Source organism: Eptesicus fuscus, chromosome 5, assembly GCF_027574615.1.
Source record: "Eptesicus fuscus isolate TK198812 chromosome 5, DD_ASM_mEF_20220401, whole genome shotgun sequence".
Classification (NCBI taxonomy): Eukaryota; Metazoa; Chordata; class Mammalia; order Chiroptera; family Vespertilionidae; genus Eptesicus; species Eptesicus fuscus.
The window spans coordinates 76,402,381-76,916,341 of NC_072477.1; the positions used below are offsets into that span (position 1 = coordinate 76,402,381).

The 513,961-nt window shown below is 43.1% G+C and overlaps 4 protein-coding genes, 1 non-coding gene, 1 pseudogene and 1 gene segment (V, D, J or C); 4 read left to right on the plus strand and 3 right to left on the minus strand.

Moving 5' to 3' along the window:
• The first annotated feature begins 39,223 nt into the window (after window positions 1-39,223).
• Window positions 39,224-355,358, plus strand: LOC103301537 (T cell receptor alpha chain MC.7.G5-like). The segment is given in 7 exon segments: window positions 39,224-39,272; window positions 39,523-39,816; window positions 288,797-288,853; window positions 350,962-351,216; window positions 352,693-352,737; window positions 353,624-353,731; window positions 354,811-355,358. Coding segments are annotated over 6 exon segments (807 nt in total).
• LOC103301536 (importin subunit alpha-1-like) lies at window positions 249,439-251,132 on the plus strand (annotated as a pseudogene).
• Window positions 355,359-372,346: 16,988 nt separating the features above from the next.
• Window positions 372,347-403,954, minus strand: DAD1 (defender against cell death 1). Of its 2 annotated transcripts, XR_003614803.2 has the most exons (4): window positions 403,647-403,954; window positions 383,206-383,379; window positions 376,167-376,292; window positions 372,347-372,589 (listed from the first exon to the last, which is right to left on the minus strand). XR_003614803.2 is itself a non-coding variant. In XM_008158543.3 (3 exons), the coding sequence occupies exons 1-2, from the start codon at window positions 403,855-403,857 to the stop codon at window positions 383,249-383,251; spliced, it is 342 nt and encodes a 113-aa protein (XP_008156765.1). In that variant the 5' UTR covers window positions 403,858-403,952; the 3' UTR covers window positions 372,347-372,589; window positions 383,206-383,248. The 2 variants fall into 2 exon arrangements, 1 of the variants encoding a protein (XP_008156765.1); XM_008158543.3 differs by lacking the exon at window positions 376,167-376,292 and having other exon boundaries at window positions 403,647-403,952.
• A 12,600-nt stretch (window positions 403,955-416,554) lies between these two features.
• Window positions 416,555-426,724, plus strand: ABHD4 (abhydrolase domain containing 4, N-acyl phospholipase B). Of its 3 annotated transcripts, none has more exons than XM_008158542.3 (7): window positions 416,555-416,616; window positions 419,765-419,853; window positions 421,069-421,441; window positions 421,595-421,749; window positions 423,173-423,284; window positions 425,466-425,652; window positions 426,374-426,724. In XM_008158542.3, exons 1-7 carry the CDS (start codon window positions 416,555-416,557, stop codon window positions 426,461-426,463), a joined length of 1,068 nt encoding a protein of 355 aa, XP_008156764.1. In that variant the 3' UTR covers window positions 426,464-426,724. The 3 variants fall into 3 exon arrangements, with proteins under 3 accessions (XP_008156764.1, XP_027991073.1, XP_027991070.2); XM_028135272.2 differs by lacking the exon at window positions 416,555-416,616 and adding an exon at window positions 416,623-416,729; XM_028135269.2 differs by lacking the exon at window positions 416,555-416,616 and having other exon boundaries at window positions 419,537-419,853.
• A 7,428-nt stretch (window positions 426,725-434,152) lies between these two features.
• Window positions 434,153-435,142, minus strand: LOC103301556 (olfactory receptor 6J1). Its single transcript, XM_008158561.2, has one exon. The coding sequence runs from the start codon at window positions 435,140-435,142 to the stop codon at window positions 434,153-434,155; it is 990 nt and encodes a 329-aa protein (XP_008156783.2).
• A 44,970-nt stretch (window positions 435,143-480,112) lies between these two features.
• Window positions 480,113-480,219, minus strand: LOC114228676 (U6 spliceosomal RNA). Its single transcript, XR_003614812.1, has one exon. It is a non-coding gene; the product is annotated as a U6 spliceosomal RNA (small nuclear RNA).
• Window positions 480,220-481,675: 1,456 nt separating this feature from the next.
• LOC103301555 (olfactory receptor 49) lies at window positions 481,676-482,611 on the plus strand. Its single transcript, XM_008158560.3, has one exon. It carries the CDS (start codon window positions 481,676-481,678, stop codon window positions 482,609-482,611), a length of 936 nt encoding a protein of 311 aa, XP_008156782.1.
• Window positions 482,612-513,961: the final 31,350 nt, after the last annotated feature.

Below are 513,961 nucleotides of genomic sequence, written 5' to 3' on the forward strand. Positions count from 1 at the left end.
AAGTGCTGGCAAGCATGCGGAGAAAAAGGAACCCTCGTGCACTGTTGGTGGGAATGCAGACTGGTGCAGTGGAGAACAATATGGAGTTTCCTCAAAAAACTAAAAATGGAACTCCCATTTGACTCAGTGATCCCACTTCTAAGAATATATCCCAAGAAAATAGAAACACCAATCAGAAAGGATATATGCACCCCTATGTTCATAGCAGCACAATTTATCATAGCTAAGATTTGGAAACAGCCTAAGTGCCCATCAGCAGATGAGTGGATTAAAAAAACTGTGGTACATCCCACAATGAAATACTATGCTGCAGTAAAAAAGTAATTCTTACCATTTGCAACCGCATGGATGGAACTGGAGAGCATTATGCTAAGGGAAATAAGCCAGTCAGAGAGAGATAAATATCACATTATCTCACTCATTTGTGGAATGTAATGAACAACATAAACTGATGAACAAAAACAGATCCAGACACAGAGAAACATCAATCTGTCAAACCTCAGAGGAAAGGTAGGGGAGGGTGAGGGGAAGGGGAAGAGATCAACCAAGGGACTTGTATGCATGCATATAAACCTAACCAATGGACACAGACACCAGGGCGGTGAGAGCAGAAGTGGAAGGTGGGGGTGCAATGGGGGAATAAGGACACATATGTAATCCTATCTAATAATAGAGTAACATGTAAATTACCATCACTCCGCTACGCCCACGATTGGGCGGCGGGAGGCTGGGGGGTGGGACTCGGGGTGGCCTATCCGGCCATTGAGAGGCACGGATCTGCTGCCACTAAGGGGGGCTACCCTGCTGTTGAGAGGCACACGGGGCGGGACTCCCGCCCCCTGTGCCTCTCAACGGCCAGATCCGCAGCCGGTGAGGGGGCCTGCCGTGGACACCGAGCTGCGCCTCTCAACGGCAGGGTAGCCAGGTGTCTGCGGCAGCCCCCATCAGCAGCTGTTGAGAGGCGCAGGGGGCGGGAGTCCCACCCCCTGCGCCTCTCAACAGCAGGGTAGCCCCCCTCAGCAGCCGCGGACCATCAAAAGCGTGGGAGCTGGGTGCCTGTCTGCTCCAGCACCAGGCCTTTCAGAAGCCTCCCCCAAGCCGGAGGCTTCTGAAAGGCCTGGTGCACCAGCGGACAGGCACCCAGCTCCACCGCGAACAGCGAAAGCATGTAGGGGACCCTACACGTGCATGATTCAATCATGCACTGGGCCTCTAGTCTATATAAATAAAAATGTAAATGTTCATTTGTTCAAAATCTTAAATCTCTGAAAGTTCTACACTGAATGCTTTCAAATTTTGACACAACGTTGCATTTGAATACGCGCATGTTTTTATATACCTTATACCTACTATTATATAGCTGTCACACCTGTGACAGGTAAAAACATGCTTTTTTAAAAAACAGCGCCATCTGTTGGACATAAAAGCAACACACGCTATACTAAATATTTTACTGTTTGGGATGAATGCACAATGGCGCACAAAAAAATCGCTCTAGGCTCTTGATCGATCATTGCAAGATTTGCGTGGAAACATCAGACCATTTGGGAACGCATTAATATTGCTTGCAGGATATTTCAGGCAAACATTACCTGTAATTCCTCGATCGACACCAGCAGACGAAATAAATGCTTGCCTGAAATACTCTACTTTGTGGCGACAGGTAAAGACATTAAAATTAACTACAAATATGCGTGTCCAGCTGCAAAATGATCGATCAGCTGAGATATTCTCACATCAATTGCTGGAAATTGGGGATGGAAAGGTGCCGGTTGATCTGACCTCAGGACAAATTTCATTGCCTTATAACTTCTGCAATTTAGTGACGTCAAAAGAAGAATTGGTTGAAAAAGTATTTCCCAATATTCAAACCAATTATAAGAATCATGATTGGCTGAGTGAATGAGCTATTCTTTCGGCCAACAACAAAGACATCTAAGAACTTAACAATATTATTCAGTCTAACATTCAAAGCAAGGCAGTCACATACAAGTCTGTCGACACTGTTGTGGAAGCAGATGAAGCGGTTACTTATCCAACAGAATTTTTGAATTCACTCGATCTGCCAAGGATGCCACCACACGTACTGCAATTGAAAATCGGCGTGCCAATTATCATGTTGTGAAATATCAACCAGCCAAAGCTTTGCAACGGCACGCGGCTTGCAGTAAAAAAATTAATGAGCAACATCGTAGAAGCAACAATCTTGACAGGACCTTTCAAAGGTGAAGATGTCCTCATTCTGCCAGAAACCGAACATTGACACTTTGTAGTTAAATGTGAAAAGGGAATCCGGAAAGCTGGTCAACCTTAATAGCTCTGAATGGTCAGAGCCATTCACTCATAGTTTAGTTGAGACATTGGAACTTAAATATGAAAAGGGAATCCGGAATGCTTTGGTCAACCTTAATCGCTCTGAATGGTCAGAGCTAGTCACTCATTGTTTAGTTGAGACATTGGTAGTTAAAGAATCTCTCACCTGTTAATCATATGTAAATTTTTGCTGATTGTCTTTTGTTGTAATTTCCTGCCTAAAGGATATGGGTGTATCTCAGAACCCCAATAAAAGGGATGGCAAAGGCCAGACCAGTGAGCAGTCCTCCCCCTAGAGGTGGACTCCTGCCTGGCCCCCATTTTCCCAAATTGATTCTTTTCTAGCTTCTCTTCATTTTGATTGCGGCCTTCTCCAGAAACCGGACCTGAACGGGATCTCTGAAACACGCGGGACGTGACAAGGGATTCCCACATCATTCCTCACATTCCTATGATTCCAACGGATATGCCATTTCAATTTAAGACATTGCAATTCCCAATTCGATTGGTGTTTGCAATCACCATAAACAAAGCTCAGGGCCAATCTTTAGAATTGTGCGGTTTAGATCTAGACAGGGATTGCTTCTCACATGGACAATTATATGTTGTGTGTTCTAGAGTCGGCAAACCAGACAATCTCTATATCTGCACAGACAATGGAACAACAAAAAATATTGTATACCCACAAGCATTGTGAAATTAAACATAGAAACGCACGCTTTCACTTTTCTTCCTTTTCCATTTAACCAGACTGAGCCACAGCAACGCGTGGCCGGGTACAGCTAGTACCTTAATAAAAAATAAAAAAAAGACTTTGCTCCAAAGTTACTCCTCAGGTAAGAAGGATTTATCTTATATTCAAGTCCTTATGAAGTCTACATCATGGTCCATGCTCTCAATTACTGCCTTTTGAACAGCAATACGCTCTTTGGGGGAAACTCATCAACCTGAAATAACCTCAATCAATGAAGTTTTGGATTTTCATGGAGGTGTCTTAGCAGAATCAGAAAAAAGTGGAAGCAAACACTTTGCACCCAGATTCAATCATTATTCCTGGGGGTGTTGCAGGTATTGTCTTTTTAAGCAAGCCCTTTTAAAAAACCACTTGAAGAGCAATAAAGGAAGTGGTTATGTTTGGAGATGACAAATACATACCAACCAGATTTGTTTGTTTTTTTTGTTTTTTTAATAAATCTTTATTGTTCAGATTATTACAGTTGTTCCTCTTTCTTCCCCCCATAGCTTCCCTCCACCCAGTTCCCACCCCACCCTCTGCCCTTACCCCCTCACCACTGTCCTCATCCATAGGTGTATGATTTTTGTCCAGTCTCTTCCCTCACCCCCCACACCCCTTTCCCCTCGAGAATTGTCAGTCCACTCCTTTTCTATGCCCCTGATTCTATTATATTCACCAGTTTATTCTGTTCATCAGATTTTTTATTCACTTGATTTTTAGATTCACTTGTTGATAGATATGTATTTGTTGTTCATAATATTTATCTTTACCTTTTTCTTCTTCCTCCTTATCTTAAAGAATACCTTTCAGCATTTCATATAATACTGGTTTGGTGGTGATGAACACCTTTAGCTTTTTCTTATCTGTGAAGCTCTTTATCTGACCTTCAATTCTAAATGATAGCTTTGCTGGGTAAAGTAATCTTGGTTGTAGGTTCTTGTTATTCATCACTTTGAATATTTCTTGCCACTCCCTTCTGGCCTACATAGTTTCTGTTGAGAAATCAGCTGACAATCTTACGGGTATTCCCTTATAGGTAACTAACTGTTTTTCCCTTGCTGCTTTGAATATTCTCTCTTTGTCTTTTGCTCTTGGCATTTTAATTCTGATGTGTCTTGGTGTGGTCCTCTTTGGATTCCTCTTGTTTGGGGTTCTGTGCACTTCCTGGACTTGTAAGTCTATTTCTTTCACCAAGTAGGGGAAGTTTTCTGTCATTATTTCTTCAAATAAGTTTTCAATATCTTGCTCTCTCTCTTCTTCTGGCACCCACATAATTCGGATGTTGGTAGGCTTGAAGTTGTCCCAGAGGCTCCTTACACTATCTTCAAATTTTTGGATTCTTTTTGCTTTTCCAGTTGGGTGTATTTTGCTTCTTTGTATTTCAAATCTTTGACTTTATTCTTGGGATCCTCTAGTTTGCTGTTGAATCTCTGTATATTATTTTTTATTTCAGTCAGTGTATGCTTAATTTCTAGTTGGTCCTTTTTCATATCCTTGAAGGACTCATTAAATTTATTGGCCTTTTCTAGAAAATTCTTGAAAAACCTTATAACCATGGTTTTGAACTCTATATCAAGTCATTTGCTTTCCTCCATTTCTTTCATTTGTGACCTGTTTCTTTGTCTCTGCATTTTGGCTGCTTCCCTGTGTTGATAGTGTGGCTTTGTGTGCTAGGTGTCCTATAGGGCCCAGTGGCTCAGCCTCCCCAGTTACCTGAGGTGGACACTCTTGTTGCACCCCTTTGTGGGCTATGTGCACAGTCTTGTTGTAGTTAAGCCTTGATTGTTGTTGTTATCACGGAGAGGAATTAGCCTCCAGGCCAATTGGCTGTGAGAATCAGCTGTGTCTACGATGGGAGAACTTCTGTGCTGGAGACACCCTTATGGGGCAAGATTTGCTTTAGTGGGGCTTTGGTGCTCACAGAGTCTGCCCGCTGAGTGTGTCCCTTATGGATCTGAGGAGTTGTCATCTGGATGGTCCCACTCTGACCACTGGGTACACTAGCTCTTGGATCTCCAAGGAGATGCTAATTTAGCCTCTGCCTACAGCCACCCAGCAGGAGCTACAGAGAGAACTGCAGGTTCCTCTTCTTTGTTTGGGGTTTGGAGGTGCCCAGATGAGGCCCAGCTGTGAAGCAATACAAGCTGCTGTGGGGTCTTGGGCCTTCTTTTGGATGTTCTGGGTATCTCTGACCCAGCTGCAGTTTGTTAGGTGATTTTAGATTGCAAAGGGGCAGGCCATTCATATCCAAAAGTCTCTGCGCACAGCTTGGGTGGGGCGGGGTCTCAGGGAATTAACAGGGCAGATCAAAGAGCTATGTCTGATCCTCAGCCCTGCCTTAAGAGGCCCTCAGGTCTCAGTGTCCTGTGGTAATCCCTGAATTCCCCTCTGAGAGAAAGCCCCCCTCAAGTTCCGCCCAATGCCAGACAGTCCAGTTTCTCCCCGTATGAGTCTGGGTCCCTAGAGTCTCACCTGGAACTGGAGTTCAGAGCAGTCGGGAGCTTGTGTCTCCCTCCAGATTGAAAAAGACAGCTGCGTACTCAGTTGCCAGCCCTTTCCGCACTCACGCGCCACTGTACCTCTGCACTTTACTTTCTCACCTCCTCTGAGTCTCGGTGTGCTTTTTTCTTTCCTTCTAGTTGTAGAATTTCCACTCAGCCAGCCTTTCTGTGGTTCTGGATGATGTTCGTTTTATCCTTTAGTTGTAATATTGATGTGGTTGTGGGAGGCAGCAATTTCAGGTGTTTACCTATGCCGCCATCTTGGTCTCTCCAGATTTGTTTTTAATTCATGCAACCTAATATTATGTAACCAAGCTTTTTTGACAAAGAATAAAGTTCCCAGCATCATACACAGATTAAAAAAGTGCTGAGTTACAAATATTTGAGCAAAAACAAAGTTTGTGTGTTCTGTGAAAGGTTAATGATAATAAACTCTTAATGATATTGACACAGGTATAAAAGAATGTTAAAAGCTTAAATAAAATTGCTTCATGAAATATGAGTGGGGGGAAATAACACATCTTACTACACTGTTTATATGTGATTTTTAAAGTGTATAGCAAACTAAGTTAATAAATTATTTCAACCATTCCAAAAAATAAATAAATAAAATAACAGGATACCACTGCATACCTACTAGAATGGCTAAAAATGACTGACCATACCAAGTATTGGCGAGGTGTTGGAGCCACTGGAATCCTCATACACTGCTGTTGGGAATATAAATGCTACAATCACTCAGAAAACAGTTTCATTATTTCTTAACAATTAAACATACGCTTATCATAGCAGCAATTCCACTCCTAGGTAGTAACCCAAAAGAAATAAAAGCTTATGTCCATACAAAACTTATAAGTGGGTGCTGATAATAGCTTGAAAAGTAGTAATCAGAAAAAAATCCATGAACAGGAGACTGGATAAATTGTGTCATAGAATACTACTCAGCAATTAAAAGGAATGGACTGATAAATGCAACAACATGGATGAATCTCCAAATAAATATGATGACAAAAACATATGTGAGAGTATATACTCTATGCTTCTGTTTACATAAAATTCCAGGAAATACAAACTAATCTGTAGTAAGAGAAGGTAGACCAGTGATTGCCTGGCGCTGCACTAGGGGTGGGGGGATGCAGTAGGCAGGTATACAGGAAGGATTAGAAAAGAGCACAAAGACTAGGCCACCAGGGGACCTTGCAGGTGGTGCAGATGCTCAGTATCTTGATTGTGATAATGACTTCACATTTGTATGCCCATGTCACAAATGGTCAAATTGTACAATTTACATATGTCCCGTCTATTATAAGTCAAGTATGCGTCAGTAAAGCAGTTTTTTAAAAGACTGAAATTAAAAGCAGACAGAGCTAAATGTTGAAAAACAATGACTATACTACAGAAAATAGAATTTTCCACTTTCTCCTAATTATAAAGGGGAAACTATTTCACGCATGCAAGAGCAACAGGATATTTTCTGTATCTCATTATAAGTAGCATACTTTGTTGCAATACATAGATGTATCTCATACATAAGTGAATTCTAGAAAAGTCATTCATTATTCAATATTTCTCAGTCTGGCCAAAGAATGGCAGTGTTCAAAAAGTATTTGAGTTTGTTTCCTGCAGTGCTGGATAAATAGGAAGCCAGGTCTGGACTCTGGTGCAGGAGGAGAGACCACTGAGCTAAAGTAACCTCAGCTGGGGGAGCCCATGGGAGGAAACCTGACTCGGCTTCTCTAAGGAGCCAAGGGATGAAGACTCTGCTGCAAGTCGTCATGGGGATACCGGAACTGCAGGCAGCCTGTGAGTATGCCGTCAGGGCAGGAGAGTCAGGAGGTGATGGCCCTTCCTGAGGGCAGAAACTGAGTCTTCTTCCATCCTGGGAAGGCCCTTTTGAGAGGCAGGTACATGTTAAAAGAATCGACCACATTTTATGTTGATGTGATAATGTTGCTGCCTGGAGGAAGTGGGAAGGGGAAAAAAAAAAAATCCCTACTTCGAGCATGAAGATCTTACAGGGTCTCGTGTGTGTGTGTGTGTGTGTGTGTGTGTGTGTGTGTGCATGTTTACATTGTCTTTTTGGACAGGGATCAGTAGCCAAAAACTGGAGCAGAGTTCACAGTCCCTGAACATCCAATTCATCCCAGAGGGAAAAAATTTCACCATAAACTGCAATTCACCAAAGACTGTATATGCCTTCCACTGGTACAGGCAGAAGGATAGCGAAGGCCCCATCTCCTTGTTGATAACATTATGGAAAAGTGGGGAAGAAAAGAGTCATGAAAAAATGACTGCCAAGTTGGACGAGAAAAAGCAGAAAAATGCCCTGCACATTACAGCCCACCGGACCAGCCACTCAGGCATCGACTTCTGTGGAGTCCATGCACAGTGATCTCCAGGCCTCTAGGGGCTGTCCCCAAACGTGCAGCCAGACCACAGAGCAATCCTGACACAGGGCTCCTGAGGGGCGGCTGGGACAGTTGCCAAAAGAAGCCTAAGGGAGATGTAATTGTCTCATTGAAAGCTACAGTGTAGGCGTGAGAGCAGAGGAAGCTATACCTTTATTCCCAGATTTAATTTGTCTGGGTAAATTGTCACTTTTCAGTAGGTAGAACCTCAAACTACTGGGATGTGAATGGCATAAATTTCCGTGATTTATGCAATAACTGTGCACTAATTTTGTGTCTCTGTTGTTCCAAGGAAACTCTTTTTCTTCTGCTACTCACTCACCTTGTCAATAGAAAGAAATTATGAGTTATTCTTTGTTGCACACTAAGACTATATGTATTAGAACAGCAATACTGCACACCAGAAGGAGTTTGGGGCAATGCTTTTCTCTTAGCTTATAAATACAGAATAGACAAATGGATAGGTAGATAGATGATAGATAGATAGATAGATAGATAGATAGATAGATAGATAGATAGATAGACAGACAGATAGGTAGATAAGAGAGAAAGAGACAGAGCGCTAACCCAGTCTTAGACTGGCCTTCACTTCAACAACAAGTCCTCACCTGTTCTCGCTGCCCACGGGCTGCAGCCACACCATGTTGGCCCTTACCTCCAACGTAGCTTCAAAAAATTCCAAATCATACTCACTCCTTCTGACAAAGCTCATCTTCCAGACTTTATTTTCACTTGTCTTATTGTGCTTGATAACAGATCTGAATTTAGGGCCAAAACTGGTAGAATTTGGGATTTGTAAAGACTTTGTCTTTAGTTTTTCACCATCCCTGCACCTTTATTTGCATTCCCCCTGTCTGCTGCTCCTACTTGTTACCCATCCCCTAATGGCACTCTGTGACCTTTGAATACTCCTTTAACCGACCCAAAGCCTAATGTTTCTAGTCATTGAATTGCTTTCCAGAATCTTCTCTCTCTTTATTGATTCATGTCCATTTCCTACTTTGATCTCTAAAATTGAGTGGTTCAAAACCTAATTTACATTTTGAGGTAACATTCTAGGTTACTCCTCCCTGGATTGTTTGTATTTGAAAAGGGAATGCTGGAGGAGATTCAAAGGAAGTCACCTCAAAGGCTGCATTTTCAGTTACTGTGACAGTTGGATAGGAAGGATGTTGCATGGTAAAAATGCTGTCTCTCACACCCTTAAACCATAGTGTAGGCTGTCTGCCAGTGTATAGGGCAGTGTGCATTTTTATTCAAATTTTCTCAGGAGGATAATATAATTCAGAAAAGAGATAGTTTATTGCTTGACACTGCATAATAATTTGCAGCATGTTATCTAAGATAGATGTCTTTACGTAACAATTGTGGCCATGAATATGTACAATACACAACATTTAAATAACCATATCCATTTTTATTTAATGTAGCAAAAGGCAATAGAATGGAAGATATTATCTTCACTTTATTGATGAGAAAACTGAAGTCAGAAAAAATTCCCATCAAGGAATGCTTTTGAGAACTCAAATTCTGGGGAAGCACATTGAAGGCCACAGACACGCCAGAGACATGGAGGCCACTCACCTGTCATGTGGCAAGTCCTCACCTCTGCCCACTATCTGTCATTAGGTGCCACAAAAAATTGTTTTCGTAGCTACTGCCCGCTGACCTGGAGCCTGGAGACAGTCATGCTTTGCTCCCACTTCTACAAAACTTATCAGAACATGATGGAAACTGGCTCATTCCGCTCCTGACCCTACCAGGTACTGAGCTAGACCTTTTTGATCCCCAGGTCACTCCCCTGAGATGTCTGCAGCCCTGGATCTGTGCCATTTCCTGTACATAAAAGTGGTGCCCACCCCATATTTATTCTTTGTTTTATTGGTGTTGCCACTTGGTATATTTCCCTTTCTTACAACTTTAAATAGAAATAATCCATCCTGTCATCGCAATGTTTTCCTTCTAAACAAACTCACTAAACCATTTGCTACCCTTTTTTTAAAAAAAGTTTTTATTGATTTCAGAGCGGAAGGGAGAGGGAGAGAGCGATAGAAACATCGATGATAAGAGAGGATCATTGATTGGCTGCCTCCTGCACACCCCATACTGGGGATCGAGCCCTGACTAGGAATTAAACTGTGACCTCCTGGTTCCTAGGTCGATGCTCAACCACTGAGCCACGCCGCTGGGCCCACTTGCTACCCTTGATTCTCTGGCATAGCAATGCCAATTAGAAATCATGTGAGCAATTAAATCAGAATACAAGGCAATTATCTCTTAGCTTGTAGACTTAAGACATATATGAGTCTTCTTAGTAACTTCAGTGTTTGTATGTTGTTGTTGTTGTTGTTTTCAATTTACCTAAAAATCACTGCTAACAGCCTAGGAGAGTGTGAGGCTACATTCTTGGGGGCCTGGAAGATACACTCCTCTCTATATGTATGACATTTCTTTGAGCTGTCATGTTCAGGCTTGAAAATTCATGTATTACATTCTTTTCTGTAGTGTATTCTCATTTATTTCAATATGCAAAAAATTATTTCAATTGAATATTCAAAATGTATGCCATGGCTATCTGAGGGCTTAATGTCACCCTTTATGTACCTGGCCTATTCTCCGTATGGACTAGAAATGTGTTGCCAGAATTCTCAAGGAGAGGGGGACTGTCAAGGCTGAGAGCTCAGGTCTCACGGAGAACTGGAATAAGGCTTCATCATTGCTGAGACTGCAACAGCGACCATGATGCTCACGAGGAGGTAATAGATCTGTGCCTCCCACATTTCATTAAGAAAGGATCAGATTACTGCAAAATGGTTTTCATCTCATGAAGATGTTTTAGTTTTTTGCTTATTCTGTTTTTTCATTCTTTTAAAAAGTGCATTTCTCTAATAAAATGTTGCAGTCATTTAAAAAGAAAGAAAAAAAGAAGTGCAAGGTTATCAGTATTTTTACTTGGTGGGGGACAATGGTTCATATTAAGAAACATAATCACTACACAGTGGGAATAGGGAAGAAGCAGGGTAAATAGACACACAGGGTAAATCTCAGGCAAGCCTAGACCTAAAATTAGCATTGATACTAAGAGGAGAAAAGGACGCCGAGGAACACAAAAATAAATTTCCCTGCTCTCTTAAGTCTGAGGCGCACAGTGGGATATAAAACAGACCCTCCAGTCAGTACAAGGTGGAAGCTCATTTACCTAAATCAGTACTGGAGCAACAAGGCATTCCTCAGGCACTCAGTTTGACCCAAGGCATTTGAAACTCAAAGTTGCAGGATGAATTTTACTCTTCAAAACAAAACTTCTCCTTGAAAATTTCACTTTGCCAAAATGAGGTTTTGCTATTACTCAAAGTTTTATTTGCTTCTTTCTTTTAAAAAGGACTGTTCACACCATTGTGTTAATAAGTAATGTAACCTTCTTCTTCCTGCATGATCTCTATCAGGGTTCTTTTCTATTTTTGTTTTTGTCTTTGTCTTTCATGTTAAGGCTTTTTTGTTTTCAAATGTGTAATGATTTGGATACTCACTCACACTTAATGAGATACAAATCTGATATTTGAGCAAAAAGAGATAGCTCCAGTTCCTCTATTTGGCACACATCACTCTCAACTAGTCCTGGTATTCCAGATTCTTATTCCTCTTTAGTCAATATTTTCAGAAAAATAGGCATTTTCCCCCCTGAAAGCAGTTAAGAAGGAGTGGAAATCTGACTTTCAGGTCAGGATGGGAGATGTGAGACTATAATGGTACCTCAGAAAATTGTGCTTTACACTGGATACATTCAGTTTAAAGTCCATACTCCATGCTTCACTCTGATCTTCCTAGGTATCAGGTGCTCTAATTTTTGAGACTTTCAGGGTACCTGGATTTTTGTTGCCATTGTCCTCTATGGACCCTCAGGATTCCATTTTCTTCAGTCGGCTAAGCCAGTCGCCACTCTCAATTCGCAAAATACCTCATCCCTTGTCACCTATCATCTGTCCTACATATCCTTTGGGATTCATAACTTAGTAGATTCTCAATAAGTGCTCATCCAATGGTAAGGAGAAATATGATTAGCTAAAAACAAGCAAACGAAAAACAACTCCCAGTGTCAGGAAATCTAGTAGCTAGCCATAAGGGGGCAGTATCTCCATTCATAGTTAACCTGCAAGGTTAGCTCAAAACTCAGAAACCTCCAGTTAGAGATCAGATCGGCTGACACACAGAACAGATAGCTTAACACCACGGTGATATTTATAGTGCAGCTCTAAGCCCAGGGGAGTTCTTTTGAAGCAAAAATCCATTTAAGAAATAATTCTTTTTTTTGAAGGACTTGTGATGGGGATGCTCCTTGAAGGTTTATTAATAATCCTATGGATGCAGACACGTGAGTCTTGGGGCTTTCTGATTCTTACACAGAGAACTCTAGAGGGGTGGAAATTCAGTGAGTGCAGGAGATGAAGTTTTATCCAGGTCTATGAAGAGAGGGAAAGAAGGAGAAAAGCGAGAAAGGGAGGGAGGGAAAGGAAAAGCACTGAGGCAGGGCTGGGGAGTTAGGGAATAGAGTGTTCATCACAGCTCTGAGACAGGTGACCCAAAACCCATCCTGAATACTTTCCTGTTTTGTCTTTATAAACAGGGGTGAGTGGCCAACAGCTAAATCAGAGTCCTGAGTCTATGTCTATCTCGGAAGGAGAGAGTATCTCCATGAGCTGCATTTCTTCAAGCACATTTAACACCTTGCTATGGTACAAGCAGGATGCTGGGGAAGGCCCTGTCCTCTTGGTAACCTTATATAAAAGTGGTGACATTTTCAGAAATGAGAAACTGACTGCTCAGTTTGGTGGAACGAGAAAGGACGGCTTCCTGAACATTTCAGCCCCTGAACTGGTCGAAGGGGGCACCTACTTCTGCGCTGGGCAGCACAGTGCTCCCCTAGCACCCGCAGCCTGCACACAAACCTGCAACCGGGACCCCGGTCTCTGTGCTGCCTCTAGCTCCTGCTCCTCGTGGCATGCAATGTGGTCATGCATACAACCTGTGAATTCTCCTGTAGTCAATGCTTTTCCTTCCAAACACAGATATAAGAACATGATCATCAATACTATGACAATAAATGTTAATGTGTACAATAAGTGGTTAATTTTCTAAGAAAATGTTAATTTATGAACTCTACTCAAGAAGAGGTAGACAAATTAAGTAGGCCGATCACATAAAATAAAAGTAGTTAAAAACGACACCAAGACTGGAGTGATTTATGGCTGGAATTTATAATATTTTCTAGTAACAGGTTATTCCCATACTGTTTGAAATGCCCTAGATTCTAGATAATAGAAAAAGCCAAAAATATCAAGCTCATTCCAAAAGGTTAGTATTATCCTGACATCAAAGCCTACGGAGAGTGGCACACATGCACGTGCATACACACGTGCACACACACATACAGATTACATGCTGACTTCCATTCTATGTAGGCATCAAATGTCCAAATAAAACACTAGCATACCAAATTCAGTGTTAATATACAATTCAAGTAATTATAAAATTATTCATTTTATTTAATAAAGGAAAAAAATATGTGACCATTTCAATAGATGAAAAATAAATATTTGATAAATTTTAAACATTTTATAACTTAACCACAGAAGGAAGATGCAGCAATAAATAACATATATTGGTCCAAGACTAGACAAGTAGAACAATGGATATAATAGAAAGACTAGAATTAGATCCATAGATATGAGAGTTAAAGAGATAAGTGGAACTACTAAAAAAGAAAGAGAGAAATACACCTTATGATGCTGATTCAATAGAATATTTTTACGACTACCTCATGTCATAACAACATTCCATTTGAAATGTATTGCATGTAAATATAAAAAGTAAAATTCTAAAATTTCAGAACATAATACAGGAATAGTATCCATACCATTGAAGCAGGCAGAAATTCTTAAATAAGAAATACAAACTATTAAGCAAGAAACTTAATCAAAGTACATATTTAAAGAGAGTGAAAAGGAAAGTCACAAATAAAAAATACATTTCAATAGATTTTAAGTAGTTATCCATTTGGAGGTAAGAGCTGGTGAGTATAATTCATTCCTTGACTCCTTTTGATTGACACCCGAGTTAGTGAGATTGAAAACACTCTCCTGGTAAACATTGCAATGCAATTAGTAGATGGAATATAAATGAGAGTTTTTTTAGGGGCTGTTATGAACTTATTCTGCAATGTTACATTAGAATTGTTTATGGTAATGAAGCCTGAAAATTAAGAATTTATAGGATGCAGCTGGCTGAAGAATGGAAATTAATTATATAGCCCATCTAGCTAAGTATTCAGAGAGATAAAGAATTACTAGAATCCCAAACTAAATTGTAATGTTGTGCTAAGATTCCTGACCTTATAGTCAACATTTATATACACAAAAGAAAGAATAGAAGGAAGATTCCTAAATATAATAAAAGTTCACAATAAATATGTTACTGAGCAGAGACACTAGAAAGTTAGTATTAAGCAATCAGTAAGTCCTATATAATAAAAGCCTAATATGCAAATTGATCAAATGGTGGAACAACCAGCGGAACAACCGGTCGCTATGACCATCGTGGGGCAGGCGCTCAACACAGGAGCTGCCCCCAGCCCGCAAGCCCCAGGCCAGCAAAGGCAGGTGCCAGTGGGGGAGAACCCCAATCGCCCTGCCACTCACCCCACAGATTGGCCCTGATCACCGGCCAGACCTAGGGACCCTACCATGCACAAATTTCATGCACCAGGCCTCTAGTGATTAAAGTCTTATGAGCCATCCTCCTCACTACTGCTAGAGTTTACAATCTTTTAGAAAAATATTCCCAAAGAAATGAGAAAAAAAATAATTTTGAACAAATATATGACATACTAGAGGCCCGGTGCATGAAATTCATGCACTGGCGGGGGAGGAGGGGTGTCCCCTCAGCCTGGCCTGCACCCTCTCACATTCCAGGACCCCTCGCTCCTTACTGCCCACCTGCTCGCTGCTCCTTAGGGCTGCGGCAGAGGCAGGAGAGTCTCCCGCCACCCCCGCTGTCCTCACCAGCCGTGAGCCCAGCTTCTGGCTGAGTGGCACTCCCCCTGTGGGAGTGCACTGACCACCAGGGGGCAACTCCTGCGTTGAGCATCTGCCCCCTGGTGGTCAGTGCATGTCATAGTGACAGGTCATTTTGCCATTTGGTCAATTTGCATATTAGGGTTTTATTATATAAGATGTTCCAAAATCATGAGTTCAATAGTGAACCTTCAAAAGAGCTTTGGAAAGACCCTTTGCTCTTTCCCCAGCTTTTCCTCCAGACCATCTCTCCTCAGCACTTCAGCCCTTCCCCTCACAGGGGAGGTCCTGGCTTGAACTATGGACTTCCCAGCATGCTATGCCTGTCTGCCTTCCCCGAGCCACAGGACCACTGTGAGAGCTATGGGTAGTGTTGGGCAGTCTGTCCTTCAAGGGTAAAACAATTTTGGAAGAATCTATCATCATTGATAAAATGTGTGGGCCCAAATTTTCAGTTTTTCTGCTCCCCTCTCACAAGATGGCAGTGCTCTCTTTCAAACAACTTCCCTGAGTGACTGGGTGGAAGAGATCTGAGTATGAGATAAGACCCAATGACACTTATTTTTCTGTTGGCGGAATAGCCAAATTGCTATTTCCCTTTCAGTGTGTGTGTGTGTGTGTGTGTGTGTGTGTGTGTGTGTGTGTGTTCGTGCACATGCATGTGCTCGCACACCTGCTGAGGAAAGAAGAGAGTCGGTTCAAAAAAGAAAAAGGAACAGCTCAGGGCAGTGAATCACATTTTGCTCAGGAAAACAAACCTTTGGACTGAAGGATGGAGAAGTGGCCACGAGCTTCACTGGCGATCTTATGGCTTCAACTGAGCTGTGAGTAGCCCTACTAACAAGGGTTAGAGACAACCAGGAAAGCGGAGGATTGATCCTCAGAAAATTAAGAGAGAAAAGTGGAACTCGTTTTGGCTTATCTGGGGACACCTATGGTTTTAATGAAGAGTAATTATGATCTCTGAGAAGACTTGCCCTGACATCACTCTCTCCGGCTAACTTTCATTTGTTGCTTTTTTCTAAACAGGGGTGTACAGTGATGACAAGGTACTACAGAGTCCCCCATCGCTGCCTGTCCGTGAGGGAGACAATGCAACTCTCCACTGCCGTTACGAAGTGACTGGCTTCCAAGGCCTATATTGGTATAAACAGAAAGAGAAAGCTATCACATTTCTGTGTAGGATAATTACAAGTGATTTTGATTCAGGAAGAATAAAAGGCACCTTAGACAAGACAGAACGTCTCAGCACCCTGTATATCGCAGCCACCCAGATGGAAGACTCAGCCACCTACCTCTGTGCACTGGAGGCACAGTGCTCTCTAGTCGCCTGCAGTCTGTACCAAAATGCTACAGCTGAGCATCCTGCACCTGTGAGATGGAGAACTTGCTAAATTGGGCATGCCCTCACGAATAAGCTGTAAGGAAGGATCAGACAGACTGGCAAACTTCAGTGGAAGGTGGCAGGGGTGGCTGGAGTGGGGGGCAAGGGGAATAAGAGATCAACCAAAGAACTTGTATGCATGCATATAAGACACCGGGGCTGGGGGGTGAGGGCATGTGCTGGGGGGTGGGGGTGGACGGGGGAGGTCAATGGGGAAAAAAGGAGACATGTAATACTATATGTAATACTTCAAACAATAAAAAAAATATTTTAAAAAAGCTGAAAGGAAAAACAACTATTGGTCAAGATCCCCATGCCCCTGTTGACAATTACTTATGCAGTTTACTGAGTCCTAACTCAAACTGAGTCACATCACTGCATTCACCACCTTTCCTGTGCTTTTCTAGGGGAGTCAGCGAGGCTAATGTCTTTAGCAGGTCACTCATATGATTCCAACTCCATGACCATGTCATTATGCCCTATGGCAGAAAGCAAGTCCTTTTACTGACAACTGCTATGTGCGCCACCCTCCATGGATTCTGCCTGACAGAATGGATGTGTTGCCTGTGAAAGTAGTAAGTTCTTTTGAGGAGATGTGAGAAAAGAACTTCAAAGGCACATGGGTGGAGAAGTTTAAACGTGAGGGCAATACTTTATTGTGAATTAAGGGGAATTAATACACCCTCGGGGACATAAAGGGCGGGCAGGCTCTAAAGCACTGCCATGAGGCTTTAGTTAATCCTCCATCTATTTTCTTGGTTTAGTTAAAGAACAAAGTACCATTCAAACTATCCAATCCAAATTCCTAACTTTTCCTGGGCCTTGATTGGGCCCTTTTCCCAGTAAATTCCATTGGGGTTTCATGCTCTCTATCTAATCTGATTGTTCCCAGGCTAGGCTCTGCCCCTCTGTTTTGTCACCCTGACTTTCAGCATGCATGTCCAAAAGTTTCATTACATCATCTAGCTCCTGTTGCACATGCACCCAGCAGAGGAATTTCCTCCTCTCCCTCTGGTACTGGGCCTTGAGCACTCCCCCACCCCCATGAGATTTCATGTCCCATTCCCAGGATGAAGTCTCCTCGTTGGCAGTTTCCTGGTTGTGAATGAGTCTATTTACCAGTAAACTAGATGGAATTCTGCTCTGTTATCTGCTTCTGCTTCCCAGGTTATTAAGATTATTTAGTTCCCTTCCGCTTTCTTCCTTATATTAATAACTAGCTACCTGCGCTGGCAGATGGATAAAAAGTCCTGTTTATTTTTGGTGTTATCTTTCCACCTAGGACCGGCACACTTACAGGGAGAGTTCTGCCTGCAGCTTTTCTTGCTGGACCTATTAGCAAAGAGCAAAGGGTGCAGCCCTGGCTGGTGTGGCTCAGGTGTTGGGCGTCGTCTGTGCACTGAAAAGCTGCCGGTTGGATTCCCAGTCAGGGTACATGCCCGGGTTGTGGGCTCCATCTGGGGGCATGCAAGAGTCAGCTGAATGATGTTTTGCTCTCACATCAATGTTTCTCTCGCTCTCTCTCTAAAAAAAGTTTTTTAATCTTAAAAAGAAAACAAAGGGTGGAAAACAGAAGTTATCATGACTCGATTCAAATAACTTTTTCTTCCCCACTTGCAGTATTCTTACTCTCTTCCTTTTAGGCTCATTGCCTATGCTAGGTGCTTCCTGAGAGTGATGGCAGAATTTTCTCAAAATGTTTCACATTAACTTAAACATCCAGTATCTTAAGCAGTCTCCCAAAAGAAAGGGGTTAGTTAAACTAAATTATGCAAAAACTAACATAACTTAGTTATGGTATATTCTTTCAATAAGATATATAATCAGATATGTTGTATATTACCTCTTTGAATTTTCAAAATAACTCTGATGGATGTTCTTTTTCTCAGTTAACAGATTAGAAAATGCAAACTCAGAAAGATTAAGGTTCCCCCACCTCCAGACAAATACCTAATAAAATTAAAATCAAGTCTATCTGATTTCAAAGTCTATACTTTCTCCATTACATCCCCTGTGTTAAATATCACAGGGGGGTAATTTAGCCACAGTACGACCACAATTTCATACCAGAAAATTTCACAAAACACCATAATAACATGTGCTTAACATGTGAATAAAATAACTTGTTCACATTAACATGTGAATAAAATAATGCCTAAATACAAATTTGTAGCAGTATTAGTTATCTTTGAGTACTGAGTTTAACACTGTTTATTGTTTTCCTTCTTTACAATATTATTTTTATACTACCTATACTGAGCATTATTTTAGAAATAGAAAAAATACAACACACTTCATTTTAAAATACAAAAATCCAAGTAAGGTGAAACTGCGTTATATAGCTCTTATCTGACACTCGCAGTTCGGCTGAATAACAATGGGAACTATACATGATGAAATGACACAGCATTGAAACAAGATTTTTGGTTTGCTGGCCCTTCAAATCACTGCAGACTAATGCTCCCTTAAGTTGAGAAGGTGTTAAAGTTACAAAAAGGCCTATTTTTCTTGATACTTGATGCTATAAGTGGTATGTCTTTAATACCCTATCTCTGTAGGAGAGTGAGGATAGTAAAAGTAACTTGAGCTCCTAAGTTTGTGAGAAAATGCACTGCAACTGAGCACAGTTTAGACTTCACTGCCCAGGAAATAAGGAGATGTTGCAGGAAAGGGCAGGTAATCATGCAAAGAGGAGGGAATGAAATAGAGTAAAAATTAACAGAATGCACTGCCATGTTTCAGCCTACACACACCTTTGCCTTTTTTTTTTCTTCCCTCCTTTTCTATCTACACCAAGATCCTGAACACGGGAAGCAGAGATGGAAGGAGAAGTGGGATTTCATCCTATATAATCCTATATAATAAAGAGGTAATATGCAAATTGACCATCACTCCAACACACAAGATGGCCACCCCCATGTGGTCAAAGATGGCCACCCCTATGTGGACACAAGATGGCCACCACAAGATGGCCAGAAGGGAAGGGTAGTTGTGGGGGACCAGGCCTGCAGGGGTGGGCAGTTGGGGACAACCAGGCCTGCAGGGGAGGGCAGCTGAGGGGGACCAGGCCTGCAGGGGAGGGCAGCTGGGGGCGACCAGGCCAACAGGGGAGGGTAGTTGTGGGTCATCAGGCCTGCAGGGGAGGGCAGTTGGGGATGATCAGGCCTGCAGGGGAGAGCAGTTGAGGGAGACCAGACCTGCAGGGGAGGGCATTTGGGGGGGACCAGGCCTGCAGGGGAGGACAGTTGGGGGTTACCAGGCCAACAGGGGAGGGCAGTTGTAAGTGATCAGGTCAGCAGGGGAGGGCAGTTGGGAGGGACCAGGCCTGCCAGGGAGGGCAGTTGAGGGAGACCAGGCCAGCAGGGGAGGGCAGTTAGGGGCAACCAGGCTGGCAAGGGAGGACAGTTAGGGGTGACCAGGCTGGCAGGGGAGGGCAGTTAGGGGCAATCAGGCCAGCAGGGGAGCATTTAGGCATCAATCAGGCTGGCAGGGGAGTAGTTAGAGGGTGATCAGGTAGGCAGGCAGACGAGTGGTTGAGGGCCAGCATTCCTGGATTGAAAGAGGATTGTCTGACTGCCCATTTAGGTGGGACAGGCAGTCAGAAATCCCTCACTGTCCTTTTTACCTTAGGACTTTCAGGTGATATTGTATTTTTTGTGTATTGTATTTTATGTGTATTGTATTGAAGTGTATTGTATTTTTTCTATTTCTAAAATAATGCTCAGTATAGGTAGTATAAAAATAATATTGGCCCTAAACAGGCAGTCGGACATCCCTCAAGGGGTCCCAGATTGGAGAGGGTGCAGGCTGGGCTGAGGGACACACATACCCCTCCCCTTGTGCACAAATTTTGTGCACCGAGCCTCTAGTTTATATATAAAATAGAAGTGGGAAATCCTGTATATGCCCCCCCCCCACCTACTCCCCTCTGATATCTGTCAGTCTGTACTATGTATCCAGGCCTCTGGTTCTGTTTTGTTCATCAGTTTATTTTGTTCATTAGATTCCACATACAACTGAGATCATATGGTATTTGTCTTTCTCTGACTGGCTTATTTCGCTTAGCATAATAATCTCAGGTCCATACATGCTCTCATGAAAGGTAAGAGTTCCTTCCTTTTTACAACCACATAGTATTCCATTGTATAAATATATCAGTCTTTTTTTCCCACTCATCTACTGAAGGGCGACTTGAGCTGTTTCCAGATCTTAGCTATTGTAAACAATGCTGCTATGAACATAAGGGTGCATATATTCTTTCTGATTGGTGTTTTGGGTTTCTTAGGATATATTCCCAGAAGTGGAGTAACTGGGTCAAACAGCAGTTCCATTTTTAATTTTTTGAGGAAACTCTGTACTATTTTCCACAGTGGCTGCACCAATCTGCTTCCCACCAACAGTGCACTAGGGTTCCCTTTTCTTCACATCCTCACCAGCATTTGTTTGTTGATTTATTGATGGTAGCCATTCTGACAGGTGTAAGGTAAAAAAAAAGAACACAGGAAAAAGAGAGAATGTATTTATTTTTTTCATGTGAAGACCTAGGGAGGAAAGATTTGGAAGCAGACCAATGACTCTACAGGTGACCACCATTAGTGCACTAGATATGTTCCTCAAAAGTTATATATAAACTGGATTTTTATCTCCCACCCTTAATTCTCAAGATTTATACAGGACCAAAGCTGAAAAATGAAAATTACATTCCAACTCTTATTTGCTGTCAAAATCATCCTATCCCCAGCGATGTACAGTCTACATGCCCTCAAATGTTCCCATACACAATACCCAATACCTGTTACAGACAATCTCCAATGTACTGAATGCATAGTTAGGCATGAGTGCATCCCTGATAGCTTGTTATAAATTATAAAAAAATGTTTAAAATGTACTAAATTCACGTCTGTGCTTCCTTCATTATATACCCCATGCTAAATTCATGTCATTGGTAAAGGAAGTCATTATTTTATCTGCTTTTCAATCTGTTAAAACATTTCATAATTTTAGTTGTTTCTTTCACACATTGTGGGGAGGGGTCTTAAAGAGGGTTCCCTCTACACACACACACACACAGGAAACAGTGTGGCTTTCATAGCAGCTGAAGCCAGGTCTCGGGAGATTTCCTGCTGAGAGGCTGAATGCAATGTCTGTCTGCGACAAGCTGGCACAGGGGTTTTACCTGGACGGGCTCACTATCACTCTTGGCTGCAAGAGCTCATAAGGAGAAGAATGGGTCCTCATCTCCTCTAGCAGATGGCTGTGTAAATAGTCATGAATTGCAACCCATGAATTCCACTGAATCTTTCCTAAGGAGAAAATCCACTAAGAGAAAAACAAGAAATATGAACTCAAGGTATGGTATCCCAAATTGTAAAACAGCTTAAATATTCAGCCATAGGATTGAGTCATCAATTTGCTAGTGTGTTAAATACAAACAAATAAAAACTTTAAGGTATAAAGATTAGAAGTGATATAAAAAGTGTTCATAGAATAATATTAAGTTAAAGAAACAGAACAAGGTCACCACCCTATTCTACTAGTGTTCTTAGTCTAACTCCCACTGAAATAACTATGTTGTTTTCTTGAAGTTTACCTCTAAGCAATTATGTTTGTTATTCAATGGGGTTTTTAAGGTTCTTCTTACCATCATCTTTTTTTGTCCTTCCCTAGCACACCAGGATCGAGAATATCCCATCTCTCTTCACAATATCACCTGAAAGTCCTCAATAAATATACTCAAAAAATAAACGTGCCCAGGCCCTGAGTTTATATCTCAAAACACATGTATCTGGCACCATGATGGAAAGGCCTCTGTCATGAACAAAACCTCCTTTGGAGAGTCTGAGCACTTGTCCTTGCACAATAGTGAGCTGCACAAGGAGGATCTTTACAAAACCTGATTCTGTCTATTTCAGGTGGACAAGAGGCCAAATCCTGAGATGCTACAAAGGGGTCTTCACCAAGACTCCCAAGTGACTACATATAACAGAAAGCTTTCTGGAACCCACTCCAGCGTCCTACACACAGTGAGTATTCAATAAATGAAAGTTAAGTTTTTTACTACATTGTACGTAAAGGGCTCTTTCCACAAATGCCATTCCAGTGCCCCTCTCCCCTGTCTGGACCCAAAGCTATTCTGCTATTTCAGATTGTGATCTCCTCCTGCCCTCCTTTTATATTTTCCTTTTCTTCTTTTTTTTTTAAATCATTTTGACAGGTCTAGCTATACTTTCAAAAGAAAACATTGGTGGGAGACTTCTTTTGTTTGTCTGCTTTTTTCAAGAAGATTCCTGAGACATAAAAAATCTGATAAGTCAGCTGGTTCACTCTGGCTCAGGTATATGAAGAGCTTACAATTTATAAGCAACTCAGCTGTTGGGGCTGAGGGGGTAGGGAAGCAGCTAGAATGGGGACAGTTTCTTTTTCATTGCTTCTACTGGAATAAGAACCAAACAAATTTACATCTCAAAAGAGGAACTTCTCACCAAAATAAATACTTCTTATTACAAGATTAATATTCATTTGTTGTAAAAGAAAAAACAAATTAAAGAAATAGCTATATGCCTGGCCAGTGTGGCTCAGTGGTTGAGTGTCAACCTATGAACCAAGAAGTCACTGGTTAGATTCCCAGTCAGGACACATGCCAGGGTTGTGATCTCAATCCCTAGTGGGCGAAGTTCCTTGAGGGAGCCAACCAATGTTTCTCTCTCATCCATGTTTCCCTCTCTCTCTCCCTCTCCCTTCCTTTCTCTAAAAAAATTGATGAAACATATTTTGAAAGAAAAAAAAGGTATGTGTTGAAAAATATAAACAGCTATAGCCTCAACCTATAGAAATTACCACTGTTAACTGCTCAGCATTTATACTTTCCATTTTACCTGTGTTCATGATAAATAAATAAAAAAAAGTCTAGAGAGATGTGAGGCACTCACATTATTTCAAACAAAGAACAAGTGTTTCTCAAAGTCACTGCAAAAGGAGGTATTTCTGCTCCTTCAGGGGAAAAAAAAAAGTCTCCGAATGTAATTCAGTTGAGCTCCTCCCATTTCTGACCTGTGAGTCATGGTAAACCCTCCAGAAAGCTCCCACAGACGCTGTCAGTTTGAAGCATCCACTGAGTAATGTAAGTTCATCCATGAGGAATCCATAGGAAATGATGAATGTCAAGTTCATCTTCACTTCACTTCTAGCCCTGGCCCTCTCAGGTGAGTGTCCCGTTCTGCATTCCCAGTTGCCCTCCTGGACCTGACAGCTAGATTGACACTTGGCTGCTGTGTTTTATGTTGCAGGGCCTGGGAGAGCAGACTGGATCAAATCCCAGGAGACAGAAGTGTCTGCAACAGAGGGAAGGAGTGTGATGCTCCTTTGTAATTATGGTACTTCTAGAGGCGCTGTTGATCTCTACTGGTTTCGACAGTACCCAAACCGGGCACCAGAATTTATTCTCTACAGAGGGTGGGGATATTCTGGAAAAGAAGACGCTGATTTTGCCAAAGAAAAGTTTTATTCAAACAGCACAGCAGATACAATCTATTTGTACTTCATAAAATTGGAGCTTGCAGACACTGCCCTGTATCACTGTGCTCTGAGGAAACCACGGTGAGAGCTCTGCATAGAGCAGCTGTACAAGAACACCAGTGCATGGGAGGAAGGAGAATGTGGCACACTGCATCACATGGACTTCTGTGTTTGTTTGTTTTGTGAGATTCAGCATAGAAGGTAGGAGATATTGCTTCAGAAGAGTTCTGTTCTAACTGTATAATAGCTATATAATTGCTAGGCAAATAAATAGCTTAAGTTTTTTTAAATTGCCATTTCCTGAAATTAGAGATAATATCGCAAGCTCTTATGAGGCATGGCTTTAAAGTGTACATGCTGGATGCTCAGCAAATGGGAGGTATCTTTTATTCTCTTTCTCAATATCTACTTTCTTTGGTCTCCAGGGGCCTTTCTGTGAGCATCTGAGGACCCCTTTTCACCACACTGGCAAAAATAATAACAATCATTAAAAACCTAAAAATACACACCCAGGACTCAGAAAAGGCCTCTTTGACCAGGGATCCCTGGTCATCACGCCAGAGGTTGAAAGGTGTGCTCAGCAAGGCCAGCCACTAGAGGACAAAGGGGCCTTGAAGCCCTCCCTCATTTCTGAGCCCCCAGCCACGGGCACTTGGGCATTTCTCATGATGTGGACAAGAACGGAGGCTCATTTCTCACAAGTCTGAAGGGAAGAGGAGAAGCACGAGGTTCTGCATCAGGTGGTAGGTGAGGAGAGGGAAATCGCCTCAGTGACTATTACCTGCTCCTGGGCATCTCTTCCCTTCCAGGTGGGGATGAGAGGCCAAGTGAGGTGGGATCTGGGGCTGACTGCTGAGGCCACAGGACACCTGCCACGGATTCCAATGATTCAAGCCATGCTTCTAACGGACTGCTAGCATCCAGCCAGATCTGTGCCAAGGCTAGCTTCTTTGTTTGCACTGATGTTGAGTGGGATGGAAGAGAGGAAGGAAGATTTAGAGCCTCATTCAGCACAAAGTCTGCTGCAGGACCAGCACCTTATGGCTTCCAGGCTGGAAACCACGGCTTCTGCGGTTCCCGGGGAAGCCTGGCCCGGCCTCACTGCCTGAGGAATGATTGCACCAGCCAGTGAGAGGGGCTTGGAAACAAGACAGCAAGACAGATTTTTAAACAATGTTTTCTTCTACAAAAGGAAACTTGAGTCCAAATAAACTTTGAAAAATACTGTAGCTAGAAAATAAATTTCAAAGTTCTGTTTAAAGATAACTTAAGAGAAATGAATTGTGGGGAGACTGGTGTTCAGGAGGCATAAAATGATTTACGGAGAGTGATATGTAACTTCCCTTAGCTTCTGTTTGTGGGCAATTGTTATTTTTATATTGTGTTGGTAGCAATATAATGTAGTGGTACAACCCTCTGCATAGCGACCTAACAGCCTTTACATAGTGACCTACTTGCAAAGGGATTTTCAAACTCATTACATAGTCCATATCTTTGATTTGTTTCTCAGAATTTACATTGAGCACTGATTTTAAAGAGAAAAACAACTTTTGGGCAAGAAAAATCACTACTAAAATGTTTCCAGCCTTTTACAGGACTCTGAATGCTGTGCAACCATTTCAGGCGCTAGTTAGTAAAAGTAACAGTGTGGAAATACTCTTCACATAGAGTTAAGTAAAATATAGAGCACATCTTGGTAACTATGCTAAGCCTACATTCATATTAAACAAGTGCTCTGCACTGCAAATACTTTGCAGGTAATCCAACTTAATTTCTCTCTTGGTTTCTGTAACATACAGGTGGCAAGATATTTCAAGGAATTTTTCAAAGTTCAGGAGCCTCCAGGAATGAACGGTTTTCTGTGAACTTGCAGAAAGCAGCCAGGATTGTTTATCTCACCATCTCAGCTGTGAGACCAGGAGTGGAAGGGGATGGGGTGGGTATTTCTGTGCACTCAGAATGCCAGCAGTAACAGGAACAATAACAACTGTAAGAACAAAACCTCAGAGCTTGAACCCCATTCCCCTGCTACAGGAACGAGGGGAAGACCCATAGACCCCAAACGGAAAAGATTAGAAACTGTGGGCAGCTTAACTGAAGCCTGGAAAGGTCATGGGTAACTGCTGTAGGCAAAGCCATCTCCAAGTACAGTCACCGAATGTTTTCAATCCACGGTCCTGAATTTCACTATCACCTTGAAATGTAGCAGATTTTTGTAGAACAGTCTTTGCTTTTAATCTAATTATTTTATTTTTTCTTTAAACTTCTGATATAGTCCAATTATGAAAGCAACACTGCTTATTATAATAAACTAGAGGCCTGGTCACAAAATTCGTGCACAGGGCGGGGGCGGGGGTGGCGGGTCCCCTGGGGCTGGGGTCCCCTTAGCCCAGCCTGCACCATCTCCAATCTGGGACCCCTCAAGGGATGCCTGACTGCCCTCACACAATCCAGGACTGCTGGCTGCCAACCGCTCGCCTGCCTGCCTGCCTGATTGCCCCTAACTGCTTCTGCCTGCCAGCCTGATCACCCCACCCCATAACTACTCCCCTGCCAGCCTGATCAAATCCTAATTGCTCCCCTGCTGGCCTGGTCACCCCCAACGGCCCTCCCCTGCAGGCATGGTTGCCCCCAACTGCCCTCCCCTGCAGGCATGGTCCCCCACAACTGCCCTCCCCTGCAGGCCTGGTCTCCCACAACTGCCCTTTCCTGCAGGCCTGGTCCCCCCAAACTGTCGTCCCCTGGAGGCCTGGTCACCCCCAACTGTCCTCCTCTGCTGGCCCAGTCACCCCTAACTGCCCTCCCCTGCAGACCTGATTGCCCCTAATTGCTCTCCCTTGCAGGCCTGGTCCCCCCCAACGGCCCTCCCCTGCAGGCCTGGTCCCTCCCAACTGCCCTCCCCTGCTGGCCTGATCACCCACAACTGCCCTCCCCTGCTGGCCATCTTGTGGTGGCCGTCTTGTTTCCACATGAGGGCAACCATCTTTGACCACATGGGGGTGGCCATCTTGTGTGTTGGAGTGACAGTCAAGTTGCATATTACCCTTTTATTATATAGGATGAAACAATACAAAGATATATGAAGAAAAAGTTAATACCCACTCTCTCGTTTCTATGATGTAAACAATTTTAATTATCTGGTGATTGTCCTCACCATTATTTTAACTCATTTATTTTAACTAATGTCTATTTGTCTACTGTATGGATGAACCATAATCTTCAAGTACTTCTTTATTGGTAGATATTCAGTTTTGTTAAATTAGGACTATTGCTGTGATAAATAACTATATTAGCATAGTTTATATCTTTAGGGTAGATTTCTGAAAGTTGGATTAGTCGATAAAAGGATATCTCTACCTTTATTTTTAACAGATATTTTTTATTTTTTTCAAATAAATTTACAGCATTTCACATTCTCACTAGTAATATGTGTGAATAACTTTTTTTTTCCCCACTGGTTTTGAAGAGAGAACTGCCCTGCCTAGTACTCAGCTGGTTGGACCATCGTCTCATACACAAAAAAGTTTCTGGTTTTATTCCTGATCAGGGCACATACCTAGGTGGCAGGTTTAATCCAAGTTGGGGTGGGTACAGGAGGCAACCCATTGATGTTTATCTCTCCCATTAATGTTTCCCTCTCTCCCTTCCTCTCTCTCTAAAATCAATAAAAACATATCTCAGGCAAGGATTGAGAAGGGGAGGAGAGAGAGAGAGAGAGAGAGAGAGAGAGAGAGAGAGAGAGAGAGAGAGAGGGGGAGGGAGGGAGAGGCTAAATATATAACTTAATCCAATTAAGGCTTTAGTATACATTTTTGAGATTCTATTGGGTGGTGGTGGAGATAATGCCTGGAAGCCACAGAAGACAACCTCCTCTGTAAGTCCCCTTGCTTATTAAAGCTGCCACCAATCCGATGTGATCTTCCTCTTCTGTCTCTCCTTGCCCTCCATGTATAGGGGCCAGTTTCAGACTTCACCCAGAAAGCTCCCAAGGTTTTGACGCAACCCTGTTTCACTGAAGAATAGGTCCCATAATCCATGCATATAAAAATATCCCTAGATTTTTAACCATTTTGATTTTGACTTCATTTTGTCATTTATCATTTTGATTTTTACAATAAAATCCTTTAACCTTCTGGAAACTGTCTTTATACATGCAAGCTATTTTGCCCTGCTGCAATGTTTTGGCATATTTTGTGTAACCAGATGGTATACGTCCTTACTAAGAACTTTACCTGCTTCCACACTTACAGAAAGTGTAAGAATCACAGCAGACTGGGTACTGGTGAGAACAATGACAAAAGTCTACAGTTCCAACTCAAAAGGAGAAATTCTTGGTCCTTCTGCTTAGTGAGAGAGGCCAAACCCAGTTTGACTGATGTTAACTAAGGAGATATCAGAGGGGACATAGGGAGCATACAGAAGTGACCTTTTGGGGAAATGCAAACCTCCTTCAGAAGGAAGATATATAAGTTAGTCCACACAACTCCTTTTTATATGACTGGAGGGACCTAGTCCAGCCTCCATCCACTTCACTAAGTTGAGGTTTGGCAGAGAATGTCAGCTTCTTATGGCAAAAAATAAATAAATGCAGGAGAAAGAAAGAGGAGCTAAAGGAAGGGACACTAGGCTACATTCCCACCTGCTTTTTATGAAGCAGTTTTCCATGAATTTCCTGTGAGTGTAATGAAATGGTCTAGGTTCTGAACCAAGGCCTGAACCTGCACCTGTCTGCAAGAGCTGCCACATGGTAGAGGCCCCTCACAGCAAAAGGCTGTGAAGTGGTCCATGTGTGGGTTTGGTGAGGAAAGGTTTGCCCCTGGGACTGATCACTCCTTCCAGGAAACCGCACCATCTGACAAAACCACTGACACCATCACAGGAAAGCAAGCATTTGGATACCTGCCACCCTGTCCAGACAGAGATAAGAACCAAAGGAAGGGCAGGAACCTCGCCTCCACACCATGGGGCTGCTCACATGGAGGAAGAGCATTCTCAGCAAAGGCTCCTGAGCCCAGGAGAGAGTGAATGCAGAGTCCTTCATTCTCTCCCTCTGCCCAACCTCAGAGGGTGACAAGGGATGACGTGTAAAAGAGCAGCACAGTACACCTGACACTGGAGCCACAGGAGACTTCTTTGATGGAGGGCAGAACAATGATAATCAAGGTTCAAAATTAATACATGAATTGGGCATTTGGAGGAAAACTGCTTTAGTAACTAAAACAAAAAGAAAGGATAACCTGTTTCCCAATGGAAAAGAGAGGACTGATAAAGCAAAGCAGAAATTAGCATGATTTTCACTGGAAATAACTGCTGAATTTATGTGAGATTTTACCGTTCTCTGGACCTGTAACTGTTGTGGTTTATCTATGTTTCCACCTACTTCTCTGCTCTTCAGAATATTGAATTGCCATAAGAATAAGCCAGATAGTCCTTAGACATAAAGGCTAAACTCAAATTTACCCCTTTCCCCCATGTCTTTTTTTTTTAATCATCACAAAGATGGTGTCTAATTTGGTTTATTCTTTGAAAAGCAGTGTTTGGTGTCTATAAAACAGAAAGTTCTTCAGACAGCAATATGCTAGATTTTTAGGCATCTTGAAGGCCCATTTTTCTACTAATTGGTGCAGGTTTTGAGAATCAAGTAAGCACATAAAAAGTACACATAAACACTATAATAAAACTAAAATGATTATTCTATCTTTTAGAGATTTAGACTTATTTCCACATCATTGTGAAAGTCACTCTTTAAAATTAGAAACTAAGAACAGTGAGGAAGTGAAATCTATTTTATCAATTAAAAAACTATCTGTAACATTATTCGGTGATAGATGAAGTGAGAGATGTGAAAACTTGCAGTCAAAGTTTGCATTTTTTATTTTCAACAAATATGTATGATCCATCCAGGGAAAGCAACCAAGAGAGTTAGAGTAATCCCACTCACCATTGTTCCAGGAAAGATTTTCTTGGTACAGATGTTGGGTGATACTTTACACATATTTAGGATCTTGAATGGTGAAAGAGACCAAGAACAATTTAACAGAAAGAGAGAAGAAACAGGAATAACCCATAGACAGAGAAGAGTTCTCCAAAGGGACACACTCAAGAGTTGCTTTAATAGATCATTAAAGCTGAAATTTGAAAGTTATTTGAATGGGTTCATTGTCTCTCAAAATGAGAAACCATTACAGGAACACTCTTGTCCTTTTATTAAGAGCCTGATTTTTATTATTAAAATTTGCACTCATAGTTTGAATTAATTATCTACTATTCTGCATCTTAAGTATATCACAATTTCATAATTTCCTTTTTTGAATATTTTATTATTTCCCATTTTAACCTATTTAAATTGCATTATGGTAAACAACTTAAACATAAATTTGAATTTCCTTTTTTTCTTTATTGATTAAAGTATTACATGTGTGTCCTTATCCCCCCATTGCACCCCCACCTCCCCACTCATGCCCTCACCCCCCTGGTGTCTGTATCCATTGGTTAGGCTTATATATGCATGCACACAAGTCCATTGGTTGGTCTCTCCTCCTTACCCCCATCCTCCCCTACCTTCCCTCTGAGGTTTCACGGTCTGATCGATGCTTCTCCGTCTATGGATCTGTTTTTGTTCATCAGTTTATGTTGTTCATTATATTCCACAAATGAGTGAGATCATGTGATGAATTTCTCATAATTTCATTAAGACAGCATCCTAGAACTTGAATTAGTGATTCCATAGTTTACAGTCTTTTCGTTTTCTGTCTCTCTTTTCATTCCTAACAAAACTTCTATAAAAGGTTTTCTAAATTAATTATCTGTATGCTCTCTCTTTTTAATTATATATATATATATATATATATATATATATATATATATATATATAAATTTTATTGATTTCAGAGAGAGAAATGGAGAGGGTGAGAAAGATAGAAACATCAATGATAAGAGAGAATCATTGGTTGGCTGCTTGCTGCACACCCCCTACTGGGGATCGAGCCCACAACCTGGGCATGTGTCCTTGACGGGAATTGAACCCAAGACCCTTCGGTCCATAGGCTGAAGCTCTACCCACTGAACAAAACCAGCTAGGCTGTATGCTCTCTCTTCAAATCTGTTTTATATCAACTTAATTCTCAGGTCCAGCTAGAGATCCTAAGAAGGAAAAGATAAAGGTCTACCTCCCCTACAATCTCATCTAGGAATATGGCTTTAGTTATCACTTACACATTGATGACTCACAACTGCTCATCTCGATCCCAGCCCTCTTCATTGAAAGTCAGTCTTATATATACTACTAGAGGCCTGTTGCATGAAGGGATTCATGCAATAGGCCTTCCTTTCCTTGGCTTCCAGCACCGATTTTCCTCCGGCACCCAGGACCCAGGTCTTCGCTCTGGCCAGTCTGTCTTTGCTTCAGGCTCTGGCCAGAGTCTGCCGACTTCTTCTTCACTACAGACCCCTGCTGGAGTCTGCCATCTTTGTCTTTGCTGCTTCGCTGCAGACTCCGGAGTCTGCTGTCTTCCTCTTTGCTGCAGACCCCTGCTGGAGTCTGCCATCTTGGTCTTCCCTGCAGACTCCGGAGTCTGCAGTCTTCGTCTTCACTGCACTGGTGTGCCGTTCCTGTAGATCCCTTTGCCTCCCCGCCCTCCCTCTCATAGCAGGCGTCCTGCCCCACCAGGCCACTCCACACCTGAAGCAGCTGCATGGCCGCCATCTTTGTCCTTCTAATTTTCATATTCCCTCCTGATTGGCTGGTGGGCATAGCGGAGTGATGGTCAATTTGCATGTTTCTCTTTTATTAGTGTAGATCATCTGTATAACATCTACACTGGATGTATAATTGGTATCTAATATTGAACATATCTAAAGTATAATGCCTTATTTCTTCCCATAAGCTCTCCCTCATTTTCTCCATCTCAAAAAATAAAATGGCAAGGTGCTATCATAATAATATTTTCCAGGTCATATCTAAAATAGATACAGTCATTACAACATCCTTACTGAGAAGCCATTCCCCCTTATGAGTTAAGATGCTATCTTTATGACATACTAAATTTCCACACACAATTGGACCTAATTATTGATTTGCTATTCTATTTAGTTCACCTATCAGCCTACTTTTAATTTGCACTTGAGAATTTTTTCTTTTCTGTCTCTCGCTCTCTCTTGTTTTGTTTTTTTTGTTTGTTTGTTTATGTTTTTTTACATTTATGGAATAGAAAATGTGCCCTTTTCAGCCTTGGCTGAGTAGCTCAGTTGATTAGAGGATCTTCCTGATACACCAACGCTGTGGGGTCAATCCCTGGTAGGGCACATGAAAGAATAAACCCATGAATGCATAAATAAGTGGAACAACAAATCGATAGTTTCTCTCTCTCTCTCTCTCTCTCTCTCTCTCTCTAAAAATCAATAAATAAAAATTTTTAAAAATGTGCTCCTTTCTTCCACATTTTTAAACTGTTTTTTTGTTTTGTTTTTGCATTGACTGATAGGTTTTCTTAAAATTGTTTTTTATTTTTATATTATAACCTGTCTTTTGGTAGTGACTTTTCTTCTCTTTTATACTTTTTCCTGATATATAATCATTCCATCTTCAAACATGCATATGATATTTTACCTCTTTCTTTACAATTCCTATGCTTCTTACTGTTTTCTCTGGGCTGGCTATATTATCTAGTAGCCCCAACACAGTATTAAGTAGTGGTAAAGCTATTGGATATCAGGGTCTTTCTCCTAACTTTAGGAAAACTTCTAGCATTTCCCCATCAATAGGTGCTGCTTTGGGGTTATGGAATATGCATTTTTAGTTAAGGAATTAATTTTTAATTCTTATTTTTTAGTGTTTTTAACAATTGGGTTATATTTTGTTACATGTTTTTTTCTGCATTAATGGATATGGTCATATGATTTTTCTTTTTAGCTATTTTGCAAGTTATTAAGCTACTTACTTTTTAAAAATATATTTTTAAAATATTTTTATTGATGTTAGAGAGAGAAAGGGAGAGGGAAATATAGAAACATCAATGATGAGAATCATTGATCAGCTGCCTCCTGCACTCCCCCTACTGGGGATTGAGCCCACAACCTGGGCATGTGCCCTGACAGGGAATCAAACTGTGGCCTCCTGGTTCATGGGTCAATGCTCAACCACTGAGACACAAAAGCCAGGAGGAGCTATTTACTCCTAACTCCAAATACTTTGTTCCTATATTTTGCTTCTCTTTGTATTAAATGCAGATGCCTATCATGCACTGCCACCTAGAGTTAACTATTTTATATGTGTTTTTAGTCTTCCTAGCTGTATAATTAGAATATTTTTTGCACATTTTATTAAACATACCACAAGGTTAAGGTGAATAAACTTCAGCTGGCAACATTCAGCATTTATTGTTGACCTGCCACAACCCCTGTCTATCATTGCTCAGGGAAATTGTTAGTCACTTTTCACTAAATGCATTCCTGCTGGTAATGGCCTGGAATGTTAAAATCACCACTTGGAGACAGGAGAGAAAATTTCAAGGGAAATGTTCATATAAATGTTAATGCCTCCAAACAACCGGAACAACTCCTTCTTTTCTTCCCAGACTAAAATTCCTTTCTTTGAAATCATTCCTGTTAAATGACCTCATCAGTAGAAAGGAAATCTTAAGATACCTAGAAGGTTTGCTAGCATTTCTGCTGTGTCAGATCTGACATGATTTGACAGTGTTCTTAATGGGAAAAAGAACAATCACATTCACAGGGAAGTGTACCAATTTACAAATACTCCAGTTTTCTGGCGACCACCCCATGTATCCATTGTGTTTTCCTCGAGCAGCAATGAGAGGACACGAGTACGTAGAACAATGTTTATCCATACCTGCATCTTTCAAAGGGTGCTAAATCCAGTCTGAGGGACAATTACAAGATGATCAGGGGAAAAGCTAGAATAAGCAGCCTCCCTATTTTAAAATTTTCATATATGAAGAAGAATGGAAGACTAATATCCACAATTAACATCAAAGAAGATGTTACTCATCACAGACTTTCAGCCACTTACCTCAGGCCCACACTAAGAAATGAAGGGAGGGAAGGATGGGGGTAGATTTGCCAGGGCCAGAGTTTACCCAGGGTATGTAGCTGAGAAAATGTGGTCAAGTAGGTATCTAGTGTCATCAGAGTGAGGATTGAATTCGAAGAATAGAACTTTCCTAATCTCTCATTTTCTTGAGTCCCTAATCCTTGCTGAAAATACAGGAGACATGAAACAGGGTTTCAGATAACTAATATGTAAAATATGAGAAATTACCAGAGTTTGCACAGTGCCCAGATCTAAATATAAGAACACTTAGATTTTTTGCAAATGCATCATCATTCTCAAAGTTAGCCAGATACCAGGTTGTTCTCTCAAAGCTGAGAATATATTAAAAGAAAGGATATTATAGCTCCCTTCTTTATATTTTTACTAGAGGTCCAGTGCACAAATTCATGCATGGATGGGGTCAGCAGGCCCGGCCCCAATTGGGGCAGATTGGGGCTGGCTTGTCAAGAGGAGAAGATGGCGGGAGGTTGGCCGGCCAGCCCGCCCCTGATTGGGGTTGGGGGGTCCGATTGGGGACCAGCGGCCTTGGGGAGGGGCTGCAGGAGGTTGGATGGCCAGCCCTGTCCCCTATTGGGGTGGACCAGCCGGGGGGTGGGGAGGCTGTGGGCCTATCGTGGTGGGGTGGGCTGATTGGGGGCAGGGCTGGCTGGGGGAAGGGAGAGGGCATCTGGCCAGCCTGCCCCACTCTTGATTGGGGTGGGAGAGTCCAATCAGAGTCAGGCCAGCAGAGGCGAGGGGCCGCAAGGTTGGCCAGCCAGCTCCACACCCTGATCAGGCCAGTTTGCTGGACACAGTGGTTGTCATAGCTACCGGTCATTATGGTCGTTATGGCGGTTATGGTCGCTGGCTTGATAGATAGATGATAGATAGATAGATAGATAGATAGATAGATAGATAGATAGATAGATAATAGATAGATAGATAGATAGATAGATAGATAGATAGATAGATAGATAATTCTGAGAAGGTCAACTCTTTTAACTAATTTAAAACTGTTCAGATTGAGAAACAAAACAAAACAGGGTAGACCATAACCAGTTGAGAGAAACAACCAGTTCTTCTCTCAACCTTTTATTTATACCCCTTAGAATGTAATACAGAGTCATACAGGCAAAGAACCCACATAGATTTCCATCAAAGGTGAGGAGAGTGAGGAACCGAGTATCAGTTGTTAAGGATATTCAGACAGTTATCCCTAAAGAACATTTTGAGACTATTTTGTTTTCTTCCCCTCCACACCCCGCCCCTGTATGTTCTAATTTCCTTTAATTGAACATGAATTACTTTGTAGTAAGTGGTAAATTAAAAACAAATTTTAATTTAAAAGTTCAGACCACATGGGGGCAGTGTTTCCATTGACAGAAGTGACTGGCTGGAAGCTAGACCTCTGCAGAGGAGCAGCAAGAAAGAGTGTTTTCAAAGATGGGTTTAATGTGACAAGTGAAATTTTGGTTGGTTGCAAAAACAGTAAGAAGATCACCAGGAGTTTCCACTCAAAAGAAGCAGAAGAATCTAGAACAGTGACCTAGGCCCACTGAACATGGCCAGTTCCAAGTCTCCTAACTGAATCCCAGACTCCAGGAAGAAGCAAAAATGGAGATTCCCCTGCGAGCTTCACTGATGCTCCTGTGTGCGCAGCTAACCTGTGAGTGAGGGGCAGTGTGGGGGGGAGCAGAAGGGCCAAGAGAGGGAAATGGGGCACCTCTGCTAATGAAATCTAGAGGGATCCCAGGGACAATCTGGGGTTTATTCTAAGGAATAGAAAACAACTAAGGAAAAAAACAGTTTCTTACGTATGAAAATCTTTTCACTCCTCCTGAACAGGGTCAAACCAACAACCGCCGGTGGAACAGAGCCCAGCTTTCCTGAAAGTCCAGGAAGGAGAGAGCTTCACGATGAATTGTAGTTATACAGACAGCAATTTCGATTTCTTCCAATGGTTTAGGCAAGATTCCGGAAAAGGCCTCAGCTCCCTGATACAAATTCGGTCAACTGTGAAAGAAAAGATCAGCAGAAAATTCACTGCCAGGCTTAATACAGAGGGCCAGCACTTTTCCCTGCATGTGAGGGATTCCAGGCTCCAGGATTCAACCAGGTTCCTGTGTGCAGCAAGCCCACAGCTCGGCTCAGGCACCTGTACCCTGCACCTAAACCCTACCCAGCCCTGCACCTCCCCTATAAGGTCTCCAGGACACTGACTTTAACTTTGCTCTAAGTAAAGGGAAACATGAGGAACTTTTTATTGCATATAATAAAATATTTTTCATTTGAAAACCATGTGTAGAAGGATAGTGATGTCAAATACCATGTGATGCACAGTATTTTGTTTCTCAGTGTGAAGTCCTTACTCTGTTAAAACTAGTCCAAAAACCTGAGGCTTAGTATCAGAAAACAAGAGAGCACTAAAAAAGAACAAAGAGTAAAATTCTTGCTCTTTTGTAGCAAATTGAGATCCTTTGTAGACTTTTTACAAATATACTGGAAATATAGTATCTGAAAAGCCATGGTCATCCAACTTAAGTAAAGAAAAAATATATATTTTGACATCCCAAAAAGACTGGCTTAGAAGATCAACTACAAAACCTGAGGGAAACTGGTAGTATAAAGTTCATAAAGGACATCATAAAGAGAGAACACAATATAATGGGAAATCTGGTTCCTCCTTAAGAGGGGAAAGAAGGTCAACCAGCCAGCTGGAGAAGAATCAAAGGGGTGTGACCAGAGGTTATGAACAGTGGGTCTTTGAAAAGTGCCCAGAATCCTGCTCTTTTCTAAGGTCAGACTCCTGAGCAGGTGGGGTGGGAGGAAGATGAGTCACATTAAGGAGTGACCATGAACTGAAGAAGCAGTGTGTATAGGCACAAATTGTTGAAATCATTATATCTTATACTAGAGGCCCAGTGCACGAAATTCGTGCATGGGTGGGGGGGTCCACTCAGCCCAGCCTGTACCCTCTCACAAACTGGGACCCCTCGGTGGATGTCCAACTGCCTGCCTGCCTCATCGCCCCAACCGCCTCTGCCTGCCTGCCTCATCACCCCTAACTACTCACCTACCTGCCACATCGCCCCTAACTACTTGCCTGCCTGCCTCATCACCCCTAATCACTCTGCCTGCCTGCCTGATCGCCCCTAACCGCCTCTGCCCCTGCTGCCTCAGCTTCGTCCAGAAGGACGTCTGGAATGACATCCAGAAGGTCATTCAGCTGTCCAGTCTAATTAGCATATTACACTCTTATTATTATAGATTCACACCCACAGGAGAGCACCCACTACAGAGGAAGCAACATAATCCAACCAGAGGATGCCACCAGCGTCTGTCCACTTCAGTGCTTGAACAATAGACCCATGAGCAGATTAGCCAAGGTGACAGAATAGAGGTTCTCCATAGCCCAGAAGGATGGTTTTCTCTCAACAATTCAGATTCAGCTACTTCTGCTGCCAAACAGCCAACCTGTCAGCAGGAGATACCACAGTGAGCCTTCAATATGGAATCACCTCTGAAGGAAATCACCAGCCACTTGTTGGCAAGTTGATTACATTAAACCACTTCCATGCTGGAGGTGACAGAAATCTTTTTTTATTGGGATTAATACACACATCTGGGTAGGAGCTGCCTTCCCTTCCACAATGCCACACACAGCAGCACAAACTAAGGGCTCCAAGTGTCTGACTGATCTTCAAAGGATTGCCCATCCCTCTGCATCAACAGATTCATGTTATAGCAAGGAGGTGTGACAATGGACACTCAACCACTGGATAGAATGATCCTACTAAAAAGAGTGTTATCCACAAACCACTAGCCTAAGAGAACATTGGAATAACAACTCGAAGGCCCAGCTAAAGCACCAGTATGAGATAGCACTCTGAGAGGTTGGAGAGCTATTCTTCAACATGGCGCTGAGTTCCTAAAGCAGCCCCAGTCAGCGATGGACAGTGAGCTTATGGATTATTCCAGCTCCTTCATGCTTTATTTCAGATAACTCCAATGGGTATGCTATACTGAATCCCAGCCTTTCCCAGCTGGATTAAGCTCCAATTGCCCATAGCAATAACTCGCTTGATGACAACACCCTATATCATCTTCCTTCCCTTCCCTGAATCACTTCCTACCGATGTTTTATAAACTGTTAACACAAATCCTCGTTTTGGAGCTCACTTTCAGAAATTCAAATCATCGGACAAGGATGGAGATGATCTAGAAGAAATTGTTGCCCCTTCTTCCATTGTTATCAAACTGGGTTTGGAAGCACAAGAGATTCTAGCAGCTTCATTCAAGGCTGTTCCCAAATCCCACAACTCCCTGCGCCTCTCTGAGTTGAGAGGCTCAGCCCCTTACCACTGTGTTACGGAGAACCATGCTGCTCAGACAGTGTCTGGAATGTAACAGGATCCCATTCTTACTCTCCGCTTAGGGACTCCAACTCTGGAATTAAGTATGTATCTCTGTCACTCCCTCTGGAAATGCAAAATTCTAATGAATCATAGTACATTTTGTTTAAAAGTTTTTTGTTCACAATCTTTTCTCAAAATGAAATGAGTGGTGAGAGCAACTCTTACTAGGAGTTGTTTGAGGCAATTTGGTGCTGATGAGAACACTTGCAAAAGTTACTTCAGAGTTTCTTGATACAGCACAAACAAGGACTAATTTTTTTTTTAAGTAGCTATGAAAACGTAGGCACAATTAGACATGATATGAACAGCTTCCAAGCTTGTCAGTGGTCTTTTTAGTCAAAACGTATCTTTTTTCTCCTTCTTTATTTTGAGAAATTGTAAAAATATATAAATTGAATATATACAGATAACAAGTATATTCTTATTATCCTTAATCAATTGTTCATATTAATCATAGTTGCTTTGCCATTTTTATTTTCAAGAGAAGAAAACAAAAATTACAGAGTTTGCCATTGTTGCAAATGAAACTTGCCACTTTGCTCACCATTCCAGGTCCAGCCTCCTCTCCAAAACTAGGTGATATCAGAAATAAATGTCAGCTTTCTTTGCTCTCTATTTTCATTCCAGAATAAAAGAACTCTGAAAACATGTCTCACTTTCACTTAAAATTATAATCAAGGCCTATTTTCTGAAAGAGAGACCAAAATGTATGGGGAAGACTCCTCACTGAGACACTCCTCCTACCTATGATACCATTTCCTGTCACCAAGCACAGAGGAGAAGCCAGATCAGAGAAAGAGACTCCTCACCCTGCAGGGAGAGCTGCCAGCATGACGCTTGCTACCTTGCTGTGGGCAGTCATGGTCTCTACCTGTCTTGGTAAGGGAGGTGTAAGTCTTTATTTATAATGTTACCTAAGGCAGCTCTGAAACAAGAGAAGATTAATAGCACAGAACCTGCATTGTCTCACAGAGCCCAACTATGGGAGACAGAAAGTGATATGTGTTCTGTCTGGGGTTTGGATCAAGAAGAGGAAAGGTGGGTGGGGGTGGGAGCCTGCTGGGAGTCTGCCTGCTTTATCTCTCTGGTGCCATTCCCAGTGCAGTCCTTTCTGTCCTCTTTCCCACAGGATCCAGCCTGGCCCAGAAGGTCACTCAACCTCAACAAGAATTGTCTGTGCAGGAGGCAAAGACTGCGACCTTGGCCTGCACATATGACACACGTGACAGTAATTATTATTTGTTCTGGTACAAACAACCTCCCAGCGGGGAGATGATTTTCATTATCCGCCAAGAAGCTTTTAAGCAACAAAATGCAACAGATAATCGCTTCACCGTGAACTTCCAGAAAGCAACCAAAAACTTCAGCCTCAGGATCTCAGACTGCCAGCTGGAGGATGCTGCAATGTATTTCTGTGCTCTCAGTGAGGCACAGTGAGATGAGTGACAGGGAGAGGCTTACAGAAACCTCTGGCCTCAGTGCCTGTGTCAAGGGGTGGGAGAGTAGTTGCTTAATAGGAACATAGAAATCATTGTCTTTTCTTGGGAATTAAAACTCCTTATATCTGAATATCAGAAACATAGAGAGATGGATGTTTTCAAGCTGTAGTCCTTAAAATTACAATAAAAATAATGGCATGTGTAGTACTTTCCAATTTTACCAAGAGTCCTCATACATATTATCACATGTAACACTCATAGCTCTGTATGATATATGTGACAGGTCAGACTCCCTAAGCATTTCATTCATCCTTCCAAATTTTTATAATTTTCCTGGGAGTGCATACCTCCAAGAATCTTAAACTTTTCCATTTTGTTACTTGAAGTTTTGAATTGTTTTTTCAATTTTCTCTTATTTTCCCATCCATGTCTAACACAGAATCTCCACAGAACAAAGTACCCAATTTAAAATACAATGAGTGTGACAGTGAAGGCATACCTTGGGAGGGGATCCACTAGTCCATCAATGAACTTGAAAGATGACCTATGTCCATGGTACATAGGTCAGATGATCCAGAGGAAATGATGGAATGGCCTGTTTAAGGCTCAGCTAAGGAGCCACTCAGGGCCAACATTAGTGGCTAGAATGCTGTTCTCCAGAAGCAGTAATATTTATTATACCAATGGCTGATATATGGAAATCTTTAGCATCCTAGCTAATATACACAAGTGTAGAAATTAAGAAATGGGTGTGGAATAGACTCTTCTCACGTCTCTCCTATAACCCATTCCAGAATTTATTGTTCTCTTTCCCTCAACGTTAGGTTCTGTTGGATTAGAGGCCTAGTTCCCAGAGGAAGACTGTTTCCACCAGAGGATTCAGCAAAGGTCTCACCGAAACTAGTTATGACCATCATCTAGGTCACGTTGAACTCCTTGTCCCAATGGTCCATCAGACAAAGAAAGGGGTTATTAGACTTGGAGGGGTAGTTGACCCTGACTGTCATGAAGCTGCAGGTTGTTGTTACACAATAAGGGCAAGGAGGAATCCATCTGGAATTTCAGTGTTTCATATCGGGTATTTCCATGTACAATAAAAACAACATGTGGCGATTATTGATACAAGGTCTAAAAAAGGGCAAAGTGATTAAGAACTGTGACCTTCAGCAATGACGGGCCTGGGTCACCCCACCAGGAAAGCAATCTCGGTTGACTGAAGTGCTATCCAAGGAAATCTGGATAGTGTGGCAGAGAGGGAGAAGATGACTATCAATTACAGCCTTGCTACCTGTTAAAGAAGTGGGGCCCAAAGCTCATGTCAAAGGATCTGCTAAGAAGCCGCTCAGGGGCAACACACTTAGTGATTAAAATGCTGTTCTCTAGAAGCAGTAATTAAATGTTTAAATTGAGTCTTCGAGGTTTTGGCTGGGTACAATTTATTTAAAACCCTCCTGTATTAAGTGTTTTAAATAAATTGCACCCAGCCAAAACCTTGAAAACTCAGTAATACAGTGACAAGCATGCATCTCAGTCAAATGTCTAACCCTGATTTTATTATTGGCTGTGGTAGACAATTCTGTGGATACTCAGACTCATTCAAACTGGTAACATCCAACATTAAGCATGCACTGTACAATTTTTACTTTCTACCCCAGGGCCTTCTCTGACTCTTCAAGGGTTCACTCAGCCCACAAGCAAGCACGGCCTTAAAGGACAGGGGAATTACCAGCCCTTCTGGCAAGCACCAACCAGTGATGAAAGAGGACCAATAAATTAAATGCACTAGCTTCCTGATTTCCAGCTGAGAATCCTGAAAGGGATCCTAAGCTCTTCTTGGGAGATCCTGGCAGAATCAAGCCCCAACCTTGCCCTACATACTTTCTCACTCATGCTTCCTAAGATCGCTTCCTAAGTAAATTATCTTCACCTGAGTCCTTGCTTCAGGGTTTATTTTGGGGGAAACAATAGAATACGACTCATCTGTAAAAAAGGGGGAAATCTTACCTTTTGTGACAGCATGGATGGATCTGGAGAATATTATGCTAAGTAAAATAAGACAGTCAGAGAAATACAAATAGCATGTGATTCCACATATATATGCAATCTAATGAACAAAATAAACAAACGAAATAAAAACAGATTCATAGATAAAGAAAACAAACTGACTGCTGTTAGAGAAGAGAAGAATTGGGGGAGCTGGGTGAAAAAAGGTGAAGGGAGAAAAAGAAAGAAAGAAAGAAAGAAAGAAAGAAAGAAAGAAAGAAAGAAAGAAAGAAAGAAAGAAAGAAGGAAGGAAGGAAGGAAGGAAGGAAGGAAGGAAGGAAGGAAGGAAGGAAGAAAGGAAGGAAGAAGGAAGGAAGGAAGGACTCATAGACACAGACAATAATTTGGTGATTACCAGGCGGGGAAGGGGTGGGATGAGGTAGAAGAGGGAAAAGGAGGGATAAATGGTGATGGAAGGAGACTTGACTTGGAGTGGTGAACACAAAATACAATACACGGATGTTGTACTATAGAATTGTACACCTGAAACATTTATAATTTTATTAACCAATGTCACCTCAATAAACTCAATAAAAATTTATAATAAATAAATAATCAAGGTCTCTTCATTGAGTGGAAATAGAATCAGAAACTCATATAAACAGATAACTTTCTGAACACATTTCTGGATTAAAGCAAGTTGTTTTCTGTGTAGAGGAGTCAATTATAGAAATTTCCCCAGTAATTACTTATTTGATCTGAAGAGGGCACTGCTTGCATTAGTTGCCAGGAGCTGCAAAGGATTCTCAGGTTCAAGAATACAGCTCTGATATGCACCCCTATGTTCATAGCAGTGCAATTTACAATAGCTAAGATTTGGAAACAGCCCAAGTGCCCATCAGCAAATGGGTGGGAAAAAAATGCCGTTGTACATTTACACAATGGAATTCTATGTGGAGGTAAAAAAGAAGGAACTCTTACCATTTGCAACAGCATGGATGGACCTGGAGAGCATTATGCTAAGCAAAATAAACCAGTCAGAGAAAGATAAATATCACATGATCTCACTCATATGTGGAATCTAATGAACAAAATAAACTGATAAACAAAAAAGATCCAGAGACATCGAACCATGGAACAGACTGATGAATGTCAAAGGGAAGCGTGGCGGGGGGAGAAGGGGAGGGAGGGATGTAGGTGAAGGGGAAGAGTTTAACCAGAGAATTTATATGCATACTAGAGGCCCAGTGCATGAAATTCATGCAGGGGTGGTGTCCCTCAGCCCAGCCTGGACCCTCTCCAATCTGGGACCCCTTGAGGGCAGTTGGACATCCCTCCCACAATCCAGGACTGCTGGCTCCCAACTGCTCACCTGCCTGCGTGCCTGATTGCCACTAACCGCTTCTGCCTGCCAGCCTGATCACCCCCTAACCACTCCCCTGTCATCCTGATCAACGCCTAACTGCTCCTCTGCTGGCCCGATTGACCCTAACTGCCCTCCCCTGCTGACTTGGTCACCCCCAACTGCCCTTCCCTGCTGGCCATCTTGTGGTGGCTATCTTGTGTCCACACGGGGGTGGCCATATTTGACCACATGGGGGCAGCCATCTTGTGTGTTGGAGTGATGGTCAATTGGCATATTACCTCTTTATTATATAGGATGTGCATTGTCCATGGATGCAGATAATAGAGTGCAGAAGGCTTGGGAGGGACACGTGTGGGGAAAAAGGGTTCAATGGGAAAAACAACAACTAAGAAACAAAGAGGACATCTATAATACTTTCAACAATAAAGATAAATTGAAAAAAGCAGAAGACAGCTCTGGTGGCGCGGTGGAGTGGGGTGGTAGTGTTGGGAGGGTAGAGATTGAAAAAAAAAAAGAGAAAGAACTGGGCATGGTCAATAGTGTGGTGATTGTGAGGGTAGTAGGGAAGATGGAAGACATCATAGAGGAAATAAATGGTGATGAAAAAAATAAAATAAAATTTAATTTAATTTTTTTTTAAGAAACTACTAATGCATACAAAAGAACTGAAACAGTTCTGAAGAGTCTAGATCAGATTTCCAGTCTCTGGAATCAAATCCTTCATGTGTTTAGGAAGGCCAAGGCACAGAGGAACTTCTGGGAGCCAACATTTCTGATCTGGTAGCCAGATGTGCAGTAGTAGAATTTATGTCGTTGGGACTGAGGAGAATCTGAGAGCTAGTCTCTATGTTTTTATAACAGACTCAAAGAACAAATAAAAAATTTAATCCACCCTTTAACATTATCTTTTAAGGAAAATGAACCATCAAATGAAGAAAGAGGAAAATCCTTCCTAACTGGCCATCCAAGAAGGAAATACCTTCATTATCAAGTATACTTATCTGAACAGTGTTTCAGGTCCATGGGTACAGGATGAAAAGGATGTAGAATAAATCTGGTGCTTTTGTTTCCATTTTTGTTATGTAGAATGTGGAGTACAAGGGACAACAGCATCCTTCCACATTAGTCCCAGCTCCTCCACTCCCTGCACATTAAGCCTGCCCAGGCAAGAGATTCAGCCACCTACCAAAGGAAACCCGTGTTCCCCAGAGAGCACCCAAATGCACTGGGCCCCACTCTATGCATGGGATGCCCACTTGGGAGTTAGTAAACAATGTCTATCACCTCTGACAAAAGAAAATTGTACATGAATATAATGAATATAAATAAAACCTTTTTAAAAAGACTTTTTGTTCACTGTATTTTCAGAAAAAGAACTCAGTCATAAGAACACTAAATGTGAGATGTCTGGGGTGATTAGGACTGGAACCCTCAGTGTTCTTTAGTCAAGATCGACCCAACTAAGAGGGAACTTCTTGACATCTGAAACAGCTTCCTCCATTTGTGACTTTAATTGTTGATGTGCCTTAGTTTTGGCCTCTGTAAAAGTTCTCCATTGAGAATATGAGAGTAGGCATGTGATACTCACATATTTTTCTTCTAGTTTTTACATTTTCTAGCCTAGCCAGCTTACTTCTATGAGAAATCCTATGACAGTAGTTGCCAGATACTTCTGATGTTTCAAATGAGCACATTGGAATTCATCAGACTGCCCAGATGAGGTACTGCTTTTCCTCCCTACCTTGTCTTCTCTCTTTCTTCACCCTTATTTTCTGCTTAGTATCCTGTAATCAGACTTTGCTCACAACCTTCTACAGACTTTCTAAATGACCCAACCCAAGAAACCACTTTTACTTAAAACAAACAAAACATACACGTGCACACACACACACACACACACACACACACACACACACACTAAAAAAAAAAAAAAACTATCATCTGGACATAATATATATTATTTTTTAAAGGAAAAGACAGTTTTCTACCCACCTTCATGTTTGCCTACTTGAGAGTTTTTTGGGGTGTCCCCCAAAAAATGTATACACATTTTAATTGAGCTGAAGCTCGATTTTGAATGTGAAATGTATTTTAGTAAACACTGCTTTTATAATTATTTAAAGTATGTGTATACATTTTTGGGGACACCCTATAGATAATCTTATTTGATTCTCAGACTTCAACAACGTGATTAACTATCCATGGGAACTAGGTACTGATTGGATGATGGATATAAGACACTACTATGTAAAGTTTGATTGGCTGGTCCCAGAGGGTCAGGAAATTATCTAAAATAGCAGGATGGACCCCCTGGCTTGGGCTCCCCGACGGCAATACAGGCCCAGTGAATGCATAAAGGTGGACAATAGAGATGGCCTTACCTAAGATTGCATGACACAAACTCAGTAGGAAGAGAAAATTAATGCAAATGAAACTAGTGGTTTCTTGCATTGTGAATATTCATTTTTGTGCAATTGCCACTTCTATAAAATGAGGAACATAATTTCTGACCTTTCTTCTCTCAAAAGAGAATGTGTGCATGAGGGGAAATCGGATGCCAATGAATCTCTGTTAGATGTGCAATACAGAATGTTCTCAAATCCTTGAGAACATTGAATTGTGCTGGTTCTTCATTCACAAGCCATGAAGAAATGTGCACCAAAGCTCTTACAGGAACATTTGTTACTGGTGTTGTAGATTCATAGAGCTCCCTGACACAGGCAAAGCCAAGTATTTTGAAGAAGAAGAAGAAGAAGAAGAAGAAGAAGAAGAAGAAGAAGAAGAAGAAGAAGAAAAGAAAGAAAGAAAGAAAGAAAGAAAGAAAGAAAGAAAGAAAGAAAGAAAGAAAGAAAGTCTTCAAATATATAACAGAGCAATTAAATATCAAAATTCTGGTTCTTATTTTCTCTAGACTGAGTGTTGCTGTTTTCTTTATCATTATACTAGAGGGTCAGTGCATGAATTTGTGCACAGTTGGGATCCAGCCGACACACCCTGATTGGGGCCAATTGGGGTGGGGCCAGCCAGGGGAGGGGCTGAGGGCAGTTGGCTGGCCAGCCCCACCCCCTGGTCGAACTTCCTGTTGAACTGCCGGTCAAGGGGACAATTTGCATATTAGCCTTTCATTATATAGGATTGAACTTTTGAGAAGTGATTAAAATAAAGAATTGGCCAAAGAATAATAGTATAATCAAAATCTGGTTTATAGCAATGCAGAGACCATTATGGTATTGGTTTTAGTACAAAAGGGAGGGAGGGAGGGAGAAAGAGAAGGAGCAAGGGAGGGAGGGAGGGACAGTGGATAGAGAGAGAAGAAAGAAAAAGAAAGCTTGCAGAGAATACTGAAATCATTACATTAGTTTCGCCTATACCGTTTTTCCCACCTAAACCATTCTCTCCTCCAAGATCACGTCTTTACAAAAACTATTTAATAATTACAGTTCTAACATCATTTTTTCTTTAGAGTTATAGCCAAACTTTTATTCTCTGAAGCAAAAGACAAAAGGCTTTGATAAACATTTTAAAGCAAAACATAAACAATGGCCCACCTGACATACCATTTCCTGTTCTGACAGTGAAGTCACCCAGTACAGCTGGTACCCAAGTTTCAGATCAGAACAAGAGGCTTTCACCCTGCAGAGGAGAGCTGCCAGCATGGTGTGCCGGGGTGTGCTGTGGGCATTCGTGGTCTCCACCTGCCTTGGTAAGGCACACGTATTTGCTTTTCCAAGTATCCAGTAGGATTAGAAAGTAGGAAAAAAGATTAAAAACACAGGGATCTTACCTCCTGATAGATACCAGCTATTGGAAGCAAAAAAGGGATGGATTTTGCATGAAGTTTGGATTAAGAGAAGGAAAGGTGGGTGGGGATGGGAGTCTGCCTGCTTTATCTCTCTGGTGCCTTCCCCCAGTGCAATCCTTTCTGTCCTCTCTCCCACAGGATCCAGCCTGGCCCAGAAGGTCACTCAGCCTCAACAAGAAATGTCTGTGCAGGAAGCAGAGACTGCAACCTTGGCCTGCACATATGAGACAAGTGAGAGTAATTATTATTTGTTCTGGTACAAACAACCTCCCAGCGGGGAGATGATTTTCATTATCCGCCAAGAAGCTTTTAAGCAACAAAATGCAACAGATAATCGCTTCACCGTGAACTTCCAGAAAGCAACCAAAAACTTTAGCCTCAGGATCTCAGACTGCCAGCTGGAGGATGCTGCCGTGTATTTCTGTGCTCTCAGTGAGGCACAGTGAATTGAGTGACAGGGAGAGGCTTACAGAAACCTCTGGCCTCAGTGCCTGTGTCAAGGTGTGGGGGAGTAGTTGCTTAATAGGAACATAGAAATCATTGTCTTTTCTTGGGAATTAAAAATCCTTATATCTGAATATCAGAAACATAGAGAGATGGATGTTTTCAAGCTGTAGTCCTTAAAATTACAATAAAAATAATGGCATGTGTAGTGCCTTCCAATTTTACCACGAGTCCTCATACATATTATCACATGTAACTCTCATAGCTCTGTATGATATCTGTGACAGATCAGACTTCCTAAGCATTTCCTTCATCCAGAAAATTTTTATAATTTTCCTGGGAGTGCATACCTCCAAGAATCTTAAACTTATCCATTTTGTTACTTAAAGCTTTTTAAAATTTTTTTTTCAATTTTCCCACCCATGTCTAACACTGAATCTCCACAGAACAAAGTACCCAATTTAAAATACAAAAAAGTGTGAGAGTGGAGGCATACCTTGGAAGGGGATCCACTAGTCCATCCAAGAACCTGAAAGATGACCTATGTCCATGGTACATAGGTCAGATGAACCAGAGGAAGTGATGGAATGGCATGTTAAAGGCTCAGCTAAGGAGCCACTCAGGGCCAACATTAGTGGCTAGAATGCTGTTCTCCAGAAGCAGTAATATTTATTATACCATGGCTGATATATGGAAATCTTTAGCATCCTAGCTAATATACACAAGTGTAGAAATTAAGAAATGGGTGTGGAATAGACTCTTCTCACGTCTCTCCTATAACCCATTCCAGAATTTATTGTTCTCTTTCCCTCAACGTTAGGTTCTGTTGGATTAGAGTTCTAGTTCCAAGAGGAAGACTGTTTCCACCAGGGGATTCAGCTAAGGTCCCACTGAAACTAGTTATGACCATCATCTAGGTCACTTTGAACTCCTTGTGCCAATGGTCCATCAGGCAAAGAAAGGGGTTACTAGACTTGGAGGGGTAGTTGGCCCTTATAGTCATGAAGCAGCAGGTTGTTGTTACACAATAAGGGCAAGGAGGAATATACCTGGAATTTCAGTGTTTCATATTGGGCATTTCCATGTCCATTAAAAACAATGTTGTGAGCCGAAACCGGTTTGGCTCAGTGGATAGAGCATCGGCCTGCGGACTGAAAGGTCCCAGGTTCTATTCCGGTCAAGGGCATGTACCTTGGTTGTGGGGACATCCACAGTAGGAGGTGTGCAGGAGGCAGCTGATCGATGTTTCTCTCTCATCCATGTTTCTAACTCTCTATCCCTCTCCCTTCCTCTCTGTAAAAAATCAATGAAATATATTTTAAAAAAAACAAAACACAATGTGGCGATTATTGATACAAGGTCTAAAAAAGGGCAAAGTGATTAAGAACTGTGACCTTCAGCAATGACGGGCCTGGGTCACCCCACCAGGCAAGCAATCTAGGTTGACTGAAGTGCTATCCCAGGAAATCTGGGGATTGTGGCAGAAGAGGGAGAAGATGACTATCAATTACAGCCTTGCTACCTGTTAAAGAAGTGAGACCCATGGCTCATGTCAAAGGCTCCACTAAGATGCCGCTCAGGGGCAACACACTTAGTGATTAAAATGCTGTTCTCCAGAAGCAGTAATTAAATGTTTAAACTGAGTCTTCGAGGTTTGGGCTGGCTGCAATTTATTGAAAACCCTCCTGTATTAAGTGTTTTAAATAAATTGCACCAAGCCAAAACCTTGGAAACTCAGTAGTACAGTACAAGCATGCATCTCAGTCAAATGTCTAGCTCTGATTTTATTAATGGCTGTGATAGACAATTCTGTGGATATTCAGACTCATTCAAACTGGTAACATCCAACATTAAGCATGAACTGTACAATTTTTACTTTCTACCCCAGGGCCTTCTCTGACTCTTCAAGAGTTCACTCAGCCCACAAGCAAGCACGGCCTTAAAGGACAGGGGAATTACCAGCCCTCCTGGCAAGCACCAACCAGTGATGAAAGAGGACCAATAAATTAAACGTACTAGCTTCCTGATTTCCAGCTGAGAATCCTGAAAGGGATCCTAAGCTCTTCTTGGGAGATCCTGGCAGAATCAAGCCCCAACCTTGCCCTACATACTTTCTCACTCATGCTTCCTAAGATCTCTTCCTAAATAAATTATCTTCACCTGAGTCCTTACTTCATGGTTCATTTTGGGGGAAACAATAGAATACGACTCATCTGTAAAAAAGGGGGAAATCTTACCTTTTGTGACAGCATGGATGGATCTGGAGAATATTATGCTAAGTAAAATAAGACAGTCAGAGAAATACAAATAGCATGTGATTTCACTTATATATGCAATCTAATGAACAAAATAAACAAACAAAATAGAAACAGATTCATAAAGAAAACAAACTGACAGCTGTTAGAGAAGATAAGATTTGGGGGAGCTAGGCAAAAAAAGGTGAAGGGATTAAGCAAAAGAGAGAGAGAGAGAGAGAGAGAGAGAGAGAGAGAGAGAGAGGAAGGAAGGAACGAAGGAAGGAAGGAAGGAAGGAAGGAAGGAAGGAAGGAAGGAAGGAAGGACAGAATCATAGACACAGACAATAATTTGGTGTTTTCTAGGGGGGAAAGTGGTGGGATGAGGTAGAAGAGGGAAAAGGAGGGATAAATGGTGATGGAAGGAGACTTGACTTGGAGTGGTGAACACAAAATACAATATACAGATGTTGTACTATAGAATTGTACACCTAAAACCTATATAATTTTATTAACCAATGTCACCCCAATAAACTCAATAAAAATTTGTAATAAATAAATAATCAATGTCTCGTCTTTGAGTGGAAATAAGAATCAGAAACACATATAAACAGATAACTTTCTGAACACATTTCTGGATTAAAGCAAGTTTTTTTTTTCTGTGTAGAGGAGTCAATTATAGAAATTTCCCCAGTAATTACTTATTTGATCTGAAGAGGGCACTGCTTGCATTCGTTGTCAGGAGCTGCAAAGGATTCTCAGGTTCAAGAATACAGCTGTGATCTGCACCCCTATGTTCATAGCAATGCAATTTACAATAGGTAAGATTTGGAAACAGCCCAAGTGCCCATCAGCAAATGAGTGGCTAAAAAAAAAATGCCGTTGTACATTTACACAATGGAATTCTATGTGGAGGTGAAAAAGAAGGTACTCTTACCATTTGCAACAGCATGGATGGACCTGGAGAGCATTGTGCTAAGCAAAATAAACCAGTCAGAGAGAGATAAATATCACATGATCTCACTCATATGTGGAATCTAATGAACAAAATAAACTGATAAATAAAATAGATCCAGAGACATCGAATCATGGAACAGACTGATGAATGTCAAAGGGAAGGGCAGGGGGTGGGGGGAGGGGATGTAGGTGAAGGGGAAGTGTTTAACCAGAGAACTTATATGCATACTAGAGGCCCGGTGCATGAAATTCATGCAGAGGGTGGTGTCCCTCAGCCCAGACTGCACCCTCTCCAATCTGGGACCCCTTGAAGGAAGTTGGACATCCCTCCCATAATCCAGGACTGCTGGCTCCCAACTGCTCACCTGCCTGCCTGCCTGATTGCCACTAACTGCTTCTGCCTGCCAGCCTGATCACCCCCTAACCACTCCCCTGTCATCCTGATCAACGCCTAACTGCTCCTCTGCTGGCCCGATTGACCCTAACTGCCCTCCCCTGCTGACCTGGTCACCCCCAACTGCCCTTCCCTGCTGGCCATCTTGTGGTGGCCATCTTGTGTCCACGTGGGGGCGGCCATATTTGACCACATGGGGGCAGCCATCTTGTGTGTTGGAGTGGTGGTCAATTTGCATATTACCTCTTTATTATATAGGATGTGCATTGTCCATGGATGCAGATAATAGAGTGCAGAAGGCTTGGGAGGGACAGGGTAAAAAGGGGTCAATGGGAAAAACAACAATTAAGAAACAAAGAGGACATCTATAATACTTTCAACAATAAAGATAAATTTGAAAAAAGAAGAAGACAGCTCTGGTGGCGCGGTGGAGTGGGGTGGTAGTGTTGGGAGGGTAGAGATTGAACAAAAAAGGGAAAGAACTGGGCATGGTCAATAGTGTGGTGATTGTGAGGGTAGTAGGGAAGATGGAAGACATCATAGAGGAAATAAATGGTGATAAAAAAAATGAAATAAAATTTAATTTAATTTTTTTTAAGAAACTACTAATGCATACAAAAGAACTGGAACAGTTCTGAAGAGTCTAGATCAGATTTCCAGTCTCTGGAATCAAATCCTTCATCTGTTTGGGAAGGCCAAGGCACAGAGAAACTTCTGGGAGCCAACATTTCTGATCTAGTAGCCAGATGTGCAATAGTAGAATTTACGTCGTCGGGACTGAGGAGAGTCTGAGAACTAGTCTCCATGTTTTTAGAACAGACGCAAAGAACAAATAAAAAATTTAATCCACCCTTTAACATTATCTTTTAAGGAAAATGAACCATCAAATGAAGAAAGAGGAAAATTCTTCCTAACTGGCCATCCAAGAAGGAAATACCTTCATTATCAAGTATACTTATTTGAACAGTGTTTCAGGTCCATGGGTACAGGATGAAAAGGATGTAGAATAAATCTGGTGCTTTTGCTTCCATTTTTGTTAAATAATAAGTGGAGTACAAGGGACAACAGCATCCTACCACATTAGTCCCAGTTCCTCTACTCCCTGCACATTAAGCCTGCCCAGGCAAGAGACTCAGCCACCTACCAAAGGAAACCCGTGTTCCCCATAGAGCACCCAAATGCACTGGACCCCACTCTATGCATGGGATCCCCACTTGAGAGTTAGTAAACAATGTCTATCACCTCTGACAAAAGAAAATTGTACATGAATATAATGAATATAAATAAAACCTTTTTAAAAAGACTTTTTGTTCACTGTATTTTCAGAAAAAGAACTCAGTCATAAGAACACTAAACGTGAAATGTCTGGGGTAATAGGAACACCCTCAGTGTTCTTTAGTCAAGATCGACCCAACTAAGAGGGAACTTCTTGACATCTGAAACAGCTTCCTCCATTTGTGACTTTAATTGTTGATGTGCCTTAGTTTTGGCCTCTGTAAAAGTTCTCCATTGAGAATATGAGAGTAGGCATGTGATACTCACATATTTTTCTTCTAGTTTTTACTTTTTCTAGCCTAACCAGCTTACTTCTATGAGAAATCCTATGACAGTAGTTGCCAGATACTGCTGATGTTTCAAATGAGCACATTGGAATTTATCAGACTGCCCAGATGAGGTACTGCTTTTCCCCCCTACCTTGTCTTCTCTCTTTCTTCACCCTTATTTTCTGCTTAGTATCCTGTAATCAGACTTTGCTCACAACCTTCTACAGACTTTCTAAATGACCCAACCCAAGAAACCACTTTTACTTAAAACAAACAAAACATTCACGTGCACATACACACACAAACACACACACACACACACACACACACACACACACACACACACACACACCAAAAAAATAAAACAACAACAAAAAACTATCATCTGGACATAATATATATTATTTTTTAAAGGAAAAGACAGTTTTCTACCCACCTTCATGTTTACCTACTTGAGAGTTTTTTGGGGTGTCCCCCAAAAAATGTATACACATTTTAATTGAGCTGAAGCTCGATTTTGAATGTGAAATGTATTTTAGTAACCACTGCTTTTATAATTATTTAAAGTATGTGTATACATTTTTGGGGACACCCTATAGATAATCTTATTTGATTCTCAGACTTCAACAACCTGACTAACTATCGGTGGGAATTAGGTACTGATTGCATGATGGATATAAGACACTACTATGTAAAGTTTGATTGGCTGGTCCCAGAGGGTCAGGAAATTATCTAAAATAGCAGGATAGACCCCCTGGCTTGGGCTCCCCAACGGCAATACAGGCCCAGTGAATGCATAAAAGTGGACAATAGAGATGGCCTTACCTAAGATTGCATGACACAAACTCAGTAGGAAGAGAAAATTAATGCAAATGAAACTAGTGGTTTCTTGCATTGTGAATATTCATTTTTGTGCAATTGCCACTTCTATAAAATGAGGACCGTAATATCTGACCTTTCTTCTCTCAAATGAGAATGTGTGCATGAGGGGAAATTGGATGCCAATGAATCTCTGTTAGATGTGCAATACAGAATGTTCTCAAATAAATTTTATATGAATTGTGCTGGTTCTTCATTCACAAGCCATGAAGAGATGTGCACCAAAGCTCTTACAGGAACATTTGTCACTGGTGTTGTAGAGTCATAGAGCTCCCTGATACAACCAAAGCCAAGTATTTTGAAGAAGAAGAAGAAGAAGAAGAAGAAGAAGAAGAAGAAGAAGAAGAAGAAAAGAAAGAAAGTTTTCAAATAAATAACAGAACAATTAAATATCAAAATTCTGGTTCTTATTTTCTCTAGACTGAGTGTTGCTATTTTCTTTATCATTATACTAGAGGGTAAGTGCATGAATTTGTGCACAGTTGGGGTCCAGCTAGCACACCCTGATTGGGGCCAATTGGGGTGGGGCCAGCCAGGGGAGGGGCTGAGGGCAGTTGGCTGGCCAGCCCCACCCCCTAGTTGAACTTACTGTTGAACTCTTGGTCAAGGGACAATTTGCATATTAGCCTTTCATTATATAGGATTGAAGTTTTGAGAAGTGATTAAAATAAAGAATTGGCCAAAGAATAATAGTATAATCAAAATCTGGTTTATAGCAATGCATTATGGTATTGGTTTTAGTACAAAAGGGAGGGAGGGAGAAAGGGAGGGAGAAAGGGAGGGAGGGAGGGACAGTGGAGAGAGAGAGAAGAAAGAAAAAGAAAGCTTACAGAGAATACTGAAATCATTACATTAGATTCGCCTATACCGTTTTTCCCACCTAAACCATTTTCTCCTCCAAGATCACGTCTTTACAAAAACTATTTACTAAATTACAGTTCTAACATCGTTTTTTCTTTGGAGTTATAGCCAAACTTTTATTCTCTGAAGCAAAAGACAAAAGGCATTGATAAACATTTTAAAGCAAAACATAATCAACGGCCCACCTGACATACCATTTCCTGTTCTGACAGTGAAGTCACCCAGTACAGCTGGTACCCAAGTTTCAGATCAGAACAAGAGGCTTTCACCCTGCAGAGGAGAGCTGCCAGCATGGTGTGCCGGGGTGTGCTGTGGGCATTCGTGGTCTCCACCTGCCTTGGTAAGGCACACGTATTTGCTTTTCCAAGTATCCAGTAGGATTAGAAAGTAGGAAAAAAGATTAAAAACACAGGGATCTTACCTTCTCATTGATACCAGCTATTGGAAGCAAAAAAGGGATGGATTTTGCCTGAAGTTTGGATTAAGAGAAGGAAAGATGGGTGGGGGTGGGAGCCAGCTGGGAGTCTGCCTGCTTTATCTCTCTGGTGCCTTTCCCCAGTGCAGTCCTTTCTGTCCTCTTTCCCACAGGATCCAGCCTGGCCCAGAAGGTCACTCAACCTCAACGAGAATTGTCTGTGCAGGAGGCAGAGACTGCAACCTTGGCCTGCACATATGACACTAGTAGGATTGATTATTATTTGTTATGGTACAAACAACCTCCCAATGGGGAGATGGCTTTCATTATCCGCCAAGAAGCTATTAAGGAACAAAATGCAACAGATAATCGCTTCTCAGTGAACTTCCAGAAAGCAACCAAAAACTTCAGCCTCAGGATCTCAGACTGCCAGCTGGAGGATGCTGCCGTGTATTTCTGTGCTCTCAGTGAGGCACAGTGAGATGAGTGACAGGGAGAGGCTTACAGAAACCTCTGGCCTCAGTGCCTGTGTCAAGGGGTGGGAGAGTAGTTGCTTAATAGGAACATAGAAATCATTGTCTTTTCTTGGGAATTAAAAATCCTTATATCTGAATATCAGAAACATAGAAAGATGGATGTTTTCAAGCTGTAGTCCTTAAAATTACAATAAAAATAATGGCATGTGTAGTGCCTTCCAATTTTACCAAGGGTCCTCATACATATTATCACATGTAACTCTCATAGCTCTGTATGATATCTGTGACAGATCAGACTTCCTAAGCATTTCCTTCATCCAGAAAATTTTTATAATTTTCCTGGGAGTGCATACCTCCAAGAATCTTAAACTTATCCATTTTGTTACTTAAAGCTTTTTAAAATTTTTTTTTCAATTTTCCCACCCATGTCTAACACTGAATCTCCACAGAACAAAGTACCCAATTTAAAATACAAAAAAGTGTGAGAGGCATACCTTGGAAGGGGATCCACTAGTCCATCAATGAACCTGAAAGATGACCTATGTCCATGGTACATAGGTCAGATGAACCAGAGGAAATGATGGAATGGCATGTTAAAGGCTCAGCTAAGGAGCCACTCAGGGCCAACATTAGTGACTAGAATGCTGTTCTCCAGAAGCAGTAATATTTATTATACCAATGGCTGATATACGGAAATCTTTAGCATCCTAGCATATATACACAAGTATAGAAATTAAGAAATGGGTGTGGAATAGACTCTTCTCACGTCTCTCCTATAACCCATTCCAGAATTTATTGTTCTCTTTCCCTCAACGTTAGGTTCTGTTGGATTAGAGGTCTAGTTCCCAGAGGAAGACTGTTTCCACCAGGGGATTCAGCAAAGGTCCCACCGAAACTAGTTATGACCATCATCTAGGTCACTTTGAACTCCTTGTGCCAATGGTCCATTAGACAAAGAAAGGGGTTATTAGACTTGGAGGGGTAGTTGACCCTGACTGTCATGAAGCTGCAGGTTGTTGTTACACAATAAGGGCAAGGAGGAATATACCTGGAATTTCAGTGTTTCATATTGGGCATTTCCATGTCCATTAAAAACAATGCTGTGAGCCGAAACCGGTTTGGCTCAGTGGATAGAGCGTAGGCCTGCGGACTGAAAGGTCCCAGGTTCTATTCCGGTCAAGGGCATGTACCTTGGTTGTGGGGACATCCACAGTAGGAGGTGTGCAAGAGGCAGCTGATAGATGTTTCTCTCTCATCCATGTTTCTAACTCTCTATCCCTCTCCCTTCCTCTCTGTAAAAAATCAATGAAATATATTTAAAAAAAAAACACACAACACAATGTGGCAATTATTGATACAAGGTCTAAAAAAGGGCAAAGTGATTAAGAACTGTGACCTTCAGCAATGACGGGCCTGGGTCACCCCACCAGGCAAGCAATCTAGGTTGACTGAAGTGCTATCCCAGGAAATCTGGGGATTGTGGCAGAAGAGGGAGAAGATGACTATCAATTACAGCCTTGCTACCTGTTAAAGAAGTGAGACCCAAAGCTCATGTCAAAGGCTCCGCTAAGAAGCCGCTCAGGGGAAACACACTTAGTGATTAAAATGCTGTTCTCCAGAAGCAGTAATTAAATGTTTAAACTGAGTCTTCGAGGTTTGGGCTGGCTGCAATTTATTGAAAACCCTCCTGTATTAAGTGTTTTAAATAAATTGCACCCAGCCAAAACCTTGGAAACTCAGTAGTACAGTACAAGCATGCATCTCAGTCAAATGTCTAGCTCTGATTTATTATTGGCTGTGGTAGACAATTCTGTGGATACTCAGACTCATTCAAACTGGTAACATCCAACATTAAGCATGCACTGTACAATTTTTACTTTCTACCCCAGGGCCTTCTCTGACTCTTCAAGAGCTCACTCAGCCCACAAGCAAGCACGGCCTGAAAGGACAGGGGAATTACCAGCCCTCCTGGCAAGCACCAACCAGTGATGAAAGAGGACCAATAAATTAAACGTACTAGCTTCCTGATTTCCAGCTGAGAATCCTGAAAGGGACCCCTATCTCTTCTTGGGAGATCCTGGCAGAATCAAGCCCCAACCTTGCCCTACATACTTTCTCACTCATGCTTCCTAAGATCTCTTCCTAAAAAATTATCTTCACCTGAGTCCTTACTACAGGGTTTATTTTGGGGAAACAATAGAATACGACTCATCTGTAAAAAAGGGGAAATCTTACATTTTGTGACAGGATGGATGGATCTGGAGAATATTATGCTAAGTAAAATAAGACAGTCAGAGAAATACAAATAGCATGTGATTTCACTTATATATGCAATCTAATGAACAAAATAAACAAACAAAATAGAAACAGATTCATAGTTAAAGAAAACAAATTGACAGCTGTTGGAGAAGAGAAGATTTGGGGGAGCTAGGCAAAAAAATGTGAAGGGATTAAGCAAAAAGATAGAGAGAGAGAGAGAGAGAGAGAGAGAGAGAGAGAGAGAGAGAGAGAGAGAGAGAGAGGAAGGAAGGAAGGAAGGAAGGAAGGAAGGAAGGAAGGAAGGAAGGAAGGAAGGAAGGAAGGAAGAACGGAATCATAGACACAGACAACAATTTGGTGATTACCAGGCCGGGAAGGGGTGGGATGAGGTAGAAGAGGGAAAAGGAGGGATAAATGGTGATGGAAGGAGACTTGACTTGGAATGGTGAACACAAAATACAATATACAAATGTTGTACTATAGAATTGTACACCTGAAACCTATATAATTTTATTAACCAATGTCACCTCAATAAACTCAATAAAAATTTGTAATAAATAATCAATGTCTCGTCTTTGAGTGGAAATAAGAATCAGAAACTCATATAAACAGATAACATTCTGAACACATTTCTGGATTAAAGCAAGTTTTTTTTTTCTGTGTAGAGGAGTCAATTATAGAAATTTCCCCAGTAATTACTTATTTGATCTGAAGAGGGCACTGCTTGCATTAGTTGCCAGGAGCTGCAAAGGATTCTCAGGTTCAAGAATACAGCTCTTATCTGCACCCCTATGTTCATAGCAATGCAATTTATAATAGCTAAGATTTGGAAACAGCCCAAGTGCCCATCAGCAAATGAGTGGCTAAAAAAAAATGCCGTTGTACATTTACACAATGGAATTCTATGTGGAGGTAAAAAAGAAGGAACTCTTACCATTTGCTACAGCATGGATGGACCTGGAGAGCATTATGCTAAGCAAAATAAACCAGTCAGAGAAAGATAAATATCACATGATCTCACTCATATGTGGAATCTAATGAACAAAATAAACTGATAAATAAAATAGATCCAGAGACATCGAATCATGGAACAGACTGATGAATGTCAAAGGGAAGGGCGGGAGGGAAGGGATGTAGGTGAAGGGGAAGTGTTTAACCAGAGAACTTATATGCATACTAGAGGCCCAGTGCATGAAATTCATGCAGAGGGGGGTGTCCCTCAGCCCAGCCTGCACCCTCTCCAATCTGGGATCCCTTGAGGGCAGATGGACATCCCTCCCACAATCCAGGACTGCTGGCTCCCAACTGCTCACCTGCCTGCCTGCCTGATTGCCACTAACTGCTTCTGCCTGCCAGCCTGATCACCCCCTAACCACTCCCCTGTCATCCTGATCAACGCCTAACTGCTCCTCTGCTGGCCCGATTGACCCTAACTGCCCTCCCCTGCTGACCTGGTCACCCCCAACTGCCCTTCCCTGCTGGCCATCTTGTGGTGGCCATCTTGTGTCCACACGGGGGCGGCCATATTTGACCACATGTGGGCAGCCATCTTGTGTGTTGGAGTGATTATCAGTTTGCATGTTACCTCTTTATTATATAGGATGTGTATTGTCCATTGATGCAGATAATAGAGTGGTGAAGGCTTGGGAGGGACAGGTGTGGGGAAAAAGGGGTCAATGGGAAAAACAACAACTAAGAAACAAAGAGGACATCTATAATACTTTCAACAATAAAGATAAATTTGAAAAAAGCAGAAGACAGCTCTGGTGGCGCGGTTGAGTGGGGTGGTAGTGTTGGGAGGGTAGAGATTGAAAAAAAAAGAGAAAGAACTAGGCATGGTCAATAGTGTGGTGATTGTGAGGGTAGTAGGGAAGGTAGAAGACATCATAGAGGAAATCAATGGTGAAAAAAATGAAATAAAATTTAATTTAATTTTTTTTAAGAATCTACTAATGGATACAAAAGAACTGAAACAGTTCTGAAGAGTCTAGGTAACATTTGACTCTGGAGTCAAATCCTTCATGTGTTTGGGAAGGCCAAGGCACAAAGGGACTTCTGGGTGCCAACATTTCTGATCTGGTAGCCAGATATGCAATAGTAGAATTTATGTTGTTGGGACTGAGGAGAATCTGAGAACTAGTCTCTATCTTTTTAGAACAGACTCAAAGAACAAATAAAAAATATTATCCACCCTTTAACATTATCTTTTAAGGAAAATGAACCATCAAATGAAGAAAGAGGAAAATCCTTCCTAACTGGCCATCCAAGAAGGAAATACCTTCATTATCAAGTATACTTATTTGAACAGTGTTTCAGGTCCATGGGTACAGGATGAAAAGGATGTAGAATAAATCTGGTGCTTTTGCTTCCATTTTTGTTATGTAGAATGTGAAGTACAAGGGACAACAGCATCCTTCCACATTAGTCCCAGCTCCTCCACTCCCTGCACATTAAGCCTGCCCAGGCAAGAGACTCAGCCACCTACCAAAGGAAACCCGTGTTCCCCAGAGAGCACCCAAATGCACTGGGCCCCACTCTATGCATGGGATGCCCACTCGGGAGTTAGTAAACAATGTCTATCACCTCTGACAAAAGAAAATTGTACATGAATATAATGAATATAAATAAAACCTTTTAAAAAAGACTTTTTGTTCACTGTATTTTCAGAAAAATAACTCAGTCATAAGAACACTAAACGTGAGATGTCTGGGGTGATTAGGACTGGCACCCTCAGTGTTCTTTAGTCAAGATCGACCCAACTAAGAGGGAACTTCTTGACATATAAAAAGGCTTCCTCCATTTGTGACTTTAATTGTTGATGTGCCTTAGTTTTGGCCTTTGTAAAAGTTCTCCCTTGAGAATACGAGAGTAGGCATGTGATACTCACATATTTTTCTTCTAGGTTTTACTTTTTCTAGCCCAACCAGCTTACTTCTATGAGAAATCCTATGACAGTAGTTGCCAGATACTGCTGATGTTTCAAATGAGCACATTGGAATTTATCAGACTGCCAAGATGAGGTACTGCTTTTCCTCCCTACCTTGTCTTCTCTCTTTCTTCACCCTTATTTTCTGCTTAGTATCCTGTAATCAGCTTTGCTCACAACCTTCTACAGACTTTCTAAATAACCCAAGAAACCACTTTTACTTAAAACAAACAAAGCATACACGCACACCCCCCCACACACACACACAAAATAAATAAATAAATAAATAAATAAAACAACTATCATCTGGACATAATATTTATTATTTTTTAAAGGAAAAGACAGTTTTCTACCCACCCTCATGTTTGCCTACTTGAGAGTTTTTTAGGGTGTCCCCCAAAAAATGTACACAAATTTTAATTGAGCTGAAGCTCCATTTTGAAAGAGAAATGTATTTTAGTAAACACTGCTTTTATAATTATTCAAAGTATGTGTATACATTTTCGGGAACACCCTATAGATAATCTTATTTGATTCTCAGAATTCAGCAACCTGATTAACTATCTATGGGAACTAGGTACTGATTGGATGATGGATATAAGACACTACTATGTAAAGTTCGATTGGCTGGGCCCAGAGAGTCAGGAAATGATCTAAAACAGCTGGATGGACCTGCTGGCCTGGGCTCCCCGACTGCATTACAGGCACAATGAATGCATAAAGCTGGACCATAGAGAAGGCCTTACCTAAGATTGGATGACACAAACTCAGTAGGAAGAGAAAATTAATGGAAATGAAACTACTAGTTTCTTGCAATGTGAATTTTCATTTTTGCGCAATTGCCTCTTCTATAAAATGAGGACCATAATTTCTGACCTTTCTTCTCTCTTAGGAGAATGTGTGAATGAGGGTAAATTAGATGCCAATGAATTTCTGTTAGATGTGCAACACAGAATGTTCTCAAATAAATGTTATATGAATTGTGGTAGTTCTTCATTCACAAGCCATGAAGAAATGTGCACCAAAGCTCTTACAGGAACATTTGCCACTGGTGTTGTAGTCTTAGAGCTCCCTGACACAGCCAAAGCCAAGTATTCTGAAGATGAAGAAGAAGGAGAAGAAGAAGAAGAAGAAGAAGAAGAAGAAGAAGAAGAAGAAGAAAGAAAGTCTTCAAATAAATAACAGAGCAATTAAATATCAAAATTCTGGTTCTTATTTTCTCTAGACTGAGTGTTGCTATTTTCTTTATCATTATACTAGAGGGTCAGTGCATGAATTTGTGCACAGTTGGGGTCCAGCTGGCACACCCTGATTGGGGCCAATTGGGGTGGGGCCAGCCAGGGGAGGGGCTGCGGGAAGTTGGCCAGCTGGCCCCACCCCTGATCAAACTCCCTGTTGAACTCCCTGTGGAGGGGTCATTTTGCATATTAGCCTTTCATTATATAGGATTGAAGTTTTGAGAAGTGATTAAAATAAAGAATTGGCCAAAGAATAATAATATAATCAAAACCTGTTTTATAGCAATGCAGAAAGAAGTATGATATTGGTTTTACTACAAAAGGGGAGGAGGGAAGGAGGGAGGGAGGGAGGGAGGGAGGGAGGGAGGGAGGGAGGGAACGAGGGAGGGAGGGAAGAGCAGTGGAGAGAGAGAGAAGAAAGGAAAAGAAAGCTTACAGAGAAAACTGAAGTCATTACATTAGTTTCACTTATACCATTTTTCTCACCTATATTATTCTCGTCTCCAAGATCACATCTTTACAAAAATTATTTACTAAATTATAGTTCTAACATCGTTTTTTCTTTGGAGTTATAGCCAAACTTTTATTCTCTGAAGCAAAAGACAAAAGGCATTGATAAACATTTTAAAGCAAAACATAATCAACGGCCCACCTGACATACCATTTCCTGTTCTGACAGTGAAGTCACCCAGTACAGCTGGTACCCAAGTTTCAGATCAGAACAAGAGGCTTTCACCCTGCAGAGGAGAGCTGCCAGCATGGTGTGCTGGCGTGTGCTGTGGGCATTCGTGGTGTCCACCTGCCTTGGTAAGGCACAAGTATTTGCTTTTCCAAGTATCCAGTAGGATTAGAAAGTAGGAAAAAAGATTAAAAACACAGGGATCTTACCTTCTCATTGATACCAGCTATTGGAAGCAAAAAAGGGATGGATTTTGCCTGAAGTTTGGATTAAGAGAAGGAAAGGTGGGTGGGGGTGGGAGCCAGCTGTGAATCTGCCTGCTTTATCTCTCTGGTGCCTCCCCCAGTGCAGTCCTTTCTGTCCTCTTTCCCACAGGATCCAGCCTGGCCCAGAAGGTCACTCAGCCTCAACAAGAAATGTCTGTGCAGGAGGCAGAGACTGCAACCTTGGCCTGCACATATGACACACGTGACAGTAATTATTATTTGTTCTGGTACAAACAACCTCCCAGCGGGGAGATGATTTTCATTATCTACCAAGAAGCTTTTAAGCAACAAAATGCAACAGATAATCGCTTCACCGTGAACTTCCAGAAAGCAACCAAAAACTTCAGCCTCAGGATCTCAGACTGCCAGCTGGAGGATGCTGCCGTGTATTTCTGTGCTCTCAGTGAGGCACAGTGAGATGAGTGACAGGGAGAGGCTTACAGAAACCTCTGGCCTCAGTGCCTGTGTCAAGGGGTGGGGAGTAGTTGCTTAATAGGAACATAGAAATCATTGTCTTTTCTTGGGAATTAAAAATCCTTATATCTGAATATCAGAAACATAGAGAGATGGATGTTTTCAAGCTGTAGTCCTTAAAATTACAATAAAAATAATGGCATGTGTAGTGCCTTCCAATTTTACCACGAGTCCTCATACATATTATCACATGTAACTCTCATAGCTCTGTATGATATCTGTGACAGATCAGACTTCCTAAGCATTTCCTTCATCCAGAAAATTTTTATAATTTTCCTGGGAGTGCATACCTCCAAGAATCTTAAACTTATCCATTTTGTTACTTAAAGCTTTTTAAAATTTTTTTTTCAATTTTCCCATCCATGTCTAACACTGAATCTCCACAGAACAAAGTACCCAATTTAAAATACAAAAAAGTGTGAGAGTGGAGGCATACCTTGGAAGGGGATCCACTAGTCCATCCAAGAACCTGAAAGATGACCTATGTCCATGGTACATAGGTCAGATGAACCAGAGGAAGTAATGGAATGGCATGTTAAAGGCTCAGCTAAGGAGCCACTCAGGGCCAACATTAGTGGCTAGAATGCTGTTCTCCAGAAGCAGTAATATTTATTATACCAATGGCTGATAAATGGAAATCTTTAGCATCCTAGCTAATATATACAACTGTAGAAACTAAGAAATGGCTGTGGAATAGACTCTTCTCACGTCTCTCCTATAACCCATTCCAGAATTTATTGTTCTCTTTCCCTCAACGTTAGGTTCTGTTGGATTAGAGGTCTAGTTCCCAGAGGAAGACTGTTTCCACCAGGGGATTCAGCAAAGGTCCCACCGAAACTAGTTATGACCATCATCTAGGTCACTTTGAACTCCTTGTGCCAATGGTTCATCAGACAAAGAAAGGGGTTATTAGACTTGGAGGGGTAGTTGACCCTGACTGTCATGAAGCTGCAGGTTGTTGTTACACAATAAGGGCAAGGAGGAATATACCTGGAATTTCAGTGTTTCATATTGGGCATTTCCATGTCCATTAAAAACAATGTTGTGAGCCGAAACCGGTTTGGCTCAGTGGATAGAGCGTCGGCCTGCGGACTGAAAGGTCCCAGGTTCGATTCCGGTCAAGGGCATGTACCTTGGTTGTGGGGACATCCACAGTAGGAGGTGTGCAGGAGGCAGCTGATCGATGTTTCTCTCTCATCCATGTTTCTAACTCTCTATCCCTCTCCCTTCCTCTCTGTAAAAAATCAATGAAATATATTTTAAAAAAACACACACAACACAATGTGGCAATTATTGATACAAGGTCTAAAAAAGGGCAAAGTGATTAAGAACTGTGACCTTCAGCAATGACGGGCCTGGGTCACCCCACCAGGCAAGCAATCTAGGTTGACTGAAGTGCTATCCCAGGAAATCTGGGGATTGTGGCAGAGAGGGAGAAGATGACTATCAATTACAGCCTTGCTACCTGTTAAAGAAGTGAGACCCAAAGCTCATGTCAAAGGCTCCGCTAAGAAGCCGCTCAGCACTTAGTGATTAAAATGCTGTTCTCCAGAAGCAGTAATTAAATGTTTAAACTGAGTTTTCGAGGTTTGGGCTGGCTACAATTTATTTAAAACCCTCCTGTATTAAGTGTTTTAAATAAATTGCACCCAGCCAAAACCTTGGAAACTCAGTAATACAGTGACAAGCATGCATCTCAGTCAAATGTCTAGCTCTGATTTTATTAATGGCTGTGATAGACAATTCTGTGGATACTCAGACTCATTCAAACTGGTAACATCCAACATTAAGCATGCACTGTACCATTTTTACTTTCTACCCCAGGGCCTTCTCTGACTCTTCAAGAGCTCACTCAGCCCACGGGCAAGCACGGCCTGAAAGGACAGGGGAATTACCAGCCCTCCTGGCAAGCACCAACCAGTGATGAAAGAGGACCAATAAATTAAACGTACTAGCTTCCTGATTTCCAGCTGAGAATCCTGAAAGGGACCCTAAGCTCTTCTTGGGAGATCCTGGCAGAATCAAGCCCCAACCTTGCCCTACATACTTTCTCACTCATGCTTCCTAAGATCTCTTCCTAAATAAATTATCTTCACCTGAGTCCTTACTTCAGGGTTCATTTTGGGGGAAACAATAGAATACGACTCATCTGTAAAAAAGGGGGAAATCTTACATTTTGTGACAGGATGGATGGATCTGGAGAATATTATGCTAAGTAAAATAAGACAGTCAGAGAAATACAAATAGCATGTGATTTCACTTATATATGCAATCTAATGAACAAAATAAACAAACAAAATAGAAACAGATTCATAAAGAAAACAAACTGACAGCTGTTAGAGAAGATAAGATTTGGGGGAGCTAGGCAAAAAAAGGTGAAGGGATTAAGCAAAAGATAGAGAGAGAGAGAGAGAGAGAGAGAGAGAGAGAGAGAGAGAGAGAGAGAAGGAAGGAAGGAAGGAAGGAAGGAAGGAAGGAAGGAAGGAAGGAAGGAAGGAAGGAAGGAAGGAAGGAATCATAGACACAGACAACAATTTGGTGATTACCAGGCCGGGAAGGGGTGGGATGAGGTAGAAGAGGGAAAAGGAGGGATAAATGGTGATGGAAGGAGACTTGACTTGGAGTGGTGAACACAAAATACAATATACAGATGTTGTACTATAGAATTGTACACCTAAAACCTATATAATTTTATTAACCAATGTCACCCCAATAAACTCAATAAAAATTTGTAATAAATAAATGATCAATGTCTCGTCTTTGAGTGGAAATAAGAATCAGAAACTCATATAAACAGATAACTTTCTGAACACATTTCTGGATTAAAGCAAGTTTTTTTTTTTTCTGTATAGAGGAGTCAATTATAGAAATTTCCCCAGTAATTACTTATTTGATCTGAAGAGGGCACTGCTTGCATTCGTTGTCAGGAGCTGCAAAGGATTCTCAGGTTCAAGAATACAGCTCTGATCTGCACCCCTATGTTCATAGCAGTGCAATTTACAATAGCTAAGATTTGGAAACAGCCCAAGTGCCCATCAGCAAATGAGTGGCTAAAAAAAAATGCCGTTGTACATTTACACAATGGAATTCTATGTGGAGGTAAAAAAGAAGGAACTCTTACCATTTGCAACAGCATGGATGGACCTGGAGAGCATTATGCTAAGCAAAATAAACCAGTCAGAGAAAGATAAATATCACATGATCTCACTCATATGTGGAATCTAATGAACAAAATAAACTGATAAACAAAATAGATCCAGAGACATCGAACTATGGAACAGACTGATGAATGTCAAAGGGAAGTGGGGGGTGGGGGGGGGAAGGAGGAAAGGATGTAGGTGAAGGGGAAGAGTTTAACCAGAGAATTTATATGCATACTAGAGGCCCGGTGCATGAAATTCAGGCAGGGGTGGTGTCCCTCAGCCCAGACTGCACCCTCTCCAATCTGGGACCCCTTGAGGGCAGTTGGACATCCCTCCCACAATCCAGGACTGCTGGCTCCCAACTGCTCACCTGATTGCCCCTAACCACTTCTGCCTGCCAGCCTGATCACCCCCTAACCACTCCCCTGTCATCCTGATTAATGCCTAACTGCTCCTCTGCTGGCCCGATTGACCCTAACTGCCCTCCCCTGCTGACCTGGTCACCCCCAACTGCCCTTCCCTGCTGGCCATCTTGTGGTGGCCATCTTGTGTCCACACGGGGGTGGCTATATTTGACCACATGGGGGCAGCCATCTTGTGTGTTAGAGTGGTGGTCAATTTGCATATTACCTCTTTATTATATAGGATGTGCATTGTCCATGGATGCAGATAATAGAGTGCAGAAGGCTTGGGAGGGACACGTGTGGGGAAAAAGGGGTCAATGGGAAAAACAACAACTAAGAAACAAAGAGGACATCTATAATACTTTCAACAATAAAGATAAATTTGAAAAAAGCAGAAGACAGCTCTGGTGGCGCAGTGGAGTGAGGTGGTAGTGTTGGGAGGGTAGAGATTGAAAAAAAAAGAGAAAGAACTGGGCATGGTCAATAGTGTGGTAATTGTGAGGGTAGTAGGGAAGGTGGAAGACATCATAGAGGAAATAAATGGTGATGAAAAAAATGAAATAAAATTTAATTTAATTTTTTTTAAGAAACTACTAATGCATACAAAAGAACTGGAACAGTTCTGAAGAGTCTAGATCAGATTTCCAGATTCTAGAATCAAATCCTTCATGTGTTTAGGAAGGCCAAGGCACAGAGAAACTTCTGGGAGCCAACATTTCTGATCTGGTAGCCAGATGTGCAATAGTAGAATTTATGTCGTCGGGACTGAGGAGAATCTGAGAACTAGTCTCTATGTTTTTAGAACAGACTCAAAGAACAAATAAAAAATTTAATCCACCCTTTAACATTATCTTTTAAGGAAAATGAACCATCAAATGAAGAAAGAGGAAAATCCTTCCTAACTGGCCATCCAAGAAGGAAATACCTTCATTATCAAGTGTACTTATTTGAACAGTGTTTCAGGTCCATGGGTACAGGATGAAAAGAATGTAGAAAAAATTTGTGCTTTTTTTTTTCATTTTTGTTATGTAGAATGTGAAGTACAAGGGACAACAGCATCCTTCCACATTAGTCCCAGCTCCTCCACTCCCTGCACATTAAGCCTGCCCAGGCAAGAGACTCAGCCACCTACCAAAGGAAACCCGTGTTCCCCAGAGAGCACCCAAATGCACTGGGCCCCACTCTATGCATGGGATGCCCACTTGGGAGTTAGTAAACAATGTCTAACACCTCTGACAAAAGAAAATTGTACATGAATATAATGAATATAAATAAAACCTTTTTAAAAAGACTTTTTGTTCACTGTATTTTCAGATAAAGAACTCAGTCATAAGAACACTAAATGTGAGATGTCTGGGGTGATTAGGACTGGAACCCTCAGTGTTCTTTAGTCAAGATCGACCCAACTAAGAGGGAACTTCTTAACATCTGAAACAGCTTCCTCCATTTGTGACTTTAATTGTTGATGTGCCTTAGTTTTGGCCTCTGTAAAAGTTCTCCCTTGAGAATACGAGAGTAGGCATTTGATACTCACATATTTTTCTTCTAGTTTTTAGTTTTTCTAGCCTAACCAGCTTACTTCTATGAGAAATCCTATGACAGTAGTTGCCAGATACTGCTGATGTTTCAAATGAGCACATTGGAATTTATCAGACTGCCCAGATGAGGTACTGCTTTTCCTCCCTACGTTGTCTTCTCTCTTTCTTCACCCTTATTTTCTCCTTAGTATCCTGTAATCAGACTTTGCTCACAACCTTCTACAGACTTTCTAAATAACCCAACCCAAGAAACCACTTTTACTTAAAACAAACAAAACATTCACGCACACCCCCACACACACACACACAAAATAAATAAATAAATAAATAAAACAACTATCATCTGGACATAATATTTATTATTTTTTAAAGGAAAAGACAGTTTTCTACCCACCCTCATGTTTGCCTACTTGAGAGTTTTTTAGGGTGTCCCCCCAAAAATGTACACAAATTTTAATTGAGCTGAAGCTCCATTTTGAAAGAGAAATGTATTTTAGTAAAAACTGCTTTTATAATTATTCAAAGTATGTGTATACATTTTTGGGGACACCCTATAGATAATCTTATTTGATTCTCAGAATTCAGCAACCTGATTAACTATCCATGGGAACTAGGGACTGATTGGATGATGGATATAAGACACTACTATGTAAACTTCGATTGGCTGGGCCCAGAGAGTCAGGAAATGATCTAAAACAGCTGGATGGACCTGCTGGCCTGGGCTCCCCGACTGCATTACAGGCACAATGAATGCATAAAGCTGGACCATAGAGAAGGCCTTACCTAAGATTGCATGACACAAACTCAGTAGGAAGAAAAAATTAATGCAAATGAAAGTAGTAGTTTCTTGCATTTTGAATTTTCATTTTTGTGCAATTGCCTCTTCTATAAAATGAGGACCATAATTTCTGACCTTTCTTCTCTCTTAGGAGAATGTGTGAATGAGGGTAAATTAGATGCCAATGAATTTCTGTTAGATGTGCAACACAGAATGTTCTCAAATAAATTTCATATGAATTGTGCTGGTTCTTCATTCACAAGCCATGAAGAAATGTGCACCAAAGCTCTTACAGGAACATTTGCCACTGCTGTTGTAGTCATAGAGCTCCCTGACACAGCCAAAGCCAAGTATTCTGAAGATGAAGAAGAAGGAGAAGAAGAAGAAGAAGAAGAAGAAGAAGAAGAAGAAGAAGAAGAAGAAGAAGAAGAAGAAGAAGAGAAGAAGAAGAAGAAGAAGAAGAAGAAGAAGAAGAAGAAGAAGAAGAAGAAGAAGAAGAAGAAGAAGAAGAAGAAAGAAGAAAGAAAGTCTTCAAATAAATAACAGAGCAATTAAATGTCAAAATTCTGGTTCTTATTTTCTCTAGACTGAGTGTTGCTATTTTCTTGATCATTATACTAGAGGGTCTGTGCGTGAATTTGTGCACAGTTGGGGTCCAGCTGGCACACCCTGATTGGGGCCAATTGGGGTTGGGCCAGCCAGGGGAAGGGCTGCAGGAAGTTGGCCAGCTGTCCCCACCCCCTGATCGAACTCCCAGTTGAACTCCCTGTGGAGGGGTCATTTTGCATATTAGCCTTTCATTATATAGGATTGAAGTTTTGAGAAGTGATTAAAATAAAGAATTGGCCAAAGAATAATAGTATAATCAAAACCTGTTTTATAGCAATGCAGAAAGAAGTATGATATTGGTTTTACTACAAAAGGGAGGAAGGGAAGGAGGGAAGGAGGGAAGGAGGGAGGGAGGGAGGGAGGGAGGGAACAAGGAAGAGAGGGAGGAGCAGTGGAGAGAGAGAGAAGAAAGGAAAAGAAAGCTTACAGAGAAAACTGAAGTCATTACATTAGTTTCACCTATACCATTTTTCTCACCTATATTATTCTCGTCTCCAAGATCACATCTTTACAAAAATTATTTAGTAAATTACAGTTCTAACATCATTTTTCTTTGGAGTTATAGCCAAACTTTTATTCTCTGAAGCAAAAGACAAAAGGCATTGATAAACATTTTAAAGCAAAACATAATCAACGGCCCACCTGACATACCATTTCCTGTTCTGACAGTGAAGTCACCCAGTACAGCTGGTACCCAAGTTTCAGATCAGAACAAGAGGCTTTCACCCTGCAGAGGAGAGCTGCCAGCATGGTGTGCCGGGGTGTGTTGTGGGCATTCGTGGTCTCCACCTGCCTTGGTAAGGCACATGTATTTGCTTTTCCAAGTATCCAGTAGGATTAGAAAGTAGGAAAAAAAGATTAAAAACACAGGGATCTTACCTCCTCATTGATACCAGCTATTGGAAGCAAAAAAGTGATGGATTTTGCCTGAAGTTTGGATTAAGAGAAGGAAAGGTGGGTGGGGGTGGGAGCCTGCTGTGAGTCTGCCTGCTTTATCTCTCTGGTGCCTTCCCCCAGTGCAGTCCTTTCTGTCCTCTTTCCCACAGGATCCAGCCTGGCCCAGAAGGTCACTCAACCTCAACAAGAAATGTCTGTGCAGGAGGCAGAGACTGCGACCCTGGCCTGCACATATGACCCTAGTTCGACTGATTATTATTTGTTCTGGTACAAACAACCTCCCAGCGGGGAGATGATTTTCATTATCCACCAAGAATCTTTTAAGCAACAAAATGCAACAGATCATCGCTTCACCGTGAACTTCCAGAAAGCAACCAAAAACTTCAGCCTCAGGATCTCAGACTGCCAGCTGGAGGATGCTGCAGTGTATTTCTGTGCTCTCAGTGAGGCACAGTGAGATGAGTCAAAGGGAGAGGCTTACAGAAACCTCTCAGTGTCTGTGTCAGGGGTTGGGGAAGGGAGGTTAGAGTAACAGGAACTGAGGTAGAAAATCATTGACTGCCCTTGAGAAAGGAAACACTAATCTATCTGAGTATAGGAAACAAAGGAAGGACAGCTATAAGCTATAGTGGTCAAAATAGTAATAAAAATAGTGAATTTAAACAATGATGTATAGTTTTGCAAAAGACCTTTACTTGTGTTTATTTCATTTAACCCTCACAACTCTGTGTGTTACATAGGACAGGTCAGATCTTCAGTGTCACTGCTATCCAGTGACTCTCAGAGTTTGAACTAAAGCTATATTCTAGAATCGTGTCTTTACCTTTTCATGGTGTAAATTACTCTAATTACTACCCACAATCACATCAAAGTCACCATATCCAAAATTGAATTTTCTATCTTCCCCACAATCTTATTTTTTCTTTCTTTATCCCTCTTCAGCCTCACTCAGGATTTAGGAGCACAATAAAATTCAACTGTTGCTACCCAACCAGTATTATATGAAATGCTGAAGGGTATTCTTTAAGAAGAGGAGGAAGAAGAAAAAGGTAAAGATAAAAAAATTATGAACAACTAAGTGACAACAAATACATATCTATTACCAAGTGAATCTAAAAATCAAATTAATAAAAAATCTGATGAACAGAACAAACTGGTGAATGTAATAGAACCAGGGGCATGGAAAGGGAGCGGACTGACAATTCTCGGGGGAGGGGGAAGGGGTTAGGGGTTGTGGGGGTGCAGGAAGAGATTGGACAAAGAGCTTACACCTATGGACGAGGATAGTGGGGGGACAAAGGCCTGGGGTGGGGTGGGAACCAGGTGGAGGGGAGCTATGAGGGGGGGGAGAGGAACAGCTGTAATAATCTGAACAATAAAAATTTAAATAAATAAATAAATAAATTCAACTGTTGCTGAGTTTGGAAACTTCCCCACTCTCTACCTCCCAACCTAGGTTATCTGATTTTTTGGTACACATCTTCCCTCTTTCTAATTGCAAACAATGTGAAAAACTCTACCATATCTGTCACACTGTCTCCCGGTCGATCTACAAGTCATTCTTCCTGACTTTAATTTCACCCACTATATCTTAAATTTTCTTAATGCACCATTTGTCTGACCTAAGAAGGTGAGGAAAAATAAAAAACAACTGTCAAATAGGATTTCATGTGCTAGGACTCAGCCCCAAAAAGGTTAACTTCTGATAATGCTAGGATTGCTTCTGATTGAACCAACCATTTAAATGAACTACGTCTAAAGATGGGGCCAAGCAGCTGCCATCACCAGAGTCACCACCTCGAATCCTCTGAGAAATGGAGATGTCTGGCCCTGGAGAGGATTCTGCATTACTTATGTTAAGTGGGGAGGAGGGGGGATTTAAAGAGGAAAATAATACCAACATTTTATGTCTACAATCCCCCCAAAATACATAGCTTTTACTGTTAGGATCCCTTGTGGAGCATTTAAATCCACCTGTCACATTGAGTGAGTGGTAGAGAGTTGGATAAGATACTCCATGGCAGAAATAGTTGTCTGATGAGTGGTTTCCAGATCTGAAGTTGGAGATATGTTTAGCCTGAGTGGTGGAAGTTACTGATGTTGGGAGAGACCCAGGGAAACCAAAGGCAAAACCATTATTGCTAAATAATGACGGGAAAATAAGCTTTCACAGAAATACCTTGTCATCCTGTCATCCCTCAATTATTAGTATTGGCACAGGGGATAGAGCTGGTAACATATCTATCACCAGCTCTATCATAAGTGATGATCTGTTGCATTTTGTTGCTTAAAAACCTTCTGGATTTCCTGTACTTCTCCACATCTTCTTTGAGTTTCTCTACTTCTGTCATAGCCCATGCTCTCATAACTTTGGGCCATCTTCTTAGTCCCCTTGAACAACTTGAAGCCATCTGGTACACTCCCCTTTAGTTTCACATGCTGCAGACCAAGGGCAAGGTATGCCTCCACAAGTCCCCAAATCCCATGCACTCCCACCACCATTCGAAACATACCCCTTCAGACCTAGACTCCTAGAACACCATGCCCTAGCCCAGGCTCAGTACCCCAGCTCTTGCTTCTCTGAAAAAGGGGATTAGAAACCAAACTCAGTGAAAGTATCACCTCTCACACTAGTCAGATAACTCTGGGCCATTCATGTTTTACCCTCTCGTTTAACCTCCAGATTCTATTGATCACCAAGACTTACAGATTCAGACCAGAGATCAAATTTCATATCAAAGCTTGTTTCTTCTTCTCATTCTTACTTTTAGTGCCTTCCTATAGCTCCTCTCATTTAAATTAATAAATAATCATCCATCTAGTCTCTCTGTCCTCAGTTTTGCCCCATTTCAAACATTGCTTTCCACAGCCACCCAAGTGACCATCTTCCAATAGGAATCAGATCGTGTCCATTCCCCATTCAATAAAGACCCATTTCCCACAGAAGGAACCTGTGATTGTTCAGAATGTAAGTCCCATCAAAGCAGAGACTACTCAAAGGGTACAAACTTGCAGTTATGAGATGAATAAGTTCTGGGGATCTAATGTACAGATGGTGGCTATAGTTAATAATACTGTATTATATACTTGAAAGTTGCTAAGAAAGTACATTTCATTCTCACCACAAATAAGAAATGATAATTATATGAAGTGATAGAGGTGCTAACATTTTGGTGGTCATCATTCTGCAGTATATAAATGTATCAAGTCAACATGTTCTACCCTTACACTTATACAATATTATATGTAACTTATATCTCAATAAAGCTGGCGGGGGAGGTACAAGCAAAGACCACTGCTCTACCCAGCACCTACCATGCCGGACAAGGTAAATGATCAAGAACTAAAGATTGGGATTAATTTGTGCTCTGCTGAGCAGTTCAGCCTCCTTTGCTGCCACTCTCCCAGTGCCCTCCCTCTGTTTGCTCCCATCATCTCAGACATGAAATTGTTTCCTGCCTCTCGGCCTTTGTGGACACAGTTCCCTTAGCATGGAATGCCCATATCCACTCAACCGCTTCCACTCTACTCTGAATCCCTGTCCTGACCCTCTTGCCCAGGTAGAAATGACCACTTTCTCTTTTTTAATTTTAACGAAAACTCAAAGCATATTCCTAATGTAGCAAAGTTATGGAACTTTTTGTATATATATAATATGTATTTCTGTACATGTATTTTTCACTGTATCCCCACTAAAACGCAAGCTGTCATCATCAAGGACTAAGTTTTATTCATTTATTGAATTGCTATTGAGCAAAAGTGCCTATAAGATTCCTTAATTCACAGCTATGAATTTTTTAAGTTTTTTGAATAAAAATTAGTTGGTGACATTTTCCTCATTAAACATGATAAAATAAAAATCGGTAACTTTTTTATGTTGCCATACCTACAGCTATATTAACTAGGGATTCTGAACAAACTCAGAGGAAAAAAGAGACTACAAGGTGTATAGATAATTAATAGTAATGATAATGTTATTGGTAATAATAATAATATTAGTAGTAGCTCATATATTGAGTATTTTGAGGCGCTCCACATTTTGATAGGTGCATAGCGTGCAATTTCATTTAGTAGTAGCAAGAAAACTATGCTGTAGGTACTACTGACACGTATCTCATTTTATATGAAGAACTTAAAGCTCAAAGAGGTTAACTTGCCTAGGTTCACACATTGTATGTATGGCTCATTAACCAATGGACATTTTCCTCCATTAAAGAGTGGCAAAATGCTATTTTGATAGATACATAGATAGATTATGAGAAAAAAAAGACATGCATGCAAATAATGCTGTACTGAGCATACACCTGTTCTCACTTTTTCTAGGGTAGTAGTAATTGCATACTACCTGATTTCATTTATCTTTGTTAATGAAGTTTTAAAGTAAGATTAACACTGTTACCACATAGGAAATTTTTGCCTTTTTAACATTAATTTATAATTGTTTTGTTTGTGAATATAATATTTTAACCTTCTCCAATGCATTTTTAAATAACACATCAAATTTAAAATACAGTTTTTGGCAGAAGTGTAACTAAATGTTTCAAGTGTTACACTATGTAACAGGAGTTTAAAAGGGATTCCTAACCTTTCCAAATTATCACAGGAAAATTCTTTTTGGGGAAACTTCTTAAACATTATTTTTCATATGGCTGGGTATTGCTATGAATGCTCTTTTCCAATTTTTTCCTCCAGCAAAAACAAATATATTCTGAATACTTTAACACATAAATGAATAATTGTCTAAGCATGAGTTCCCAGAACTAAAAGTTTACATCTTTGGAATATACATTGGTTTATTCAATCAATATTTTTTGTAGGTGAGCATGATAAGTATATTGTTACCAAACTGGGATTATTATAAGTAAAACTGAGAAAGAAAAAAAATGCTTTTACATAAATCTGTATGCAAGTAAGAGAGAGCCCAGATCAAAGTAACTAAAGCAAATATATATATTACTAGCTTTAAAAAAAAATGGAAAAAAACAGATTACTTTTTTAGAAAGGGCTGAATCCAAATGCTTAAATAAAGTCACTTATCACTGGTTCTCCTTTACCCTATTTTGGCTTCATTCTGAAGCACACTCTGGCCAACTCAAGGACAAACACACCACCAGGAGCCTCAGGCTTATATCCTGCTGTTTTAGTTTCCTATAGCTGCTGTCACAAGTAACACAAACTTAGCAGCTTAAACAATACCTATGTATTGTTTTGTCTTCTGGAGGTCAGAAGTCTCACTGAACTAAAACCAAGGTGTTGGCAGGGCTTTGTTCTTTCTGGAAGCTCTAGAGGAGGCCAACCGAAAGTCCAGGTCTTGTCTAACTTCTAAGGCTGCTGCACTCAGCAGCTCATGGCACTCTTCCACCTTCAAAACCAGCAATCCCAGCACTCTAACCTTTGCTACCATTGTCACATTCTCCTCTGACTCTCCTGACCCTTCGGCTTCCCTCTTACAAGGACCCTTTTGATTACATTGGGCTCACCAGATATTCCAGCATAACCTCCCCGTCTCCATATCCTCAATTTAAACACATCTGCAAGACCTCTTTGCCCTTAAGGCAACATATTAGCAGGTTCTGGGATTAGGGTGTAGGCCTCTTTGAGGGACCATTATTCTGCCTATTATTCCTGCCATTTTAACAACTCCAACAGAAGGAACAGGCTTCTTTCCCCATGATTCCAGAAAACATCCTGAGGCTCACTTTGCTTGGACTGACTTGTTCAGGTCTGGGGTATGGGAAAAAGTGGTTACCTAAGGCAAAGGCGTGATGTTATTAGAAGAGGAATGAATAAATGCATAACACACAGATGATCCCAATACTATTAATTTCCTTTCAAACTCCTTTTGCCATAAAAAAGTAGTGGTAAATCCACATATTAATTCCCTGTGGGTATTTTGCTTCTTACTAATATGCTTTGCTAACATATGTATCCTGCTTTGGTTGTTAATAAAACTGGCAGCATGGAGCTTTAATGCACCCTCTCTCTTAAGCTCCTTGTCTCACTTCCCTGGCAGCTTCATCCTCTCTACACCAGGAATCAGCACTTTTCGTTGACTACAGCAACAGAAGTTTAAATCTCTTTTGACAGAAGAAAACAATTTCAGCTTAATGGTGAGGCTGATAACCTCCTTTACAGCTTCTCAGAATTATATTGTTTGATAGTTTTTTGCATAGAACATCTGCAAATTCAGAAAGGTGAGTGATATCAGATCTAAACATCTATTGTTCTGTCTTTCTTCATTTATATATTCAAATTTAAAAAAATATATTTGAGAAGCTACATGAATTTCAATGACGGATATTTTCCACTAGTCTGTAGAAGATACAAATTTAAAGAATGATTAGAGGATTGAATATAAACACACATTGACAGTAATTCTGCATTATCATTAAAGCATGTTCACGTTCATAAACTAACCAGTGTATTATATTAATGGCAGTCAGAATTTGGAAAACAATAAAACCTTCACACATTTTTTAAATGACTTCTAAAATATTTTATAATTACTTTAAATGTTTTAATAGCTGTAAAGGCTATAAATTCCACTGTATTATAAATATTGAAATTTTCAAATAAAAGTTATATAATAGCTTTTAAATATATGCAATGAAATCTTAATATCAAAGTGATTTGATACCCACCAACATCCAATTAACAACTGAAGACTTTATATTGCTTCTTTCTTTCCTTAAAATTACATTTCCATTCAATTTCTCCTGCAGAATTTAACATAATACGTGTTTTCTTTTAAAATATTTTATTTTCATTTATTTATTTATCCTCACCCAAGAATATTTTTAAATTTATTTTTAGAGAAAGAGGAAGGAGAAGAAGGAAAGAAGAAGAAGAAGGAGGAGGAGGAGGAGGAGGAGGAGGAGGAGGAGGAGGAGGAAAGGGGAGTGGGAAAAGGAGTGGGAGGGGGAAGGAGAGGGGAGGGGGAGGGGGAGGGGGAGGGAGAGGAGAAGGAGAAGGGAGAAGAAGAGAGAGAGAAACATCAATGTGAGAGAAAAACAATGATTGGTTGCCTCCTGTGTCGGCGATAGAACCTGAAACTTAGATATGTGCCCGGATCTGGAATCGAACCCACAACCTCTTGTGTATAAGAACATGCTCCCACCAACTAAGCCACTTGGCCAGGGCTGAAAGTATTTTATTGATCACCCAAAAGGTCAGCAACAAAAACATGCTATAAAATTGATTTTTTTTCCCAATTTCCTCTGACCATATCACTCTAATTGTTAAAAGTTATTTTTTTCTGGATTGAGTTGTAACTATAATTATTACTAATGCACATTAGATAAAAACAACTTAAATATCATTTTTAAGGTTTTAAACATAAAAGGCAAACATTTTTTGGAAATTAATTTCTTAATAATATAACCAGGGTCAAATCTATAATGCTTTCATTTCTTTTTATTGGCTTTCCTGGAACCAATAAAAAGAAATACTCTTTTTCCTAATACCTGAGAGGTTTTTAAACCTCTGCTACAAAAAAAATAAATAATAATTCCTTCTTCTACAAATTTTGAAGACAGCTGTGAAATGAGAGAGAGGAATTGAGAACCACAGTCAAGCTCCCAGGCAGATAATTTTTAAGGAAGAGTACATAGAGAAGATGAGGATCTATAAATTTATTCCCTTAAGTCACTCCTAAAGATGAAGAAAGTCTGTCAAAGGTAGCTTTAAGTTCTGTCTTACTGGAAATGACCTCACTAACTATCCTGGTATCCTGGGTACAAAAGCTCATATTGACTCATCTAGGGCATGCCAGGAGTGTACATCATTCAATGATTTTTTTAAAAAATGACTTTTCTAAAAATTATCCAGGATTTTTCTACCTTCCTAGCCATCTCTATTTTCTTGTCTCTTTGAAGGCTATATCTCCTCTACCAATTTCTTGAGTTCTAGGGTGCCTAATTCCTCTTTTATGCTACACAGATTCTAGGCTATCTCTTCAACTCCTAAACCTCAAACACCATTTAACTTTTCTACAGTGATAAATTTTGTACCTCTAGCCAAGACCCTTCTCAGCTCAGAACCACCGGGATGTTTCAACCTTAATATGCCCAAAATTGGGCTCAATGTCTCACTACTCTATGGAAGCCATCAGTGAAGGAAGCCATCATCCCATCCAAGGAATTTTCTTCATTGTAGCCAGAGTTATCATTTAAAAATGCAAATGTGATAATTTTACTCTTTTGCTTAAAAGTAATCAATGACTTCCTATTTCCCAAAGGACAAAATATAAAATCATTACTGGCTTACTTCTCTGACCTCATCTCCCATATCTCACCTTCACTCATAATTTCTTCTGTTTGCCCTTCCAGGTCCTCTCTCCATCCTTCTGCTCTGTGCCCCAGAATTTACCAATTGGAAATGTATCAATAGCCCTTTGGTTATTAATTGGTTTTGACCCAAAGTGAGCACCTGCAGAGATCAGAAGGAAGGAGGAGCTCAGATCAAAGAATATATTTTCCCCTAGCTTCCTCCCTGTGAGATTGACATAGGCTGATATTGACACTATATCACATGGTCAGCTCTTTAAGACAGACTCCCCAAGTAGTCTATCTCCAGTAATCACTCTCTCCCTCTTGTTTTAGGACTGGAGAGATGCTATTCCCAGAGTACAGCACTATTCCTTATTTGTTCCCCACACCTTGTTTATACTTAATAAGTAGTGCCATATTTAACTTTCCTCAAATTTTCCATTTTTTTGTGTACATGAGTTTCCTGCTAGAACCCTGAATGATACTGTCTGTTTTTAGATCCTAAAGTGTCAGTTTTTATTTAAACGTTTCTTCTTCAGGGAGGTCTTTCCTAGCCCCCTAGATTTATGTATTACTCCCTGCTAAGCTTCCTACAGAACCCTGTATTTCTTCCCGTCTCAACATCCTCCACACTTAGTGATGATCATTGAATGAGTGTTGATGTTGCCTTCTCTAAGAGGCTGCACGTTCCACAACATCAGAGATTGAGTCTGTCTTACTCATTGCTGTAGCCTAAGATTTTAACCTGGGATTTGAAACATAATTGACTCTCAAAGGTTATTTTTTTTAATTCATAATGAATGGATGAATGAGCCAACTATTATTCAAAAAATATTGCATGCAAAAATGTAAAGCAAAATTTGTTGAAAATACAAGAATAATTGGACAATATGTTAATTATGGGATAGTTTAATATCTATTTCACAGAGAGAGAAAGAAAAAGAATGAAAAATAGCCAAGTTATTTATATATATACTCACACAGCTATGGAACATTTACCAAGACATGAGCATGTATTGTGACTCAAAGGAACAATTAGAAAGATTCATAAAAGCCACGTTCTCTGAACATAATGCAATAAAGCTAAAAATTAATAATTAAAAGATAGCTAGTAAATGAATGACAAGGAAATTAACCACTAAGTATTTTCCAGGTCGGAGAACTAAAAGTTAAAACTGTAAGCCATTAAAAATTAACACTAATGACAGCAGTACATATAAAAATCTATAGATTCATTCAAAGCAATATTCATAAAAAAGTAAAACCTTTAATACATTTATTAATGAAGTAAAGAGTATAATAAAAAAGACAAATCAAGAAATTTTGAAGTTAAGCAAAATAAATGAAAGAAGGGAAAAGTCTAAAAGTAAAAGTAGAAATTAATTTAGAAGTAAAACAAAAATTAGACTTTATAAATAGATCCAAAAGATCTATAAAATCTGTGAAACAAAGAGAAAACACAAATACACTTATACACATTAAGAATGAAAATGGTGAAATATGCCCATCTAAGGAAAAAATTTGTAAAATCATCAGTTAATACTTTGTATAAAAAGATCTCGATGAAATTAATGATTTTTAGAAATATATAACCTTTATACTTGAACTTTTAATGTTTCTAAAAATTTTTATTTTATAATTCCAAATCTGCATCAAATCCTAAGGAAAAAATTTCCTGAACTCTGCCTCTTTCACCTTCTCCACTTACCCAGCACACCGATACTACACATATACTTAGTACTTTATCTCAACTCTCCTATGTTCCATCTTAAAAACCAAGTTCCATTCCTACCTTTTGGGCTGAATTATGTCCCCTCAAAATTCATATGTTGAGGCCTTAACTTCCAACACCTCAGAATGTGACTGCATTTGAATATAGGACTTTTAAATTAAAATGAGGCCATTAGGTGGGTGGGCCCTAATCCAATCTGACCAGTGTCCTTATAATAAAAAAAAGATTAGGACACAGAGAGACACCAGGGGTGCTCAAGCACAAAGGAAAGACCATGCAAGGACACAATGAGAAAGCTGCCATCTGCAAGCCAAGGAAAGAGGCTCAAGTAGAAATCACACCTTCTGACACCTTGATCTTGGACTTCTGGCCTCCAAAACTGTGAGAAATAAATTTCCATTATTTTAGCCACCCAGTCTGTGTTATGGAAGCCCTACATTATTTTTAACAAACGAATGCACCTATCTTGTGTCTATCATATGCTACATACTGGGAAATCAAGACTACTAGGAGAAAGTCCCTATTTTGAGGTAATTCACAGTCTAGAGGGATAAATGTATGTGCACACTGATGATAATACTAAATGGCACATGTGATAATGCATAATAATATCTGAAATACATTGAATCTCTGCTCTGTGTCAAGCACTTTCCATTTATCTAAAACTAGAGGCCCGGTGCATGAAATTCGTGCATGGGGGCGGGGGTGTCCCTCAGCCCAGACTGCACCCTCTCCAATCTGGGACACCTCGAGGGATGTCTGACTGCCCGTTTAGGCCCAATCCTGGTGGGATCAGGCCTAAATGGGCAGTGAGAAATCCCTCTCACAATCCAGGACTGCTGGCTCCCAACTGCTCGCCTGCCTACCTGCCTGATTGCCCCTAACTGCTCCTGCCTGCCAGCCTGATCAATGTCTAACTGCTCCCCTGCCAGCCTGATCAATGCCTAACTGCCCTTCCCTGCTGGCCTGATTGCCCCTAACTGCCCTCCCCTGCAGGCCTGGACACCCCCAACTGCCCCCCCTGCAAACCTGGTCACCCCTAACTGCCCTCCCCTACTGGCCCAGTCACCCCTAATTGCCCTCCCTTGCCAGCCTGGTCACCCCCAACTGCCTTCCCCTGCAGGCCTAGTCACCCCCAACTGCCCTCCCCTGCTGACCCAGTCACCTTTAACTGCCCTCCCTTGCCAACCTGGTCACCCCTAACTGCCATCCCTTGCCAGCCTGGTCACCCCTATCTGCCCTCCCCTGCAGGCCTGGTCACCAATAACTGTCCTCCCCTGCAGGCCTGGTCAACCCTAACTGTCCTCCCCTGCCAGCCTGGTCACCCCTAACTGCCCTCCCTTGCTGACCCAGTCACCTTTAACTGCCCTCCCCTGCAAGCCTGGTCACCCCTAACTGTCCTCCCTTGCAGGCCTGGTCACCCCTAACTGCCCTCCCCTGCCAGGCCGGGTCACCCCTAACTGTCCTCCCTTGCAGGCCTGGTTGCCCCCAACTGCCCTCCCCTGCTGGCCATCTTGTGGTGGCCATCTTGTGTCCACATGGGGGCAGCCATCTTTGGCCACGTGGGGTGGCCATCTTGTGTGTTGGAGTGATGGTCAATTTGCATATCACTGCTTTATTATATAGGATTCTGTTCTTTGTCGCCAGCTCTCACTTGGCCATTTTCACTTAATACATCACTATTATCTCAATTTCAAAAACTTTCCCAGTTCAGGTTCCTCTCTATATGTCCCAGTTTCTGTAAATAGCACCATATCCTTCCTTTATTCAGGCTTGAAACTTTAGAGCTTATAGTCAGGCACCAATTCTTGTCAGTTTTTTTTTTTTTCTTTTAAGTGCTCTCAGATTCATCTTTTATTTAGCATTCCCATGACCAATACCTTATTTAAGTTTTTTTTATTCTTCTCAATTCCTCTTGCAAGTTGAAAGGCATATTATTTTTGCTCTCCATTATTTAATTTTCTTTCTAGACCTTCTCCCCTTGTTGTAGAAGACCGAAGAAACCCAAGCGATGCTTAGAGAAATGGAGTTACACAGCTTTATTATGCTGGCAGTCTCAAGGGAGTTGCCTCCAGAGTCTGAGCAATATGGTGGAGGCCCTTCTTTTATGCCCTTTTGGTTTCTTTGTCCCCCATATATGGGTGGGGACTTCCAGACCTTTCGTGGGCTTTGCAAAAAGCCCCGTGGGTTGGGATGGGGTCTTGAGATCATATCTAAGGGCCTGACCTGGTGCCAGTGCTGATAACCCCCTCTGGGGGTTGTGTGTTGTTCATGGTTTATGGCCTCTGTAAAATCTGAGCATTTAGGTAACAGGTCTTGCAAGACCAGATGTGGGAAAGGGGCAGTGACTTAATTATAGGCTATCAAGAATGTACATTAGGTTACTGCACAGAGTCAGATTGCTAGCCCCCAAACATCAGGGTTACATTAGAATTAGCCTTTTAGCCTTCTCACCCTGACCCACCAAATCCCATTCTCATTTTCTCTCTCTCTCCCTATCTCCCCCCTGAACTTATATAGAGCCTATAACCTCCCCCAAAAAAGATGCATCTCTTTCATTTCATTGTTAACTTTTGCTCTATACATGCTATTTCAATCTTCCTAACTAACTTATAACGCCATTAAAACCAAGACTTAATCTTGTGAAATTATTTAATACTCATACCCCATCATTCATTACATCACTTGATATGTGGTGGGTGCTTGGTATTTTTGTTTTACTATAATGCATCTTATTTCTTCTAATGTATTCTACTAGTATTTTTTCCTCAAGTGTTGTCAAGGAGAAAAATCAGTTTTGGGTGGTTCTATTAGTTATGGCGAGTTCATGCAGGAAAAGGAATTTCAGTAGGAACTTGCTTGAGACAATAGAGGATTGAGTTTAGAAATTTTTAAAGATTGAGAAGTTATATGAATAAAGTTGCCACACATTTGCTGCAGTGAGTATAATGGCTGAAAAATTACTGCCCCGAAGTCCTAAACAGAAGCCTGTTAACACCCACACAGAAAAACACAGGACTAAGCTAATGCTCAGTAGTTAGACAGTTGTGTTGAATCCCACTTCATTCTTGAGCTTATTATTTATTCCCTATGAGCCCCATAAGCCTCTTCTGTAAAATATAGATATTCTGATAGTTAAATGGGATTATTCATTCATTTAGCACAGTGCTTGGCCTATAGTGCCACTCCATACATATTAGGTATTGATATCATATTTTGTTCTTTTTTGTACAACTTTGTGTGAAAGGTAAGTGAGGAACTGAAGAAGCTATAATGGTGTTCTCCAAGAGTTAACATGGTACAGAAAAAATACACTGTTTGTGGAAAGGATACCTGGTTCATAAATATACCCAGTTTATCAGAAGTAGCTACTCGTGTTTGGGGGATTCCTAAAGAAATACAAACCTTCTCACCGTTCCAATCTTCCCTCACTAATAGTTCACACTTTGAGACAGCAATACTGTGGTGGGAATCTTCCATTTCGTCCACTCAAAACAGCAACTCCCTCCTTGTAAAATATAAACTATAACCATGTGGTCCAAATGGGGAGGGCTGCCATCTTACTTATGCAACCAACTTAGACCTACTGACTGAACCAGGGGTAGATGCCTGACCCAGCTGAGCCTATCATATCACGTACACCCTGCTGCAGTCACAAATTGACCCCCTGGAGGAAAACCTGTCTCCCACCAATGTAAGGAAAGCCCGAGCTCAGAATTATTAAATTTGGAATGGGAAAGAGGCGTCCTTGTCCTTCTTTAGTTGCTGCACTGTGAAATAATCTCCAGCTAGAAAATGTTTGCAATCGTGTCTCCTGCTTTGTAGTGTCAGTAAATGAAACCGATATACAGAGAGAAGTGGAATGAAAGGAGAGTCCTTGCACTCTGGATACCAGAAGTATGTGCACTCCTGCACTTGCTAAGATTATAGGAGCCAATGCATTTCTCTTGTTGCCTAAGCTTATGTGAATTACATTTTTGTCACTTGACACATGTCCTGACTAAACCAATGAGATCTGAAAAATTGATTTGCTAAGAAATTTTTAGAAACACCTTGCTGGCTTACAAAAAGAAATTCTACTTGTGTACACAATTTTACGTATTACTTTCTCAGTAATTTCTCTAAATTACCTGAAGGGGGCACTGTTTCCATTCACAAGAAAAAAGAAAATCCTTCTATACAAAGAATTAAAAAAAACAACAACAAAATAGAAGAACTGAATAAATTGCCTGAAGTGATTCTAATTGGTTAGAGCAATCTATTAAATTCATACTTCTATAAAGAAAGAAAAAACTACCCTATTTCAAGACCCCTGGCTAGCTTTCAAGGCACCTAAATCTGAGTCTTCAGTGAACTGAACAGAAAGAAGAAAAAAATAAAGAAGCTATTAGCGGCGATTCTGTGGTTTCGGCGTGACTGTAAGTTGAAGGTTTATTGGAAAGGAACCCATAAGGGTAAAGGAATTGCCCTACAGTGTTCAAAGGTAGAGACAAGGTTCAGTGATACTAATCTGAGGTTCCCTGCGGAGGAACTGAATTAATAGGATAATCAGAACTCCTTCTGAGATGTTCTTTATGGACAGGGTAAGTAGAGAGGTGAAAGAGGAGCAAAGCCCTGCGTCCCCGAGCGCCACACACTCTGTGCTGCAATCATTCAAGCACTACTTCAGACCGACTGCATGTTACAAACAGGATTTGAGGAAAAGCCTAGCGTATCTGCTTCTATTGGTCTCAAGTGGAGTGGTGAAGAAGGAGGGACAATTACAGCCTCTCTTTATACCAAAGCCCGTCACAGCTTCGTGCACCTCACAGCCTCCCAACAAGGCATCTCTGCCACCCACTTCTGCGCGGAGCACGCACGGTGATCTCCACTCGCTTTGGGTCTCTACCCAAACCTGCAGCTGCAGCTCCGGGCCACCCCTGCTGTGGGGACTACAGCTGAGAGGCTTATTTACTGTCTCTGTATCTCTTCCTGCAAGGAAAATTCTGAAATGAATAAGAAAACACGGGGTATTTTTAACTTTTATTTTCTTTACTGTAGACATTTTCTTAAAAGGAAAATAGATCCGGGGGGGAATCTTGCACACGTCTTTTCTGAGAATGTGTGCTCTCATTCTTTACTGCCTCGTAGTCAAAACCCGTTAGTCTTCCACTACAGAACGATTTTACATTTAGTGCAACTGTCACAAGTAATTCGTATGAAATATGGAACCGTTATTTGTTTTGTATATAAATACAACATTTACCAATGGAGGGTAAAAAGAATAAATGCTTTATAAAGAATATTCTGAGAGGCTTCTTACCAAGTTTTTCCTGCAAAAACAAATATTGACTGCAGTAATCAGGTAATAGTCATCTTATCTTGATATCTATTTAGCACAACGTGTGGAGATTCTTATTGAGGGGCTTCAAAAGTAAATAAAAAGGTTAATCAAAAAGACCTGAACCCAAATCTATTGAATGAAAATGTTATGCATGTACCTGATCTATGAACCTAGGATACAAACACTCTATGTCTCTTTTATTTTTCATACTAATTGTTAGACCTGCCAAATAAACAGGAAGGTCATTATTTCCTTCCTGAAGCCTTCTCCACACCTGCCCTTGACCTCTCTAAGAATCTGGCTGACACCCAGTCTCCCCCATATCTGAGAGGGAAATACTGGACATGCTGATCCAAACCCTGAGTGGTCAGCTTGGTCTCCTTTGGGTCAGCGAGGCCAAAGGTGCCTCATGCCTGGGTTCCCCAAGCTGCAGAACTCCCTGTTGTTCATCTTCTTCATAGGCGTGCTTGGCCATCACCAGCGCCCCAGAAAGCCAACGAATGCTGGGTTCGAAGTGCTTCTTGCATTCATATCATTGGAATGCATCCTTTTTTTATCTTTGGGACCCAGACCTAAGTGATCAATACCTTTTGTTTTTCATGTCTCAGTCCCAAAGGGTCTGGTTACATTCACTTCCTCTAGAGTGGCACCAGGGCTATATGCTGACCCTCTCAAGGAAAAATACTCTTAAGGATTTTTCCCTAAGGATCCTGCAGCCCCTCTCTAACCAAGGCTACCATCAGTGACTCAAGTGTGTTTACTCCCAAGTGAGATTCTCCAAGGTGACGTATGCCAGTTTTCTGAGAGGCCAACCAAAATGATTCCATAGTGTTGACGGAATGCTGGTCAGTGAATCTACATGGTTTTCTGGGATTTTCTTACAGAATAATAGAACTAACTCAAACATTATCACTGGTAGGCATCCAGCCATATACTTTGGTGAAACAAGTAAATTAAGTAAAATTTAATATAATTAAATAAAATTATATATTAAGTTCTAATCTCCCTGCTAAGACATTGGTGACAACAGCTTAATGGCAAAGAAAGTAGTATCTGCTTTGGAATAACCTAATTTTATCTTCTTCTAGGTCCTGCTGTGCCTCTACTTGTCTTACAATATTCTTGTCCCAACACAGTTTGCAATGAGAGGTCACCCACTGGTTCAAGTACCCTGATGAAACTCCAGACTATTTCTGGTATTTGCTTATACATTTTTCAAAGTCAAAGTATTAATTCTTTATTGTTTTAGAGGCTCTGCTTCCTTCTAATTACTCCGCAAAAAATGTCCTTGCCGGCATTTCTTACCGCCCAAGAATGGTGGCACTGCTCCACAGCTCTGCTCCTCCCTCTGCTCCAGGCTGTGTCCCGAGTCTGGTGGTTTGTTCTGCTCCTCTCTTCTCTGTTGTGGTCATGCTGCCTGTGGGAGGGGTTCATTACTAATTGAAATCCAAGCTGAAATGAGATCCCTCCATTATATGGAATTATAGATCCCATGATACTTTCGAGAACATCAGAAAATCCTCGCAGGCCATGAAAAGTGAGGGATTTTACATTTTGGCCATTGCAAATGCAATAGTGTTTGTAACTTGCAACCCATTTTCTTCATTATTCAGGAATGTATGAGAAACAATGTATGGCTACAAAGAAATAAAAATAGAGATTTGATTATATTGTACATTTTTATTTGAAATTATAGTCCCTGAATAAAAATTTTAGGATGGAGTGTCTAACACAGCAGGACTACCTGGTCCAAAGGCATCAGCACTCTCACCGCTCTGTTCTTTCCTTATATTTTCTCATTTAAACTTTATAGCAAAAGTACATGATTTGTGTGTGTGTGTGAGTGAGAGGCTCCACCAGGTTGATAAATACAGAGTAACAGACCCAGTTTAATGACTGGTGATAGGAGAAATACACTACAAGAGAAGAAGTTTTTTATTAAAGTGTTCCCTTTTCATTCCAAATTCATAAATGTGGAAGCCTCAACAATTATTCTGTTTCTTCAACTGTGCTGCGAGTTGCAAAGATACGAGGGGCACCTATTCAGCTCAAGAACCTTACAGATACTGTGAGAAAAGAAATAAAGTCAGAGATTGATGCACAAATTACTCATCTTTCCCATTTCACTGTGGCTATGGATCAAGAGGGAATGCAGAACAGGAAACAGAAAGGACACTATTATCTCCCAAAATTACTCAAGTAGCGTGTTAAATAGACTTCTGTGAAAGAGTCAGGGGAGAGCTCTAACAGCTGATTTGTTTGCTTTTTAAAGGGAGGGACTGAATAAGAGGGCCATAATTTTAAGGAATAAAAGAAAAATGAAAGAATATAAGAAGCTTGAGCATGGTAGTGTCTCATCTCAGAGCAGCTGAAGCTGAGAAAAAGGGAGCTTTGTGTAAATACCAGCAGTGACTGCCTGTGAACACAGAATCTATTGTACTCTCTCCTCCACTGTTTTCACATCTATGGAATAGGGTCAAGAACTGAGCAGCTTTCTCAGTCCCAGGAATGATTCTGGAAAAATAAAATGCTCACTGAAGCTACGAGTCAACAAAACTGTACTAAAACAACTATCTAAACTTTATTATTTTTTTGCCTCTCGATCACTAGCAATTATGATCCAACATGCTAATGAGGCCCTTTTCATCCAGTCTCAAACTCCTAACTACCATAGGCATGCCTCCTCAAGAACTTTCAGGGTGAAATCTCAGGAAAAGTTAATCTTTGGATCATACCAGGATTTACCTCAAGATTTGAGTAAATAGTAGAACTGACCAAATATTTTATTATTCTGTCAAGTTCCCTCTTCCTTCCCCTCCATTTTTGTTTGTTTTTATTTATGCTAAATTGTGAAATTTACTTAAACTTTGCCCTTTTTAGGCTAGATTAGAATAAATTTCACTGTCAGAAAAATCATCTTACTAGGAATACCAAACTGAACTTCATATAAAACTAATTGAAAACAGGTTTTCCTGTTCTAACAGTGAGATGGGCAAGATCTAATCAGCACCCGCAGAAAACAGTTACATGAGATTTTCCTCCCAAGCTTCTAGAAAAATAATAATTTTTGTTTGATTAAGTTTTTTAAGTAAAAATATTCCAGAAATTATAATACAATAGAAAAGCTGGTCTTGACATTTCAACATTCAGATCTTCCTAAGCAACAACACATAAAAAAAAAAGTATTTCTCTAGTTGCCCCAGAATTTTCACAGGCTAATTGGCAGTCACAGCAATTTGCTGGCCGGTTAAGGAAGATCAACAGCAGACCAAAAGATCCTGACACCACTCAAAACCTACAGCACTGACTGTAAGAACTTCCATATGCAGACAAAATAAAATTTGACGTGAAAAACTGACTTAGTTCCACCTTTCTCTGAGTCAAGCAGAAATTCCACTCTTAACGATTAGGCTAAAAAGAACTTTTATTTATAAATATTTATAATGTATCTTAACTTTCAATTTTCCTGAATTTTTAGCAAAGCAAGCTTCCTTGTTAATAACTGCTTGTCAGGAAATTTTTATTTTGCATTGATGAACTTGATCTCTATATTATTACATAATCAAACAACAGAGTTTTCTACCAGATTTCCTATAACTTTTCTGTAGCATTTAATAACATGTCACCACACTCTGATCTCAGTGTTGAATCATTTCACACAGAAACCATTCATAAGATGAAACAAAAAAAATCATTGCTCAATCCAGTTGAATTTACTGAAGGAACAAATACCACTTGCCTCTTCATACAAAGGACTCAGATTCTGAAGATTAACTTTTGGGTTTCTTAAGGTCAAGAATATAAGCAAATTCCAAAACTGATGAATATGATTCAGACATTTAAAGAAATCTATTAATTTGAAATTTAAAACAAAAAACTAAGTTCCTCTCACCTCCCTTACTAACTCCTTCTCAGTTTAAGAGTGCATAGATTTTTATTTTCCTAGAATCACTTACATTCACTAAAACTGTGTCATTTCATGTTATACTAAAAGATGCAATCCAGGAATTCAAAATTGAACCAGCTTCTTTTAAGGGGATGGTGGTGTGATGAGAAAATATTGCCAGAAATGACAATTTACAACACGCCGGAGTATGTTAAGCCAAGTATGTTCACCCCAGTGGGACCTTCATGAACATTTCCAGTGATGTCAATCCTAGCTTCCATCAGTTGCTGCCAATGACCAGAGCTTCTGCTAACAAGAATTTCTGCAAAACACTCAGTTTCATCCTAACACTCAGTTGCCAGGTTTACTTATTGTAAGTGTTGGAGAGTGGGAATTTTTGAGCATTCCAGAGAGGCCGTGGACTATGCCCCAGATAGAGATGTCAGTGCTGACACCAGGCCAGGCCTTGAGATAGGGACTCATGGCCCCTTCCCAGCACGTAGCCTTCTTTCATAGAACACTGTCAGCTTTCTGAAGAACAGGATGACCCTGTGAATAACATGGTCGTCATTGGCATGATCCTGACGTTGCTTGGGAAAAACTGTTTTGTCTTGCGTTACTTGTTCTGCAAAAACCGGATGTGGTTAATGGGCTTAAAAGCGGTCCTACACAAAGGGTCACTGCTGCTCTCTGGTCTCCCTGCGTGGAGAATGGCAGAGCAGTCGCCAGGTCGTCCGGCGCCCAGCTAATAAAGGCTCCCTAAATTTTAATTTGGTCTGGGCTCCAGTGGTTGTTCACTCGCATCCACTCCACAACAGTAAGGACTTCTCAGTTATGCTATCTATGTCCCAAAAACAGCATTTAAAACTAATATTCTCTTCTAAATATACCTATCATTGTGTCTCTTGAGTTTTGGTGTGAACTATTCATTTTCTTTGCTTTTGGCATTCTTGGCTTTTTTTTTCTTTTGACTTTGTCTCTGCCCATGTTTATATGGAAATTCATTTTAAAGAGTTAATATTTTCAATTTTTTATATTTTGTGCTAATTACATTATGATCAGAGAATGTGCCTATAAAAGCTCTACTTTTCAAAAAATTTTAAGATTTACCTTGAGGCTGAATTTATAATCATAATTAACTTTCTTTGAAAGCTATGAATTTATATATGTGTATGTACTTATGTGTCTATGTACTCAACTTTTTTCTATTGTACCATGAAATTCTTCTATGTCTTTGTTCCTTGATTTGTTTTCAATTAAATCTGTTACATTCTGAAAGAGGACTATTGAAATCTTCCCTTTATTTTATTACATCTTCCCTTTATTTTATTACATTCTTCTTGCAAATTATTTTTATTTCATTTATTTAGCTTCGGGGTTTGGGGCATGTATGATTTAGGACACATCTCTCATAAAGTCTATCTTTTTAGCATAATGTCCAGGAAATCATCCATTTCTTCTACATTTTCATTATTACATAATGTCCTTCTTCATCCTGTGTGGTACAACCTGATAGTTTTTCCTCAATATCCATTGTGCTCTCTTTCCCTTTTTAATTCTGCCTTCGAATAAAAGCTGTGCTTCCAAGACTTCCTTGCAGCTAGGTATGGCCAGGAACTGAGTTCTGGTCAATGGAATGTAGGTGTAGATACCATGTGGCAGCTTCTAGGAATCTCTCTAAGACTCGGCATGCAAACTCTTTACTCTCTCCCAGCCATCTGACTCCCACCTCCTTTTTTTCTTGAGTATTGATCCTCTGATATTCAGCCATGCTCTTCACTTGGTCTGTGCACCATGAACCTTCTTTAATGAGGTTTTCTTGTCAGGCACAGCAATTCTCAATTTGCAACTACTTTTCATAGCCTCCTTCAGGCAAGCAAAATATTTTCAGATATTTTTGGAAGACAGTATTTAAATTGACCATAGTGCTATGTCTCCTTTACTGTGGCTAAAAAATATGTTGAAGTATATCATTTTGCAAAGCTGGATCCTCTCAGAATTCCAGACAGAAAATGAACAAAAGCTCCTTTGACTTGGATAACCAAACTATTTTTATCATCAGCATTTCTAGCTTGAGATTTTAGACTCAAGACTCGTGATTTAAAAAACTGCCCTGAGCCCAGCCAATGTGGCTCAGTGATTGAGCATCAACCTATGAAATAGGAGGTCATGGTTTGATTCCTGGTCAGGGCACATGCCCAAGTTACGAGCTCGCTCCTAAGTTGGGATATGCAAAAGGCAGCTAATCAATGATTCTCTCTCATCATTGATATTTCTATCTCTCTCTTTTCCCTTCCTTTCTGAAATCAATAAAAAAAAAATATGTTTTTAAATTACCTCACAGTGAAAACAAACACAAAACCTGCCCTGAATCCTCAGGCTCTCTCTTAGCACACATATAATTGGGTGCTTGGTTCTTACACCTCAAAAATGCTTTACTTTTAGGATGTTTTCTCTTATGAAGACTTTTTAAGTCTATTTTGAAACATAAAGTCAAGAGTTTTAATCTTTGGTCTCATCAGATTCTTTTGCAATCTCCCTTTTCTGGATCAATAAGATTCACCCTTAGAATTTAAGGCAAAAAAGATTACAGGGGGAAACTTAATTTTAAAGAAGGAAAATATGTCAGATGATATTTGAAGTGGTTATCTCACTGCATATAGAATTGGAGATTCTAATAATATAATAACAGGAAAACTAGAAGATGTCAGAAGGAATTCCTTGATATTCAAACTCCTCTACTATGAGCTCAATGTCCTCAGGCAAATTATATAATGTACCTAAGCCTCATTTTTCTCACTTGCCAAAGTTCTTATGACATTTAAAATAAAATAGAAAATATGTCATGTAAACAGCACACATACCAGACCTAAAACAGTGTTTATTGGAGGAAACTCACAAAGGCAAAGTAAGGAGCAGTTGTATGGTTTCCCCAGTGGCTGCACGCACACCCACATTTTGGAATATCACAGCAATCTAGCAGGGCCAATGTCAGAGCCTAAGAAAGAGATCCCAGTCTTGAGCCATGGGGCTTTTAAACTGCATTATTGAGAAGCACCAGGCTTTACCTTGGCATAGGGACTGGGCTCCAAACCATGTGATGATAGTAAAGTGATGGAACCTGTGGCCACCTCAGTGCTCTTCCAAAATTGATTGCCAAAAGCACTATGCTGAGCTCTACAGGAAGCCAACTTTTCCCTAGAAGGCCAGCCCACAGGGAATCAGTAATCCTTACCTCTGCGAAATCCACAAGCATAGTGCCTGGCTCATAGTTGGTGTAGATGTAAAATGAATGTGGATGGCCATAGGGGCAATGTATTCAAACCCTTTGTAATACAGAAAGTATACTTGTTCTCAGATAAAATAAATTTCAACACATGTTTATTGAGTGTCCATTCTGTGTCAGGCTCTCTTCTAGTCATTTGAGATACATATGTTAACAAAACGCACAAGATATCAGATTTGATGGAGATTCTATTCTAATAAGAATTAAACAACCAAGAGAGCAGAGCAGACACCATCCAAGACCACCATAGGGCTGGCTGAGTAGATGCTCTACAACTAGAATAAAAGAGGGGGATGTGGGATGATGCTGATGCCGGTGACCCAAAGACCACACTTTAAGAACTACAGCTCAGGCGACACAAAAGAACTATGGCTCAGGCGATACAACAGCGGCCTGGAACGTGCTCGGCGCAGTTCCCCCGGCGGTCTCCGGCTGAGGGGACGGCTCCACTGGCAGCCAAGCACGGACAGACGAGCCCCTATGAGACATGGGGTGGGAGACTCCGCGCTTGCTGACCTCTGAGTCCGTCAAGAATCTCAACGCCCCGGAAGCGGCCAGGTGCGCATGCTCGGCGACCGGCCACCGATGCAGACCCAAGGGCCGACACAGCGACGCCAGACTGGCCCACCGCCATGCACCGGGTGCACCGGAGCTTCGCCGAGCCGCCGCCCGACGAGTTCTGCAGCAGCCATACTGGAGCTCCGGAAGGATGGCCAGGGGAATTGCTGAGGGGGGATTGACCGGCAGGAATTGGGATCGGGAAGACGGGGCCCCACTGAGACCCGGGTGCGGGCGGGGTTGCGCGCCTCTGGGCTCGGGTGTGGTCACACGCCTCTGGGTATAAGTGAGGCCTCACGTCCCTGGGTCTAGGTGAGGCCACATGCCCCTGGGTCCAGGTGAGGCCGGACTCCGGGTCCGGGTGAGGCCAAGTGCCCCTGGACCCGGATGACGCTGGATCCCGTGCCCGGGCGAGGCCAAGCGCCCCTGGGTCAGGGAGAGCCCACACACCCCTGGGTCCAGGCAGACCATGTGTCCCTGGATCCGGGTGAGGCCGCGTGCACCTAGGCCCGGGTGAGCCCAAGTGGCCCTGGGTTGGGGAGAGGCCAAGCGTCCCTGGGTCCGGGTGAGACCATGTGTCCCTGGATCCGGGTGAGGCCTCGTGCACCTAGGCCCGGGTGAGCCCAAGTGGCCCTGGGTCTGGGAGAGGCCAAGCGTCCCTGGGTCCGGGTGAGACCATGTGTCCCTGGATCCGGGTGAGGCCTCGTGCACCTAGGCCCGGGTGAGCCCAAGTGGCCCTGGGTCTGGGAGAGGCCAAGCGTCCCTGGGTCCGGGTGAGACCATGTGTCCCTGGATCCGGGTGAGGCCTCGTGCACCTAGGCCCGGGTGAGCCCAAGTGGCCCTGGGTCTGGGAGAGGCCAAGCGTCCCTGGGTCCGGGTGACACCATGTGTCCCAGGATCCGGGTGAGGCCTCCTGCACCTAGGCCCGGGTGAGCCCAAGTGGCCCTGGGTCTGGGAGAGGCCAAGCGTCCCTGGGTCCGGGTGAGACCATGTGTCCCTGGATCCGGGTGAGGCCTCGTGCACCTAGGCCCGGGTGAGCACAAGTGGCCCTGGGTCGGGGAGAGGCCAAGCGTCCCAGGGTCCGGGTGAGACCATGTGTCCCTGGATCCGGGTGAGGCCTCGTGCACCTAGGCCCGGGTGAGCCCAAGTGGCCCTGGGTCTGGGAGAGGCCAAGCGTATCTGGGTCCGGGTGAGACCATGTGTCCCTGGATCCGGGTGAAGCCTCTTGCACCTAGGCCCGGGTGAGCCCAAGTGGCCCTGGGTCGGGGAGAGGCCAAGCGTCCCTGGGTCCGGGTGAGACCATGTGTCCCTGGATCCGGGTGAGGCCTCGTGCACCTAGGCCCGGGTGAGCCCAAGTGGCCCTGGGTCTGGGAGAGGCCAAGCGTCCCTGGGTCCGGGTGAGACCATGTGTCCCTGGATCCGGGTGAGGCCTCGTGCACCTAGGCCCGGGTGAGCCCAAGTGGCCCTGGGTCGGGGAGAGGCCAAGCGTCCCTGGGTCCGGGTGAGACCATGTGTCCCTGGATCCGGGTGAGGCCTCGTGCACCTAGGCCCGGGTGAGCCCAAGTGGCCCTGGGTCTGGGAGAGGCCAAGCGTCCCTGGGTCCGGGTGAGACCATGTGTCCCTGGATCCGGGTGAGGCCTCGTGCACCTAGGCCCGGGTGAGCCCAAGTGGCCCTGGGTCGGGGAGAGGCCAAGCGTCCCTGGGTCCGGGTGAGACCATGTGTCCCTGGATCCGGGTGAGGCCTCGTGCACCTATGCCCGGGTGAGCCCAAGTGGCCCTGGGTCTGGGAGAGGCCAAGCGACCCTGGGTCCGGGTGAGACCATGTGTCCCTGGATCCGGGTGAGGCCTCGTGCACCTAGGCCCGGGTGAGCCCAAGTGGCCCTGGGTCTGGGAGAGGCCAAGCGTCCCTGGGTCCGGGTGAGACCATGTGTCCCTGGATCCGGGTGAGGCCTCGTGCACCTAGGCCCGGGTGAGCCCAAGTGGCCCTGGGTCTGGGAGAGGCCAAGCATCCCTGGGTCCGGGTGAGACCATGTGTCCCAGGATCCGGGTGAGGCCTCGTGCACCTAGGCCCGGGTGAGCCCAAGTGGCCCTGGGTCTGGGAGAGGCCAAGCATCCCTGGGTCCGGGTGAGACCATGTGTCCCTGGATCCGGGTGAGGCCTCGTGCACCTAGGCCCGGGTGAGCCCAAGTGGCCCTGGGTCGGGGAGAGGCCAAGCGTCCCTGGGTCCGGGTGAGACCATGTGTCCCTGGATCCGGGTGAGGCCTCGTGCACCTAGGCCCGGGTGAGCCCAAGTGGCCCTGGGTCGGGGAGAGGCCAAGTGTCCCTGGGTCCGGGTGAGACCATGTGTCCCTGGATCCGGGTGAGGCCTCGTGCACCTAGGCCCGGGTGAGCCCAAGTGGCCCTGGGTCTGGGAGAGGCCAAGCGTCCCTGGTTCCGGGTGAGACCATATGTCCCTGGATCCGGGTGAGGCCTCGTGCACCTAGGCCCGGGTGAGCCCAAGTGGCCCTGGGTCTGGGGGAGGCCAAGCATCCCTGGGTCCGGGTGAGACCATGTGTCCCAGGATCCGGGTGAGGCCTCGTGCACCTAGGCCCGGGTGAGCCCAAGTGGCCCTGGGTCTGGGAGAGGCCAAGCGTCCCTGGGTCCGGGTGAGACCATGCGTCCCTGGATCCGGATGAGGCCTCGTGCACCTAGGCCCGGGTGAGCCCAAGTGGCCCTGGGTCTGGGAGTGGCCAAACGTTCCTGGGTCTGGGTGAGACCATGTGTCCCTGGATCCAGGTGAGGCCTTGTGCAACTAAGCCCGGGTGAGGCCACGTGCCCCAGGGTCTGGGAGAGGCCAAGCGTCCCTGGGTACGGGTGAAGCCAGATCCTGGGTCCGGGTGAGGCCGTGCGCCCCTGGATCCATCCGGGTGAGGCTGGGTCCCAGGCCCGGGTGAGACCACGCGCCCCTTGGGTATGGGTGAGGCCACGTGCCCCTTAGTCCAGGTGACGCCGTGCCCCTGGGTTCGGCCGAGACCAAACCAGAGGGAGTCGGACCTCCATTACCACCATTTGTCCACCATCCAGAGCTGAGGGGTCAGTGCTGACATGTATACATAAGGAACTACTGGACATCGAAATTGGGTCTCAAAAGAACTGTTGGTCCAGGGGGAAGCTCGCTACAGATTGATTCATTTGCCTGTCAGCATAAATATTATTGCTCGTCTCACATTCAGTTCTTATTAGTATATATCTAGTGACATTTGATCTCATTCATCTAGAGGAAATGATGAACAACATAGACTGAGGAACAAGAACAGAACCAGAATCAAGGAGGCATCGATCGGACTATCGGGCCTCAGAGGGAGGATAGGGGAGGGTAGGGAGAGGGTGGGGGGAGGGGGAGAGTTCAACCAAAGGACCTGTATGCATGCATATAAGCCTATCCAACGGTTAAGTTCAACAGGGGATTGGGGCATGCGTGGGGAGAGGGGTGGGATGGGAATGGGGGGATGAGGACAAATATGTGACACCTTAATCAATAAAGAAATTTAAAAAAAAAAAATAAGAATTAAACAACCAGTTGGAGGAAGATAAATATCACATTATCTCACTCATTTGTGGAATATAGTGAACAACATAAACTGATGAACAAAAATAGATCCAGAGACACAGAAGCATCGAACAGACTGTCAAACCTCAAAGGGAAGGTAGGGGAGGATGGGGTGGGGGGGGGGGCAGTAAGAGATCAACCAAAGGACTTATATGCATTCATATAAGCATAACCAATGGACACAGACAGTAGGGAGGTGAGGGCATGTGCTGGGGGGTGGGAGTGCCTGGGAAGAGGTCAATGGGGGGAAAAGGAGACATATGTAATACTATAAACAATTAAGAATTTAAATTTTTAAAAAATAATTAAACATAATAAGTAATTTATATAATACTAGTAGCCCGTTTGCACGAAGATTCGTGCAATAGACCTTCATTCACCTGGCTGCCTGCACCAGTTTTCTGCCGGCACCGGGGACCCAGGCCTTGGCTGTGGCCACCGCCTTCTACCTTCTTTCAGGGTCCCGGCTTGGCCCTGGGCGGTGGCCTTGGGCTCGGCTGCACCCCAGTGTCCCTGCGACCCGATCGCAGGAGCGAGCCGACCCCCCAGGTCGGCTCGCTGCTGCGATCGGAGCAGGCACCCCGCTGGCGCCCAAGGCCCAGAAAGCCCCGGGTGGCTTTCCGGGCCTTGGGCTCCACCGCACCCCAGCTTCCCTGCAACGGTTTCCTGGTGGGCGTGGTTGATGGGCGTGGCTTGGTTAGTGGGCGTGGCTTGGGCGTAGCGAAGGTGCGGTCAATTTGCATATTTGTCTATTATAAGGTAAGATGTTAGAAGATAAACCTGTGGAGACAAATATCAAGCAGGATAAGAGGAATAGGAAGTTCTGGGTAGGGCCACAGGAGAGCGAATCCCCTTGTAAATTTAGTTAAGATGGTCAGAGTAGGTTATCCTCTAATAATACTTGAGCAAACACTTGAAGAAGATGAGGGAGAGAACCTTGAGGCTTATGTGGGACAAGAACTTTTCAGGCAGAGGAGAGTCCAGTCCTGAGTGAAGAAGTGCCCAACATGTCCAATTACTGGGTGAGATGAAGAACCACAGAAGGGTTTTGAGACAGGAATGTTATAATCTGACTTCCAAGAGATCAACCAAAGGACTTATATGCATGCATATAAGCCTAATCAATGGACACAGACAACAGGGGGGTGGGGGCATGAGTGGGAGGTGGGGGGTAATGGGGGAATAAGGGCACATATGTAATACCTTAATCAATAAAGAAATTTTTAAAAATCTGACTTCCATTTAAAAGGCTCACTCTTGCTGCTGTGTTGAGAATAGTCTACAGGCGGTCAAGATGAAAGCAGGGAAGATTGTTGTATCAACATCCAAACTGATGTTGCCTGATGTCCCTCGGAGCTCAAAACCTTCCTCCACAAAAAAAAAAAACCTCATGCTAGAGCAGCTGTTGTTTCTGCTTCTGCTGATGGGCAGATGGAGACACATTTGATGGCTTTTACAAATCTTCTGACTGCAGATGACCTATAAGTTTGCAAGAAAATGATAAGAGGGAGATACAAGATTTCAGAGACAAGGTTCATTGTGAAGGCATCTCCCTGAAGACAAATATTTGAGCTTCTTCTGTTGTGTAAGATCCTTAATCAAAGTTAGGTGTGCATGTTAAGGACTTTACAAAATAGCCCTGTGGTGATGAGAATAATATGAAACTTAGAGCAGAGGGGAAATAAAAATGCAACATGCCTCAGTGAATGGCTGTGAAATGAGGATCTCCACTGTCTCGCTACTCTGAACAGGGTTGAGTAATCAACAAATGGAGAAGAATGCTCCTGAGTTTATAGGAGAAATAGGCTTGTAGCAGGACTGTTTTGTAATTTGCAGGGCCCAGTGAAAAATGAAAATGTAATGCCTCTTGTTCAAAACGTATTAAGAATTTAAAAGTGGCTATAGCAGAGCATTAAACTAAGCAAGGGACCTTTTGAGCATGGGGTTCCGTGAAATTGGAAAGGTTTCACATCCACAAAGCTGGCCCTGGTATTTAGCTTGAACTTGCATTACTCAAACAAATTGTCCAGATATAGATGTTACAGAAAAGAACATGGGAAGGGTCTTGCATTAATTTGATAAGACTTCAGCCTATCAAATTGGAGAGTGGGGAGTGAGGACAAACTAACTGTGCCACTTGGTGTGGCACATCACCTCCTCCTTCTGGTGAAATGCCCTGTCCTCTTAGCATCCAAAGACTAAATGTAAAGCCATTAGCTAATACCCCAGCAGTGGCAGAGATCTAGCTACTAGAGATCTATCTGTTGAGGGAATATATATATATGTCTATTAGTCAAACAAAATAAGAGGCTGTTTTACCAACTATGATTTTTTTTTACAACTTTACAGTGAGAAGCATTCATTTTCTTTCCCATAGGTGCTGTCTAGGCCTGATAATATTTAGAGTTCTCCCCTCATAGGAAAACTGCACCATCATTATACAGTATGATATAGCATAGCCAACCTGGACTTTTTGCTGAGAGCTTTGGTTGTCTTCTCTTCTAAGGCGAGGAGCAAAAATGTAGAGAAATAACCCTGAGAAGGTCATATGATCTAGTTAAATAAATTCCCAGGCTTTGAAATCAAATACTTCATTTACTGATTGATTTATTCATTTCTAAATGATGTCATTCATTTATTCAACAAATATTAAACTCCTATTATTTGACAGACTTGTAAAGTGTCTGAAACTTAGTGACTATCTATTGAGTAAACACTGAACTGCACGTACAAAACAGATACACAAGGCCTGCGACTCAGGGAATGGAGAGACAGATCTAGTGTTGAATCCTGGCTTCACCACTTTTGAGCAGTGTGTGGCCCTGGACAATTCATTTAGCCTCTCTGATGATCCCCCATCTGTAAAATGGAGCTACTAATAGTATTAACATCTATTTTTATAGTCATGTAAATTAATGTATGCAAAGACTCTGGTCCAATGTCCAGAACTTAGTATGCCTCAATAAATATTAGCTATCATCATCATTATTCATTTCTATTGATTTAACTAGACACAGAAAGGGCAGAATGTGTCTCACAAACCAGAATTTCCCTCTTCTTGCCACTAATTCAATAAGAATTATGAGAAATGGTCAAAGTTTACTCCCTAGCCCAAAGTACTATGCCATTGTGTTTTGTTTTGTTTCTTCCTCCATTGCAGAAGCACTTGTGTGTCTCGCCATATCTAAGATGAGAAAGATTTCATATAGAATCACAGTCCTTTTGTCTACCACTAAAGACCTAGTAGGTTTAGTGAATCTCACATCAGAAAGAACTAAAAGAATAACTCCCAAAACCAGAGCGGGGATGTGTAATCACTGGTACAAGTTACAGTCTCAACTCACATGTGTTGTGTGGCATTTCCAAGGCAGGAAAGGTTTTGGAAGACAACCAGCCCAAGCCAGGAGAAAATGCTGCTCACCACAGTCCCCAGGCCTGGAGCAGACTGGACATTGTTACTCCCTGGTGAACAAAATAATAGTTTAAAATTCTGGCTGCTTTTATCATTTCTCTTACTTCTCATTTTACTAATTGAAGTCAACCATGTTTCTAGTCATTCTAATAAAAGCCTTGGTTTTTTTCAGAAAGAACCATTTTCAGACTTGGCGACCCAGACAGAGGGCCATGTCACCCTCCTTTAAGAGGTGACCTGAGGAAGATGGCAACCAGCAGGAAGGTAGGGAGGGAAAGAGTGTGAGAGAGTGAGGGAGTGATAGAGGAGTGTGTGGATGTGTGGTGTGTGTGTGTGTGTATGAGCTAGGGACAGTTAGATTCTATAGGTCTTCCAAGGGGCTGCCAAACCGGGCAGTCTTAGATGGCAGAGCCCCACTCCCAACGCGCACACACTGGGTAAGCCAGTGCAGACACAGCGACCACACCATCTTGAGAAACAGAGCTGCTTGAGACTAGGATTCTGGCCTCAGCACCACCCAGTCTGGTCTCAGACGCAAACCAGGACCCTGCAGCCACTGGGGACAGAGACCTGCGACCACAGCTGCAAACCCGCACACACCAAGAATCCATACATCCTGGCGGCAGATTTCTGTGAGTCACAGAGCCTATCCCCCTCCCCACAGGCTCGCGGGCAGCGCCATAGTAACTGATAGAACCACCCCTCTCATGGGCCAAAGAGCCTTTACAGGAATTTGATTCTGGGCTGATGTCCACTGGCTTTGCCTCCTCCCCCTTCGAAGGCCTTCTCCTCTCCTTGCCAACTCTGTGGTGCTCCCTGGAGGCCTGTGGTCCCTGTCCCTGCCTGTCAGGTGCCTCTACTCTCTGGGCAGGGCCATCAGAATTCTCAACCCCACAGACTTCGGGCTGCCAGGAAGGGTCCAGGCTCTGTGCACCCTGCTCTTGATCAGGATGGGAGAGTCTGATCAGGGGCAGGCCAGCAGGGGAGAGGGGCCTTGAGGTTGGCCACCGGCCCCACCCCCTGATCAGCGGTTTGCTGGCTACAGTGGGTGTCATAGCGACTGGCCGAATCAGGGCCATCTTCTGCCCATTCACCAGTCCCCAGGCCCAATGTCGCCTCCACTGTCAGGCCCTTGGGATCACCAGCTCATCTCCGGCTGCTTGGGGGCTCAGGCTTACAGGAAAGCAGGTGCCCAGAAACTTCACCTGCATGCACATTCACTGGGCGGGCCACTGATGAAACACGCTGCCCACTCAGGGCCGCTCATGCTGGGACAGGTAGGTCTTGGGTGCTGTTGCAAGTGCCCACCCACCATTCCTGCTGCACTTGCAACCTCCTCCTGTCCGGTAGTGACTGTTATGGCGTCCCGGCCTAATTTGCATATTCTCTCTCTCTCTGTGTCTCTCTCTCTTTCTCTCTCTCTGTCTCTCTGTCTCTCTCTGTCTCTGTCTCTCTGTCTCTCTCTCTGTGTGTCTCTCTCTCTTTCTCTCTCTCTCTCTCTCTCTCTCTCTATCTCCATATATATATATATATATGACTTGAATGCCAGTCCTGGCTCTATTACTTATTAGCTATGCAAATTTGGCTAAGTTGATTGATGTCTCAGAGATTTAGTTTTTTCACCTGTGAAAGAGAAATAAAAATAATCACAGAATATAGCATGGAAATAAAGTGAGAAAAAGTAGGCTAAAAGGGACAGATTAGCGCTCAAAGCATCATTTGGAACTAGCAAATCCCACTTTAGCAGTTCTGCCCTCTAATAGCAATCTCTCTGCCTAATCCTGCCCATTTCAACAGGGCTTTCCAACCCACTAGTTTATCCCACCACCCCATCTAACCCTACCTCAGCCCCAGGCCATTATGATCAATGTGTCATCTTTTTTCTCATTGGCCCCTTTCTTAAGGACCCAATTAAAAAACTGAGTGGAGTATTATTAGATAGATAGATAGATAGATAGATAGATAGATAGATAGATAATGAAATATCACTCTCTTCCTTAGGGTGGAAGAATTTCATAATTCACAGAAATTGCAATATTTATGAACTCATGCCACTAATCTTTGTGAAGTTATCCCTGATTTATACATTCAAAATAATACATTTTGAATCAAAACATTCAATATGGTGTTTACCTTTTCTTTTTTAAGGCAATAGAAATATCAGTATTCCAAGTTCTCTCAAATCAAACTGCTTTCTTTTTTTCTACCTCCATATGGAAATAAAACAAGACAAAAATAAGAAATGCTCTATATAATGTTAAAAAGACTTAACATAAGCTATTTAGTTGTTATTCCCCAAACTGTCATTGATCAGCTGAAAACTGAGGGATTTGGCCAGGACCAACCCTTTGGTAGGAGGACTAAAAAATAAAGATGTAAAAATAAATAAGCAAACAAACAAAATAAATAAATAAATAAATAAATAAAATTATTATGTCCTCCTGAGAAAAGACCATACTCCACAAATGAATAAGTTAGAGATATAATGTACAGGTATAATGACTACAAGTTATGATACAGTATTGAACACCAGAAACAGGCTGAGAGGGTAGATTTCACATGCACTCACATAGTAACTATGTGAGATGATGTGCTAATTATCTTGACTATACTAATCATTTCATCATGAATATGTATATCAAATTATCATATGGTGCACTTTAAATATATGCACTTTTTAATTTTAAAATATATAAAGAAAGAAAGGGGGAAAGGGTAATAATTGAACCAACCCAGAGGATTGCTGTGACAGTTAAGAGATAATGTATTTCCCAATACTCAGTAAATGATAGCTTTTAATTTGAAAAAAGAAGAGACAAGACTTACAAAACTCCTAATTTAAGAAGGGAATTTAACACATCCTCTTATTTCCTCATTCTACAGAGGCTGGAATAGTAGAGGGAAATGAAAGTAGTAGCTAAGCAGAGACCGGTTTGGCTCAGTGGATAGAGCGTCGGCCTGTGGACTGAAAGGTCCCGGGTTCGATTCTGGTCAAGGGCATGTACCTTGGTTGCGGGCACATCCCCGGTGGGGGGTGTGCAGGAGGCAGCTGATCGATGTTTCTCTATCATTGATGTTTCTAACTGTCTATCCCTCTCTCTTCCTCTCTGTAAAAAATCAATAAAATATATTTTTTAAAAAATAATAAAAATTAAAAAAAGAAAGTAGTAGCTAAGCAGACATGTCACATAATTGAGAAGTGATAAGAAATACCACAAATCTCAGAACTAAGCCATTGGTGTTGACCTCCAGTGATAGCATGAGGAACAACTTGGAGTACTCAACAATAAAATAACCATTTTCCTCATCATACCATGAGATACCAACCTGACTTGTTTCTTATAAACTTACTAGTGGCCCGGTGCATGGATTCATGCACATTGAAAGGAAATTAATTAGAAGTATTTTAATATTGCTATTCACCCTTTCTTGATAATAGAAGTGTCAACTAAATTCACAATCGACAATGACCAATTGAAACACACACATGCAATTGGCGTCAGCAAGAGCTTTATGTACATAGATAAACTTTCTTAATTAGACCTGCTTTCTGATTTAGCTAAATTTTTCCAGCATTCCAGTGAAGCATTCCAACTTCTCTTTCAGGTAATTGTCAGCAACACAGCAGTAAATATCAACAAGAAGCAGATTATTATTGTAGATCACGCAGGGAGAACAAAGGGTAAAATATTTAATTGCAGCAGTGTTTGACTATATTTTGCACAGTGAGAAAACCAGAAGTCATTTTCAAGGTCCACCATTTCTTACTTCTTTTTAGTTGGGTCAAATTTCTAAGCTTTCTAAACCTCTGTTTTCTGGTTAATGAAAAGAAAATAGGAATAGCATCCTTGAGGAGAAACCAAGATGGCGGCATAGGTAAGCACCTAAACTGCTGCCTCGCACAACAATTTCAAAACTACAACTAAAAGACAAAACGGACATCATCAAGAACCACAGGAAAGCTGGCTGAGTGGAAATTCTACAGCTAGAAGGAAAGAGAAAAGCTCACGGAGAATCAGAGAAGCTGCAAAGGGCTGAGGTATGGAGACACTCGTGCAGAGAGGAAGGGCAGCTGAGTGCCTGGCTGGCTTTCTCTGGTGGGAGGGAGAAGGGAGCTCCCAACTGCACTTAACCCCAGTTCCAGGCAAGACCCTGTGGACCCAGGCTCATACGGGGGAAGTCTGGACTGTCAGATAGAGAGAAAGGCACACAGAGACTCGGGGGAGCATGGAGGGCAGGGGTCTGGAGGCTTGCGCACGAGTGCATGCAGAGAGGATTGACTGCTGAGGGTGCAGCTGACTTTCCCTAGCGGGAGGGAGTTGGAAGCTCCCGACTGCACTGAACCCCAGTTTCGACTGCACTGAACCCCAGTTATGGGCGAGCAGACAGGGCTGAGCAGACAGTCTTGGCTTCCCGTCAGCCCTGAGACTCTGCCCCATCCAAGCTGAGCACAGAGGCCTTTGCAATTTTGCAAGTCTTGTCTCATAAGACTGTCTCCAGCACAGAAGTTCTCCTGGTGGCATAGACACAGCTGATCCTCACAGCCAACTGGCCTGGAGGTCAATTCCTCCCAGTGATACCAACAACAATCAAGACTTACCTACAACAAGGCTGTACACACAGTCCACAAAGGGGTACACCAAGAGTATCCACCTCAGGTAATTGGGGAGGCTGAGCCACTGGGCCATATAGGACACCTAGCACACAAAGCTACCCTACCAACTCAGGGAAGCAGCGAAAATGTGGAGACAAAGAAACAGATCACAAACAAAAGAAATGGAGGAAAACAAATGACTGGATATAGAGTTCAAAACCACGGTTATAAGGTTTTTCAAGAATTTCCTAGAAAAGGCCAATAAATTTAGCAAGACCCTCAAGGATACGAAAAATGACCAACTAGAAATTAAACATACACTGACTGAAATAAAAAAAATATTACACAGAGACCCAACAGCAGAATAGAGGAACGCAAGAATAAAGTCAAAGATTTGAAATACAAAGAAGCAAAAAACACCCAACCGGAAAAGCAAAAAGAAAAAAGAATCCAACAATTTGAAGATAGTGTAAGAAGCCTCTGGGACAACTTCAAGCATACCAACATCAGAATTATGGGGGTGCCAGAAGAAGAGAGAGAGCAAGATACTGAAAACTTCCCCCACCTGGTGAAAGAAATAGACTTACAAGTCTAGGAAATGCACAGAATTCCAAACAAAAGAAATCCAAAGAGGACCACACCAAGACATATCATAATTAAAATGCCAAGAGCAAAGGACAAAGAGAGAATATTAAAAGCAGCAAGAGAAAAACCTACAAGGGAGCACCCATACGATTGTCAGCTGATTTCTCAACAGAAACTATGCAGGCCAGACGGGAATGGCAAGAAATATTCAAAGTGATGAATAGCAAGAACCTACAACCAAGATTACTCTACCCAGCAAAGCTATCATTCAGAATTGAAGGTCAGATAAAGACCTTCACAGATAAGAAAAAGCTAAAGGAGTTCACCACCAAACCAGTATTATATGAAATGCTGAAAGGTATTCTTTAAGAAGAGGAAGAAGAAAAAATGTAAAGATAAAAATTATGAACAACAAATACATATCTATCAACAAGTGAATCTAAAATTCAAGTGAATTAAAAAGCTGAGGAACAGAATAAACTGGTGAATATAATAGAATCAGGGGCATAGAAAGGGAGTGGACTGATAATTCTAAGGGGGAATGGGGTGTGGGGGGTGCGGGAAGAGACTGAACAAAAATCGTACACCTATGGATAAGGACAGTGGGGGGGAGGTAAAGGCAGAGGGTGGGGTGGGAACCGGGTGGAGGGGAGCTATGGGGGGAAAAAGGAGAAATAATTGTAATAATCTGAACAATAAAGATTTATTAAATTTTAAAAAAAGAAAGAAAAGAAAATAAGATTCCACTGAGTCTCCTATCTACCTACTCCAGGACTTTTGTGAGGGTCAAATGAGATGGGGCACAGGAAAACACTTCACAGACATTTGGTTAAAGTGTAAAATGTTTGCACCTGGCTATAAAGCAAGTCATATTCCTGGGCTGAAGAAACTACAAGGAGGCTAGTCACTAGGGAGAGGAAGCCAGGCATTGCTACGTGACATCATTATCCAGTGCCCACAGTGACCGTTTCCGGGCTGGGCTTGACTGTGGGCCACATTTTGTGCCATGAGGTCTCAGCAGCATTGGCTGTGATTTGGTGGGCTGTCGCTCCAGGATGGTGGCGGGGCCTGTGTCCCACTTGGGGGAAGCCGAGTGTTGCTTTGTGGGTGCCAGGTCCACAGTGCCGTTTCTCTGTAAATGGCCAGTGCACATTATGGCATTATGGCAGCTCCTGAATTGAGCATCTACCCCCTGGTCATCAGTGCACATCATAGTGAACAGTCGGACGGACACTTAGCATATTAGCCATATAGATAGATAGATAGATAGATAGATAGATAGATAGATAGATAGATAGATAGAGTACTTCCCAATCTAGTATCCCATAATATTGTCCATCATCATATCATCATCATCATCAATAACATTTATTAAGCACTCACTATAAGCTCTGGAACTGCACATATTAACTCATTTACTACATTTCTATGAGTTGGGTACTATTAGGATCCCCATTTTAGAAATGAGTAAACTGAGGCATAGAGAAATTAAGTAACTTTCATAAGCCCACATTAAAAATACCTGTATCAAAGAGGGCAGGAAGACAGGAGCTTTACATGGACAAACATGAGAAAAACAAAAGTGCTTTATGATTACACCCTATTGAGTTATGCTTATCAATGAGACTGTTATAAAAATTATAAATTACATTTATAAAAATAATTTTAAAGTTATAAAAATACTATAATGAATTATGTATGTTTTATATATCATATTATGAATCAGAAAATGAGTGAAAATGTTCAGCAGAGTGATCAACCCAGGCTAGAGTTTAGGAGAACCTGGAAAAGAGAAGTATGGTGAGTATTTCAAGAACTGAAAGAAGGCCAGCTGGTTGGAGCTCAGGGAGATAGAGAGATTGCAGGTCAGATAATGCAAGGTTTCATAAGTCATTTTAGGAATTTCGGTATTTATCCTAAAAATAATGAATGTTTTAATATGACTTTAAGCTAAAAAATAGCATCTTTAGAATTGTGCTTTTGAAATTGTGGCTTCAGAGCCAAGACACAAATGGTGCTGGGACAACTGGATATTTACATTCAAAAGATTTAATTTGGACTCCTACCTCAAATAACACACACACACAAAAATAACTAAAAGTGGGTCATAAACCTAAATGGATAAACAAAATGCAGTATGGTCATACAATGAAATATTATCTATAATAATAAAAACATAATATGCTAATTAGATCAGACATCCTTCCAGACAACCTTCCAGACATAGCTAGGACTGCGAGGGAAGCCTGGGTCCCGGGTGCCAATTGTAGAAGGAAAATAAATTCCAGATACCAGGGCCTCCGCTTGTGTTGCCAGGGGGCGTGGCCTGCCTGCAAACCACCACAGGCCCCTCACTCAGGCTGCCCCATGCCCCAAGGAACCCCCACCTGATCCGGGACGCCCTTCAGGGAAAACCAGCTGGCCCCCACCCCTGTACCAGGCCTCTATCCTATCTAATAAAAGAGTACTATGCAGATTGATCATCACTGCAACACACAATATAGCTGCCCCCATGTGGTCAAAGATCCTTCCCCCATGTGGACACAAGATGGCCACCACAAGATGGCCAGCAGGAGAGGGCAGTTGGGAGGCACCCGGCCTGCAAGGGAGGGCAGTTGAGAAGGACCAGGCCTGCAAGGGAGGGCAGTTGGAGGTGATCAACCCTGCAGGAGAGGGCAGTTAGGGGTAACCAGGCCGGCAGAGGAGGGAAGTTGGGGGCAAACAGGCTGGCATGGGAGTGGTTAGGGGGTGATCAGGCTGGCAGGCAGAAGCGGTTAGGGGCAATCAGGAAGGCAGGCAGGCAAGCAGTTGGGAGCCAGCAGTCCTGGATTGTGAGAGGGATGTCCGACTGCCCGTTTAGGCCCGATCCCCACCGGCAGTCGGACATCCCTCGAGGGGTCCCATATTGGAGAGGGTACAGGCTGGGCTGAGGGACAACCCCCCTCCGTGCATGAATTTGTGCACTGGGCCTCTAGTTAATAAATAATTATACAAGAATAAACTCTGGCATACTCACAATTGTAAACCTACTTTTGCTCTACCCTGTATATACAAAGTATTGTTCTAAGTGCATACAATAAACTAATCTATTTAATCATCACCACAATCTCATAAGTAGGTACAATTATTAGCCCCAAGGAAATTGAGGTACAGAGAAATGAACAAGAGAACAGAGTCATTAAGAGGAGTGCTGGCATACAAGTACAGGTAGACAAGCCCAAAGCCTGCACTCTTAACCACTATACTTTGGTAACTCCCAAAGTTATCTGTAATCCTCACCACAAAACCACAAGTTTGATAAGCATTATCACCATTTTACAGTAAATTGAGGACTGGAGTGTTGTGGTAACTTCTCAAAACCCAGTATCTAGGAAGTGGCAGGGCTATGACTCAAACTTGTCTACTTGGCTCCAAACCATAGTCACTTTTCACCTTGTCCTTCTGCATAATGCTACAGCCATGGCTCCTCAGCTGAAAAATATCCATATACAAAAATTCAATTTAGAAAACTGTTTCTACTGCTTATCACACAATTTTACCCTTCATCATGACCTGTTCGCATAAGATATGCCCACCAGATGTGCAAATAGCACAATGTTGAGATAGGTAGCTAATATCTTCAAGCATATTGGACAGACTAAAACAGCCAAAATGAAGTTTAGTGGGGATGTCTATATATTTCTGCACATTGTATTATAAAAATAATTTGTGAGATATAGAACAAAGAACTGTGGACTTACAGGTTTGTGTTTTTTGTGTGTGTTGTTTTGTGTGTGTGTGTGTGTGTGTGTGTGTGTGTGTGTGTGTGTGAAAAATGTTCTGGCATGTAACTCACTCAAGGAAAAAGAGATTTGCTGGAAGGATATAGATGAGTCACATAAATCCATCTGCAACGAATACAGCAGACCTCCCAAGAAAAAGGAAATCTCAACTGGCTATTTTTTCTGAACCTATTTCTCTCTGTACATATAACCAGTTCTCCTCTTGGGAGACCAGATTTCACTGTAAGCCTATTTATTTCTATTCCACAATAACTCAAGTTTGAACATATGCTGCTTTCATTTGCCAAGAAATGACCATGGTTCAAACCCCACAGGGTTTTATAGCTCTAGTGACAAATACTCTCTAACTACTGTTTTTATACCCCCTTGTCCAAATTAAATAAGCACAATATTTACCCAGACCCAATTACAGTCAGGGAAAGGAGGTCATTTGGTACAAACATGACCTCTGCATTCATCTCTTATGTGGAGGGCATATGGGCTGTAAAGGAGTCCCAAAAGTGGAAAATGACTTCAAGCTTAAAATAATTCAACAACATGATGAAATCACTGAAACAGTCACAGATAACAGTCAACAGAAGAATTAAGTAACATTTGAAACATGTTTGAAGAGATATGGACAAATGTAACAAGTCCAGAAAAGAAATATAAGACTAGGGAAGGAGTCTAAAATAATATCATGTGGAGAAACAGGGATGTCATATGAAGAAACCAGAGATATTTAGAAGAAATGCCCTTTTTAAAACAGAGAACAGAACTGCCCTTCGATTTTCTAAAGATATAATGTGAAATGCACAGGTTGTCACCAGCTCTGCTTGATCTAGCATAACTGGCTGAAGCCTAAGAATCATGGGGCTTCTATTCCCCACTTAACCCCCACTCCCAGGACTCCTAGTTGCTACCTTTGATTCCAGATTTATCTTGGGGGTTTTTTCATCCGAGTATTTGACCTACATAACGAATGGTTCTGCTTCTTGACACTAGGTGGCAATGTGGGCATTTTATTTAAAAGCTCAAGCCAGTTCCCTGTGCAGGCAGCCCTATAATAAATGCATTAAAAATAATGCAAACTTGTGCATTTGTGCTGCCTCATGGGCTGGAAATCCCGTTTGATTTGTAAAGTAAACACCGAGGAGTTATAATAATAAAAGACTCCTTTGACAAACTAACGTATATTTCAAATCCTCTCACAGAGAGCTGTGTGAGCCTCAGCTACAATAACAATGACGAAGACTTGGCAAATTTTGATGGCTATTCTGTGGCTTCAGTTAAGCTGTAAGTTGGGGGTTTTCTGATTATGGGAACAAGAAGACTGAAGGGATATGTTTTCAAGACTCTGAGGCGGGAGGTAAGGGACTCCAAGTAGCTAAACTTTAGTGCGCTCTGGGAAATGTGTAAAGGGAAGAAATTTGTAGAAATGTTGCAGTAATGATAATATTCTGTGCTTGACCATGTCTTTGAGAACAGGGGTAAATGGCAAAAATGGAGTGGAGCAGAGTCCCCAGCACCTGAGTGCCCAGGAAGGAGAAGTTATCACAATCAATTGCAGTTACTCCATAGGAATGACCACCTTACACTGGATGCAACAGAATCCTGGAGGAGGCATTGTCTCCTTGTTTATCCTGAGCTTAGAGATGAAGAAGAAAGGAAGACTAAGTGCCACAATAAACACAAAGGAGAGTCGCAGCTCCCTGCACATCTCAGCCGCCCAGCCCGGAGACTCTGCCATCTACTTCTGTGCTGTGGAGCCACAGTGCTCCCCAAGCATCTGGAGGCCGTACCCAAACTCTGAAGCTGAGACATCATTTCTTCTCATTCTTGTCTTTCCAGACTTGTCTGCCTCTTTCTTTGGGCAGATGATGTAAGTTTGTTAGGTTTATTAAAATTTAAGATTTTCTCCCTCTGGGCCATCTATAATCTCTAAAGCATTATCACCACTATATTCTAATAAGTGCATCAGGATATACTAATATACTATATTAGAATATACAGACTCTGGAGCCTAATTGTCAGAATATAAAAATCTTGGTTCTGCCATTTATTAATTGGATAATCTTCTCCAAGTTGCATAATTTCTCTGTGCTTCAGTTTTTCCTCAACTATGAAAAAGGAAACCGTGTTGATCATAGTACCTAACTCCTAGTGGGGCTTACATGAGATAGTATATGTGAAGTGCTTCAAACAGCCCCCAGCACATGGTCAGTCTTATATAAGTGGCAGCTATTATTAGTATAGGCTTAGATGCAACATGAATTTGTTAATACTCACCTATAGATTAATACCTCAAATCTTTGGAGAAATAAATGGGACATAAATAACAAGCACCTAATAATAACTTTATTTTCCAAATTCTTTCCTAATTTCCAGAAGTAGTTGGCCTTTTTAATTGTATGGGCAAAAGCATCAAGTGTATTCAGAAAACCTGGTGGAAGGATGACACTGTGGTTTGGTTTGTGGTGTGGAGATGAAAGGCTGGTAAGTGTGATCCTGGGGAAGCTCAATGACTTCTTTAGAAAAAAAAACACAGCTTCTAACTGTCTCACACAGAGATCCCTAATGGAAATTTGCAGTTATAAAAATTTATGAAACAAAATATCAAACGCAGTGGGTCTAAATCATTGATTCTCTACCTTTATAACACCAGGAACTCTTTATATTATCATTCCCACCACAATAAAAGTCTTAATGTTGAAACATAAGTATTATTGCTATCATTGATCTTGTTAGTTGACAAACTAAATTGCACATATTAACTTATAATTAAGTCATTTTCTTTGAAAATCAACGTTTTTTATAGAACTACTACCTGCACATATCTAAAAAAGTCAATAGTGTTATAAAAGTCTGTTTCCCTCATCAGCTGCAACCCCCCCCAAAAAAAACAACAACAACAACACAGCAATACTATGCTCTATTCCCACCTTCCAATCCATCTCTATGGATTTATTTAGCAATTTCTAAATAATATGCTTATAACCTTGATTTGTCAATAGTAGACATTATCTATTTACTTCCTCTTGTGGTAGTATACTAGCAATCTCACCTTCCTAGTATAGTTATGTTACAATATGGGATTAAGATGATAGTCAGTACATATATGATTACAAACTTGTGAATATGTCACTCAATAGCCAAAATGAATGCTATGAATACAATTCCTCTATGGTACAACTCATTTAGTTAAAATTTGCCTCAATTTCTCATTTGTTTTATATCAATTTTCTTGAGTTCTTCAACAGGTTTTTACAAATATTTGTTTATAATTTTCCCCAAATGCATCAAACATATCTAGTATCATTGTTTTTCTTTTTTTCTCTACAGATTCCCTGTTCCTTGGCCTCTATCCTTTGCCCCATGTGCACTAATTTATCTTGCAAACGTTATTCTAGAACTTTTTTACTTAACTTTCCTTGTTAATTATATTGCATCCTGTATCTCACATATCTTCATTTCTTGGTTCATTCCTTTTTATTATTTTTTCTTTGATACATTCTCCAAAATCTTCATAGTAAAGGATGTTTGGGATTTTTTTTTCATGTCTGAAAATATTTTTATTCTACCCTCACACTTGGTTGATATTTTGACTGGATATAAAATTATAGGTTGAAGTTCCTTTAGTATTTTCAGTGTTTGGGATTTTATTTATGATGGGATACTATAAGGGAAATAGTTCTTATACTATTTTTACTGATTTTTTTAATGCAAAGAATGTATCCCTCAGTATTTTGAAAATATCAGTCCACTATTTCCTAATTTCCAGTGTTGCTGTTAAGAAGTGTGATGCCATTTTGAATCATTCTCTTTTATGACCTTTTTATTCTCTCTGAACAGATTTAGGATTCTGTTTTTCCCCCTAGTTTTCTAAAATTTCACTTCAGTAAATATGTGTGAGTGAGTGGGCAGGCTCCATGAATAAAATGTGCCTGAGACACTCTGGTGTCAAAGAGCAGCAGTTCTCACTGCTTATCTCACAGTTCTGTTCACTTCGTAAGTGTCCTCACTCTTTGACCTGAATAAGGCTGTTGTCTAAGGAAGTTGGTAGGCACAGCTTGCTGTTCTGAGTCTACCACGTTTGTGAGAAATTGAAAGAATAAAACATTTCCTCAGCAAGAAGAGTTTCCTCATTAAAAAAAAAAATTATGCTGAACCATCTTTCCTGAATGGGAGTAGGCAAATACATTTTTTTCAAAGATGCTAGGTATCTTAAGCATGCTGTTTTATTCATTTAATAAATATTGATAGAGGAACTATTGTGGATGAGATACTTTTCAGACATTGCATACACAACAATGAACAAGGCAAACAAAGTCCCTCCAACCATGAAGCATATGTCTGTAGAGTGCAGAGAGAATCATAAAAATACAGGAGTAAAAAAATAAATCCAGTTATTACATAAGTATCTATTATGCACCTATTCAGAATATACTATTTACTATGTATGTTCTAAGTCCTGAGGTTGTAGTAGTAAACAAAATAAACCAAAACTAATCTACCCACATGGAATTTATATTCTAGTGAATAAGTGAACAAGGTAAACCATATATAAATGTTCAGAGGAAAATACTAGTAAATGAGGGTGATGTGATAGAGAGTGGGGAACACTTTCATTGAGTAGTCAGGGGGAAAGTTTACTGAGGTGATATCTGAGCTGAAACCCAAATGAAAAGAAAGAGCACGTTGTATTAAGATATGAGGAGAAAGCATTCTAGGAATAGGGGAAGCAATTATAAAATGGGGGAAGCCTGATGTAGTCCAGGATCAAGAATTAGATGAGCAGAGCCAAGGCATAGTGAATGAGGCAGAGGCTGGTACAAGGTGATTCCTAGGGGTGTCATCCAGAGTCTTACACAAGCCATGGGGAGCTACACTGGGGAGTTATTATAAGTATAATGAAAGTGATAAATAGGTCAGTGACCTGGTTTGATTTGCCTTTCTTACATTATTTGGCTCCACTGTGGAAAGTTGATGAGGAGAGTGGAGGCAAAAGGCGGGAGGAGCACAAAGGGAGGAGGAGAACATTTAGTAGACTGTTGAAATGTTAAAATAATCCATGTAAAAATGATATCGGTTGGGACTACAATGGAAACAGTGGCAATAAAAAGAAATATGACATATATTTGATAGTAAAATTAACAGGATTTACTTATGGAGTAAATGAGGGGGAAGGCAAAGAAAAAAGAGCAGAACCAAGAATGATTTCTTGGTAAATGCCTAAACAAGTGAATACATCTTGATATGAGTTCCTGACATACATTAAGACTAGAATAGGAGCAGATTTGAAGAGAAACCAAGATTTGTATTTTAGCCATGCTGGGTTTATGATTCCCGTTAGAAATCCAGGTAAAGAGGTCATAGAGGAAGTTAGATAAATGGGTTTGGAGCTTAATGAAAAGATCAGGGATATAGATAAAATTTCAAGTGTCATTGACATATAAAAGGTACTTAAGGCCAAGGGGCATGGTGAGACAGATTTTCTAGGGAAAAATAGAGTTAGTGAAGAAATGAGACTTTGGGTCAGACTCAGGCACTCTAATATGAAGAATGTGAGCAGAGAAGGGAAAGAGAGCAGCAAAGCAGACTGAGAAGGAAAAGCTAGAAGTTAGGGAGAAACCAAAAAAGTCAAGAGAGGAGACTATACTAGTATAGCATAGAGGGTACTGGTCTGTGAGAGGCTGAGCAAGATAATAGAGAGGTGACTACTGGATTTGCAACAAGGAGGTTCTAGTGAATTTGACAAGAACAGTTGCAGTTGGTGGTAGGAATGGAAGATGAATTAAAATTGGTTTGGGAGCTAGTGGGAAGTAAAGAAATAGAAGCAGAAAAAATAGTTCATTTGAGAAATTTTGTTGGGAAAAGAAGCAGAGAAATGGAGCAATAACTGAGAAGGAAACAGAGGTTAGGGAACAATTTGTTATTCTATTGGTTGGTTTATTTTTTTTAAAAGTAGACATCAGAGTATGATTTCTGAAAAGAGAGCTATTTTAAGGTACTATTTTATTGTTGCTATAGGTAGAAATTCATATCTAACTTATAAAACTGAACATATTTGAGATAAATCACTAAATAAATGCAAATGATTCACTTGCAGAAAAGTGACCTCCCAGGAAATTGCTTAACATTCTTACTTATAATTTAAATGTATCTTCTGCATCAGCCCTGAGGTTTGAGTAACTCAGGTCTAAAAATTTTTAGTTGAATTAGCATATGTCCTGGTTCTATGCCTTATTAAAGCAGTTTCTGAGTCTCTTGTAGGATAACAAATATATGAAAAACTAAACAATGGTTGTGGGAAGACTAATATTGTATCAGCCAAAGTGAAATTCTGAAGGGAAGGGAGAAATTTTCAATCATTTTCCAATAAATCTCTAATGAAGTTAAAAATGAAGTTGTTATAGAAAATAACTGTCCCAGTTTATGCATCTGAGTAAATTGCAAAATGTTTACCCACTACATTTTGAGTCACCAGATCAGCCATATTCAATGTCTTTTCTGCTCCTACACAAATGACTAATGGCTTTCACGTGTATTACAAACCCCCCAGGCCTACCGGGGGTCATAGCTGTTTCTAGGCCCAAGAAATAAAATACCACAACTGAAAACCACTAACCTGGATACTTACTAAAATAAATAGCTTGGGTTAATATGAAATTTGGAGAAACCTTGAAATATGGGCACTTGTTACTAGAGGCCTCAGAGGAACACATATTCCCTGTTCGGGAACCCTGCTGACAGCATGTTAGAATGGAGGCAGTGATTGGCAAACAGTAGTTTCAAATAGGCACATAAACCAACACTGAGAAACAGTAAACACATACGATAATTCATTTGGACACTTTTATATGCAGCATGTATAAGATTTAAAATAACATTCCCAAGTTAAACTGAAAACATTACTATGTAAATGCAGCAACTAAGTCAAATGAACGAATAAATACCAGCCTTGCAAATTGGTCTCTGTTAAGGGCACTCAAAGGCGCAGGATTGCATGCTGCTCTCTAAAGAAATGTCTCCTCTGTATCAATCTTTTCTGCTTTGACAGCAAACCCATTGACCAGCATGTGTTTTGGAATTTCTGAACGATTGACCTTCAAGGCCTCACAAACGTTCGGTCTCCACCTTCTTAGAAACCTCAGAGGAGCCACCATTGCCAATAAAAAACATCATAAATCTAACCCAAAAATTGCACCACTTCGAAAAGAGAATAGGCATCTCATTCCCTACATTGTTTGTACACATCTGTGTCAGTCGTCCTGTCGAATTGGCCACGCCAGCAGGAGGTCATCAATCAGCTGGTGTCACCAAGCACAAGTACAGAATGGCTTAATGGAAAAATGGAGCCTTTTCTTATTCCCTATTGTCACCTACTGAAATGTAAGTTGCTTGCTGATCTCATCACACTGAGTTATGTTTTAGTGAAGGATTGAAAAGACCCAGCCTGCACATATTCTTGAGGTTTTGAAATAATGGCTCAGTGAACAGATGTGTGTTTGCTCCCACCAGCTCTTTGTGGAAATGAATTTTTATGAGCCCAAAACATCCTTGATCCATCCCTGATTAAAAGTCAAGTTAAAACTAAATACCATTATTTGGGGGTTGGGGGGTAAGATAGAAATTTTAGGAAGTTATTGACACAAGTACTTCTGAGACTAAAAAATGCTGGGTTAACATTAAGCCTTTGTTGAGTAAAACAAATTAATAACACAAGACAGATAAAAAGCACAGGCTTCATGTCCTTCATATTTTAGTTCTGTGACCTTGAACAAAATACTCCATACTTCAGTCTTTTTGAAAAATTGAAATAGTAAATAATATGTACCTCATAGAGATGCCAGTGCCTGGCACATAATAAACCTTCAATTAATGCTAGTTGTTCTTTGCAATAGGTAGGTAAAAGAAGCAATTAATGAATAGTTAAGTACCAGAGACTATAAAATGTAAGCTAAACCCATGTTTGTGTCTTATATAATAATAAAGCTTTCTGTTTACCTCTGTTAACTAAAAAGAGCCAAGAGCTTTCCCATAAACTTGAAAATTCTATTCTAATTGTTCCAAGAACTGTTAACTGGGAATGTTTGCTACAGAAGCCTCACTTGTGAGATGTTTGTTACAGAACACTGATTATTGTCATTATAAATTGTGTTTACCATGGGAGGCTCTGCTGACTCACCAACCTGTGATTAGTAAACAGCTAAATGTAGCTTTGCTGATTTAGGTCTAATTTATTCAATCAATGTAAAAGGACTGTGCAGAATCTCCCACACTTAGGAACACAGCTAAAGGCATTCTTCATTGTAAAAGTGAATTTGAAAAAAAAAAATAAGATGATTCTAACAGATTTACTTTAAATCATAATACAATATCTCTTCTTGAAATGACAAAAATATCTTCTGTCTGACAACATTCAGCTTACTTTCAGATTTATTCAGTGTTTTCTCAACTTCAAAAGCACTTGAAAACCCATAAAAGAGGGGGGAAATGTCTTTTTATACTTTTAAGAGTTACATAAAGGATATTTTTCAAAAGTCTTTCATATTTATCATGTCTTCAATGAGTAACTCTTACAATACTCTGAGAGTATGATAGTGATGACAAAAACAACACCATTTCCTTCTCATCTTTAACTGCATGGAACAATGTAATATGCTCTTTTCCTAAACTCTCTGACTCCACCAGGATGAGGAGATGGGGAGGACTAAGGGACTCTTTGGTTGGTTTCCCGTGGCCCAGAGTTCAAAGCTTGTGTGAACAAAGAGGGAAGAGAGAAGAGTGGGAGAGCCAATGCTAATGACAAGGCCTTTTTCCCATTGTGCATAGGAGGTTAGCAGGTGCCTAGATGTGTTCCTTCTTCCATGCACTCACTTTTTGTGGGGAAGCATGGGACTTGGTTGGAAGGTCTGTAAGGAGGAATCTCTGAAAGATCAGAGGCCTCTCGGGGACCTTGCTGAAGGCGGCAGCCCCTGCCTTGACTTTTCCAAACAAATCTGACCCCCTGGGTGTTTTATTAGAATCTTTATGTTTAGACTTCAAGCGTCCTTTTTTGAAAGACACTACAGATGCAGGTGCTTTCTCAAGGATACTTACCCTGCTGATAGTATCTAATAGTTAATTTTGGTTCAAGCTATTGTAACCATAAAAGCCTAAGGAGGCAGGCGAACAGGGCTATTTGTTCCTAAAGCACAGCTCCTTAGCCTCTCTTTCACAGAAACCTGTGTCAGAGTAATCTATTCATCCATCGCTCAGGGTCTGCCAGTCAGCCTCGGCAACTTTTGACTTGGCTCTTAACTTCCCCCAGCCTGCACTAAACCTTTGTAATAGATGTCCAGAATTGCCTACAGGAACTAAGTGAGTCACCAGACACCCGCAAGCAGGCTCCATAGGAGACTGTGAATGAAGACTCTGGTCCCCCAGTAGGAACTTTGCCCCTCCTGCCAGGCCTGGGAACTCAAAATGAGCACCAAAGAAATGAGGACCATGAGATAAGTTCAGGTATCAGGCCAGAAGGTAAGATTAAGGATGATGTTCAAATAGCTGAATTCCTGACTCTTATTTTGCAACTGGTCACATCCCACACTTTTAATCTTGTGTTAGTCCTGAGTAAGATATATTCTATTCCTATGTCCCACTTGGTGGTGGTTATGTTTAAACATGGGCGACTTCTTCTTAAAGTCAAAAATTTTGCACATAGTAATAAATTTTTCATATTCATTGATTGAAAAAAAAGTTTCATGACTATAGTAACATATTTGAATATTTTTTTTTACTAAACACAATACATCCATGTATATTTAACCTAGGAGGACAAATATGTATTAAAAATTATCACAGTGTCTGATGCAGTGAAAGCACTCAACACTTTAGCTATAATTACTGCTATTGTTGATGTTTATTCAATCCATAAATAATGTTTGGTGCACATGAGGGGTTCTCAGATCCCTTATAGTTACTAGACTCTAAATTTTTATTGGCAGGAACTTTGATTCATATTTCACCACCAGCAGCAGCAGCAGCACCTAGCACTGGGTCTTGCTTGTAGGTGATTCTTGATAAATTACTTGAATTGAATCTACCTCCCTAAGATGTCATAAAGACATGAAGTATCTTGGTTTTGCTCGTTAGCATTTTTTAACTTCTTCATTGTCTTTTTCAAATGTGTAGGTTCCTGCTTTATAAAAACAAAAATTAGAAAATTGATCCTAATGCTATCCATGAAAGGTGATAAAAGTTTTCTATGAAAGGAGTACAGGTGTGGCAGAGTTCGGTCAGAATTGTTCTTAATATGACCTGAGGGTAATTTTAATCTAGAAACCAGGATGTTATCTAAGAAGGACTCAGCTTCTGCTTACCCCAACAACAAACAAAATTGACCTGATACCTTGAGAATAATCTAAGTTCTTGTCCTTTTATAGCAAATCTGGTTTGTGTTCCCCAAAATAAAGAGCTTTTATAAATAAATCATAAAACTTAACACCTCAATGGAAAGGCAAACAAATGTTATTAAAAAAACAATTCTTATAAGAAACAATAAAAATGGCTAATAAGTATTTTAAAATATATTCAACCTCACAAATAATTGAAAATATAAAATCACATAACAAAGATATATGTTTATACCAAAATGATAGGGTTTGGGGGGAGAAATGTCCTTTCTAGAATAATGAGAGTGTGGTAAAATGCACTATTATAAGTATACTACTGACTATCATGTAAATAAGTACAACCTTTTTGAAAGCTAATTTTGCAATATTTACTAAAACCCTTAATTAAGTTAGTATTATAACTTGAATACCCATCAATAGTAGGCTGGTGGGCTAAATAATGGAATGTTCATATGTGGTAGTTTGCAAAAATGGGCACAATTGCATGTATCACCCTGAATTCATAGCCTTTACAACTTTGCAGCTCTTCCATGAAGAGGTGGACTCTATTTCTTCATCTCTTAAGTCTGGGCTGGCATTGTGATTTGCTTTGGCCAATAGTATATGACAGAAATGACAGTGTGAAAATTCTGAGCCTACACCTCATAAGAACATACATTCTCCTGCCTGCCCTCTGGGACCTCTATAAGCCCAGGCTAGCTTCCTGGAGGAAGAGAGACCACATGGACCAGAACCAAGTTAGTCCACTCCCACTGAGGCCCTGGATTATGTGAGATAACCCAGCCAAGATCATCAAAATTTACCTGGAGCTGATCATAGTGGATCTCAGATGCATGAATGACTCTAACCAAGACTAGAAGAAACACCCAGTTGAGTCTCACTGAAATTATTGACGCAGCAACAGCAACTAATGTAGAATATCATGATTATTATGCAGCCATTAAGAGGAATATATTAGAACAATGTGCATTGGCCTGATGTTTATGATATACTGGAGAAAGAAAGTTGAAAAATATTGCTTATAGTAAGATTTAATTTTCTACAAGAGCAAAACAAAATAAAACAAAAGTCTAATAGCAAGGGCTGTGTGGACATTCACCATTTTTACCTCAGGAGGGTGAGCTTGGCAGTAGGAGGATGAAGGAGGGAGCAGGAGAACAAGGGAGATTAACTTTTTACTTTACCCATTTCTGTAATGTATGATGGTAACAATCAGCATGAATAATTTTTATAATTTATATGTTTAGCTTCTTAAGAAAAGTTATAATGGCCAATGTCAAAGTGAAGAGCTAAGGAGTTTTTTGGAGCACCAGAAGGCTTCTGATGGAAAACACAGTGGTGGGAAAAATATGTGCTTTAGACTCCAAACTTTGCTAATAGGGTGGAGAGAGGGAATAGCACTTGTCCCATTAATTCTACTCCTATAAATTTAATTCATAAGACATAATCATAAGTGTGCATAAATAATTATACAGAAGTATTTCATTGCACACTTTATTATGTCAAAAATTGAGGAAAACATAAATGTCTATTAGTAGAAGAATGGTTAAATAAATAAATCATGGCAATTTCTATCCAAATGCAGCCATTAAAACCATACTAACCATCTAGAAATATTATTCCTCTTAAGGGAAAAAACACAATAAACAGAACTGAATACATCACATTGTTATGATTTTGTAAATGTACATATATAAAGTTAATACATCAAGTTGTCAACAAAGCTTGTCTCTTTGATTTAAAAGGTGATTTTTATTTTCTTCCTATTTTCTCTGGGTTTTCCTATTATATATAATGACTATTCATTCTTTTGAAGTTAGAATTAAAAAACACATACTACTATAAATGTTTTTAAAGAAAACTGGGAGGGGATGAAGGGAGAGACATAGCAGAGAAACAGTGAGAAAATACCAGAAAACCTACTTTTACTTACCTCCAGTGACACTGAGTTAAAAACTGTCAAGCAAGAGTTATTCCATCAGGGGTATGAAACAACATAGATAATAATTTATATATATATATATACATATATATATATATATATATGTATATATATATATATATATATATATATATATATACACACACACACACACACACAACACACACACACTAATAAAAGAGAAAGGTGCAAATTGACTGTACCTTCACAACGCCCACCAGCCAATCAGGAGTGAGTATGCAAATTAATCCAACAAAGATGGGTTAGTTTGCATATTCAAGCTTCAGGGGCAGGGCGGGATGAGGCCATGGTGACGATGCAGGCATTCTGCACCGCCCCAGCAGCTCCGGGCCTCTGGGCGCATGGGAAGGCGGAAAGGCGACTATGGGCAGGAGCGAAAGCGGTGCCAGCAGCCAGGGGAAGGAAGGCCCATTCTTGCACGAATCTTCGTGCATCGGGCCTCTAGTATATATATAAAAGGCTAATATGTTAAGTGTCTGTCCGGGTAATGATGTCACGTAGCCATGTTCAGCTTCCTCTCCCTAGTGATGACTAGCCTCTTTGCAGTTTCTTCAGCCCAGGAACACAACTTGCTTTTTAGCCAGGTGGACACATTTCACACTTTAACCAAATGTCTGTGAAGCATTTTCCCATGCCTCATCTCATTTGATCCTCATAGAAGTCCTGGAGTAGGTAGATAGGAGACTTGGTAGAATCCTATTTTCATTAGCCAGAAAACAGAGATTTAGAAAGTTTAGAAACTTGACCCAAATGAAAAGAAGTAAGAAATGGTGGACCTTGAAAATGTCTTAAGGTTTTCTCATTGCACAGAATATAATCAAACACTGATGCAGTTAAATATTTTACCCTTTGTTCTCCCTGCGTGATCTACAATAATAATGTGCTTCGTATTGACATTTACTACTGTGTTTCTGACAATTACCTGAAAGAGAAGTTGGGGTGCTTCATTGGGCTGGACAAAGTTTAGCTACATCAGAAAGCAGGTCTAATTAAGCAAGTTTATTCTATGTATATAAAAGGCTAAGTTGACTCATGCATGCACAATACATATAAGCTCTTGCTGGCACCAATCACACGTGTGTGTTCCCATCTGACATTGTCAATCATGAATTTGGTTGACACTTCTATTATAGAGAAAAGGCGAATAGCGATATTAAAATATTTCTTCTAATTAATTTCCTTTCAATGTGCATGAATTCGTGCACAAGGCCACTAATATAGAATACTCATATATAGAAGAGTTGGCCTCAAGATAAGCAAGGAAGGTTCATACATTAAACATAAGGAAAGGCTGAGAACATGGGTACAGATGCAGTAGAGTTGGAAGATTTGGAGTGAGAAAATGAAGAAATTGTGCTTCAGTTACTTCTATTTTCTTAATGAAATAAGATGTGAGACTATTAGTTCTCCATTTGCAATGCAATGAAAAATCCCATATTCAAGGAAAATTTTCTAATCACTCTTAATGGTTATCTATCCCTTTTTTTTGAGGGGGGGGGAGTAAAGAAATAAGATTATAGAACAAAGTTTGTGTTCATATTTAGCTAACATTTTTCTTTATTAAATAAAACACATATGAGATGAAAAAGAAATAATTTAGTAAATAAGAAAATGGTTTTCATTGAAAAGACCTACTAAATAAAAGAGGTATACCATTTGTGATACCAATAATAGTACTCTAAGACAATGGACATTATTACCTACTAGAGGCCTGGTGCACAGATTTGTGCACTGTTGGGGGGCATTGCCTGCGGGGATCGGCCCACTGTGGCCTGCGATCAGAGTCATCCTCCTCAGCTGCCCACAGCTGGCCCCACCCCCCACCGCCAACCACCCCAGGTTCCCCATTCACCATCTGGTGATTCGGAGCCTGCTGACCAGAGGGAGGAACCAAGAGGACAACCATTCTGCCTGCTCGCAAGCCCCCCCTCCCCCCCCCCGTCACCACCCCCCTTCCCAGTTCCCCGTTCACTATTGGGCGATTGGAGTCTGACAGCCAGGGGAAGGGACCAAGAGGTCAACTGTTTCTTCCCGCTTGCCAGGCCTGCCCCCATTGTGGGTTTCCCTCTGTGTGTGGGGCGACCGGCAGGGCGGAGGCCTTGGCCTGGCACCACCCGCATCCCCTGCCACCCACCTCTAGTTCCCCATTCACCATTAGGCAATCGGAGCCTGCCGGCCAGGGAAAGGGACCAAGAGGTGGTCAGTGTACCTCATAGTGACTGGTCAAGCAGTCGTTTTGGTTGTTCCCCCATTAGGGTCAATTACGTATTACCCTTTTATTATATAGGATAGAGGCCCGGTGCACGGGTGGGAGCCAGCCGACCTGCCCTGATGGGGGCCCTGGATTGGGGTGGGGAGTGGGGCTGGTTGAGGCAAGGGAACACAGGCAGTTTGCAGGCTGGCCACGCCCCCAGTTGGGGTGCGGGTCCCCACTGAGGGGCGGGGCCGGCTGGAACGAGGGGCTGCAGTCATTCTGGTTGTTCCACCATTTCGGTCACTGGGCTTTTATTATACAGGATAATAAAAGCATAATATGCTAATTAGACCGGATGTCCTTCTAGAAGACCTTCCGGATGAAGCCGGGGCTGTGAGGGATGGCCAGGTCCCAGGTGCTGGAGGGAAGCCAGTGCCAGCAGCCAGGGAAAGGAAGGACTACTCTTACATGAATTTCGTGCATCGGGCCTCTAGTATATAGATAATTATCTTTCTAAACTCCTTCATGAGAGAACCTTTAAATGCCAATTGATGTCTGAAGCAAGGACAGTCTTGCAGAGGACTGTGCCTTTACCCAGGGAGGGCTGGCCTAACTCCTAGTAGTGGTATCAGAATTCACTGCAGGACTATTCTAAGGGAAGCATGGAAAATTCAATCAATGGTAGCTGACACCTGGAGTTTTTTTACCATACCCTAGAATGCCCATCAGGATATGCCCTCTGCTCTCTTCTATGCTTTCTGCTCTAGGTTCCAGCAAGGCTCTGAGGGCCATCAATTCCAAGGATGTCTGTGCAGGCGAGAGGAGCTGTGATTCTAGTCTGAACGAACACTATCTGTATTATTGATTACTACTTCAATGCTACAAACAGCTTTCCAAGGGGGAAGATTTATCTTATTCTTCTATGTAATTAGGATGATTATTCAACAAATGGATACTATTCAGTGAACTTCTCAAAAGTTAAATTTATCAACCTCATCAACTCACAGTTATAGCTGGGGGTCTGTATCATTGTGCTCTCAGAAAGGGCACAGACATCAGAGTGATGGAAAAAAATTACCCCAAACAGACCTGAGGCTGCAGAAGCCTGAAGACACACACACACACACACACACACACACACACACACACACACACACACACACAGGAAGATGCTGGGAAGTAAGAATTGCAAGTGGTTGGTCTTCTGGAGTCTAGGGAAGAAACTGCTGATTATTTTAGAAAAATATGCCCACACCTGGGCTCAAAGCACAGATAGAGTAATGGTGTTCAGATCTCCTTCTCAGAAGCATTCTCCTCCCTGAATCTAGTATCTGAGGCAACTGGTTAGCAGGTAAAAAGAGTATTTGCTCAAAACAAAGGAAATCGTTTTAAAAATAGCCTGCACTCTGAACTTTATCTCCCTGTGGAACTCAGAGACCAAGCCAATTCTTCTAGCTGTACACACTAGCTAAATGTCTCAGATGGAACATTTTTTACTTCATTCCCTTTTCCTCCTACATCACACAATAAGGAGTTTAAGCTGTTAAGACAGTCGCTCTTACAGTTGGTTTTACTGCTTCCCCCAGGCCCCTCAGCCACACAGCCTTAGACTCTATCTGCCTGCTCTAATTCATCCTTCCTGTGGGGCCAGACCAACATTTTGGACTCCCTGTCTCCTCAGAACTATCCCAGGGTTCCTCTGGAGACCATGCTTTCCCAAAATACAGTGTGCTTTGTTACTTCCACACTCTTGCTCAGGCTACTTCACTTGTCTCAGAGATACTCCTGATTTTTAAGTACTGAAATCTTACCCCTCATTTACACCTATATGAAGGCAATCTCCTTCACCCTTGCCAACTCTAAACCTTATAGCAATCATATTGCTTTAGATTGCATTTATTTATGGAGAGGTCTTATTAGATGCCAAAGATATAATACTAAGAAAAAATATATCCAACAGTCAAGTGTCTTCTATTCTATGGGAGAGATAGGATAAACATATACATAAACAATATATATCCAAGTCAGGATGAGTGTTATGAAAGCAATAGATGAGACTGAGAGAGAGATTAAAGAATGCTATTTCTTTACTTAAAAAGATTTTTTAATTTTTCAATTAGAGTTAGCATGCAATATTATTTTAGTTCCAGGTGTAGAGCATAGTGATTAGACATTTATAGAAGGGCACAATTTAAATAAGGGTGATCTGGGAGAAGTGAGGGAGGGGGCTGACAGAGAGAAGTCAGAAGTGCTACAATAATGAACATTCCTCGGCTTGAGAACATGAAACAAGGGAAAGGAGGTTCCACCCAAGAGGGGCATATAAACACATCAAGGACATGGCCCATGAAAGGTGACCCCTGCACACCTTGTTCATGCTACTCCATAGGGAATGTAATTTAGATTTGTACCAACCCACTACACCTCCAGTTTCACTGTCCCTGAGATAAGATGGTATTCATTTATACCATGTCTATATAAGGAAATTGTATTCTCAGCAGAATAAAGCACACTTAGTTGATTTTCATGAACATCAGATTCTCCTTATATTGTGACTCTACAGAGCTGCGCTAACTGGCCAGCCATCACGATATATATGAGAGGATGTTAAGTTAACAGCTGAACCTCTCATGACCAACCAGGTTCTAGATTTCTGTTCAGCTCAGCAGAACAGAAATTTATTATGTTCCTGGAGTTAGACCTCTGACATAAGGGAGATATTCTATATCTAGAATTACCACATTTTAGGCAAAACCCATATTGACATTGAGAGTGTAAATTTGAAAATTCGAGGGCATTTTCTCTAACTTTTCCTGCAAGTTTTAGTAAGATTCCAGGACTGTTCATAGAAGTACCTTCTGGGGACAGCAAGTAATGTAGTGTGACATGATATGAAATTAAGCAACCTTATTGTTCTTATGCAACTTCTCAAACTTTTAGCGATTCTTTGGAAATCTGTGTGATACCATATCCAAACTAAAATAGCTCTATCTTCAGAAGTCCAATAAAGGTTGATCTTAGAGTTCAACTGAGCTGCAATGTAGATCCAGGGTATGAGGCCTGTTGCAGAACCAGAGAGAACCACTGGATGCACAGGTTGTGGCTAACCTGCAGTCATGGCTCCTAGGAAACACCATTTCTTAGCAGCTGTTGCTTTCATCAACATTTTCTCAGCAAAATTATCACAGCCACCTCTGAGATCACTGGCATAGAAGCAATGCTATGAATCTACTAATAGCTTCTGTAATGGGAATCCCCAAGGATTGGAGTTACCTTTGAGGGTAGATGATACATTGAGCTAAAGGAAACTTTTAACCATTCATTCAAACACATTATTGAACATCTATCATGTGACAAACACTGTGGCTAGTGCCAGTGATATAATTTGAAGAAGACAGTCTCTGCCCTTAAGAAACTCACAACTATCTTGACATACCAGGCACAAAATAAAATTATAATACAATGTGTCAGAAAGAAGATGTGGAGGGGCATTATAGAAACACAGAGAGGATGCTGCCTTGTTTATTTAGAAGCTAGTGGCCCTCCCTAGAGATAGTTGGTCTTCCAATACATCTCTGTGGGGTTAAAAAACAAAAAACCTCAGCTTTTCCTCTGTGCTACATTATCTTAATTTTAATATATTTTTCCATTTGAAGAAAGTGAGAATTTTTAAATTCATCCAGTGTTGGTTCCTTTCTGTTGGATAATTCTTTCCTCAATTTGTCTCTCTCGTCTTCATTGCACTATAAGCAATAAGAAGAAACCCAGTAGCACCTTCATACTTTGTTTAGAAATCTCCTTAGTTCTATGATCAATTCAGCCAATTTCTCAAAATTTTCTATAGAAGACAATTTCTCAAAGTTTTCTACCACTACCTAAAAGAATTTCCCCTCCCCCAGTTCCCAGTAACATGTTTCTTACTTCCTTCTGAGCCTTTATCATCAGTAAAGTGTCCTTGAAGTCCAGATTTCTACAAGTCTGTTCAAGGTAATTTAGGCTTTTCGATCATGCTTCTCAAAATTCTGCCTCTTTTAGCTATTTGTTACAGAAGCTCCTCACTTTCAGATGCCAAAATCTGTATTAGTTCCCCACTGCTACATAACAAATTATCCCAAACATAACTTAACACAACACACACTTATTACCTCAGAGTTTCTGTCAAGAAAGCGTGCTCTAGAGACTCTCCTTGTGGGCTTGATGTTGGAGTAAGCAATCATGTTGGAGAAATCCAGATTGCAAGGAATTGCTGGTGGCAATTTTTTCATTTTTTATTTTCATCTTACTGACACTGGAAAATACAGAAAGTCATGAAGACTGCAAAAACACCGAGAAGTAATACTATCAGACAATCTAATACCAGAATCTGAGTGGCATCTCCCCTTCATTATAAGATAGATAGAGCTGTAGTTAGAAAAACCTTTGCCAGGTTTTATCTCAGGAAGCCAGGATCATTCAGCAAGTCACTTCATAAACTCGAAGACTGGCCCATGGGCACAACCCTAAGAGGTGTTCCAAAAACTGTTTCTCTCCTCCCCCACCTTTTCCCAACTGATCCACAAGCATCATGTTTTTAAATTCAGAAATAGAAACCTCCAGAAACAACTTAGGGGAAGTCTGTAGGACCACTGGTAGTGACTTGCCTCTTTTAGGTAGACAGTGGGAGGAAAATTCTCTCTATATATATGTGACTAGAAATAGGAAGAATTCCCATGTGATACAGGCTGAGAATTTTTTGAGTTTTTGCACTCCATCCGTTCAGAGTTTGAGAGGCCCAAGTGATAGGTATAGAGAAGAAAATATTGAACTGTGGTAGCTATCCTTTTTGTTTGTTTGCCAAAACTGAAAAGCTCTATTGGCTGTTTTTCTATTTTTAAAATAAGGAGGTTAGGCTGGGTAGACTCAAAGTGCCCTTTAATTATAAGTTTTTTGTAATTCTGATTTCAAAAGATAAAATTTTAATTATTGTTGGTGTAGAAGTGTAACTCTCAAAATGCTAGTCTTGGCACTGAGGCTAAGCCCTTGATGAAGTTTTAGTTGGCCACCCACAGCCAAACAAAGCTTAGTGAAAAGTAAAGGTTTGAGAATTAGGAGGCCAAACTTGGGTAATCAACAGTTAACTCATATATATATGAAAATGAGCACCTTTGTGGGAACTTCACAAATATACACCTCAAATCTACCACATTCAAATTCCAACTCTCAGTGGTAGATTTTATAAAATTGACTCCTTGCCAGACTTGGAAACCTACAAATAAAGTGTCTTTTTTTTCCCTCCCCCAACATCTTCTTTAATTCACCTTCTTGCTACTAGTAATTCTGCTTCTGTTCATGTTTTGATTTATTGCAGAGTAGCTGCTATCATTTCTCTTATTTTTTCACTTGAACGTAAACTTTAATGTGGTGAGACTGGATATGTGTCCCCACATTGATCCAGGGCTCAGGAATCAGAACTTTCTTTATAGCTCCCCAATTTAGTCTAATGTGCAGTCAGCCTTGAGAACCACTGGCCTAGAATATTTTAAGAAGGCTACCCCTCTGTCTGGCCTTTAGGGGACAATCCTTCCATTAACATAACTATGAGGACCTGCTGACACTACCTGGGGATTAATGAGAGGCCTGAATTTAAGGACAGAAAATGATAGGGCTGAAAATTAGAAGGTCATTAAAGGCAAAATTTCTTTAAAATCCTCCTGAACCTTAAGAAACTCTGTGACCAACTGTTTCCTTCAAGTCCAATTTTTCCAACCTCTACTTTACTCCCAATCTCAGATTGGAAACCTCTTCGTTCTGAGAACCTCCCATTCCATTATCATGTCTTTGGATAAGATTCCCTTTATAATAGGTTCACCTATGTAACAAACACCTCTCTGAAGAATGATGTAGCCAAAACAGTTGTTCCCTTTTCTGAAGAAATCACCCTTTTACATGCACCCATTGGTACTCATGTCATCCTTGTCTCTTCTAAAATGACACTTTCAGCAGCTAGGATCTCAAAATCTTCTGAAATATTTCTCAGAAAGCAACCTAAGTAAAGTCCACAGAAGTTTTGTGGTTTGTATGTGAGGTTATATCAGGGTGTCAATGTAGGAAATGTCTAAATCTTTAGAAAATTTTTATCAGTTTATTTGAACCAAACTGATGACAATTGCCATGAAGCAAAAATCTCAACAGACTGAGAAAATGCTCCAGAGAATGGCAGTTTTGCTGCTTATTTTTGAAAGATGAGACAGAGGGCTGAAAACCAGGACTCCAGGCTTTATTAGAGGAGAAGGACCCTGCTGGGCTGCCTTGCAAAGGAAGAGAGCACATGTGCAGGGGTGAACACGCCTTTTGAGGGGAGGAATGGGAAGGGATGGGCCTTAGGGTACTCGGCACACACTGATTGGTGGTTTCATATAAGGCACATGATTAGGCACTTAGGTACTTAGGAATCGGGGGCTTAGGGTATTTGGCAGGTGCTGATTGGTGGTTCAATGTACAGTCCATATAAGGTGCCTAGTTAGGTGCTCAGGAATGTCCAGGCCGCAGGTGCAGTTTACGTCATACTTCGTCCATCAGTTGGGGGAAGGGAGGATCTATCAATTTAATACACTAAAATCAAAGGAAGAGGTGTAAAGAAGGTTACATGAAATCCACTGTGGTAGATTAAGGGGGCAGATGAAGCAAAGTGGGGAAATCTCTGGGATTGGGTAAAAAGTAAAATGGAGAGACACATACTATTTTTACATTGGTGGGTACAGGTTAGTTAATAATTAACATTCTCAGCACATAGAGATGGTACATAAGGAACGAGACAACAATGAGTGGTTCTGTGGTCTTGTGCTCTGGTGTGGAGGTTGTGCCTTGAGGGAAAAGACTACTCTGATGTTTCGAAAGTATGTTGTTATTTTAGATGCAAAAATACATTAGACAGGCTCACTTAAGATAAAGACTGACCTCTGTCAAGAAAATTACAAGATGTGACTACCCATCATGACTTGGTTTTATATATATATATATGTATGTATTTTAATGATTGTTTACGGAGAGGAAGAGAGAGGGATAGAAAGTTAGAAACATCGATGAGAGAGAAACATCGACCAGCTGCCTCCTGCACACCCCCTACTGGGGATGTGCCTGCAACCAAGGTACATACCCTTGACCGGAATCGAACCTGGGACCCTTCAATCCACAGACTGATGCTCTATCCACTGAGTCAAACAGATTAGGGTTCATGACTTGTTTTTAATTAGGAATTTTTATGTTCGGATATCCTATGTGGTTACTTTCAGTCTCTGAGTATGTAGGACAACCATATTGACCTCCTCCTGAGCTTGTCAGGTTTAGTATGTAGCCCTTTTTTCATTTACACTTTCCCCTTTTGGTCATAAATCAATCTGAAGGATGCATTAATGACCAAACTTTTGGTTGGATAATATGGTTCCACAGTGCTAGAAAGGTTCATTCCTAGGAAGTCTTAGTGTAGTCATTTGTCTTAACTGAAATGTCAGGCCACTGGGGATAGGCAAGGCCATAACCTTGGGTAGAAGTCAAAACCACGTTTTTCTCAAAAGGGAAAGGCAGGTAAATAAGAGACAGTTAGGTCTTATGGGTCTTCATTAAGAAAAAGAAACACTGGATTACTTCTAACCTGCAAACTATCATGATCCAAGTTTTGCTTTGTCTTACTTTTATGTATTTTGCATCTAATATAACAATTACTATAGTTTGAGGACACAACCATATGACCATGAAATGGGTTCCTATTTACTGTTGTTGTTGTTGTTATTAATACTATTTTAATATGGCGATCTACCTACCATTGGAAGCACTCAAGGGTCTTTCATTATTAATTGTACAATTGGTAAATGTAACTTTAAAATTTAAATGGGGCTACGGCTGTAAGAACACAATGTTATAAATCACAATTACCATTTTAAAAAATGTCCAGAGGCCAGGAGAACATTAAGAGTTTCATAAGTAAAAAAGATGGCGGCGGAGGTGAAAGGCTGATCTGCTGCCTCGCATGGCAGTTTCGGAAATAAAACTGAAACATGGACTGGTGAGGGTGGCGACTCCTGCTCGCGTCTCCCCAGACCGGGCGGCTGCTCCCCTCAGTCAACACCGAAGCCGGGGCCATGGGCTTGTGGGCGCCCCGGCAGCTGCTGTGGCGGAGGCCGAGGACTCGGCGCAGCGGCTCTCGGTGAAGGAAGAGACCATCTTTATGCAGGAGGGGCGCATCCGCGCCACCGACCTGGCCGAGCTGCGCAGTGAGATCCCCGGGGCCCCGGAGGCCGCCAACACCGACTTGGAGGATTCTTAGGAGCTCTCATCTTACATTCAAGCCCTCTAGCCATTTTGACGGAGGAGAATCAAGACGGCGGCTAAGAGGCCCCAGGTGCGGAGAGGGAGCGGGCTCGGGGGCTTGGGGAGCAGGCGGAAGGGGTCCCAGACGCTGCCCAGAAATCGCGGCCGCCAAGGAAAGTTCCGACTCCATACTCACTCAGTTTCGCAACTGCGCCACCCCCGCAGGCTGCCCGGCCCGGGGCGCTGGGGACGCGGCGGTGGGGGTGGTGGCGGCGGCTGCGGCGCCCGGAGCCCGGCGGCCGCCCAGCGCCCATCCCCACCGCACAGCCCCCGCGCGCCTGATTCCGCGGGCCGCGCGCCCCGCACACCGGACGGAGGCCCGGGCGCCCTCTCCGTGCACCTCCTGGCGGCGCTAGACTTCAGTAGAGTTGACTGAATTGAAGGGATTAAGAAGTACAAATTGGGAAGTTCGGAAAAGATGGCGGCGGAGGTGAAAGGCTGACCTGTTGCCTCACATCCAGCGAAATCGGAGGGGATGAGGTGTGGAGGCGCGTGGGTCTAGCTGGTGGCGGGGGAAAGGGGCTTTTGTTCCAAACCTAGGGGAGATTAGCTCTCCATCACCCTGAAATCCAGCTTCTGGGGACCCGCGGGAGACCCAGATGCCTGTGGGGAGAGGCCGGACTCTTGCGGAGGTGCGCCCAGCAATCAGTGTATGCTGCGCTGGAGTGCGGAACAAGGGGACTTAGAAACCTGGAAGGCAGAAGGACCAGACTCGCAGCCGAGGCACGCCGCACCATGGCCTGTTGGCGCCCTGAGACCCCGCCCAGCCCTGGGACCCGCTCTGCCCTGGGACCCACCCCGCACGTTTTGAAGACCCGCCCCGCAAGTCTTGCAGGTGCACCTGCGCTCCAAGCAAAGGCTTAAGCATGTGGGTGGCCTGCCCTCTGGCAGCGGAACAGATGAACTGCTGTTCTAGTCGGACTGCTCCAGGGCCACTCAGACAGGAGGAAGAAACTACAGTTTTTGCTGTAATCCTTGCTGAGTGCCTAAGGCAGTAGCTGATCTACACCCCATTGGAGACCCAGAAACGAGGGCATCTAGTGGTCTGTGGGAGATGACACCAAATATCAACCACGCGCATAAGTGACACATTTAGTGAGCGCCAAAGCCTTGCTGCACCAAGACCCGGCCCATAAACGTGTCTCCTGCACAGCAACTCTTCCTTTATAGACAAAGAGAGCCCTCCCAGTGACACCAACAACAATCAAGTCTTAACTATACAAAGGAGGACCAAGATGGAGGCATAGGGCGGAAGCCTGATTGCTGCCTACCACAACAACTTTGAGACTACGACAGGAGAGCAGAGCAGACACCATCCAAGACCACCATAGGGCTGGCTGAGTGGATGCTCTACAACTAGAATAAAAGAGGGGTATACGGGATGATGCTGATGCCGGTGACCCAAAGACCACACTTTAAGAACTACGGCTCAGGCGACACAACGGCGGCCTGGAACGTGCTCGGCGCAGTTCCCCTGGCGGTCTCCGGCTGAGGGGATGGCTCCACTGGCTGCCGAGCACGGACAGACGAGCCCCTATGAGACATGGGGTGGAAGACTCCGCGCTTGCTGACCTCCAAGTCCGTCAAGAATCTCAACGCCCCGGAAGTGGCCAGGTGCGCATGCTCGGCGACCGGCCACCGCTGCAGACCCAAGGGCCGACGCAGCGACGCCGGACCGGCCCGCCGCCATGCACCGGGCGCACCGGAGCTTCACCGAGCCGCCGCTCGACGAGATCTGCAGCAGCCGTCCTGGAGCTCTGGCAGGATGGCCGGGGGAATTGCTGAGGGGGGGTTGACCGGCAGGAATTGGGATCGGGAAAACGGGGCCCCGCTGGGACCCGGGTGCGGGCGGGGTTGCGCGCCTCTGGGCTCGGGTGTGGTCACACGCCTCTGGGTATAGGTGAGGCCTCACGTCCCTGGGTCTGGGTGAGGCCACGTGCCCCTGGGCCCAGGTGAGGCCAGATTCCAGGTCCGGGTGAGGCCATGTGCCCCTGGACCCGGATGACGCTGGGTCCCATGCCCGGGTGAGGCTAAGCGCCCCTGGGTCTGGGGGAGGCCGCACTCCCCTGGGTCCGAATGAGGCCAGATGTCCCTAGATCCAGTTGAGGCCTCGCACACCTAGGCCCGGGTGAGGCCACGTGCCCCTGGGTCTGGGAGAGGTCACGTGCCCCTGGGTCTGGGAGAGACCACACACCCCTGGGTCCAGGCGAGACCATGTGTCCCTGGATCCGGGTGAGGCCTCGTGCACCTAGGCCCGGGTGAGGTCACGTGCCCCTGGGTCTGAGAGGCCAAGCGTCCCTGGGTCCGGGTGAGACCATGTGTCCCTGGATCCGGGTGAGGCCTCGTGCACCTAGGCCCGGGTGAGGCCACGTGACCCTGGGTCTGGGAGAGGCCAAGCGTCCCTGGGTCCGGGTGAGACCATGAGTCCCTGGATCCGGGTGAGGCCTCGTGCACCTAGGCCCGGGTGAGGTCACGTGCCCCTGGGTCTGGGAGAGGCCAAGCGTCCCTGGGTCTGGGCGAGACCATGTGTCCCTGGATCCTGGTGAGGCCTCGTGCACCTAGGCCCGGGTGAGGACACGTTCCCCTGAGTCTGGGAGAGGCCAAGCGTCCCTGGGTCCGGGAGAGACCATGTGTCCCTGGATCCGGGTGAGACCTCGTGCACCTAGGCCCCGGTGAGCCCACGTGGCCCTGGGTCTGGGAGAGGCCAAGCATCCCTGGATCCGGGTGAGACCATGTGTCCCTGGATCCAGGTGAGGCCTCGTGCTCCTAGGTCTGGGTGAGGCCAAGCGTCCCTGGGTCCGGGTGAGACCATGTGTCCCTGGATCCGGGTGAGGCCTCGCGCACCTAGGCCCGGGTGAGGCCACGTGCCCCTGGGTCTGGGAGAGGCCAAGCGCCCCTGGTTCCGGGTGAGACCATGGGTCCCTGGATCCAGGCGAGGCCTCGTGCACCTGGGTCCAGGTGAGGCCACGTGCCCCTGGGTGTGGGAGAGGCCACGCACCCCTGGGTCCGGGTGAGACCATGTGTCCCTGGATCCGGGTGAGGCCTCGCGCACCTAGGCCCGGGTGAGGCCACGTGCCCCTGGGTCTGGGAGAGGCCAAGCGTCCCTGGGTCTGGGTGAGACCATGTGTCCCTGGATCCGGGTGAGGCCTTGTGCACCTAAGCCCGGGTGTGGCCACGTGCCCCTGGGTCTGGGAGAGGCCAAGCGTCCCCGGGTCCGGGAGAGACCATGTGTCCCTTGATCCGGGTGAGGCCTTGTGCACCTAAGCCCGGGTGTGGCCACGTGCCCCTGGGTCTGGGAGAGGCCAAACGTCCCTGGGTACAGGTGAAGCCGGATCCTGGGTCCGGGTGAGGCCGTGTGCCCCTGGATCCATCCGGGTGAGGCTGGGTCTCAGGCCCGGGTGAGGCCACGCGCCCCTTGGGGATGGGTGTGGCCACGTGCCCTTTAATCCGGGTGACGCCGTGCCCCTGGGTCCGGCCGAGACCAAACCAGAGGGAGTCGGACCTCCGTTGCCACCATTTGTCCACCATCCAGAGCTGAGGGGTCAGCGCTGACATGTACACACAAGGAACAGCTGGACATTGAAATTGGGTCTCAAAAGAACTGTTGGTCCAGGGGGAAGTTCGCTACAGACTGATTCATTTGCCTGTCAGCATAACTATTATTGCTCGTCTCACATTCAGTTCTTATAAGTATATATCTAGTGACATATGATCTCGCTCATCTAGGGGAAATGATGAACAACATAGACTGAGGAACAAGAACAGAACCAGAAGCAAGGAGGCATCGATCGGACTATCGGGCCTCAGAGGGAGGAAAGGGGAGGGTGGGGGGGGGGGGAGAGTTCAACCAAAGGACTTGTGTGCATGCATATGAGCCTATCCAACGGTTAAGTTCAACAGGGGGTTGGGGCATGCGTAGGGAGAGGGGTGGGATGGGAATGGGGAGATGAGGACAAATATGTGACACCTTAATCAATAAAGAAATTAAAAAAAAAAAAGTTTCATAAGTAAATTTCCTCTGCCTCAGAAGCCATTATAGAGGACCTTTTGTTTAATTTTATTTATTATTGTTTTTGTTGTTAATCCTCAGGTGAGGATGTATTTTTTTCATTGATTTATTTTTTTTGAAAGTAAGTGGAAGGGAAGGCAGGAGGGAGGGAGAGAAAGAGAGAGAGAAACGTCAAATGATTGCCTCCCAGATGCACCCTGACAGACCAATGTGGGGATTGAACCTGTAACTCAAGTATATGCCTTTGACCGGGATTGAGCCTGAGACTTGTTAGTGAGTGGTTCGACACTCTAACCACTGAGTCACACCAGCCAGGACGAGGGCCATTTTTTTAATAGCCACTTCAGCTTCCATCTGAATTAACATAGTAGTCTTTGTTGGGTTAGAGGGTAAGCACATTCCCATAATGTCTTAGCATTTATAAATAAAATTCCTTTCTCAAGTTTCCTTAACCACAAACCTTCTACATCTTCCCTTGTCTTTCTTTCTTTGTCTCTTTTTTACTCATTCAGAAATAACCAAGTTATTAGGACAAACTACTTCCTTTTAATTTTTCTCAAACACACACATCCTTTTCCTTCCTTCTGCAATAACATTTCTTCTTGATTTTAAAAGAGCAATTATAAAAAAGAGTATTATTGAAAATGCAAAAGTTACACACTTTCAACAGTTATTAACAGTTGGGCTATTTAGGAAGAGGGTTTGATAAAAGCCCAAAGAACAAGTGTAACTATTATTATGACTAATACTAGAGGCCCAGTGCACAAAATTCATGCACAGGGACAGGGGGTTGTCCCTCAGCCCAGCCTGCACCCTCTCCAATCTGGAACCCCTCCAGGGATGTCTGACTACCCTCTCACAATCCAGGACTGCTGCCTCCAAACTGCTTGCCTGCCTGCCTTCCTGATTGCCCTAATCACTTCTGCTTGCCAGCCTGATTACCCACTAACCACTTCCCTGCCAGCCTGAATGATGCCTAACTGCTCCCCTGCCAGCCTGATTGCCCCTCAACTGCCCTCCCCTGCAGACCTGGTCCCCCAAAATTGCCCTCCCTCTCCTGCAGGCCTGGGTTCCCCCCACCAACTGCCCTTCCCTGCAGGCATGGGTCTCCCCCAACTGCCCTTCCCTGCAGGCCTGGTTCCCCCAAACTGCCCTTCCTTGCAGACCTGGTCCCCCCAAACGGCTCTCCCCTGCAGGCCTGGGTCCCCCCACAACTGCCCTTCCCTACAGGCCCAGTCTCCCCCAACTTCCCTTCTCTACCAGCCTGGTCACCCCTAACTGCCCTCCCCTGCAGGCTTGATCACCCCCAACTGCCCTCCCTTGCAGGCCTGGTCCCTCCCAACTGCCCTGCCTGCTGGCCATCTTGTGGTGGCCATCTTGTGCCCACATGGGGACAGAATCTTTGACTACATAGGGGCAGCCATCTTGTGTGTTGGAGTGATGGTCAGTTTGCATATTACTCTTTTATTAGATAGGATAGAGGCCTGGTGCATGGGTAGGGGCCAGCTGGTTTGCCCTGAATGGTGTCCCGGATCATGGTGGGGGTTCCCTTGGGCATGGGGTGGCCTGGATGAGGGGCCTGTGGTGGTTTGCAGGCCGGCCACACCCCCCAGCGACCCAAGCAGAGGATCTGGTATCTGGGATTTATGTATCTTCTATAATTGAAACTTTGTAGCCTTGAGCGGAGGCCAGGGCTGGCCAGAGCAGGCAGAAAGCTTGGCTTCATCCATCGCTGGGGAAACCCAAGCCTCCTGCTCACTCCATGGCCGATAGACATCTTGGTTGGGTTAATTTGCATACTCACTCCTGATTGGCTGGTGGGTGTGGCTTGTGGGTGTAGTAGAGTGATGGTTAATTTGCATGTTTCTCTTTTATTAGTGTAGATTATTGGTAGATAGGTAAAGACAATCAAACAAGTGGTTTTTAAGTTTAGCACAATTTGTAAGTACACAGGTCTTGTCAATGCCTTGGAATAGCTATCTATTTCTGATGTCAGTGACTTCTCTTTCTCGAGTTTTTTATATCCACTGTAGGTGGACGTGACTGTCAGAGACAGGGACAGATGTCCATTCATAGTTAGGCACCATTTTTATGAGAAATGTGAATCCTTGAGTTAACACCTTTTAGGTTAGTTGCACATGGATCAGTTAGTAAGACAAGATAAGATCCCTTCCAACAGAGTTTGACTGAGTCTTTAATTGATGTATTTTCCAATGGACTAAATCTGATTGTAAGTCATGGTCTTTGAAGTCTTCATCACCCAGAAGCCCACCATGAAATTAATCAGTTACTAATTTATCAATTTATTTAAGCTGGTTAATAAGTCCTTGATATTAGTGAAGAATTCTCTTTTTAATAAGGCTGGTTCATATGTCCCTTCATCTAGTTGCATAGAGTGGCCAGTGACAATTTAATGAGGAAAAAGACTATGTTTACCAAAAGAAGTAGATCTCAATTTGAGGAGCACTATAGGGAGAACTTCAAGGCAAGGGAAAGTAAAAACTTTTGAATATTTACCTAGTTGAGTTTTAATTGTACTATTTGTACATTCCATCAATCCAGAAGACTAGGGTGATGAGCACAATGAATATGCTGTAGAATAGGCCAAATATTACAAATGGATTGGATTATTTGCTCAATGAAATGAGTCCCCTAGTCACTATGTATTCAGAGGGAATACTTCAACTGGAATTTTTTTTAAAATAATAACTTACCTACCATTAAGGTTATTGCTCTCCTGCAAGGGAATACCTCAACCCAATGATAAAACATACATATTATAATTAACACATATTTGTATCTTAGAGTTGGCGGTATTTGGATAAAATCCAATTGCCATACCTCAAATGCACCAAAAGAAAGTGGGAAATGTCTTTGGGAACCATGGAATGGTTATTATGGTTTATATTTTTGGACAGATAGAACATCTGTTGTATACTTTATGAGCTACAGTTAGAAAAGTTTTCCAGTAATATTGTTTACTCCATGAAATCATCTTTTCAGGACCCCAATATGTTAGCTCATGTACATGTTGATATATAGGTAATTGAGCCTCTATAGATAAGATTGGTTTCTGATTGGTTCCAAACCATATCCATTTGTCTGAGTCAAAGTTTCCCCTTTTTGTTGCCAAAAGTTTCACCTTTTCTTCTTCTGTCGCTATCCATTGGAACTCTAAAAGAGAGTCTTTTATTGATTTAATAAGAAGCAAGAAATATTCACAGGTCTGGGTAATTTGGCTGTTTAATGCTGCCTGTCTAGCTGCAGCATCAGCCAAATTATTTCCTTTTGCTTTCATGGTGGCAGCTCTAGAATGTCCTGGATTTTTAGTAATTGCCACTTGTTTTGGTTGCTGTATGACACCTAATAATTCTGTAACCTGTTTTCCATTCTTTATGGGCTTCCCTGAGGAAGTTAAGAAGCCTCACTGTTTCCACAATGTTCCAAAATCATGAGCTACACCAAAGGCATAGCAACTATCAATGAAAATATTGGCTATTTCATCTTTGGCCAACTGATAAGCTCAAGTTAGAGCAATTAATTCAACTTGTTGAGCAGAACTTATTTAATTCAGAACTTTCAACTATATTTACCATGAAAGTTATTGAATATCCAGCTCAGTAATGTCCCTGTTAATCTTGCAGATAAGATCCATCTATAAACCAAATTAAGTCAGCATGGTCAAAATGAGTTTTCTGTAAATCATTCCTAGGAACAGGAAGGTGGTCAGTATACAAAACACAATCACAATTGTCTTCATTCTGGGTTAAGACTGTTACATCAAGTTAAAGTAATATTAGACACAGAAAGCAAGATTATTCCATAAAAAGCCAGTTGACTGACAGAAGTGTTGAATGTTCAGTGAAGATTCAACAGAATGAGGAACATAAATAAAGGAGATCTCATAACTATTTCTTCTGTGTGTTTGCATAACATGGCTGTCATGCAGGGAGCCCTTTGGCTACGGAGTCCAATTGCTGACTATAATATCCTATAGCTCTATGAAACTTCTAAAGTTTTTCCTTTATTTTTAGGTATAAAAAGGAAGAACATTTATAATTAAGGTGTCCCAGAGGGGGAGTTTTAGATTGTAATTCTAGAGCTTCTTCAGCTTATTTCTCTTTGAATTGAAGCAGGTCAATCTGATTTTAATAAGACATATAGAAGCTGGGCCGTTAATTAAAACAGAACTCCATGGGTTATGCATATATGCATATAAATTCTTTGGTTAACCTTTTCCTGCCTCCCTCTCCTTCCCTCTGAGAATTGTCAGTCTTATCTTTTGCTAAATCCCATTTCCGTTTTCTACAATGTTTCTTAAGGTGACCTAACTTTTTACAGTAAAAATAGACTCCTTTTTCCCCTTGTCTAAGGACCTTTGGGGAGGTCTGACCTGACTGCTTACATGCTGGGGCTATAAGTTCATGATTTTGGAAGTTTGTCTTTTTCTCTCCTTTAAAGATATCTAGGTAGTTTAGCAAGCAGAATTGACAGTTCATCACTACATGTTGTCAGGCAGTTTAATTCTAGAACTTCTTCAAGCTTATTTCTCTTTGGGGTTCTATTGAATTAAAGCAGGTCAATCTGATTTTAATAAGACATATAGAGGCTGGGCCATTAATTAAAACTTAGAACTCAATTGTGACAGCATCCAATCAGACCCAGGAACCCACTAAGCTGTTTGTTTGTTTGTTTGTTTGTTTGTTTTTAGAAGAGGAAAGGATTCCTCTGAGTCAAGGTTGATTAGTAGCCCATCTTTAGATATTACATAAGCAAGATATCTTACTTGTGGTAAACAGTATCAAACCTTGTCCTTTGAATCTCTATGTCCCTTTAAGACTAGCTATTATAATAGGTAAATTGTGTCCTCTTGGGAGTCCAATATTTCCTAGAGTATAAAAGTAAATCATCCACACACTGGATTAGAGTGGAATTTCTGGGTAATTCAACATCATTCAAATCAGTCTTTAGTATCTGAGAGACATAGGTGGGATTCTTTATGTATCCCTGGGGCATTACAGTCTAAGTAAACTTATGATCTTTCCAGATGAAGGCAGAGGTTTTTACTATATTTTCATACAAAAAAAATGCTTAAAAGGCACAGGAATAGCTGGTGATAGGGTATGTGAATTTGGACCATAGGCTGTCTGGAAATAACTATTTTATATATAGCTATCAGATCCCAATAGGTTTCTATACTGGAAGGATGGAGAATTACAAGGGCTCATACATGGCATTATAAGCCCCCTCTTTCAAGTAATCTTATATAATGGGCTTAATTTCATCTAGTGCATCAGGTCTTAAAAGATATTGGTAACTATTAGGTAGAGGCAAAGTATTATCAATAGTTATTTTAATAGGAGTGGCTAATTTAATCTTGTCAATATCTGAACTGAAAAGACCCAAAGTTGCAATGGAACCTCCTATAACAAACATTCAGTCAGTCTCAAGATTAGTTTCCTCTTGTGGAGATTTTGTTTTTTAATTATTATTTTCCCAAATGTTCAGTATCTGATACATTTCATTCTAAATACATTTCACCATTCTGGGGAAAGGACATATGAGTGTCATTGATCTCAAGAAAGTCTCTCCTTATCAAGTAAACTGTTGCAGATTTGACTAATAAAAATATGTTGTCCATCATGTTCCCCAGACGGAAGGAACAGGTTCTGATTAAAAAACAGACATCGTTGCCCTAGCTGGTTTGGCTCAGTGGATAGAGCATTGACCTGCAGACTGAAGGTTCCTGGGTTCGATTCTAGTCAAGGAGGCAGCCAATCAATGATTCTCTCTCATCATTGATGTTTCTATCTCCCTCTCCCTTCCTCTCTGAAATCAATGAAAAATATATTAGAGATCGAGCCCGCAATCTGGGCATGCTAAATCCCATTTCAGTTTTCTGCAATGTTTCTTAAGGTGACCTAACTTTTTACAGTAAAAATAGACTCCTTTTTCCCCTTGTCTAAGGACCTTTGGGGAGATCTGACCTGACTGCTTACATGCTGGGGCTATAAGTTCATGATTTTGGAAGTTTGTCCTTTTCTTTCCTTTAAAGATATCTAGGTAGTTTAGCAAGCAGAATTGACAGTTCATCACTACATGTTGTCAGGCACTTTAATTTATGTTGTTTAATCAAAGTTATAAGCTCTTCATCTAGTTCTCTCAAAAAATGCCAAATTTAGGGCATTTTGATAATCCTTAAAATTGTCTGGAGACAGACCTGAGTATTGTTTGAAAATTGTTGTTGTTGTTTTAATTATTATTCAAAGAAATCAAGCACTGTCTGGCTTATCAGGCTCTCTTACTTGCTGGGTTTTGTTCCACTCCATTTTCAGGGCGGGGAAGGGAGGAGGGCGGGGGGAGGAAATCTCAGGAATGGCTTGATAAAGTCAGTGGGCTGATTCCCTGCATTTTTCTGAAGTCTGTCTTTTATTTCTTTTTCTTTTTTAAGGCCTTTATAAGAGTTTCCCAGTGAATCTTATTTCACCATCCATTTGCTTTGCTCTCAGAAATTGGTAGGTGTATTAATTGAAATAGGTCAGAATAGCCCAGATCAAATGTTCTAATAGTCAAGTCAAATTCCTTTGAAAACCTATTAGTGCTCTAGAGAGGGTCAAGAAAATCTTTAGGAAGATTCCTGAATTCTGTTCTATCCCAAGGAACAAATACAAAAGGTGGTTCCTCTCTACCTGAGACCAGCTTTTCTCCAAAGGGAGCTGCCAGAATTTCTTTTTTTTTATTATTTTCTTTCCTAGTCTATTATGGTCTGGTTTTTTATTCTGAATGTCCCCTACATCCGTAGGGAGCTGCAGTGGTGGAGGTGTAGAAAAGAGAAAGAAGGGGGAGGAGGAAATGAAAGTAAGTCCGGACAAAAAAGTAAAGGGTACAGAGGGGCTGTTGGGAGAAGAGGGAAAACTGTGGTGTTGGCATTAAGCAGTTTTGGAAGCCTTCTTTAGTTCAGAGACAATCTCTAAAATTTTATTATTAACTTCCTGAAGAGAAGAAAGTCTCTCTGTGCTCCATTTCAGAGGCTGCTCTTTGCCAATTGAAGTAAGCCTCCCATTCATTGAGTTTAATTTTAGAGCTGGCTTTTTTCTCTATTGTGTGTGCAAAAACATTAATTTAGGTGTCAGAAGACATCCATTTTGTCCATCTTAAGTTGATGTCCCTTCCAGTTAAGTCTTCCCATTTCTGTTAAGTACTTGCAAGTAAAGGCTCCCTATGAACTGTACCTCTGCATGAGTATTAATTCCTAGGGATATTGTGTAGTGGGTTGAAGTGTGCTGCTGCTTATGGGATGAGCTCCAAGGAGCTGTCACCTCCAACCCTCTTACCTGTCTTGGTTACTCTCACTGACTAATACAACTGTGAGGACTAAGAGGACTGGTAACCAGTCTTTATCTGTGTATCCCCCAGACAAGTCAATTACTTAATTACAGTTGTGTTGGAATTCTCTATGAAGCCCTGTTTGTCTTGAGCAGTACCCTCAGACACTTCCACAGATTTTCTTAGTCACCTAAGAATATCTGAAAATCTACCTGGTGGGAGTATATGCCCCTTATCTTTGGAGCTGAATGAATTCAAACTCTCATTTATCTAACAAAAAGTTTTGTTCAGATTCTCAGTAAGCAATTCCAATTGAAAAGCCAAAATTAAAAACCAACTACCCATTTTTTCCTCCTGTCCCTGAGTTATCTCAGCCTTATTCTTAGCCTGGGTTATCTCAATTCCTATCCTTCAGTGCCACCTCGTGAATTTTTTTTAAAGAACAGATCAAATAAAGTGAGGACCTTTCACCTTAAGACAAGGAGTTCTGGAATTTAAACACACACACACACACACACACACACACACACACACAAAACTCACCCAATGCAAAGCGAGGGGGTCAGTGGGACACAATGAGCCCCTCCTGGTACCAACCACCAAGTCCAGGTTTGCAGGGTGGTCCTGGGATCCTGCCAACTATGCCTAGCAAATGTCAATCTAAGAAATGTACAAACCTATAGAGAATTTTTATGAGTTTACTAGAGGCCCAGTGCATGATTGAATCATGCACGTGTAGGGTCCCCTACACGCTTTTGCTTTTCTCGGTGGAGCTGGGTGCCTGTCCGCTGGTGCACCAGGCCTTTCAGAAGCCTCCAGCTCGGCGGAGGCTTCTGAAAGGCCTGGTGCCGGAGCAGACAGGCACCCAGCTACCCCACTTTTGATGGTCCACAGCCGCTCAGGGGGGCTACCCTGCACCTCTCAACGGCCGTGGACACCTGGCTACCCTGCCATGCAGCTGGGTGTCCGCAGCAGGCCCCCTCAGCGGCCACAGATCTGGCCGTTGAGAGGCACAGGGGGTGGGAATCCCACCCCCTGTGCCTCTCAACAGTAGGGTAGCCCCCCTCAGTGGCAGCGGATCTGTGCCTCTCAATGGCCGGATAGGCCACCCTGAGTCCAGCCCCCCAGCCTCCAGCCGCCCAATCGTGGGCGTAGCAGAGTGATGGTAATTTACATGTTACTCTATTATTAGATAGGATTTGAGCCAAACTGATAATGGTTTCCGGGAAGTAAGATCCCAACAGACTGAGAAAATGCTCCAAAGAATGCCAATTTTGCTGCTTATTTTATACACTAAAATCAAAGGAAGAGGTGTAAAGAAGGTTTTATGAAATCCACTGGTAGATTATGGGGGCAGGGTAAAGCAAAGTGGGGAAATCTCTGGGATTGAATAAAAAGTAAAATGGAGAGCCCTAACCAGTTTGGCTCAGTGGATAGAGTGTCGGCCTGCGGACTGAAGGGTCCCAGGTTTGATTCTGGTCAAGGGCATGTACCTTGGTTGCAGGCACATCCCCAGTAGTGTTTCTAACTCTCTATCCTTCTCCCTTACTCTCTGTAAGAAATCAATAAAATATATATGTTTTTAAGTAAAATGGAGAGACACATACTATTTTTACATTGGTGGGTACAGGATAGTTAATAATTAGCATTCACAGCACATAGATATGGTACATAAGGAACAAGATAACAATGAATGATTCTGTGGTCTTGTGCTCTGATGTGGAGGTTGCGCCTTGAGGGGCCTGGAAAAGTTTACTCCGACATTTCAAAAGAATGTTATTTTAGATGCAAAAATATAATAGAAAGATAGATTAAGGGGGCAAGAGAAAGCAAAGTGGGGAAATCTCTGGGATTAGGTAAAAAGTAAAATGAAGAGACATATTATTTTTTACATTGATGGGTACATATATACAATGGAATATTACTGAGCCATAAAAAAGGAATGAAATCTTAACATTTGTGACAGCATGGATGGAGCTAGAGGGGATTAGGCTCAGTGAAATGAGTCAGTCAGAGAAAGACAAATATCATATGATTTCACTTATATGTGAAATCTAAAGAACAAAATAAATGAACAAACAAAATTGAAATAGACTCATAGACACAGACAGTGGACTGGTGGTTGCCAGAGGGGAGGAGGGATAGAGGAGTGGAGAAAGAAAGAAATGGAGTAAACACTGCAAATTGGTAATTACAAAATAGTTATAGGGATGTAAAGTACATCATAGGGAACATAGTCAATAATATTTTAATAACTATGTATGGTACTAATTAGGTATTGGAAATATTGGGGGAATACTTTGTAAAGTATATAATTGTCCAACTACTATGTTGTACACCTGAAACCAATACAAAATAATATTGAAAGTAAACTGTGATTGAAATTTTTAAATTTAAAAAAATGGTTCACTGAAAACAATTAGAAAGTGGACAAATATCTGATAAGCTCTGTCAAGGAAATAAAAAATAAAAATATTGTAAAAAAGAAAATTATAACTGTAAGCTCAGTAAAAATTTAAATAATTAGAAGAAAATTCAAGGAATAAATTCATACAAATAAAGTTGAAAACTTGGACAAAATTTAAACTTTCTGAAAATTACAACCTAGCAAAACTGACAAAACATTAGAAATTCAAAATTCACATACAAAGAAATGTTAAACTCTATACATATTGTTTTACAGACAAGTTACATCAAACCCAAGACCAATACTTTCCATGTTATACAAACTGTATCTGAGTATTGAGAATAATAAAAACAAGAAAGCTATGCAATGCATTTTATGAGACCAACAGAATTACAATGATAAAAATAAAGATAGATGACAAATGAAAATTATGAAAAACAATTATAACTTCTAAAAATATTATCATTCTGGTATTGAATGTTATAAAGTAATAGTAATACACCACAATTAATTAGGATTTATTCAAAGCATATAAGGAAGGTTTAATATCAGTGCAACATACCACATAAATATATTAACTATAAAAAAAGGTCACTAAATGCAGAAAAGTAAATTCATCAAAGGAACTTCCTTAATTTGACAAAAGGAATCTTTGAATTTGTTTTTAAAGTCAGATATTAAAAGCATTCTCTTAAAAACTTCAAAAAGACAAAGAGTTTTAATATTATTCTTTCTATTCTACATTGCACTGAATGTCTTAGCAAGTGCAGTAAAATAATATAATCATTAGCACTGAAAAGAAAAACACAACTATCATTAGTCATAGATGGCTGATTCCATTTCTGGGGGAGGAAATGTATGAAATGAGCCTAGAATATCTTGTCATCCCAGAAAACTAGGAAGCTATTAAAAACTACAGAAGCCATGTGAAAAAGGCTAGGAGCCAGACTGAATGATTTTTGTGGAACAACAATGGGATAATTCCTACATCAATAAAATACTGAATCCAAGATACTGAAACATATATTTAAATCCATGGATTCATAAAAGAATCCTCGATTATTTGGGGAGATTTGACCTGGTTTGCTTGGGATTTGCCTGGGATTATTCAGGTGTTAGCTCTGAAAGATTCGTGTCCTGGAAAACCCCATTATCTCAGTCAAGCAGGGATGACTAGGCATCCTATGTTGGGGTCGCCGAAGGAGAAACACACGAGGCCAAAGTGGTAAAGAATTATGAATTTATTAGGTCATCTGGATACCAGATGGGCTGATCCCCAAAATAGCGCCAGCATCCAGGGACAGAGAGTCAGAGATTTTAAAGGACTCTAGGAGGGCTTTTTCTGGACAGAGAATTCTCTGGGTGGGTCCTGAGGGGAAAGATAATGGTTTTAGCAAGTTGGGTGTGGTCTTAGCAAGTGGAGTGTGGTCTTAGCAAGTGGAATGTGGGTTGTGAAGTGGTTAAAGGCCAGTTACCCGGGGAAGGGGTATTGATTCAATTATTTGATCAAACCTAAAACCTTACCCGGGAACCAACTAATTATTCCAAAAACTGATAAATAAATGGAAAGAATCACACACTTAACCCCAGAATGATTGACAAGGAAAATATTATCTTTACAGAAATATTTCAGTTAACAAATGAAGCAGAAATGATATAATTAAAATATCATTGGAACCCAAGATGGCAGTGTAGGTAAACACACCTAAACTGCGGCTGTGCACAATTTCAAAACTACAACTAAAAGGCAAAACGTCTATCACCCAGAGCCACGGGAGGGATGGCTGAGTGAAAGTTCTACAACCAGACGGAAAGAGAGGGGAGCAATCAGTGCACAAATGCTGAAAAGCTGAGATATGGGGCAGGGGGCGGGGGCACGCGCGATACGGGCAAGCGGCAGATCCTGGCTGGCGGCAGGCGTTGCTTTCTTCAACCCAAAGGGGAGACGCATGAGACCCAAACTCCTACGGGGAGAAGTTCTTGGATTGTCTGCCATCGGGTCGGAAAGTGAGGGTGGCTTGCTTGCAGAGCTGCGCGGAGGAATAATTGTTTGCTGCGCTGGGGCGCGAGACGCAGGGACGCAGTCGGAGGCACGGGTCAGCTGACTTGCAGCCATTGCTGTTTGCCACACCCTAGCCTAGTGATGCCCTGAGACCCCACCCCGCACAACCTACAAACTCACCCAAGCTCCAAGCAGCGGCTTTTGCATATGAATGGCCTTCACTATCGCTGCTAACTTACAAACCGGTTCAGACAGCTCCATAACTTACAAATCCCAAGCAGGGAGGAGAGGACTGTAGTTCTTGCTGTAGCTCCTGCAGGGTGACCTCAGACAGTAGCTGACCTGTACCCCATTGGAGATCCAGAAGCCAGTGTACCTAGTGGTCAGTGTGAGACACAGATTTCAACTCCTCACATCCATAAGTGACACATTCAAGAGGCAGACTCAGTGAGAACCAAAGACCCACTGTAACAAGTTCTGCACCATAAGTGTGTCTCCAGTGAAGCAATTCTTCCATTATAAACACAGCGAGTCCCCACAGCCAATTGGCCTGGAGGATAATTCCTCCCAGGGTACCAATAGCAATCAAGGCTTAACTACACCAAGATTTTGCAGTCAGCCCACAAAGGGGTGTACCAAGAGCGACCACCTCAGGTGATTGGGGAGGCTGAGCTACTGGCCCCTGTGGGTCACCTACCACACAAAGCCATTCCATCAACACAAGGAAGCAGCCAAAATGCGGAGACACAGAGGCACGTCGCAAAAGGGGGCAATGGAGGAAAGCAAACTACGGGACTACATGGAGTTCAGGACCACATTTATAAGGTTACTCAAGAATCTTCTAAAAATGGCTGAGAAACTTGATGAGACCTTCAAGGACCTTAATGAGAATGCCAAAAAAAATGGAAAAGTACCAGTCAGAAATTAAGCATACACTTTCTGAAATAAAGAATATACAGAAACTCAACTGTAGATCAACGTACCCCAAGAATCAAACCAAAGAACTGAAATATGAGGAAGCAAAAAACACCCAACCAGAAAAACAAAAGAAAAAAGGATCCAAAAATATGAAGATAATGTAAGGAGCCTCTGGGACAACTTTAAGCGTACCAACATCCGAATTTTTGGGTTGCCAGAAGAAGAGAGAGAGCAAAATATTGAAAACCTATTAGAAGAAATAATGACAGAAAACTTTCCCTACCTGGTGAAAGAAATAGACTTACAAGTTCAGGAAGCACACAGAACCCCAAACAAGAGGAATCCAAAGAGGACCACACCAAGACACATCATAATTAAAATGCCAAGGGCAAAAGACAAAGAGAGAACCTTGAAAGCAGCAAGAAAAAAACAGTTACCTACAAGGGAGTACCCATACAAATGTCAGCTGATTTTTCAACAGAAACTATGCAGGCCAGAAGAGAGTGGCAAGAAATATTCAAAGTGATGAACAGCAAGAACCTACAACCAAGATTGCTCTACCCAGCAAAGCTATCATTCAGAATTGAAGGTCAGACAAAGAGCTTCACAGACAAGAAAAAGTTAAAGGAGTTCATCTCCATCAAACCAGGATTACATGAAATGCTGAAGGGTATTCTTTAAGAAGAGGAAGAAGAAGAAAAAGGTAAAGATAAAAATTATGAACAACAAAAAGATATCAAATACATACCTACCAACAAGTGAATCTAAAAATCAAGTGAATAAAAAGTCTGAAGAACAGAATGGACTGGTGAATATAATGGAATCAGGGACATAGAAAGTGAGTGGACTGACAATTCTCAGGGGGAAGGGGGTCTGATGGGTGTGGGAAGAAATTGGACAAAAGTCTTACACCTATGGATGAAGACAGTAGTGGAGGGTAAGGGCATGGGGTGGGGTGGGGAATCGGGTGGAGGGGAGCTATGGGGGGGGGGAAGAGGAACACCTGTAATAATCTGAACAATAAAGATTTATTAAAAATAAAATAAAAAGTTAAGCCAGTAATAAAGAAAAAAAATATCTTTATTTTGCTAACCAACTTCCTACCAAACAATAGATCTAGTCATTGCTTATCACTAGTCACTAACAACATATCCAGTCACACATATCCAGAGAGAGAGAGAGAGAGAAAGGGAGACCAATAGACAACAGGACATCACGTATCCACATACCTCTGGAGTAAAGGACACATTATGATGTGGAGGGTTTGCTTCAGTAATCAGGATTGTGGGAGGTATGTAGATATGCAGGGTGGTGGGGGTATTTATTAACAATATTTGCCATGAGTTGATAATTGTGAGAGCTGGATGGTAGATATATGTTTTTTCATTACACTAGTCTTTCTTCTTTTGTAGATGTCTGAATATTCCATAATAAAAACTTTTAAAAGAATGCAGTTAACATACAAATAAATCATCAGGAATGCAGACTTCTATTTACAATGTCCCCTGAATATTATTTAAAATAGTAAAAACAGGAAACAAAATAATGTCAAACAATGATGTTTAAAAAATTAAGGTACACTTACACAGCAAAGTAGTATGAATCTATAAAAATCTCATTTTCACATACAATTAAAAATTACATGATGGCCTATTCATACACATAATGTTCAACAGAAAAAATATTTTTAATATGATCCCAATTCCTTTAAAGTATGCATACTTACATTAAAATATACTGAAAGCAATATAACAAAATGTTATCAGTATCTATCTCTGGATAATGAGATTATAGTTGGATTTTACTATCCCCTCTATACATTTTTATTATGTCTACATTGGACAAGTTTTCTTTCATAATAAAAATATATTACATGTTATATTTTTACAGAAGAAGAGGCCTGGAGAAAGAGAGGTAGAGGGCAAACACAAGGCAGCAGGTGAGGTGACTAATTTGCATATGCAGAAACACCACTTCTGGCTCTAGAGCAGCAAGGTCACAGAGCCACCCAGCTTCAGTGATACTGCAAAGGTCTGTCAGTGGCAGCAGAAGGAGAGCCATTTTGCCAGCGGGAAAAGCCACAGGATGCACCAAGGGGCACCTGCTCTCATGCACAATCGCAGCCTTCATTTCCCTTGGTAAGGATCCTGCCAAGGAAGGAGCCTAAGGAAGGAGGTTTGGGAAAGAATAGAACTGGACTGTGTTTTTCTTCATTTTCGAGTCAAAACCTGGCATTTGTGATACTTTCTTGTGAGCAATGTCAACACGTAAGTCATTTTTCTTATTTTCTGCAGGTTCCGGCAATATCAATCCATCAATCTACAAATGCAGTGTATAAACAAGAGAGGAAATATGTGACCTTGAACTGTGATTTCACAGTCAGTTATAATTGTTATGTGGTGTGTTGGTATCAACAGCCTTCTGATGACAAGTTGGTTCACATGATTTGTCTTCTGAAAACATGAAGTCAAGGAAAGGGTGCTATTCTTTGGGGTTCAGGGAAAAAAGACTTAAAACTCACCATCTCAGCCATGGCACCTAGAGACTCAGCTTTCTATTTCTGTGTTGTCACAGATTCCATGGGAAGGATGGTGATAAGGAGAGCCTTACCAAAACCCCAGGCCTCCATGTAAGCCACCACCTGTTCCAAGAGCATAGGAAACAACAGGACAGGAAGAGGGTGGACACAAAGCATGATGGGAGGCACTGGTGGATCTAAAGAGGAAGCTAATGAATCTTCTAGGAGCAATCTTTCCACATTAGCTATCAAAGAAAGAATCATGGTTATAAGACCCTAGCTTCAGGAACATTTTCATCTCTGAATCTGATGTCTAAGGACAATACCATAGCTGATGGAGGTTGTCTATGTCTTTTCTGTCTGCCCAACATCTATCTCCCTTTTCCTGGTGACAACATCTTGATTTGCCCTGGATAATTAAGCCTCACCTCCTCCTACCTAATTGTTGAGTTTGGATGAAACTGATCCCACCTTGGACCGCTGGTCAATTTCTCTAACCACAATGATTGGTTCAAGAATGAGTACATGACCAAAGCCCATATCCCATATTACATGATGACAAAATGTAATGTTATATCTTAGGTGGAATCCTGAAACAGAAAAAGGACATTAGGTAAAAATCTAAGTAAATCTAATGAAGCATGTACTTGAGTTAATAACAATATATCAGTGCTGTTTTATTAATATGGCAAATGTATCTTTATATGATACTAGAGGCCTGTTGCATGAAGATTCGTGCAATAGGCCTTCCTTCCCCTGGCTGCTGGCACAGGTTTTCCTCCGGCACCCAGGACCCAGGCCTTTGCTCTGGCCGCAGCCTTCCAGCCGGAGTCTTTGCTCCAGCCGGGGCCTTCAGTCTTCACTCCAGCCAGAGCACCACTCCTGTAGCTCCCTCCGCCTCCCAACCTCCCCCTCATAGCAGGCGTCCCACATGCCCCCCCCCCCGCCAGGCCCCTCCACGCCTGCATGCATGCTGCCCAGAGGCCCAGAGCATATGGAGGATGGGGTCGCCGCCATCTTTGTCAGGTTAATTTGCATACTCACTCCTGATTGGCTGGTTTGTCATCACAAAGTGATGTCCAATTTGCATATTTCTCTTTTATTAGTGTAGATTAATAAGAAGGTAAACTGGTTATAGAGTATATGGAAACTATCTTCACAACTTTTTGTAAATCAAAAACTATTCTAAAGTAAAGCATTTATTTTAAAAACTTATAAAACTGGCCAAAAAGGTTGCAGATTTGATTTCCAGTCAAGGCACATACCTAGGTTGTGGGTTTGATCCCCAATCAGAGCACATGTGGGAGGCAGCCAATCAATGTTACACTTTCACATTGATGTTTCTCTCTCTTCCTGTCTCTTCCTCTCTAAAAATCAATAAAAAATATTTTAGTAGAAGCTATAATTATTTCCTTCAAGGAGTTCACAGTGTACTTGGAAAATTAGGCTTGTAAATAAATATTAGAACACTATGTTGTCAGTAATACTGCAATGATTCCTATAGGGTCAACTCTCCTCTCCTTCCTTCTTTAACTGCTGCTGTTTTCCTGGCTCCAACCTTATTCTGTTTCTCTCCACACTATGATTGCAATTAATATGCTTGCTTCTAGCCTTGCTTTTGCTCCAACTTCCTTTTGTTCAAATGATCCTTGGGCAGTGTAAACTGAACAAAACTAAAACCCATTGTCTCTTCACCTCCCCCTACTCCAAGCTCTTCTCTGTATTTTTTTGTCTTAGTTAATGACACCGCCATGCCAAACGGCACTGTATAAAAGGCAAATTAAGTTATTTTACTTCCTTTCTCAAAATTTCTCAGACTTAGCATGACACAAGCCAACATATGATGTGCCTTTAGCTACCAATCCAACCTCCTCTCCTGACACATCTTGCATCGACATTGACTTTCTAGAAATACCAAACTACTAAACTGGGGAAATATCATAAGTTATTACCTCCTTTGCCACCATCTCTCCCTGTCCCCTTCTCTTTGTTTGGAATTTCATCACCACCTCCTCCTCATGGTCCTGACATCTCCTTCCTGACGCCTACCTTGATCTTTTAGGCAAATTTAAGGTCTTTTCCTCCAGTTCCCTTTGAACTTGGTAAACATCTCCAGAAAAGCAATTATCTCTTTATGTTATAATAGCTATTTTCTTTAGAGGACTCTGATTCATGAAGGCAAGGATTATGTCTCATTCACATTGATATCCACTGCATGACACGGAATATGACAATAGAAGACTCTCAAGTTTACTGTGTATTTTTTATATTGCTTCATCTTTCTCACTCAACTGTGCCATACTCGCCTCCTAAGTAATCTAGGTGTTCCTTAAATGCCCCAAGCAGGCTTCCACCTCTGGGTCTTTGAACTTGAATAATCATGTTCCAGATGGCTCTCTTCTGTACACCTATGTACAGAATTCTACCATTCAGGTCCCTGCTCAAATGCCACTTCATCAGAGAGGTCTTTCCGTCAGTCCTATGAAAGATAGTACTCACCCACACATCCCTCTTTTTCCTGCCTCACATTTTTTCATGGCAATCAACATTAGCAGACATTATATGATATATTTGGTGATGTATTTCTTTGATGTCTATCCACCAGAATATATGCATTAAAAAAAAAACAGGAACTTGTCTGAATTATTCAACAAATGAAAAAGATCTGATGCATGTATAATTGAAAGAATGATGTTATTTATCACCTAGACATGATACTGTCTTTCTGAGTTTCATTTCCTCTTCATCTGCTTTTATTCTCATCAAGCCATAAATCTGGGACACACACACAAAAATTAAGACACAAATCTCTAAGAGTTGTCAAGTATAATAAGGCTGAGTAAGCAATAATATAACTTGAAAAGAATCAAAAGTTAGCAAACCATATATTAGATTTGTTTCAAGAATGTGTTTTATCTTCTAATTCATTTATTCAACAAATATTTGTGTGCTAGAGAGGATATGGAGAAAAAGGAACCCTAGTACACTGCTGGTAGGAATGCAGAATGGTGCAGCCACCATGGAAAAGAGTGGGGAGTTTCCTCAAAAAATTAAAAATGGAATTGCCATTTGACCTAGTGATCCCACTTCTAGGAATATATCCTAAGAACCCAGAAACACCAATCAGAAAGAAAATATGCACCCCTATGTTCATAGCAGCATTATTTACAATAGCTAAGATCTGGAAGCATTCCAAGTGCCCATTAGTAAGTGAATGGATGAAAAAGCTGTGGTACATATACACAATGGAATACTATGCAGTGGTAAAAAAGAAGGAACTCTTACCATTTGCAACAGCATGAATGGACCTGGAGACTATTATGCTAAGCGAAATAAGCCAGTTAGAGAAAGGTAAGTATCACATGATCTCACTCATATGTGGAATCTAAAGAACAAAATAAACTGATGAACAAAATAGATCCATTGACATAGAACCATGGAACAGACTGATGAATTTCAGAAGGAAGGCAGGGGTAGGGGTAGGTGCAGGGGAGGCGGGGGGGAGATTAATTGGGGAACTTGTTTGTATATATGCGTAGCCCATGGACACAGACAATAGTGTGGTGAAGGCTTGGGAGGGGTGGATGTGCGGTGAAGGGGATCAATGTGGGGGAAAAACAACAACATAAAACAGAGAAATCTGAAATACTTTCAACAATAAAGATAAATAAAAATTTAAAGATACGTTTTATTTAAAAAATAATATCTTATCTTCTTATTCATTTATTCAACAAATACTTATGTCACGTCTATCATGAGTTCTTTTTGAAAAGTTAAAAGGTGTCTCCTACATTCGTATCACTGTTTATAGTTTACAAGGTCCTTTCTGACTTTTATTTCAGTGTATCCTCATAAGCAATTCTTTGAAGTAGGCAGGTCTTATAGTAGGAATGAGTTGGTTACCAGATTAAGGATCATTGGGTTGTGAAAATTTTGAACTAGGAAAGTATTCCATCATTTTATTGTTGAAACAACTATGTACAGAAGCCTATTATTAAGCTATTTATTTCACCTCAGAGAGCTATAACGCACACATTGTCCATCAGTACCAGTACATTAATTCTTACTTCTGGGATTCCCAGCCTGCTCATAACTTCAGTGCTAATATGAATAGTTCATGATAGAATGTACAAAGTTGGAGTATAGGCACAATGCCTTCTCTGTTTCTTATACTTACATTAAGGCTCTCAACACACTGTGGGTTCTCCATATGATTAGTAAAGAGAACAGTTATTAATGTAAGAATATCTCTATTTAGAAAGTATTTAAGACTGTGACAGCTAGCATTCAAAGATGGCCTTTCAATGAACGGTGCATCTCAGTATTCAGATTCTTGTGTGGTCCCCTCCCCTTGAGTCTGGACTGGCTTTGTGACTTGATTGTAACCAGCAGAATGTAGTAGAAGTAATGTTATGTAACTTATGAGACTTAAAGAGAGAAAAAATGATTTTCCATATTAATACCCAAATTAAATGTCAAGAGATTTCTTGATTGACTCCTGCAATGAAGCTACATCTGGAAGAGTTGTTGCAATTGTATTCACCATCTGGTTAAATTTACAATAATCCTTTGTCACTTTTCAAGATCCATCTATATTCTGCTCAGGCCAAATAGATGAGTTGAAAGAAGATACGTTGAAAATCAACAACCCTACATCTTCTAAGTCCTTTATGGAGGCACAAATCTCTACCATTTCTCTAGGAATTCAGTATTACTTTGGATTTGCTATTTTGGAATAGAGAGGCACTTCTAATGTTTTCTACTTGTCTTCACTCCACTCAGATCAGATAGTCCATATAGTGGCCTTGCCATTTGCTGAGTGTGTCCTTTCTATTAGGGATTCTAAAACTTGGGAAATAACCATGAGGTGAGTTCAGAGTCCCACTGAATACACTGTGAGATGGACCTGAGCCAAAATACCATTAATCATTCAACCTCAATAAACTTATATTCTATGCAATGAAGAAGATGGTTCTGTATAGCTATAGAAGAATCTCAGGATGTATAAAGGAAAAAATGTTGTAATACTGCGTATATAGTGTGCTACATTTTTATGTAAGAAAAGAGAAAAGGAGCATATAATCATATTGCTTTTTATTTGTATAAAGAAACATTGGGCAGTTTTTAAAAAAGAATAAAAATGTTTACTTGAAGATAATGAGTGGGGACAAAGTGAATGGGAAGAGGAGTTAAAGCAAGATTATTCATCCTTTCCTCTTTATATCACTTTGATATTTAAACCATAAAAACATATTAATTATTTTAAAACTAAATAAAGGGAATGTTGCCTGCACATAGTAAAAAAAAATAATGATCTTACCTAATAATAGAGAAACATGTAAATTGACCATACCTTCGCTACACCCACAGCCAATCAGAGTGAGTATGCAAATTAACCCAACAAAGATGGTGGCTAATTTGCATACATACCTGGGTCCGGGGAACCTCCTCAGCACCCAGGTCACTACCAGCTGGCCATTAGGCAGAGGCTTTAGGCTTGGGAAGGGGCCGAGCCTGCGATCAGAGGGGCGTGGTCCCCTTCCCAAGCCTAAAGCCTGGAGCAGAGGCTTTAGGCTTGGGGTGGTGCTAGGGGGAACCCCTTCTCAAGCCTAAAGCCTAGGGTGGAGGCTTTAGGCTTAGAAAGGGGCCAAGCCTACAATCGGAGGTGTGTGTGTGGTGGGGGGGGAAGGAACCCCTTCCCAAGCCTAAACCTAGGGTGGAGGCTTTTGGCTTGGGAAGGGGCTGAGCTTGGGATCAGAGGGAAGGGGAAAATATCAATGGAAACATATCCTCAGGTGAGGATAAAAAGAAAAATAAAGAAAGAAATGTCATATCCTATGAAAGACGCATCTTGAAAATGCTTAAAGAAAGTTGTCATTTTTTCATCGTGAAGGGACTGGAGTCTGTGTTGATGAAAATACCTTGGCGGCTGCAGTGACTGGCAGTGGCTGCAGCAGTGGGTTGATGGGGCTGGCGCATTCCCCTGATCAGCTCGGTCGCCTCAAGCAAAGGGAGGCCAGACTGCGGCTTAGGTCCACTCCCAACAGTGAGCGGGCCTAAGCCATCAGTAGGACATCCCCTGAGGGCTCCCAGTATGTGAGAGGGGGCAGGCTGGGCTGAGGGACCCCTCCCCAGTGCATGAATTTCATGCACCAAGCCCCTAGTAATAAATATAAACTCCTATTCTGATAATTAGACAAGAGTATCAATTGAGTTTTCAGGATTTGGTATCATTTCAGAGCCAGTGTCCAGAAATTCCCCAAAAGTCTGGTTATGTTCCCTTCTGGTGCTGCTTTTTTTTTTTTTTTTTTTTTTTTTTTTTGTAAATACCTGAAGGTCTTTTGGGGAAAGGGAAGAAGGAAAACTTACAATACAAACTTTTGGTGACATAAATTTTTAAAATTTTGCAGTTCTTTTGGCATGTATGATACCTCATTATTTTATACCTGCCCCATAGGGCCTGCCAGGACTTGAGTCTGGTTATAGATATAGAAGCAATAAAAGGTATTGGAAGTGTGTCTTGAGGAGTCTCGGTATTTCCCTGCAGGAGATGTTATCATGGGTTCTTCAAGCAAAGAGGGACTGAATTCTTCAGACACTTCTGTTGGTGGCAGAGGAGATAGAGGGGCTTCAAGGGCCTCAGTTTCATTAGAATCTGCCCATTTGTTGCCATCTCAACTTTCAGGATCCTAACTTGCCACAATCAATGCCCTAATTTTAACCATAACAGACCTTGAATTAAATTGGTATTGTAATCCAGTAACCCATGGGACTAGTGATCCAACTAGTCTTCAGGTTTGGTTTTCAGAAATATCAGATCTAACAGCCACAAGAAATAAAAATTTCTTTCAGGGAAGTCACAGAAACTTTCCAGTTCCTTGCCTGGACCTTAGGCTGAGAATGTATTGCCCTGAGTTCAGTATTTCCTTCCTCCGATTTCCCTGTAGCACTTAAAAGCAACACACCGTCCTTATACTTTTTTAAAAAATATATTTTTATTGATTTCAGAGAAGAAGGGAGAGATAGAAACATCAATAATGAGCGAGAATTCTTGATCAGCTGCCTCCTGCACACCCCCTACTGGGGATCAAGCTCGAAACACTGGCATGTACCCTGACCAGGAATCAAGCCAATTCATAGGTCAACGTTCAACCTGAGCAACACTAGCTGGGCATCCTAAATTATTTAGTGGCAATGGGATCACTAATGCCTAGTCCAATCAGAGACTCAATACCAATATCCCAACCTTAAGGTTATGTTCTTCTGAATCAGTTCAAAACCAATAATTGTATCACTTAAAGATCAGCCAGGTTAGCAGAACCACTGTGAATAAAGGACTGAGGACTTATTTCAGAAAACAGACCTTACAACTGCAGAAGGAGCTAGAAAATCGAAGGACTGGAAGAGGGAGTCAGAGGATCAGAAAAAGGTCATTAGCCTGCCTGCCTAAAGCAGTAGCACAGAGAGACAGACAAGTTGGGACTTGGAGGAAAATCCAAGAACCTAAGCACTTTCAGCCACTGACCTGGAACTGTGAAAAGGGTTCATTGAGAAGTGAGTGGAGCTACCTCTGTGAAGCTACCACTTCAGCCAAACATCTGGTGATAGGCCTGGGTCACTGTTGGGCAGCAGGGCCAAGAATCAGAAAGATTAGCTGGGCACAGAGTGGAAGAGAGCAAGGACAATGTGGGACCTGCTGGTATCTCTGCATCTGTCACAGTGCCTGACCACAGTGACCTTCTAAGTGGACTTGTTACTGCTTCTCTTCTGCCTTCCAAAATGTGTGCAATTTCATCCTGTGGTCAGCTCTAAGGCATAACTACTCATAGAAGGTTATTCTGGGAAACACAGTTATCTGCTAACCCAGGTTGATCAGTGCTTGTCCTTATCCCAGATCTAGAAGCAGTAAGTATGGGCAGAAAGGATGCAGAGAAAAATGTCTGGAGGCTGATCTGTGGTCTTGTCACTGCAGCTGAGTCACAATCTTTGGGAGGTTTTGGAGGCAGCAGTCAGGGCACACAGGGAATGTTCCTCTCAAATAACAGAACGTTGATCTGTATCTACTGGGAGCCCTTTTGGAGGCAGTGAAACTAAAAGCAGAACTATAGGGTATGATGAACAAAAGGCTCATTTCTTGTATCAACTTGGTTTTTGGAATGGGGATAAATGCCAAAAGGAGAGTGAACAGAATCCCCAGGCCTCATCAATTCTAAAATGTGGAAAACTTTATTCTGAACTGTTTTACACAGACAGTGCTTGCCTTTCAGTGGCTCGGGCAGGACTTATCAACCAAGAAAGAGAGAAAGAGAAAGAGAAAGGTGTGGGGGCAGGAGGAGGGGGAGACTAAGTCATAATGCAGCTCCCTAAATATGTTTACCTCTTCCTGCACATGATTCCCAGATCAAGCTCTCAGCCACTTATCTCAGTGCAGTGGCTACACATGCTCCCCAGCACCTGCCTCCTGTCCCTAAATTCTATAACCTAGGTCCCAGCCACACTCCCAGCCAATGACTCAGCCGCCGCGATAGAGCCAAGAACAGAGCGGGGAAACTATCTGCAATAGAAATTCAGAGTTCCCAGCACCACAGCAATGCCTTCCGGCTTGAGTCAGATACATCTCCTTTAAAGAACAAATAAGTTTCACGGACCCCCAGCATTAACTACATTACTTTTAACATACAGAAACATAAAATGGCATTTAAATACTACATGTTTGTACTCTTTTACCAACTATAAAGAAAATACAAGTTAAACATGCACAAAACTTCAAAACCAATAAAACTTTAATGATTTTAGTTCAATGTAATAAATCAAATTTTGCTGAAACTTAATCATTTTGAGCTGATTAGATGAAAAATATATATGTGGTGTTGGGTTCTACTTATCAACTTGATCTTCTGATTTTATGCATAGTTTTCATCAATGTTATTTTTCCTTTGTTCAAAAATAAATTCACATTGAATTGTTAATCCATTCCCTTGATAGGCCAATCAATTTACTATGCATCAACAGTAAAATATTGAAAGAAAAACTTAAACTTTTTTATTAAAAAGTTTTAATGATGGCATTATAGCAGATGTCCCTCTTTTTCCCCTTTAATGAAACTTTTTTTATTACATAATTACTACTATACCTATTGCTAATCAAATGTAGCTAAATGGTTTGTACAAAAGATGAGCTCTACACAATATAGCCATGTGAATGGTGAATACAATATTGATCATACATTGCGTTTCACATGCTTATAGCATCTAACTTGTGATGATTCCATTTTCCTATAATTGTTTTCTATTCAAATTACCTGACCTTCATTTTATTTGACCTTCATTTAGTGAAAATATTACTAAACAAGCAAAGGAGGACATTGGAGTCGTATTTGCTTATAAAATCAACATTAAGATAAGCCTCACCATGAGTCAGCTGCATTTTATAAGAAATTCAAATTCCTACAGTTTTGCATAATTCAAGGCTGATTGTCCCCTTGGGGGGAAATGAGGAATTTGTTTACAGAGCATATATATCTACAACTTTATAGCATATTTCTGTGTAGATGCCACTCTTTATTTTCTTAGCATTATCTATAACTAGTGACCTGGTGCACAGATTCGTGCACATTGAAAAGAAATTAATTAGAAGGTGGCTGATGGGGTGGAACTGGCGAGATAGGCCAGAAATGCCCCTGGAGCCAACCTTCCATGGTCCCTCCCCAGAGTCTGAAGAGTGAGTGGGATCCCTCCAGCAGGTGGGGTCCCTTGGCCTGGCCTGTAGGGGTTGGGCCAAAACCAGCTCTCTGACATCCCCCAAGGGTCCCAACATCCCCCAAGGCACTCTGCAAAGTTGCTGTCATACAGGGTGTGGAACGCAAATGCAAGTGTGCAGTAAACCAAATTTGGGGCCGACAATGCCCCAGCAACACCATAACCCACAGCTGAAGGTGGAATTGCACAGCCCCATGAGGAATTGGGCTCCCTCCTCTCTGGTTTCAGGGTGAGTCACCTGAGAAGCACTGCTGCCAAGTCACTACAGCTTGGCAGCTCCTGCATTGAGTGTCTGCCCCCTGGTGGTAAGTGCAGGTCATAGCGACCGGTTGGATAGACAGAGGGACACTTAGCATATTAGCCTTTTATATATATACTAGAGGCCCGGTGCATGAAATTCGTGCACAGGGAAGGGGGGTTGTCCCTCAGCCCAGCTTGCACCTTCTCCAATCTGGGACCCCTCAAAGGATGTCTGACTGCCCGTTTAGGCGCGATCCCACCCACCGGACATCCCTCTGACAATCCAGGATTGCTGGCTCCCAACTGCTCGCCTGCCTGCCTTCCTGATTTCCCCTAACCGCTTCTGCCTGCCAGCCTGATCACCCCATAACCACTCCCATGCCATCCTGATTGATGTCTAACTGCTCCCCTGCCAGCCTGTTTGCCCCCAACTTCCCTCCTCTGCCGGCCTGGTCACCCCTAATTGCCCTCCTCTGCAGGGTTGATCGCCTCCAACTGCCCTCCCTTGCAGGCCTGGTCCCTCTCAACTGCCTTCCCTTACAGGCCTGGTCCCTCCCAACTGCCTTCCCCTGCTAGCCATCTTGTGGTGGCCATCTTGTGTCCACATGGGGGCTGGATCTTTGACCACATAGGGGCAGCTATCTTGATCTTGTGTGTTGGAGTGATGGTCAATCTGCATATTACTCTTTTATTAGATAGGATAGAGGCCTGGTGCATGGGTGGGGACCAGCTGGTTTGCCCTGAAGTGTGTCCTGGATCAGGGTGGGGTTCCCTTGGGGTGTGAAGAGGCCTGGGCGAGGGGCCTGTGGTGGTTTGCAGGCCAGCCACGCCCCTGGTGACCCAAGCAGAGGCCCTGGTATCTGGAATTTATTTACCTTCTACAATTGAAACTTTGTAGCCTGGAGTGAAGCTAAGCCTCCTGCCCGATCTGTGGCTGCCGCCATTTCTGTTTGGATTTGTTTACCTTCTATAATTGAAACTTTGTATCCTTGAGTGGAGGCCTGGGCCCGCCAGAGTGTGTGGAAAGCTTGGCTTCCTCTGTTGCCAGGGAAACCCAAGCCTCCCTTCTGGTAGCCATCTTGATTGGGATTAATTTGCATACTCGCCCTGATTGGCTGGCTGGTGGGCATGGCTTGGCTGGTGGGTGTGGCTTATGTAGCGGAGTGATGGTTAATTTGCATATTACTCTTTTATTAGAGAGGATAGATATTAAGCAATTGCTTGTTTTTAAATTAATGGTAAGATATGTGAAGGCAGTTGTCTGGCTTTCTTTGTGGCACTGAATTATAGCTAATATCTGTTTAAAAGTTATGTATTTGGGTGTACAATTTTCAGCATGAGCTCTGGTACCAACGCTTAATGAATGCTAATATAAAAAGACAAAACAATTTGAAATTATCTTTATGTGACAGTAAAACATAATAGCACAAAATTAACCCATATCTCTTACAGAAATTCTCATAAATCAAAAGGTGAATCACAACATACTTAACAAAAATGTCCAGTTACTGACTGGCTGGCATGGCTCAATGTTTTTTGTATCAACCTATGAACCAGGAGATCACGTTTCTGGATCAGAGCACATGCCAGGATTGCAAGCGCAATCCCCAGTGTCAGGGGTGTAGGAGGCAGACGTCAATGATTCTCTCTCATCATTGATGTTTCTAGCTCTCTCTCCCTCTCCCTTCTGTCTGAAATCGATAAAAATAGATATTTTTAAAATGTCCAGTTACCTTCATTACAAACTAAAGTGATGCCACCATGTGGCAGGAAAAAATCCAATTTACAATTTTTTTAGTTCACCCACTAAAATTAAGCAAATCTTAATTTAAGTTTGGTGAGAACCACAATATAACAAATTTTGTTCATAATATATGGGGTATTAATTTTTACATCATACCACTTAAATTTATGCTGTCCAACTGCATGTTTTAGACTCAATCTATTGAAAACATTTTTAATTCTCAAAAAAAACCATAAAAAGTCTATAGATATACACATTCCAAGTATGATCATTATAAAGCATAAATAACTTTTAAATCCAATGTTAATATAATCTCTATTGCTATTATAACTTTCACACAATGTCTTATATTGTCTCTATGTAAGAACATTGTTCAAAAATGGAACAAAACTTAATAAAATGTGGCATACTGTCTTTATCATGAACATACAAAATTCATAAGTTCTTTGCTTTCTAAATTCTTCAATCATAAATTTAAATAATCTAAACTCTTGATATTTTAAGCCATAATTTATTACCTTGTTAATTTCAAAACAGCAAAATGATAACCTTGTCATTAAAATTAGTCATTACCAAATTATAATTGTTTTAATTCTGTAGGAAAGTACCGTATTTTCCAGCATATAAGACGACTTTTTAACCCAGGAAAATCTTCTCAAAAGTTGAGGGTCTTAACACTAGAAAATACGGTACTCACTCTCAGCTCCAGCACTGGGACAGTGGCTTGCGGGGGATACAGGTACTGTATTTTCTGGCGTATATGACCCCCAACTTTTGAGAAGATTTTCCTGGGTTAAAAAGTTGTCTTATATGCCAGAAAATACAGTAGCTCATTATTATGATACTTTGGAATCCAAATTATCCTATATAATAAAGAGGTAATATGCAAATTGACCCTCATGCCCTCACAAGATGGCTGCCTATGACCAGGCCAGCAGGGGGGTTAGTGAGGGATGGCCAAACGACTGAACAAGCAGGCTGCGTGGGGTGACCAGGCCAGCGGGGGGGGGGGGGCAGTAAGAAGCAACCAGGCCGGTGGGGGGGGCAGTTAGGGGCCACCAGGCCAGCAGTGGGGGGAGCAGTTGGGGGCAACAAGGCTGGTGGGGGGGACACAGTTGGGGGCTATTAGGCTGGCAAGGGGGCAGTGAGGGGCAACTAGGCCAGTGGGGGGGGCAGTTAGGGGTGACCAGTCCAGCAGGGAGGGGGCAGTTGGGGGCGACCTCGCTGGCAGCAGGGGGCAGTTAGGGGCAACAAGGCAGGCAGGTAAGTGAGCTATTAGGAGCCAGCAGTCCAGGATTGTGAGAGGGATGTCCGACCACCGGTTTAGGGGCCTAAACCGGAGGTCAGACATCCCCCAAGGACTCCTGGATTGGAAAGGGTGCAAGCTGGGCTGAGGGGATCCCTGCTCCATGCATGAATTTCATTCACCGGGCCTCTAGTTGATAATAAATTGGCATGCTGAGAACACGGGAAGTTAAATGGCTTGGAAGAGGAGGTGTTATATTTCCCCTGAACTCTAACAAACCACTATAAAGAACCCACCTCCCAACAAAAACACCTCTCTGGGAACTGGATTTTACATGTATTCATAGTTTAACATCTCTGTCCTGTGGATAGTGCTCATTACAGTCCTCCTGTAGATTATTATTTCCTTAGAGATATAATGTAGAGCAGAGTTGAAACTCAATCATTTTTCTTGTGTCTCCTCCCTTTGTACATGGATTTACTTGGGCAAATTTTCAGTGTCTCCCTATCAATCTACAGTCTCTCTACCTTCTCAATCCCGTGAGAAGCCTTATCACACTGGGAAAAATGGTACCATATGTTATATCCAGCGGGAGTTCCTGCAGCATATTAGCAGCAAAAAGACACCTGCTATTAAAGCAGCTAATACAACCCACCTTTAATCCAAGCCCCAACCACATCTTCCTCCCAACACACACCATGCTTCTATTATTTGTTTTTCCTTCCATCTGAAACAGAATAGAAATTACTAAGTGTAAAGACAGTAGCAATATTATCAAAGATAAAAATGCATATATATGTCTACACAAATTTGAGTACATAAAGCTAAAAGATTTTAATGTCCAAAAATGATTTAATGAAAAGATTAATAATAAATTAGTTTTTAAAAAGTACATGAGTTGTATAACAGTCAAATGTTAATATATTTAATATATAAAGAGTTTATATACATGAATAAGGAAAATACTTGCCTGATAAATAGAGAACAAAAATAAAATACAAAAATTACATATAAATTGCTAATGAATATTTGAAAAAAAAAGTTGAACCACACTTAAAATAAAAAAGTAAATGAAAATAACTTTCATATCAAATAATATAGATTTTTATGAAACAATCACTATAAAAAATTAGATTTTGAAGAATTTTAAATCATCTATGGGGAAAAAAAATCTTGCTCTAAGATAAATGGATAACAAAATTTAGTATACAATATGGTCTCAAAATATATATATATATATACTTAAGACTAAAGACTAAAAAGAAATATAACAAAAAGATACAGTTATTATAACTTGGTAGTGGGATCATGGGTGATGTCCTTTTTCTTTTTTATAATAATACTAGAGGCCCGGTGCATGAAATTTGTGCACGGGGTGTGTGTCCCTCAGCCCAGCCTGCAAACTCTCCAATCTGGGACCCCTCGAGGGATGTCCAACTGCCCATTTAGGCCCAATCCTGCCAGGCCCGATCCAATTCAGGATTGCTGGCTCCAAACTGCTTGCCTGCCTGCCTTCCTGATTGCCCCTAACTGCTTCTGCCTGCCAGCCTGATCACCCCCTAACCACTCCCCTGCCAGCCTGATTGATGCCTAACTGCTCCCCTGCCAGCCCAATTTCCCCTAACTGCCCTCCCCTGCAGGCCTGGTCACCCCTAACTGCTCTCCCCTGCAGGCCTGGTCCCCCCAAAATGCTCTCCCTGCAGGCCTGGGTCCCCCTCAACTGCCTTTTCCTGCAAGCCCGGTTGCCCCCAACTTCCCTCCTCTGCCAGCCTAGTCACCCCTAACTGCCCTCTGTTGCAGGCCTGTTCCCCACAACTGCCCTCCCGGCGACCCAAGCAGAGGCCCTGGTATCTGTGTGATTTATTTATCTTCTATAATAGAAACTTTGTAGCATGGAGTGGAGGCCTGGGCCGGCCAGGGAGTGCGGAAAGCTTGGCTTCCTCCATTGCCTTGGGGAAACCCAAGCCTCCTTATTGCTCCGTGGCCACAGCCATCTTGGTTGGGTTAATCTGCATACTCGCTCTTGATTGGCTGTTGGGCGTGGCTTGTGGGTGTAGCGGAGTGGTGGTTAATTTGCATATTACTCTTTTATTAGATAGGACTAGTGACCAAGCGCATGAAATTGTGTGGCCTCACCCACCCGCATGTGCCCCACCCACCCACCAACCACCCTGCCTTGACACCCTAACCTCTCCACCCAGAGCTCAAGCATGCCTGGCCCTGCCCCTTACCCTTCTCTGGCCACTTCAAACCCCACCCTTAGTCCCATGAGTTCCCTTGGGTTGGTCCTGCCTCCTCCAGGCACCTCCCCGCTTCCACCCCATCATGGTGCTGGAGGAGAGCATGGAAGCCTCCTGCCTGCTATGGAGTTTTGAGCACCACCTCCTGGCAGCGTGCATGCTGTGCTCCTTCCCCTGGCTGGTGGGCAGCGGGCACCCTGAGTGTGAGCAGTGGGTGGCAAAGGACTGGTGAGGGTGCTGCTACAGGCTCTCACCCTCGCCTTCCCCACCATGGGATGGTCCTGCCTCCTCCAGGCACCTTCCCCTTTCTGCCCCATCTCCAGAGCAACACGGTGGCTCCACCCTGCCGCGCACACAGCCTCCTGCTGAACGGTCATTATGGCGTGAGGGCGTCATGACCATTAGCATATTAGCTCTTTATTATATAGGATGTAATTATAATTTTACCTTCAATGAACCCATATAATGAGAAAGATAATCTAATAAAACCACCTTTTAAATACTACATTATAAGCACTTAAAATATTACTAGTTTCCCTTAATGTTGGTTGTCTAACATAAATTTGCCCAAAACTCACTAGAACACATATTTATATATACCAACCCCATATTAAGAAGTTCCTAAAGTCTACTGCCTACTATGTAAATTAAAACAACCTTTACTTCTGATGTTTTCTTTTTTCTGAATCTAACTGTTTTAAGCATCAAGTAAAGCTCTATATTCTTTTTGTTCAACAATTCAAGCTACATAGTCTATTGAACCATTTTTAAATAAAAATAATGCTTTGTTTCTAAACAAAGGACAAGGCAGAAAAGATGTCTAGTGCTAGGGGACATAGGAAGCAATCTAAATGACTGCAGAATCATGTTTGGCCACTGTCCCCAAAAAACTCAACTGAATTCAATCACTCTGAGTGACTATTTACACCAAGTGCTCTGCCAGGTCATGAGCATTACAATGAGGGGAGTTGAAAGATTAGCAAGACATAGAGCCATAAACATTCATCTTGGGTTCCTGCCTTCCAAAAAAAAGAAAAGAAAAGACCAATGAAGAAGAAGAATTGTTTTACCAATTATTTCAGAGCAAAATGGAATAACTTGCAAACATTTCTATAAGCAAACATCCACTGGAACAAATATACTGCTAGGTAAATACTCTATCCTCCCTAAATAATAATAATAGTAATAATAATAATAATAATAATAAAACAGGAAAAACAAGAAGAGATCACTACAATGCTCTTTGGAAATAAAAACACCCTAAAAACTGTAAAAATATCCCTGTCCTGGCAATCAAAAACTCCTTGTTCAACAATTCCTTTCCCCAGAAAGAGAGAAGACCCTACTGGCAGGCAGAAAATTTGCCTTTTAATTATGACCCTCCAGAGCTAATTATGAGATCTTTGCACTTGCTGGCCTCAGTTTCCCACCTATAAAATAAGTGCAGACCAGCGGGAAGGTAGGGGAGGGTTAGGGGGGTAAGAGATCAACAGAAGGATTGTATGCATGCATATAAGCACAACCAACAGACTGAAGACACTGGGGGCGGGAGGATGAGGGAAAGTGCTGGGGGGTGGGGGAGGCCAGGGGGAGGTCAGTAGCGGGGGGGGGGGGAAGAAGAGACATATGTACTACTATTTGTAATACCTTAAACAATAAAATTAAAAAAGACTAAGGTATCTAGCTCTAACATCGATGGTTCTAGAAGGAGCTCCCTCTGGTTGGTCCCTGGAGGCAGCAGAGACTTTGGGTTTAGTGAACTCAAGAGTGTCAACACTAAATGGGGGCATAGCTCTTCAAGTAGAATTTTGGACACTCTGCAAGTACTTTGGACCTTTAAAATAATTAGTTGGTCCCTGGGCTCTCTCTTATAACTTTAATATTTACACTATGACAAAGTAAGTGCTCATTAGTGTTTGAGCCAAAGCAATACCATTCTCTTTATTCATTCCAATGAGCTTATTTTATATTTGCACGAAAGAGCTGAAGAGGTAGAGGCCCGTGGGGTATTTGCCTAGCCAAAATGGATCTCAGATGGAAATAAATTTGAAAAGCACTAGCATAGGACATTGTGAACGTTTCTTCTTACATATGACCTTCAGCAAGCAAGGTCCAAATAAATGACTGCCAACAGGCCCTGCCCTGTTTCAGCCCAGAGGTGCCCACGGCTCCCTGAAGGCCCCAATCAATTCATTCTCCAAATATAAGACCATCAGAGAACATGGGGAGTGATGGTGGGCAAAGGGCCCAGTGAACAATGGTGGCAAAGATCTCTTCCAAATTTCTACCTCCTCAACAGGCCAGGTCCTGCTTAGGACTGCCTTTTCTTAGCTACATTCTTTCTAATTATGATGAGTGTCCCAAAAAGGAAGACTCCCCCACACATGAATCTGTGATATCTTCCACTTCATTCTCAGTGGATTAAGTCGAAATTCCACTTAGAATCCACCCAGAGGCACATTTGCTTTCAGTAGACTGATGTGAGCTCTCACCTCCCTGGATCAGCTGTGATTTTTATGGAGGGATTGGGGGCACTTAGCAGCTGGTTCTGAAGTAAATGCTGTCACTCAAAAGGGCAACTTCATGTATTTGGGGCCAGTGTTCCATCTGACCTCTCTGGCTCCTTCTGAAACATAAAACAGGGAACAACCTGGTAAAGCTCAGCAGAGGTCTCTGAGGATTCATTCTGTAAGATCTTCTTACACCACAGGGAATTCTCCTCCAATGGAGGATGCTTTTCTGCATTTGTGGCCCGAGCGTGCAGCCGAGGGTGGACACCACTGCCCAAGACCAGGGAAAAGTCGCTCCTCTGTAGTTCCGGGAAATGGCCAGAGGGACATCAGTGCTGTTCCAGTTGAATGTTGCCTCTAACATCAAAAAATGAGCATGAGCATGATTTGTACTTGAAATTTCCCAGAATTCCTTATTTTAGCTCAACTGGCTTTACATATAGGTTAATCATTTACATGGTAAAATTTGATACACACACACACACACAAATTTCCTCCACTAAAAGAATTACATCCCTACTAACCTACTGTGAGATCTGAAATTATTATCCATTAGTCACACTTTGGAGTTCAGCCATTTAAGGTGCAGATTAAAATGCAAATTTGTTACTTGGAGAAGTAGCTTGTGGAGCCTTACTGACTATTAATGCTTCAGTATTGCCAGAATGTCAGATCAAGAAATTTGGGTTAAAAATCAACATTCTAATAAATGAAGATATGACTTTATATAATGTATTTAACTTATGAAAATGGTAACACTAAAAGGTGTTTCCAAAATATACATAGATTCCAGATCATTTGGGATGAATGAATGCATGTCAGATTCTTGATATTCTACTAATGGAAATTAGTTTGAGGATACGTTTAACCTTTGAGATTTCTGTCAAGAAGGAGGGTTATCTCCCCTGCTCCCCTGTCGTCAGAAGCAGAACATTAGCAGGGATCAGATGCAGATTGTAATTTGGTGTAATTGACATATATGACAGAGCAGAAAGATGTGATATAACTTTTTATAAGATGCGTGACCTTGGCCAAGCCACCTGAGCCTCAGTATCCTCACATATAAAACTGGGATGTGGACAAGAAAAGTCATTGTGAAGTTTTTATTCAATAATTCTCTATTCAAGAATCTCTACCTCTTTCCTCCATTCACACCCATCAGAGAGAGGAATAGGCTGCTGGGCTGGCCAAGGACCCTATTGCTGAGCCATTGTAGCCTGACTTTGGGACAGGAATGTCAGGGCATGCCATGGTTCATTCCTGACTCACCTGTCCACAGGTGCTTGTTCACAGTGTTAATGACATGGCTACTCCGAAGGGATAACCTTTTGGTGCTTTTGCACTAGGCCACAGTGATGGGCAACCTTTTGAGCTTGGTGTGTCAAACTTTGCCAAAAAACTGAGCATAACTCGGGTAGTGTGTCACTTTGAGGAAAAAACATTATTTCGCAAATGTTTCATCCTTGGCATGCAGCCGCCTCAGCAGCCGCATGTCATCAGAAATGGCTATGCGTGTCAGTGCTGACACGCGTTGTCATAGGTTCGCCATCACTGCACTAGGCCATATGTCTGTCTTCCTTGCATGTAAGAACCATCTTAATTCAGACTGGAAGCTTCAAGAAGGCAGGGATTCTTTCCATTTAATGGGTTAAGTATGCTGCCCAATAAAGTACCACTCACACATGGGGGCTAAATCATCAGTATTATGATTATGATGCCATGATATTAGAGATTTCTTACAAGTCTCCTTTCTCATGAATCACTACCTCCCATATCCTATAACAACAAAACCAAACTGCAAACACCACCACCACAGAGGAATCTGGGTGCGCAGGCCAAGTGACTAAATTCCATTGGCAACCAAGGTGAACCTAGAAGCCTTCGGAGCCTGGAAAGACACCTTTCTGTGATCCCCCCACATTTTTAAACAGGGAAAACCAAATTCAGTTTTTAATTTTTACTGTAGCCAGCTTCCAGAAGAAAGGTGAATCAACAGCCTTTGACTAGCTCCATAAATGGTCTTCGTCCTTTGGACAGGGTTTAAACCTGTCTTCTAATCAGAAGTCCACAGCACTTCCTACACCCAGTTGCTTTGCCCTTGCCCCAGCTTTAGCTGATGATACTTTGCTCTGTGATTTAAGTTCTGTGGCTCGTTTTTGCCTCACAAACAATAATTCTTCTGACTTGATCCAAAATCAAGAGAGCCTATATCAGTGGGCAAGTCCCCCACAGAGCCTCTGGGGCTAGCTGAGGCTGAGAAATTTGGGAATCTCAGCCAACTTTGTTGCCCCTCTCCTCTGAAAGGGTGGAAATCCCTAACCTCTCCTGGTCCCCTGTGATTGTGGGGAGTCCTGCAACAGTGAGACCCACTCCAGAGGAGCCCATGAGAGACTGGTGCAGAGCAAGCTGAGACTGCCCTGCCCCCTGGGGAAAGTGAACGGAGGACAGGCCTTGGCTGGAGGTCACTCTGCCATTGATTTTCCTCACCGGGGTCCAGCCTGTCAGGGGATAAAGTGCAGCAGTGGGTCTGGGTATGTGGTTCTCCCACCATCCTCCTTCTTGGAGATTTGATGGTCCCTGGGAGAGAGATTTAGTTAAGGAACTGCTGCAATACTGACTGGCTCCAACCCTAAGGACACCGAGGGACAGCTGGCTGTGAGGACTGATAGTGGCTGTGAAGCTCCCTGCATCCTGCCCTGCCCAGGGTGCAGCCCCAGGCCTGGGTCCCAGCACGAACTCTGACAACTCTTGGTGGAGGACCTGGGGTCTTAGGAGTGAGGCTTTAGGACCATGGGACACTGGGGAAGAATCTCCCACCTCCAAACAATTCCTCAGCTCTTTAGCAAAGACAGTGATGGGTAAAAGAGGAAAGAGAACTGGCCTATCTTTCCCTCTTTGGGGTATATGGCCATCAAAATTGCCAGAACTTTAGACCTAGACTCAAATTCTGTCTCTGGCACTTATTAGCTCTAAAACCTTGGGAAAGTTATTTAACCTCCCAGGGCCCCCTGGCTCATAAGATGGGAATAAAATATATATCATGGTTGTTGTAAAAGTTAAATGAGTCCGTGTTGTAGTCAAGTTAAAGGAAAATGGTAGGTTCTCAATGACAATTAAATTGCCTTCCCCACTTGCTGGCTCACAAGTTTGAGGTTAAACTCATTTAACCCCAGAGAGGACGTGATGGAGATGGAGGGGGCAAGTGGAAAGTTCACAGGTTGTGGTTCCCATGAAACTGTGTCAGGCAACAAAACACCCTCACAACCTCATGAAATTCAGCAGAACTTTCCTTGTTTGTGCCATTTTCAGAAATGAAGAGAGATAGACCCAAGGTATGAAGACTCTGATTGTTAGCTTCACTTAGGTTCCAAGACCAGAATCTAACAGAGTTTGGAGGGCTGTTTGGTTGTGCAGGTGGTGTGGATAATACCAGGGTACTCAGCCCTTCTCCAGGGCACAGCTGAATCCTGACAGTGGCTGTGCCATGTTCTGGCACCTATGGAACTCATGCACTACCTGGTACCTACTCTTCCTGGCAGTCTCTATCTGGAGAATGTAAGCCCCAAAAAGCAGGACCAGCAAAGAGACTAGGCTCTAGGGTATGTCTACTACAGCTCTTTATTTCATGTGGTTTGCTGAGAGAGAGAGAGAATAAAAGACAAAGAGATGAGTTAAAGTAATAAAAGCTTTGTGACTTTATTTATAACTCAGCTAAACAAATCATACTGCCTCCACAGACATTCTGAGGATTCAATGAACGCTACAATACCTTTTGAGCTCTTTGTGATCACATGCTTTGCCATTACAAGTTATTTTCCTGGGGAGTTGATATCAAAGCTTCTTGTTCCTTGCCTGTAAACATAAGAAAGGGCCAATTGTGTAAATTGAAATTACATAAAAACTTCCCCCAATTGTCTGGTCTCTTAACAGCCCCTTTTCCCTGAGTTCCGGGTCATCGGATGTAAATAACTTTATCTTAGTAACACAGACTTTTGGAAATTTGACATAATAGTTTTCTTTCTCACAAACCCTATCAAACGCCACTGCAAACTAGAGTCTATTTTACTTTCAACCAAGACTAAATTAAAGGATCTTTTCTTGGTTTGTAGCTAGACTTTCTGTTTCCACATGGCCAATAAAGTGCTCTCTCTGAGCATCGCCGCCAACGGAAAGCCCTGGGAACAGGCCAGGTCACCCCAGAGAGAAGGGTATGAAAGGATGGTAAGGAAATGCCACAGGACATTTGGGGCTGCACCTGTGTCTGAAGTGTTCTTGGGGGAGCAGAGAAAGGCGAGAGAGCCATGTGGACAGATATCTAAAGGCAATAAAGAACCAACAGATGAAGTGACTGAAGATGGAAACAAAAGCGATTTTAGTTTGTCTCTGCTCTATGATGCTCTAGTTCAGTGTCAGGCTGATGTGGAAACGTGGAAATTTCGGTAGATTTATCTCAAGAACTCTGGCACTAGAACAGTATTATGTTCCTTGAATGAATAAATGAAATTAAATGTCAATCAAACAATGAGCAGTAATATTGAGAAGGAAAGGAACACTATTACATATCAATAAACAGAGCACAGGGAGATTCCCTTTTGTCTTCTCACCCTGGGAGAGGGACTGACAGCTGGAGCAGAGTCCTTAGGCCATGGGAACCCAGGAGCCACACACCTCAGACAGCATTTCCCCATCGACTGCAATTCCTTGGGCGGTTTGAATCGCTTATTTCCATGACACATTCCCCAGCTATTGTAACCTCTAGTGATCCCTCCCTTCTCAGAATGCCTGCTTCCTATGTTAGATGTTTTTCTCATTTGGAGAATTCATCAGTACTGCCTTGACTGCTGTGCTTCTTCCTTCTCTAGCTAATAAGATCCTTAAAGGTTGAGACTATGTCATATGCTGCTTTTTGTGTCTACTTCACTGCATATTCTGGAGATGAGTACAAACGGAAGAATGAATCAATTCATGAAATTAATAGAATGTGCCAAGTCTTAAAGAGAAGGACATTAACCACTTGGTTTAATGACAAAAAGCAACATCACTGTTTGTGTGTCAGTCCCCAACCAGAGGCACAGTACTTCCCTTGTGTTGGGAGCCACGGTGATACACAGGCACCTGCAGCCCGTGCTGAAACCCTGCAGCTGCCGCCTGCCCTGTCTGCTCTTCATGTGCTGCTCTCGTGAGTTGTAATAAGTTGGTTCATGTTGCATAGTGTCTTCCATCCTGAGAGTGGTTCGCAGCTATCCACACCCCCAGAGTACCTCCCCAAGCCCCACGCTGAAGGGCTTAAAACACTCTGATGCCATCACAGACAACGGGGTGAATGCCAAACAAAGTCAGCCTTGGGGAATACAGGTCCTGAGCTGAGACAGTGGGACCCAGACTGGAGGGAGCTTTCATTTTCAAGGACTCCGGGTGGGAATAGATGGACAGGCAGCTAAAATGATCCATGCTATTCCCCTTCCATGGACGGGGAGGGTCTGTGCCCTTCTGCATCCCAACCTGGGGATTCCTCAAGATATTAGGGGACATTTCAGCATGAAGTGTGGGATTCTGTCTGGCCCCAGGTCATATAATTCATTCAGCTTTTGGCCAGAGGTGTCCAGTGTGCCAGGTTTTCATGATTTACATTTGGTGTCTGGAAGGTGGACAGATTTATGAGAACGTCAGCAGAGAATATCTCTCCAGAGGGCAAAGGGCCCTCTCAGGCTCCAAGAAGACAGCCCCAGGGTGGCCCAGGCAGACGTCAGGAGATGGATACCACCCCTTGGTTGCAACAAGACATCTAGGTAGATCCATGATCGTCCTACTCCTGTTATGCAGGGGCCAGGACTTCAGCCCATAATGAAACTGACAATACAGAATAGTCAGGAGGCCACTAGATGGCAGTACAAGGTAAGAAAAGTGAGTTGCAGGCGGCTCAGGGAGAGTTAGATTCATGGTCCCTCCATTTTGCTTTACATCTTTAATGAGATATGTGAAGAAAATGAGTCCCTTACATGCCAGACACAGATGCCACAGCATATGGAGAGATGCCGCACAGCAATATTTCTCTGGTTATTAAACAGGAGGCACCTACCCAGTCATTCACTGCATCATCATGCAGAGTTGTCCTTTGTGTCTTGGATACTGCTGTTGACAAGGTAATAACAGGAGAAAGCAGTTGAGAAGACTGATGTAGGGACCTAGGCCTCTGGGCTCTCGCGGCATCACCATGCAGGATGCCAGATGGATTGCCAGTAAACACGTCAGCCCAGCTCAGTCAGGCCACCTGGCCGGGGGGCCTGTGCAGGCTCTGCTCCCAGACTCAGTCTAGGCACAGCGTGGGCTGCTCTCAGGCCTCCCTGGCTATCCCCGAGGGCTCATTATTCAGAACCCAACTACCACCAGACAGCTCTGCACATTTTAAAGACCAACCCATGCTTGCTGTTCTGGCAGAATTAAAGACAGATAGTGTAATGAAAATGCATTCAAATATACATAGATAGGGGAGCACTTAGTTGCCTCAAACTAAGGTAGGGAGTCCAGTCCTGCTGACTGAGAGGCCATTTTCTCCTGACAGACTGTTTGTTACCAGGTCTGAGAACAGGCAGGTATTGGTATATTTTATTACTATATTCCACCCACTTTCCCACTCTCCACACTTTCCCTACCCCCAACCATTCAGCCTGATCATTCCATATTTAATTCTCTCACCCTCCTAAGCCCAGGAGCTTCTTACCAAGGCCTCGGTGGTGACTGGGGAACTAAGAACAGGTTAGTCAGCCCAAACAAGGGACCCACCCCTCCCAGAACCAACTAAAAGACTGTTCTCTCATCCACCCCAAAGCCCAAAACTCAGGACTTCTCAAAGTCACTCACAAAGCTCCTCAACAATCCTGAAATGATGATAAATAATACAGCCATTTTTTCATAGAGAGACACTGATGTGCAGAACTCACATACAGCTTTAGGCCTCTTGGTCCCATCCCTTTCCTATTGGTTTGACCCTGTGAAGCAGTCTCCAGGCCAAAAGTAATAGCAAGATTCACCCTGTCATTATTTCCCTCCCTCTTTTAGAAAGTGGCTCTGTGTGCTAGAAGATCCTCACTTGTCAGTGTGATCTTAGGCAAGTCATTCACCTCCCTCTGCCTCGTTTTCTCATCTGTAATTTGAGGGGCTAGAATTGGATGATGACTAAGGCCTCTTCCAGCTCCATGATCTTGAGGCTTTAATTGCACAAGCTTCTGCCAGCCCTCAGGGTATCATACATGATGTTTTTTCCAACAATAGCCAAACAACGCTAGTGAGCAGAATTTCCCCCTCCAGTTGAGAAGAAATGTGGTCGTGGTTGGAGTCTTGTTGACATCCTATGTCCTCAGAAGCAGGGAAACAAGGAGGTTTCAGATGTTATTGACACTAACAGCAGGGCCTGGCAGTGGCCACACTGTTGTGGAAGAACCACACAGAGCTGTCCCTGTGGGCAGTGGAAATGCATAGCCAAGACTGGAGGATGTTTTAATAACTATTTCTCAATAAAAATAAAAACAAAAAAAGACCCATTTTGCTCTGCACAGGGGTCTGGGGGCAAATCCAGGTCTCCCCGAAGGAATCTGCTCTGGCCCATAATGGGGAATTGGTTCAGCTCAGCTGCTCTTGCAAAGGGCTGAATACAGCACCCGGTGGTTCAGGCAGCTCCCCGCAGCTCCATGTGAAAATGACTCACAGCAATTCTGAATATCAAACCTTCTTTGATGTGTTCCCAGACATGAGGAACAGCCCGGGGGAGGAGGGGACTCTGGATGCTGCTTCTGTGGGTGGTGCACAGAGGGCCTGGACACATCTGGCACCATTGCGAAGCTCCAGGAGAAATCCAGGCTGGGTAATTACCCTAGGACTTTCTAGGGAAGCCAAGCGCCCTTTCATCTGTCTCCCCCCTCCGCCCCCCCCCCGCCCCCGCCTCCTCTCTCTCTCTTCCTCCTCACCCACCCCCCCTCCAGCTACAGAGGAATTAGATGCTCCTAGAATTACAACCTGTTTTTATATCCTCACCCTTCCCGAGGGGATAACAATTGAATTCCCTGAATAAAAATGGTTTTATTGAGCACAAAATGAATGCATCCTCTCACTTGCCGTATGCACCAATCGCTTAAAAGCCATAGACCTGGCCCCAGTCGCCAAGCGGCAGGATTTTCCTCTGTAATGGCTATTTCTAGACGCTCGGCCTTTTGAATGGCTGCACGGTACCCTGTTCTCCTAATAGGCTCTCAATGATGATTGAATACAAAGCCTCCAAGTCTCTCTTGTGTTGCCAGCTTCCAAGACCCAGTCAATCACACTGTCCAGAGCAAGAGCCAGGCTCCGGGTAGAAAGGGAGGGTCAGCCACCACCATGTTTCACATCTGTTTAACTGAAAACGTATTTATATGTAGAGGTTCTCCCATTCTAGACAGGGTTCAAGAGCATATTGGTTCCTGGAAACTTGGGCAGAGCCTTTATAGCTATAGAAGGAAGTGGCAAAGGGTACATTGGGAGAGGATCTGTTCAACACCATGCCTGCACGTTTTCATTTTCTGAAATGAGGCTGATCTTATTTTTATAGTTAAGTTGGGCTTTGACTGAAAAACTCGCATGCTACGGCAGAGTTCTGTACATGCACACATGGAAATAATAAGACTACTCTTTCCTGGGCACTGACCATTGCCAAGCACACTACCCAGGGCTTCACATGCACTACCTCCTCTAATCCTCACAGATGCCTCTCATGTGAGGGAGTGGGGCTGCTATTATTATCCCTGCTTTACGGATGAGGAGCCTAAGGCCCAAAAAAGTCAGAAAACTTCCCTAAAATGAATAACTAACATAAAAGAACTTGGATTCTGGATTGCAAGATTCCCCTGACCACTGTGCTGTGGGGCAGTAAGCTTATTATCACGTGCTTACTCCATTCGAGGCCCTGATGTTGTGAGGGAGGAAAGGTACAGTTCTTGACTTCAGAACCCTTTGAGTTAAACACACACCAGTGCACACAAGCTACACAGAGTTACTCTGACTTATGGCATCTTCCAAGAATCCTACACCCAAGGTATCCATGTTCCATCCTTCCCTATTATCCTACTCTCAGACCTTCATTCACAGTTTGAAAATTGTTCCTACCATAAAGATGAGGCTTTTCTATAATAGGATCTGGGATGCTGGAATTTCACAGACAATTTTGACCATTGATGCATTATACTACATTTACCCAGCTCCTGAACTGGTGACTGTTTTGATCAGGAAGTTTCTCTAATCCATTTCTCTATCGTTTCAGGGTATCAGAGCAGGAGAGCAACAAGGTCAGGGACAGGCAGGATATCAAGCTTATTGAAGGTTCACAAAGCCAAGTCATCGGTCAACTGAAAGAAATAAAGCAGGGGAAGATTCAGAGTGTGAACCCACTGCTTCCATGACCTCATAAGGGAAGCGATAATATATCTAAATAACACTGTGTGCTATGGTGAAACAGGAAGAAGGAAGCAAACATTGTACTAGTTGCAGATTTTGCCAAGTGCAGATTGGCTGCCAGGATTCATAGTCCTGTGCTAGATATCTTCCAGTGGCATTAAACCAATGAGGTTTGGGAGGCGGGGAAATGGGGGCGGGAGGCTTCTTGTTGCTAAGAAAGAAAAACTTCCCTCCAAAGCCAAGTTACTAAACCCCCTACAAGTAACACAATGAGAGACTGAGACCATGTGAGCCCCAAGAGGAATGCTGAGAGAAAATTTACCTTCCTACGTAAATCTAATTTTTCAAAACTTCATTACACACAAATTTACATCTCATTTCATTTCAGATTTGTGCTCATTCTTGGACTGCCCATCAATCTGAAGATAATGATTCTAGATCAGAGATTTCCTGGAGCCTTGACAAGGGTGGACTGAGAGGACTCAAGGTCACCACCCCCTACCACCACATGTTCTAGTCCCCTAGGTAGCCTGGTCATCTTGTCAGCCAGTTACTATCCTCCTGACAAGACCTAGATTGGGAAACAGATTTTGTCTTTGTTTCTGGTTCTCTCTACACATACCATTCCAGGTGTCCAGTCATTGAGGAATCTTAATCCTTTCTTTAATTTCTTAGCTATGGCTCCCAATTCCTGTCTTCTCAATCTTATCTGGAAAAAAACATTCTTGAGCCCCCTCATTAATCCTCAAATACCCACCTCAGAACTTCATTCCAGGAATTTTCCATTCCCCACATGCCTGCGTTTGACCACTTGAGGGCAATGCTGGACCGGCCAAATCTTTTTCTGTGCTCCACTCCACCTTTGTCCCCACCTTGTTCTGTCATTCCAGGATGCAGCCTCTAGTTAGAAGCAAAAACCGAGGACCATTGGAGCACCCAGAGAGCAGCAGCACAGCCAGACTAATTACAACAGCTCTCCTGCACCTGGGATCATAGGAATAAAAGGAAGTTCACTAGAAAGCAGATTTGGCTCCATGAGTGAAACAATACCTTGGGAAAGAGACTGAAAGGAGAACTTGCCTCATTGTGTCATTAACCAGGAACAATCTGTCTCTCTGACTAAGAGATGCAGAGCACTACCTGTCTCTTCCTACTCAGATGTAAGCTTCTCAGGGTAATGTCTTAGTAAGCTCTGTATTCTTGGTAGTAAACATGGGACTTGGCAATAAATGTTTGTTGAATGAATGGATGCATGCATACATATATATGCATAAAATGGAATTGGCTATTTTCAGATTTGTTGCTGTTTTCCAGCTCTTTTAATGCCTAAAGTTTAAGCTATCAATTAGTTGCTGAGCATTATTAGTCTTAAAGACAGCTAAGGATAGTCAGGTCATTAATTAAAGCAGTGGTTGTCATTGTACAAATGTGTGTGTTTTTTTAGCACCACTTCAAGAGTTTCAGATCTCTTACTTTTAGGAAGTCCTTCATTATGTCACCCAGCTATCTTCCGACCTTACCAGCCTGTAGATTTAAAAATACAGACATTGCTTGATTAATATTAAATTTACAAATACCTTCAACCTCTATCATGAGAATATGGAGCATCCATTTTGTCCCCCAAGGATGGTAGTCTGCTCCTTTAATCATTCAGAACATAGATCAGTGCTTGAGGGGAGAAAGAAGTATACATGTCAAGACCCCAAAACCCAACATGAGACTCTCCCTGTCTCCCACAGGCTGCCACATAGCAGGGACAAGTCAGTGCTCCCAGTAAAAAAAATCTGCAGGTAGCTCTGTCTCAGTTGGTTGAGCATTGTCCTGTGCACCAAAAGTTTGCCAATTCAATTCTGGTCAGGGCACATACCTAGGCTGTGGGTTTGATCCCCAGTTGAGGTTCATATGGGAGGCAGCCATTTGATGTTTCTCTCTCTCTGCCTTCCCTTCCTCTCTCTCTCAAATCAATAAAAACATTTTTTTTAAATCTGCAGGTATCACTATCTCCCAGTGCAGAGTCTAAGGCTAGTCTTTTACCATCCTGGAGTGACTGACAGTGGGGAAATATCATTTCCTCCCAGGAAGCTCTCCACCTGCCCTCCACTCTCAGGTGGAATCTGGCCTTCATGGTCGAACAAGGCAAACAAGGTATATTAGATCTTAGAATACCATGTATGGGAGACCAATAGCCTTGATTAAATTCATATTCATGGGGGGAGAAGGGGTATATGCCCCTAATTCTAACTAGAAAGACACCAATTAACTTTTCTTAACAGAACATTTATCATCTTAGTCTACAACATCTGCATTTAGTTTTACACTGACTCCATAATCTCCACAACAATAGTTGTCTTAGATGTGAATAAACTCATTCTCAACTATACTCTAGTTTTCTCAACAAAGGAAGAGTGCTTTAAAGGCAATTTAGAAATTCTACTGATTAACAAGGAGCAGTTTTCCTGCTAAAGGAAAAAGAAAGAAAAAAGAAAGTCTTTCTTTCATAAGGTATCCCTAGTACAAAGGTTTCTTACTTAAAATTTCTCCCTACAGTTCAAGTCTAGGTCCTCACAGTAAATGGTCCTCATCTTTCCAATAAATAAATAAATAAATAAATAAATAAATAAAATGCTATCAAAAGATACCTTTCCTCAGAGCAAACAGAAATTGAAAAAAAAATTTCATTCTATTTTTCTATCATTGTCCATGGGAGATGAGTTGATCACATCTTAAGCATGGCCTATACCCGTGGTCAGCAAACTGCGAGCCACATGTGGCTCTTTGGCCCCTTGAGTGTGGGTCTTCCACAAAATACCACAGCCTGGGCGAGTCTGCTTTGAAGAAGTGGCAATAGAAGAAGTTTAAGTTTAAAAAATTTGACTCTCAAAAGAAATTTCAATCGTTGTACTGTTGATATTTGGCTCTGTTGACTAATGAGTTTGCTGACCACTGGCCTATACCATGTTCTTCCTTAACATGCCTTCAGTGTGATTAAGGGACAACTCTCTAGGTGTTCTATAACTGGAGCATCTCAATTCTATACCTGGAAAAAATAATGCACAGAAATTTCCATTAGAGAGGAGATTGACAGACAATATATAAGGCTCAAAAGGCAAGGAAAAGTCACCAGGGTTAGCTCACTGCATTCAAATAGACCTGCTTCATGTGCTCTAATCTCCAGGTTTAGATTTCCTTTGGGTGGTAATGCCTGAGATCTTGATACCAGGTCTGATGTTCAGGTTCGACATTGACAGCAAGCCACAGACCTTACTGCCTTGTGATTTTGAAAAACCCAGATTTTTTCCTGAGTTTTCAAACTGTTGACATTCACTTTTTCCCACATGAGAAGCATCTGAGATTATTTGCCTTAAAACCATAGTGCTTTCTTACAACTCCAATGCTACACAGCCCCAGATATTAGCTGGTAGAGTGGATTTTTCATGCAGCTGTGGTTGTGGAGGAAATCTTGGTCAGTCCCTCCAAACCACACACATTGGGTTACTCCCTAGGGCAGTGGTCGGCAAACTCATTAGTCAACAGAGCCAAATATCAACAGTACAACAATTGAAATTTCTTCTGAGAGCCGAAAACCGACTTCTGTGCATGGGCCATGAAGTTTCAATCTCACTGTACGTGCACGCCCGCACATGGTAATTTGTGGAAGAGCCACACTCAAGGGGCCAAAGAGCCGCATGTGGCTCGCGAGTCCCAGTTTGCCAACCACTGCCCTAGGGAAATGGTGTCACTACACTACCTTGTTGAACACAAGGATCCCAATAAGGACTGTTCCCCAAATATCACCAACATAAGGGCCAAGGTCTTTAGTACATTTACCAGAAATTATCCAACCAGAAAAGTTTTCTTTTAAGTTCTGTTCAGGGGTTCTGGGAGACTACTGTATATCAGCAGACTTTGGACAGAGCACATGGGCAGTGCCTTGAAAATCAGCTCCTTGGGATATCTACCCTTTCCTCAGGCATATGGACTTTCCTGAAGGCAATGAGAGAATGAGAGAGGCGTATATTATTCAAAGGGAGACATATATAGACCCTCATGTCATTAGTTTCAAAAGTCAGACCGTGGTAATGTTGGTCAGAGTATACATTGCATAGTTGCCCAAGAAGAAAGAGATTAGTTTGGTTTAGAAGGACTTGAAAAGGCTCCCTGGTGGATGTTATAGTTGAACTAACTTAAAAGATGAAGGATTTTGACCAATGGAAGGACTGGAGCAGGATGTAGCAAGAAGAAGTGCAGCTTGAGCAAGTCAGGAAGGTAGATAGAACCATGTTTGGGGATCAGCGTCCACTCTGTGGAAATGAATCTGCATTGGCTGGGGCAGAAGAGTGGCTGGAAAGGTAGTATGTGGCCTTATTGAGAAAGGTCTTATGAACCAGGCTAAGTGATTTGGATTTTGTCCTATGATAAATGGGCAAAAATCAGAGGCACATAAGATTTCCTCTTGGAAATGTATTTGGGCAGTGTTTTAGAAAGATCGCTGTGGATGGAAAGATTGGTTCTGAGATTAAAAGCAGTGAGAATAGATATAAAGTTAATGCAAAGACTGAGGACAATAAGAAGAATCAGAAATAAGGACCTGAAAAGAGAAACATTCAAGAGATGCTTCAAAAGTAGATGAATAACATATGAGGGTGAAGGAGAAAAGAGAGATGGCCTCTTCCTGGCATCCTGCTTCAGTGCTGGAAGATTCCCTAGTTCTCTGCTACAAGGTTTTGCCATCAGAAATTAATCTTTATTCATTTTTAGTACATTAAGGCCTAAGGTGTCAATCCTCCTATAAATATTTTTATGTTTCTATGGCCTAAATGATTAAACTCCAAGGAAACTTAGGAGCAGAGGTTTTCTTGGGCCCCTCAAAACTCATATAATTGACTATCCAGGTTTCCTATTTATAAATAAAGTATGAATGAGCACCCAACTACTATGCCTGAAACTATTTGAATACTATTTAAATATGAAATCTAAGCAGAAGATGTTTTATATTTCTTATTCTCTGAATTATCTTTTCTCCTCTCTCTTCAGGTTGGTGTAGGGACAGACCCAGAGAACGTGTGTCACAAGTTCTTTCCTTCCCTGTCCTGTTAGAGTATGGCATTCCCCCACTACCAGGGACAGCTTCCCAAGGAGTCCTGTTGGTGAGCCTGTGTAGGACCACCATGCACACATACATCTTCCCAACCAGCTTTACTGTTCCAGCATCATCCGCACTGCTGTGGCCAAGCCTCTGGCAGACTCCTAGACTCTCCTGTCACACTCCCTGCTCTGGACAGGCACACCCACAGCCATGCCACCAGCCCTCCACCTCCACATGTCTGTCTGTGTGTCTATGTAGCCCCAGTTGTCCCCAGCTCTATTCTGTGTACCTCTAAATCCAGGCATTCTAGTGTGTCTCCTTATTTCTTTGTCCATTGTCCTATTATATGTACCTTTGAAGTTGTTCATGAGAGTATCTTGCAGAAAAAAATAGTCTTAGAAAAGAGATGAAGTAAGATAGAAGCAGAGGTGGGAGTAAAAGCTCTGAGAAAAGTGATAAAAGAGAAAGAATCCTTGACCTCCATCAGCCCTGACTCTCAAAACTCTCAAAATAAGATTGGCCCTAAAGATAGCTTATTATTTATCCCAAATTAAAATTTACTGGCTCTGCAGTCATTGTGTACACAATGAAAAGAAAACCATCACACAAAAGATGTAGTTATCCTCACAGTGGGAACAATCACAGCCAAACTGATTCTGTTCCAAGAATAGAATGATAACAGTGCTAAGTCAGGAACTCCAAGACTTTGAATTGTCAACAAATAAAATGATTTCTTGATGGGAGAATGGTTATAAAGGAAGGTGAATCAAAAGGAACCCTCTGACTCTTGGGTGGAGCATGAATTACCAGGGAAAATTCCAAGTCTGTGCTCCTCTATGGGTAGCTCACTACCAGCCATGTTAACTCAGAGAAAGTCCTGTGTGCGGTATGTGCAGAACCAAAAGACCCTTCACCTCCCCCCTGCCCAGCTTTCTCTTCCCTGAAGTTAAATTTCATCACCATGCTTTAAAATCAACTTTAGAAGACATTGTATCCACAGCACTCAGCAGAAAACTTGTGTATAGTTGGCACTCAATATTTAGTGAATAGATGGTTAATTGATTCATCAACTAATTAAAAATAAACAAATTATTTCCTGTCTGGCTTCTGAAGAGTGAGTCCTAGAACCAGATACCCAAAATCAGAAACATCCAGATGGGCAACAGAAGCCATAGTGCAGTCCTATCTTTCCTCACTGTTCTGTGCACCTTACATTCCTAAAACTCAGGGACACGGACCCAAGAGATCATAACCCTCCAAATGTCTTTCAGCAAAAGACTATCTCCCTGGTTGTTTCTTTTCAGAGACTGAGCCTCCTGGGGCTGATAAGGGAATGGGACCATATGCTGAAAACACAGAACCCGAGTGGAGGAGGGGCATCCAAGCCTTCTCTAAAGGGGCCTGTTGGATTGCTGCCTTTGAACAAATCTGAGTGAGTCTTTCAATAGCACAAGCACCAACTACCCCTAAGGACCTCTTTCCTTTATTGCTGCAGCAATGAAGCAGCCACATGGCTGTTGCAGATAAGGTGGCCTGGGTGCATTGTGCATGCAAAATAGGCTGCGAGGTGCACAGCACTGAAGAAGAACTTCAGAAGCACCATTTACCAGCTTCTCTGCACTGTGCTGCCCTTCCTCTGTAAGTAGCTCCCAGGTAAACTGGTGCGGTTTTCCACCACTTCTCATTTCCTGTCCTTTTTTCTTTGCCAGACAACTCCTGCAATTATACAATCTTCCAACATGGTTGCCATGATTGGACAGATGTGTCAATGCCAATATAACATTCCTAATGGGAATGATGGCTCTGTGTACTGTATCTATAGAGAGCTAACCAAAAGCTCACCTATATCTACCATGCCTTTCAAGGCACCATAGAACTGGAGCACTAACAGTTGTCTGTAGACATAACTGTCCTCCAACCATTATACACATGCAGCCAAGAGACAATGCCATTTACTAGTGTGCAGTACAAACACCATGATGCATGTTAATATCATACTGAACAAAAGCTGTAAGCCTCAACACAGAAAATCCAGAGAGGTTATCCAACAAGACAGAGGGTGTTCAGTGTCATCTTGAATTTCTCCCCTTCATAAAACAAATATAGATTCTATGAGGTATTAAAATACAACAGTAGCCCCACCCATTAAATAGATAGTAGATACATATACAAATGTAGAGCCAGAAATAAACTTGAAGTTGTTTATAAGCATAACTAGAGGCCCAGTGCACAAAATTCGTGCACAGGGGTCCCTCAGCCCAACCTGCACCCTCTACAATCCAGGAGCTCTCAGAGGATATCCTACTGATGGCTTAGGCCCACTCCCCATGGTTCTCTGCTCTCTGCGGGGCCTGGAGGTTTCCCTGCAGCCATGAAGATAAAGCCCCCATGCCCTGCTGTCGCTCTCTGCCTGCTGCTGCCATGTGCCATGTGAAGGAAGCCCCAATGCCCTGCAGTGTGCTCTGTCTGCCAGGCCTGGGGGATTCCCAGACATGGACACACTAAGGAAGCCCCCATGCCCTGTTGTCCAGGCTCTGTCTGCAGGGCCTGGGGGTGTTCCCACCACCACTGCCCACTAAGGAAGCCCCCAAGCCCTGCTGTCTGGGCTCTGTCTGCCATGTCTGGGGACTTCCCTGCCACTGCCCCACTAAGGAAGCCGCCATGCCCTGCTCTGCTGGCACTGGAGTCTTCCTGATCGCCTCGGCGACCATCGGGAAGACGCCATGCCCTGCTCCTCCGCTGGCCGCATGTGCGCAGGGCCTGGCATCTTCCCGATCGCCGCGGCGACAGGCCCTGCTCCTCTGCCGACTCCGTGTGTGCAGGGCCTGGCGGCTTCCTGCTGCCGCAGCACTAAGGAAACAATCATGCCCTGCTCTCAGTGCTCTGTTTGCTGGTGGGACAGGCCAGACACTCCAGCAGTGGGGCTGAGGGGACTGGGCGCCGCCATCTTGTGGGTATGGGGGCTGCCATTTTTGTTGCAGAGTGATACCTAATTTGCATATTACTCTATTATTAGATAAGATTATAAATAAGGAACTAGTTCTGTCAACGTAACAGAGATATTTTTTTAAAAAGTTCCCACCTCCAAGATGATTACCAATTAAGTCAAAGTACACCTGACATCCTAAAAACCTGTCAAAGGAAGATTATTCCAGATTCCAGAACACATCCACTTGGGCCTCCATTCATTCATGGAAACTCCTTGGTGTGAATTACTGAGCTGAGAGTAAGTGGGACTTTTTTCTCTATTTTCCCTTCTGAAGATACATGGTCTCCTGCTGCTTCAGATCCTGCATTTATTCATCAGTAAAAAACCTAATCCCCTGCTGTCTTGCTGGCTTTCTCATTTGCAGCCAGCATATGGGCCCAGAAACACACAAAACAGAAGGCTTTTCTTGGGATAAAGAACTAGAGAAAGATCCTTTGCAGAATTTGGCTTTGGGGATCAGATTTCAAAGTTTTAACCCTCCTGGGACAGACATAGGTCCAGAGAGTGTTTGCTGAGTAAGTTACTTTCCTCCTGGGCTTGCTCTTCTCTGGGGCACCTCAGGGTTATTGGTGATGCATCCCCAGAATTGCTGAATGTTAACGTGGAAGAATCATGTAAAGGACATGCACAACTCCAGTAACCCTGCCAGTAAGAAGCTATTCAGTAATTCCTTTCTAGAGCCAAAGTTGAAAGACCAAAGCCATGTCACATACAATAGGGAAATAGGAGATTCTATGTGATTCTGTCACCCAGGTCTCTGATTTCACCATATTAAGAATCTCAATGAGAGAAATGATCTTTCTTCCTCTTCAAACCCCATTAATATCAAATGTAAAGGAAAGTTTGGAAGAAGAACAAAGTCATCAGAGAATTATCCATTGACTGAAGAGACCTGCCCAAGGGAGGGTGTCCTGGTAGTGAACAATAGGAACAAAAATGAAAATTGTGGTGGAGTTGATGGTACCTTTGAGAGTATCTCTTTCAGGCACCTCATCATCTAACTGAAAGCCTTCCAATCTCCCTATGTGATCTTTGAAGAACAATCATAGGAGAAATCTGAGCAGGAAGATTAAACTATTTAACAAGTATTCATCACATATCAGAGTAGAGAAGTGATGCGGTGTTTGTTTTTTACATGGTTTATTTTTAACTCAACAATATATATTGAGTGTCTACTAGGTGCCAGACACCATGCCAAGGGCCAAGAATACCAAGGCAAGTAATACAAGCTTTCTGCCTTTCTAGACTTCACACAGTAGTGGGACTTATAGCCTAATAGAGGAACCAAATCAGACATATGTGGGAGCAAGAGAAGTACTTGGTGGTAGTAATTACGGGAGTGTTCCAGGAGGCAAGTACAGATTGGAATTAGGACCTTTAGATTTCAGGATGAATTGGATGATGGGAGCCAGAAAAACATCTTAAAGGAACTGAGCCGAGACTAAATATGGAAAAGTTTATTTATGTACATCCCAAGGTCCCAAGTCAGTAACAGAAGCAGAATTACAACTCAAAAGAGGCCCAACTTGTCTCTATACTGTTTTGCTTGGCAGCTGCTTCATTCAGTGCCACACAGCTGGGAAAGTGAGTCACAGATGGAATACTGGCAACCAAAATTTTTTTTTTTTTTTTTTTAATATTTTTATTGAGGTATTATATGTGTACATATCTTACTATTACCCCCCCCACCCCACACCCACACATGCCCTCCCCCCCCAGAGTTTTGCGTCCATTGTTTATGCTTATATGCATGCATACAAGTCCTTCGTTTGATTTCATAACTCCCCCACCTTTCCCAAACTTTCCCCCTGTACTTTGAAAGTCTGTTTGATGCTTTACTGTCTCTGTATCTATCTTTTTGTTCACCATTTTATAATGTTCTTTACTATCCCTAAATGAGTGAGATCATGTGGTATTTTTCTTTCATTGACTGGCTTATTTCACTTAGCATAATGTTCTCCAATTCCATCCAGGTTGCTGCAAATGATGAGAATTCCTTCTTTTTTATGGCAGCATAGTATTCCATTGTGTAGATGTACCACAGTTTTCCGATCCAGTCATCTGCTGATGGGCACCTAGGCTGTTTCCAAATCTTAGCTATTGTAAATTGTGCTGCTATGAACATAGTGGTGCATATATCCTTTCTGATTGGTGTTTCTAGTTTCTTCGGATATATTCCCAGGAGTGGGATTACTGGGTCAAATGGGAGATCCATTTTCAGTTTTTTGAGGAAACTCCATACTGTTCTCCACAGTGGCTGCACCAGTCTGCATTCCCACCAGCAGTGCACGAGGGTTCCTTTTTCTCCGCATCCTCGCCAACACTTGTTGTTTGTTGATTTGTTGATGATAGCCATTCTGACAGGTGTGAGATGGTACCTCATTGTTGTTTTGATTTGCATCTCTCGGATAATAAGTGACTTTGAACATGTTTTCATGTGTCTCTTGGCCTTCCTTCTGTCTTCTTTTGAAAATATTCTGTTTAGGTCTGTTGCCCATTTTTTTATTGGATCATTTATCTTCCTCTTATTGAGTTGCATAAGCTGCCTGTAGATGTTGGAGATTAAACCTTTATCAGTGATAGCATTTGCAAATATGTTTTCCCATGCAGTGGGCTTTCTTGTTGTTTTGTTGATGGTTTCTTTTGCTGTAAAAAAGCTTTTTATTTTGATGTAGTCCCATTTGTTAATTTTCTCTTTAGCTTCCATTGCCCTAGGGGCAGTGTCAGTGAAGAAGTTCTTGTGGCATATGTCTGAGATTTTGTTGCCTGTGGATTCCTCTAGTATTTTTATGGTTTCCCGTCTTATGTTTAAGTCCTGTATCCATTTTGAATTTATTTTTGTGTATGGTGTAAGTTGGTGATCTAGTTTCATTTTTTTGCATGTATCTGTCCAGTTTTCCCAACACCATTTATTGAAGAGACTGTCTTGACTCCATTGTATGTTCATGCCTCCTTTGTCAAATATTAATTGAGCATAGTGGTTTGGATCGATATCTGGGTTCTCTATTCTGTTCCATTGATCAATATGTCTGTTCTTGTGCCAGTACCAGGCTGTTTTGAGAACAGTGGCTTTGTAATACAGCTTGAAATCAGGTATTGAGATCCCACCTACTTTATTCTTCTTTCTGAGGATTGCTGAGGCTATTCGGGGTCTTTTTTTATTCCAGATGAATTTTTGGAGAGTTCTTTCTAGGTCTGTGAAATATGCTGTTGGTATTTTGATGGGGAGTGCATTGAATCTGTAGATTGCTTTGGGTAGTATGGACATTTTAATGATGTTGATTCTACCAATCCAGGAACATGGTATGTTCTTCCATCTGTTTACTTCTTCCTCTATCTCTTTTTTCAGTGTCCTGTAGTTTTCTGCGTATAGGTCTTTTACCTCCTTAGTTAAGTTTATTCCTAGGTATCTTAATTTTTTTGGTGCGATGGTAAATGGGATTGCTTTTTTAGTCTCTCTTTCTGTAAGTTCATTATTGGTGTATAGAAAAGCCATAGATTTCTTGGCGTTAATTTTGTATCCCGCTACATTGCCGAATTCATTTATTAAGTCTATTAGTTTTTTGATGGAATCTTTTGGGTTTTTTATGTACAATATCATGTCATCTGCAAATAAGGACAGCTTCACTTCTTCTTTTCCAATTTGGATGCCTCTTATTTCTTCTTCTTGCCTAATTGCGATAGCTAATACTTCCAGTACTATGTCAAACAGGAGTGGTGAGAGTGGGCATCCCTGTCTTGTTCCTGTTCTTAGGGGAAATGGTTTTAGTTTTTGCCCATTGAGTATGATGTTTGCTGTGGGTTTATCATAAATAGCTTTTATTATGTTGAGGTATGAGCCTTCTATTCCCACCTTGTTGAGAGTTTTTATCAAGAAAGGGTGTTGGATTTTGTCAAATGCTTTTTCTGCATCTATTGATATGACTATGTGATTTTTATCTCTCAATTTGTTTATGTGATGTATCACGTTTATTGATTTGCAGATATTGTACCATCCTTGCATTCCTGGAATAAATCCTACTTGGTCATGGTGTATGATCTTTCTGATGTACTGCTGGAGCCGATTTGCTAGAATTTTGTTGAGGATTTTGGCATCAATGTTCATGAGGGATATTGGCCTGTAATTCTCTTTCATTGAGTTGTCTTTATCTGGTTTTGGTATTAGGGTGATGCTGGCTTCATAGAAGGAGCCTGGAAGTGTTCCTTCCTCTTGAATTTTTTGGAATAGTCTGAGGAGGATAGGTTTTAGTTCTTCCTTGAAAGTTTGATAAAACTCTCCTGTGAAGCCATCTGGCCCCGGGCTTTTGTTTGCCGGAAGCTTTTTGATGACTGCTTCAATTTCTTCCATAGTTACTGGCATGTTGAGCTGTTTAGAATCTTCCTGATTGAGTTTTGGAAGGTTGTATTTTTCTAGGAATATGTCGATTTCCTCTAGGTTGTCCAGTTTGTTGGAATAGAGTTGTTCGTAGTATTTTGTAACAATCCTTTGTATTTCGTCGGGGTCTGTTGTTATTTCACCTCTTTCATTTCTGATTTTGTTTATTTGGGTCCTCTCTCTTTGCTTCTTGGTGAGCCTGGCTAGAGGTCCATCAATCTTGTTTATCCTTTCAAAGAACCAGCTCTTGGTTTTGTTGATCTTTTGTATTGTTTCTTTGGTCTCTATGTCGTTTATCTCCGCTCTGATCTTTATTATTTCTTTCCTTCTGCTTACACTGGGCTTATCTTGTTGCTCTCTCTCTAACTCTTTGAGTTGTTGGGTTAGGTAATTTATTACCATTGTTTCTTGTTTTTTGAAGTAGGCTTGTAGAGCTATGAACTTCCCTCTCAGGACTGCTTTCATTGTGTCCCATAGATTTTGGATTGTTGTGTTTTCATTGTCGTTTGTTGCCATGATGTTTTTTATTTCTTCCTTGATGTCTTTGGTAACCCAGTCATGGTTTAATAACATGCTGTTTAGTCTCCAAGTGTTTGATTTCTTTGGGTTGTTTTTATTGTAGTTGATTTCCAGTTTTATGCCACTGTGATCTGAGAAGATACTTGATATGATTTCTATCTTCTTGAATTTGGAGAGACTTTGCCTATGTCCTAACATATGGTCTATCTTTGAAAATGACCCATGTGCACTTGAGAAGAATGTATATTCTGTGGCTTTGGGGTGAAATGTTCTGAAGATGTCGATTAATTCCATCTGTTCTAGTGAGTCATTTAGGATTGATGTTTCTTTGCTGATTTTTTGTTTAGAGGATTTGTCCAATGGTGATAGTGGGGTATTGAAGTCTCCTACTATGATTGTATTACTGTCAATCTCTCCTTTGATATCTTCCAGGAGTTTTTTAATGTATCTTGGTGCTCCTGTATTGGGTGCATATATGTTTACCAGAGTTATTTCTTCTTGTTGGATTTCTCCCTTAAGTATTATGAAGTGGCCTTCATTATCTCTTGTTATGTCCTTCACTTTGAGATCTAATTTGTCAGATATAAGTATTGCAACCCCAGCTTTTTTTTCATTTCCATTTGCCTGGAAAACCTTTTTCCATCCCTTTACTCTCAGTCTGTATGCATCCTTTTTTTTGAGGTGGGTTTCCTGTAGACAGCAGATATCTGGGTTTTGTTTTCTTATCCAGTCTGTTACCCTGTGTCTTTTGATTGGGGCATTCAATCCATTTACATTTAAAGTTATTATTGATAGGTACTTATTTGACGCCATTTTTATTCTATACCCCTGTGTACCTTCTTTGCTTCCTATTTCTTTCTTTCTTTCTTTTTTTTTTTACAGCAGACCCTTTAGCATTTCTTTCATTGCTGGTTTGGTGGTGATAAACTCCCTTAGTCCTTTTTTGTCTCTGAAGCTCCTGATTTCACCTTCAATTTTGATTGATAGCCTTGCTGGGTACAGTATTCTTGGATTTAGACCCTTCCTTTGCATGACTTGGTATATTTCATTCCATTCCCTTCTGGCCTGATGAGTTTCTGTTGAGAAATCAGTTGCTAGTCTGATGGGGGTTCCTTTGTATGTAACTGTCTGTCTCTCTCTGGCCGCTTGTAAGATTCTTACTTTGTCGTTGGTGTTTGCCAACTTAACTATAATGTGCCTTGGCGTCGGTCTTTTGGGGTTCATTTTGCTTGGAACTCTGTGAGCTTCTTGGATTTGTGTGGGTTTTTTCTTCCCTATATCAGGGAAGTTTTCTGTTATTATTTCTTCAAACAGGTTTTCTATTCCTTGCTCAGTTTCCTTTCCTTCTGGCACCCCTATTATCCTGATGTTGTTTTGTTTTGTATTGTCCCGAAGTTCCCTTACGCTCTCCTCAATCTTTCTAATTTTTGTTTCTAGAAGCTGTTGTAATTGGGTATTTTTTTCCATCTTGTCTTCTAGCTCACTTATGCGATCCTCTGCTTCATCTAGTCTACTCTTGATGCTTTCTATTGAGTTCTTTACAGCAGCGATGTCATTTTTCATTTCTTCTTGGTTCTTCTTCATTTCTTCTTGGTTCTTACTCATATTGTCGAATTTGTCTTCCATCCTTTTCAGCCACTTTATGACCATTTCTCTGAATTCTTTCTCTGATAGGTTGTTTGCCTCTAAATCGTTTACTTCCTTTTCTGGTGATGCCTGCTTCTCTTTCCTGTTTGGGCTGTTTCTTTGTCTCCCCATGGTCTCTCTTCTCCGGATGTCTGGTTATATAGATTTCTCTCTCTGGCGTTGATTTAAAGGTATAAAATACAACACAACCAGGCACAACAGACAAGGCACTGAACAGAATTGTATTCACGATATTAATAACCTCCAATAAAGGTAACCACCAGAGAAAGACAAATTAGGGAATAGGAGTGGAAGAGGGAGAGTAAAAAGAAAGAACAACAACGAAGAAAAAAAAAAAAACAACAAAGAGTGTGAATCTGAACTTGGGAAAAGAGCAGAAAGAAAGAAAAGAAAAAACAGAAAAGAAAAAGAAAAGAAAAAAAAAAGTAAGAGAGACAAGAATGATACTAAGAGAGAAAAGGGGAACAAAGTATATATATGGGGAGTAAACTCCACTAGAACAACCACTATTCCCAGCAAATTCCAGCAACACGAGCCTGGAGATTAATACAAACTGCAACAGCAGCTAATATCAAGTGAGGCAAGGGAAAACAAAAGTAAAAAACAAACAAAAACAAAGCAAACAAAAGAACCAACCAAACCAACAAAAAGAATAATCAAAACAATCTCATAAAAAAGCATAAAAATTCAATCTAATCAACATTCAAGCAAACAACAACAAAAGGCCCGAGAGAAAAATAATTTTTTAAAGGTAGCGTAGAGAGAGGTTTGTATGGATTTGGAGCAGGGGGTTGGGAATTAGATATATAAGTAGGGTGAAGTTTTAGCAGGGAGTAAACTGAAAAAGTAGGGAAAATCTAAAGCCAGAAAGGGTTAAGATAACCTGGGGACCAAAAGGGGAAAGGTTAGGAGGAGAGTGATGGCATAATTTTAGCTTTGAGATAGGGTAAAGCGATTGTAAGGGAAAGATGCAAATCAAATGTAGGACACTAATCCAAAAATAAAAGAAAGGGAAAATCTAATGACAGTAAAAAGAAAAAAAAGTAAAATAATAGTAATAATAGTGCTGATTGAAAATAAAAATGTAATAATTAAAAAGGTGAAAATCAAGTGAGGAAAAAGAAAAAAATATTAGTTTCTTAAGTAAAAGATGCAAAAAATGAAAATAAAAAAATATGAGAATAAAAAAATTAAAAAATTGAAAAAAGAATTGAAAATTAAAAAATAGGAAGACTAAAATGTGCAGTAGCGGCTGTCATTCACTTCCTCTATTATTCTGTTTGGTACGCCTTTTTCCCAGTCTGGGCGGTATTTCAGTTCAGCTTCATTCCAGGGCTCCTCAGTGTTGGAAGCCAGTCCTGCTTTTTAAGCCAGCCCTGTCTTAATTTCTCGTATTTATTTTTGATTACACCAGAGACAATTAGCGTTTCAGCCCCTGGGTGGCAGTGTTTCTGAATTGACTTCCGGGCCTCTCTAGCTCTTTTTTCTTTTTTTTTTTTTCCCCCTTCTATGGCACTCACTACCGGTTTGTAGAGGTGTGCGCCTCAGAGCTGCCTCTCTGATGGTCACACGCAGCTCTGGCCCCAGGTTCCGAAAAAACCCCTTCCCCCTGCAGTCTTTCAGGGTTTCCACCTGGGTTTACCTCTGTATTGGGCTTAGCAATCAGAGTCGGAAAGAGCCCAGGTGTGCGGACCGTGGGTCTGTGCCCCAGACTAAGGAGCCTGCACTCCTTTGAAAAATCTTAGTCTGACCCTCCTCGTCAGATTAAAATGAGTTGCTTTCAATAGGTCACTTCTGTTAGCAGCTCAGAAGACCCCCCTCCTCATTCACGGATCACGGCAGTTCCAACTGCCGCTGATTTTTCTAGGCACAGACCTCCCGGCTCCTGCCGGTCCTGCGGCTGCCGCACTTCCCTCACCCAGCGCTTCCCTCACCCACCGCGGGGATTAGAAACCGCAGCTTATTTCAGACAAAATCTGACCTTTCCGTGGTGCAGTGAAGAGTTTCTTTGAATCCGAGTGTTTGCGCTGATAGGGGACCGGTGGTCTGGTGCTCCCAGCAGTTCAGTGTTTGCAGTTGTCGCGGAAAGTCAGGTTTCCACTAAAATCCTCCTTTCCTTGCAAGATGGCGAGGCGCCCGGCAAGCCCGCAGCTCCAGGAGGGGACCCAGCCCCTGTGGGTGCTGCTCGGTCAGAGGAACACTGCCCAGCACTCCCCCGCCTTCTCCTGGAGTTTAGCTGTCCCTTGGCTTGCCCACATACACTCCCTCTGCGAGCCTCTGCTGCTCCGACTCTCCGCCCCAGGAACAGACTCCAAACCCGACTCTATTCCGTCGCCATTTTTTTTTTTTTTTTTTTTTTTCCAAAATTTTTTTTTAGAAACAAATGACACCGTGATTTTTCTTGACACCCATTGAAATTCCTCATTAATTTCCAAAAATATCTTGTTTGTTTTAAAACAGCTCATGGGGCCCAGGCATTTCAGTGAAAACAAATCAGAGAAACAAAGTAATCCCAGCCATTTGAGCCTTTTAAGCCCAAATCAATCAGACTGAGAGGAATCACTTACTTACTGAAGGCCGTCCTGGGATACCAGGCAGCTGAGATCCTGACCAAGGGAAATAGAAACGCAGCTTTTTCTCTTTTCATTCACTTTCATTCCTGTTGTTTTTCCAACCAGCCAGTGCTAGAGCAGAGAAACCAGAGAGCAAAGACAGCAACTAGAAATAGCAAACATCTGATAACCACCAGGCCTACATAGACATAAATCACGGGCACACATCAGAGTCTGCCTCCACGGTTGCTTAAGTTTTATGTGTGAAGTTTGAGGGTAATGAGAAGGAGATAAAGCAAAGAAAGGACTTGCACTGAATTTATCTCTTTTTTACCCAAAGAATTCAAAGAGGGTGGGGAGAGAGTGGATATGTTCTCAAATCAAAGGCAAAGCAGGCCCTGAGACTTCCAACTCGAGAGAAAATCAGAAGTCTGGCATTCTCCCTCACTGATACTCAGATACATGTTTGATACTAAAGACCCAGAGTGGCAGAGACCTTCAGAGAGAATGGCACTGGGCTTGGGAAAGTAGTAGCCAGTATGGGTTGATTTAATCTCACCTTGAGGTCTTTTTGCTTCTCCAAATTCTCCTATTCTTTCTTCATCCCAGAGGGACAAAGAAAACTGGGGCTATAGCTCATACGTGACTTCCATCCTTAACTGCAGAGACAATCCTTTGTCTAAGGACAAAGAAGTTGTTGAGCCCTAGCTGGTTTGGCTCAGTGGAAAGAGCGTCGGCCTGCGGACTCAAGGGTCCCAGGTTTGATTCCAGTCAAGGGCATGTACCTTGGTTTCGGGCACATCCCCAGTAGGGGGTGTGCAAGAGGCAGCTGAACAATGTTTCTAACTCTCTATCCCTTTCCCTTCCTCTCTGTAAAAAAATCAATAAAATATATATATTTTTAAAGTTGTTGATCCATTCATCTCTAACACAACTCCATTTGGCTCATCCATTTACTTGTCCAAAGTCTTAACATAGCTCAGCCAACACCTCCTTCCCACAGAGTGATGTTCTATAACTGGCTTGAAATTATAAGCTCTGCTTCTCCCTGGTGACCGTGGCAAAGGTAAGGAGCTTTGAGTAGGGCACTAACCCAACCATGGCAAAGCAGAAGAGTTGAGGCAAAGAACTAACATCTACGGTGGGCCTACAAATGTGTGTCAGGCACAGGAGTTAAGTGCTTCACCTGTGTTCTTTCATTTCAACCTTACAACATCCCTGCAAGGTAACTACAATTACCCTATTTGCAGCTGAGGAAATCAAGACTCAAGAGATGTAACTTGCCCAGCTGCTGGTAAGTTGCAGGGCAAGATTCAAAAACCAGGGCTGTTATACCTGCAAAGCCAGTGCTCCTTTTGTATATAGATAATGTGGGAAAGTGATACCACCTAGGCTCCAATGGGTGATATCAGAATATTAGCCACAACCAATTGCAAGCAGATTCTAACCAAGCGGGGGGGGGGGGGGGGGGCGTATCCTGCACCTGCGGAGTGTCCCGCCTCTCACGACACCTACAACAGTGGGAAGAAGACCTGGCTTCCTCAGGTTTTGGTTGCTGACAAATCCATTCCTTATCCCATATTTAATTAGTGAAGCAATCCACAAGGCTCCTTGAGGCAGGAGGCTACAGACGGAAATCCTGCTTGCACTAGCAAATATCTGCAAAGTTCCTGATATTGACAAGCTCTGGGTTGGACACTGAGAACACAAATATAAATAAGATACATCCCAGGTTTAAAGAATCTTAGAGTCCAATGCAGAAAACAAATAAATTATCATATAATTATAATAGAGGTGATAAGTGCCTTGACCCAACAAGTTCAGGGAGCACAGGGGGAGACCTCTCTCAAGTTGGAGTTGGGAAGGGAGGAGAAGGAAGATATCGTTTTACCAGGAAGAAGAAACAGCCAATACAAAAACTGGGTATATGAGGACTATAATAAATCTTTGGACCTATAAGAATTTTTGTGCAGCTGACATATTCAGAGCAAGTGGGGAAGCAGGCAAAAGTGATACTGGAGAAGGAAGCAGATCAGGAGGTCATATGGCCAGGACATAGGATCCTCCCATTCCCTAAAGGCCAAGGGGAGCTACTAAAAGAGTTTCAGCAAAAGTGTGACCTGACCCCTTTCGGTCTGAAGAAAAATCAGTGTGGTGGCTGCTTGAGAATGGATGAAAAGAAGGGAGAGTCTGAAAGAAGGAAGACTTCTTGGAATACTATAGCAATGGCTGGCAACAGGTGAAGGATGCTCAGACTGAGGCAGGGGTGGCAGAGGCCAAAGGAGAAGGGACCGGCACAGGAATTGTATGGAGTCAGAATAACCATCGCTTGCAGGCTGGTTTGCTCCTTGAGCCTTTACTCATGCCGTTCTCTCTCCTGTGAATGCCCTTCTCAACTCTCACAGCTCAGTTCAGGGTTACCTCTCCTGAGCATCGCAAGCAGAAGCAGCTCTTTCCTCTGGGCTCCTGAAGCACTTTGTACCTACCTCTTTCAGCACTTACCACTACTCTGTAATTCCTCCATGTCTGTCTGCCCCAAAACTGAATTCGTTGAAGGCAGAAGCCATGTTTTGTTCACCTTTTCATCTCTCAAATAATACCTGGTCTGCAATAGGTAGTTAGCCCAAGTTTATTAAATAAACAGCCTAACCTGTGACCTTGCAGGCCTGTCACACCTCTCTCTGAGGAAGTGACTCACGCCCAACCACCTTTATAACGGACAAAACTTCTCATGGGCAGACAGCGGCTGATCTAGGCAGGGGCAGCCAGGGAGCAGCAGAATACCCCAGAGTCACCCCTGGTGGAGCCATGCAGTGGACCTATCTCCTCTTCTACCTCACCATCTTCTGTGCAGGTAAGGGCAAGTCACTGGGCCTTTTACTCTCAAGGGAAAGTGCAGCAGGAACAGTGAGCTGAGCGGGGAAGGGGCCTAACAGGGAAACCACTGCTGGGCATTGCTCTGACACGCCAGCCCCTTGTGGTGGAGGGAGTCCTCCACAGCCGCTCTAACTGTGGGCTTTCCCTTTCAGGGGTCTCATTGGATATAGTTTTGGAACCAGACACCCAAACTCTGACTGTTCCAGTTGGGGAGACCGCCACCTTCCACTGCCGTGTAACAGGAGCGGACCTGAAAAATTATCAAATGAGCTGGTATAAGAAGCATGAAGATAACTCCCTGACTTTAGTATATAGACCAAGCAACAACTCTAATGACCATTTAAGGAGTAATATCAAAGGGAAAATTGATGTTTTGAACAGTCAATATATACTTGACATTCAAAAAACAACAACAAAAGACGTTGGGACTTACTACTGTGGGTCCGATATCCACAGTGATGCTCTTCTGCTTCTGACCGCCTCAGAATCCCCAGGGTCAGACTGGGGTGGCAGATCCAATTAGAGACCTTCTGTGGTTAGAATGTGTGCCACACCTTAGATGAGACCACACTGATAACCTCAGTAGTAACATCTGATAAAAGAGACAAAAGCTGAGTTGGGGGCAAGAGCCTTATCTTTCTTTATCAGCCAAAGAGGGCAGAAAATGCTGTTAGGGTTTAAGTAGAAAGACCAAGGGACCCTGCCTCCCACTCTCCAGACTCTGAGGAAAGATTGAAAAAACAGCCTTCAGTACTGAAGAGGCCCTCTCATTGTGAAGGCGGCTGAGGTGAACAGAATTTCCACTATCATGAGTGCTGTAGCTCATTCCAGAGTCTTTATTGAGAAAGCATTCGTGTGCATAAACTAGATAAAGCAAGAATGGTTTCCATTACCATCCTAATCAAAATTTCCAAAGCCATTAGAGATAGCTTTAACTCTTACTCTGTGAAGAAAGATGAATAGAGTCATTTTCTGAAATGCTCCTATAACAATTTCAGGTATTGAATGTTTTATATTATCCCTTAGCTACAGAGGAGTCCTAGGGACCTACAGGGATGGCCAGGGAGAGGTAACAGATGGGCTTCTTTTGTGTGACTTGCTGAGAGAGATCATGAAGACAAATACTTGTGGCAATGTGGCATTTCTGAATTGGTCATGAATTAACTGAATCAAAAATATAGATCCCCCAGTCCCAAGTTGAAATGAGTGAGCCAAAAGTATCTGAGACTATAGGGAGTCAAGGCCTGGAGGAACCCACTGAACTGGCTGATAGGCAGGAGGGTGTAAAAATGTAACCCTAGAATAATAATCATCAAGGGAGTTCTCTCATCCTGTTGCCTCTAATATGGCACTAGAATGATATTAGAATAGTTCATGGGAATAGAAATAATTCTAAATCAACTTCCATTCTAAGTTATATTCTCATTCATGTGTTTATAATTTATTTTAAAGACAGAGCATTAGAACTTACAATTAAATATTATAAATGAATACAAAAAAGCACATACTACCTAGCAATGAGCGCTACTGACTTCATATGCAGTGCTCTAGGAGTTCATGAAAGGAAAATCACTGTAAGAATGGTTTCTTAGAACAGCTAAGCCTTGAAAAAAAGTGGAGTTTGGATAAGTAAGAAGGAGGAGGAAGGGTATTTCAAGGTGGGTGTACTAGTTATCTATTGTTGCATAACAAATTATCACAAAATTTAGAGCTTCAAAACATTTATTATTTCACAGTTTCTATGGGTCAATAATCCAGGTGGGTCTTGGCTGGGTCCTCTAGCTCAGGGTATCTTAGCAGGGTGCAATCAAGACATTTGACTGGACTTGACTGGAAGTGACCACTTCTGAGCTCACTCATATGGATGTTGGCAGGCCTTGAGTCCTCAGGTAGGCATATCTATAGGGCTTCTCATAACATCGCAGCTTGCTTCCCTATAGCAAGGACTTTAAGGGATAGAGGACATCCAAGATGCAAGGCACAGTCTTTTTGTAACCTAATCTTGGAAGGGAAATCCCATTACTTCTGCCATATTCTACTCAGTAGAAGTGAGTCAATAAATACAGCTCATACTCAAGAGGAAAGGATTACATGACAGCATGAATACCAAGTCATTGGAAGCCATCTTAGAGGTTGCTGATTAATGCAGTAAAGCAGGAAAAGAGAGGGCTTAAAAATTCTGGTAGAAACCAATTTATTTAAAGACCCCCTGACTGCAAGGCTAAAGAGATTTAATTTTATCTTATAAGCCAGTATTTCTCAAACTTCATTGTGCATGCAAAGCACCTGGAGAGATTGTGTCCAATCAGATTCCTGAGATGAGGCTGCAAAGATTCTAATGCACTTTATCTGGGGGCAAGTTTGGGAAAATGTATTTATAATAAGTAACAGAGTCATTCTGATGCAAGTGGTCCAAGGACATGCTTTGAGAAAATCTACTATAAGCAATAGAACTGTTGGGCTGTTTATTTTTGTTGTTGTTATTGTTGTTGTTGTTGTTTTAATACAAGAAAAATGTGCCCAGGTTTATCTGCCCTCACTACAGACAAATGGATATTAGATGTGGTCAAAGTATCTCTTAAACAATGGTTCTCAATTCCAACTGTATAGTTGAATCACTTAGGGGAATTATTTGAAAATACCAATGTCTGACATACATCCCCAGAGATTTTGATTGAATTGGTGTGAGCAAGAGGTCTGGCTTCCCAGGTCATTCAACCTTCCTCCCCAGCCTCTCAGGTTTAAGACCTTGCTATTGCAAGGTGTGTCTCTGGGTAAACAGCATCAGCATCACCCCAAGTTTGTCAGAATGCTGAATCTCATGCACCACCCTACATCTACTAAATCAGAATCTGCATTTTAACAAGATTCCTGAGGTGAATTATATGTATATTAAAGTTTGAGAGGCACTGGTCTAGGGAAGTCATCATTATTGAAAAATTTCAAAGAGGTGGAGAAATATAAATCAGTTTTTCCCAAATGCCACATAAAATTTATGTTTGTAAAAAGCTCCTGAAGGAATTCTGATGTGCAGCCAGGTGTGGGACTCATGATAAGCAATCAGTCATCCCCAAATAAGGTTATAGATTATTTGTGTTGCTAATATAATAAATATTCTCAATGAGATACTACTTTGTCCTTGTATACTCCTTGGAATAAGGCATTGCATAAATTCTTGGTCTGACCATTTCTTATTCATCCACAAGTGGGTTAAGAAATGAATTAATATTTATTGAGCCAGTGTACTTTTTAACACACCATGTGACCTTCGTGGTTTATCCACTGCAACCCAGTGGATAGAAATCAAGGACCTTGTGCCATACACCTTCAACTCAAGATCAAACCAGAAAAACAAACATGAATTATTAGTGTCTGATTAAAACCGATTGGGGAGTAAAGATGAGAATGTGTGCCTCTAGTTGTTCATTCCCTTGCAGGATACATTTTAACATGAAGTTCTTACCCATACTTGGGTGAGACAACTCGGAACCAGAGATGGGCATGGAGTGAGCATAGAAAACAGAGCCTGGAGCCAAGGAAGAGAGGTATCTTGGGGAAAACAACCAGACCAGCCAACAGTAATCTGAGAGAGTCTGAACATAAAACAATGAAAAAGGAAACCAGACAAGAATTAAAATTAAAGACCTAGAGAAATTTCCTGAGCTTGCCAGCATGTAACTGAAAAAAAAAAACAAAACACCTTTTTTAAAAAAATAAGTTTGTATTGATTTTAGAGAGAGGAGAGGAGAGGAGAGGAAAGAGAAACATTGATAGATGAGAGAGATCCATCCATTGGCTGCCTTCTGCACACCCCTCATCAGGAATTGAGCCCATAACCCAGGCATGTGCCCTGACCAGGAATTGACCAGTGCATGGGATGATGCTCAACCAACTGAGCCACACTGGCCAGGGCTGAAAAGCCTTTTATAGAATACCTGGAGCCTCAGATGTAAGAGTAGATCAGATACCAAAGGCCCTAGCAGAGTATGAACATGGAGCAACTGTTTCTGTGGAAATCCCAAAACCAAGTGACTAACATGATGTTAGCTAATATTTTTGAATTGTTCATATTTTCCCCCCACTGGATTATTAAAAGCAATTGAGAGTTGACTAAATTCATATTATTGTCCCTATTATCTTGCTTTGTGTGATTTTTATCCATCATTTAAAAAAAAGGGGGGGGGGGGCTCCAGAGCAATGTAAAGAAATCCCAGAGAGTATCCTTTGTCGTCTAAAAAGGTCTTTGAGTTCAACTGTGAACCACATCCAGCATGGCCAGGGGTGAACCTGAGGAGGGGCAATGAACGATTAAAGAAGACAGACAAGAGAATACAGTTGGGACCAGGTGGGATCACTGTGCCTGGACATGGACCAAGGAGGAAACAGTGACACAGTCTATAAGCTGAAGCTTTATTTTATAGTCAGATCACACAAAGCAAAACAAGGACAAGATGTTTACAATGTTCTTACGAATTTCAAATCTGCTTCTTTCCTGTTGTTGCCATTCTCTGAACTTTACCAAGACTTGATTTGGCAGCACTTGCTGCACCCCTCACAACCCACATCCCTTAGCTACCTAGGACTGCAGGGTCGGACTAGAAGGTCAAGCTTATAACCATAGCCTTTTGGCTATAATTGTGCTGCGAGGGCTTTGCCTTCCAAGCTGGGACTTGCATGTGGCTTTGCCACAAGTCAGTCGGAGGCTTGATCCTGTCCGAACATTGTATCTGCTCTCCACAAACTGTAGTGGCATAACAGGCATGACACTTCCACCAGGGTCCCAAGCAAAGGAGATCTTAGGCATCCTGTGTAGCTAGAAATGGAAAGTATAATTGGTCAAAGGCAGCAAGTAGGAAGTAGCTTGTGTCTACAAACAGTGCCATTGACTGGCTCTACTTAGAAACAGGTCATCCAACATCGCGGAACCAAGGTATGGTTTCAGAGCAAGAGAAAAATAAGAAATGGGAGTACACCTCTTCCTTTGCATCAAAGGAGGCCACAGACACTCAAGGAAGAGAATGTAATTTCTATCCTACATTGAATATTGTGAAGATATCATACCTTGAAGAAGTTACTCATTGCAGCATCCTAAAAATGCACAGAGAGTAAACAGGAGAGCCCAAGTAAGGAAATGGACTCAAGGAAATCCAAGTTGTGACCTTCATTCTGAACAACTAAGTTTTTTAACAGAATATTAGAATCATTTAATTTAGAAGTCAGAAGGGATCTTAAAGGTCAAGCAGGAATCCCTCCACTCAAATTATATGTTCATTAGATACTGATTGAATAAATGATTATCCAGTCTCAAGTCAAATATTTTCAATGGACATTCTTATTTTTTAAAATTTACTTCTTATATCAAATCAAAGTCTGCTTCCTTATAACTTTACTTGAGGCCCAGTACATGAAATTTGTGCACGGGTAGGGTCCCTAGGCCTGGCCGGCGATCAGGGCCGATCGGGGCCTTCCAGCTGCTGATCAGAGCCTCCTTTCCTCAGCTGCCGGCTGCCAGCCGGGGCCTTCCTTCATTCTGCACTGCTCTCTGGTGGTCAGCACATGTCATAGTGAGAGATCGAACTGCGTCTCCAGGTCGAACTCCTGAGGGAACACTTTGCATATTAGCCTTTTATATATATAGATATGTTGGTATTTGTTGCACATTCTGAAACAACACAGACTAAGTTCTACCTTCATTTTTTCAAATGTTTGAAGGCAGCTATTATATCCTTTCAAGCCCTATTTCTCTATACTCAATACCTTCAACCATTCTGCCTCATAAATTTTAAACTTCTCAAGAGGAGAATTCAAGTATCATATATTTTTCTGGTTCACACAGTTCTCAATACTGTGACTAGCATGTAGTGGGTAGTCAATAAATATGAGTTGAATACATGAATTAATGTCTATGTGTCCACCTGACTATTCAACATGTCCACTTAGATGTCCCAAAGATACTACAACTCAACTCCAAGACTTAAATTGAGATCTTCCTTCAAAGGATGGCCCTCGCTTAAACTTTCTTATCTCACTGAATAACATCATCATCTCAAATTCATGCACTTCTCTCCATCCTCCACTACCAACACCTTGGTCCAAACTGCCATTTTTTTCCTTTGAATCATTTTAGTATCCTTTTGAATAAACAAAATAAACTAGCTGGTCTCTGGAGCCTTCCAATATGTCCTCTCCACCACAGCCACAAGATTTCTTGAAAATACAAATATGATCATGTTAAATCCCTGACTTCCCATTGTTTATAGGAAAAGAGCAAATGACCAAACATCCTTAAAGTAATCTCTAAGACTCTGCACAGTCTGACCCCTTCTCACCTCCACTGCCAATAATTTCTACCCCTCTCTTCTTCATTGCCTATGCTTAAACAGGCCTCCTTCCAGTTGCTTGAATGCACCCTCCCACTCCAGGGCCTTTGCACATATTATTCCCTTCCTATGAAACACTTCTCCTATCTCCTCATTATTTATTTAATTCCTACTTATCTTTTGGATCAAAGTTTACACATCAATTATTCGGAGACATCTTAAGATCATCCAACAAGTTTAGAGTTTAGCTTTTAGGTTTTTTTAATATGCTTTCATATATCACTTTGTAATAATATTTCATTAATGTCTATTTTCTCACTAGTTTATAGGCTCTGAGAAGTCAAGGACTTTATCTGCTTTTGCTTATCATTGAATATGACAAATTGAAATGTATTTGTATGATTAAATGAATGACTCTCACAGATTCTAGGATTTACCAGAATTGGGTGAGCATCACTGACTCTCAGCCACAGTAGGGCCCCAAGCCTTGCCACTTTTGAGTAATCTAGGGGCCAAGGATTTTCAGAGGCCAATGATTTTCACCCATTCTCTAACTGTCTGACATACTCAAAAGGTCATTTGGGGGCACACAGGTCAACCGAAAGGGTCAAAGTGTTCTTCATATTTCTGAGCCATTTTCTGCATAGGAACTCAGGTAAGCAAAACCCACCCAGAGAGAGAGGCTGACCAGCTATGAGCAAATCAGAGAAGTTATGATTATTATTTCTCAGTGACTCCTGCCTGGACATATGATGAGCCCTTTGGGTGTTTTGAATTTTGAGTGGATATTTTCAGTAGCTATATTATTAAAATACACAAATCTATGATTATGGGGATGCATATTCTCATCCCTCAAGTGTGTACTGAATACATTCAGTATTCCTGGTGTGGTGCCACATTCTGAGTTACAAAAACAACCAAAGCTCAATTTCTGTCCTCAAGGTGCTCTTTCTAGTGGGTAAAACAGACATGAAAATAGAGACTTATTAACAGAGGAAGGAGCAAACAGCTATGAGAACGTAGAGAGAAAAGTAATGGCCTAGAACTGGGAAAGGGTTCTCAGAGGAGGTGATGGAGCTAATAACAGAGAAAACACCTGCTCCCCTGAGGTAACATATGCTTGGAGGATTCTTAAGATGACTCAGGAAGAAGGATGAGCACCCTCAACAGTATAAACACACACACACACACACACTCACACGCACACACACACCTTTAGGTATGATGTTCTTAGTTTAGATAGATGATAGATGATGATAAATGATAGATGATAGATAGATAGATAGATAGATAGATAGATAGATAGATGATAGATAGATAGATAGATAGATAGATAGATAGATAGATAGATGATAGATAGATAGATAGATAGATAGATAGATGATAGATAGATAGATAGATAGATAGATAGATAGATAGATAGATAGATAGAAATAGATAGACCAACAAACTGAAAACTGATGAAAAAATAATGAACCCAGACTAGACACAGTCTCTTCTTATGAGGAAGCTATTGTCTATCCGAGCTTTCATATGGGCTTCCTACCGACAGATGTAGTAAATTCCCTATAAAGAAAAGCTTAGAGATGCCCAAAATTCTGCTACTGTACATCTGCAAAAGAGACCAGCAAAATTATAATGGTATGGGTTGAGAAGATAAAGAATTAAGAAAAGCAGAGAGGAAGGGGAACGGGAAAGAACATTATTTTCTTGAATAACAGTCACTCCCATTAACGTTTGGTTCTTATTTAAGAGTCCTCCCAAACCTGCCATTTCCCTGAATTTGGTGCTGCGGGGCACTGACCTCCTCCCCACCATGCTAATGGGAAGTGTGAGGAAATCTGGAGAGACTATTAAGAAAGTAATGTGCTCCACAGGGAGGCAATCATGCCACTGGGACTGGCCATGAACTTACACTTCTTGTGTTCCTGGATTTCATTTGGTTTGAAATATTGAGATTTCTTCTCAGATATGCCAGCACCTTATAGCCTACAATAACTCTATAAATCTTTATCTAGGCTGATCAAGTTGTTTCAATTCATGGAGTTGTTTTCAGTCAGAGCAAGAGTATATGTTTTCTCCTGTGAAGTATAAAAAATTCAGCTTTAAATGGAGCCGTTCTGTTTTTTGCTTCTCTGGAGTTGTTTCTCTTCTGGAAGTTTGGGAAAGAAACAGCTTTCATAGTTATATTAGCCTTCCACACTTTTCTCTTTGTATCAATCAATTATGCTGTGGTAACAAACAGCACCAATATCTCAATAGCTTAGACCAGGGGTCCTCAAACTTTTTAAACAGGGGGCCAGTTCACTGTCCCTCAGACCGTTGGAGGGCCGGACTATAGTTTAAAAAAAACTATAAACAAATTCCTATGCACACTGCACATATCTTATTTTGAAGTAAAAAAACAAAACGGCAAAAACACCCCTTGTGGCCCGCGGGCCGTAGTTTGAGGACGCCTGGCTTAAACAATGAAAATTTACTTTTGCTTCTGTTTTTACTACAATTTGATGCCTACAAGGTGTCTGCCAAGCTCTGCTCCCTGTGTCTTCCCACTCCAGAATCCAGGTTGAAAGATAACTGTATTTGGGACACACTGTTCTCATGGCAGAGGAAAAAGAAGAGAGCTGCTGGCAGAAATCCTAGATACTCCTTAAAGCTTCTGCTCAGACATGACACTCATATTCATTGGCCAAAGCCCTCCTATGGCCAATCTCCAAATCTACTGAGCAGGGACTCACACCCTTCCCACAGAAGGCACTGTAAGACAGACATGTAGCAATAGTCAGGAAATGATAATCCTCTCACATAGAAGGAAGATCAATTGCTTCAGAATAATGAATCAACCTACAATACCCAACAAGGGGTGTTTCTCCAACCCAACAAGGGTGTTTCTCCCCATGTCAACTAAAAAGGAATTCTTTCTTCTTAGAATTGTTACAAAACTCTGGGGCAACATTTGCCAAATTGTTCTTCAGAATATCCCAGTCCCCTAATGTGTTAACAGTTAAGCAATTTAAAAGAATTCCATAGTCCAATAAGTTTGGCAAATGCACTATATTAATATCTCTGTTAATACTCACAATTCTTTATTGTCATATTAAGTGCTCTGAGAATGCCTGTTGTAAAGATACCTACTTAACCCAGGATTGGCATCAGAGAACTATTTATATAATGGCACATCCGTTCACATCCCATGAGATCCTAGTAACTAACACTGCCCTAAAGGATTATGGGAGAATCTCCCAGATAGTTTCTTGCTATTTCCTTAATGCTGTGTGTCCAGATTGAAGGACACCTAATGATGTTGAGAGGAGGTATGGAGGGGGGCAACAGGTCTTCACAGGCTTCCAATTTTTTTTTTGCTAAGATCAAACTCTATGTTAGGAATCTGATACTACTCTTTGCCTACTAAATTAAGCATAAAGACTTCAGACTGGCTTTTATTTCTTGTGCAACAAATATAAATTGAGCCCTACTTTGTGCCAAGTCCTGGGCCAAGCATTGAGTACATAGTGTGAACAAAATAAACATGGGCTTTGCCCTCATGGATGTACCAGTTTAAGATAAGAGGAAACAGACATAAAGCAAACACAGGAATAGACAGCTAACCTCTCAGCAGTGGCCACCCATTTCTTCCTGAAATGCTCTCCATGCTTAGCTTCTGAGATGCCACGTTTAGATGCTTTTCCTCTCCACCAGTGGCCTCTCCTTCACTGGCTCTTCCTCTTCTATCTGCTTCTAACTATAGAGCACCCATAGCCCTTGCTGGGTCCCCCTTCCCTCTGTTATCTCTCCGTAGGTGATCTCACTCATGCTCATGGTGTTAAATTCTGCATATGTGCTCATGATTCCCACTCGTTTGGCTCAGTGGATAGAGCATCAGCCTGCGGACTGATGTAATGAAAGAGAATATTTTATTTAAAGAAACAATGCCTCATCTTTCTGCATTTCCAAATAACCAACCTCAGATGAGAGAAAACAGCTACATACATTGGCATGAGGTGAATACTTAAGTTTAAAAATGCTAAGTCGAGTCAACATCTTCCCCTGTGGTCACAGAAGCTGCCACAAAGGTTTTATAAATTGCCTACATTCCCGCACCCCATCTGGTGATGCTGGTATGTTGCAGCCATGGATGACTTACTCTTCAAAATAGTCCCACGTCGATCTAGTCCCTACTTTAAAATGGAAAAAAAAAATTTTTTTAAGTGACAGGGCTTGCCTAAAACTCTCCCACCCAACCAGAGCAGCAACTTAAGAGCATAATGCTGATTCCTCGATTTACTAGTAGCTGCAGGACCAAAGAAGGGGTCAAAAGAGGAGGACTGCCTGGATTGCAGAAAGATGTTTAACCAGCAGCTCTAATAACTGCATCTCTGGTCTTTATGTGAATTTTGATCCTATTTTTTTCCAAGACTTTCCCAAGGCCTCTTCTACCAGTCAAAGTGAGCTGGTTTCACACACTGTTAGAAGAAAAGAGGACTGATGGAACCTGAGTAGGAAGCTAGAGCCTTTTTGTACGTGATGATCTGCCTAAGTGAGTTGGGGTCCCTGATAACCACACAGGGAGGCTTTCATTGTAATGTGGCCATGGTCTCCATGGCATAGCTGCTTTGTGTGTGTACACAGAGGCAGCTTTTCCTCATCTTGTTTGTCCTAAAAAAAAGTTTGTCCTTGGCCTCTCCATGCTTGAAGCTTAGGGTTTAGTCTATTGACATAAGGGAGAAATTGTCTGGATTACATCTCTTCCTCAAAAATAAACATTTTTCAATTGCCATAGTTTTTTAAACTATGTCTTCTTTTTCTGCTAGTACCCCTTCCCTATCATACTTCCCTGGATAAATAAATAGTTTGTGCTATAATATTTATTAACAAGGGACCCTCTGGACCAACAGTAACTTTGGGAGTTCTGCTGGGCATTTGATATGCTGTCCAGCTGAGTCCCATATTGTGAGTCAACACAAACACAGCAGATGGTGAGTAGAGATAACAGTTCCCCTCCCAGCGTGCTGCCACTATAGCCCTCAGCTCAGCCTCTGGGTCACCGATTCTGGGACTTGAGCTGGCACTTTTTAAAAGAAGGTATTCTGACAGAGAGATCATTGTCAGTTAAGTCTTGCAAAAATCCTCTTTCCATGTGCTCTACTAGTCCATCTTGGCATGAGCCGTTCCCTGTGCAGAGTCTGTCATCCTACATCCCTGCTTTCTCACCATGGCCTGAACACTGCTCTCAGTTTAGATCGATACTGTGTGCTTTGTCATGTACCATTATTTCACTCACCATGCATTTACATTTGATAGATGCTGAGGTTGTTTATGATGCAGAGCCGGCTTGCTGCGCATAGTATTTCCTTTACCTTCCTTTGGTAACTTCCCAAGTTCACAGTCAGTACTCAGTCATGCACGTGTGCAAATCCTTAGACAACTTGGCAATTAAAGTCCTGCCAACTGAATAGCTTGTGTTTCCATTCAATAATCTTTTCATTCACTCATACTAAGTGTTCATTACACAGCTCAGTGTTAACAGCCCTTTAACTTGTCACATCATGTTGTACATAACAGCACTCGCATTCTAAACTAGGCTCTAACACAATAGTACCATCTTACCTAATAATAGACAAACATGCAAATTGACCGCACCTTCGCTAAGCCCACAGCCAATCAGAGCGAACAAGATAGCGGTTAATTTGCATATGCGGGCGCTGAGCAGCCTGAATCCCATAAAAATCCTCCGGACCCAGGCCGCTCCAAGACTGTAGGTCCGTGCTTAGGTCCTGGGTGGCAGGGGTCCCAGAACGCCCGCTGGCCACTGGGAGCCTTGGCAAGGAATGTTCCTGCCCCACCCCCAAATACTTGCAGTGGTCTGGGTCCGGGAAACATCCTCCAGACCCAAGCCGCTCAGAGCCTGTAGGTCCACACTTAGGTCCTGGGCGGCAGGGGTTCCAGAACGCCCCCTGGCCACTGGGAGCCTTGGCGGGGCGGAATCATTCCCGCGTCACCATAGCGACACTGGGATGTTCCCGCCCCCAAACACTTGCAGCGGTCTGGGTCCAGGAAACATCCTCCGGACCCAGGCCGCTCAGAGCCTGTAGGCCTGCACTTAGGTCCTGGGTGGCAGGGGTCCCAGAACGCCCCCTGGCCACTCAGAGCCTAAGGGTGCAGGCACCAAGGGGCTGGGGGCGGGGCGGGAACATCCCGTGTCACCATAGTGCCCCCAGCCGCTTGGGAATGCTCCAGCACCAAGAGGCAGTTTGGGTCCACGCCCCCAGCCTGGCGCCCACGATGGGGGACTGGCTGCTGGCCTCTGGCGTGTGTGGAGACCCCGGCGGCCGCTATGGGAACATATCCTCAGGTGAGGATTAAAGAAAAAAAAAGAAATGCATATCCTATGAAAGATACATCTTGAAAATGCCTAAAGTTGTCATTTTTTCTTGGTGAAGGGACTGGAGTCCGTGTTGATGAAAACACCTTGGTGGCTGTGGTGACCGGCAGTGGCTGCAGCAGTGGGGTGATGGGGCTGCTGCCTTCCCCTGATCAGCCCAGTTGCCTCCCACAAAGGGAGGCCAGACTTCGGCTTAGGTCCGCTCCCCACGGGGAGCAGGCCTAAGCCATCAGTAAGACATCCCCTGAGGGCACCCAGTATGTGAGAGGGGGCAGGTTGGGCTGAGGGACCCTCCCCCCCAATCCCAGTGCACGAATTTCATGCACCGGGCCCCTAGTGGAAATAATAAACAGCCATCTTAACTATGGTGTCTCTAGCCATAGTGAATATGACAGATGCAGTACAGGGTGGGGCAAAAGCAGGTTTATAGTTGTTTGTATGGAAAATAATATAAAGATCTATCTATATAAAAGCCCAGCGACCAGAACAGCAGAACAACTGGAATGACTGGTGGTTATGACGTGCACTGCAGCAGCCAATCAGCCTGATCTGGGCCCCAATCAACCCCCGCATCCCCACCCCCCCAGCCAACCTGGCCCTTGATTGGCCCCCAACACCCCAATTGGGGGCAGGCCCAGAGGGCCAACCGCCCATGGTCCCTCCCCCCTGCTGGCACACCCCAATGGACTCCCATAGGAGCAGGATGGCCAGACCCCACCCATGCATTAATTCGTGCACCGGGCCTCTAGTTAATAAATAATAATACAAGAATAAACTATGTCATGAACTATAAACCTATTTTTGACCCACCCTTTATTTACCCAAGTCCTTGCCTCTATACCCGTTTTCAGTTTCCAATAAAGACTCACCACAAGCCCCAGAAAGTCAGAGGTGCACAGGGTGTGGCTCTGGGCTATGGTGACCCAAGCTGCTATAGGAAGATCTGCTCGAATACTAAATTTACCACTTAGTTGGTTTAGGAACTCTCTTCTTTTAGCCCCCAAACTACCTCATGGTGTCCTTTTTACTTGTGTTTTGTTGGTATTATTAATCCTCACCCAAGGATACTTTTTCCATTGATTTTTAGAGACAGTGAAAGGAAGGGATGGAGAGAGAGAGTGAGAGAAACATCGATGTGAGAGAGAAAGATCAAATGGTTGCCTCCCGTATGCAACTTGGGAGGGGGCGGGCGGGGAATGAACCTGCAACCCTGATAGGTGTCCTTGACTGGGAATCAAATATTTGATGTGAAGGTCAGTGCTCTATCACTGAGCCACACTAGCCAGGGCTTTTTTCTTTTTTAAATCTACACAACTGCCTTCCCCAAAGCACACTAGAGTAGGTCCATGTTTTCTGCCATTGTCTCCTCAATTAGTCCTTTTTCTTTAGAGCTGACTCCATGTTTGGAGATTTGGCTTGCTTTTAGCCTCATTCCTTTGTCTTCCCAACCTGTGATAAAACTAAGTGAAAGTAGCAAGTGTGTTAGCTCAGAACCCAAGAACTAGGGGGCACCTATGGAATTGTGTCAGGGCAGGAAGGTCAACCAGAAAGAGCATGGATGATGCAAGTTTTTGTTGGTGGCTATGGATGCTACTGGCATAGAGGATAAGTCTGTCCTGGCAGCTGGGCCCACCACACCCTTTTCACAAGGGAAAGAGAGTGAGGCTTTTCCATCTCCTTAGCAGCATAGACCCAACCCAGAAGATAGGATCATCTCACTCTCTTCCACTTGAGGTAGAGTGGGGAGGGTCTCACTCCTAAGGAGGCTTCCTGCAGCTCTCCCCTCCCTTCTGATGGAAAGATAAAGGCCTTTACTTAGCTGTGGAAGATGAGACAGAGAATTTCCCAATGGCTCTGGGAGAGCCCAGTTATACCACCACATTCTGTCCTGGGAGACTAATGCCAAGTTGGAGATTAATATAAGATGAATTCCACAGCTGTATAGTTCTAAAATACAGAATTTGAACTTCTTATAAGCACTGAAGCATCTACATTCTATTTTTTCTATGTCCCTATCACCAAAAAAACACACAAAACATTTATTTTCTTCCTATCTCTGACCTATATCCCAACCCTACTCCCAACCAGGAACCTTGAGTGAAATATTTTTCTCTATTTCAGAGGAGAATAATTAGAAGTACTTTTTATTTGTGTGTATAGAAATAGAAAAAAGGAAGAGGGGCTTCTATTCAGATTCTTTTAAACTGATAACCAATCCAAGTTTTTCTAGCATTTTCCTCTCTATTGGAATATTATTGGATGAAAGTAAAAATTACCATTACTTTGTTTTTTATAAATAGACTTCTACCAGCAAAGGCATAAGATTAGTCTCTTCTCAGCATAAAAATTTCTGTTTTTGGTCTCTCCATGTTCTAATTGAGGCCCCACAGCTATTCCAGCAAGCAAGGGAAATCAAAGAAGATTTCCAGTGACAGCAATAACTTTACATTCTGCCCACAGTGCTCTCTCTCCCTCTCTCTCTCTCTCTCTCTCTCTCTCTCTCTCTCTCTCTCTGTCTCTCTCTCTCTCTCCAAATCTTTACTATGAAATCAGCAGTTCCAGGAGAGCAGAGGTAAGTCACCCCCTCTAAATACTGGTGCTCACTTCAGGGCACTGAACACATTTTCACTCTCAGTGGTAGATCTCCTCAGATAACTGTGATCTTCTGTGAGCCTGGGATTTACTAGAGAAAAATAGAGAGGAAGAAAGAAAAAAGGGAGGGAAGGAAGGGAAAAGAAAATACGTTGTTGAAATACAGCAATAACCCATTACTCTGTGGGTCTGGTGTGCTATAGGCTGCATTCCATCTCACACACACACAGTGATGTGTTGTCCAGTATAAGGAATCACAGCTGTCTAGCAGCCCCTCTGGCTGAATTCTACCTCTCAGAAGGGAGTTGAATAGGGCAGAATTTGGATCTTGAAGGTCAGGGTAGGATTAAGAGGAAGAACCAAGGACCACAGACTTAGCCCATTTCTATTAGTATAGAAGGACCCAGGGGACAAGGACCAAATCAGCTAGCAAATACTTACTAAGCACTCAGTAACTGCTCTGCACTTGTAGGAGTTCAGGGGAGCAAAGAGATGGCTGATGTTGACCTAAGCAGGCCCTCACACCCTCTTATTCATAAGAGACCACTGTGAGCAATCACCAAGGAGGAGAGCCATTGAAGGTCCATTCTGTTCCTGGAGAAAGGACAAGGAACAGAAGACTGGCAGAGCCATTCAGTCACAGGTGACACCTGGCTGCAGGCTTTGTCTTGTCCCCTGAGAACAACACTGTAATAAGCCTTTGCTGCACTGCATGGTTTATTCTTTGTTTGACTAATGATCTCTTACCCAGTAGTCTTCAACCCCAGCTGCACATAGAATTACCTTGGAAGCTTTTTAAAAATTCTGATGCCCAGGCCCCACCCCAGATTGACTAAGTCAGACTCTCTGGGGGTAGCACCCAGGCTTCAGTACTTTTGAAAACTCCCTAGGTGATCCCAATGTGGGGCCAAGATTGAGAACCAGAACCACTGCCTGAAAATAACTGTCCTAATTTCCTCTCCAATTTTTCTCTGCCTTCACATTCCTCTTATCTAAGTTGTTATAGTTCCCTTCTTTTTTAGTTTGATCTACTCTGTTCTTTCAGCAGATAAGTTTATAATACTCTAGTAAACCTTTTTCCATGCTTTAACTTTGCTTTTTCTCATCTAATTTTCATTGCCCGCTCCACTTCCTTCATCTTCCCATTATGTTTATTTTGTGTTGTGTTTTTTTTTCAGTCCAGCATCAACATTTATGGGGTGTTCTATATGGGCAGAGTATAATAGTAGGCACTTAAATGCCACTAAGAATTACATCAATACAATAATGTTTTCTGTTAAATTCTGCGTGACAGTCATGGGCTCTTGTCCTGTGGAAGAGTGGCATTTTAGCAAAGTCTATCTCCCTTCCCAGGAAGAAACTCTCTTGATATATAAATAAAAGATCCAAAGTAAATATATTGTAATAAACAATAAAAAGAACTTCCACAAATAGAGTAAAGAAGCATCAAAAGTTATGGTTCCTTTTACCTTGATTTTGTTTTTCAGGAAGCAAGCCAGATGCCTGTTGGAGCAACAATAAATGTTGTTCCTTTTAGTAGAAGCAAAATTTTACAGTGCCAAATGACAAAATGGGAAATTAATGACCATACCATATACTGGCATAAAAGGAACCAAGATGGCTCCCTGAAATTATATATCAACAAGGAGACATCTATGACTCTGGTCTCCAGAGCAACTTTACTCATAGATGCCAATTCTCCTTGGAGAGTCTTGAAACCGCCGTGAAAGAAGAGGGGTCTTATTAAACTGTAGATCAATCACGAAGTGTACTCACATCCATTATTTCATGACCACATGAAGTCATATTATCCCAATTTTATTGTTTAGAAAACTGAGGTCTTGAGAGGTTAAGTGATGGTATTAGGCACAAATCCAGATTTTCCCAGCCTTTTCTAAGTACAGTGGTCTCTGAACTAGAGCATAGCTACCTCCTGAGAACTAGAGAAGGCACTGAAAAAAGAGGACCCCCCAAGTTCCAGGACCCCGTCCAGCCCAGTCTTATAGGTAGTGTTCTGTCTAAGTCTTGTCTGAGTCTTGTCTGAGAAAAGGTAGGGTTACCCAGCTGCCTGCTCTTAACAGTCTGTGCAAATTCAAAGAAAATGGAGGATGAGCTCAAGGAACTCACTTGAAGAACAGAAAAGCAGCTCTCTGCTTGAGATTATGGGATGTGAAAGCTGAAACATAAATTCGAGGGCTTGCCGAAACCGGTTTGGCTCAGTGGATAGAGCGTCGGTCTGCGGACTGAAAGGTCCCAGGTTCGATTCCGGTCAAGGGCATGTACCTTGGTTGTGGGCACATCCCCAGTGGGGGTTGTGCAGGAGGCAGCTGATCGATGTCTCTCTCTCATCGATGTTTCTAACTCTCTATCCCTCTCTCTTCCTCTCTGTAAAAAATCAATAAAATATATTTAAAAAAAAAAAATAAATTCAAGGGCTTGCTAAGGTCCCTGACACATCAAATCTTTCATTTTTCTTTCTGTTTTCAATGAACACATCTTCCTCCATTGCTATGTAATCCATTGGTTGATTTGCCTGGGACCCATAAGCAGCAATGTGGCCCTGAAAATGAAATATTAATGACCTCAGCCTTACAGCCATCTCTAGACATCTTACAGAAAAGCAGAAAGCACTTGTGGCAGTTTATGTATTAGGGTCTCTTTCTTAACCCTGCTCTGTCTGGTCAGGCTGAAGGAAACAGAAGTTTCTATAATGATATAGTCTATCTTTAAAGCCACAACCCAAAGACCTGGGGTCCTTCCTTATGGTCATGATCTTGGGAATGAGCTCCTCACTGGTCTTCCTTTGCTCTCCTTGTATGTTGTAGACAGCAACTCACATTCAAGTCAGGCATCCTGTGGGCAGAAAAAAATCATTTCATTTCAATCAGCACTTCTGAGGAGCAGTATGAGTTCCACAAGGAGTTTGGAGGGATTACCCAAGAGATAAAGACAGACCGAGTAACAAGTGTGAGGCAGCACTTATATATCATAAAGCACTACATGCAAAGGCAACTTCAGAATTTCTACAAGCAAGGGGCTGAAGAGTAGTGATCTCATTGGAAGATGCCTCGGGAACTTGCCTGAGGCTGTATTTTCAAAATGGAAAGATGTCAAAATGGGAAGCTGATGGAGATGATGGGGAAGGATGGATAAATCCCTCCAAACCACTTTTGCCTCTGCTATTAACCGCTCAAGTTTCAGGTATCCTTGTTTTTATAAAAATATATCTAGGAGGAAACTAACAAATAGCCAAGTGAAGAGTCAAGTGTTTGCAAATATTATCTCATTTATTCCTCACAGGCTGAAAACAAACATTAGTTCTCCTGGGAAATCACATGAAAGAAAAGGCATCCCCCAGGTCATGGGAAGATGTGGCTAGTTGCTGGTCTTGACATAGAAAGAATCAGCACAAGGAACAGCCTGCACAGAACCTGAGAAGGGTAGAGTCCAAAGGCAAAGCCCTGGCACACTTTTCTACCTTCCACCTGGGCACCCCAAGATAGGCTACATTTGTGTTCAAATTCCATCTTGCTCCTGCCAGGTGACCTGACCAAGAAGGCCAGGTATGCTGCAGGTCCTGACTCTCCCAGGCCAGGCATGGCAAGGCTTCTAGACATCCACTGCCCTAAGCTTCTACCACATCATAACTGGTTCCCTCCCCACTACTGTCTTCTATCTCTGGCTTTGATTTATTATTAACATTGACTCACTCCTAGTCAGGCCTTAAGGAAAGTTGCTTTTGCCCATTAGCAATCAACTCTTAAAATTGCCTCTAACCTGTAGCAGATATAAGTCATAGTCATAAACATAAGCACATTCTTGGGATTTTTCAGAATGACTTGCTGAATAATTTGGGAGAGTTCAACAGCAATTATCTAAAAAGACAGGCTTCCTTGAGCCCAGCTAATTGTTCTTTTGCTATTAGTTCAATGTTAAGCCCACAACACTTCCTCCTGCCTCAGGGCTTTTTCTTACATGTCCTTGTTTTTTTTTTATATAGAATAATCTTTCCCTACACAAGCCCCATGATACCTGGTGTATCAGGCAGAGGACACTCTCGGAGTGGTGATTTGAGAGAATCTAATGAAAGTGGCATTTATAAAAGTGTGGGCAGGTCTTAAATTATGTCTCTAAAAAAAGAAAAGATATGTTGAGTTCTCACCTTCAGTGGCTTGGAAATTGACCTTATTTGCAAATAGTGTCATTGAAATTAACATAATTGGTTAAGATGAGGTCATGCTGGAGTAGGGTGGGCCCCAAACACAATATGACCAACATCTTTATGAGAAGCAGTCATGTGAAGACAGAGATGGAGAGAGAGCACAGTGTGACCAGGAAGGCAGGGACTGAAGTGACACACCACAAGCCAAGCCAAGAACACCAGAGATTGCAGCAAAGCACCGGAAGTTCAGAAGGGACAAGAAAGAATCCCCCTACAAGTTTCAGAGGAAGTACAGCCCTGCCGACACCTTGATTTTGGACTTCTAGCCTCCAGAACTGTGAGGCATAACGTTTCTATTATTTTAAGACACCCAGTTTGTGGTTCTTTTAAGGCAGTCAGAGGGAACTAATGCAGCTGGGTTGTGGGAAACGAAAATATGGTGAAACATCCTGGGTCTGACAACAAAGAAGCCACTGCCACCCTAGTCCTGAGGCATGATGTAGAGGAGCCGTTACTGGATGCTGCAGGTGTAGGAGAGAAGCTATAGCCTGCAGTTGAGGAAAGCAGCCTCTGCCAATATGCATTCCTGCAGAAAGTAATGGGGGATAATAACAAAGTACCTCATTCTCCTCCTCTCCAATCTCCTAATAGTACCTCCCAATGGCATACCGGAGAGCGAGGGAACCAGGTGGATATTGTCCATTAAGGTCAGCCTCCTAGAGTAAGAAATAGAGTAAACCTGAAGGGACAAAAAGACTCCATCTAGCATAGCTGGGTAACTTCTGCTCTGGAATCTTATCTGCAAAGTCACTTCTTTAGGGAAGCCTTCCCTTACCAGATCCTGGCCCCAGTAACATGGTCTCATATTACTTCTGCTTCTATGCAGTACTTATAACAGCTGCAGTGGAGGAATTCATTATGCAAATTATGCATTAAGTGATGACTTGGTCTCGTGCTAGAACATAAGTTTTATAAGAGGAGAGATAACATCTGTCATTTACCAGTGAATCTTTAGGATCTAGTGTGTAGTAAAAATGACTAAATTATAGGATGTGCCAAGAGCTAAGAGCCTGATATAAAAAGATAAAGTATGTAAGTCCAGAGAAGCTGCCCTCAACAACTCTCAAAGAACTATAGAGAATGGGCATCATTGTGTCCATCAAGTGAGTACTGATGATGGAATTTGTCATTTCAAAGAATGAGACCACCTTGAGTACTTGCTAATGGTCCTCTAGGAATGGTTGTAGTGGACAGTTGGGTAAATGAGATGACTCAAGGGTAAGGAGAGCAACTACCATGAGATCAAGCAAACTTGAGCTTGCTTCTATCTGAATTTCTTCAGGCCAGTCTGGTCCCAGTCACATGGGGGAAAACAAGAAAGTTTAGGTGGGTCTCTCCTCCACTAGCATGGGAATTTAGGTCCTGCACCTATCCTCAGATGTTGGGTACTGCCTTTGTTCCTGCTTCTTTGCATATCAAAGGATCCTCCTCCCAGCTTCTGTTGTACCCTCTAGTTTCCATTATTAATTTACCTGTTATTTCAAAATTGCATAGATTATTGTTCTTGAAATTCAAAAGTGTAGGTCCCAAAAGCTCAAGCATGCCTCTGTTTTGAAAACATATAAATTTAGGCTGTCATAAACTGGAAGGTAGTGGTGGTTTCTAAGTTTTTTAACAATATTTGGCTCTATGTAATTCAACATAGGTGACCTATCTTCAGAAAAGACAAATGAGCTCAATAAAGATCAGGAAACTGGCTCAAATTTGGAGACAATATTTCATTGGCTTGCTCTTTTACACTTGGGTGAATCACCCTTATGCAGCTATCCAACTTTGCCTAGAGGGAGTTTGCAGTAAACACAAAATCATTACAACACCCGTAGTCCATCGATCTCCTTATTTGATGGCTCTTTTGATTACAGCTGTAAATATCAATAATTCTTCTTGGCATTGAGTGTGACATCACCACAGGGCACATAACAAGTATATCTAACATGAAAATGGAGCATAATATCAAACGTAATTTCTAAGGCGGGAAGCAGAACCTTGTTATCAATCAAATAAGCTGTCTTAACCTTTTTTCAAGTGTCCTTCCTTATCTGGACCACATTATCAATCTTGAAGGTGGTATTATCATCCCAGTAACAGGCTATAAGCTCTGTGACACTCCTGTGATTTGGCAAAAACCCCTCATGGGAAACAGAACAGCTGCCAACAAGGGCTGATTTCCTCAGTCACACATGTGTCACAGAGAAGGTGTTGACTCAGAGGAGGGACCAGGCAGAGGGTGAGTTCAGAGGCAGAGCTATCTCTGAGTGGAGCCATGCAGAGGAACTGCTCGCTCATCTATCTCACCCTCTTCTGGACAGGTAAGATCCTGGAAACTCAATCAAGTAAGACTAGCAACAATGAGGCATCAAGAATGCCAGGGCCTGGAGCTCATGGACAGTGCCCCTTACTTGATGATTGTAGCCCCAGTCCTCACTGAGTCCCTGTCATGTCTTTGCTTTCAGGAGTCATGTCAGCTATCGTGTTGGTATCTCAAGACCAAGAAGTGACTGTGTCCTTGGGGATGTCTGCCACCTTCAGGTGCTCCTTGGAGGGAGAAACAATCAGTAACTACTATATCAGCTGGTACAGGCAGACCCAGGGTAACACAATGACTTACATACACCGAGAAGGGGGCATGTATGGCCGTGGTTTCTTCGGCAAGGTCCGGGCTAGCATTAATGCTTCAAGCAATGAGGCTGAGCTTGAGATCCTTAAAGCATCAGAAAGAGACGAAGGAATTTACTACTGTGCCAGCGACTACCACCCTGCTGCTGGCCCACTTCTGAGCAGCTCAAAAACCATAGAGATCTATGTAGAACAGCAATTCCAACAAGATCATGATTTCCTCTTTAATAAATAGTTTAAGAAATGGGGGCCAGAGAAGGCTGATTTTCCTTCACCCTTGGCCACTCATGAGCTCCCGTGTTACCCAGAGAGGCAACCTCCAGTGGGGTGTGGCCCGGTATAGGACAGGAAGAGAGACAGAGCCAAAGTCAGGAGTTGTAGCATTCACTGTACACTTTTAACAGTTTTCTTGAAGCTTCATAAAAGATTTGGCCACACACCCAAAGTGCTTAGGGCATTAGATTAAAGGGGCACTTTCCAAAATATGACTACAGGTAAGGGATGTCCAGTTTCTCCCCAGTCACATACACCGTGAATATAGCTGTTCGGGAGGAGAGGGATTGGGAAAGTGGAGAGACTCCTCTTCTTCAGCATCAACAGTGTGCACTGCATGCCATCGTGCCCAACATGGAAGGCAAGATTCAATCTCTGGCATTCTGTATTGTTTTGATGATTACTGACTGAATATAGCCTTTTTTTTTTTTACATTGACTATTCTAATTTCTTTATTGATTAAGGTATCACATATTTGTCCTCATCCCCCCATTTCCATCCCACACCCTTCCCCAAACATGCCCCCACCCCCCTGTTGTCCTTAACCGCTGGTTAGGCTCATATGCTTGCACACAAGTCCTTTGGTTGATCTCTCCCCTTTATCCCCACAATTCCCTACCCTGCCTCTGAGGCCTGACAGTCTGATCCATGCCTCCTTGTTTCTGGGTCTGTTCTTGTTCATCAGTCTATGTTGTTCATTATTTCCCCTAGATGAGTGAGATCATGTGCTATTAGAAATACACTTATAAGAACCGAAAATGAGACAAACAATAATGGTTATGGTGACAGGCAAATGAATCGGTCTGTAGTGAGTTTCTTTCTGGGCCAACAGTTCTTTTGAGACCCAATTTCAATGTCCAACAGTTCCTTATGTGTACATGTCAGCACTGACATTACAGTTCTGGATGGTGGACAAACGGTGGTAATGCAGGTCCGACTCTCTCTGGTTTGGTCCTGGGCAAAGAATATAGCCTTTTGACCTCCCTTCCTTCTCTACCTCTTTACTTCTATATATGCTAGAAATAAAGCCTGGAGAATTTCTTTCTTATCCTTCTGTGGACAGCACAATTTAAACTCCACTTTTTATCTTAAACAATGTACTTTCCCAGACTTAGATGATTGACAGACTATTCTGAGTCTGAACCTGTGGCTGTCCTTCTGGCCTCATCTAGAATTATCTATCACTAACCTTATAAAATACCTCATTGGAACTTTCAGTGGTGATTGATATGTTCAGTAACTTGATTATGGTGATGGTTTCATGGATGTACAGGTATATAAAATTTATCAGACTGTGCACTGTGAATATGTGCATTTTATTGCACATCAATAAAGTCAAAAAATATTTTTTTATTTAAAATAAAAATAACTGTCAAAGCCTCATTAGACTACTTCAATCAATGTCTAGGGAATACTTTCTCCAACTAACCCTTCTTATCAAAGATTCTGCTTTCCACAGAAGTACAAAAAGGCTAACAAGTTTGCAGACACACACGGTTCCAGTCAGGGCTCCTTACTGTTTCACCAAGAGTATTCCCAAACCTACCACCTCTCATGATTCTGCCTGGCTTTTCATTCATAGATAGATAGATAGATAGATAGATAGATAGATAGATAGATAGATAGACACATATATGCACATATATACATAATGTATATAGTTATAATGTGTAATTATTCTGTGCATTTTAGACATGACCTCATGAGCTCTTCTCATTTATCTCCCCAAACAGGTGCATTCCCAAGAATCTCTCTTTTCCACTCTCTCTATCTCAAACCCACTCACTCTGTCCTAGTGTCCTAATTCCAACACAGGCCTGTACCTGGCCTCTACCTCACTGCCCCACTCTGTTGGATGGTTTCTCTGGTAAAACTGTCTCAAGCCTCTGAATATTGACTTTGCCCTTGGATAAAATCAGGTTCTCAGATTCCCATTCAGATTGGGCACCCTGAGCCCTAGGTTCTTGGAAGGGAATTTGGACCCAACTTTCCTGGGATGTATCCAAGTTACCACACAGGCCCTATCATACTCATCTAGCCCACTACCTGCTATTCATATCCTGTTGTTCTTCTTCAAATCTATGCTAGATTTAAAGGTGAAGAACACTTCCAAGAATGAAAGGGTACAATTTTCTCCCTGTTTGAAATCATGACTTTGGAAAAGGAATGACATTTGGAAGCTGATTATGCAGATGCTGTCAAAGTTTTGGTACCATGCTGTTAAAGGTTTGCAAGATGGATTCTTAGGAGGAGACCCAATGGATCCTCTGACAGAAACTGGAAAAATGTGTTTGAGGAGGAAGAGGAAAATATCTGGGCAAATCCATAAAACTGTATGTTAACTGTGATAACAATTAGCATCTATTGGGTGCTTGCTATAGTCCAGGCACTCTTCTGAGCATTACATGTGTTCTATTATTTAATCCTCCCAACAACCATATAATACAATTTTTATTTATTATCCCCATTTTATACATGAGGACATGAAGGCACAGAAAAGCTAAAATACTTGCCCAAGTTTCCACAGCTAGCAAGGGAAGGCAACAGGTTTCAGACTCTGGAGTGTGTGCTAGAGGACACAGCACGATGGGGGAACCATGGACAAGGCCATCTCCAAAATGTTAGAAACAGGGAGCAACAGGGCTGTGCCCTCACCACCAAACCTGTTCAAACTGATGCTCCTGCCCATCTGTCAAGAAATTGGGATAATGGAACAGTGATCCAGATGATCTGTCAAATGTTTTCTAACTCGGAGATTTTGTGTCTTTACACTGTCTTCTAAAACCATCTAGGGTGAGGGCTAAGGCTAGGATTAAGCCTAGGGCTATGATTACAGTTAGGTTTAAAGTTAGTGTTAAAGCCTGAACTAAGGTTCTGCTTGGGGTTGATAAAAGAGTTCCAACTTCACAGTGTTCTTGTAAAAATCTAATGACAGAAAGTAAGTAAATTGGGTGGCACATATAGCGCTAGTCAATAAATGCTACATATAAAAAAGAGGAAACTAAACAATGAAATAATTGAGGAAAAAGTGAACTAAAATACTGAGTGCTGATAAGATGCAACCATTTGTTTTTCATCTTTTCCCCCCATTTTAGTGTGGTGACAGTAGTTAACAAAATTATACAGGTTTCGGGTGCACAATTCCACAACACATCATCTGTATACTGTATTGTGTGTTCCCCATCCCAAGTCAAGTGTCCTTCCATCACCATTTATTCCCCCACTTCTCCCCCTCCTTTCTCCCCACAATCACCACACTAAAGATGCAACCACTTTTCAGGTGTGGACTCACTCAGTCCTTATGACAACCCCATGAGGTTGTTATTCTCAGCTGCATCTTACAGATGGGAATACTGAGCCTCAGGGGAACTAGTTAGCTTCCTGAAGGTTACAGAAGCAAAGCCGAGAACTGGGTCTGAGTCAAAGGCTGCCTGTCCTGGCACTGGGCTAGGGGCTGTGGGATATACTATAAAAATGCATCACCTGTAACAATATCAGAATGAAAGAACAGCGGGGAACAAGTGTGTTAAGTCCAGTCATCTGTGTGATGCAGGGGATGCCTTTGACTCCTTGGCCAGTCCCCATAAAGGGGTGGAGGGTGGAAATAACTAACTCCTCCCACCTCCCACCTCTCCCTGCTTTCAAAAACCAGGTGCAATTTCAGCTTCCAGGCTTCTCTCCTGAGATGCCTCATTCCCTTGGCTGAAGGAGGACAGCGGCTACCTGCGGCATGGGAAATGACTCACATACCCCTCCTTCCTAATGCTTGTGGAAGGCAATACCTTGTCAGACTCTCTAGAGTCTCTGGGTCACTAATGTATTGACTTCCTTCTTCTTTACTGCTCAGGACCCTGCCTAGAATGGCAGTCCAGGGGTCTGTGGCCAGTGGGATGAGAGCTAGAGAAACTCCGTGGGTCTCTGGCAGGTCCACAAAATTGCTAACTTTACCATCCACAGTACAGTGAGGCAGAGTGTCTGAGTTGGTCTCTTCCATTCTCTCTGTTTTATTATTACTTACTGGTATACCAAGGCAGCAAAGGCCTCAAGACCTGTTGTCCACAGTTCTCTGCATTCATAATGAGCAAACTGATGCCAGAAAGCACGGCAGTGAATTAAAGTGCAGGAGCCACCATGTGAAAGAGTTGAGTTCAAACCAAACTTTGTCTTCTTTAGGTGGAGTCTGAACCTGCTGCAGTGTCTCAGTCAGGAGTGCTGCCTGATAAGCTGTCCGCACTGACAAGGTGAAGACTCTTCAGAATCCAGGCTTATTTCCTCCTCTTCCTAATATAGTCTATTGCCCCCAAATGTTGCTTGAAATGACAGGAGTATGCATCTCTGATTTTTTTTGCAAGGCACTTTATTCATCCCTCTAGCAAATACCATCCCTCTTCTCTGCTTAATTGTCCTCCATAGCATTTATCACTATTTGATGTGCTATATATTTTACTTCCTTATTTATCTGTTATCTAGCTCTCCACTGGAATACAGCTCCACGTGGCAGGGATTTTGTCTGTTTTGTTTATTGCCTTACCGAGAATAAGTCTGGCACAAAATGGGCAACCAACAAATGTGTGGAATGAGCAAGTGAGTGAAGCATTTAATGAGTGAGTACTATATCCCCTACCCTATGCTGGATGCTGGGGATGCAGTAGTGCACAACACTGGTGCTAGCATTGCCCTCTGTAACAAGAATGTCTGTAACAAGAATGTCTGAAGGGTAACTAGCAGAGTACTCTAGAACACCAAGTTACTTACCCTTGGCAAGCAGACATCAATGAGTCTGTGTTCCTTGCACATCCCTGATGGCAGGAGTAAAATGGAAAAGATAGCAGGCTTTCTCCTTTCACTATCTTTTCTCTCCTTTTAATCCCAAGGTCCCAGGCCCTGAGGCTTGGACTATCAGAGAACATTTCTACTTTATTTTTTAAGGGATTTTGCAAACTTTTTCTCCAAACAGACCTGCTGGGTAAATTAAGCCACAGTAACACCTTTCCTAAACAAAGAGTAATTCCTAACTCCCCCTCGTTCCCCTATTCACCACCACCAAATGATTTTGGCATTCTTCAAGAATGCAGAATCTCTGGGTTCTTGTTTTTTTTGGGGGGGTTTGGGTGTTGTTGTTGTTTTTTTAGCAGTTCACACATACACAAATGCATTATAGATGGTAACGGCATACAGTAAGTAGTGTGTATCAAACACAAGGAATTCTCTGAACGCATATCCCAGATTCTCAAGAGCTCCCAAGGAGCAGCATGCCTGGTGACAGGACAAAGGAAACCAAACCAAAAAGCAATTGCTTTTTAAATAAGGCAGGTTCTCAAACTGTGTTCAAATAAGAAATCTAATAGCCTTAAGTTTTCGGTTTACTTGCACACATGTGGGAAAATAGGAAAGTTTAAATTATTATTTTCTAGTTTAAGGACAAAACCTCATGAATACTTACAACTGTAAGAAAAAGAAATGTCAGTACAAATATATTGTTTTGGCAACAAATTATTAAGAAAGAAAACTAATGCAAAGTATGAACCTTGGGAGGTTAAAATTGCTTTCCTAGAATATAACATTGATTTATTTATTCAATAACAGTTTATTAAGCACCTACTGTAAACACCTACTATGTGCCACAAACCTTTCTAGATACACTGGGAATACAGTACTCAGAAGCCCATGACTTTATTTTAGTGAAAATAAATACAAAGTAAAACATTTGTTAGATGGTGATAATTGCCATGTAAGGCCCTACAGGGAGATAGAATATGTTATCAAGGGGCTTTGGGAAATAACTTTTAAATCAGGTGGTCAAGAAAGGCTACAGTGAGATCATATCTCGACAAAAGACTGAAGGTGGTCAGGATGGTAATATTTGGAGTCTGGGTGTTTGCCAGACTTTTCTTTTAGAAATATTTTCATGTCCCGCTTTATGACACATAATAGTACCAGCTTTTCTGTAACTTGGGAGAATAAGCAATAGTTTTGTCTTCTTACCTTGCTGAGAGCTCTTTCCCAAAATAGTTCAGACTTTCATTTTTCAAGACTAAGTAATAGAATTCCACTAATTAGCACCAAGTGGGGAGGAGCAGTCCTAAAAAGGTCAAAACTTAGAAGGTGAAATGGAAGATGGTAGAATTGGATTACTGACAAATGGAATATATAACACTGAGCCTTTTGCCTTCTCTCCCCACTTATGTGACCACCTTCCATGAACTGATGAGTGTTGCTTCCTAAACATAAAGCGAGAGTATACAAATTGAATGACTCCTTTCTCACACTGATCCTCAAGATCCAGCTGCTCTGGCAGCCCCAGGAGACAAATCCGCAGCCTCATTTACCTTTGCAGACCCATGTGTCTCCTGGAAACGGGCCCAATAGACTGGGACCCTGAAATAAAACATGTTCACCTCAGTGAGGTTCTTGCTTTTTCCTCGTCCCCAGGAAGTGAGGTTCTTGCTTTTCCCTCATCCACAGATAAACCTGGGGTGGGGGGGGGGGGGGTGGAGAGCCTGTGGAGAAAGCTGGAGTGTCTTCAAAATTCCTACCAAAGCTTTAGAGATTCGTCCTCCAAGACTTCTGGGTGTGCCTAGGGTGGGCCCCAGAGGCAGTTTCATCTTCACCCGCCACCTGGCAGAAGTGAGCAGTATTACTCAGAGACAGTGAGAAGGAAAGTCGACATTCACAGGGTAACACCAAGGAGAAATGGCCTGTGTTGTCAGAAGCTCTGCCATGTCAAAAGCCTCCTGTTTCATAAAGACCTAAACTGTGTTTGCAGAGCACATGTTATAATCATGAGTGATTGACAGGCGATTAACTGCCCCAGTCGTCTAAAGAGGAGAAGAATTTCATGCACCAAGTTTACAAATAAGGAAACGAAGAACCACAAAGGGGTCAGTATAACAGACCCTACGTTAAATAGTACCTATTGGGTGCCCATGGTACTACCCTTATAGTGTGGTCCAGGAGCAATAACCCTCCTCTGTCTCAAAAATCAGCTTAAAAATTAGTTCACAGCTAATCTATTTATCAGCATCCAAATCATTAGTATATTTTTCATATGAAGGGCATCCTCCTCAGCCCTATAGCCCTACCCCTTACATACATAAACACACGCACAGTGTCAGAACAGTGAGAAACTTTAATCACCTCCTGGTTCAACCTTTTCAATTGAAGATGTAAAAACTTTGGAATGGAGATATTACGTGACACTCCCACCATCACACAACCAGCTAGTGGCAAAGCCAAAGAGCACGGGTTCCCAAACTCCTGGTCAAAAACTCTTTCCACTACACCCTAACATCTAGTTACCAAGGGAACCATTCTATTGCAGTGTATTTCCAGCCCACATCCCTGCTATGCAGTTCTTCCCCTCCAATCAGCTGGAAAATCTTTCTCCTCCCAGCCAAGCTGAGCCCCTTACAGTAAGCCACTTTGCAGTTTGAAGAGTAAGAAGTCTCCTCTGTGTTGTGGAAGTACAAAGCCCTAAAGAACTCCAGAGAGTTTGTCTTTGTTCTCCACCTCTTTCTAAAGAAAATCCTTGAGCCCTGCACAAGTTTCTCAGTGGTTAGAACATTGGCCTGCAGACCGAAGGGTCACGTGTATGTACCCAGTAGAGACACATGCAGGAGGCAACCAATCGATATGCCTCTCACGTTGTTTCTTTCTCTTCCCCTCTCTCCCCCCTCCCTCCCTTCCACTCTCCCTAGAAATCAATGGGGAAAAAATATCCTCTATCCTTGGGTGAGGAAAAGGAAGGAAGGAAGGAAGGAAGGAAGGAAGGAAGGAAGGAAGGAAGGAAGGAAGGAAGGAAGGAAGGAAGGAAGGGTCATTTTGCATTCTAATGGGTGCCTAGCTTCACACTTAGAGTACATGCTGTGGAGTGAAAAACCAAAGACCAGTCCTCCCCTCTCATCTCAACTTAAATAAGTCCCACTCTTTAAGGACACTGCTCCTCACTCCCTGACCTTTATCCCCATGGTAGTACCTTTGATCCTCTCTGTGGAGCAATAGATGGATCAATGGCCAGAGCCTGCCTTCCATTTAGAGACAAAATCTCCTCTCCTTTCTTTTCCAAAATAAGTATAAGTCAACAATATGACAATGCTGTTAAGAAAAATAAAGACAATCATGTGCTATAAGGTCATAAGAATGGCAATATTATTATACTTAGCACCAGTCAGCCTCTCCCACAGGGTCACAGGCCCGGTATGTTTCCAAGGTACCCTGAGTTAGTCAGGAGAAATTAGACAATGTTGAGTTGTGGCATGTAAAGAGTTATTACACAATAGAAAAGAAACCCAGTGGAAACTGTGTTCAAAACCCAGTTCTGCACTTCGAGAAGAGCCCATCACTTCACCTCCCCAGGCTCATTTATAAAGTGAAGAAGCTGGAACTGAGACAGCCTGAGGGCCCTTCCAGTTCTCACCCTCGATAACTGTGATCAGTCGTCCCCATTACAGATGAGCGGAGAAAAAGAGAAAACATTCTGAAATTTCAGCAAAAAGAAGCTAAAAATGAAATATTGAAAATGAAAATTATCAACAACTATAAAGAGGTACGGCTAATAATAATAACTGAAGGCCTATGGTCATGTGGTACTTTACATGCAAGTCACTGTTCAAATTAGTTTACATATTTTGATTTGTTTCATCTTCATGATAACCCATTACAAAATTATCCCTATTGTACAGATGAAGAAACCAAAGCAAGGAGAGGTTAAGGCATTGCCCAAGGTCTTAGTGCTGGTGAGTAGCTGAGCCTGGGCATAAGCTCAGGCAGCCTGCTCCAAAGGTGCTGTGCCACACAACTCGAGAGATTCTTTCTTCTGGTGCTGATTGAAAGCTTTTTAAAAATCATGTCTGTGGACATGAATGGACCCAGTACCTTCCCAGAATCCTTTCTGACTGCAGTAGCTCTATTCTATAAAAGGTGGCTGTGCGAGGAGGGCAGAACTATTTCCTATTGGGTACCCATGGTACCACCCTTATAGTTTGCATCCAAAAAGTGTTTGTGGGCACTTTTCCACCCTCGGTCTCTAGCATGTACTGTCTGACCAGGCTGACCTTCCTTGTGCTGTTTCTCTATGGTCATGAAGGAGTCATCAGTTTGGAGATACTATAATGTCTGTCTCTTACAAGTTTTATCAGTTCTTTCTCTTTTCCAGAGGTTCATTCACTGCATCAGCTAGTGGATTTGGAGGAAGAGGGACCACGGACTCCCTGATGATCACCTGCATCACCTCTGGCATTTCCTTTGGATTCCTCTGGATGAACTGGTACAGCCAAGCTCCAAAAAGACCATGTGAACATGTTTCCAAAATTAGTCCTTTGGGGAATGTTAAGCATTACATATCTTCCCTGGAGAGGTTTGTTATCACCAGGAATAATATCAAAAATCAGTTGTGTTTACAAACCAACAGATTAAAACAGGAGGACTCAGCCCAGTATTATTGTGCTTTCACCACAGTGAACCATAGAGAAAATAAGGGAGAAAGCTCTCTGGTGGACAGAACAAAAGGAGAACCTGCAGAAACAATCAGTGATCTTTCTCCAGCTGGGTCTCCCCACCCCAGGCCTGCACTTCCTCCCTGATCAGACTTGGGACTACCCTCTTAGTCACATGTGAAACACAACCTCTTCGTTCTGCTCCTTTGAACTTTTCAGTTTTTTCAACTTCCAACTTACTGCATCCAGAGCTGGTTGGGCCAAAAGGTGAGGAGGTAAGGAATCAGTCCTGAGTGATTTTTCCAGAAGTTCTGTTGGCAGAAGGATAGTTCTGAATAATGATTGGGTGGTCAAAAAGTCTAACTCACACCTGCCCCTCAGGTGAGGCTGACCGCCCATCATGATTGTTTTTCTTAGCCCTTGACTTCTAGGACATTGGAGGAAAGTGAGAAAGAGCAAAACATGTAATCATGAACTGAAAGAAAGATGGGAGTGGGGTTTTGTCTGGATTCCAAATACCTACCTTCTATAATCATTCCCACATTTGCAGATCCATGAAAACATCTTTATTGTGCTGTTGCCGAAACCGGTTTGGCTCAGTGGATAGAGCGTCGGCCTGCGGACTGAAGGGTCCCGGGTTCGATTCCGGTCAAGGGCATGTACCTTGGTTGCGGGCACATCCCCAGTGGGGGGCGTGCAGGAGGCAGCTGATCGATGTTTCTTTCTCATCAATGTTTCTAACTCTCTATCTCTCTCCCTTCCTCTCTGTAAAAAATCAATAAAATATATAAAAAAGAAAGAAAACATCTTTATTGTGCTGTTAACAATAAGTTTTATGGCACAATTTAAGTAGGTATATTTTCCTCTCTTAAATAGGTGGCAATAGGCAATATAGTGAATATCTATAATAATAAAAGCATAATATGCTAATTAGACCAGACGTCCTTCTGGAAGAAGCCGGGGCTGCAAGGGAAGCCTGGGTCCCCAGTGCCGCAGGGAAGCTGGTGCCGGCAGCCAGGGGAAGGAAGGCCTACTCATGCACAAATTTTGTGCATCGGGCCTCTAGTAGGTAAAATAACAAACAAAAATAAATATGTTTAATCATTCACAAAAAAATATTAGTATGTGTTGAACTTAAAAACAATAATCTGAAAATGGTCCCTAACTTTGGCAAGGTCCTTTCACTGATCTTAAAATGAACAAGCTTAAAAATTTGTTCAAAAACTATATTTTGGTCTATAAACTAAATATGATTTTATATGTGAGTTCTTTTAGTAGTAAAAAGAGCATGAGCTGTGGAATCCAACAAAAACGGGTAATCCCACAGCTCCTCATTTACTCATGTGGGACCTGAACAAGGCTGCTTACCTTCTCTAAACCTCTATTTCCTCATTCATGAAATAGAGATAATAATACTACCTATTTCATAGAGTTATTATGAGGATTAAATGAAATCATTGCTAGAAGGCACCTAGCACACCAGGGTGACAAGTACACCAAAGGTACTCAATAATGCTAATACTTAATTTCCCTTAGTTATTAATGGTCTGAAGGACAGTGGTTTTTGCCCCCCCCCCCCCCCAAAAAAAAAAAAAAGATATAGAATGAGAGGGAACACTGACAATGACTACCACCACTTTTCCAAAACAAAAAATCTAAATTGCTGCCAGTATTATTTTCATAAAAATACCTCATCAGGAATGTTCTTTCCAGACAACCTCTCTAAATTATTTCCCTGCACTAATAAGTGAAAGCCTCAAAGGCAAGTTCATTATTGTGATTGTCTGGCTCCCCAATAACATTCTGTGAAGATTGCCCTTTGTCTGTTCCAGATGAAGGTGGCTCTGGCCAGTCCCAGCTTTATCAGAAGTAACAAGAATAGATTTTTATGCCAAATCTTTTTCCAATAGATTTGGTTCAGATGTCTAAAACAATAGCTGGACAAGGGATCTCAGTTTCCAGAAGCTTGCCCTTATCCAGCTTTGAGGATGCTCTCCTTCAGGACCTCACCAGTGTTTGTTTTTTTTATATATATTTTTATTTTATTTACTTTAGAGAGAAAATGAGAGGGAGAGATAGAAACATCAATGATGAGAGAGAATCATTGATCAGCTGCCCCCTGCATGCCCCCTACTGGGGATCGAGCCTGCAACCCAGGCATGTGCCCTTGACTGGAATCGAACCCGGGACACCTCAGTCTGCAGGCCAACACTCTATCCACTGAGCCAAACCAGCTAGGTCTCCCCAGTACTTTTAATTAATGTACACTTTTATTAATAGAGATCTTTTCTCATCCTTAAAAAGGAAACTATAAAATTTAGTTACTAACCCATTAGGGGTGGCATTTGTCCATCCTCATTCTGCCCTTGCTGTCTACATGGGGTTCTCCCTATGCTACTTGACCAAGAAAATCTAATAAATGAATTCCTAAATGAATCTCCCGGATAAATAGCCTTGTTTCAGTCCTCTAGCTTCTTCCATTAAAGAACTATAGAGGCCCGGCTGGTGTGGCTCAGTAATCGAGCACTGACCTATGAACCAGGACCTGGTCATAGTTCAATTCCCAGTCAGGATACATACCTAGGTTGTGGGCTTGAGCCCCAGTAGGGGGCATACAAGAGGCAGGCAATCGATGATTCTCTCTCATCATTGATGTTTCTATCTCTCTCCCCCCCACACACACCCTTTCTCTCTCTGAAAACAATAAAATAATAGATAGATAGATAGATAGATAGATAGATAGATAGATAGATAGATAGATAGATAGATAGATAGATAGATAGATAGATAGATAGATAGATAGATAGATAGGTGATAGATAGATAAGAACTATAGGGACCTTATCCAATGGAGCTAGGAAGAAAAGCCAGGGAATCAGAGCTGTTCTATGCCAGAAATGCATGTTCTGATGAAAGAAGATTATGAGAATATCTATGGTAAACAACATGCTGGATGGAAAGGAGCAATTTGAGATCTGAGAAAACTTTCACCTGCTAACCAGAGCTAGCAGCCTATTGAGCGGGGAAATTGTTTGGAAGTCAAACGCTTATTTCTTTTTTTATGATTTAGATAAATCAGTTAACCTCTTTGAATCTCCGATTCTCATCTGTTTAATAGAGAGTTTATATTGGATGATCTGTAAGGTTCCTTCAGCACTAATAAGCTATAGGTCTCTGCCCAGCAAGAATGAGAAGAAAGCAGTTGTGGGACAAAGGAAATAAAATTTGACAGATTCCCAAGATTGGGAAGCACAGGTTCCTGCCTAGCTCTGACCCAAAAAGGATAAAATAAAGTAAAAAGAACTAAATGAAATACACTCATGATTAATCAAAGGGAATTGAAAGTCATTGCTAACCTCACACCTACCTTGCTTTGCCTCCAGCTCATCTCCCTTGGGACACTCCTCCTCTTTAATGCCTCATCGTGATTCTCAAAAACTGTGATCACTCAAGGTTGAAGCTTTTAATCTCCCATGTATAAAAGGATATGCAAATAGAGTTCAGTTTCCTGTTGAGTCTCTGCCAAGGTCTTAGCCTGGCAGTTCTGGGAAAGGAGCCAAAGACCTCATATTTCTTGGCTGTTAACATTCTCCCATCTGTGCTCAAGTCAGCAGTCTGGGCTTCAGGCTGTGGCTTGTCTTTAGTCTTACACTTTCCTAGGTTTCTAAAGCAACTCTTTAGAACATTTTCACAAAAACAGTAACTTGGCTCCCAAGTACCAGAGAGAGGATTATCTGGTTACATTTGGGGACAGTAAGAAAAAGACCAGGAAGTCTATATTCCTGTATTATGGCCTCAGAATCCAGTGTTATAAGCTACCTGAAGTGCTGATATTAATTAGGCCTTAAGAAAGGCTTACAAATAAGTCATTGGTGTCACCAATACAGAGTGTCATATATACACATCATACATACACAGTGTGAAAAGGCAAGATCCTCAGGCATAAGTGTAGCTCTGTACAACATTCACAAAACAAAAGCAAAATATGGAAAACACAAGCCCTAGCCAGTTTGGCTCAGTGATAGAGTGTCAGCCTGTGGACTGAAAGGTCCTGGGTTCGATTCCGGTCAAGGGCACGTGCCTCCAGGGCGAGTGCAGGAGGCAACGAATTGATGTTTCTCTCACATCCATGTTTCTCTCTGTCTTTCCCTCTTTCTTCCACTCTCTCTAAAAATCAATGGAAAATACCCTCGGGTGAGGATTAAAATAAATGATATTGAAAAACAAACAGATAAATAATAAAAATAAATTTAAAAAAAAAAGAAAAACACAAGACATCTCAAAGTGTTTTTGAGCCAAAGGCTCTGATAAACAACAGTGTCAGGAATCAGATTAATTATTCCCTGTGTCTCCTGACTGAACTCACACAAAACAGCAGCTGCCATTGTTGCTAAACACAGGCATCCAGACCCAAGTTCACTGAAATGTTATCAGTACTCTGATAGAAAATTATGTGTTCCAAGCTATGTTAAATCTGACCATTCATTAAACAGGGATTGTCCTCTTTTTCTGTAAATGCTCTGGTTTATTTGTGTTTTCTATTATTTCCCTTTGAAGCTAACTCCCAAAAGCCTTTGGGCATTCATATTTCCATTACAAGATCAACGTACAAATTAAATATTTTTTTCAGAAACCTTATGTAGAGATTTCCTCTTCCATTTCTCTGTTATCCAAGGCAGCTATGAGGAGCAAAGAGCTCAAGCTTGGGCTACATTGGCATAGTATAACATCAGTAAAAATGCTCTCAATGTTATTGTTCTATACCCAATCATTCACTTAGTGTCTCCTGCAGCATTTATTTCTAAATATCTTTCTCTAATCTTGATCCTTCGACCTCCACTTTATAAAATTATAACATTTGCTCACAGAGTGTTGATACTATATAACTTTTTTAATTCAGTTCTTCTCCCAGCCTCCCTGACCTGTGCCCTACATCTTCCAACAATGGTCATTCCCAAACCATTTGAGTCTCAGCAGGGAAATGATGCAAAACAGGTCCCTTCCTATTTCTGTTTTTGCTTCTCACTCCTACCCCAACCCATGTGGGTCTGAAAGATAACACCCTCTTCTGCCATTCGAGTCATTTTTCTCAGAGATCTGTTCCCAGAGCAGCATTTTAGAGCTGCACCTGAACTCCACTTATATTATGACTCTTGAAGGTGCCTGACTCAGAAAGACTTGGAAGTTTCTACCTAAATCCAGCTCCAGCTACTCCATCACTATATTTGCCATTGGAAAAGGTTGGGCTATCTACATATCACTTCTGTAAAAGCTCAGGACTGAATCTTAGATTCTATGGGATATATGGCTTCTGGGCAAAGATTTGAATGCATCTGGGCAAAGGTTTGAATGTACCAGTTCTGTAGACTATAATGGGAGATGTCCAGATCATATCCCTTCAATGGAAGAAAGAAGCATTCTCACCTTAGACAACTCCAACTTTCTGGTCTACTTTTGTTCTAACACCTCACCTCATTCTACCATGTATTTATGGCAGACGTGGTCTACTCAAAAATAACCTGGAACAAGTCAGCATAATCTTGGGTTAGTCTGGAGGCTCAAGGTAAAGTAAGTGAGTCTGACTCCAGAGGAAAATCTTTTTCTATCTCTAATGCAGACTCCAAGAGCTATAATTAAACACATATCTAATCACACTGCATTTTCATTTGGATATATTTCTACCAGTTCCCGTACATTGTTTCTGCATATAGAGAGTTCAGTGGTGAAAACTGAGACTTCATCCTACATATACTCATCAAGTCAGCTATCAGTACAGACAGATCGCTTGCCAAAAAGGATTAGGATGGTTTTACCATAGCCTTTTGGCTTCCATACTACAAGCCATCTGGTCTCCGACACATCTGGAGGAAGGATCTCCTTGTTCAGCATTGTTTATGCCATCACACTGATCTCCGTAGTCATACCTGACTATACAGATTGGCTAATAACCCAGGAAAAGCCCATGTTCTAAGAGAGGTAGAAAGCAGTAGGATGGATGGCCCTAAGTGCTGGGAAATTGCTCTTGTCCCCTGCTGACTCAGTTTTCTCACCAGCTGCCTAATCCAACAGATGCATCTTCCTTATGAGGCACCAGGGACCCAGAATATCCACATCCTGTGGTTCCCTGTACCCCTAACACCCCACATTTGAGTTCCTTTCCAGTTCAGAGAACAAAAGCTGCTGGCTTTGGGCCAGTTCACAACAGATGTGGGTCTCAACTGCCAACTACCAAGGAAGCATCCTCCAAGGCAGGGCATGAGAATCAGCTTCTTAGGCATTCCCATACTTCAATCCCATCAATCATATAATACCTGCTCAAAGACAGAGACTGGGAGACTTTCTCCTGAGCATCTTCATGGTTTTAATGCTTCCCGTTGAGAATTAAGAAGACTGAGTTTATTACTAAGACTGATAGTTAAGGGAATTATTGGAAAGTAGGTATTACAACTCAGCATGTACTTTAGAAAAATCTAAAAATCTATTCAGAACTTTGACATAATGCTTTCCTACATCACGGACCTTGCCCATCTCCCACTCAGAATCCGACATGTTGATCATGCACTGAGTAGGCATTAAAAGGCATCAGCAGTAGGACCTTTCCTCTCTTTGAATGTATGACATGGCAATGGGGACTCTGCTAATCAGAAATCATTGCCAGTTTGTCAGGCCTTACAATGATGTCCTTGTACTGAAGCTGTCTATAAGAGATTGCACCCTGGCTGTTTCTAAGCTTGTAGATTTATTTTACTTTTTTTTTCTCCAAGAAAATGTTCCCTACTGTGCACTACCTACTTAGTAAAGCTAAGAAAGATAGGAAGGACAGGGACAAAGTTCAAGGAGAGAAACAAAGACATTAGTACCAGGAAAAATACTGTTGTGGACTCAGAGTATTTATCATTTGAATTGATATTAACCTGATCTCCCCAGAAAAGATAAAGGTCAATATTAGGATATGTATTTTATTAAGGTCTCTGAAAGAAAATATGAAAATTCAAACAGTGCAGAATCCTTGAATCCCACAGAATCCAACCCCCCACCAAAAAAAAAAAAAATGCATAGCTGTGGCTGGAATAATACAAAGTCTTGGCAAAAGCTAAAGGAGGTTGCCAGCTGCCAACCCTCTACAAACTGTAAAGTACGTCACCATTCTCATTTTTCTGTACCCTTTCCTCAGACCCTCCTCCCCATCACATCCCTCTGGTTTTCATTCTATTCCCACCAAAAACTGGTATTAGGAAATAATCTGAAACCAGTGAACCTATGAAGTTCAAATCTATGTTGTGCAAGAGTCAATATAATTTGTGAATGATGAAAATAATGGAGGCTTTAGCTTTTTAAGGTTGGAGTGGGAGGAGAGGAGCATTGTATTCTAATAGAAATAATAGCCATAAGCTAAAGACTGAAGCAACCATAGCAGAATTTTCAAAGCTTGAGGAACACTGTCCAAATGAAACTTTGTTCTGCCTTGTTTGGAGGCTCAGTGTGATCATACAAAGAGAGTCTAGAGTCTCCCAAAGCAGGCACCTATCTTCCCATGTCCAGGAAAAGGCCCAGTGAAGTCTATAGCCAAAGAGCATCAACCCATCCATTGCAGCAGAGGGCAGAATTAGGGCTAATGGGGTGGGGCTGGGAAGAGGAGGGAGGATACCTGGAAAAATATTTCATTTCAATAGCAGGAATACCTTTGTATCAGTTGAAAGTCATTCAGCAGTGAAACAAGCATCCTTGTCAGAAAGTGAGTTCAGGTGGATGGCTGCACTGAGAGGGTTGCCTACATTGGCTAGGAGCTAGAACTCAATCACCTGAGCTCTTTTCCTCCCTAGAATCCTATCTAATAAAAGAGTAATGTGCAAATTGACCATCATTCCAACACACAAGATGGCTGCCCCCATGTGGTCAAAGATGGTTGCCCCCAAGTGGACACAAGATGTCCGCCACAAGATGGCCAGCAGGGGAGGGCAGTTGGGAGGAGCCAGACCTACAAGAGAGGGCAGTTGTGGGCAATCAGGCCAGCAGGGGAGGGCAGTTAGGGGTGACCAGGCCTTCAGGGGAGGGCAGTTAGGGGTGAGCAGGCCTGCAGGGGAGGGCAGTTAGGGGCAACCAGGCTGGCAGGGGAGCAGTTAGGCATTAATCAGGCTAGCAGGGGAGTGGTTAGGGGGTGATCAGGCTGGCAGGCAGAAGCAGTTAGGGGCAATCAGGAAGGCAGGCAGGCGAGCAGTTGGGAACCAGCAGTCCTGGATTGTGAGAGGGATGTCCGACTGCCCGTTTAGGCCAGATCCTGCTAAGATCTGGCCTAAACAGGCAGTCGGACATCCCTCGAGGGGTCCCAGATTGGAGAGGATGCAGGCTGGGCTGAGGGACACACACCCCCGTGCACAAATTTCGTGCTCCAGGCCTCTAGTTCATTATAAAAGTCTATGTTGAAAGAAGATGAAGCCTTTACATTCTCAGTTTTCTTTACACATATTTGCATCTCTTTTTTTCTTTATTAATTAAGTTATTACATATGTGTCCTTATCATCCCATTGCCCCCCTCCACCTCCCCCCACCCCACTCATGCCCTCACCCATCTGGTGTCTGTGTCCATTGGTTAGGCTTATATGAATGCACACAAGTCCTTGGTTGATCTCTCCCCCTTACCCCCACCCTCCCTTACCTTCCCTCTGAGGTTTGACAGTCTGATCGATGCTTCTCTGTCTCTGGATCTGTTTTTGCTCATCAGTTTATGTTGTTCATTATATTCCATAAATGAGTGAGATCATGTGATATTTATCTTTCTCTGACTGGCTTATTTCACTTAGCATACATTTGCATCTTTTTTAACATTGTACAATTAATTCTCTATGCTATTAGATACTTTTCCTAATCAGAATTTTTTAAATATATTTTTTATTGATTTCAAAGAGGAAGGAGGAAAGAGAAACATCAATGATGAGAGAGAATCATTGATCAGCTGCCTTTTGCATGCCTCCCCTGGGGACCAAGCCTGAAACCTGGGCATGTGCCCTGACCAGGAATCAAACCATGACCTCCTGGTTTATAGTTTGATGCTGAGCCACCACAGTTGGACTAATCAGTATTTTTAATAACCCATATTAATACTGTATCTAGGAATATACTATAGTCTAGTTAATCAGTTCTCTTATGACTGAGAATTAAGGCAACTTTAACATTTTTCCTGTTATAAAAATTGCGGTGATGAACATATATGTACTTATAACATTTTTTATTTTTTAAATTATATGAGAAAACTATACATATAAACTTTATATGTTAAAATATATGCATATAAAATCTAAAATAAGCCTTAATTTCCTCAACTAGAAGATTCAAAATTAGGTTTTTGGCCAACTTGAATATATAAACACTTAGGGTTGCAGATGAAATTGTCAAATTCTACTTCAAAAATTGTTTATTTATCAACTTAGATACACATGCATATTTAAAATCACATATTATATAACTGGATATTAATTTTGAATTACTGCTTTTTTAAATTCTCAGAGTTCAAATTTTATTCAAATGCTTCACAGGCATCTCAAATCAATGTAATTTTCATCACTAGGGCTGCTTTTTTAATCTTCAAACATTTTTCCAAAGCACATCAAACTCACTTGTGTCTCAATTGTTTAAATCATAGCACATTATAAATTCATACATGAAGCTATCACTAAAAACACTTTTGAACCACAATATCTATTCACATAACATTAGAACAGTTGCTTTGCTGTTTATCCTGTGAAATTCTTGATCTCCACAGCAAAACATTTACTTTAAAAGATTTGTTTAAACAATATTGAACACTTGTAATTTCAAAGGCATACTCCCAAGAATAGTTACTAATTTTTTTGTTCAATTATATAGTTATCTTTTTCACTAATCTCATTTGGGGACTTCCAGAAGCATCCATGGACTAGCATTGATTGAGATCATTCCAGGATAATGTGTCTTCATTAAGATGTATTTAACTGTGCAAAATAAAATAATTGCATGAAAGCAGTATAATATTGCTTTTTGTCATTTGTAGAAAATCAAATATAAGGGGACTCTCTCTTCTCTGAGGATAATAAACCTCAGTTTATATTCAAACAGGTATAGTATTTTCTCACAGCAAATTCCTCAAAATGGAAATATTTGCTCTGGCTAGTATGGATGTTTTCACCCTCTTTATATTCATTAATTGGCTTCCAATAAAAAATGTAACAATTTATATTGTTTTAAGATCATTATAGCATGGGGAACTTCACCTTTTCTAACAAAAATATTGCTTAAATATCTGAAAAAAATGATTTGTTAATGCTTTATTTACACTTTACGTTTTTTTACTACTGGAAGGTCGAAACATTTTTTCCAAGTTTGTTAACCAATGAGTGATTGTCTTCATTTGTTCTTCACCCACTTATTTTTTAGATTCTTGGTATTTTACTTATTGATTTGTGTGATTATAATAAGTTTGTGCCTCTGAATTTTATAGCATTTAACCACAATAACAACATCGGTGAAAGGAGATTTCTGAGGTTCTGGATGGCAAGAGGGTGGTAATGGCAAAATGCCAAGGAAAGAAAAAAAGGAAGAAGAGAGTTTTTGTACTGCTGTGTTTCACTGTGACTACTTACCACAGAGATTGAAATGTATTAAGCCTTTGTTGAAAAACACCGAACTATGATCCAGGATGTATGTCTTGCCTCAGGAGGAGTCCTCTGAGTGTTGTGGGAAAATAAAATGAGTTTTATTGTCCTTTGCCTCCAGACTCTTATCTTTAGGGGCTTACTCATTGTCTACTGCAATGGTTTCAGAATGAACAAGTATCATTCAAGTCATCAGTAATAAATAATTTCAACCACACATTTTAACATTTATTAACTTTACTCGGGACAATGTAAAAGAGAATATCAAGGAAGAAGTAAAAGGAATGGGACCAAAAATGACTGTGAGCCTGTATCCTGGGTCACACACTTGCATATGATGAACCAAGAAGATGAAGCCACATCTGCCCAATGTACATAACTCCTCCCTTCAAAGAACTCAATGCCTCGTAAAAGCATTACTAAATGCCAAAACGTTTACTAAAAGTGTACAAAAATGCTTAGACACTGATTGTTGTGAATTGAATTCCATCTCATTGCAATATGACATGATGACAGAGTTCAACTTATTTTTAAATAATGTATTTGTAAAGGCCATACTGAAAGCAGATCCACTAGGTGAATCCCTAGCCCAGAATCCCCTAACCCTAGCAGTTCATGTGCCTTGTTCTCATTAGAAAACTGTCAAATGAGGGAGTAGAGATGACAAGAAGGTCATTATTAAGTAGCACAGGACAAATGGCCCAGTGATAAGATGAGGAGTACATATTCTTCATAAATAAAACCTGAGCTATCAGAAAATCACAAGTAAGTAAACAGATGGTGAGAAGGGAAATTTTTGTTGGATAGAGTTAGCTGGGAAGATCTTTAGGAGATCAATCTTTAACTGGTCTTTGAAGATAGTGGAAGACCTAGCAGGACTGGGATTTTATTTCAGAAGCAAGGCATCTCCCTCTCTGACCTAATGCCACCAAGCAGTCTCCTCATCCCAGAGCAACGACACATTTATGCCTACAGACTTAAATGATGTGTTTTTGAAAGATGTTTCCTGGGAACTAAGCAATATTTCTGTTCACTTCAGAGGATCAGTCAATGGTTAATTCCATAGATTTGAGAGCTTATGAAGCTTGGGCTCTCCTTCACTCTTCTCTGAACCCTGCATATATTTGATCCAAGAACACAGGAATTAATCCCTTCATCCTGGGATGACAACCACCACTTAGCACAGCAAGTCCAATTGCTCTTTTAAGTCCAGAAAAGCAAAAGCACTGCATAGGGAAAGAAAACTATACCTAGGCCTCCTCCAAGGTTGTTCAAAATAACTTTTAAAAAGATAGCATACATCAACGCAATCAAAATAACATCAGAAGAGCCCGTTTTCATGGAATATAAACAATTGTGAAAGATGACACTTTTAATGAAATTCTCATTTTTAGCACAGAAATGGAACATATCTTTGGATTACTTATTTTGTAAAGGAGAAGACTCTTAAATACTAATTTTTCAGCATTTAGTGATGAGTTTGAAACTTTTTTCTGCTAGAGCAGAAACAAAAACAGAAAAATATATATATATGAACAGCTTCCTGCTTCGTACAAGAAATTATGCAGGTGGGGGGAAAGTTCCAAGCCAAAAATGAAAATTTAAAAACATTTTAAAGTCTCTGATTACTTTCTGGTTGCAATGGAAATACGTAACTTTGCACAAGATAGGTTTTTCTGTCACCATTTTACCCTAGTGATTGATCTTAGCCTCATCAAGCAAGTAATTTCTATCTTAATTCGATGCAGTACACTGGACACATCATCTACACAGAATTCCTGCCAAAAATAAATAACTTAACAAAGCTAATCAAACCTTTAATTCCAACAGGAGATAAGGAAGCTAGAAGAACAAGTTAAAGGATTATATAAAGTGGCCACCCAGTGTGGCTCAGTGGTTGAAGGTCCACCCATGAACCAGGAGGTCACGATTTGATTCCTGTCAGGGCACATGCCTGGGGTGCGGGCTCGATCCCCAGTAGGGGGCGTGCAGGAGGCAGCTGGTCAATGATTCTTTCTCATCATTGATGTTTCTGTCTCTCCTTCTCCCTTCCTCTCTCTGAAATTAATTTTTTAAAGGATTATACAAAGAACTAACTAGACAAATTCAAAGGTAAGACAGTCTACAGAACAACAGGCCCAATCCTTTCAATCAGCAATGTGATGAAAAGTAGGGGCGGGGGGTCAGGGCTAATACAGTGGAGGGAAAGCAGTGGAAGGAAAACTATTACAGACTAAAGAAACTTAAAAGATTTCACAACAAAATTAAATGTGTAGTTTTTGATTAGATTCTTGTTTTAAAAAACCATCTGTAAAAAACATTTTGGGGACAATTAGGAAAATTTAACCATGAACTGTCTATTAAATGATTTTAAGGAATTGTTAAGTTTGTTAAGTGGGAAACAGTAGTACCATGGTTATGCAGAAAACCATGTTTTTGCTTTTGTTTTTAATTTGTGAAACTTTTATTCTTTTCAATTGAATAAGTGAGAGGTTATAACTCAATAGAGTTTTAATTTACATTTCTCTTATTATGAATAAATTTGAGCATCTTGCAAAAAATTAAGAATCATTTTCACTTTTTTTTATGTTTTGATTTTGGGTATATGGCTTAGTGGTTATATAACCAGACAACCAAGGGATCTGGGCTGCCTGTCACTACTTGAGCCAATTAAGCAGAGGCAGGGTTGAATCATATATGAGTGTTTATTCCAATACTGTCAGAGAATGGGAAAGCAGCAGTTCATCCACAAAAATATGCTCTGCACCCCACTATAAGCTTATAATAAGCTTATAATAAGCTTATAGTGGGGTGCAGAGCATATTTTTGTGGATGAACTGCCCTTTCTGGCTGGCCATATTTTTGTGGATATACTGCCCTTCCAGGCTGGCCATCATGTGGCAGCCATCTTGTGTCTACATGGGGGCAGCCATCTTTGACCACATGGGGGCAGCCATCTTGTGTGATGGTCAATTTGCATACTACTCTTTTATTAGATAAGATTATTGACTATATTTCCTATGCTCTATTTACTTCCTCATGACTATTTTGTAGCTACCAATTTGTGCTTTTCAGTCCCTGCACCTCTTTTACCCATCCACGCACCCACCCCCTTTCTGGCAAGCACAAATTCTCTCTTTATCTAGAAGTTTGTTTCCATTTTGTTTGTTTATTTTGTTCTTTAGATTCCACATGTAAGTGAAATCATATAGTATTTATCTTTTTCTGACTGACTTATTTCACTGAGCATAATACCCTCTAGTTTCATCCATGCTGTTGCAAATGGTAAGATTTCATACTTTTTATGGCCAAGTAATATTCTATTGTATACAGTGGAACTTCATTTCTCAAACTTAATCCATTCCAGAAGGACGTTTGAGAAGCAATTTGTTCAAAAACTGAATCATTTTTTCCCATTAGAAATAATGTAATTTCAGCCGAAACCGGTTTGGCTCAGTGGATAGAGCATCGGCCTGCGGACTCAAGGGTCCCAGGTTCAATTCCGGTCAAGGGCATGTACCTTGGTTTCAGGCACATCCCCAGTAGGGGGTGTGCAAGAGGCAGCTGACCGATGTTTCTCTCTCATCGATGTTTCTAGCTCTCTATCCCTCTCTCTTCCTCTCTGTAAAAAATCAATAAAATATATTTTTAAAAAAATAAAAATAAAATAATGTAATTTCAATTAATCCATTCCAGACCCCCATATGATTCCCTGTTTCAACCTTTCTTTCTTTTTTTTTTTATCTTTATTGTTGAAAGTATTACATAGGTCCTTCTTTTTCCCCCATTAACCTCTTCCAGCCTGCTCCCATCCTCCCCCCCTCAACTTTCTTATATACAGTACATGTCTAATGTACTGTTTAATTTATAAATAAACACTTCTTTTCTTAAATTTATTGAATCACCCCCTACTAGCCTTAAAGGAATGTTTCATATATCACTGCCTCCAAAATGCTATCACCAACTAACTTCTTTTCCTTTATCAGATCAACAACAGTTTTCTACCTATTCAATTGCCTGTTATTGCTGTTTTGTGAGCATTTTCACATCCTTAGCAACATTAGCACTCTTGATGTTTTAAAATTGTGCTAATCACCAGCAACAAAAGCATTCTCTTTGCCTCTGAGAAGCTTTTTGTCATGCTGATACCTCAACATGAAAGGGCTGTCAGGTCGAAAATTGAAGTTTTGGTCGATTACCCAGACATTTTTATCTGTGAACAACTTGGTTGAGAACCAAATTGTTCAGGATGGGAGGTGTTTGAGAAATGAGGTTTGACTGTATATGTACTACAGCTTTTTTATCTACTTGTCTATTGATGGACACTTGGGTTGCTTCCATAGCTTGGCTATTGTAAATAACGCTGCAATGAACGTAGGGGTGCATGTATTCTTTCAAATTAGTGTTTTAGGATTCTTCGGATAAATCCCCAGAAGTGGAATCATTGGTCATAAGCCAGATCCATTTTTAATCTTTTGAGGAAATTCCATACTGTTTTCCATAGTGGCTGCACCAATTTGCATTTCCACCAACAGTGATTCCCTTTTCTCCACATCCAACATTTGTCATTTCTGGATTGACTGGTAATAGCCATTCTAACAGATGTGAGGTGACATCTCATTGTGGTTTTAATCTGCATTTCTCTGACAATTAGTGACATTGAGCAAAATGTTAGCTGTGGGTTTGTCATATATGGCCTTTACTTTGTTGAGGTATATTCCCTCAATTCCCACTTTGCTGAGAGTTTTTATCATAAATGGGTGCTAGATTTTATCAAATGCTTTTTCTGCATCTATTATTATGATCATATGGCTTTTAGCCTTCAAATTTGTATATGGTATATCACATTAATTGATTTGTGAATATTGTACCAACTTTGCATCCCAGGAATAAATCCTATTTGGTCATGGTGTATGATCTTAATGTATTACTGGAGCTAGTTTGCTAATATTTTGTTGAGGATTTTAGCATCAATGTTCATCATGGATATTGGCCTATAATTTTCTTTCTTTTGTAGTGTCTTAATCTGGTTTTGGAATTAGGATAATGCTAGCTTTGTAAAATAAGCTTGGGAGTATTTCCTCCTCTTAAATTTTTGGACTAGTTTGAGAAGAATTGGTGTTAGTTCTTTGAAAGTTTGGTACAATTCACCTCTGAAGATATCCAGTCCAGGACTTTTGTTTGCTGGGAGTTTTTTTTTATTATTATTATTAACACTTTGATATCATTGATTTTAATGGTTCTGCTCAGATTTTCTGACTCTTCCTGATTCAGTTTTGGGAGACTATATGTTTGTATGAATTTATCCATTTATTTCAAGTTGTCCCATTTGTTGGCATATAGTTGTTCATAATATTTTCTTACAATTCTTTATATTTTCGTATTGTCAGTTACTTCTCTTTCATTCTTTATTTTATTTATTTGGCTCCTCTCTGTTTTTTTCTTGATGAGTCTGGTTAAGGTTTGTCGATCTTGTTTACCTTTTCAAAGAACCTGCTCTTGGTTTCATTGATCTTTTGTACTGTGTGTTTTTGTTGTTGTTGTTGTTGTTGTTGTTTTGTTGTTGTTGTTGTTGTTGTTGTTTTAGTCTCCATGTCATTTATTTCTGCTCTAATCTGTATTTTTTCCATTCTACTCACTTTGGGCTTTTTTTGTTGTTCTTTTTCTAGTTTTTTTTAAGTTTGGCTTCTGACCACTTACTCATTCATCAATCAAAGCATATGATAAAGTTGCTCTGCTAATTACTAGCAAACAAGTAGAGAGAGATGAGGCAGCAGAGGAAACCTGGAGTTGACTGCTCTGCTACCATTGCAACTTCGGTAGTACAAACAACAAAAAATTAAGATAGTGGTTCTCTAAGTATGGTCTATGAACCTCCAGGGACCCCAACACCTTTTTAGGAGTAGATTAAGTCAGAACTATTTTTATAATAATACCAAAGTATTATTTGCCTTTTTTCATTGTGTTTACATTTTCACTGATGGTGCAAAAACCATGGTGGATACAACTTCTAGTCCCTTAGCATGCATCAAGGCAGTGGCATCAATTCTGTACTAGCAACCATTATATCCTTCATTGCCATGTATATGTTGGTGGAGTTGAGTACATGTTCGGGAAGAGTGAGTTTTAATTTAAAATGTTATTGACCAACCTATGAGGGAGGCGAGGGGTGAGGGCATGTGCTGGGGGGGGTGGGGGCAACCAGGGAGAGGTCAATGGGGGAAAAAAAGGAGGCTTATATAATACTTTAAACAGTAAAGAATTTAATTTTTTTAATGTTATTGACTGTATTAGTTTGCTAAGGATGCCATAACAAAATACCACAGTTTTGGTGGCTTAAACAGAAAAATTTATTTTCTCACAGTTCTGAGATTAGAAATCTAAGATCAAGATGCCTACAGAGTTGGTTTCTCCTGAAGTTTCTTTCCTAGGCTTGCTATGGGCCACCTTCTCACTGTGTCCTCACGTGGTCTTTCCTCTGTGCCTGCATGTCTTATTTCTTTGTGAGTTCAAATTTTCTCTTTTTATAAGAACAACAGTCAAATTGGATTGTACCCAACCCTCAGTGCCTCATTTTTAACTTAATTATTTCTTTAAAGGTCATATCTTCAAATATAGCCACATTCTGAGTTACTGGGAGGGAGAGCTTCAACATATGAATGTTGGGAGGACAAAATTCAGTCCATAACATGGACAAAGTAGCAAAAACTTAATTTATTAAATCTCAACTTTTTAGTACATGTCTTCTTAACATTCTGTGTGGCAAAAGAAGATGTACATTTCTGCTAATTATGATAGCTATCTCAGGAGAAAACATTTGTGCAATTGTTTGAGTTGCAAGCCGCTCTTTTCATGAAACACCATTTTTGTTTGAAAGAATGACTAACAGACATAACTATAGTTATTCAGATTTGGATATTTGGCAGGCATCTTCTTGAAAATGAACAAACAGAGCTTGTCACATCAAGAAAAATAACTGATAATTATTACTAATGATAAAAATCTAAGCTTTAGGCAAAAATTAGAGTTTAGGAAAACTTGTATGAGTTACCATGAGCTGGATAGGTCTCCAACATTTAAATACTTTTCTGATTTAAAGATATCAGCGGTGATATAGCTACTGTGATTATTTTGATATTGTATAATGAAATGTGTCAACATGTGGAAGTTGTTTAACTCATGAGCCAATATTTTCCAATTGACCAAAGGATAATGTTACAAAACCATACATGGATGAAAGTTCCATCCAAAATGTAAGATAGACCAATGGATTTTAATCTAACAGAATATGGAAAGTTCACTAACATGGTTTCAGATTCCACATTGCAACTAACCTCTCTTTTCAAACTATATATCTGCATATACAGTATTTCAACAAAACCAACACATTGCAATAGATAGAATGCATTAACAGACATGATTTAATAAGCCAGCTCTTCCACTATAGATATCCAAAGAATATGGTCAAACACTCTTAGAGATACCTCTTCCTTTGGTCTATTTCCCCCATGTTTTTTAGCTGTTCTTCCTTGTACATGGTTTGAAATCTATTCATAATATACTAGCAACCATTATATCCTTCACTGCCATGTATTTGTTGGTGGAGTTGAGTACATGTTGGGGAAGAGTCAGTTTTACTTTAAAATGTTATTGACCAACATATGAGGGAAAGCGGAGGGGTGGGGGGTGAGGAGGTAAGAGATCAACCAAAGGATTTGTACACATGCATATGAGCATAACCAATGGACACAGTCAGGGGGCGAGGAGTGGAATTCTCTTTTGAATATACTGCAGTTTGTCTATAACCCTTAAAGAGTACATGTCAACACTGGGAGCAGGAGGTAGAGATGAATAAAGCTAGTTCAAAGTCCATATCCCTGGGGGACATCCCTCTCTAATATTTATTTTATTTCTTAGGTTGGTATCCCATAAATTTTCTCAAAGTGCTTTGAGTCTCTGAGCATGAGGCCTGGTCCCAGCCAAGACTGGACAATTACCATGGTAAACCTAGTCCCCATACACTGTCCCTTTCCTCTGTTCTCCATTGAGGATAAGCTTGCCAGGCACTGAGAACATGGCCTGGCTCCTTCCAGGAAGAGCTGACCTTCAGGTTATACCCGCCCTGTGCCTGCCAACCACACCCCTTTCACACAGAAAACTATCTCATACAACATTGAGAAGTCACAGAGACAAAGAAAATGCCAGGAGACGTTCTCAGAGCAACCGAACCGCAGCCCGTCCTCTGCTCACAGTCTTCTGCGAAAGCCTGAGCCGGCCATGTAGAGCTTCTCCCTTTGTCTCATAACCATGTCCACCAACGAGAATGCTAATTCACCAGCTGCCCGCCTTAACAGATTCAAGAACAAGGGGAAAGACAGTACAGAAATGAGGCAGTGCTGAATAGAAGTTAATGTGGAGCTGAGGAAAGCTAAGAAGGATGACCAGATGCTGAAGAGGAGAAATGTGAGCTTATTTCCTGATGATGCTACTTCTCCACTGCAGGAAAACCGCAACAACCAGGGCACTGTAAATTGGTGTGTTGAGGACATTGTCAAAGGCATAAAAAGCAACAATTTGGAAAGCCAGCTCCAAGCTACTCAGGCTGCAAGGAAACTGCTTTCTAGGGAAAAACAGCCACCCATAGACAACATAATCCGGGCTGGTTTGATCCCAAAATTTGTGTCCTTCTTGGGCAGAACTGATTGTAGTCCCATCTAGTTTGAATCTGCTTGGGCCCTCACTAGCATTGCTTCTGGGATTTCGGAAGAGACCAAGGCTGTAGTAGATGAAGGTGCTATCCCAGCATTCATTTCTCTGTTGGCATCTCCCCATGCTCACAATCAGTGAACAAGCCGTATGGGCTCTAGGAAACATTGCAGGTCATGGTTCAGTGTTCCGAGACTTGGTTATCAAATACGGTGCAGTTGACCCACTGTTGGCTCTTCTTGCAGTTCCTGATATGTCATCTTTAGCATGTGGTTACTTACGTAATCTGACCTGGACACTTTCAAACTTTTGTCGCAACAAGAATCCTGTATCCCCTTTAGATGCTATTGAGCAGATTCTTCCTACTTTAGTTTGTCTCCTGCATCATGATGATCCAGAAGTATTAGCAGATAGCTGCTGGGCCACTTCCTACCTTACTGATGGTCCAAATGAACGGATTGAAATGGTTGTGAAAACAGGAGTTGTGCCCCAACTTGTGAAGCTCTTAGGAGCTACTGAATTGCCAATTGTGACTCCTGCACTAAGAGCCATAGGAAATATTGTCACTGAGACAGATGAACAGACGCAGGTTGTAATAGATGCGGGAGCACTTGCTATCTTTCCCAGCCTGCTAATGAACTCCAAAACTAATATTCAGAAGGAAGCTACATGGACAATGTCAAACATCACAGCTGGCCGCCAGGACCAGATACAGCAAGTTGTGAATCATGGATTAGTCCCATTCCTCATTATTGTTCTTTCGGAGGCAGACTTTAAGACACAAAAGGAAGCTGTATGGGCTGTGACCAACTATACAAGTGGTGGAACAGTTGAACAAATTGTATATCTCGTTCATTGTGGCATAATAGAACCACTGATGAACCTCTTAACTGTGAAAGATACCAAGATTATTCTGGTTATTCTGGATGCCATTTCAAATATCTTTCAGGTTGCTGAGAAACTAGGTGAAACCGAGAAACTAAGTATAATAATTGAAGAATTATTTTGGTTTGGACAAAATTGAAGCTCTACAAAACCATGAAAATGAGTCTGTGTACAAAGCTTCACTAAACTTGATTGAGAAATATTTCTCTGTAGAGGAAGAGGAAGATCAAAATGTTGTGCCAGAAACTACCTCTGAAGGTTATACATTCCAAGTTCAGGATGACACTTCTAGGACCTTTAACTTTTAGATTGTACAACTAAAACATAAAGTTGTTTGTTGTGTACTATGTTTGGTATAAGTATGTCTTACTGTTTCTCTACTAAGAACTCTTTTTAAATGTGAAAAAAAAAAGAAAGTGCCAGGTCACCTGGGGCCATTCTATGGCCACTTCAGGGATGGAGATCAGCTGAGGGACTAAGAGGATACCCAGAAACACTTTCAGATAATAAATGCCAGAATAAAAGGCCAAAGAATACTGGGTATTTACCCAATATACTAAAAAATATAACTGAACTAGGAATTGGAATATTTGATTTCTTGTATGTTCCTTTGAACTTTGTTGCCTTGGCCAAGTTGTGAAACTTCTCTGGACCTTTCTACACTCTTTCATCAGAACACTCAAGGGAGTGAATATATGATCCTTGAAGTCTCTCCCAGCTGTGACATTCTAGGAGTCCTTTCCAGAGGAACAACTGATCCTTGATTACTCACGTTGGTGGAAAAGAATGCGATCTGAATACTCCAAATATGAAGACAATGTGAAACTCATTTCTATTTGGTTTTAGAGTGTCTTTCATTGTGTGAAGCAAATCACAACAAATTCATCTTCCTAATGATACTTAAGTCAAGCTAATGTTAAAAATCAATTTGTTTACCACTAATGTTGCTATGCTCAGCTAAATATATGAAAGGTAGTATTCCATAAGGCAGCCTGGTTCCAGAAAGAAATCTGGGCACTGGGAGTTGGTTTTGTGTGGGTTCTGGCCATTACTCTGTCACTGCCTCGCTTATCCTCTCTGAACATGGGATACATCCTTTTTAAGACACTTTCTGAGCATTCATCAAGCCAGGCACTGTGCTGGCACAAGGTATACAGAAATGAACAAGAAAAACCCTTCCTCAAGGGTGTCTAACTTATGAGGAAGAAAAAAGGGGCTTTGAGTGTGATGATGGAGATAAGCACTGAATGTCATGAAAATTCAGGGAAGAAGTGAGCATTTAACCCAATCCAGTCTTCAGCCTTCATTTAGGACTTCCCAGGAAATCAATAGCTAATCTAAGACCAGAAAGGGAATAGGATCTAAGGAGATGGCTTAGGGACCAAATTTGGGAATAGAAGAAGGAAAGAGCATGTAAGGTAAAAGCAATCACATGAGAAAGGCAAAGAGGTATGAAAGAACATGGAGGTTTCAGGAAGCGAGTAGTTCAATGCAGCTGAGTTTAAGGGAGCAAGTAGAAAGGTACAAAATACAGGCCTAGGGAGGGTAAGCAAAAGCCTATGTTCCATATCATTTTATCCTGAAGATGATGGGAAGCCATCAACAATTTTAAGCATGTTAACGTCACAGTTGGGATCCCATCAAGGCTTAGCTTAGCCTCTGTATTAATCAGCTATTTCTGCTCTGATTATGATCTATAACAAACAATCCCAAAATATCAGTTGTTTAAACAACAAACATGGTTTGTTGTTGTTGTTGTTGTTGTTGTTGTTGCTGTTGCTGCTGTTGTTTGCTCACTGGTCTGCAGGCCAGCTTGACTTGGCTTCAAGATGTGGGTTAGATTCAGGTCTGCCCTACATTCTAAGAACTAGGCTGAAGCAGCAATGACTCCCTGGAGCATACTCTTCTCCTCTCAGAAGGTGGAGGTTCAAGAGTGCTGGAGGAAATCCATGACGTGATGCCTCTTGGAGCCTCAGCTTGGAACTGGCACACTGTGACTTCTACTCATATTCTATGGACCAGAGCATGGCCAAGCCCCAAAGTCAATAGAGTCTGATGTGCACTGGGCCAAGGAGGCACTGCAAAGTCATGTGGTACATGGATGTACACTTCTGTTACAGAGAGTGGGTGGAATGTTGGGAACCGCAGCAACTGCATTCTCATCGGGACTCATCACCCCAAAACTCTCTGCCATGGCCACAGGATTGTAAAAGTCACTGCCCCAGACCCACAAGGTTGCATAGTTTAAATTTTGATATAGCTTGAAGTTTTAATTGCCTTTTTATTCTCAACTTTTTGTTTCCTATAACTAGTTCTATTCAAACCAATTTCTGACAGCTGCTTGGGGAAGTCTGCACAGCAGCACGAGGAGGTCAATGAGTCTCACAGGGGTTACTCAGAAGCTTAATCTATTATTCAACACAGTGACCACCAACCTTTTGTCAGATCAAAGACTCGCACCTTAAAACAGATATACTCAAGAAATTACTATTCTTTATTCTCATCTGGCCCTCCACATGACACTCACATTTTCCTGCTCTCTACCCTAAGCCATCCCCTGTTACTTTGTTACTGAGGCCATAACATTTCTTCATTTCCTCATTTCCTATTTGTTTTTTGGGGTTTCCACACAGCAGAAAAGTGTTTGGCTCTGTATATGGGGCAGGCATGCAGTTATATGCCGGGCAAGAAGAAGCTGTCACAAAGATTATAAGTAAAATTGTGACTAAGCCATCGATTTGGATAAAATCCTCCAGGGAAAGTCTGAAAATCAACCTTTCTTAATCCTGCTCCCTTTTGATAGCAACAACAAAATTCACACTCTCCTTTAATGGTTCACTTTTAATAAGGTCACTTTTGATAAGCCTACTGTATCATTTTATTTTCATACTGATAGACACAGAGATCAAAGGTGAACCAAGACCAATGTCTTGAGAGCCCCAGAGAAGAGTTTTCAAATGGGGAGCAACTGTGTCAAAAAGCAAAGGTTAAACAAGAATATAAATTAAAAATATCAATTTAATTTGTACTGAGCCATTGCTAGTTACACAGTTATGCCTTGCACAAGGGCACTTGGCCAAGGGGACAACTGGGGCTAAAGGCCCTGGTTGTGGAGCTGCATGAACTGGAGAAAGGGAAACCTTTTATAAAGCACACAAAGGTGCCATCTGTTTCCCAAGCTGCTGCCTCTGCATGCGCCCAGTGGGGTTGCCTTTTCTAAATCGTACAAAGCACCATATGACCTTACTGGCCATGAATTTAGCAACCAGAGAGTCAATGGAGAGGATAAAATTTTAAATTTATGTGAAAACCCTTTGTAAACTATTTAACACTATTCAGGTGTAAAGCAGGGGCAAGCAGAGGTAATCCAAAGCTTAGCAGGTGACAGGAGAAATTACATTGATCACAAACATTTTCTGCCTCACCCACAGCAGGTAGAATCCACTTGAGACATTCAGATAGCTGACAAGGCCTTCTGTGGGAAACCATTTGAAAGAAAACTGGCCAGAAAGCACAGATGGGAGTGGACGTGATGGTTTCTGAAAGTCCATTCCAGTTGCAAACTCCAGGGCAGATGTGGCCAGTGAGGCAGAAGACCCTCAGACAGAAGCACCTGGGCAAGCCTGCCCTAAGCCAACTGCCAAACCCTTTGATCTTGCTGGAGCTTGACTTGGAGAAAACATCCGGCCGCAGGGGTTCTCAGAGTTCACGCGGGGGTGAAACCCAGGGAGGTTTTTGTAAAGCTCTGTAATATTGTGTGATTGGGGGGATACGCACAGTGCTACAAAACCCGCAGAGACCTGTACAAAAACTGCAGGGGCAAAGGTGGCACTTCCCTGGGAAATCCTCAGCCTGGCTACCTTGCCCCAGAGGGTGAACACAGCAAGTAGCCGTCCCTCCTTGCTCAGTGACTCAGAGGGATGCCAGGAAGTTAAACAGACCAAGAGAAGTGACCCCCAGCACCTGGCCTCTCACTCGCTGCTATTCTCGCTGAGATGAAACTGGCTTTTCAATATGTTCTTACAGCCACGTTTAGGAATACAAAAAGGTATTTCTTTAAAATATATCCTTGTCTTGGTTTTGTGTTGATTCTATTGCAAAAGAGAATTACATGAGCCATCACATAGGGAATTTCTGAATCCAAATCCCTAGAGAGATTTGCCCAGTGCTTTACTTTGCAGTTTGAGAAGATGAATTTCAGCAGAGATTGATTTGTTTTTAGGCAATCACCAGCCGTAGCTGCTCATGCTAACAGTGACTACACTGTAAATCACTAGTACCTGATCAGTGCTTCACACAGCCTGTCTCCTCTAGTGATGCCACACGTTTTCTGCCCTTTAAGCAGCACTGGTGACTGTGGAGGCCTTGACTCTGGAATAGTCATGTATCTAAGACCCATGCACTTGGTGATGCTAGTTTTCCAAGACTGAGAGTTAGGTGAGGGTCTAGGAAATGAGAACAATTTAAAACAATTGAAAGCAACATTCAGATAACTTCATGTACTGCCCTGGAAACCTTAGCCTAGGAATATGTGCTCCTACCTACTCCTCAGACAAAAAACTCCCAAAAGCAAAACTCACCCCTATTGGCAATTGATTAAATCATCACGAATCAGTGGGATGATAGACAAGTGCCATCTTTCTAAGAGCCAAGCCCTAAAGGTTCCCCCAGTCCTACAGTTAATAGGAAGAATGGTGGGAGTACTGCTGAGGTATTGGGAAAGCCCTCAAGTGCTGTCAGACAAACTCACCTTTGGAAAAGGAATCCGTGTAACCGTGGAACCAAGTACTAGTAAGTAACTCATTTGTCTGCTCTTTGAGGTTAAGGCATCCTCCATCTAAGGAGGCAAAAATATTGGAAAATGTGAAATGGGTAGCAATAGCTACCAATATAAAGTAAAGGAGGGTTGCGGGGGGTGGAAATGGTTAATCCCCTGCATAGGAATTGAGATGGGGGTTGTCTGTTAAAAAAAATAAACTTTGGGGCTGTGGGAGACCCCTACATAGCTCAGGGGAAACTGAGAAAATTCTGCTCAATCCATGGCTATAGAGACCACGAGTCATTGTTTCGAGTTCCTGAGTCTAGTCTGAACTGATCAGAAACAAGGTTGATCTGAGTCTAGAAAATTTTATCAACGTGGCTGCAGATATAAACAATCCCTTAGGACAAACACATGCTCTTGGGAGAGCTCAGAACTGAGTCAACTTCCTGAGAATAAAGGGCAAGTCCAGTAAGTGGTCACTGATGTTGCCATTTTTCTTCAGGAGAAAGGAACCAGACATCCGTTTCCAATTGTTGAGGCTGAAAATGGAAGCTAAGTTACTAGTGAGGAAGCTGGAACATTCTGGCTCCCAGTGAGACCAGATTCTACGCAGAAAAAAAGTGAATGTGTAATGTTTCCAACTAAGAAATGCTTTAACGTCTATAGGACACAACCAGGAGTAGTTCCCTGAGGGCTCATCGTGTTCATCTCCCTCACGAAGAGGGTTTGGTTCCACTCACTACTTAACTGTCATAAAGCAATCAGTGCTAAACTTGTCAGAGGAATGTACTTGCCAGAGGATTGTACTCAACATAGAAGGCATCTTTTTGTGTCATTTAAGTAACATTTGAATTCAACTGCCACTTAAATGTCACTTAAAAAAAAAAGACAGTAATATCCATTTGGCAGCAGCTTCCAGTAGATAGTAGACATTAGAATTAAGCTAGAAAATGTAATAAGAAAATTCAAAGATCCTTGGGAAGTCTAGCAATGCGGTCAGTGGTCCCAAATCTGCTACGCTGGCTATGGGAAAAGTAACAGCATGTCCTGGCCTGATGCCTTGGCATTCAACTATGTTTTCAAAGGTAAGAGAAGGCTCTAGAGAGATAGAAGAGTGTAATGGGGTGGGCTCCTCTCAGACAGGACAGTCCTGGGTGTATGAAGTGAAGAAGACATAGAATTGAGGGCAGAGGAAGGAAAAAGAGGGAGTTCAGGCTACATGTTCCCAGACGTCACACACTATGGGACAGGAGCTTTGTATCCAAAAAGGGAAAGAAATCCAAAGCTGAGCTAGCAGAATCAGAGCACAGAAATTCAGGTTTTTTAAAAATATTTTGAAAATTCAACTAATTCAGGCCCTTGCTTTTAGATCTCATTGACTTTAATAATGTAAAGTCACTGAAATAATAATGTAATCCACACTCCCAGCAAAGTTAGTGACTAATTTCCCTCATCTCCCTTTTTCATCAAGACCTTCTGAATGAATTTACGTTCTTCTGTTTACTGACTTACTTGATCCAGTGTTTCCTAAGTGTGCATGTATGTCACATGTTTTCAGATGATACATAGATAGACTTTCTTTTCATTTTAATGCACTGTCTTTTAATGGCTATCAAAATAGTGCAACTAGGTTATTAAACCCATAAGATTTAGTTTCCTTTTAATTATATTTGATGTTAAGAAGTGAGTAAATTAAAAGAAAACTATTAAATTATACAACAGATGGGTGTGACAAAAAAAAAAAAAGGAGATGTGGTTAATTGAAGTGTGGGAAACACTGAACTGGTGCATCCCACCATCCTTTGAAATGAAGATGAGGGGCATCCAGACAGGGCAGGATCCAGAATATATTTAAATGGTGCCTTCTTTTTTAGCCAACTAATATTGGATTAGTGCAAACCCAGGGCCTTTATCTTCACAGAAGCCTACTTCCTTTTGATGCTTCTTTCAAGTTTTTACTTGCAGGCTGCCAGGGAGCACAACACGAACAGAACAGGTCTATACAAACTCACAGCCCCAAATCCACCACACCCTTTTAGCCCTCTGGATAGAGAAAACGTGAGGATACCATTTAACTTCATAAAACAGAACCAGAGAACAGGGCAAAACACCATGGAATAAATACCACAATATAAATGTGTGCTAAGGACCATGACAATGACAGGAGCTTAGAAAAGGGCCTTAGTCATCAGGAACATCTTCATGAAGTGGGCCATTAGATGGACTTAAATTAGTATGAGTTATTATACGTTATCATCATATCAACTACCACTTTTGAGTGCCGACTATCTCTAGCCACTGAATGAATGGCATTTTATTCAATTCTCACAATAATCATGCAGAACTAGATACTATTACCTGCCCTTTTACTGATTAGGAGTGGTCCCCCAAGATCACATAGCTTTGCAAAGTCAAAATTGGCATCACCCATCTGATTCCACTCAAAGATATTCTGGATCCTGCCCTCTCTGAATGGCCCTCATCTTTTCCTTTCAAAGGATGGTGGGATGTACCAGCTCATTGTTTTCTTTGGCTCATCAATTCATTTCTAAAATTCCAGTTCCCATCTTTGGCATTCCCTCTCACACACGCTGGGTCTCCCAGGATGAAGCCTCTGCCTGGAGCCATTTTCTCCCAGGGATTCACACAGCTTTCTCCTTTTCCTTCTCCAGGTCTGTATTCAAATGTCACCTCGAGCGAGGTCTTTCTCAAGCATCCCCTATCATTCTGCAGTCCCCTTATCCTGCTGCACTTTTTATAGTGCTCATCTCCACCTGAAAGTTTTTATGATCATTTATCTTCTGTTTTCCTTGTTCCATGAGGGCAAGGACTGTGACTTGTTCCTTACTGTATCCACAAACACACTGAAGGCACTAAATAAATGTTTATTGAATGAATGAATGAATGAATGAATGAATGAGAGGACAAGTCAGTTGTGGTGTAAGGCAAAGGAAATAGAAATGAAAGCAAGCTAAGAGCCTGCAGAGCCAAGCCTGAGCTCCAGCTCTACAACCTGTGGCAAGTCACTGTCACTAGATGCCAGGCACTCTTCTAGGTGCTGGGGGAATCGACGTGAACAGAACAGACAGAAATTCGTGCGTGATAGGAGCTATTATTCTAATGGTAAAAGGCAGATGGAAAACTAAATAAATGAATAAAATATATAGTATTTTAGGTGGTATAAGCCCTGTAAAGGAAAATAAAGCAAGGAAGAGAAATAAAGAGTGGGCGGGAGCAGTGCGCAATTTTTAACAAGGAAATCACAGAGGCCTCTTTGGAAAGGTGACATTTGAGCAGAGACCTGAGTAGGTGACAGAGTGAGCCATGCAGATTTCTGGAAGAAGAGCAACTCCAGGCAGAGGGAACGCAAGTGCAGCCTGGAGTGTGTGTGAAGGATAGTAAGGAGGCCTGTGTGGCTGGAGGAAAGTGAGTAACAAGGAGAGGATTTGAAAGGAGGTCACGTTGGTAATGGAAGTAGGGATTGGGTGGCTTGTAGACTACTGTAAGGAGTTTGGCTTTTGGATTAGAGAATGGAATAGAGGTCACACCTGACCTAGAGGAAGACCAAGGGAGACAGAAACCTGGATTCCAGTCCTCACCCACAGCCCTAAGAAATGGACACTCATCTCAAACACTGAAAATGAGGATTCTGTCCTCTCTTGCCCTACAGTACTGCCCCTGGAGAGCTCTGTGCTTAGTGAAATTACATCCTTCAAGTAAAATGCATTCTCTGCATCTAACCCTAATACACATTCTAATAATTACACCAAGGCTTTCTAGTTTAGCGAATGCTTTCTATACACCCTTTCATTTATTCTTACAACCTCCCAATACAGAAGATATCACCCTTGTTTTATAAAGAAGGCAAATGAAGCTCAGTGAACTTAAGGAACTTGGCCAAATTACACACTTAGTACGGGACAGAGTCTAACTAGGTTTCAGGTTTTCTGACATCTTTCTTCTTCACTACAACTGAGAACCACTTTGCATTGTGGTGATTCTCAAAGTATGATCTGCAGTCCTTTATGGGCTGTAAACTGATCTCAAAATGCATATTCTTTTCCTGGTTTTAGAGGGACATACAGGCAATCTCATAGACTCGTTTATATATGACAGAGGTTAATTTAACTGTCACTTTTATGTGTGAGTATGTTATTAAAGCTTGCTGAAATTTTATATTCATGAATATGTTATTAAAATTTACTGAAAATTCTAATTCTACTTTATGCTAAGAAGTCTGGCTGCTGCACAATGCTTGGCAGTGATGCAAAGCTCTGGCTGAATACAAAATGGAATTTCCCTAAAAAGTAGAAATGAATGGGGCGCATAACTCACTAGATCGTGGCCCCACCTAAGTATAGCCCAAAGATTGAGAACCACAACTCTATGGCCAATGTGCCACCTTTCTTTCCTCCTGATCAAGCTAAAAAACTCCTTTCTAGTCTCTCCCATTCAGAGCACAGATTTGCAATGAAACATGACAAAAGCTTAGATTTCTATTTGACACAATAATCACCTCCTGTTTTGTCCTCAAGGACAGCCCCCAAGACTTAGGAGAAAAGAAGTTAAGCCAATAAGAATAATTTCAATAAGAATATTTTTTAAAAAAAAAAGTTAAGCCAGATGAGATAGAAAATCCCACCCAGTGTCTACCACATGACTTGGCAAGTGGGGCCAGGGTTGACATATGGGAAAGTGAGGCAGTTTTTAGCTTAGGTTTATCAACTGTGAGAACTCATCTTTGGCAAAGGAACCCATTTGAAAGTACAACCACGTAAGTAACTAACTTTTTTTCCTTACTATGACCACTATATTTGGTAATTATCTTTGTTAGATATTTTCCCATGTTACCAGCTTGGGAAATACTTTTCAGGATGTTGAGAAATCCTTGTAGTATGTAATTTAGCAAGGGACGGGTTTCTAATAAAATCCAGGATTGGGGGGGGTGGGGGTGCTACAGTGGATCTTCTTCATCCACTATCCTTCCTGGGGAGTCTTTGTCTTCCCTCTACCTAACTAACTTTAGAGAACCAGCTTACTTAATACTCGAACCTTTGCCATTTACAGATCTAGAACATAACCAGACCTGGACTACAGTACATCTAGTAAATGTGAGGCGTAGTGATGAGCATGTTAGACCAAGAATTCTAAGACCAACTGCTAATCCTTCTCTTTGGCTGACAAGCTCTGTGACTTAACTTCACTGAACTCTAGTTTCCCTCTAGCTAGACCAAATGATTTCCAAGGTGTCTTCCAGCTTTAGCACACTATGATCCTGATTATCATCCAGACCAATTCTTAAGGACAATTTAGAGGAAAAACAAGGAAGTCCAATGATATAAATTCCAGTGGGAATTCTGTGCTATAATTTTTTAAAGGCACTGGAAAAGGAGTCAAAACTCTCCCTATGCATCCATTAATTAGCCCTTAATGTGACCACAGAGGTTTTGACAAATGACCACTGGGGCTCCTTTCAATCCTATTATTGATTACTCTGGTTCAATGGCTGGACACTGAACTCTGGAGACCTGAAAGTGAGGACCAGCTCAGCCACTCACTATCTTAACCACTCTTAGCTTCAGTGACTTCACTCTAAGATGGGCCTAATAATATCACCTCATGGAGTTGATTACAATAATGTTTGTTGAGGTAGTGTAAGCACAAGCTGTTTATAAGTAGTAAATACTTAGACAAATGCTAATCATCTATTATTATGATGATCCTTTCTACAGACTCCAAGTCTTTTACATCAATGACTTTTGCTCCCACCAGCATGTCCTTCCACTTCTAACTGAGGCATAGTTTTTTGTGATTTACTTAAGCCTTAAAGTTATGTTTCAGCTGAAAATAGCCATTTGGAAATTCTCAGAAAAACCTAAATAATTACTTTCTCCCTGTGAAAAGGTGATCCTTTTTAGTTTACTTTGCATCACTGCCAGACTTCTAAGCAAGACCTGAAAGTAAGAGATGACATGTTGAGAAGATAATATTAGAAAACTTAGAGATTTCCCTAAATGTTAACACTCAGAAGACAACTCACATCAAACAAGCTGCCAAAATGCAATGCTTAGATCTCAGAAACCCTTGCAAAGTTCTGTGTCTCCAGCTACACTTGTTCTGCTCCACCCACCCCTTCCTAACAGATGGACTAGACGGGGGCAAATAGGTAGCAAGGTTTTTTGTAATGACACCTGAAGTGGTGCTTCCACAGCACAACTCATCTTTGGAAGGGGCACTCAACTCACCGTGGAAGCAAGTAAGTTACACACTTTATTTCAGTCTATATATTCTTTGGAGTTGTGGCATAGTCACAAATGAATGGTGCTTCTTGGGATGTAGGAGGTTCTAAATTGAAGTTTGTTGTTGATGTTGTTGCAAACAGTTGGGGTAAAATTTGAAGACAAATTCACTAGGTTTTTCTCATGAAAATGTTTTACATATGCTTAGGAACTGTTCTAAGGATTAGTGTTCATAGTCCTCTTAACAAAAGCCCTTAGTCTGGCTCCCTGATTAAGGACTGGGACCAGAGAAAAGGCAAGCCCTAGAGGAGGAGAGTCTCTTCAATGTTTATGAGGAAAAAGGCTATGCTGTAAGAAAAGGGAGAATTAGAAAAAGATTATCAAAGGAGTTAAATCAGGAGAGTTTTCTCTCCCTCAAAGGACAAAAGCCAATCTTGTCTTCGTCTCTTTTTGCTGAGAATTTACATTTAATCAACATGGCTTTTTCAAACTGAATGATCTACAAGGTCCTATATGAGTATGAGCCTGGTTCTGCTGAGAGCATTAATGTGCTCACCTCCCTGTTAGCCCTGAATCTGAGGACTCTGCACAGGGTTCAGGAGCCTACATCCAATACAGAAACACAGCCAACAACTTCAAGACAATAGAGGTTGTTGGGGCAGCTGCCCAACAGTCAGACACTGGGACCAGTCCAGAAAACAACAGTCTTTCAAAAGTAAGTTCAATAGGGAAGATGTTACCCCTTACATGGTTAGATGTTGTTAGGTTTTATTTTTCATTTCAGAGGAAGTAAAGAAGTGGGAAAAGGTACATGAATGTGGAGAGGCTGACAGTCCAGAAAGCAACTGGTAGTGTCGACAACATCTGTGCTTTTCAGAGGGTAATATAAATTCCAGGGGTTCTTGATTGCCTGTTGCTTCCAGGGAAATAGTGGAATTTGCTGAATTGTCTTACCTTTGAGGGGAGAGAGTCTAGAGAAATGAAAAGAAGGACAGAAACAGAATTATGTTGTAGCTGATTGCAATCTGATTCATGTTGGTCAATTGCATCTGAGTAAAAAGTATTATGTTTAATTTTCCCTTTAAATCATTTCCACTTGAGCCCTAGCAGGTTTGCTTCTGTGAATAGGCATCAGCCCGTGGACTGAAGGGTCCTAGTTTCGATTCTGGTCAAGGGCACATGCCTCAATTATAGGCTTGATCCCCGGTTCTGGTCAGGGTTCATGTGGGAGGCAACCAATCGATATGTCTCTCTCACATTGATCTCTCTCTCTCTCTCTCTCTCTCTCTCTCTCTTCTCTCTCTCTCTCTCTCTCTCTCTCTCTCTCTCTCTCTCTCTCTCAGTGTGTGTGTGTGTCTGTGTCTGTGTATCTGTGTCTGTGTGTGTGTGTATATTTGTATCCCTCCCTCCCTCTCTCTAAAAATCAATGGAAAAATATACTTGGGTGAAGATTAGGGGGCGGGAATCATTTCCATTTGAAATTCAGAATTACCTGCACTGTTCAAATCAAATATCTGAGGCTGCACCTTAGGGAGTTTTAGAAAATAAGAGATGAAACTGATACTTAACCCATCTGCCAAGACGCTGACCATGCTCTCTAATGATACTCTATTTACTTCTCTGGTTTTCCCTTCTAGCAGTGATGGAGTGTAACATGAGATGTGAAGCTCAGGTGGGGAGAGTAGGAATTTCAAATCAAACCCCCAATCCTTAAAGTTTTGACAGCAAATGATGGACCTATACAACTGTCAGCCCCTTTGGCTCTAGCCCTAGATGCTCGATTTTTGGTGATGAGATGGAGAAATCCATAGGGTGTTTAAGTTCATTTTCACATGATTACTATATCCTCCTGAAGCTTGTATCTGGACCCAGAGTCAGGAGAAATTATAAAACAAAAACAAGCAATCCAGAGCAAGCACAGGTTTCTTCGACCTGCATTCATAACAGGCAGTACCATTGGGCTCCTCTGGCAGCTGCCAATTTCTTGTTCAACCCTCAGGTCCTTCGAAAGCCTTTCCCTGAGCTCAGGGAATTAGAAAGCAAATTTTGTTCTTATTGTGAGACTCAGTGTGAATGATAGGGGAGAAATTAGGTTTCTAATAAAAAAGCAGCATTTGTGACCCAAGAGAAGGGAGCCGGAATATGAGAACAAGACTTGTGTCTAACATTCCACGTTCTAACATTCATTATAAGAAATGTCAACATTCAATGCCCCATCCATACTCCCAAGCTATTGTGTTTTTCTTAGGCAGGTCTCCCCATAAACCAGGAGTACATTTCCATCTTGAAGGCAGCTATCAGTCACCTGTCACCCTCTTGTCTTGCTCTCTTTCAGCATTCTCCTATCCCAGTGTTTCTCGGGTGAGATTTCATGCTCACATCCTTATCCAGCAGTTCAACTATTATTAGCCTCAAAGAAAACTGAGACTCTGTGCACATGGCCCCCTGGGCTCATCAAGGGCAGCTTTGTAGTTCTGTGAGCTGTGGGGGTCTCTTGGCTGGGTGCAGGCTGGGAAGGCAGGATGCAGATGTTCTAGCCCAGGCCCCAGGGCCAGCCCCAGGCTGGTTACCTGTAAGGCAGCATCGCAATGTGCTCCTGGGACACCCGACAGATATTTTTTGGAGCTGGCACCCAACTCTTCGTGGAACCCCGTGAGTTGATTTTCCCCTTGTATTTCTGGGGATAAATTGAGGGACTGGGGCTGCCAACCAATTTGCATTACTTGAGAAAGTATACCTAGGAGATGTGAAATGGGCCAGAATGGAGACATTAGGCTGAGTCACTGAAGTAGCTCTATAACTGCTTTAATTTTTAGAAACATATGTTAAAACCATAGTTCTCACTTGTTTCTGAAATCTTCAGAGCAGCCCAGAAAGCACAAAGAAATCTAGAAGAATAATACTAATAGTTGGAGCAGCTGGGTGCAGGAGAGGCAGAACATGGGCCCAAATTCTCCAGGAAGTTGTTTTATCCTTACACATCCCTTTGGTTAATCTGACTCATGTGCCTGCCTCATTATAACCTGAAAACAAATGTCCTGCATCTTGGAAGATGTAGGACAAATGTGTTTAACCTGGTGAGAATAATCAGGTAGAGCAAACTGATATTCTAGTGCTCAAGTTCACTCACGTGTTGGCAGAGAGCCTTGCAATTGTGAGTGACATTGTTATAGATGTTGCGATTTTTAGGGAGCCAGTAGGACTCTCTATATGAATATAAATCCTAAATGATTTCTAAGTTTAAAATTTAGCAATACTGTTTAGGAACAGTATACACTTCTTTTCATATTGTTTACCAGCACATAACCTTAGCATTGGACTGGAACTCATAAAAAGAGAAAGTCTAAAAATAAGATAACAATTACCCAAACAAATAACATTTTGAAACACATGTTGAAATGTAATTGTATTTGTAAACCAAGAGGAAAAACTGTAAATTCTCAAAAGATAAACAATTAATTAAATCTTTAAGTTTTAGACTACAATAGTGCAAATTTTATACTATTTCAAGTTTTTGGTTTAAATATAAGAATAGACCAGGTCACAAATGGCAACCATATTTAATGCGCTCCGTTTTTTTAAAAAGTTCAACCCAATCAAATAGCCTTTTCTTTGGTTACCATGATACCAAAGAATGAGTTAGATAAAATACTTTCCTTTCAAACAATTGTTTTGAATAGAAACTGACTGAGAACGCATCTGAGAAAACTGTTTTACCAAATCAATACACTGTGCTCTATCTGAAATGCTGACTAACAGATTCAGAGCTCAATATTAAAAGTGGATGAATTTCTTCAGACACCTGTGTTGCCAGCTACATTACATTGTTCAAATTATTCATACCCAGGTCTCTCCAGCCCAAAGTGATCATTGACAACTGCCTTTGAATGTAAATTTTTAAATCCTAAGCAAGCCTTAATTAGTCAACTAAATCAGACTAGTATTGGATGATAAGCTTAAGTAGGCAAGGACAGAGTTTTTTTGTTTCTGTTTTTTAATAGACAAGTTTCCTTTTTTAGTAACTCATAACTCCCTTGAAAATCAACTGGAATATATCTCAAACCAAAGTCAGTATAAGTGAGCAAGAAATGTCGCAGTTCTGAAGAGAGGAGAATGAGCAGAGCATGTGGTTTCTAAGCCGTTACTGCTTGGGTTATCAGTGTCTGTTATCAGTGGCTTGGGTTCTCACGTAGGTTGAAAGCATTTTCCAGGAAAGTCCTTTGAAAAATCCCCAATCCCTCTCTTGTCTAGAGCTAATGCCAAAAAATATAAGAAACTAGATTCTTAGGAATAAGTTTCCTGCCCTGAGTATGACTGTGATAGAATCCAGTCTTTTAGCTGAGTTTCCCAGCAGAAGGGGTGGGGGGAGGGAGAATTCTCTGAATACCTGATTCTCTAGGAAAACCCTGATCAGCCATGGTCAATTTATAAAATGGTGATCAGCAAGAACTTCCTGACAAGCAACCACTCCATCTCAACCAGATATAACTGATGGATTTGGTTATAGCTCTGCTACCATGAGCTTCACAACTGAAACCCAAATCCAGAGTCAGGATAGATAACAACACTAGAAAAATTATTCCATATACACATTCATTACCAAGATGTTTGTTTAGCAATACCTTATGTCTTGATTATAGACCATAGTAAATAAAAGTACACTGGAATTCAACATTACTTAATTTGATACTAAGAAGCCAAACTCAACTAAATTTTGAATACTAAGGGTCATATTCACACAAGCTAGTAACAGTGAAAATCTGCAGTTAAGCTTAGGTGTGCCAGTTAATAACGTGGACTTTGTAATCAAAGAAAATACGACAAATTCAAAAGAAACATTAAAAGTGCTTTATTCAAAGTAATGTCCATCACTAGCTATCCATTTCCCCCATCTTTCAGGTAATTTGTGGATACTGTCCCAATAGAACTTTTCTTGTTTTGAGACAAACCATTCAGAGACCCAATTTTCCACTCCTTCGTACATTTTGAAGTGCTGCTCAGAAAGTGCGTGTGCCATTGATCAGAACAAGTGGTAATCTGAAGGGGCAAGGGCTGGTGAATACAGGGGGTGGGTTAATACTTCCCAGGCAAGATCTTTTAACATGTCTTTAAGTGGTTTTGAAGTATGTGATGGTGCATCATCATGAAGCAAAATTACTTTGCCGTGTCTTCTGGCATATTCTGGTTGTTTCATGATCAAAGCATGGTTCAATTTGATTATTTGTTTTCAGTAGCGATCAGTATTAATGGTTTCACCTAGTTTTAGAAGCTCATAATACACCACACCTTCCTGATCCCACCAAATGCAGAGCATTTTGTCTTCTTTCCGAAGCGATTTGGTCTTGCAGTCAATGTTGATGGTTGACCTGGATCAACCCATGATTTTGTGCATTTGAGATTCTCAAAATAAATCCACTTTCCATTGCCAGTCACAATTCAATGCAAAAAAGACTTTCTTTCATGCCATTGAAGCAACATTTTACTGATGACTTTTCGGTTTTCCATTTGCCTTTTGTTCAGTTTATGTGGCACCCATTTTCCTTCCTTTAAAATCTTTCCCATTGCTTGTAAATGATCAGAAATTGTTTGCTGAGCAATGTTTAATCTTTCTGCAAGTTATTTTTGAGTTTGACAAGCATTTTCATCCAATAATGCTTATAATTGTTGGTCTTCAAACTTTTTCAGTTGACCTGGATGTTCTTTGTCTTTCACATAGAAATCATCACCTTTAAAGCATTTAAACCAGCGTTCACAAGTATCTTGAGATGGAGCATGTTCACCATAAGCTTCCCAAAGTATATGATAACTTTCAGCAGCACTTTTCTTCAAAATAAAATAATTAATTAAAACTTCCCGAAAATGCTCTTTTTTTGGCACAAAATTCGACATTTTTAAGCATAAAAAATATCTATGAGGTTAACACCTTCAGAAAATTTGACATATGAAGTTTTGAAGCTTACTGAAGCTTATGATCGCTATTGAAAATAGCAACATATCAATCACATATATATCAATGTATGTGTAACTATTGAAAAAAATCCGCATTATTAACCGGTATACCTGTCCAGATCACCATTCAGAGGTTGGATGTCTTTTTTTTATTTCAGGCATTTGCAGAGCTCTTTCTTTAGCATTCATTTTAAGATAGCCTAAGAGTTTAAAGTCTCCATGGACACAAAACATATCACAATTCAGAAACTTCAGTAAGGCACAATGCAAAAGAATCTTTACTACCACCTTCAAAGTTTCAAGACTTTTGGTTTTAAGGGGGATAAAATATACACATACAGAGTATCAGACAGATGGTAAATCAAAGTGAGGCATGACAGAAGAAAAGGCTAAGAGGAGACCCAATTATTGGGACCAACATTCCAGAGCTCCACTTAGAATAAAACAAGAACAATGGATTTCAACCAACTGATTTTATATCTATGAGGACTTCCTGACAATGATAGTTGTTATTCTTTTATTAAAGACTGAGAGGAAACTATAGGGTAGACTCTTACAAAAGAATAAGTATTCACCTAAAGACAGAGAGATGTGTCACTTAACTTCAGTAGATCCCCTCCAATCTGTAAAATGGAGGTGACATCCTGAAGTGATCCCAACACTAGCATCCTCAAAGTATTTGAACCAGTTATGTAGTCCTTCTCATACCCTTGATTCTTTAATCAACATAATGCAAAGCATGAACACAACACCTGCCCTGATTTCCCTCCAAAGGCCCATGCATTTAAAATAAACCAATTGATGTGGACAGGTAGTCAACCTGACCTTGATTGTCCAGAGGATTGATTAATTAAGGATAGATAATTGAAACTCAGATGATCCAGAAATTTTTTTGTAGTTGTTATTTTCCATCTCTGCTCCGTATCTTGAGGGACATCATGTTCACTATCAAGCCGCCATCTTCACCCTTATTCAACCATGATGTCCCTCACAGTGCTTTATTTCATAGTTAGCTATATCTCTTAGCAGCTCCAACTTGAATTTAAACTGACTGACTTTCATTTTTACTCCCCTTGGCCATTTTTTCATGGAGGTGTTAACAAGCCCAGGTTCCTAACAGGATGAAGGGAAGTATGGGTTGTATTGTTTGGCACCAGGGAAATTGAGGCAAACTCTAACACATTGTGGATAATCATCTCGTGAAATAAATTGATTATATTTGCAGAAAGTCAGCCTCCTGCCAAACCATCTGTTTTCATCATGAAAAATGGGACCAATGTTGCTTGTCTGGTGAAGGATTTCTACCCCAGGGATGTAAATATAAGTCTCCTGTCATCCAAGAAAATAATAGAATTTGACCCTGCTATCGTCGTCTCTCCCAGTGGGAAGTACAGTGCTGTCAAGCTTGGTCGGTATGAAGATTCTAATTCAGTGACATGTTCAGTTCAACACAACCATGAAACCTGGTACTCCACTGAATTTGAAAAGATGGCAAATTCTTCAGGTATGTCATATCTGGCCTTGGGGTCTGGGATTGTGGAGAAAAAAAGTTGGGGAAAGGGAAGTTGGAAATGTAAACTCTCAACATGGTGTCATGTTAGAAACAAGACATAGGCCCAACTATACCCTGTCATTGGCTGGGAAATTGAACTTGCTCCATTTCTGAGTTGGAATCTAAAATAAAATTCATCTGTTTCATCCCCATCTCTCTTCTTCACCAACAACTGTCTCCTTTATACTAATGATTATCCTACTACTAGACTCTGGAGTTAAAAAATCCAAGTGAAATCTAATCTAGTGTGAAGGCCAAGACCAAAAGCAGCCCAGCCTCTCATGGGTTAAGAATCCTAGTTCTTCCTACAAATTAGAGGCATGCCTGGATATTGGCTTCATGGTGTAATGATAGCAAGCCCTAACTGGTAGGTACGTTGGCTATGCAAATAGCTGTATGATCTTAACCAAGACTCAGCTCTGGTCCTCAGTTAACTTCCTTAAAATCTTCTCCAGTTTTAAAACCTAAAATCCTTTGAGCCTCTTGGTTGCCAATGTAAGCCTGACCACTTCTGTTTGTTTCAGATAATCTAAAACCAATGGAACCTGAAAACGTAAAGCAAACTTCAAAGATCAGCCATAAACCCAAAGGTTAGTTGAAATCAAAGGACCAGCTTCACAACTGAGGGGTAAAGCAAACTCTGGGGCCAAAAATCACCAGATTTCAAAAGAATAAAAAAACCATACTTGAGCCCAGTTGGTTCCCTCTGACTCTCCCGGCAGAGGTTGGGCTGCAAGCATGGGTTTCCAAAGCTTGCCGAGCTGGGTGTAAGCAGCAGCCTGTGGTCACTGAGGCACCAAGCTGGGCTTGCAGACCAGGAAGAATAATGGTGATTTGGGGCAGGCTGGTGTCAGTGTTGTGGGCCCAATTCCTGGAAGGGAATTTATTCTCTTGAGGAAGCCACCATCTTCACTCTTATTCAACCACAGTTCATGCCGAAAAGGTGAACATGATGTCCCTCACAGTGCTGGGGCTCCGAATGCTGTTTGCCAAGACGGTTGCTGTCAATTTTCTCTTGACTGCCAAGTTATTTTTCTGTTAAGGTAAGAATTAGCTGCTTCTTATTCCTACCTCCACCCGAACTATGATGTACATGGGGAGAATAGCAGTTTAGAAATTGTTAAGAGACCAAGAAGCATTGGAAAGGGAAAAATACATAGACACATAATTCAAATTAATGAGGGGAGTTACCTCAGATGCTCAGCATAACAATACCCCACTTCCTGTTATCCTTTATTTCAAGCCAGACTCAAACCCATTGTGTAGTATAATGTAATACCAGTCAATAACCCACACCTCCAATGCAGGAGCTAAAAAATTGGAGCTGAATAAGGAGAATTAGTCTTCTTCACTTGACTATTTTTGTTATCTGGCCCTGGGACCATTGGTGACTTACAAAGCCATCAGTAAAGCCTTACCTAAAGAATATTCAGGGGGAGCAGAATCTGTCTTTGCCCAGACAAAGGGTATGCCAAATCCCAATCCTTAATCATAGGACTCAGATGTGTAGAACAGCCCATCGTTGAGGTGAGCCTATACCCCCATTAATCATGAACAGCCCACTACTAGCTACTCAGGATGCATACTAAGTCGACGCTGAGTCCATAATTATTTACCAGACATCACTTGCATTCCCTCTTCAGGTAAACTCAGATATGAAATTCAAACCAGAGCCTAGGTTTTCCTATAAAGCTCCTTTTCCAATACCCTCAAATACTCCTCAGTCCCAGCTCCTGATCTAGGAACAACCCTAGACTTAGAGTGTTTGGCTGATCCTACTCAGCCTGCAAGCATACCCAGTCATTCCTGAACAGGTGACTGTTTTACCAACAGCCGCAAGAACACAGACCATATGACTGTATGAAAAGAGTAGTACACTAGGAGTCAAGAGATATGAGTTTTAGTCCTGACTTTGTCACTAGCTCACTACGTTACCTTAGCCAGATTGCTTCACTTCTCTCAGCCTGGGTTTTTGCATCTGTAAAACAAAGAGTGAAGAGTGACTAAGAGCAAATGGGGTTTCATGATTTGTGCCAACACTGATAGTGACAGATGAACTATTGCCATGTGTAGAAGGGAAATAGCCATGATTGATTAGTGATGATTGCAGTAGTACAGCCACAACCAATACTGGCCATCCCCAGACTATGTACGGCTATGATTCCTTCCAGCACTGACAGTCTATGACTCTACATCAACTCTGACAACTTTCCTTCACTTGCAGGCTGACGGGCAGGAGACAGCTACACTTCCTGAAAGAAACCAAAGCCTACAGAAGTGCTTCTAAGGCTTCTGACTTCTCGGTGATTGAAGTTAACCTGCCCCAGCCTTGCTTAAATGGCTGCTTCCCAAACAAGTTTCTCTTTGAAGGCAACAAATCCAGCTCATCCTCCAGCCAGGCAGAAAGACAAAGACCTGGGGGGTAGGGTTATGGTCCTGAGTGCTTTATGTGCTGCTTTATAAATGGATATGGAGATAAAAAGGGACAGAGAGCTCATTTTTTATTTCTACAATTGATACGCTTTGAAAATGGTGTCTTGTTCCTTTTACTTTCTTTGCCTTCAAAATTAGAAAGTAGGAGCCAACAGGTTCCCAGCTCTGTTCTCCAAGAGGAAAGCAGATTCTGGGGGGAAGGAGGCAGGTGTCCTTTACCTTAACATGAAAGGCTCTGCTCAACCCATCACTAGATCAGCTCCAAACTGGCATCTGGTCCACAAAAGCACTTCCTGCTCTTCCTACTACTTTACAAACAAAATTACATTTGACTCCCTAACACTCTCCGTGTAGGCAATGGGGGTATTTTGACATCATCTAAATTCTCTCCAAGCCATTCACAGAGATCAGAGTAAGACATAGGAAGTGCACTTCTTTCTATTCATTGATTTAACAAACATGAATTGACTCCCTCTAAAATTCCAGGCACTGTGCTGAGGGTGCAAATATGAATAAGACAGGGGCTTGCCTTCAAGCAGCTCACTATGTAGGTATTTTTGGAGGGAGGGATAGGAATGAGAGCCCTAGATTTTCCCTATAGAAACCATATATCCACTATCTCTTGCCTGCCAATCTCTGCATGGAAAGTTGAAGGTCACTGGACACTGAATCTGGCCTGGGCCCTTGGAATAGATAGCTTTCTGCCATTCTTCTCTGACCTGTCTCTTGTATTTATTAAAGTGCATTGTGTGTGCCTCAACTCTGGGTTTACCCTATGGTGACACCACAGGCAGAAATTTACCACAGGACGCTATGAATTCACTGTTGATCAGGCTAAGCTTATAGGTCAAACCCCAGCTTCCTGAGCCCCCAACCTTCAGGCTTTCTGCCTCAGGGGCCCTGGGTTTCCTGTTGTTGCTGCTTCTGCTATAGCAATTCACAATAGCAGTGTCCCCAGGATAGCCCATGAGCTCTGCTACTCCCGCCTCAGCAAGGCCTAAGCTATCTCCAGGTGCACGCACTTAAGTAGCAGAGCCTAGCACCCAGTATTGTGGTTTCCTCAGCACCCACGTGGGTGTCAAGTGGTGGCTTATGAGGTTACAAGTGAAAGAGCACCCCTCACCAGCAACTCCCTTGCCATCACCATCAGCAAACTCCCACATCATGTCCTCACAGCCCAAATCAAAGAAAGGAGGCAATAGCACTCTGAGTCAATGGGGTGAGGACAATCTAAATGGATAAACCAGGTCCATCCAGGTAAAAACCATGAAAAGATTCCACACGACTTCATCTAGTATATGTAAAGAATGCTTGTTTCCAAAACATTCACATCTGCTACCTTGAGTCACATTAAAATGTTTCTCTGAATTTACTAAGAACAAAATATCACATTTCATTTTTCAAATGAAAAAAATATATATATGCCCCTCCATAAAGGTCTGTACCTTGTTCAAAGTCATCCAGTGAGGCAGGGATATTATTGGGAGCAGAACCAAGTTATCAAGAGTGCCACCCAAGTTCCTCTACAATAGCACACTGCATCCCCCAAACAAGAGCTAGGTGTGGATTTGAAGTTTCAGCTAGACCAGATTGTCTAAATATAGGATTATCCTTTATTTAGCATATGAATGAGCCACCCCCTGGCCTACTTTGATCACCAGAAAAAGACATCCTAGCACATCACAGGACCATGAATTTCTTCCACCAACAGGAGCCTTCAGAAAAGATTGAAGGCAGGAGCCAGATGGGGCTGTGGCTGCCTTCAGATCTGGGGCCATCACACTGTGAATTATAGTTTCCCTGGCAGCATCACGAGAGCCCTGAGGGAGACTGTTATGCACTCAGTAGGCAGCAGAATAGATGCCCTAGAGGCTGAGGCATTTGCCCAAGGCCTTTGGCTCCCTCACTCTGTTCTTTTCCTTCCTCTCTACAGTGACTGCTCTTCACTTGTCTGTTTTAAAGCCTCGCTAAACTGCTGCCCAAACAATCAGCTACAAAGCCGCCTAGGCTGCAGCTACAAGAGAGAGCCCTAGAGAGGCAGCACAGCACCCTGGCTCTGTCATTAACCTTGGGAACACCCTTCATCTCTCTTGGCTTCGGTGTATTTCCTATAAAACAATGTCTGAGACTTCCACTATTTCTAAGATTACACATAGTAACTCTAATAGTTGTCACAGCAGAGAATTCCGTGGAGGTAGAGGAAGGGGACACCGACTCCCAGGCTGAGGGTGTATCTATTTTGACATCACAGAGTTTGTTTTCCCCAGAGGTCATTCTCTTCCCTGGAGACACCACTGAGCTCCAAACTCGGGACTTTCAAACTAGAGTTCTGGGATTCACAGACATGTTTCTGGGAATATCCCAATGTTCTTCAGTGCAAGAAAAAATGTCCCCCAAATGAAGTAAGTGAACTGGAGGTGTCAACAGGCATCCAGGAGAAATAAAGTGGTTGCACTAGAAGACACAGAACAAATGGTAAATTGGGAGAAATGTGTTGAAGTAGATAACTTTGAGTCCAATTTGATTCTTAAAAAGAAAATGGAGCAGTTCACAAGAATGGATAAGTGATGGAGACTAAAATAAGGACACTTCTGATGGGTTCTCCTTAGACTGGCCCTTCGCCTGCATCATGCTGATACCCTCACAGCACACGCAACACATACTTGTCATGCCCACTCTTTATCAGGCATGACCTGAGTTCTGGAGACACAAAGATGACAATCCCTCAGACATTCCGTTCACCTTTCCCTACAGAAGGCACTCAGGTAACAAGGGGACACCGAGTCAGAAATGGGAGATTCTCTGCTCCATCTGAAGCCAGCGTGCTCCCCTGAATGGGACAGGCATCTTATAATTCAGCAGACAGGGTAGGGCACCTATAAGACCAAGTTGGCACACACATGACTAGGAAGAAGTGCCATGTCCAAGGATGTACTGGGTTTGTGCACAGACTTCCTGAGCACCTGCATCACCGTGGTGGGTTCATGGCACAGTAGTAAGTGGCTCTGTCTTCAGTCCTCACTGAGGAGATCACCAAGTGGAACGTTCGGTGGGCATGACTGTGCTGCACGGAAAACCGGCCCTGAGTAAAATCTGCGTCATAGGCCATATTATTATCCCTGTAAAGGATAAACTGAAAGAAATGATCTGGCCTGCTTCGGTACCAGTATAAATCTGGATTTAAGGACTGGGTGTCATAAGTACAGAGCAGTGTCACCTCACTGCCACTTGCCACTGTCTGGTTCAGGGATTTCTGGGTCACTTGGTAACACAGCGCACCCTTGTCTGTGAAGAGAAGAACCAAGGATTTAGTGAAGTCCTGCACCCCCAGCCACTGGGTCCAGCACAAGCCCGCCCAGAGGGAACTCAATGGGCAGAGGCAGGAGAAGGACACAGAGATAAAGGTCAAAGGCAGAGAATACCTGGAAAACTAGTGTAAGAGAGAAAGACGCCAAGTCAAAGAAAGGGAAATGGGATGGCAGAACAAGAGGGACATTAACAAGTGAATGTACTTACAGAAAAGCAAAAGGCTAAGGGTCACAATACAGATCATCTTCTTTTCATGTCAGAGCAGAGGGTATAGAATGAAACGGGGTCCTGAAACCTCTGAGGCCATCTTAGGGCTTCTGACAGGAAGGAGATCAGAAGGAAATGAGAAGAGACAGCAGCCCTGGCGGTCACGTGACTGAATTACTCCCTGACACAAATGCTTCCAGCCAAGGAAGCGTTGCTGTTGTTATTTTGGTCCTCAATCCATCTTGAGCTAGTACTTTGGTTAAAATAAAGAAAAGAAAAGAAATTACTTTTTTCAAAAAGACAGAAATAGAAATTGCAAGCCCAACAATCACATGCTTAGATATCAAATTGCTATAAAAGTGGCCTACCCTCTGTTTTTTTTCTTTTCTTTTTAATCCTCATCCGAAGATATTTTTTTCCATTGATTTTTAGAGAGAGTGGAAGAGAGTGAGGAGGGAGGAGAGAGAGAGAGAGAGAGAGAGAGAGAGAGAGAGAGAGAGAGAGAAACATCGACCATCAATGGGAGAGGCACATGGATTGGTTGCCTCACACACACACCCTTAGCATGTGCCCCTACAGGGACTAGGGAACCTGCAACCAAGGTACTTGCCCTTGCCCTTGACTGGGAATTAAGCCCGTGACCCTTCAGTCCTCAGGCCAACATTCTAACCACTGAACAAAACCCGCCAGGGCTACCCTCCGTTTCCATATGCTCGGATCACAGACTGGGGTGCCAGGATGTGGTCACACTCTGGCCATGGCACCACTGTAGAGGGGCACCTCACACAGCTGTGCACACTTGTACTTGGTAAATGGAATAAATGAACGAGTACCTTAGACAAGTACCTTACGCTTCTATGTAAAGACAGGGGTGAGAGGGATGGACAAAGTCAATTCTACTAGTAAATCTGTCTCAGCCCTGAATTCTAGAAATCTTTTACTTCTGTTTCTTAAGGACTGCGCTGACCCTGGGAGGGCTTGCTGCACCTCTCTCCTTGGGCCCTTTGCAGCACCCACTTGGCTCCAGCTGAAAAATTGTCCCCCAAAGCAGAGCTTCCCAACGGCCACACTGCCGTGAGTGGGTACAAGCTTGCTGAGACATAGTTCTGTGTGGCCCATGGGGTGGGGGCGCTGAAGTCCCTGCGGCCAGCTCTCCTAGCCACATCCCATGCGAATGCTGCTTTCTGCAAAAGCCAGGACATAACAAGAGTTGGGAAACACTGCCCTGAACAATAGAAGACTGACTAATCCATTCCTCCAAACCTAGGAGTGTACTGGGAGTGGTTCTAGGAATTCCTTTGACTCCCTTTCCCCCAATTCTGTAAGTTCTGTCCTCTCTGCCAGGGTGTCCTCAAAAATTGTAAACACACTTTAACATCTGATAGTTCAATTTTGAAAATGAAATGTACTTTAGTAAACACTGCCTTTATAATTATTCAAAGTGTGTATACATTTTGGGGGGACACCTTCTATATCTCCAGTCCCTCCATTTTCCTCATCTCCTGGACACCATCATTCCTTGTCAGGACCACTGACTGGGTCCCCTTGCTTCTGCTTCTGTCTCTGGGCAACCTCTTTTCCAGGTGTTTATGGAATAAATCCTGATGCCAGCTGGACTTCCTTTCCTGGGCCTGTAACTCCCTGCAAATGGTCTGATCCCTGCCTCCTGCCCAGCCTCCCGGCTCGTCCTCTCCTCCCTCTCTTACTCCCCTCAGCTGCTGGGGCCTTCCTTCTGGTCCTCTAGCTGCCTCGCTCTTCTAGCTGCTTGACACTCTGGTCTGAGTTCTTCACAAACCTCAGCTCAAAGAGGCTTTTCCACCTCAAGTAAATTAGTCACCCCCACCGACCCAGAGTCACCCTCAGTTATACCTCCTTCTTATTTTCTCTCACATTTGTTATTTGTTTTGTCCATCTCACACCAGCCCCCAACATGCACACACCATAATGTGAGCTCCATGAGGGCAAAAACCTTGTTTATCTTTTCACTGATATATCCCCAGCATTATGTCTACCACATAATTGACAATCAATAAATATATATTTGTGGAACAACAGAATGCAACTTTGTTCACTTAACAACTCACCATTGGCATAGAGAAGGTTTCAGATTTAGCAATAAAAATGCAAGACACCCAGTTAAGTTTGCATTTCAAATGAACAACAAAAATTAGTCATATTTGGGACATATTTGTACTTTTAAAAAGTAGTCATTGTTTATCTGAAATCCACATTTCACTGGGCATGTTGTATTTTACCCAGCAACCCTAGGCATGGAGAATTCCAAAAGTGAACAGCAGGCAGTCCGAAGTCCCAGCATGAACGCCTCCCACAGGGGCTGTCCCACTGGAGCAACTGCTGCCCAGACCTGCACTGCCGCCTACAGGCAGGGGTCCCCTCCACAGGGACCCAGCCTTCTGCTGGCAAAGGCCATTTAGAACTTCCAGGTCTCTGACACCCATAGGCTCTGCCAGTTCCCACCCAGGCTCCTGGTGACTGTCCTTGTTCTAAAGGTGTTGCCCAGCCTTGATATTTATAAGAAAACCAAGTGTTCCTGCCTAATCTGGGTGATAACAGTTTTCAAATTAAAGTTCCGTTCCTCTTCTGACTGTCCCACCTCAATTACATCTGACTACATCTGAGAACGGAGAAGAGGGCTCCAGATACCCTTCCAAAGAGGGACACACCCTCCCCTAATGCTCCGCATGGAAGGTTCAGACACTGAGACCTCCTTCAGGTGGCAAAAGCATGACTCTCCTCACACGGTGTCCTCCCAACACACCTTGAAAGGCATCCCTTTAGGAAGGGCACCTCTCAGAACAGCAGCTCAGAATCATGGCTAAGAGTGAGGCTCTGTCACACTCAGAAACAGAGAGTGGATTGGTGGTTGCCAGGACTGTGATTGGGGGATGTGAGGAGGATGGGGAGATTTTAGTCAAATGAGTACAAAGTTCCAGTTACATGATTAACAAGTTCTGGGGATCTATTGTATAGTCTGATGATTATAGTTAATAATACTGTATATATACTGGAAAGTTGCTAAGAGGGGAGATCTTAAATGTTCACACCACAAAAAAGAAATGGTGATTATCTGACATGATAGAGGTGCCATGGTGGTAATCACTTTTCAACATATAAGTGCATCAGATCAATGCATGGTGCACATTAAAATTACACATTGCAATATGTCAATTACATCTCAATAAAGCTGGAATAATTAAAAATATAATTTTTAATTGAAAAAAAAGGTTGAGTCCTAAAGCTAGACTGCCTGTGTTCAGATCAGCCTTAGCATTTACTTTCTGTGCAACAACATACACGACCCAATTTTTCCAAGTGTCAATTTCTCCATCTGTAAAATGGAGATAATAATTATAGCTTTCTAACAGGGCTGTTGGAAAATTAAATGAAATAACACATGCAATTCAACAGCAAATAATCTAGAAATGTTAGGCATTGCCGTTGCTATTGTTTTTTATTAAATAGATTGATGAATATAGTTCCTGAGAGCTTTACTCTCATCAAAGATGTTCAGAGAAAAGATGCTGAGTGAATCTGAAAAGTAAAGTTGAGAGATCTGACAAAAGACATGTTGATCAATGGGGAAAAAAAATAAAAAGGTGAACCACATCTGTAATTTTCTGTCAGTGCTGCAAGCACGTCATAGCGCTCTGTGCTCCCCAAAGACCTGAAACAGCTGTGCTCTTCCCAAATCCGTAAGAGCATTGGGAGCAAGAGAAACACTCCTTGTAGCCACTGTCCTATGTCTTCCAAAAGTTCACAGGCTTGTTCAGGAGAGACCACAATGTATAAATGAGTGGCCCCCAAAGTTTCAGGGTAAGAAGGACTCTCAATGCTGAGGGGAGGGAGAGTGGAGAGAGGTGGAGAAGGATATAAGGGGGATAAATGGTGATGGAGACTTGACTTGGAGTGATGAACACACAATACAGTGTACAGATGATGTGTTGTAGAATTGTGCACCTGAAATCTGTATACTTTTGTTAACCAGTGTCACCCCAGTAAATTCAATAAAAGGGGAGAGAGAAAAAAGACTCTCAAGATTGAATGATCTGTTACAGACTTACTGCCCTTGAATTTCTCTACCACGTCTCCTTTAAACCTACTGACATCTGAAGTCTGAGCAGCTCCCCAAAGCAGTGAGTGCCCTGCACTGCCTCTCAGTAGCCAAAAACCACCACTCAAGAGGGGGCCCTTGAACCTGGCAGGGTCCAAGGGATTTTGTAAACAAGGCTACTTTTGTCCCACTGCTTGGATCTTGATTACTATTCTCTCTGATAAAAGGGGCTTTTTCCTCCCCATTTCCTCTGAGGTGGGCAACTTTGTTTTTGACCTTGTAGCGCCCTCTACTGCTCTAATTAGCCCATCTCCTTAAGTAAGTCATACTGGATGTCGACAGAAAATAGGTCAGGAGAGGAAAATATTCTTTGTTCACAGCTTGAGTCAAACAAAGCTGCTGCTTCTGTTACCATTCCCCTTTCAACCCTGAGATTGGCAGCTGCTTCTCGGTTGGCCCAAAGGGCTCATTCTCCCCAGTCACTCAAAAAAGACTGTCTTTGAGAATATGAGACAACACCCTAAAAGGGTAGATTGACATTTGTCTGGCAACAAAATACTTAATGCAATAGCAAAGGGCACAGGGAAATCTCTTTGGCTGGATATGGACAAGTGCATCTCTTTTTCATGAGAGAATAGGAACGTGACTGAGAAGGAAAAGCTTTAATATGTCTGACAGTATGGGAGTGAGTGGTCTAGAAAAGAGTTTCTGCATCACTTTCTTCCTGCACCACATTCCATTCCAAGACCCCAGGAGGCCTGGGCTGATGGATAAAGGAAGCATGCCTGGGAGGGATTGACATCCAGCAGTCATATTCCATCCCCAGGACCTTTGTTTGGGGGAAAGGTCTTGCTGAAGGCCCTTTGGGCCAGAACAATAATGAGGAACCCTACCATGGTTTGTTGCCCAATGCCCTCTACAAAGCTGATGTTTAAAGGAAAGTTGTGAAGAAGACAGGATACTCCATGGTGTTGCTGTTGCCACCTCTGCAAAGCCTGTGGAAAGAAGTCTTGGTCCAACCAGGTTAGTGATACGTTTCACGATGGGGTTGTGAGGAACCTGGCCTGACTTTTGCCAACCAGACTTATCAAGCCTTCTATAGGGTTTTCTCTCCAGTTATCCCTTAGAGCAGGGAGGACAAACAGGTTATATCTCAATTACCAAGAGTTGGCAATTGGTTGTGGCTCTCGAGAGCACATTGTTAAGAAGGATTGTGAGGCCATATTTAGACTCAGAGGAAAAGAATGATGTGTTTATTAGCAATATCTGCCATGAGAGCAGGAGCAGCAGGTAGCACCACACTGTTTTGCATTTGCCATCCCTGCCCTGGATGTCATTTCTGTAATGAGTCCCACAGAGAAAGAATAATCAGAGTCAACTCTCTGTTGGATTATCCTTTTAGTAAAGGACAAATTTTTAAATCTCTATCTTTCCCTTGTCTTTCCTGGGATCTAATGAGCCATTTCTCCCACTATCTATTGTTGTTGCCCGCAGCCTAAGAAATTAGATGTTTAAAATTAAGATGCTCTATATCTCTCTCTAAAATCAAACTGTGCACCAACACCAATCACCTCCCTTGAATGGTATACCCACTGTTTAACAGGGATAATCATACTTGGGTTGGTCAGGAGACCCTCTAGGGATGGGGACTACTCAGGCAAGGTCCTTATTTCCCTGAGTCACATGAAGAAAGCAGCAGAAAACAGTACTGAGACTCAGGTCTACCCACCTACCTGACCTTGAGCAAATTTTTCCCTCAGGACTTCAGCTTTTTCATCTTCAAAATGAAGGTGTTGGTCCAGGCAGTTGCAAAGTTCCCTTCCAGGTCCTGCATTCTAGGATGATAAAGTTTAAAGCTGCAGATATGATCTAAGAGAATTATTAGTTTATATCTCCCTGTGCGTGTTGCTCGAACTCCTCATTGCCTAGCGGGGGGTGGGGGGAGCGAAACATGCTTCTTCATTCGGGGGTAGCCTAATTTCTTAATTCAATATGTGTGACTCATCAGAGCTTGGAGGTTCATGCCCAGATGCCAACTTGGAATCTGTTATTATTGCATCTGGGAGAGAGAAAGTGCTGAAAACAGCCTTTGGTGAAAACATCAATTTGGCACCACCCTCATCCTCCTCTCCCCAAAAAAGAAGGTTCTGCATGGTGTGATAACATTTGATATCTTATTTATCATCTTTATCCTGAAATGACCTTTGCCCCTGTACTATTTTTGCTCTGAAAGAGGGAAGAAGGACAGATCTTTCCCAAGGGAGATGGGCTCCTGTGGGGGACAATGAGGTGGCTCAGCCTAGGGAGGAAAGAGAACAGAGTTGATGCCACATCCCTTTCAACCATGCTGACGCTTCTGGTTTTTGTAAAGGTGCTCACTCCTGTGGGGATGCAATTAACACAAAACTGGCATTTGGAGCCTAGACTAGAAGAATCATGAAATTCAGCAAGTAATACCTGGCAGAATTAATTCTTTTCATCTGAAAATTGTCAGAGATATTCAAGTGTTTTTTTAAGGAATAGGAACAAAAGGTGAATATTTAATACATTCAGTTTAATAAATATTTATGAAGTGCCTGCAGTTTTCCCCAGGGATCATCTGGCCAGTTTCTGAGGAGTCGTGGTCAATGCTCTAAGAGAGGAGGGGGGTTTGCCAGTTGGCCAGAGACTGGATGCACAAGAAGAGATTTTTACCTTTGAGACTCAGACCCAGTTAATTGTGGCCCTGAGTAAGCAGCACCGCTTCAGAGGGAAAAGGTGTGCACAACATGTGGATAATTTAAAACACCAGGTAATAATCAAAAATGTTATTTTGTGACTGGCTTTAACATGTGTTTGATTATTTTGTATGGCAGGCTTATCTTTTCAATTTTAAGTTTTCTTGAGCTGCTCTGTAAAGCTGGGGGACAGCTTTTCAAGAATCATACATTTCTGAAATTAGGCTCCCAGCTGTCAAACATAGGAGAAGTGGCACTTTTTTGTCTTTCCAATAAATGAAAAAGAGGAGGCCTGGCATCCTTTGCACACTTGATGCCCACAGGGGTCTCCTTCCCTGCCATAGGCCAGGCCAGTGGTGAACCACCAGGCATTATGGCTCTTACAGGGTCGGCAGCAAGAAACGGCCTACCGGTGTTCAGGGTCTGGGGGTCTCAGCTGCCTGTGAGGCCAGAGAAGAGTTTTGGGCCACCCTGACATGGTCAGTCCTCCCTACTCATAGCCACCCTAAATGGCCTTGCTCACAAAGCTGGCCCCCTGTTGTGCCCTTAACCACACTAGAGATAGGCTGTGATCTGAGAAGAGGAAGCCGCAGCTCAGCCGTAAGAGGGACTTTTAGTAAAGGGCCCCGGCACTGTGTGAGGAACACTGAGAAACCCATCTTTGGGAAGGGGACTCAGTTAGTTGTAAGCCTGGGTGAGTATCTCCATTCAGACGTCAAATTAGCAGAAGCCCCTCCATATCTAACACCTGACCATCAGGGAGCTGAAATTCTTGGCCAAATGTTGAATTCCCTTATTTCATGGGGAAAGGCTGTAAAGATCAAACCACCTTTCCTGTGGGTAAGCAAGAGTCTGGTTTATGTAAAGGCATCAACTCCTGTGGGAAGGAAGGAAATAGGAAATTTACATTTGGAACCGGGACTCAAGTGAGAGTGAAATTTAGTAAGTACTAGCTTTAAACCAAAGGTGTCGGTTTCCTTGGTATGGTATTTTTAATTAATTATTGATTGATTGATTGATTGATTTCTCTGGAAGCTCCAAAGAAAGGCCACTTCTCTCTGAGGATTTGGTTCCAAAATTCTGACTTCAAATTTCTAAAAGGGTCAAGTATGAAGGCAGGTGGTTGGCTTGGAAAACTCTAATTCCCTATGTAATATGTAGAGATCTACTTTTCTTTTGTGTGCTTATTTGTTTTATTCTATTTAGGAAATGGGAAGGAAGACTACGCACCCTGGAGGGGAAAAACATTCCAACAGCATTTTTAGATAAATTAGATACAGAGAATCAAATCAAAGAGTATCAGCTCCTAAGTCTTTAAAGATGATCTAACTCACCTCTTTAAGTTTGCAAATGAGGGCAGTGAAATTCAGAGAGATTTGTGAACTTGCTCAAGATCACACAGCTGAGCTTGGTCCTGGGCAAAGCCAAGACCACTCATGGCTCTGACTAGGCCAGACTCAAAGGAGAGAAAAGATCATGGTCCTTGGCCATGGCAGCTTCATTTGTACCCCAAATATTCTCTATCGAAAACTTAGTAAGCTCAAAACAGAACCCCAGAATTCTGAAGGGAGATAAAAATTACTGGATGCCTGTTGGGGACAACAATCTAGCTGACATAGAGGCAAGAGCAGAACTTGATGTTAGAGAAGAAGGGCAGCCATCTGCAGACTGAGGCAGGGAGTAAAAAAGCCAAAATGAAAATGCTGATCTTGTCTTCAGACAGTGACTATGACCATCAAACACTACCTATAAATTTTGCAGAACTAATTTCTTTCCCAGCAGGAGTTCATATTCTATGATAGATTGCATCAGCTGTGCAATTGCTTTGGACCACAGAATATGTATACAGAATTGGCTTGCTGAGCCTGCTGGTGTCTTAAAGTGGCAATCACATCTCTGGACATGCCTCTCAACCCTGAAGGTCTGGGCTACCAGAAAGAAAGACATCATCACTTATCTTGACTTCAGGGTTTGGAGGTTGAAGAAAAACATTAGTTCTTGGGAAGTTCTGGAAAGATGGCTTCATTACGTTGACACCACAGGTTTTTGCAAAGCCCCTCGGCACAGTGTTCAGCAAACCGGTGGTTTTAAGATCACATTTGGGAAGGGAACTCAGCTCACAGTGAATCTTGGTAAGTAGAGGAGAGCATTGAACCCTCTCTTGAATGTGATTTGAGATCCTTTTTACTCCCATTAATGGGAATGTGGCTTCTTGGCCTATCTCTGCTAATATTCAAGTCCTGTCTGGTTGAAAAGTGCCCTCTCCACCGAAATGGTCCAATTATGGGGGTGCACCCATGCATGCAGTTTTTACTAAATGCTCACAAAATCACTTACTCCCCTCATCAGACTGCTTGCTGGCTCTTCTCTTACCCTCAAACCCCTCCTGGTTTATCAGTTAAAAGAAGAGAAGTGCCCAGGGACTTAGAGATTTTTAGGTAATCATGAAAAGAGGAGTGTGGACAATGTGTTTGGATTCTTGGGAGGAAATAATTATTTATAAACTGCTTACTCTAAGCTAGGCAATGCACTGCCTGTTTTCTACCCATTATCACATTCAACACTTATACCAGCTTTGTGAATTAGGTGTTGTTGTTATCCTCATCTTATAGAAGAGAACTTTTTAATATTTGTATAGAAACACAAGGAGGTTGAGTAGCTTTCTCAAGTAGATCCAGAAAATATAGAGGACCTGGAATTTAGTTCTTGGCACTCAGATTCCAGAGTTAAATATTTATTAATGGAAGGTTTATGTTATGGGGGGAGTCAATGGTGGTTTAGTCTCTAAAGTTGCTAAAGTAATTCCTACAGAAGTGTGCTGTCATCCTAATCCTTACAACAGCATCACCAAGCAGTTATCACTCTTCCCACTTGGCAGATAGGGAAACTGAGGTCCAAAAAGTTAAGCAACTTGCCTTGACCCCAAAGTCTGAGCTATTTCAAATTAATTGCAACTGCCAAACAGCTAGGTTGGTTAATTAATTAACTAATTAATTTAAGGCAACAACCTAAGTGGATGTTAGGTAAAGATTGATTACATTTTTCAATAGTTCCTCTCACTTTTCAAGAATAATCATGCAATTGCATCACCACACAGCATTGTGTTTCTGGCTTTGTGCTCCCCCTGAAAGGGCAGGAGCTGTGGCTCCCAGGGCCTGGTGGGTGGGTCTTGGCAGTATTTGTAAAGCAGTGTGTGGGGGTGTAACTCAGAGTGGATCTGAAAAAGTCTCCTTTGGAAAGGGAACGAAACTGACAGTAAAACCAAGTAAGTTTGGGTAACTAATGATTCCAAATTTCTCTCTGGAACCCTGATTCCTAAACTTTCCATTCTGTTTTACAACCCAAGTCCAAACCACAGCAGCCCATTGATGGACCCCAATTCAAACAACCCCTGATTGTGTACCTACCTCTTGCAGGACACTGCTGTTTCCCCTCAAATGCTCTTTTATCTAACGGACGAGAATGACAGTGCTAGTGAAGCACTGAACTAAGGAGCCAGACTCTTAGAAAGCTTAATGTCTTATTACAATTGAAGGGATTTTCCATGGGACTAAGAAAAAATCTCTCTGAGCCTCTATTTTCTTCCTCTGTAAAAAGGGGAGGCAATTCCAACTCCTGCTTCACCAAAACAGGTGTGCGGTGAGGTTTCCAGTGAAGTGATAATAGTGCAAGGGAAAAGGAGGGCCCGCATGGTCCATAAACTCTACCACCAGACCCTCATTATAAAGAACTGGTTTTATACAAGCATTTAGATAGCAAGGGGGGTTTAGGCAACTGGGTTTTTGTAGAGTCTCGTATCAATGTGTGATGTAGGAACCAATAATAAGTTGACATTCGGAAAAGGAACGACTTTGAGTGTTAGACCAGGTATGTTTTAAAGATCACTTGTTTCTAAACATAAGCCACTGCTCTTAGAAATTCAGCGTAAGATCACTGGGTTACTCACCCAGTTATTAGCATTTTGGGGGCTTGGTGCCATGTGTCTTTCTGGTGAAAATGATTATGAGGACAACTTCTGACTGGATCCTCTTTACAACTGTCTCTTCAACACCTTTAAGCACTTGGGAAAGTTAAGCTTGTTTTTGTTATTGTTGGAAATGCACATCTGACAAATGGAATCTGAATTGAAGTTTCAGTGCCTAGGGGAAGAAAGCATTTAAAAGAAAAGGGAGGGCGAGATGGGACAGATGGGAATAAAGCACACAGCAATGGCAGGGGATGTGCCATGCAACCTGATCCAAAAGGAGACAGTGAGACTTAGCTTCCAGATGTAAACAACTGAACCATGCTCATGTTATCTACCTTGTCTTCCCAAGGCCTCCACGTTGGTTCAATTGGGGGGTGGGGGAAAGAAGAATTGTTTAATCCCATAATACTCAAAATCTTGGAGCCAAGCTAGCTGGGTAAAGCCATGTAAGATTTTCTGGTGCTGACATTGATAACAAGTTGATATTTAAGGAAAGGGTAAGATTAAAAGAAAATATTCAAAATAGAAAGATCATTGCCCTAGCCAGTTTGGCTCAGTGGATAAAGCATCAGCCTGCAGACTGAAGGATCCCGGGGTTCAATTCCAGTCAAGGCACATGCCTGGATTGCGGGCTTGATCCCCAGTAGGGGACATGCAGGATGCAGCCGATCAATGATTCTCTCTCATCATTGATGTTTCCATCTCTCCCTCTCCCTTCCTCTCTGAAATCAATTATATCTATATAAAGATCGTGAACTTCTAAAAACAGGCCCATGGCACTGTTACACGCTGTGTTTCTAATTGAGACATTTTTATCTTTTCCCTAGCTAAGCTCTGCATCAGAGAAGCCCCTTTGATACCCACTCATTTCTGTTCTCCTCAGTGAAAAAGTAGTAACTAAGCTTAGAAGTGTAAGAAGATTCCATAATCCAATTGCAAGGACAATCCTTCTCTCTATCTTGCAATACCCAAGAGGGATATTTTGAGCACTGCCCACCATTCTCAAAACAAACCTAATTTCCATTAACTTGAATGCAGCTGAAATTTTGCTCCATGATGAAGTCTATTTACTATAATGGAAGCTCATCCCAGAAAATTGTTTGGGGTGTACCTTTTGCTTACAATTCCCAAGAGATACCAACTACCTGGTGGGTACCTCAAAGTAAACCTACTTTCATGGTCAAATTATTATTCTTATTCAAAAGACTAGGATCAGATGAGTATTATATTAGCTCCAAGTGACCTCCCAGAAGTCCTTTTGCCTAAACAGCATAAGATTTTTAAAAGCATGTTCATGCTGACCTGTGTGTCCAGTTGCCAGAGCAGGTGGGTCAGCTGCTATCTTTCCAGGTTGGGGTGGATATTTAGAGTCCTCCAGATATTAGAAATGATAATCAGGAAAAGCACATGCCATTCCATTTTTATTTATAAATCTCATCTCTCCCAGAGAACTGTTATAAACTTTCTCCCAAAGGTGTTATATTCATCCTTCTTTTGGTTCCTTTATTTGTGATGTGTAGAGATGAAATATTGGTGGAGATTCAAAACACATCCATGAGATTTACTTTGAGCTTTGCCTGTCATAAAAAGTCTAAGAATGAAAGATGTGGGAAGCTGACATTTTGGAACTAGGTTAAAAAGGAAATCCAAATTAATCCCAAGAGCAATGCTCCGTAGATAGTCATTTAGACATTAAGCACATCAATCCTGTAAACCTGGTTGCTCGGTTGGCTGGACTGCCCCTATCTTGGACTTGCCTGGAAGAGTAATAATAACTTGTTCACTCCGGCCCTGTCTTGGGAAAACAGAAATGTCAACCTCTAGCCCTAAAAATGCCTTGTGATTTGGTTTATTTCAATAGAGTTTATCATTACACACAGTGTTCTGGAAGTAATATAAAAGTGCATTAGTACCTCCTACAAATGGAAATGAAATGTAAATGTAGATTGTAAGTATACAACTGCAGTAAATAGCAAAGGGGGAAATAGATGAAAAGATGAGACCACATTTTTCTAATCCTAAAGGGGATGTTTCTATAAATAGTTTAAAACTATTGGAGAGGAGGGGGAGGAAGAAGGAGGAGAACAGAGGCAAACAGATTTTCTCCTAATCTTCTTCACTTTGCAAAATTGGAAATTGTTTTTTAATCAAATTTCCTGAACAGAGGAAAGAAACCTCATCTGTTTTCAGACTAAAGGGCACATGGGTGGGTTTCTCCTAGAAGTGATCTTGAGGCGGGCTCCCTACGGTGACAAGTGCTGGCAATGTCCTGGGGCCAGAGGGGTGGTGGGGCAGGGGAGGAATTAGCACAAAAATGAGTTCAATTAAGTGTGCAGGGACAAGAAGGTCTCACGGGGCAGGATTTCCCCTGGATTTTCTGCCTTGACACCTAAACTTTCCTGTTTTAGCCTGGCGGATTAGATCCCAGACCAGCAGGTCCTAGGATTCAACCCAGAAACTAAGGATGAAGCCAACTCAGCCTTACTCAGGAGACCTGTCATATTCTGATTTTAAACGTTCTTTTAATTCAGCTGTTTTTAGGGGGAGCTCTGAAAAGACTGAAAGAATGTTTTTTTAAAAAGGTTAGAATTGTATGAAGTGGAATAAAGATGTTAAATATTTGGCTGGCAAAGAGATTCAATATCTGGTACATGTCTACAAAGGAGACTTTGTCAAGGAGAAAATAGGAAGCTCCAATGGGACACTGTCCTGAACCTATCTGGCTTGTGAGATTCAGGCCATTGTCCACAGCAGCTGGGGCGCTAGGAGAGCAGATCGGGTCTCCTCCTCAAGGGGGAGAAGGAGAGGGGACTTGTGTGAGGTTTGTGTAAAGCTGTTTGCTGTGGTGTATACAGGGAGTGGAGGCCAGAAGCTGGTATTTGGGCAAGGAACCAGGCTGACCGTCAACCCCAGTGAGTATGAAAGGGGGAAGCTACGTGGGCTCCCTCCAGCCCTTTCCTTCTAAGCCTTGTCCTGCAAGTTCCCCTGGAGAGGGTTTGCCTAGTCCATCATAGGGAAGGAGACCAGGAAAGCCAAAAGGCCCTCCAACTTCTCCCTTTGAACCTGTCCCTTTAAAAGCTCACTCGCTCTGCTCCCCGTCTGCATCTGCAATCAGTTTCCAGTCAATCAGAATTTAGTGAGTTGATGTGAGCAATTTCAAGAAATAGCCCTGAAGTGCAATAAAGTAGAAACTGTGAGTGCCAGCCAGGGGTAGACAATGAGGGAAGAAAAATAGGTGGATTACTAAAACTAAAGTGGCAGCTTAGACATAAAGAGAAGAAAAACAATACAAATTTTAAAAATAAATAATGTGTATATTTATCAGGGCTCCATTGCCTTCTGGAAGCCCAGCTCCTGCCTGCAGCGGCCACCTTGTGGACTTTCAGGTTAGTGCTGGGTTGCAGGTCAAAATCGTATTGACCGCCCCAGGGCCCTTCTGCAAAGAGCAGCTCCTGTTTGTTTTTGTAAAGTGCCCCCTGACTGTGAGAATAGTGGAAGTGGCAGCTATAAACTGACATTTGGAAAAGGAACTCTCTTAACTGTGAATCCAAGTAAGTTTGAAGGGACTAACCAGGGTGGGGGTAAAGGGAATTCAAAGCACTTCTTTCTTCTCATTTAAATTATTATCCCCCCCCAAACATCCCAGCTTAGTTTCTAAATCTAAGACATGGGAAGACATGGTCCACATCAGAGAGATTAGAACTCCATTGTACAAAGACTAAATTACCTTCAGCTAAAAAACATTCCTATCATCCATCTTAAACAAGATTATAGGTTCAGGGAGAAAAATTGAATACAGGATCCTGAGAGATTCAGCTAAAGCCAGGGAATGTTTGCCAAAAGGAGAGAGAGAGGAAATTGGCATATTGTGACTATGCAAATTCAGGAGACCAAATATAAATCTTCCTGAGGCAGATACTAAAACTCCCCCTAAATTTATCTCCAAAAGAATGGGACCCTGCAATTTTATTAATGAATGCTGGAAATTCTACAGACAGATTTTTTCCTTCTTTTCCCTTCATGTTTTCTCTCTTAAAGGAACTGTTCTCAATCCCCAGTCCAGTAACTGAGGTCTCTATGGGTGGAACTGTCTGGTTAACTCAGGCAGAGCATTAAACCTCTCTTTTCCTCAGTTACCAAAATCATTGACTGAGCCTTCATTTTACTTAGTTCAACTGCAGAGAGAGGGGAGAAACTCATTTGTCCTCTGGGTTGTGAGAATAGAGCAGTACACTCTCAAATATACACCCACCTTCCCATAATGATAATGATGTATGTAAGTACTTGGAAAAGCTTAAAATGCTATAAAATTGCTATTGGCACTTCTTGAAAATCTGTGTTTCTGATGGGTTTCTGAGAGTGGTGCTTATGAACGAATGCTGGGAAGACTGGCTTGATATACAACTTGGGTAAAGTGGAGATGAGGAAAACCTGTTGAAGCACCCCAGTCTCCTTTGATATGAGCTGAGTGCCCTGGCTGCAGCATTTTTAGATCTGCTTTCCGTGATTAGGAGAGCACGCAGCACTGGGAAAAGCGTGTTGCAAAACACAGCCCAGTCAGAGCTCTTGAAGAGTGGCTCATGGGGTGATGCAGTGCAGGTGGCACTGAAGGGGTTAATGCAGCCTGGTAGCAGCTGGCTTGGAATGTTCTGGGATAGGCCCTGAAGAACACATAGTGTGGTTAGCCATGAAGTTGTCATGCGCAGAAGTGCCTTGCTCAGCAGGGGGCAAAACCAGCACAACAAAAACAATGAATAATACATATCATTGTTAAATCCCATGCATTCAGCAATCTCTGAGGGTCTATCTAATTAACCCTTCAAGGGAATTCTTATGAACATCCTGGAGACTGAAGGACCTCCCTTCTCAGAGGGTGGGCAGTCGAGGCTGGGGACTTCTACAGGAGGTTTTGTGTTTGGTGTCTTGCTAGAAACACACCAGAATACATATAGAAGCTGGGAGGCCTTCTCAGCACTTGGTTGACCTCCACACTTTAAAATGTGGACAAGAGGCCAGTGAGTTTGACGGCCTAACCACGCAAAGGAAATATCTATGCAGGGCAAGCATCCTTCCAGAGCACTGAACAGTAATTGTACGCCAGATTTCCCATGCAATGGACTCTATATGCAGAGCTACAAGGCAAGGCTGGAGTCCAAGGCACCCATGCTTAAATTCTGTTTTCCAGTCAGCAGAACACAGAGGTTATTGCCACGGCAGTACATTGGCGCCGTCTGTTTGAGGGCTTCTGCTGAGGGCAGGCATCTGAGTTTGTTTATGTCCTGATGTTATGGCAGCTGGAGTAGAGTGTAGGGTAGGGAAGAGATGGGAAGAGTCGCTTGAATCCCTGACTGCTATGCTTAAAGCAGATAGACATATCTTTGTTGCTAAATAATAGCCTTTTTCTCTCACCCTTTTCATGTTGATAAGCAAGCTAAAGCTTTGACCCTTTGCTGATTAAGTGGTTGCTTAAAGAGGCGACTAGAGAGACTAGCACAAATTTAGTCCAGACAGTTTAGTTTAAAAGTTGAATGCAATTAAAGAGCTAAGTATTTGTTTTTCACATTCTTTGGGGATACAGTTTGATCACCATTGTGCCAATAATGAGACTTTATTGATTTTGCTTCTTCCACCTTTTGGGGCATCCACCAGACACAGCCTAGGAGACCCCCAAGCTTCCTATGGTTGTGAATGTCAACAATGGAAGCTGTGTTAGGTCAAAGGAAGACATTTACAGCAACCTCAAGTAAAGATGCAGAAGCCTGCCTCTACCAGGGGCCTCACTTAACGCTACCACTATGGCTGCACTGGGAGGTCAGGACACTTCTCATAGGGTGACCAGATGTCCCAGCTTGCCTGAGATTGAGAGGCTACCCAAGATAAAGGTATTTCTTTGCTAAACCCAGAACAGCCCAGAACAGCTAATCACCATAACAAAGCTCAGGTATAAACTTTCTGTGAAATGCCACTAACATTTCACCAAGTTCAAAACTGACAGAAAAGCCACTCTGTGAAAATAGGCTGAGTTTAATGTGCCCATCCTTTTCATTTCTTATGCTGGGGCATGAAGGGAGGCTCTGGAGACTGTTTCAAGAGGCTGGAGCCTCAACTCATCTAATTCTAGTCAGCCTCCAGAAAGCTGAACACTCTCCTCCTGTCTTCTTCTAATCAATTCGTTGGCATCAGAAATGTGTGATACCTCGAAGGAAGGGGAGGACATGTCTTGAAAACTGATCAGAGAAATTGCCCTGAAAATGATGCTGTAAAATGGAAATGAGACCTTTAGAAAGAGAGATGCTAAACATGAGACATCAGCAAGCCTCAGGATGGAAACCAGAGGAAAAGGAGGGAGATGGTAGGCAGGGGGGACACAGCTGGTCAGTGGCCCCGGACCAGGTGTGGAAATGGTCCTCTGACCTTCCGTAGGAAGACACTGGCCTCACAAATCCAGGTCCCTTTGGGTGAGTTTCTTCTCCCTAGAATTAAAGAGGAAGGTGGCTGTGAGCCTCTGCGGTCCCCTGAGGTTCTTGTAAAGGCCTCTGTTACAGTGTTAACTCTGGTGGTAGTGGCTATGGAAAGCTGACGTTTGGACGGGGGACCATCTTGACTGTCCATCCAAGTAAGTGTAAAAGGACACAGCAGCATTCTGGAAATTCTGGAACTTTGCCCCTGATTTGAAAGAAATGTATGTTGCCTTAGAACCAGATCTTGCTTGAGGTTAACTAGTGGCCTCCAAGGTCCTGTCCCTCCTTTCATCTCAATATTAATAATTCCCTTTTTGACCCTGAGCTATTAGGTTTATCCTCCTGCTGTTAAGTAGAGCTGACCTTGACCCTGGAAATATAGAAAAGAATCCTTGCTGATTTCTAAGCCTTCTCTGGAAATGATGCCCAACTTTGGGGTTGGAGGGTCACTCTTTCCAACCAACTCCCCTGAGTAACCCATTCTAACATTTAGTATCATTCTGTCAGAAAGTTTTCCCTTACACTGATCTTAACTTCTTCTTGACTCAGCTGAGGCCATGTGCACCGGTATCCACGGTGGACAGGGAGAACTGGGAGCAGAGTTGGAATAGGTAGGGGGCATTCCATTCAGGGTTTTAAATGAAAGTAGAGAGGGAGAACATGAAAACTGGATGGGAATCTGAGGTCTTATTTCAAATCCCTCTATGTTCCCTGCCTGTCTCCTATTGCGTCTATAGATGCAAAACTACAAAAGGGGGGAGGGAAAATATGCATCCACTGTGTTCATTTCCAGCTCTGAAGCCACCAGGCAAGAGGTTACAATTCATTCCAAAGAGTTTCAGATACAAAGCTGTATCCTTGCCGATAATTAGAGCAGATAGAAAGATTTGGCTTTAGTGTGTTTGTGGTTGCACCCTGCCAGGAAGAGAGAAACTCTGGCTGTTTTTTTAAGATTCATAAAGTTCCTCCTGTCAGTCGCTGTAACATGCCCCGCTGCAGGGAGAAGCGTGACAGCTCTGAGAAGCTGATATTTGGAAAGGGGACGCGGTTAACCGTGAAGCCCAGCAAGCCAGAAAGACTCAAGCTCACAGTGTCCCCCATGTCTTTTTACATTTTAGGCCTTTGGGCTCTTTCTTGCAGGGATTCTATTGGAGTCTGGTGGAAATAGATCAAGGAGAGTCTGGATGCCCGTGGGTGCTCAGAAATGATAAATGAAAGAGATGAGAGGCAGGAAGGAGGTGGGGAGTTAAAAAGCAATAATATATTTTTCACTGCAGCTTGATTAGACAGAGGTGGGGAGGGGGTGTCCAGAGAAGAACATCACCGTTCGGACTGTGACTTAGGCACTGTTTTCCTAGGCTCTCCTTCTAGGGCAGTATTTTCCCCCATACCAACGGGGGAGAGTCTAGTCCCTGGGCCGTTGTACAGGCCCAGTGGATCAGGCAGGCAGCATAGTCCTACCCTGTGTGTGCGGAGGCGGTGGTCTGGCATCGCTGTCTACCTGCTCCACTGAGAGGGAGCACCCGGGTAGGTCTGGAGCTAGAATGTGTGGTGCTGCTATAAGGCTGCATGTTGGGTTGTTACCATCATTTTGAATGTGCAAGAAAAGCCTGGTTCTAATGAGCAGGGGGCAGGTTGGACCAATATTGCCCAGATTTCGTTGAGTTTCTCCAAGCCCAGTAATGTGGGAGCCAAAGTTGAGAGGTTGACTTTTGAGCCTGGGATCCCTTTGACTGCCTTGAGAGCTCTGCTTTTGTTTGTGCTCTCTGGCAGTTGTCGTTTCAGCAAAACGCATCCACTAAGAAAGGCCAGCTCTTCATTAGCCAGACAAATGAGAACAACATATTGCCTAGTGATAAGGAGCAGGGAGCCCAGATCTCAGCTCTGAGAGCCTGGCAGTCCCAGTTCTGTAATCACAGCGTGCCTGTGAATAGACGTTGGCTCAGAGAAGGCGGATCAATGTGCCTAAGGACCTGCTGAAGCCAGGCAAGGGCTTGGAGATGGAAATGAGATGCAGATTGGGATGTCCTGTGGATGGGGGTATAATAGAGAAGGGAGGAGGAGACAAGCGAGCTCACTGAGGCTTTTAAAACATGTCCATGTCAGAAATTGTATCATCCCGAGAGAATCTGGCCTAGCTGTGGCTCCATACTCACAGATCCCATCCCATAACTCTCTGAGGTGCTTTTGAAGTGGCATCAAGAAAGACTGGGGTCTAAGCTCCCTAAGAGTCATCTGTCAATTATTGCAAAGGGTTGGGTGGCTGGGTGACAGTCTTCTCCAACAAGTTGACATTTGGGCAAGGGACAAGCTTATCAATCATTCCAAGTAAGTGTCCCTGTGACTTTGCCTATGAAATGTGGGGGCCTAATAGTCATATGCATGGGGCTCCAGTGGCTGTGCAGGTGGCATGTGGTTAAGGACATAAAGCTGAGGGATCAAGATATATTAACTCTGATCAGAAAAGGTCAAAGAATGTAGGTTTAATCCTTAAAAGGTAGCATAGAGAGCTTGGGACTTAAAAGCGGCAATTTGAAAAACAAAGTCGCCAACTTGTGCTCTCCCCGCCAATTTCACTGCACATGGGGCACAAGGTAAGAGGCAGGGTGGACAATGGGCACTGCCTACTGAGGGTGTTAGGGAAATGAGGCAGGTTGGTGAGGAGCAAGGTGATCAGAGCCGCATACCGAATTCATCTGGAGAAAACGAAGTATTCCAGAAATTTCACAAAGAAATAAAATCCTTCCCAGAGTGAAAAGAGGTGATAAAGAGATCTAATTAAAATGCACTTCAGAATCATATGATCATCGGGAGAGAAATTAAGTCTTAAAAGAATTTTTAAATGCCCAGGAATAGAACAAATGGGCCTACACCTTTCATTAGACAGCAAGCTGCACAAGATGCACATTAGCTCTCCCTTGAATCCCCTCTCAGGGGGACTCAGTACCTCCAGCCACACATGGTCACAGCTGCTCTAGGCCTTCAAGTTCCTTTCTATTATCACCCTTGCTCCTGCGCCTGCAGGGGGAAAGAGACAGTCCGTCTGCCTGGCAGTTGGTTGGGTGAGGCCCCAGGTGTACACCTGGCTCTCTCTCCTGCCTGGTTTTTGTTGAGCTTTCTATCACAGTGTAGCACTGGTACCCAGAACCTCTATTTTGGGAGAGGAACAAGTTTGACAGTCATTCCAAGTAAGTCGAAGAAAATTTTCCATCACCATTGTATTGAGCAAACCCTTTAAACACCAGAAAGAATTGTCAAAAGTCTGCTACTCTATTTCTCTGCTTCTCAGTCTAAATTTATCTGAATATAGCAAAGAGCCCACTAGAATGATTGACTTCATGACAGGTCTTTATTTCCTTGCCTGAAAAACCCCTGGGAGAAGGGGGACAAACAATGTCTGCAGTCATCGCTGTCCCCTAGCTCACCCCTCACACCTGCACTCACCAGAGACATCTGGCTCTTTGTGGCACAGGCCACAGGAGCAGAGAATGGAGGGACAACTGAGAGAAAATGGACCAGAAGGCAAAAAAGCACTTCAGAGAGAACTGAAATGTGGGATGGTATACAAGGGTCAGAAAAATGGTAGGGGATTCCAGATTCACACCTGTGTTTAGACCCAAGGGAATTCTGATAACACCTGCAGAAAGAAAGAAAATGTTTGTTCTCTCTGAAGGAAAAATTGGCAGAAAAATTAAAACAGATCTCACACGTCAAGTCTCTTCTGATTATAGCCTTTTATCTCCACTTCTCTCAGTTGTTCCAACAGGAAGTGACATGAAGGGGTCACTGGGGGCTTTGATATTGTAGAAGCATTGTGTGGAGAGGGTCACAAGAAACGACCCTCCCGTTGTGTGGGAGGCCTTGCAGTAGAGTTTGGAGAACGTGGAGCAATGGTTTTTGCAATGACTTAGAACACTGTGTGTCTAACTATGGGAACGAGAAATTAACCTTCGGGACCGGAACCAGACTTACCATTACACCCAGTAAGTACTTCATCCTTGGTCAGGAAATCAGTTCTTCTTTAATTTCCAGGTTGCCTGTATAAGATTCTGGGGGTCATACTAGACCATGCAGGCTTACCAAAGAGAGCTTCCACCTGTCCTTTCACATAACTGGTAGAGATGGGTATTAGCCAAATATCTGAGTTTTCTGGGAAAACTCCAGTCTTGAATATTTAATTCAAAACTAAAAAATATGATTCACAATTCTGTTTTTGCTGCTACCATTATGCTAATGTTATATGTGAAGAGAATTTAGATAGAATGACTGCATCTTCATTTTTATCATGTATGATCATTTTAACTTTGAATACTGCTAGTGTTTGAAAGAAATGGTAGAAACACAAGCTCTCAAGGAGAAAAGCAAACCAGAAAATCCAGAGAGGCAGGCAGACAGAATGCCAGGCAGTATAATTTTACAAAACTAGTCCATGTGTGTCTCTCTTTGCAGATGGCAAATGTATTTGAAAAGGTGCTAAGAGCTGATGTTCTGGGTGGGGTTGGCTTACTCAACGGGAAGCTAAGCACTGATCCCAGGGGAAGGTATAAACTTGGAAAACTGGGGGGAGGGCTCAGTGGAGTTTATCAGTGCAGTAGCACATCTGCATTTAGTAAATTACAGTTTGGACAAGGCACAGAATTAACTGTTAAAAACAACTGTGTCTGAGATTAGATAGATAGATAGATAGATAGATAGATAGATAGATAGATGGTAGATAGATAGATAGATAGATAGATAGATAGATAGATAGATAATAGATAGATGATAGATAGATAGATAGACAGATAGATAGATAGATAGATAGATAGATAGATAGATAGATGATAGATAGATAGATAGATAGATAGATAGATAGATAGATAGATGATAGAATGGATATATATGCACAGAGTAGAGTAATGTGAAAAACATGGGGCAAATAAATTTCTTGGGCCTAAAATTAAAAGCTGTGGAAAATTTGAATACGTTCCCTTTATAACCAAAGACAACCTCCCCAAATGGAAAGAAAAGCACACTGAGAGAGCAAGAGCTAAGGGATGGAACCTTTCCAAGTCTGGATTTCCCAGCTGTCTTAACCACTCAGTCACCTAGAGGAATTCTTTTTTCTCTTTTCTGCATTAGAAATTAAAGGCATGACTATTGAGGCTTTGGATGACTCAGGCTCTTATAGTGAAAAGTACATGATAAAGTGCCTCCCAGCTAGGCTGGCTAAAGCGCCCTTAGACATCAAAGTTCTTTTTCTTCTCCTCTCTCTGGATAGAATAGGAAAGTGGTGCTCTTCTCACTCTGTGTCTAGGGAAAGGGAACTCAGAGGGGCCTGGAGTTACAAAGGAAGACGGTAGCAAACCAGGGATGGTCAGTCTGCTGCCTGCCACAGATGCCACAGTAGCCAGAAGTGTGTAGGAAACTGCCCAGGTGAAAACAGAATGCACCCAGGGAAAATGCCACACTCCTGTGCCACTAACAGCATCTCAGTGTACGAATGCTTTGCCCAGAGCGGCTCTAAACCGACTCAGAGCCCCAAATATTTGAAAATCTGTGGAAGCCAGCTGAAATGAGCTCATTTCCAAGCAGCACTTTCAGAAATTTGTAGTGGTTGGTAGTTGCTATGGGATTTGAAATTAGAGGGCATCACAGCAGAGTAAAATTGTTTGGACAGGATGGAGTATGATTAGGATTAATGAGATGAAAGAAATTTTGGCTAAAGGGCTAGAAAAGCCCTGAAAGAATAGATACACTAAACCTTTGAGTATTCCTTCGAGAGAAAAGTTGTAGCATTTATCCTAGTCCAAGAAGCAAAGAGCAAACATGAGCCAGATTCCATGCCCAACCAGCCTTTTCATATTTATTAGTTTTTGCAATTATTGCAATATCCTTGGCTTCTTGGCCAAATACCAGCAGGTTCTTAATGCAAAATGGATCAGTCTTCTGTATCCAGGGCCATGTCATTCGCCCCACTCCACCCCACACACAAAAACTGCAGCCCGCTGTTTTTGTAGAGGAGCTTGATGCTGTGTGAATGACGGAAACAAACTGATCTTTGGTTCAGGAACCATTTTGAGAGTCCAACCTTGTGAGTATAAAATGCACTCTGGCCCACCCTAATCGCAACCCGAATTTCATTGCATTTTGAATAGACTCTTTCTGGTTTAGAAGTACAGTATTTTATTCTGAAGAAAGAAAAAGTAAATTTCAGGTGCAACAGAAACATTTCCTTAGTGTGATTCACTTACGAATTTCTGTGTAATGCCTTTGAGAGAGTCCATCACACCAATTAACTGGTGTGACCCACAGCTTTAAAACAGAATTTAAAAAAAAAAATTTATATCAGTATCTCTGTGGAACACATTGCCTACTGTTTGGGTGTCTCGTTTGGTGAAAGGGAAACCTTAGTCTGTATTCTTAAGCTTAGAGATTGTGGCTTAGAAAGCTTGTGGCTTAGAGAGAGAGGTATGAGAAAAGATCCACACTGCTAGGCTTAGGGCATTTCTGGATCGGTGTCAGGAGAAAACCAGGGCAGACGGGTTGGTGAGGTGCCGCTCGTGACAGGTGTCTGCCCTGTTTCTGTAAAGCTGCTGACAGCAGTGGGAACAGTGGCTTTGGAAACAAGCTGACTTTCGGGACCGGGACTCGTTTAGCAGTGAGGCCCAGTAAGTCTGAGAGGAAAGGGAGATCTCTGTGTGTTTTTCTATTATGCATTCTAGTCTGGTGTTTGGCTTCTCTTTATGCCCCTTTAAATGTTTGTGACTAAGGGCCCCCATCCTACCCATCCTCCCTATGTGATGGGGTAGAGTTTTGCGGTCATGGTCACTCTCCTGAAAAAGTCAATGGTGGTGCAGTTGGAAGCTGTGTGATGGCACTCCCAGTGCTCATCTCTGGGCACCTTGCTGTGGTTATGTGTGTTTTATGACATAGCAAGAGAGGGACAGAAGTGACCAGCAGCTCCAGCCAGGGCTCTGAGTCCTCTCTGGTGGGCTTAAGAGTCACTATAGAGGTTCTGAGAGGTTCAGGGCTGGGTCTCTGACAGAGAGATTTATGCAAAGGGTTGTCCCAGGGTGTGAATACAGGAAGTACTAACCTACTCACCTTTGGGAGAGGGACCCAGCTCATCGTCCAGCCCTGTAAGTGCTTCTGCCGGGGAGATGGGGGTCTAAATGCAGTCCCCATGGGGACACTTCTAAATCTTGCTAATGAGCCTCTGGTACCACTGCCGTCACCAGCACCGTCCTAAACACACAGTAGGTTTTGAGTCCTGTAGATGAGGGAGGTGATACAGTCTGTGCTTCAGAGAGCTCCGGGGTGCTTCTGTGACTGTATTTAACTACAAGGCCATTATTGGGAATTCTGGGCCCCAGCAGACAAAGGATACCCTTAGGACCGGGGCACAACATATGCGGGCCACTTGGTTAGCACCACCTTTGCAGTGACAATGGCCTTCATTGGAATGGTGGAGATGGCCAGGAAGATAGAGGTTTGATTGTTTCTCCTTTTCTGTCTTCATGCCCTCTTCTCTGCCTGACTCAGGGACTTTAAGCTAGAATAGTTATTAATCATTTATTTCTGAGGCCATCATTCATGAAGTCTGACAAGAGAGATCAATTAACATTAACATAAAACCCAGAAAGAGAAAGGCAAAGAGCTCAATTCCTAATGTCTGCAGAGGTGAACTTGACAAATCCTTGGCCTTAATCAACTAGCCAGCACCTCATGATCTGTTGAAGTCAAAAAGGGTCCCTAACAGGTAGTGTTAGCCAAGCAAGTATCTGGCCATGTCCTGCTGCACTTATAGGCGTTAATACTGCAGCATTTGGGCAATGGAAATGGATCCCTGAGGGCTCAGACAAGCTGCCCGTTGGGGAAGAGGTCATGGGGAGAGAGCTCTCAGTAAGGGAGTGGAGTGTGGAGACCAGAAGGAGATTCAAGCAACAGGTTTCTGTTAGGGAGCATCTCACTGTGTAACCACTGGCGGAGCCAGGAACCTCGTCTTTGGGACTGGAACGAGACTTCAGGTCACTCTTGGTAGGTAAAAGGAACCATGATGTAGCTTAATTGTGTGTTTCTTTAAACCACAGGGTACTACAGAGTGGTTATCCTGGCTGGATGTAGTCCTTCCCGCTACAGTGGGAGGTGGTCTCACTGAGGACACCTCAGTGCGTTCAATCAGAATTTGTGTTATTTTATTTCTGTTACCGAGGCTTTCCTTCCCACCTGTGAAAACAGACCTCTCCCTGCTTCTTCTGCTTCTTTGGCCATCATTACTCGGTGTGTTTGCTTTGGAACAGTGGGTTTGGGAATTAATTTATCATCCAGACTTTGTCACTCTGGGAAGCAGAATGAAAATTGCTCTCAAACAGAGAAGAGAGAGTCCTGCTTATTCTGATAACTTTTCGGGGGTGGTATGTATAAAGAGGAGGAAATGGGCTGCAGTGACCTAATGTTGTAGAGTGACTCTCAGGAAATTTGTTTTATGTCCTACGCACTCAACTTCTAAGAGGAGTCGTTTGATTAGACCCTTAGTGGGGTAAAAACAAAACCTTGACCCTCTGAAAACATAATCAAATGCAACAACCCCACCACCACCACCACCAAAGCACTGCCACTTTTTATTATTTACCAATTACAAAATGACTGCATGATAATTAACATGAAATTACATAGATGAGTAGTTTGGGTGTTTTGAACCCATAATTAAGATTCAAATTATAGAAGTTCTGGAGCATGCCACCAGGCAGTACCTCATACATGTGGTGTCTGAAGACAAACTGTGTGTTTGGCAGGATTTGTTTGTGGTGTGGGTTTAGGAACCTGTTTGAGAGCTGATTATATGTCTCACAGTGCCCAGTTGGGGTCTCGATAAGCTGTGCTCAGTGGGCTGAAAAGTGACCACTTTTACAGCCTAGAAGCATGACAAAATGACCCCATTTCTGTAGAAAAGAGAGAATGGGACTGTTGTGTTCTGTGCCATGCTGGGAGCCTGACTGCAAGGGGTCCTGAGGAGGTTTTTGTTAGAGGGTGTATTGCTGTGGCAATAACAACAACAACCCACGCTTTGGAGCAGGGACCAGGCTGACAGTAAAACCGAGTAAGTGAGGGGAGTGGGCGAATCTCAGAAGTTGGCCTGAGTGAGTGGCAGTGCTATTCTGTGCAGTTTCAGTGGGATTAAGACACTGCCATTCCCAGGAGGATAGATGCGCCTAGTTTCTTTGTGCCTGGGCTGGTGGGTGTCTGCTAGTTGACAGACTCTGGCAATCCTAAGAATTAGGTCATGAAGGCGTAGAAATTTTCACTGGCTTCTTCATTGGCTCTGGATACAGAGAAATTCTAATGATAAGATGCAAAACCTATATTCTGTAATAAGACAGAGCTGAAAGACCTAACAACTCAGAAATCTATGGGTTTATTTCTTAATAAGAAGCCCTCCTCTCCAAGAGGAGTACAATCAGTGGTTTTGTTGTGTATTTGGGGAGGCCTTTTTTGTTGTTGTTGGATTTGTGTTGTTGTTGTTTTTAAGATCTATGCCTTTGAAAGTTGCATGGTCCCTGGTCCCCTAATGCTGACCACCTGTGCTGGATGACATGTCTCTGCCTGACCTTGTGGTTGTCCCATGAGTCTCGCATGAGCAAGCCATCAGAACCCAGTGTTCTGGGAGCAAAACTGGTGGTTTAAGATCAATCTCAGCTCTATCTGCACAGTCTGCTATTATTTTTAGAGAAATGTCCTAACTCGAGCAAGGAGCTGGGAGCTGAGGCTGCAAGGTGGTGAGACTTCCACAAGAGGGGAAGGTGATCTCATTTGTTCAGTCTCTCCCTCAATCGTTCCCACCCACTGATTATTGTAAGGCCCCATATGACTGTGTGAATTATGGAGGCGGCCAAGGAAAGCTCACCTTTGGAAAAGGCACTAAACTCTCCGTTAAACCAAGTAAGTACTAGGGTCTCACAGACTAAATCAATGAATGCAATTAAAGTACAAACCAGAGTGAATGAGAAGAAATTTACCAACCACTTTCTCCGTGGTGTCTTTCTACCCTTCATCCATGAGCCCAAAGAATTGCTCTTGGTCATGCCCCTGGCTGTCCTCAGTCCAGGTGGGCACTTCCCTCTGCTGGACATAGGGAAACTCAACATGTCACACGGTCCCCTCCCCAGGATGGCACTTCTCAGGAGTGATTGCCCACCCCACCATGGTGAGTGAGTGACCTTCTCAGCAATGGTCTCATGGAAGAGGGCCCTGGATGACCTCGGTCTGTGTGACTGCTGTGCATTAGATTTCATAGAGGCTCACCCAAGGAGGAGAGGCAGAGTGGCTACTGCAAGTGGTTTTTGTTTAGGGAAAAAGTGCTGTGGAACTCAAACGCCGGGTATGCACTCAGTTTTGGCAAAGGCACCTCCCTGTTGGTCACACCCGGTGAGTTCTTGTGGTTCACAAATTATTCTTTTTGGAAAGAAATCCAATAGGACCTGTTGAAACACAGCTGAATTTAATTGATTAATTTAGTATGTAGTTGTTAACTATGTCGGATGTGTGAGCAAGATATGAACACCCGTTTCCCGTGAGTCTGGATTTGGTTATCAGGTTTAAGGGTAGTTTGATAAATTGTATTAATACTACAATCAGTGTTTCTCGAAGGACCACAAAGCACATTGAGGCTTTGGGAAAGAGACAGAGATAAGGAGAAGAAAAGCTTTACGATAGGGACAGAAACAAATCAATGAAAAGGGATGCTACCGAAGCAGCAGTATGTAGCCAAGGGAGTGTGTTTTTAACAGATAAGTGATGAGGATCCAGTTGAGTTTATTCCCAGGTCATCTGATAGAACTGAAAAACCCGGCAAGTGGACTGAGGACTCAGGTGAAGGGAGGGCAGCAGGAGCTAAAAACTTCTCATGGCTTTCCTCTTCTGAGAGAACAGCAGAACAATGAAACTTTCTCTGGAGAGAAGACAGCCCCATCCTTCACTCCAGGGACAAAGTAGTTCCCCAGGCAGACTTCACCCCTTTCCCTCGGCTTGCTGAGTTGACCTTATGGGAGGAACAGAGAATACCAGTACCTTGGAAGGCCCCCCCACCTCCACTGAGTTATCTGTGCTAAAGCAGAATGTGTTACCCAAGTTGTGAAGCTGTCAGGGAGAGGGTAATAGAGCTGAATTATAGGGAGCAGTACTGAGAATTTACAGGCTCTCTCCACACTTGCAGAGTTCAGTGTTTTTGTTTTTGCTTTTTTTTTTCCCCCTGTTAGAATTATAGGAACTGGGGTGCTTCCCATGCAGGCACAGTATTTGCAGAAATGCCTGCCATCTCACATTTCCAAAGTATTTCATCAACAGTCCTCTGTGCATGAACCAGGTGTGACAATAAGATCATGGGCTGATCTGTTAACAAATAGAGTTTATACAATTAAGTGAGTGGCCCAATTTAAAGTATCTCGCGTTAGTCCAAACTACTGTCCATTGCTCATCTCCTCTTTGATTCTGCCCTCTGTTTGTAGCATCTATAATGCCTTAATCTTTTGAAGTCAGATTTTGTCTTTGTTAATAACCAAAAACCTTTCAGAGCCATGACTTATAAATAAATGAGGGACTCAAGCTAGTTACTGGTACTATTTTGGTTCCAAAATGAGGTATGACCATAAAATAATATCCTTGGTGTGTTTGTGTGGCTCATAAAGTGATTCTCATAAAGAGTCCTAAAGGGAGTACTTCAAAGATTCAATACCAATCAGTTAGATGTTCAAATCCTCATATGTTTATCAAAAAAGCCACTTAAACACACTTATGAACATAGCATGAGACTGAGGAAGTTTGGCAAACTCAGACCTAATCAAAGTAGTAGAGACTTTCTATAAGAGCTGAGATGTTATACCAAATAAATTCCTTTTAGAAAAAAAATGAGGTAAAGACCTTCCAACAGGAAAAGTGCATATGATGTCCTAGTAATCAACAGCAAAGCTATTCCAACAAATGGTAACCTCATGTTGGTTTATGTAGAGCCACATGACACTGTGTCTACCTCAGGAGACTACAAATATGTCTTTGGAGCAGGAACCAGGCTGCAGGTTCTAACAAGTGAGTATTACAGGCAAGATGGACTTTATTTTTAAACTTGGTATTTGAGGCCAAGGAAAGGTAAAGTAAGGGAACTACCTATGGAAGCAAAAATGGCTGCTAGTCTGATGTGGCAATTTTGGGTCCCTGTACTCTGGACAGGAGGGGTGAAGGAGAGCTCTGAGGATGGGCTTACCATCAATTTCATAAGAATTGTCTTACCATTAAAAAAATATTTATTAGCTGGAGACCTTGAGAGACTTATAAATATAGGAATTCTATATTCTTTATTATTCTAAAACTGTATTATCGTTCCACATTTTTCACTACCCCTCTTTACGCCTATCTCCTATCCAATTTCACTGGCATTCGTATTTTGAGAAACCATTATCACTTAAGGCTCTCTAAACTCTGGACCCTTTCTGTTCTACAAATTTATTTTTAGCTATTCCTTTTCACAAATGCTCTGCCCCGGGCAAACTGAGCGCACGCATACTTCCCCTGAATGCTTACCCATGCCCACACCCACACCTCGTCTCCACAAACCAGACACCGTGGACACACCACTGAAAACAGGCTTGCGTGTGTGAAACAAATGTTTTCCTAGCCAGGAAACCAAGCACAGGTGTCACTAGAGTTAATTTCACAGAGAGAATTTGTGACATTATATGCCTTTTTGAAAATTAATAAGGATTGGCTAAGAGGCAAATAGCAAAGTAAGAAGGAGGGATCTGCCCATGGGAAGATAATCTCTAGGAGAGGAACAACACTGACTAAATCCAAGTAGTACATTTATGAGCTGCCATATTGCCTGCATGTCCCTTGCTTTCCCCCTGGAGAGTCCATTCCTAATTGCTGTTGTTAAGCTCCTGGTCCTCCAGACAGCAGGGGCCGGGGGGGGGGGGGGTAGAGGGAGGACACCATGCTGTACACTCAGCAGTGGTGCCCAGGGAGTGTCCTCCTCAGATTTTCCTTCAAGTTACCTCAAAATTGAGAGAGACTACAAAAGATCCCCTAACCAGGACAGGAGAAGCTACCTGTGAGGGAATGATGTCAGGTTAGTCCATGAGTTGTGTTATCTCCCAGGACAATGGGACAGTGAGAATGAAAAGTCTCTACTAGGACAAAGGTAGAAAATGATGGAAGTCTTTTTCCTGGTGACGGTCTAAGCAGGGGATGAAAACGTCTGAATTTGGAGTCAAGAGCTAATCCAGAGCTGACCAGTACCTGCAACTACCTCTAGTTCTGTGGAGTGAGAAAAGGTGGGACTCCTTTTAGATGTTCCAGAATCTGGACTTCAGTCAGAGGGGTCTGGCTCTAGCACCCTCAATGGGCAAACCAACATTCTGACCCCTCCTGCCAGGTGGGCAGGGGCAGCTGCTCTCAGTCTCTCCCTTTGTGATGACAGTGCCTCTGGCTGTTTTGGCTTTGGTGCCATGGACATGAGCTATTCCTACTTTGTTCAAATAAGGTATATAATCTTTAGAACCCCTGGAGAATTAGTATCTAAAACCAGAGGGTGTGCTGGGATTTTGGCAGCCAGCATTCTGGGCTTGTGCAGAAAACTCCTTCTTTAGAATATTCAGAAAGAATATCCTTCATTTCTCCAATGTTGAAACAGTCCTAAAATCCAAGCTGGTGCTAGGATTCTGTGCCAGGTTATTACTGTGTCAATTATGTAATATTCTCTGTGCTCACTGTATCGCTCCTTCCAGAAGATCTTTAGGGAAAACTTAGTTCGGTTTCTAGAAGGTTTTTGCTGAGCTGAAGATCACTGTGTGAATAATAATGCAGGCAGCACGCTCATATTTGGAGGGGGAACAAGGTTAATGGTCAAATCCCGTGAGTATCTCTGCTGAATCCATAATGAATGCTCTCATTTCTAAAGGCAGCCATAGCACTGAGTTTCATGTGGGGGCTGTTTTCCCCACCCAGTTTTATTTTTCGTTCATTCTAATCATTAATCCTAATGATCATACAGTGTTCTACATGCCATATGTACATGTGGAAATGGGCACATATATAATTGGCACAGGAACAAATGAATTGGAGAAAGACAGATTTCTTGTCCTTTTTGTCTTAATCATTAGGGTCAGAAAGTCTAGTTGTGTTGAACATGGGCAGTGGGAGAACCCATCTTCAGGGGCTTTGTCAGGATTGAGCCACTCCTTGCTGGCCTGGTCAGGGGGAGCTCGGTCTGAAGGTGGAAGGATGAATTATTTAACCTCAGAAGAGCATTTCCTTCCCAACCATGCTATGAATGGACCACGATGCGTCTTTGGCCAGGGTCCCAGCTGGAGGAGCACGCCTCTGGATTTGGGGATTGAAAGGGATTTCCTGGTAGACATTGGCCTGGTCGGTTTCTGTAAAGCTTTCTGTGACTGTGTAATATTGGCAACAGCCGTAAGCTGATTTGGGGAATGGGGACAAGTCTGGCAGTAAAACCAAGTGAGTCTTCAAATTAATTCTGAAACCTGTCTATACAGTTTGAAATATCTTAGAAACGGTCTCCTTTTGAAGCCCAAATGTTTAAAATGTGCAGTTATGGGTAGTATTTTTCTCCTGTCCACTCAAGCTGAGCCCTTGCTTACCCTTCAGTCAAAATAACCAGAGGGAGTTAGTCCACAGTGCATGGTAGGAAGGCAGTTGGAGTATGAGACTGTTTTCTCACAGGGCAAACAGGCTGGCCCATTCCAAAAGTGGCCATCAGGGAGCACTGAACGTTAGCGAAGGTAAGAATATGCATCATGTATTATGGCTTTCTTAGTCCATCCATATGCTCCAACCTCGCCATGGGCCCCTGGTAATGCTGGGAACTCCCAGGACTTAGGCACATCCCAAGAGAACATCTCCCCAGTATGGATTATCCAGAAGGACCCAAACTTATCATGTAATTCCTGCATCTCTCAGTCCTCGTTGGCTCATAGCCTATGGTGGATTTGCTAGAAGGAACAGGAAAGGAGTGTGTTTCGTCCTAATTCTGGTCTCCCCTGAGTTCTCTCCAAGAATCTTCAGAAGCATCTTAGAGATTCAAAACTGTGCTCTGTGCAACCAGACTGTGTTCCCAGCAGTGTGCGCAGTGGCTTTGGCTGGGGATAGCTCTGGAGCTGTAGGCTGGTGAAGCTCGGCGAGAAGAAGGGGAATTGAAAGACACCTCTGATATAGGCATTAATGAATTTCTAAACGAGCTTCCACATGTTAATCTGATAAGCCTCTCCAGGGAGAAGGTCACCCTTACCTTTGCAGCTCTGAATGTAAGACATGTGTTGCAAGAAAAAGCAGGAAATGTCAACTGCAATGCCAAAATGGTGAAAGTGGGTATAAATATTAAACCAGTTTTAATGTTCAGTTTATGAAATGTAAGCCTTTAAGGAGAATCAGCTCAGGGTACATTTATTAGGGTCAGTGAGCTAACTATTTTGCCAGTGTTACTGGCATACACACTTTAAAGGAGAACCCAAAATAGGAAAAGGAAGCCTAAGAGAAGGTATAACATAATGGTTACGGACACAGATTTTGGAATCTTCTGCCTGGGCAGATCTAACTCTGCTCCTTACTGGATGTGTGGCATGGAGCAGGCTACTTCATCTCTCCATGTCTTGTTTTGTTTCATTTGCTCACTGAACTGTTGTGAGATTAATAGGATTTATACCTATAAAGGGCTTTGTAAAGTGGCCGGCACATAGTAAGCCTTCACTAACTATTGGTTATTAGTAGATTGCTGAAGGGAAGGTGATGGAAATGATCTCCTTTTGACGTTTTTGTAAAGTGCATCATTAGAGTGTGGCTCTGGTACTGTGGGAAAGGTCACCTTTGGGCAGGGGACAATGTTACAAGTAAAACCAGGTAGGTTTGAATGTTCCTGACGAAGCCACAATTGCCATCTATGTTTTTTGTTTGTTTGTTTTTGTTTTTTTTTGTAAATCTCTGCCTTTTTAACTTCTAAGCAAAGACTGTTATTTTTAAGTTTTATTTTCCTTTTATAAAAGTTAGTAGAATGTGTCTTTTCTAACCCATTTGGTTGCAGCTAGTGGCAAAAAGAGGGACAAGATTTAGAATGAAGTGGGTATGGAAGTTCTAGGTTAAGACTGAGAGAATATCAGTTTGGCTGACTTGGGAGAAATAAAAACTTGAAATGTGAGAAGTTCACAAAAAATAAAGATGATTTTACAGAATAGGAGACTAGAGTGGAAACCACCCCTGGAGCTACTAGAATTCTTTAAGAACTGCCTTTCAAGCATGAAAATGGAAAGCTTTTGTTTAGGAACGAAAAATGGGGAGGAGAGAACAGACTGTTAGTGATTTGGATTTTTTTTTTTTGCTAAGAAACATGGAAGACAGCATTTTCTAGAGGATGTGTATAGCATACCCCTAGTGAGCGCTATAGAGGAAGAAAATTCAGCAGAGCAAAGTGTTTTTGTATCAGGCAGAAACACTGTGCCAACTTCTGGAGCAGACAAGCTTGTCTTTGGGACTGGAACAAGACTCACCGTTATTCCCTGTAAGTCCTTTGCCACTTGAGAAAAAAAGCCCTTAATCTATAATAGCCAGCTCACACATCCCAGACAGCTAATAAGAATTTCTAAATGAGCTTGCATGTGTTAACCTGATAAGACTCTCCAGGGAGAAGGTCACTCCTGCCTTCCTGGCTTTAAATGTAAGACCGTGTAGTAAGAGAAATGGGAAATGTCAATTGCGGTGCCAAAATGAAGAGAGAGGGTATAAATATTGGACCAGTTTTAACGTTAAGTTTATAAAATGTAACCCTTTCAGAAGAACCATATCAGGCACATTTATTAGTTTGTGTTTACACAGCCCAATCGCCTGGTTAATTTGATTAATGTCAGGAGCTGGTCCTGAACCTCAGGCACTTCCTTGAAAAACCTCCTTTGTGCTCCAAGATGCTGAACTGACTATCGAATTACCTAAATAATTGCCAGATCTGTTTTACTTTGTGCTGTATAGACTCAGCCTAATGAAAACAAATGCTGTTGTGTTTTTCCAGTCTGTCTACTCCCCACACAGAAAGTTTTCCTTCTATTCAACATCTCTTCACACAAAGGGAAGATATCCAGCAAGCCATTTGACTTATAGTGGCTGCTGTTTTGCATTTATATGACTCCTTTCCTTGGGAGAGATTAAGACACTTCGGAGGACTTATTATCTCAACAGATTGACAGCCTAATTAAGAAGAGCGAAACAGATTCTGAGTATCTTTTTGTGGCTGCTGTTCCTGCCCCTGGTGTGGAACATTTCATCGGATGACTCTGCGAGGCAGAAATAAGACAGGGAGGTGGTGTCCGTGTGTAGTGCGGGCCTTCTCAGCTGCTCGTGAGAATTTGGTTCAGGGGGTAAAGCAGTACTAAATAGGTCAGGGCAACTGACAGAGCCAGGAACATTTCTTTCCCCTAGAACTCATGTGTTCTCACAAAGCAAAGTGTGACCAATTTTGACATTAGCTGTGTGTTTGTCTACGCGCCTGACTTTGGTTCTCAGACCTCCCACTCCGGGTCTAGCCTTCCATCTCTAATTTTTCTAACTCCTCTCCCTCTCCTTTGATTCCTGACGACCATGCCCACCAGTGCCAACCCCACCACATGCCGCTGCCTGCCTCTTTAGCCTGGTCAGTTGTATTTCTGAGGAGTTTCTTAGCTCCTTGAGTGATCCCCAAGCACCTGAGGGGATCTTTTCTGGGGATGGGCCCCCAGCAGAGCCCCTATGGAGGTGGCAGTGGCTGCCATGGGCTACCAAGTGCCTATGGAGGCAGGAGCTGGGCCCTCGATGAGGAAGAACCTCCAGAGGAGGGTCTGCCAGAGAATAAGGAACACCACGGCTTTCATGATACATACGTCTGAATCCTCTCCTACCTGGGAAACTGTAGCTTCTGTCTGGGAACTCGAGTTCGTGTGGCTATGAAGGGTTTTTGTAGAAGAGTCTACCATTGTGCACAGACAGGCTATAGTGGTGGGCTGCAGTTCGGGTCCGGCACTCAAGTGATTGTTACACCAAGTAAGTGTGTCTTTTCTCATTTCTGTGGGCCAGTGTGTCTGTAAATCATACAGAGTTCTTTCCCACCCCCGCTCCTTCATTTCCCAGCTAGGCACTGATGCAATACAGTTTCTGGATCTAACTACCCTGCCCGTTTGACCATTAAGATGGTCAAATTCATTTTTAAAAATAACTTTGACTGATCTCATGTAATGCTGCCAACAGCACAGAGAAGTTAGCACGTCATGGGAACGAAGCTATGCTCGCTGGCCGCTGTGGGAGGACAGTCCTTTCTTCCCAGCCGGCCGTTAGCCCTCAGAACTCAGCTGAGCTTTTCCAGGCCTGTCTCTTCTGGCAGAGTCAGTGGTTGTATCCGCGGACTTTCTGGTGGAAAAACGCACGAGACAGTTATTTTTCTCCTTTCAGTTTTTACTAAAAAAGCTTTTTCTTCGTTATTTTGACAATAAACTTCAGCTAACATATTCCCTCCTATTCATGTTCATAGTATCTTGGCTTGAATAAGCACATTTCCCCCTCATTATGCAAAATGTGTCTCTATGTTGTAACCCACTGCACTATCACTTTCATCTTCACAACATTCTCCGGGGTAAGCAGCGTCACACGGCATCAAACATATTTCCCAGACAGAAGAGCCAGAGCAGAGACAAGTAAAGTTATTGAAATCAAGTCCCCATCCCAAATCAGAAGTGAAATTAGAGCTTGAGAGGCCTTGTATTCTCCTGGTGAGTTATCTTGAGCTGTCATCTTTGTGAACTGAAAACAGTCGGCACAGGCCACGGGCATCTGCAGGGGACGAAATTTAGCAAAAACTGACTGTTTCATTGCATTGGTGTTTTAAGTGTATCCCCAAATCATCTTTGATGTTGGTAGTTATTTGATGCCAGTGATGGGTAAGAAGTGGAGGCAGAGTGCCCTGCTGGGCTTAGAGGGTTTTTGTAGGCCTCGCTATCACTGTGTTTGTTCTCCAACAATGACAAACTCACCTTTGGAGCTGGAACCAGATTACAAGTCTTTCCAAGTAAGTACTAGGAGGAGTGATTTTAAAGAGGTGTTTTCTATAAAAGCCAACTTGCTCTAGTACATTCTCATGTACCACAGGCCACCCTCCCAACACTAAACTAGTTGGGAGCCATCCACGCCTCCGGCTGCCTGGGTCCAAATTCCTCAGGATGTAATTTTTCAGATAGAACTCTCTGTAAACCAAACCAACTTAATCTATATGTGAATACCATAGTTCTGACTAGAATCTTATCAGCAATGAAAATAAGACACTGGAGAATTAGATGTATTATGACTCCAAACAAATGATCTGTTTCTCTCTTTTGCATTTTTATTTAAAAACTAGAGGCCCAATGCATGAAATTCATGCAAGGGGCTTGGCCCTCGCAGCCCCAGCTGCCTCTCGACCACACTCCCCACCGACTGGTCGTTCCGGAAGGTTGTTCCACCGTCATGTCTAATTACCATATTAGCTCTTTATTATATAGGACATCAGGAAAGGTGAAGCAAATCCAACTTCTCTGGTTTGGAAACTGTTTATGAATTATGTTTACCTTATACGCAGAGAGACCTAGATTGACTGAATGTTTAGTCATTCGATTTCATCATCTGTGTCTGGAATCTATAATGGGCAAGGGAATCAAATGTAATTAAATGAACAAATAATCTTCAATAGTCAATATTCCTACATTGTTTCATGTGCTTTGCTCTGGACTTTTTATCTGGGATTTATCTCTAATTGGCTCCCTGGAAGGACAGTGAGGTTTTCGTTAAGGTTTTTGTGTCTGTGTGGATAGCAACTATCAGTTGAACTGGGGCTCTGGGACCAAGCTTATTATAAAGCCAGGTAAGTCTCAAAGATGCGACTATAAGGAAGACACAGGTTGAATAATACATGAAGCATAGCATGCAAATTATATTTTTAAGAACAATCCAGCCTGCTGGAGACAATGTACTTGACCCAAATGGAGTTTTCACTCCCAGTGAGAGACAATGTAAGGCACCACCTCTCTTGTTTGGTCTAGTTGCTTCCAGAATGAATAATGCTTAACTAGCCCTCTCAGAGAGCAGAGCTGGGTTGTTAAGGAGTACCTAATTCTCTCTGATATGGTTGGAATTTTTTTCCCAAGAATGGAACCAGCCTCATTCCATGAAAAGAATGAATTCAGAGAAAGAGAAAAGTCCACAGTGAAAGACCAGAGGGAAAGAATAGCGTGCCTGCTGCTCCCCTCCATCCTTGCCTCTGGCTGCATCCCGCATGGGGAGCAGATGCCTGCGGAGCTCTTAGTCACTTGTTGGTGAATCACCCAGGGTTCTGGGCCTTAGCAAAAACCCCACAAGGACATAATTTAACAGGCAGTGGCAGGGCATGTGAGGGGAATATGGGGACTGAAGGGATACCTAGCAGGTCAGCCTTTGCTGTGTAAGCCTGGGCTGTTCTTAGCCTGGAAAGACTGAGCCCAGACTCACCCCATCCTGCCATGCCCTTTCCTGGGGGTTATTGTAAGGCTCTGAAGGGCTGTGTAAATTATGGGAGTGGAGCAAACAAGCTCATCTTTGGGACTGGCACTCTGCTTTCTGTCCAACCAGGTACGTGAGTCGTGTGATTCTGTGTCCGTGACAAGTGGGAAGTAATAGCCACTCTGGGGAAAGGGTTAGTTCCCCACAGTCATCCTTATCTACTACAATACAATAGACTTTCAAAATTTCCCATTCTCCTGGATGGTACCCCATAGGCAGAGAAGAGGAAATGGTGTTGATATTAAGGTAAATCCCAGGGAGAAAAACTACTGTGGGAAAATTGTTCTCATCTAAATGCTACAGGTTTTCCATTCTGTGAACCCAGTTTCCAGGTCATTTCTCAGTTTTGCTCCTACTTTACCTGTATAAATACAACCTCTGCTAACTTGTTTGTACAACTGTATGTCAACTGGTCCAAGCACCTTTGTCTATAGGCCATATCTTCTTTTTCTTCCCAAAGAGACTCCAGAGCTATACTTGGGAAGGTTGCTGAAAAGACAGGCAAAACTGACCCAAGAGTCGGGGGGAAAGGAGTGGGAGGAAGGCAACTACTAGACTTAGGGTAAGTCAGCTCAGTATTAAAACTATGACCCCAGCCCTGACCAATTTGGCTCAGTGGATAGAGTGTCAGCCTGCGGACTGAAGGGTCCCAGATTTGATTCCAGTCAAGGGCATGTACCTTGGTTGCGGGCACATCCTCTGTAGGAGGTGTGCAGGAGGCAGCTGATTGATGTTTCTAATTCTCTATCCCTCTCCCTTCCTCTCTGTAAAATTTCAATTAAAAATATTTTTTAAAAAAACAAACTACGACCCATGTAACTGCTTCCCTAAATTGTCTGCACTTGCTTCCCCCTCAGTTTCCCTAGATGGTTTATTCTGGATGCCCCAGGCTGAGAGGAGAGATATAAAATCTGTTTTGAACTCTTTCTTCAAATCTGAAGATTTAAATGCCATAGTCATGTTGGGGATGAGTTCAAGTCTCCTCTCTCCACACTTAAAATTCTATCACTTATGTTCTCCTTTTAACCAAGACCTGGTACTACTGTCTTGAATGCTCACTCCTCTCCATCTTCTTCAATGCTGAGTGTGTATTAAAACCCAGCAATGATCAGCTTTGTGATAAAGAAGCTTCTGTGTGCTCTTATTATTGCCTTTAAAGTACAATCTTTCTTATAGCAGAATTAGAGGCCCAATGCGTGAAATTCATGCAAGGGGCTTAGCCCTGGTAGCTGTGGCAGCTTGCCTCAGCCCTCACAGCTTCGTCGGGAAGGTCATCCAGAAGGTTGTTTGGCTGTCCAGTTTAATTAGCATATTATGCTTTTATTATTACAAATACGTTCACTTTCTCCATTTATTTCAAAACTGGACTTTGGGTCATGTGTTATAACTCCCTGTCTGTCTAAAACATCATACATGTCCATGATGGAATTTTTTGGGGGGAAAGATAGGACTTACTGCATTTTGCTCTTCTTCCCTGGTGAAATCTTTTCTTAGTCTGCCACATAGAATCTATTACACAGTGAGAAAGCTTTGAAATCACTTGACCACTGAGTAGGGGACAGGACCATGGAGTTTGGGTTTATGTGGAGCCTGGATGTGAGTTCAGTTGGCTCTGTAGCTGGAAAACCTTCCTGTGGACATAGGAATGCATCATCCCTACAGACCCAGCAAGAGTTGTTAACAAATTATTTGATTCAGCTTTGACAGATTTAAGCGTAGAAATGCAAAAGGGTTTTAAAAGCTCATACATTTAGTCTTTTAAAATAAAAATTATTGCTTTATGTAACAAAACCAATTCTTTTCTTCCTGTTATAAATGGCCATTTTCTAGAGACATAGAAACTTAAAAATCATAGAGAATCCAAATGCCCCCTCACCATGGTGCCTTGTGTTTGGTGGGGTTTGGCTAGGGGTTTCAGTAAAGGCAGGAAGTGCTGTGGAAATAATAATGCCAGAATCTTCTTTGGAACTGGAACCCAGCTAGTGGTTAAGCCCAGTAAGTGACCATGTTCTTTTTATATTCCAACAAATAAATCCTGTGAAGATAGTGGAGATTTCATTTAGTATGTAAACAACTGTACCTTTGGAAAAAAAATAACTTTTGCAAATTCATTAAACATTTGTGATTGTTGAGAATAGAGTAATAATGATAAACAAAGTAAAATGAGACAATGCCAAATTGCCTTTATATGATAGCTCCAAAGAGATACAGGGCTGTGAGTTATTTACAGCCACAGTATCTCTTCAACTGTGTTCTGCAATGACTTGTGTGTTTACTATGATTTTGCCTATTAATCTTGTCTTTTATTCTACTAAAAAATTAGAATAGATCTCATTTGAAATATCACTAATATGTAGAAGGTATTTTCTTTGTCTTTCATTCCTGCATATGTATTTATTCTAAAGACCTAATAGGAAACCTAAACAATGTCTCATTTTGACAAATAACCACATCTAGTCCCCTTCATGTCAAATTTTACTAAAAACAACTTTACTATTCAAATGCAATGGGATTTAACAAATAACCCACAATTCAGAGATTAATTGATGATCCCAGATGGCTTTATAAACACCTGAAAAGAAATTCAGAGTGAAATAAAATGGCAGGCATGGTAACAAGATGTTTGTTTAATGATCAATTCCTCCATGGGGAGTAGAAACATTTTAAATATATCTCATTGGGGAGGAGGAAAATAAGAAATTCAAGATCTTGGTATCCCTAGCGATGCACCTGGAGTGTCAGTTCCTCCATAATGCCATTTTGGAGACAGCAGGAACCACCAAATTGCCAGTCAAAAAAAAAAATAGTATTAAGAGGCAGGTATTGTCAAGTTGACTGACTGGGTTATTAAACCCTGCAACGGGTTATAAATGAGACTTTGGAATAACCAATCCAAAGAGCTTTAAAGTAGGATAGCCTGTTTTTAAACGGTTTAGCTATGGGAAATTTCCAGACAAGGAAACCAGCTACCTGACTCCAGAAGTTTGAGATTTAATAAGCATGACCAACCCAGGTTAATCTTTTGAAATGACTGTGGTAAAGAGCATTTGAGAGTTAGGCAGACAATGAGAAATAGGCAGTGGGGATTGGTTCTTGAGGAGTCAAACAAGGACCCATCAGGGCTAGTAGGAATGGCATCAAGTTTTCATCACTTGGTAGTGACCATGTTCTTAGACTGTGAAAGGAGAACATTTCCTGAAAGACTGGGATCCCTCTGGGCCAGAATGAATTTTCACTACCCGCAGCTAGGGCAGGGCTATAATGCGGGTAGCAAACCTGTACTTGGCCTAAGATGAGGTATCTTCAGGGTTTGATGATAAGGCCACTCTAGAACATAACTGAGGGTGAGGTGGGGCTCTGTAATGCAGTTCTCTATCAGGTGGAAATTCACATGTGTCTGACATGGCCCCTCCCTGCCCCATCTTTTGGGGCACTCTGAAGAGTGGATTTCTAATGTGGCTGTCTGCCCAGTCATTTGTTTTTGCCCAACATAACAGAACTGTGCGTGATAGCACAGAGCAGTTTATGAAACTGTTGTTTTTATAATTCACTTTCAGTGTCAAATGAGGTCATCCAATTTCCTCTGTGCATATTTACAATAAGCAGCATAAAATTCAAGCAAAACAACCAGGAGACACAGAGAAAGATGGCTGAAGCGATAATGAGACCTGTTTGTTATAGTAGAGGAGACTAAGTCCCATGAAGGTGAAATATCCACCAACGGATGTGTAGCTTTCCTAAAATGAGTCACTAGGAGTTTTTGTTATGGCCCCAATCACGGTGTGCAAAATGTTAACAAAGTCACCTTTGGAAAAGGGACTCAACTTCATGTTCTCCCCAGTAAGTGCTATTCGTGTGATTTTCTGATATTGACCCCCATTGAGTTAAAAGTAGTTTTGGTTTAGGTGGGAAAAGTTTCTTTGGCTCTGACATGTGAGCAGCCTCTGGCTCTCACAGAAGCCCAGTCCTCAGTCCTTCCACAGCTTAGCCAAACACCAAATTCTTCCCCTCTAGAGCTGAGAAAGGTGCTGCCAGTGTCCTGCTGCTTAGAAATGAATTGTCTTTTTCTTGTTTATATGTTACAAAAAGTAAAAATTGTGACACTTTGTCCAGAGTTCATCTTCAAGGCTCCCCCAGGTTTGTCCCCAGTGGACTTATTTGGACACATTGTTAAGCCCAGTGTGATTTCTGGCTCCAACCAATGTGGTTTTGGAAATGGCCCAGCCTACCTATGACCCCTCTCCTTCCACTCTTCACAAAGACCCACTTTTCTCTGTTCGGCCTCTTCTAAAATTCCTGGCTCTGATACCCATGCCTTCTCATTTCCCTTGTTCCAGGGATGGGCAGGAGATAACTTTCTAAAGAGCTACTTTAATGCCAGAGGCAACAAAGATGGTATGTCAGCCAAGAGCAACATTTCATGTTAAGCCTTCTCTGTGCCATTTTCCAAATCCTTTTCTTCATTTAGGAAAAGTAACCACTTTTTGTTTTTATTTCTAGTACAGCAAAGAGTTCAGTCTGAGGCCAGAGACAGGGATTTCCTTTGGAATATTTTTCATAGGCTAACAATAAGTTGGACATTTGCAGGCGGTTCAGAAACGCATTCTTGAGTCACAACTCCATGTATGGAAGCTCTTATCGGCAAAGCAGGCAGTCAAAGCCGGAGGCATGTTAATCATGCCACATTTTGTAGAGAATCAGGAAGAAGGAGGCAAAGATGTGCTAAGGAAAAACAAAAACTATGGTTAAATAGGGAGATTTCTGGGTTATTCTACCAGGAGAAAAGATTAAGAGAAAACATCAGTTTTTGTTGGGGAGATGATCACTGTGGGAATTCAGGAGGCAGGCAGCTTGTCTTTGGAAAAGGCACAAGACTTTCTGTGACTGCAAGTAAGTGTCCCTGGCCATCCTGGTTTTGATCAGCAATAGCTTCTTCCCTTGACTGATGTTTCAGTGGACCTAGGAATGCTTTTAGTGTACCAAGGAAGGTCTGCTAGGAACTGGGAAGTTAGTGTTGAGCAGGAAGATGAACAGATCACTCTAGCATAATTCAAAAGCCAACCAGACTCTCATGGGCAAGCACATGTACCAGCCTGGCCTCAGCGCCTCCAGCTTGCCCTGACCACAAACCCTGGCCCAGTTCCCTCCTCTGATCCCAGGAGATGGATGGAGAACCTCTAGGATGGAGAACCTGAGACTCCTGAGTCTAGGGAGCACAGGGCGGCTGGTATGAGATCCAAGAGCCATTTTCAAGTATATTGTGGGTTTCTTTTTAATGTTATTAATTTTAATTTGTGTAAGTAATGCATGAAAATTTCTCCTTATAAAAGCAATGCAAATTACAGATAAATCCAATATGCACTTTGACACACACACACACCCTTCCTTCAATATCAGTTTCCTCCCCAAAGCTGACCACTGGGACTGGCTGGGTATGTTGTGATGAGTGTCTGTCTGTAATATGTTGACATGAAAACTCCTGTCTTCAAGTAGGGAAGCTTGAGACATAAAGAACTCAGACTGCAGTTTGCAGATTTCAGTTAGATATAAAAAACAGTTGCTTTAATGCAAAGGCTGTTGGCAAAGGAGAGCTACCTTCCCAGGAGCTCTTAAAGATTAGATGGGGATTTGGTCAGAGAGCACCGTGTCTGAAGACAGGAGGATGGACTAGATAACCTCTGAAATCCAGTGGGTCTCTGCAGGACTCCTGTACCCGCTCTTCTCTTTTGCCTCTTGTCTGGTTATTGTTACATCTGAGCTTTTCTGTCAGCACTACTCCTGTGCTGCGAGTGGTTTGATTTTCTCAGCATCCGTGGGATTTTTGCAAAGAAAAGAAACTCTGTGCACACTCTGGAGTTTGGAATTACCAACTTACTTTCGGGAAGGGCACCAAACTCTTGGTCACACCAAGTAAGTTCTTCTTTCTGGCTAATTATTCTTCCCAAGAAGCCGCTCTTCCATCATGCAGAAGCTGTCAAAACACAGGTGGTGTTTTCTTTGCTTGGTCTGTGTTGGGTGGTTCGTGATACCAGTAGGAAAACAAGGTTATTAATGCACATGTTCCCTGGGGCATTGTATTTGGCTTTTAATATCCACATAGTCTCTCCCTGAGAAAATATGCGAGCCTCCAGGAGGAGGAAGTTCTAGGGAAAGTAGGCGGGGAATTGGATGAAAATAGACATGGGGCCTGCAGGAATAACAAACAAGATGTGATTCCAGGAGACCACGCAGGAGCCACTTTGAGTTTCCCAGGAGCTGCCCCTGCCAAGGCCCATTCTTTCAAGGAAAATTATGGCAAAGAACAGCGTGCTGGGAAGTTGCTAATTATTAGTATTCATCTCATGTTCTAACCTAATTACAAAGAGATGTTTGGCCAGAGGCAGTCATTTCAGGTTTTGTTTTCCTGCTTGCTTCCTCCACCTCCACCTGTCTTCCTAAAGGCCCCCGTCAAGGTTATTGCAATAGCACTGAACACTGTGTACCACCAACACAGGCAAATTAACCTTCGGGGATGGGACCACGCTCACTGTGAAACCAAGTAAGTTGTGTTCTTCTCTGGCTGGGCCTTTAGGGACAATCAATCAAATCATTAGTTTGAAAAATACTTTAATCCTATGCATCTGCTTGGGCTCTTTATTAATGTTCTTTCCCCAAAGAGGGTTGGATCTCTCCTGTCCTTTAAAATTCTTCAGCTTCTCTCTGTAATTCCACAATTTAGCAACTCCTGCTGCCAGAGAGTACTTTTTTACATCTAACGTTGACCATCCCCCACCCTCACTATAATTTAAATCTCTGAAAAGAGCCAATAGAACTTCGGGCATCTAGTTTCAGAACAAAATTTCTCCTGCAGAACATGAGGCTCAGCTCTGGGTCCTCTGCCGCAGCTTCTCTGTGTCGACACGCGTCCCCCGGGACAATGTGAAGCTGGTGGTGATGTGTTAGGCGGTATGGCATGAGCTTTGGAGAAAGAAAAACCCAAATTCAAGTCCTGGCTCCACTGCTTTATTGTTACATCTAGCGGTGTGATCTTGGGCAAATTATTTAACCTATCTGAGCCTCAGTTTCCCCATCCATAAATGAGGGTAAAAATATACCTATGTTGTTGAGTTGTTGTAAGGACCAAATAAAATAATAGAGGTACAGTATTTTGCATAGTGTCCAAAACACAGAAACAGCTCATTAAACTCTAGCTATTAATAATAATGATAAACATCATCTCCAACGCGCAGTCAAGCTTTTGTTCCACCCTCGGGCTCTCTGTCAAGGCTCTGTCTGCATCAGGAGAAGAGCTGGCATGGGGGTGAGGGGGGAGAATGTCAGCCTGTTCTATGAAGTTCTTCACCTGGGATTTGAAAGTGTCTAAGTGGAAATACAAAGAATCCTGGCTAATTTAAATATAAAATCATCCCGGTGTCAGAGGCAGGGAGAGGTTTCTGCAGACAGCTAGCTCCTGAGGCTACACACAAGCCCAGAGCAGGCCCTTGGCTCACAGCCTGCCCTGCGAGAGCTGGAGAACTGACACCTTGCACCACCCTGTTGCCACACTGACCCCAGTGTTTCTGCCTCCAAAGTCCCCCCACCCCTTCCCAAGACATGTGGAAGGACAGGGACAGAGAAAGGATAAATGCTTCTCAGGGAAGAGCCACTTATCCCAAAATTGTCCTTCTGCTTCTGTGGGTAGTGAAGCTCATGAGCAATATGGCGCCTGAAAATGGCCCCTAAATGAAGCTCTCGGGCCCAGATGGAGGATCAGTAAGGTCCATAGAGGGAAAACTGAGGCTGTTGATATTGAAGAAAAGAGACTGAGGGTAAGGTGGGCATTGCGTCACAGATCTGAATCCGGGAAGCAGGCATTAAGCACAAGCTGCAGGGGCTGTGTTCTCCGGCTCCACCAGGATTCAGACTCCGGTTTAAGGCTAATACTGCAAGAAGAAGGGCGTGAGGTTAGTGGTAAAACTTTCCTAATGGGTTTTTGAACAATGAAAATGAGCTGTCAGGAGTAGTTGCCAGAGCACTTTCTCTAGAGGGTTTTTGAAAGGAGATAGACCCCCTCCTATCAGAGGTGATTGAAGTGCAGCCCTGCCTGCAGGCAGGAGGAGAAATGAAAGAACCTCTTTATGCCTCTTCCCAGCCCCCTGGAGCCTCTCTCTGTGAAAACAAAACTCTGGCTCATTAATGGGGACACTGTGGTTGCTGGGCTGTTTCGGAACCTTTGCTAGGTGTGTCCCAAACTCCCTTTGTTCTCAGGACTGGACAGGACAAACGGGCTGGCTTTTTCATCCTGGAGCCAAAAACACAGGCTCTGGGTCCCGGGTGGTTGTGGTGTTGAGATGGTGCCAGTGAGCCTGTGGGTTTTTGCAGAGCCCAGAGGCACTGTGGGAATAACTATGGCCAGGGTTTGATCTTCGGTGGTGGAACCAGATTGTCTGTGCTGCCCTGTGAGTACATTTAGGTGGGAGAGGAAATGAGCCTGGGGATTGAGACTTGGGTCCCTCTTGACCTTGGGAGCCTGGATGGAGCAGGAGGTAGAAAGGGAGAGACAACAGAATCTCAGAACAATACAGAGTGGGAGGGGTTGTTTATTCAGGGAGGAAAATCACAGGCCTGTGAGAATAACACTGGAGGAAATACATGAAGATTTCCCTTCTCAGGAGGGCTCTGTGTGGGTGGAAGCTGAGTTGGCAGGTTTTTGATGCTGAGATAATCACTGTGGGGAAGGACAAGGCTTCTCCTTTATCTTTGGGAAGGGGACAAGGCTGCTTGTCAAGCCAAGTAAGTGGCATATAATTTGAAATTGTGCACTGAATGCGATTATCTCCAAAATGCAGACCTGCTCTCTTTTCCACAGGGGCCTCCTTGGTCAGAAGGACATTAAAGGGGCTGAGCAGACCAAGGCCCAATGCCTGGTCTCCTCCCTCGTCCTAGAAGGAGCTCTGAGAAGTGTGGAGGGAAAACAACCCACCAGGATCCCACCCATTCCCCAGCCTTGGGGTCCATCCACTCTCTCAGACTTCCAATAAGTAAAACCATCTGAAGGCAAGTCTGTCCCAGAAGGTGTTCCGTAGTTAGCCCCATTTCATAGACTTAAACACAGAGGCAAGTAGAGGCCAGTGATGGACTGTGTTCCAACAGGAGCAGAACTCAGGGATCCTAGAACCGTTTTCCAGTAGACTCCTGAATTCAAAGCATCAGGTTACTTAAATGAGAAGGTGGCAGTGGTAATCAACTTGGCAGTGGTAATCAACTGTAATGGGAGCTCCAGAGGTGCTGAGGACCAGGTGTGACATTAGGTAAACTCCTGGCCTGGTGGGGTTTTGTCACTGCGGAGGGGGAGAGGGTCTCACGCAGCTTCCTTAACCCCAGCGGTGCCTGCCGCTCTCTGGCCCTGCTGCCTGGGAAGTAATGCAGCTCTCGGCACCCATCATCCTTGGCGCTTTGAAAGAAGAAAAATTAGAAGAGAAGGGAGGGAAAAGCTTATATCTCATATCATGCAGTTACCTCCTTGCGTAGCGAGATTGTTTCCCCATGAGCAGTTTGTCTTCATTTAGCAGCTGTCTTGTCTGGGGAGCCGTTTTGTAGAGGTGTTTGTCACAGTGTGACAGCTGGCGACTGGGGGAAATTGCATTTTGGAGCAGGGACCCAGGTTGTGGTCACCCCAGGTAAGCCTGATTCCCTGGAGCCTCCCTGCCCTCCATTTTAACCCCCGTGTGCCAAGTATTCCTCGCCAAGACCATAAGAAACACATTTGAAAGGAAGCCATTTCCCTGAACAGCAATAGCCAGAGCCATTAAGCAAAAATGAGAAATCAGTTTGGTGTTAAATAGAAACATTTTGGATAAATGGGAATTCTCATTATTCTTTACCAGTCCCCTGTGTAAGTACCTTATGCCCCTTATAAGGAAAGAAAAGGTTACAGTGATAAGGAGAGCCGTGGCTCGTGCTGTGGTGTGGGGGGGACCTGCTGTGGAGTTTGGGTGGAGGATTAGAAATGTGTTCAGGGAGATTGGATGTGTTCTTGACAGGATGTGTAACACAGTGTGAATTATAACCAGGGAGGAAAGCTTATCTTCGGACAGGGAACTGAGTTATCTGTGAAGCCCAGTAAGTATAAAAGTATATCCCTGGATTAAGCAGTGTCTGTGGATTAAGGACTGATTTGGGCCCAATTATTCACTATATAAAGAAAGTTTAGAAAGGGTGAATGAGCATCAAAAAAAGAAGGGGGACAAAAGTCTCCCTGGCTAGGGGCTGACATCTTGGTGCACAATGGGCCATGTAGGGGAGTTTCTGGGAATTGCTCCCAGAATATATGTTGGTGGAACTAAAAACGTGTGACTGATTCCCTGGGGTACTGGTGAGGATTTGTAGCCCTGGATTTGTACAGTAATCAGTGGACAAGGCTTCTAATTCCCTAACAAGCCTCTGAGGCACTATTCTCTTTGGCTAAGATTATGTCAATTTATAGAAGGAACCTTGCAAATAATGATTATTGACCAAAATACCTGTGATTAGCCTCTCCCAAAGCCTGAAAAATCACTTTTGTAAAAAAGTTTATCAGTACTGTTGGACACTTTCTGTTTCTGATATTTTAGGCCAAAATTTTGTACAGCATAGCCTCATGGAGCAGAGAGGATTCTGTAAGTCATCCCTTCTGACTGTCTCCATTTATGAGGAAACTGAGACTATGAGAAGAGACTGATCATGGCCCCACAGCCAGCCCATGGCTGAGTAGGACTAGAACTTAACTCTCCATTTGCTGAAGCTGTCTCTATCAATTTCCCTGGCCTGAAGTTTGAGGAGTCTGCAGGACTCCTCTGGGAGTTATTTTTGTGCATCTACCCTATGCCAGGCTCAGTGCCCAGACCAGGGACCCATCAGGGAACAAACTCAGTGAGCTACAGCCCTCAGGGAACTTATGTTCTAGAAGTGGATCCCAGTTGGTCCCTTGGATATGATGGTCTATATCCGGATCCCTCTTGAGCATGACCCTTTTATGCATCCTCCCTACCTTAGGAAATAGTAAAATTGATTTTTGTTGCAGTTTTAAAAATTTTTTTAGCAGCTAAACCAACATAGAAACCACTTTAGTCATAAGAAATGACCCAAACGTGAAGTGGAAATTAGAAATTCCCCTGGTAATTTGATCATTATAAAATTATTTTATCGATATCAAACTAATGGTCAAATTAGCTAGATAATGCCAGCTCTATACATCATTTAGATCCTGTTGACTAAGTCGAAGGAGGACTCAAGGATGTGTCCTTCCTGGTGGTGTAACCCAGTGATGTCCAGAGAGGAAGAGAAATGTCCTCTGTCCTGGGCTTTGTGAACCTTCTTAGATGAAAACATATGAACACTGGTTTGACTTCTAGAATAGAAGAGCACTCACTCTACACATATATTGAGAGCACACATTTGATGCTTAGAACTCTGTAGCAGAAACAAAGATTCCCTAAAAGAAAGTGGGAATAAAAAAAAACAAAGAAGGGTTTACTGAGGATCTGAAGACAGGCAATTTGGTTACTCCAAATCAAACCTAGGCTGACCATGATACAGGCTTATTTCATAAAGTAACTGCCAACTCTTTCCTCTGTGCTCTGCCAATGGCCTATTTGATCTGGTTTTTGTTGTTGGGCATATCACAGTGTTTCTTCTAGTTCAGGCTGGCAGCTCACCTTTGGATCTGGGACCCAACTGACTGTTGTACCTGGTAGGCCACCACAATCAGATACTCTTTACACTGATTTATTCGTCTACAAATATATACCGGTATATATGTAACTTAATGGGTCTTGGGGTTGAGGGTGAGAGAGAGACATAAACAATGCATACTTAAAAGGGTAATGTAGGAAGAGAATTCTTTATCAAAGACCAAAGCAAAAGAGAAGCCTACTGCTAAGTTTGGAATAGCAGTTGATGAAAAGGGGTAGGGAGAAGCAATTTTAACTTAGAAGAATTGCTGAAAAACAGGAACAGATTCCACAAAGGGAACCTCTGTTTCTCACATTTTCACTGAAACCAGACACAATGCTACACGATGGTTTTACCAGTAACTATGTTAAACCAAGTCTGGTTATCCAGCGACATTTATTTCTAGCCTGTTCTACCTTATTTTGTACGTAAGTCACTAAACACGAAGGTGCCTATTTAAGATATTTAAGTGATATTCTGTTTCTCTAGCTCTCTGGTGCCCTTCCTGTAACACACCGCTTATTATTTCTACAAGTAAGAACAAGTAAGCCCCTCACCCTCCAAAACTGCAGAAGCATTATAATTACTTGGCTTTGACTAAAGTCACCTCTATTTTATTTCTCATAACTGTGTTCATTTGTTGAGATTTGTTTAAACCCAAACCGTGTGGGTGTCTAACTGTTGGCACTGAGGTTTCCTTTCTCTTGAAATTGTCAGCAAAATATTTTGCTCATAAATAAGGTTTCATCTAGACTTGCAAATGAGAGTCAACACTGCAGTCTCTTTTTTTTCCCCCCTTGCTAAAGGGATTATACAGGCAGAAAGCAGGGGGGAAAGCCAAAATGTACAATTTTATTGTGGAGGCTGGAGGGGGGAGTCGATGTGGATGTTCAAGTACATTTGGTTATATAATGTACTTTGACAGGTAGGATATCGTGATCTCGTTAGATCATGCATACATGATTTTCGTTAGAATACAGCTAGCCGGTTGGCACAGCTCAGGGGGTCATTAGGAGAAGCTCAGATCAGGTTTTTGAGCACAGCACAGATCCAGGTGCAGACTCAGGGAGAGAAGCTGCCAGATAGCCCTGGAGCTAAAGGCCGAGTAAGGACTTTTCTCACAATCCAGTCCATCCCAGGAGAATTTTCATTTATAATTAGAAAAATGTAAAGAACATTTACTCACAGTGTCCTTGTCTCAAATATTGTGTGTATGAAGCACAGAAGACACAAGAATGAACCCAAGCAGAAAGCTAAAGAAAAGAAATCGATAAAACCACTGAAGAAAATCAGTTGCCCTTTTCATGCCTGTCTCTAATAATGAATGTGCCTTCTTGGCTCATTCCTCACTTTGGTTCTTGAATTTTCTAAGGAAATAGCAAAAAAGCTGGTGGGGTGGCGTTAGTCTTGACCCAAATAGGTTGGTTATCGCTGGATAAGATGCCTCCCTTTTAGGAAGTTCGAGGAGACTTTTTGTAATGACAGCAAACATAGTGTACAGCAGCGAAAGATTTTACTTCGGATCTGGGACCAAACTCAGTGTAAAGCCAAGTAAGTTTTAATTGTCTGCAAGAGGAAATCACCAACATATTATCCTAAATTCCTCCCAAGTGTTTGTATTTGTTTTGAGCTAGTTTGTGTTTGTGGTCCCTTCTTAGAACATTTTATCATTCCTTGTGCATATTTCTCTTAAACAGATGTAACACTTAGTAAACAAATCCTATGATTCAGTAAACATTCTGAAACTGCCAACCATCCTCCTGGGATGTTACCCTATGTCCGTGGTCGGCAAACTGCAGCTCGCGAGCCACATGCAGCTCTTTGGCCCCTTGAGTGTGGCTCTTCCACAAAATACCACGGCCTGGGCGAGTCTATTTTGAAGAAGTGGCGTTAGAAGAAGTTTAAGTTTAAAAAATTTGGCTCTCAAAAGAAATTTCAATCATTGTACTGTTGATATTTGGCTCTGTTGACTAAGGAGTTTGCCGACCACTGCCCTATGTAAAGGAAATTTCCAAATTTTAATTATTGCTACTTTTACTAGTTGACAAAAGAGTATTTGGATATAATGTAAAGTACCTACTCACAGAGAGAAGATGTGTATGACAAATGAAAAATTATACATATTTTTAAAAGATGAAAAGAATTAGATACTCTTGATACTCTACTAACTAACATTTATTGAACACTTGCTATGTGCAAAGTACTGTGTAAATGCCTGTCATACTTTAATTCATTTAACCTTTTTCACAATCCTCTAAGGTCATTCTCATCGCCCCCACTTTAACAGATGAAAAAACTGTGGAAAAGTGAAAAAGCGAGAGGTTAAAACAGTTAGCTAAGGGCTCAGAGCACAGAGGGTAGAGCTGGGCTTGGGCAGCCTGCTTGTGTCCTCACCCACTCAACCACAGTGCTGACGAGGTTTGTGTAGGAAGACCTAGCACTGTGGGTCTAATAACTACCAGCTCATCTTTGGAGCAGGAACCACAGTAACTGTGAGAGCGAGTAAGTAAAAAGGATAAAGTCAGAATCCTGTTCAAACAAAATGGTGGGTACAGTTATGAGCCATTTCACCTGGGGAACACAATGGTCAGTACCTAAATTCCAAAAAGCTTTCCCAGTTTGCATTAGGATCATGACCTTCCCACCTCATGCCTCTCCCTCACCTCTTCTACCTCAGGATGGCTCTCTTCCTCGGGGATGCCTTCACGGTGATCAACTTGTTGGGGAATGCAGACAAAAACCAAGCTGAGTATCTGAAATTATCTCAGATCCCTAAAAGTAGTGAGAGAGGATATCCCTGGGCTGTATTAAGATGAGCTATAACTCTTTTCAAATATTTGAAGCCTTGCCGTGTAGACAAAGGGGTTAGTACAGGAAGCAAATCAAAACCATGGATGGGAGCAGACGTGTCTCAGCCTCCTGTGGAATCTTTTTGAACAAGTAGAACCAACCTGCAGTGGGAAGGCTGCTGGTGAAGAGCAGGAGTCTCCTTCCTTGGAGATCTTCAGGCTGGGTCCGCAAGGCAAATCATCGGGTATTAGAGAAGGGATTTCTATGCCCTTTTAGACATTGAGCTGAATCCTCTCTAGGCTCCCTTTCAACTCCAAGTGCAAAGATTCCATGACTCAAGCCTAGAGGATAAAAAAGGTGAGCTAGACCTGTTTCTTCTGTTTTTATTATTTTGACATCCCAAGAAATAGGTCATCAAAATATTCATGAGCTGAAGCCGATTTGGGATTTTTACGCCTAGATGATGGGGTATGATTTCTCAGTGCAATAAATGGAAAAATAAAATGGGCTATCGTGAAGAGAGAAAAAAAAGTCGAGAAAGGGGGAATGCCTGGAGGGAGGATCCGAGGCTGAATGAGGGAAATGAGGTGCTTTTGTGAAGGACAGATCTGGTCTGTCAAAGTTTTCACAAATTCAGCTTAGGGAAGGGAGCCAAAGGTAATGTCAATCCAAGTAAGTGAGCAGCCTTTTATACTGAGAAATAGGGCCAGGAAAGCAAAGTTCTGTCCAATTTAAACACTTTCAAAAGGACTGGTAATTGCTTTCTGATAGGAGGGGCCTCTGAAGGTAGGAAGACTATTGTTACCGCAGACCAATTGTCCCCTAAGAGATAGCCTCTGAGGACTGATGTCCGGCTTAGACTGCCAGCTGCACAAGAAAAAGACTTAAAGCCACTTAAAGAGGATGGAGGTGAATGTTCAACCTTATCCTCCGGGGCAGGGAAGAGGGTGATAGAGGACAGTAGGACCGGGTTTACGTAAAGGGGCCACACTGTGTGGGTGGAGGTTCAGTTCTGGGGAAGCTGTCCTTTGGAAGAGGAACTCAACTAACTGTACGGCCTGGTGAGTGGGCTGTTTTTACTCCAGGAAAATATTATTGTAAAGAATTTGAAAGGGAGATGAATACCCCATAGTCTCGAAATTAAGGAAATATGTGTACTGCCCCTTCTGAAGGACCCGCTTTCCTAAAACTGGGGTGGGAAGTACAAGGAAGGTCAAGACAACCGAGGGTCCCTTTTCAGATGATCTGGGAGGAGACTGTGTTCATCTCACCACAAGCAAAGGGCAGCCCCAGAGCGTGCGAGGCATCCTGAAAAACCCACTCTGGTCTATACTCAACCCTTGGAGCAGGATATGGCCCTCTGCCCGGAATGCCAAATTGTAGGACAAATTTACAAGGTTTCTTTCTTGAGTCCAATTTAAACACTTTCTAATGGACTGGTAATTGCTTTCTGTTAGGAGGGGCCTCTGAAGAAAGGAAGACTGTTGTTACCACAGACCAATTGTCCCCTGAGAGAGAGCAAAGTTCCATCTAATTTAAACACTTTCAAAAGGACTGGTAATTTTTGGCCATCACCCTGTTAGAAGCTCCACTGGCTATTACAGTCCTTTCTTATCAAGAATGATCTTTGCATCGTATTCTGTAAACTTTTCCCAAGAAACCTCCTCACCCCCTTCCTTAGTACTAGTCCCGTCAATGGATGGGCTCTAGAATAGCTGGAGGGGATCTGGGTCTGAACTTGGACCAAGGAAAGTAAAGCTGATCTGAAGTGCACAGCAGCCAGGAGGGCCTGGGTGAACCCAGGACTAAAGTGTCCTTCCTTTGTTTGGGGCCTTCCCTGGGCACTCATGTGAATGTAGAGACCCTAGCAGTGTGCATGTTTGTGTATGCATATGGTCATTAGCATTTCCTCTCATTAGATAGATGAGCAGCCTGACCCTGAGGATCCCTGAGCTTATAGGGCTTCCTGTTCTCGGGTTCCTTTGTGGGTTAAAAATGGTCAAGTGGACCGCTGAATGAAGTTATGGTTGAGAGGTCTTATCCTCACTCAAGGATCCAGGTCCAAACAGCCAAAGCAGAGAAGTAAGTAAATATATGATTAAATTAAACGTATGTCCACTTACATTTCAGCTCTAGGAAGTTGGTACAGTGCTAGGAGACGGGATTACCCTAAATATTGCCCCTGCACTTTACCAAGGCCATAGGACATGTCCTTTGTCAGGTATCTACGGGGTGTGAACTCCTTGGTCCCCGGGTTTTTGCTGGGCCTCGAATCACTGTGATTAACACCGCAGGGAACAAGCTGACTTTTGGAGCAGGAACCAGGGTGTTAGTGAAGCCAAGTGAGTACCGGGGCCTAAGCTACAGTTCTGTTTCCAACACTGAAGCAGGAGCCTGGCCATCAATTTTAAACTAAGCGTGCTGAGTTGGCCCATACAATCTGTCTCAAACTTGCCTTTAAAATGTTCAGTGTTGCTTTTATGTATAAGCACATATGTATGTACAGATTCAGTGTGGGTAAAGGATATTGCTCTCTTAATATTTCCCAAGGTCTGTTGTCTTAAGAGGAGGAAAATAATTAAGGTACTTTTCTTATTTCTTCATATCTCTTCTCCTATTGTCCCACGAGGCAGAAGGAGGTGGAAAGAGGTGACTCTCTCTATTCAGAGTGGTTAAGTGATTTGAACACGGTCACAATAGCAGAGCAAAGACCTGTGTTTTCTAAGATCAACATATTGCCGTCCGTACCAGGCTGCAGCCTCTATAACCATCATTCTAACTTATCTCCTCTGGCCTTTATTTTTCCCAATTAAAGCAACTGAAATGTGGGTAACTCTTACCTCCTGGCTCACAGAAAGCATGTAGGCATTAAAAAAAAAACATTGCTCTGAAAAAGAGGAGCTAGAGGTTTGTTTGGGTTTGTTGTGTTTTGGGTGACGGAGGGAGAAGTTATTATTTTTGTTCTGGTGATATTGCTTTTTTTTATTAGTGAAGGCAATAAGGAAGAGGAGGATACTTGAAAAACATATATAAATATGTACAAATTAAATCATTAAGGCTAGGAGCCAAAGGACACTGTGAATCTGGCCCAGCCATGTACCAACCACAAGGCAATGAGAAAACCACTCGAGCTCTCGAAGCTTCAGTTTGGAGTTTATGGAGTTTATGATCCCAGCTCTGCCTCACTCAAAGATTTTGTGAGACTCAAATAAGATAATATATATGAAATCTCTTTGAAAAGTATGGTCTGTCCGATGATTCATAATTTTTAAAAAGTTAGACTTTATGAAAAGTTTTATTGGAGAGTTAACTTAATGAACTTCAGTATGGCAGAGAAAGGACTGAATCTGGAAATAAGGTGAACCTTTCTCATTATAAAAAAAAAATAGAACATGAGAATTGGTGATCAAGACTGTCCTTGGAGATTATAAAAACCTGAGATTGCTTAGGAGGGAAATTTGTGAGTTTGGGAGCTTATAGTAAATGGTTTCTGAGGTTTCCTACCATTCCAAAAAGTGTGTGAGTTTAAGACTTTTCTTGAGTTTACCTAAATATGTGCTTAGCGTTGAACTGGGTTTCAACCAAGTGAAAGAACACTGAGAGAATTCCTGTACTTGAAAATGAAGTGCCCTTTGGTTTTTGTGGTGAAATAGATCACTGTGCAGTTTTCAAACGCCCAGAAGCTGGTTTTTGGAAGGGGGACCATGTTAAAAGTGGATCTTAGTAAGTATTACCATGAATTCTGAATTCAAATAATTATTGAGACATGGAACAAGCTTTTTTTAAAAATCTAAATGGACTACTAAGTGTCCTCAATTTATTCAGATTTAATTGGGAGTAGAGAGTTCTTCATGCCCTCCCCATCCTAACTATAAGGTTATGGTTTGCATTGTTTTTAAGAGAATGCCAACCAGAAGAGAAGGTGTTGGCATCTCAGAGTGGGTTTTTCTGATAAGCTGGCCACTGAGATGAGGAGACTGTGTCCATTCTTGCTTCCCTATTAAGTGGCCAGTGCCACAGTTTCCAGTTACCCAGATTAACATCCCACAGTCACTTTGGAAGAACCTCTGTCTGACTTTATCTTTTCTAACCGGGGTTTTACATGGTAGACTTAGCCCTAGTACTTCAGCAGAGAGAAGCGTCCACGTTCGTAGTTGATGCTGTATGATTTGGAGCCAGACTTTGATCTTTCAGGGCCTCAATTTACTTATCTGTAAGTGGAGGTCATGCCTGGACCTCATTTCATACCTCACCTCCTCAGAGAGACCTTTCCTGCTCAGCCAATCTAACAAGCCACCAAACACAGCTCTTCTCTGGTGGTTCTCTGTCCTATTGCCCAGCCTGATTTTATTCGTGCAGTTTCATTGCCTGACGTTATATCATCTAAGTATTTGTTCAGGAGTGCCTAGCCCTAGACTGCAAGCACTATGAGGACAGGGATGGTGTCTGAGCGGCTCTCCACTCTATGCCCCGTGCCTAGAACAGTGCCTTACTAGTACATGCAGAGGTGTTCAGTGCATGGTTGAGTGAGTGAAGGACCTACCACCATCTACCCTCCTTCTCGTGAATTAACAGAGCTTTTTATTGCACACCCAAACATGGAAAGCCCACTGAGTTCCTTGCCAGAGCAAGGACATAATATGTTTCCATTGTTTATAGTTAAATACAAGGTGGAGTGAGTAAGTGGGTGAGTGGATGCATGAGGTATCTGCAGGGCCTCGTTTCACTGTGCCTACCAGGGAGGAACTGCATTGATCTTTGGGAAAGGAACTATCGTATCAGTGAGTTCTAGTAAGTACCTGGTTATTAGTGATCATAATGCTTGTACTTATCCTGCTGGCTTATATTGCACAGGCTGACTAAATATCTCCTTATTCTTTAACTCAATGGGTATTGCAGTTTAGTAATGAAAACCATTAAAACAAAATGGAAAAAAATGGATTCTGTCCCCCAACCCTAATACTCCAACTATACCCCATGTTTCACTCCATGCTCACAAATAATTTTTAAATACATTAAATTGATAAAGGAAGAAAAGGTTACCTAGGGATAGGAGCAATCTGCTAAACATGAGATTGTGTGTATTTGACTCCTAAGTAAAAATGGGGATTGAAGCTGGTCTCCCTTGGCTGGGAAACAGGATTACTGGGTAACATAAGTGTCAGGGTTGTCCAAAGAGTATCACTCAGACACTTCTCAGGCTTTCCCCACATCAGCCACTGTGGTGCCCGAAAAAGAGTCTTTCACAGCCTTAATTTCATGGCTTAGTCTTTATTCCAGTAATAAAAAGGGGGGAATCCCAGCCAGTGCTCCCATGGGGGAGGAGAGATGCATGCTAATCACATTACTCTATTATCAAGGTAGCTCAGGCATTGTTGTCAGGTAGCACGTCTATGATTTATAACACATTTATCCCTGGGAGTGGGATGAGATTATCAGTAAAGCCCAGTAAGCAGGTGATATGTCACTAAAGCAGGAGACTTAATGTGGCTACGGGGGCCCATTGAACTTACTGCAGTATTTGTAGGGCCTGAGTGTCAATAAATTAATGGTTTATGCAGACCTATGTGCATTCTGATGTAGAAAGAAATGTTAAAGTAATGGCACAGAGGATAGAAAAATCTAGCTGTGGAGAAAAATAATCATAGACATGAACCAAAAATAACAGACTGTAACAGCCAACTCAGAGAGTTGATCCTAAAGGGAAAAAAAAAAAAAAAAAAAACACAGAAAGTTTGCCTGAACCTTTCCAGTTCTTCTAAACCTGGCTTGACTAGTATCTCTGGGTCACAATTTCTTCATCTGTAAAACGAAAATCTATAATATCACCTCATAAGTTATTTTAAAGATAAAATAAGCTAATGTATATGAAAGCATTTTGTAAATTATTAAATGCTATACACATATAAACTATAAGCTAGGTCAGCTAGTGTGATTCAACATGAAAAGAATGCATATGCAGGTTCTTAGCTACTTTTCATATGGATCTATAGTCATGGGCATTAGTGAAAACCACTCTCTCTTCCACTGAAGTAGAGTGACTTAAATGCTACCCAAATGAAAGTGGCAGGAGATAGGAAGCCATTCTGCAAAGGCCTGCATTACAGTGTGAATGTTGGGGTTAGCCAAAAGGTTACCTTCGGAACTGGAACAAAGCTCCAAGTCACCCCAAGTAAGTCTAAATTCCTAAGCATTTCTCCTTCCCTATGTTGTCTCCTTTCTGATTGTAATATTTGGAGCAGATAATGGAACATAATAGGCCTTTCCTGGTCATTTTCAGAAGACTAAAGAGATTGTAGAAGGATTCCTCATCTATTCTGTAATGTTCTAATATGAGAAATGAGAAACAGTAGATTTGCAAAGGATAAGAACTAAAGTGGTGTTTAGTTTTGTTTGTTTGTTTGTTTGTTTGTCTACCACACCTGAAGCAGACAAGATGTCCTTTAATCAGAGGACACCTGGCTTTGGGGCAGAACAGGACTTGAGTAAGTAATAAGGCTCCCACTGAGACTGCAGAACAAGTTAACTTGGGGAAGCAGGAAGCTGTCACTCAATGATCTGGATCCTATTCCATGACATTTCAGATTGATGGAAGTTCAAATTAGGAGAGACACTGTGGCAAGAATCTAAAACTTGATAACTCTAATGTAGACACAAGGACTATGTCTGTTGGATAAATAGAGCTGAAAATCATGAGTTTGATGGTGATAGACCCAGAAATGTGGGTTGATAAAGACTTCATTTTAAGTGCTACACAATAAATGCCCAAATTTGAGTCAAATGGCCTGTGTGTTATGTGGAATGTAAAAAGAAAGTTACTTTGTAGGTGAAAGGACCATATTTCTTAGTCTCAGGTATGAGAAGGATGTGTGGGGCTTGTGAGTGTTTTTGGCTGACTAAGAAACACTGTGGGAACAATGCTGGCTATCAGTGGATCTTCGGGAGTGGGACTAGACTGCTGGTCAGGCCTGGTAAGTGGGAATAATGGAAAGATTGAGGATAAAATGTCTTCATGGTCTCAAGAAATGATGTGTAATAGTGGGTGAGCTGGAATTTTGGTGGATCACTATTACTAGAGTTCTGATGTCTGGTTCTAGCAAAATAATTATATATATATATATGTATGTAGATATATATATATATATATATATATATATATATATAAAACATTAATAATATTACATATATATACATATATACAGTAGGTCCTCGGGTTACGTCAGAGATCTGTTCCTACGGTGCAAGGTAACACGATTTTCGCCGTAAGTCGAACTCACCTACATAAGCACCTACGTCACTCACATGGAGCACATACACAGTAGTAATGAAGTGAAACAGTAAAAAAAAATTAAAAGAAAGATAACAATTCCTGACCTTTACTTGTGGTAAATAAATAATAAAAAACATAAAGCACATATGTATATACGTCAAAATGACAGAACTTTTTTTTATATATAAATAAATGGGAGATGGCGACGTAACCACAAAACGACGTGTGTCCAGTCCAACGTAACCCGAGGACTGCCTGTATAATATATATGTAATACAGGTGCAATATCACTCTTGGAGGAATACAAAAGAGGATTCCTCTCTCATAGCTCCTCCTAAGATTTGTCTATCTTATGCCTTTTATCTGTCTCATGCATCTAGGCTATTTGTGTCTTTGGTAGCAATGCTAGTTCATTTGTAAAATAAGGATAATAATATCTCAGCTTGTGACACAGTTGTTGTAGTTGTGGCCCAAAAGATTGTTAACCAATTTGATACATGATAGGTTATCCATAAATGATGGGGTTTTCTTCCCTCTTCCCCAAGTGAAAGCCCGACACTGAAGGCTGTTTTTGTATGAGGGGTTGCTATAGTGTGAATTCAGGATACAACACACTCACCTTTGGAAAGGGCACTATGCTTCTCGTCTCTCCAGGTAAATGTTGACCCCATCCCACCCTAGTTTTCCTCTTACGTAAGTTAAGGCATCTACATGTTCTTACTGTGTTTTACCCTTATGGATGCATCGTCTTTGTTTCCTCAGTTGACCTATGAATTTAAGATTGAACCTTCATGGAGGGCTTTTTAAAATAAAAATAGCTAACAGAAAAGATGGAAATAACAGTAAAACTAATTCACTGGGTCAGAATGGAGTAGAGACTAACATCCTAGATGATTAGGACAAACCTGTTTTCTCCAGAAATAGCCTGGCTTCCTGTGTAAAGCCTGGACTCTAGTCTCTCCCCAGGCATCCCTCCCATTCCTTTGTCCTCTATCCCAAATTCAGCTGTGGTATCTTGGACAGCCTGTGATATATACAGCTACGGAAATCTTTCATTACTGGGAAGATCTGCAAACTGAAAATTCCTTGAGAACCGAGTCTCTTCATATATCCCATCAAGTGTCTAATATGGTCCTTTTACAAAGTAAGTAATTAAATGCTTGTTTAATTGAAATCAAACACCCACAGAAATCAAGTTTCCAGGCACAAGGGGAGAAGAGGATAAAGTAATTGCCACAGTACATTCAGTGTGTGGTGGAGAAGGAAAAACACTAGATTGAGAATCAAATTGACCCTGTTTGGGTCTCTGCTGCCAAACAGCAGTGTATTTACTGCAAATCTCTTGCTTCTGGGCCTCAGTTTTCTCATCTGTAAATTGGGAAGTAGATCTGGATAACCTCTCTAGTCTCCCAGCACCAACAGCCTATGAATTTATTCCATTTGGTGTCACGGGGAGAGCTATTTTCTCATATGAATAAGTCAAATAGCTATATTGAATCTTAAGTGTTTTTTAACTCATTAGGTAAATCAGGAAAAGAGGTGGAGTGACAGAAGGGAGTTTATTGTGAGGCATCAGACACTGTGGGACTCACGGGAGGAACAAACAAACTCACCTTTGGGACAGGCACCCAGCTAAAAGTGGAGCTGAGTAAGTGTGGGATTATATGGTAACTACAAAATGCATTCTGGTGATGGTGAACAAGAGAAAAGGAGATTTAATTTTTGTCATTTGTATATTATTTACAATTAACTGTAATCTAGTTTTGAAGTATTAAGAATTGTGATACCTAGATAAGTTAGTAAAAGTAATCAAAAACTATATGAGCATATTTTCTTTGCAACAGAAGTTAGCAAACCATTACGATTTTTCCCATGATATGAGGCTGACAGAGCTCTGTCTAATATTGATGTTTTTAGCACTAGAATTAAGCTAAATAGAGCCTGATAAAGGGGTTGTAGGGAGGGAGTATGGTTAGAAGAGCTGAAAATTGTCTGGCCATGATGTAATAGACCCTTTCTACTTCCACTGCCATTGACTCAGAGACACACTGTGGGAAGGATATTCAAGGTCATTTTATTCATTCCCCAAGTAAGCCATACCCAGTTCACTTTATAGATTGTGTCCCTTTATACAAATCACTGTCCAAGAAGAGTCAGTGAAGTGCAGAGAAAGGAGCCCAGGGCTTCTGGTTTCAGTGTAGTTCTAGATTGGATTAGGTCCCAACTAGCAATGTGACACTGAACCACACATTGCCCCACTGTGTGCCCCATACTCTTCCAGTGTGAGGTGAAAAGGTCGAAGCTCTCAAAATCTGTGCTCCTATACCACCCTAGAGTTTATATGATTTGAGGGTATGGATTCTTATGGCTAGTCCATAAACAAATACTATAACCCAAAGGAAATAACCTTGTTAGTCAATAATCTAACTTAACATAGAAATAATAAACATATGCATAACATGATTTTTTTGTCTTTAAACAACTCTATGGGTCAGGGGGCAGTATTCCTCTTTTACAGGATAGGAAACTGAGGCTCAGAGAAATAATTGTCCAAGATCTAACATGGTTAGTTTTTAAAAAAAGATTAATAAATGACAGGGTCTAGATTCAAACCAGAGTCAGCTTCCTGATCTCAAGCCTTGCTCTTCCTACCACATTATGTCACAGACCCTATGCCAGGGACTTATTTAGAAATGAGAGATGGTGCCAATCACAGTGAGTAAGGAAATACATGGAATTTATCTTTTGTATTCTTAGATATTGCCATCACTTAGAGTTGGAGCTTTGGGAAATCTTGATTAGAATGCCTCAAGTGTCCAAAGTATTCTCTTCCCATTTTAATGAAGAAACAAAAAGTTCAAGGGCCACTGGGAGCATTTACTCCAATGGAGAGAAGAGAGAGCAGAGCTGGCAGCAGCTACTCCCTTGCTCTGACTTCCCCTTTCCCTCACTACTTCTTGTATTTCTCCAGGTGGATCAGTCACCAGTTTGACTGATCTGCAAGTGCCTGACTCATTTGTGTTATAGAAAAATGCAAAGTGAGGGCAGTTTGGACATTGCTAGATAATACAATTTTAGCCCTGAAAGGGAGCTAAGGAAACGCTTTATTCAGACCTCTTTATTTTTCCAATAAGAAAATTATGCCCCAGGGAGGTTGGTTACATTGTCCAATATCATAAAGTCAGTGAGACTAGGGCTGGGACTAAAACCTGGGGACTCTGGTCTCTGGTTCTCACAGAAAAGTGACTGACTACTCTTTGGTGAACTAATCTTCAGGTAGACAGGAGCTGTGAGATATGTTAGAGAACAAGGGGGAAATAACAAATGGGTTTTGTTAGTGGAGTATTAAAAAGCGCTCTTGTTATTAGCAATGACCCATATGCCCCAGCTGTAGTATAAAAATGGAAGGAAAAGGAAATGGCCCATTTTGTCACAGCACAAACCACTGTGGGGAATACTGGAAACTTCAAAGTTTTCTTTGGGACAGGAACAAGACTATTTGTTAAAGCAAGTAAGTTCCATGAAATAACCTGGTTTATATTAGAGTGAGGGGCATCTGTCTTCGCTGATTTTCCCCCCTCCCCCGCATGGTTTGTTAGCTATTTAAAGAAGATAAGTGGCCCGTGATACTGCTGCATTAGATAGTATTCATGAGCATCAATCGTGCAGGAAACATGAACTGCACACTTAAAAAGCACGGGTGGATAAAACTGCCCGAAGTCTGTCTAGGACTGAAACGCTGTAATGATATGAATGGCTCTTTCAACTGAATGGCTGTGACATTTTTATATAACCCACTCTGGACAAAGCAGGATCTCCTTTTGGATTCTGCCTCATTTCTTGTCACCTTCCAATGGTCTTGGGGAAAAGAAGGTTAAATAGCTGAATTATATACCCCCTCCCACTTTGGTACTTGCACAGAGACACAGGTACTCGCCCAGTAACTAACGTGTGTGTGACTTAGGAATGCCAGCTACAGGGTGCCATTCTGTATAGAGATATTTCAGTGTGTGAATACAGGCATTCAGACACTCACATTTGGAACTGGCACCCGACTTCTGATCATCCCACGTAAGTCAGATCTCCAGAAATGTGTAGCCCCATCTCCAATACTGGATTTATGTTTTTATATATAGCATTTAGCATGGTCTGTAATAGGATATCATCATCATTACTACCAACACTATTTCGTTGTTATTGAACATTACAATGCTGCTAACTTGGAATATATATTTTCTGCGTTGTTATTCTTCTTACCCTTTAAGGAGAATCTATGTCAAGATAGCAGAAGGAGAATAGTTGCGCTTACTTTGGAGTCTAGGATTTTCCTTGATAATCCGTTTCCCCTCCTTGCTGAGGTTCATGGGAACCTCCTGATGCTCGGGGTTTTTACTGCCTCATGACCGTCTCTCTGAAACGCTTCCTTGGGTTTTCTCTGCCTAAGCACTTCGATATTGCAGCTCCCATTTACCAAAGTATACTTGGCTTTTAAGCTCTCCCAAAACGGGGTCCTTGTCCCAATAATTATGGACAATAAAAGTAAGTTCAGTTCATTAAATGATTATTGAGTATCATCAACAAGCCAGGGACCATGATTGGTTTTTTAAAAAGAAATAAGCAAGGAAAAGAAGACGCTAAGATAATGCCCCTGCTCTCAAGAACGTCCAGTCCTGTCAGACACTGTGACTGAGCTGAGGTGGGCGCTGTGTTTGGTCCTGCACGGGACCTGGGACCTGGCGGGCAGCCCTGCGGGCCGGAGGCAGGACAGCGTCGGCAGTGGACGGTCCAATTCCCGGGCAGAGAGCCAGCGCAGCCCGTGGATGTTTCAGGAAAAGGAGTGAAGTCTGTTCTATGCTAAGATGTTTGACTTTCTTGAGGACAGAAAGCTCCCTTTGTGTAGGAAGCATTGAGTGAGGCGAGGACAGAAACAGGAGTGAGTGAGGCTGAGTCACCAGGCTGGACCGTGCTCAGGCCGAGAGGACGCGGGTCCTCGGAGTCAGGCCCAGGCGCTGTGGCAGCACAGGGTGCTGGGAATGCTCTTTCTCCTACACCTTCTGGCAAAGTGGAGAATAACGCTTTTGCCTGGGTGTCTTCTTATCCGGCCTAGCAGCTGAGGTGGGGAATGCCTGCCTGCTGCCTGAGTCTCTAGATTTATACCTCCCGGCCCATGTAGGAGGCAGGTTTTCACCTCTCAGCCCATGTAGGAGGCAGGTTTTCGCAGTTTTGTGAAACTGTTTTATCTAGAGGAGAAATAGCGGGGGGGCTGTGTTGTTGATAGCTGTGGTGAGGAAAATGGAAACCACCCGGTAGCTGGTGCTGTTACAGCTATCAGGGAGGCTCCTTCAGTCCCCCTCCTGCCCCTTACAGAGAAAACATTGGGGCCTGCCTTTCCAGGTTCCCAGCTTTCAGAGCTATGGGGAAGCGTGTGTGACCTCCACTAGAGGGTGCGGGAAACCAGGACCTTTTTGTTATGCAGTTACCTAGAGTGTGACTATGGAAACAACAGAGTCACTTTTGGGAAAGGGACCCACGTGGTGGTCACACCAAGTAAGTGAGCCCAGATTCTTCTGTAAAAATGACCCCCTCCACTGTTGTTCCTACCCCAGTGCTGGACTACTTTTTATTTCCATGGGAGGGGGCAGGATGTGTCATCCATTGATGCCACACCTCAGGTTCTTAGATGGTCATTGTCCCAAACCTTTACCCTCCCTTGTCTCGGCATCTCTACTGACCACACTCTCATCCTCTGTTCCCTGCTCTTCCCTGAGGCTGGGTTTCCAACTCAACGAAGGACCACATATGTGAGAGCTGGAAGGGACCTTGGGGAAGTCTTATTCATGTTGTAGAAGGAACCAGAGGCTCAGAGTCTAAGCATCTGTCCAAGGCCATGCTGGGCAGGCAGTTCGGGGCCATGTCAGGGTTCCAGCCCATCACCCCCACTCCTGAGCTTGGCAGAGCCACACAGCCCTCTGCTCGCATGGCCCTCGAGCCCAGCGAGCAGTCAGCTGAGGGCCGACAGCACACAGCGGTCAGAGACTGAGGGTAGAGTTTTCACCTCAGCCCAGGACCACCGACCAGCAGGCCGTGACTTCTGTGAGCTTTACCTCATGTCTCTGAAGTAGGAGTGTGATCTCGGTTTGCTCCCATCTTTCAAAAATGTTATGGAAATCGTTGTGACTTTTTTTCTGTCCTAGCCTTTCCTAAAAGCAGGGCCCTGTGTGAATGAAGGTCATTAGAAAGAAAGGAACCAAAGAGCTCTGGGTGCCTTGGCCTACTTCCAGGAGGTACAGAGGGAAGGATGAACACACCGAGCACAGGAAGGGCCTGGGTCCTGCCTGGAGTCTGGCCAGGGACAGGGATAGGCAGGGACCAACCCCTGGTCCCCAGGAAGAAGGCTGCGAAGGGAAGCTTCAAAGAGTAAAGGAAGGGAAAGACAGAGCAGGGGAGCTTCCGGAAAGGCGGTCAGAACCCGTCGGCACAATGTAACATCAAATCTCTGCCTCCGTCCTTGGCGCACGTTAGGAGCCCCTTGTATCTGCCAACAGAGCTGCAGTCAGGCCCTTAGTGTTGCCCAAGCAGGCAGGTGGGTGGTGGTGGTGTGGGGGAGTTGCTGCCCCGCTTCTCTGTTGACAGGAGTGTGTGTTTTCTCCTGGGGACAGGGGTGAGGAGCTGCCCAGTCCCTAACCCCAGGCTCCCATCGCTGCTCTGAGGCGATGGCTCAGGGGCCTGAGGGCTGCTGTGAGAGATTCCTGCATCTCAGGGAGCATCGGCCAGTGTTTCCCTGGATTGTTGCCCTGACACCCCTGGGCAGTGGGTAGGAGGGGGTCACAGGAGACAGGTTTTATCAAAGGCTTTCCCTGCTGTGTGTATCAGGAGGAAACTACATACCTACATTTGGAAGAGGGACCAGCCTTGTTGTTCATCCCTGTGAGTATTATGGAAACGATCAGGGAAATGTTGTAGACAGAAATACATTTTGGAAGGATATTGAAATAATGAGAGTCTGGTCTGCTCGTTGTTGAAGGAGTCCTTTGTTGTCTGGGAGTAACGTATCAGAGTGTCGGGTCTAATGGAGGGACTGAGGCTGTGTGGACAAGGGTTTTGCACGGTGCTTGCAGAGGACAAATGCCCACGTTTTGAGAAAGGAGATTTCATTCTTGGTTAGGTTGCAAAAGCAGAACTTTATCCCTGACAGTCAAGGATCTACCCCGCCCCTCAACCCTCTAACTGAGGCTCTCTCTCAGCACCTTCTCTTGGACCCATGAGCTGTTTGTCCTCCATGAGAGCATCCCAGCCAGGGTGCTGAGGCACCCAGTGGTGCCGGAGTGGGTGGTGGGGCGGGGACGTTTCTCCTCTGGGTGCAAGAAGATGTTTCCCTTTCTCTCCGTGTAAAGTGTTGCTGGAATCATCCTCTTATTTGCTACTACTGACTGACTGAATGCCTGGCATGTGCCAGTGACCACACTCTGTCCCTCGTGAAATTTTTCATTTGATGGTCATGCCCATCCTAGTGTTAGTAGCTGTTATGATTCCCATTTCACAGGTGAGGAAACAGATGTTTGGGGCAAATCAAACACCTAGGAGTGACAGAGCCAGAGTTTAACTCAATCTATTTTACTCCATTGCATTGTTAACCACGCCACTGCACTGCCGCCACCACCCCTCCTGCGCTCCGTGGAGGAAGGCTCAGACCCAAAGGCCACCTTTCGGTCCTGGGTTGGCCCATCCTGAGACTTCTGTCCGTGGTGACCATGCAGCCTTGGCACAGGACTCAGCATTTCTGAAGAGTAAAGGCGTTGGACTGGGCAGGGAGGATGCAGGTACCGCAGGGAGGGAAGTAGAAACCTAGGGGGACTGTTTATTGAACCTAAAGTGACACACAGAGAGAAATGTATCGTCAAAACCATGGAGCAGGCTGTTTAAAAAGCTCTGTTCCCAAGAGTGAGGGCTGTAATGTGAGGGGGGGCCAGCCAGCCACCCTGGGGGGCAGAGGGCAGGTATTTGTACTGCCACGTACCAGGGTGCAGACACAGGAGGCCGAACACTCACTTTCGGGAGTGGAACGAGACTCCATGTGCTTCCAAGTAAGTGCCTGACCTTAGACTCACCAAAGACACAGAAAGTCCCTACTTCACTTTCTTATGTGATGAATCTGCACTTCCTGAGCTAATGTCTCATGTTTCTTTATGAGGCTTGGATGTTATGAAATTGGAATTCCCAGCCACTGGTTGCGTAGTGGTTTATATTCTAACAGTAGTAATTGCCAGTGGGAATTGGCCTTTTCGTCAATGCAGAGGCAGACTCTTTTGCTGTTCTTGGGTTCCTCTGAGACAAAAGATCTTTATCAGAAAAGACGTTGTGACTGATTATGCCCCAAAATTTATTTTCGTTACCTTCTAGTTTTCATGAGAAGTGATAAATTAAACTTCCCAAAGACCCTGAGCAGTGACACACTCTTGCAAAACTCGGCATCTAGTCTAGAGACAGGGAAAGAACTTAATGTCAAAATAATGCAACAAAAACAATAAAAAGTTTAAGAAATGAAATCATAACAATTTAAAAGAGAAATGAAATAGTCCTTATAAAAGAAGATAGAGAGCAAGACTGCATTAAGATACAATTAAATATTTAGAGGGCCTTCTTATTCAATGTATTTACTAAGCAGCTATTATTTTCTAAGCACTATGCTCCATGCGAGAAAGGGAGGGAGGGAGGGCCACGCAGACCTCCGCCTCTCGGGATCTCACAGGGGTAAACTCCGCACAGAGACTGTTGCTCCATCATCACAATGTTACAGTGGAGGCACATACAAGTCACAATGGGAGCAGAAAGGAAGGTGCTGGACCTCCTAGCCTAGCTGCTTGGTACCTATATCCATCCCGCATGGCCCCGTAAACCCTGTGGCCAGCACCCTCCCTCCTTCACCCTTACACCTCCTCAGCCTAGCATAGGTGTCACTGAACAAATGATTGTTGAAAAAAAAATGCCTTCTGGTGAGGGAAGTCAGGGCAGGCTTGAGTGGAGGTGTAGTGACTGTTTAGAATCTATTGGCTTAGACAGTAGCAAGTATTCTCCAACAGAAGTGTTAGACTTCAAAACAAGGAAATTTCAGAATCTATCCAAATGCTCACAGTGTGGGGAAGGAGATCCCATCTCTCCAGGGGAACTTCCTCCCTGTTTATCTGTTCATTTGTTGTTTCATCAAGGCCTCTTCCCTGTCGTGGGGCAGTGCAGGCTGCATTTAGAAAGCCTGGAACCCATCATACTTCTCAAGATCCAGAGTTCAGAGACATAACTACAATACCTGTGATAGGGAAGCAGCGCAAATGGGTTTGAGCAGCAAAGGGAGAGAGGCCTAATGATAACTACATGAAGTCTACACCACTTGAAAGACCAACCCCCACTCCCCCAGGGAATGTCTCCATTAGGACAAGACTCTTCTTTGAAGTACACAGCTCCAAGGTGTGTGGAAGGAAGACTGATAAATTCACATGTGGGAAAGGCTTCAAAGTTGCCATTGTTCCTAGTAGGTCAGCCCTGCAAATATTGGGGCGCTTTGGGTCCTGCAGGTGGACTGCGTCTGTATCTGCCCTCAAGCTGTAGCAGGAGAACTTGCTATACAATGGATACCATGTCCAGCCATTGCCCTGATAGAATGAAGTTGTTTCACAATGATTAGAAAGAAATAATCTGCATCAATGAGGCTGTGTCCACAGGACTAGGTAAAACAGATTCAGAACATAGAAAACAAGGATAAAATTAGGCTAACATTTAGGATGGAATTTTACATACTTGGAATTAGAGAAAGGACTTCCAAGGAACATATATTTAAAGGTGCATGTGTTCTACAGGCATTGATGAGTGGTGTTTTGGTGTGTGTTTTTGTTTGTTTGTTTGTTTTTTAAGATTATTGAATCAAATAGGTTTGAGAAGCTCTGGATTTCTTTACCAGCAGGACCTCTCAGATCCTTTAAAGTGATAATATACATTGTCAGTCTTTAAGACTGAAATATAGTATACATCATTTTCCAAACTTATTTGGGCTTAGAAACGTTTTTATAGGGAAATTTAGAAGGACTGGAGTTCCGTAAGTCCTCACTGAAAAATACTTGTCTAAACCACTCTCAAACTTTGGAGACTTTTATTCTCCGCATGGATATCAACCTGAATCTTAGAAACCTCCAGAGAAAGAGTTCTCGAGCCCCCTATGTAACTTACTCCAGAGTTTCACAACCTTCACAGTTAAGAAGTCCTCCTGTGCAGTTATGTGAATATTCCCATGGCAATTTTAACCTGTCTTTCTCTGCCCTCCAGGAACCACTCTCTAAAAGGGGTGTCCTTCATAGGCCTCCATTCCATGATTAAGCCCTACCCATCTTTTCCACTGTTATAAAGCTTCCCTCAAGATTCATTTCCAAAATTAATCCCTGGTTCTTCTCCAGGCTCTTCCAATTCAGCTGTGGAACCCAGAATGGGCATCCACCCTCCAGAAGGCCAGACCAGCTCAAGCTGGCTTTGAGGGATAGGTCCGTGGGGTGGTTACAAAGGAAGCTGAGGAATTAGGACTCAGTGAGCCAGACTTCTCTCGTGTGTCAGAGATAGGGGGATTTGGAGGAGCCTGTAACACAGGGACAGGAGGCATTGCTGCCCAGGAAGGCTGACCCTGCCTGGTTAGAGTTCTTGTAAAGCACCCTCCTATTGTGTGGCATCTGGTGCCTACGGTAAGCTGATCTTTGGAGCCGGGACCAGGCTGGCTGTACACCCATGTGAGTAAGACCATGCAAATGACCAGGGTAAAAGTAACTGATAACGTGTCTATGAGAAAACAGGCAATGATTTATGGCAAAGTCAGGGATAAATGGAACATTTGTTTTCCATTTCTACAAGCTCTCGGTGACTTAAAATGTTCCCATTTCTCATATTCAAGACAGAAGTGCCAAGAGCCAACAGAGTAAATAAAAATCTGAGCGGAATAATTCATGAAAACGTAAAAAGAGTTCCAGATATCTGGTGCTATCAAGCAAAGCCTATAACATCAGCACCAGATAATCTGAACATTCAGGAAATCAGCTAAGTGTCCTTGGAGGGAAAGAGATGATTAATGGCAAACACAAATTCTCTCATATTGCAGCAGGTAGCTAAATTCCCTGGTTTGGCTAATGAGCAGAATCTTCCTCTCTGGAGTTTAAGTAGAGTTTTGAACATCTCTCAGGATAAAGGTGACTCCAACCCCTATTTAAACAGCAGTTATACCTTGTGAAATAACAAGGCGTGGAGGCAAGATGGTAGGGGCTTATAGCACAGCTTGGGAGGCTGGCAGATCTGGGGAAAATTCTGTCTCTACTCTGTCTAGCTAGTAGTCTCCACTTTCTCAAAAGCAAAATGACAATAACCACATCATAATAATATGAGACAACACCCAGTACATAGCAAGTAATCAACAAATGACAGCTTTTCTAAATTATTATTATCATCAAGGTATTGCTGTATTAAAGCTTACATTATTACAAAAGGAAAGGGGAACAGCTTCCCTGGGAAATAGGAAGCCTAAGAAACAAAGACCCAGGGAGACTTTTAGGATGGTGCTCTCAGATCCTGGTTGGTTCCAGCAGATTAACATCAGGAAGGTTATTGCAAAGTCCTTACTTGTAGTGGGAAAATACTGGTGCTAACAAGCTCATCTTTGGAGCAGGGACCAGAGTGAGTGTCCATCCAAGTAAGTAGAGGGGGGCAAGGGTGGACATTGACATCTAATTCATTTTTGTCTAAGATGCTGAGTTGAGCCCAGGTATTTTCTTCAAATGGTTTTTTCCACTCGTCCCTCAAATATCCTCCCATCTAGCCCTCAATGCCCCAGAAACATCCTTAGTCTAGGACCTAAATAATCATGAAGCAGTGATGGGAAAATAGTCCTGGGCCATCTACGAGAAGATCCAAGATACTGCTCCCCTGAGCAGGGGGTTCTGCTCTACTAAAATATTGGTTTCTTAAAATCACAACCTCCAACCCAGAGCACTACAGCAAGATGGGACAGGAGGGAAAGGATTGAACACACCAGAGACAAAATCTCAACACAAAAGAGCAGAAGATCTAACTCTAAAGAGTGTGATTCTCTAGTCCCTATGGAAAATCAATGCTTTTCCTATTGAAGTAGGAGGTAGGACCAGTGAGTTTCTGTGATGGTGTCAACTGCAGTGTGAATCTGGAGGAATGACTGGTAAACTCACATTTGGGAAAGGATCCCAAGTGTCCATAATATCTGGTGAGTCATCCCAGATGGCACCACTTGCCACCCCGTGGGCCAGTGCCACTAATCCTTGCCCTTGGGATCTTGGTGATGACTATGGTGAAGCCAACTGTGGGTGTTCTGATTGTCCTACAGAGGCCTTTGTGAAGGGAGAAGTCATCATTATCAATCTTTAAAGTCTGTGTTTCTCTAGGTCGAACACATTAATTAAAATTGAACTCTAATTGTCCAATGGATATTTTTAAATGCCTTCAATATGGCCATCACTCTATTAAATATTAGACTGAGTATAGAGATGTCTTAGATAGATTTCTGACCTGTCCCCAAATAGGATAAAAACTAGCAAAAGGGACAGAACTATTGTAAATTCAGCAACCTGAAGACTATTTTAGTATTGACCAATTGATGATGTCAATAGGGACATTAGAGATTCAGAGGAATGGAGTCTTGGCTGTAAAGTTGGCCTAGATGGAGATGGCTTTATGCTGTAGAAAAAGGTTTCTTGAGCCTGAAAGATTTAATAAATAAGATCTGTATGAACAAAGAAAGGAGAGAGGGTGGGTTCCAGGCACAAAGAACAAAAAGAAAGAAGTCATGATCTTAAGATTAAACAAGGCACATGCATTTGTGCATAAGTAAATACATCTGATAATAAGGTTAGATGGAGAGAAAGGCAAAAATGTCTTCTTAAGCAATGAAGAAAATGAATATGATAGCCTTCGAGAGAATACAGTCAAGGCCATGGCCAGCCACTGGGAAATGGAATCCAATTTAGAAATACAGACCAGATATGAAGGTGAAGGACCAGCTCTTTCCATGGATAGCTCAATGGGCTGGAAGGGGGTTAGTTACTCCATTCCTCAGAGGAGGAGAAACGAAGCGTTTCTGTAATGGAGATATTGGAAGTGGTATGACAGTGTTGCTTCCCAGTTGCAATATGGCAAAGGCACCAGAGTTTCCGTCATTCCCAGTAAGTCTTCCCAGGAAGTGTTACTGCTTCCTAATGCTCACCTGAGCCTCGGCGGGATTCAGTCAATTTTTCTTACATTTCTGGGTTGCTAGGGTCTAACTGCAAAGCACAGATTTAGTGGTAAGAGAGCTTTCAATCACTTCTGTGGCCTTAGGGACCTAAAGCACAGGGCATTGGGACACATGCTTTTGTGGTTAGTTTTTAATTCAAATGAAAGGTTAGGATCTAGAATAGCTGACCTTCCACATTGAAAAGTTGATCCAGTCTCGCTAAAGCTATCTTTGGAGATACCATCTATGGTAGGACATGTTTATCTTGCTATGGTAGAACAGGATGCTTCTCTCCCAGAGCCCTAAAGCCCTCAAAATTAGAAGTGACTTATTTCTTGTTTTCAGATAAAAATATTAAGGTTGCACCAGAGATACATGGGAGTAAAAGTAAACTGGGGCTTAAAAAAATCAAGTTTAGGGATGAGTACCCAGCTTCTTTAACCAAAAAGCCTAATAAGCAGAAATTTTGCAAACCTGATGGTCAATAGCCCATGTATTTATTCAACAATTGTTTCTTGAGCACCTCATAGGTGGTAGATACCACGGATGGGGCAGTAAACCAGAGACTGGCCTGTGCTGTCATGGAGCTGACATCCCAGGGAGCCAATACTCTTTTAGCGCATATAAAGGGCTTGAGAGAGGAAATTCAAGATTTGGAAGATTATGGCAGACCCTGAATGTCATGCCAAGAAGTTTGGCCATTATTCAACAGGCAGTAGAGAGTCCCTGGATTATTTAGAACAGAAAGTTCTAGGCAAGTACTTTGGAGGATGAGCTCAAAGAAGAAATTGAGAAGGGGGACATGGGGAGAGGATGAGCAAGGGAGGAGATCAGAGGTAGGGAAGATGAACAGGAGAAACAACAGCAAAAATGTGGATAGGGAAGCCAAAAGGGTATTAACTGGTAAAAACAGGATGGAAAAAAGCTAAAAATCACCTCAGTTATTCTGACTGCATTTATTGCTGTTTTATTTTGATCTCTCATTGGCAAAGCTGAGCAATTGGTCTGTCCCTGGTAGTCACCCCTCACAAACTTAAGGATGGCTTTTAAGTCTCACACTCAATCCTTACTGTCTTTCCTCGAAGTCTCGTGATCCGTGGCATTGCCCTCTCCAGACTGATGCTTTCCAATAGGACTTTCTGTGGTGGTGGAAATGTTCTATCAGTCTGCACCATCCAATACAGCAGCCACCTCATAAAATGAGGTTTTAATTTTTAATTGAATTTTTAATTAAGTTTAGTTAATTTTAGTTAACTTTCATTTAAATAGCCACATGTAGCTAAAAACTATCAATCATATTGGACAGCATGGTCTTGACCTTCTCCAGCCTGATAGCCATTGGCTCTAAGACTTAAGCAAGCGTTTAACCAGGACTCAAAGTTGGGCATCTGGCCCCCACAGCCATCCTGCTCCCCCTCAGGCCAAACTGCATCTGGTGGCAACTTGTCCTCTGCCTTCTTCTTGAGGCCACATTCTCTCAGCATCTCCACACCCTCCCATGCTCCCCTTTCCAGTCACACCCATGACTCCCACTGATGACTAAAAAAATCCTTTGGGGTGTGTTGATACTGCTAATGACTTCCCACCTCTCCCCTCCCAGTAAAAAGTTTATGTCATAGGGCCTTAACCCGCAGTGATGCCAGGTCCCACAGTATGCGGAGATTGGAGGGAAGCTGGCAGAATCCTTCGGGTTCCAAAGCTTTGGATGTCCCTTACATGTGACCATGGACCCAGTATGCTCTGCTGCTTCAGGGGTCGCCCCACCCACAGGCAGTTCTGCCTTGACTCAGCATCCCAAGACCATGCCAGGGCTGATTTCCCATTTCAGGTCCAGTTGGATGTCTGCATTGCCAAGGCCACCCTGGCTGGCTCAGCAAGTGGGGTGCAGCACTAGTCTGAGAAGCCTTGTGTGCATGGTGAGGAGCTGTGGGAGCAGAGAACCACAGGGGCAGGAAGCTGTAGTCCCAACCCTGCTGTAATCTCTCTGGGTGGCCCCAATGTATTAATCCTCTGCTACTTCCTCTAAAGGCAGGAGGTCTGAAAGAACAAATAATGAGAATTACACTAACACACTAAACCGTACAGAAATACTGAAAAATTATTCTCAGCACTGAGGAAAAGCCTTCAGCAACTCCTGCTTCCTGGGGGTGACGAGTAGAAACTCTGCATTACTCGGTAGCATATTGTGGTAACAATATCCTGGTAGTATCAGTAGCTACAACTACTTACATCTGTTCAATACTTTACAGTTTATTAAATATAATTTTATATAGAGAAACTCTTATTAGTTTCTCAGAAAAGCCTACTTAGGAAGGTGAATGAGGTAACATCTTCATTTTACAGATGAAATTCCTGGGATTTAAGGGGTGGTATGACTTGCTCAAGCTTGCATCTAGTAAATGGTAGAGCCTGGGCTTGGACAGAAGTGTTTGATTTATAATCCAGAACTTCTATAGATGTAAGAAATATCCTACTAGTGTGACCCACCTTCTAACTTAATTCCAGCCTATTGTAAATTTCTAGATCCTACCAATGCCCAGCATATGTGTGGGAGACCAAGCTAGATTCCAAGATGTATGGTTTTCGTTGCTGGGACTTCTCTGTGCTCACTTGTCCTGCCAGAGTTGTGTTCTCTACCAGGCCTGCTGAGCATTTGAAGAAGTTCCCATTGAGTAGAAGTTAGTGGGCCTTCATTTCTGGTTTCCTAGAATGGCAGGCAGGACCTGGCAGAGGGCATTCACTGAGAACCTGGCCTCTTGGCCAGGACTCATGGCTTGTACCTGTGCCTGAGTCCCAGTCTGTTGCAAGCAGATGGTTTCTAGAATGTTCTTTTCCACCCAAAGCTTGAAAATGTGAACTGCCAGGCCCAATGAGCCTTGCTCTTGGCCATCACTGGCATCTGGACTCAGGCCTCAGTTGGGGCAAGGAGAGAAATTAGCATCTCCTAACCCAGTTTCTTTTGGCCCACAGATATCAAGAACCCTGACCCCGCCGTGTACCAGCTGAGAAGCCCTAAATCCAGCAACACGTCCGTCTGCCTATTCACCGACTTTGATTCTAAAATCAATGTGTCACAAGACCCGCAGTCCACCGTGTTCAGCTCTAACAGCACGGTACTGGACATGAAGGCCGTGGGTTCCAAGAGCAACGGGGCTCTGCGCTGGAGTGCCAGCACTGATTTCTTGTGTGAAAAGACCTTCAAGGAGACATTCTACTCCGACTCAGGTGAGTACAGCCTCCATGCCTGTGCAAGCAGAGTCTTCACCCTGAGCCTGGCTAGGCTGGGGCTGTCTCAGGCAGATGGTATCTAAATGCTGCTGTGATTGGTGGCCTCAGCTTCATCAATTGTCAGCAAAGCCCCCTTGTTACTGAGCACCAGTGAGCCCCATCCCGGCAGGCCACAGAATGTCCTGGGCAGAAAGAGAAGGGGAGAAGATGGCAGGAGAGGGCACTGGCTCTCGGTCTCACTCACTCTGAGTTCCCACCTCCCTGCCTCTGCTTGAGCTGTTTGCCCCTTACCACTCTTCCAGGCCCATTCTAATGCCCTTCTCCAAGTTCCCTCCCCTTGTTTCTTTTTCTCCGCCAGCACTTGACCTCACTCTGTCACTCAGTCATTCAACAACCACTGATTGTGTATACATGGAATGCCAGGCACCGGAGTGGAGTAGTAAAAAAGCCCAGTGAGGGGTTTTGAGGGAAACCATCTGTCAGCAAGGAGAAATCTATATAGCTTTAGATTATAGTATATGCTTTAACTTGGAGTTGAGGAAACAGCCACTTTAGGGACAAAAGTCAGGAAAGGGCTCTCTGGGGAAATTTATTTGAGCTGAGATATAAAGGATAAGAAGCTGTGCCAAGGGCAGAGAAAGGACCCTGTGGAGGCTTGAGGCAGGAGCTGAGTGAGAGAGAAGAAGAGCAGTAGGAAATGAGAGGGAAGACGTAGGCAAGGGCCAGATCAGAGGGCCTCTCAGATCATGAGAGGGCAGATACTATTCTAATTACCATGAGAAGCTATGGTCTGGCTTAAAGCAGGGAAATGACATTTGGTTTACTTGTTAAAAGAGCACTTTGACTGCTGGTGGGAATTGGATTGCAGGAGCAAGAGTGGAAGCAGAAAGGAAGCTAATGCAGCAGAGAGATGAGGGAGGTCGGGACAGGGTCCCCTAGTTGGGACTCAAAGGTAGAACCACGCAGAGATGAGGAGGAAAAGAGGGTATCAAGGAAGGTGGCTGGATTTTATGCCTGAGCAGCTGAGTCAATGACAGTGTCATTTACTGAGACAGAGAAAACAAAGGAAGAAATTTGGGGTACAGGGATGGACCACATTACAGCATCTACACCCCTATGGCACTTGTCACTGTGTGTATCTTATTGCCTCTATCGGACTCCAGCCTGGAAGCTGCCCAAGGGCAGGGTCTGTGTCTCACGGTTCCTGTGGCCTTGTGTCATGTAACATGAACTTTGCACAATCAGTGTTTGTTAAGTGAGTGAAGTGGTGCCCAGAAGCCAGGGTGTTGGTCCAGGAGCTCTCCCAGCAGGTGCCCACATGTGACAAGTTCCTCCAGATCTCTCCACGAGGAAATATAGAAAAGGCTATAGACACTCACTTGTCCTACTCCTAGGAGGTCTGGAGTGGGAGAGTCGGCACACTCTGGACTCTAAGAAAATTTCTTTTTTTTTTTCTCTCTCTCTCTCCTTTAGAAATTCCCTGTGATGCCACGTTGATAGAGAAAAGCTTTGAAACAGGTAAGAGAGGGGTCTGTCCTCTCTTTGCATGGCTTTGCACGGGTTTGGGGAACAGTGAGCCCACAGTAACCCTGCCTGGGTAGGGGAGGTGGGAGGGAACTTGTGGATGTAGGAGTGACATCATGAGGAACAGGAAGAGCAGTTCAAGCCCTCCCCAGAGCAGCCCAGGGTCTTTCTGGATCCCCAGGTTCCTCTCATCATGTCTCATTTTCTTTTCCATTCTGAGAAATTGGAGGATGAGTCTCTAGTTTTACTCAACCAATGACTCACTTCTATGCTTCTGTATGCCTTTCAATCACGCCACTGTCAGGAAAGCCAACAAGAGCTTCTGGGTGGCCCAGCTGTGAAATTTCTGATGAGCTTATAGCCCTAAACTGACCAGGTCACCCAGAGGGCAGCTGCCCTCCATGCCAGGGGGTTCTTCCTTCTTTCAAGAAAAGCATCAGAACTCATGTAGATGGTGATCTTCTCTCTCAAGGACCCCATCACTCCTCCCCACCTACCCAGGGCCCATATTCATTTCCACTTGAGCTGTTTTTATGAGTCATCTGCTTGTGGCTCAACCACTGGGTTCTCACTTAGGGGCCCAGACCCAAGGGATTGCAGTGAGTTCTGAGCACCCACCTCCTCCCCATCCCCTGTGGGGCTCAGAAATAAAGTAAGGACTAAGTGCAGTTGCTGCTTCCCTTTTGAAATGAAATACTATTAATCCCGAGAAATGTACAAAATTTTAGGAGGGGATATGCACAGAAGCTCAAAGGAGAGGTGGAGCCAGGTGCTAAAAGCCACCCCAACTCTGCCTTCGGGAAAGCCACTCTGCCATAGGGTGCTGTGCAGACTTCACGTGTACATGCTTATAAACCACTATGGCCTCTTGGTTTTGCAGATATGAACCTAAACTTCCAAAACCTGTCAGTGATCGGGCTCCGCATCCTGTTCCTGAAAGTGGCCAGCTTTAACCTGCTCATGACGCTGCGGCTGTGGTCCAGCTGAGGTGAGCGGGCATCTCAGCCAGTCGGTGGGGTTGAGAGTCTTGGGATGAGTCCCCAAGCACTGAAAGCAAACCTGTCCTCAGGATCTTCTTTTTAGGTGCTAAGTCTGGGCCCACCAAACTCCTCCATTTTTTTCCTGTTAGGAGTTCCTCTTGTTAATAACCATGGCCTAAGACATTTGCATAACACAATACATTCCTCGGATGATAATAATCACCTCAGTTGAGTCATGTCTCACAAAGTATGAGCAGTGGCTATTATCCTCATTTTGGAAAGAAAGAAACTGGGGCCAAGTAATATCAAGAGCCACACACTAATGAGTGGGGAAAAAAATAGAGAAATTCAGGACCCCTACATGCATTTATAGTTCTACTGTACCTTCCATCATGCCTTCTATCACATCCCTTTCACTGCAAAACCTGATGGGGCTCCCAATTCCTTTCCTCATGTTCTGTGCCTCCAATATAGTGAGAAGAAATTACCCTCTTTTTATTATACTAGAGGCCCGGTGCAATAAATTCATGCGGGGGTGCGGGGGTCCCTCAGCCCAGGCTGCACCCTCTCCAATTCGGGACCCCTCGGGGATCGACCTAAACCAGCAGTCAGACATCCCTCTTACAATCCGGGACTGCTGGCTCCTAACCACTCACCTGCCTGCCTGATCACCCCTAACCACCTCTGCCTGACGGCTGGATCACCCCCTAACTGCTCCCCTGCCGGCCTAATCACCCCTAACTGCTCTCCACTGCTGGCCTGATTGCCCCTAATTGCCTCTGCTTCAGCCCCCACCAATATGGCTTTGTCCAGAAGGACGTCCAGAAGACGTCCAGTCTAATTATCATATTACCCTTTTAATAGTATAGATTATACCCTAATCCTGGCAGGAGTCTCCATATCCTTTTCCCTCAGTGTCCCTGGTCATTCTACTGACCAGTGCATTCCATCCTACCACCATCAAAAACAACTCCAGGGTCCATTTGCTCCTAGAACTCTACAAATGGAGGCATCTCCATCACATCCCCAGCTGTCCAGGGTCTGTCTCCTCAGTACCCAGCCTCACTTTTGTTCTTCCTCATTCAAGGTCAGCAAGAATGTGAGAGCCCAGTGCTCCTCGCTGCTCGCTCCTCACCGCCCTTCTCTCCCTCAAGCAAAGACGCGCTCTCAGCCTCCATGAAGGAGCAGGCTTCCTCCACCTCTCGGGCCCCACTGACAATGCCACCAACTGGATCCTACCAGATATTTGCAGTCAAGATGTTGAAGAGCTGCCAAACGCTGCTACCCCTCCTTCTGTCCCCCCACTGCTGCCTGTCACTGCCCCATGTTCCCAGCAAAGACAGGCAGGGGCTACTGCGGCCTCTCCTGGCTGTGGCCCCCTTACCCCTGCCAGAGACTGCTTCTGATGCCCCACTGGGTGGTGGATCACCAGGGGGTTCTCTCAGGTTCTAGCTCCTGGAGAATGTTGTGAGGAGCTTGTATTTTTTTTTTAAATAGTGTTCATAAAGAAATACATATCACCCCTTTCCCCAAGATGTGGGGGAAATTATCTCATTATCTAGGCCCTGCTGTGCTGTGTATCTGAGCCACGTTGTATATTCTGCTGCCCTGGCTTCATTAAAATTGATTTGGAAGAGCGAAGACTGTCTCCTGTTTGACTGGGTTTGGTCAGGGTCACGTTCAGCTCACTGTTGATCACTAGCTGAGCAGAAGGAAACCAACGCATGTCTGTGATGACATCCAGGGAGCCTAACTCAACAAGCTGCATAAGTCAACCTCTTCTTGGAATAATCTCTAAAAAATTCCACTTAGAAGGCTCTGCTGGGGGCAAGGCAAACCCACTTAAAAGCTTGGGTCCCTATTCTTCTGTTTTCATGCCACACCGCTGGGCTACTTGTGGCAGGAGGCCCGTGGATATGGGTGGTAGCAACTGTAGTTAAACTTTGGCAGACAGGGACCACACAGCAAGTATCCCCAAAATGCCACCCACTGCCTCCTGTCCCCCAGGAACATTGCCTTTGCCTTTCCTTTCAGACTGATTTCCTGTAGAAACTGTACATTGCCCCACAAATTGATGGCTGGGGACCACCCAATAGTCCACCACCTGGGTCCCAACCCAGTGCCCAGCCCCTTGCGGGGGTGGGGGGGAGGGAGATTGTGACCCTAGCTAGACTTTACACTCCCACCATCCTGGATGTGGGGATAAGAAAAGGGGAGATGAGCTCTCTCCCCTCGAGCCCAGGAACTAAGCCAAGGAGAGTAGATGTCTCAAGCCCTCCCTGGAGGACAGAAGGTGGGATTCCCTGGGGCCCCAGGAAACTCCTGAGCCTCCTGCTGCCTGAGCACCTCTCCTCGTGTCATAGATGCTACTGGGAACCCCCCTCAGAGATCACTCAGCCATTCAGCTGACAATCACTGCTATCAAGATTAAAGCCTAGCCCAGCCTGCGTGAGCCTATGAACCAGGAGGTCACGCTTCAATTCCCGGTCACATGCCTGGCTTGCAGGCTTGATCCCCAGTGTGGGGCATACAGAGGCAGCCAATAAATTATTCTTTCTCATCATTGATGTTTCTCTCTCTACCCCTCTCCCTTCCTCTCTGAAATCAATTAAAATATAATAATAATAATAATAATAATAATAATAATAATAATAATAATCAGACTAAAGCCTAGTGGTCTGCCTATCTCCAAATACCTCTGTGGTCCACCTACATGTCTCTGACCACATCAGCTAGAAACATGCAAGTCCTCCCGGCTACAATCCAGGCAGCTTCTGTTCACAGGGACAGAGCCACCAGCTCAGTAGGTGACCTGGGCATACCCCTCCCCTCCATAAGCTCCAGGGTCACCACCTGTAAAATGTCAGCTAAGCCTGGAGGCTGCCTCCAGCTCCATGCACCTCTGATCCGGTGGCACCTGTGAAACTCCACTGTCCGTATCCTGGACATCCCTACCGAGCGTAGTTACAATCCCCAGTTCTCACTGAGCCACTTCATCTGCAGCCTCAACACAAGTCCCTTTAAAGATCACTAATAGGAAAGGTCTTCGTGCAAGTCCCATCACAGCGGCTCACTCACGTGTAGGAGGACCGGAACCTCCCTCCCAAAGCAGGGTCTGCCGCCTGCAGGGAACGCAAAGCTGCCTGCTCATCAGTCTGACACAAGGCCAGCGATTCCACCATTGGGGGTTTCTTTTAATTAATTCTCTTGCCCATATTAGATGAAAATGTCCCTGGGAGAGCTAACAGAGCAAGTGTTTACCAACCGTTAAAAACGTAGCACAAATTAGTTTGTCTTCTTTCTCTCCTAAATGGTCATTCACTTTGGTCTGTATACAAATGATCAAGCAAAGGACAAGCAGGTGGCCAGGGAGGCAGGTGTCTGCTCCTGAGAGTTGGTTGCAAAGATACTGAGGCTGAAGGGGACACGGGCTTGGGGCAGGGACCCTGGAAGGCAGGAAAGGGGCCAAAGACAGGCCCCTCCAAGGACCCTGGAGGAGGCCCAGACCGAGGGAGGCCCAGGGAGCCTGTGGAGGGTGCCAGCCCAGGGCCTCAGGGGGCAGGGCCCGCAGTCACCGGGCTCCTAAGGCCACCCGAGGACTTGTGAGGTAACACGGCAGTGGCTGGGGATCCACCCAGACCCTGGAGGGAGGCAGGCCTCCTCCTCCCAGGCCCAGTCCAAGTTGAGGGTGACGAGGCTGCAGGCAGGGTGGAGGCCTAAGAAGCTTCCACCTCAAACCAGGGGTTCCTCAATCCCAGAAAGAACTTTCCCCCAAGTCTGAGGCTGTTAAGCCTAAAGCCCATTCAGGCCCAGTCAGAAAGCAATCCAGGGGCCACCGGGTGTGCTGTGGGGGGAAGTGGGTACAGAGACACCCCTTTGTCCACTCTGTCCTCACATCTGGCCCAGGCCCCACTGGGGACGTCAGGGGGAGTAACGTGGCCTTGTAAGGAGGCCCAGGGGAAGGGCTCCTGTGCCCACGAGGAGGGTCAGCGCTGGGCTAGGCCACAGCAGAGCCCTCCGTGCAGCAGGGACCAGGTGCTGTCCAGCCTGAGGGAAGAGGTCACAGAGGAAACCTGGAGACGCGGTCACCAAGTCCGTCCGGAGGCCCTGCCACGCAGAGCCTGAGTCCCCGCGAGCAGGACCCAGCTTCAAGGAGGGAAAGCTGCCCTCCCAGCCGAGCTCGTCACAAAGGCCAGTGAGAGAACGGGTGTCTCTGGACAGAAGGGCTACTGCCCCAAAAGGCTTCCCCTCAGGCCAGCCCTGGAGGCAGCAGAATGGACCAAATGGCTTCTCGTGAATTCAGGCCTCAGATTCTAGAGGATTCTCTGACACTTCACTCGGAGACCTGCCCACTGAGGACAATTGGAATCACAGTCCGGTCAGGAGAAGGGCAGACTAAGCGAGTATGTGCTCAGTACCTCTGCCGTGGCCCACCCCTGGAGAGGCAGCCACCCGCGTCCTGAAGGATTGTTTATCGCCTTGGTTTGCCGATAAAATTCAACTCCCCTAGGGTTACATGGAAAGCCCTTTGCAGATATCACCTTAGTTGTCAGGCAACATCTCGGCAAGAAATGCCACCGGACTGTGAGCACTGCGGATGGGACGTGCACCTCGTTCATCCCTGTGTCTGCAGCACCTAGCACAGCGCCTGGCTCACACCACGTGCCAAATATACACTTCACCAGCAAAAGGATGAATACGTGATTAGTGTGATTGGGCACTCGGGAGGGAGCCAAGTGAGAGGGGGGAGCATAAGAGAAGGGAAAGGGGGGGCTGGTAGAGGGGGTGGCCTGTTTCACAGTTTTGCCAAAAGCAACCTGTCAAGAGCTATCAGGGAAAGTAAAACCTCAGGCAGGGCCCGTGGCCAGCGCAGCCCCCACGGCACTCAGCTAATACATCCCATAGGGCGGTTACTCTGGGAAGGCAACGGGGCATCCAGGGTCAGCACTCTGGTCACCGAGGGGCTGTGCCAACGTCCAGGGCTGAAGGTCCCATTACCACGCCACCTCCCGTTCTCCACGTCTTAGCTCAACACCCCTTCTCCAATCTACCTCCGGGACAATGTGTGGGCCAGGGGGAGCCAGCTGCGGTCTTCCTGTTAATCACCATACTGGTTGATGAGGGCCCTGCTTCTGTGTAAGGCCACCTGGTTTGCAGGCTTCGTTTCATCCAGACACACATGCGTGAGGTTTCCTCTGAGCATCACATTGATTTTGAAATTAATAAACAGGTCAGACAGTGAGTCTGTAGCCAGAAGTAGGACAGGAAATGGAAAAAAAAAAAAAAGTCTCCCACTTCCCTCCAGGTGTTTGGGGGCTTGGGACGGCCCCTTCCCATTTCCATGACGTCATGGTTGCCGAGAGGGGTAAGTAGGGCACCCTTTGAAGCTCTCCCGCAAAAGCCACATCCTCTGGAAAGAAGAGTTAAAAATACTGAGTTAGAGATACCATCGCCCGGGGCCACGTGCCGAGGCCAGGCAGGCTGGGCCGTTACACCACCAACCACAGGTGCGGCAGGAAGGCCCCACGCAGGGGGGGCTGGCAGGCTCCTTGGCTGACTGGCAGCCCCGCCCAGCAGCAGGCTGAGAGATGCTGCACACCCCATCCCTGAGAGGCCTCCCCTGCCCCACCTCTGCACCCCCCTTCTGAACCAAGCCCCAAGATCAAACCTTGATCTCACCTAATTAAACCCTTGCTTAATACAGGACAGGCCCTCAAAGCTTAAGTCCACCTCACCTTCCCCTAGGAGGTGTGGGGGCCACATCTGTCCACAAACACAGCTGGAGCTGGTTCTCAAAAAAAAAAAAAGCCACCATTCCAGGCAAGGCCGGAGTGATGGCCCTAACTGACATCTGCTTCTCGGAGACCAGAACACCAGAATTGAGGAAGCGAGGTGGCAAGGGGCCTGGAAGCTCAGACCAGAACCTAAGACCCAGGGAACGCAGGACTTGGACATCCTGCACTGTGGTAGTGTCCTCAGCCAGCCACCTGGGGGCAGCAGCGCTCCACCAAAGAGGCCTCTTTCTCCTTAGTCTGTTCAATCTGGGGATAGAAAACCCCCAAAGCTTAGGAAAACCTCTTTTCCAAGGAAAATAAAGGACAGGTGACTTATTCTGTGAGCCCCTGCCCTTTGCCAGTTACTGCACTAGGCTCCCGGCCCGTGTAATCCCGTCATCCCAAGGAGAGAAGGTCTGGGTCTGGCCCCACAGGCAGCAGGGGGCACCCCCTGCCCAGGATCCTCAGGCCTGCTCATCCAGAGCGCCAAAAGGGAGCCCTGAGAAAGGGCCCCGGGAGAAAGGGACTGGGCAGCCCTGCTGCCTGGGGAGCAGAATCAGAATCAAGTAGTCTGGGCTGGGGTCCAGGACCTACACTTTCCTTAGCTTGTGCCCTAGGCAGGTCTCTAACCACCCACATCCCATGGGAGCCCACATGGGGTCAGTGGTCTCTCAGAGGACAGGAACAGCAAGGCTTGCTTTCACGTTGCCTACAAGCCAGAGGCTCTGGGCGGGGATGCAGTCTCTGTTCAAACCCTACTACACCACACAGATGAAGTTCCAGAACAGGCTAAAGAAATCACCGGTATCGGGTACCTCTGGGGGTAGGAGGATTGACTGCAAGGGGCACAACGAATCCTTCGGGGTGGTGGAATGTTCTGTATCTTGATCTGGGTGATGGTAACACAGGTCAAAATGGGTCACACTGTACACCTAAGATTTGTGCATTTCAGTGTATGTAAGTTAGATCTCAATAAAGTACTGTTCCATTAAGGAGCTAACATTCCAGTGAGGACCTGGGCATGGGATGGATGTATCAATGACTGTGATTGCTTGAGGGAGGTGTTTGTTATTGTATTTTGGGGATGAGTCCTGAGGCAGGAATCCAGAGAACCAGTTACCTGTAACCTTCACTACCCTCACTAGCCTTCTCTCCTAGGGCTTTTAACTCTCCTGAGCCTCCATTTTTTCATTATTTCATAAACAGATTTAAAAAGTAACACACTTCAATGTTGTTGACCGGGATCATAAGAGATAATGGGTGTGAAAATGCTTAGTAAACTGAAATTCAGATTATAAGGGCAAAGATGGACTGTGATCCTGTGTGCAGATCAGTCGGGCTGGGTCAGACTGGACCACCACAACGAAATAAAAGCGGGGCTGCCCTTAACTGAGCCAGACCCCACGTGAGCTTACGGCTCCAAGGCCCACTGTGTCTCACTGTTTCCCATAGTGGATGGCCACTGCTCCCTTCACTATGGCCCCAGGAGTTTCTTTTCTTTTTTTCTTTTTCTGTAAATGGATACTTTCTTAATAATTCTTTATTGTTGAAAGTATTACATAGGTTCTCTTTTTCCCCCCATTAACCTCTTCCAGCCAGCTCCTGTCCCTCCCCCCCACCCAGATCCCCACCACCCCATTGTCTGTGTCCATGGGTCATGCATATATGCATACAAGTTTCATTGATTGATCTCTTCCCACCCAACCTCCCCTGCCTTCCCTCTGAGGCTCAACAGTCTGTTCATGCTTCTATGTCTCTGTATCTATTTTTGTTCATCAGTTTATGTTGCTCATTAGATTCCACATTTGAGTGAGATCATGTGATATTTATCTTTCTCTGACTGGCTTATTTCGCTTAGCATAATGCTGTCCGGGTCCATCCATGCTGTTGCAAATGGTAAGAGTTCTTTCTTTTTTATTGTCGCATAGTATTCCATTGTGTAAACATACCATAGTTTTTTAGTACTTGGATGGGAGGCCCAGGAGTTTCCTGTTACACCATCGCTTGCTTTCTGTTGTCCCCCTCTAGCCCCCAGCTCCGGGTGAGCGGATGAAGGGTAATTACAGAACCAGGAGGCCGTGGCTAGCTTGTGGCCAAGTTTCTGACAAAGCCAGCACTCCTGGCCCCAGAGCACGCCGGGCCTCGGGCCTTGCCCTCCGAGTCCGCACTGCACCAACCCCGGATACTCTGGTTCCTTATCTTCCTTCCCACCCTCAGGCGGAATTCTGCCTTCAGAAGGGCCCCTTGGCCCCTGGCAGGACACCGTCTGAAAGCATGAAGCCAGACCTCTACAGCAGCCTCCAGTGGGCAGCTTCTCTGGGCAGCCATCCTCTCAGGCCAATACCCTAAATGGTTAGGGGTGGGGGGCCCACCACTTTGGGAAGAGGAAGCTCAGTCTCCCTGTTTGCTCTGGAAATGTGGGCATGCTCCCATTCCAGAGGCAATGGGATCCAGGGGAGAGGTCCCGCCCATTTTCAAAGCCTTCCAAAAATCTCCTGAGAAGCAGAGGAGAGTGCCTGTCTACCCTTTCCCTGAACCGCCCACACAAAATTTCACAGAGCGGGGGGGAAAGAAAATATTAGAAGACCATACAAATGTAAGACAATGTTGGCAGAACTTCAGAGGGGTAAAGTGGATGAAGGCATGTGGTTTGAGAGCGGTGAGCAACGGCAGCCTTGATGGCAAGAGACCAGGTTGACCTTAAAAAGGACTTTATTCCAGTGGAGACTTCGAGACACTATTTTTAGCAACGTCTATAGGGTATACTTGCTTCTCCTTGCTGTCCCGAGTTATTCGTGATCTACCAGAGGACATGGGTGGGACAACATCCGTATCTAGGATCTTTATGAATATCCTGTATCTGTACCACAGCAAAGCAAACATCTCTTGATTTTCTTGGTAAACTTAAGCAGTAGGCCAAGTATTGCCTCCCCTTTCACAAATGAGGAAAGAGGTGAAGCGGCTTGCTTGGGATCCCAGTGAACTAAGCTCGAATTAGCACTGGTCTCTGATCCCCTGGCTTTCCACCAGTACTGTGGACACCCAAGTCCCAGTGGTTCCAGATGCAGCCATCATAGAGGAAGGAGCAGACTGGGGTTGTCATAATACCCCCAGACCTGTGTCTCATATTCTCCCTTCCCTCTTCTGTGATTCCGCATCCACTTGATCCCCCTTTAGGATCAGATTTTAGGCAAAACAGAGCCCTGAACATTTAGGAGGCACTCCCTCCATAAAAGTTGTTATGTTAGGCCTGTCCAGCATGGTTCAGTGGTTGAGCATCGACCTATGAACCAGGTGGTCACAGTTAGATTCCCGGTCAGGTGACAGGGTTGCAGGCTCGATCCCCAGTGTGAGGCATGCAGGAAGCAGCCAATCAGTGATTCTCTCTCATCATTGATGTTTCTCTCTCTCTCTCCCTCTCCCTTCCTCTCTGAATTCAATGAAAATACATGTTTTTTTAAAGTTATTGAGGTTAGTAGTCTCCTGAGACCATGCTCTTTGTGCATGCAAACTCTACTACTCAGTCATCTGGCAATGAGAAGCAGCTAAGTAATATCTAGACACACTGCCACTGGCTTGGTCCCAGGGCTCAGCTGTCAGATCTTAGCCTAAATGTCACCTGCTCGGAGGTCTTTCCTGAGTTATACTCAAAATACTTTGTCTAAGGAGTTCCTTCCCCAGCCCCATTTAAGATCACATCCTACTGTTTATTTCCTTCGTTGCACTTACATGACTCTATCAATGCCAATTTGGGTCTCATCCCAACTAGAATTTAAGGCTCAGAAAAGGGAGGCACACTATCTGTTCTGATCACCTCTGTAATTCTAGTGCCTGGCACAGAACAGGCACTCAAATATTCTTTTAACTAAATGATGGCATAGTAGAAAGACTGAGCTCTTTCACCAAGACGACTTTTATTAATACGCTGCAACTAGACTGGGGTAAAATATTGGTAATTGTTAAAGCTGAGTGTTGGGTATATGGGAGTTTATTTTACTCATCTCTTGACATGTGTGTGTGAACATAACGTTAATAAAAACTTAAAATTGTTCACCCCAGGGATTTAATAAGGCAGAGCAGACCTGAATAGTAGGTCCTAATGGGAGAGAGAGAGGTCTCTCTCCTCCAGGAAAAAGGAAGGCCTGCCAATGGCCACCACAGTCCTTCAGCTGAAAGCCAGTAAAACTGGATGTGCTGCTGAGGGAGAAAAATAATGTCTGGAACAGTTCTCAACATTTCTGATGACTGCTAGGAGAGTACTAATACATTTGTACAGCAGTTACATTAACAAGGTACTTTCACTTAAATTTTGTTGAGACAACTGTGTGAAGTATTATTATCCCCCTGCTTATTACTTTTTCTCACCCTAAGCCTAATCTAAATGCTTTTGGAATCAGGAGGAAATAAGATTCAAACCTAACAACTGCAAACTGCGTTTCTATTTCCTCATCAAAAAAGGAGAATACCACCACCCTACCTCATGGAGGTATAGGGAAACATAAATAACAGGAGGATGCTTAATACCATGTCAGACACATGGTAGATGGTCAATGTTAGCACTCACCCGGGACAGCAAAGGCTGTCTTATCTTTTATACTAGTACTAGAGGCCCGGTGCATGAAATTCATGCACAGGGGGCGGGGGGAGAGTCCCTCAGCCCAGCTTTCACCCTCTCCAATTGGAGACCCCTTGGGAGATGTCCAACCCACAGGGATCAGACCTAAAGCAGCTGTCAGACATCCCTTTCGCAATCTGGGACTGCTGGCTCCTAACCGCTCACCTGCCTGCCTGCCTGATCGCCCCTAACTGCCTCTACCTGCCTGTCTGATTGCCCCTAACCTCTCTGCCTGCCTGCCTGATTGCCCCTAACTGCCCTCCCCTGCCAGCCTGATCTTACCCCCACTGCTCTCCCCTGCTGGCCTGATCTCTCCCCCAACTGCCTCTGCCTGCCTGATCACTCCTAATTGCCCTCCCCTGCTGGCCTGATCTCACCTCCAACTGCCCTGCCCTGCCAGCCTGATCTCGCCCCCAACGGCCCTCCCCTACTGGCCTGATCTCATCCCCAACTGCCCTCCCCTGCCGGCATGATCTTGCCCCAAAGTGCCCTCCCCTGCCAGCCTGATTGCCCCTAACAGCCTCTGCCTGAGCCCCCATCACCATGGCTTTGTCCAGAAGGAAGTCGGACGTCCAAAAGATGACCAGTCAACCTGGTCTAATTAGCATATTACCCTTTTATTAGTATAGATAGATTATATAGGATAGGATTGCTTAAATGGGGCAGGGGGGGAGGCCTTTTCCAGCAGGAGGAGATGTTCTTGGCAGACAAAAATACATAATCCCTATATCTGGACTGATAGCCAGCCATATGCACTATACTGCCAAAGTGGTCATTAAAAAATTGAACCGCTTTCTTACACCTTACACCAAACAGCCGTTGCCCTTAAAACCCCTCCTCAGCCCGCACCTTAGATTCTGCCTTCGCAGTTCACCCAGATTAGGTTCTGATTGGTCGGTTTCTATGCCAGTCAGCATCTCTGGGCCTATCAACTGGCCTGATCAGAGAGGCGGGGCTGAGCAGCAGCCCCAGCGGAGGCCTGAGAGAAAGAGAGATGCAGTTGCTGGCCAGGCCCCAAGAGAAAGAGGCAAGGGCTGATCAACAGCTGCCACAGAGGCTGCGGATCAGACCCTGCTTCTCTCTCCCCAGGCCTCTCTCCGGGTCCAATCCGCAGCCCCCTCGGCAGTCAGTGCTGGGTCACAGTGCCTGCAGCAGTGGGCAGTCAGTCAAGCCTTTGGTCATTTTGGATGTTATGGACCCTGGGTTTTTATATATTAGGACTAGTGGCCTGGTGCATGAAATTTGTGCGGGGGGGGGGGGGGGGGGGGCGGGGTCCCTCAGCCCGGCCTCTCCAATCTGGGGCCCCTCAGGGGATGTCCAATTTCCAGTTTAGGCCTGATCCCTGGGCCTAAACTAAACCGGCAGTCGGACATCCCTCTCACAATTGGGGACCACTGGCTCCTAACCGCTCACCTGCCTGCTTGCCTCTAACCACTCTGCTTGCTGGCCTGCTCGCCCCCAACTGCTCCCCCAGCCAGCCTTCTCGCCCCCAACTGCCCCCCTCACTGGTCTGATCACCCCCAACTGCGCCTCCCACCAGCCTGCTAATCCCTAACTGGCCTCCCCACTGGCCTGCTTGCCCCTAACTGCCCTCCCCTCCTGGGCTGATCAACCCTAACTGCCTCTGCCTTGGCCCCACCATGGCTTTGTCCAGAAGGACGTCCAGAAGGTCTCCCAGTCTAATCAGTATATTACCCTTTTATTAGTATAGAAGATAGAGGCTTGGTGCACGGGTGGGGGCCAGCTGGTCTGCCCTGAAGGGGGTCCCGGATCAGGGAGGGGTCTCCTTGGGGGACGGGGCTGGCCTGGGCGAGGGGCCTGGGGCAGTTTGCAGGCCGGCCACACCATTGGGGTGGGGGGAGCGTACCTGCTGGGGGGCGTGGCTGGCCTGGGCAAGGGGCTGAGGGCCGTTTGCAGGCCAGCCACGCCCCCATCGGGATGAGGGTCCCTGCTGGGGGGGGGCGTGGCCGGCCTGGGCAAGGGGCTGAGGGCCGTTTGAGAGTGGTTTGCAGGCCAGCCAAGCCCCTGGCTTTGTCCGGAAGGATGTCCAGAAGGTCTCCGGAAGGCCTCCCAGTCTAATTAGCATATTACTCTTTTATTAGTATAGATTCTGTGCACTATACAGCATAGTGCCTAATTATTTGCAAAATTTGAGACAAAAGGTCCAAAAACAAAGTAAGTGGCAGAACAGGTCCTTGAATCAACACCTTCAGATCAAGCAAGTACTTTATGCAACACCAGGATGCCTCTCTGGTAGCTTAAAATATACCTCTTTTCCATTGTATTGACATAAGTTTTGCATAAGCTTGGGTCCATCTATTAATTCAGTGTAAGCAAGTGAAATATCCTTTTATTTAGTTCTTCATAAGCTTTCTTCTCCTCTATTCTCATTCCCTCATCTAAGATCCCTATTCAGGAAAGTGTTGTTTTCCCCCACAAGAAAAATCCATTTTCTGTATGTTACATTTTTTTAAATGAAATGTAGTTAGAAAGTTACATAGCACTGAAATATTAGAGGCCCAGACCTGCAAGCCACCAAGAAGGGAGGACAGCCCAGCTGGTGTGGCTCAGTGGTTGAGCATTGTGCTATGAACCAGAAGGTCATGGTTCGATTCTCAGTCAGGGCACATGCGTGGGTTGTGGGCTCAATTCCCACTGTGGAGCATGCAGGAGATAGCTGGTCGATAATTCTCTCTCATCGTTGATGTTTCTCTCTCTCTCTCCCTCTCCCTTCCTCTCTGAAATCAATAAATTCAGACACACACACACACACACACACACACACACACACACACTGAGTGGCCAGATTATTATGGTCTCTGAATGCATAATCATCTGGCCACTTAGTGTATATCCTATATAATAAAAGGCTAATATGCAAATTGTCCCCTCGACCAGGAGTTCGACCAGCAGGCAGTCCGGCCAACCGCACATGTTCCCTCCCCATGGCCAGGCCGGCCGGACCCCACCCATGCACGAATTCATGCACTGGGCCTCTAATATACTGTGCGTGTGTGTGTGTGTGTGTGTGTGTGTGTGTGTGTGTGTGTGTGTACAGATTATTATGCGTTCAGAGATCATAATAATCTGGCCACTCAAAGTGTGTGTGTGTGTGTGTGTATAATTTTTTTTTTAAAGAAGGGAGGACAGTAGAGTCACACTGAGTTTGTATACAAGTTCCCCAGCCTCTAGTCACCGACCAGTGCTAGTTTGCTGGACCTCCAAAACCAGGGAACCAGTCTCTGTGAGTTCCCCAAGTATTTCCCAACTATGATTAAAAAGATGTTTTGAAACACAAGATGAAAAGATGTGATCAGAGGCCAAAGGTATAGGCTGCTAAGAGAAGAAAACACAAGAGATGGTTTCCACATGATAGAGGAGACAGGAAATGTGTGGGCAGGAGGTGCTCAGGGCTGGGCTTCCGCCACTGCAAAGAACGGCAGGGAACAGACTATGTACAGTGCTTGTGGCAAGGGCTTCCGGCTCCACAAAAAAGCACAGTAAATAAAAATAAACACACCCAAAAAGGTTGTTGAGCTAGAGGCAACAGGAAATGCTAGGATATATCTCTCTATCCCGTTGTACTCAAATCTGCTTGCTCAACATGCAGTATTGAGCGCTCATGTGTGAGGTCAATGGAGCGGCATCATTTCAATAGAGCCATTAGGTATTAAGAAAGGCCCAAAGACAGGAAGAGGCATCTAGTGAACAGATTACCTACCATGGCTCAGTGCTTCTCATCTACCATGGTTTTAGCTACTTCAGCTGAAATAAAACACCTAAGATTGTGAGGGGAGAGGGGTGGGGAGTCATGCACTTTTTTAAGCTTTAAGGAATAGTTCCATAGCTAATTCTTCTGTATATCGAGTTGAGAACCACTAAGTAAGTCAATAGAAGCCATAAAAAAAAAGTCACTTGTAATGAGCTTTTAACTAAATTTAAACTCAAGATTCCAAAAGCAGTCTGAAGCATTTGTCCTAATATGGTAGGCAGTTAAACAGACATGAGCAGGGCAAGGACGATGGGCCAAGTACAGGTCAACAAGGCAGAAAGCCCCAGGGTACCCAGCAATGAACAATTGTAGGGTGGGACCTCATCCTCAGGATGTCCTTTCCTCCCCTAGCATATCACTGGTCTCATGGGTTTAGACCCCCTCACCTTCCCTCCCTAGAGATAACATCTAGGCCTCAGTTGTGTTTCAGCTCCAGGCCCAGAAAAGCAACAAAACCACACAAGTGACACCAAAGGTGACCTCAGCACCAGCTATATTGACTAATGATCCCCTACCCTGGCTCTGAAAAGACCCTAAAAGGACACACTTGGAAAGCTGATGAATACTCTATTGGGATCCTCTCCTGGCATCTCCTCAAAAGCCCTTGAAAGGAAGACCCAGCCTGCTCTCCCTCCTAGGAGCACACCTGAGCCTTTCCCCTCTCTCTTACTCCCCTAGGCTCATTTCCTACCTTTACCGTCCTCTCTCCTAAACTCCAAGGACCCCTTTTTTTTTTTTTTTTTTTTTTTTGCCTCTGTAACTTGTTTCCCGAGTTCATTTCTTCTACAGCTACCTCTGTGACCTTCTAAATAAACACTCTCTTACAGTTTGAGTTTTGATACTGAATTCTTTCCTAGCCAGAACTCCAGTACCGAGGTTGCTGAACCCAGGTCCAGTCTGACCCCACTGGGCTAGCACCTGGGGTCTTTCTTGCTGCCACCAACACTACTGCAAATGATGGAAAGACACACCAAAGACAAATGCTTCCTGTTGATTGATGGTAACTGGCTTGCATAAATCACCTGAGACAAGAGCTAATCCAGTAAATGGGAATATAGCATCTTCCCCATGTATTTCTTCTGTTTATCAATCTAGACTAAAAATAATCCAGAAGCCTCTTAATAAAGTTATAGGATATCTGTATATAAAAGTTTTAAAGCAAACTAAATTGACTAATCATAATTTCAGTGAACTAGTATCCCTGGGAATGGCAAACCATGGCCCATTGACCAACAGCCTGTTTTTGTAAATAGTTTACTAAAATATAACCCTGTCCATATATTTAAGAAAAAATTGCCAACTCCTACTCATACAACTTAACAAAAGGAAGATGAACAACCCAATCAAAAAATGGGCAACGGACCTAAATAGACACTTTTAGAAAGAGGACATGAGGATGGCCAAGAGACATATGAAAACATGCTCAAAGTCACTAATCATCCAAGAGATGCAAATCGAAACGACAATGAGATACCATCTCACACCTATCAGAATGGCTATCATCAACAAATCAACAAATGACAAGTGCTGGCGAGGATGCGGAGAAAAAGGAACCCTCGTGCACTGCTGGTGGGAATGCAGACTGGTGCAGCCACTGTGGAGAACAGTATGGAGTTTCCTCAAAACACTAAAAATGGAACTCCCATTTGACCCAGTGATCCCACTTCTAGGAATATATCCCAAGAAACTAGAAACACCAATCAGAAAGGACATATGCACCCCTATGTTCATAGAAGCACAATTTACAATAGCTAAGATTTGGACACAGCCTAAGTGCCTATCAGCAGATGAGTGGATTAAAAACCTGTGGTACATCTACACAATGGAATACTACACTGCTATAAAAAAGAAGGAACTCCTACCATTTCCAACAGCATGGATGGACCTGGAGAGCATTATGCTAAGCAAAATAAGTCTGTCAGAGAAAGATAAATATCACATGATCTCACTCATTTGTGGAATACAATGAACATCATAAACTGATGAACAAAAACAGATCCAGAGACAGAGAAGCATCAATCAGACCGTCAAACCTCAGAGGGAAGATAGGGGAGGGGAGGGGTAAGGGGGAGAGATCAACCAAAGGACTTGTATGCATGCATATAAGCCTAACCAATGGACACAGACACCAGGGGGGTGAGGGCATGAACGGGGAGGTGGGGGTTGGGGGGTGGGGGGATAAGGACACATATGTAATATCTCAATCAATAAAGAAATAAAATAAAATGTGCAATTCAAAAAAAATTGCCAATTCTGATCTAAAGCTGTTCTCAAACTTAGTTGTGTAATCAAAGTTACATGGAGAGCTAATAAGCACAGAAGCCCAAACTTTTTATCAAGTTCCCAACTAATTGAGATAAACCAAAATTTGAGAACCACTGCTATAGATCAGTGCTTCTCAAACTTTAATATGCACATGAGTTACCTGGGGACCACATTAAAATACAGATTCTAAAAAGCCATCAAGACTACATTATAAAATTTTCAAAAGCCTCCTAACATTTAAATCAAAAAAGGAGGGGATAGTAGAGGAATATCATGTAAGGAAAAATATCCTGTAAGTAAATTACATCTAGAAAATTAATACTTTAGAAAATTAATTGTAAGGCTAAAAGCAAGACACCCATGAAAAACACACAAGGTGACAAAACAAGCCAGAGGAAAATCATTTGGGCAAAAATTGAAAAAGGATCCCCAGTCAAATTTATAGAAAATATTCTTTTATTAACTTTTGGTCGAGAATATGTTTGTATATTTTCAGAAAGCAACTCCGAGACCATGTGGATTCTAGCAAGAGAGGAATCGACAGGACTACTTCAGCCATGAAGACAGAAGAGAAGCAGTCCAGAGACGGAAGACGCTGATGTGGCCTTCCCATACTAGCAGTTAGCAGCTGTGCATCACTGCAGATTGCCCAGGACCAAACCAGAGAGAGTCGGACCTGCATTACCACCATTTGTCCACCATCCAGAACTGAAATGTCAGTGCTAACATGTACACATAAGGAACTGTTGGACATTGAAATTAGGTCTCAAAAGAACTGTTGGCCCAGAAAGAAACTCACTACACACTGATTCATTTGCCTGTCACCATAACCATTATTGCTTGTCTCATTTTCGGTTCTTATAAGTGTATTTCTAATAGCACATGATCTCACTCATCTAGGGGAAATAATGAACAACACAGACTGATGAACAAGAACAGACCCAGAAACAAGGAGGCATGGATCAGACTGTCGGGCCTCGGGGGGAAGGTAGGGAAGGGTGAGGGTAAAGGGGGAGATCAACCAAAGGACTTGTGTGCAGGCATATGAGCCTAACCGGCAGTTAAGGACAACAGGGGGGTGGGGGCATGTGTGGGGAGGGGTGTGGGATGGGAATGGGGGGACGAGGACAAATATGTGATACTTTAATCAATAAAGAAATTTAAAAATATATATATATATATAAATAATAATAATAAATAAATAAAATAAAATACAGATTCTGCTTCAGAAGGGTCTGGGGTGGGGCTTGAGTCTCTTTTGTAAATAAGCTCCTAGGTGATGTCAATACTGCTGATCATGGACATTCTGAGTAGCAAAAATCCAGATCAGTGCTTCTCTGACTTGGCTGCACATGAGAATCACCTGGGAAGCTGTGCAAAGTACAGATGCCACCTCCAAAAGTTTTTATTTACTTGGTCTGGGTGTGACCTGGGCACTGAGATTTTGTTTTTAAGTTCCCCAAGGATTCTAATGTGCAGTCTAGTTGGAGAACCTTTGCAGCACACCTCATCATCTCAATAGTCAGCTAAATTCTCAACATAACTTATTTCCTCTATATAGCACCCAACATGGAAATAGGCTGCTAGCATGATACATATAAACATGCCTAGGCTTTAGCCGGCAGACATGTATTATTCTCCCAAGTTGTGTCCTCATCTCTGATCTTATGCAAGTTACAAATCTAAGCTTCGATTTCTCCATCTAATGAGGATTAGAACCCCTGAGATAATCATAAGAATAAAATGTGAGAATATTTGTGAAGGTGGTTTGGAAAGTACTGCATCTTATAAATGAACATATAAACAAAAACCCCCTTTGCACTCTGCTTATACTGCCTAAGAGGTACATATTTCACTTTTCCCTACTAAAGCATATTGAAACAGCTGTAAATGTGGAAGCAAAGAGTTCGATTTCTAACAAAGCGTTTAATGACACAGTTCCAGGAATGCATGTGTCATAAGAAGGAAACTGAACAACTGAAAGATTAGTAAAGGGTTACCAGCTCCAGGAAAAAGACAAAGGACTGTCTTTTCACTGGGTTGTCAGCACTGCTTTTTGTCATTAACTTCAAATACACTTAATGAAAACATGGAGGAAGATTCGCAGTTGCAAGTTATCAATTTTGCACAGAAGATTGTAGGAAAGAAATGATTCTGATACCAATAAATAATAAAAACAAAAAACAGAGCCAGGGCATAGAAAGGAGTGGCATGGAGTTTAATTTGGAAGGCAAAAAGGTTACACAATGCAAGGGAGAAGAGGTCATGTAAATAAAAGCTCAGTACAAAGTTGTTTTGACACAGAAGCCAGGGAACTTCTCTGGCTCTCCACCAGCATACCGAATCTGAGCCAGTGGTCAGTATAAACCTGAAGAACATCCATGTGTCCAACAAGCTGCCATCTCAAGAGCTCTTCTCCAGGGGAAATAAAAAAGTGAACCTAAAAGAAAGAAGTGAAAAGGTAAGAGGCCACATCCAAGGTTTTTTAAAATGTCTTATGAAACTACAGACCGGGCCCCAAATCCTGGGCAATATTTAAGCCAGACTAGAACCAAATATTTTTCACCCAACATTTTATAAAAGAATCCTTAAAAAGTAATGTTCAAATCTGAATTTCCAGCACACCAAGGCAAAGCTGACTAGGAACTGGTAGACATGGGTTCTAACTCCAGCTCTATGATTAATGAGCTGCACACCTCTACGTTAAGTCCCTCTACCCTCTCAGGTCCAATTCCTAAGAGGTGAGGACATAGCAATTTAGCCTAAAGAGCTTCTCTGGATCTAAAAAGCTTATAAAGCACTAAATTGCAGTTTGGGCGAGAATGAAGGAAGAAAGTACTAAAGAGAGAAAGTTGAAAAAAATTCTCAATCTCAGATTTAACAAAGGAAATCCAGAAGAAATATTTTTTTTCATTTGCAGATAAAGTTTATTTAGAGAAGGAATGTGGGGAATAACTCCAAGAAGCATCCACATTGCTGCTAGAATCAGATGAGACTGAGATCTGGAAGCTGTGGGGTGGAGCCCAGCCTGGCAAACGCGGCTTCCTTCTAGTGCCTCCAGGGTAGTCAGAAAGTAACAGCTCTGGCCCGTCTGGTGTGGCTCAGTGGTTGAGTGTTGACCTATGAACTGGTGGTCAAGGTTTGATTCTTGGTCGGGGCACAGGCCTGGGTTGCGGGCTCCATCTCCAAGAGGCGTGCAGGAGGCAGCCAGCCGATCAATGATTCTCTCAAATCATTGATGTTTCTATCTCTCCCTCTCCCTTCCTCTCTGAAATCAATTTTTTTAAAAAAAATGTTTTAAGAAAGTAACCCCTTTGCCCTACGGGCTTCAAAATCTCTAGCCATAAGCAGCCAACTTTCTTGCAGTGAGCCATAAAAATACTGTAATGTCTTTTTTAATGTATTTTTATTGATTTCAGAGAGGAAGGGAGAGGGAGGGAGAGACAGAAACATCAATGATGAGAAAGAATCACTGATCAGCTGCCTTCTACATGCCCAACACTGGCGGTCAAGCCTGCAACCCGGTGAATGTGACCTGACCGGAAATCGAACCGTGACCTCCTGGTTCACAGGTTAACACTCAATCACTGAGCCACGCCACTGAACAAAATACTGTAATCTTATATGTGTGTCATGACTTTGAAAAAGATTGGGAAACACTGCAGAAGTGATAGGCTACCCCAGTAGGTAAAAAGGCACCACCTTATTTTGTGTGTTGGTTCTGATCTGAAGATACCAACATCATAGCTTTAAAAAAAAGATCTTAGACTTCTAGCCAAAAGTGCTTTTATTTCACTAACAATGGCATTTAGAGAAATGCTACATAAATGCAGAACATTCCTACATCATTGGAATTGTGAAATGTGTAAAGAAAGAACAAAAACAATAAAAAGTATCCACAATGCCAAACAAGAACAGACAGACCTATTAAAACTCACCTTTTCACTTCATGAAGTTTCTTAAAAGCAACAAAGTATGAATTAATATATCAGTTCTAATGGCCGACATGAGAGAGAACTAGAACATAAGGTTATTTCAGTGAAGAGCTTTGACACTTTTACAATTATAAAAGAAATCCTAGTTTAGTATAGAAGTTTTTTTGAGATGCTCTGATATTAAAATATTTAAATCTGAAACACTGGAGCTGGTCTATCCAGAAGGCAAAAATGACTCATAACAGTAAGTCTCTTTGATAATAGTTTTCAGAAAATTCTATTTACAAAGATATGCTCTCTTCTTTTAAGGCAAAAATATATTTACCAGACAGTATTCTAAAAGCAGAAGTTCTAGGCTTCTTTGAAATGTTAGCTCAGTAAAACTGGACTACTCAACAGCTCAGAATAATGGTTTCCACTGCTAACCCAGAAATAAAGGTTTCAGGAAACTAATAAAATTTCCTCCTCTGATATCAAGAATGCAAAACGAAAGACACCTACTGAAAAAAGTGAGCATGACTTCTTCAGTCTATTTCACTCACGCAGAAAAGACAGCACCACTTGATCAGTCTATTCTAATCATCTTAAAAGAAAGCAAGGCACAACACAAAGAACTGTTAAAAATAATAACTCTCTGTATAGATACAAAAGATAATGCCAGACAGGGTCATTTCTATTTGGAATCTGTATTCCTCTCCAGCACCATCTCTATTCAGACACTAGCTCTGAGCAGATATGCTCAAATACTGATTTTTCCTTCAAATCCAATCTCATCCTGGATCCTGGTCACCCAATTAAAACTGAAAATAGATAAAATGTGAATCAAAGACCATTCTGCAGAAATTCTAGGTTCAAAGCTCAATTTCAATCACTACAATTTCAAAAGGCACAGACTATATATTTCTAAAACTGCAAGGAGCATTAGAGATCAGCTAATCTAATCCTCTCATTTTATAGATAAAAAAAACTGCAACCTGGGCGCTGGACAATTCTGTCCAGAGCGACTCTGTCCACACCATGGCCACTCACCAGTGGTGACTATTTAAACTTAGTTAAAATTAAACAGAATTCAAAATTTGATTCCTCAGCTACTTGGCTTCATTTCAAACATTCAATAACCACTGTGGCTGGAGGCCACCACACCAGGTGGTGCAGGCTCAGAACATTTCCACTCTGCGGAGAGTCCAGGGTCACCCTCTTGGCATAAAGTCAGTTCTCTTGCATTTCCTCAGGATCTTTTTTTTTTTTTTTAAATATATATTATTGATTTTTTACAAAGAGGAAGGGAGAGGGATAGAGAGCTAGAAACATCGATGAGAGAGAAACATCGATCAGCCGCCTCCTGCACACCCCCAACTGGGGATGTGCCCACAACCAATGTACGTGCCCTTGATAGGAATCGAACCCGGGACCCTTCAGTCCGCAGGCCGATGTTCTATCCACTGAGCCAAACCGGTTTTGGCTCCTCTGGATCTTATTAAAGATGACCAACTTCGCAGAAACATTTTAGATAGCCTGACTTCATCCTTTCTTATCAACCTCTCCATTTTTTTTTCCATTTAAAAAAAAGCAAATTTAATATTTTTAACAAAAACCTTCTAATTAGACATATACACTGAGTGGCCAGATTATTATGATCTCTGAACGAATAATAATCTAGGCACTCAGTGTATATCCTATATAATAAACGGCTAATATGCAAATTGTCCCCTCGACCAGGAATTCAACCAGCAGGCAGGCCGGCCAACTGCCCATGTCCCCTTCCCCTGGCCAGGCTGGCCAGACCCACCCATGCATGAATTCATGCACCAGGCCTCTAGTGTGTGTGTGTGTGCGCGAGCACGCGCGCGCGCACACACACACACACACACACACACACACGCTGAGTGGTCAGATTATTATGCGTTCAGAGATCATAATAATCTGGCCACTCAGTGTATATTTATCATCCAAAAGTCTTTGAACATAATAAAGAAGGGAAATAAAATTTTTGAGTCACAATGTCTGTTAAGTTCCCACTCAGTCACTTATTACCTCCAGGGCCTAGACAAGTCAACTTAAATTTCACAACAGTTTAATTACCTCATGTGTAAACAGGAAGACTACTATTTGTCTACCTCCATCAGAGAATGGGCTGTGAAGATCATCTGGGTCAGGTGTGTGAAAGTGTATGAGGAATGGATATGAGTCCTGCAAGTCTGGTGATAACTGTAATACATTTTATAAATATTTTTTAATTTTATAAAAGGCCTTATATAAACATCATGCATTTTAACTTTCCTGTAATAGATTATAGAAATCTGATAATATGGATAAAAGCCAACAATTGAAGGGAAAGAAAAAAAAAGCAAAGCCTAATTGAGGATCCATACAAATAGCCAATCCTCCTCAAACACAATGGGAACTCATGAATTCTAGTAATCAAAGGCTTGAACAGCTGCAAGAAAATGATGAACATCCAGTCCAATCACTTCACTGTGCTGACAGGGAAACTGGGAGTGAGGGACCAGTTTACTTCTCATTCCACAATGCAAGCCTTCCCCCTTCTAGTCGCACGTTTATTTTTGCCTTGGCTTCTTTCTCCCACAGAACTTTCCACATGTCTTCGCATCCGCATGACTAGTGATAGTTATTTTATATAGCATTTTCTTGCCATTAAAGCTGACTTAGTCATCATACACTCATTCATGCATACATTGTTACTGTTAGCCTGTGCTAACCCCTGAGGTCCCAACCCTCAGTGGGAGACAGGGTAGTGAATCCAAAGTTTCATAGCAGTGTGCTAAGTACAGCAGTAGAGGCATGAACAGTGGGCCCCAAGAGCCCCAGAAGAGGCTCCTATGCAACCTCGGACCAAAGATGACTTGGAGTAGGAATCATCAAGCTACAAAAATGGAGCAAATAAGCTAGGGAATTAGGGCAACAATGAACTTCACAAATCTACTCCATTTTCTCCTCTCTCTCTCTCTCTCTCTCTCTCTCTCTCTCTCTCTCTCTCTCTCTCTCTCTCTCTCTAACTTTAAATGGACCAAATACAAAAGAGAGCTCAATCACCAATTAGAGAGTCAGCTAAATACAACTAGCAGACTCAAGGTTTTAAGAATAATAGATAAAGAATTAATCTCGCCCTCTGAGGAAAAAGGGGGCTGAAGAATATTATGCTGTGTTTAGCTCAAAATATGTTCTACAAATTTAGAATAGTTCCTTTTTGATGGCTGAACCTAATTCACTATAAAGTTAAGTATCAAAGAGTAAATGAAATCTAAAACACAGCCCCTCCCTGCCCTAGCTGGTTTGGCTTAGTGGATAGAGCAGCAGCCTGTGGATTGAAGAGACCTGGGTTTGATTCCAGTCAAGGGAACATACTCGGGTTGTGGGCTCGATCCCCAGAAGGGGGCATGCAGGAGGCAGCTGATCAATGACTCTCATCATTGATGTTTCTCTCTCTCTCTCCCTCTCCCTTACTCTCTGAAATCATTAAAAGTAATTTTTTTAAAAAAAAAACAGACCCTCCCAACAAAAATTAAAGATTATTGCCAGTGAGAGATCATGTTGAGAGCAAAAACAGGTCTACAACAAACCAAAAGGGAGCTCTTGAACTGACAAGAAAAGGAAATAAACCCTGCACAGGATCCTTCCATGGCCTTTATGCCTAACTCCACACTGCCCACTTCTGGCCAGAATGTAAAGCAACCCCCAACCAGCATCTAGGCCCATTTGGACCTCTGCTGCCCTCCTGTGACTGAAAAATATAGGTTTTATCACAAAGATAACAGGAGCTTCTTCCCCAAAACTCAACTTCTCTTATGCTTTGCAGTACAATCTCTCAGCAGATGAAATGTATAATCCACTAGGTGGCAGTAGAACCTAAAGAATAATATTTACATTCCTATCCTGAAATAATTCTATAGATTAATATACTTCACTGATGAATTTGAAAAGCCAGCAGTAACTGCCTATTTGTAAATAGTACTGCTTGTCAAAATTATGTTCTGCCCAGTCCTTACTAGCCCCCTTGCTCCATCCAGGATTAAACACTATCAATTTTGAGAGACCTGTGATAGAATGGCCTCCATTATAAAAACAAAGCAACACTAACAAGGTTTTAACACAAGCATTAGCCAGTCTCCACCAGGCTGAGCACACTTCCAAGCTCAGGTATTACCCTCTGTGCCCATTTCACTTTACCCTCTGAAACAGGGCCCAAGTCCAGGAACTTTCCTCCCAAACTATGACCTAATGACCTAATAGTAGCTATGTCCCTCTTTTCTTCATTTCCCTTCGGGACACTGAGATACTCTGCCATATTTTTTTTTTTTTTTAAAGAATTGCACAAAGAGATATGAACAAACAAAACAAAATAATTATAGAAAAGTGCCGAAACCGGTTTGACTCAGTGGATAGAGCGTCGGCCTGTGGACTGAAAGGTCCCAGGTTCGATTCCGGTCAAGGGCATGTACCTTGGTTGCGGGCACATCCCCAGTAGGGGGTGTGCAGGAGGCAGCTGGTCGATGTTTCTAACTTTCTATCCCTCTCTCTTCCTCACTGTAATAAATCAATAAAATATATTTTTTTAAAAAGACATAATTATAGAAAAGTGTATAAATTTTTAAATATTCAAATCTACTGAGCTTCTGTATTATGCATTCATTCAAAAAAGATTTATCACCATTAAGTACCTGAACATCACTGATCATCATTTTAAATGTACATGAATTCTCCCAACTCAGAAGCTTACTAGGAGCATTTTTCACTTTGCATTTACATTTTTATGATAATCTAAAAAATATTGAATCTATTCTTGACCATTGGAATAGCCATCTATAGGCAGTGCTGCCAACTGAGTAGCTTTTACCACAGCATTTCTCAAAACACCATCTTTGGACATGCTTTCGGGAGATAACAAAGCCTAAAGTTTGGTCCTCGCCGATTTGGCTCAGTGGACAGAGCTTCGGCCTGAGAACTGAAGGGTCCCCAGTTAGATCCTGGTCAAGGGCACATGCTCCATTGCAGGCTCCCACCCCTGCGTGGGGCGTGCAGGAGGTAGTCAATCAATAATTCTCTCTCATCATTGATGTTTCTCTCTTTCCCTCTCCCTTCCTCCCTGAAATCAATAAAAATATATTTTTTAAAAAAAAGACTAAAGTTTGGAAAAGGTTATGTTTGATATGTCTAGGCATATGAGTTCTGGCTGAAAAAACTGCCACAAACTTCTAGTCTTACAGCAGAGGGAAGGAAATGGTTGGTACTAGAGAGGAATTCAAAGGGAACTTTAGCTGAATCCACAATGTTTATAATCTGTTCAAAATCCACTAACTCCAGGTGGTAGATGCCTGAGTGGCTGTTTTTTCTCAGTACTTTTTGGTATTTTTTAAATTGTCATAATAAAAAGAAAGAAAGAAAAGCTTGAGGGGGAGGATAGTGAGAAACTACCTGTGGTAATTTTTAAACACACTTCTTTAACACTTCAATTGTTAAATACCTTATAGTAAACAAACTTAAGCAAAAATGAATATAAAAATTTTTTGAAGTCAGACTGAATTATCAGACTTAATAGTTACAAGATTTCCAGCAAGCCTTTCCGAACCTGCTTCTCATCTATAAAGAGAATTAGCAAGCCTATCTTCAATGAGGTAATTTTGAAAATAAGAATGAGAAGCACTTAACGATTGGCCTACAGTGAGCTCTCACGAGCTGTTAATGTTAACTTCCTTACTTCTCTTGGAATAAATTTTTTTTTTTTTTTAACTCAATACCATATCCGTTTGATTTGCCTTTTTCAGAGTAGCTGCTTGTTTTAAATGTTACTCCCAAGCCCTGGCTGGTTTGGCTCAGTGGTAAGAATGCTGGCCCAGGGACCGAAAGGTCACGGTTCAATTCCCGGTCAAGGGCATGTACCTCGGTTGCAGGTAAGATCCCTGGACCCTTGTCAGGGAGCATGTACTAGTAGAAGGCAACCAGTCAATGTGTCTCTCTCACATCTATGTTCCTGTCTCTCTTTATCTCTCTCTCTCTCTCTCTCTCTCTCTCTCTCTCTCTTTATCTGTCTCTTTCTTCCCCTTCTCCCTCCTTACCACGCTCTCTCTAAAGATCAATGGAAAAAATATCCTTGGGTGAGGATTAAATAAATAAATAAATGTCCCCTCCAAATTCATGCAAAAGCAGTACACTACAGATGTTTATTCTTTTTATACCCAACTCACAATGTACATGGCAAGTATCAAGAATGTTCAATCTGTTTCGTTCTACCTTATGAGTTGGTATAAATATTGAGCACTCACTTGGAAAACTATTTTGAAAGTGTTGTCACATTGCACATAGAACTGTGTTAGAAGCACATAAAAAGGACAAACGATGTATGTTCCAAATTAACAGTACAATAAAGTATATGTCAAATATGAAAAACCCCTGGGCAGTCCCCCAAGGAGAACATACTCTCTATGAAATGATTTAGCACTGCAATCTGGGATTGGAAGATTTTGCTGCACCTTGGGACCATAATTCCCAACTGAACAGGTGGCTCTAGGTTGTTATAATAGTCTGCAGTACACAGTTTCTGCTGAGCCTGCTTTTTTTCGTCTGTTTTTGTCATAATTTTGAAATACTAAGCTCTCTGCAGCAGGGTCCTCCTCCAATGATGACAGCCCTAGGAAATTATTCTCCATGATTTGGTATCTCCCTGAGCCCAGAGAACATCCTTGAAATGTTTGTGCATGACTCATTCAGAAAAAATAACTTTAGAAATTTAGAGTAAGGCAATCAGAAGACTTATGACCTTTCCAGCAAAGTTTCTATCAGGAAGCGCAAGAGTTACTCAGATTTGCAGGTGTAAGGTCAATGTTGGTGGGTCAGCTTTCCAGCTGTACTCAGAGTTATCATTGGTCAGACACCTTGCCTGCTGTCTCTGCACAGTGGCTCCCTTGTCTATACTCGCGCAGCACATTGTCCACATCTTTAGTGTGGCTTGAACTATGCTGTATTTATCTGCTGTGTTTTCATGTCTTCTCCCCTCCTATAAGGTAGCAGCCATATGTTACTTTTCTTTGTGTTTCCAGTAACAAGGCATTGACTAGCACATAGAAAAGGGGGAAGGGGGAGGGACAACTGAAGACCTGATCAGTTCTCCAAAGAGTCAAATTGTATTAGAATAGTAGAAAGAAGTGGTTCCAAACTTTTTCACTGAAATAAACAACCTCTGTCAACTTATCAAAAATGAAACCTTAGCCCTGGCCGGTGTTGCTCAGCTGGTTGGGTGTCGTTCCATGCACTGAAAAGTTGCCAATTCCAGGTCAGGGCACATGCTCAGGTTGCAGGTCTGATCCCCCATAGGGGTGTGCAGGAGGTAGCCAACTGATGTTTCACTACCACATTGATGTTTCTCTCTCTCTCCCTCTCCCTTCTTCTCTCTCTAAAAAATCAATAAAGAATCTTTGAAAAGCAAATGAAACCTTATTTAACTAACAGAACTGTTTTTCATCAATAATGAAAAGGATCTATGTAATATAACTAATTCATACCAGAAATTGACTCCCTTCTTCTCTCTCTCTAAAAAATCAATAAAGAATCTTTGAAAAGCAAATGAAACCTTATTTAACTAACAGAACTGTTTTTCATCAATAATGAAAAGGATCTATGTAATATAAATAACTAATTCATACCAGAAATTGAATAGTCATTGTCCCATTACTGCATTCACTTAGTACATGGTTGCTCTAACTCTCGTGTTAGATTTTGATCAGTACAAAATGACAATTTTCTAAGTAGTGATAGAAAGAAGTTGGTCCTGAATAGTCTTTCCCCAAATAAGATAACATTTCCTAGGGTTTTCTTTTCTCTACCACCCAGTAAAAATACAACACTAAATTTTGTAGTAAAAAGGCAAGGAAGCCCTAGCCAGTTTAGCTCAGTGGATAGAACGTTGGCCTGCAGACTGAAGGGTCCTGGGTTCGATTCTGATCAAGAGCACATGCCCAGGTTGCAGGCTTGATCCTCAGTAGGGGGTGTGCAGGAGGCAGCCAATCAATGATTCTCTCTCATCATTGATGTTTCTATCTCCTTCTCCCTTCCTTTAAGAAATCAATAAAAATATTTTATTTTTTTTTAAAGGCAAAGAAAATAGTGCATTCATTCATCAGTAGCTACATAGGATACTAGAAGAACACAAGACCAACAGCATCACTGGTCTAAGGCACTATTCGGCAATCACTTAGCTATGTGGCCAGGGAAGGCCACTGGATTATTCTGGACCTCTGTTTTCTTACATATAAAATAAGTGTTCCTATATAGAGTTTGAAAGCACCCATTATTTCTTAGAGCTTTCGGATTCTGCTTGGAAGGGAGGTGTGGAAAGGTGGGCATACCATACATAAAGCAAAGAGGGCTTTTCAACTTGTTAATGAAAACAACTCTAGCTACAATGCTGTTTTATATATGGAGAACCTATATAAGAGTTTATTTAGGAAAAAAAGAGCTCTACTGCTAAAAAAGGGGAAATGTCAAATAAAACAAATAGCATATCATCCTATATTCTAAAGCAGCGGTCACCAACCTTTTGGACCTCACAGACCACCAGTGGTCCGCAGACCACTGGGTGGCGACCGCTGTTCTAAAGTGTTCTCCCAAACTAACCCAATTTCTCCTTTTATTTCTTCTTTAGCACATATATTAACAAATGGCCACTGTCTCATTCAGCATATACTGGATGTCTGTCAGGTATAAACACTATACTAAGTACTATGGGAACAATGACCCAACATTTAAAATCATCTAAGATCAAAATCAGAAATAAATTACAGAGCAAATCTAAAAGCAAAATCTACAATATTTGTCTCTTCTAAGATTTCAGTTATTTTCATGGAGTTATTGGTGCAGAAATTTATGTATTAGCTACAGGCAAGCTCCCATTTTGTTATCTTAACAATATGCAAAACAGTGAGAAGAGAAGGCAATGACCAAGAGTGGCAGGATGAAATTAATGCATACTTTGCAGACTGATAAAAAATTCTGCAAAAACGTCTTATCAGCAATGTGGGAACTTTGCCAGCCATGATCAAAACCAGCCCCATCCAATTTCCAGTTCTAAAATCAACATGATGGGACAATGGCTATCATTACCACTTACCTTCTTTAGTCTCCCACTCCTCAATTAAGCAAAGAGGAACGATTCATCCAACGAAGTTCATGACAACAAGGTGCAGGATGGTGCTGGCGAAGAGAAAATCAGCAAAGGCTCGTTCTGGGGAGATGCCTTGGAAATCCGCTTTGTTCTGTGGGTTGATCTGTATTCTCAGACAAACTACACAAGAAGCAAAACACAAAACTTATTATCTAAAAGTATAAAACAAATGACTGCTAATGAACACATACATACCCAATAACCCAACAATTCCATTCTAACAGGAATGATAACCATGACAACCCCAAATTGGAAACAGTTTAAATGTCTATCAACAGTAAGATGGATAAGTTATAACATGTGCATACAATAGAACACTATATACGAAGAAAGAAGAGGGAGGGGAAATTGGAAGAAAGTGGTAAAAAGGTACAAACTTCCTATATAATCCTATATAATAAAAACTTAATATGCTAAGCGTCCGGTAGTCTAGTCATCGCTTCAACCAATCAAAGCATAATATGCTCATGATATGCTAAGGCCACTTAACCGCTCGCTATGACGTGCACTGACCACCGGGGGGCAGTCAACCGGTTGACCAGTTGCTATGATGTGCACTGACCTCCAGGGGGCAGACACTCCAACGAGTAGGTTAGCTTGCTGCTGGGGTCTGGCCGATCAGAATTGAGTGAGTCAGACGAGACAAGCCCTGGAGCCCTCCAGTGGTCCCTCTCCGGCTGGCCAATCTCCCACATCCCGCCCCAGTGGGGTTCCTCGGCCTGGCCTACACCCTCTTGCAATCCGAGACCCCTCAGGGATGTTGGAGATCTGGTTTTGGCCAGATCCCGCAGGCCAGGCTGAGAGATCCCACTGGTGCAAGAATTCGAGCACCGGGCCTCTAGTCCAGTTATAAAATAAGTACTAGGAATGTAATGTGCAGCATGATGATTATAGCTAACACTGTTACATGAAATATAGGACAGATGTTAAGTGAGTTCTAATCACAGGAAGAAAATTTTTTCCTTTCTTTTTCCTTTTTATTATATCTATTTGAAAAGATAAATGTTAATTGAATCTTTATGTAATCATTTCACAGTATATGTAAATAAAACCATCATGGTGTATGCTTTAAATTTACAGTGATGTATGCCATAAAACTGGGGGGAGGGAGAATCAGCAAAAAACGAAACAAAAATCTTCACAACATGGATAAATTCCACAAATATAAGGTTGAGCAACACAATCCAGGCACACACAAAAAATACATGCTGTATGATTTCACTTACATAAAGCTTAAAATAAGGCAAAATCAACTTATGGTAAAATACAAGCCAGGATTAATGGTTTTTCTATCTCATGGTAGGGATGACTAATAAGATGCAACGTAGAGGTCTCTCAAGTGCTGGTAATGTTTATAGCTTGATCTGGGTGGTGGCTCGATAGGTGAATTTAAAAACTCCTCAGGACAGACAGATGTGGTAGGGGTGGGAGTTGTGGGGTACTGAGCAAAAAGAAAAAAGAAAACTCATGTACAACAGGGTGGTGATTGCAGAGGGAGGGAGATGGAAGAGGGCACAGAGGGGATAAATGATGATGGAAAAAATAAAATAAAGATTAAATTTTAAAAACTCATCAAGTTGTACACTTAAGTGTTATGCACTTATTTGTGAAAGGAAAAAATATAACCTCATAGAGTTAGGCTAAAAACAAAGGCTTACTCAGAAAAATAATATATATAACCAAAATATCTTTAGAACTCTCTTATCTTCTGATTAAGTTTATAATTATAACCTAGACTGGAAAGTAGTTGAGGGCAATAACAACAGGGCTGGGTTGAATGACAAAAAGTTATAAAACTATAAATTATTTTCAACAGATAGTGAATATTAAATAGCAGAAATTATAAACATAAAATGCTTATCTGTGAGGACCTCATAATTGTAGAAAATCTTTAATCTCAAAAAAGGCAAAAGACCTAAGCTACATTAACTTGACAGAGAACTCTCCACAGCCACATTCTACATACACCCTTGAAGATTCCAACCTGATACATTAGCCACAGTCAACATTTGACATGAAAAGGGACCTCTAGGAATACACTTTCCAAAAATATCTTTATGCCTGTGATAAATGATTACACTGCTTAAGAAAACCCAAATTTGCTTCAGGCTAACATCCATTCCATTACTAACCAAAAAAAGGAATTGAACCGAGATCTAATTCAAAGGTCAGAAAACTACCAGTCTACTTCTCCATAATCCATCACCTCAGCAACAATTTTCATTATGCTAAAATATGTAAACACTGTAGAAGCACCACTGATCTTTTCAAGTACCTGGACCCTTCAAAATATGAAGGACAGTGACTAAAGCAAGGGCAACCAATTAAAATCCTGCTGTGGATAGTGTACAGAGTAGTCCATGCATTTCAGAGAACTGGCAATACATTAATATTTACAATGTTTGTACCTTTTGACTAAGGAATTTTTTATAGAACAATCACATTCTAATAGCAAATTAGTAACACTGAAAGAAAAAGTTAAAATGTCATAAAGGGATTTAAATAAATTATACTATACTAGTATACATGCAGTGAAATCTCATGCAATCATTCAAAAGAATGATTTAAATCTCTATAGATTGACAGTAAAGATATCTAAGATATCACATGAAAAAGAAGTATTCTATTCCACATTTCTGCTTTTAAAATGGGGAGGAGGGAGAGGAGAGCGAGGGAGAATTATTTTCTCATTCGTTTTAGTTGGACTCTAGGAAAATCTGGAGAAATAAATACCAAATTATTAGTAGTGGCTATTGGAGTGGAGAACAGGAGTAGTGTTTCAGGAAATATGAGGGGACAAAAGAAAAGAGAAGCTCCCCATGAAGGTAGGTAAGAAAATTTATGTATTACCATTATCATGATCACAGTAACCCAAGTTATTACAATGACAATATAAGTATGTTGTCCTGCTGAGATGCAAAGGACTGAAGGTCATAAAGACCAACGCTCCATTTAGTGCATAAAATGCCCAAGAAGTGGTAGGGGTGGGTACACTGGAGGGAAGCTCCTCATCATTCCAGAATCTGATAAGCTGTCCCCAGTTGAATAGTCACCTTTCAGTCTGCTGATAAGGGTGTCATATCATTGAGTTCGGGTACACAAAAGGCAACGAAAACTTGTTCAAAAAGCTCCTCCACAAGTGATCCTTCAATCTCTCTGTAAGCAGTTCCAAAGTTGGAAATTTACGACGTCCTGAGGCAGCCTGCTTCCATTTTAGCAGTTCTAATTTAATCTATGTCCTTAAATGTTTATTTATTCAGCATAGGCTTTCAGTCAAGATGGTGATGTAGGAAAAGCAGTACTCATCACCTCCCACAAGCACATCAAAATTTACAACTAAAATAGAGAACAACCATTATTCAGACACATCTAAAATCCAGCTGAGTGCAAGTCCTACAACCAAGTATTCAAGAAGAAGCACATGGAAACTGGTAGGAGGGGAGGAGACACAGGAAGGAATCTCGGACCCAGTTGGTCCCACATCCACATGTGGCCGTTTAAAATGGGGAGGGATATTTTAGCTGTGGAGGTTTCCCTGAGAAGTGAGGGGTCCCTGACCCACACCAAGCCCTCAGCCCAGCATTCTAATGCTGGGAAGAGAAGTCCCCACAATTTCTGGCTGTGAGAACCAGTGGGGATTATGGCTGAGTGACAGGGAAGCTGCGGGAATCCCAGGCAGTTCCTCTTAAAGGACCAGTGCATGCACCTACCTAGACTCACTCCCTCTGAGCTCCAGCGCTGGGGTAGCAGCTTGAAAGGAACATGGAACATGCAGGGAGGAACTAACTTGTCTGGAATCAGGGCAACACCTGGAGGGACAGCTTTCTCTCAGACACAAGTTGCTGGCAGAGGCCAGTGTTCCTTTGCTGAGACGCCCTGCCATATAGCTGACAGGCTTCGCCATATCTGAATCTCCATCAACCTGGCTCACACTTTCATCCCACCTTGGTGATTCCCTGAGACCCTGCTCCTCCCTACTTGCAGGCTCATCCAAGCCATTTCCCATGGCTTTTCATACAACTGGCCTCTCCTGCCTTAAGCTTTGGACTTTCCTAAAATCTCTCAAACAAGCAGCAGCTGGCATCAGTGTGCCCCATACCTCTCAGTAAGTGGCCCCAGGCCTGGCACTAGCAACAACCCGCCCTGGTTCACAGCTTGGCCTCTCCTGGGCACCTCCAAGCTCAACACAAGCAGCAGTCATCTGCAGGTTGCTTTGTAGCTCATGCTGGGTGGCCCCATGCAGGACACAGGCAGAGGCTGACTTTGCACCTCCCAGAAGGTCCCAGAGCCAGTGCACCCAGTGGTCAACTTCAACCACGCCAGATTACAACCCTTCCAACTCCACCAATGACACATTCAAGGGGCGGACTTGTTGAGCATCAAAGCCCCACTGAAGCAAGTCCTGCTCCATAGGGTCAGCCCCTGCACAGCAGGTCTTCCACTGTAGTCATAACCAATCCTTGCAAATGACTGGCCTGGGTCAGTCCATCCCAGTGATGCTAACATAAATCAAGGCTCAACTATAATAGGACAGTGCACACAGCTCAAAAAGGGGTGCACCAGGAGTGCCCAGCTCAGGTAACTGGGGAAGCTGAGCCACTGGACCCTACATAAGGCCACGCTACCAATTCCAGAAGACACAGCAGATCTACCTGATACATAGAAACAAACACAGGGAAGCAGCCAAAATGCAGAGACAAAGAAACATGTCACAAATGAAAGAACAGGAGAAATCTTCAGAAAAAGAACTAAATGAAATGGAAGAAAACTACCAGATACAGAGTTCAAAACAATGGTTATAAAAATGATCAAAGAACTTAATGGGAACTTCAAGGAACTTAATGAGAACTCCAAGGAACTTAATGAGAATTTCAAGGAACTCAGTGAGAACATCAAGAGCATAAAAAGAACCAATCAGAAATGAAATATATACTAACTGAAATAAAGAATAATTTATAGGGGATCAACAGTAGAGGATGCTGAGAATCAAATCAGTGATTTGGAATATAAGGAAGCAAAAAACACCCAATCAGAACAGCAAAAGAAAAAAGAATCCAAAATATGAAGATAGTGTAAGGAACCTCTGGGATAACTTCGAACGTATCAACAGTTGCCTCATGGGGGTGCCAGAAGGAGAAGACAGAGAGCAAGATATTGAAAATCTATTTTAAAAAATAATGACAGAAAACTTCTCTAACCTCATGAAAGAAATCGGTATATAAGTCCAGGAAACACAGACAGTCCCAAACAAGATGAACCCAAAGAGGCCCATACCAAGACACATCATAATTAAAATGCCAAAGGTGAAACACAAAGAGAGAATCTTAAAAGCAGCAAGAGAAAAGCAGTTAATTACCTACAAGGGAGTGCCCATATGACTGTAAGCCGATTTTACAACAGAAACTCTGGGTCCTGGAAAATGGCGACGGAATAGAGTCGGGTTTGGAGTCTGTTCCTGGGGCGGAGAGTCGGAGCAGCAGAGGCTCGCAGAGGGAGTGTATGTGGGCAAGCCAAGGGACAGCTAAACTCCAGGAGAAGGCGGGGGAGTGCTGGGCAGTGTTCCTCTGACCACGCAGCACCCACAGGGGCTGGGTCCCCTCCTGGAGCTGCGGGCTCGCCGGCGCCTCGCCATCTTGCAAGGAAAGGAGGATTTTAGTGGAAACCTGACTTTCTGCGACAACTGCAAACACTGAACTGCTGGGAGCACCAGACCACCGGTCCCCTATCAGCGCAAACATTCGGATTCAAAGAAACTCTTCACTGCACCACGGAAAGGTCAGATTTTGTCTGAAATAAGCTGCGGTTTCTGATCCCCGCGGTGGGTGAGGGAGGCGCTGGGTGAGGGAAGCGCGGCAGCCGCAGGACCAGCAGGAGCCGGGAGGTCTGTGCCTAGAAAAATCGGCGGCAGTTGGAACTGCCGTGATCCGTGAATGAGGAGGGGGGTCTTCTGAGCTGCTAACAGAAGTGACCTCTTGAAAGCAACTCATTTTAATCTGACGAGGAGGGTCAGACTAAGAATTTTCAAAGGAGTGCAGGCTCCTTAGTCTGGGGCACAGACCCACGGTCCGCACACCTGGGCTCTTTCCGACTCTGATTGCTAAGCCCAATACAGAGGTAAACCCAGGTGGAAACCCTGAAAGACTGCAGGGGGAAGGTGTTTTTTCGGAACCTGGGGCCAGAGCTGCTTGTGACCATCAGAGAGGCAGCTCTGAGGCGCACATCTCCACAAACCGGTAGTGAGTGCCATAGAAGGGGAAAAAAAAAAAAAAAGAAAAAAGAGCTAGAGAGGCCCGGAAGTCAATTCAGAAACACTGCCACCCAGGGGCTGAAACGCTAATTGTCTCTGGTGTAATCAAAAATAAATACGAGAAATTAAGATAGGGCTGGCTTAAAAAGCAGGACTGGCTTCCAACACTGAGGAGCCCTGGAATGAAGCTGAACTGAAATACCGCCCAGACTGGGAAAAAGGCGTAACAAACAGAATAATAGAGGAAGTGAATGACAGCCGCTACTGCACATTTTAGTCTTCCTATTTTTTAATTTTCAATTCTTTTTTCAATTTTTTAAATTTTTTATTCTCATATTTTTTTATTTTCATTTTTTGCATCTTTTACTTAAGAAACTAATATTTTTTTTCTTTTTCCTCACTTGATTTTCACCTTTTTAATTATTACATTTTTATTTTCAATCAGCACTATTATTACTATTATTTTACTTTTTTTTTTTTTTTAATGTCATTTGATTTTCTCTTTCTTTTATTTTTGGATTAGTGTCCTACATTCGATTTGCATCTTTCCCTTACAATCGCTTTACCCTATCTCAAAGCTAACATTATGCCATCACTCTCCTAACCTTTTCCCTTTTGGTCCCAGTTTATCTTAACCCTTTCTGGCTTTAGATTTTCCCTACTTTTTCAGTTTACTCCCTGCTAAAACTTCACCCTACTTATATATCTAATTCCCAACCCCCTGCTCCAAATCCATACAAACCTCTCTCTACGCTACCTTTAAAAAATTATTTTTCTCTCGGGCCTTTTGTTGTTGTTTGCTTGAATGTTGATTAGATTGAATTTTTATGCTTTTTTATGAGATTGTTTAGATTATTCTTTTTGTTGGTTTGGTTGGTTCTTTTGTTTGCTTTGTTTTTGTTTGTTTTTTACTTTTGTTTTCCCTTGCCTCACTTGATATTAGCTGCTGTTGCAGTTTGTATTAATCTCCAGGCTCGTGTTGCTGGAATTTGCTGGGAATAGTGGTTGTTCTAGTGGAGTTTACTCCCCATATATATAGTTTGTTCCCCTTTTCTCTCTTAGTATCATTCTTGTCTCTCTTACTTTTTTTTTCTTTTCTTTTTCTTTTCTGTTATTTCTTTTCTTTCTTTCTGCTCTTTTCCCAAGTTCAGATTCACACTCTTTGTTGTTGTTTTTTTCTTCGTTGTTGTTCTTTCTTTTTACTCTCCCTCTTCCACTCCTATTCCCTAATTTGTCTTTCTCTGGTGGTTACCTTTATTGGAGGTTATTAATATCGTGAATACAATTCTGTTCAGTGCCTTGTCTGTTGTGCCTGGTTGTGTTGTATTTTATACCTTTAAATCAACGCCAGAGAGAGAAATCTATATAACCAGACATCCGGAGAAGAGAGACCATGGGGAGACAAAGAAACAGCCCCCACAGGAAAGAGAAGCAGGCATCACCAGAAAAGGAAGTAAACTATTTAGAGGCAAACAACCTATCAGAGAAAGAATTCAGAGAAATGGTCATAGGGTGGCTGAAAAGGATGGAAGACAAATTCGACAATATGAGTAAGAACCAAGAAGAAATGAAGAAGAACCAAGAAGAAATGAAAAGTGACATCGCTGCTGTAAAGAACTCAATAGAAAGCATCAAGAGTAGACTAGATGAAGCAGAGGACCGCATAAGTGAGCTAGAAGACAAGATGGAAAAAAATACCCAATTACAACAGCTTCTAGAAACAAAAATTAGAAAGATTGAGGAGAGCGTAAGGGAACTTCGGGACAATACAAAACAAAACAACATCAGGATAATAGGGGTGCCAGAAGGAAAGGAAACTGAGCAAGGAATAGAAAACCTGTTTGAAGAAATAATAACAGAAAACTTCCCTGATATAGGGAAGAAAAAACCCACACAAATCCAAGAAGCTCACAGAGTTCCAAGCAAAATGAACCCCAAAAGACCGACGCCAAGGCACATTATAGTTAAGTTGGCAAACACCAACGACAAAGTAAGAATCTTACAAGCGGCCAGAGAGAGACAGACAGTTACATACAAAGGAACCCCCATCAGACTAGCAACTGATTTCTCAACAGAAACTCATCAGGCCAGAAGGGAATGGAATGAAATATACCAAGTCATGCAAAGGAAGGGTCTAAATCCAAGAATACTGTACCCAGCAAGGCTATCAATCAAAATTGAAGGTGAAATCAGGAGCTTCATAGACAAAAAAGGACTAAGGGAGTTTATCACCACCAAACCAGCACTGAAAGAAATGCTAAAGGGTCTGCTGTAAAAAAAAGAAAGAAATAGGAAGCAAAGAAGGTACACAGGGGTATAGAATAAAAATGGCGTCAAATAAGTACCTATCAATAATAACTTTAAATGTAAATGGATTGAATGCCCCAATCAAAAGACACAGGGTAACAGACTGGATAAGAAAACAAAACCCAGATATCTGCTGTCTACAGGAAACCCACCTCAAAAAAAAGGATGCATACAGACTGAGAGTAAAGGGATGGAAAAAGGTTTTCCAGGCAAATGGAAATGAAAAAAAAGCTGGGGTTGCAATACTTATATCTGACAAATTAGATCTCAAAGTGAAGGACATAACAAGAGATAATGAAGGCCACTTCATAATACTAAAGGGAGAAATCCAACAAGAAGAAATAACTCTGGTAAACATATATGCACCCAATACAGGAGCACCAAGATACATTAAAAAACTCCTGGAAGATATCAAAGGAGAGATTGACAGTAATACAATCATAGTAGGAGACTTCAATACCCCACTATCACCATTGGACAAATCCTCTAAACAAAAAATCAGCAAAGAAACATCAATCCTAAATGACTCACTAGAACAGATGGAATTAATCGACATCTTCAGAACATTTCACCCCAAAGCCACAGAATATACATTCTTCTCAAGTGCACATGGGTCATTTTCAAAGATAGACCATATGTTAGGACATAGGCAAAGTCTCTCCAAATTCAAGAAGATAGAAATCATATCAAGTATCTTCTCAGATCACAGTGGCATAAAACTGGAAATCAACTACAATAAAAACAACCCAAAGAAATCAAACACTTGGGAGACTAAACAGCATGTTATTAAACCATGACTGGGTTACCAAAGACATCAAGGAAGAAATAAAAAACATCATGGCAACAAACGACAATGAAAACACAACAATCCAAAATCTATGGGACACAATGAAAGCAGTCCTGAGAGGGAAGTTCATAGCTCTACAAGCCTACTTCAAAAAACAAGAAACAATGGTAATAAATTACCTAACCCAACAACTCAAAGAGTTAGAGAGAGAGCAACAAGATAAGCCCAGTGTAAGCAGAAGGAAAGAAATAATAAAGATCAGAGCGGAGATAAACGACATAGAGACCAAAGAAACAATACAAAAGATCAACAAAACCAAGAGCTGGTTCTTTGAAAGGATAAACAAGATTGATGGACCTCTAGCCAGGCTCACCAAGAAGCAAAGAGAGAGGACCCAAATAAACAAAATCAGAAATGAAAGAGGTGAAATAACAATAGACCCCGACGAAATACAAAGGATTGTTACAAAATACTACGAACAACTCTATTCCAACAAACTGGACAACCTAGAGGAAATCGACATATTCCTAGGAAAATACAACCTTCCAAAACTCAATCAGGAAGATTCTAAACAGCTCAACATGCCAGTAACTATGGAAGAAATTGAAGCAGTCATCAAAAAGCTTCCAGCAAACAAAAGCCCGGGGCCAGATGGCTTCACAGGAGAGTTTTATCAAACTTTCAAGGAAGAACTAAAACCTATCCTCCTCAGACTATTCCAAAAAATTCAAGAGGAAGGAACACTTCCAAGCTCCTTCTATGAAGCCAGCATCACCCTAATACCAAAACCAGATAAAGACAACTCAATGAAAGAGAATTACAGGCCAATATCCCTCATGAACATTGATGCCAAAATCCTCAACAAAATTCTAGCAAATTGGCTCCAGCAGTACATCAGAAAGATCATACACCATGACCAAGTAGGATTTATTCCAGGAATGCAAGGATGGTACAATATCCGCAAATCAATAAACGTGATACATCACATAAACAAATTGAGAGATAAAAATCACATAGTCATATCAATAGATGCAGAAAAAGCATTTGACAAAATCCAACACCCTTTCTTGATAAAAACTCTCAACAAGGTGGGAATAGAAGGCTCATACCTCAACATAATAAAAGCTATTTATGATAAACCCACAGCAAACATCATACTCAATGGGCAAAAACTAAAACCATTTCCCCTAAGAACAGGAACAAGACAGGGATGCCCACTCTCACCACTTCTATTTGACATAGTACTGGAAGTATTAGCTATCGCAATTAGGCAAGAAGAAGAAATAAGAGGCATCCAAATTGGAAAAGAAGAAGTGAAGCTGTCCTTATTTGCAGATGACATGATATTGTACATAAAAAACCCAAAAGATTCCATCAAAAAACTAATAGACTTAATAAATGAATTCGGCAATATAGCGGGATACAAAATTAACGCCAAGAAATCTATGGCTTTTCTATACACCAATAATGAACTTACAGAAAGAGAGACTAAAAAAGCAATCCCATTTACCATCGCACCAAAAAAATTAAGATACCTAGGAATAAACTTAACTAAGGAGGTAAAAGACCTATACGCAGAAAACTACAGGACACTGAAAAAAGAGATAGAGGAAGACGTAAACAGATGGAAGAACATACCATGTTCCTGGATTGGTAGAATCAACATCATTAAAATGTCCATACTACCCAAAGCAATCTACAGATTCAATGCACTCCCCATCAAAATACCAACAGCATATTTCACAGACCTAGAAAGAACTCTCCAAAAATTCATCTGGAATAAAAAAAGACCCCGACTAGCCTCAGCAATCCTCAGAAAGAAGAATAAAGTAGGTGGGATCTCAATACCAGATTTCAAGCTGTATTACAAAGCCACTGTTCTCAAAACAGCCTGGTACTGGCACAAGAACAGACATAGTGATCAATGGAACAGAATAGAGAACCCAGATATCGACCCAAACCACTATGCTCAATTAATATTTGACAAAGGAGGCATGAACATACAATGGAGTCAAGACAGTCTCTTCAATAAATGGTGTTGGGAAAACTGGACAGATACATGCAAAAAAATGAAACTAGATCACCAACTTACACCATACACAAAAATAAACTCAAAATGGATACAGGACTTAAACATAAGACGGGAAACCATAAAAATACTAGAGGAATCCACAGGCAACAAAATCTCAGACATATGCCACAAGAACTTCTTCACTGACACTGCCCCTAGGGCAATGGAAGCTAAAGAGAAAATTAACAAATGGGACTACATCAAAATAAAAAGCTTTTTTACAGCAAAAGAAACCATCAACAAAACAACAAGAAAGCCCACTGCATGGGAAAACATATTTGCAAATGCTATCACTGATAAAGGTTTAATCTCCAACATCTACAGGCAGCTTATGCAACTCAATAAGAGGAAGATAAATGATCCAATAAAAAAATGGGCAACTGACCTAAACAGAATATTTTCAAAAGAAGACAGAAGGAAGGCCAAGAGACACATGAAAACATGTTCAAAGTCACTTATTATCCGAGAGATGCAAATCAAAACAACAATGAGGTACCATCTCACACCTGTCAGAATGGCTATCATCAACAAATCAACAAACAACAAGTGTTGGCGAGGATGCGGAGAAAAAGGAACCCTCGTGCACTGCTGGTGGGAATGCAGACTGGTGCAGCCACTGTGGAGAACAGTATGGAGTTTCCTCAAAAAACTGAAAATGGAACTCCCATTTGACCCAGTAATCCCACTCCTGGGAATATATCCGAAGAAACTAGAAAAACCAATCAGAAAGGATATATGCACCCCTATGTTCATAGCAGCACAATTTACAATAGCTAAGATTTGGAAACAGCCTAGGTGCCCGTCAGCAGATGAGTGGATCGGAAAACTGTGGTACATCTACACAATGGAATACTATGCTGCCATAAAAAAGAAGGAATTCTCATCATTTGCAGCAACCTGGATGGAATTGGAGAACATTATGCTAAGTGAAATAAGCCAGTCAATGAAAGAAAAATACCACATGATCTCACTTATTTAGGGATAGTAAAGAACATTATAAAGTGGTGAACAAAAAGATAGATACAGAGACAGTAAAGCATCAAACAGACTTTCAAAGTACAGGGGGAAAGTTTGGGAAAGGTGGGGGAGTTATGAAATCAAACGAAGGACTTGTATGCATGCATATAAGCATAAACAATGGACGCAAAACTCTGGGGGGGGAGGGCATGTGTGGGTGTGGGGTGGGGGGGGTAATAGTAAGATATGTACACATATAATACCTCAATAAAAATATTTAAAAAAAAAAAAAAAAAAAGAAACTCTGCAGGCCAAAAGGGAATGGCAAGAAATATTCAAAGTGATGAATAGCAAGGACCTACAACCAAGATCACTCTATCCAGCAAAGCTATCATTTAGAATTGAAGGACAGATAAAGAGCTTCCCAGATAAGGAAGAGCTAGAGTTCATCACCACCAAACCATGGAATGTTAAAGGGGAAGAAGGAGAAGGAGGAAGAGGAGGAGGAGGAGAAGGAAAAAAGAAGGAGAAGAAATAAAAGATCAAAAATATGAACATTAAAATGACAATAATGCATATGTATCAACAATTGAATCTAAAAATCAAAATAAACGAACAAGGAATCTAATGAACAAAATACACTAATTAATAAATAGAACCAGAGGTATGGAAACATGGAACAGAATGACAAATTTCAGAGGGGAGGGGGAAAGGAAGACCAGGAAGATATTAACCAAAGAACTTACATGCATATATATGCATTACGTATGGACACAGACAATAGGGTGATGAAGGCCTGGGGTGGGTGGGGCGGGAACCAGGTAGAGGGGGACAATGTGGGGAAAGTGGGGAACATCCGTAATACTCTCAGCAATAAAGGTTAAAATTAATTAATTAATTAATTAACTGAGCATCTAGTATGTGCTGGGATTATGACACAGAACAAGAGAGACAACTATCTGGCTCTCAAGGAACTTATACTCAAGTGGAGAGAAACATACAATACATAAGTAAACAAATAAACAAGGAAATATCACTTAGAGATATGTGCTATGAAGGAAATAAAACAAGGTAATAAGAGAGTGACTGGAAAGCTATTTTTTATTTGGTGTTCACAAACCTCTCAAAGAAGATGCTATTTAAGGTCAAAGACGGGATCTAAGGGCAGAGCATTCCAGGTAGCAATAACAATCTTGTCATGTCTTAGTATATAACAGGTCAGACTGAGGGAGATGACTGGGTGGGAAGGTTCAATCTGGAGTTGCATATCAGACATCAAGTGAAGATGTCAAGTGGGAAACTGGATTTACTAATCTGGAATTCAGGGAACAGGTCAGAATTAAAAATATAAATGTGGTAGTTGTAATTATATAGACATTATTTAAATTTACCTATAAAACAAAATATAGAGAAGGTATCAAGAACCCCTCCAACAGAGAAGAATCTATCACCAACAGTAGGAAGGAAAAACCAATGAGATGAGAAGAAACAAGGTGAGTGTAGTTTAGTAAAAGTTTTGAGAAGTACTCCACACAGAAGAAAGCAGCCAACTACATTAAATGTTAAATGTTGCTGAACATTCAGGTAAGGTGAGGTAGATGCCATTAGATCTGGCAAGAGTAGTTTCACTTAGTGGTGAAAAAAGACCACCACCAAGAATAGGTTAAGGAATGACTGAAAAATGAACAAACAGCGACTAAACTATTTTTTTCTAAGAATTCTGTGATGATGGAGAAGGAAAAAAATGGAATGATACCAGGAGGGATATCTGGAGTCAAATACAAAAATTTTAATTGAACAATACTAGAGCATGTTTGTATGATGAAAGGATAAAGTAGAGAGAGAGATTAATAATGCAGAATAAAAGGATGACTGCAGAAGCTGAGTCCCTGAGTGAACAAGAGGACTGGATCCTCCACACAAGTGAAGGAATTGGCCTTTGATAGGAAAGGGACACATCCACCATCCCAGGAAGTAAGCCAAAGAGCAGGAATACAAGTGCAGATGGGCTCCTGTTTCCTTGGTAGGAAGATGAAAGGATTCCTATCTACTTTTTTAGTGAAGAAGAAAAAATAAATAAAAAAAGCAAGATCATCAACTGAGAATACAGAAAAAGAGGAAATATAGAAAGAGTGGAGAAAAAAGTTCTAGAGCAGTATAGAAAAGCAAACATACCAGGGAAGGGTTATAAGACCACAGAGCAGGGCTGAGTGCCCATTTGTGTTCCTATACTCACCAATACTTCATCACAGCACTATATCCATACTTACTTGTCTGCACCTTCCACTAGATTATAAACTGAGAGAATAGAGACCAGTTGTGTTTTGCAGTTGAGTCCTCAGTTCCTTTGCAGAGAACCTGGCACATAAATTGCTCAGTATTCCTTAAATTATTATGGGCATGCTCACAATTTAACATATACAATGTTAAGCACTGTGCATGCAGAGATGACGACAGTTCCTACCTTCAAGGGCCTTACCTTCCAGAGAGAAGACAAGACATGTAAACAAATACAGCACAGTATCAGTGCCATCTCTCTCTCTCTCTCTCTCTCTCTCTCTCTCTCTCTCTCTCTCTCTCTCTCTCTCTTTTCTCTCTCTCTCTCTCACACACACACACACACACACACACACACACACACACACAGTGAAATAGGAATATAGGAGAAAAGACCTATGCTGGGAGAGTCAGGGAAGGGCTCCAAAGAGAAGGTCTTGAGCTGAGATGTTTAAGAAGTAAAGGAATTTTCCAGACAGTCGAGCAAAGGTAAAATAGCTTGAGATGTTCAGGGAATAACAACTAACTCGATAATGCAGGAGGATAAAGTACAGGTGGTAAAAGCAAGAGATAAAAGTGGAGATATGAACAGGACCACATCATGAAAGAGCCTATATACCATGAAAAAAAAATTGTAATTTTTCCTTGGAAACCAGAGACACATTTTAGGTAGGGAGCAGCACAATCAGACCTGCAAGTCAAAACAAGCTTGCAAGCACAGTGGAAGATGGACTGGAGGGAGAGGTACTGGAGGATGGGAGATTATTAGTAAGGAAGCTTACAGCAGTCTAAATAAGAGCCTGAGTCAACTGAGGATAAAGAGGTAGCAATGCATACCGGTATGTGCGTAACCCATGGACACAGACAATAGGGTGGTGAAGGTCTGGGGCAGGGGACGGGGCGGGCTGGAGAGGTCAACGGGAGAAAAAAGTGGACATACATAATACTTTCAACAATAAAAATTTTTAAAAATAAAATAAAAGAAGCCCTCGCCGGTTTGGCTCAGTGGATAGAGCATTGGCCTGAGCACTGAAGGGTCCCAGGTTTGCTTCTGGTCAAGGGCATGTACCTTGGTTGCAGATTTCCCCCGGCCCTTGTTGGGTGCATGCAGGAGGCAACCAATCAATGTGTCTCTCTCATGTTAATGTTTCTTTTGGTCTCTCCCTCTCCCTTCTACTCTCTTTAAAAAAATCAATGGAAAAATATCCTCAGGTGAGGATTAACCCAAAAAAAAGAAAGGAAGAGAGAAGCATCGATCAGACTGTCAAACCTCAGAGGAAAGTTAGGGGAGGGTGGGGGGAGAGAGATCAACCAAAGGACTTGTATGCATGCATATAAGCCTAACGACACAGACACCAGGGGGATGAGGGCATGAGTGGGGGGAGGGCCAATGGGAGGATAAGGACACATATGTAATACCTTAATCAATAAAGAAAAAAAAAGGAAGGAGGGAGGGAGGGAGAGAGGGAGAGAGGGAGGGAGGGAGGGAGGGAGGGAGGGAGGGAGGGAGGGAGGGAGGGAGGAGGGAAGGAAGGAAGGAAGGAAGGAAGGAAGGAAGGAAGGAAGGAAGGAAGGAAGGAAGGAAGGAAGGAAGGGATGGTAGCAATGGATATGAGAGATTTAGAGGACTCTCAGGCACAAGGTTGGCAAACTTCCAATCTCTTGGATAGCAGTTATGAGAGATAATATAAAGGTCCATAAAGCTGATGGATAATTCCCTCCAAAATTCTGATCCCCGGCCCACACAGCCCAACCACTCTCAGAAAACATTCTGGATTAGGCTTCCTTGTCTTTCAAATCAAACTGCTTTTGTATCTGTAAACTAGGGGAAACAAAACTATTTTTTTAATCCAAAATTGTTTCATATAGATTAGAGAACATAATAGACCAAATTTGTGAAATGACTTTTAAAATTATTTCAAGCCCAGCTGGCTCAGTGGTTGAGTGTGAACCTATGAACCAGGAGGTCACAATTTGATTCCTGGTCAGAACACATGACCAGGTTGCAGGCTCAAAACACAGAAGGCAGCCGATCATTGATTTTCTCTCATCATTGATGTTTCCATCTCTCTCTCTCCCTTTCCCTTCCTCTCTGAAATAAATATATTTTTAATTATTTCAAGATCAAAGACTAATTTTAAGACTTTGTTTTCCACTTATCCCTCCTACATAGCACTTTAAATGAGCAGAAAGAGGGATTTCAGTTAGGTAAAAAAGGAAACTAGAAGGGCTATTTAACACTGGAATGTTAGTCTGGAAAAGGGACAGATGTCCTCCTCTTGAGATATCTAACTACAATATAAAAAGTCAACTGCTTAAGGATGTTTGAAATCTGTAGTGAAGAAAAAAATATTCTACCTCTCAGGTCCTTATAAAGCCTACTTTACTGTACACTGTTGATCCCTCCACTGACACCCCCCACACACACACACAAAAAAAAAACAAAAAACACACCAAATTTCTCAATGGCAATTTTCTTGAAAATTTCTGGCTCTTTCTTAAAACAATGAGTAAGTCTCCGAGGCATGAAGGACTAGGAGAATCAGACAATTTTCATCGGGCCCAAATAACACTAGTCTTTTTAAAAGTGTGGTAGCATTCTATATTGGTTTAAAATGTACTGATCAATTTCCAAAGAACACATGCTAAATAAATGCAGACAGAAGGAATGGAAGAGAACAGACTGCTAAATAGAAATCAGGGAACCAGACTAAACTTTTCCCTCCAATTCATCCTACATGCTAACACCAATTTTAAGTCTCTCCCTTACTCAAATTAAAAAAAAAAAAATCATTAGATGCTTTCCTATTAGCTACACGATAAAATTCAAATTCCTTGGCCTGCGCACTCAAAGCTCCAGCATGCATTACTACCAATCAACATAATCACCTACAATGCCCTTTCTCAGCCAAACTGACCTTCTCCCTTCTCTTCCAACAGGAAACACAACCACAGGGAAGTGAGAAACATCAGCACTATAAATAGGTTCAAGGTTTCCCTTCCCAACAATCAGAACAAAGGATAAACTTTAAATACATATTTCCCCTTAAAACTAGTCTCCAGCCCTAACCGGTTTGGCTCAGTGGATGGAGCGTCGGCCTGCGGACTGAAGGGTCCCAGGTTCTATTCCGGTCAGGGGCATGTACCTGGGTTGCAGGCACATACCCAGTGGGGAGTGTGCAGGAGGCAGCTGATCGATGTTTCTCTCTCATCGATGTTTCTAACTCTCTGTCCCTCTCCCTTCCTCTCTGTAAAAAATCAATAAAATATATATTTTTTAAAAAACTAGTCTCCAGTTGAGGACCTGGGCTATCAAATGGGAGAGCAAGTAGGATTTAGTAAGGTTGACACTATCAAAAGAAATGTAAATGATACCCTTCTATGGTAACTGAATTGTCGTCCTTTCTTTTCCTAGAACTATAATTTCTCTGACCCAATTACCTGTTACTAGTATCTAACAGCTTTGAAATCCACCCCCCCACCAACTGACTCCACTATTAAAGTGCCCTTGCACTAGGTATTCTATTCAATGGCAAGCCATCGACTTCTCATTGGGGAAAAGGGAATCTGCCAATTCTCCTTTAGCCACAACAGCTTCAAAAACAGGACTTGGCATAAGGAAAAATTATCTGCTCAAAAAAATCTGGTTTTAGCATACAACTCTAGTAGTCCATGTAGACCTGAGGAGTCATTTTAACCCTAGAAACTTATGAAGCCAGGGTGATTTCAGCATGGAGATGTCTTTTTTTTTTTTAATCAGCTTTTAGGCCCTACCCTATTCCTACCCTTTTCAGACCTGAAAGACAAAATCACCAAACAAAATTCACCAGAGCTTCTCAAGATTCCTTCTCCCATCTAGCTAATAAAAATTCTTAGTCATGAACAGAATTTGGAGTAAGGGGAGGAAGAGTCTATAGCAAAGAGGGTAGGGTATCTGGTGCATCTGATGATGGCACCCTGTCAACTCCTGAAGGCCAAAATGCTGCCACAAAGAACCAGGTCTTGGTCATCTAAGGCAAAATGTAAAGATAGTGAAATATTCAACTGATCAATAGGCTAACTGAAACGCCAGACCAGGTGAGTGCATATGTCATTAAGTCCTTGGACTTATTTTAAGTTCTAAGAAAGAGAGAAGGTAGAGTTTATCTGAATCTGAACTAGTAATTTGAATGTGTAAAAGCATTCTACAGATCTATACTTAAAACTGTAATGAAGTCTCCAATGTAAATGAAGTCTCCAGACCATTTTAATGCTATATTTTGTCTGTGCCCTAAATAGACTGTAAACTATTTGAGGACATATACTTGATGTATCCCCAAAGCTTTTACCATTATACCAATGTGATTAGATTCAAAATATGATGGCCTGATGATGATCACTGGAAAAAACAAACAAACATGAATTCTAGTATGTTTTTAAAGTCATGTAGCAGACAGTACCAGTGACTGACAAGATCCATGTGGTAGCCACCTATAAACTGGACTAGCTAACACTCCCTGACCCAATTCTGGACTCAGTATTCATTGAATCCCTGTTCAAGAAAAAAGGTCAGATTTTTGGCAAAAATTTATGGAGGAAAGTTAGCTCTCATTAAATATGGCAGTCTACAAGATATCAAACACTAGTAGGAATCAGAAAGAATAATAATGCGCCCTGGCCGGTTTGGCTCAGTGGGTAGAGCGTTGGCCTGTGGACTGAAGGGTCCCAGGTTCGATTCCGGTCTGGGGCATGTACCTTGGTTGCAGGCACATTCCCCAGTAGGGGGCGTGCAGGAGGCAGCTGATCCATGTTTCTAACTCTCCATCCCTCTCCCTTCCTCTCTGTAAAAAATCAATAAAATATGTATATATTTTTTAAAAAACTATACATTTAAAAAGAAAGAAAGAATAATAATGCTAAAATAGAACTATGTACCCTGACCAGTGTGGCTCAGGTGGCTGGGCGTCATCCCATGCACCAAAAGGTTGCCAGTTGGATTCCTGGGTTGCGGGCTCAATTCCTGGGGGGGGGGGGGGGGGGGGGCATGCAAGAGGCAGCGGATCCATGTTTCCCTTTCACATAAATGTTTCCCTTCTCCCTCTCCCTTCCTCTCTGAAATTAATAAAAATATGTTGTTTTTTTAAAGTCAAGGATGACTCCTTGGTTTAAAAAAAATAGAACTATATGAATAAAAACTGAGTTCTGGTTTAAAAAAAAAAATAGAACTATGTGAATAAAAACTGAGTTCAGGGTAGTGAAATAACATCTTCATCCACAAGAAATAAGCAGGAGCAGCTAAAAGCCAAAGTCAAGTAAAGGATGATTCAACAAGCAAAGCTCCCATACTTATATTTCTTACACTGTTCATTGAAACACTTCACCGGAGATTGGTAATGATTACGTCAAGGTGAGAGAGCTGCGTCAGAGGTGCGTTTTCCATTTTAAAAGTCTACCAACTTCAAAAGGGTGTTAAAGCTAATGGAAATTGGAATGAAGTTTTCCCTGGACCAAAATGAAGTGATGTGGATCACCAGGTTGAGCAGCAGCATGAAGGTCGGTTTTTTTTTTACAGATTTAACCCCAGCGACTAGGCGGTTTGGGGGTATTTGGTATGTGACAACCTTTCTGAGCCTCAATTTCCCCATCATTCACAAAAAAGGGGGCAATGCAGGCTCCTCTCACAACCTCACGAGGCGGTGGTCTGTGAGAATAAAAGCAACGCACCAAAATAACATTACTGCGATTACTTATAGAATCATTACCCGCTAGGATGAAGCTCCCCACACAAGAGATGAAGCCCGAGAGGAAAGAGTTGAAGGGAAAGGTCCCCACGAGGAGACAATAACCGAACTGCAGCGCCCCGGTCAGCAGTATATACAGGAGGTACGCGTCCAGCAACTTCAGACGCTGAGGAGTGGTGCTCAAGTATTCTTCTAAGAACCGCGAGATGACCGACACTACTGAGGCCGACATGACTACAAGATCGGTAACGCCGGCCCGCACTCGCCAAACTCCGAGAGGAAACGACCACCACACCGGATATAGCGTTCGCGCGTGCGCAACGCTGTAACCCAGCTCCACCCGCCCCGATTGGCCATTTTGCGCAGGCGTAGAGGTGGGCCAAAGCGCGAGACAACCAATGCGCAGACGCAGAATACATCGACTGTTGCGAACTTCCGCCAGTACAGCTAATGCGCCTGCGCAATGGATCTTCCGTCTAGGCTGGAGACGTGTACTCTTTCTACCCTAGCTTTGCAGTCACGTTAGTGACGCTCGCAGTTGCTCTGGCAACAAGATACAGTGAAACCAAGGAGAGGAGAAGTTTTACCGCGGACCGAGTAGCTACCCGAGGGTTCCCGCTCTCCCTTTGCTCCTCAAAGATTAACTGGTTCTGTTTTACGTCAATGCCTGGCGCTCCCCAGGTTCAGTACCAGCTCGGCCCTGGCTCTGGCTGCATATGCCTGTCCCAGATCATTAGAACAAGTCAAGTTAGTCCACCAGCAGTGAAAACCACTGCAGCGAATAACTGCTCAGGCACCAGTTTAGAAGTGGTTATTGGAGGAGGAAAGTGCGGCGAGTCGGGAGCGAGTGAGCTTGACCTCTACAAGGGCCCTGAGCTGGCTCTGGAGGTGCTTATGAGGAAGCGCGGTAGAACCTAAACCCACAGGTATTCATTCATTCATTCATTCATTCAGCAAACGTTTATTGGGTACCTCCTCGGGCCCCACGTTAAGTTGTAGGTACCCTCCGGAGGAATCATACAGTCAAAAAAGAGCGGGTGATTGGGAAGAGAACGAAGGGAGAGGTGGGGAGAAGGAGGCGAGGTGGGGGGCTGAGAATAAAACAGTTGATTCAAGTGCATAAAGTAAAAGAAGTTTAGCAGCTTTTTACTCCCAAGATGGAGTCTTGAACCCCGTGTAAATATCCCAGGATGTCAGTGCTGAAAGACTAGTAAATGCATTTGCCTGGTTCAACCCCTTTCCCCTCCAACTCATTTTGCAGAGGAAACTGAAGATTTGAGGGTTTATATTTTAACAAGTGGGGTTAACTATAATTACCGTTTTAACTTTTTTACAAAATAAGGTTCACTTTAATATCTGGCTTCCGCGGCCCGTTTGATTTCACATGAATTTGACCTTCCAGACTTAGTTCATCTCACCTTTCAGCTGCAAGTCACACATAAGCAGGTACTTTTCAGCTTATTAATAACTTTGAGCTATCCTAGGTACTCAATAAAAGGCCCAACACAAGTGAATGACAATGTTCCTTTATTTTCTTTTTTCTATTTGTGTTTAGACTGAAAAATCTATCGGCATCAACTAACGTACTGATTATCAGTGGTGGGCAAAGCCTTGCTTAGGTTCTAGAAAGAAGAAAAATAATCCATGTCCTCAGAAAGCTTTACAATTTATTTGAAGAGATATGTTTATATTTAGAACCACAGAGATTTGTATTGCTATATGAATTTAAGTTCAGCTTAAACTCTCTGATGTTGCTGGGGGAGGGGGCGGAAGGAGGAGGTAACCCCTCTGCTTTTTATTTCAATATAAGTTTCTCTGACAAGTTGAACCTTTCTCCCATCCTCCTCATGACCAAGTAAAAGGATAGCTTCCTCACCAGTATTCAACCTCAGACGTTAAAGGCTTAGCTGATACTTTTTAATCATTCAGGGGTAGATTCCTCGGGGAAGGTGGGGGGGGGGGGGTTAATTCCATCATCCAGGCTCCTTCCAGCATTTTTTCCCTTATGTTTTGTGTGCCTTTGATCCGTGTCAAATATCATCATTAGCATCTCCACAGGAAATCCCACAAGGGGAAAGCAGAAGTGATGAAAAACATCAAATTCACCTACAGAATGCATCCTTTTCTGAGACCTGCAAAGTCAAACGTCAATAGAATGAACTAAAAGCCTTTGTGGACTACTTAAATCAGCAAGAAAATGAAATGTTTTGTTATGTGTTCTGTTTGTGATTCTATAATCATTGAAACATTTTTTATTGATCTGTCAATAGGAAATTGCTAATATTAGTGGTTCAATAGTTTCAATAGTTTAAATTAGAATAGTAATATATGTAAAAATTCATGTGCAGAATAGTGGGTAAGAGTGCAGCCTCTAGGATCAGACAATCCTGAATTTGAGCCTTGATTCTGCTGTTCAGTAGTGATTTAATGTAGGACCAATTAGTCTGACAGCCTCATTTTCCTTTTCTATAAAATGGAAGTAACAATACCTAGGTTGTTATAATGTTGTGATAACTAAATGAGATGTTAAGCATTAAGCACCTAGTATAGTACTTAAAACACAGTGAATGTACAGTAAATATTAGCTATTATTATTATTCATCTTGGTATGTATGACTGCTTTTCCTATTTCTCTGAATACTTCAAATTTGGTCAAGGAGCCCTAGCCAGGTACTCAGTTGGTTAGATCATCATCCTAATAAGCCAAGGTTGCTGGTTTGATCCCAGTCAGGACACAACCAATGAATGCATGAATAAGTGGAACAACTTGATATTTCTCTCTCTCTAATCAATAAGTTAAAAATAAATAAATAAAACTTGGCCAAACCACAGAGCCCCAATATTTTGGGCATACAAAAAAATGGCACTGGAGTGACTGCAACTCAGGTGGCTCTCAAAGGGCAAATCAAATTTATAAGTTGAAGCTGAAGTCACAATAGACCTTAGGAGTTTTATTAGTAAAATGCTATTGGAGTGTTATAAACAAGACAACACACCCAAAATGGAGTTGCTTATGCTAAATCCCACATCACCAAACTGAGATTTAACTTAATTACAGATTCAGCTCTCCCAGAAATGGAATTTGAAACCAGTCGATCAGGAATCACCTGATCAGCACTAATTAGGTAATCTGCCAAAGGACCCCTGCCATCCCCTAAAGGAAAGTAAGCTTGTAATAAACAACACACTTTTTTTTTTTTTTTTTTGGCCTGATATAAATTCCTAATTGCCACTCCCTTCTGGCTATAAAAGTCTTTGGTTCTGTACAGCTCCTCAGAGCTCCTTTCTGTCTGCTAGATTGGATGCTGCTCAATTGGAACCAATTTTTGCTCAAATAAACTCTTAAAATTGTTAATATGTCTCAGTTTACTTTTTAACAAGAGAAAAAACTCTTTCTCTCTACCCATCTTAAGTTCACTGACATCTTAAGTAAATTAGACTGACAAAAGACAATTTAACAAGAGAAAAACAAAAATATGTCTATTAATATGTGTGTTGCACATATATATGAGAACACTCAATTATGAATAACTCAGAAGAGTGGTTAGAACTTGGGCTCATAGAGCACCTTAACAAAAAAGGCAATATACTAGTATTTTTAGGGAAGTGACAAGGCAAAGGAAAAGGACTTTGAGTTTCTAGGACAGCAAATCGTGAGTAAATATATAAGGGAATTAATGAAAAATAAGACTTAGTAAAATTTGTCAGATGGATTCCTCTGGTGCCTTCTCTGGCTGATAAGCATCTAGAGTTCTTCTGTTCTTACTGATAGAGAGAGGAAGGGGAACACCCTACAAGTTTATGTCCTGCTTTTAGACACAGAAAACAGAGAGCCTTTCTTGTATCCTGCTGCTTCTCAATTGCTTTCAACTCAAAATAATCCTAATGCTTCAGTGACATATTTTTAGGTGGCCTATTCTAAAACAATGGGAAAGTAAAGGAGCACGAGATTTTACAGTGTGTCGCTCCACAGTAAAAAATGGCATTCTTTATCAAAAGAAACGCTAATCCTCCAAAGAAAAGAACCCTTCTAAATATATATATATTTGGAAAGCCCCTAAGAAATACATACATATATATATATATATATATATATATATATATATATATCCTACATAATAAAAAGGCAATATGCAAATTGCATCACTCCGCTACGCCCACGATTGGGCCAGCTGGAGGCGCGGGGGGCGGGACTCAGGGTGGCCGATTGGCTGGCAGTAGGAGCGGGGGGGGGGGGGGGGCGGGGACTTGCGAGTCCCCGTTCCCTGCTCCTCCCGCAGGCCTAAACGGCTGGCGCTGCGGGAGGACCCATGGGGCCTGCGGAAGACGCCGGTGGCCGATTGCATGGCTGCCGGCACCAGTTTTCCGCCAGCACCAGTTTTCCTCTGGCCACCGCCCCCCATCGGAGCGCCTCCCGAGTCCCGCCCTCAGCCTTCAGGAGGCGCTCTGATCAGTGGGTGGCCAGACGAAAACTGGTGCTGGCGGAAAACTGGTGCTGGCAGCCAGGTGAAGGAAAGTCTATTGCACGAAACTTCGTGCAACGGGCTTCTAGTATATATATACGGGAAAGAAGAGTCTCTTGTGTCTTTTCCAATTCTTTCCCCTTGTATTTTCACTTTCTCTTTCACATCCCTCCTTTTGTTTGTCTTTAATATTGTATGTAACAGCTCCACCTTTTAAACATTGGCCACAATGTGGCCAAAACCCCCTTTCCTTATATAATACATTTTATTGTGCTATAATAAGAAATACATATTTGGTCTTCATCCCTGGTTCCTGGCACAGAGTTCCTAAATTCCTTGTAATTTCCTAAGATAAGAGCAATCTTTTGTTATAATATTTGGTTTTGTCCTCACTTCCTGAACTAGCTCCAGAGCAACAAAGGTGAAAGGGGCATCCTTTGTATTCATAACAAGGCCTTTTCAACTGAAGGACTTTAGAACAGGCCTCCCCAAGATGTGCTATTTGGGCATGTGAATTACTTTGACCTGAAGGCAATTGAGACCCTGAAGGTTCCCAAGAAACTTTTACCTCTCCCTTAAAGAATTTAAATTAAGGGCCTTACCCATAATAAGAGTCATCATCAGAAATAACTTTTTATGGCCTATCTATAGGGCAGGACAGAGTTCTAACATCCACTCTTATTCTCCTGAGAATGAATGACCTTCCTATCTCTATTTTGCCTCATCCTTAGCTCATACATACCTCATGTATGTGGGGTTCCCATATCTACATATGTAATTAAATTTGGTCATTTTTCCTCTTGTTAATCTATCTCATGTCTATTTGATTACTGGACCAGCTAGAAAAAGCTAAGATGGTAGAGGAAAGTTTCTTCTCCTCCACACAACCACACTTGAGTTTATGTTAATAAAGTGACTTTTGGAAAGCCCCTAACAAAATGGTTGTCAGGGGAACCATCCACAGGAGTAGAGGGTTGAAACTTTCAGTCCAACACCCTGGCTGGAGAATGAATTCATTTACCAATGGCCAATGATTTAATCAGTCATGCCTATATAATGTAGCCTCCATTAAAAAAAAAAAAAACACTAACCAAGGGATTCACTATGCTGAAAGGGTTACATAGCCAAGAAGACACAGAAGCTCTATGCCCCTTCCTTCATACCTCACCCTAGGCATCTCTTCCATATAGCTGTTTCTGGCCTATATCTATACTAATAAAAGGACAATATGCTAATTAGGGTGGATGTCCATCCGGACAAAGCCACAGCAGCTGCAAGGCCCCAGGCTCAGGCAGCCATGGGCTCATGGCAGCCATGGGCTCAGGCAGCTGTGAGCACAGGCAGCCACGAGGCCTGGGGCTCAGGCCTCACAGCTGCCCCGGCCAGCAGTGGCAAAAGCAGCGGGGTGATGGAGGCAGCGCCTTCCCCTGATCAGCCAGGTTGCCTCCCGCAGAGGGAGGCCAGACTGTGGCTTAGGCCCACTCCCCACAGACATCCCCTGAGGGCTCCTGGATTGTAAGAGGGGGCAGGCCGGGCTGAGGGACCCTCCCCCTCCCCAGTGCACAATTTTTTGTGCACTGGGCCTCTAGTTCTTTTATAATAAACCAGTCATCTAGTAAGTAATTTTTCCCTGGGTTCTGTGAATCAATTTAGAAAATTTTTGAACCTGAGGAGGGGAAGATGGAAACCTCCAATTTATAGTTGGTTGTCAGAAGCACAGGTGACAACCTGGACTTGAGATTGGTGTCTGAAGTTGGGGTGGAGGACAGTCTTATGAGACTGAGCCCTTAACCTATGGAATCTGCACTAACTAAGGGCAGTTGGTGTCAGCATTGAATTCAATTGTAGGACACCCAGTTGGTATCCTCCAAGAATTGGAAAAATGCTTGGTGTAAAAACACCCACACATTGGGTGTCAGAAGTGTTGATTTGAGTACAGAAAAGGAAATTAGTTTTTCTTTTACCTTGTTTTCTAACAGAACAGATTAAATAGGTTATTATTTTCAGGTTGAAAATTTTAAGAGAAATCAAATTTTAAACAGCACAAAGTCAAATTTCTGTAGTATCAACTCTCTGTTCTAAGTCCTAATAAAGCAGCAAATATCTTCAATGAACCCATATCTCTTTATCCTAACACTAGAGGCCCAGTGCATGAAATTCATGCACTGGGAGGGGGGGTGTGTCCCTCAGCCCAGCCTGCACCCATTCCAATCTGGGACCCCTTGGGGGATGTCTGACTGCCAGTCGGACATCCCTCTCACAATCCAGGACTGCTGGCTCCCAACCGCTCGCCTGCCTGCCTGCCTGATTGCCCCTAACCACTTCTGCCTGCCAGCCTAATCATCCCCTAACCACTCCCCTGCCAGCCTGGACATCTCTAACTGCCATCCCCTGCCGGCCTGATCGCCTCTAACTGCCCTCCCCTGCAGGCCTGGTCCCTCCCAACTGCCCTCCCCTGCCAGCCCAATCGCCCCCAACTGCCCTCCCCTGCTGGCCTGTACGCCCCCAACTGCCCTCCCCTGCTGTCCTGTTAGCCCCCAACTGCTCTCCCTTGCTGGCCATCTTGTGGCAGCCATCTTGTGATGACATGGGCATGGCCATCTTGTTTTTTTTTTTTTTTTTTTTTTTTTTTTTTTTTTTTTTCCAATTTTTTTTATTAAGGTATTATATGTGTACATATTTTACCATTGCCACCCCCCACCCCACTCCCATATATGCCCTCACCCCCCAGAGTTTTGCATCCATTGGTTATGCTTATATGCATGCATACAAGTCCTTTGATTGATCTCTTATCTCCCCCACCTCTCCCTAACTTTCCCCCTGTAATTTGACAGTCTGTTTGATGCTTTACTGTCTCTGTATCTATCTTTTTGTTCAAGTTTATAATGTTCTTTATTACCCATAAATGAGTGAGATCATGTGATATTTTTCTTTCATTGACTGGCTTATTTCACTCAGCATAATGTTCTCCAATTCCATCCAGGTTGCTGCAAATGATGAGAATTCCTTCTTTTTTATGGCAGCATAGTATTCCATTGTGTAGATGTACCACAGTTTTCTGATCCAGTCATCTGCTGACGGGCACCTAGGCTGTTTCCAAATCTTAGCTATGGTGAATTGTGCTGCTATGAACATAGGGGTGCATATATCCTTTCTGATTGGTGTTTCTAGTTTCTTCGGATATATTCCCAGGAGTGGGATTACTGGGTCAAATGGGAGTTCCATTTTCAGTTTTTTGAGGAAGCTCCATACTGTTCTCCACAGTGGCTGCACCAGTCTGCATTCCCACCAGCAGTGCACGAGGGTTCCTTTTTCTCCGCATCCTCGCCAACACTTGTTGTTTGTTGATTTGTTGATGATAGCCATTCTGACAGGTGTGAGATGGTACCGCATTGTTGTTTTGATTTGCATCTCTCGGATAATTAGTGACATTGAGCATGTTTTCATGTGTCTCTTGGCCTTCCTTCTGTCTTCTTTTGAAAAGCTTCTATTTAGGTCTGTTGCCCATTTCTTTATTGGATCATTTATCTTCCTTTTATTAAGTTGTATAAGCTGCATGTAGATGTTGGAGATCAAACCTTTATCAGTGATGCCATTTGCAAATATGTTCTCCCATGCAGTAGGCCTTCTTGTTGTTTTGTTAATGGTTTCTTTTGCTGTGAAAAAGCTTTTTATTTTGATGTAGTCCCATTTGTTAATTTTCTCTTTAGCTTCCATTGCCCTAGGTGCAGTGTCAGTGAAGAATTTCTTTTGGCATATGTCTGAGATTTTGCTACCTGTGGATTGCTCTAGTATTTTTATGGTTTCCCGTCTTATGTTTAAGTCCTGTATCCATTTTGAGTTTATTTTTGTGTATGGCGTAAGTTGGTGATCAAGCTTCATTTTTTTGCATGTATCTGTCCAATTTTCCCAACACCATTTATTGAAGAGACTGTCTTGACTCCATTGTATGTTCATGCCTCCTTTGTCAAATATTAATTGAGCATAGTGGTTTGGGTCAATATCTGGATTCTCTATTCTGTTCCACTGATCTATATGTCTGTTCTTGTGCCAGTACCAGGCTGTTTTGAGAACAGTGGCTTTGTAATACAGCTTGAAATCTGGTATTGAGATCCCTCCTACTTTATTCTTCTTTCGCAGGATTGCTGTGGCTATTCGGGGTCTTTTTTTATTCCAGATGAATTTTTGGAGAGTTCTTTCAAGGTCTGTGAAATATGCCATTGGTATTTTAATGGGGAGTGCATTGAATCTATAGATTGCTTTGGGTAGTATGGACATTTTAATGATGTTGATTCTACCAATCCATGAACATGGTATGTTCTTCCATCTGTTTACGTCTTCCTCTATCTCTTTTTTCAGTGTCCTGTAGTTTTCCGTGTATAGGTCTTTTACCTCCTTAGTTAAGTTTATTCCTAGGTATCTTAATTTTTTTGGTGCGATGGTAAATGGAATTGCCTTTTTAGTCTCTCTGTCTGTAAGTTCACTATTGGTGTATAGAAAGGCCATAGATTTCTTGGCGTTAATTTTGTATCCTGCTACATTGGGCATGGCCATCTTGTGACCACACTGGCATGGCCATCTTGTGACCACATGGGGCGGCCATCTTGTGTCAACATAGGGGCGGCCATCTTGTGCAAGGGCATGATGGTCAATTTGCATATTGCCTCTTTATTATATAGGATAACTGTCCTTGCAGCCTCTGATGGAGTGGAACAAATTTTCAGGCCCCTTTGTCTGATTTCCTTACCTCCTAGCTCTGGGAGTCTGATAAAGAGAACCCTTCAGTCTTGCTCCCTCCCTGGCATGAAGACAGTCTACAGGCAAAACACTCTCTACACATTGGGCTGAAATCATCAGTGCTTGACAACATTGCCCAATAGGATTTTCTGTGATGATGAAAATGTCTCTGTGCTGTCCAATATGGTAGCTACTAGACACTTGTGGCTATTGAGCATTTGAAATGTAGCTAGTGTGACTTTTATTTAAAATTTTTAAAATATATTTTTATTGATTTCAGAGATGAAGGGAAAGGGAGAGAGAGATGGAAACATCAATGATGAGAGAGAATCATTGATTAGCTGCCTCCTGCATGACCCCTACTGGGGATCGAGCTTGCAACCTGGGCATGTGCCCTGACTGGGAATCGAACTGTGACCTCCTGGTTCATAGGTCGATGGTCCACACCAGCTGGGCTATTTAACTTTTATTAATTTAAATTAAAGTAGCCACATGTAGCTAATGGTTAGCATATTGGACAGAGCAACTTTACAACTATTCTATTCAGTTCCTATGTTTAATCCAAGGGTTACACCTTGGTCATAGTTTGTTCAAAAGGCAATGACACCATTTGAAACCGAAGAATGATCCATCCCTGTGAAGCCTAAGCTATTAGGTTATTCCACCTATTTCTGGAATGTTTAACATAACTTACAGGCACAGGAAAGAGGGTTTGTCAAAGTTAGGTTTTATTCATAAAGAGGATATTAGCACTTTAATCACACATGTTGGAGGTAGATGGGAGAATCTTTCATACTTGCACAGTGAATCTTGTCTTGAAGATAAGGAGAAAAAAATACCTTACCCATCTCCCGAGGCCTGCCCAGAGCAGGCACTGAGAGTCTTCTTCACGCTATAACGCTAACAGATCTAACCCGGTCCTAAGATATCTCAGCACCTTAAGAGATCTATTAACTTGGATTATCGAAGGCATTTTCCATATGTTCGAGTTTCCTACTTCCAAGCAACCTCTACTGTGAAGCTGGTTTGGCACATCAAAGACTTTTCTTCACTCCCTCCTGAGATGAGGTCTGGAGAGTTCCAGCCAGTCATCCTTGCCTCAAAAAGTTCTCCATTCTACAGGTTTTCAGAAAAGTGGGAGGTTTTGTTGCCCTGTCTCCAAGTGATGTAGCCTAGAATTTCCTATGTTGTACAATTTAAAATACAGCTCCCAAAGCCCTTGACACTTAGCACATTGTTTTATAGGTAATTGTTTACCTATCTGCCTCCTGGCTAGACTTTTCATCCATTTATTTGTCCAGTAAGTACTGATTGTCTACTCTGTGCCACATCCTGTCGTAGGTGCTGGCAGCAGAGCAGAGAACAAAACAGACAAGGTCCCCCATGAACCTTAAGCTGTAATGGAGGGAAGCTGATAATAATTGAGTAAACAAATACGCATGAGAATTTCAGATAGTGATAAGTGTTATGAAGAAAATAATGTGATAGATAGACTAGGCGTCTCTTTTAGACAGTGTAGTCAGGAAAGGCCTCAGAAGAGGGGAAGTTTGAGCTGAGCTCTAAATACAAAGTTGCTGATAAACAGCCTAGGATGACAGCAGACAGAAAATCTATGTTTACCACTAGAGCAGGCTATTATTTTTATAATAACTTTTAAAAATTAATCTGAGAGAGAGAGAGAGAAACATTACTCTGTGTCCCCACTGGGGATGGAACCCAAGCCTAGGTATGTGCTCTGACCAGGAATCAAACCCACCACCTTTTGGTGCGTGCACAGGTCGACACTCTAACCAACTGAGTCACACCAGCCAGGGTTATTTTTACCTTTTGATAATGGTATTGTTGGTGTCTAAAATAATGCTTGGCTTTGAATAGGTTTGTATATAATAGCAACAATAATACAATAAGTAACATTTTAGCATAAGTAAATGTACGAAATGTTTATTTGAATTATCTTGGTTAATCCTTACAATAAGACACAAGACAGAGAAAGAAAATTAAGAGACAGTAAACCACTTATCCAAGGGCATGTAGTGGATAAGTGGCAAAATCATGATTGGCCCTAACCCAGGCTTCTGACCCCAGAAACGAATATTTAACCAATGTGCCACACTGAACTCCTGCATCTAGAATGCTTCCTAAAAATGTAGCTTTTTAGCACCAAGCCAACGCAACTGAATTGGAATATCAGAGGATAGGAAACCTTTTAACAAGCCCTCCAGAGGATTCTTAGGCACACTGAAGTTTAGGACCACTCTGCTTTGTTGAAGGGATGAATGAATGAGACAGGTCCTCTGCTATTTGTACTACCTTGTACACTGAGTGGCCAGATTATTATGATCTCTGAACACCTATGAGGCCCAGTGCATGAATTCGTGCATGGGTGGGGTCCGGCCAGCTTGGTCAGGGGGAGGGGACATGAGCGGTTGGCCAGCCTGCCTGCTAGTCAAACTCCTGGTGGAGAGGACAATTTGCATATTAGCCTTTTATTATATAGGATATACACTGAGTGGCCAGATGATTATGCATTCAGAGATCATAATCATCTGGCCACTCAGTGTATATTGCAAACTTCTAGGCCCCTAAGCTCTATAAATGCCCATTCTCTTAACATTTAGGCCCTTACCATGATACTCAGATCATTTTGACACTGTGTTACAAGAAAGAAGAAATCTCAATCTCCTGAGTCCTGAAGGATGGCTAAAGAAAACACCTTGACAAACCCTTCGGGACTAACATTCTCCCACCCACCACCACCCAAAGTCTAGTTTTAACCTAACCTAGGGACAACCTGAAATCAGACAGCTCCAGGGACATCAGGCCCTGTTTACCAGTTCAGGTAAGGTCTGGAGTCAGCCTCAAGATTTGGCTCCTCTGCCGAGCAAACCTGAAGTACACTCAGGACCTCTCAGCTAAGCCAGCCACCCTCTCCTCCAAACCCCCAAACCCCTAAAGCAGGCCTAGTCTTGTTAGTTCTTCAACTCCCCCTCCTGAGGGAAGGAGGAGGGAGCTGGGGATCTTCCAAACTGTGAGAGACCTGGGATTGAGCCACATCTTCCTGGAAACTAGGTTGGGGGATCTCCAGAGCGAAGGATTTGCATCTTGAAATAATGTCGCTTAGGTTTAGGGTTGACAAATAAAAATACAGGATGCCAAGTCATGTCCCACATATGACACGGGACGTACTTGTTCTAGAAAAGCATTTGTTGTTTGCCCGAAATTCAGTTTTAATCAGGCGTCCTGCTCTTTATTTATGAAACCTGGCAATCTACTTAGGGTACAGGCCTTTGGTAGGAACATTTAACCAGTGGTGTGGTCTCCACAAACATCATAAGCATCTGATCAGAAAGGACAGCAGGGGAGGACCTCCGAGGACAGGGAGCCATATAATAGGGAAGCCCAAACAGTGTGAGCGCCTGCGGGGATAGTCCTGTCACTTTCTGATCTTGGAGAGCATGGAGGGCGAGTGAGCTCCCGGGAGGGACTGGGTGGTTTCGGTACTACTCACCTCCCTCACCGTCTCCCAAATGTGTGCCCAGAATTACGGTCCTGTTCTGCGGGACCGGGAGACCACCCCGCCTGCACCCGTGCCGGGCCCCCGCCACCCGCCGAGGTTCAAGGCCCGAGTCCCTGCACCGGGGGCCCCGCCTCCCCGTCCCGCGCTGGCCCCGCCCCACTTTGTTATCCGACCCTTTGCTAGGTCAGCTGGTGCTGGCGTCAGGCAGAGGGATGGGCTGGCTCGGCTCGACCCGGCAGGGCTTGTTTACTATGGCTGATGATCTGGAGCAGCAGTGAGTTAACCCTGTCTCTTTCTCGTTCTCTCTGTCTCTCTCTAGCCCCTGATCCCGGGACTGTCTGTGGCTGAGGAACACTTTTAGACATCTTCCCGCCTTTCCTGTCTCAGGTCGGCCTCACGCGAGGGCTGGGGGCTGCCTTTGCTTGCTTTGCTTTTGCCCGGCAGAGGCGGCGGCAGAGCCGGGGGAGCGATGGGAAATAAGTTAGCCTTGCATGCAGCAACGTGATTCGAACTTCCCACGCTAGTCTCCGCGGTCGCTCTCCTCGTTCTCCTCCGCCCGCTGCACTCGGGGGTTAGATCCCGTGGGAATGTCTGAGACCCACCGAAGCATGCTTGTGGGATGCGGTTGCGGGGGGGTAGCAGCCAGGTCGGCCTGTCCGGATTGGCCCTGGTTTGGAAGTCGGGGGTGGAAAGAGCCTCCTTTCGCAGGGCACGGAGAGGGCAGGGGGAGGGGAGAAAGGCCTCCACCGCGCTGGAATGGGTCTACTTGGAATAATGAATGGGCTTGCAAGCCTTCTTTAGTTCTCACCCGCCGAGACACTTTGCAACTTGCGATCCTAGTTGATAATGTTCTGAATCTTCATAACTATCTTTTTTTTGCTGTGGTCTCAAAATTAGAGCTCTTGGGACTGGTGACCACTGCCTCAAGGGCATTGGGTTTGGGGCGCCACCTGTAGCTGGTGTGGTTAGCCATTTGCAGTCCCTAGGAGCCAGGCAAAGTTGCTTCCAGGAGAATGACTCAGCTCCCAGCCAAGCCTCGGTTTCACTAGCTCGGGGCCTTTTGTGGGTCCCGCGGTCCCCTTTTCAGACCAGCATCACTGGCAGTTTGCAAAAGGAATTAACTTTATGGCAATAGTAGCTTCCTGTGCTTGAAGAAGCTGCCCAGGAGAGTTGCTCTCTAAGATAACCTTTCCAAGAACTGTACAACAGCTACGGTGACTTAGGGAAACAATATTAGAGCTGGTTGAGATGCAGGTGGTTCGGCTCTTTTTTACAGATGAAGTCAGTGCCCATAGAAGTTAGAAGACTTGCCCAAGATCACAGACCCCACACAGAACCCCTTTCTGCCTTACCTCCGTCGGGATAAAAATGCTCTAGAGGGAAGAGACCACCCTGGCCAGCCTAAGTTCATGGCTAAGTGGCTTCTCTTCTCTTTGCCTGAACCCCCCTATCCCTACCCCTCACCTCCCCAATTGTATTAATCAGATTCAGTGTGCCAGACAATATTTCCAGTGCTTTACCCGCAACATTTTTGGTGAAGAAGAGAGGCAAAGTAAAACTCCCCTGAATATCTGCTGAGCAGCCCATAGTGCTGTTCCATGGAACAACTTTTCTCCTGAGTGCTGCAATGTGGGATCCAGATGCTTCAAGCTTACAAGGAATTCCAGTGGAAAATTAAAAGGGATATGAGTCTCCATAGGATTTGATTGATGAAACTGACAACTCTCATCTGGCTATAATGTCATTGATGTACCACTCTCAGCTGCAACCTCAGTATTTCTTTCAAACCTCAAACAATCATTGAGACTTGCTACTTGCCAAACAGCTTATGATTTCACTGGGGGAAATGTTTATAGGGAATTTATCTTGTGCTAGACTTTATGTATTTTAAGTGCATTAACTCGTTTAATCTTTATCTGTGAGGTAGATACTATTACTACTGCCCTTTTAAAGGTGAGGAAAGTTTGACACAGAAAGTGGAAGTCATATTGCTGGTACGTGGCAGTGCCAGGATTAGAATTCTGGCCTTCTGGCTTTAGATCACACCTCTGTTTCAGAAACCAGTGTGAAAATTATGTTCTATACTGTTAAATATTCATGTATGGCCTTGAAAAGCCGAAGCTGGAACTTCCAGAGAAGAAGTAATTTGAATCTGTGTTTTCTAGTTCTGCTTCTTTTTCTCACTAGCTGTCTGACCTCTTTGGGCATCAGTTTGGTCATCTGTAAAATAAAGAGATTGGGCTAGATGATTTCTAAGGGCCATCCTTATCTAAAGCTCTGTGCTTCAACTGATGTACCAGGATGCCCAGGGTGTGCTGGGGGGGAGGGGAGGAGGAGTTGTCAGTGATTCCTCTCGTTCTCCCACAGAATGCTCTGTGTGACTATACTAATGTTCACAGGCCTTTCCTATAGCTGGTGTGTCCATCCTATAATCCTCTTCACCCAGAAAAGAGAAATATATCATATGCGATGGAAAGGGAATAATAAAAACTCATTCATTGAGCATCTAATTTGTGCCAGGCACCTTATACGTTCCCTTACATATCTAAACGCTCAAAGACAGGCTGTTCATCAGGCCAAAGCCATTCTGCTCGAAAATGATAATACGGTGACTCAGATCCAAGGTGGGGTTTTTTTTATTCCAAAACTGGTGCTTTCATCTTGTACTCTGCAATGACTTAAAGTCCTGTGGATATGAAGGAGAAAGCAGAATAGCTTATCTTATCTGTTTTATTGCCTGCTATGGGAGATAAGAACTATGTGAGGGTTTTACTCATTTTATAATCTGGAAAACAAGGCCAGAGGCAACCTGTGTCCAGTCAGGGATTCACAGCAGGACTTGAACCCAGGTCTCCCACCTCTTGCTTGCTGCCTATCCCATCTCGTTGCTTAAGGATTTCCTGAGAGCCCAGCTGGGCACTGACAGTGCTCTATACTTCCAGGGGCTTGAAAGAGGGCACACACAAACTGCAGTGCCCTGCCAGGAGGGCAGGTGGCGTGGGAACTTGTCCTATTCTAAAGGAACATTCAGTCCTGGGGATAGCAAAAGATAACTGAGGCAGTAGTTAAAAGTGGTTTTTGTCCCCCTTACGATCTCCTGAAACATGAAAACCAGTGGCAAAAGGGTTTGTAAAGCTCAAATAAGATACATGTGAAAGTGCTTTGTAAACTGTAAAGTGCTGTGCACATGATATTCTGAGGATCTTTGAAACAAAGAGCATGTTGTTAATAGCCATTTACCAGAGAAGAGTAACAGTCTATCAGGCCGTGAGGGAATTGCTGACTGCCATAGTGGGAGGTCTCCTGAGCCTGGAAAACACCCTGTACCCTGATAACTCTTTTGTATCTGTTAGCAAGGCTCAGGGCATCAATGTTTCCTTTCCAATGTTGCCAATGAGCATCTCTGTGTCTCTTTGTCCCAGGCCTCAAGGCTGGCTGAGTAGCTGGCTGCCGGCTTGGCGCCCCACTTCGATGTCTCAATTGAAGAATGTGGAAGCCAAGATCCTCCAGTGTAAGTAGCAGGGACAGCCTGTGCCACCTCCCTCAGGAGGCCTAAGGAGGATTCGGGATCTTCCCAGAGCCTGGTACACTGAGCCCACTGACTCCTGATAAAAAATGTTTGGGGGTGGGAGGAAAGGTTGTCAGTGATCTAAGGGAAGAGATTTGTACAGAGGACACTGAATTCTATGATAATGGTTCCTCAATGTCGCCCTCCCTGTCCATCATGTAGTTCCTGCCACATCCCACAACTTCACCGCTAACCCTACACCAACTATGAGCACACAACACACACAAATACGCATATTCTCTCCTTGTCTTCCTTCTCCTACTCCTCTCTTCTTTCTTTCTCCCTGTCTGTTCTTCCAAACACACAAGCACTTCTTAGATTTACCACCTTGCAACCCAAGGACCAGCAAACAAGTCCTATATGCTCTAATATTACTATTTCCCCACCACTTCTCTGGTTTGAGACAGGAGTTAGAGATTCCCACAGACCAGCTCCTGGGCAGTGTTATATTGGGGCAGGGCATCCCATGGGCATCAGCAGCCACTGGCTCAAACAAGGCCCTTGGGCCACATCGCCCTGTTTTTCTCATATCTTACCGGCCCTGTTCTACTTCCCCAGCCATGGCTCGCCTCTTATGGGCCTGAGTAAGTACAACTGAAGAATAGCCACAGCTTTCAAGCTTTTGTCCAGGATCCAAGTGACTCCCCAGGCAGCTCTGGCATGTAATTGCCTTCACACCAGCAGAGCAAGCACTGCCCACCTTGGTCTGTCTCTAAGTGGAATAAGCCAATGGCTCACTTCACACCCGTCACACCCTCCACCTGTCTCAACTCCAGTTAAAAGCCCTCCTCCCAGATACCCTCAGTGAGGACACTTCTGTCCATCTGTCAAGCCCCAAGCACACAGGTACACGAGCGATGGATGCAGGAGCTCTGTAGGTTGGTGGAGTCACTGCCACCCTGTGCCCAAAGGGAGCCAGGCAAACAGCCTCAAGGAATAAGATGGCCACTCTTATTACCTATAGAGTAGATGGCCTACAAACTGCACTCAGAGTTTAACTCTTGGGGTGTATGGTGAGAGGGTTGTAAAGGGAAAGAGGTGAGGGAGGTCAGGTAGGTTTGGGAATGGAGGGACAGAGCTGAAGAGTGACCATCCAGGCAAAAAGATGATGCTGCCAGAAAAGAGACGTATTGCTCGCTCGGAATCCCCTCTCCCCAGGTCTCCAGAACAAGTTCCTGGCCCGGTACGTGTCGCTCCCAAACCAGAACAAGATCTGGACGGTGACCGTGAGCCCCGAGCTCAGGGATCGCACCCCCTTGGTGATGGTGCATGGCTTTGGGGGTGGCGTGGGCCTCTGGATCCTCAACATGGATTCACTGAGTGCCCGCCGCACACTGCACACTTTTGATCTGCTTGGCTTCGGGAGAAGCTCCAGGCCAACATTTCCGAGGGACCCGGAAGGGGCCGAGAATGAGTTTGTGATCTCAATAGAGACGTGGCGGGAGACCATGGGGATCCCCAGCATGATCCTCCTGGGACACAGTTTGGGAGGATTCCTGGCCACTTCTTACTCGATCAAGTACCCTGAAAGGTAAGAAGGACCTACCCTCTGGGTCATTTATCCAACTCCTTGCCTCACTGGGAACCTTCCGGTATTAATCTCCAATAGTTCTCTTTTTTCCTGGGTGATTTAAGGGCTATGGTATCCCCAAGCAAATACAGCTTTTCCTTTGTCCTCCTGTAGAGTTAAACACCTCATCCTGGTGGACCCATGGGGCTTTCCCCTCCGACCGACTGACCCCAGTGAGATCCGTGCACCCCCAACCTGGTTCAAGGCTGTGGCCTCTGTCCTAGGGCGTTCCAACCCACTGGCTGTTCTTCGAATAGCTGGGCCCTGGGGTGAGTAGCCTACAGATACAGAAACTATCTCCTCAAACCAAGGCTATCCCATTCTAGAAGCCCCACTGCTCTGGACTCCCATCATCCTCGCTTGTTCTTGAAAAGTGGGAAATGGACCTAGCATTGTTATTTTAAGCTATTAATCTGGACCAGATTTCTCTGTCTGCAGTTTCAGAAGGTTCTTTTTTTCTTTCATTTGCATGGAAAAAGCTTTCCTATGCAAGGGACAGATGGAGCAGAACTACTACTCTGTGCCTTGGTTAGACCCCCAGAGAGAGAGAGAGAGAGAGAAAGGGACGATGAGGGGACTCTTCCTCCGCTGAATTCTTACGCTACACGTGTGAGTTTATGGCAACCTGTTGGCGATTCAGCGTGGTAACCACCACTGGCTCCTACCTCTGCAGCTCACCCAGCACCTGCAGCAGGGAGATGTCAGAACCAGAGCCTCCAACACAACCCACAGTGTCAGGCAAGCCCCTCGAAACCATGCCCTGCTCCAGTCAGACACCACACCTTCACCATTTAGTAGCTGTCAGCAAACTCTGTGGCTGAAGGGAGGGAAGGCGTTCCGAGGGAGCCGGCCAGAGGAAGTGAAATCAATAGGCCCCAGGCTTCTGACCTCAGACTGCCAGCACCCTGACTTTCTGGGGAGCTTTTTTACTCTGATGAAGTGAAAAGCACATGCCCTTTATGGGAAGGGTTGGTGACCCTCTGTCTTACACTAATGGCTTATGTATACATGGTAATGTTCAATAGCCAATTATTGTGAGTTCATTGCAAATGGCTAAATAAGAGTTATCTCTCTAGGCCCTTCATGAGAAACAGAATGGCTCTGGATAAAAGAGAAATATGAGCATTTGAGGAGAAGGTAGGAGTTTAGGAGTAGCTCAGCTCTCACCACACTCCCGTTTTTGGACTTGCATCTGGCTGGGCTCATGCATGGGCATCAGAGCTCGTGTGGTTGTGGCAGTTGGCTGACAGCCATGAAGGAGGCCCAGGGCTCAGGGGACCCTGGCTGTGTCGCCCTCTGACCCCTTGCTTCTTACATGCAGAGAGAAGACCAGAAGAGAGGGGCCAGGTGTTGACCAGTAGGCCCCAGTTTTGACCATCTGTTGTGGGTGCCCTCCTGCTTGTTTATGAACTATATAAAGAAGGTGAAGAGAACAGATTGCTCTAAAACTGCCCCGAGTCTGAAATGCCAGGGTTAAGTTGGCCTCTTGACTCATATTATGTTACAGGCCTGAATATGACCGGCCTCTTGGGAGATGGTCTAGTTTCACTCACTACCTCAAGATGAAAAGGCTGTAAGGGTCCCAGGAATAGGAGAAAGGATGTGGGTGAAAGCTGTTCAAGCATGCACAGGCAGGAGTCTTTCCCCCACCACCCAAACTGGCCCCTCCATGCTCTCCTATCCCCCTCCCAGGGCCTGGCTTGGTGCAGCGATTCCGACCAGACTTCAAGCGCAAGTTTGCAGACTTCTTTGAAGATGATACTATATCAGAGTATATCTACCACTGCAACGCACAAAACCCCAGGTGAGAGCAGCGCCCAGCGCCAGCGCCAGGTGGGCAAGATAACACGGAAACTGCAGAACTGTCCCAGGATCGCTCTGTGCTGTGCTTCTTCTTCCACAAAGTTTTCATTCAGTGTGGGCAGCGATTTTCCAACCTCCCTCTCATGGCGCACATAAACTAATTACTAAAATTCTGCGGCACACCAAAAAGTATATTTTTTGCCGGTCTGACAAAAAAAAATAGGTATAATTTTGATTCATATATACTGGATGACTATTGTTGTGTTGGCTGCTGTCATTTTTTAAATTTGACAATCTAAAGGAAAAGAAGTCAGTGCCCCTGACTAAATAGTCAGGTAGTGCATGTTTTAAAAATTCTTGCAGCACATGGGTTGAAAATCGCTGACTTAGGAGAACAGAAGCGTGAGCAGGCTTGATCATTTCCAGAGACTTCCCCAGGGGTAGGCACAAAGGGATGGAGAAGATAACATTAATTAAAATTGCCACTGTCTCTCCAGGTGACCCTTACTCTTCTGTAGAGATAGGCGGTTATCCTGACAGGCAAGAGTCTGGAAAACATTTGAAAAGACTTTTTTTTTTTTTTACTAAAAGATGATATGAATACGGTATTTTGATAAAAGCAAAAAGAAAGAAGTCTTTGCCTGTCCCAGACTTGTAATTCCCAAATTTCCTTGTTACTGCCAGCCTGACATATCACCTGACAACTTCAGAGAACCTCCTTGCCTGTCTCCCTCTGCACACACGTGACTGTGTCTCTAGAGTACATTCCTACAAATAGAATCGCTGATTGAGAAAGTACCTATTTAAAAATTTAATTATGTGCACCTTGAAGTATTGTTGGGACAGCAATTCTTTCCAAATCTTTTGGACATTTCTGGGTGTCCCCAGAATCTTGAGAGGTTCATGTCTATGACTGCTCGTACAGCAGGCCCCATAAGCCTGCGACCCGCAGTCTTGCAGCTGAGAGCCAGGGCAGAGTCCAGGAGGCGATCTTCCCCTCAGGCCATGCTGTGTGTGTGGCTGAGACCTGGAGGCTGTTTTGGTGGCACCTCCTCTGTGGTGGCCGGACCCTAAACTGCTGGGAGGCACCTCAGGGGAGCCAAGTTCACTGGGAGCTGCAGCACTGCTCCGCCTCATTCCAGGCCTGCCCAGGTCACTGTTGTGAGCCAAAGCTGTGAAGAAGGAGGGGATTTGCATTCCATCAGTACTGTCTGAGCATTAGCCTCAAGCCCAGACAGCTTTCAGGCAGCGTGGGAACTGTCCATTCAACATTCCTCATGAGCTCCGCTAATTGAAGGGCGCTGCTTAGGCAGCAGTATAGAAACTCAGCTCAACAGTCAAATCAGGTAGCCCCCTGCTTGCTGCTCTCCACCCCGTCTTTCAGCCCCCACTGGGCTCGGTGCCAGTCTCAGACCCACTTGAGGCCCCTCACACACAATCCTAGCTAGCCCTTTCCTCAGAATGTTCCCCAGCCTGAGAACTAGTTCTGCATAATGCATGCAGACCCGTCATGATACGGCCTCAATTAGCTCTACCTGAGGGGATGACCAGGGAGCAGAGCAGATTTGATTGGCAGTCGTCGCTTCTCACACAACACAAACTGCTGCTCCCCCAGGTCTTCACAAGACTGATGTTTTATTCACAGTTTCCTCAGGAAACCCTTTGTACTACCATAGTACTCGCTCTTGAGACTCCACCTCAAATGAACTCCTGACCTTCTCCCTCCACCCCCAGCCGGCTAAGTCCTTAGTCTGTGTTCTCATAGCACTCCACTACCCTTTCATAATTCTTGGGAAATGTGTAGTTAATGAATCATATAATTCGTTATTTAATGCCTAAAGTGTGAGCTGAAATGTGTCTTGTTCATATGTCCCCTCACTCAGGTTAGGGCATGACACATCAATATTTTTTGAATAACTATTAACCCATTGCATTCTTGGACAATACTCAGTGTCCTAGGGGTTTTCACAAGTGTATCCCTCTAACTCTGTTTTGTGTTAAGAGGCCTCTAGAGATTCAGTCCTTTCTCCTAACCTTACCCATATTTAATGCGTCTCAAACCCAGGGTTTGAGAGGAATACCAGCATGATGAAGATACTGCCCCAGCCTCTGAAGAGACCAACAATTTGACATTTTATGCTGTGGCGTTTATTCTAATTCCTCGCCCTGTTTTGCTTCTTAGTGGTGAGACGGCCTTCAAAGCCATGATGGAGTCCTTCGGCTGGGCCCGGCGCCCCATGATAGAACGAATTCACTTGATTCGAAAAGATGTGCCCATCACCATGATCTATGGGTCCAACACCTGGATAGACACCAGCACAGGGAAAAAGGTGAAGCTGCAGCGGCCGGATTCCTATGTCCGAGACATGGTACGTTGGCCACCCAAGGAGCAGAACTGAGGTGGGAAAGCTGTGCATTGAATGCCAGCACATGTTGGTTGACTCTCAGCAAGGATGAGCAACGCAGGGTAGAGAGGGTGATGGAAGAGTCAGCAGGGAAAAGATGGTTGGGGAGTGTGGAAGGGCCAATTGATGAACCGATTGAGATGAGACCGTGGACTTGAAAGGTTTGGCTTTTTGTCATTTCATAATGAGGAGGCCTCTCACTTCTGTCCTTGTCCAGTAGCCAGGCACAGACATCATGCTACCCCTCCTGTAATTCCCACTCAAAACCAGAGCTGTGAACAGTAGAGTGAATGGTAGAGGCTGACATGAAGCCTTCCTACCACACTCCTGCCTTCCCTTTTTTTCTTCCCCCCTCATCCCTCATTTGCTAATGAGTGTGCTTAATTAGTCTGGCTGCCCATTGGGCCCTGGTTCACTGGGCCTGTGGGTAAAATGAGCAGGTCGGTGGTGGGACTAGCACGGAAGGCAAGATACAGTGAATGGTCCTGGGATAAGGAAAATGGGACATTGAGAGTCCTTGGCTCCTACAGGAAAGCGCCAGGATCCAGGGAGAAAAGTGGGCCACTGTTTCTGACAAATGCTCATGGGTGAGAGGAAGCAGGTCTAAAGGAAAAGAAATGGTCTGACAGCTTCCCAGTGCCTGGAATAAAGGGCTGACCCACCCTGGCGGTTCCTCTCTTCACAGGAAATCGAGGGCGCTTCGCACCACGTCTATGCAGACCAGCCACACATCTTCAATGCTGTGGTGGAAGAGATCTGTGACTCGGTTGATTGAGCTGCTCTCACTAGAGGAAGCGGAAGAAAGCCAGAGAGTCGCTCTCACCTCCCTGGCTGCTTACTCACCCTCTGTCCTTTCCTCACCAACTAACATGTGCCAGCCAGTCAGAGTCTTGGGCTGTTCCCAAGGCAAGAACACAGTGAAGAGTACTCCTGACCCCAAGCCAAGGGCTGGAGGCAGAAGCCACAACGAGGCCTTGAGCTCCCCACCCCCGGGGAAGAACATAAAGGGTCACTTAGTGCCACCCCATTCTCTCCATGCCAAGTGTTACCCAGATAGTGGTTGTGAAGGGCCTGTACTGAACCACGTCCCCTCCCTGCCAAAGTGGGGGGCAGCCTCTCTACCCCTGGACAAAGCAGAGGCTCCCACAGTCTTTCCTAGCTCCGGAACGTTTCTGGGGGTAGGTTCCACAAAAGAACATCCTCCTCCTTGCCCCCTCCCATGCCAGTGTCCAAGGTATGTTTGGGACCAGTTCCCACTTAGCTACCGAGGGCAGGTTCTGGAGAGTCCCTTGTTCTTCAGAGTCTCTCCCATGACCTGAGAGGTCATAGCCAAAGCCCTCATTAGCGGATGAGGAGCAGGCCAGGGCAGGACATGGCTGGCCCATGGTGAAATAGCTCTGCTCCAGAAAAGCTCAGGCTAGAACCCAGGTCTGCTGACACCTGGTGATGGTGCAGACTCCATTTGCAAAGGTTCAAGGCAGGCACCATTGCCATGAGGTAACGGGCCAAGGGGTAAGCCCATCCCTGCCCCACATTCCAGCCCCATTGCACAGGGTGCTGTCGTCCTGCCCTGCGTCTCAGCCCTGGCTGCCTAAGCCAGGAACCCTCAAGTGCTTCCTTCCCTGCCCACTCTTCCTCCCAACAGGGAGGCCTCTGGGCCTCCCTCTGTGCCTTGGGCCCTGAAGCCCCACCTGTGGTACAGAGCAGAGGTGGCCCCTGGTGGAGAGATAAGGGAAAGGCCCTTCAACCCAGGGCCAGGTCTGGATTCCCTTGCCCCCGGCAAGATTTTTCTTCCTATTCCCAGAGCTGAGGCCACCTGGAGCCCCTACCCATGGTCCAGTGGGGAGTCTCATGCCAGCAGTTTCCTGTCCTCATCAGCCACAGGATGATTCTCACTGCCTGGCCCTCTACCCCTGCCATCTGTCCTCCATGGTCTCCAGTTCATCCCACTCAACCCACCTGTCATCCTCTCCCAGGGGCTGGTTCCAGGTGCTCCTATGAGGTTCTGGACAGTAGGCTGGGCCTGGCCCCAGAACCAGGGCAGCTCCTACCTGCTCCTTCTCTTTTGTAAAGCCAACCCTTTCACCAGAATAGTATTAACTCGCCGTGCTTTGTACTACTGGTCCAGCTGCCTTGGGCTCTTTTTCTACATTAATAAAGAAATGAGTAAAAACTGCTGGTGGTGATGATGTTTAATATTGGTCGACACGAGTGCTGGGAGTGGTGCTGAATTCACAGCAGCCCATGTGATGCCTGAGTCAGAGAAGAGGCCCTGAGGGCTTCCCACTTACACACCTTTCCCTCTCCATTTAGCCCAGCATTTGCCCTCTAGATGCAGATTGGCAGGGGCCATCTCAGCCAACCCCTTCAGAGGATGGTTGGGGAGTGTGGAAGGGCCAAACCCCAACTCAGGAGGAGAATTGGGCAGAACTGGGTACTCCCTGCTGCTCAGTAAATAGCCATCTTCTGAAGTTCACTCCACATTGACCTACACCTGGACTGCCCTATATATAGCCTGTTTTCCTAACTCTTAGTCATCCCCTCAAATAGTCCTTATGCAGGGAAGCCTGTCTCTGACCCCCCCCCCCCCTCCTTTCTACAGGGACTTGGACTTGGACCCCCTCTTCTGTGTCTCCATGGCACACACTACTGCCCCTTTTGTAAAACTCATAAATGTGTAGCCACTTATTTCATGTAAGTCTTTCCTCCATAGATCATAAGAACAAGGGCACATCTGGCACCTAGTTTGTGTTTAATAAATGTTTGTTTTGACTGAGCCGAGATAAGTGAGATATGCCAGGTATTCAAATCATTACCAACAGTTCCTGCTGTGTGCTGGCTGACTCCAGCTAGATCCAGAAATCCACAGCTCGAAGTGGCACATAATGCCACATATATCGTGATGAATGAATGAACAAATGTGTGAATGGAACTCTGGGTATAATGATAAAGCTCTGATCCATCCCAAGACCCCATGTCTTCTCGGTGACTGGAAATTGCTGATTGCCAACGCAGCCATATGAAGAAGAGGGCAGGTACAGGGTGGGGCAAAAATAGGTTTACAGCTATGAGTACACAAAACAGAGTTTATTCTTATATTCTTATTAATTATTGTATTGTTTTTTAATTTATTATTATATTTTTTAAATTCTCACTCGAAAATATGCTTAAAGAGAGGAAAGGAGGGAGGGAGAGACATTGATTAGTTGCCTTTCATATTTGCCCTGACCCCAACCAAGGATCCAACCCAAAACCCAGGCATGTGCCCTTACCAGGATTAGAACCAGAAAACTTTTGGTGTCCAGGAGGACACGCCAACCAACTAAGCCACTCTGGCCAGGCTGTGTTATTTTCCATACAAACAACTGTAAATTACTTTTGCCCGACCCTGTATTTACTTATTTATTTTAATATGTTTTTATTGGTTTTTGAGAGAGAGGAAAAAGGAGAGAGAGAGAGAGAGAGAGAAACATCAACTGGAGAAAAACATTGATCAGTTGCCTCCCACACACCCTGACCAGGGACTGAACCAAAGCCTGGGCCTGTGCCCTGACTGGGAATCCAACTGGCAACCTTTTGGTGCACAGGAGGATGCTCAACAAACTGAGCCACACGGCCAGGGTGCCACCCTGTGTTTAGAGTTTACTGCATACCAACCACTAAGGCTACAATAGTGAAGAAATACAATCTACATGAAGATGCACACTTAATCAAATTATTATGTAAATCAAAACAAAACTGCAACTGAAAAGGGCTGTCCCTGAAAGGTGGGAGGATCTCCCTCAAAAGTAATAACAGCTGAGCCTGAAGTGCAAAGGGAGGGGAAGGGGTATCTGGAGAGAACTTTACGTGCAAGTCTATTAGCAGGGAAGATGGCTGAGAGATGAAGCTGGGTAGGTGGGTGGGAACCTACTCATGCAGGCCCTCTGGCCATGAAAAGAATGTTGTGTTCATCCTGAAAGCAATGGGAAAAAATAGCTGGACTGAGTGTCAGGGTGGGATGGGGAGTGTGACAATCCAATTTGAAACGTGACGTGACCACTCTGGCTGCTTTGTAGAGTACAGATTGGGAACTTTGCGGCTACTACAGTGGTCCAAGCCAGAGATTCTGGTAGCTTGGACTTGACCAGTGGGCAGTGGACATACAGAGGTGAAAAACGCAAGAAATCTTTAGGAGGTAAAGTCAAAAGAACTTTTGAACACTAGTGATGTTGCCACCCCTTTGAAGACCAGGCCAAGTGAGGCAGTAGTCACCAAACCAAACCTGCTCACAAAACAACTGGGGTATTTTTTAAAATACTAGAGGCCTGGTGCATGAATTCATGCACAGATGGGATGGGGCTGGGCCAGTGTGGAAGGAGAGGCCACAGTCAGTTGGCTGGCTGGCCCTGCCCCTGATCGGGTGGGGAGCCAATTAGGGGCCAGGCAGACTGGAGGGAGGGAGGGGCTTCAGGAGGTTGCGGGGGGGTGGGGGGGGGGGGGATTGGAGCCCTGATCAGGCCTGTTGTCCACCACAGTGCGCATCATAGTGACCTGTCATTCCAGTCGTTCCATCGTTCCAGTCACTTGGCTTTTATATATATATAGATAGATTCCTGGACACTATTCCCCAGAGTTTATTTGGTAAATCTGGATAGAGTCTGACCATGACATCTACATTTAAAAATAATTCCCTAAGATCTAGCTGGTTTGGCTCAGTGTATAGAGTGTCACCTATGGACTAAAGGGTCCTAGGTTGGATTCTGGTCAAGGGCACATGCCTGGGTTATGGGCTCAATCCCCAATAGGGGTCGCCCCAGTAGGAGGCAGCCAATTGGTGATTCTCTCTCATCATTATGTTTCTATCTCTCCCTCTCCCTTCCTCTCTGAAATCAATAAAATATATATTTTTTTAAAAACATTCCCTAAGAGATTCTTTTGCCCCCGTCTACAGGCACTGGTCTAAGGGACCCTGTCTCTGACACCTGACCCAGAAGGCCCTGATGTGGAGAAGTAGGGCCTATGGCTCTGAAAGTTCATCTCCTTACTCCAGAACCACTTTGGGAGGCTGCACAACGTGCTGATCTGATTTTCCCAACACCATGCCAACACATTCCTCAGGAGCAGGTGCAAGAAGGGCCTGAAGGTCAACCAGAGTGCCCTGTTTACACTACCAGGCCTACACACATGGGTGCATGCTGAGATGTACACACACACACACACACACACACACACACACATACACACACACTCCATCTGAATGGGCCACTCCTAACATTCCCAGGATTAAGAAATCACTATGAACATACCACTCAATCAGTACCTTTCTTCATATATTCTAAGGATTTATGGTTACAGTTCATGCTATAAACTTGGGTTCCTCAGAGGACTAGCAATTTACAAGGAGAGATCCCACAGCTAGACATAACCCAAGACTAGGGAGGTCTTTTCTTATTTAGTGGCTAGCAGAAAATGTGCTAAATTTAACTTCCTCCTTGGGATACACACCAAAATAAGTGTGCTAAAAATGCAGTCTGGTGTCATTGTCCAAAGGGTGATGAAATCCCAACAAATACCTCTCTCTACTCTGACATACCACCCTCTAAGCCCCAACTGCAGATACAGTTCATGACTTCCTAGAAAATAATCCCATTGACTGATAACAAACACAATGTCCAATGAATGGTGCACAGCATTCTTGCATGGGGTCTTAGCTCTTTCTTTAGACTTCTCTCTTTCCCCCTTCCCCAGTGTCCTAGTGTCTTACAAAAGCAAGCAAGATGATTGAAATTTTTGAAGGTCAGTCCCAAACCCATCCAGGTGAAATAGCTCAAGACAAACCATCTCTTCACTTGGTGATGTTGACTGTTTTTCATAGCATAAATTTAGCATTATTATGCTAGAAAAGTATTTGTCTTTAACCTACTAAATACCACTCTTCACTAGGGTTGAAGAGGAAAAACAGTCACAGCCCAACACTTTTGCAAGAATAATAGATTCCTAGACAGAATACTAAGGGGGTTCATTGATGCTAACAGATGCAAGAGCCCTCCCGCAAACCTAGGAAGACAAGTTCCCATTCTCTAGTTGATGACCATGTAAAGGACTGGGAGGAGCCATACAAGTTTGGAGGCCTGGGAGCAACACCCCCAACCCTGGCCCTGGCTTCTGCCTGTTGCAGCCTGGAACAGCACTCTGAGAGGTTCACAGATGCATTAGGAAAAAGAAGTCACATCGCAGACTAGAGCAGTCTGCTGGGGTCCACTGGGACACACTATTGTTACCAGAACCCCAATGTTTTTCCTTGGATCCCCCTGCTTGCAAGCACTGGCCCAACAAAATTAATGAGCAGAAGTTTGCAGTATAGAAAGAAAAAAATAGTTTAATATTGAATTGGCAATAAGGAGGTGAGTTTGTGCTCTAAACAAACTGACCCCCAAAGGTGTATAGGTTGCAGATTACTTAGGGCAAAATCACAAGACAGTTCTGAGGTCTTTTCCAAAATCCCTCTGTCCAGTTTCATGGGAAAGTAGCCAGGGGTCATTCCACCTTAGGGCTCAGAAACTAAAACATAACTTAGGTCGAGATGTTATCTTTAGCCTGCCAGAGGTCCAGTCCTTGTGATCATTAGTCAGGTTCGGGCTATTGCCTTCTGCCTCAGGGGTTGCTGATTATGGGGTGGGGGAGGATGGAAGGCTAGGTCTCTGAGGGGATAAAGAGAGAGAGAGATGATTTCTAGAGCTAGATTTTAAAGCTAAATTTAATCAAAGTCATAAGGACCCTCAGTTTCATTATTCCAATCCCTAGGCTTTCTAGGACTATAAGACAGGCCATATGTAAGGCTCAGTCTTCTGAGGGAGGGGGAAACCTACTTCCCATTTGATCTTGGAAATGGAATGAGTGTAAAAGTGGGAGCACGTACAGATCAGCTGAAGCACAGATTTCAAGAAGAAAAACTCTTCTTTGTTGACCTTTATCCTCATATCTGAACACATAGCCATTTCCTGTTACCTGTCGAGGGCTGGCCTCCCAATGCTCTCAAGCTGCTTCCTCCTCCCTTCTTTTCAAGCTTCCTATCTGATGGGCTGAACTCCTTTATTTAAATGTGAGTGACCTTGCCCTGGCAGGTGGGGCTCAGTTGGTGGAGCATCCACCCATGCACCAAGGGTTTGATTTACGGGTTTGGGCAGCTTCATCCAACCCAGGAACAGGAAACAAAACTCTGCCAGCTCCCTGACCTGGGAAGTCATTCGAGAGGAGGGCCCTTCACTCTGTAGCTGAGAGGACTGTCCTCTGTCTCTCCCTGTTTTTCTCTCCACACAAACTCCATTTTCTTTAACGGTCATATTGGTTTCCTCTAATGAGGTGTCAGCTTGTACGTGACCCCCAAAATGGCCACTCCAGGTGCCAAACCTACTTGAGCTTCCATGGGGAGCATCATCATTGTGTGGCACAGTTTCTCCACATCTTGGTTCAAACTCTCAAAAAGAGACACAATTTATCTATCCCAGCCAGGCCACACAGGTTCTACATAGATCACTGGTAAGGCAATGGATTGTGCTTCAGATCATCCACCCATGTGTCAATCACTGGAGTCTGAAGGAAACGGTCATGTGAGCATGTGAATGTGAGCATAAGAACGTGAGCATGCTGGATATTGTAAATATGTCCTATTAGAGGAAGCAGTATTATTAAATGACACAGACTGCAGCCCACCTGGGTTGGCTCAGTTGGTTGGAGTGTCATCTTGTGCACTAAAGGTTGCCAGTTTGATTCCCAGTGAGGGCACATGCTCAGGTTGCAGGTTCGGGGTGCATGTGTGAGGCAACCAATTGATGTTTCTCTCTCACATCAACATTCCTCTTTCTTTCTCTCCTTCTCTCTAAAATTAATAAAAACATATTTAATAAAAAATAAAAATAAATAAGTAACACAGACTACATATATCCACCACAATCATTACAAATGTCCACTGAGAATATGACAGTGGACTAGAGGATAATAAAGGTTATTCTTAGAAAGATTCCTAGAGAAGATGGAAGGAAACAGGATCCATGAGGAGGGGACCAGGAAGGACTTTGTGTCAGCTGGTAGAAGAGTTGTGGTCAGGATCCATGAGGAAATGGGGCCAAACATGTTGGGACTTTGAATAGGACACAGGTGGCAAGGCTCTTCTGTAATTCCTAGAATATTCGTTGTGGATGGGACTTAGAGATCATCAAGTCCAGTCCTGACACACTTGCAATGAGGGCACTAAAGGTCAGTGGCTGATGACACAGTGACACAGCTGTGACCAGAGAGTTCAAGTTAGAACCAAGGCTAGAGTTCAAGTCCCTGTCTCCAAGCTAAGTCTGCTTTCCACTAGAAACCATTCAGGATCCTTTAGGAAGCTCATCCCTTTGCTAAAGCAAGTCCTACCTTTCTACAGCAGGGAATTGATACACTGCATACATGGTGGCGAAGAGGAAGAGGCACTAGCCCCTCCTTATTGGTCTTTGAAAGAGGACAATCTGCTCCTCAGCATCGCCATCATCCTCTTTTCTAAAGCTGCTTGAACCCTGACCCACACGTCCTTTAGGACCCCCAACACCGTGTCATTCCTCAGAGTATATATAAAGGGGTTGAGGAATGGAGTCACAACACTGCTCAGCACTGAAGGGATCTTGTTGACCTCCAGATATTCTTTCTGGGAGGGTGTCACATAGATAAACACTGTGATGCCACTAGAAATCATGACTATGGTCAGGTGGGAAGCACAGGTGTTAAAGGCCTTCTTCCTCCCACTTGAGGAAGGAATGCGCACTATCGTCAAGATGATGTACGTATAGGAATAGGCCACAAGGACTATGCAACAGAGGATGACGGTGGACGAAAGCATGAAATCCATCAGCTCAATGGCAGTGGTATCTGCACAGGCCAAGGCCAGCAAGGGCCCACTGTCACAGAAGAAGTGGTTAATAATGTTGGAGCCACAGAAGGGCAGCTGAGAGATGAAGATGGTTGGGAAGAGCACAGATAGGAAGCCTCCCACCCAAGAAAACACAACAGTCCCAATGCAGACAGAAGGTCTCATGATGGTGCTGTACTGCAGCGGGTAACAGACAGCAGCGTAGCGATCATAGGACATGACTGTCAGCAGAAGAAACTCTACCGTGCCCAGGAAGAAGTAGAAGTAGCACTGGGTGATACACCCAGCAAAGGAAATGGTTTTATCCCCGGATGCTAAGTTGACCAACACTTTTGGAGAAATGACTGAGGTGAAGAGGATGTCCAGGATAGAGAGGTTGCACAGGAAGAAGTACATGGGGGTGTGGAGACAGGAGTAGGACAGCACAATGGAAATGATGAGCAGGTTCCCCAGGAGGGTCAGCAGGAATGTGGACAGCAGCAGCATCAGGAACAGCAGCTCCACCTGCCTGCTGAGGGCAAATCCCAGCAAAATAAACTCCCCCATGGTGGCAGTCTGATTGGCCATGGGCCTGGGAAGCAAGGCTCAATTCCTCTGATGGAACAAAAGGAGAAGGTGCTTAGGAGAGTGTTCAGTGTACAAAGCCCATGGCTGTTCACTAGAAAAATATGAACATAAAATGTGTTAATCCAATCCAAATTTAGATATGTAATCTAAATTTAACTTGTTTCAAATTATTTGCCTATCAAATTAAAACTTTTTTAAATGATCATTTTAATTGTTAACAAGGTGTCTGCCTTAAGTCCTACCCTGTTACATGGTTTATATGAACTTTCTAAAAATAATATAGCAATTTGTATCAAAATTATTAAAATTGAGCAAATTCTTAGACTCAGAAATCCACCCAAAAGAAAGTCATGGAAGTTTTCAGTGATTTTGCTGCAACAGCATTCACCATGGAATTGCTTATAATAATGAAAATTTAGCAACAACTTTAATATCCAAAAATGGGAGATGAAATAAATAAATTATAACACATATAAATAATAGCATTATGCAGCCATTAAAAATTATATTTTACCATAATATGTTAATGACAAATTTTATGTAATACCAAAATAGCCACAATGTATTATTAAGTTTTTTAAAACAAGGTGTAAACTAATAGTAACATTATGATCTCACTTTGGGGGTTAAATGTAAATCAGCAAAAGTCCTACAATAATCAAGACATTGCTAAAGAAGAAGAAACTGGGGGAGGGGGGGTTGCCCTAGTACATACAAGACATAAAAATAGCTAATTACTAGTAAATCAAGATGGTATTGGCACAAATACACACAAACTGACCAGCAGAACAAAATAGAGAGCCAAGAAACAGACCCACACAAATATGAAACAGGAATATATGTCAGAGGGGAAAGGAAGCTGGTACTGATAATTGTCTGTATGGGAAAACATAACATTGGATTCCCCACCTCATATCAGACACTAACATCCATCCTAGATGGACAAAAATATTAAATGTAAAAATGAAAACTTTCAGGAGAAAATATAGGAGAATATTATTTTGGTCCTTATGGTAGAAAAATACTGATTAAAGCTCTGAGAAATGATAAACAAAAAAAGAAAATATTGATAAATTAAACTACATAAAAATTAAGAATTATTGTTTATTAAAAGACCCCCAAAATAAAGTTAAAGGCAAATTACAAATGTGACATAGATAATGGACAAATGTTTATTATCTGTAATATATAATCAATATATTGATTCTTTCAAAGCCATAATAGAAAAGCAACCCAATAAAAAAAATGGCCTAAACATTTTATCTGAATTCTATTGAGGAAAGAAATATAGCCAATAAAATATACAAAAAGATGTTTGATATCATAAGTAATTAGGGACATGCAAATTAAGACAATAACAAGATAACTTTATACCCATTATACTGCAAGATAGCCGAATCCTGACAAGGGGCAATATAGCTAGTTCATCAAGAAAACTCTGGATTTAGAGTCAGGAGACCTGGTTTCAAGTCCTACCTCTTATCATTCTTAAGACTGGACAAATCACCTTATCTTTCTGGACATCTGCACATGAATCTTTTTCAAATATATTTTTTTATTTATTTCAGAGAGGAAGGGAGAGAGAGATAGAAATATCAATTATGAGAATCATTGATCTGCTGCCTCCTGCACGCCCCCTACTAGGGATCGAGCCAGCGACCCTGCCATGGGAATCAAACTGTGATCTCCTGGTTCATGGGTCGACACTCAACCACTGAGCCATGCTGGCCTGGCTACACATGAATCTTCACAGGACAAGAGATAATGTTCTTTTCCCCCATTTTTCTCACAGCTGTGTTGAGAAGCTCAAAATGGAAAATAAGATAATTCATATGAAGCGCCTTAGGAAATCATAAACCATCATATTAAGTGTTGCCATTACTTCTAGAAACTCTGCTGTTCTGCAATTTTGGCAAAGAGAAAATCCTGTTTTCCTTGTCCCTACTGAGATATTGGCCATCCACCCTGGAGCACTATCAGTTCTGCCCTGGGATACATCTTGTCAGGTCACAATTTTGCCTAAATTATTTTCTCCTTGAACAGCATATCTAATTGCCTACAAAGAGGGAAGACAAAGGGAAACTGCTTCTCTACATGAGAATTTTGCTTAATCCTTCTTGCCTAAGATTTCTGGAATGAGGAAACTATCCTCTGTCCCCCACATTCCATACAATAATACTCAGAGCCCCAGTCGGTGTGGCTTAATTGGTTAAATGTGATCCCATACACCAAGAGGTCACCGGTTCAATTCCCAGATGGACACATGCCCAGGTTGGGGGCTGGATCCCCAGTAGGGAGCAAGCAGGAGGCAGCTGATCAATGTTTTTCTCTCATTGATGTTTCTATCTCTCCCTCTCCCTTTCCCTTCTTCTCTCTCTCTAAAATCAATAAAAACATATTTTTAAAAAGTAAGCTTGGCCGGCATGGCTCAGAAGTTGAGCATCGACCTAGGAACCAGGAGGTCATGGTTCGATTTCCAGCCAGGGCACATGCCTAGGTTGCGGGCTCCATTCCCAGTGTGGGGTGAACAGGAGGCAGCTGGTTCATGATTCTCTCTCATCATTGATGTTTCTCTCTCTCTCTCTCGCTCTCTCTCTCTCTCTCTCTCTCTCTCTGAAATCAATAAAATATATATTTTTTTAAAATAATAATAATACCCAGAGCAACACTCACAGAGGAGATGCAGCAATACTCACATTAGCTAGATGAGGCCGACTGGCCACCTCCAGCATGTCCTGCCCACACAGCAGCCCTGGCTTGGGCACTGCAACGCTGAGACTTCTACTGCCACAAACTGCACTCTCAGGGCTGAACGGAGCAATACTGTGGAAGGGTTTTACGTTTGGATCCCATGCTTTGGCTTCCACTGGGGTGGGGTGGGGCAAGGCAGGGTGGGTGAGAGCATACACTTTTAGAAAAGGATCCAATCATGGGGAGTCCTCAGGGGCACAATTTACAAAGCTGTCCCTGAATACCATGCCTGAGCCTGAGGCCCCTGAGGCCCACTTAGGAAAAGATGCAAACTCAAACCTGTCTACACTAGCAAGAACTGAAGTCAGAACGCTAGCCAACATTAACACCACGGGGAATATCTTAGAGAGCCTCACCATGCACAGTCCTTTCTCTGCCCCCGTCTCCAGTCCCATCATGGCCATTGTGTTTATTGTCCCATCCATGCTACCTAGTATTACCCTCTCCAATATCCTAAAGTACTTCTATCAATATACCAAATCTTCAGTGATCTTCCACCACCCAAAAGAAAAAACCCAAGCAGCTCAGCCTGTCACTCAAGAGCCCCAAGCCTAATCTCTCCCACAATTACCTCCCAGCCTCGGCTCCCACCTTACATTCTCTCATACACATCTTTTACTTCAGTCTAACCACTATGTTTACTCTCCCCCAAAATGGCCTTGCGTCCCCATGTGTCTTCTCCACCCACCTAGTCTCCGGAGCCCAGCTCTTGTTCCTCCTGCTCAAACCTACAGTGGGTTCTCCCTCTCCAGAAATACTTTTCTTACACTTGGAATCAGGAATCCACAGTATAGAACTTGGATGCTTTTAACCTTTTTTATTTAGCTATAACACATTTACATAAAAGGGCACAAATCATGAGCTCAATGAATTATTATAAAGTGAACACACTCATGTAACCACCACCCAGGCTAGCACCTCAGAAGTCCCTTTTAAGCTCCCTACCTCCATTCCAAAGGTAACCTTTAACCTGATTTCTAACAACATGGGTTAGCTTTGCCTGTTTTTGAAATTCATATAAATGGAATCATGAATTGTTTTGTGTTTGCCATTTTTTGTTCAACCTATATTTGAGAGATTCAACTGTGCTGTGTGACTCATTTTCATTGCCATATACTATTTTATCATCACACACACACACACACACACACACACACACACACACACACACACTCACACACCTTTAGTCAGCTGGCTTGATTGGGCCTCTGTCTTTTAAATTCAAAGTGTCAATGACTAAGAAAAAAAATATCACCTTTCTAATCAGAGTTCTCTTTTAAGGTCCAAAGCAGAATTCATACTTTACTTAACATAAATGGCATTCAGAAATTTATACATTAAGCCATAATATTAGTATAAAGGTTAATAAGCTTAGAGCAATGAGAACAATCTACCCAGAGAGTTTAAGGCTGCTACCTTATCCTGCTTTAACTCCAGTCACTCCCATGCCTGCCTTCCATTTATTTATCTGAGCATATTAATGGTTCCAGCAACTGGCTAATTATGATAGGTGAAAAGGACAAATATTTTCCAGACCCAGCAAACAATTTTATGATATACTAGCAACTCTCATGAGCATGCTACTCATGTTTAAAAAAAACACACACATTAACTTCATTATATAATTGCTGTTTCATATTAGCCATCACCTCCCTCCAATTTTATGTGATCATAGAACCTTGGAAATTTGGAGATGGGAGGATCCTAGTGCTACAGCCTCCTCATTCCACAGATGGAGATATTAAGTCCAACACAGGTTAAATGAGTTGTCCAAGGTAACAAAACTGATGAAGGAGTAAAACCCAGCTCTCCTGACTACTACAGCAGTTTGGAGGAGGAAAAAAATCAGTGAAGGCTGGACGTGCATACACAGGATTCATGGTAGATGTGAGATTAAAATTGAGCCTTAAAGTCTTTAATTTGGGGTTAATGAGCACTGGGGTGTGAGTAGAAAGAGCCAGGTACTGGATCAGGCTACTGTTCAGCAGTTATATGACTCCCTGAAGGCAGAAACTAGGTTTGAACCCTCTTGGTACTCTCCAAGCCTAATACCTGTAAGGGACACCAGAAAAGCTCAATAATGACTGAGTGGGTGAGCAAATACGTGGATATGAAACTGTGTGCTCTGGAGAAGTTTATGCAGAGAAGAAAAAAGAATGGGACCTCAGTGAAGGCCTTCATTTAAAAGGCAGGAGAAAGAGTCACCATGGAAACAAGAGGAGTCAGAAAACAAAACAACAGAAACAGAATCATGCAAGTGGGGAAGGAGAAATTCAAGATGGTAGGAGTATCAACAGCACCAGATATATGAAGAGGTTATGGAGAACAAGAATGAAGAAAAAGTAATTGAACAATTTAAAAAATAATAAGGCAAAGTGTCTATTAATAAGCTAGGACAACAACATATTTTGGCTAGGCTAAAAGTTGGGGTTCCAGTGTAGCTGGGAAGAGCAGGTAACATCATCCCCAGCCTGGCACCATTGACATGAACCCATTCCTCAGAGCTTCCACTTACATTAGTGCCTTGAATTCTGCAGCAAATATAGGTAAGAAATGCCCCCTCACATCTATTTGCATATATAAATTTGTATATGAAATGAAGATTAAAACTCTGACCCTCATTTAAATTCAAGGACTTCAGCATCTACCACACATCCTTTTAGAACACAGTAGACCTGAAGATACTCAGTAAATGCAGCATGCATAAATATCTGAATATTAACTTCAGAGAAGCATTTAGAATAAAGTGATATGAAAGCCATGGCAAAAACTGGGTAGCAATGTGAAAACCCTCTGTATGTTATTTCTCATCTCTTCCCTGCAACCACCAGTGACCCAGCATGTCTCAGATCACCAGAGAATTTGAAGAATAAAGGGCTCATCTTCATTAGTCCTGGTCTTAAATGTCAAGAATAGAGATAGCCCTAACCGGTTTGGCTCAGTGGATAGAGCATCGGCCTGCGGCCTGAAAGGTCCCAGGTTTGATTCCAGTCAAGGGTATGTACCTTGGTTGCGGGCTCATCCCCAGTAGGAGGTGTTCAGGAGGCAGATGATCGATGTTTCTAATTCTCTCTATCCCTCTCCCTTCCTCTCTGTAAAAAATCAATAAAATATATATATATTTAAAAAGAATAGAAATAGAGATATCATTATCAAAGCCTCTAAAGGCACTGATGCCACTGGCCTGCCCTTAGCTGGTCAAGTGCAGGTTTGTTTCTGTTCTTTGCCACTCAACAAACATTTACTGATACCTCCTGTATCTCAGGCACTTTTAGTAGAAGCTGGACACACACACATCAGAGAATAAGCCCAGTCCTTGCCTCCAGAGTTTATAATATGGAGCAGAAAGTCTACAGATGAACTGCAGGGTATGCTGGGAAATGCCTTAAATTATATGCAAAATAGTGTATCTATATAAATTGGGAGGGAAGTGGGAAAAGTCAAATTCTCAAATGGCTTTCTGATTCAAAAAATATTAAGAACCACTGGTTTGGGCTCTGCAAGTGTGGCTCAGTGGTTGAGTGTCGACCCATGAACCAGAAGGACACAGTTCAATTCTGGTCAGGGCACACACCTGGGTTTCGGGCTCGATCCCCAGTAGGGGGTGTGCAGGAGGTGGCCGATCAATGATTCTCTATCATTAATGTTTCTATCTCTCTCTCCCTCTCCTTTCCTCTCTCTGAAACCAATAAAAACATTTTAAAAAAGAAAAAGGAACCACTGACTTGGGACAGTTCATTTTCCTCATTTCTACTAGTAAGTTCTTGGCAAGTATCTAAGCCAGTGGTTCTCAACCTTTCTAATGCCGCGACCCTTTAATACAGTTCCTCATGTTGTGGTGACCCCCAACCATACAATTATTTTCGTTGCTACTTCATAACTGTAATTTTGCTACTGTTAATGAATCGTAATATAAATATCTGTGTTTTCCGATGGTCTCAGGCTCTACAGCAGCAGTTCTCAACCTGTGGGTCACGACCCACAGGTTGAGAACTGCTAGCAGGGTCACCTAAGACCATGGGAAAACACAGATATTTACATTATGATTCATAACAGTAGCAAAATTACAGTTATGAAGTAGCAACGAAAATAATTGTATGGTTGGGGTCACCACACCACAACATGAGGAACTGTATTAAAGGGTCGCGGCATTAAAAAGGTTGAGAACCACTGATCTAAGCACTTACAGCACCTCTCTGGTGTCTTCTCACCTTTGCTGTGCATATGACTTCCTCACCAGCTGGAGGCAGTCCCAGTGGTGGAGGAGAGAAGCACACCTCATGGCTGTCCTTTGTAGTTCCCAGGAGCTCTGTCCCAGGAAAGATGAGTTTCTCCAGAGAGCGGCTGCCCCTGCTCTTTTGGAATATCATAACTCATCCAGTGGGCAGAGCACTGCCTACTGGTACATTACAACCTGACAGGCAGAATGACTAGGGAGGAATTTTTATCTCTTTGAAAGTACTACTTGTTTTCTGAGACTTCTCCAAACTAAACACCCACTGACAGAGATGGGGAAACATGCTTTTCTTTTACAAAGGGCCAAAGAAAGCTCAGTGAGTGGTTCAGACGAGGAGGAAGAAGGCAAAGCGAGTGAGCCAGCACCCTGGGCAGAGCATGTCTGGTCTAGCAGTCCTATTTCCCATGCAAATTAATAAAGTGTCATTCTTAAATGTTCATCACTCTTAAGTACGTTTTTGTTAGTGTGACTTTCTCAAGACACCACCTACCCATTACCAGACACATTTTGAGTCTTCAAAAAGGAGAGACAGATCCTCCTGAGCTTCCTTGGAATAACACTACCATTCTCTTCCTTAATGCTTTACTTTTCTGCTGATTTCTGTAAGATATAAAACTTTTAAATTTTAAAATGGAGTATTCTAATAAGCTTGAACCCCAATATTCTTGAATATGTAATGCCTAGAAGCCAGAATAAGTCTCTTTTAAATTACCACCAATTTTCTGATTAAATTTTTTGAATAGACTGTGTTTGTTTTTAATTTTTATTGGGTTTAGTGGGATGACATTGGTTAATAAAATTAGATAGATTTTTCAGATGTATGATTCTACAATACATCATCTGTATATTGTATTATGTGTTCACCACCCCACGTCAAGTCTCCTTCCATCACCATTTATCCCTTTTTACCCTCTCCTACCTCCCTCACCCCCCTTGCTCTCTGGTAATTACCATACCATTGTCTGTGTCTACGAGTTTTGTTTATTGCTTAATCCCTTCACCTTTTCACCTAACCCCAAACCTCCCTCCCCTCTGACAGCTGTCAGTCTGTTCTCTGTATCTATGAGTCTGTTTCTATCATGAGTCTATTATGAGTCTGTTTGTTAGTTTATGTTGTTCATTAGATTTCACATGTAAGTGAAATCACTGGCTTCTTTCACTTAGCATAATGCTCTCCAGGCCCATCAATGCTTGCTTTCTTTCTTTCTTTCTTTCTTTCTTTCTTTCTTTCTTTCTTTCTCTTTCTTCCTTCCTTCCTTCCTTCCTTCCTTTCTTTCTTTCTTTCTTTCTTTCTTTCTTTCTTTCTTTCTTTCTTTCTTTCTTTTTTTCAGTCAAGTAGTACAATATTGTAGTACCACAGATTTTTTTATCCACTCCTCAACTGATGGGCACTTGGGCTGCTTCCAAATCCTGGATATTATTGTAAATAATGCTGCAATGAATATAGGGGTGCATATCTTCTTTCCAATTAGTGTTTTTGGGCTTCTTCAGATATATTCCCAGAAGTGGAATTGCTAGGTCGTAAGGCAAGTTCCACTTTTTTAAAATATATTTTTATTGATTTCAAAGAGGAAGGGAGAGGAAGAGAGAGAGAGAAACATCAATGATGAGAGAATCATTGATCGGCTGCCTCCTGCATGCCCCACACTGGGGATTGAACCTGCAACCCGGGCATGTGCTCTGAGCAGGAATCAAACTATGACCTCCTGATTCATAGGTAGATGCTCAACACTGAGCCACACTGGCTGGGCCCATTTTTAATTTTTGAGGTAACTCCATACTGCTTTCCACAATGGCTGCACCAATCTGCATTCCCACCAACAGTGCATGCGGGTTTCCTTTTCTCCACATCCTCACCTATACTTGCTGTTTGTTGACCTAATGAAGATAGCCATTCTGACAGGTGTGAGGTGATATCTCCTTGTGCTTTTAATTTGCAATTCTGTGATGATTAGTGAGCTTGAGCATTTTTTCATATGTCTATTGGCTATCTGTATGTTCTCTTTGGAGAAGTGTCTATTTAGATCCTTTGTCAATTTTTTTAAATTTTTCTTTTTTTTATCCTCACCTGGGAATATGTTCTTGTTCGTTTGTTTGTTTGTTTGTTTGTTTGTTTGTTTGTTTGTTTAGAGAGAGAGGAAGAGAGAGAAACATCAATCGGGGTAGACACCCCGTCTGGGAATCAAATCCTCAATGTTTTGGTGTATTGGACAATGCTCCAGCCAACTGAACCACCCGGCCAGGGCCTTTGCCCACTTTTAAACTGGATTGTTTGTTTTTTCAGTGTTCAGTTGTGTAAGTTCTTTATAAATTTTGGATATTAACCCTTACTAGATGTATCATTAATGAATATGTTCTCCCATTCAGTGGGTTGTCTTTTTCATTTTGTTGATGATTTCCTTTGCTGTGCAAAAACTTTTAATTACATTTGCTTATTTTTCTTTTGTTTCCCTTGCCCAAGATGATATATCAGAAAAATATAGCTAAGATAAATGTCTGAGATTTTACTGCCTATGTTTTCTTCTAGGATTTTTATGGTTTCAAGTCTAAGATTTAAATCTTTAATTCATTTTAAGGTTACTCTTGTGTATGGTTTAAGAAGATGGTCTATTTTCTTTTTTTTTTTTTTTTTTTGTATGTATTTGTCCAATTTTTCCAACTCCATTTATTGAATAGACTATCTTTACCCCCATTGTATAGTCTTGCCTCCTTTGTCAAATATTAATTGACTATAAAGGTGTGGGTTTATTTCTGGCCTTTCTATTCTGTTCCATTGATCTATATGTTTGTTTTTCTGCCAGTACCATGCTGATATCAGGTAGTGTGAATCCTCCAACTTTGTTCTTTTTTTCTCAAGATTGCTGTGGCTTTTGGGATCTTTTGTGGTTCCATATAAAATTTTAAAATATTTGTTGTAGTTCTGTGAAATATGCCATTGGTATCTTGATAGAAATTGCATTGAACCTATAGATTGCTTTGGATAGTATGGACAACTATATTGCTGTCCTTCATGACATTGAGATGAGTTGCATTGTGAGAAGAGATCCATCTCTGAGAAATAGAATGTCCCCCTGGAAAATTGGCTTAGGGCCAAAATGGGGTTTTTCCTTCTCAATGGGCCTCAGAGACCTGGGTCCTGCACCCAGGGCAAACAGAGCAGAGAGAGATATAGGGAGGGCACTACACGCAGAAGACAATGTGGCAGCATAATGAGGGACCAGGAAAGTATAAATTTAAAAAAGAAACCTGTGTAGGTATATGGCTGCTGGACTCTAAGAATAATAATTTCCTGTATCTTGTTCTGTAGGTTTTTTACACTAGAATTCCCTCCTATTATCCCAAGGCTTTTGACAAGCTTTTTTGGTAGGCATTATAGCTGGTCTCTGGTGTGCTTGGTCAGATAATATCAGGGTCTTTGTCTGCACTTGGGATGAGAAGGTATGAGGAAAGCATATCAGTTGGAGAAGCTGGCCACAAGATGGCCAAATGATCTGCAGACCCAGCAGGGTTGGCAGAAAATGTAAGCCTTCCTCTGGGAATTACATGGGAGTGGATCCAGTAAACTCCTAAGCTTTCAGTTGTCAATCAGGATCCCAGGTTGGACACTTTTGATTTTTAAGCACCAAAGGGAAGGGTGACCTTTGAAAACCAAACAAACCAAAGACTTCAGAGTTAGTTAGTCAGTTCGTTAATTAGTTAGTTACTTGAGCTGCCCCAAAATCATTCATGGCCAAATGTCATGAATGCGTGAACAATAAGACTCAAAAGAGTTCAGAGGAAGGAAAGGTTGCTCTTCCCCATAAGATCTGGGAAGGCTTCACAAAAGAAGAATTTGAAGTAGGCCTTGAAGAGGGGTAGCAATTGGAAAGAGAGAAGAGGAGGGAGAGTGCTCCTGTTAGGAGAAATGGCAGGAGCCAAAGCAGGAAGGAGCCAAAGTGTAAGCTTTGCTTTAAACAAGGAAATGGTCCTGTCTGGCTGGAAGCAAGTCTATATTCTTTCATATTCTTCCTCCAAACTTCAGATCACTTTAGGTCCCATTCTTGAGTCCCAGAGATAAAAACATACCGAGCCAGTCTCTGTGGAGCAATCAAAGGTGCTGAAGACATCCTGAGTTAACTGGTGCTAGTTCTCAGGGAGAGGTCAATCATCCCAGAGGACAGGAATTGGTCTAAGTTATTCACCTTTGTTTTTTTCATGCCTCACATCCCCCTCTCAAAAGGCACTCCTGAATTTTATACCCAAAACCCCTGCAAAATGCTGCAAAAAGTGCTCATGTCTCCCCTTCTGCCCTTACCCCACAGCTACTCTGCTCTATACAGACTCCTCTGGATAAGAAGTGTGTTGCTTTGTCACTTTCATCAGAAAATGCTTAGTTAGCACCTACACTTTGTCAAGATTGTTCTAAGCATAGAGGAGGATACAGCAATGAACAAGTCAGTATCTGCCATCATAGAGTTGTCCTTCTAGTGGGAAAGACAGACAAATGTAATATGTAAATAAGATATGAGGTAGTGTTATGAATAAAAGTAAATAGAGTAAAGAGACAGGAAATAACAAGGAGGGGTTCTGTTTTGTATAAGATGGACAGGAAAAGAGGTGACACTAAGCCAAGGCCACAGGGGTAGGGCCCAAGACCCAAGATGGAGATGAGTTGGTGTGGCTGAAGAACAGGAAGGCCACCCTGGAGCAAGCTCAGTGAGATGGGGGATGAAGAGGTCAAGGGACAGGCAGAGACTCCTAGGAAAGGGACAGCCACACAATGCCCATGGTCATAACCCTACTGATCCAGCCCTTGGAAGGGCCTTGCCCACCATTTCCCCCTCTACCTGACTCATTAAACATTTCCAAAGTTACTATGCTATACAACTGGGAGGGAAAGAACAAACTTCCAGTTTTAAAGTTAGAGCAATCAGGCCTGGCCAGTGTGGCTTGGTGGTTGAGTGTCGGCCCATGCACCAAGAGGTCGCTGGTTCAATTCTCGGTCAGGGCACATGCCTGGGTTATGGGTTCGGTCCCCAGTGGCAGGGGTTGGGGGGTGTGGAGGAGGCTGCCAATTGATGTTTCTATCTCTCTCCCCTCTCCTTTCCTCACTCTCTCTAAAAATCAATTAAAAAAAAACATATTAGAGCAATCAACAGCCAAGGGATTCGAAGTGGCTGGGGCCTTATTATCTCAGTGTTGTAATGAGTCTCCAGAGAAGCCCCACAACTTCACTCCAGAGAAGGGAAAGCTTCCCTCAGGGAATCAATATCTGAGGCTCCAAGTTTCAAAATTCCATAGAAACCTGAAAACAATCCAAATATACCAGGCCTGTACTAGATGCACATAAAGTCACAAAGTCTCCCCAAAATGGCTTATACCGAGGTCTTGTTAGGAGTGGTAATTCTGAATGTAGATTAAGGATAATCCAGCAGAACCCCTGGGACTGTTGATGGTTGAGTTAAATGAATCTCATTGCCCACAGGTACCTCTTTAGCTCAAGAGGAAAGGACAGGAGAGACTCCAAGGACATGTCCACAGGATGACTCACTTGCTCTCTCACCCATAAACCCAACAACAAGGGTCAGAGTCCTCTCACCTGAGAATTTAATATTTTGATAAAGCTAGAAAGGCAAGAAGATCCTGAGATCTGGGAAATCCCTTCCAGATGAGTGACCAGGAAGATCCAAGAGTAACTGCTTCTTAGCCCAGAGGTAACTTGGGGCCTGTGTAAGGTAGCTGAGTGGTTGAAAAATGAGGAGCATGGGGCTTGTCAACAAGAATACAATACAACCATGCTAAATAATAATAGTTAACATTTACTGGGCACTTACTATGTTCCTTTCTAAGCACTTTTCACATGTTCTCTCTAATCCTCCAGGCAGATCCTGTGAGCTAGGGATTACTATGATACCCAGTCCACTAAGGAGGAGGCTGAGGCTCAGAGACTAATAAGGCACTTGCTTCCAGAGTTACATAGCTAATTAATGGGAGAGTCAGGATTGAGTATCTGTACCCCAGGTGTTATGTGCATGGCACTCTGGAAACTCCAATAGCCATAGTCTCAGTATGGCTCTGGATACTGAGTGGGTACCAACTAACGTTGAGCATGAATGACTTTTTACTATCAGGGAAATTTGCCTGACCAATGTCATGAAGATCGTTTCTCTTGTTAAACCCCATACTTTTGTAAGTGTTGGTATGAACTCTTTGCTCCCAGAAGAATAAAGAGCTGTGCTCCATGAACTCCAGGGCCCCTCCCTTTCTTGTGCTCAAAGTTCTAATGGAACCACTCTGGATGATAAGCAAAGCAGAGGATAATCCACAGAGCAAAGCTGTAGAGCTCTGCGGGTCCATTCTGAGTCAGAACCTAATCTACATCCCTGCCTGTAACTATTCTACTGTTTTCAGAACAGGTGGACACCATTCTATTAACTCTATACAGTCATGTGAGCTGCAGCTGCCCCTGGATCTCTCTGATGAACCATTCTGTTGCCTCCTCTCTCCTATCAAAGGGTTAGCTACCTCACACCCATAGGTGGCCTCACATGCTAGACAGAGAGCATCTATGGGGCTAAAGATACTCAAGGCAAAGCAGCTGTGTGTTCTCCTACAGAAGGCCATCCCTGTTATATCAAACCTGAATATTTCCTGCCACACACCAGAGCATTTATGCTCTCCACGAGAAAAAACAACAGAGGGTAATAACTGTCTGCTTACAATTCAAACAGCTACTGTGTCCCTTTTCATGGCTGACTCCCCTTCTTTTTTCATCATTTTGTTGCACTCCTAGATATCTCTTACAGTTATATAAACAGATATGATTTTGTCCAACTTTTTATTATGAACACTAGAGGCCCAGTGCACGATTAAATCGTGTGCGTGTAGGGTCCCCTAGGACTAACCTGCCATCAGGGTCATGTCCACCGCCCCGCGAAGCCTCGCATGCTCTGCAGAGGCTGCCGGCAGCCAGTGACGCTCCTCAGATGCTTCAGAAGTCCTGACCTCCGCGGCCTCTGCAGGACCCATCAATGCACATACTGGTGAGTCCAGTAGTTGGTCATGAGTCCAGTAGTTAGTCGTGACCACAGGCCTTTTATGATATAGACTAGAGGCCCAGTGCATGAATTCGTGCACTGGGGGTGGGGGGGTCCCTCAGCCCAGCCTGCACCCTCTCCAATCTGGGATCCCTCTGGGGATCGGGCCTAAACTGGCAGTCAGACATCCCTCTCACAATCCAGGACTGCTGGCTCCTAACCACTTGTCTGCCTGGCTGCCTGATTGCCCCTAACCACTCTGTCTGCCAGCCTGATTGCCCCCTAACCACTCCCCTGCTGACCTGATTGACACCTAACCACTCCCCTACCGGCCCGATCACCCCCAACTGCCCTCCCCTGCAGGCCTGGTCACCCCCAACTGCTTTCCCCTGCTGGCCATCTTGTGACAATGTGGGGGCAGACATCTTGTGATGATGGGGGGGAGGGGGGGACAATCTTTGTGGCAACGTGGGGGTGGCCATCTTGTGACAACATGGGGGCGGCCATCTTGTGACTCAAGGGCGTGAGGGTCAATTTGCATATTACCTCTTTATTATATAGGATGTTCAAATATACAGAAAAACTTAAAGAATAATACAATAAACACCAGAAACCCACCACCTAGACCAATTTTTTTTTCTATCTGCTACATTTATTTTTTTTATTTTTTTTAAATTTCTTTATGGATTAAGGTATCACATATTTGTCCTCATCCCTCCATTCCCATCCCACACCCCTCCTCACACATGTCCCCACCCCCCTGTTGTCCCTTAACCGCTGGTTAGGCTCGTATGCATGCACACAAGTCCTTTGGTTGATCTCTCCTCTTTACCCCCACAATTCCCTACCCTCCCACTGAGGCCCGACAGTCTGATCCATGCCTCCTTGTTTCTGGGTCTGTTCTTGTTCATCAGTCTATGTTGTTCATTATTTCCCCTAGATGAGTGAGATCATGTGCTATTAGAAATACACTTATAAGAACCGAAAATGAGACAAGCAATAATGGTTATGGTGACAGGCAAATGAATCAGTCTGTAGTGAGTTTCTTTCTGGGCCAACAGTTCTTTTGAGACCCAATTTCAATGTCCAACAGTTCCTTATGTGTACATGTCAGCACTGACATTACAGTTCTGGATGGTGGACAAATGGTGGTAATGCAGGTCCGACTCTCTCTGGTTTGGTCCTGGGCAACCTGCAGTGATGCACAGCTGCTAACTGCTAGTATGGGAAGGCCACATCAGCGTCTTCCGTCTCTGGACTGCTTCTCTTCTGTCTTCATGGCTGGAGTAGTCCTGTTGATTCCTCTCTGCTGCTGGAATCCACATGGTCTCGGAGTTGTTTTCTGAAAATATACAAACATATTCTTGACCAAAAGTTAATAAAGGAATATTTTCTATAAATTTGACTTGGGATCCTATTTCATTTTTTGCCCAAATGATTTTCCTCTGGCTTGTTTTGTCACCTTGTGTGTTTTTCATGGGTGTCTTGCTTTTAGCCTTACAATTAATTTTCTAAAGTATTAATTTTCTAGATGTAATTTACTTACAGGATATTTTTCCTTACATGATATTCCTCTACTATCCCCTCCTTTTTTGATTTAAATGTTAGGAGGCTTTTGAAATTTTTATAATGTAGTCTTGATGGCTTTTAAATTTTAATTTTTTGCACAATAATATTACTGTTTTAGGTTCATTACATGGTGCACAATTTTATCATGAGATGAAGTACCAATAAAAATTTTAGTTAACACTTTAGGAACACCTTTTTGTCCAGTACAATTAATTTTTCTAGAATATTCGCTTGTTTCAACTAGCCAATTTAAATTTGCCTGAAAACTTGACTACTATTTTACTGTCAAATTTATTACTCTAACAACAATCTTATTTTACCCTGTAAATATTGGTGGAAGTGATTATTTGCCTTCTTGAGTAGGTCCTGAGCATTCCTGGTGGTAGGCTGGATTTAGATATCGTAAACCCGCTTCCCCACACCATGGGTACAAGACAACTCAAACAATTCTTGTTGGAGTGAGAGGGCAGCTGCTGTCGGCCAAGTCTCTGTCCGTCACCTGGGTCCTGATCTGAGCTGGGCATGGGAAGCACGAAGCAGCTATGGGGGCAGGAGACCTCCCTCAGAAGGGGCTAGGGTTCAGGCACATGTAATGTTAGGGGGGTGAGGGTCTGTGCCCCACCTCTGTTGATCCCAAAATTCTCTCCTGATGGCCCCTCTGTGACTGTGCCTGTCTTAGGTTGTTCCTTCCTTGAGGAATCTTACCCGTCTCTGGCTAACCATCCATCCTCCGGGGCCAAGCAGGGTGATGTGAGGTTCAGTTTTGTCTCCTTGGTAGCCTATGCCCCCGTGGCCTCCATGCCCAGCACCTGCCTTGGGATCCCCTCGCCTGCTGGCGGGGCCCCAGCACTGTAGACCAATTTTTTAATCTTTTAATAAGCATCTATGCTTTTATGGATAGATAAAATGTCTAAGAGTAAGAAAAAATTTCAAATATTCACAAGAAACCCCAATGGTGAAATATTAAAATAATTCTCATTTTGAAATCAGAAAAAATATAAGCTTCATATTCATTAATTTAACCTTGGTTAGAAATTGTAACTGAAGACAAAATCTGTAAGCCCTAATTAACAATCTAAGTGCCTTGAAGGAAAGGGGGTTCATTGACATCAATGCTTTAAGAAAATAAAGCGCCAAACCATTTCAACTTATTAGAGAGGCAAGGAAACAGCAAAAATATCTACATGTCAGTTACTAAAAAAATTAATTAATATTTTTTCTGTATCTTATGCTTGTAGAATTGAGCATTTGTACTTTCTTACATTATTGAAAGATTTTTTTAAAAAATAGTTCCAAGGATAGTTGTCATGTAACTTAAAACTAAAAATATTTGTTATAAGAAACCACATGTGTCTAAAATGTTTGTTTTCAGAAGTGTGTGTTCATTTAAAGTTGTAACCTCTATGTTCATGAGAGGCTGATTCATTCACCATTGTTATCATCATTACCTCACATATGGAATATATAGCTAAATAAGTACTTGGGGGGAAATTCACAGCCTAACTTGCTTATGTCAATAAAGAAGAAAGAATTTTAAAAAGTAAATGAATTGAGGATATAAAACAATTAATTAGAAAGATAAAAAAGGTAAACCTAAGGAAATTAGGAGGAAGAAATTAAGAAAGTAATGAAACAACAAATACAAGATCTGATTTTTGAAAATCAACTAAATATATTAACTATTAGCAAGCCTGTAGTTCTTCATTTTAAAAGGAGAAAGGACAAGCACACCAAATGGGCGGCGGGGGTAGGGGAGGGGAGACTAGATACAGCAGAAAATATTTATATATTTATGTATTTCTCTTTTGCTCACATATACACAAATACATTTGAAAACTGACCCCAGAAAAGATGAAAAACAAATATACCAAGTAGCACAGCACTAGCCTGGACACTGTTAAAAAGTTACCCTCTACATTCCCCTCCCCGACCTGACACCCTGGCAAAGTCACCACATCCAGATAATTTCACAGAACTAAGCACAAGCACACATGAAATAAGTGAATAAATAAATAGGGAAAAGTTTTTAATTCTTTTCATAAAGCAAGTGTTATATCAATAGGAACACAGCAAAACTAGTGCTAAAAAGGAAAACTACACATTTATGAATATCAATGCAAAAATCACAACATAATAACCATGAGAATCCAGTAAAACATTAAAAAAAATTGTATGCCATAACTAAGTGGGGTTTTTCTGAGGGATAGAAAGATTATTCAATATTAGGAGATCTGATAACATAATTCATCATATGAATATACAGAGAGAAACATGATCATTTCCATGGATGTTGAAATTTTTTTAAATAAAAAACAACTGCCATACTTAATTTTTGAAAAAAGTGGTCTGATAAATATGGGGCAAGATTAATACCTTCTTAACAATACATATCAATAATCTCCAAAGCTAAAATTATTCTCAATGGGGAAAGACTAGAAGTTTCCTCATTATTTTTTTTTTTTTAATTTCTTTATTGATTAAGGTGTCACATATTTGTCCTCATCCCCCCATTCCCATCCCACCCCTCTCCCCACGCATGCCCCAATCCCCTGTTGAACTTAACCATTGGATAGGCTTATATGCATGCATACAGGTCCTTTGGTTGAACTCTCCCCCTCCCCCCCCCCCTCCCCCTACCTTCCAATATCCTCCCTCTGAGGCCCGATAGTCCGATCGATGCCTCCTTGCTTCTGGTTCTGTTCTTGTTCCTCAGTCTATGTTGTTCATCATTTCCTCTAGATGAACGAGTTCAAATGTCACTAGATATATACTAATAAGAACTGAATGTGAGACGAGCAATAATATTTATGCTGACAGGCAAATGAATCAATCTGTAGCGAGCTTCCCCCTGGACCAACAGTTCTTTTGAGACCCAATTTCGATGTCCAGTAGTTCCTTATGTGTACATGTCAGCACTGACCCCTCAGCTCTGGATGGTGGACAGATGGTGGTAATGGAGGTCCGACTCCCTCTGGTTTGGTCTCGGCCGAACCCAGGGGCACAGCGTCACCCGGACTAAGGGGCACGTGGCCTCACCCATACCCAAGGGGCGCGTGGTCTCACCCGGGCCTGGGACCCAGCCTCACCCGGATGGATCCAGGGGCGCACGGCCTCACCCGGACCCAGGATCTGGCTTCACCCGTACCCAGGGACGCTTGGCCTCTCCCAGACCCAGGGGCACGTGGCCTCACCCGGGCTTAGTTGCACAAGGCCTCACCTGGATCCAGGGACACATGGTCTCTCCCGGACCCAGGGACGCTTGGCCTCTCCCAGACCCAGGGCCACTTGGGCTCACCCGGGCCTAGGTGCACGAGGCCTCATCCGGATCCAGGGACGCATGGTCTCACCCGGACCCAGGGACGCTTGGCCTCTCCCAGACCCAGGGCCACTTGGGCTCACCCGGGCCTAGGTTCACGAGGCCTCACTCGGATCCAGGGATGCATGGTCTCACCCGGACCCAGGAACGTTTGGCCACTCCCAGACCCAGGGCCACTTGGGCTCACCCGGGCCTAGGTGCACGAGGCCTCATCCGGATCCAGGGACGCATGGTCTCACCCGGACCCAGGGACGCTTGGCCTCTCCCAGACCCAGGGCCACTTGGGCTCACCCGGGCCTAGATGCACGAGGCCTCACCCGGATCCTGGGACACATGGTCTCACCCGGACCCAGGGATGCTTGCCCTCTCCCAGACCCAGGGCCACTTGGGCTCACCCGGGCCTAGGTGCACGAGGCCTCACCCGGATCCAGGGACACATGGTCTCACCCGGACCCAGGGACGCTTGGCCTCTCCCAGACCCAGGGCCACTTGGGCTCACCTGGGCCTAGGTGCACGAGGCCTCACCCGGATCCAGGGACACATGGTCTCACCCGGACCCAGGGACGCTTGGCCTCTCCCCGACCCAGGGCCACTTGGGCTCACCCGGGCCTAGGTTCACGAGGCCTCACTCGGATCCAGGGACGCATGGTCTCACCTGGACCCAGGGACGTTTGGCCACTCCCAGACCCAGGGCCACTTGGGCTCACCCGGGCCTAGGTGCACGAGGCCTCATCCGGATCCAGGGACGCATGGTCTCACCCGGACCCAGGGACGCTTGGCCTCTCCCAGACCCAGGGCCACTTGGGCTCACCCGGGCCTAGGTGCACCAGGCCTCACCCAGAACCTGGGACACATGGTCTCACCCGGACCCAGGGATGCTTGGCCGCTCCCAGACCCAGGGCCACTTGGGCTCACCCGGGCCTAGGTGCACGAGGCCTCACCCGGATCCAGGGACACATGGTCTCACCCGGACCCAGGGACGCTTGGCCTCTCCCAGACCCAGGGCCACTTGGGCTCACCCGGGCCTAGGTGCACGAGGCCTCACCCGGATCCTGGGACACCTGGTCTCACCCGGACCCAGGGATGCTTGGCCTCTCCCAGACCCAGGGCCACTTGGGCTCACCCGGGCCTAGGTGCACGAGGCCTCACCCGGATCCAGGGACGCATGGTCTCACCCGGACCCAGGAACGTTTGGCCACTCCCAGACCCAGGGCCACTTGGGCTCACCCGGGCCTAGGTGCACGAGGCCTCATCCGGATCCAGGGACGCATGGTCTCACCCGGACCCAGGGACGCTTGGCCTCTCCCAGACCCAGGGCCACTTGGGCTCACCCGGGCCTAGGTGCACGAGGCCTCACCCGGATCCTGGGACACATGGTCTCACCCGGACCCAGGGATGCTTGGCCTCTCCCAGACCCAGGGCCACTTGGGCTCACCCGGGCCTAGGTGCACGAGGCCTCACCCGGATCCAGGGACACATGGTCTCACCCGGACCCAGGGACGCTTGGCCTCTCCCAGACCCAGGGCCACTTGGGCTCACCCGGGCCTAGGTGCACGAGGCCTCACCCGGATCCAGGGACGCATGGTCTCACCCGGACCCAGGGACGCTTGGCCTCTCCCAGACCCAGGGCCACTTGGGCTCACCCGGGCCTAGGTGCACGAGGCCTCACCCGGATCCTGGGACACATGGTCTCACCCGGACCCAGGGATGCTTGGCCTCTCCCAGACCCAGGGCCACTTGGGCTCACCTGGGCCTAGGTGCACGAGGCCTCACCCGGATCCAGGGACACATGGTCTCACCCGGACCCAGGGACGCTTGGCCTCTCCCAGACCCAGGGCCACTTGGGCTCACCCGGGCCTAGGTGCACCAGGCCTCACCCAGATCCTGGGACACATGGTCTCACCCGGACCCAGGGAGGCTTGGCCTCTCCCAGACCCAGGGCCACTTGGGCTCACCCGGGCCTAGGTGCACGAGGCCTCACCCGGATCCTGGGACACATGGTCTCACCCGGACCCAGGGATGCTTGGCCTCTCCCAGACCCAGGGCCACTTGGGCTCACCCGGGCCTAAGTGCACAAGGCCTCACCCGGATCCAGGGACACATGGTCTCACCCGGACCCAGGGACGCTTGGCCTCTCCCCGACCCAGGGCCACTTGGGCTCACCCGGGCCTAGGTGCACGAGGCCTCACCCAGATCCTGGGACACATGGTCTCACCCGGACCCAGGGACGCTTGGCCTCTCCCCGACCCAGGGCCACTTGGACTCACCCGGGCCTAAGTGCACAAGGCCTCACCCGGATCCAGGGACACATGGTCTCACCCGGACCCAGGGATGCTTGGCCTCTCCCAGACCCAGGGCCACTTGGGCTCACCCGGGCCTAGGTGCACGAGGCCTCATCCGGATCCAGGGACGCATGGTCTCGCCCGGACCCAGGGACGCTTGGCCTCTCCCAGACCCAGGGGCACGTGGCCTCACCCGGGCCTAGGTGCACGAGGCCTCACCCGGATCCAGGGACACATGGTCTCACCCGGACCCAGGGACGCTTGGCCTCTCCCAGACCCAGGGCCACTTGGGCTCACCCGGGCCTAGGTGCACGCGGCCTCACCCGGATCCAGGGACACATGGTCTGCCTGGACCCAGGGGTGTGTGGGCTCTCCCAGACCCAGGGGCGCTTGGCCTCGCCCGGGCACGGGATCCAGCGTCATCCGGGTCCAGGGGCACTTGGCCTCACCCGGACCCGGAGTCCGGCCTCACCTGGACCCAGGGGCATGTGGCCTCACCTAGACCCAGGGACGTGAGGCCTCACTTATACCCAGAGGCGTGTGACCACACCCGAGCCCAGAGGCGCGCAACCCCGCCCGCACCCGGGTCTCAGCGTGGCCCCGTCTTCCCGATCCCAATTCCTGCCGGTCAATCCCCCCTCAGCAATTCCCCTGGCCATCCTTCCAGAGTTCCCGTATGGCTGCTGCAGAACTCGTCGGGCGGCGGCTCGGCGAAGCTCCGGTGCACCCGGTGCATGGCGGTGGGCCGGTCTGGCGTCGCTGCGTCGGCCCTTGGGTCTGCATCGGTGGCCGGTCGCCGAGCATGCGCACCTGGCCGCTTCCGGGGCGTTGAGATTCTTGACGGACTCGGAGGTCAGCAAGCGCGGAGTCTCCCACCCCATGTCTCATAGGGGCTGGTCTGTCCGTGCTTGGCTGCCAGTGGAGCCGTCCCCTCAGCCGGAGACCGCCGGGGGAACTGCGCCGAGCACGTTCCAGGCCGCTGTTGTATCGCCTGAGCCATAGTTCTTTTGTGTCGCCTGAGCTGTAGTTCTTAAAGTGTGGTCTTTGGGTCACCGGCATCAGCATCATCCCACATACCCCTCTTTTATTCTAGTTGTAGAGCATCTACTCAGCCAGCCCTATGGTGGTCTTGGATGGTGTCTGCTCTGCTCTCTTGTAGTAGTCTCAAAGTTGTTGTGGTAGGCAACAATCAGGCTTCCGCCCTATGCCTCCATCTTGGTCCTCCTTTGTATAGTTAAGTCTTGATTGTTGTTGGTGTCACTGGGGGGGCTCTCTTTGTCTATAAAGGAAGAGTTGCTGTGCAGGAGACACGTTTATGGGCCGGGTCTTGGTGCAGCAAAGCTTTGGCGCTCACTGAATATTCCCGTTGAATGTGTCCCTTATGCACGTGGTTGAAATCTGGTGTCATCTCCCACTGACCACTAGATGCCCTCGTTTCTGGGTCTCCAATGGGGTGTAGATCAGCTACTGCCTTAGGCACTCAGCAAGGATTACAGTAAAAACTGTAGTTTCTTCCTCCTGTCTGAGTGGCCCTGGAGCAGTCCGACTAGAACAGCAGATCATCTGGTCCGCTGCCAGAGGGCAGGCCACCCACATGTATAAGCCGTTGCTTGGGGCGGAGGTGTGCCTGCAAGACTTGCGGGGCAGGTCTTCAAAACGTGCGGGGCGGGTCCCAGGGCGGGGGGGGGTCTCAGGGCGCCAACAGGCCATGGTGCGGCGAGCCTCGATGGCTGTGAGTCTGGTCCTTCTGCCTTCCATGTATCTAAGTCCCCTCGTTCCGCACTCCAGCGCAGCAAACACTGATTGCTGGGCGCACCTCTGCAAGAGTCCCGCCTCTCCCCGCAGGCATCTGGGTCTCCCGGGGTTCGCCAGAAGATGGGTTTCAGGGTGATGGAGAGCTAATCTCCCTTAGGTTTGGAACAAAAGCCCCTTTCCCCCGCCACCAGCCAGACCCACGCACCTCCACACCTCATCCCCTCCGATTTCGCTGGGTGCGAGGCAACAGAACAGCCTTTAACCTCCGCCGCCATCTTTTTCAAACTTCTCAATTTGTACTTCTTAATCCCTTCATTTCAGTCAACTCTACTGAAGTCTAGCGCCGCCGGGAGGTGCACGGAAAGGGCGCCCGGGCCTCCGTCCGGTGCGCGGTGAGCGCATCCCGCGGAACCAGGCGCGCGAGGGCTGCGCGGCTGGGAAGGGCGCTGGGCGGCCGCCGAGCTCCAGGCACCGCCATCGCCGTGTTCCGGACGTCGCCGCCGTGGCGTCCCCCCAATTTATACTTCTTAATCCCTTGAATTCAGTCAACTCTACTGAAGTCTCGTGCGAAAGTGAGTGAGTTTCCCAGGGTTTCGCCCGGAATGGGGTTCAGTGCAATCAGAGCCGGTGCTCAGCGCACTCCGGAGCCTTTATCTCCTTCCTGCCAGTGAACTCCGGCCAGGTCATCAGCCGCCCCCTCCTCTCCGGTTCCATCCTCCCCGCAGGCACGTGTGCTCGTGTCTCCGCCCGTTTCTCCATACCTCAGGCTTTTACGGCTTCCCCGACTGTCCCCGTGGCCTTCTCCTTCCCCCCAGCTGTGGGCATTTCAGTCCACCAACTTTCCTGTGGTTCTGGACGATGTCCGTTCTGACCTCTAGTTGTATTTTTGAAATTGTTGTGCCCGGCTGCAGGTTAGGTGTTTAACCTATGCCGCCATCTTGGTTTCTCTAGAAGCTTCCTCATTAAATATAGGATTTAAAAAATTAAAGTTCCTGCCTGGCAAGTGTGGCTCAATGGTTGAGCATCAACCTATGAACCAAGAGGTCATGGTTTGGTCCCCAGTCAGGGTGCATGCCCAGGTGATGAGCTTGATCCCCAGTGGGGGGCATGCAGGAGGCAGCCAATCGATAATTCTCTCTCATCATTGATATTTCTATCTCTCTCTACCTCTTTCTTCTCTGAAATCAATAAAAATATATTTTTTAAAACAAGAATTAAAGTTCTTTAAACAATTAAAGTATTTGCTGTTTCTAGCTACAAAAATGTTGATGTCATGTGCACTGTGGGGTACAAATATTCAGGAGAAATTAGAAAGAAAATAGCAATAAAGAGATAAAAATTATAGTTTTTTAAATTTTTATTGTTGAGAGTATTACAAATGTCCCTCTTTTTTCTCCCATTGTCCCTCTCCACCCAGTTCACACCTCACCCCACCCCAGGCCTTCACCACCTTATTGTCTGTGTCCATAGGTAATACAGATCTATAATAATAAAAGTGTAATATGCTAATTAGACCAGACAGCTGAACGACCTTCCAGACATCATTCTGGATGAAGCTGCGGTGGCAGGGGCTGAGGTAGAGGCGGTTAGGGGCGATCAGGCAGCCAGGCGAATGGTTAGGGGCAATCAGGCAGGCTGGCAGAGTGATTAGGGGCGGTGAGGCAGGCAGGCAGAGTGGTTAGGGGTGATCAGGCAAGCAGGCAGAGGCGGTTAGGGGTGATCAGGTAGGCAAGTGGTTAGGGGCAATCAGGCAGGCAAGCAGAGTGATTAGGGGCGGTGAGGCAGGCAGGCAGAGGCAGTTAGGGGTGATCAGGCAGGCAGGCAGAGTGGTTAGGGACAATCAGACAGCCAGGCAGAGGCAGTTAAGGGTGATCAGGCAGGCAGGTGAGTGGTTAGGGACAATCAGGCAGGCAGGTGAGTGGTTAGGGGCTATCAGGCAAGCAGAGGCAGTTGGGGTGATTAGGCAGGCATGCAGAGTGGTTAGGGATGATCAGGCAAGCAGACAGAAGGGTTAGGGATGATCAGGCAGTCAGGCAGAGTGGTTAGGGGCAATCAGGCAGGCAGACAGAGGAGATAGGGGTGATCAGGCAGGCAGGCAAGTGGTTAGGGGCAATCAAGCAGGCAGGCAGGCTAGCGGTTAGGAGCCAGCAGTCCCAGATTGCAAGAGGGTGCAGGCTGGGCTGAGGGACCCCCCTCCCCATGCACGAATTTCATGCACCGGGCCTCTAGTATGCATATAAGATCTTTGGTTAATCTCCTCCCGCCCTCCCCTCCTCCCTTCCCTCTGAGATTCCTCAGTCTGTTCCATGTTTCCATGCCTCTGACTCTATTTTATTCATCAGTTTATTTTATTCATTGGATTCCTGTTCATTTTTTTTTTTTATTTTTAGATTCAATTGATAGACACCATTTTTTATTGCCATTTTCTCCTTCTTCTTCTTCTTCTCTTCTTCTTCTTAAATAATAAGTTTCATGAAATACTGGTTTGATGGTGATGAACTCCTTTAGCTTTTCCTGGTCTGGGGAGCACTTTATCTGACCTTTAATTCTAAATAATATCTTTGCTGGGTAAAGTAATCTTGGTTGTAGGTCCTTGCTATTCATCACATTGAATATTTCTTGCCACTCCCTTCTGGCCTGCAAAGATTCTGTTAAGAAATCAGCTGATAGTAACATGGGTGCTCCCTTAGATAACTAATTGCTTTTAAGGTTCTCTCTTTGTCTTTAACCTTTGATATTTTAATTATGATGTGTCTTGGTGTGGGTCTCTTTGGATTCCTCTTCTTTAGGATTCTCTGTGCTTCCTATACTTGTAAGTCTTTTTTTTTTTTTCACCAGGTTGAGGAAGTTTTCTGTCATTATTTCTTCAAATAGGTTTTCAATATCTTGCTCCCTCTCTTTTCCTTCCAGCACCTCCATAATGCAAATGTTGGTACACTTGAAATTGTCCCAGAGGTTCCTTACTCTATCTTTATATTTTTGGATTTTTTTTTTTCATTTTGCTGTTCTGATGGGTGTTTTGTTGTTGTGTTTTTTTGCTTCCTCATATTCCAAATTGTTGATTTGATTCTCAGAATCTTCTACTCTACTGTTAAATCCCTGTAAATTATTCTTTATTTCAGTTAGTGTATGTTTAATTTCTGACTTGTCCTTTTTCTTTTTTTTTAATTTAATAAATCTTTATTGTTCAGATTATTACAATTGTTTCTCCTTTTTTCCCCCCATATCTCCCCTTCACCCGGTTCCCACCCCCCCTTCTGCCCTTACCTCCCCGCTGCTGTCCTTATCCATAGGTATATGATTTTTGTCCAGTCTCTTCCCGTACCCCCCACACAAACACCCCTTTCCCTCTGAGAATTATCAATCCACTTCCATTCTATTCCCCTGATTCTATTATGTTCACCAGTTTATTCTGCTCCTCAGATTTTTAATTCACTAGGCTTTTAGATTCACTTGTTGATAGATATGTATTTGTTGTTCATAATTTTTATCTTTACTTTTTTCTTCTTTTTCCTCTTTTTAAAGAATACCTTTCAGAGAAACCAAGATGGCGGCATAGGTGAAACACCTAACCTGCAGCCGGGCACAACAATTTCAAAGGCACAACTAGAGGTCAGAACGGACATCGTCCAGAACCACAGGAGAGCTGGCGGACTGAAATGCCCACAGCTGGGGGGAAGGAGAAGGCCACGGGGACAATCGGGGGAGCCGTAAAAGCCTGAGGTATGGAGAAACTGGCGGAGACACGAGCACGCGCGCCTGCGGGGAGGATGGAGCCGGAGAGGAAGGGGCGGCTGACGGCCTGGCCGGCGTTCACTGGCAGGAAGGAGATAAAGGCTCCGGAGTGCGCTAAGCGCTGGCTCCGACTGCACTGAGCGCCAGTTCCGGGCGAAACCCTGGGAAGCCAGGCGCAGGCTGGGGGAATGAATCTGGGCTGTGGGGCGCAGGCACAGAGGAGCGGGGGAAGGCAGAGCTCCAGAGGTGCGCACGGGAAGGGGCGCAAAGGACGGACTGTTGCCTGCGCCACTGAACTGCCTTAGCGGGAAGGAGACATAAGCTCAGGACCGTGCTGAACCCCAGTTCCGACTGCACTGAACCCCAGTTCCGGGCGAAACCCTGGGAATCCAGGCGCACGCTGGGGGAATGAATTTGGGCTGTGGTGGCGGAGGCACAGAGAAGCGGCGGCTCCAGACGCGCGCACTGGAAGGTGCGCAGAGGACGGACTTTTGCCTGCGCCACTGGGTGGCCCTGCTGGGAAGGAGACAGGGACGCCAGACTGCGCTGAGACCCAGTTCCAACTGCACTGAAACCCAGTTCCAGGCGAGAATCTGGGAGTCCAGATTCATTAGGGGAGGGACTGGACTGTTTGGCAGTGGGCGAAACTCCAGGGCGCGTTTCTCCCAGAGGTGTTTGCAAGGAATACAGAGGGACACAGACACAGGAGCCTCATAGGGCGGGGCTGACAGGAAGCCAAGGTTGTAGGCTCCACCCTGTAACTCCGCCCCAGCCAAGCTGAGCAGAAGCTTTTTCCTGCTGAGTGCCTCAGGTAGTGGCTGACCCACACTGCATTGGAGACCCAGAAACGAGGGCATCTAGTGGTTGGTGGGAGATGACACCAGATTTCAATCACTTGCATAAGGGAGGCATTCTAGAGGCAGACTCAGTGAGCGCCAAGGCATTGCTGCATCAAGACCCGGCCCACAAACATGTCTCCTGCACAGCAACTCTTCCTATATGGACAAAGAGGGTCCTCACGGCCAATTGGCCTGGAGGACAATTCCTCCCAGTGACACCAACAACAATCAAGACTTAACTGTACAAAGGAGGACCAAGATGGAGACATAGGGCGGCAGCCTGATCGTTGCCTACCACAACAATATTGAGACTACGACGGGAGAGCAGAGCAGACACCAGCCGGAAAGACCGGGGGGCTGGCCGAGCAGATGCTCTACAACTAGAATAAAAGAGAGGGGTACGCAGGATGATGCTGATGCCGGTGACCCAAAGTCCACACTTGAAGAACTATGGCTCAGGCGACACAATGGTGGCCAGGAACGTGCTCGGCGCAGTTCCCCCGGCGGTCTCCGGCTGAGGGGACGGCTCCACTCGCTGCCGAGCACGGACAGACGAGCCCCTGGGAGACATGGGGTGGGAGACTCCGTGCTTGCTGACCTCCGAGTCCTTCAAGAATCTCAATGCCCCGAAGTGGCCAGGTGCGCACGCTCAGCGACTGGCCACCGTTGCAGACCCAAGGGCCGACGCAGCGACACCGGACCAGCCCACCGCCGGGCACCGGGCACACCGGAGCCTTGCCGAGCCCGCCGCCCAACGAGTTCTGCGGCAGCCGCCCGGGAGCTCTGAGAAAATGACCGAAGGAATTGCTGAGAGGGAATTGACCAACAGGAATTGGGATCAAGAAGACGAAACCCCGCTGAGACCCGAGTCCAGGCGAGCCTGCGAGCCTCTGGGCTCAGATGTGGTCACACACCTCTGGGTCTAGGTGAGGCCTCACGCCCCTGGGTTTGGGTGAGGCCACGTGCCCCTGGGTCCAGGTGAAGCTGGATTCCGGGTTCGGGTGAGGCCATGTGCCCCTGGGTCCGGGCGAATCTGAACCCTGGGTCCGGGTGAGGCCGTGGGCCCCTGGATCCAGGTAAGGCTGGGTCCCGAGTACGGGTGAGGCCGTGAGCCCCTGGATCCGGGTGAGACCACGCGACCAGGGGTCTGAGAGAGGTAACGCGTCCCTGGGTCCGGGTGGTTTCGTGCACCTAGGTCCAGGTGAGGCCACGTGCCCCTGGGTCTGAGAGAGGCCACGCACGCCTAGGTCCGGGCGAGACCATGTGTCCCTGGATCCGGGTGGGACCTCGTGCACCTAGGCCCGGGTGGGGCCGCGTGCCCCTGGGTCTGGGGGGGCCAGGCGTCCCTGGGTCCGGGTGAGACCGTGTGTCCCTGGATCCGGGTGAGGCCTCGTGCACCTAGGCCCGGGTGAGGCCACGTGCCCCTGGTCTGGGGGAGGCCAGGCGTCCCTGGGTCCGGGTGAGACTGTGTGTCCCTGGATCCGGGTGAGGCCTCGTGCGCCTAGGCCTTGGTGAGGCCACGTGCCCCTAGGTCTGGGGGAGGCCAGGCGTCCCTGGGTCCGGGTGAGACCATGTGTCCCTGGATCCGGGTGAGACCTCGTGCACCTAGGCATGGGTGAGGTCACGTGCCCCGGGGTCTGAGAGGCCAAGCGTCCCTGGGTCCGGGTGAGACCATGTGTCCCTGGATCCGGGTGAGGCCGCGTGCACCTAGGCCCGGGTGAGCCCAAGTGGCCCTGGGTCTGGGAGAGGCCAAGCGTCCCTGGGTCCGGGTGCGACCATGTGTCCCTGGATCCGGATGAGGCCTCGTGCACCTAGGCCCGGGTGAGCCCAAGTGGCCCTGGGTCTGGGAGAGGCCAAGCGTCCCTGGGTCCGGGTGCGACCATGTGTCCCTGGATCCGGGTGAGGCCTCGTGCACCTAGGCCCGGGTGAGCCCAAGTGGCCCTGGGTCTGGGAGAGGCCAAGCATCCCTGGGTCCGGGTGAGGCCGCGTGCACCTAGGCCCGGGTGAGCCCAAGTGGCCCTGGGTCTGGGAGAGGCCAAGCGTCCCTGGGTCCGGGTGCGACCATGTGTCCCTGGATCCGGATGAGGCCTCGTGCACCTAGGCCCGGGTGAGCCCAAGTGGCCCTGGGTCTGGGAGAGGCCAAGCGTCCCTGGGTCCGGGTGAGACCATGTGTCCCTGGATCCGGGTGAGGCCTCGTGCACCTAGGCCCGGGTGAGCCCAAGTGGCCCTGGGTCTGGGAGAGGCCAAGCATCCCTGGGTCCGGGTGAGACCATGTGTCCCTGGATCCGGGGGAGGCCGCGTGCACCTAGGCCCGGGTGAGCCCAAGTGGCCCTGGGTCTGGGAGAGGCCAAGCGTCCCTGGGTCCGGGTGCGACCATGTGTCCCTGGATCCGGATGAGGCCTCGTGCACCTAGGCCCGGGTGAGCCCAAGTGGCTCTGGGTCTGGGAGAGGCCAAGCGTCCCTGGGTCCGGGTGCGACCATGCGTCCCTGGATCCGGGTGAGGCCTCGTGCACCTAGGCCCGGTGAGCCCAAGTGGCCCTGGGTCTGGGAGAGGCCAAGCATCCCTGGGTCCGGGTGAGACCATGTGTCCCTGGATCCGGGTGAGGCCGCGTGCACCTAGGCCCGGGTGAGCCCAAGTGGCCCTGGGTCTGGGAGAGGCCAAGCGTCCCTGGGTCCGGGTGCGACCATGTGTCCCTGGATCCGGATGAGGCCTCGTGCACCTAGGCCCGGGTGAGCCCAAGTGGCCCTGGGTCTGGGAGAGGTCAAGCGTCCCTCGGTCCAGGTGAGACCATGTGTCCCTGGATCTGGGTGAGGCCGCGTGCACCTAGGCCCGGGTGAGCCCAAGTGGCCCTGGGTCTGGGAGAGGCCAAGCATCCCTGGGTCCGGGTGAGACCATGTGTCCCTGGATCCGGGTGAGGCCGCGTGCACCTAGGCCCGGGTGAGCCCAAGTGGCCCTGGGTCTGGGAGAGGCCAAGCGTCCCTGGGTCCGGGTGCGACCATGTGTCCCTGGATCTGGATGAGGCCTCGTGCACCTAGGCCCGGGTGAGCCCAAGTGGCCCTGGGTCTGGGAGAGGCCAAGCGTCCCTGGGTCCGGGTGAGACCATGTGTCCCTGGATCCGGGTGAGGCCTCGTACACCTAGGCCCGGGTGAGCCCAAGTGGCCCTGGGTCTGGGAGAGGCCAAGCGTCCCTGGGTCCGGGTGCGACCATGTGTCCCTGGATCCGGATGAGGCCTCGTGCACCTAGGCCCGGGTGAGGCCACGTGCCCCTGGGTCTGGGAGAGGCCAAGCGTCCCTGGGTACGGGTGAAGCCAGATCCTGGGTCCGGGTGAGGCTGTGCGCCCCTGGATCCATCCGGGTGAGGCTGGGTCCCAGGCCCGGGTGAGACCACGCGCCCCTTGGGTAGGGATGAGGCCACGTGCCCCTTAGTCTGGGTGACGCCGTGCCCCTGGGTTCGGCCGAGACCAAACCAGAGGGAGTCGGACCTCCATTACCACCATTTGTCCACCATCCAGAGCTGAGGGGTCAGTGCTGACATGTACACATAAGGAACTACTGGACATTGAAATTGGGTCTCAAAAGAACTGTTGGTCCAGGGGGAAGCTCGCTACAGATTGATTCATTTGCCTGTCAGCATAACTATTATTGCTCGTCTCACATTCAGTTCTTATTAGTATATATCTAGTGACATATGATCTCGCTCATCTAGGGGAAATGATGAACAACATAGACTGAGGAACAAGAACAGAACCAGTAGCAAGGAGGCATCGATCGGACTATCGGGCCTCAGAGGGAGGATAGGGGAGGGGAGGGGGAGGGTGGGGGGAGGGGGAGAGTTCAACCAAAGGACCTGTATGCATGCATATAAGCCTATCCAACGGTTAAGTTCAACAGGGGATTGGGGCATGCGTGGGGAGAGGGGTGGGATGGGAATGGGGGGATGAGGACAAATATGTGACACCTTAATCAATAAAGAAATTTAAAAAATAAAAAAAAAAAAAAAAAGAATACCTTTCAGCATTTCATATAATACTGGTTTGGTGGTGATGAACTCCTTTAGCTTTTTCTTATCTGTGAAGCTCTTTATCTGCCCTTCAATTCTGAATGATAACTTTGCTGGGTAGAGTAGTCTTGGTTGTAGGTTCTTGCTATTCATCACTTTGAATATTTCTTGCCACTCCCGTCTGGCCTGCATAGTTTCTGTTGAGAAATCAGCTGATAATCATATGGGTGCTCCCTTGTAAGTAACTAACTGTTTTTCTCTTGCTGCTTGTAAGATTCTCTCTTTGTCTTTTGCCCTTGGCATTTTAATTATGATATGTCTTGGTGTGGTCCTCTTTGGATTCCTTTGGTTGGGGTTCTGTGTGCTTCCTGGACTTGTAAGTCTATTTCTTTCACCAGGTGGGGGAAGTTTTAGGTCATTATTTCTTCAAATAGGTTTTCAATGTCTTGCTCTCTCTCTTCTTCTGGCACCCCCATAATTCTGATGTTGGTATGCTTGAAGTTGTCCCAGAGGCTTCTTAGACTATCTTCAACTTTCTGAATTCTCTTCTCTTCTTGCTTCTCTGGAGAAGTGTCCTTTGCCTCTTTGTATTCCTAATCTTTGACTTGATTTTGCATTCCTCTAGTCTGCTGTTGGGTCTCTGTATAATATTTTTTATTTCAGTCAGTGTATGTTTCATTTCTAGTTGGACCTTTTTCATATCCTCGAGGGTCTCATTAAATTTATCAGCCTTTTCCAGGAAATTCTTGAAAAACCTTATAACCATAGTTTTGAACTCTATGTCCAGTCATTTGTTCTCCTCCATTTCTTTTGTTTGTGATCTGTTTCCTTGCCTCCTCATTTTGCTGCTTCCCTGAGTTGGTAAGGTAGCATTGTGTACTAGGTGTCCTATTGGTTCAACGGGTCAGCCTCCCAGTTACCTAAGGTGGACACTCTTGGTGCACCCCTTTGTGGACTGTGTGTACAGCCTTGTTGTAGTTAAGTCTTGATTGTTGTTGGTATCACTGGGAGGAATTGACCTCCAGGCCAATTGGCTGTGAGGACCCGCTGTGTCTATAACGGAAGAACTGCTGTGCTGGAGACACGTTTATGGGGCAAGACTTGTTCCAGTAGGGCTTTGATGCTCACTGAGTCTGCCTCTTGAATGTGTCCCTTATGAGAGTGGTTGAAATCTGGTGTCGTCTCACACTGACCACTAGATACACTAGTGTCTGGATCTCCAATGGGGTGCAAGTCAGCAACTGTCTGAGGCCACCCAGCAGGAGCTACAGCAAGAACTACAGTTTTCTCCTCTTTGCTTGGGCCTTGGTGGTTTTGGAGCAGTCTGACTGGAGCTGCAGTTTATTTGGTTAAGCTTCCACAGAACAGGCCATTTATATGCAAAAGCCTCTGTGTGGAGCCTGGGTGGGTTTGTAGAATGTGCGGGGCAAGGTCTCAGGGCGGGGCGGGGCAGGGTCTCAGGGCATCACTAGGCTAGGGCATGGCAAACGGTGATGGCTGCTGTCAGCAGTCTCTGCCTTTCCGCATTTCCAAGTCCCTGCGTCCCGTGCTCCAGCGCAGTAAACAATGATTTGCTGGGTGCACCTCTGCAAAAAAGTCACTCTCACTTTCCGACCCGATGGCCGAGAGTCCAGCTTCTCCCCGTAAGCGTCTGGGTCCCCCGCGTGTCCCCAGAAACTGGATTTCAGAGTGATCAGGAGCTTGTCTCCCTTGGGGTTGAAAAAAAGTAACGCGCCCACTCGCCCGCCACCAGCCCAATTTGCGCGCGCCTCCGTACCTCAGCTTTTCAGCGTTTGTGCTCCTTTCTCTTTCCTTCTTAGTTGTAAATCATTCACTCAGCCAGCTTTCCCGTGGTTCTGGGTGGTAGACGTTTTGTCTTTTAGTTGTAGTTTTGAAATTGTTGTGCCAGGCGGCAGTTTAGCTGTTTACATTTGTCGCCATCTTGGTTCCTCCTATGACTTGTCCTTTTTCATATCTTTGATGTTTTCACTAAGATTTTTGAAATTCTCACTAAGATCCTTGAAAGTCTTACTAAATCCCTTGAAGCTCTCATTAAGATTCTTAAGCAACCTTATAACCATTGTTTTGAACTGTGTATCCAGTAGTTTGCTTGCTTCCATCTCATTTAGTTCTCTTTCTGGAGATTTATTCCATCCTTTCATTTCTGACATGTTTCTTTGTCTCCGCATTTTGGCTGCTTCCCTGTGTTTGTTTCTCTGCATTAAGTAGAGCTGCTGTGTCTCCTGGAATTGGCAGAGTGGCCTTGTGTAGTAAGTGTCTTGTAGAGCCAGTGGCTCAGCCTCCTCAGTCTCCTGAGCTGAGCACTTTAGATGTACTCTTGTGTGGGCTGTGTGCACAGTCTTGGGGTGAGTGAGCCTTGCTTGCTGTTGGTATCACTGGGAGGAATTGACCTCCAAGCAAATTGGCTGTGAGGACCAGCTGTGACTACAGTGGAAGAGCTGCTATGTAGGAGACACCGCTATGGAGCAGGACTTGCTTCAATGGGGCTTTGGTGTTCACTGAGTCTGTCACTTGAGTGTGTCACTTTTGGATGTGCAAAGTTGTAATCTGGTATAGTCTGAAGCTGTCCACCGGGCACACTGGCTCTAGGGCCTCCAGCAGGTGGCAAGTCAGCCACTGCCTGGGGCCACCTTGCAGGAGCTCAGTTGGTTGGAGCATAGTCCAGTACACCAAAAGGTTGCAGGTTTGATTCCTGGTCAGGGCACCCCAGTCACAGTGTGTATGGGAGGCAACTGATCAATGTTTCTCTCTCTCTTCCTTCCTCTCTCTTAAAAAAAAAAAAAATCAATAAACAGCCAGGCAGTCCAGGCAGGTGTGTCTCAGTGGTTGAGCATCGCCCTATGAACCAGGAGGTTACAGTTTAATTCCTGGTCAGGGCACATACTAGGTTGCAAGCTTGATCCCCAGTAGAGGGTATGTAGGAGGCAGCTGATCAATGATTCTCTCGCATCATTGATGTTTCTATCTCTCTCTCACCCTCTCTATATAAAATCAATAAAAACATATTTTTAAAAAATTCATAAACATATCCTCAAAAAATACCTAGACAAATAGTAGACTGATTAAATAATTTAGATTGATTTTATGTATTTACTGACATGGGAAGGTCCCCACACTATGTTAAATTTTTTTATTTAAAAAAATCCAGATGATCAATAACATTTACACCATGATCCTTTTTCTAAAAAAAAATGTGGTGTATACAATTGTATGTATGCACAAATTCTTATTCTAAAATGTGAATAATTATTGCATCCAGGTGATAAGAATACAGGTGATTTTTATTTTTCTCATTTTGCTTGAATTTTCTAAAATGTCCTATGAAGAACATAAGTTATTTTGCAGCAAATAGGAAACAAAAATGTTATTTTAATACATTTTTAAATTTTTATTCCAGGTTTCTCCTGATTGAAACAAGTCACAAGATTCCATTTGTTATTCTTGGCATAACTGAATATTTATGTGAGTCAAAATGTGTTTGACATCACCCTCAAATCACAGTGTTCAGGCACAAAGATGTCCTTCAATCCAGTGATAAGAAAAACACAGTTTCATAGCTAAAGGCAGATAAAAAGAACATCATTTGCCCAGTACATAGTACAGCTGTGACATCGATTTCTGAGCCAAGGAAAAGGAGGATCTAAATCATCACAGCTGACAACAAAGCACAAGCTGAGTTTGTCAGAGGGAGGTTCAATGTCTGGGATGCTCATTTCAAATCACTTTGGGAGGGCAAAGTTAACTGCTGATCAATTTCATATGTCTAAAAATCACTGCATGGGAGAACATATTTGCCTATGTTGTATCTGATAAGGATTTAATCTCTAAAATTTATAGGGAACTCATACAACTTAACAAAAGGAAGATAAACTAATCAAAAAATGGCCAAAGGACCTAAATAGACACTTTTCGAAAGTGGACATATAGAAGACCAAGAGACATATGAAAACATGCTCAAAGTCACTAATCATCCAAAAGATGCAAATCAAAATGACAATGAGGTACCATCACACACCTGTTAGAATGGCTACCATCAACAAACGAAAGTGCTGGTGAGGATGTGGAGAAAAAGGAACCTTCGTGCACTGCTGGTGGGAATGCAGACTGGTGCAGCCACTGTGGAGAACAGTATGGAGTTTCCTCAAAAGTTAAAAATGGAACTGCCATTTGACCCAGTAATTCTTGGAATATATTCCAAGAAATCAGAAACACCAATCAGAAAGGATATATGCACCCCTATGTTCATAGCAGCACAATTTACAATAGCTAAGATTTTGGCTCAGCTTAAGTGCCCATCAGCCAATGAGTGGGTTAGAAAACTGTGGTACATCTACACAATGGAATACTATGCTGTTGTAAAAAAGAAAGAACTCTTACCATTCACAACAGCATGGATAGACCTGGATAGACCTTATTTTCCTATGCTAAGCAAAATAAGCCAGTCAGAGAAATATAAATATCACATGATCTCACTCATTTGTGGAATATAATGAACAACATAAACTGATGAACAAAAATAGATCCAGAGACATAGAAGTATCGAACAGACCATCAAACCTCAGAGAGAAGGCAGGGGAGGGTGAGGAGGGGTGGTGAAGAGATCAACCAAAGGACTTGTATGCATGCATATGAGCATAACCAATGGCCACAGACAGTAGGGGGATGAGGGCATGTGCTGGAGGGTGGGAGCAGCCAGGGAGAGGTCAATGGCGGGGGCGGTGTGGGGGGGGGACATATGTAATACTTTAAACAATAAAGAAGTTAAATTAAAAAATAAATAAAATAAAAATCAGTAACTTTTCCAATCTCAAAGGATAGAACTTGCAAACCTTGATAAGGAAGCTTACATTGATTTCATCACAACAAATGAAATGGTGATAAAACAAAAGCAAATACAACAGGTGCTAACACTTCACTGTAAGTTCCAATCCAAAGCATTTTCTTTTTTGTTGTTGTTGTTGTTGTTTTTAATATTTTTATTTATTAAATTGATTGGGGTAACATTGGTCAACATAAACACAAAGGTTCAGGTGTGGGTTTCTATGTTACAAGATCTGTATATTGCACCATGTGCCCACCACCCAAAGTCAAATCTTCTCCTGTCGCCATATATTAGGACTCCCTTCTCCCCCCACCCCCTTCCCTCTGGCAACCACCACACTGCTGTTTGTGTTCATGAGTTTCAGTTTTATATCCTACATATGAGTGAAATTATATGGTTCTTAGCTTTTTCTGACTGACTTATTTCACTTAGCATAATGTTCTCAAGGTCCATCCATGTTGTTGCAAATGGCCTATTTCATCCTTTCTTATGACTGAGTAGTATTCCATTGTGTATATGTACTGCCGGGAACCAATTCCAGCATGTAATAATTACAAGAGTTTTACCAAAAGGTTGGTGAAGCTTGGGGGGCTCAACAAGGGTGAGCCACATATGTAGTTTACCTGTAGGAAATGGCTAAACGGCACTTCCCCCAAACCTGAGTAGGATTGTCTGCTGCCAGACAGCTCAGGGCATTTTATTGCCACCTGTTGGCCAAACACCTGAACAGCTGTAGGCTATTCCCCAAACTGACAATGCTTCTGTACCCTTTGATACCTTCCCCTTTGAAGTGTATATTTCCACCTTGCCTTAGGACAAATTGTGTTGAATAAAAGCATGAGTACTTGGTCTAGGTAGGAGTCTTTAGCTCCTTCAGCTGAAGCTCCTCTGACCCCCAATGCCTTTCAAAATTATCTTTCGTCTCCGGCCTCTTTAATCATCTACGCGCAGCCCCTTTCTCCAGAATGCTGAACCCTTTGTAAGGCTGGGACAAGAACCCCGGCAATGTACCCCATCTTCTTTATCCAGTCCTCTATCGCAGGACACTTTGGTTGTTTCCATGACTTGGCCACCCTGAATAATACTGCAATGAACATAGGGGTGCATATATCTTTGCGAATACATGATTTCAATGATTTCGGGTATACACCCAGGAGAAGAATTGCTGGGTCATATGGTAGCTCTATTCTTAATTTTTTGAGGAATTGCCAGACTGCCAAAGCATTTTCATAATCTTAAAGCAAGCAAGTGGCTCACAAAGCATTTTGCCCCAATTTAGGACATATTACTTCCAAATGAAGGCTTCCCTGTACTTCAGAATTTTTAAAGTGACAAAAAGACACTTTAACACACATACACACACACATGAATGGTAACTGTGTGAGGTGATGGATGTATTAAATTAACTTCATTATAGTAATCATTTTACTGTTTTGTGTGTGTGTGTGCATGTATCACATCACATTGTACACTTTAAATATATACCATTTTATTTGTCAATTACACCTCAATAAAGCCGGGGGGGGATTTAATCCTCACTTTTCCATTATCTTTCCTTTTGTCCCTTCCCCCAGGACCCTGTATTTTACCATCTCCAAGCCCCAGTGAAGAAGGGCAGCATAAAATTAGGCAAGGTTCTATATTACTTTGTTGATGGTCCCTTACATTCCTGTAACAATAGGACTGCCTAATATTAGAGAGTCCCCTATTTCAGAGACATAATTAGATTTATTACTTTAACTAAAAGTAACTGTTATTCTTGAACAAACAACAGAAACTTTTGATTGCAAAGTTGTAGTAAGTAACAGCCAAGAGATTTGGGAAGAGGCTGACTGAGGCTCATTATAATAATTCTCTGGGGATCGCAAACCCCATCAAACTTGGGAGAAGAGTAGATCCCTTAAGAAAACAAAGCTGCAACCAAAATCTTTCAGCCCTGATGTCACCTCCACAAAGAGATGTGTTTATTTCAGAAGTAGTTCACCCACTGTCTCCTAGAGTCCCGTTGCCCACAGAAGAAATATCATCTCACTGAGACTGGGCCAATGTGAGGATGTAATAAAAGTCTTTATCATCAAAATCACCCCCCTTTAATCTAAGAGAAGGATGAAGGAGGATTTCACCAAATAGCTGTACTTTTCCAAGGTGGCTCCCAAGAAGAGCTTGCTGAAAATGGAAGATTTTGAAACATTTTTTGACTCATCCAATCCTACGAGCTGAATGATGACAAAGTCCAATGAAACCATTCTCCTAACCAAGGAAGGCAGCTGACCATTCAGGACGCTTTGGAAAAGGAAAGGTGTCCTTAGTGAATGCCATAAATTCATGAGAAATGGAGATCTCACACCAAGAGTATAAGATCTGCATTTAGAGCTCATAGACAACATTGCAACCTCAAGAAATACCCCTGAGAACCAGGTATCTTCTTCAATCCTGTGAGTAGTGTATTTGGGATGGCCTGACTGGGACTTCCCCAGAGGGCTGCTAGACACCTGACCCTGAATCTGTGGGGTAATCTCTCCCTTGGCACTGCTGAGGATGGCAGAGCAGTACTGGCTTTCTCAAACCCTCCTCTTCCTGGCACTCATTTTTTATATTCCTTTGTAAAATGTGGCACATTGAGCACACACACTAGTCTCATTTGTAACTTTAGCCCCACCATCCAGGTCAATGCTAGGCAAGTCAAAGTTTATCCAGTCAGAGCCATTAAGTTAATGCCTGTTCTACCTTGTTCTCTGTGTAACTGTCGCCTTGGAAAACCCAAAACTCGACAACATAGAGTCTCAGGTGAAACTGTTAATGCTCCTCCTTAAAAGGAGAAGATCTCACCCTCCTTCTAAGTGTACTACAACAATCCAGAAGACCATGCAGTTCCAGCCATAGCAGGACAAACTTCCCACTTTCCCACTGGGCACCACATGATAGACCCTTAAAACAATGAATGGTCTGAGTGGATGGTGCATCCATGTCCAGGCTCTCAGGTTGTCGAGCAAGTCTCCTTTTATTCATCAAGCATGTAGGATGAAGGGGAAAATGCCTGGGATTCATGAAGTGGCTTTCTTCCTTTTGTGTCTGGAAGGCCCCGGAGCTATTGCTCTCTAGTTTTAAATAAATAAATAAATAAATAAATAAATAAATAAATAAATAAATAAATAAAGTTTATTAGCAGCCCTATGTGAATATACTTGGGCAGTTCACAATGTCTTTTTTTTTTTTTTTTTAATCCTCACCCAAGGACATGTTTTTCATCACTTCTAGAGAGAGAGGAAGGGAAAGGGAGAGAAACATTGATGTGAGAGAGAAACATCCATCAGTTGCCTCCTGTACACACCCCACCCTGGGATTGAACCTGCAATCCGGGTATGTGCCCTGACTGGGTATCGAACCCGAGACTCTTCAGTGCACAGATGATGATCTAACCAACTGAGTCTCACCAGCCAGGGTGGTCACAATGTCTTTTCACAGTTTATCTGTGCTCAGCTCATGATTCAGTATGACCAAGAGCTTTTTTTCTCCCCTCCCACTCATATCCAACTCTTCATCATCTTAGTCTCTATTTCCATCTTCCTCTCAGTGTGTGCTACCCAGGACTTTGCCTAAATAATACTCATTCTGCCAGCTCCTGGTGCTGTTTCTGAGTGTGACGTTCTTGGTGGATCCTGCTTCTGTTCTCAAAAGAGCTGGGTACATCTCTTGGCTACCTGGGCTCACCTTTGAATCAAATGATTACTAGTAAGCTGCAGAGACTTCCTTTTCAAATCGCTGATAAATCTAGACAACATTGAGCCTAGAATTAACCAGTGGCAAATAGTTATATCCTCAGAAGCTGACTGACTATTTTACGTTCTTTAATAACTATCAACAAATATTAGGTATAATGGTAGTTTGTAAAATCACTTTGAATAGTGTGGCCTGTGCTTTTTAAAAAAAAGGCAAAACCAAGGGAAGTTTATATACAGTTTAGAATTTCTTCCTCCCTATCCATGTTCCCTAGTATTTTCTTCATCCCCAGTACCTAAACTGGGTCCCAATCTTATTTTCTAGAGGCTGGAAAATAATTCTTGCTGGTAATTACAGTAGTAGTTGATATTAATTAAGGACAGGAACTTCCAAGGATGCTGACTTTCTTATTGAATTTATTGGAGTAACATTGGTTAATAAAATTATATAGATTTCAGGTAGACAATTCTATAACACATTATCTGTATATTGTATTGTGTGCTCACCACCACAAGTCAAGTCTCCTTCTATCACCGTTTATCCGCCCTCTACTTTCTTCTATCTCCCTCCTCCACCCTTTCTCTCTGGTAATCACCATACTGTTGTCTGTCTGAGTTGTTTTTTTCCTAATCCCTTCACCTTGATCATTCAGCTCTCAACACCCTCCCCTCTGACAGCTGTCAGTATCCATGAGTCTATTTCTATTTTGTTTGTTAGTTTATTTTGTTCAGTAACTTCCACATAAAAGTGAAATCATATGGCATTTGTATTTCTCTGACTGGCTTATTTCAGTTAACATAACATTCTCCAGGTCCATCAATCTATCGCAAAAGGTAAGATTTCCTTCTTATTTATAGCCCAGTAGTTTTCCATTGCATAAATGTACCACAGTTTTATTGTTAATTTCTCTACTTATGGGCACTTGGGCTACTTTTAAATCTTGGCTATTGTAAATAATGTTGCAATGAACATAGGGGTGCATATATTCTTTCCAATTAGTTTTTGGGATTTCTTCAGATATATTCCCAGAAGTGGAATCGCTGGGTCAAAAGGCAAGTTCCATTTTTAATTTTTGAGGTAATCCCATATTGCTTTCCACAGTGGCTGCACCAACCTGCACTCCCACCAACAGGGCACAAGGATTCTCTTTTCTCCATGTCCTCGCCTTCACTTGTTTGTTGACTTATTAATGACTAGAGGCCCGGTGCATGAAATTTGTGCACTGGGGGGGGGGCGCGGGGGGGAGTGTCCCTCAGCCCAGCCTGCACCCTCTCCAATCTGGGACCCCTCTGGGGGATGTCCGACTGTTCCAGTGGGATCAGGCCTAAATCCCTCTCACAATCTGGAACTGCTGGCTCCCAACGGCTCACCTGCCTGCCAGCCTGATCACCCCCTAACCAATTCCCTGCCAGCCTGATCGACACCTAACTGCTCCCCTGTCGGCCCTATTGCCCCCAACTGCCCTCCCCTGCTGGCTTGGTCACCCCTAACTGCCCTCCCCTGCTGGCCTTGTCACCCCTAACTGCCCTCCCCTGCTGACCATCTTGTGGCGGCCATCTTTGACCACATGGGGGCAGCCATCTTGTGCAATGGTGTGATGGTCAATTTGCATATTACCTCTTTATTAAATAGGATAGCCATTCTGACAGGTGTGAGGTAATATCTCCTTGTGCTTTTAATTTGCATTTCTCTGATGATTAGTGACCTAGAACATCTTTTCATATGCTATTGGTCATCTGTATGTCCTCTTTGGAGAAGGGTTTATTCAGGTCTTTTGCCCACTTTTTAATTGGATTGTGGATTTTTTTGGTGTTGCATTGTATACATTTTTTATAAATTTTTATTGTTAACCCCTTATCAGATGTATCATTGGAAAATATGTTCTCCCATTCAGTGGACTGACTTTTCATTTTGTTCATTTACCATGCAAGAATTTCTAGTTTAATGTAGTCCCGTTTGTTTATTTTTTCTTTTGTTTCCCTTGCCTGAGATGATATATCAGAAAAAAATATTGCTATGAGAAATGTTTGAGATTTTACTGCTTATGTTTTCTTCTCAGATTTTTATGGTTTCAAGTCTAAGATTTAAGTCTTTAATTCATTTGGAGTTTATTCTTGTGTATGATGTAAGAAGGTGGTCTAGTTTCATATTTTTGCACATATCCAATTTTCTCAACATCATTTATTGAATAGACTATCTTTACCCCATTGTATGTTCTTGCCTCCATTGTCAAATATTAATTGACCATAAAGATATGGGTTTATTTCTGGGCTCTCTGTTCTGTTTCATTGATCTATATGTCCATTTTTCTGCCAGTACTATGTTTACTGTGGCTTTGTAGTATAGTTTGATATCAGGCAGTATGATTCCTCCAACTTTGTTTTTCTTTCTAAAGATTGCTGTGGCTATTTGAATTTTTTTTTGTGGTTCCATATATATTTTTGGAATATTTGTTCTAGTTCTGTGAAATACATCTATCTTGATAGGAATTATGTTGAATCTATAGATTTCTTTGAGTATGTGGACATTTTAATGATATTAATTCCTCCTATCCATGAACATGGTATAAGCTTCCACTTATTTGTATCTTCTTCAATTTCTTTTTTTAGTGTCTTATAATTTGAGTACAGGTCTTTTACATCCTTGGTTAAGTTTATTTCTACATTTTTTTTTTTTGTTAATCCTCAGCTGAGGATATTTTTTTCATTGCTTTTCAGAGAGAGTGGAAGGGGGAGAGAAAAGAAGGAGAGAGAAACATCAGTGTGAGAGAGACACATCCACTGGTTGCTTCTGGCTGCCTCCCACATGCACCCGACGCAGAGAAGGAAGCAAACCTGAAACCCAGGTACATGCCCTTGACCAGGAATCGAACCCACAACCCTTTGGTGCATAGGCTGACACTCTAACCACTGAGCAACACTGGCCAGGACTTTTTTCTATGCTATTGTAAATGGAATTGTTTTCATAGTTTCCCTATCTGATAGTTCATTATTGGTGTATAGAAATGCAACTGATTTCTGGGTATTTTTTGTATCCTTCTACTTTATTGAATTCATTTATCAGTTCTAGTTGTTTTGGGTGCAATCTTTAGGCTTCTCTATATACAGTATTATGTCATCTACAAATAATGACAGTTTTACTTCTTCCTTTCCAATTAGGATGTATTTTATTTCTTCTTCTTGTCTAATCACTGTGTCTAGGGCTTGCAGTGCTATGTTGAATAAGAATGGTGAAAGCAGCCTAGCCTGTGTGGTTCAGTGGTTGAGTGTCAACCCATAAACCAGCAGGTCACAGTGCGATTCCAGGTCAGGGCATATACCCGGGGTTGCAGGCTTGATCCTCAGTAGGAGGCATGCAAGAGGCAGCTAGCTAATCAATGATTCTCTCTCATCATTGATTTTTTTTTAAAAGACTTTTTAAAATATATTTTATTGATTTTTTTACAGAGAGGAAAGGAGAGGGATAGAGAGTTAGAAACATCGATGAGAGAGAAACATCGATCAGCTGCCTCCTGCACACCCCCTACTGGGGATGTGCCCGCAACCAAGGTACATGCCCTTGACCGGAAACGAACCTGGGACCTTTCAGTCTGCAGGCCGACGCTCTATCCATTGAGCCAAACTGGTTTTGGCATCATTGATGTTTTTATCTCTCTCTCCCTCTCCCTTCCTCTCTCTGAAATCAATAAAAACATTTTTTTAAAAGAATGGTGAAAACAGACATCCCTGTCTTGTTCATGATTTTTTTTTTAATCCTCACCCACAGATATGTTTTTATTGATTTTTAGAGAGAGAGAGGGTGAGAGAGAAACATCGATGTGAGAGAGCATCAATTGGTTGCTTCCCATATGTGCCCCAATCAGGGATCAAACCCACAACCTAGGTGTGTGTCCTGACTGGAAATCAAACCCGCAATCTTTTGGTGTACAGGATGATGCTCCAACCAACTGAGCCACCTGTTGAGAGCTTATTCCCAATTTTAAGGGAAATGCTTAGTTTTCGCCCATTGAGTATGATGTTGGCTATAGGTTTGTTATATATGGCCTTTATTATGTTAAGGTATCTTCCCTCTATTCCCACTTTGCTGAGAGTTATCATAAATGGGTGCTGGATTTTATCAAATGCTTTCTCTGCATCTATAACATGATCATGTGATTTTTTTTAAAAAATATATTTTATTGATTTTTTACAGAGAGGAAGGGAGAGGGAGAGAGAGTTAGAAACATCGATGAGAGAGAAACATCAATCAGCTGCCTCCTGCACACCCCCTACTGGGGATGTGCCTGCAACCAAGGTACATGCCCTTGACTGGAATCGAACCTGGGACCCTTGAGTCCACAGGCTGGCGCTCTATCCACTGAGCCAAACCGGTTAGAGCTGATCATGTGATTTTTATCCTTTGTTTTTATTTATGTGATGTATCACATTTACTGATTTGTAGATATTGTACCAACATTACATCCCAGGAATAAATCCCACTTGATCTCCCTTTGGATATGCCTCTTGTGAAGCTAATTGGATCCTGTTTTGTCGTTGTCTGAAGCTAGCCACTGGTGTATTGGTTCTGGAGCCTCTTGGTGCAGGCTATTGTCAGACACAGCCTATGACTGGCCCTGAGCAACCCATTTGGAGTTACAAAGTGATCCACGGTTTGTGGCTGGCTCTGCTGTGCCTGGTTGTACACAACAAGGACCAAGCTGTGCACCAAGGCTGGCTTTTACCAGCACCAGACCCTGGAGCAAATGAGCAAAAGTCTCCAAAAAAAAAATGAAATCTACCTTTGCCTGCCTCCATCTGTTGGCTGCCTGTTTGGCTCAGTCACTGAAAAATCCTCTGGCGGTATTCAAGTTGCCTGGGATATGTTCTCAGTGACTCACCAGGTAGGGGCAAGTGGTGTTCACCAGATCTAAAAATATAGAATGCTTCACAAATGTGCATGATATCCTTGCTCAAGGGCAATGCTAATCTTCTCTGCATCATTCCAATTTTAGTAAATATGCTGCCAAAGTGAGCACCAAGGATGCTGACTTTAAAAGAGAGATCTTTTTAAGGGTTTTCGGGGTTTTTGCTGCTAGGAGCTGTCTATCAGACCCAACCAGACCACTGTCTACTTACTAGCTCAAACTGACCATCTCAAAAATGGAGAGTATCCCTTAAGAATGTTTGTGGGAGACATCTCCACCTCTTTATAAAGAAAAGCAAACTCTCTTCAGATAAGTCAATGTAAGACGTATGATTCTGCAAAGTTGCTGTCCCCTAGGAAATATTACATAAGTGATATGTCCTCGGCCTCTTGTATGTCAAACACCACCAAGTCCATCTCTTACACATTTGAGGTATTATTCACTCATTTGATAAGTGTTTATTAAATCTGATTGTTTCAAGTAACTTGTTCTAAGGTCTATATAAAATGCAAAGATTAGTAAAGAAGTTTTTGACCCATCAAAAAATGAAAAACAAAACACAATGAAAATTAAATGAGATATAATAACATTGTGAGGGATACAGAGGAAAGAATCATTCATTCAAAATAAAAGTCTCCATAGAAAAAAACACCATGTATGGGGGGAGGGACTTAAAGGATAAATAAGATTTGAATGGCTGATGATTCCAAACAGAATGAATGCCACATGCAAAAGCACAAATGCATGAAATGCATAAATAATAATAAAAAATCACAGAGTCTATTTTATCTAGAGCCCATTGGAAGATGTAATGAGAGGAGAGTCTGGATATATCTTTTGGAACATCATTAAGAACCTTGAATCTAAGCTCCCACTAAAGAACTTTTATTTATGCATATATTACTTGAATATTTTTGTTTGTGAGAGTTGGGCTTTTCTTTCACAGATTTTCTCTTTCCTTTGTATTAATCCAATCACTAATGAAAAGCATCAGAGATTCAGTAATCTTGAAACAGCAATAGAGTGTCTATACATTCTAAATCAGTTTACCCATGGATATGGATCTGTATCATGAATGACTAAGTAAAGCAGAAAAGTTACCACCTCAAATATGAACTACTCATGAATGAAGACCCAGTATTGGAATAAAGATAAAAATAATATTGAATAAAAAATAAAATAAAAATTTTAAATATTGAAAATAGGTTATAATGTTAACACAAAGGAATTCATTGAAGAATCAGTAATAGACGTTTGGTTAAGAAAAGTAAGCAAGGATAATTTTTGGTTTGAGGTGTTACTTAGGTCACCCTGCAGATCACCACTTTCTCTTCTAACTCACAGACACACCAGGAACCAAACATAAGCCAGGGGCTCTGCAAAACAAGCCTGTGTGGTCAGTGGTGGGAAGATATGTCCTTCAAATAATAAAGGATTCCTTCCATTCGGAGTATGACACTCATTCCTCTTTCCTTTCAGTTTTAGGTGGCCTCAGACTCCCCGGATCATCACAGCTCCTAATGCGGCACACCTCTGATTGGCCATCCCAGCAGCGGTCAGAGGAGCCATGGGAAACCACACCACTGTCACCGAGTTTGTCCTCCTGGGGCTCTCAGATGCCTGTGAGCTACAGATGCTCATCTTCCTGGGGCTCCTCCTGACCTACCTCCTCACTCTCCTGGGGAATCTCCTCATCGTGGTCATCACCCTCGTGGACAAGCGCCTCCACACTCCCATGTACTATTTCCTCCGCAACTTTGCTATCCTGGAGATCTGGTTCACCTCAGTCATCTTCCCCAAAATGCTGACCAACATCCTGACCGGATATAAGACCATCTCCCTACTAGGCTGTTTCATACAAAGTTTCCTGTATTTCTTCCTGGGCACAACAGAGTTCTTCCTACTGGCAGTGATGTCCTTTGACAGGTATGTGGCCATATGTAATCCCTTGCGTTATGCCACCATCATGAGCAAAAGGGTCTGTGTCCATCTAGTTCTTTGTTCATGGATGACAGGATTCATCCTCATCATCATTCCAACTTTCATCGTATTTCAGCAGCCATTTTGTGGTCCCAATATCATTAATCATTTCTTCTGTGACAACTTTCCACTCCTGGAACTCATATGTGCAGATACAAGTCGGATAGAGCTTCTGGGTTTTATTGTGGCCAACTTCAGCTTACTGGGCACTCTGTCTGTGACGGCCACCTGCTATGGCCACATCCTCTACACCATCCTACGCATCCCCTCAGCCAAGGAGAGGCAGAAAGCCTTCTCAACCTGTTCTTCCCACATCATTGTTGTGTCTCTCTTCTATGGCAGCTGCATCTTTATGTATATCCGGTTGGGCAAGGGTGACCAGGGGAAGGACAGGAGCAAGGTTGTGGCCTTGCTCAACACAGTGGTGACCCCGATGTTTAACCCCTTCATCTACACCCTGAGGAACAAACAAGTGAAACAGGTATTTAGTGAGAAAATGAACAAGCTCCTCTTAAAAAGATGAGCTGGCCTAACCAGCATGGCTCAGTGGTTGAGTGTTGACCTATGAACCAGGAGGTCATGGTTCAATTCCTACTCAGGGCACATGCTTGGGTTGCAGGCTCCATCCTGGAGGCAGCCGATCAATGATTCTCTCTCATCATTGATGTTTCTATCTCTCTCTTCCTCTCCCTTCCTCTCTGAAATCAATAAAAATATGTATATTTTTTAAAAAGATGAGCTGGACCTGAGGAAAGGGGAAAATTGCCTCCTTTTCTCTGCAAATGCAGCTCCTGTCCTGATCTCCATGAACTATCTCCTCCTAGACAGTTTTTTACCTTGTACCCAAATCTATAGGGCTTTCTTATATATATCATCAGTGACTTATGAAATTTTGTCAGAGTACAAAAAACTCAGTATGCCACTACCATGTCTGCTATGGCTTAATGTTTCTGACCCTAGCCTATATCTGAGCTTCTTAATCTTTAAGTTGTAATTATAAGCTTAGCATTCCACATTCTCTACACAATCCTACACATCCCTTCAGCCAAGGAGAGGCAAAAAGCCTTTCAAAATTGGTAAAAATATCCTCAACAAGAATATATTTATAATATACTTCAGAAATATTACTAGTATATGTAAGGAGAAATTAATGAAGTGGATAGCCAAGATAGTCAAGTCATGTCTTGCAAAGCTCAAGAATGAGCTCTGTAAACCAGAAGATTTAAGCAAAAGTGTGGAAAACTTATTATAAGCAGATTCAGACTCCCGGTGGGGAGTGGGGGCGGGGGGGAGGGACAATAATGGGCTGCCCATGAAGCCTTGTACTCTAGAGGTATATATATATCTGCTATAAGCCTGCTCTATATCTGTGTTGCCACCTGATTAATTCCTTCATTGTTCTGGCCTAGCAACAGACCTGAACTTTCCCTGTTCCTATGGGTCAATACACTTTATTGCTGCAGGCTCTCCCTTGGTTTCCCATGCCTCGCACTCTGTGTCCAAAAATATTATATTATTTCAGCATGGTTGGTTTCTTTGATTAGGCTGGCTCAAACTGCCCCATCTGCCCCTTCCTATGTTCCACCTGCCTTTGTTTCCCACTGGACCCCTGCTCTATCTGCCTGCATTTCAAGATAACTTCTCTCAATATCTCAGTTGTGGGAGGTTGCACTGAGAACTCTGGGTTGGAATCTCCAAGCTGGGCCGCTCAGCAGAGAACACCAGAACTGAGAAAGGTACCTACATAACATCTGGCTGTGAAAAGCAGCAGGGTTGCTGTTGGCCAGGGAGTGATGGCTGGAATGCAGGCACCCTCTTAAAAAGCCAACACACAAAATTCCCTGTGGAGACACTCACTTTGTGCTCTGGCAGAGGGAGGGCAGAGTGGACTAGAACTATGTGAGCAGAAGCCAGGATTGGGTCTCTGGGGTTAGAGCTCAGAAGGCAGACAATCCAGTTTTCTGTGCTGAGTCATTCCCTCATGCTACAGAGGTCATCTTTCTCATGCAGGCATTTGCTATACAGGCAGCTTTGCCTGGGGAGAAGACAGTTGACCCACCCTATTGTAAAGCACCTTGCCCCACTTTGCAGAGTTCCTGAGACCCATTAAGAGACTGAGAATAACAATTAGCCTCCAGGCAGAAGCAACTGCCCCACCCTGTTGATAAAATCTCTCATCACACCTGTGGACGATTGCCTGCGGGCTAGTCAAGATGGAATCCTATCAGTCTGTAGGCAGAAGCAGTTTCTGGATGCTTTGAGTCATTTGACACTGTCCTGCACTAAAGATTGAGAGGCCTAGCTGATCTACTTAATACATAGTCACAAACCTAAACAGGCAGCCAAAATGAGGAGACAAAGAAACAACCCCTAAATGAAAGAACAAGAGAATTCTCCAGAAGAAGAGATAAATGAAATGGAGGTTTTAAAATTTATCTGATATAGAGTTCAGAATAATGATGGTAAAGATGCTCAACAGCATGAATAAAGATATAGTAACTATGAAAACAGAAATAAAAAATGACATAGCACAAATAAAGAACACATTGAAAGGAATACACAGCAGATTAAGGGAAGCTGAGGATCAAATCAGTGAATTAGAAGACAGGATTGGAAAAATCACTCAATCAGAGAACCAAAGAGAGGAAAAACAGTTTAAAAACAGAAGGACAGATTAAGGGAGCTGTGGGACAACATGAAATGTAACAATATTCGAAAAACAGGTGTGTAAGGAGAGGCAGAAAGGAAGAAAGGGATAGAGAATGTGTTTGAAGAAATAATGGCAAAAAACTTCCTAACCTGGTAAAGGAAAAAGTCACACAATTTCAGGAGGCACAGAGGGTCCTAAGCAAGAAGAACCCAAACAGGCCCACACCCAGGCACATCATAATTAAAATTCCAAAAATTAAAGACAAAGAGAGAACCTTAAAGGCAGCAAGAGAAAAACAAACTTGCCTACAAAGGAGCTTCCATAAGGCTCATCAGAAACTCTACAGGCCAGAGGGAATGGCATGAAGTACTCAAGGTAATGGAAAGCAAGGATCTGGTCCTAGCCAGTTTGGCTCAGTGGATAGAGCATCAGCCTGCGGACCAAAGGGTCTTGGGTTCAATTCTGGTCAAGGGTATGTACCTTGGTTGCAGGCTCCTCCCTGGCCTGGGCACTGGTTGGGACGCATGCAAGAGGCAACCAATTGATGTGTTTCTCTCACATCAATATTTCTCTCTGTCTTTCCCTCTACCTTCCACTCTCTCTAAAAAAAAAAAAAAAAAAAATCAATGGATGCCCTAGCCGGTTTGGCTCAGGGGATAGAGTGTAGACCTGCAGACTGAAAGGTCCCGGGTTCGATTCCAGTCAAGGGCACATGCCTGGGTTGCAGGCTCGATTCCCAGTGGAGGACGTGAAGGAGGCAGCTAATCAATGATTCTCTCTCATCAATGATGTTTCTATCTCTCCCTCTCCCTTCCTCTCTGAAATCAATAAAAAATTTTTTAAAAATAATAAATAAATAATAAATAAATAAATAAATGGAAAAATATCCTTGGGTATGGATTAACCAAAAAACAACCACAAAGAAAGAAAGCAAGATCTGAAACCAAGATTACTATATCCATCAAGGCTATCATTCAAAATAGATGGTGAAATAAAGAGCTTCCCAGACCAAAAAAAAAAAAAAAAATGGCTAAAAGAGTACATCACCACCAAGCCAGCATTACAAGAAATGCTAAAGGGACTGCTCTAATGAGAAGAAGAAATAGAGAAATGTAGGCATACAGAATTAAAATGTCAGTAAATAAGTACCTATCAATAATAACCTTAAATGTAAATGGATTAAATGCTCTAATCAAAAGACACAGAGTAGCTGAATGGATACAAAAACTTGACCCCATAATATGCTGTCTACAAGAGTCCCACCACAGGACAAAAGACTTACACAGGATGAGAGTGAAGGGATGGGGAAAAAATTTCCATGCAAATGGAAAAGGAAAAAAAAGCTGGAATAGCAATGTTCATATCTGACAAAATAGACTTCAAAATGAAGGCCATCATAAGAGACAACAAAAGTCACTACATAATACTAATGGCATAGATCCAACAAAAGGATATAACCCTGACAAACATATATGCACCCAATATAGGAACACCTAAATATATATTTTTTTAAAAAAAACACTTCTGGATAATATTTAAAGAAATTCAAAACACTAATTCAAAAATACATATGCATATATATGCTTCCCTATGTTGCAGCACTATTTACAATAGCCAAGCTATGGAAGCAACCCAAGTGTCCATCAATAAACAAGTGGAGCCCTAGCCAGTTTGGCTCAGTGGATAGAGCGCTGGCCTGTGAACTAAAGGGTCCCGGGTTCAATTCCGGTCAAGGGCACATGCCCAGGTTGTGGGCTCAATCCCCAGTAGGGGGCATGCAGGAGGCAGCCAATCAATTATTCCCTCTCATCATTGATGTTTCTATCTTTTTCTCCCTCTCCCTTCCTCTCTGAAATCAATAAAAATATATTTAAAATAAATAAATAAATAAATAAATAAACAAGTAGATAAAGATGTGGTACTGCCCTGGCTGGTGTGGCTCAAATGGTTGGAGCATCATCCATACACCAAAAGGTCACAGGTTTGATTTCCAGTCAGGGCACATACCTAGGTTGTAGGTTTGATCCCTGGTTGGAACACACACAGGAGACAACCAATTGATGTTTCTCTCTCACATCATTGTTTCTCTCTCTCTCCCTCTCTCTCTCTCTCTCTCTCTCTCTCTCTCTCTCTCTCTCCCCCCTCTCCTTTCCTCTCTCTCTCTAAAATCAATTTTAAAAAATTTTTTTAAAAAAGATGTGGTGCCTTTATACAATGGAATATTACTCAATCATAAAAAGAATGAAACTTACCATTTGTGACAACATGGATGGACCTAGAGGGTATTATGCTATGTAAAATAAGTCAGCCAGAGAAAGACAAATACCATATGATTTTACTTATATCTGGAATCTAAAGAACAAAATAAATGAACAAAAAAAACAGAAACAGACTCACAGATACAGAGAACTGAGGGTTGACAGATGGGAGGAAGTAGAGGGTGCTGGATAAAAAAAGGTGATGGGATTAAGAAGTACAAATTGGTAGTCACAAAAATAGTCACAGGGGTGTAAAGTACACCCTGAGGAATATAGCCAATAATATTGTAATAACTTTGTATGGTACCAGGTGGGTACTAGAATTTTCAGGGGGATCGCTTCATGAATTATATAATTGTCTAACCTGTATACTGTATACCTGAAACTAATAATATTGAATGTCAACTGTAATTTAAAAATAAAAATTTTAAATTTAAAAAAGAACTAGAGGTGGGAGACACATGACTTCAAAAGTTTGTGCCAGGCTCTCTTGCAATTTCCTAAGGTGTAACTTGATGATAAATGTGCAAAGTGTTTAATGTGATATTACCTTTTTCATTTTACTCACCTTGCCCAAGCAAAATCTTTTGCATATTTGTGAACAAGTACTCCCTTAAATAAACACACATAATATATTACACAGAGGGCTGATTTCCATCTTTCAAATACAATATTTAATGTACTCAGATCATCATCAAGCTCTTCTTCCTATGTGTCTCTTTCATATCAATGTTTCTCTCTCTTTCCTTCTTCCCTCTCTAAAATCAATTTTAAAAAATGTAAATGTTAAAGTGTAAATCTAACAAAATATGTGCCAGATTTATATGCTGAAAATTATAAAACATCCATGAAAGAAAACAATGAAATTCTAAATAAACTAGAGGCCCGTTGCACAAAGATTCGTGCAATAGGCCTTCCTTCCCCTGGCTGCCAGCACCAGTTTTCCTCCAGCACCCGGGACCCGGGCCACAGCAGAGCCAAGCCTTCAGCCTTCAGGCTTGGCTCCAGCCGCAGCGGAGCCTTCAGTCTTCAGTCTTTGCTCGGGGGAGCCTTCAGTCTTCGCTCTGTGCCTGCATATGTAAATTAACTCACCATCTCTGTTGGGTAAATTTGCATACTCACTCCTGATTGGCTGGTGGGTGTTGCAGAGGTATGGTCAATTTGCATCTTTCTCTTTTATTAGTATAGACTAGTAGCCCGTTTGCACGAAGATTCGTGCAATAGACCTTCATTCACCTGGCTGCCTGCACCAGTTTTCTGCCGGCACCGGGGACCCAGGCCTTGGCCGTGGCCACTGCCTTCTACCTTCTTTCAGGGTCCCGGCTTGGCCCTGGGCGGTGGCCTTGGGCTCAGCTGCACCCAGCGTCCCTGCGATCCGATTGCAGGAGCAGACCCCCAAGTCGGCTCGCTCCTGCCATCGGAGCAGGCACCCGGCTGGCGCCCAAGGCTTTCCGGGCCTTGGGCTCCGCCGCACCGCACCCCAGCCGGGTCCCTGCGATCGGAGCAGGCACCCGGCTGGCGCCCAAGGCCCGGAAAGCCCGGGCGGCTTTCCGGTCCATGGGCTCCGCAGCACCGCACCCCAGCCGGGTCCCTGTGATCGGAGCAGGCACCCGGCTGGCGCCCAAGGCCCGGAAAGCCCTGGGCGGCTTTCCGGTCCATGGGCTCCGCCGCGCCGCACCCCAGCCGGGTCCCTGCGATCGGAGCAGGCACCCGGCTGGCGCCCAAGGCCCGGAAAGTCCCGGGCGGCTTTCCGGTCCTTGGGCTCCGCCGCACCGCACCCCAGCAGGGTCCCTGCGATTGGGAGCAGGCACCCGGCTGGCGCCCAAGGCCCGGAAAGCCACCGGCCCCAGCGTCCCTGCAACGGTTTCCTGGTGGGCGTGGTTGATGGGCGTGGCTTGGTTGGTGGGCGTGGCTTGGGCGTAGCGAAGGTGCGGTCAATTTGCATATTTGTCTATTATAAGGTAAAATGGCAATATATACCCAATTCTCCACAAATATGGCTATAACACAATTTATATTTTTTATTATGTTTTTCTTGATTTTAGAGAGGGAGAGAGAAACATCAATTGGTTACCTCTCATATGCACCCCAACTGGGGAACAAACCTGCAACCTGAGTATGTCCCCTGACTGGGATTCAAATCGGTGACCTTTCTGTGCATGGGACAACACTCAAACAACTGAGCCACACTGGCCAGGGCCATAATTCCCATTTTTTTTTAAAAGCACAAATACCCAAGAAGCTTTTTAAAAAGTTGTTAACATTATATTGACTCTCCTTATGCTTTCAGACATTTCATGACCATAGAAAATAAGTTATATTTTGTGTTCTATTTTTTGTTCTAGGTATTATGTTCAATATTTATTTTTAGTTGCTTTTTGGTGCAAGATAAAGGTTCAGTCTCATTGTTTTGCGAGTGGCTATCAGTTTTCCCAACACCATTTATTGAAGAGACTGTTCATTTCCTTATTATATATTTTTGGCTCTTTTGTTGATAATTAATTGCATGATTTTATTTCTGGACTTTCTAGACTATTCCACTGATCTATGTGTCTGTTTTTATTCCAGAACCATATTGTTTTGATTACTCTAGCTTTATCATATACACTGAGTGGCCAGATTATTATGATCTCTGAATGCATAATAATCTGGCCACTCAGTGTATATATATCCTATCTAATAAAGAGGGAATATGCTAATTGACCATCACTTAGTCACAAAGATGGCTGCACCCACAGCTGAGGCCAAGTTCGCATAAGGAGCCTTAAAGAGCAATCAGCAGGGACCTGAGGCTACGCCCTCTCCCGCCCCTGTGGGGCTTGACAGGGGACCTCAGGCCATGCCCCCCACCCAGCATGGCTTGACAGGGGACCTCAGGCTGCGCCCCCTGCCCTGGCATCAGTCTGGGGGACCTCAAGCCACACCCCCCACCCCAGTGCCAGGCCAGGGGACCTGAGGCCACAACCCCCACCCAGCGGGGCTTGACAGGGGACCTCAAGGTGAGCTTCCTGTCCTGGTGCTGGGCTGGCAGACCTCAGGCTGCTCCCCTCGCCCCAGTGCCAGGCCGGGGGACCTCAGGCCATGCCCCCCACCAGGTGGGGCTTTACAGGGGACTTGAGGCCGTGCCCCCCCCCCAGCCCCGGCACCAGGCCAGGGGACCTCAGGCTGCACCCCCCTGCCTGGCTGGGCTTGACAGGGGACCTCAGGCTGTGTCCCCCATCCAGCGGGGCTTGACAGGGGACCTGAGGCTGCGCCTCCCTCCCAGTGATGGGCCGGGGGACCTGAGGCTGTGCCCCCCCCCACCTGGCGGGGTTTGATGGAGGACCTCAGGCCATGCCCCCCACCCAGCGGGGCTTGACAGGGGATCTCAGGCCATGTCTCCCACCTGGCGGGGCTTGATGGAGGACCTCAAGGCATGCCCCCCGCCTAGGTCTGGGCTGGGGGACCTCCGGCCACACCCCCTGTCCTGGTGCCCAGGCCAGGGGACCTGACGCTACACCCCCTGCCCGGCAGGGCTTGACAAGGGTGGGACTGGCTGGGTCTGAATCTAGCCCAATTAGGGGGGAGCCAGCTGGGGTGCATGTGGGTGGGTGGGGACTTGACTCTGGGTCCCAAGGTGAGCCCCACACTCTGACAGGAGGAAGGTTTTCATATACATTTTACTAATTTTCTTTCATCTCTGACACTTCTATTATAGAGAAAGTGCAAATAGCAATATTAAATTATTTCCTTTAATTAATCCCCTTTTAATGTACACAAATTTTGTGCACCAGGTCACTAGTGTGTGTGTGTGTATATATGTGTGTATATATATATTATATACACACACATATATATATTAGAGGCCCAGTGCATGAATTCATGCATGGGTGGGGTCCGGCCAGCCTGGGCAGGGGGAGGGGACCTGGGCAGTTTGCCGGCCTGCCTGCTGGTCTGAACTCCTTTTATTATATAGGATACACACTGAGTGGCCAGGTTATTATGCGCGGAGCCCAAGGGGTGCAGAGGGGCTGTTTCCTCCCTTGGCTGTCACTGAGGGGAGAGAGAAAACTGGCCTTTTTGAAGATGCTAATCCAGGTTCTCTCCCTAAATACATTCCTGACTCTTGATTCTGTGGGTGCCATGAATGTGGAACCTGCCCTTTGGGTGAAGTGTCCCTGCCTCCAGAGGGCCATGTGGGAACTTCACTTCTAAATGCCCTACCACCCTGAGAAAGAGACACAGACTGTATTCAGTGGTTTCTACCAACTACATGTGAACAAAACCTTCCCTGCTCAGTCAGCATTCACCCCTTTTTTTTTTAATCCTCACCCAAGGATATTTTTTCATTGATTTTTAGAGGAAGTGGAAGAGAGAGGGAAAGACAGAGAGAAACATCGATGTGAGAGAAACACATCGACTGGTTGCCTCCAGCACAAGCCCTGACCAGGGCCCTGGCCGGGGAGGAGCCTGCAACCAAGGTATGTGCCCTTGACCAGAATCAAACCTGGGACCCTTTGGTCCGCAGGCCTATACTTCATCCACTGAGCCAAACTGGCTAGGGCTGTCCCATATTTTTATGTAACCAATAGGTAATATAATTCCCAACCCATGGAACTGAATGCAATTCATAACTAAGGTTATAAAATATTTAATAATTAGAGGCCCGGTGCACGAAATTCGTGCACGGGGTCGGGGGGGGGGAGGAGTGTCCCTCAGCCCAGCCTGCACCCTCTCCAATCTGGGACCCCTTGAGGGATGTCCAACTGCCCGTTTAGGCCCAATCCCGGTAGGATCGGGCCTAAATGGGCAGTCGGACATCCCTTTCACAATCCAGGACTGCTGGCTCCCAACTGCTCGCCTGCCTGACTTCCTGATTGCCCCTAACCGCTTCTGCCTGCCAGCCTGATCACCCCCTAACCACTCCCCTGCCAGCCTGATTGATGCCTAACTGCTCCCCTGACAGCCTGTTTGCCCCTAACTGCCCTCCCCTGCAGGCCTGATCACCCTAACTGCCCTCCCCTGCAGGCCTGGTCTCCCCCAACTGCTCTCCCCTGCAGGCCTGGGTCCCCCCCAACTGCCCTTCCCTGCAGGCCCGGTCACCCCCAACTTCCCTCCTCTGCTGGCCTGGTCACCCCTAACTGCCCTTCCCTGCAGGCTTGATTGCCCCCAACTGCCCTCCCTTGCAGGCCTGGGTCCCCCCCAACTGCCCTTCCCTGCAGGCCCGGTCACCCCCAACTTCCCTCCTCTGCTGGCCTGGTCACCCCTAACTGCCTTCCCCTGCAGGCTTGATCGCCCCCAACTGCCCTCCCCTGCTGGCCATCTTGTGGCAATCATCTTGTGTCCACATGGGAGCAGGATCTTTGACCACATGGGGGCAGCCATCTTGTGTGTTGGAGTGATGGTCAATTTGCATTTTACTCTTTTATTAGATAGGATATGTTCTAGTTGTCTGTTTGCCCCTCCTAATCCTCTCTATCCTCTCCTCTTTTAGGTCATTTACCCCTTTGCTGTCCAAATCACTGGAGGGAACAGAGAGAGAGACAAGAAATCAATGCTGGAGAAAGACATTGTTTCTAACTGAATCTCTGCAAACAGTACTGACCAGTGAACAAGGTTACACAGCATCTCTTACAATAGTTCCACAAGCAATCAACCAACAAGTATTTACTGAGTAACTGCCATATGTCTAATATTCATTCACTCATTGGTTCTGTTAGGGGCAGAAATAGAATATTGGAAACTAATTATAATTAAAAGAGATATTAATCATGCTTTGTTAACCATGATATTCTCTTCTGATTAGAGAAAGCACATTTTACCTGGCTGAGAGTTGTACGCCCTGGGACATGGGAGCTAACAGTGGAATGCAGTTCGTCCTCCTCAGAGAACTGCCTATCATTATGGAAAGATTTACAACCTCGTGGCTGAAACAATCTAGTCCAGGAAGCACCTGCTCTTTACAACCTCCAGGCCCTGTTCCCTGTAACCTGGTCTGGGAGCGCCCAGAGGTGACGACCCTCTTCCACCCCTCCCACCCCCCAACCTGCATGACTTGTAACCTGTAATGATTATCCCATGCCTACTTTCCCAGGCCTGTATTTCCTGCTTTCCCATGTAATCTTTGTCCTTTTACCCAACATAAGCAGCTGGCTTATGGTGGGATGTGTGAGAATAAACAAGTAATCTTTTCTGTCAAAGAAGGGAGTTTAGGCAACCTCCATTTGGGCTCATGTGACCTGGCAGCCGCCATTTGGTTCACGTGACCTGCAGCTCCCCTGGAGGCCACCATTTTGAAACAGCAAAGGTCAGCCCCTCCCTTTTTCCTTTAAATTAGCCAATCACACAAGAGTGTGAGCCCAAGCTTTGATTAATCAAGAGTGAGGGACAGATGATGTTTGTCATACATAAAAGCCTGAGTGGACTGCCCACTCAGTATGCAAGTGCTGCCAGACCCTGTGCGTTTGCACCCTCCTGCAGGAGTAAAGACATCTGCCTTGCTGTCTGGCTCCTGAGGATCCCTTGTGTTCTACCAGGACCCCTAGTTTGGGGGCTCGTCTTATTTCTAGTAGAGGCGGAGAAGATTTTTGTGGATGACCTACTGTTCTCCCATACTGCTGGCAGTATTGGAATAATGCTCACATATGATTCAACTCTGTCTCTGCTTAATTTGTTGATGTAGTGACAGGCAGCCCTGCTCCTTGGTTGTCCAGTTATAGTTCAACAAAAATTTATGTTTCCAGGATCTGTGCTAGAATCCAAAAATGAGCAAGATGTGGTCTCTATTCTCAAAGAGCTCATGAAGAAATATAGCCGATGCATACAACTGAAGAATTATGAGTTAAATTATGTGTACTAGTAATGAATGTTCACAGACAGTAGAGCTCAGACTGAAGTTGTAAAAAAAAAAAAAAATCAAAAACTACTTAAAGGATGACATGCCTGAAATGAGCTTTGAAAAAGAAGTAAATAATAGAAATGCAAAAGAAAGGAGGGAAGGCATCCAGGCTGTGGGAACTGCTTTGTCAAAGGCCAGGGGCTGAAATAAGCTTGAAGTGCTTATTTGGAAGCAGTGAGGAAATGGAAAAGACAAAGTAGGCTCTTCATTAGATCCACAAACCAATTTAAATCTCTTACAAAAGGAACATGGAAATTTTGATAAGATGTTGTGTGTGGGTTATGAGTCTTTTAACTGTGTGGCTTATAATTAAGCCATTGTCTCTAGTCATTGTTAGATAACTACTGAGAAGAGCCAGTTATCCCATGCTAATGTATAACTTCTTTGTTTTATGCAAAATAGCCAGCTCCAGTCTGAAAAAGAGCTTGTGGCTCTATTCAAGTGGAAATGAATACCTCCCTCTGGTTGGATAATAAAAACTCAGGACTCTCATGATCACAGGGCCTTTCCTAGACACACAGCATCACACAACTCTCTCTCTTTGCCTTCACTACAGTGTGGAAAAGGGAAGCAAGAGCTCTGCACACAGGGGGTGCCTAAGAATAAGCCAAGACCTTGCTTTCCCCACACAAGGAGCCCATGCAGGCGGATGCCACCACCAATCCCAAAAGCAGAGAATATAGGAGATGCCTGAGAGATATACTGCTGAGGAGGGAAGAAGAGGAAGGGCTTCCAACAAGAGTCAGACTGAAGGGAAAGACAAATCACCAGAAAATGCTTCTGTCTACAAACTAAAATCAGAGAGGACAGATAAGAAAAACTTAAGAGTGAGTAGGAAAAGCCCAAAAGTGTATTTTACTCTTTTTAAAAAAATAAATTAGATAAAATTGGTTAATTGGTCAAAGTTGTCGATTTTTGTCATCCTAATAAAAAGGATGAAGAGAAATCAGAGAGTGATGAAGAACAGTCAGAAGCAAAGAGGACTGGGTCGTCCCCCCAACTGTCCTCCCCTGCAGGCCTGGTCCCCCCACAACTGCCCTCCCCTGCTGGCCTGGTCTCCCCCAATTGCCCTCCTCTGCTGGCCTGGTCACCCCTAACTGCCCTCCTCTGCTGGCCTGATCGCCCACAACTGCCCTCCCCTACTGGCTCAGTCACCCCCAACTGCCCTCCCTTTCAGGCCTGGTCCCCCCCGCCAAGTGCATTCCCCTGCAAGCCTGGTTCCCCTCAACTGCCCTCCTCTGCAGGCCTGGGTCACCCCCAACTGCCCTCCCCTACTGGCTCAGTCACCCCTAACTGCTCTCCCTTGCAGGCCTGGTCACCCCTAACTGCCCTCCCCTGCTGGCCTGCCCCCAACCCAACTGCCATCCCCTGTAGGCCTGGTCCCTCCCGACTGCCCTCCCCTGCTGGCCTGGTCTCTCCCAACTGCCCTCCTTTGCTGGCCCGGTCACCCCTAACTGCCCTCCCTGCTGACCTGATCACCACAACTGCCCTCCCCTGCAGACCTGGTTCCCCCCTAACTGCCCTCCCTGCTGGCCTGGTCACCCCCAACTGCCCTCCACTGCCCTCCCCTGCCAGCCATCTTGTGGCAGCCATCTTGTGTCTACATGGGGACAGCCATCTTTGACCACATGGGGGCGGCCATCTTGTGTCTTGGAGTGACAGTCAATTTGCATATTACTCTTTCATTAGATAGGATAGTCCCAAATTGGAAACAACCTAAATGTCCATCAACTGGTGAATAGATAAACAAATTATGAAATATTCATACCATGAATGCTACTCAGCAATAAACAGGAACAAACTAATGATACATGTAACAATGTGGATAAATCTCAAAAGTATGTACTATATTAAATAAGCTAGACACTAAAGGCTATATACTGCATGATCCCACTGATGTGACAGTCTGGAAAAGACAAAAGGCACAGAAATCAGATCAGCAGTTACCAGTGGCTAGGGACAGGAGAAGGGAACCAATTAAGGGAGGAAAAATTAAGGGGGGGCCAGGGGGGCGCTTCTGTATCTTAATTGTTGTTATCATAGCACAGTTATGACATTTTTCAAAACGCATTCAACTATATGTTTTAAATGAGTGTATTTTATTTACTATATCTATAATATATCTTAATATGAAATCTAATTCTTCTCTCATGGTTTTCTTTTTAGTCTCTTCTTCATTGGGGTCCTTATGAGGGCAAAGCTTCTAATTCCAGACCCATCCCTCACTAGAATGAGGTCACAATGACTCAAAAGTGCTAAAATAAATTTCTAACCAAGAAAAAGAGATGGTCTGCTATGATCTAAATGTTTATGCCCCCCATTCATGTGTTAAAATCCTAACCCCCAAAGGTTATATTAATAGGAGGTGGGGCCTTTGGGTGCTCATTAGGTCATTAGGGTGGAACCCTCATGAATGGGATTAGTGCTTTTATCAAAGAGATCCCAAAGAACAGTCTATCCCTGTCCACCACATGAAGATAAAACGAGAATCCTGTGACACAGTAGAGGGCCCTCCCTCAACCATGCTGGAACCATGATCTCACACTTCCAGCCTCCACAACTATGAGAAATAAATTTCTGGGTTTTTTAAATATGCTTTTATTGATTTGAGAGATTGGCTGCCTCCTGCACACCCCCTACTGGGCATGTGCCCTGACTGGGACGCTCAACCAACTGAGCCACATGGACCAACGCTACATTTCTGTTGTTTTGTGTGTGTTCTTAATAATTTTTATATGTTTTATTGATTTCAGAGAGAGAAAGGGAGAGGGAGAGGGAGAGAGAGATAGAAATACCAATAGAGAGAAATATTGATCTGCTACTTCCTGCACACCCCCTACCGGGGATCAAGCCCGAAACCTAGGCATGTGCCCTGACTAGGAATCGAACCAGTGACCTCCTTGTCCATGGGATGACATTTAACCAACAGAGCCACACTGGCCAAGCAAATTTCTGTTGTGTTTAAGCAACCCAGCCTGTGGTGTTTGGTTTGTTTGTTTGTTTGTTTTTAATATATTTTTATTAATTTCAGAGAGGAAGGGAGAGGGAGAGAGAGATAGAAACATCAATGATGAGAGAGAATCATTGATCGGCTGCCTCCTGCAAGCTCAATACTGGGGATCAAGCCCACAACCCAGCATGTGCCCTGACTGGGAATCGAATCATGACCTCCAGGTTCATAGGTCGATGTTCAACCACTGAGCCTCCTGCACACTCCCTACTGGGGATGGAAACCCAGGCATGTTCCCTGACCAAGAATTGAACTGGCAACCTTTCAAAACAATGCCCAACCAACTGAGCCACACTGGCCAGGGCTGATGAACATTTTAATTCTTTCTCCAGAAAAATACTTAACAAATTCACGAACCCTCTGAAGCTTACTCATGAACCCCAAATTAAGGCCCTTAACCTATTCTAGTCCCTTCATTTTATTGTACCTGGTTCCATTTATACATTGTTCTAGTTGTGGGTGGGTGAGGATGCCTGAGACTTTAGAAAAGGTAAAGTGGTGGGCCCAAGTCCACATTGTGAGTGCCTGAGCTGGAAACAAACCCAAGACTTTAAGTGTCCTCTCTAACCCACCACCATAAAACAAGGCCTTTTAGAATTTTATTTTAACCTTTTTAGATTTTTACCTTCATTCCCATAAAGACCAAAGAAGTGCCTGGTGGTTGGCCAGGGAGGTGTGAGACAAGGGGGCCAACAAGGAATTGAGAAGCTCCCTTGTTTCAGCTCTCTCGGCCCCTTCCTTTTCCTCTACCCCCTACCTTCACATGCTCCCCTTCATCCCACCTACCTTCTCACCCACACACCCTTTGCATCCCCCCAAAATAGTTAAAAACATGAAAGAAAGATGGCTGCTGGAAAATAGATCCAGAGGACACCAGTAGCATGAAAGTGGCCTCACCAAGCCCACGTCAAGGTGCACCATGCTTTCCCTACATATATACAGAGTCAAACAACATCTCTTCTCCTCCTCCCACGTCCTTTGTATTGGAGAAGTATTGACATGGAGAACAGTGCAAAGATCTTTCCTTTGAAACTTCCAAGAAATATAACACACCCTTCCCCAGTGTCTCACTTGCAAAATGTACCTCCCTCTGTCAACTAAACCCTAAACACTGAGCTCAGGCCTTCAAATCTTCAAAGGTCAGAGCTCCTTCTAGCCCTTTCTTCTCCTTAGAAATAATTTAATACTCAGTATCCTGCATTCCTAGATCCTCTTGTCTAATTCTTTGATCACTTTTAAGACCTATCAATGGACTATTTCAAATGTCTGTTTTAGTTACATAGCCTCAAACTGAACCCAATGCATGAAGAAGGCTGTGACCAAAACTAAGTACACAGAATTACTCTTTAACTCCTACTAGCCAGATTCTACTAATGGACCCATGATCATGTGGGAGTTTTTAACACTGTAGTATTGGTGACTTGACACCTGTTTTCTTATGGGGCGGAAATGTGGCCCTCTAGTGACAGTGCATCCCTGGGAGAGCATAAACAGAGTATGCTGGATTGAGGAGTTGGCCTGGATGTAGTCAGGCTCCGTCAACCACTCTATACCATCTTTAGCCTCCTTAGCCTCAGTTCCTGTTTTTAAAATGAAAATAATGTGCCCTGGTTGGTGTGGCACTGACAGGTTGCCAGTTTGATTCCTGGTCAGGGCACATGTCTGGGTTGTGGGCTCGATCCCCTGTAGGAGGCATGCAGGAGGCAGTCGATCGATGTTTCTCTCTCGTCAATGTTTCTCTCTCTCCCTCTCCCCTTCATCTCTCTCTAAAATCAATTAAAAATATTCTTTAAAATGAAAAGAATGTTTATTTCAACCTCTAAAAATTGCCCCCAAAATTAGAATAACCTAAGTTTAGAAGATTCCGAGAAATACATGCTCTCCAACAGCTAGCATGAACCCTTGGGAGCACAGCCTGGGGATGTGAGGGGAGGAAAGCCTTAAAATGTATGGCCATTCTGATTCAATAATTCCATTTTTAGGCAGTTATCTTAAGAATGTAATTGATCCCTGACTGCTGTGGCTCAGCTGGTTGGAGCATCGTCCTGTGTATCAAAAGGTCGCCTGTTCAATTCCTGGTCAGGGCACATACCTAGCTTTTGGGTTCCATCCCCTTTGGGCATGTTGGGCACATGTATCAGTCTCTCTCTCTCTCTCTCTCTCTCTCCATCTCTCCCTCTCTCCTTCTCTCTCTCTCTCTCTCTCTTTCCCTCTCTCCCTCCCTCCCTCTTCCTTCCTCTATCTCTAAAATAAATTTTAAAAACATTTAAAAAATAAAATAAAACAATGTAATTGAAGATATGTTCACAGGCTTAACTATAAGGACATTCATCTCAATATTGTTTATGAAGAGAAAACTGGAGTCAACTAAATGCTAGCAATAAATGATTAGTTAAATAAATTTTGGTGTAAGTTGGACAGACAATGGAATATTATGGAGCCATTAATCTCATGTATAGAAGAACATTTAATGACATGCAGATATGTTCACAATGTCTCAACTAAAATCACAAGCTAAAAAATGCAATATGATCCCATTTTTTTAGAAATAAATAAATATGCATACAAAAGCTCTGAAAAGCCAACATCAAGATGTTAACAGTGATGACTTAAAAGTAATTTCCTTCATATATCTATATATACTAGTTTTCCACAATAAACACATTATTTTTCAAGCAAATAAACTTATTTTTCTTAGTAGTAGTATATACTTTTTTCACGGGATTGCTATGAGGATAAAATAGGATAACACACCAGAAAAAAATGTTTTTAGTATTGTAAAGTACCGTACAAATATTATGATCTATTCTACATAAGCCTGAGATGGCCTTCCCACCATTCATATATAGAACCTACTCTCCTGTGTGTCTTCTCCTTTGGTGTGTTTTTCTATAGATCACATCCACACTGGTTTACTACCAGGTAGTTCATTATTCATACCCTCAAAATGTAGAAGACTCATTTCCCCACTCATTGCGTATTTGGCCTCCATTTTAACAAATGCTTATATAGTTAGCAACCCATGTTGCTTGTCTTTTTCATATATCTTAGATTATTAGAAACCCAATGATATTACTGCAGTAAAGGACTGTATTTCTATTTATCCATGTCTTGTCCCAACCCCCCTATTTGTTACTGTTTTGTCACTACTCATAGCTTACCCTGTCCCCTATGTTCACCCCCTCCCATTTATAGATCTAAGTCTGTAACCTCTCCTTTTCTTTCATTCATTCCTTCATCTAATCTCCCCCCAAAAATATTGATTGATTGATTGATTGATTGATTGATTGATATGCAACAGTTGCTGACTAGTTGCTGGGACATAAAGATGGATAAAATACAAAGGAAGTGGGTGGGAGGACAAATTAGGTGACAGAGGAGGCAACAGATGAGTAAAGGCTCAGAGGTGAAAAAGAGCATGGCATTGCCAAAGACCTAGCTGCTGGGTTTTTTTATTTGCGTGTTTGTTTATTGATTTTAGAGAGGAAGAGAGAGAATGAGAAAGAAACATCGATTTGTTGTTCCACTTATTTACTCATTCATTGGTTGATTCTTGTATGTGCCCTGACAGGGGATCGAACCCACAACCTTGGCATATTGGGATGATGCTCTAACCAACTGGGGACCTAGTTTTATTAGGCAGTAAATGCGGAGAGAGAGAAGCTGCTTCCAAGCAGTCAGGAACCTCCTGGAAGCTGTGGGGACAGTTCCAAGGCAGGTGAAATGGCACCAGGGCCACTGCCAAAGCTCGTGTCCAGGAAGCCCACACTCCCTCCTACCCACACTGTGGGAAGAAAGGGGGAAATGTCTTCTGCTTCTCTTCTGCTTTCCAAATTAAGCCAAAATGTCTTGTACTGGCAGACCATAAACTACACAAGAACCCTAAAAGCAAAGGAGTCTGGGGAATACCATTCCCAGGTTTCCAGACTTTGTAATACTAGCAAACCTTTGAGAGGCTGCAGGTTCCATTCCAGACCATCACGATAAAGTGAATATCACAATAAAGCGAATATCACAATGAAGCAAGCCACACAACGTTTTGGGTGTCCAGTGCATATAAAACTTATGTTTCCTCTATTCTGTATTCTATTGATTGTGCAATAGCATTATGTCTAAAACAGTACATACCTTAATGTAAAAATACTTTATTGCTAAAAAATGCTAACCCTTCAGCACGTTATAATCTTTTTGCTGGTGGAAGTTCTTACCTTCAATTTGTTAAAATAAATAAATACAGTACCTATGAAGCAGAATAAAGCGAAGTGCAATAAAGCAAAACACAATTGAACAAGGTATGCCTGTGCAAAGGAGAGCACATAATGATGGAAGGGGGTGTTGGTTGTCCAGGACACCTCTTCCCTGCCCCTTATTACGATTTCTTTCTTCCCCTCAGCATATCATGGGATGCTGAATTTGGCATTTATTTCCTTCAACCCCATATTACAGCTGTTTTTTTCCTCTGGCTAGGTTGCAAGTTCTCTGAGAGGAAGGTCCACATGTTTGGACCCTTTTTTGAATCCCCTCAATGTCCAGCAGATGCACAATAGATATTTTCAAATAGATGCAGTGTTGAAACTAGCATTTTGGCCTTCTGACTCCTAATTCAGAAGTCCACCCAACATCACTCAGCCTTTCTTTGTTAACAGGATTTTTTTTTTTAATGGGAGTTACATATAAGTTTGAAATCACTCAGTTCTGTTTTGCTTGGCAGGGAAACCCTTCTGGAATAAAAAGAACTAAACAGACCACAGTGAATGAAAAGTTCTCAGGAGACAGTGGGTCACATTAGTGGAACATTCATATTTATGAAGAGCAGTTTCAACTTCCTGGTGAGGTAATGGTGAAAACATCAATGAGACTGAAGAAAACTGTAGCTGGAAACAACCTGCTATTTTTCAGAATGAACCAATTCAATCTCATCTATTTCAAACTCATGGAGAAGCAAATAGGAATGCTCCCTATACATTTTTATTAGTACACTAGAGGCCCGGTGCATGAATTCGTGCACAGGTGGAATCCCAAGGGGGCGAGGGGAGCAGGAACGCGATCAACCCTCCAGGCAGGCAGTGGGACACCTTTGCTGGCCCGGGATCAGGATCCATCCTGCTGACATTCATGACAGTTGTCAGGAGCCACCTGGTGGCCACTTTTATATTGTTTCTTCCTTGCGGAGCGTCTAGGGAGGGGAAGAGGCCATGGTGCCCGACTTCCAGGAGGCCAGTGGCACATGCTAGCAGTCCTGGTCCATCAGTGCCTGGCCCATTCTCCAGAAATTGGACCAGCAGAACTAATGAGGGAGTGAGTGACTGCTGCAGGGCTGGTGGGCCACCAGGATGGGTTGGTCAGCTGAGCAGCACTCCCGCTGTTGGAGCACACTGACCACCAGGGGGCAGCTCCTGCATTGAGTGTCTACCCCTGGTGGTCAGTGCACATCATAGCAACTGGTCGTTCTGGTCATTTTGGTCATAACAGTCACTTAGGCTTTTATATAGAGAGAGACTAGAGGCCTGGTGCATGAAATTCATGCATGGGGGGGTGTCCCTCAGCCCAGCGTGCACCCTCTACAATCTGGGACCCCTTGAGGGATGTCCAACACCCATTTAGGCCCGATCCCACTGGGATCGGGCCTAAAGGGGCGGTTGGATGTCCCTCTCACAATCCAGGACTGCTGGCTCACAACTGCCCTCCCCTGCAGGCCTGGTCCCCCCCAACTGCCCTCCCCTGCAGGCCTGGTCTCCCCCAACTGCCCTCCCCTGCAGGCCTGCGTCCCCCCAACTGTCCTCCCCTACAGGCCTGGACCCCCCAACTGCTCTCCCCTGCATGCCTGGTGCCCCCCAACTGCACTCCCCTGCTGGCCTAGTCTCCCCCAACTGCCCTCCTCTGTTGGCCTGATCATCCCCAACTGCCCTCCTCTGCTGACCTGGTCACCCCTAACATCCCACAACTGCCCTCCTCTGCAGGCCATCTTGTGGTGGCCATCTTGTGGTGGTCATCTTGTGTCCACATGGGGGCAGCCTTCTTTGACCACATGGGAGCGGCCATCTTGTGTCTTGGTGTGATGGTCAATTTGCATATTACTCTTTTATTAGATAGGCCTAGAGGCCCAGTGCACGGATTCATGCACTGGTGGGGTCCCTCAGCTTGGCCTGCTCCCTCTCACAATTCGGGACCCCTCAGGGGATGTTGGACTGCTGATTTCGGCCCAATCCCCACAGACCACCTGTGAGGATAGGACTGAAACCGGCAGTCCAACACTGCCTGCCACTCCTGCCTACCATCCCCGCTCATCCCAGCACTTCTGTGCGTGCCCCAGGCTGGCACCCAGTCAGTCCCGATCAGGAGAGGCTAGCACCGCTGCAGTGACACTCGCAAGCTGTGAGCCCTGCATCTGGCGCCCATTGGTCAGCTGAGTGGCGCTCCTGCTGTGGGAGTGCACTGACCACCTGGGGGCAGCTCCTGCGTTGAGTATCTGCCCCTGGTGGTCAGTGCACATCATAGCGACCGGTTGACCAATTGTTCAGTCGTTCAGTCGCTTAGGCTTTTATATATAGAGATAATAATAAACTCATGATATCTATAGGAGAACCAAGAAAAGAAATCTGATTAGATTTGTTACAGAATTTTTTACAAAGGATGCAGCTTAAAATGATAGTAACAGCCTTGGTCAGTGTGGCTCAGCTGGTTGGGTGTCTTCCCATGCACCATGCACCAAAAGGTTACTGGTTGGATTCCCAGTCAGGGACATGCCTAGGTTGCAGATTTGATTCCCCGATAGGGGGCGCTCTCACATCAATGTTTCTCTCCCTCTCCCTTCCTCTCTCTACAATATCAATAAAAATATTTTTTAATGATAATAACAACCACTAACTGATATTTTTTGGGTACTTCTCATATGCCAGGCACCACTCTGCAAATTGTATGTGTTATCTCACTTAAACCTCATGTGTACTTTTACAGATGAGGGATCTGAAGCTCAGAAAAGGTAACTGGCCTGCCTAAAGACAAACTTATAGTAAGCAGTGTCATCAGGATACAAACCTAGGCAGTCTGAGAGGGTCCTAACTCTTAGCCACTGTTCTACACAGTCAGATAAATGGGACCTGGGCAATTATTGCCCACGCTAGAAATTCAAACAACTCTGACTTATAGATTGTCAGTAATGATTATATCAAAAAAAAAAATCATTGTACTTAACATTACCCTAATTCATGAATTTTCTAATTAGTATTACCTGTTGACAAAGATGAACCAAAATGATACACATTGTAGCAGAGTGTAATGCTTGCTCTCTTAATTCTATCCTTCATTTCTCCCAAGGCCTTTATGCTAGAAGCTCCAGTTAGAGATATGCTAGTTAGCTAGAGGAATCCTGCTGGAGGCTTGAGTTTTTGCAAAGACAGCCCCTATCAGAAGATGCCTTTCCCAAGAAATGAAGAACTGGGTAACAGGAATCTGATCATACTCAGATCAGAGGAGAACTATAACCTGACCTGCCAGAAACAAAGGTATTTAGAAATTTCGAGCTTTTCTGTGTATCCCTTCCTGGGCACCTAGCTGTCTACAGCCCTCATCCACCTCTTGGTCTCATCCACCTCTTGGTCTCATCCAACTCTTGCCTCACCTCTCCTCCCTTGCTTTGACATAAAAGGTGCCTGAATTCTAGGCTCTCTTAAGATAGATTTGTGGGAGCTATAAGACACCCCCATCTTCTCGAGCTGGGCCTTCTCAATCAATAAACCTTTCCTTACTCCAAACTCTGACATTTTGAGTTTTGGCCTTTCGGAGCATTGAGCACACAGACTTTGGACTGGTAAAAATATATATAATTTTGTAACCTTAGATAAACGTCATTAACTTTTCAGAGTTTGATTCCAGACCATCATACTCTTATTCTGTCTAGTTTATTAGACAAAATATGGAGGAGAGATGGTCTGTCAAGGAGTTCTAGAAGTTTATTAGCAAATGAGCAGAGCAATGAAAGTGGTTGGGTTAGATTAGAGCTGAGGAGGATCACATATTTCTCTGCCCTCCAGAAGCCATTTTGACTTCAACCTGGGGTCAGGGGCCTGGTTAGTCTGAAGCTGCCTGACAGGTCTAGCCTGATCACAGGGCATCTGGGAAGGCCAAGTTGATTCCAAAACCATTCTAAGATGTTCATTCCACTCCAGGATAGATGTGAAAGCACGCCTTCCATCCCCACTCCAACCCAACCCAGCCTTTCTATGGCAAGCTCACACTCTGGGGCAGAAGCACTGATGAGAACCATCTCACTATAACACTAAGATTGCAATTGAGCTCTGTCTATGTCCAACTAGAGTGACTGTTTAACTTTCCCCACATTTTCTTTCACATTTGTTCCTGCTGCTTCTCATTCCCCTATGCTCATTAAACAATGCTGAATCCTGCAAATTTTAGTCACTTTAAGTCATAAAATAACCCAGCACACTGGAACATCTTTAAGGGCCAGCTTCCCAGTGTGCATAAATTCTTGAAGACTATTGAATTCTCACTAGGAAACCCAGTAAATAAAACACTGGCCTAAGAGTCATAATATCAGGATGCTCTCTTCCTCTGCCCTCTTCCCTGCCCTTCCTTGCCTACCCCTTGAAGGTGGCAGTGTGACCACCAAAGAGGTAGCCACAGGGTGGCAACAAACCAAGTGGATATTTGCCAAGGAAATGGCTGGGACTGAGAAGCTGGCAGGACCAAGAAGGTGAGCCAAGAAGGCAGTCTTTGCGGTTGCAAGATTTTGAGGAGACACAGAGGGAAGCTAGGTAGACAGGGACAGGGACCATGGGGGAGGGGGGAAGAGTAAGACCAGAGTACCCAGTGAGGCGGAGTTACTACGGCACCCCAACTGGGCAGGGAAGGAAGGGTGTGCAAGGAAAACGTAAGCTTTAAAATGTATGAATATTACTAAAACAGGCAACTTGCAGATGACCAATCACAAGATAGTAAGGCGTATAAAACCAATCCCAGGGATGTTACTAAGGCAGAATTCTTTGAAAAGACCAATCAAGAGCTAGCAGGGCTGGGAATCAAAAGGCACGTGCTTCCTCGCACCCTCCCTTCTCCCTGTCATGCAATGGTTTTCCTGATGTTCATTCCTGTGGTGGGGGAGCACAGCCCTGCCCTGACGTGGCTTATGGCCATGTGGGACTCTGCCTAATAGACTTTAACACCCGACTGTAACATGGAGAGGAAGCTCTGGACGCGGGCCAGCTCCTGGAACCCCAGCTCCTGGAACCCCAGCTGCCCCTTTTCCAGGACTGGCTTTTCCATAAACTTCAGCTCCACTAACCATTTTGTCCATGACTTCATTCTTCGATTTTGTGAGACAACAAACTCAGACTCGAAGACCCCTCATTTTGGTTTCAATTGGTTAGTTAGGTGGTAAGCAGTTACACATACATGAGCAGAGCAAGGATGATAGCCTAGGACTAGTAAAGGACACGAGGGCAGAAAAGACCTGGTTGCCTCAAAAAGGACAATCGTAGGATGAGACCTCGTCCCCAGTCTGACCTTTCCTCCCCTAGCACATCCCTGGTCATGTTGTTTGGACAGCCTGACCTTTCTTTCCTAGAGATAATATCTAGTCCTCAATTGTATTTCGGCTCCAGGCCCAGAAAAACGGCTAAACCAGGCAAGCAACACCACACCACGGCTGACCTCAGGACCAGCTGCATTGAATAATAACCCCCTGCCCTGGCGCTGACCAATCAATCAGTCTGCACTGATCCTGAAAGGACACATCTGAAAAGCTGCTGAATATTCTATTGAGATCTCCCCCTGGGACCTCCCATCAAATCTCCACCCTTAGACCTCTTAGGACAGAGGACCCAGCACCTCTTCCTCCCAGGAGCACACCCCATACTTTCCCTTCTCCCTTCCCCTCCCCATCCTCCCAAGTGCATCACTTTTACCTTCCTCATTTCTAAGCTCCAAGAGCCTTCCTTTACCTCTATAGCCCATTTCTTCTACCTCTGTGATTTTCCAAATAAATGTTCTCTTATAGTTTGAATCTTGACTCTGAGTTATTTCCTAGTTAGACTCAAGTACTGAGGTTGCTGAACCCAGGTCTGTTCTGACCCCAATGGTCTAACACCTGGTGCTGTTCTTACCACCCCAACAGTTATGTACAGGAAGATTGAGAAATAAGTAAATATATTGAGGTTTATTGAGGGCGCATGCGGGAGGCAACGAATCGATGTGTCTCTCTCACATCAATGTTTCTCTCTCTGTCTCTTTCCCTCCCTTCCACTCTCTCTAAAAATCAATGGGAAAATATCCTCGGGTGAGGATTAACAAAATAAAATAAAATAAAATAAAATAAAATAAAATAAAATAAAATAAAGCTTTAAAAAAAGTAACCCAAAATAATTCAGGATTGGGTACTTTTTATTGTCATGTAATTTCAAATTATAGAAAAGTTGCAAGAATCCAGCAAAGCACCCTTAGTGTAAGGCCCCAGGAATCGGTAACACACGAAAGTTAGGGATGAGACAGTAAGTCGAGATACCAGAGCTGCCAAGAAATTCCCATCATCTTGCAGACCTCATCAAAAGGGCAATTACCTGGCTCAACCGATTTTTCAGAGTCTATTTTTGAAAAACAAAATTCTGGGAGTCTGTTCCTGGGGCGGAGAGTCGGAGCAGCAGAGGCTCGCAGAGGGAGTGTATGTGGGCAAGCCAAGGGACAGCTAAACTCCAGGAGAAGGCGGGGGAGTGCTGGGCAGTGTTCCTCTGACCGCGCAGCACCCACAGGGGCTGGGTCCCCTCCTGGAGCTGCGGGCTCGCCGGGCGCCTCGCCATCTTGCAAGGAAAGGAGGATTTTAGTGGAAACCTGACTTTCTGCGACAACTGCAAACACTGAGCTGCTGGGAGCAACAGACCACCGGTCCCCTATCAGCGCAAACACTCGGATTCAAAGAAACTCTTCACTGCACCACGGAAAGGTCAGATTTTGTCTGAAATAAGCTGCGGTTTCTAATCCCCGCGGAGGGTGAGGGAAGCGCTGGGTGAGGGAAGTGCGGCAGCCGCAGGACCGGCAGGAGCCGGGAGGTCTGTGCCTAGAAAAATCGGCGGCAGTTGGAGCTGCCGTGATCCGTGAATGAGGAGGGGGGTCTTCTGAGCTGCTAACAGAAGTGACCTCTTGAAAGCAACTCATTTTAATCTGAGGAGGAGGGTCAGACTAAGAAGTTTCAAAGGAGTGCAGGCTCCTTAGTCTGGGGCACAGACCCACGGTCCGCACACCTGGGCTCTTTCCGACTCTGATTGCTAAGCCCAACACATAGAAAAACCCAGGTGGAAACCCTGAAAGACTGCAGGGGGAAGGTGTTTTTTTGGAACCTGGGGACCAGAGCTGCGTGTGACCATCAGAGAGGCAGCTCTGAGGCGCACACCTCCACAAACCGGTAGTGAGTGCCATAGAGGGGAAAAAAGAAAAAAAAGAAAAAAGAGCTAGAGAGGCCCGGAAGTCAATTCAGAAACACTGCCACCCAGGGGCTGAAACGCTAATTGTCTCTGGTGTAATTAAAAATAAATACGAGAAATTAAGACAGGGCTGGCTTAAAAAGCAGGACTGGCTTCCAACACTGAGGAGCCCTGGAATGAAGCTGAACTGAAATACCGCCCAGACTGGGAAAAAGGCGTACCAAACAGAATAATAGAGGAAGTGAATGACAGCCGCTACTGCACATTTTAGTCTTCCTATTTTTTAATTTTCAATTCTTTTTTCAATTTTTAAAATTTTTTATTCTCATATTTTTTTATTTTCATTTTTTGCATCTTTTACTTAAGAAACTATTTTTTTTCTTTTTCCTCACTCGATTTTCACCTTTTTAATTATTACATTTTTATTTTCAATCAATACTATTATTACTATTATTTTACTTTTTTTTTTTTTAATGTCATTTGATTTTCTCTTTCTTTTTTTTTTTTGGATTAGTGTCCTACATTCGATTTGCATCTTTCCCTTACAATCGCTTTACCCTATCTCAAAGCTAACATTATGCCATCACTCTCCTCCTAACCTTTCCCATTTTGGTCCCCAGTTTATTTTAACCCTTTCTGGCTTTAGATTTTCCCTACTTTTTCAGTTTACTCCCTGCTAAAACTTCACCCTACTTATATATCTAATTCCCAACCCCCTGCTCCAAATCCATACAAACCTCTCTCTACGCTACCTTAAAAAAATTATTTTTCTCTCGGGCCTTTTGTTGTTGTTTGCTTGAATGTTGATTAGATTGAATTTTTATGCTTTTTTATGAGATTGTTTTGATTATTCTTTTTGTTGGTTTGGTTGGTTCTTTTGTTTGCTTTGTTTTTGTTTGTTTTTTACTTTTGTTTTCCCTTGCCTCACTTGATATTAGCTGCTGTTGCAGTTTGTATTAATCTCCAGGCTCGTGTTGCTGGAATTTGCTGGGAATAGTGGTTGTTCTAGTGGAGTTTACTCCCCATATATATAGTTTGTTCCCCTTTTCTCTCTTAGTATCATTCTTGTCTCTCTTACTTTTTTTTCCTTTTATTTTTCTTTTCTGTTATTTCTTTTTCTTTTCTTGCTTTCTGCTCTTTTCCCAAGTTCAGATTCATACTCGTTGTTTTTTTTGTTTTGTTTTGTTTTGTTTTCGTTGTTGTTCTTTCTTTTTACTCTCCCTCTTCCACTCCTATTCCCTAATTTGTCTTTCTCTGGTGGTTACCTTTATTGGAGGTTATTAATATCGTGAATACAATTCTGTTCAGTGCCTTGTCTGTTGTGCCTGGTTGTGTTGTATTTTATACCTTTAAATCAACGCCAGAGAGAGAAATCTATATAACCAGACATCCGGAGAAGAGAGACCATGGGGAGACAAAGAAACAGCCCCCACAGGAAAGAGAAACAGGCATCACCAGAAAAGGAAGTAAACGATTTAGAGGCAAACAACCTATCAGAGAAAGAATTCAGAGAAATGATCATAGGGTGGCTGAAAAGGATGGAAGACAAATTCGACAATATGAGTAAGAACCAAGAAGAAATGAAGAAGAACCAAGAAGAAATGAAAAATGACATCGCTGCTGTAAAGAACTCAATAGAAAGCATCAAGAGTAGACTAGATGAAGCAGAGGACCGCATAAGTGAGCTAGAAGACAAGATGGAAAAAAATACCCAATTACAACAGCTTCTAGAAACAAAAATTAGAAAGATTGAGGAGAGCGTAAGGGAACTTCGGGACAATACAAAACAAAACAACATCAGGATAATAGGGGTGCCAGAAGGAAAGGAAACTGAGCAAGGAATAGAAAACCTGTTTGAAGAAATAATAACAGAAAACTTCCCTGATATAGGGAAGAAAAAACCCACACAAATCCAAGAAGCTCACAGAGTTCCAAGCAAAATGAACCCCAAAAGACCGACGCCAAGGCACATTATAGTTAAGTTGGCAAACACCAACGACAAAGTAAGAATCTTACAAGCGGCCAGAGAGAGACAGACAGTTACATACAAAGGAACCCCCATCAGACTAGCAACTGATTTCTCAACAGAAACTCATCAGGCCAGAAGGGAATGGAATGAAATATACCAAGTCATGCAAAGGAAGGGTCTAAATCCAAGAATACTGTACCCAGCAAGGCTATCAATCAAAATTGAAGGTGAAATCAGGAGCTTCACAGACAAAAAAGGACTAAGGGAGTTTATCACCACCAAACCAGCAATGAAAGAAATGCTAAAGGGTCTGCTGTAAAAAAAAAAAAAAAAAAAGATAGAAATAGGAAGCAAAGAAGGTACACAGGGGTATAGAATAAAAATGGCGTCAAATAAGTACCTATCAATAATAACTTTAAATGTAAATGGATTGAATGCCCCAATCAAAAGACACAGGGTAACAGACTGGATAAGAAAACAAAACCCAGATATCTGCTGTCTACAGGAAACCCACCTCAAAAAAAAGGATGCATACAGACTGAGAGTAAAGGGATGGAAAAAGGTTTTCCAGGCAAATGGAAATGAAAAAAAAGCTGGGGTTGCAATACTTATATCTGACAAATTAGATCTCAAAGTGAAGGACATAACAAGAGATAATGAAGGCCACTTCATAATACTAAAGGGAGAAATCCAACAAGAAGAAATAACTCTGGTAAACATATATGCACCCAATACAGGAGCACCAAGATACATTAAAAAACTCCTGGAAGATATCAAAGGAGAGATTGACAGTAATACAATCATAGTAGGAGACTTCAATACCCCACTATCACCATTGGACAAATCCTCTAAACAAAAAATCAGCAAAGAAACATCAAACCTAAATGACTCACTAGAACAGATGGAATTAATCGACATCTTCAGAACATTTCACCCCAAAGCCACAGAATATACATTCTTCTCAAGTGCACATGGGTCATTTTCAAAGATAGACCATATGTTAGGACATAGGCAAAGTCTCTACAAATTCAAGAAGATAGAAATCATATCAAGTATCTTCTCAGATCACAGTGGCATAAAACTGGAAATCAACTACAATAAAAACAACCCAAAGAAATCAAATACTTGGAGACTAAACAGCATGTTATTAAACCATGACTGGGTTACCAAAGACATCAAGGAAGAAATAAAAAACATCATGGCAACAAACGACAATGAAAACACAACAATCCAAAATCTATGGGACACAATGAAAGCAGTCCTGAGAGGGAAGTTCATAGCTCTACAAGCCTACTTCAAAAAACAAGAAACAATGGTAATAAATTACCTAACCCAACAACTCAAAGAGTTAGAGAGAGAGCAACAAGATAAGCCCAGTGTAAGCAGAAGGAAAGAAATAATAAAGATCAGAGCGGAGATAAACGACATAGAGACCAAAGAAACAATACAAAAGATCAACAAAACCAAGAGCTGGTTCTTTGAAAGGATAAACAAGATTGATGGACCTCTAGCCAGGCTCACCAAGAAGCAAAGAGAGAGGACCCAAATAAACAAAATCAGAAATGAAAGAGGTGAAATAACAACAGATCCCGCTGAGATACAAAGGATTGTTACAAAATACTACGAACAACTCTATTCCAACAAACTGGACAACCTAGAGGAAATCGACATATTCCTAGAAAAATACAACCTTCCAAAACTTAATCAGGAAGATTCTAAACAGCTCAACATGCCAGTAACTATGGAAGAAATTGAAGCAGTCATCAAAAAGCTTCCGGCAAACAAAAGCCCGGGGCCAGATGGCTTCACAGGAGAGTTTTATCAAACTTTCAAGGAAGAACTAAAACCTATCCTCCTCAGACTATTCCAAAAAATTCAAGAGGAAGGAACACTTCCAGGCTCCTTCTATGAAGCCAGCATCACCCTAATACCAAAACCAGATAAAGACAACTCAATGAAAGAGAATTACAGGCCAATATCCCTCATGAACATTGATGCCAAAATCCTCAACAAAATTCTAGCAAATCGGCTCCAGCAGTACATCAGAAAGATCATACACCATGACCAAGTAGGATTTATTCCAGGAATGCAAGGATGGTACAATATCCGCAAATCAATAAACGTGATACATCACATAAACAAATTGAGAGATAAAAATCACATAGTCATATCAATAGATGCAGAAAAAGCATTTGACAAAATCCAACACCCTTTCTTGATAAAAACTCTCAACAAGGTGGGAATAGAAGGCTCGTACCTCAACATAATAAAAGCTATTTATGATAAACCCACAGCAAACATCATACTCAATGGGCAAAAACTAAAACCATTTCCCCTAAGAACAGGAACAAGACAGGGATGCCCACTCTCACCACTCCTGTTTGACATAGTACTGGAAGTATTAGCTATCGCAATTAGGCAAGAAGAAGAAATAAGAGGCATCCAAATTGGTAAAGAAGAAGTGAAGCTGTCCTTATTTGCAGATGACATGATATTGTACATAAAAAACCCAAAAGATTCCATCAAAAAACTAATAGACTTAATAAATGAATTCGGCAATGTAGCGGGATACAAAATTAACGCCAAGAAATCTATGGCTTTTCTATACACCAATAATGAACTTACAGAAAGAGAGACTAAAAAAGCAATCCCATTTACCATCGCACCAAAAAAATTAAGATACCTAGGAATAAACTTAACTAAGGAGGTAAAAGACCTATACGCAGAAAACTACAGGACACTGAAAAAAGAGATAGAGGAAGACGTAAACAGATGGAAGAACATACCATGTTCCTGGATTGGTAGAATCAACATCATTAAAATGTCCATACTACCCAAAGCAATCTACAGATTCAATGCACTCCCCATCAAAATACCAACAGCATACTTCACAGACCTAGAAAGAACTCTCCAAAAATTCATCTGGAATAAAAAAAGACCCCGACTAGCCTCAGCAATCCTCAGAAAGAAGAATAAAGTAGGTGGGATCTCAATACCAGATTTCAAGCTGTATTACAAAGCCACTGTTCTCAAAACAGCCTGGTACTGGCACAAGAACAGACATATTGATCAATGGAACAGAATAGAGAACCCAGATATCGACCCAAACCACTATGCTCAATTAATATTTGACAAAGGAGGCATGAACATACAATGGAGTCAAGACAGTCTCTTCAATAAATGGTGTTGGGTAAACTGGACAGATACATGCAAAAAAATGAAACTAGATCACCAACTTACACCATACACAAAAATAAACTCAAAATGGATACAGGACTTAAACATAAGACGGGAAACCATAAAAATACTAGAGGACTCCACAGGCAACAAAATCTCAGACATATGCCAAAAGAACTTCTTCACTGACACTGCCCCTAGGGCAATGGAAGCTAAAGAGAAAATTAACAAATGGGACTACATCAAAATAAAAAGCTTTTTTACAGCAAAAGAAACCATCAACAAAACAACAAGAAAGCCCACCGCATGGGAAAACATATTTGCAAATGCTATCACTGATAAAGGTTTAATCTCCAACATCTACAGGCAGCTTATGCAACTTAATAAGAGGAAGATAAATGATCCAATAAAAAAATGGGCAACAGACCTAAACAGAATATTTTCAAAAGAAGACAGAAGGAAGGCCAAGAGACACATGAAAACATGTTCAAAGTCACTTA

What these genes read in the sequence shown, in the direction of transcription:
- LOC103301555 (XM_008158560.3), top strand. Translation starts at nt 481,676, where the DNA reads ATGGGAAACCACACCACTGTCACCGAGTTTGTCCTCCTGGGGCTCTCA.
- ABHD4 (XM_028135269.2), top strand. Translation starts at nt 419,562, where the DNA reads ATGTTGTTAATAGCCATTTACCAGAGAAGAGTAACAGTCTATCAGGCC. An exon ending in TCGAATAGCTGGGCCCTGGG is followed by an intron (nt 421,750 to 423,172) that starts GTGAGTAGCCTA and finishes TCCCCCTCCCAG; the next exon opens with GGCCTGGCTTGGTGCAGCGA. An exon ending in ATTCCTATGTCCGAGACATG is followed by an intron (nt 425,653 to 426,373) that starts GTACGTTGGCCA and finishes CTCTCTTCACAG; the next exon opens with GAAATCGAGGGCGCTTCGCA.
- DAD1 (XM_008158543.3), bottom strand. Translation starts at nt 403,857, where the DNA reads ATGTCGGCCTCAGTAGTGTCGGTCATCTCGCGGTTCTTAGAAGAATAC. An exon ending in GGGGAGCTTCATCCTAGCGG is followed by an intron (nt 383,380 to 403,646) that starts GTAATGATTCTA and finishes CTTCTTGTGTAG; the next exon opens with TTTGTCTGAGAATACAGATC.
- LOC103301556 (XM_008158561.2), bottom strand. Translation starts at nt 435,142, where the DNA reads ATGGCCAATCAGACTGCCACCATGGGGGAGTTTATTTTGCTGGGATTT.